This window comes from Pteronotus mesoamericanus, unplaced genomic scaffold (genome assembly GCF_021234165.1).
Source record: "Pteronotus mesoamericanus isolate MK-2021 breed Mesoamerican mustached bat unplaced genomic scaffold, CSHL_Meso_final contig_53, whole genome shotgun sequence".
NCBI lineage: Eukaryota > Metazoa > Chordata > Mammalia > Chiroptera > Mormoopidae > Pteronotus > Pteronotus mesoamericanus.
This window is the reverse complement of record NW_026555195.1, coordinates 1,180,087-1,756,802: the sequence shown is the minus strand read 5'-3', so window position 1 is coordinate 1,756,802 and position 576,716 is coordinate 1,180,087.

Genomic DNA, 576,716 nt, shown 5'->3' with positions numbered 1-576,716 from the left:
TGTGCATGAAGGGTTTGGAGATGCTGCTGCAACGAGCAGCCTAAGAGCAAGCTGACTGCATGCACAGAGCTCGCCAAGGTCCCTGCTCTGGCCCTACCCCCGTCTCTTGAAAGAGGGGCTTGAGGTTTTCACATCCTGCCCTGAAGCCTGGAGGGATTATAGGAGGCTGAACTGCATAGCTCTAGGGCTCTGGGGAAGGGTCTGGGACCGGAGAAATGAAATCACCCAACTTAAAAAGAGAGTTCTTAAAAATTTTAACTTAGAAATTATTGTCATTCGATTCCTAATTTTGTAAACAAAAGACACAGATTCTGAGAAGGTTTACTTGCTCGAGTTTACGCTGATAATCCGTGGCAGAGCCAGGGCCACTCATAAATGGACTGATTCTAGGTGGTCTCTTTAAAGTCACACTCTGCATTTGTGCATCTCATGCCAACTTCAGATCTCCAAACACTCTCACACTGTTAGGCCACAACTATTTACTGAGTATAAATATTTAGTGCCCCTCAGTGCTTCCAAGCATCCTGTGAATAACTCTATCATTTTCTAATGACATTGAACTCATCTGTTTTGAACTCTGCTCCTTCCACTGGTTGTAAAGATTGAAACCAGGTCATATCCATCTTCATATTCCTGGCGCCCTATGTTTGCTGAAGTTTACTGTTATTTTTTAGATTAAACTCTTGTTCTAAATGCCTAAGAAGATATAAACGATATGAAGTATATTCCCTCTATTCCATCAGCTTACAGCCTGCTGAGAGGTGTCAGATATACATGGTCGATCTTTTTACTCCCTTACACAGGAACACCTTAAAAAATCACACATTAAATAAAATTCAACAACTTTAACATGATATTCAAAGTGATCCTGCCCTTGTTCCTATCATTATGTTACTTCCCCTATTCGCCTACATGTGTTTCCACTCTATGGACAGTTTTAAGTGCCCTGAAAAGTCCCTGTATTCCCCAGCGTCTGTCACTTTCTGCATGGAGTGACCTCCTTCCTCAGACACTATGTTGAAATCCAGCCTATTCTTTAGAGAAGATCCATGTCAAATGCTACTTTTTTCTAGATAAATTTTATCCAGTGTGCATGCAAGTCCTTCAGGAGACTTATTTTCCCTTTCTCGTGACTCTTATTACAGCGCCTTTCATATCACGGAAACTGACTGTGGAGTGTGAGTTATACAACTGAGTCCTTCCTCATCCTGCATGTTCATCATATCTCACTAGTTTCTAATTCAGTAACTGTCAGTGCTTAGCACAGGACGGTGTGAATATCATACTCAAATCACCTTTGTGGAGTGGATAAATAAGTCTACCTTAGTAGACTGGAATTACTGTAGATGTGGGATTGTGGCTTGTCCTTGCATCCCCACCACTTCTCGGTCTTTCTTTCAATAGTATTGGCTTAATCCATGTTTGTTGATTGAAAGAATAACTAGTTATTACAAACAAACCTGTCAAAGAAGTAGAGGGTGTTTCTTGAAGATACTTGCTTAGGAAGTAGAGCTAAGCAGTGAAAACACTGAGTTCCTTTGAGAAGGTAGGAGGAGAGTGCAAGGATGGAGAAAATCAGAAAATGACCAATAAGGAATATTCTAGAAAGGGGTCCAGAAAAGTCAATGGCATATGCCATGCTTGCATGTCAACTCTTTAGAGGATGGAAAAGCGGGTGGAAGTGATTGGTCTGGGGGTCAGACAACCTTTGGAAAGTTGTTTATTTACTTCTGGCTTCCATTTTCTCCCCTATTGAACAATAATTTGTTTCAGGCCCACTGGGTGAATCAAATGAAAGAATAAACAAATATACACATAAGCTGTTACTCTTTTGACATTTGATGCAGTTTCTGGCATATCTCCTCTGTAACTTCTCTCCATTGAATTGATATTTCTTGTTTGTTCCTGCTCTCTGGACACAGGAATTTTATTTACTAGTGAGAGAAATATCTGTAGATCGATGTACCAACTGTTGGTGTCTCTTCTAGAAATTCTTAAGTAAATAATCATGGGTTTAGTTATAAATTTTTCTGGACAACATTGTTTATGGTAACTGAGAACCAGATGCAATCTAAATATCTAACTATAGAGGACTAAGTAAAATATAAAACACTCATATACTAAAACATCCTTTAATATAAACTTCAGTCAATCTGTGAAATAAAAATGATAATCATATTTTTGCTATCCAGTTGTTTTTATTTAATTGTTTAAAGAATTGCTGAGTACTTTTTTGGCTTATTGGCTCCATGTGGGGGGTGTGTGTGTATATATATCACATATATTTTATATTCAATATTTATATTTATATACACATTTTGTTTGCTTTTATTGTGCAAATATCTTCTAAAACATGGAAGTCAAGGATAGGTGGACATAGCTTTCATCACCAAATCAAGACCCTTTTGAGAGTGAAAATTGGTGCTGGTAATAATATAACAGGAAAACAAGCATATGCTCTGATTGCCAGGCCAACATTAAGAACATATGGCTGCTCTCACACACTAAGACTTCCAGCTTTCTCATTGAGTTCCTTATTCTTGTCAAAGGTTCACTTAAAAAGTACACTTTTTTTTGGTAATAATTTTAGATTGACAGAAAAGTCGCAAAGGTAACAGAGAGTTCCCCTATGCCTCTCACCCAGCTTCTGCTAATGCTAACCATCGTGGTACAGTTGTCAAAAACTAAAACCAAATTTGTGTATGACTATTAACTAAGCTCCCAACTTCATCAGTTTTTAAATTTATTTCATTTTATTTTTTAAAGTATATTTTATGAATTATGCTTTGACAGTTGTTCCAATTTTTTCTCCCCTTCATCCCCTCCTCCTTGCAGCCCCCCACCATCCAGCATTCCCCACCCCCCCTTAGTTCATGTCCATGGTTTGTACTCATATGTTCTTTGTCTTCTTTATTTCCTATATTATTCTTCACCTTCCCCTGCATACTTTGTGCCTACCAATTATGCTTCTTTTTCCCTGTGTCTTTTCCCCCCATTCTCCCTCTCCCTCACCTCACTGATAACCCTCCATGGGATCTCCATTTCTGTGATTCTGTTCCTGTTCTAGTTGTTTGCTTAGTTTTTGTTTATGTTTTTTAGATTCAGTTGTTAATAGTTGTGAGTTTGTTGTCATTTTACTGTTCATAGTTTTTGATCTCCTATTTCTTAGGTAAGTCCATTTACCTTTCCTATAATAAGGGTTTCGTGATAATGAAGTCCTTTAACTTTACCTTATCTGGGAAGTGTTTTATCTGCCCTTCCATTCTAAATGATATGGGGCTGGAGAGAGTAATCTTGGATGTAGGTCCTTGCTTTTCATGACTTTGACTACTTCTTTCCAGCCCCTTCTTGCCTATAAGGTTTCTCTGGAGAAATCAGCTGACAGTCTTATGGGAACTCTTTTGTAGATAACTCACTCCTTACCTCTTGCTGCTTTTAAGATTCTCTCCTTGTTTTTAATCTTGGGTAAATTAATTATGATGTGTCTTGATGTGTTCCTCATTGGGTCCAACTTCTTTGGGACTCTCTGAGCTTCCTGGACTTCCTGGAGTCTATTTCCTTTGCCAGATTGGGGAATTTTTCCTTCATTATTTTTTCAAATAAGTTTTCAATTTCTTGCTCTTCCTCTTCTCTTTCTGGCACCCCTATGATTCAGATGTTGGAACATTTAAAGTTGTCCTGAGGACATTTAATGTCCTCAGGAACCTGGAGGTTCCTGAGCCTCTCCTCTTGCTTTCGAATTCTTTTCTTCATTCTGTTCCTGTTGGATGTTTATTTCTTCCTTTTGTTCCAAATTGTTGATTTAAGTCTCAGTTTCCTTCCCTTCATTGTTGGTTCCCTGTATATTTTCCTTTATTTCACTTTGCATAGCCTTCATTTCTTCCTTCATTTTGTGATGAAGCTCAGTTAATTCTGTGCGCATCCTGATTGCCAGTGTTTTGAATTCTGCATCTGATAGGTTGTCTATCTCCTCATTGTTTAGTTCTTTTTCAGGAGTCTTGATCTGTTCTTTCATTTGGGCCACATTTCTTTGTCTCGGCGCACCTGTTATGCTACAAAGGGCAGAGGCTTAGGTATTTTTGCTCTGTGGTGGTGCTGTCTGTGAGGGAGGGGTCAGAGAGGGAACTATGCTGATTGCTCGGCTCTGGCCCTACTTTCTTTCACTTCCCACAAGTGGACTGTGTCCTTTGAGGTGCTGATTTGCAGGCAGGCGGGCTTGTGTACATTCTAGGACCCCATGGGCTCCTCCCACGGACTCTCCTGTGAGATGGAGTTTTTCCAGCTGCTGCAACCCCCTCAAATTTTTACAGCCAGGGGTTTTGAGTCTTTAAATTCCTGCTCTGGAACCCTGGGCTGCATGGTCTCTCTCGCGCCCCCGCTGTTCCTCCTGGTTTATCTGCGCGCCAATGCGGGATTGTGGCTGCCAGCCACTCCCTGGCTCTGCGTCCCCTCTGCCCCTGTTTCCGCCTCTCGTACCTTCTGGATGAATGTTTCTTTAACTCCTGGGATGTCTAACTTCCATGCAGTTTGATTTTCTGGCAGTAATGGTTGTCTTTTGTTTTTAAATTGGTTGTTATCCTTTTGGTTGTGCGAGGAAATGAAGTGTCTCTGTGTACGCCTTCACCTTGGCAGGATCTCTCCAACTTTGTCAGTTTTTACAGTAATGACCATTTCTTCCTCCAGGATCCAATCCACGATACCATATTGCATTTAGTCATTATGTCTCCTTAGCTGTCTATAGTTTGAGACAGTTTTTTCCCCTTGTTTTTATGATCTTTATAGGTTTTTGGGTTTTTTTTTTGTTTTTTTGTTTTTTTAAGAAGCAGGAACTCTCATGTATTGCTTGTGAGAATCCAAAATGGTACAGCCATTTTGGAAGACAGTTGGGCAGTTTATTACAAAAGTAATGCACAGATACTATATAATCATTACAGATTTGAGTTGTACTGACTGGGTAATTTTTTTCCTGCTGCTTTTCTCATGATTAGACGGGGGTTATGAGCTTTTGGGAAGAAGACCATAAAGGTGATGTTCCTTCCTTACCACATTATATTAGGTGGTACATGTTATCAAACATGTCTTATCACCAGAGAGATTAACCTGGATCAGTTGATTAAGGCAGTGTTTGCTTGGTTTTTCCATTGTAAAATCATCTTACTTTTTAAAATCAAATTTCAATCTCAGTGATTAAAAATTCAACCTTTTGTGGGCTGATGTTTCTCATAGATTTTCTTTGGTTTTCATAATGGCAACTTTATAGCCCCAGAGTGAAGACTGAGGTTGAATATTACTTTAGAGACCAAACGTCTTCCCTGAAATTTATAAACAATGGCTCCTTAAGTGTAATTTCCTCCAGAAGTTGGTGCCATCAAAATTGTAGAAGGAACAGGCTGCAGAGAGGCTGGTCCCAGAAATGTGGGCAGGGCCAGGCCGAGAATCACATGATGCTACAACCCAAATATAATCCAGACTTAATTTTCTTTAAAAAATGCCCTCTCACAATTCTCAGAGTCACTCCAAGGTAGAGATTAGGGGAAGATGAGAACATTTGTCCTGGGTGCAGGCAATAAAAGGATGCATTTTCTAGAAAGAATTTAAAATAATAATGAAACTCACTATAGTCCATCTTCCTTTTTATAACCACCATGCACTGGCAATTCCAAATAATATGTGGTCAAATATTCTTTTACACCAGAGTCTCCTACCACCGTCATCTTTGGCAAGTCACTGACCATTCTTGGTTAAGATGTTGGGTGGGGTGCTCCAGCCGTCTTAAGATATCTTAAAGGCTGCATTGGCATGATGGTTGAATGCGCCAGCTGTAGTCTAGCCTCTGGCATTTCCCAGTTTTGCAGTTTTAGCAAGTTACTTATCCTAGATGTTTCCTCATTAGTAAAGTGAGACTAATTTAATATGATTACTGTAAAGAAGAAATGCATTAATTAATGTAAAGGGTTTAATACATGTAGTAGAGCTCAATATTTAAAGAAATAGTCCTACTCCAACCACTTATTCCTGGCCACTGCAGTAGAATATGTTATATTTGAGAATAGAAAATCTCTGCCAGTCTAATACTTTCTGGCCTTCAAAATGCCTTTGGCTTTCAAAAATGCATGCCATACTCCCAGGAAGTAACTGAATTCTGGGCAGGATTGGTCAGATGGATTGGTGTTCTGGGTCTTCTGGCTCAGTTTCAATATGTTTATCTTCCTAAGAAGATTAAGTTCATTGAAGATCTTTCAGAAATACTAAGGCATATGACCAGTGACAGCCCAAGGAGGCCCTGGAGTCATGGGGTTAGGAGATAACCACCTGAGAGAGACCCCTCCTTATGGTGCATGGCGAAGTCAAGCCGGAGGCAGGCAGAGCTCTTTGAGGACCTGGAGAAGAGGGGAGGATGGAGTCCATATACAAGCCACACTCAGGTTATTTTAGTTTCATCATCATTGTTATTTGTGATTCGAAGCACGTTCCCTGGGCTGAGACACCCAATTCTATTTATCTATTTAATTATTTAATTAAAATATTTTTTGGGGGGGCTGAAACTTTTTATTATTTGTCATTTTTTTTACGTTAATTTTTATCCTCTACGCTGTTGCAGTTCTTCCCACTTTTTCTCCCTTTCCCCACTTCTACCCAACCCCACCCTCTCCCTACCTCTAGCCCATCCCCATATTGTTGTCTATGCCCATGGGTTGGACATAAATGTTCTTTGGTTGATCCCTTCCCCATCTTTCATCCTGTTCTCCACCTCCTGTCCAGCAGCTGTTAGTCTATTTTATGTTTTTAAGCTTCTGTTACTATTTATTTTGTTGGCTTATTGTGTTCATTAGATCCCACATGTAAGTGAAATCACGTGGTATTTTCCTTTCACTCACTGGCTTAATTCACTTAATATAATTTTCTCTGGGTCCATTCATGCTATTGCAAAATGTAGGAGTTTCTGCTGCATAGTATTCCATTGTGTAAACGTACAACAGCTTTTTTATCCACTCATCTACTGATGGGCTCTTAGGCTATTTCCAAATCTTGGCTATTGTAAATAGCACTGCTATAAACATATAGGTGCGTATATATTTTGTATTGGCATTTTGGGATCCTTGGGGTATATTCCCAGAAGTGGAATCACTGGGTCAAAAGGGAGTTCCATTTTTAATTTTTTAAGGCTACTCCACACTGTTTCCTACAGTGGTTGCACCAAACTGCATTCCCTCCAACAGTACATGAGGGTTCCCTTTTGTCCACATCACCACCAACATTTGCTGTTTGTTGATTTATTGACGGTTGCCATTCTGAGAGGTGTGAGATGATAACTCACTGAGGTTTTAATTTGCATTTCTCTGATGATTAATGATGTTGAGCCTTTTTTCATATGTCGAGGGACACTGTGTATATCATCTTTGGAGAAGTGTCTATTCAGGTCTTTTGCCCATTTCTTGATTGGGTTGTTTGTCTTCCTGGCATTGAGTTGTATTATTTCTTTGTATATTTTGGAGATTAAACCCTAGCCAGAGATGTCATTGGTGAACATGGTCTCCCATCCAGTGGGTCCCCTATTTGTCTGGCTGATGACTTTTTTAGATGTACAGAAGCTTTTTAATTTGATATAGTCTGATTTGTTTATTTCCTGCTTTGTTTCCAGTGTTTAGGAGATATATCATCAAAAATATTTCTACACTGAATACCTGAGGTCATAAGTCCACCTTTAGCATAGACTAAAAGATCTATATATCTGGTTGACCATCAACAGCATTTCTGAAGCTAGCTGAGTTCAGAAGCTAGTAGTAAACAGACTGAAAACGGTCAAGATTGTCTTTTGGAGAAAATGGCACAAAAACCTATATTTTTACCATCTTCATCCTGTAGTGAACTGGAGCTGCGTGGATCGAGGGTCAAATGTCACACAAGTTCAGACTGAAAAATCTCACATGGGTCACTTGTTTTTCTACCCATCAGTGTTCTTAGTATGAACCATATCTCTTAGAAACATCTTGCACTCTGTCAGAGCTGTTAAAGCCACTCACCTGACTCCCATAAGGTAGGAAAACTCTTAGATCACCTGTAATACCCTTGGGATGAACCAGTCTTTCCAGGAAGTAGCAGACTTTGGAGTCTGCAGTGAATTTCCTGTGGCTTTCCCATCCCCTGGGAGGACCTTCCCTTCACAGCGACATACCACTCTGGAATTAATACTCCCAAGCATGACTTGGAGACCTGCCATGCTAGATATCCACAGAATTTTTACCACATAAGCTGGAGGAATTTTCAAGTGGAAAGATGCATTGGTTTACCCTGAGTAAATTTTTGGGTCAGCGATCACAGGTCTCTGCAGAGATTGTATTTAATCCGTTATATATATTTTTTCTCATTTTGATCACATTGAGTCTGTTAGATTAGGACACCTTAGTTCGTACCCTCCATAAAAATAAAAAAAATTGTTGAAAAAATAAGCCAGTATATGTGGTGTCAACCCTTTTTGAGCTCAACTGAATTCACAGTCATGTGCTTTTTGGTCACCTAACTTTGTGACTTGAGCAAATTTGGCAGGCACACTGAGGGGAAAGGCCTTTCAATCCCAGCTTAAATTAAATGAATAGGAGAAAAGGAGGTAAAAAAATTACATCTAAACTCTCTATATAAATGATTAAGAAGTGTACTGTTGTTTACCTACTTTTGCTATAACACAGATTGCTACCCTAATATTTTGGCCAACAGGCATCTTGGTAAATCAAATGGAAAAGTTCCAGTAAACAAATAATTCCAATTTTATTGACACATGGTTTCTTTTTTGTTTGTTTGTTTGTTTCTGTTGGAGGTACATAGTGAGTATAGGATCAGAGGATAGGGAGAGAATCAACACAGAAAAAAATATTAAAAAAGTAACTTCTCATAATAGGTGAAGAAATAAAGAAAATGAATTTCCCTACATAAGCAGTATTTTGTTTATGACTTCTGTCCTAGAATCTGAAGTTCCCCTCGTCATCAACGATTAATGGAGTGTCCTGTCCAGCCGGTGACAGGTCCCTCCCCGATGCCTGTTTACCTGAAGTTAGTGAATGAGTTACAGCCTTGCTATTTCCTGGGCAAGGCATGACTGTGGGCCCAGCAGAATGAGATCTGAAACTTTTCTGTGAGCTCACCCCCGGGTGTGTGCACCCAGCTGAGAGACCACTCCGCTGAGCCAGACCGTTAGATAGTGTGCAGTGACCCCCTACTATAAACTACAGAAGGAGGACCCGGAGTGAGGAAAGCGCCACTTATCCACAAGCTCAGTTCCTCCTCGGCCTTCTGAAGTGGAGGGAGTCATAATCCACCAGGTCAGAATCAGAAGGACTTTTTCATGAAAGGGTCCCAGGTAGTATGCCTACTTGTCAGACCCTGTGGGAGAGAACACCTGGCCCCTCCCAAACGAAGAGATCTGTTGGACTTTTTTTCCTTGATGATTTACTTTTCCAAGAGAATTGAAGAATAATGCTCTAGGGGAGGCACGTCCCTCTTCCTCTCCAGAAACTTTTGTGGGAAGCTAACATTAGAGATGAGAAGAAAGCAGGTGATTGTGGTGGTCAAGTGGATGGGCTTTGGACTCCAACAATCTGTGTGTAAGTCCTATTTCATGCTTAAGAGGTGTCTGATCTTGGACAAATTATTAATGTCAATGTCTTTGTTTTTCTCATCCGTAAGTCAGATGTGCAGAATTAGCACCCACATCAAAGGGTAGCTGTGCAGATTAAATGAAATAATGTATGCCATGATCACAACATATTAGCTTTCATTATCATAAATACTATGCCAAATCAGAGCTACTCTTGCCTCATCTTTTCCAAATACTTCATCTGAGGTTTAGGATTAACATTCCTAACTAGGATTTGCAGCTTCTCAGTCTGTGGAGATTTCTGGCATCAGGGTACACTTGTGGTCCTCAGGCTGTGGCTACAAACTTAGTGTGAGGCCTCTTTAAGGGACCTCACACTGACTTTTCAGGCACATCTCATTGTGTGGCTTGGTTGCTGCTGGTTAGTGATAAAGATAGGACCTATTTCCCATTTAGATAAGTAACTTAGCATAATAACAGGGTTTAAAAAATTAGCCGAGAGTTTCATGTGAGTCAGCAGTGAGATGTGATATCAAAAATGGCAATGTAAACACAGATTGTGATAATGGACATCTGAGAACTAGAACAGGAAAAGATGCCTCTGTTGTATTCCGTGCTGGTCAGGACTCCTCTGGATTACCTTGTTAATTTCTGTGCATTGAACTTTAAAAGAAACATTGACAAATCAGGACAAATTCAGAAATTTGGAAGCAGTTGAGCAAAGGGTCTGGGGACGATGTAACTAGGGATAGTTGAAGAAAATGGACAGACAAAACTAAACGGGAACACTATCTTGTGTTCAAATATTTACAAGGGAGAGTAATTAAGCAATATTTTTTCCTAAGCAGAGGACTCAAATGGTTATAGTAGTAGTTCAGTTGGGGAGGAAGTTTAACTAACATTTGGCTTAATACAAAGAAAGTAAAGCCCTTGAGGGTAGAGACTTCTTTGGTTTGTTTTCTGCTTTTCTCCAGTGTTTGAAATGGGCTTGGGCACCTAGTTGTCACGTAAATATTTGTTGAATAAATAAATAATGGTTTTTCAAACAGTCAGAACTGCCTCAGAATGGACTGGTCTTCTTATCCTTGGAATTATCTAGATATGATCTTTGGTGAGATGTGATAGAAGACATCAAACATGAAATGTGGGTTGGACTAGGTGACCTTCAAGGTCTATACCGGCCTTGAGATAGAATTATTCTATAAACCATTGGAAGGACCAGTGCCCATTGAACAAACATGAAGTTTGGGGCTCTTTCAAAGCAGTCTCTCAACAATTCATTTATCTCCCAACACCCCATCCCCACTCTGAGTTTTGATTACAATAAACTCCTGGCTGGCAGGGGGGTTCATTCATTAACTGAATGATGGGGATGGCCTCTCTGATCTGACAAAGACACAGCTTTCAGCTCTGATTTCCATCATCTTCTCCTAAGGGTGTCCCTGAATGGAGTCTGGCAGTCATCAAGAACGGGGAAGGATACACTGTGCACTCAGAATCCAGGGCTGGTGAGTCCCTCCTTCCTCCTTCCATCCCCTCTCACCCCTATAGCCAGTAAAATGCCTGCAGTTCTCTGCAAAGCTGCCTGGCCCACTGCTGTCCACATACCCCACCCCCGCACTTTTTTTTTTTTTTATCAGAGCCGGAACCAAATTCCCTGAGCCCCTAACTGGTGTATAGACTTCGAGTATAAACACAATCCCTGGCATTAATCATGGGTAATAGAAACCAGAGATGAAATGTCACGTAGCTGGCTATCCTGTTGCTGAGTCAATGCAACCTTTAAAAAAAAAAAAAACCAACACTGAGAAATACAAGCATTGGCTGGGAACAGAGCATGAAAGAAATTCCAAAGAATATTTTGCTTCCCCCCCTTGCTTTTCTTTTTTAATTGCAAAGGAATTCAGTAACCAGAAAAACATAAAGAATTAAAAATAGAATCAGGACTTCTAAGGATCTGTAATAGAGCAGTATGGGGGAAAAGCTTTTATTTTTTATATGCCATTCTTGTAGCAAGATATTGAACTATTTCAACATGAAAAATACTCACTGTTCACCTGGTGAATACCTTCTCACTTCACGCACTGCTCTCCGCAGCCCTGTTGTTGGACGTGTGTGGTGGTGGACGGAGAACTAGTCTTGACGTTAGAAGATCTGAGTTTAACTGTTATTTCTTTCCTTTAGTATTTTTGTAACTGGGGTCAATTATTTTTTTACCTTGCTTTTAAGTGTTAGCTAACTCATGTGAAAAATAAGAATAACAATATCCACCACACAGGATTTTAAAGAGGATTTTATGACATAATTGTCTATTCTGTCCAAACTCTGAAAGAAAGCAGGCCCTTGACAAAGGTTAATTGAGTCTGGATCTGGCCCTGGTTGGGGCACATCTTGGAAGCATAAAGCCTGGCACTCCCCAAGAACACGATAGCCATTCTTCACCCAAACCTCTTCTCCTCCTCCTCCACCTCCTCCTGTTCCTCTTCCTCCTTCTCCTCCTCCACACACGCATGCACGCACGCACACAGAGTATCATCATCACAGTGGGCTACATAAATGGTTCTCGTCACCCTGGTCTATATAACTGGAGTCAAGGTTTCTTGAAAGTAACATAGAGACTAATACAAAATATTTAGTATATGTCCAGGTCAGGCATTCCTTTCTTTGGGTAAAAAGAGGCTATGTCTTTTACTTTCAACCATATTTTGAAGAAACCGGTTTCAAGCTTCTGAATCAAACACAGGTTTTCATAAACTCTTTACATCTTTAATTTCCTCCTTTAGGTCTCTTGCGAAAGGGTATTTGGTGTTCTTGTAATACTTCAGTAAGTTTAGCTCCTTATGTGTGGTTTGAAGTGAACTGCGTAACACGGGATTTTGTTATAGTGGTAACAACTTGAGACCAGAACGACAACATCTCATGTTTTGATCCAAGTCTGCCATTAAGTTGCTCTTGACTTTGAGTGAGTCACTCAGGCTTTCTAGGTCTCTGTGTTTTTCATTCTGTCTCTCTGTCTCTATGTCTATCTATGTGTATATATATACACATATCTTTTCATTTATATTTATATATTAAAAAATCACACACATACTACCACCCAACCAGTAATCTGAAATACCCCTTCCTGCTTTAAGTGTCTGTGGTGTAATGCTGAATTTTATTTTATTTAAAAAAGAATTTATTTATTTAATTTTTAGAAAGGGGGAAGGGAGGGAGAAAGAGAGAGAGAGAAACATTGATTGGCTGCCTCTTGCAGGCTCCCAGCCGGGGACCAAATCTGAAACTTACACACGTGCCCTGACTGGGAATAGAACCAGCAGGCTTTTTGTTTGTGGGATGATGCCCAACCCAATGAGCCACACCAGTTAGGGTGTAATGCTGACTTCTATGCTTATTCTGTGAGTCTTCTGCGTTAGGTTGTAGAGTCCTGGGATATATTTAATTAACCTGATAGCCTTCTATTTAGCATAATGAGTAAACATTCACTCTTGAAAATGATAACTGCAATTTCCCTTGTAAGATTCTTCCTTAATCAAATAAACCTAAATTTGATAATAAAACAAAAACAAAATATTTTACCCAAAGATGTCTGTTATATTACTATAAAATAGTAAAAATTATCATACCTAAAATAACCAACCAAGTCAGTGTTTCAGTGATTCATGGAGTATCTCAATATTGTTATTTTTATAGCTATAAAATTATGTGTTTGAAGCGCATGCACTTAGATGAGAAATACATTCAATGTTATAAGAAAAAAACACAGGTGGGAAAGAATGAAAGAATACATAAAATTGGCAATGTTGTTAAAAAATACATTATGTAATGGGGAAAAAACTGGAGGAAAATGCAATAAAATTTATAGTGAGTGTTTTTGTTTGGCTAGAACTATAGGTGATTAACAGTAAAACAAAACAAAACAAAATATATCTGTATTCTCCAAGTATTCTTAATAATTTAAAGCAACATATATGATGAATAATTTTCCAAGAGACAAATAGCATCTATTCTAAAAAATGTTCACTGTATAAGAAATTCTGGGACTGGTATTCAGCTGTGCAGGCACTTAATGTAGCTATTCGGTTGCTTGGGCTTCCAGTCTAATTCATGGAATCTGATTGGTTGGTGACTGGATGTTTCTGCTGCTCTTTATTCAAAGTGATAGTTTTTATCCACTTGCATCTGTTGTTAACAGCTGACCAGAGGAGCTATGATTGAGACCCGCATCATCAAGGCTGACGAAAGAGAAAGGCGAAGTGATGAAGAACTGGGTCCTCGGGTTCCTTGGGTGGGCGGGGAGGGGGTCGGCATCATGCTCGCTTACAGTGACTCCACGATTATTCCGTTACTGACTGAGCTGTACTTCAATGTTCTATTCTATTCTCATTAGCTGTTCTTATTTTTCTACTTCCTAACTCACTTTTAGGTTATTTTTAAAGTGTACAATTTGTGGCTTTTATTGTATTTACAGAATTGTGCAACCATCATCTTAATCCATTTTAAAGAATTTTAAAAATCACTCTCCCAAAGTGACTCTGTACCCATTAGCCGTCACTTCTCTTTTCCCTTCATACCCCTCCCCCCTCAGGCTTGGCGCTCAGCTTCTTTCTGTCTCTATAAATTTGCTTATCCTGGGCCTTTTGTGTAGATGGAATGATACTCAGTCTTCTGTGACTGGCTTCTTTCACTTAGTGTAAAGTTTTCAAGGTTCATCCATGTTGCAGCATGTATCAGTGCTAGGCTTTTTATGCCTGTGTAATATTCCATTCTGTGGCTATACCACAGCATATGTATACATTCATCAGTTTATAGATATTTGGGTTGTCTCTACATTTTGTTCATAATGACTGATGCTGCTATGGATATTCTGTACAAATTTTTTTTTCTTCTTCTTTTGTGGACACCTAGGTTTTCATTTTTCTTGGGTATGTATCTAGAGATTGCTGGGCCATTTAGTAACAATGTTTAAATTTCTGAGGGCCTATCAGACTTTTTCAAATTAGTTGTGCCATTCACACCCTCATCAGCAATGTATAAAACTCTCAGCACATCTACAGCCTCACCAATACTTGTATTATCTGTAGCTTTGATTCTAAGCACCCTAGAGAAATAGTATCTAATTGTGGTTTTGATTTGAATTCCCCTTGAATTCCCCTGATGGTTCCGGAAACTACTATTATACTGTTAAAAAGATGAACAGAGGTTCTTTTTTTTTTAAGACTTGTTTGAGCTACCATAGATTTAAATTAGGCAGTACCAAACCACAACTCGTCAGGACTGCCTCACTGACAGGAGCTAGGGGCCAGGCTTCATGGAGCAGACACAGAGGTGAGGCAAGAAAGTGATCTGATTGGCTATAGCTTAAGTGACTACCTTATCTGGGAAAGCCTAGGTGGCTCTTTGTGATGGGTTGTTCTTAAATTTTGTTTTCTTGGACATGAGTGTGTTTACAGGAACTGGCTCTGGTTAGGCTTTGGTTTAGGCCACCAAGTCTAATGGTGTCATTGTTTAACTACTTTAATAATACCCATGCAATTGTTTGTCCCGATTGAAGCTAAGAATATTGCCAATATATCAGACATTCCTAAATGTGGGTTTGGGTGAGCAAGGGGCAGTCAGGGATAATTCAGAGTTTCGCTTTAACCTGTGTAGGAAAATTTGATTAGCTGGGTCCTTGACTACGCTCAATGCCAGCAGTTTCCACTGAGGAAGATTTGAGTGGAAGGCCTTCCCTTTCGATGGGAGCCTTTCCCTGCCAGCTGGCTGATGTCCATCAGTGATCAGCACATTAGCAGACTGTGCCTGGTCCGACACCTCTGCACTTGCCCCAATAGTTTGTTTGTCTAGTGGCTCTTCACCAACCCGAGGGGGAGAATCACATCTCCCTTGAACATGCATCCATCTTTCAGTTCCCAAGATGACAGCTTCTGCTCCAACCTTGGCAGGCTGCCTCCCACAGCCTCTTCATGTAGCAAATGAGTTGCGCTAAAACCTAGTTTGAGAACAAAAAGAGAGCAAGGCTTAGAACCCGTCATTTTAAAGTAACTAACACATCAGTGAAGACAAATGATTGGACAATAGTTTCAGAGACCATGTGTCCTCATGGGCTGAGTTTGCTTAAATAGTTCTCAATTATTGTGCGTATTGTAATTACTTGCGCAGTTTTTTTTTTGTTTTGTTTGTTTTTAAGCATGCAGTCCTGTAGTCCAATGTCTGTTGACCTGATTCAGGGCAAAGCATAAACAATTGGGTATTTTTGTTCACTTTTTTTGCTTTTTAATAAACTCCATTGTGTCCCAGGTTCCTGGAACTAGAAATACGGAGTATCAAAACCCGCGAATAACCCAAAATTTATCTATTTCAGAATAACATACTGACTATTTTTCCTATGCTCGGATGACTTCTCATGTTGTGCTGTGGGTGCTAGGACACCATTGGAATGATCTTCTATGTATATGCTGGCACAGAGACAGCGAGGAATAAATTCTCTATTGCATACCTACAGGATAAATGCACACTATTTCTATGCAAAGCCTTCCGTCATCTATTTCACGCCAACCTCATCTCTTTCTGTTTTACCACTTGATGATCTACACCCCAGCCATATTATGAAACTTAATCTTTCTTTGGATGTGTGCTTTTTTTCTTTATGGCTTTGCATATATTTTTCTTGCCTGGAAAGTTTCTTTCGCAAACTTGTCTTCCTGGTGATTTTATGTTAATTCTTTAGGATTCAGCTCAGTAGCCTTCTCTGTGACCTCTCTCCGCCCTTACTCCACAGTTGACCACACTCTCCATTGTGCTATAGTTATGCCTATTATTGATTTATTAATACACTATTAATTATTAAAATAAATTATTAATTTATTCTTTCCACATGTATTGAGCACTTATTCTATGCTGGACATTTTCCTAGGCACCAAAACAATTGTAGTATGGCCCATTTTCCTCTTAGCTTTGCTAATGTACTAGAAGGGAAAGAAAAATACACAGAAAATTGCAAAGCATAGTGCGTAAAGGGTTTGTTAGGGACATTTTTGGGGATGCTTTTGGAGCAGGTGGGAGGGACACCAAACCTCGGGGGGGGGGAAGATATCATGGATGGCTTTTGAGTAAATTGGCGTCTGAGCTGAACTTTGAAGGATGAGTAAGAATTAACTGGGAAAAGAGGGCAGGAGAGCAGGCCAACAGCAAAAGGAGAAACAGCACGCACATCTGGATGGCATGAGAAGGGAGGGCGCGTTTGCGAGGCTGAGCGAGTCATCAGGGCGGTTGGAGAACACGGTGTGAAAGCACTGCTGGGGGGAGGGGCGGGAGGGGCTGAGGGTAAAAGTGCGGAAAGTCAAAGATGCAGAGGGAGACAAAGAGCCATTCCAAAATAATTATTTGTTTGCATCTCTTATCCTGTCCTTTCCTTAAGAAAGGGGGTCTCATTTTATTCAGTTTATATTTCAGTGATTAGTGTAATAGAAATTTATGGAGGACATTTCCTAAACGTTTCTCGAATGAATGGCTAAGTGAAGCAGTGAATGAATGAATGGCAGAGAAGCTACATGGGGCTGGGATGAGAACTCTGGGAACAGTTCACATGGAAGAAACGTGCACTTTTTCACAAACCATTTGGTTGACTTTGAGAAAGGATGTTGATATCATTCTTTTTACTCCCCATTTCATCTGTTTTATTACCATATATTTCCTAAAGAGAAGGTCTGGCCAATATCAAAACAAAGCAGACTACTCTGTTTTTAATTACCTTTTCCAAGGCTGCACTAGCCATGCCAGTGCTGCCTGGGTCTAACTAGGGCAGCAAAGAGAAACATTGTGTCTGTTTTCCTTGAAAGTGCTGAATGGAGTGCATGAAGCTGCTATTGATAAGGGTTGAATTTTAGGTTTTATCTTTTAATAGGGGTGATAAGATTCTAATGCCTCAGCCCTCTCTGCTATCTGGATGCTGATGGTGGGAACAGTCCCCCGGAGTAATGTTCTGGGCGGTGGGGGGGCCCTAGGTTAACCTCAGAGAAACACAAATGTGAGTGGGCGGAGTGGTTGCTGTCCATGAGAATCTCTCTCTCTCTCTTTCACAGCCTGGCCCACACGATCGGGCCTGTTGCCAGCAAGCAAAGCATTGGATTATTTTTTCCATTGGTCATAGGAAGTTTTCTTTCTTTCTTTCTTTTTATTATTTTTGTGAATGGAGAAAAAAAAATCTTTCATTTTAAAGGAAAACAATAGGAATTTCATCTTAGTAAAATGAGAGATGACTCGGCTGCCCAGAGCACCTTGGGGGAAGGGCGCAAAGCCGGGGACACAAGGGGCCTCGGAGTCTCACAGATGGGCGTGTAAACCCTGTTCCCGCCGCAGAGCAGCTGTGCAGCCTCGAAAGGCGCTTTACCCTTCTGAGGCTCCGCTTTCCTGACTGTAATATGGGGAAAATTCTAGGTAGATAAAATGAAATGAATGCAAGTACAATGCTTAGGAGACACAAATATTTGTTAGTTTCCTTCTTTTGCTCTTGAACTAAGACAAAGGATCATACTCGCTCCCCACCAGCCTTCTGTATATTTGGGAACAAAGTCATAAATACAAAGTTAGGAAGCCCAAGGGAACGCTTTGCACGTACTATGTCCTATCCCACCAGCTGATCTCATTCACTTCAACTCACCAAATATTTATTAAATGTATGCTTATGCTTAAAACTGTTAGAGACTGTGGAGTTTACAGTCGGATGAAAGATGGTTACTGACTTCTGTCCTTAAAAATCTTGTTTTTTACTATAGTGACCAAACTTCGTATGTAGGGCAGGTTAATAGTACAAGGCAAAATACGTACACGTGTGTGTGTGTGTGAGTGATTATGCACATAAATAGTTTGGTGGGGTGAGAAATCAGCAAGGAGACATGAAAGGAACTATTTAATTTTTTTTGCCTGAGGTGGGAAAGGCTATATAAGGAGTAAAAATGTCATCTATCAACTGTTCTTTCTTATAAGCCATGGTTTGGCCAAAGACAGAGCCTTTGGATTTCACAAATACCCAGTTAATTTCCTTCTTAATTCTACTCACTATGTCTTTAAACGTCGGAGCCTTTATGTCTCCAGGCACCTATTTCTCTGGCTGTAATTTCCTCTTCCAGTGATAGAAATCTGACTCATTCTTTCGGTCCCAGATGAAAGCTTCTCTATTAAGCCTTCTCTCTTTTTATGTATCTATCACCTAACGTAAAAGTGAGACATATGTTAGGGGGGAAAAAAATCAGTTTTATAAATAGTTTTGAAAGTTATTTCTGCAAAAAATATTCTCCGGACCCCCAATCTGGTCTGGAACCTCTAATACCTTGTCAATACCTGCCTCTCCATTCTTCTTACCTTCATCTTCTGCCACGTCCTTGCCAAGGCCAGAGAATAAAAGCTTCCCCAAAAGCACCAAGTCCCCTCTGCTACTAGCTTCCCCCGAACAGCAACTCAACAGTCAGAAGGAAAAGCAGAGCACTGGCGCTTGGCGACGCATGGACCCCTCTGAACCAGCCCATCGGTACCACAGGGATCAGTGCACAGGTATGGCACGGACACGCAGGTTAAAGGAGGACACCAAGAACACTCAGTGTTAAAATACTGTGGGTCATGTCATTTGTCTGTTTCAATTAGATGTGCCAAGTGAAGATTCACCCAGTTTGTATAGGAAATAAAAACAACTAAAACCAGAAAAAAACCCCATGAACTTATTCTGGGGTAATTAATCTTGCCAATTTTCTCTTTGACATTGGTGAATTGTTTGAAAGGTGTTGATGGCTGGTCTGTGCACACGGTGAAATAATCCCTGTGGAGGCGATGTTCCATGCATGTTCTGCCTCTTAGTTTGCTCCTCTCTGAATGGAAATGATCTCAAAAATGTGAATAACGATCATCTAACAAAGAGTGACTCATGGTCTGGCAAGGCCCTAGGACCTTAGTGAATGAGTCTTTCAGAATATCCTACAAAATCATTGAGTCCAACTAAAACTCCAAAGGGAGCCATAGGGTCTTCCAATATTTCAGTGATTTGTTGAGAACGTCCACGAGACAAACTTTCTTGGGTTCCGAAGAGTATGGCTCAGATTCGTGTTCAGTTCTTAGGGAGCTGAGTTCTACTTGTGCCAAGCTCACCTCCCCACCTGTGCCCAGTGCACCCTGCTTATCCCTGTGAGGTATAGGCAGGAAGCTGAGCAGGATGGCCTTGTTGCAGAAGACACATGGTGGTGGGCCTGTTCTCAGCTCAACATTCACATGTGCTTTAATTGCTTTCTCTGGGATTGTAGTTCCTATCAAGACTTGTTTTTAGACCTTTATCAAAAAAGAGCTCCCTTGCTTCTCATGCAGTTTTTCATAAAGGGGGTAATTTCCCCCTTTTTCTTTCTTTTTCTTTCTCCTTTCTCTCTTCTCTCTTCCCTCTTCCCTCTTCTCTCTCTCCCTCTCTCTCCCTCCCTCTCTCTCTCTCACTATTTGGAGGCAACTCTAAAGAGCTTCCAGGGCATCAAACAGCTGGTTTTTACCAATTTGCTGAGTACATAGCATTTCTTTGTCTTTCCCCACCAAAACCAAATGGAAACTCATTGGCAATGATATGAAACATTTATGTTTTTCCACCTTTTTTTTTTTTTAATCTGGAAAAACATTGGAAAAACAGACAGCACGCCCAGGCTGTTGGCTCTTGAAATTCCCTCCCTCTTCAGACCCATTATCTCAGTAGCAAGACCAGTTCAGATAACAGAAATCTAACTCGCTTTCACTTCAATTTGTCCCGGGGACAAGTAGGCTGAGCTTGCTCCCCCTTTTTGGGGACGGAAACAGAGCTTCTTTAGGAATTAAACTCCCTCAGAAATGGAGTAGGAACTTGAGCCATGCCCTGTCAATCATTTCAAAGTGAAACAGACTTTTTTGGGATATGAATTCAAGAGACAGGGGAGCCAGCACCACCCCACTGTAGGTAACAGAACCTGTTTTAGAGGGCCCTGCTCTGGCGCCTTACCTGGGCCTCATACCACCCCTTCCAGGTTGCACGTGGCCCTGGCATTCTTTGTCCAAATGGCCTTCAGCCTGTTTCCAGGGTTTCTTGGGCCTCTTGCTCGGGAGCGTTCTTTGGAAGGGAGATCATGTGTCCATCTTAAGCCTGAAGGGTGATCAAGGGGCAGTTCTTTGAGGGTGTGTAGTTGGAGACCTGAGCACTAGCCACATCTTAATGATTGGTAAAAGTGACGCTTCAGATTGCGTCCCTCTAAGTCTCAGCTGGGGAATAGTTTGTGGATTCTGGCATGAGAATTGGGATGTCTTCCGGCGTAGGGCGGGGGGGTGTCCTCTTGGGATGCATCCTGGGGAAAATCATGGCAATGCTTGATCTTTCTTAAAGAAGTAACGGTGGGTGGGGGGGCAACCTCGGGTTGGTGCATGAGGGAAAACCAGGACCAGAAGGGCTGCATTCTTCATTTCTTAGAGGTAAGCCAATGCTTTACTACAGCTCAGAAGTGAGACAGAGTCTCTGATCTGGGATCATCCAAGATAGATGAAAATGTCTTATGAATTTGTGATCAGGCCTCTCCACTTCCCTCTTGCAGGGCATTCACTCTCTAGATCCAGTTTTCTTTATTATTTACAGGCAAGAGACAGCAGTTTTGGATACTTCTTTTGATACTAAAATGGCTGATAAATATATAACCTTTCTGATAATTCAGAATCCTGGAGATCTTGAGCCAACAATGAGCACAGCATATACTTGTCAAACAAATAAATTATTGGAAAGGAGGCCGATCTTGCAGGCTCTAGTGGGGCATGTTCTATGCTGATTGAGAAAGACAAAGTATCTTGTGTGCTCTAGTCAGTTCTTTAAACCCATGGCTGTTCAGCCCTAATTGCCAAGTAGGGGCCCGGTGAAGACACGTCAATGACAGTGCCTATTATTTGGGGTCATCTCCTCCAGGGCAGACCCTCATGGCCCCCAGGACACTGCCAGCTTATGTTTCACATCTGCTTTTACTTCTGGCTGGGCCTTCTGGGTCACTGCCTTGTCCCAGTGATTTCCCCTTTCACCCTGGTTTTCACTCCAGGTCAAGACAGGGGACCTCCTCTTCTCTTCTCTTCCCACCGCCAGGGCCTCTCTCTCCTCCCTCTGTGGGGCCCTGGCAGCCATCCTGTGGCCACAGAGTCTGAGGCTGTCTCCCTGCACCGGACTCTCAGGTGTCACCAGCCTGGCCCCACTCTCTTTGCTCAGGGAGTGCCTGTTTGCCCCGCCCATGCACTTATTCTGAACTTGGGGTCTTGGCATGTCAACATGAACATGGAGGAAAAGAATCCTCCAGCAAGAAGCACTAGCTTTTCCAATAGTCAGAACTCAGAGAAGCTTCTTGATATTGGCATGTTTTCTGAACTTATCTCCCTCTTTTTCCCTTCATAACCTGGCTCATGGTAGAGGAGACATGCCTAGATGCAGGGCCAAATGGTTTGTGGTAAAGGGGAGAAAGAATACCAAGTCTCCTGCCTTCTCGGCAGTGCGTGCTGCATCCCAAAGGGCTTGCAAAAAAGACATATTCAGTGCAAAAATGGTCTGACTAGAGGGGTAAGGAAGCCCAACATAGTTACAGGAGTGGTTATTAAAGAAAGCCAGTAGGAATAAAAATGTGGTCTATGATCTCAAGGAATTTGTCATCTAGTTGTGAAGATACAAGTAACCAGCATGAAACCACGGTAAGCCCTGTGGAAGAGATTATTATATGCCTAATTGGCACTTAGTAATATGATCATGGAGGCTTTGAGGATCTGAGAAGGCCACTTGGAGGAGATTGAGGTTGAGGTCGATTTGTAATGATGGCTTGTGCGTGTGTGTATGCATTTCTTATATTCCCAAAATCCAATATGGTAACTGGCAGCTCAAAGATGCTCCATATACATGTTGTATAAATTAATGCATTGGAAAGAGAAGAAAAAAAAAGATGAGGTGTGAACTTGGAGATGAATATGGCATATTTGTAACTAATCACTAGGTGCCAAGTGAAGGGAAGTATGGCAGGATAGGCGGGGCGAGAGGTGAGAAAAGGAAGGCCTGTCTGTTGTCCGAGTTTCTCTTCACTGCAGGCCCTGCTGCCTGGCGTTGCTGGCCATGTTCATCAGGGCAGAGCGTGCTAAGCTCGGATCACTTTTCACTTTCAAAGCCAGTTTTCTCATTGCAGGGTGTTTTGGGAGAATGGCTTTGCTATCATAGAGATCAAAAACATGGGGGTGCAGATAAGGAGGGTAGGGTGACTGCAGGTGAGCCATAAGGGTCCCTGAGATAGGCCTCTGTTCAGCAGCAAAGCCAAACAATTCAGACTTTCCCACCCACAAGCGCAAACCCAAACAAGGCTATAAAATGGGAGGGAGGGGCTGTAGGGAGGGAAATATGTGCCTAATGTGCAGAACTGCAGCTGGGCCGGAGTGACTGGCCAGCATAACTTTGCTTTCATATTATTGCTTCTCTAGGAAGTGTGAAAATCTGTGGAAAATTTTGCCCTGTGTATGAGGTTTGGAATACAAGCTGCAGAGTCTATTTGCTGGCCTTTGAAACCTTTATTGAATGTCCATTATGCGCTAGACCTGCATATACAAGGTGTCTTGCTCATCTATCTATCTACATACATTTTGATTATTGTATTTGGGCCATGGATCTTTTTCTTATGGAGTTTACACTCTACTGGGGAGAGAGACACAATGAAGAGGTAAAGAAGAAGTAAGGAAAAACGTGGAAATAGCTATTTCTCCTATCAAGAATATTCAGATGGATAAATGACAAGGAATTTAAGAGTTCCGCAATATAGCATAATTGATTCTCCCTCCAGAAATGGGCCTTTACTTTTACTAGAAGTAAGGTTGAAATAAAAAAGCAAATCAAATCAAACTGAACAACAACAACAACGGAACCAAACAGGCTAAAATGGGCCTGTTCCTGGAACTGGGGCTGCTTTCAAGTAAACTTTATTTTTTATTTTTTCAAACTAAATTTGAGAACAAAGGGACCAGCATAAGCGTGCTTGTGGAGAGAATAGTCCAGGATATTTGAAAGTAGATATGCGCTAGAAAATACACCTTTGTTGAACGGAGGGGATCCAGAAATAAATAGGCGAGGGCTGCAGGGAAGCTGGTCTTCAGAGTCAGAAATATCTGGGGTTCAATTCAGGCTTCACCTTTCAAAGCCTCAGTCTCCTCATCTGTAAAATGAAGATATTAATTCCTCCTGCGAGGTTAAATTAGATTATTATGTAATATATCTAGCCCGGATTCCGGCATATGATGTGTGCACAATAGCTTGGAACTCTTTCAACCTGCATCCCTTGAGACGCAGAGGGTGGGTGGTGGGTAGGGCTGGAAAGGGTGGGGCAGCCACGGGAACACAGAGGGAGTGGGACAGAGAGTGACATTTTATTATTATTATTATTTTTTAATACTCTACGTAGTCCCCACCCTGGAGAGAGACATTTGAATGAGAGTTGAGAGGGAACAAAAGGCACTGAGACCTGTTTGCTGGCTGAGAAGCAAGTTCTAATCTTCCAATTGTCTGGATCCTCCTCTAAGGAACATTTTACACATAGGAGTATGGTCGCTCTTATGTGAAAGTGGAGCATGTTGGCCTCTTAGGATCTCTACAGGAATTCAACCCTGAATGCTTGGTGCTATTCGTTAGAATAGCTGAGGGATATGTTACTGAATAGAGGTGGTTGTAAGGTTGCACATAAACACTCACCTGTGTAGCTGAATCCCAAATTTATGCAGTGTGTTTTGATGTATAGGAAAACTCTGTTTCTAATTTATTCTTTTTTTGCATGAATCACTGTCCATTTAGTAGTGGGGGGTGTGTGTGTGAGAGAGAGAGAGAGAAAAGAATGCATCAATAATTCTGCTTTAAAGAGTCTTTTTTGGATAGTCCATGGTGTGAATATGGTCTTTCAGGGTCCCTTTCAACCTTTTCTGTGTCTCCCTCAGACGGTGTGTAAGGATGCGTATGTGACCTCAAGGCAGCGGGGGAAAGAGGGCTTCAGAGCTACCTGCAGGGCTTACCGTTTGCTGTTCCATTTAGTGAAGAAGCTGGTTTGACAGCTCAGGGTGGTTGTCAAGCTGCACTGCTGCCACCAAGACAGGACTGGTTCTCTTCTGCCTCTTGGACCTTTGTTCTGGTTCCCATTGCTAACATCCTTGGTCCTGGCCCTCTGGTCTACGTGTAGTTGCCACTAGTTAGGGGATGGAGAGTCCACGTTCTCCTACTTCCTCACAGCCCCCTTTCTGGAACCTGTGGGGCTGCAGGCCATCTGTCTTCCATACAGACACACTGGGGTGAGCCAGAAGCACAGCACCAAAGCCCATCTTTCTAGCCGACGGACTCATAGTACTGTGTGCTCTTTCTGTCGCAAGCCAGTTGGGAAGTGACACTGAGCTGATGGCTAGTCTTCTTAAAGAGCAGTAGTCTTGACCTTGGCTACACATTGGAATCATCTGTAAAGTTTTTTCTAATACTGATTCCTGGGTCCTATGTCCAGATACTATGTTGTAAGTGGTCTGGGCATGCAGAGAGGAGTCTGAAGTGCAGCCAAGATTGAGAACCGTTGCCACCTTGCGGCCTCCCAGACGGCAAAGTGGGCCACTAGCCCTTGTATTTTTGGATCCATCTTGCCCATCCAGATATTCCCATCATGCCCAATCCACTGCTCAAGGTTCCTCACGCTTGGTGGAGGGCGGGGATGAGGATACAGAGGGTGACTTTTCTGTCCCACTTCTTCCTTCCTCCTTTCTGAAACCAAAGCAAACTTCTACTTTGCTTTCTTATCTCTTCTCAACTCCCTTTACATCACACATACTGAGTTCTTTTCACCCTTGCCTATTTAAGTGGCTCAGGCACTGATATATCAAAAAGAACTTAAAGAATTCAGAAAAAAGTTCCTCTTACAACACTTTGTGTTCCAGGGTATTATCTTGGGGAAGGGTTCAAAAAATACCATTCTAGATTTCAAAAACAGCATATTCTTTCTTTCTTTCTTTTTTTTTGTATTTCTGCAACAGAAATCCTAAACTCTACCAATGGAAATGAAACATATGGGGGGAAATAGGACCCAATTTTATATATGTATTAGTTGCATAGGGTTGCCAGACTGGGTGGCTTAAACCACGGATATTTACTTTCTCACAGTTCTGGAGGCTGGATGTCTAAGTTCAATGTGCGGCTAAGGCGGGTCTCCTCTAATGGCCACAATGAATGGACCTGTCCCAGGCCTTTCTTCCTGATTTATGGACGTGGCCGCCTTCTCTCTGAGTCCTCCCACGGTCACCCCTCTGCGCGTCAAAGCCTCTAGTGTCTCTCTGCCCAAATTTCCTCTTGTTATAAGGACACTTGTAAAATTGGGTGAGGACCCATCCTAGAGGCCTCATTTTAACCTAATCACCTCTTTAAAGAGCGTACTTCCATATATAATTACATTCTGAAATATTGGAGTTTAAGACTTCAATGCAGGCACTTCGGCCGGACACAGCTCACCCTGGTACATATGTGACTTATGTGCGCGTTCACTTACGAATGGCACAGCAAAGTGAGAGTCAGAACTTTTGTGTATTTTTAGCACATACCATACAGCTTACAAGCATGTTTATTGTTATTATTTTATTTAACTCTGGAAAATTCTTTAAAAGTATTAGCCTTATTTTATTTGAAGATGAGGCGATCGAGACACAGAAAATCTAGGTGACTTTGTTCAAAGTCATTGAGATAGTAACTGGAAGAGAACTTCAATATGTGTTTGTGTGTTTCAGTATATTTTGGTCTTATAGTGTAGATCAAGCGATAATAGGAAAAAATGATTAAATAACATCACTCCAGTCTACACTGCAGTGGCGGGGTAGGGGGGTGTTGTTGAGAGCAATAACCAATACATTTGTAGGAAATTAGTAAAAGCCCTAATACAAAATGATGATTAGATCCCACAGCTCATGTTAGAGACTCAAGTTAAATATTAAAGTGGTCAGTGAGTAAGTAATACAGAGCTCAGTCCATGAAAAGAACCTAGACTGACCTGTTGCATGGTGTTTTTCATTAAAGGAAACTCTTTCGTGTACAGATAAAAACCTAAACAAATAAAACTAAACATTGGTTACAGTCAAGATCCAATACCCAGCCTGGGCAACCTAAATGGAGACCACAAAATGAATTGGTATAATCTTATCCACTAACATTTATAAAGTGTTTCTGAGTGAACTTTCTCATTGAATCTTCACAGTGACCCTTTAAGAAAGTTAATATTATCTTCATTTTATTTTTGAGAACATTGAAGCTCATATAGTCTGAAATGCATTGCCAAAGATCACTCAGCCAGTGTGTAGAGATGGGACTAAAACAGAAAGGCTTTGGTTTGAAACTCCACATTCTTTATAGTGTATTATACTATTACGCCTTTTCTTGTGTCATCCACCAGCAAAGATCTTAAAAGCACACTATAATTTCTGCATTGTTTTATACCCAGTGCGCAGCCTGAAAGCTAGTACCTTGTCAATGCTAAATAAGTATTAAAAACAAGTGAATTACATAGGAGAAACCTTCTGTTCAAATATGGAGGGGTTATCACAGATTTTTACAAATTTCTAGAAGATAGAAAACACATGGCAGAGATAACTGATGAAGTAAGGGGAGGGAGCCATAACTGAATGCTTTTGTGGAGGATAATGCAAGAGGATGGATGCAGTTATCAGCCCATTTGGATCACAGAGAGTTTCACGTGTTGGAAATGTGGTGGCTGAGGATGAAATAGGGCTGAACAAGATGAAATTAATTTATAGTTTGTATATAGAACAGCTTCTCCTTTTCCCAAATGAATGCAGCCTGAAGAAACTAGATGATTACGTCTCAAGGAGAACAAACAAGCAAATGGTGGGGGGCGGGGGGAGAAATGGCCGTACTGCAGGAGTTCCCACCTGGCACTTTTGTCCGTTGGGGTGGACAATTCTTTGTTGTGCAACGCTCTTCTGTGCATCACAGTCTGTTTGGCAGCATCCCTGACCTCATCCACTCAAATACCAGTGGCATCTTTTCCCCTTCAATTTTTTAAGAAATTATATTTTATCTTTCAATTACACTTGACATACAATATTATATCAGCTTCTAAGGATTTAGACATATGACTTACGAAGTGATCAGCCCAATAAACCTCATATCCACCTGACACTATACATAGTTTTTGCAATATTATTGACTATATTCCCTATGCTGTACTTTACATCACCATGACTATCCTGTACCAATTCGTACTTCGTAATCCCTTCACTTTTTTCACCCATTCTCCCTCTTCCCCTCTGGCAGCTGTCCAAATGTTCTCTGTATATGAGCCTGCTTTTGTTCTGCTTATTCATTCATTCATTTATTTTTTTGTTTTAGATTCAATTGTTGAAAAGTATGTATTTACTGCCATGTTATTGTTTATACTTTAATCTTTTTTTTTCTTCTTCTTAAAGGAAACATTTTAACATTTCATTTAATATTGGTTTGGTGGTGATGAACTCCCTTAGCTTTTTCTTGTCTGGGAATGTCTTTACATGTCCTTTGATTTTAAGTGACAGCTTTGCTAGCTAGAGTGATCTAGGTTGTAGGTCCTTGCTTTTCATCACTTTGACTACTTCTTGCTCATCTTTTCTGGCCTGCAAATTTTCTGTTCAGACATAAGCTGACAGTCTTATGGGAGCTCCCCTGTAGTTAACTAACTGCTTTTCTCTGACTGTTTTTAAGATTTTCTCTTTGTCTTTAACCTTTGGCATTTTAATTATGTGTCCTGGTGTGGGCCTCTTTGGGTTTATCTTGTTTGGGACTCTTGGCATTTCCTGGACTTGTATGTCTATTTCCTTTACCAAATTAGGGAAGTTTTCTGTCATTTTTTTCAAATAGGTTTTCAATTTCTTACTCTTTCTGTTTTCCTTCCAGCACCCCCATGATGCAAATGTTGGCATACTTGAAGTTGTCCCAAGGTTCCTTACACTATCCTCATTTTTTAAATTCTTTTTTCTTTTTGCTTTTCTGATTGGGTTTTTGCATCTTTATATTTAAAATTGTTGATTTGATTCTCAATTTCATCTATTCTAGTGTTGATTTTCTGTAAATTATTCTTCATTTCAGTTAATATATTCTTCATACCTGACTCATTCTTTTTTATGGTTTCCATGTCCTTTTTCATGACATTGAAATTCCCACTAAGTTCATTTACTCTCCCCTAAGTTTACTGAGCATCCTTATAAGCAGTGTTTTCAAATCTGCATCTAGTGGATTGTTTGTTTGCATTTTGTTTGGTTACTTTACTGGAGTTTTGCTCTGTTCTTTCATTTGGGACATGTTTTTTTGTCTCTTCATCTTGGCACCTTCCCTGAGTTTTTGTCTATGTATTAGGTAGAGCTGCTATGTCTCCTGGGCTTGGTAGAGTGGACTTATGTAGTAGTTGTTCTGTAGGGTCCAGTGGCACAGCCTCCCCATTTACCTGAGCTGAACACTCCAAGTATGACCCTCCCACCCGTGTAGGCTGTTTATACCCTTCTGTTGTAGTTTAGCCTTGTTTGCTGTAGGCACATCAAAGGGAGGGATTTACCTCCAGGTTGATAGTCTGCAAGGACTAGCTGTGACCACCATGGAGAATCAGCCATGCAGGGACCCACCTCATGGAGAAGGACTTATTTCAGCAGGGATCCCAGGCCCACTGAGTCTGCTCCCTCAGTGTGTCCCTTGTGTAGGAGGTTGGGTGGTGCTTTGATGTGGTATGAAGCTGTCCACCAGGTATGCTGGTGCTGGGGCTTCCCAGGAGGTACAGGGAAAGGTCAGCTGTCACTTGTGTCTTGCCAGGGGACACCTTGTATTAGCTACAAAGTGATCTGCAGATGGCTCCTACTTGTGCTGGCCTTAGAGGTGCCCAGGAGAGGCTATTAGTGCTGGACCTGGGCCACTTAATGACAGTTATAGTATGTGCCAAAGCCAGATGCTGCTTGTGTGAAAGATTTTAAGAAAGTTTGAAGCATGAGCAAAGGCATGCTATTCACATAGAAAAGCCACTGGAAATGGCTTGGGTGGGCCTGAAAGTTGGGTGAGGTGGGGTCTCAGGGAATCATCAGGGCAGAACAAACAGTGATAGGCAGGTTGATAGATACATATGGTGCCTGCCTGCCAGCTCTGTGGAGAAGGTGCCCAGGAAATGACCAATGACCTTTGCCAGTACCTCTGTCTGGGAGAAAGCTGCCCCTCCAGTTCTCACCCTGATGCCAGACAATTCAGTTCCTCCCCACATATCCCTGATGCTTTTTGAGTTTCTGTCCCATCACTGAAACTTAGAGAGAGTAAGTCTAAGTCTATGCATGGACCCTTTAAGAGGAACTTTCTGGGACTCCAGCAGCCTTGGTCTTACTCAATCTCAATCCCCACTGGTTTTTACAGCCAGAAGTTATGGGGACTTCTCTTCCCAGCACTGGAACCCTGGGCCGGGGTGGGGGGTGGTCTGGTGTGGAGCTGGTACTGCTTACACATCAGGGGGACTTCTGAAGTCGAGATATCCCTTCCAATTTTTTATCTTCCACATGTGGGTGTGGGACAAGCATATTCTGAGTCCCTGCCCCTCCTACCAGTCTCCATGTGGCTTCTTCTGTATAGCCTTAGTTGTAGAACTCCTGTTCAGCTAGATTTCAGGTGGTTCTCAATGATGGTTGTTTTGTAGTTTAGCTGTAATTTTGATGTGATCGTGGGAGGATGTGAGTACTGCATTTATCTATGCCTCCCATCTTGACTGGAAAGCTCTTCCTTTAGTTTTGACAAACAAAAACTTGTCTCTAGACATTGTCACATGTCCCCTGGAAGGCAAAATCATTCCTGCTTGAAAAATGCAGCCCTAAAGAAATGACTTCCATATTCTTTCATTTGGGAGACTCCCAGTATAATGTCCAGTTTGTCCTTGATTACCTAACAGCAAAGATAACATTCAGAATATCCAGTTTTTTATTGCTTTTTCATTAAATATGAATGAACAAACGCTTGAGAGAATAAAGTACAAAGACAGGTGTCATGAGAAAGGAAAATAATAAAAAAAATAGGGGACTCTGGTTATTGAAAAATTTTATTTTATATAAGAAGTTTTTAAAAGATTGGAAAATAAAGTCTGAGATCTCTGAGTGTATAATAAAATGCAAAAAACATAGAACATATGGAACAAAAACTCATAGAAATGGTTGATATATCTAGGGAGTCAAATATCTGATTAACAGGTTTCCAGAAAGAGAGAACTATATAAATAAAGGGAAATATATAAAGAATTACTTGAATTACCTAGAGCTAAAGGGAACACCTCCATTATGACATTTGAACACCTAGCACAATGAATGGAAAAAGGTTATACTTAGACATATCATTGTGAAATCACAGAATACCAAAGGGAAAAAATATTTTAAAAGCTGAGAGACAGCCCTGGCTGGTGTGGCTCAGTGGACTGAATGCTGGCCTGCAGACTGAAAGGCCACTGGTTCAATCCTCAGTCAGGACACAGGCCTGCATTGCGGACCAGACCCTGATTGGGGGCATGTGAGAGGCAACCAACCAACGCTTCTCTCCCACATTGATATTTCTCTCCCTCTCCTTCTTCCTCCCTGTCCCTCTCTCTAAAAATAAATTAAAATTTTTTTAAAAGATATTTTTAAAAGGACAGAAAGAAGAGAATTTGTTACCTTACAAAGAAACAAACTAGAAAACATTAGAGCAATAGCATTAATAGTGTTATATTTCTTAAGGAAAATGGGTTTTCAACCTAAGATTATGTACCCAACCAAACTATCACTATATTGTCCTGGTAAAATATAGGCAATTTTTCACTTTTAATGAATCGGAAAATTTACTTCACATACTCATTTTAGGAATCTTCCTGAAGACATGTTTTGTTGAAATTGAATATGTTTTCATGCAAGAAAAGAAAGTGTCTATTTAACCAGCTTGCACAGAAGAAAGACAACATCTCAAATAAAATAAAATTTAAAAATGAATGGTTGACTCAGATATATCACAAAAGTTCTAAATTCTTCTCATTTTTCTATTCTGTCATTCTTGGTGAGCTTCATGGTCTTGGATAGCTCCCCACTTTATTATAGGCTGATTTCTGCAATTGGATGTTACCTACAGATGTGATAAGGGACAGAGAAAGAAAGGGCATGCTATTTTTTGTGGATCTTTTTCTTTTAAATTAAAGGTATCACCAAAGATCTCTCAGCATGTTTTCTTGTGTTTTATTGTCTAGAAATGATTATATGGCCACTCTTAAACCCGTCATTAGCAAGGTGAAAAGTATTAACATGATTGACTTAGCAAAGAACAGAATCATTAAGAGGAGGGTGGGATACTGGAATAAAATAAGATTTTGTTAGAAACAAGGAGAGATATATGGATTCTATAATGCAGCAGCAAACCAGGGTTTAAAGCAACAAGAAGACAGGTTCTAGATATGGTGGAACTGACCCAGGAAAGGAGAAGACAGAAATCCCAGGCAACACAATGCACAAGGCCTAGACAGCACAGGTCTAGCTTGGATCAGAAGGATAGAGGGACCTAGAGAGGGAAAAATCTATATCAAAAGAGAATGTGATTTTTGATTTAAAATTTTAAATTATAATAAAGGCAAAAAGTTAAAAAAATAAGCATTTGCCATTCTGGAAAAAGCATCTTAAGAAAGAATTAGAATCATGAAAATACTGCTTAATTCTGGTATGTTCAACATTGGCATGGTCATAAAAACAGAGACAATGCTGGTTGGCTTTCAGCTTCTAAAATCAACCCATCAGTGAAAGTTGGTTATAGAATAAAGGTAACTTTCATTAATTCTGACATTATAAAAGAGGTGTTCATATGAGAAATTGGGAGGTGGAAGGTGGGGGGAGCAGAGCTGAAAGCTAAAGGACTTAACACAGCGATGCTAATATTCTTATCTGACAAAATGGTGAGATAAGAAATCAGAAGCTACTCTTTTTAGTTGGTGGAACAAGGAATAAAAGAAGAAGAAGTAACTGTAAAAAGATAAAGACTTAAGGACATAACTATTTTGATTTACATTGGGTGCAGGGGAAGACAGGGAGGCTGTATGAGCTAGATGCTGATTATCATAGCTGGAATTCAAAAGTTAACATATAAAATAAATAAGAAGTCAAGGCAGAAACATATACCTAGAGATATGGCACTAATTCCTAGGGAAAAAATCAGTCAAAAGAGTTAAAAGATTTGCTCTGGGGAGGAAATGAGTGACAGGAGGGATGGGGATAAAAGTTTTTCATGCATAAACCCTTTTCTTATTATTTCTTATTTCAACCATGTGCACACATTCATTGGATAGCTGATGATATGTTATAAAAATGATTAATTTTTACTGTCATAATGTAGAAACATTTCACATTATGTGTTTTCCACTTAGAGTTGCATCATAAACATTTCCTTGATAGTACATAGTCCTTATAATGATTTAATTGATGGCTACATAATATTTTGAATTGCTTCTTTGGAAGTCCTGATCCATTCACATTTGTTCTTCTAGTCTCCTGGTGTCTGTGAAAAACCGAAAGAAGTGGTTGAAATTGGGGTGGGGGCGGGATGCAGTGTGTGACCAAAGAAAAACGTTCTTCCTTGTTTCTGTGAAAAAAATCTAAATTTCGAAGCGGCCCTTATTAGCAGCGTGCGTAAACCAAGTTCAAAGCCCACGCAGGGCTGCGCAGGGGTCTTCGGTCAGCGCAGCAACCCCCGGCGGTGTGCGTGCACGCACACACCGCGAGAGAGGCAAGGCCACGGAGCGTGCTGTGACGGTCTGGGCAGCGTCGACCTGAGGCTGCCCTTTGCACTGAAGCTGCCCTCAAGTTCATCTGAAACGGGGCCTGCCAGAATGACGAGGCTCCATTTGCAAAACAAGGGCATGGTTTTAATTATCTTTTAGATCCATAAAAAAGTGAGGGGGGTGGGGATAGATTTATGGCTTTAAATTCTCTTCTTTGCCGTTTATAAAACAGTATTTATCAGGTGTGGGGCACATGGCAGCTCTGGGGAGTGCCAGACAGGATCAAAAGCAAAGCATTAAAACCTTCCCCTTTCAACATACCTAATCTCCTCCTTCTATCTATAAATGGCCACATTAACCTTACAGCAAGAAGGGAGATTCATTCTGGCACTTCGCTGTCTGAGGGATCAGGAGCAAGTGAGAGGCTGGCTTCTGTGTGCCAGGCCCGTCTTGCCTTCCCTTTGATGTTTCCCTCAGAAGAACCAAACCATGGCCAACCGCACTGGGGCGGGGGCTCTGCACTGCCAATGTGGTGGAGAGTGTCCCTTCCACAGGGAGGCATTTTAATCCCTTCTAGAAGAGCGTCAGATGGAAAAATGTCTGGAAAAAAGGAGCAATCAATCATTCATTCATTCAGTGCTGTTTAGTTATCTCCCATATGCACTGCACACTTCCAGGTGGTGGTGGATTCTAATGAAGCCCAAGATGCAAGCACAGGTTTTCATTCAGAAAATTCCAGTGTTATTTGGCAAGAAAATCCTGCACATAATAGACTCAGGTTATTAAAGCAATTTTTGCTGCTGCTGCTGCTGCTGCTGACTTTTGGGAATGAGCTGGTCATTAGTGAGGCTTCAAATGGAGTTGGGTTTTGTCAAGAAGGTGTGATGTGGATAAAAACCTGAAGACTGGGTGGGATTTAAACGCAAAGGAGAAGAGAAGAGGAGGGGAAACCTGAACAAAGCCCTGAGGCCAGAGTGAATAGGATGTGCGCACAGGAGGAGAGGAGGGCGTCCCTGTTGGGCCCAGTAGCGTGTGCCCCATTCTCCTGAACCGCGGATTGTGTACCAATGCAAACCTGCAGAGGGCAGATTCAGGAGGCGGAAGTATCTTTGCTTGCAGAAAAAAAGTAATATTTCTTTGATTCTTCTGTTTCCATAGCTCTGGAAGGGATTTCGTTTTTCTTTCTGCAAATTGGGGGTGTGCCATCCCTGAAGAGTGTCACAGTGAAAAATCTTAGAAACCTTGAAGTCTTCTGAAAAGTAACCCCCATGAAAGTAGGAACTTTTGTTTGTCTCATTCCCTTAGTGTCTAGGACAGTGTGGGGAACATAGCAAAATTGCAGTAAGTACACTCGGAAATAAATAAATGAATGATAGCCTAGCCTCGGACACAATTTAGGGACACCTGGTTCCTGCACTGGAGGAAGGAAAATCAATTTGCAGTCCTAACTTTGACTATTATTAGCTTGGGCTAACATATAGATACTTTTAGTAGCCCAAAGCTCTTTAAAAAACAACTTTCTATATGTTCATTTTATAAATGTTTTGGTTCGTTGATTTAATAACTCATCTGTCTTAGGATCTCAATTATAGATGCTATTTTTTGTTTTCTTCAGCTCTCTGCATTCTTTTTATTTGTTTGTATGTGTTTTTAATAGTAAAGAATTTCCTCTTATATATGATGTTCCTTGGTGTTCTGTCTATATTTGAAAATAATGCACTAAACACTAAAATCTCTTTGCACTTGAATGGGGCAAGTGGACTGCTGGGCTCCACTATAGGGTTATTTGATTGGTCATTTTTTTTAGACTTCCCATATATAAGAATCTTTTCTAGTGGGTTAGGTAGTTTCCTAAAAAGGAACCAATGGTCTTTTGTACAGGAAGAATAAATTCGATTACCTCTTTAAAAGCAAGTTGGGGGAGGAACACACAGAGAGAGATCTTATCATATAATGTGATTTAACTTAATACTCCTGTTTTCAGTATAGTACTCTCACACTCTGCTGAATCTCACGTCTCTAACTCTAGCACGTCTTTGGTTTGGCATACCCAGAAAACAACTCTTTTTTCTTTTGGGAAGAAAAGATGGACAAATGCCCAGCTGCATGGTAGGGATGGACATTCAGGAATATGGGAGTCTCTCTATTTCCATAAAAACTTCAGTCAATCATTTCAGTATTGTGTCCACCACCATTGTCAGCGGTATCTTGTCATCTTGGATTCCTGACCCGTCCTCAGATGGAGTAGGTCAGTCTTCCATTACTGCCAGAGGAAGTTTTCTCTTTCTCTGCCCTGCTAAGGCAGCCTGAAGTCTGTTTGCTGCCTACTTTGCATCTTCTATTGATATGTCATTTATCCATCAAACTTAAAACTCTAATAGTAAATTAATTTCTTCCCCACCCAAACGTGCCGTATCCTTTCTTTACATCACAAAATGGCACCACCAATCTCTCAATTGCTCAAATCATCTTTTTTTTTTGACTTTTGCCATTTTATACAATTCTTCAGCAAATCCATTGACTCTACCTCAAAGTGAATCTTAGTTATGACTTTTCATTAACTCTGCAGCTATTGACCAAGGCCAATCCACCATTAGGTCTCACCACAGTTACTCCTCACTGTTAATTCCATTTTCCCCTGTTAGGAATATTCTCTACCCGGTAAACAGAGTGATCTTTTTAAAATATAAATGTGATCCTGGATTTCCCCTGCTCAAAGCACTCCACTGGTTTTCCTTCATCTTTAGAATTGAATACAAGATTCCTTCCTTAGCATTATATGCTCTGCCTAATCAGATTATACCCCTTGGCATGATTGTTCTCATCTTTTTCTTTTCTTTCTTTTATTAAAGTTTACATTCAATATTATTTTATATTAGTTTCAGAGGTACAGTACAGTGGTCATAAAATCATACGCTTCACAAAGTGTTCCCCTCAGTATTTCCAGTATCTACCTGGCACCGTATCTAATTATTACAGCATTATTGACTATATTCCCTATGCTGTACTTTCCATCTCTGTGACTGTTCTGTAACTACCAGTTTGTACTTCTCAATCCCTTCACCTTTTTCACACATTCCTTCAACCCTCTTCCTCTCTGGCAACCATCAGTCTGTTCTCTGTATCTACGAGTCTATTTCAATTTTGTTTGTTCATTTATTTTCTTCTTTAGACTCCACGTAAGAATGAAATCATATAGTATTTGTCTTTCTCTGACTCACTTCCTTGACTTAGCATAATATCCTCTAGGTCCATCCCTGTTGTCACAAATGGTAAAATTTTATCCTTTTTTTGTTTATTTTTTCTTTTGTTTTCCTTACCTGAAGATTTATATCAGGAAAAATATTGCTAAGAGAAATATGATCTCTTGTACTCACTACTCTCAGCCATACTTCCCTTCATTGTCAAGACTCTGCTTGGTCATCCCACTTACCTGAAGTTCCTTTTCTACAGACACTGTGATTCAAAAATAAAATTCTTTCCCTTTTCTATCTTCTCACATATCACAGTGTAAATTGCTCAGTTCCAAAGACTGCTTCATCCACTGCTATATCCCCAGGGCCCAGAATAAGCCTGACATATAACAGGCACTCAATAAATATTTATAGAATGAATTATTAAAATTCCAATTTAATGAAGTTTCAGTGGAAGTGTCAACAGATACATGCACTTAAATAAGCGTCTTTAACAGGAACACAAATATTTTTAAATACAGGAAATCAATTAAATTAATGAAGAGCTATAATTTTAGTTACTGTTTGCAGACCTCAAGTCTTAAGAGTTTACCATTTCAGAGGCAGTGAATTCTACCTTTAGGGAGAACTAATGACTTTTAAGAAGTGTGTCCAGCCTATAGTTTCACAACAATAACAGCAAAATCCCAAATGAAGTGATTAAAAAAGAGCCAAGGACTGAAATAGATATTTCTCCAAAAAAGATATATAAATGGCCAATAAGTACACGAAAGAGATGTTCAACATCATTAATCATTAGGAAATGCAAATCAAAATCATAATGAGATACCACTTCACACTCATTAGGATGGCTGCTATTAAAAAAACACAGAAAGTAAGCATTAGTGAAAAGTTAGAAAAATTAGAACCCTACTGTACTGTTAATAGGAATGTAAATCAACACAGCTACTTTGAAAAACAGTATGATGGTTTCTTAAAACAATAAACATAGAATTACAATAGGGTTCTGCGATTCTACTTCTGGTATAAAGAACAGAAAGTAGGAAGTCAAGGCAATATTTGTACTCCCATGTTCATAGTAGCATTATTCACAATAGGCGAAAGGAGGAAGCAACCGTAGTGTCAACTGATGGATGAAGGATAAACAAAATGTGGTCTATAAATACAATGGACTATCACTCAGTCTTGAAGAGAAATGGAATTATCACACATGCTACAACATAAATGAACCTTAGGGACCTTGTGCTAAGTGAAATAAGCCAGCCACAAAAGGACAAATATTGTGTGATTTCAATTACATGAGGTACCCTAGAGTAGTCAAATTCAAAGAGACAAAAAGTCGAATGAAGACTACTAGGGGCTGGGAGGGGAGAAGGAAATGGGGGCTATTGTTTAATGGGTTCAAAGTTTCAGAACATAATGAAAATGTTCTGAAGGTTGCATAACAAAGTGAATGTATTTAATGCCACTGATCTGTACATTTAAAAATGGTTAAGATGATACATTTTATGTTGTGTATTTAACCATAATTTAAAATATACGTATTCAGCTAAAACACGACAACCAGGACATTTTCCCTAAAGGATCTTTTTCTGCCGCTCTAGCTACAGGAGGAACCTCTTATAATATTAATGGAGACATCTGAAGATAGCAGAGAGTGATGGAGCAAAAGATTCCACATCTTATGTTTTCCAAACTAATGTCCTCACACAAGCAACTACAATATTTTCTGGTTTCCTAGCTGCCTTTCTTTCACCCAGTTTGGAAATACCAGAGATCCCAGAGCTGCCAGCAGTGTTCAACAAGCAGCAAGTCACTTCCTCAGAGTTATTTCAGGGACTTGCTAAGGTACCCTGAAATGTCATGAGGTATTATTAAAAAGGATGAGTTTTAGGGTCAAATGAGCCAACAGAATTGTTTGTGTTATTGTTTTGGCAGGATTTCCCAGAGCATTTAGGCTAATGTGCATTGTCAATTTCCAAGAGCAGGATAGAGTGTTCCGGCTTCTCAGACATCATTGGTCACAGCTTTCTTTCCCATTTCAACAGTTTTCCAATGGAGCATCAATTTGGAAATGTTCACTAGTGTAATTGTTAACTCTGTTGCACTTTCTGAGTCCCATCAATTCATGTGTTTTTAATAAGCACATGTTCCAAGCACAAGAATCATTTCTGCACCTAAGCGATGGGGCTTTTCAAGTTCTTGAAAATAATCTCCCTGCGTTGTCCTCTAAGAAAGCCAACATGACTTCTCCTGCTATGACACAGAAACACATGGTTTACATACATAAGGGACCCTGTCCCCGTGACAGACTCTTGCCTGTTGCCTGAGGAGCCACCTAAGAACAAAACTATTAGAAGTCATCAGGGTTTTTTTGCATTATCCTGATTTCAGGCCTAAAATCATCTCACTTGCATGCCACTAATCATGTTTTGAATTTCTACAATTTTCTTATACAGGTTCACAATTTCTTATTCAAAGTCCAAAATTGACAGCTATGTCTTGTAACTGGGGCTTTGTGAATTTTAGAAATATCATGTCCATACCATTACATTACAACCCAGAGGGGTCTGGAGCCACACCCTGTAAACAAGTGTCTCAGTATTTGCTGAATATTTAAACTAACTCGGATAAATACAGACTATAAATAAACATAGCGGACTATGTCAGCTTTTGTTGCCAGTTGAGTTTTAGTGACTCACTTATTAAAAATAACTTTTTGTTACAGAGGTTTTTTTAAAAATTTTGGAATAGTGAATAAGGGGTTATCAGCATGATAGTGAAAATGAGGTTAGGTTAACGCTAACCGATCTTTTTACAACAGGCAGTCATATGTCTCAACATTCTAATCTTTGGAGGAACAATGCAAAAGTTTCCATAGAGAGAACCCTTAAGAAAAATGGGTGGGTGCAACTGATCTTAAATCTACAACCCTCCCCCCACAACCGGCCTCTCTTGTTTGACTCTAATGTAGTTTCAGAAAGGGGAACACATTTGTTCTAACTTGCCACTTTTATCCGAGAAAGGTGAATACCCCCAAGTTATTGGAAAGCAGAACAAAAGAGTGAGTATCAAATGGTCAAGGGACCCCAGGTCAAACAGCAAATCTAGGGATGGTAGACTGATAATGAATCTTTCAAAAGTGAGTATCATTTAATTTGTGTGGTGGGATATTCCAGGGGCTAGAAGTTAGAGGTGTGAGTATGTTACTTACTGCTTATGGGGCATTTGGCAAAAACCATATCCTTGATGTTTCAGTTTCCCCACTTAAACAATGAAGATCAAACAATCATTTTGTGGTCTATTTAATATCTCTAATCAAAACATAGGAATATAGTCAATAATATTGTAATAACTATGGATGGCGTCATATGGGTACTAGATTTACCAGCGTGATCACTTTGTTAGTTATACAAATGTTTAATATTAGATTATACACCTGAAACTTATGTAATATTGTATGGCAACTGTAATTGAAAAATAACAAAATAATTCACTGTCAGTTTAACTGCAAGTGAAACAAACAAAAAACTAACAATGACATTGTTTTGCTCCTGAAGGATAGCCTTAAAAAAAAAATGCTACCCTGAGAGACATGAATGAACATTAATCTCCTCTGTCCTTTAGGACATTTCACTCTACTTGTAGCACAATGCACTATACATTCAACGTCGCCAATAAGGATTTCATTTAGATTTAATAAGTCTGAATTGTAAACATTAATGAAATGCCAATAGAGTGATTGACAACACATGCTTTAAAGTTCCTCAAATAGTCAGAGAGGAAAAGGGAGGAGAGAAAGAACAAGGGAAGAGAGAGAATTTATAAGAAAAAATTCTAGACATGAAATTGTATCCTGTAGTTCATATATGGTATTCTTTTGAGCTGAAATATCTCTCAAACAGTCGGTTCTTAATGAGCAGAAAAACAGCAGGAGGATTAAAAAGAAAAGAAAAACAAAGCTGAATTTTAGTCACCCAGCAAAAAGAAGAAATAAAGTCTTTAAATGATGTTCCATTTCCACAGCTCCCAGGGGCAGGCTTGCTAAAAAGTAATTTGAAGACAGATTCATCCTTCTTCTCCTCCTCCCCTTCTCCCCTGATCTGACTCTGCTGATTCTGAAACTTCTTTATATTAATTAAAGGTTCCTGGTATTGCTCTTTATTTTTTCTTGCTCTTCGCTGAGAAGCCACCTAAGAACAAAACTATTAGAAGTTATCAGGGCTTTTTTTTTTTTTTTGGCATTATCCTAATTTCAGGAAAATAGTATAGAACCATCACGGTGGAGTTTACCTGGTTCACGCCCTCTCCTTTACTGATGAACAAGTCTAGAGAAAGGAGGTGATCTTGATGGGCATCACATCTAATTTGTGAAAGAGCTTTAACTTATCCTAAGTCCAAGGATCAGTTAAAACCTTTTCCCTCAAAATGGCATGCTGCCTGCTGTCCCCAATTAAAACAAGATAGTTTGCTTTATAACTCACCATTGCAATACATACCCCTGGGGTACGGCAGCGAGTTAGACAGCTTCAACTATGACACCAGCTCCATGTACTTGGGTCCTTATACGTTCAGCACCTGAGAAAAATTAAGAGGAGGATTGAAAATCATATCCAGCTGGGCGTTAGCATGTGTTAAACAGGGTTTTGATGTTAAAGGGTTTTAAGTGCGTGACTGGTACACCTCAGGGCAAGGCCCAGTCTTCCCTGAGAATCTGTTCTTGCTTTTCTTTCTTTTCTCATCTAATCAGTCCCATTCAGTTTTCAATTCTCTTTCTCACTCCGCAAAGTGCCTGACAAATTACTGGTATCCTCTGTGAACCTCTCATTTCTGAACTCATACTCCCTTGAGAATATTTCAAGGTAAATCTTGCTCAAAACATATTTAATAAAGTTTTAGGAACATAATTAAAGCAAATACCTTTATACAATGTTTATAGTCCTTGATCTTCCATTTTCTTATTCTCTCCTGGAATGTGCATATTTTCTTAATATTTTACTTCTGTTTTTACTCCAAAATTCTTTTTACTCTTCAGCTTCAACAACATGTCTCCTGAACTATGGACTGTCCAAAAATGTTAAAATTATTAACATAAGTTGCTGATATTTTTGAACAATTTATGACCTATAAAGATTGCAAATTCTTTTGGTTCAACCAAATACATTGTGAAACAATTTGGTAGATACGTGCATTTTAGTAGGAATTTTTTTTCTTAAAGTAGAGAAACCACACAATAAAATAATGATCTCTACTGGGTATTGTAATGTAGAAATTTAAATATTTTAAGAAAAAATTCTGCTTAAATGTTTTTGTTTGCTTGCTTATGGTACAAGAGACCTTATGTCTCTGTCTGCAGGTTTTGCCTGTTGCCCAGCATTCTGTCCCAGTTAGGCTCTGCACTGGATTTTTCACTTTTTAACGAAGTGTCGTTATTAGTTGTTGCGTTAAAATAATGGACCACTTTATTAGATGGGTTTTGGTAGACCTCTGCTTTGATTCTAAGACTTGTTCTCTGATTCTTTCCAGTGGTGTGTGAGCTGCATGTGTCACGGAGGACTCAGTCTAACCTGTAGTTCAATTGCTCTTTTTAGACACAATAGGTGTCGTCTTTTCAGGGGGGAATGTTGGATGTTCACTGATAAAATGAAATGTGTTAAGCAGTGTGGGATGGCTAATTCTTTCTGGCCTCAGCAGTGCTTAGACAAGCATTTGAAGTTGCCGCGCCGGTGGCCTTTTCTTTTGCCAGTCAGTGGTAACATGGCTTTGTCATGACTCTCGCCAAAGCTTCCAAGCCACCAGTTGACCACATCAGTCACAAATGGGACATGTGTGCCTGAACGAGCAGCCGGGTGGCCCTGTGTAGATCATATAGCCACTAGTGTGAATTCTTTTGCTATGGTAGTTTTGTCACCATATATATGATACAGATGTATAGCTACTACCTTATTGTTTGGTGATAACTTTTTTTTGCAATAAAATTTTTTGAACGAAATAAGTTCAAAACAGAGAAAAGGGCCTGTTTGATGAAAACTTAAGACTTAACATTTTATGCTCAAGAAAGTTGATGAGGAATATGTAACTTGCACAAAATGTCTGTCCACATTTCCCATTCACTGTGCAGGCTGTGGAGCTGTCAGCGACTCAGAGGAACAAGAAAACACGAATCTGCTGAAGAAGCACCTGCATCTGCTAGAGAATTTGTAGTGTAAGAAGACCATGCCCGAATGCAATGACTGCACACTGCAGGTCTAGGTGTGCTTCTGCGTGTGCAGCTTGGCTCTTCATGTACATTTTTAAAATGACTGTTCTTCTGATAAATTCCCTTTTTTTATTTTGTTCTAAATTCTCTTATTTTTTATTCCAATTTTTCCTGTGTACATAATATAAAAACAGAAGTAGAATTGGTACTGTGTTGGTTCCCTTTACAGAAGATATTCACTAATGGTTAAATGATGACAGTCTTATATATTAGTGTGATCAACCCAAGTTTTCATCTGAGCCACAGAACACAGAGAAGTGATTTGAGACTGTTTCCTCAATTCTGCCCAAGATGGCACATGACTACTACCATTCCAGATGTGCATATGGTTACATACAATAAATGCCTTGGAGCATTAGAGCTTAATTCTCTTAAAGAACACTGGCTGAAGAAGGCTGAGTCTCATGTTTCGAACTGAAACTCCAGAAATAGCTTTTCAACTAGTCATAGAGCCAAGTAAAGCTTTCTGTAAGTCTATTCTTTCAAACGTGAAATTTCTGACATTATTTTGAATGCTATTGTAAATTCAGCTAATAATTTCAACATTGAGACAAAATTATATGTTTTGTGTTGCTAATATAATTACAAAGTGTATTGGAACACATCTTCAATGCCAGTAATTTCAAAGTTATTTTAAAAAATTCAACTTTGATGCAAGAAACATTAGGACAAAATTAAAAATAATAATACTGCCTGAATAAAAATAGGTTATTCAGAAAAAATATTTATGACAGTTTTAGATGCAGGTTCAGCTAAGAAACTGATTAAAGTATATGAAGATATAGCAAGAGTAATTACTGTTTTTATGTTTTTAATGTTCAGAAAATTAATATAAAGGAATTTCTAAATTTTTGCTTTCATGCACACAAATAGATGATATTTTTTGTCTTTTAGATCAGTGCTGTTACTAAGTGAAGAGACCTCTGAAACAGAAATGTATAGTGGATTAGTGGGAGCACATTATTCAAACTGTATTCATTGAAACAAAATGTAATATTCTACAGTCAAAAGAGAAGTTATTGCTGATAATATTTACAATAATTTTTATAAATATGGTTAAAATAATTAAACTTAATTTTATGAAGCTGATGTTGAGCAAAAGAAAAACATAAAAGGAGGTATGTATTTTACTACCATCATCACTCAAATTTTATAAATGTTTAAACCTATGTTATCGACTTACACATTGTATAAAGTTACTCAAATTTTTAAAAATGAGCTCTCCATTTTAATTATATTCTGTTCCAAGTCATTTGGAAAACTTTCATTGAAGTTTTTAATAATTGGCATATCACCAAACTTTAGCATTTGAAGATTTGAGAAAATTGCAAATACTAAAATCAAAATTTGCAAGCAAGAAGATCTTGAAAATTAATACAAATGCAAGAAAAGACTTCATTTAAATACCAATGTTGGGGCAAATCTTGTATAATGAGACTGTGAGAACTCGAACAGTGTAGAAGCTTGACTTCAGAAATTCAGTGCAACCTTGAAATATTTTAAGTTTTGGGAAGCTTTTTAATGGAACTTTTAGTTCTAATTAGATGCACTTACGTTTTCTACTAGAATGGTATAAAATTGAGAAGACTTGCAATATTGCAGCATTTACATTTTGTGAAACATTGAAAAATTTAAGTAGAGGCATCTTATCTGATGAGATTGGTCCTATAAAAATATTTACCAGCAAAAGTATTTGGATGGAAACAAAAATACAGAAACTTTACAGATATCTGAACTGAAATATTTATACACTTCCTTGTAAGGAATTAGTAAGAATATTTAGCAGATTTTGTGCTGACCTCACATGAGCTCCCAGAGTTCTCTCAATAAAAAAAAAAATGCTCTAAAAAAAGAATTAGCTGACAATGCCTGTAATTTCAAATTTATTTAAAAAAATTTAACTTTGAAGCAGGAAACATTAGTACAAAATTAAAAATAATAATTCTGCCTGAATAAAAGTAAATTATTCAGAAAAATATTTGTGATAGTTTTAGATGAAGCTACAGTTAGGCAACTGATTAAAGTATATAAAGGCATGTCAAGAATAATTACTCTGCTATATGTTAGTGTCCAGAAAATGAACATAAAGGAGTTTCTTAATTTTGCTTTAATGCACACAAATATGCTTTTGTCTTTTAGAGAAGTTTTTGAAAATCTTTTTGACTAGAACTACTATTACATATCTATCAATATTATAAAACCAATTTTTTAGAATCAAGAGATAACCTGTGGAAGAGTGTCCTCCTCCCTTTTCATTTGGCCATGTTCTGTCCTTTTAAGGCCAGTCCAAGCCAGGAAAGATTTCTCTGAGCTTTTTACCCATCATGGATTGCTCATCATTTGAATGATCTTTGAATCTCTATTACTTTGCACTGAATTATTTTTTCATGCATTTCCTGGTGCTAAATAACTGGGTGGAAGTAATGACGATATGGCCACCCCACATTAATAAAAGAAATGCTAGATAAGAAAGGTTTTAGACGGGGAGTGGGAGGGATGCAAATGAAATGTAAAGGCTGTGGCAAATCAACTGTTAGGAGCATCTTTCCCCTAGCAATGGCAGCTCTTGCAACAGTTCTGATTCTGCAGATGACAAGAAAGGCCAGGTGGTAGTGGTGGTGATGGTGATTTAGTGGGGGTGTGGGTGGGGGCTGGCAGAAGCTTTTACTTTAGTAGATGAGAAAGGATGGAAGGTGTGGCTAGGGGTGGGACATATAAAATTATAAGGATTGAGAATAAATGTATTTTAGAATAGTCACATTGGTAAACAGGGGATTTTAAAAGTATGGTAGGTAAAGAGAAAGCGTCAGAATGAAAGATATTAAAGAAAAGGAAGAGTAATTTCATTCAGTAGGAAAGTAGGAAAATAGTAAAGAGAGGAAGTGAAAGTGGATGTTGAGAAGGTACATTTATTTTATTTTACCTTAGAAGAACCTAAAATGTGATGCATTGAAATTCATGACAGAAGCTAATTAAAAAGAAAGCTATCAATAGAGCAGTAATGCAGACAGGAAAAAAATGGATTGGTGTAAGTAATGCTATATTAAAATGGTTTTTGAGAGGTTTTATGAGTATACCACCTCCAGTATCAGCTTTCAACAAGAACAATAACACAAGACGCTGTAGTGATTTTAAAACCAGGGTATTGATACAAACATGCACTAGAAATTAAGGCACATTAGCATTCAAAGATTACTGTAAGGTTAAGAGTATTTTTAATCAACCATATTTTATGTACATATAGGGTAGTGTCTGAGAGGGAAGGTAATCTTTTCCCATTTCCTCTGTGTGGAGCGTGTTCATTGGAGACACCAGTTTTCTGATGTCTTCCTATCCCAACCATCGACAGAGGCATAAAAAATAAAAATAAATAAATGAGAAAGAAGGAGTTTTAAACTTCATCTAGGCATGGAAGACAGGAAGAATGACGGGTTTCTCGATGACAGTTTCAGATTATAAAGATGAGTGAGAAAGGAAAGTTAACTTTGGCAAATAAATATGTTTAGAGTATGCCAAATTTTTGTCTCCTCTCATTTTTAAAATAATTATTAAGAGGAAATTAGGGGACCTCAATATGTTGTAGAGAAGACTTTCAGAACTGGACTAAGGGGAACTGAGTCTTTCCCTTCTGGATAAGATAGTACTGATTGTGGACAAAGCAATTCACCCTTGAATTTCAGTTTCTTCACTTCCCAAAAAAGGATTGAGCTAGATGGCAGTTGAGATACTTTCTCACACATGATTTTAAAACCTGTGTTGTGATAATATGACCCATTTATCCAAATAGGAAGATTCAAGGGGTAGAACAGATGAGAGCAAAGGAACTGTCCAGGGTGCTTAGAAATACTTAGATCCATGTATTTACTGGAGTTATGAAGCCACAATATGATTCCATGTATTATTCATGTGGCATTTCTACCATTTTAAAAAACATAGTGAGCTATTCTGTCAGTATCAAGTGGATATAATTCAATGTGACATCAATTTCCTTTTGCTTAGAGAATATTTATAATCATCTCTGTTCTGTGTCCAACTAGTTGCTGGTCTTTAGACAAGTCATTTCATTTATTTGTTATTCAGAACAGGATATCACAATAGTTTTTATGGCATAGTTACAACATTGATTTCCCAAGAGTCATCTCAAGGGATAGGAGGCTATGCACATTGTTAACAAGGTAGTAGAGAGAGAGACTTGGAAAAATACACATATGACTATACTACAAAAATAAAGATAAGGGAAAGAGGAAGAGGAAAACATGTCAAAGAGATAAAGGGACTCAACTGTCATGAAGCAATTCTCAGTGGCTCAGCCAGGCCACATTGAATAGGACTATTTGTGTGTGTGTGGGTTATAGTAGTTTGTCACACCATGACATTATACTCCAGTAGTAGTTGCCACAGCTATGTGTTGATGACCTACTTTGGCGGTGGTGGTGGAGGAAAAGGTGACGTGAGAATATGATTCCGGTGAATTTTAGTGAGAGATAGGCCTACTGGGTGAAAAAGGGGTAGGTGAAAACTTTTTAAAGCTGAGCTACCAGTACCAAGTATATATCTTGAAGCTTTACTCTTGTGCCTATTGTTTCTGCTTGGGTCCTTTTTCATCTCGTGTCACCCTGACTTTTCCTTCCTTCCTGGTTGTGTGCTGAACTTGAAGCCGGAGTTTCTAACCAGTGAATGTTTGTGATAGCTAATAGCTTCTTTTCCTATCAGTGGTCCTGAAGAGTCCAAGCCTGAGGTGTCTTTCACTTTTGAGTGTACAAGACAGCAGCCAGAGGACCAGTGTGGTAATTATTTCAGCACCAGGAACCTTTAGCTAGTTTCATCATTTCATCCCTATAACTGACACACATTTTCCATGGAGCTCACACACAAGATTTCATGAGTTGCTCAGCTTCGGGGATATATAATTTTTTTAGTGAACCAAGGCTTTATGTATTGACTCATGCTCTCTCTCTAGCCCTTCCTCCCCCGAGATGTGTTTTCTCCCAAGATCCTCATCATACTCTCATGCAAGGGAACTTTGTGTGGGTAGAATCATACACTAGTTTTCCAGATACATGCCCATACATGCATGAAATCACAGGAGTTAGTATAAATTAAGTTTGGGTTCAAGGTGTTTTCCTATATATATGACATTTTTCTTTCTAGGAGAGAGAAAGTTGCAAGTAAGCATCATGCTTTCAAGTTGCTAAACTTGCTGGCAGCAATAGCTAGGCTAAGGGCTGGGCACCTGAAGTTGTAGATTCATCGTGATAGTCAAGATCTTTACGTAAGTATGATGTTCTACATGACATGGAAGAATCATTGAGGTCACACTACTGTGGCACAGGAGACCCCCAAGGAAGGGGTTGTGAAGAATTCAACAGTGTCAGGGCCCCAGCTCAGCACAGCTGGACTTCAGTCTGGGCAGAGGGCTTGTAGAATGCATAAGATGCCTAAGACAGAAGCCAAGATACATGGACCCATCAAATAGAACTAGTGGGAGTCAACCCCACAGACGTATGGGTGCCAGGACTCCTAAAGTCCACTATACACCAGGCTATGGTGGGAACTAGGGAGAGGTGAGGAAAAGAGTGGCTCAGAAGTTCTGGGAGTGACTGGTTAAAATATCTGTGAATGTGTTTACTTAGGCTGAGCACAAATGAGAGGAAACATTTTGTCAGAAAGGTATTTAGCTATTTTTAAAAGAATTATATTGAGCATGAGGTTTTTATAACATAGTCAGAGAAGGCTGGGTAGTAGGTGGTCAAAAATGTGAATTTGGACTTTGATTAAGAAGACAGCTTCTGGATTACTTAACATCCTGCATACTGACTTTGATTTTTCCCTACTATGAGGTCTCCTGGGTATTTTTCCTGAATTAAACAATTTCTTATATACTTATCCAGTGTTTCTAGTGGCTTTGTAGTGTGAAGTTTACAGATTCTCAGTTTGCCGTATTGTTGGAAGCACATTACCGATCACTTTAATCAATACTATGAGATAAAATAAATGAACTGACACTGTGGATAATGAGTACTTTTGTTGGGAAAATTAAGGTAAAGTTCTCAACAGCATTATTTGAATAAAAAGTCAAAATAAGTGGCGGGGAATCCAGTAGTGGACTGGGCTAAGGGACAGAAAGCAAGGAGGACGTCGGAGGATGAGAGGCTTCATAGACTTTGAGTCATAAGAGGGGGGAAGGGGCGGTATTTGGAGACTATTAGGTCATGTTTAAGAAACCAGTTTCTGTGGGGGATGAGAGAAGAAGCTAAGTTTTAAGAGTTTGGGGAATGCGTGGGAGGGCAACAAAAAATGTGCCTGTGAGGGGAAGGTGAGAGGAAAAATGGTAGTTTGAGTGGGAAGAAAATTTAAGATAAAGAAGACCATAGATTTGAAGTTTTATTCACACCTCCACTAAGTGTGATCTAGAGTGTCAAAATAAACCAAACTTTATTAACTGATTCCTCTGATGAATGCTAAAACTTACACAATTATTCAAAGTTTGATGTGTGCTCTATAAAAATAATTACACATTAGGTCCTAAGTAGGGATAGGGGTCTAAAACCTGTAAAACTTTATACAATTAAGAATACTATGGTTATTTTCTATCCTCCTTGGCACAATTTATAGATGATCTTAATAAAGTCAGAGGCTCTGCTAAATTGAACTATATGCATTTGAACAATCATAATTTTAATGTTTAGGTGCATAAAACATTTAAACAGAAAAGCCCTAACTAAATACCTGTACATGAGAGGGTTTGGAGAACCTACGTGCACTTCCCCAGACTCACAGAAGGACCTCACTGCACACGCAGTGGAAGACTCGTTGCATATGTACTCAAGGACCTGTCGTGGCAATTTTCTCCAGGAGTATTTAGTCCTGTTCACTGAGCTCATTAAACTCAGTTGTTGTTATCAAAGAACCAGCTGAAGGAAGTGGCAGAAGTGGTGACAAAGAAGCAGAAATAAAAGAGGAGAGAAGGTGAGAAAGCAAGGGCAGGCGGGGGATCACAATTTCACACTGTCTCTGTATCTGTTTACCCCTGCGTTATCTGCGTAAGCTATTTCTTCAGTAAGGCCCTTGGTAATCATACCACCAAGTTTTTGCTGAAAACAGGACCAGGCTGGCTTGAACTTCCTGTAAATCTCCTAAAAACTAGCACTGGACGCCCCTGTGGTCCTTGGGCAGTGGGAGGTTCGGGACTTCTCGCTCCGTCCATTCCCTTTAAGCTTGTTGGCTGCAGGGCCAGTGTGCTCACTGATGCCCCCTTCCCATCATCAGCCCATCAGGGATGCACGGTCTCTGTGGGCTGGTGACAAACATGGAATGTGCCACAAGTACATACCATCATTCTATGTGGTTGCCAAGTGGGAGGCATAAGACTGATTGTGGCAGTGCACAGCTGGCCAGGGCGAGGTTCGTTAGTGAGCAGGATAAACGTGCATGTTGCTTTTGGATAAGTGGAGCGCAGCCTGCCTCACAGAATCACTTTCCCTGAAGCCCCGGGTAAACACAGGTACTCACACATGCTTATGAAAATGTCCCTTCAGCCCCAAGTAGAGCCAGAGGAGAATACAGGAGGCGCAGAAAGAGCAAAATGCCTTTCCTCAAATACTCAAACTCTATTAACACCCACCTAAATAAATAGACCTTATTATGTATAACCTGGGCTTCGAAGTTGGATGACAGTAGCTGAACTGGCAAATGCATTTCTTCTGAGGAAGCTGACTGGAGAAAATATTTAAATAATTTTTCTCATTAAAAAATAGATGCCTGTTTCAACATTATATAACAGTGATGCTCATGTGTTGGCAAGGGAGAGATATGGATATTTTTGTGAGTCTGTGGAAAACTATAGACAGTCTCCCTAGAAAAATGCATGAATGAGAGAGAGAGAGAGAGAGAGAGAGAACTTAGAGAGAGAACGTATTTTGGATGCTGTCTCAGGAGAAACACTCTCCCTCCGAAGCTCATCTGGGGATCCACATATGGGTTCAGGATGAGAGGTCTCAGCACAGCATGTCACAGAAAGTATGTGAGTTAGTAAATCCTGAAATTTTAGTGAGGGTTGTCTATGGACCAATAGCTTTATTAGACAGTTAAGGATATTATTTCTAACTTTCAAAACAATCTTGCAAAGTAGCTGCCATCCCCTCTCTTTTAAAAAGAAAAAAATTGAAGCTGAGAAATAAGTTAACTTGACAGGAAAAGAGTTATCTCCTAGAGGTCCACAGCCTAGACTCTAGGGTCAGATTACTTGGGTTCAAATTCTTGTTTTTTTCCCCCCACTTATTAGTTAAAAAATTCTGGGCAAGTTTCTTATCCCTTTACATCTCAGTTTCCTCAGTTGTCAGCGGGGATAATGATGGAATTAAGTTCCTTCGTAAGCTCTTATGAAGATTAAATAATGCAAGTCATGCCAAGTGCCCCGAACATTGACTGGCACCTGGTAAGCACTATATAAATACTTGATATAATGGCCGTTATAGGTAAAGGTCACAGATTAGTAAGTAGAGGAATTAAACCAAGTTCTGTCTGGTTGGAGCTTCTGTCTGCCATACCATGCAAGTTTCCAAACTTGTTCTACATTTGTTCTTTGGCAAATCATGTAATATTTCCAAAATTTAGTCTCGGCATCCATAAAATATAGACAGTGACAGTAATAATGAAACACCTCCCTATTTTGTTGAAAGGATAATTGCAGTTTGGTAAACTGTCAAGTGTCGTGCCAATGTTCATTGCTGTTGCTGTCAGAGATAAAATAGGCAATCCAACCCACATGACAGGTGATGCCACTTGTACATGTGTTGTCATTGAATCGAATTTCTATCATGGGCACTCACCTCTGAATCTGGCTTGGGTGACACAAGGTGTTGGGGGTGGTCACCGTTCTAAAACAGCAAGTCCACAATCTTGGCGACTCAGACTTGGATATAAGGTAGAGTTTAACCACCCCATTGGACCTTCAATAATATTTGCCTAAATTAAGAAGAAAAAAAAGTGCGGTTTTTCTTGTATCAAAACAAATGTTTGGGAATCACATTTCTGTTTATCCAAAAACTGAGAGAACATAGTAGTAGCCAAAAGTTCATTATGTTGACACAGAAACTTCTATTTTTTTTTTTAAAACATCAAGTTCAGTGTCCTCAGCTGGAATGCATGATTTCAGTCACTTTCCAAAAGGTCAGTTTATTTCTGGGAGTAATATTTCTGCAATGCAAAGAATCAGAGGTGAAAATAGGAACAAGGACGCGGCCTGTGGAATAGATTATATCCCTTCCTGGGATCTTGTAGGGAAACTCAGAAAGCTGGAAAGTAGCTGTTCGAATGTGGAGCCTTCCACTCCAGAATGAAATTATGATGTTGCAAGGGGCCCATTTAATCAAATTTAGTTCCATCTTGTTCACAGAGTCCAATTCCCTAGACATCTATTCAGGTCTTGTTTCTGCTAATTCATGCCCATCAACTTCTTCAAAAAGTAATTCACAGCATATCACAAATTGGCCAAGCATATACTGAGTGTCTAATAGTTACTAGATGTGTACAGTAATCCAAGACAAAAGATCTGGTTTCTTTTCCTAAGTTCCTCAGCCTAGTGGCAGAGACAGTTTTGTCATAACTCATTCCAGAAACTGCCACAGGTTAGGTGTCCAGTAAATATCAGTTAGAAGAATGACTTCATGCGAATAAAATTGTAAGTTACTATTGGAGAAATGTTGCGAGGAAATAAGCTGTTTGGGGGGTGGGTGGTGGTCAGGGAAGAATTCCCAAGGGAAGTGATGATGTTTGTGCATTTTTGATAGACTTGCAGGCATTCACTGTATGGGAAACAAGTGAGCGTTATGTGGAAGAACACGAAAGTATGAAACTGCAGAGTGGGCGATAGTTTCCTTCGGCAGCATTGCTTTGCTGAGATTTCATGTATGAGTGAGAAAGGAAAAGGCAGCAAGCAAGATACACAGGGGACACACTGTCGCTGCTTTCATATTCTAAATAAAAGGAAGTCCATGTTTATTCTGCACTTCTGAGGAATCCCAGGAAGTTTCACATAACTAATCTCTTTCATTCATTTGTCCTCTCAGCACTTTGCACTCACAGAAAATTGCTGACATTGTGCCCATGTCAGAGAGTTTGATATTGAGTCTAAGAGTTGGGCACCAGAACCAGCAGAGAGTTTGGTATTGAATCTAAGAGTTGGGCACTAGAGCCAGCCCCCGCCCTACTCCAAGGATCGAGCTCAATCCCCATACTGCACTGCTTATGGGCCCTTAACTGCTGTGCCGCCTCCTCCCCTGGACGGGAGGCCAGGTGGCTGAGGCCGGAACTGGTCAAAGGCAGGGTAGAAGGTTCTGCCAGTACTTACCTGAACTGTGGGAAAGTGGCTGTTGAACCAACATCCGAAAGAAATGCCAGGTGAGACGCACACTGAATAGTCTGCAGCCAGGATACATGAACGTGGAGTGGATCTGAGACACGAGGTTAAACGATCAGGACGGCCAGGAGGTTGGAATGAAATATAGGGTGAGGATGGTAAGTCTGGAGAACTTCCCTATGCTGGTTTCGGATACTTGTGGTTCTTTTGAAGAATTGCCTGTGGCATTCTAAGGGAATGGGCTGAGATCCGTATAGGGGTTCATTGGGCCTGATGGTTAGAACCACTTCTGTGAGCTTCTGAGCATCCTGTGCATGCCTGTCATGTTTGCAATGATTTCTTAATGCCTGTATTCCTCACCAGATTGTAACTCCACGGCAGCAGGAACTGTGGCGGCTGCCCTTTTTATGCTGCAGCCTCAGCGCTTAGCTTAGTGGGTGTGCAATACATGTTATTGAAGGAATCATTGCATGGCTGTTTGGTTGGCCTTGCTCTCCTTTCTGGTCCTGCAGGGTGTGCAGTCACTAGTTTTGTTGAGATGAAAGGGTGGGTGAAATCTTGACTAAAACTTGGATCCATTGCAGCCCTTTCCCTAAAGGAAGGAGTGTGACTGACTCTTCTCTCTTGAAGGGAGCTGCTGCCTTTTGAAGTGGTACCTGAGGGACCCGAAGAGAATCTTATCCACTCTTCCACTGGAGAACACAATCCTCCCCTGAGCTTCCTTTCTTCCACAGGCCAGGACTGGATTTTTTTGGTGTTGCAGACATTCAGGAAATGCCTGTTGAATTGACTTTTTAATGTGCCATACACGAAAACAAAAGGCAAGACATTTGAGATTTCTCTGAAATGAAGAAAAAACTTGCATAAAGTTTATAAGAAGAAAGAGACTTTTTTTTTACAAGTACAAATTTAGATTTGGAAGTTAGCCCTACCCTCATTTTATATACAGGGACCCTGAGAACCAGTGGGTGAAATGCTTCGCTCGTCCATGCAAATACCTAATGTTTACATGTCTGCGCGACACATAAACTTTGGTTTATGGATTGGAGAACTCGCAAATCCAACACTTGAACTGAACTCTTTGACCTGTTCTCCCTACTCAGCCTTTCCCCTTTTTCAGAAGGAAGAAGGTAAGCGTGCCTGATCTATGATAGGAAAACAGAGGCTGAAGGTGGTGAAGGCAGATGAATAAAAAGCCCAGAGCGTGCACCTTATTAGCCTTGATTTCTCTTAACTTTGAAGTTCCCTCCAAGGCTTTGAGAGTTTTCTTTTATTCACACACACATGCAGCTCTGTACCTCCAGACAGCTCTCCAGCTACACACACACACACACACACACACACACACACACACACACACGTATAATTTCTATGGACAGCTTTGATGGAGATTCGTGAGACCACATGTTCCTCCATTCATGCTTTTTCTTTCTCTTAAATATTTATAAAGGTTCACAAGCAGAAATAAAAGTCCCTCAGATTCAGAGCCAACTAAAAATAACACTTCCATTCCTTGCCAGGCAATCTGGCATCAATCAAGGCCATTGGGAAGAGGCGAGGGAGGAAAGAAGAGGAGCTGATTGATAACCTCTTTATCCAGTTTTTAAGTCATCCCTCTCTGTTATTAATAACTTAGCAGGATTGACAGCATGGGATGTAACACAGATGCTTCAGGGCTCCTGCTGCTGGAGATAGCTTCTTCTTCATGGGTTCTTTGATAAAACGAGGAGAGAGGGTTTTGAACTAGCTAATTGCCAGGGAACTCAAGTTTTTGGGCAAAGGGAAGAATGGGTGGAACCTTTGGAATTGGGTCGGGACTTTATGAGCCCTGTAGATAACTACCATTTCTGTTCATGGGGAGTAAGCTTAACTTTGGGCTGTATATATGGGGCTCTATTGACCAATACACTCAGTAGTGGTTCCCTTTTAGCTCCAGTGTCTGCATGGGCCTCTTTTTAAGTCATGTAGCACCCCCAGGGCTATAACCTTGGGAAGCTTGACAGTCATTCCTTCCTGCCTGGGATCTCCCATCCACTGCCTCGTGTAGAATGATTTAAGTTTCTCCTGCGGATTTTGGTTGCTTCATCTCTCCCTGGGTGTTTTTGCAAAAGGTAGGCATTCTTCTCAGAGAACTACAAGTATTGACATTCTAGTCACATTGCTCTGATTCTCTTCTTCCTACCTGTGGTCAGATTTTATCTTCTTTTGGTTTGGAAAAATATTTTTAGGTCATAATGCATTCTTTTCTGTTTTTGTCCTTGCCTCCCAAAACTTTGGTTTTGAAAACCAAAGGGTTTGAAAGCTTTGACTTTCAATACTTTTATCATGGATATAGGTTTTAAGAGCAAATTTTCAAATTTAATGCTTTAAATTTGACTCAGTTTTTTAGCTGAATCAGCTGATTTTCCACGGGATAGTGTATATAAAGTTATTATTACTGGCAAAATGGTAATGAAGACAACGGAAAATGGAAAGTGTAATGCGTATGAGAGAACAACAGGAAACAACCCTCAATAGTCATCCAAAGTGTTATCCTGTTATATAAGCTGCAGCTTTTTATTGTCATCTACTTATTCCTTTGAACCAGGAAATTGTCATTAGGAAGGAGAAAGGGAAAAGATGCTTATTCATAAATGGATTTGCAGTGAGAGAAAGAAGGAAGTTTAAAATGAAATTAATCTGAACCAGCACAGTGACATTAATAATCTATATCCCCCATATTGTGTGCATTGGTTTTTTCCTCAAAGTGACTGGGTGGCAGCCTCAACTTTCAGTTTGATGGAATCAATGTTGTGCCCCCTGATGGAGTCAACAGGCAATGAAGGGACTTACAATGTTGGCTGGGTGATTGATTTTATCAAGGGAAAAATTGGACTACTACTCTATAATGGTGGTAGGAAAGAATATGACTAAGATGCAAGAGGTTCCCTAGCATTTCACATTTTGTGACTAAGGTCAATGAAAAACTACAAGAAGGACAACTAATTGCCAAAACTATTCAAGATTAAAGGTTTGGGTCACTCCTCCAGGTACAGAATCACAACAAGCTGAGGTGCTTGCAAAAGGCAAGGGGAATGCAGGAGTAGTAAAAGGAGGTGGTTATAAATACCAGCTGTGAGCATAAGACTAGGAATAAGTACTGTAATTTCTGTGAGTACTTCCTCCTTATTTTGTTATGAGTACATTTGTGTGTGTATATACAGATATACTAAGCAAATAGCTTTGTTTTTTTCCTGTCCTATCTCCTTATTTTGCAACATAAGATTTATTGACTTTATACAAGTACTTAAGTGTTAATTTTACATCATAGTTATGGGATATCAGGAAAAAAGTAAACAGCGCTCAAGAACTTTACCTTCTCTTCCAGGAAAGGGATTAATGTGCTTTGAGTTGTATAGAGAATAGTTGACTTCTCAGGCTCCATAATTTGTGAGCCAATTTCTAGAATAAATCTCTTCTTATATATATCTATACATATCCCATTTGTTATTTTTCTCTGTAGAACTCCGACTACTAATACACATATTAAATGCTAAGCAGAATCACAAAGAAGCTGCTGGGATAATCTACTTGGAAAAATTGGGAACATTTCATGGAAGAGGTGAAGCTTGAGACTACATCAGAGCCTACTTTGTGTAGGTGGTATTGGTGCCGGAGTTGGTTCCAGGCTAAAGAACAGAGTGATATCTGAATATATATATGGTAATATTGGGAAATGAAGAGAGTGTCAGTAATCCTTTCTTGCAGAAGGCCAGCTAATAAATAGAGGGTGTGACAAAAGTAGGTTAACAGTTGTTCATATGGAAAATAATACAGTAATTAATACATAGTAATACAAGAATAATCTCTGTGTTTTGTATACTCACAACTGTAAACGTACATTTACCCTACCCTGTGTTTTAGGTTTGCAGGCCATACGGTCTGTGTTTCAGTTACTCAACTCTGCTGTCGTTCTGTGAAAGCAGCCACAGATAATAGGTAAATGAAAGAAGATTGGTGCTGTTTCAATAAAACTTTATTTACAGAAGTGCCTGATTTGGCCCATGGTCTATAGTTTGCCAGTCTAAAGAATTGAGAGCAAGGTACCTGGAGTGAACTGAAAATTGACTAATTAATGGAGAGCATTGAAATCTGGGCTAAATATTTTGATATATTTCTATGGTAATGGGAAACCACTAGAGAATTATAAAGATAAAAACAATCAGAGGAAAATAAAAAAGAACCAAACTTTTCTGATGATGTTGAGGATGGATGGAAATGGAGAGAGAACACCAGCTTACAAGGTTATAATAACTATATTCTGTTAAAGGTTAAAAAATTTCTTATTTAAGTGGTAGGTGTGAAAAAGACTCTTATCAATAGTTAATATGTATAATCCTTTCTCAGATTTCCCTTTTATCGTGCAGGATCTCGGCAGAAAACAGAGAAGTGCTTAAACTGGGCTATTAGAGTTTAAAAGAGAGACTACTTATAGACATGTGGTTGGAGTGTGGGAAAAGCATAAGGAATCATATAACACTTTCAGCTTCATAAAAGTAGGCTGTTGGCCTCCCCAAAGTGGATTCTGGAACCCAGAAAGTAAGAGTGGAAGTGGGGAATGATCCAACCCAAGCCCCATCCCCGGAGACGGGTCAGGAGTGCAAAGGAATCATTATCGTGACCTCCCTGTCCTCTCCTGTGGGTGCTCCACATTGATCAAAACAAGAGGAAGCACAGGGCAGGTGAACATGTGATACAGTGTGTACCGTTCAGCCTTCCAAAGCATAGGGTATGAGGGAGAAGGGTAAAGAATGCCCTTGATGGAGAAAAATCATTATGGCTGGGGACTGGGTTCACTCTCCTTGAAAAATAGTTTGGTAGATATTTACAGCTCTCTGAATATTCATTTACTCCTCAAATTTCTCACCCCTCTTGGACCAAGTGAGGTCATGTGATTAGTTCTAAAAAAAATAGACTGTATGTGGAAGTTGCATATGTTACTTCTGGGTTCTATCATTTAAGGGACGGCACTTAACCCTGAGGCTTTCTATTTTTTCACTCTGGCAAACTGGGCGCCTTGTGTGTTGATGCAGAAGAACAGCAGAAAAGTAGATTGGGGCCTGATCTACCTCATGGAGATCTGCTGGACCTGTAGCAGACTTTGCATCATGATAAATAAACCTCTGTTGTTGTTGTACTGAGTTTTTTGAGGGTTAATTTCTTCTTGCAGTATTGTCTAATCATCCTGATTAATACAGCTAGGATACATCCAGCTTCAAGCATTTAACTCTCAGAAAATAATTGGCTACTATCATTTTGCTAAAGAACAGTTTTTCAGGATAGGAGACTGTATGATACATTCTTAGAAAGAATACCAACCACTGCTAGTAGGATTTCTCTTTCTGCAGGGTTGTACTGTGGTTTACTAATACTGGCATCCTTGTCATCCAACTTATTTATTATTCTCATTCTGAATGTGCTTCTTCCCCAAATTTCACCTCTCCACATTCCCCATCCAGTTGTAACTAAGTGAGGCACTTATTCAGAATCACTGTCTCTTGAAGGATGGAGGTCAACGGAATTGCTTGATGTGATTGGAACTGAGGTTTTCAGTTTGGAATCATAGAATCTCCTATGAACTGTGGGAAAAGCCTGGATTTTGCAGCCACACAGCTCTGTATTTGCATCTCACTCCAGTAACTTATGACCTCTGTGACCTTGTGTATATTACTTAACTGAAATTCCTTTATTTCCTCATTTGTCAAATGGTAACTACCTACTTTGCAGGGTTATTATAAGCATTAAAAAAAGATGTATGTGAAGAAAATAGCACAGTGGCTGCTTGATATATGTAGAAACTAAATGATTGATAATCTTCTTTATTTATGGCCTGTGAGAATTCAGTTAAGTTTGTGGCTTACAACATCTGAGTCTCAAGTCTTTACTGAGTTCTTGTTTGGTTATGTCGGCTGGGCCTCATTCTCATATAGATTTGAGAGGGTTTTGTAAAAGTCAAAACAGATATTTTGTTTAGAGAGTATTCTATAAAATAGAGTTCAATAGAAATGTAGAGTATTGCTTTACTAAGGTTGTTTGAAATAGTGTGTCAGAAATTAGTCAAAAGATGAGCCTATTGACCCCATCTATTGTCATTTTTTGATCTGTAATTATTGTTAACTAACTTATTCTCACCAGTTCTTGTATCCTTGTTATTAAAGTGGGAATAGGCATGACTGACTTACCTATACTCACAGGATTATTATAAGGTTAAACATACAAATGAAAGGCTGTGGAGATTCATTAGTTGGGTAAAGCTATTATAGTTATTTCCATATTTAGCAGTGTCTTGAAGTTGACCAAATGTTGCTGAATGAAGATGGAAGAATAAATAGAAACCAAATAAAAGGAAATAGAAAAGAGACTCGGGTTACAGTTAGTTTCCCCTGAGGACAGAAGCAAACATTGATGTCTACCAGCTTAGACTACTGGAGACTTATATACAAGGCTGGTCACAGTAAGTTAAAGCTACTAAAGTTTTACACTGGGAAGAATCTTGAAAGTCCACTGACACAGTCGTCTCCACCCATTATGAAAGGGAGCACGGATGGTAATAATGGCTTGTGGATAGCAGCAACGTTGGGGTCCCAGCCTTTGTCTTCAAAAGTGAAGAAGAGTGCAGCTTGCATTCTACCAAGCAGCACCCTTTCTGGCTTGATGACGGCTCCTTCAGCCCTGAGATTGTACAGATTCCAGCGGAATGAATCTGGCCTTGTTAGCACCCACATGGAGGAGATCTGATCCATGTGTTTTGTTTTAAATCCACAAACTATACACTCATTAACTTGTACATATTCTTCCCCCAAATAATCCTTGAGGATTTATAGTTGTGTTCTGAGAATTCAAGAGTAACAGGTGGATTCTTCGTTCTCTCAGACTCTGCCCATACTTCCAGAGTCCGGAGGATCCTCTTCAATTGAATAAAGGCTTTTGCATATGATCTGCTCCATATGGTCTGGTGTTTCCAGGCATTTGTAAAGGTTTATTAGACACATGGGTGATGTCACATTTTTCCAGAGCTCCATAATAAATGCACGTTCCCTGGGGAACGGCTCTTGCATTAAGGATCTTAAGACAACAACAGAGTTGGCTTCTGTGTTAGACCAGCCCTTGGCCTATAAGACTAAAACTTTCATGCTAAGGAAAACTGCTGAATTTCTAAAAGTATCATTCTTGTTGGCAGGTCGACTGCCAAGTCCTAGCTTCTGACTCACCATTCTCAATCAATAGTGTGTGAGAGTACATGTGGGTGTGGACATGTGATTATTTGTGCAATGACTGGAAGTGTAATATGAATCGAGTATTGCTCTTCCTTGCCATTGGTGGTTTCTTACCACAAATTGGAAGCAATCCAAAATTGGATTTTGGCATAGCTCTAAGGTATTTACTATGTAGGAAGCATAAGTTAGGCTGTGCGTGTTCTTTATATCCTTTGACCCTGAAGAACAATGGGGAAATTCACATCCCTCTTTATCTTGGGTAGGATTCTTGGTTGTTAGCTCAAACAAGATTCCGGACACTTGTTTACAGGTCCCTTCACATCAAAATGTGACCGAACCTTGGTTTTCAATGCAAAATGCAAACTGAAAGACTTTCAAACATCCTCACGGAAAAACAAATTCAGTTTCATTTACTCATAAGCATGGGTATTTTTCATGAAAAGATGTCTTAAGTTGTAAAGAGAAACAGTTATTCTTGACTGTATAATTGTAGTAGCACCCTAAATATATAAAATACCCTTTCTCTGTGTCAGAATTCTCCTTTGGTGTTAGTAGTTTTGGCCTAATTTGTGTGTGTGTGTGTGTGTGTGTGTGTGTTGGGCAAACTTAAAACTGATTATGGGTTCATTAATTGACAAAACTGATTAGTGAAGAACTGGGAATGTGGGCAAGGTATTCAGGATGACTCCATGTTTCTGGTTTGTGATGTTCCACACACCTGGTAGAGGGAGTGGCAGTAGGTTTGTAGAAGTATGAACATATTGGTTAGTGTTTTGGCTAATAACATCATGGACTGGAGGTAGATTTATGGAACTACACCCTTTCCCATTCCCATCTGAATTTTATAAAAACACAAATATTCCAATTCTACTTTTACTTTTTAACCTAGGTTTAAAAATCCTCTACATTATTATTTCTAACCCATTAATCTAGTGACTTACTGGAGCTGGAGGTAGTGAGGGAATGGTCTTTGGTTTTCTCATATTCTGTGCTTTTAGGATATGGTAGCTGTGAAGTTCACTTCCTTCCATAGCTCCTCAATTCCATCTGAAGCTCCTCAACTAGTTAAGGCTTTTGACCTCATTTGGGACCTAAAAAATAAGACTAAGGAAACTAATCTATATCTGAGTGTCTTGTCCAAGCAAAAGCAAATTTCAACATTTCCCTTGGCAGATAAGACTGAGATGAGACCATTTAATCATATACTTTTCAGGAAAATGTAAAGGTGATAAGAGAAAGAGGTAAATGATAAAGTGAAATAGTACAGTAAATCCTTTTTAATTATATATTCTCAGAAGTTTGATTTGAGAATTAGGTGAGGGTGTGAGTCAATGCCTTTGATAGGGACAGGCACGAGATAAAAAGAACCAGTGTGTGGTGAGTATCTTTTGATGAGAAAAAACAAATTCAGGTATCTGTGGTAACAGTGTTTGTCTCCTTGTTTATCTACTCAACCATCCCTTCATCTACACAGAACCGCTAAAGAAAAACCACTGCATAGTTATCAGGTTGCCCCAAATACCTCTCAGAGGGATGACCTGAAAATAAGGTGGAAATTCCGTGACTAGAGCATTGCTCAGACGGTGCCTTTGGCCAGTGTTGAATATTGACCACTCTCATGGACCCACAGTCTTCCTACTTAATTATTTTTGACATGGGGAAACCTGGCTAGAGCCTCTAAAGTTCACCCTCTTTAATCTGTAATTGAGGCCAAACAATTCTTAGAAACAATTCCTGATAGAAGGGATTTTTAAAAACATTCAATATATCACCTAATAATTAATCTGCAGTTGAGGATATCAAAAATTCTCTTGCAAGGAGCCCTGGATAGTGTGGCTCAGTTGGTTGAAGTAGTGTCCCATGCATGAAAAGGTTGTATGTTCAATTCCAGGTCAAGGCACACATCTAGGTTGTGGGTTTGATCCCCAGTACGGGAGCATATGAGAGTCAACCAATGGATGCTTCTCTCTCACATAAAGGTGCCTCTCTCTCTCTCTCTCTCTCCACTTCTTCTCTCTCTTCCTCTCTCTCTAAAAGAGCAATGAGAAAATGGTCTTGGTTGAAGATTAAAAAAATTAAAATTCTCCTGCAAGGAATATGAAGGGATATTTCTTTGCAAGGTTGAAGCCGAGCACTCTGTCCCCATTTTATAGATGGATGTGGAATTGAGGAGCGCATGTTCACTATGTTGAAAGGCTGACATTTTAGAGCTGAAAATTGTCAAGAACTTAGAGGAGAAAGACATATACATTCAATTTGATATTCAGTTCTGTGAGCCTGGAAACTCTCATAACTCTGAATTTTGAAACCATCAGCATAAGCAGAGATTCTAGATCTAAATAGATGCTCCCAATACCCTTTCTGAACACAGAAATGCCAACTTCATTTATCTACTAGTATGTTGTACAGGCCAGAATTTAAAGTTTTTGCAACTATCCAAACAGATTATTTTTCTAATTTACTCTTAGCTTACAAAGTTTTATTTCTTCCACAAATATCTATTTGACTCCTGTTCTGTACCAAACTGTGGTCTAGGGCATTGAATACTCATCAGGGAAATTTGACACCTTCCGGGAGCTCACCGCCTGCATCATTTTTCTTTCTATAATAAAAACAAATCTACTGCAATTTCTGTACCTTTTTTCATGCCAATTCATCTTTGTCTCCCACTATAACTGACATCTTTATGTGGACAATGCTTAAATCCCCATCAGGACATTTAAAATCTCTCCTAAGCCGGGGTCTAATATTCTCAACTTTCTGCTTTACATGTATCTCAAGCACAAACTCTCTTAGGCTATCCATACAAACTTCCCCTCTTTTCTACCAATTGGACCCTCCTCATCACTTTCTCTTTCTCTTTGTGGCACAATATCCCTCCAGCCCCCCACTGGGTGCCATTCTCCTCAGTGGGCTCTTCTATGTAGCCTGTCAGAGGATTCTTTAATTCCACATTCCATCAGTTCTGTTCTCCACAACAGAACAATTCTGGTTTAGCGTATCATTATCCCTTGCCTGCTCCATGGTGGTCTCCCAGTGGGTCCCTTATTTCTTCTATCTCTTCCCTCTTAATCACCATGCACACAGCAGTTTCCTCTTTCCAAACCATGATTTCACTCCATTGTCCTTTTGCCCCAATGTCTTCTTTGGTCCCCTTTGTCTACTGTCTATTTTTATTTTCTGGCTTTAACTTACTAATTTTGTCCTCGTCACCTGTGGTTTCACTCATGTATATATATCACTTTTACCATCTACAAAGTCACTCTCCACAAACATGGATTCTGCTGTGTTATGCTTGATTCTGTTCTGTCATAAATGTGTTCTACTTTGGCTTTATTTCTCTCAAGTTCTAGTTTAAGGCTTAGAGTTCTTCACAAAGTTTATGACGGACCTCCTGTGGAAACCACTACTTAGGAGGTAAATCTCACCTGTGCTCACAGTGTCCTTATTTGGGGATGTATTGTATGCACCTGCACATTGCAAGGGCCTTGAGTGCATAGTTTAGATGGTTTTGTGTCCATCTTCGTTTCTCACACAGTGTGTAGCCAAATATGCTGTCATATTAGATATTTCAGGATATTTAATAAAGTAAAAAGATAAATTAACTAATGGGAGATAGTAAGTGAAGTGGATACATGAGGGTTCTGAAGTCAGAGGTCTGGGTTCAAATGCAGGCTTCACCTCAGACTACCTGTGTGACCTTAAGCACATTACTTAATCTCTCCATACCTCAGTATCATTGACAATGAAAGGGGGGATGGTATTAGTACCTTGCTCCTGAGATCGTTGTAAGGTGTAATTACATGAAATACTTAGAATATGCCTGGCACAGAGTGGAGAGTCGGTAAGTGGGAGCAATCACTACTACTATTGTTAGGGCAGATGTTGACATTCAGAGAAAATAAAGTTTCGTGTAAACTGGAGTAACTGAAAGAAGCTTCCTGAAGAAGGCAGGGCAGGAACCTGGGTCACAAATGATGGACAAGAGGTGGGGACATACTGCATTGTGTTTTTCTTGAGATTTCCTTGGAGCCAGTCATCGAGATGGTGTTATTTATCATCCGCCATAGAGATGGTACTTCTTTTCATTCTCTAAGTTCTTTTATTAATTAGAACAATAACAACTGTTTACGTTCCTTTGCTACAGGGCATTTTTATCTTCCCTGCACCTGGCCCACATTTTTAGTGAGGACCGTAGAGACTCCGAGTTCAGGGCTGCCTCCCATAGCTTCCTGCTGCCAAAGAGTCTGTGCTCAGCCCAGGAAACATCTGCAAGGGCAGCTTCACAGTGACACAGTCTCAGCATCAGAAGGCCTGGCCCAGAGCAGCCTGCTGGGCTCACCTCTGACAGAATGCAATGGGGAGGCCCAGGAAGGGGAGCTGGGGGCTGGGTTTGTCACCTGGGCGGGAGGGCTCAGATGACGTGATCCTATTGTCTGAGGACAGCCGGCTGTTGTTTCGTGTTTGTTAGTAATGTAAATAAAGCCTTCGTTTCTATGGCAATGTGTGAGCCACCTGCCGAAAGGTGACCTGATGGTCCCACTTGGACTCCTTGCCTGGACTCTCGGTCTGGGAAGGTTATGGAGCAAGTGGGAGACTAATGACTTGCCTAGCTCCAGCTTAATGAAAGGAAACGTTTGGTTAGGAAACGTCCTGGAATTGGCTGCGATGACTCCATCCATGCACCTTGAGTGCAGAGGCTGTTCGAAGTTCATTTCTGTGATTCTCAGAGGGGAAGGCCAGTTGATGGAAGCCAATTGTCCTTGGAGGCCAAGCATGGTTCCCTTACGTTACATTGCAGTACGCCGTAGCAGCGCCCTCACTGTGTTTCCCCAAAGGAGCCACGTCCACAAGAGGGTATCAGAGCAGTGCTCTCAGTGGCTTGGTTTCTTGCACCCACATGTTTCCTGCTTCTCTTCCAACTTCTGTCCTTCTTACTGCGAATGGGCTAAGCTCAAGCTGGAAGTAAGAAAAGACTTCACAAGATTTCTGCTTTCAGAAATTACATCTTCTCGCTATCTTTGCCTTCAGGGGCCTCTGAATGGCACAGAAAAGATTTTTTTCCTCCCGGTGGCCTTGGAAACCACTCAGTGTTCTTCTGAGACCTGAAAAGTAGAACAAATCTATGTTTCTTATATGTTTGACCTCAGCTATGCCCAAGGAGTCCTGAAGGGTATTTCTTTAAGGGGGTGAATGAAAGTCCAAGGAGGGGATGGCATGGTGGGTCGGCCAATAAAGGATTTATAATTGGGGATGGGAAAAGGAGGTTGGAGCTGCTGGGACTTAAACATTTTCTAAACATGTGCTGAGGAGGCCAGCTTTTACTTTCTCCTCAGTTTAGACTTCTGCAGTCAGCGTGTTTCCCTTTGATATGAAAATGCGCACGTAGGGCCAGACGCTGGAGGACCTGCCAGCCCCGGGCCCCCAGCGCTCTGGGATGCAGTCTCAGGGTGAAACTGGGAGAGCAGAATTCATCTGGTCTCTGTTTCTACTTCCTCCTCACTTCCGTCTGAAGTTTTGTGTCTCTTCTGGTGTTCTCTTTCCTACCTCCCATGCTTACCAGTGCTTAGGAAAATTTCTTTCCATTTTCAAAAGCAAAATAAATGAAGTTGCTGTGCAGGCTTGCCCTGCTGCTAAACTACATGAGGAGGTAAAATGTGTGAACCTTAAAATTCAAGTCAGCTTTGGGAGCTGTATGCTCTGCGCCCTGCCCATGAAGAATTCAGGTAGGGAGATTCTGTTTTCTAAGTGGCTTTTAGAAGGACTGAAAGGAGACATGCATGGGGTTTCAGGCAACAGAGCCAAGGCTGGGGAAGCAACCAAGGCAATCACCAGCGACTTGCCTTGGTGTGTTTCCTCAGAACATGAGGAATCCTCAGGCTTTCAAATCATGAAGCTAAGCATTGTTTTTCAAAGAACAATATTCATTTTTGAGGACTATGTACTTATTCCAACTGTGGATACTAAACCTTTCCAGGACCCCTCTTTGGGAAAATCTAGAGACAGAGCATTATAGCCATAGTGCCCTACAGTCAGCAGATTTTTCAAACATTTGATATTATTGATACTCTAGTATTGATACCATAAATGACATTGCTACCTTAGATAATATTTGTGACTAGAAAAAAAGACTTGTTTCCAAATTCAAAAACATTATACATAAAAAATTAATAAATGTATTAATTATGATACCAGAGTCTATAACAATACAACAAAGATAAGATCTATCTATCTATCTATATATATATATTAGTCATACTTATGTAAGGTATAGGTATGCTATCATATGTTTGATGTATTATGACATAGGACTCCAGCAGGCAGAATGATTAAATTGTGGGAAGGCTATACAATGGCCCTGTTGTGGGTCTAGCTTATGAGGCATCATCTGAGAGTGTTGCATTGCACAGCAATTGAACGGTGTAACAGTTAAGAACTCAGGTTATAGATTCAGACCTCTGGGGAAAGTTTCTTATCTCTCAGAGATTCTTCTTCTCATTAATAAAACAGGGACAAAAGCAATGGTATTCATAGAGATTTTTTAAAGGAGAAGAGTCATTTGTATAATACCTGGAACACAGAAAGGACTCAGCAAAGTTTGATTGCAATTATTGTTCATCTATTGACCTAAAATTGTATGTCATGTCGCATTGCTATTAATTCTTCATGCTGAGCTCTAACTGGAATTTAAGGCTGTCTCCAGATGTTACATTCATACCTAAAAGAATAAAGATGAACCACTAATAAGGATATTTGGAATAATATGTTTAGGCTTTGAAGGTGATTCTAAATGATAAGGTGTCCAACTACCCTGTACAATGTGAACACCACTCTGAGGCAAGCAAAATGCCTCTTTTAGCAGAACATGCTCACTTGGCTGGTTTATTCTGGCACTTTTTGTTTAAAGAACAAAACTCTATATAAGAAATTACAGTATTTTGCCATGTATAATGTGCACTCATGTTTTTGGCCCAAACTTTCAGCAAAAAATGTTTTGTTTTAATTTTTAAATTCAATTATTTATTCTTTTTATATTTAGAAACAAAACTGATTATTGTATTCCATGGTATTATTTTGCATATGAATATCATTATTGTTTTCTAGAGTCCCACTTTTAATGCATAAGCACAAATAAAAGAACTAAGAACATTTATATAGATACAAAATTACTACTACCCATGTACAATGTGCATCCTTATTTTTCCCTCAAAAATTTGGGCAAAAACATGTGCATTATACACAGCAAAATATGGTAGCTACACTTCTTTCTATGTGGAAGTATCATTTGGAATGACAGCTATCTCTGTAAAATCTAAATGTCTTTCTAAAGTTTTTCCCAGATCCATCCTACTTTCTTTTACCTGTCTCTTTACATGCATATCACAGCCTTCCTGCCTTCTTCTTGGGCTGATTGCTCTTTTTCTTTGTCTGAATACTCCTCTTCATTCTCTAAACCCTTTTCAGACATATCTCCAAAGAAGCCTTCCATAAAGCTGCCAACTTGCAATAGGCTCACTGCTTTTAAACTTCCTGGCATAACATCTACTTTCTATTATATCAGATCACATCTGAGGTTGGTGCCAAATCAAAATTAACAAATGTTTAATTAAATATCTACAAAGTGTTGTATTATTTAAACCTGGTCTACTACAACTTAATTCATATAGCTATACACAAGGTCTGTCCAGAAAGTACCCCGTCATGTACTATGAAAAGTAAGGACATTTATTGCAGAAGATACAACAGACAAGAAACATTGTACATGGGACAATGCCTCAGTCCCCTTCAAAGTAGGCACCTTGGGACCTCCCAGTTGTCATCAGCTGCCCTATCATATTCTCCTGAATCTCATCAATGGTCTGAAATCTCTTCCCCTTCAAAGGTAATTTTAGTTTTGAGAAAAGCCAGAAGTTGCAGGGAACCAAATCTGGGCTGTAGCGGAACTGAATCACCTGGGTGATTTGATGTGTCACCAAAAAATCTGCATGAGACATGATGCATGAGCGGGCACGTTGTTGTGAGGAAGCTGCCAATCACCAGTTGCCCGTAGCTGTGACCTTCTGAATCATCTGAATAATTTCTGCGGAGGAATGTTCAAGCTTAACACAAAATTTGATGCAGATTTGTTACTCCACTCACCCAGTCATTTTGAATGTGACAACCACACAGTATAGAAGCTAACTCAACAATGTCTACCACCCCTACTGACTAGTACAGTGAAGTTGTCATTGTTCACACATGAGCATTCCAGTCCATTCTCCTTCGCTGCCAGGTTATCAATGTCACACAAACTGTTCTCGTTATATTAACAATGGCTGGGCTTTTTTTCAGACAGACCTCAGTATATATCATATTCAATGTATGATTTAGGGGCATTTTATTATGAAATGAAAGGGAAAATCTGTAAAATAAAAGTGCCTAAGGCCTGTGAGGGTCTTAAAAGACAAAGATGTTTAATGATAAAGCGCTTAAAAGTTCTTATTGAAGAATAGTATAGAATAGTGAATATCTCTGTGAATGTAAGGATTAAGCTGTCTGGGGTTTAATCAGTTTTTTACTGGATAACTAATTGTATGAATTAAGCAAGTCACTTAATTCCTCTAAGCCTTCCTTTCCCCATCAGGAAAATTGAAAAAATAATAATAACAAAGAGAGGCTCACTTTGAGGTTGAATGCCATGTCACATGTACTGTGACGTGCTCATCTGACATATGGCAAGTCCTCAGGAAACAACTCCATCAGGAAGACTCGGTCAAGTCTTGTTGACCACTGTGTCCACAGTGCCTGGAACAGGGCCTGGAAACTCGTCACTTCTCGTTAATTGTTGACAAAAATGCTTATTGGACTGTGTCAAGTGATATGTTCTCTTTCTGATACCAATCAGGGCGTCCCCGAATGGAAGCACACATCCAGACGGTCCCACAGCCACCTTGGTGCCTGTCTCACCTCCGTTCAATTCATCATTTGCCTGAGAACCAGAGTATCCCTTTGGCACACACGCAATCTTAGCATTCCTTTTCTTCAATTATTTCATGCCTCTTTGGTAGCTTGAGGATAAAGTCCAAGCTCTAGCATGACATTCAAGGCCTCATGGGGCCTGGGCTGTGCCCAGAGAGCCCAGCTCATTTCCTGCTCCGCCTCTGCTGCGCTCAGGGCTCGCTGCACAGCCCGAGCCCCCATCTTCTGCCCCTGGTCAGGCTGTTTCCTCGCATCCTACGTCCTCTCAGTTCTCAGCTTACACCCCCAGAGTGTGTCATCATTATAAACTCTGCTCTGATATTATCTCCCCTGTGAAGATATTTTAGAGGCTCTCATCAGTCCTGAGCCATGTTAAGCTCTTTGTTCACATCTCGATTTTATGCACATATACATATGTGTGTGACTTCACACACACACACACACACACAGACACACACAGAATTTCACATCAGAGTCTATTGTTTTTAATGTGTCTATAACCTACTCCAACATGTTATTCCTCAAAAGATTTACTCTGCTATCAAGAATAGCGTCTGTCATAAAGAATGTTGTACACATTTATGGGTTTCAGACAGGTTATTTGGTGATGATCCTGATGTATTTTCTTTTTCTAGTATTTACTGCTATGGCTCTATGACTTAAGGTTTACACGGAGCATATCAAAGTAAGGGGTAAAGGGGAAACTGGTCCCAGGGCCAGCGATCGGTGCCTACCCTCCTCTTTCTATCTGCAAGTACGAATGGGTCTGCTGGGGTGGAGAGCTCATTGCTGGCATTTCATTCTTTTTATTCGTTGAAGCTGATCTGAGAAATCAAGGTGTGTCCACTTGTGTAGCTCATACTTCCACTCTGCCTCTCCTATACCAAGGAGGCTCTTCCCAGACATGGCGGCGCAATACAGTAAAGAGGCCACTGGGATGATGGGAAGGAGGGTTGGGTGCAGACTCCAGCAGGCCACTTGAGCCCTCCGGGCCTCCTTTTTCTCATCAGGTAAAGGGGTTTGTGGGTGCTTCCAATAGTTTTGACATTCTTGTGCTATCTGGCGACTATGGTGGTGATACGGATGCTCACGGAGTGGCTGTGGCCTTAGGAGAGGTCAGCGGTGAGTTCAAGTCCTCCAGGCAAGCTCTTGCCTCCTGTGGCATAAAATCAAAGAGGGCATGTTTTGCTAATGTGCTTTATCTTGCCCATCAGCTCTGGGAACTAATTCCATCGGGTGATCATGGTTAGCGGCCTCCTCATCTAAGGAGATCAATCCCAGGGGCAGCTGCCCTCTGACCCGCTGGCTGGCCTGTGCATCACTCACCCTGTCACCAGTCCCGGGACTGGCCCCCTGCCCGCCAGGAGCTCCGCAGTCTGGAGCAGCCGAGCCAGGAATGAAACAGGACGCCTGCTGGGAGAGGGGGCAGGGTGGAGACCATCAGGCTGGGCGGATGATGCAGCCCAGACCAAACACACATACAGGCTCAGCTTGAGTGCCTGAAGACATAGGGATGCATCATAATCAGGGACAAAGAGAGGGGCTAGATGGGCCCTTGGGAGGAAAGAGTCTGGCTGTTTGTTACCCAGACGCTAGGGGAAGATCGTGGCTCTGCCAAAGCAAACAATCAAGGCAAGAAGTGTCGCCATGGCTAATGTGTTGGTGGCTCCAGTCACCTCTGCCTGTGTTTCCCACTCATTGCAGGGCTCTGACTGCAATAATAAACAACATAGAGCAGCCAAGGTCTCAGTTCCTGGCAGGTTCCACAGTGGGAGAGATCAAACATCCCAGTAAGCCAGTCTGGGCTAGCGTATGACTTAACAAGGAGCCCATCCCAGTGGATGGAGCCTTGAGAGTCCTTCTCGAACAGTGGTGGGTCTGGAGGGCTCAACAAGAAATTCTTCTAAAAGGCATTCATGCATTTTTGTAGACGTTACCTCAGGGGTCCCGTAACGCTCTCCGAGAATACATGGTGAAGGTAGGATATGGGGAGATGGTGGAAACGAAAGCAGTGAGGGAAGCAAGGGCTTGGGTGACACCAAGAATGAATCAATGACCAAAGCTATAAATGATAGTGATTTTAGGTGGGCACTGGGCTTTGCATCTGACTCCTGACCTTGAGCAAGTTCCTCATCACACTAATTGAGCTTTAGTCCTCTCATCTTCTGTGTGGGAAATGAAAGGCACTCCTTATCAAATTAAGTTTGAATAGAGATAACAAACTGAAGAATTTGTAATATTACAATGACAGATGCACATCAGTTTTAGTCTTTCTCTTTACCAATATATTATCCAGGGGAGGGCCTCAAGTAACTGGAATTTATTTATTAAAAATGGTGTACTTATTCTTACATGTTTAAATTTCAGCCCCCTTCAAAGTCCCCGCCATTTGATGCAGTATTACCTATGGAGATATTTTTCCACTGCTCAGAACAGTTTTTGAATTCATTGATTTTGATGCCTTTTAGTGCTTCTGCTGTTTTTTTGTTTCACCTCTTCCACATTGGCCAAACTTTGAGGACATTTTTCATGTGGAGAAACAAACCAAAAAAGTCACTCAGTGTGAGATCGGGTGAGTAGGGAGAGTGGGACGTGGGGATTGTGTCATTTTTGGTCAAAAACTGAACACTCAGCACGGTGTGGGCAGGTGTGCTCGTAAATCACCCATTGTGAAATGAGCAAATGCTTTGAAGTTAGTCTTTAAAAAAATTCACTGAAGCCAAACTCAGCCTCTCACAATGACGCCAGCTGGTACACTGGTGCAGATGGGTTCCTAGAACACTCACCTAGTGGGGGAAGCCTGTACTTCTAGAGGCAGGACCTCCAGAAGGTAATTCCATTTTTTTGGTCCTCCCTCATATAATGTAATGTGTTCATCCTGCAATAGGAATGATTCTTCTATGGGGATCAAGGCAAAGGTGAGGGAAAAAGAAAGAAAAAAGAAATCTTATCAATTCCAACAATGTTATATTTCTATAACAGACATGTCTGCCTCCCCTGATGTTTGCCCACAAGGACAGGGCTCCTTGTGTGAGTTTGTGAGCATCCTGGCAGCAGCTACCCTCAGACTCCAAACTCCAGGGAACCTAAATGTACAATGGGATTGTCATGGTCTTCAGCCCCGTGTCCTGGGAAGCACAGGGGAATAGACTCTGTGTGTATCTCTCCAAGTTCAGCATCTTCAATTTTGACTCAGACTCCAGTAGCGCATTCCAGAGACTGAAACCCCTTTTTAGGTTCCAGCCCATCATTCCCCAATGCCCTTCGCTCTTTGGGCTGCTTTCTTGTAGGCACGCTGGACTGTGATTGCAGCCTATGCTGGGGGAAATCGGCGCTGGTGGACTCTGTTTGAGGAGTGGCCTCAGAGATGCTTGTGGAACACAGTAAACAGGACATGGAGGAAGTCGGGAGCTGGACTCGGGCTGTTAACAAGGCCCCCCACACCCCATTGTCAGGAAACGTGGGGAGCCGAGGGCCACTGAGCACACAATGATGCAGCAGGAAGTGGCCTTTATAAATACCCAGGGGTCAGGGCCAGGCCCGGCAAACAATAGGGAAAATGATGATGGAGGGGAGTGGGTGTGGGGGGGGGGTAGGGAAGGCCAGGATGATTCCATCAATGACAATAGCTGAGCAGGCAGTTGGTGTGGGGGAGGGGGTGCAGAGGGAGACCTGGGGATTGTGAACCAAACAATACAAATCGTCAGGGGATTCAGTAGCCACAACACAGGGCAGGAGATTCTGTAAATAACACCCCATATGAGAGTGTGTCCCATTGTTCTTTCAAGAACTTTTCCCCGGCCCCTACGTGTCAAAGATCTCGGTTTTGCTCCGTTTACCGGAGGCTACTCTGGCTTTCAGAGGATGCCATTTCTTACCAGTGGTGAGAGTGGGCTATTTGGGCACATATTCTTCCTTGTACTCATCCTTTTAAGCCAATCAGCACCAAAGAAAGCTTGAGAAAAACCCGAGGTCGAGGGACAGAGGACAACAGGTGATACTCTTAAATGCACTTTGAATGTCCCTGGATCCATTTGGTGTGGTGGATGGGGGTAGATATATTAGAACATCACCCCTCATTTACCATGAAAGGTGATGCATCTAGAGAGAATAGAATCTTGCAAATGAAACTGAAGTGCTATGGGAAAGGCCATCAACTAATATACGATTCTTTGTCACTTGTTCAGCATGAATTGTTATGTGCTGGTCAAACAGGTGATTGAGTGACTAGATTATTTCTTTCTGCCTAAAGGACCTAGATTATTTCTTTCATGAGGCAGTTCCTCGCTCTTTCCGTGATAAACTATGAATGGCGTAAACCATTTAAATTCTTTGGGCTTTAACTTCCCTTCACTATGTGAGGTTTGTCATTGAATGTCTAGTCTATGAGATGCTCTACTAAGGAAAAAATATTTTAGATAAACCAATTTTTCATTTTTCTCAGCCATTGTCCTGTTGAGCATTGGAAGTTTATCTTTTACCCTGACATGTAGACTGTGGGGAATGAGCACATATTTCATTTCTTCTTGGAGCATGTGTGATTGCACAAAACTCAAAGAAAGATAAAGCAGAGAAGTTGTCATCAAATGGCATTTTTGATCTTGCCAGGTGTTTATAAGTAGTAGAGTGATCTACATATACAGAGATGGTTGTAACATATGACCCTACCTCCAATAGAAACTGTAAACTCACCAGGTTGAATGTTCTCTCTATCAGTTACTATTCTATTTTCCAGCACTTCTTTGTAACTGTGATTATACATTTAATTGGGTAATTAATTATGGTATAGTTATTCATTTCTTCAAAATGTAAGCTTTGCAAAGGCGGGTGCTGTGTCTCTTCTGCTAAAATGGTTTTCCCAGGGCCCAGGAAAGTTCCGCCCCCGTAGCTGGCCCTCAATGAATATTTATGGAGTGACTAGGGGAAAGAATGCTCTCTTGCTGATGGATGCCTCCCCTTGTACAGTCTCCGTAAGCAGCCATCTGGAAGCTGTGGTCTGGGCCTTGCTTCTTGCAGGGACCTCTACACAGTCCTCCAGGTCTAGAAATGGCTCTATCATGGGTGTGTCTTCAGGGTGCTGTCCCCGACTGCAGGGCTCGCTGTGCCAGGCGTGTCTTTGAGGGAAGAGGCGCTCTTCTTAAATATCTCAAGGCATATATAATAAGGTGGTGTCTAACTTAGAGTGAAGTGAGAGATGTATGAGATTCAAGTGGAGCCCTGGCTGGTGTGGCTCAGTGGGCTGGAGCATCATCCTGTAAACCAAAAACATCGTGGGGTTCGATTCCCCATCAGGGCACGTGCCTAGGTTATGGGTTTGGTCCCTGGTTGAGGCAGGTACAAGAGACAACCAATTGCTGTTTCTCTCTTACATCAATGTTTCTCTCTTTCTCTCTGCTTCCCTTCCCCTCTCTCTAAATTAAAACCAATAAGCATGTCCTCCAGTGATGATAAAAAAATGGAGATGGAGGTTAAGACACTTTATATTTATTTTAAATCACTTATTGTTTAAAACATATACTCAAAACAATAGTGTTAATGAGAAAAGATTGAACAAAAACTAAATTTAGACCTGGTTAACAGTATTCTATATATAATCTTACTCTTCATATATTTCCTGGTAAGCAGCTTTGTATTGAGATATATCAGAAGCTTTAAAATATTCATATTCTTGAACCTATCAATTTTATTCTGCGAGTCTTTCATAAAAATATGGACAAAAATTTATCATTAAAGACATTTATCATAGCTTTATGGTAATAATTTTAAAAAGTAGGAAATAACTTTTTCCTGGAGATATTGAATTAAATTACTGTATAAAATAATAGAACATTGTGATGTTATTAAGTTAATTACATTAATGGTATCATTAAAACTACTTTTACATAGAGTTTCGGTCAGTGACTATTTGAAAATGATGTGTAATGTATAATAAAATGGAAGCATGCAGCATATAAAATATATATAGAATATATTCTCAACTATGAAAGAATACTTATTAATCTAAACAAGGTTATAAAATGTTACAGTGATGTTTTAGAATGTTGAAATGGTAGTTTTCTGTTTTCTCAGAATTTTTCTGCCTTTTCTAAAATTGCAATTGTAATTATAAACATACATTTTATAATCATTTCAAGAAATCTTTGCTTTGGTAAGTTTATGCTTAAAATTCCAAATTTATGTCTTTCTGTCAATCCCGGGGAAAAAAATGTAGATACAGAGTGAGTTTCTTTAAAAAGAAAAAAAGAGGAGAAAGGGAGGGAGAGAGCAGCGTGGTAGTGTTGAAAGAAACGTTCTTTTGGTTTTGGAAAAGATGATGAAATACATCCAGCCTATCTAAGTACCTGGAGTCTTCGCCTTCTCTCATTCCTGACAAGCCATTGAATGGAAGAGAAGATCATAGGCAGCGGATGCCTTCCGCCATGGCCGCGGGAAGAGGCCGCCGCTTGCTCCGCGGCCTGAGTGAATCACTCACGTCGCAACTGCTGCGCGTCGTAATGGTTTTTGGCTTTCTAGGGTTTTTAGGGAGAGCACTGCTTTTATGAAAGGGTGAGCGAAGCAAACTACAAATAGGCAGATGCCGTAAGACAAGGATGGGCGATAGGCGCTAAGGGACAGCTCAGCAATAGGAGCGAGCACCGTGTGCTCACCATGGGCCAGGCGCCGTCCATACTGCTCGGCAGGGGTTAATTCCTTCAGTCCTTGTGGCAAACCCACGACGTAGAAGTTATTACCATCTTCAATATATAGGTTGGTATCCTGGGCCATACGATCTTTAGTAACTTGCCCAAGGTCACGGGACCAGTGGAGAAATCCAAAAACTAGCTCGGAGCCTTTGTCTGTCACAAGGCTATGCGCCCTCATTGATCAGAGTTTCGCACGACAGAGAGGCTTTCCGTTATGCCGAGGTGTTTGTATTCCCAGGGCCCCCAGACTCAGTCAGTGGGACAAGAAATTGCACTTTAATAGAAAATAATATTGTAAAAGGAAATAGCTATATTTCCTTTAAGAACTAAAGTCCCATTCAATACTCATTCATTTAATAAATATTTATTGAGAGCAGGATGCCCTGGAAGTAGAGATAAAGGACTTACTCTAGGAAGACAGACGAACGACAATAAGTAAATGTGTGTTAAAGGGCACTGAGAGCCTTTGATGGACTCAGGCCGGACTGAGGTCATTACGTGGGCATTTTAAAAAAGGCAGGTCGACGATCTGAACAATGGCTAGGGAACAACAGGGTGGCGGATCTGATGGCAACATGACAGTAGGGTCAGATCTATTGGGGGTTTAAAATAGTCATCTGAATTGTGTGGAAAGATAAAAACTGGTGACTCTATTAGTTGGGGGGGGGGTCACATCAGGAAAGAAGAGATGGTACAGTCGAGCCAGGTGTCCTAATAACCTTAAAATTGGGCCTATTTGCCGAGTGTGGGTGTGAATGGGTATAGGTGAGGCTTAATTAAGTAGGGCCTGAGAGTGCCCTGGGGTCAGCAGCATCGGGAGCAGGAGCCTTTACCACCTCCAAGCCTAGTGGGTGCAGAAAGGGGTGACTGTGAGGGTCCAGACACAGCTGTGGGGGAAGGGATTCATGACGGGACCCGGCCTGTTGTCCATGGGGACCTCCCAGGGGCGAGGAGTGGGGAATAAACACAGCCCCCTTCCTCTCTTGCCTCCTTCCAATCTCCTGCCGGGGTCCACCGAAGGCCAAACCCAACAGGCAGCCCAAGGGCACGGGAGCTCTGTGGCGTACGCCAGTCAGTCAGTCTTCCTGGGCTTGTGTTTGGGAGGAGGAGTGTGTCGGGGGGAGCAGCTGACCATGCACATGTGACAGAGAGAGGGCGGAATCTGCTGTGAGTCCCATGTTTTGGGGTGAGTCATTATTTCTAGGTCTGAGGTAGGAAATAGAGGAAGATGTACAAAGTGAGAAAGAACATGAAGTATTCTGTTTGGAACACGATTTTTGAAGTGTGTTGACATGGCCGTGTAAAGTGTCTAGTAGGTGGTTTTCCTATTTTCAGCTATGAAGAGAGGGTGAGAGAGACGGAAAACTGGTGTTTACCATCAGTTTATATAGGCGACAGTTAGAACCATGGTAGCAGGTGAGGTAACGGGAAGGAGAGGCAGAGTGATTTGAAGAGATGAGGAAGGCCCGGGGGATCTACAATTTCTAAAGATGTTATGAAACAAAGGCACCCAGAAGAAGCAGCCCAGGAGGTCCCGATCCGTCGGAACCTGGCCCCTTCCTACGTGCCAGGAGTCTGGGGCTTGCACTGGTGTTTTAGGGACTCCCACAGTTCCAAGGGGGAAATGCAGAGGAACTGGAACTTTCAGCTAAGAAGTTAAAGACCTGTACTTGCCTGCTGGGCCTCAGAATAGAACCTCAAAAGCTGACCTTTCCTCTTCAGACCTTCCTTACCTTTCTGGAATAGCTTTACAGGACCACATCTGACCCCGCAGGGTGTTTTTAAGGATAAATGAGATAACGTCTGTCAAGCCCCTGGAGAGGAAGCACTGATGAAGATAAGACCATGCCTTGGTATTTTTAGCCAAGAGCGTTGGGTGTTCAGGATGTGCCATTTAGCAATTCCTGGAGTCTTGAAAAGGAAAGAGAAAGGGGCGGGGAGGCAGGGAACCGGTGCACACAACAAACGCTGTGTTTCGAGAAATCCCTCCCTCCTGGAGGGTAAGAATCCACGTCAAAGGAAGCAAACGCCATGTGTAGATAAAAGAGGAAGGTGTCAGGATTGCTTGCTTGCAACCAAGGCAGGGCGATGCCAAAGGGCCGGTCCCGGCTGCTTGTGCGCTTTCGGGGCAGAGGTCCAGGTGTTGGCTATGCCACTGATAATGAAACTCGGGTTCAGTGACTCTCTGTCCAGCACAGAATAGCCGGAAACATCTTCGTCCCCCGTGGCTCCTGGAGAGCGCAGCAGGGTTGGGGGTGCGCTTCCTGTCAAGATTAGAGAAAGGGTGCCCCTCTCCTTATGCAGGCCTGAGCGCTAGCATGTTGGCTGAACACAAGCAGGGCTGCGGAGTGACCGCTGGACCTGGCCCGCCCTTGTCGGTCCATGTCTGCTTCATAAGCACAAAGCCTTCCAGAAAGTAAAAACAGGAACCTTGGAAATAAAACTTTCTTGGAGAAAGGTCTTAGGAGATTTCATGCAACTGCTTCATGATTGCTTTTTTTCTTCTGTCCTATCCTGTAGTAAGAACACTTGTTTCTAAATCCTATGATGGGACTTGCGTCTCCTTGTGTTTGTGAAGGCAATGAAGTTGGAGCTGCTCATGCCGTAGGCTCTGTGTTAGACATTTTCTACATATCATATCATGTAAGCTCCTCTACAAAACTGGGTTTAGTTATTGTTGATGCATTTTTACAGGCAAGTGAGCTTAGACAGATACCTAAGTTTGAATAGCAACAGTTACATTGGAGTTCAGTTCTGTCTCTGCTATGTATAAGCAGCAGGGTATTTGGGACTTAATTTAACCTTTCCAAGCTCTGTTTCTTTATCTATACATTGGAGGACATACCACACATCAGAGGGTGGCTATGGAAGTTAAATGAGATAGAGCAAAACAGTTTGAATCTAGTTTTGTACTATGTCTAAGTCCTTTCTATGATTACCCTGGTAAACCAAAAAATGACATAGAGTAAAATCAGGATGTTTTACTTGGCTGCTTTGTCCCAGTATTCAAATTTATTCCAGGGTAAAATTAATGGGAGTATGTACTTTAATGTTGAGCTTGGTCATCCTGTTAGCTTTTTGTTTCTTAAAGCAGAAGTATGCCCTCTGTAGATATAATTCTTACAGAGATATCTGGACATGCATTTGTGATGGTGGAAGGTTATCTCTTGGTCTGTGGAGCAGTGACAGACAGAACCCATTGTGAGAGAGCCGGTGATGAAACTCCCATCTCAACCCCCAGCTCTCTCATGTTGAGAGGTTTGGTGTCAAGCCAGGGATCATCTGCAAGATAAAAGTTTGGGAGACGTACAGTTTTCTTGGAAGATGGGAAGGTTTTAATCACACGAAACCATAAACAATTAGTTGCCCACTATTTACCATGGCCAAGATCTGGAAACAGCCCCTGCCCATCAATAGATGAATGGATAAAAAGCTACAGTACATGTATACGATGGAATACTACACAGCAGTAAAAAAAAAAAAAAAAAAAAACCAAACTTACCTTTTGCAACAGTATGGATGGACCTGGAGAATATTATGCTAAGTGAACTAAACCAGTCAGGGAAAGGCAAATACCACCTGATCTCACTTATATGTGGAATTTAATGAGCACACTCAACTAATGAACAAAAGAGAAAGAGAAGCACAGATACATGGAACAGACTGACAGCTGCCAGAGAGGATGGAGGAAAACAGGATGAAAGACATGAAGGGATCAACCAAAGAATATTTATGCACGACACATGGACATGGACAGCAATGTGGGAACTGACTGAGGGAGGGGGAAGGGTGGGGCTGGGAGGAAGTGGGAACGGGGAGAGAAGGAGGGAAAAACTGTAGAAGCCGAAACAATAAAAAAAGATATTTCCTAGTATCTTCTTAAAATTCAAAAAACAATTAGTTACCAAAGACCTAGTTTTCTTACTTACAAATGAGGAAACTGGGAGCCAGTTCAGTCTGGCTCAAATTCTCACAACCAGTTAAAGGTTAGACCTAGGATGAGAGCTCAAGGCCCACAACCCAAGGCTTTTCTCACTTAATCACACTTTTTTCTTTTTTTTTAATCCTCACTTGAGAACATGCTTATGGATGTTTTGGAGAGAGGGAAAGAAAGAGAGGGAGAGGGAGGAAAAGATCAATTGGTTGTCCCCTGCACACGCCCCAACAGGTGACTGAACCTGCAACCCAAGCGTGTGCCCTGACCAGGAACCGAACCCATGACCCTTCGGCTTGCAGGACAATGCTCCAACCACCTTAGCCACATGGGCCAGGGCGATCACACTCTTTTTGTTTGTTTGTTTTTGCATCTTCTATCTTCTACATCTTCTCTTAGCTGCTCCCCCTCTTTTCCTGAGTAACTTTTCCCTAAAACAATGGATGGGGTTTATAATAGTCCCTTCCCATGGAAAATATTCATAAAATATTTTTGACAGAAATGACAAACAGCATGCCTGGAAGCGTTTCACTCACATGGTTTCTCGAATGTCTGACTAGCCCTTCCTTTTATGAAAAATTGGATTTGAGTCAGTTCAGAGAGTGTGGACAGCAATTCATTTGCGGTTAGAGAATGAAGAGGAATTGTTCTTTTGCCATCCTTTCTTCAATTTTCAGGATCGTCCCTCATTTGAGGACTATTAAATATTACAATTGCCATCAAGTGCAAGCAATCATACCCCTCGTGACAAGCTTCTGGCAGTGAGTGCTCCTTACAGACGGGGAATTAGACCAAGTGACAGGGTTAATGCCCAGCAGGACAGAGGGTGTTGGTGGTGTGAAGCTATTGCTGCTGTGGGAGAGGCATCAATTACTTCCCTGACAGCCTGAAAGGCAGTGGAGAAAGGGCTTCATCTGTGCTCAGAATATTACCTCCTTTCATCATTTATCGAGGCCTTTGATGCTCTCCATGATGTGAGTGGGAGGAAATCAAGGTGCTTTCTTCAAACCCGAGTTTGGAAATTCCATTTGTGTGAAGTTCGAAGTGATTGGGTAGAAATGAACTTCTCATGTGAAAAGAAAAGACCCGCAGGAGCCTGCCCCATGGAACCTGACTCTCAGCTTCCCCAGGCTCGGCAGTGGCAGCGCAGGGAGGAGTATCGGCCTGCCGAGTGGAAAGGTGAAATGAGTTTTATCATCTTCTCACTAAAGTGACAATTCTCGTGTCAGGTTTCATTTGGGTGATAAATGCCATCGTGGGAAGGGACAGCGGGCAGGCCACAGGCTCTCTCAGCCTGCCTGCCTGCACGTTGGCTGCATGGAAGGACATCGAGGGAAAAACTGGCTGTTGAGTCTCAGAGAAAGGCAAACTGCGCGTGCTGCTAAGAATGGTCTCTGCTCGCTGAGAGTAACTGACAGAAATATGAGTTCAGACCACAGCTACGCTGAGTTTCAGAACAACCTCTGCCACGTACATGTATGTCCATGTCAATTTATGTCACCTACCCCAATGAAACCATTGATGAAGTGAATATGGGATTCAGGAGCCTCGATGCTGCCGTTGGCATCTTGGTTGAGTCTTCTGACAGAATCTTTGAGTATTTATACTAGATGCAAAGTGGTTACACAGCATCCAACAACTGCATGCTATTACATCTCTAGTTTGTGAATACCTTTTATTTATTTTTTAAATAAGAAAGGGCTGGTTAAGGCTTAGTATAAGCCAGCTTTCATAGTTGGTACTCAGTAAATTTATGATGAACAAGAGAATACTAATTGAACACATGTATAATTCGATTCCTTATTTTAAGACCTTGCTACCCGAAATGTGGTCCACAAATTACCAGCATCCTTATTATTCCTGAAATTGTTACAAAAGTGCTACATCTCAGGGCTCACTCCAGACAAACTGAATCGGAATCAGTATTTTAGCAAAATACAGATGCACTAAAGTTGGGAGCCCTGCTCCAGGACACCGTGGCCGCGAGGTGGCTGGTTTTCACCAGGGGAATGGTAATGTCTTTTATGCGTTCGAAGCTTAATTATAAAGAAACTCACAGACCTGCATGGCTGAAAGAGGCAAGTATCTATCTCTATATATAGCACAAAGCCTACTTGCATCCTTTTCTAGAAAAAAAATTGTAGCATTTAAAATAACTTACTGATAAATCTCTCATTTCTACTTTTAAGTATTTTTATTTATGTATCAATATACCTAAGTACCTTTAAAGGTTTTGGGCTCCTGGAAAGTAACAGCTAGATTTCAGTCACCTTTATATATCTTTACAGTTTTACACATCATAATTGCTTTTAAAATGTTTATTTTGACTTACACTGATAGGTTAAAATAGGTATTCTTTCTCAGAACACTACATACTCTTTCTCCAAGACTCTCATCACAGTTTTTAATTATGTATTTCAGTGTCTGTTTATTTAATGTCTGTTTCCCCTTCTAGATAAAAAAATCGTATGAGAACAAGACAAGGTTTGTCTCGTTCGGTCTTTTATTGTCTTTGCCAAAGAGATTAATGCATCGTGGTAACCGCGGCATGGTGTTTCACAGTCTTACTTAATCAAGACATGATTTGTCTTTCTGTTTTGCAAAAACATCTTCTTTATGCAACATCTTTACACAAAAATCTTAGTGATACAAGAGTAATTATAAGAACTGTCAACAATTGCCCGTTCCTGCCTGCTTGGTGCTTAGCAGATTGAAACTGTCCCTTGCCTCTTTAAAGACCTGAACTTGGACTTTCCTTACTCCATCTGCCTTCCCCTTCAGAAAGAAATTGTTTTTAATTCTCTGAAGAAGAAACTGTCAGTTTCAAGTCCTGAGAACTGTTGTGTTCTTCTCTCTCTCTCTCTCAGAACTGCCTTCCTCAAAGAAGGTTCTGTAGCGTCCGCGTGTCCGTACCATCACTCCGGCCCCTCGGCTCTGCTGCATCCAAACCGTGCTTCGGCTCCTCTTTGAGCTCCTTTGTTGGCATCCGAGCACTTCCTCTAGCTCTTGCAGCTTAACCTTTGTTTTGGTGTGTGTGTATGTGTGTGTTGCTGTGTGTTTTGTGGTGTTTCTTTAGCTGCCTTTACCAGTCTGTGGGTGTTTTCTCGATCTGAAATGGAACCACTGACTCTCAACAGCCGCTGCTGTTTGTGCACTTCTCTGCAAAAATGGCTTCAAGTGTGACCTTGCCTGTTCCACTTTGGGGCAACCACAATGATGAACAGGCACGAACCCCTTGACACATGTACTTCACCTCCCTGACAGGGCCCGATAAGATCAGCCGTCAGGGCTGCAAGCGGTCTGGGGAGCTCGGTGTTCTCTGCACAGAGGTGGGGGAGGCCTCTGCGCTCCTCCCCGGGGGGCTTGCCAGCGCTGCCAGCCTGCACCCCACGCCTGCTCCCAGGAGGTGGTGGGAGGCACAGCTGAGCTCCCACGGGGCTCCAAGGCTGCCTTTCAGGCCCAGAAGTGGGCCTAGAAAATTGTCTGATAGATTTCTCTTTTTTTAAATCTTTATTGTATTTGTTTTCCCATTATCATTTAGTCCCTTTATACACCCCGCCCCCCCGCAAATCTTGTCACTTTGGCTCTTTATTTCTATTGTGGCTCTTTCTCCCTAGTGCCTGACAATAATCAAGAGAGATTTCACATACAATGAACATTGATACTGAACCAGTCTCGGTGTGAAAGCCTTTCTACAGATAAATACATTGATGCTCCCTCTAAGCCACTTCTCTGCTTTTAAAAACATCTGTGCCTCTGAGCTCACGGATGAAGTCCCACAGACATCAGTATCTGAACCCAAGTGAGAATTCACTGCCCTGCAGCCCCGTGGGCTGGGGCAGTGGGCACATATGGTGGCATTTTGGATAGGCTTTTCAAGTTTTTGTTTTTCATGTAATTAGGACTCCTTATGACTCAAAAGAGAAAAGTAACCCTTGATGGGGACAGGACCAGATAGTAATCGCGCTGTGGGCAGGGATTATCTGGGTCTAATCTTTATTACGAAAGTCATACTCGGAAAACGCTAACAGACACTCAGTGCTTGGGATCTGACGTCCTAGCTCTGACATCGCAGTACAAGGAGTGTGTTGGGAATCATTTATGTTTAGGAGAAGATACGAGAGCCAGGGCCGGCCTGGTGTGGTGGGCAGTGCAGGAGACTTTTTACTCAGTTGAACTGAGGGTGGAAGGAGCGGGAGATTTTTTTACAGAGAAGGAGATTGAGGCAAGGAGCAGAAAACAGACTGGATCATGGGTACAGAGGGAGGCGTGACATAGACAGCAGCAAAAACGATGCCCTGGAAAAAGAATTTTTCCCCTTAACTCTGTAAAAGACAGCTATTCATGAGAAGTTATTCGTTTTAATTCTTTTTTTCCAGAAAGACAATGAAAGACAAAATGTATCCAGGGTCACACAGGAAAAAGAGAGAAATGCCTTTATGGCACAGCTGCAGTTTTCCAGGTTCCTTACCTTTGGGGCATTTCGCACTTTGTTTCATTCATAGGTGGAGAATTTAAGGCTTTAAGGAGTTCAGTGACTCACCAAAGGTCCCTGGGCAAACAGGGGGTGGCGCTGCCCACGCTGCCTCCCCACGTCTGAAGATCTGAAGTGCAAGCGGACAGGCTGGGCTCCGGCTTGGCCCAGAGAGAGCTTGCGCGCCCTCTTAGGGCCTCCGGCTGCCCGTGTCCCCAGCCTGCGGGCTGAGGCCTCTTTCCTTGGTGTCTGCTTGGGTGCAAGAGCTGTGACTATTCCTGAAAAGGGTCTGCTGAGGCCTCTGTGCACTGAACACAGCCACCTGCTTCGCGCCAGACTTGGCCACTCTCTTTAGCCACAGACGTTTGGCCCAATATGCGTGATTGCCTTTGACCCCCAGGGTTGGAGAAACGGGGTGCTCCTGAGGTTCCCCTGTTGGTACCTGAGAAAGCATTGCTGTCTACCTTCCCAGGCCCCAGGAAATCCGCCAGCCATCGCAGCAGCCTCAGTAGCAACAAGAATGGAATCGAGGCTTCACAAACCAGGCAGAATGATCTCCCAGTTCTAAAAGATAGCCAAGGCAATGGGCGGAGAGGCAGGCAAATTCTGGTAACCTCATGGCAGTGCATATAGCATTTCTACACCCCAAAGCCCAGGAAGGGGACTTTGGGAGCTCTTATCCAAGTCGCTATGCCTAGGCATCCCTGGGCTCCTTCTGTGTGCGGAGCCCCTCATCCTGAGAGTTTTCACTGCCCTCTGCCCCTCTCCCCTTTGGCCTCCCTGGGGCAGCTCACCGTTGGCCTGTGACCTTCTTTGGGGCTGAGCTAAAGGTGCTAACTCCATGCTGCTCATAGGCCGTGGGGGCACTGTTGGCTCCTGCGGGCTCAGCCGTTTCCGAACTTCACTCAGCCCTCACACTTCCGGCCCCAAGGAGCAAATACGCTGCCTCCAAATCCCAGACTCCGGATTCCAGTGTTTCCCGTACTGGGCCGGCTGACTCAAGGTCAGATCCTTCGGAGGAGGTTTTGCTTGAAAAAAAAAAAGTCCTAAGTGACTGGTCAGGAAAAAAGGGAAGAAGGAGCAATGGGGACCTAATTGAGCTCCTTCCATCTTCTCTGAACACCTCACGTGTTCTTGCGAGAGGTTTCTTTTCTTTTCGATATGTAATAGGCTGGAGCAATTCAGATGCATGTGAAAGAAAAGAGTCTCTTCCGAGTGCCTCCCGGGTGCCACTTTCCTCTTTGTCCTCCTCATTCCTCCCTCTCAGAGGAGTTGGAAAAGGTGACTGCGTTTTATGATCCGCTTGCTTTCAGAAGTTTATTTTAAGTCATCCTAGTGCCAGATCTTTATTCCAAAAATTGAGCTACGAAACGTACAAGCCTCACCGCCTGGGCTAGTGGCCATTCAAATATTTCAGGTCAGGCTGGTTTTGTTTGATTCAGTCATGGATTTCAGAGCGGACGAAGCCCTTGGAGTCTCTCTTTCCTGACTCTGTCATTTTACAGAGGGGAAACTGAGGCTCTGAGAAATGCGGCAGCCTGGCTTTCAGGGAGAACACGGGACTCGCCGCTCTCTGGCCCTTTCTTTTTATTGAGCGTAGCATCAGAACAAGACGGCATTAAAGCAGCCCAGCAGGACTTGATGCTCTCCTCACCTTTTTCTGCTTGTTGTTCTTGTATTCAGTTACAAATCTAGCTCTGACCCCTGCTGAAAAGGGTCATTGAAAGTGGGCAAGGAGAGAGAGGGAGAAATAAGCTTGGTCATGACCCAATCAGTCCATGGTTACTAAGTTTCTCGGGAATGGAGCCTTTTAGGCAGGGCTGAGGTGGAAGTGGAGGCAAAGCTGGAGCCACGGAAAACAGACCTGGGAAGGGAGCAGGCACCTGGCAGCTCCAGGGTTACAGGCAACCCCCGGGGGCCCACGTTGAGCTCATTGCCCAATCAGAGCACAGCAGCTAAGCCAAAGTGCCACAAGGAATGGGCTGTGTAGATCTTATCCTGTCACGGACTAAAAAAGGCAGGAAAAAGGAGGTGATTTGTAGAACACTTATTAGGAATGTCTTAAAAAATAGTTGTTCTTTAATTTTAGAACTTACTAAAAACGAGGCTTCTTACACTCCCCCCTTCCCAACTTCGGAGACTCTGATACAATTCAGTGTGGAGGCCAGAAACATCTTTTCTGTTATTTTTGGTGATGGTGTTCATGAAAGTGTCCAAGAGTGCTTTTATTTCTTTTTTAATAAACTTATATTTGGGGGAGGGGGATTATTTTCGATTTACCGAAGAATTTCAAAGATAATATTGAAAATCTGGCATATGCTTCATTCCAGTTTCGCTAATGTTAATTTATTGTTTTTTAAGATTGTAGGAAAATGTACATAACATAAACTTTGCTGTTTAACCACTTTTCAGTGTACAGTTCAGGATATTCACATGCTTGTGCGACCATCGCCTCCATCCATCCGCAGAGCATTTCCATCTTCCCAAACGGACACTCCCCCTGAAAAACAGCTCCCCCTCCCCGCTCCCCACTGGTCCCTGCACACCACCGCTCTCCTTTCAGCCTCTGCAAATTCTCCTGCTCCCCTCACCTTAGCTAAGTGGAATCATACGATAGTTGTTTTTTGTGACTGGCTTATTTTATTTAGCATAACGTGCTCGAGGTTCATACACATTGCACCACGTGTCAGAATCTTTTTCCTTCTTAGGGCTGAATAATAATTGCACGCACATGTATACACATACATAGACCATGTTTTGTTTATTTCCTCTTTCATCAGTGGGCACTTGGGTGGTGTACACCTTGTGGTTATTGTGAGCTGTGCTGCTGTGAACATGGTGTACAAATACCTGTCTGAGTCTCTGCTTTCAATTATTTTGGGTTTGTACCCAGAAGCCTAACATTAATTTGTTATATAACCATGGCACATTACTATTCACTGAACTGAAGACTTCATTCAGCTTTCAGCAACTTTTCCACTAAAATATAATCTTTTAACAAGCATTCCAGCACATTCTGATTCATTGGACCAAGGTCTTGGACACATAGATTTTTTTAAGTGTCAGTTTTAGTTCTGGAAGCTCTGCTGGTATTAGAGGGAATGTCAGCTTTAGACAGAGGGTTTGTAGGCTGAATCTGCAACAGTTTCAATGAAAGCATATCCTGGTTCCCTGGCATCACTGGGCCTAATCTTTCTTCCATTTTTTAGGAATAATGACAGCACAGATGGTTTGATAGTTACCTGCAGTGTTCTAGAGACAAGTTCTAGGATGCAAGCTTGTTCTCTCGGTAAGAACTTTCTAGAGAGCTGCAGACACAAGGAGGAATGGACCAACGTCTCTCAAATCTTTGAAGCCAACCTAGTAACAGGAAGAGCTTTGAGAAGAATATGCTTAGAGGTTTTCTGTATTTTTTGTTTGCCTGCATTGTGAACATAGGGTCCATTCAGACCAGTGACATCTGCCATCCATAGTCACCGAGCACAGAATCAGAAGAACTGTACTTGGGCTGCGTTGTGTGTTGGAGGTGGGAGGGTGATATATGTTAGTCTCGAGGAAGCATTTCCTAATATGACAGTGGGTGACCCAAATCTTCAGTGCCCTGGTTTTGCTTTCTCCAGTGAATAAATCTGTTGTAGTTCCCCAAGTAACTAGTGCTAGTTTTATTTCTTCCTTTACTCAACATACAGTTATTAAAAACTTAGTATGTACCTGAACTCTACTAGGCAGCGAGGACGCAGAGACCGGCCGATAGAACCTCCACTCTTAAGACACGCGCAGGATGGTGAACGAAACAGATAACACTTAAGAGCGATGGTTATTTCAAATTGCACATTATTTTCGCATGACCCCCGCGTGGTTTAACTCACTGCCAAGGGTTCTAGGATCCTTTTAGAGCAGCATGGGGTCCTTAGAAAGCAGCACGGGGGCACTTTTCTGTAGGAAGCAGCCCAGCAGAGCCCTACAGGACTGAGCCTCCGCATTAACAGCGGGACTGGGTGAGGTGGAGCAGAGCTTAAAGGCTGTGAGCGGGTGAAGCAGCGTTTTCACTGCTGCCCAGTACATGGTATTCGCTAGCAGCCTCTCAGCTCAGTCTCCTGTGCAGAAGATTTGGGGGAGGATGTAAGAGGACCCTGGGGGACAGCTTTATGAGGCCGCGTTGGGGGGCACACGGGGATGTGCGTTTTGTGACTGAAACGTGTGGAACCAGAACCGGGCAAGCACAGATGTTCCAAGGAAGCGTTAAAGCAGGGAAGGAAGGGGGACTCGGAGAGGGAGGACCTGGGCTGGAATCTGGTTTGGATTCTGTTAATCTCCGACTTGAGAAAAGCCCGAGAGGGCCCCCAACCAAGGGAGGGCCGGTCATGACCCCAGCACCAACATCTTCACATCAATTCCTGGGGACCCCCTTGTGGCAGCCCTGACTCAGAAGGAAACTCACCAGCTACTACATCACATCATCACAGACCACTTCCTGAGGGCTTTTTCTCTAGAAGGCTGTTATTCATGTACAGATCCTGCCAGGAACAGACTGAGAGTCGGCCACTAGGCAGGCCAATTTGAAATCAAGACCTTTTATATAATAAATACATGCACCACGATATATAAATAAAGGATAGCTATAGAAAGAAAATAATAGAGCAAATGTTGTGTCTTTCTGTAAATGTGTGTATATACATATATACACACAGTCAGATACACATAGACACACCCTCACTCACAACTTATCCATCCTCTGTGACTTATAATACAAATGCAAGCGGTAGACACAGACATAGGAAAAAAATACCTCTGGAAAGGAGAAAGAAAAGACATCAGCCAGTGACCTAGGCCAGCCTTTCCCAAGTTCATGTGCTGTTGGAAAACAGATATTTTGCAAAAGCAGAATTCCATAATGAAATAAATTTAGGAAAGGTTGGAAAAAACAAGTTCAAGCATTATTGCTTCATCTCTTAGCATTTTTTCTATGCTAATGGAATTGTAAATCTGTTTTCTCATACCTGTGGCCATTAAACATGTGTTCTGAAAAGAATCTGCCGAGCGAAGGGGAACACTGACCCAGGCTGACGCCGTTGCTTTCTGTGAGCGTAAGCTGTGCTTCCTGGCAGCCAAGACGATGTGACCAATGTGTGTGTTATAGTTCTTTCATCAGATAAGATGAGTCTGTCATTTTTGTTTTCAGATTCTGAGTTAAAATGAAATTTTAGAAACGAGATGTGTATTGAACTACATAATGAATTGTCCCTTTAATGCTTGCTTAATGGAAAATGTAGAATAACAATAATTATTATTAATATTATTATTTTAACTATATTAATTGTTAGGTACAAGCCAAGGATACAGGCTGAAAATTTAGTTTAGGTGAAGACATTTTACCTTGGGAGAAGGGGACGAGGCCTGTTGCTTTCTGATAATTCTAACGAAGAAAAATCGTTAACTTTAGAATACTTTGAATTTTTTTAAAAAAATTAAAATATATGCGACATATAACATTGTGTAAATTTACTGTGTACATGTTAATTTGATACATTTACATATTGTAATAAGATTGCCCTTGTAGCTAGAGTTAACACTTCTCTCACTTCACATAATTATTTCGTTGTATGTAGGTAGGAACCACTAGGCTCTAGTATCTTCGCAAGTTTGAAGAGGATAACACAATATTGTTCTCCATTTACATTGGATGTGCAGGACTTACTTGTCTATGAATTGCAAGTTAGTACTCTTAAACAGCATCTCTCCTATTTCCCCACGCTGCAGCCCCTGGTGACTCCTTTTTGAAAAAGGTTAATTCGTTTACGTATGGTCTGGATAGGAGTTGAAGTTCATCGATCTGCATTTCAGTTGGTTGCATTTGGCCAGCTCCAGAGCTGCGTCCTGAGGGGAAGCAGTGGCACGAGCTTCTGGCCCTGGGTACGCAGGTGAGGAGGCCCGGACGTCCCACGGGGTGTCTAGGGGGCGGGCCTCTTCTTTCTCCTGAACGAAAAGCCTTTCAACCCCGCCAAGAAGGACTCTAGAGGAACTCTACAGGCAGGCCCACGGCTTTCACAGGATTAAGCAAAGGAAAAAAAAAAAGACAATAGTGTGGTGGTTAGAGGAAGGAAAGAGGAGTGAGTGGAGGTAGAAGAGGGTAAAAGGGGGAGATAGAAGAGGGTAAAATTGGTGACGGGAGGAGACTTTGGGTGTTGAACACACAAAACAATATACAGATGATATGTTATAGAACTGTGTGCTTGAAACCCAAAAATTTTATGAACCGTCACCCCAATAAATACATAAATAAAACCCTAATTTTAAAAGGACAGGAGTAGCTAGTTACCCTTTAACTAGGAAAAATGCCTGAACCACTCACATGGGAGCAAGGTTTCTAGCTCTGGAGTACGTTGTTGTTTGTTACTATGTAAAACCTGACGCTTCTTCAAAACTTATCTTCAGTCCAGCTTATTGAGTACATGGGTCAGTCAATGAACAATCGACCAGCCCTCTAAAAATTTTGTTGCGCTCCCCTCCCCCCAAAAAGAAGTCACCTAGGATTTGCTCAAATGCTCTGAGAGGGTGCTTGAGTGGGTCATGCAGCCTGGCGTCTGAGTAACCAGAGCAAACCATGCCCTCAGATTTAAGGGAGGAAGAGGTCTTTTGTTTTTTGAAGGAAGACGCATTCTTAAAAAGTAAAGAAATGCAAAAAGTCTTCATCACAGTTGTCTTATCCTCCTGACCTTATTACTCCTTATTATCACAAACCATTGGGGACAGTTAAAGTGAAAGTCCTGATAAGGAGGAAGAGATCATTTTCAAACTAATCTAATCTATCTGTCAGGAGATGACGATAAACCAGAAAGGACTAACTATTAAGTAATCAATAATGTTGATCCATAATTGGAGATACAGCATTAGTTCCTCCATGACTACCTCTCCCACCACCCCCATCTCTCTCTCTCTCTCTCTCTCTCTCACACACACACACACACACACACAGAGGGGGCATTAACCAAACTGGGTCTGGATTTGTGTTTTTGAGGGGGGGGCACCTATCACATCCAACTTGTCTCTTTACCAGGGAATTTATCACATGATGTTGAAATAGTTAACTATTTCTGTGTTATCTTTTTCACTAAACTAAGAACCTCTCAAAGATAGTCTTAACATAGCGTCTTCTGAAAACCCTACTGGCCAGTGCAAACAGCACTTACCAGATGTGCTGAGTATATTACATCTAGCCTACTCCCACGGACACATTTATGCCATGCTTGCTGATGAATCTGACCAGGTGTTTCCTTCTTCGATTTGGTCTGCTCTTTTTAGATGACTGGCCCTGGAGAAAATAAGCTTTCTAGTCCTGATTATAAAATGGAGGTAGCACCTCTAAAGAACCTACATGGATCTTTTCAGAAGGAATACAACTTTGAAACGTAAGAGTAACACGAACAAGACAAATCAGGTCAGCTTCATCTGCGAATTCAGTCAAACCTGAAGAAGTCAGACTAAAGAAGATATGCCAGAAAATGGACAAATAATGATCCTTTCACCAGCCTCTGAGTTTGGGGTCCCCAGCCCACTCTATGTTCTAACAAAATTCCTTTGCTTCATGTCTGGAAAACAAAGACATTAAAACTGCATGTAAAAGGAATTTATTTTCTAAAACTTTCATTCCTTGCATGCAAATAATATGAGCTCCCTAAAAAGGATTAAGAGATTGCGCTTTTCACATTTTGAATTGCATCCTAACATTCTCCCGTACCTTGTGTGTGTGTATATATATCTTTTTCGCTGTGGGATATTATAGTCTGGAACAGAACTCTCCAATAGGAACATAATGTGAGCCACGTATTTAATTTAAACTTTTCTATTAACAGGTGTTCTTTATTTTAATAATATACTTTATTTAAGTTAGTATATTCAAAATACTGGGTTGGCAAAGAAGTCCGTTTAGTTCCGTAAAATAAAAGACATTTTTCATTTTTACTGATAGCTTTATTGATTTGAATATTTTGATTGTGTTGGCTATCTCTCTTGTGGTATGAGGTTGATTGTTCTCAATTATTTTCTCGATTTGATCGCTATCAACTTCAACTGGTCTACCTGACCATGGAGCATTACCCAGTAAGAAATTTCCAGCATGAAAATTTGTTAACCAGTTTTGACATGTTTGATCATTCAGAGTACCTTCTCCATATACCACACAAATCTTTTTTTGTGTTTCAGTTGCATTTTTACCTTTCCTGATATAATAAAGCATAATATGCCAAAAATACTGCTTTTTATTTTCCATCTTCGATATTAAAGTGATTACACAAAAATTCACCAATTTTGATGAGGTTTTTTTTTTTTTACATGCTGATATGATAGCTGTCACAATACAATCTAACAAAATTGTTTTGAATGAAGTTAAAGACAAGTACGTGCTACAAAAGCTATGTTACGGAAAAAAATAACCCAAACTTTTTGTCCAACCCAATATCATCATGATAAAATTATTCACGAGGTATTTCGCATTCCTTTTTTGTACTAATTCTTTGAGGTCCAGTGAAATTATATACTTTGAGCACATCTCAGTTTGGACTTGCCACATGTCAGCACCCAATGGCCACATGTGGCAAGTAATGACTGCAGGGAAAACACCAGTCTATAAAGCACATGACACCAGAAGAGCTATGTTTTCCTTATGGCATTTGTGGCTTTGTTGAGAAGGTATCAGCATAAGCATTGATAGATCTAATAGTGCTAAACTGAGATTTTATATTGGATGGCACATATTTACTGAATTTCTAAAGTGTTGTAAACTTTGTTCTCGGCTCTGGGAATATAGCTGTGAAAAAAGAAAATCAAAATCTCTCTAATGGAGCAAAAATTCTAGTAGTGGGAGACAGACAGTAAACTAGACAAACATTTACACTTATTTAAATGTCTATAAGGAAAATGTTGAAGTGGCTGAAGAAGAATAGAATTTTGAGGCAGGAATTTAAGTTTTAGAAATAGTGGCCAAAGCCTCACTGAGAAGGTGATGTTTTGTTAAAAGATAGTCACATTGGCAATATTCCAGGAAAGCCATTGTGTTGGGTAACTTTCATGTTTATTTTAGTATAAAAGATTGATGATGAAATGTATGTTAATCTCACTTAACTTTTTTAAATGAAACATATATATATATAATCTCAAGACTTTCATTCAATTAATAGCTTGTACAGGCAAACCATGTGTTACATTGGAGATGTAAGAAGGAACAAAACAAATCATCCCTATCCTCCTGGGACACGTATCCTAGATAGAGAGGGTTCATGTACTAATTAAATACTTGTAATGATTCATATGCAATTAGTAATTGAGGTTGGCACTGTGAATTCATGTAACAAAAGAACCCAAACCAGACCTGTGCTAGGCCAAATGGATGTCTGAGTTCCCTGGGCCCAAGCTGAAGGCCCTTCCAGGAGGAAGGGACACCCTGTGCAACTGCTCTCGGGGGTGAACTGGCCAACCAGAAGTACAGCTTGTCTGGCTGCAGTGGGCGAGAGGGCTACCCAAATGAAGCGGACATTCAGGCCGGGCTCTGGAGGGACTTAGAGGCCATGTTAAAATACGGTTTTATGCTAAAAGCAGTGAGATGCCACTTAGAGTGGTTCATTTCTGTTACATATTTAAGCTTTCATGAAAGGTAACTTGGTAAGGCTTTTGTTTTGATATAGTCACCCTAGCTACAGGGCGGCAAATGGAGCGGAGGGCTGGCCAGAAACCAGTGGGTAGACACATGGAATTGTCCTCAGCTCAGGATCGGAATATACATCTCATGCGTTTGGATGACCAATTGCTTGTGGTGAGAGAACAGATAAGCTGTTAGATACTGTGACTCTTCAGGCGAAGTTGATGAGAGGCAGTCTAGAGAGCTGATATCTCAGGAAAGAGACTATTAGATGGCTCTGTAAGACAGGGCCTTCTGTAAATAAGAATGTTAATGAGACACAGATGGGACAAAATTCTACTCAGAGAGAGTTTCAGGATGATGTAAGAGGGAGTCTTGGCTGCTCAGGATCATGTGATACTGAAAATTTTAGAAACCACAAAGCCTATATATTGATTAGCTTGCTTTGCAGGTTTCAATTCTGCTTATGATGGCTTCTTATTTGTTTTTCCTGTTATTGAAAATGAGTAGTGTGCAGAAGGCAATTATTAACTGGTTTCCCCATTTTAAATGATTTGTTTGGGCCAATATGATCAAAATGTAAGGTTGTTAAGTTTCTTGGAAGGTCATGTTTGCAGTTTCTATATTATGTTTGTATAGATTATCTTAAAGTAGCTCAACCTAATCCATCTTAAAATCTTGATAAGGGGTAATCTAATTTTTAGAGCCTACTAGGGCAAAGGACAGGGATTCAGAAGACTTCTGCTAGAAGCTCCCTGTTAATTGAAAATAGGCAGAAAATGATGCCACAGAACACCACGTAATGGCATAATAGAATACCTCTTATGCAAGAAATACTACTGGGAAGCTATTTAATAATGCTAACTATGACTAAACTCTATTCTAACTATATCTTCATAGGTAACTTTACAATAAACTTATAGAATAGGCACTGTTGTCTTTATCATTTTATAAAAAAGCAAACTGAGACATGGAACAATCAACTCGCTTGCCTCAAGTCATGGGCACTGTACAGGCGGGCATCATGGAGGCCGAGGTGTGGACCAACAGTGCGTCATGGGAGCTTGTGTACTATTGGTCCCCTTACTCTGCTCCCCCCTTCACCCTGGCAAGCGCAAGGTGAGTTTCCCCTATTGAGACTCACAAGTGAGTATGTTCTCTGTCACTGTGGCCACAGAAATAGCTGTGGAGTGTCCTTGAAGTTCTTTCCAGGTTGTTTTCTAACTGAACAACTTCACTGCATTCTCTTGTTCATCGTTCCCTGTTGGTGACGGAAGGCCAGTCCTGAGTCTCACACATGCCGAATATGCAGAGTACATTCTGGGGGCAGATGTGCACAGGGCACCTCTGTGAGACCTCCCAGTCTCCCCCTAGCGTGCCAGACAAGCACACTTATAGAAGAGCACTTCGCACGGAGAGCCTGAAACTCTTTTGTTTCATCTGCTTGTTGGCTTTCATAAGATGAGCATATATAGTGCACCTCCAGGCTATCGAGTATATAATTGAAATAATTCCTAGGCTCTCTATTTTATTTTAAAGCCTAGGCTTACATGATGCTCACTTTAGTATACAAAAAATAAAAATTGTCCTAAAAGTCCAGTGGGGGTACGTAGTAATAGGGAGGAGAACACTGGCTTTAGCCAACCAGGATCAGCGCAGTGATTGGGTGGAGAACTCTGGTTTTAGCCAACCAGCACCATTCCCTGACCAAGAGCCTTGGGCGAAAAGAAACCTGCTAAACTTTTATATGCACCAGACTGTCAAGGACCTCTTTGGCCTCCTTTCCTTGGAAGAAGCTTTAATGAAATGATTCTGTATAACTAATTTTTGATTAAAAATGCTTAAAGTCATAAAAAAAAACCCCAAGGAGGAATTTTCTAGGCAAACCAAGAAAGTCAACATTATAGCTGCTTCAATAGCATGATCCTAAGGGAGCCTGGAAGTCAAAATCAAAGCAAGGGAGGTATTGCTGGCCCACCAGACAGCATGGATTGAACTTCCCACCTCAGTCCCCCCAAGACATGGAAATCAGGGCAGCGTTCTGAGGCCTGCGCCTGGTGCTAACGGGGAGTCCAGAGGGTGATGGAGCCATTTTCTGCTGGGGCAGCCTCCTGCTTTCTGTAAACACGCATTAAGCAGAGTCATTCGGTTAACCATTCACCCACCACTCTGGGGATGAGGAGATTAAGCAAATGTTTGGCAGAGAGTCGGTCTGTCTTGCGTGCGTGCCCATGCGGGCTTGCTCCCCTCTTCCGCTTCTCGCCATCCTTCCTTCTCCCACTTTCCCCATGAACTCCCGTAAGTCTTTGATCCTTGATTCTCTGCCACCAGCCGCAATGAGCGCGTCTCCTTGGCCCTCATTTCTTTCAGAAGAAGGGCTCTGTAGCCTAAGACTCTGCTCAGTGATACACATTCCAAGGCTCCCTCTCAAGGAGACATTTGATGCCCTTGCCTGGTCTGCCAGGGATATGAGACCTGAGAAGTCACAGTTCTTGGTTTTATGTTCCCACCATGACTGTTCCTGGTCTGTCCTGTCTTGTCTTAGTCTTTATTTCATTCTTATTTTCTTTCTTTGTTCCTCCCTGGGGAATTCTTTGAGTAGTCAAGGGCCATTTTGGTTTCTCTCAACAAAAGAGTGGAGCTAGAAAAAGGTGTTCAGGTGTAAACTCCCAGGGGACAGCTATGCAGTGGAACAGAACTCTTCTAGTTCTGTCACTGCCGCTTTCTCCCACTTTAAGTTCCCTGCCTGGTAGATGCAAAATTATTCTATGGACGAACAATGGAAATTTACTATATTCACAAAAATCCATCTTAAGAGCCCCAGTTGGCTGTGACAATGGCTAATCGAAATCCCCAGGTCTAAGTGTCCAAACTGAGAAAAGTTGAGGGCAATTCTCAAACAGACTCTGGGTAGAATAAGATATTAAAAGACCTGCTAAGGCAAAGTGAAAGTAAGAAAAGAAAAAAAAAAAGAATGGTTTGCCCAAGGAGTGTGGCAATTAATTGCTTTGGGACTTCATTTGAAGCCAGTGTTTAGTCTAGCACACTTTGCTCTGTCAGTTGCTCTGTCTGCAGGGTTGTCTGCCATTAGCTGAAAGCTCGGTCTAGCTGGGGGCTCTCAGCCCTGGGGTGGCAGGTTTGTCCCTTAAAGGACAATGTGGAGGAGCAGGCCACTTGAAAGAGATAAGGATGGGCTGTTTCAAACATAAGAGAGTTCCTAGAAATAATCTCGTTTCTTTACCTGTTCTTATTTTTGTGGGACTCCCAAGATAGGCCCGTAAGGACTTTGGATGCAGGTACTAGAAAGGCTTATGCTTCCATCCCTGGAGCACAAGCTGTGGCTGGGACTAAAGGTCCCCACCTCCAGCCTTGGTGTCTTTGGTCCCCAGGCAGACAAAAACAAGTGATGAGTCTGCTTTCAGGTGCCTAGGCAGGCAAGCCAGACCTGTCATATTCATCCTTGGCCGAGAGTCCGATTTCTCATTGACCTCTTCCTCTCCATATTTATTCACTAATTCATTTCTTCACCCCACAAGTATTTTCTGATTGCCCAGTATGTGCCAAGCACTAGCTTGGGTTTCTATTCCTAGAGTGTTAAATAAGACAAAGTTCCATCTCTCAAGGATCATACATTTTGTAACCACACCTGACATTTACACCACATAGCAACTTGCATCTAGGCTTGTCAACACCATACAGAGGCACTTAGCAGACTGAGTTTTTTTCCTACTGCCAAGAGTCTTCACTTTGTTGCATGTCCAAATTTTCCTCTGCTCATACCACACAGCTCTTCACCCTCTTTCCATTGCTGCTCTGACCCGCCCTTTCATTATCGCTGCCTCAGTCTGTTAGACTGGTCTTCCCTCTGTGCCTTTGTCCCTGCTCTTGACTGACCTTATAATTGATACCTTTTTCTCATATCATTTTATGTAGAACATTATGTCTACTTAGTTACACTACAAAGTTTCTGAATGCAGTATCTAGGAATTTTAATTCTTATCTATTATTCTTGAGCAACTAGTGCAGTAGAGTTTTATTATACAAACTTCAACCTCTATCCCTTCGCATTATGTTATTTTGCAGCCTGCTCATAAAGGTATACCAAATAAATAGCCGTGCTTCACTTCTTGCTATTTTCTTTGCCTATTTGATGCTTTGTATAGACAATGCTTCAGCATCTGTATTATTCACCAATGTATCCCCTGCATACAGCAGAACCCCTGGTGCAAAAATAGGAACTTAATACATATTTCCTGATTACCAAGGGACTGATTAACCGGTTGGAACAGAAATAATAATCCCCACAGTCTATAGTGTGACCAACTTTCAGGAACACATGCAAGACATCTGGGGTTGGCCTGCAGGGTTCTTCAAGTGCCTATTGACTTGTGTGGAGAAGCCAACATCGGCGAGAAGATTGTTATTGAATCACCGAATAATGGTAAATATAAGAGAGTCAGAAATTATCTGTTGTGCTCCAGAATGGTTATATTTTGGCTGGAGGGTACAAAATATATGATTTTACCACTTGGCTAATAAAACACACAGAGAGAGAGGTTTAAGATGAGATTTAAAGATGCTGTGCTGACTTTGAAGTGGAAAGAAAAGGCCACAAAGCAAGCAACGCAGGTAACTCCTGAAATCTGGGAGAGGAAAGGAAATGGGTCCTCCCCTGGAGTTGGTGGTCTCAGTGCACCCACGTCGGCATACTGCTTTTAGGGTCTAAGACTTCTGGAATTATAAGATGTTAAATGTCTTGTTTAATCACTAATTTCTGGTAATTTGTTACAGCATCAATAGGAAACAAATATAAGGCAGCAGGGGCCCGTGAAGCTAGAGAGCCCTGTACCAACCTGACAGGCTGGCAATACTTGGATACAGTAACCCTTCCTTACACATGGGGGATACATCCCCTCTAGTGGGTGCCTGAAACCCCAAATAGTACCAAATCCTATGTACACTATGATTTTTCATATACATACATGTCTATGATAGAGTTTAATTTGTAAATGAGACACAGTGAGAGAGTAACAATGACTAATAGTAAAATGGAACAATTATAACAATACACTACAATAGAAGTGACAGGGATGTGGGGAATAGTTTCAGGGGCTCTCTTGCTGAAGCCCTCCATAGGTTCGTTGCTTTCTGGCACACCGTGTTGACATCAACCAGAAGATGTTTTATATTCATATTTTCCACCCATAATTTAATGCTTTTTTCATCTTAACTAAGCACTTACCGACACTGTGTGGCTATAGCTCTTGCAGTGTGGCAACAACACCAGCATGAATTTCTTTGTTTTTCTTCACAGTTTCACAGGTAGAAGATTCATTCCTACTGTAAACCTTAGCAACCTCTGCAACCATTTTTTTTCTTTATTAGCTTGAGAATTTTCATGTGAAGAAAAGCACATCTGAATGGCCAGCATCACTATTCTTGTGCTTTGGGGTCATCATTAAGTAAAACAAGCGTGACTTGAACACACGCACCACAATAACAACATGATCTGACCACCAACATGGCTACAGCGACTACAGTATGGGAGCACCTACAGTGCAGAGACTCTGGACAAAGGGACATTTTATGTCCTGGTCAAGAGGCAGCAAGACCGTGTGAGAGTGCACATTGTTCCTTTGAATGACGTGCAATGTATGGCTTATGAATTACCTACATCTGGAATTTTTCATTTAATATTTTTGGGCTGTGGTTGACCACAGGCGACTAAAATCGCAGAAAATGAAACTGGGGGTGAAAAGGGGCGACTGCAGTTAGAATCAGAAGCTGTGTGTCCTTTTCAGATTAACTTCTTTCATTTCCTAATATGCATTTAAGTGTCCTCCGTGTCTTTGTATGTATTGATTGCTGAATCCTTTTGTGCACCGAGTAATAGTATATTGTCTGATGTGTCACAGTTTATTATTCATGCACTTACTTAAACACATCCTTCCTACTCTCACATTTTGACATTCATGCACAAAGTTTCTACAAACATCTGTGTTCATGTTTGTGCACGGCACTAAATTTCCAACTCCTTTGGGTAGATGCCAAGATGCATGATTGCTGAATCACAGGGTAAGGGTATGTAAGAAATTGCCAAAGTCTTCCAAAGTGGCTGTTACTGTCTTATGTTCTTACCACCAAGAAATGAGTGAGTTTCTCTTGCTCCACATCCCTGTTGGCACTTGGTATTGTCATTGTTCTGGATTTTGGCCATTCTATTGGTGCTCAGTGGTTCCTTAGATGTTTTTGCCTTTGCACCAGAATCTCCTTTATGGCAGAGACTGTATCTTGTTCTCTGCGATGTCCTAAGTCACAGGGAAAAAAAAAAAAACAACCCAGGAGCCTGAACTCATGGTGATAAACTACAGCCTAGTCTGCGATGTTGTTATTATCTGTGTAGTTATTTCCAGATTATTTTATCTAGCAATTAATGGATCATGCACACAATGATTAAAATGTAAACCCCTTCCCCTTTTACATTTTAATCGGGGATCATCAAATTACCTTTTTTTTTTAAAAAAAAAAAAGAAAGGTAGAAGGACATCACAGGCTGTTGGTCCCAGCGGGAGGATGCTGGTCGGCCAAGCAGTGGGTTCCTCCTCCTTGGAGGTGCTCCCTAGGGAGAGGCTTGGGGTCCTGTCTAGATGTTATGCCGACTGCTTGCGCACTGGGGGTGATTTTTATCTTAAGTTACCTCTAAAATCCTTCTAACATTACAATTCCATGACCTTTGTCGCTCGAGTCGTTTTAGTGTACCCTCAGGGAAGTTCTGTGTAGCCTGCCCTTTGACTGTAAACGATACCGAATGCATGAAAGACCCACTATGATCTTCCTCATGATTTTCTCTCCAAACTCACCTTTCGATTCTCCTTCTCCTACCCTGCCTGGTCATACCGGAAAACACACTGTTCTTCTTCCATACTCTTACCTCCTTTACCTTTAGGTTGAACTCCCTGCCAAAGAATTCAGACTTTTGTTCTCTCCTCACAGGCTGCCTCTGTCTGCTTCATTCAAGATTCAGCTTAGATACCATGTCTTCTATGAAGCTTTTTCTGACCCTGTGAGACTGTTTTAGGCACCTCTGCTCGAAGTCCCTGTGGGACCCTGAGTTCATTACAACTGCGTCTTAATTCACTGTTCTTTTGTGTCTGTGTAGTACACTGTAAGCTGCTGGAAGACAGGGACCTGCCTGGTTCTTTCTCTGTCGCCAGTGACCAGCATACCACCTCGCCTAAAGGAAATGCTCAATAAGCATTTATGGAATACATACCTAAATAACTGAAGTTGAATGAATGAACGACTGAATGCCCAAACACATCAATTTAGTGCTCAGTTTATGCCCAGTTTTCTGTTGCCATGGTCATGAATCAGTAACATTGCAAGTGTTTAATAGTTAGGGAGAGAGAGGGAGAGGGGAAGAGAGAGATGAAGTTGGGAGCATTTGTGTGCCAAGATATTATTTTCTGCTTTTGCTTATAGAGGCCTGATAACCTGGCCTCCTGAATCCCGCGCTGGGCCAGGGGAGCAACGTTCCCTGGACTGTGATCGCCAGGGCCTTGGAGATTTGTCAGCTACTAACCTTCTCTGCCAGCCTGCCATTATGTATGAAACTTCTGCAACTGAAATCGTGCCTTTCACATGAGATTGTGTCTCCAGCAGTTCACTTTGTACACACAAAGCAGGCCCCTAAAATGGGTATTCTAACCAAGGTCAGCGAGTCCCTGTCGCTGGAGAACGGTGCCTGGAGAGAACAGGCCACGGAGAGGTGCTTGGTGACGAATCTGAGGTCAGGAAATATCTGGACCTGAAGTACTGGGAGCAGGTCCACGGGGGAGGCCCTAGGGCGAATCTGTGCTGTGGGAAGTAGCTCAAAGTCTCAGGTGTCCATTTGGAAAAAAGGGGAGGGGAGTGAACAAGGAGGAATCAACCTCTTGGTTTCATCGTGGCCTGGTCCCGCTCACCTCTGATGGGTTTTCAAGGTTAGGACACGTTTTTCTTGGTAGGTGCCAGTTGTCGCAAGATATCTTGGTTTCTCTGTTTCCTTGTGAAGGTGTATTGCTCTCTCTTTTCAGGGTGTGTCTCATTGCCACAATTCAGAAGTGTAACATTTTTGACTGCAATTTTGAAAGTAGAGCGAAGCTTTGTGGCTACTTATCTTCTATGATTGTGCTTAAGGAAAACAAAAGAAAAAATACAGACCAATGTTATGCGGCTGAAAGCCTGAATGTAGCAACAAAATATTTATTGGCAGAGATTATTACAAGAAAATGGTTACACAATCCCCCTACCCCACCCCAACCCCTGCCGACCCCACCCCAAGCTGTGAGAAACTGTGAAAGCCAGAGATGGTTCATCTCCTATCCTGGGGACATGTCTTCTTTGCCTCTTGACATTGTAGAGATTGTGAATATTTTCAACTTAGAGCAGAAATGTTGATGGGATAAGTCCTCATAATTAATAACCACAAATAATTTGGTCATGGGACTTGATATGAGAGAGAATCTCCAACACTTGTGAATTCCCAGGTTTTCCTTTGTTGTTAGCTTTGCTTAATAGAACCCAGCAGTTCCTGCTCCTTGCGTATTTGGCCTTCTCTGCCAACCTAGAGCTAAGCTGGGGGAATACATGACTTCCCAGGTGCTCACCTCAGTTCACTTACAAGTGCAGACTCGAAATGATGCGTCTCATTGTGTGTTTGTCCTTCTACAGAACTTATTGGAAAACCAAGAGAGGCTGCTGATGAGGCAATAAATAAGTAAATAGATAAAATTTAAAATATCTAATGCCCAGAGTGAAAAACAAGTTTTTTATATTTTTACATTGCATGAACTTGAGAAAATTTGAATAACTCTAGTTAGATCTCGAAAGGTATTTCAAAGCATATAATGCACTTCCACATGTATTTTCTCATTGGAGTCCTCTGAACTTGTATAGCAGTGCTCACTCCATTTCAGATGTGAGAAAACATAGCCTCATAAAAATGAAGCCGTGTGCACAAGTCCAGGAGGCTCACGAGGGCCTGAGCGGAGCACAAACTTGGTTGCAGATTGTACACTTTTAACTCTCTCTCACTGGGGACACAAAAGGGGGTTTGTCAGCCAAGTGTTTGTTATGATGCATTTTGGTACTGCCGGCCAAATGACAAGGGAAAAAAACACCTCAAAAACCCACTAAAGGTCAAAACATCCCCAAAGTCAAACACCCAGAAAAAAATGAAAATTATTATTATTATTATTATTTTTGAGGAGGCAGATCGAGATGGGCCCCCGGACGACTTCACGTGGTATTAACACTCAACTCTGGCTGTGGTCTGCCAGATTTTCCTAAACCAAGGCTCTGGGGACCTAATTCGTCGGACGGAAGGTCTGGGAATTTATCGCTCCTCCATCCCTCTTCCCGTGGACTGCCGACTTACAGATGGGAAACCTTTGCGTATCTAACAGTTAAGGGGAAACGAATCCAAATGTCAGTGGTGTGAGGGTGAGAGCCCAGGACAACACCTGAGACTACGGCTGGCAGCTGGTCGGGCAGGTAGCATTAGACATTTGGAAAGGGCCCTCCAGGTCTAATCCAGTCGCCCTCCTCGGACAGGGGCACTTCCGCAGCCGCTGACGGAGTCACCAGGCATTTGCTCCTGGGATGGGGGTTTTTGCTTGTCTTGCGGCAGCTATTCCACTACTGTTAAATGAGCTCTAATTGTCAGGAGGTCTTGCACCCAAGGAATTGACTTCTATCTCCTTTTAAACGGTAGGTCCACCACCCTGACCCAGTTCTTTCCGGCACCTTAACAAATATGGATACTTGTGTGTTCACTGGTTGTTTCCCCAATATTTGAAGTCAGCCCTCTTGACTTCCTTAAAACATCTCTTCTCAAGCAAAATATACTCAGCTACTCCCACTCTTTGTATATTCAGTCGTTTTTCAGGCCCCTCTGTAGATGGTTTCTTGTTTGGATACTTTTTTCTTTCTGAAATTGTCCATAGCTGAGGAGGGTCTATTTCATCTGCTTAACCTGACTGAATATTAATACATTTTCAATGCCTTTGCTGGTCACAAGCTCCATGCAGTGGGGCTACGTATGTGGTGCTTGGTGATAGTATCAGCTGCCTCAGCTCCGGAACCACTGGCGTTTACCAAATGAGAATTGGCCTCTTTCATGCAATTTACCTTACAAGCGACACCACCAAAGAGAGGACCGGAGCCTAGTGTCAATGTATCGGTCACAACTAATGCAGTTGTCACTTGGAATTGTTTCTGCTTCAATAACCTTTTGTCAATCTAGTATGACATCTCTTAAAATATACAGTAAAAACAGGTAAGAGACCCTTTTATCAGCAACTTTGACATGGCCCCCAGGGGAGGCTGGGTGACATTTGGAAAGTTGGTAAAAGCCGCCACAGTCAAGGCAACGTCTTAAAAAAAAAAAAAAAATTGTGGCTACGCTCTGCTCAACCAGGCCACACCTGTTTTCAGAAACCACCAAGTGCTCTGCAGATAAACAGAGATGCCAAGTCTGACAGTGTCTGAGGCAACGAGATACCGATCATCACTGCAAATGAAAGAGGTAGAAAGAGACACCGGTGACAAACATTAAGCTGAGTTCTCTCGTCTCCTCAACGGTGGGGCCACAGTTGGAGTCAACGCTGCCCCCCAAGCCCACCCCACATCCAAGCTCAAAGCCCAAACTCTCCTGCAGTGGAGGCGATCCTGCAGGTGGAAGAACATCGAAAGGATCGGGACCCCGCCCTTTAAGCAGTGAGCCTGTGAACTAACGTGGACTTCACTGTGGGCTCCTGGGGAAAGAAGACAAGGTGCACGTCCTCTCTGTTCCCATTTCCTCACCTGCAAAGCAAAGCAAAGCAAAGCAAAGCAAAGCAAAGCAAAAGGTTTCTGTGGCTAGAAGGCAAGAAGGTAGACATTTGGTGATAAGCCAATGACTGTGAATGACACAAACAGATAAGTTATCTGGTTTGGCTCCCTAATGAGTAGGTTGCATTTTAGTTAAGAAATCAACATCAACATACGACCACATCCCTGCTTCCTGAACACTGGTATCTATTAAAGATGTGTAATATCACACTTTCCCATTCGGTGGTGTTTACAACTCGTGACACTGCAACAAGAGCACAGCATTTTGCAAGAAGCTGGTGGGGGTGCAGGATGGACCAGGAGTCAGGGTGGGTGGCGGTCTCCTGCTTTTGAAATCGTTGCGTCGGGGTTACTTAACGCCTGTGTTTTCTCAGTCCGCATACCCTGAATTGCTCTGTCCCGTTCGCTGGGACCATTATTGTACTCAAGTGGTAATTGCTGAATTGAATCACTGTACTGCTTTAAGAAGATACAGTTTGAAGACACTGCAGCTAAACGAAAATATTGTGGCTCAGGAAATGGGAAAGCATACGGCAGAGATGAACTAATTAATGATTTAATGAATCTTGGAAAAATAAAAAAGACCCATAAATGCCAATGGCGAGTATTAATTTATGAATCCTAATTATAAGAAGCATCAGAAGGAATAACTTAAATGATCTGGCTGATCAGATAGCAACCATCTTCATTAAAAGGCCTGGTCAGGGTCAGAACTGTTAAATAGAGAAGCGTGGGGGAAATGTGTAGAATTAATTATGGTGGGAAATATAACCAGCTTCATATGAACACCAAAAAGTTCAGTAGAGACATCAAAATATAATTCTAAAAATCTCTGTCACTATTTAGTTTATATTTTATACTTTAAAAGTTATAAAAGATAAATAGGCAAAGAGACTAAACCAAAAATCACACAGTCCTACCACCAAGAAATAAAGTAGTGCCATATATGGAGAGAGAGAGAGGGAGAGAGAGAGAGAGAGAGAGAGAGTTTGTCTTTACCAATAATGTAACACACAGAACACATACATAACCACATGCAAGTTCTTTTTTGGAAAATGAACTAACATTATATATATTCTTTTGTAACTTGCTATTTTACTTTACAGTAGAACAGGCCATGTTTTCATGTTATTTAAATATTCTCTACTCTTAGCCCTGGCCAGGTAGCTCAGTGGATTCGAACATGGTTCCGATACAAGAAGGTTGTGGGTTTGATCCCCAGTCAGGGCACACACAAGGATCAACCGGTGAGCAGAAAGGCACATAAGGGAAAGATAAAGGCCTTCTTTAGCGCAGTGGTTCTGTCTTGTGGAGATGGAGAGGAGAAGTCAATTGGGAAGACACCCTCTTATTTTCTACCTCTATTGTTACAAAGTGCCACTAAGATGGTCATCTTAAAACAATACAAATGCATACTCTTGGGGAAAAAAAAAGAATCCATCTATGAATGCATAAATAAGAGCTCTCTTTTTCTCATATCTATACATTTTTTAAAAATTTAAAAATATTCTTTGTTCTTCATGGGTATGTATTATTTTATTATATTTATCTCATATATCATGTGTTAATGGACCCTTAGACTGACGTAAAAGGTTTCGTCCCTTGATTCTCGGCTATGCTTGCTGTTAAGGCTTCTGTTCATATTGCCTTCTGTGAAGTTCATGCGATTTATTTTCTTGCTAGCAGGATATAAGTGGGTCTTTTATTTTTTAATTCAAGTGGAAGTATGGCTATAGCTTTAAAATGGCATGACACACATCTTCTTAATAATTTAAGAACAGGTGCTATTAAAAAATAAGAAGGATTTAGGGGAAGTCACTAATTCATCGGCCCGATCAACATCGATTAGGTCATAAAGTTGATCATAATAACACTGCAACCTTTTTTTAAACGTAAGATTTAGAATCAGGTTAGAATAATACTATCCCAAGATAATTTTACATCATCATGATCATTTAACATCGTAAGAGTTAAATTAATATTGTCATCTATGAGAAAAAAAGGTTCTCAAAATTTTGTATTCTTCTTTTTAAAAAGGGACGGGAGAAAAATCCAGGCGAAAACGCTGAAGCGTAAGCAGTCCCCGCAGCGCCTGCTGCCGGGCAGCGGTTCTGCCCTCCTGGTTTCCCTCTGCTCTCTTTTTCCCAGATGTTTCCCCTAAGCTACGTGCTCCTGGCCCACACCTGAGAGGCTCTGCCGGGTCCCATTCCCAGACTTCCCTTTCCCCCTTCTCCTACCAAACTGGAATCACGGTTCCGCCGGTTAGAACACAGCACTAGTGAGGCAAAGCGGCCTCGTCTGGGTGAAATGGTTTGGAGTAGGAGAAAATGAAATGCTCCGCATAGGCCCGGTCAGATGTCTTTCACCCCCAGTAGCCAGCACAGCAGGAGAGGTGGGGGTGGGCTGGCTCAGGAAAACTTGCGACCACGACCAGCAGACTAACTTATGTGGGGTCAGGAGGGTCACTTTGATAGGCAGAACACAGCAGCCTTCTCCCCTCAAACAGCTTTCCCACACATCCTTCCAGAAAAATCCTTTGAAATACAATAATCGTGTTACCAGCTTATGGCTGGCAACCATATTGAGAAACAAACGTAGCATAATTCTTAACTTTAAAATATCTCCACTTGTACTTGTTCTTATTTAATGAGTGTTTTGTTTCTTTTTGTTAGTAATGCTGGGAGTAGTGTGATGTAATGACTCCTAACTCTGTCCTTTTGCCATTGGCTTCTGGAAAAGAGGTAGAGCTTTGAGGTGCTGAGACCTGATGGTCCCGGTCTGAGCCCTGGTCCCTCCAGGTACTGGCTGTGTGTCCTTGGCAAGTGTCTCAGCCTCTCTGTGTCTCCGTTTCCCCATTTATCTCTTGCTTCCCACTGTTGTTGCGGACGTTAAATCAGCGAATACACATAGAGCCATGAGAACAGTGCCTGCCATGGGCCGAACGCTCAGTCGATGGTAGGGGCTACTGTTTCTGTTTCCCTCAGTTCGGATCAATGTTTGGACACAAGGATTTGTGAAGTTCTATGGGGACTGACTTAGTGCTGTTTCACTACAGCTCCCGTGAGCGTGTCTAAGACTGTTTACTGAAAGTTGTAATTCTAAACCCTGAAGGGCCCCAAGGCCTTAACAAAGGCTGTGGGAAATTTGTAGCGGGCACCCAAGAGTCATTGCTTTCACTTAGTTAAGAGTTGCTTTGCCGGCGTTTTCCCGCCCCTCAGTGCAAGGCACATCCACAGAATAATAGGAAATAGGCATGGAGGACGGGCGAGGCGAGAAAGCAGAGCAGGGCGGAGATCGGCACCAGGCCGGCCTGCACTGCTGGGCCTGGTGGTCGGCGCCCCTCCCCTTGCCCTCCGCGACTAAAGAGCACGCAGCAGCGTGTGAGCCCGTGGGCACCCCCGCGTCCCACGGCTGCCTGCAGGGGCCCGTGTTCCTGGCCAGGGTGGGCAGCTTCCTCGGGTCAAAAGCAGAGACGTTCCTGATTCCAGGCTCTGGAGGGAGGCGAGAGGGTAGGTGGCTTCAATGCAGAGAGTGGGCCATGGTGTTGCCTGGAACACGTAAACCCACCTTTCTCTCCATCGACTTTCACCAGCACATGTAAGCCAGGGCCTGAGTCATGCATCCCTGCATATGTGTAATTCCCTTCTGAGCCCACATGTCATATATTCTTTTAACAACAATTTCCCCAGTGGCCATTCCAAATGTTTAAGAACATGTGTATTGTTCCCAGATTTATGGCGACTGCAGTAAATCAATGGGAAAGGCTCCTATTACATTAGATAACACAGTTGGGAATTCAAATCTCTTTCCTAAAACATTTGTCAAGCAGCTTCTCTTCTCGCCTACGTCTAACTTCCTTTCTGATAGTAAATGAGACAAATTAATGCTCCATTTTCAGCCAAACTGATTGCCAGGGTAATCAGGGAGATGGCAGAGTGCTTGTGAAAGGCCAGGGTTGACCTGGGGCTGGCTTTTCCAGAAGGAAAAGAAACAATAGCCCTGGAGCCTAATCTTCGAGCCCATCAGAGCAGGTCTAACCCTTTGGGCAGGGCAGCTCCTCTTCCCTGGCCCGAGTTCTGATTCCTAAATTACAGATAAGGAGGGTCTTCACAAGGTTTGGGTTTGAGTTTCAGGTTTATATTCCTTTTACACTTAGACAAATCCTAACCCCTTGAGACTGGCTGCTCATCTTTAAAATGAGGATCCTGCCCTGGCTGGATGGCTCCATTGGTTGGAGTATCATCCCATGCACCAAAAGGTTGTGGGTTCGATTCCTGGTCAGGGCACATACCTAGGTTGCAGGGTCCATCCTTGGAAGGGGCGTGAATGGGAGGCAACCGAGCGATGCTTTTCTCTCACATTGATGTTTCTCTTTCTCTCCCCCTTCCTCTCTCTAAAATCAATCAGCACATTAAAAAAAAAAATGTAAAATGAGCATGCAGACATTGCCCACCTTCTGTGTATGTGGTCATTAGATGGCATGACAGAGATGAACACACTTTGTAGTTGCTAATTATAAAGCGAATATTGATAGTTTTTATTCCTGATCTTTTTCATTTGGACATAGAAGTACAAAACGAAGGCCTAGAACAGAGCCTCGTCATCTCTTTCTTCATGACAGGTTCTGAAGGTGAAAGCAGATCATGTATAAGCAGACGATGAACATTCTGTTGCACGGAGCCCTGCAGTATTATCATTAGTTTAAAATGCAGAAGGCACATTGGGTGTTTTTTTTTGTTGGTTGGTTGGTTTTGTGAAAAGGTAAACTGCTCTTTTCCACAACACTGAAAGCTCAGTGCTCTGGCTTGCCCTTTGTCAGCAGAGAGGAGTCCCGGGTTGGTGTGTGGCGGGGGGGGTGTGTGTGTCCTTTATCATCACAGTGGGTCCTCCCTGGGTGAAAAGCAAGCTGCAAACGTCTGTGGCTTGGTCCTTTCCTGGGAGACTTGGTTCCCTCCACGGTCCCTGTGCCAGTCTCAGGAATCTCCAGGTTTGCTCGAATTTCAGGCTGCAGATGAAAGGTGAACTAGATTGTCTCCCTTTTGTATTGTGGACTGATTAAAAGAACAAGGCATTATTTTAGCACCACTGTTCTTCATTTCTTTGTTCTAAATAAAGAACTCAAGATTCCACCAGGTGTTAACCTTCATTACTCTCTGGAGAGGCATGCAAAGGCCTAGGAATTGAGAAATTGAGGCATGAGTGTTTAAACAATTAGCATAGAGATTTACCCAAGGTCACCAAGTGAGTAAGAGGAAAAAACAGAACGCTGGCGATCTGATTTGGTCCCAAAGATCCCCCGAGAGAACCATCATTGCATAAATACTTATATGGCCAACATTTGCAAGAGCAGATGTTTTATCAAGCCTACTGTACAACAGGGCCCGCCCTTGCCTATCTATTCCTATCTGCTTTCATTATGCTTGGGGCTCCAGAATGATAAGCCCTCCCATATGGTACTTGTATTAACATTAAATAATGGCCATTGTATTGTGTATACTATCACCATAGAAATATTTACTTAGTTGAACACAGACACCGGTCAAGCATGGTGATTGAAAACAAGCTAATCATAAAAACCATTCATGCTCACATCTATTTATAAAATCTGTTTCACTTGTGCCAGTTAAGTATAGGCTTTGTTCTAAACAAACAAACGCAAACCTTCTGCACGCCCAGAGACATGAAAGGCGCCCCCCTGCCCCGTTTCAGAGAGCCGGGCTTGGGGAGTGGCCCCTGTGTGGTGTCAGGCATGTTCGCCGGGCTGCAGCCAGGCTCCTCAGAGGCTGGAGCCGGCCCAGCTGCTGACCCCGGCTTCCTGGAGTCCTTTGTCTTTGCCCCTCTCTGGGGTCTCCCGGCCTCCGGTTCTCAAACGTGGGTGTGCCTGACGGCAGCTGGCATGTTTGTAGCAACTGCAGACTCTCCAGCTCCATACCAGAGACCCTCTTTGCATGGCTGAGGTGTAGGGCCTAGGAAATGGAGTTTTAGGAAACTCTCGGTGGTTCTGGTGTTGAGAGTCTCTGTTGTCCCCTTGAGAAACGGCCCTCTAACAGGACTCTCCTGGGGCTCCGTGCTTCCTGCCCCTCCTTGCCGGCCGTGGTTGCTAGGAAGCCAGAGCTGGCCCTACTGAGCGCTGCCTCTCTAGGTCCTGGCGTTTTGTTTCTAGTGATACCAGCGATTTCCATAAATGTGAGCGCCTTAAGTTGTGTGGAGCAAAGTGCTTGAGAATCTAGGCTTTGAGTCAACGGTTTGAATCTGTTTCTAACTTACTAATCGTGTGGCCTTGTGCAAACTATGCACCTCCTCCAGGCCCTGTTTTCTGCTGTTGTTGCCAGCCGACACGGCGGGGACAGTGGCCCCTACTTCACTGGGTTCATGTGAGGACAAGAACCACGGTTCATGTGAGGAGTGCAGTGTCGGGCACGCAGTCCATGCAGTTAGCACTTCTGTTTCAAAACTAAATTAAGCTGAACTGGGCTGTCCTTTCACGTCAAGGGGTTTGGGGAAAAGCCACCTGGTGAACAGGACAAAGATGACCTAGAGCAATCCCTGGCTCTGCTACCAGAGGGCTGAGTGACCTTGGACCAGTCCCTCTCTTTCTCTGGAAGAATCTTTAAAGAGTTGTCTGGGAAATGAGGGGACACGTCCAGAGCAACAATTTCCAAACATGATGAGCAGGGATTCCTTTGGAATAGCAATAAAATAATAAAATACCTGCTTGTATTTATACTTGGAGTGTTCATTGGCATTCAGTGATAAAAGGTCACTATGTATTCTGTATTTTTAAAAACAGATTTACATTTATTAACCCCAGCCCTATTTACAAGCATGGCTAGAGATATTATTATTATTATTATTATTATTATTTATTGTTCAAATACATTTGTCTCCATTGTCCCGCCACCACTTTCCCCTGCTCCACCCTCCCCTCCCTCCCTCTAGAGATATTATTTACCAAACAACAGACAATGTTTGGCGAGCCCTGTAGTAACAACTCTGCGGCCCCGGGAGTTAGTCTCTCAGGGTTGGAGACCCTGCTCCAGAACGCTGTGTTTTATGGGTTCCTCTTGGTAACAAAGGTGGCTCTAGAAGGCCAAACTGTGAAGCAAATGCACTCAGGGCTGCTCTGGATACAGGGCAGGTGGATACAGGGTCCCTATTTAAGACCTCCTCTTTTCCCACCTCACTCCCGATCTTTGGCCAGGGATGTCCTGCAAGGGAGTTCTGTTTATTCACTGAAAAGTCACTGAGCGCCTGCTGTAGGCTGGGGCTGTTTCGGGAGCTCAGGGTACGTCAGGGGAGAGGACTCCCTGCCTTCCCGGTGAACGGGCGCCTTTGCCGCCTCCCCAGGATGGCCCTTCCTCTGCGAGGGCCGGCTTCCTGGGCAGAGCCAGGACAAACGAAGGGAAGCTTGCTTTGGGCCACATGCCCCTCTCCTTTGCCTCCCTAAACTTCTTTTCTGTTGCTTTTTTGTCTGCCCCACAGATGTGTACAAAACCAGACTTGCGTTTCCTCGTTTATAGGCAAGGGGGTTGAATTTTAGATCCCCAAATCCCCTTCTAGCTCTGTAACGCACCCAGCAGAAATAAGAGCACCCTGTTTAACTCAACTATCTAATCATCCTCCCCCAATACCCAAATCCGTGCCTTGTGGCATCTTAGAAACAAGCCAAGCAATGTTGGTAGAGCTTTGAGGCTATGCTTGTTTGCAGAATTTCATACTCCTCTCTCTAAACATCAGTCTTTCAGTCCCTACAACAGACACTCAAGAATTTTTTTTTTTTTTTTCAGGCCGAGTCAGGGGACCAATGGAGAGTGATAGCTACGGAGGCTAAAGGAATGGCATCGAGAGTATCAGAGATTCTTGGGTCTTAGATACAAAACAGGAAAAAGAAAAATACACCCCAACCCCCAGCCCCAGTCACCCGGTCCTATTTATGTCTTTCCCTTGTGTGGCATCCATATGCAGGTGGGAACTGTGTCCCCAGAACATGGTAGGTGCTTGAGGACTCTTTGTTCAATGCATGAGCAGACCTGGTCTTTTTAAAATTTTTCTCTTGCTTGTACCCACCGTTCGTCAGCTGGCCCTGCTTTGGGAAGAAAACACACTATGTGAGGTAGATTAATCTGCAAAAAAGATTGAGCACAGGCTGAGGTCAGCCTTGTCTCTGTGCCAGGGAATTCCACGCTCTGCTTCCTTCTTGCTCAATGTTCTTCCACCCACTCACCCCCCAGCTCAGCATCAGACATGTCAACTGAGCGTCTCTCATATAGGGGGTCTTTGAAGGGAAATAGAACTTCAGCAGAGACTGATGCCCTGGCCTCCTCCTGTGGGAAGTCAGCAGGAAGAGGAACTTCAGACCGGCGGTGACACACCTGGCACAGCTGCTACGCCAAGATGGGGCTGCGGGGCGCGGCGGCCGAGCCCGCGTGTGACTTCCGCCGGCCGCCAGGGTCAGCATCGGAGCTGCCTCCCCTCGGCCCGTCTCTTGCATTGCCAGGGCATCCTCTCTGCAACGAGCCTGCCCGGGAGAGGCCTCTGCTCTAGGAGCCCACGGAGCGCGGGACTAGTGAATGCAAAGTGGTTACATCAAGGATTGGGGTTCTGTTTATTGACAGGGTCACGGCCTCTCCTGGTTATGACCCCCGAGGGACCCCGGCGTGGAAACGGGATTTGTAACGTAACACTAACAATAACACACTAGAGACAGCCGTGACAGGCCCTGTTCCTCCTACATGCTGCAGCTGGCTCCCCGGGACCAAGACGGAGCCGGGAGCAGGAGAGGCGGGCACAGGAGCAGCAGACAAAGGGGCAGGGATGGAGCTGGTGGCCGCGGAGACTCGGGGGCCTGGCGTCCCGCGGGGGGCGCCTGTGACCCCTGCAGCAGGAGAGTCCAATTCCTGCTTGTGAGCCTCCGCGGTACCTGCATGACCCCAGCCCCACCGGGTGCTGCGGCTGGTCCTGAGGCCCCCTCCTGCCCACCCAGCTCCCAGCCTCCACGCGTGAACTTTCTGCCTCGTACCAAACATGCCTGTTCTCAGGGCACCACACCCCACTCCCATCCTGTGTTTGCGAACTCTTTACTCTCGCTCTCAGGGGCTGAGGAGGTAATAGGGCAGAGCAGGCAAAGTAAGAATGGAAACCCAGAAGCCCTGGGCTACTCTCACGGAGTTTTCCATCCACAGGCAGCCTGGATATAACTGAAACAGGGCATTTTTTTTTGTTTGTTTTTTGTTTGCAGTTTCTGTCCTTTCCTCTTACAGGGAGGACTGTGAAATACTGGGGGGGGGAGTGAAAGAGGTTCCTGAAATCACATTTAACACGTCCCCCACTCGTGCTTCGTCAGTGGCTGCCTTCCTGGCCCACATGAAACGAGAAATCCTTGTGATCTGGCAGGACCTGGCCCAGGAGCGCTCTCCGCCTGGCAGATGAGCGGAGGAGGCTTAAGGAGAACAGCCGTGGGCTCCGCTCCTTTCCCCATCTGGCCTGCACCGCACCTCTCATCCACCCAAACGGCGAGAAGCGCTGGTGAGCGGCGAGTCTAGAATAGCCTGGCATCCACTCGGTGGTGATTTCCAGAGGAAATACTTAAGAACCTTTTTCTCCATCAAGCGCTCTGGGAGTGTTGATTTCCTTGAACGGAGGCGTCATGAACAAGAACCCTGTCCCCTGATGGTCTCACACGAGGCCCTCCCTTCCTGAAGCCCTCCAGTATCTCAGATGTACTACATTTTCCTTACGGACGCCAACGTTTAACCCAGCCTGGCGTCCTGGAGGTCCTCTTGGGGCCGGTGCTTCTTTTACTGGGCCGTGTTGTCCTCTTGATGGAGAAGATGACTAACTCAGTGCCGTAGTTGAAGTGTTTGAAGAACCCCAAAGAGGAGGCCCTAAACTTGCCCATACTTGCTGTGCCATGTTCGCATGGAGAGACATACTGGTTGCCTGACTGTTGGCCACTGGGAGCTGGGCATACCCAGGCCTCACGGGCAAAAGGAGGAATCTTCATGCATAATTTATCTGCTATCCCACCAGTTTTCCATACTCAGTTTTCAGAATTGAAATGGAATAAGTTTCCTCTGGGCCTTCTACTGGTTACCAGGGGGAGGATTGGAGAAATTGACCTTGAGAGAGTGGTAAATTTGATGTCCTTGCTTCGCTCAACTTGTAGATGAGGAGGTCAGAGTGTGTGTGTGTGTGTGTGTGTGTGTGTGTGTGTGTGATATTTATTCTTCAAAATATATCTCGCTCTACACACGGACTCAGATTCACCTCACTCAGGAACACTTCCGAGACCACCATAGCTCACAGATGCATTTTCTATCGCTGTGCGTCTGACCTGTAGGAAACGTAGCCCTTGATCGTACTTTGTACTATTGCTTTTTAGCCTTGTGCGTTAGTTCCTGTGTATCTCTTACTCCCTCCGATAACGGTATTACCCTTCAGGGTGGAGACTTCAGGGTTGCTGTCATCCTACCCTGGGGCAGATCTCAGCAGCGTGGGCCATTCATGCTGCTTCTCAGCATGTGCATTGTAGCCACGTGCGAGTGTTCATTTGGAGCTATTGCCAGCGATTGTCTTAAAAGGTAGCCAAAGAAGAGAGTCTCAGATCACTTGCAAGTCATTTAGGTACTATATGCCTAATCTTTACATAAGACCTACATGAGTATGTCTTGTGTTTGGACCTATTTTTACCTTCCCTCTCTTGTTCTCTCTCACTCCCCTTTTCCCTTTCTCCTCCCTCCCTCCCTCTCTTCCTCTTTTTTTATTTTTTTTCTCCAAAAGTAGAGACCAAAGTTACCGGAAGTCTCAATTGTCAGACTTCAAAGTCTTTGCTAAACCTTTGACATTTGACAGTGTGTCCCCTCCCCTCCTTTCCCCTCACCCTCATCTCGCTTGCTTGGGCACAAGCCTCGGAGAGATAACCATATCAGGCAGAATAAATGAAGCTTGTTTCCTTCTAAATTTGCTTCCTCCCACACAGCAGAGCTATGTACCCCGGGGCTGGCTGTGCTTTTCAACCTGGCCCTCTCTCCTGAGGCAATGGACCAGATATTGTAGAAGAATCTATATTCACCAGACAGAAATCCTGGACTTTTTAAATTAGAAAGATGTAATGAAAGTCTCGTTTGTCATTTTACAGAACAGGCCCAGGGGAGCTCGGTGAATGATCTGAAATCAGAGTTAGAGGTGAGCAGAGCCGGCACTAGAAGCCAGAAGAATTCTCGTAATGCCCAGCCTCGAATTCTTTCTACTTTAACACAAAGAATCAGAAACTATAGATTTTAGCAATGATACTGAAAGTTCAGAGAGTGGACGTCTCCAGGATCCAAGTAGACTAAATTGTCCCATGAGTTCATCAGGGTGGCACAGAGAAGCCTTGTCTTCCAGCTGCCTGACTTCGGGGAGACCTAGTGGAGCTGCTTCCTCCGCGGCGACTCGGGTCTGTGCCAGAGGGAAGTGCTGGGTTCTCTGGAGCATGTGGTCTGTGTCCCAGACTCCCATGTGCCACATGGCGTTTTCCAGGGCTTGACGACCCCTGCCTGTCCCCAGACGAGGAAGGCCAGTCACATTGACCTCGCCGGCCTCAGGCGACAACGCAACGGCAGGCAGGATAGGGCAGCAGGGGCCAGCAGTCACAGGGCTGGGTCTCCAAGGAGGAGAAACACATAGCTCCCTACTGGGGTAGCCAAGCATGTTGCCCCAACACGCTTCAGAGGCACTGAAATCCCGCTATTGACGTTCTCTACTCTAGGTCTTTAGGCAGCCTGAAAATAGAATCTATAGAAAAATTAAAATGACTCTAAAACATCACTAGACATGGAATAACACTTAGGGAAGGAATACGGAACTCTTCAACCAACTTGGCCGTCTCGAATTTTCACCTTCTAGCAGAGTGCATGTGAAACACCCCCCCCCCCGCCCCCGCGCACACACGCACCACGTGGCTTGTGCTGTCTGGAGGTCCCACATCTGTCATCATCTGGGAGCTGCCCCCACCCGCCGCCACCTGTGTGGGACCCCGCAGTCTCTCAGGCCGCTTCCGCACTGTGGGGCCCAGCCGGGACGGTCACAGCTTGTCTCGGGGTCGGTGACTCTGGCCTGCCACAGGCTTCAGGGGCACCTGCAGTCCTCCCATGTAAGCCGGTTTTGTGCTTTTTTAGTGCATTCTTGCCCCACGCTCCCAGCCTCCAGGGTCCCTCTGAGGCAGGAGAACCTCTCACTCACCACTCCGCCTGTGTGCTTCCCAGCCCAGGAGGACGATTTTTCAGAAACTATTTTTAGAAATAATAACCTCAGAATAAACACAGCCTACCAGATGCTGGTATTTTTCTGGGGCAAGGGAGCTGAGGATCATTTGTTAAAAGAGAAAGGTAAAGAAAGTAGCCAACCTTGTTCTGGCAGCCTGATGGTGGTTTGCAGACTGCTGGGTTTTACTCCCTCTAGTGGCCGTTTGAGAAAACACAACTCTGTTTAAAACTTGAGGACAGAGTTTGTGTGCAAACTCCATTTTCCTTGACATTTAGGCTTTTACTTTGATGAAAAGTAAGGATAGGTTGCATCCACGTTAATGGATACAAATGTGTTAAGAATACTAAGGCAATTTCTCTGCACCTTTTCCTTATTTCTGGAAGGACTGTTCACCTTCATAGAGGATGTGATAAAAAAGGAACAGGTTAGAGGGGTGATTTGTCAGTTTAATATTGGAAAGAAAAAAAACATCAAAACAACAAACACAAAACTTTCTGATTATACGACTTGAGAGACCAGAAACAAATTACTTAAAGGCAACAAGAGTGTCCATTTTAAAAAGTCTCAATCATATTTCTTATAAGCATATTTTCCAGTAAATCTGGTATAGCCTGCAAGAAAGGCAATAGAAGAAAAATAAATGGCCGTCTCCGTTCTGGGAGCTTCAATGCTGTGTCAGAAGAGTCTTCGGACTGCAGGAAAGCTGCGAGAGCGAAGGCCCGCCTTGCCGGGGAGACCTTTGTCCTCAGAGCAGAAAGGCTTATCAGTGTGGAAAATAGTTGATGGGCAATTATCTAGTCTCACAGTCAATGACTGGGTTTCTTCCACAACCTGGCTGTGGCTCGCTGATGTCTGGGTGACCAAGTGAAATGACTGGTTGACAGGAGGGAAGACATGTGCAGTAACCGATCAGTCAAACCGTGCTCCTGCCTCTCAGCTCGCTTTGAGTCAGACCTGGTAAATTATGGAACTGCATTCATTCACTCAACAGAAAGCATTCCATTCACAAAGAGTTCAGCTGAACTGACAATTGATTCATTATGAGTTCTTTTGCTGGAGGCTGGACTGGTTTTCTAGCGTAACAGCCTCTTTGACCGCTTTTTTTTCTCTTTGCACATGTACCATTTCTGTATATCTTTACTCATGGCTTATCTAACTTCTAGCAACTGCTGGCGGGGAGGCCAGCAAACCCGTCCCGCCAGGGCCCGTGAGTGCTGATGACATCGTTTTTCCTCTGAAACAAATAGTCATAAGTGGACGGAGCAGGTTGGCGCTGACTTTCTTACACACACTGCTGGGTTTCCTTTCGTTGCCATAGAAAGGAAGAACAACATGCCATCTGGCCCTGGCAGTAAAATTGTCCCCGGTGGAGAGCCACCAACTCATGGAAAGGTGCTGGAAGTGGGAGAGATTCCATTTCATCTTTTCTTGTTATTTGTTTTTTCTTTTCCATGTATATTTTCCAACAGCTACCTAATTATCAAAGACCTGTGCTATGGAGAAGGCCTTTGGGATCAGTAGTGAGCACAAATCAAGTTCCTGTCCTCAAGTGACTTATATTCTAGCTTATGTGAGGGAAGGGGGGAGACAGTAAACATAAAACAAATACATGAGAGAATTCTTTATAGTGATAAGCAGTATGAATGAAAGAAAAGAAGGTAGCAAGAGAGAGAGTGACTGGGTCAAACTGGACAAGGAAGTATGGGACCACAGAGAGCTCCAGATACCAGACCCTGCCTTTAGCTCCATGTTGAACCTCAGCAGATGAGGGAACCTGCCATGCGGGGTGGGGGGGGCGGTTTGTGACAGGGGGGTGTTCAAGAAGAAGGTGGCACTACTGAGGCCATAGTTCTAGAAGTTTCCTCAGAGCATGATCTGTACAAAAGATATATGGGAAAGAGCAAAGCCATAGGAGTCAGTGAATTGGGTAAGAAGTGGTTGCTATGATCAAGAAACAAAGAAAAGGAAACCTAAGCTTGGCGTGGCAGTGGGAATGGAAGGGAGAAACTGCAGACAGGGCGTTTAGAGCAGAAGTTCCTTGATTTTTGGATTTAGCAGATAGTTAAAAAATAAACCTTGTGTGGTTTTGCCGTAGGAAGATGTTAAAATAAATTAAGCACTATCAGCTCTCCTTTAAGAATATAAGATCATTTTAACATATGAAAAGATAGAAAAAATGTAATCTCAGGCAGTCCCCTTGGTTAAGTTTTAATTTTGGGTATAACTAACTGGACTGTCTCATTTTTCTCATTGCATCACAGACCAGTAGTCGATATTGTTCTAAGACTAGTGTCTTATAACCTGTGGGTTCCAGGCTTACCCGAAAATGAGGCAGTCTATGAGGCTGGAAGGAGGAAAAAAGGTGTAAAAGATCACTTCAAAATTTTGTAAGTTTATAAACAGTATTTGAGGAAATAATTGACAAAAGTTAGGAAGAAGAGAAGGTAGGTTTGACAGCAAGTCTGGATTGCAACTTGATAAATTTAAGATGTTTAAGATACTTCCCTGATAAATTGTTGGTGAATAGTTGAGTCACAGCATTGAGGTTAGGGTTATGAATCAGGACCACAAGAATAGATTTGTTATTGTTTAAATGAAATAACTGAAGCTGTTGGGGGTGAGGGGTGCACAATCTCCATGGAAGAAAGGAGGAAGGAGAGCGGAATAATGCCAGAGCAATGGAGAAAATGATCAGGCAGAACGTAGCCAGAGCTCAAAGCATCGAGGAACCCCAAATAGCCAAGAACATCAATAAGGCAGAGGAACCAGGCACTTAAGAGTAAATTGGTTCTTAGAAAATTGAGGTCAAAACTACAGATATTATCTTTTTAAATGTGAAAGGAAGGCCTGAAGAGTTTTCACATGTTAGTAAGATAAAGGGAAGGTAGTTTTGTTAAGATGATGAATATCTGAACACTTTTATAGGGAGGAGAAAATTGATGCTACATGAGGAAAAAAGTCATCAATACAATAAAATTCCAACCTTGGTGGGGATGTGATGGGATATATTTTGAAGGGAAAGGGGATTCCCTTGTCTTTAGAGAAGGAAGGAGGGTTTTGCGTATGAAGATAATGAGATAGCAAAGCCACAAGAAGAGAATGGTCACAAGTGAAGAGAAAAGATGGGGAAGAAGCCCTTATAGATGGCTCCAACCATCTACTGCAAGAAATAAGAGAGACTAGGATTGTGAAGAGTGAAAACATTGTGTTATAGCTCTGTGGAAGTTTGGTAATTAGTTAACAAGTGACAAGCTGAAAAAACATAACTAGGAAGAACTGAGGGGCCCAATGGTTTTCAATAGCTTCATTGGTAGCGGATCAAATCAGCACCATGTATAAATTTCTTGGGCTACTCTTGGCTTCTGAGGAGTAGGAGAAAAGTGGAGTCAGAAATTAGCACTAGAATTAAGAAGAAAAGGCAAAGATTTGAGGTGTCCAGAGTTTTAGAGGGAGAAGAATTGACAGGGCCACATCAGGCTCAGCAATGGGCAGGACAACTGGGAAACCAGAGACATGCTGAAGGACAGCAGGTGACAATGTGGGGATAGCATGCTCAAGGGATTTCAGCAAGGAGCCTTGTTGTGGCTTTATTGTAGTCAGAAAGGAGGCCGAAGATTAATAGCCATTCCACAAAAATGTTTTGCTCATCAACTATGCGATTGACCTTTACAGTTAATAAGACATGAAAGGTCCCTGATGTCATGGCATGGAATTACATTTGCAATAGTGAGGGAGGAAGGCAGAAAGGGATAGATAACAAAGCAACAAAAACACAGGGGAAACATCGGGCGGTGATCGCGACTTAAACAGAGCGATACAACCGCAGGTGGCAGGAGTTACCACACACTGAGAGGGCGAGGAAGGATTCTGAGGAAAGCTTTTTAAGACCGCCTCCGAACGACTGCAGAGAGGCAGCCACGTGCGAGGAGTGGACGAGGCATCCTTATGTTCACAAAGTGGGGCATCAACGGTAGCGAAGCATCAAGGCTAACTCCTAAATGTTTGAATGAAACAACGGGTACCTCCTTTTACTGAGATGGGGAAAGACGCCTGAGGAGCAGGTTCGGGCCGGGATTAGGAGTGGTGGAAAACGAACAGTTCTCTTTTGCCACATTGAGTTTAAGAAGGCACATGGTGGCCCTGAAAGTGGAGAAGCTCTAGGCATGAAAAGAGGGTGAATGGAGGTCAAGAGATGTTTGGAAGGTAAAAGAATATTAAGAATAAAGAGCCTTCGGCTGCAATACGGGTCATAAATATACTCCTTGTTAAGTATCCTCGAGAGTATTACCGATAAAAGCAGGATGGGCTGAGGAAAAACAAACCTGAAGCAACTGAAATTGTAAGCAATAAGGGCTCACCATCTTGATGACATTCTAAAGGCTGGGGATGGTGGCACAAGGGTACATCGACACATAAAACAGTTGAAAGTGGTAGCATGCCGTTTACTCTTGTGTTAGTATTTGTCAACTATTGCATTATTTTCTGTATGAACAACTGTAAACCTCCTTTTGCCCCACCTTGTATATTCACTTGATAATAGTTACGATATTTTAGCAAACTGCTGATTAGCATGGAACACATAAGAGAATAATAAAAATGTAGGCAGCGAGCACTCCTGCAGTATATGACAGTATTATCATCTCATTAAATGTAGCATTCTGCTGAGGTCAAGTAAGTGTGAAGAGATACAGTCAGGATATAGTAGCAGTAGTAGTAGCAGAAAGGAATCTCAGGAGATCCAACTCTGAGCTTAAAATCCTTAAAAGTTGAGCCTAAGATTTCCTCTTTGTCTACTTGTGTGCATGGGCATACTTGTGTGTGTGTTTGTGTGTGTTCTCTGCACAGTTTTTGGCAATTATTTTTCTAAGCAAACATGTGATTCTAATGAAATTTGCTGAATTGTCAAGCCACCACACGTGTATAAAATCTGGCCAAGTTGGATATTTGTAGAAGGCTGATTATCCATGCATATCAACATTTGGTAATTATCATCAGAACTATTCATGCAAGTTTAAAAGTGGAAATAAAATTAAGAGAGATTCAATAGGGACCTCAGATAACCTGCTGGGTGACCCTTAGGGGCAATCAGTTCTTTCAGTAAATGGGACTCTTCACCCCTCCTAACACAGTGTCCCCTGGAAAGCTTTCTAACAAAGACATCTGTCATTTCTTCCTCTTTTTTAACTTTGCTTTTATTGTTTACAGTATTAGAGCTGCCCCCATTCCGTCCTTTGCCCCCCTCCCCCCAGCCCTCCCTCTCCTTCCCCGCAGGCCCTCACCACACTGTTGTCCGAGTCTATGGGTCAGGCATCCATGTGTTTTGGTTCATCCCTTCACCTTCTAACAGTGGTCAGTCTGTTCCATGTGTCCATGCCTCTGTCTCTACTTTGTTCATTAGATTGTGCGTATGAGTGGGATCAGGTGGTATTTATCTTTTCCTGATTGGCTTATTTCATTTAGCATAATCTCCACATCCATTCGTTCTGTCACTAAAGGTAAGAGTTCTTTCTTTTTTTCTGCCATGCAGTATTCCATTGCGTAAATGTACTGCAGGTTTTCTATCCATTCATCTATTGATGGGCACTTGGGCTGTTTCCAGATTTTAACCATTGTAAATAGTGCTACTATGATATTAGGGGTGCATATATTCTTTCAAGTTCATGTTTCAGGATCCTTAGGATATTATCCCAGAAGTGGAACCACTGAGTCAAAAGGCAGTTCCATTTTTAAGTTTTTGAAGCAGCTCCATACTGTTTTCCACGGTGGCTGCCCCAGCCTATATTCCCACCCACAGTGCCCCAGGGTTCCTGTTCCTCCACTTCCTCACCTGAACTTGTTGTTTGTTGATTTATTATTGGTAGCCATTCTGACAGGTGTCAGGTGATATCTCATTGTGGTTTTAATTTGCATCTCTCTGATAATTAGCAACATTGAGAATTTTTTCATATGCATATTTTTCATATGTCCACCTGCATGTCCTCTGTGGAGAAAGATCTATTCAGGTCTTCTCCCCATTTTTCAATTGGATTGCTTGTCTTCCAACAAAATTGTCTTCCAATTCCAACCCTGGATTGTTTGGAGTTGTGTAAGTTCATTATATATTTTGGAATAAAACCCCACACATAGGGTGGGCGGCATCTCACTAACTGGTGAACTATAAGCAATTTATCATAAGTATTCTTCACAATTTACATAAGTCTGTAGTTGTATCCTTTCCTAATATTGTTTCTTAAGGCCTTCTTTTTTTAAAAAAATCTCTCTCAGAAGCATAGCATGTAGGTTTTAAATAATAATACCACTGGTAAAGTATATTAGTTATTGTTTGTTCTGTGACAAATCGCCACAAAACCTAGTTGCTGAAAACAGCAAAAATTGTTTTCTGTGAGTTTCTGTGTGTCAGGAATCTGGAAGTGTCTTAGCTACATGGTTTTGACACAGATTTGTCATGAGGCTGCAGCTCAGGAAGGACCTACTTCTAAGACTCCCCGCTTGGCTGTGGACAGCCCTCAGTTCCTTGCCACGTGGGCCTCTCCACAGGGCTGTCTCCCAGCGCGGTGGCTGGCTTCTCCCAAGGTGAAGTGATCCAAGAGAGATGAAAGAGAACCTAAGCTCGAAGTCACAGTCTACTTATCATCTAATCTTCAAAGTGACATTTCACCATTGCTGCAGTATTTCATCACAGGTTGACTCTTACAGAAGATGGTGTCAACTGAAGATAGATACCTATGTGAAAATCATAAACATATAGAGGAATCTAACACAGTTGATTCTTGTTATTCACCATAGTTATTTTTTAGAAAGTTGCTGAAAATACTAAAATAGTAAATACTGAATCATTGCTCCTAGGGGAAATTCAGGGGTTCCTATAAGCCTCTGGTAACAACATTATGCCAACTGATCAGTTAATAAACTTATTTTATTTCTGTTTAAACGCAATTTCTTTAAAATATAGGAATATCTCAGATATATTGTAGGTTTGATTCCAGACCATTGCAATAAAGTGAATAACAATTTTTTTTGTTTTCTCATGCATGTAAAAGTTATGTTTACACTGTGCTATAGTCTATTAAGTATACCATAACATTATGTCTAAACAAATACAATGTATCTACCTTAATTAAAAATTACTTCATTGGTAAGAGTTGCTAACCACCACGAGCCTTCAAGTAGTCATAATATTTTTGCTGGTGGAGGGTCTTGCCTCGTTCTGATCCTGCTGACTGACCACGGTGGTGGGTGATTCAGGATGGGGTGGTTGTGACAAGTTATTAAAATAAGACAGAAGTGAAGTTTGCCATGTGGATGGACTCTTCTTTTCATGAACAATTTTTCTGTAGCATGCAGTACTGTTTCCTAACATTTTACCCAGAAAAGAACTTTCAAAATTGAAGTCAGTCTTCTCAAATGCTGTTGCTGCTTTATAAACTAAGTTTATGTAATATTCTAAATCTTTTGTTGTCATTTTAAGTTTTCATAGTATCTTCACCAGGAATAGATTCCATCTCATGAAACCACTTTCTTTGTTCATTCATGAGAAGCACCCTCTCATTCATTAAAATTTTATCATGAGAATGAAGTGATTCAGTCACATCTTCGGGATTCACTTCTAATTCTAGTTCTATTGCTATATCCACCATATCTGCAGTGACTTCCTCTATTGAAGTCTTGAATACCTCTAAGTCTTCCATGAGGGTTGGAATCAACTTCTTCTAAACTATTGCTAATGTTAATACTTTGATTTCTTCTCATGAAATGCAATGTTTTTCATGTAATCTAGAGTGACCAATTCTTTCCAAAGTTCTTCAGTTTACTTTGTCTAGATCCATCAGAAGAATGGCTATGGCAACTAGCCTTACAAGGTATATTTCTTAAATAATAAGACTTGAAAGTCAAAATTACTCCTTGATCCATGGGCTGTAGGATACATGTTATGTTAATGGGCATGAAAACAACATTAATGTCATTGTACATCTTCATCAGAGCTCTTGGGTGACCAGGTGCATTGTCAATGAGCAGTGATGTTTTGAAAGAAAAAAAAAATTCTTTTTCTGAGTTGTAAGTCTCAACACTAGGCTCAAAATAGTCAGTAAACCAGGTGGTAAGTGCCATCCACATTTTGTTGTTCTATTTATACAGCACAGGTCAAATAGTTTTGAAAGCATCATTCTTACAGGTCCTAGTATTTTCAGAATGATAAATGAGTATTGGCTTCAACTTAGCATCACCAGCTGCATTAACCCCTAACAAGAGAGTCAGCTGTCCTTTGAAGCCAGACACTGACTTCTCTCTACCTATGAAAGCCAAGATGGCAACTTCTTTCAATATAAACCTGATTAGTTTATACTGAAAATATGTCATTCAATGTAGCCACTTTTATTAATCACCTTAGCTTGATTTTCTAGAGAACTTTCTACATCAGCACATCTGCTAGCTTCAGTCTCATCTTCCGTAGCTTCTACACCTCTCTCAGCCTTTGTAGAACTGAAGAAACTTAGGGCCTTCCTCTGGATTAGACTTTGACTTAAAAGAATGTTTGTGGCTGGTTTGATCTTCCATCCAGACCACTAAAACTTTCTCCATATCAGAAATAAGGCTGTTTCGCTTTCTCATTCATGTGTTTACTGGAGTGGCACTTCTAATTTCCTTGAAGAATTTTTCCTTTGCACTCACACCTTCGCTAAATGTTTGGTGCTAGAGGCCTAGCTCTGGGGCTGTCTTGGTCTTTGACATGTTTTCCTCACTAAGCTTAATCATTTCAAGCTTGATTTAAACTAATAACTCCATTGTAGGGTTATTAATTGGCCTAATTGCAATATCATTGTGTCTCCTGAAACAGGCATGCCTGAGGAAAGGAAGCCTGGGGAACAACGGATTGGCAGAGCAGTCAGAACACACAAAACATTTATTAATTATGTTGTCTTGTATAGGTGTGGTTTGTGGTGGCCCAACACAACTACAATAGTAACAACAAAGGTCACTGAACACAGATCACTCTAACAAATATAATAATAATGAAAAAGTTTGAAATGTCATGAGAATTACCAAAATATGACACAGAGACAAGAACTGAGCAAAGGCTATTGGAAAAATGGTGTCAACTGATTTGCCTGATGCAGGGTCACCACAGCCTTCAATTTATAAAAAGGCACAGTATCTGCAAAGCACAATAAAGCAAAGTGCAATAAAACGAGGTATGCTTGTTTATTGTTAATTCTTTACCATTGAGCTCATAGCCAACAGCTCATATAACTCTTGCCTGACGGACCTTATTTAACACATATTTCTCCTTAAGGCACATCACAGCCTTCTTGCACTTGGGAACACTAGACAGCATTTCAGTACTTGCTAGGGATTGTTTTAAACAGAGAAGTCACTGAAAAAAATTACAAAAATTTGAAAAAGTGGGATTTGATATACCAGAAAAAGACATTTGTTTGTAACATGAAAGCCTACACAAGAAGGCAGAGTGTCACGTTGTTCTGCCCCTCCGGGAACATGCGTGTTGGGAGATTGAAACTTTTTGCTGCACTTCGTATGTGCAAGACTGCAAAACTGCCTCACTATTGACTGGGTGTTACAAATACATTTTAGCAACTAGGTGAGTTCACAAACACAGAATCATCATTTAACAGGGACTGGATGTACTTAAAAATACAGCCCACTGATCCAATAAGTGTACTAACTTATATTCAAAGACCCAGGGATATAAGATTTTATGACAAGTTTAACAATACAGGAAGAATTAGAATTTGTAAGAGAAGTACACAATTATAATACGAGGAATTAACTTTAAAGAGCAAAAAAAAAGATATTAAAGTTGAAAAATGTTATCATTGAAAATAAGGTTAACAGATGGATTAGAAAAATAAGAAAAAATATAAATAGCAAAAAGAGTTAAATATATAGAGTTTAGTAAGTCATCCAAACTACACATAAAAAAACCTTTAAATGCAGCAGAAGAAATATGTAGTATAGAAGATTCAACATTATTTCATAGAAGTTCCAGAAAGTGAGACTACAGAGATTAGGGAAGAGGCAATATTTGAAAAGAAAATTAATGAGATTTTCTCGAATTGAAGAACGTCATGTGTACTTAAACTTAAAAAGTATACAAACTATAGAGGCAAATTAAAAAAAAATAACACCATACATATTGTAATTAAATGAAAGAATATTAAATATAAAAAAGGATTAAAAGTTACCATGAAAAAAATGTAAATATTACCTGTAAAAAACATAAAACTTCTCATAAAAACTCTGGGTAATAAAAGAAAATCAAGTAGTATATTTAAGATATAAATAGCTGTAAAACTAAAATCTGGTACCTAGCTAATCTACCTTTCATGAATGACAATAATAAGACATTTTTAGATATCTTAAGAATCTTAATGCTTCAATGAAACAGCTAATAAAAGTCATAGTTAAGCAAGAAGGAAATAAATTAAAAGAAAAAATAGATTACACAGAACAATGGTAAACAAAAATACTGGTAAGACATATTAATGAATCTAAAGTTATGTAGACTCTAAAAATAATGGTTTGTGTTTAAAATCAGGATAAGATTAAAATATTAGACAGCTATAACTTACAAGAGTCAGAGAGGGTTTAGCAAAAATGTTAATAGACTCTAAGGTTATTTTCTTCATCATGGGAAAGGTAGAAAATAATTTATATTTGTTAGATAAGTTATAAAATCTGATTGTTAAATATTTAACTGTAAACTCCAACAGAGTAGAAATGGAGTGTATATCATTCAAATAAGTATAGGGAAAACTGAAATAGAGAAGACGATACTGGACTTCTAGTGAAAATGTAGTATAATGTTATAATCTGAGGAGACTCCTGCGTTACACTTAACAATAATTGATAAAATTAAAAGAACAACAAAAGAAAGGAAGTCGAATGAAGATCTTTATATAGGACCTAGACATTAATAAAAACAGACTTGATGAGCAGTGAGTAGGGCCGAAATCTTAGGCCTGCTCGGTCTGACAGCGTGAGGTGGGGTAGGAAACTTTTTTCCCATCATTTTTAAAGCTCATTTGGCATATTGGATCTTATAACTGTTCTATACATTGTAGGTGCCCAAGCTTTGCTTATAATTTGACTTGAGATTTTTGGGCCCAAAGTAGCTCACTCTCTTTGAATTAAGAAAAGAGTCAAGTTGCTCACTAAACTCACTAAGTTGGGAATGTTATCAATATCATATTGGGACAGAGTGTATAAAGTGATAATATAAGAGCTAGCTCTTGAGAGGGATTCCAAGGAGCTGCCTGAACTTAAACCCCAAATAGCCAGACAACAAGAATGTGACAGATGAGGGGAAATATGAAGCATGTTACTTTCTTTTGTTGCTGTTTTGTTCAGAGTAGGATAGACATATCAAACGTAATAGCTTGCCAAGAAAAAATGTGTAGCTGAACACATAAGTTAAAAATTTAAGGGTAAACTTTTCACTTCCAAATACGATGGAGTAAATTATGGCAAAACAATGTTTCTAATAAATTACAGCTTAAAAAAAAAGCCAGATTAAAAAACGTTTAAATGCATCAGGACGTAGGAAAGCTGAGGGAAAGGAGATCAGAGAGAGGAGAGAGCTGACGGAGGCAGCTGCTTTGCTCTGGGAAGTAGTTTCTGTTTCCGACACAGATAAACTCATTGTTCATTCGAAATTCAAATTCAGGTGGGTTTCCTGTATTTTACCTGACAACCTTAAGGCTGACTCTGGGAAACAGGTGTTGCTGGGGACAGTAATCATCAGAGGCTTGGCTGGAGTGACTGACAAGATGGAACACGCTGGAGGAGAATGAAATACAAAGTCTACTCCTTAGAATATTTGCTAAATTCTGAAGCTGTTTGGGTTGGGAGGCTAAAGAGCTAAGCCAATGAGCCCTGAAAGAAGAGAGTTTTCTACCTTTCCTGCTTAAAGAGACAAAGAATAAAAGAAGAGCCCTGGAGAAAACATCAGATCTCAGCTAAAAGCCTCAGAGGGTGATGCAATAAGAGAAAGGTGGACTAAAAGTACATTGAGCTTTATCGAATTGAACAAGTCTTCAAGCAGCTCAGCTCCAGCTGAGCAGAGCAGCCCGCAACATACTTTGCTTGCATAACATTGACAAAAAGGTTAAGGTGATGTGAATGTATCCTATTTGCCTGTCCAAAAAAAAAAAAAGGAAAAAAAATACCCTCTTGGAAGTTGATAGCACTATCCAGAGTTAACAGAAACAGAATCAAAGTGATTCAGATATTGAAATGATCAGGCCAGGGTTATAAAACAACTATGATTGATATGTTACGGCAATGAAGGATTATGGAGAATTTCAGCAAAATATTTACTTGAATCTATGAGTAAGAATCATATAGAAATTCTAAAACTTAAATATATAACAATTTACAATTGTTGACTCAGTAAGTGGGTTTGATAAAAAAATTTGACGTAGTAAAAGACCGGAAGACAGAACAGTAGAAAGTATACACTTTGAAAGTAAGCAAGAAGATAGGATGGGAAATTAAGAAAAGAGCACAAGAGAAATGTGGGGCTTGGTTCAAAAAGACTGAGGGACCAGTACCAGGAATCCCAGAAGGGAGGAGGGTATGAGACAGAGCAATATTTCCAGAAATATTGGCAAAGAAGTTTCAAAAGCTGATTGGAATCTAAAAAGAATATTCAGGCAGGAAAAATGGAATCTTAGAAACAAGTTTAAAGATAAATAAGTAAGGAGGTCTTAATAATACGCTGACCCTCAATAAGACCTCAAAACTTCAGTATGATCCAAGAATGGGAGGGCACACCCAGAATGACTGAGGTTAATTTTTCACCTACAAGCAAGAGAGAACTTAGAGTGAAAATAGTATTATTTTTATATAATTCTTTTTATCTTCTAAATGGTTTCACATTTTTTGTCCTGTTGGACCTACTAACATGTTAGTTTATTTTTCTTTGATTAATATCTGATTTTTAAAAATTTCAAATTTGTTTCTCACCAGAGAAGCACTACTGGCTGTGAAAAGAACTTCCATAGCCCAGGTCTCTTCTGAACACTAAGACTTTTAGGATCGTGTTCTTTCAAATTAATTTACTTTTTAAAAGAGATGATTTGTCTTTCATAAGCTTATATTGCCCAGGTTATCACAGTCTTTTTAAATCTATGTGTGTTTTGTTTGGTATAATAGTTGTTCTTTAGAACTCTGTGTGACCTGCACTTTTAAACCTATCTTTGTGTTTTCTGAGTATCTGGAGAAATTGTTGAAGAGGACAAGGTTATGGACCGGTTATGACAAACCATTTAACATACCCACTCTATGTGATCTAGCATGGCTAATTCTACAAAAAACCTTTGCATGTGAACCCATACTCATATATTATAAACCATTCTTTTATCTCTTTGTTTACTTAACACTTTGAAGGTGACTGAAGTTTAAACATGTTAAGAATAAATGCACAATTTTTATAAAGAAATTCAGGGGTTTTTTTTTGGTCTTCCCTCTTATTGAACCATACTGTTTTTTTTTTTTTTACCACATCTTCTTTATCCATTCATCTTTTGACTAGATTATTTATTCCATTTAAATTTAAAGTAATTATTGATTACATATATAGTTAGTGACATTTTATTAATTGTTGACATTTTATTAATTGTTCTGTTTTTTGTAGTTCTCTGTTGCTTATTCCCTTTGTATGTTGATGGCTTTCTATAATGTTGTGTCTGGATTCTTTTGTCTTTATTTCTTGTATATCTCTTGTATATTTTTGGTTTGTGGTTACAATGTGCTTCATATATGTCAAGCTATGTTTATAGCACTCTATTTTAAGTTTATAGTCACAAATTGAAACACATTCTAAAATCACTAACATTTTTACTCACCCCCTTCACATTTAGGATTTTTTTGTCATTGTTTTTTACTTCTTTTGTTTTTGTTTGTGTGTATCCCTTAATTTACTGTTGTAATTACATGATAGTCCTACTTTTGCCTTTTAATTTTTCTACTAGCTCTAGTGTGGGTTGATCTACTGCTTTTACTATGTGTTTCCTTTTGTCAGCGAGAATTTTTGTGCTGATATTTTCTTTTTTGTATTTTTAATTGTTTTCTTTTTCTTTCTTAATGAAATCCCTTTAACATTTCTTGTAATACTGTTTAGTGGTGATGGACTCTTTCAACTTTGTCTTGTCTGGGAAGCTTTTTATCTCTTTTTTGACTCTAAATGATAGCCTTGCTGGGCGGAATAATCTTTGTTGTAGGTCTCTGCTTTTTATCACATTGAGTAATTCATGCCAATGCGTTTCGCCTGTAAAGCTTCTCTTAAGAAATCAGGGGACATCCTTATGGGAGCTCCCTCATACCTGCTTTTCTCTTGCTACTTTTAAGATTTTCTCTTTGTCTTTAAACTTGGCCATTTTAATTATAGTCTGTCTTGGTGTGGGCCCCTTTAGATTTATCTTGTTTGGGACTCAATGTGCTTTATAGACTTGTCTGGGTATAACAAATTTATTCTAACTGTGATGTTTAGAGAGCTTACTCCTAAGGAATATTTTGCAACATTGTCTGCTCCTAATATAAACTCACTGAGTTTAAAATTTATGTGATAATGCACATTTTTTAATATAAAAATTTTATTGGAGGAATTTTTTGATAAGTTTGATCATTTTATAAGACATTCAATCTATCATAATATCCAAAATTTAAGTGTAACATGAGTTCAACATAAAACCTTAAGTAAAACCATAGATTTAGTGCTATGTTTTCTGATAAAAATGTATTGAGTCATGGGATAATTCCCACTCTTTTTCTAAAAAATCCAACCTAAATTTAGTTTTCACGGTGGTCAGATAGATTATTTTGCCTGCTTTTAAGCTTGTGGACAAGGAGGCGGGTGTCTGGATTACCCTGTTACTAACGAGGAGAACATTAAGAGGTGTCACGTAAGTTAAAAGTCAATGATATCCCATAGCCAAAGAGATGATGAATGATGAAATGGCATTCCGAGGGTTAAATGCAGACACAGACATGCACACAGATGCACACAGACAGACACTTGAGAGAAGGGTATATCTATTTCTATAGATAGTTATATAGCTATTACTGTTACAATATCCAAGTGCTTAGATGATTCTCTTCATTCTTCCCAAAGCAACTTGGGGAGAAATCATCTCTGTTTGAAACTGTTTAAGTCACCTGAGAGAAAGCACTACTTTTTATGGTGATCCAAGAAGGAAGGCAGAGTAAAAATGGTTTGTTCTTTATCAAATTGTCACCCAGAATTTAGATGCCACTTCAAAACATTCCATAACCACCTCCTTTCACCTATTACCCTAAGGGTAGGGGGAGAACTAAGTGGAGAGCTTCATGCTTGTCCGAAAAAGAAAGGAGGAGAAAACTGAACTCGCCCCTTTTCAGGAGCTCTCTGAGTTTTTTCTCTAGAAGAAAGGCTTATGAAGGCTGCTGGAGCAAAACGAGAGAACAGGCAAAACCTGTGAACAAGCGTGACCCCCTGCACTCAGCCAGTTCTGAACACACAAAGACCTTTCCTATTGCAGTGGTGAATTTTCTGGTTGTGACCTTAGTGGCAACAAGCTGGACCCAGAATTAATCATCAGGGTGACTCAAGAGTGTGGTCCCCAATGTGTGGCAAGTGTTACTTCTAGGTGATTAATTTTCCTATAACATTTCTAAGTTCTTTTAAATTATGCTAATCTCCAAAGTTGGGTTAATGTTCTATGATGCAGATTTGGTGATGCTTCAATTTTATATAGCTTCATCAAAAGTCTATTAATTTTTACTCATTCTTTTGGTTTGAGACATAGAGAGTTCATACTATCTTATAAAAAATGAGCCTTCAAGAACTAACCTACTTCAATTCAGTATTTTTAGACAAGAGAGAACCCTGTTGCAATCTGGCAAGCAACTTTTTGTGAACTGGTCTCGCTATAACCTGCAAGATAATTGACTGAACATAGCTGATGATGAGCTCTTGATGGAACAATGGGAAGAAAGTAACAGCGTGGGTGGTAACTTGAAAACTTGATACCCGGCCCAGGGAGACTAGAGCTAAGATGCTACCCACGCGAGATCCGAGGCAGCCAACAAAAAGCATGTGAAATCATCGTGAACCAAGTTTTCACAGAATTGGAAGAAATGTGAAACTCCATCTGATGTAGCTTCACATATTTTAAATGAAAAATAATAAAGACCCAGAAAAACAGGGTCTATTGTATGATCCCTTGGATGGGTAAGGGCAGGACTAGAACTCAAGTCTCCTGACTTTCAGTCCAGATTCCTTTGTGCGATACCACGGAGCCCCCTTCTCTCCAGGGGATGCCCGAAGATCTTATTCTGTAAATCTTAGAAAACAACTGTTAATTGTGAATAATAACCACAATTTTCATTTCCCCCCTTTGTCAAAGTTCAAAGACCAACAGAGAGTTATACGATACTCATTATGTTTTCAAACTGCTAATGGACTTATGTCAGCTTAGAACCCAGGAGCGACCCACTTAGGGGAAAGTAGCAGTGAGAAGTCAGTCTGCATGATCTTTATGGTAAATAAAGATTTAGGTTTAATTTGAGCTGAGTTTATTTTCATAGACTGGAAAACTTCCTACTTGGATATGATGTTTTGATTTTTGGAGGGGCATTGTTGGGAGTGGTTGAGAAATTGATTTGTACATGTTTTTATTGGAACAAGAAAGGGGAAAATGGCCTTTAAAATGCAGAAATCTTGTTCTTGCATTTCCCTTGCAGGAACCAAAGCCAGTGTTCACTGCCCTTTGGGAATATATTCATAATGTAAGAAGTTACCGTTTAACCCTGGGTTCTCATACCCCAGGAGATCTTACAGCTTAGGTACAGATATGTCTGTGATAGTTGTTGAGATAAATGGAATCTTCTTGAGGCCTGTCCCTTTGTAGGATGCTAAGAATGCCTTCCCAAAATTTTGTAGTTGGGTATTGCCACTGCTGGTATAGCAACTATAAGAACTCTGCAAAATTAGAAATGAAGAACCTGCCTTTGTATGAAATAGTTTTGGTTTTAATTATAAATGTAATATAGGTTTAGCATAGTATAAAAAACTTAACAAGACAGAGGATATACAATGAAAGACAGCAGGTCTATCTAGACTCTCCCACAAGCCAATTTTTACTTATAAACTTGTATGTATTGTATTTCTCCTAGCTCCCCACCTCAACACACACTTTTCTATACATTCTGGCCATTTTTTCCATGTCGGTCTATATCAGTGTCAACAGCTCTACAAAGGTTTCACTGTATATTTGTATCATAAATTCAACAATATATTTAGCCAGTTACTTATTGATGAAATCTGTGTTCTTCCAATTTCTCTCAATTACCAAAAATAGTTTGGTGAATGTCTTTTCAGAGACCTGCACTGACTAAAGTAGGTATAGGCTGTCCAAACTTGTGGTGTCTCTGGGCCACACTGGAAGAAGAAGAGTTGTCTTGGGCCACACATTAAATCCACAAACTAACTAACAAAAACTGGTGAGCAAAGAAAGATTTTAAGTAAATTTACAATTTTGTGTTGGGCCGCATTCATAGCCATCATGGGCCGCATGCAGCCCACAGGCCGTGGGTTGGACAGAGTCATCACAAATAAAGTGAGGCAGAAAAACAACACTGAGTAAATGCAAAGACCTCAGCCCCTTTCCAGTGAGATTTGGAATACAAATATAAATGAGAAGAACGTTTGAGTGGATTGTTTCAAAAACAAACTTGTATTCAGATTTGAAAATGGGGTACATCTTGTAGGTGGGATAGAATTTAGACTGCTCTTTTCCTGACTAGAGAACTAACCCAATTTCAGCAAAGAAGAAACAACAGAAATAATGAATTGCTAAGCAACAGAGATCCTGTTTATATGCAAATATTGGTAGTAATAACAAAAACGAAACTGCAAGAATAACACAGGAAATATGATCTGAAAGTAAAATTGCCTATAATAAAATATTTGGGTTTTGTTTTGGAGGCATTTGGTTTTCCACAAGTCAACAGCTATTTATGTTGATACCACATGCATTAATCTGCCCCAAAACTAACCTGTCATTTAACAGTCTGCCATCTGTCTAGCAAGGAATTTTATTCTAACAAAGACCAAAAAGGTGTTTGTGTGTTAGCTTTCTTTTTAAAGGACCTTAATAAGAAGACAAGCTTTGTGCTGCTTTCGACCTTTCTTATTAACTCTCAATATCTGAGGAATATTTCTACTAAAATATTGGCCCTTTAAACTATATCACTTTATTCTTTTATGAGGGTAGACTTTGACTTCCAGTGGAATGCACAGAGGCTAAATAAATTTACTTGTTAATTTTAGAGTACACATCCTCTCCTGATATAAACAACTACCTAGGACTCTACCATTTAGGATGCTGCTGCTACTCCTGAAGAGCATTAAAGGAACATTTATAAATCATAACATTCACCTGCCCGTGTAGAACCTTGAAGGTTAGCTGCTCCTGACTCAATTCACTTCTGAGTTTTTATATCTTTCAGAGTATTTCTGTTCTCCAACTCCCCACCCCACCATAATGAAAACCTCTTAAAGGAAAAGAAGAAAAACTTTTAAAAACAATTTTTTTGTTCATTATATTACCATGCCTTGCAGATTGCGGGTATACACTAAATGTTTATTGAATAAATCCCCAGTTTATTGACGAAAGCTCTTACCGCACTAACTATGCTATGTGTCATTCAAAGATTTATTAATACACTCGATAACTAGTTATTGACCACCTTCTATGTGCCAGACAATGTTGCTCACTCACGAATCTAAGATTTTATTGAAGAGGACAGATAGCCAAATAATGATGATCTGTGAATGGGTGTTAAAGACAAGGCGCTCTGAAGGCATGGGACAGAAATCTTGGGAAGAGAGGACTATCTAGGTTGAGATCTCAAGGATAAGTAAGTGTTCCTCAAGTGAAAAGGATGGGCGTATACGGAAAGGAGTGGCAAAAACATTGCTGGCAAATTTAAATGTTGTGTGCAAAGACCAAAGGATGAAAGAGTGTGATACACTTGAGAAACAAAGAGAAGTTAAACATGGCTAAAACATGGAGAAAGGGGTGAGAAGGGGGGAGGCCAGATTATTGACGGCTCTGTAAGTCATTTTTCTTTTGAAAGTAATAATAGATACCTTCTAAGTTTCAATTATACTTTTTAAAAATGGGATAAAATGCATTTATTGATTCATAAATCTAGAGAGAAAAGTTATGGCATTTAAATACATACATATTTATATATGTATATATATGTAATATGTATATCTATATATATTTAGATCCACAGAAAAATTGAGAAGGTACAGATGTTTCTTATATACCCCATGATGCCACTCATGTCTAACCTGCTCCATGATCAATATTTCACACCAGAGTGGAGCATTTGTTGCAATTGATAAACCTACATTGACACATCATAGTCAGGCACAGTCCATGGTTCACATTTCAGTCCACTCCTGGTGTTATACATTCTGTGGGTTCGAATAAATGTATAATTGCATGTCCTTTTTGTAGTCATACAGAACATGTTCGCCGCCTTAAAAATCCTCTGTGCTCTCTTTCCCCATCCATTCCCCACCCTAACCCCTGGCAGCTTCGGAGCTTTTCACTGTCTCCACAGTTTTGTGTTTTCCAGCATGTTGTAGAGTGGAAATCATACAGTATGTAGACTTTTCAGATTGGTTTCTTTCACTTAGGAATATGCACTTAAGATTTCTCCATGTCTTTTTATGGATTTATAGCTCATTTCTTTGTGGCTCTGGACATAATATTCTGTTGTCTGGAAGTACCAGTCTGTCCTTTGCCCACTGAAACACATCTCGGTTGCTTCTATGGTTTGATAATTATGAGTAAAGCTGCTAAAAAACATTCATGTGTAGGCTTTTTTGTGGATGTATGTTTTCAACAACTTTGGGTAAATACCTAGGAGTGCAACTGCTAGATTATATAGCAAAAATTGTTTAAGTTGGTAAGAAACCTCCAAACTGTCCATCAAAATGGCCACATGATCTGCATTCCCACCAGCAATGACTGGCAAATCGTTGCTCCACGTCCTCGAAAGCCTTTGACTGTGCCAGCGTTCCAGAGGTTGGCCACTTCTAGGTGTGCGGGGGTATTTCATTGGTGTTTTAATTTGCATTTCTCTAATGACATCATTGCCACCTTCATATATTTTTTGGCAAGGTGTCTTTTAAGGTCTTTGGTTCGTTTTTATAAATTGGGTTTTTTCCTTATTGTTATCTTTTAATAGTTCCTTGTGACTTTAGATAGTTCTTTATCAGATGTGCATACTTAGTGTTTTAAATTCTTTTTCTTTTTTTTAAAATATTACAACTTTATAAAACATTCCACGTGGTCATGAAAGTGTTAAGCTCCAACTGCCCTCCTGGAAATCTCCGTTGTAAAGATCACAGTCCTCTCTAAACTCAGAGTGGCTTTTCTCGGTACTATTGCACAGCTCTCACCCAGTACTTTTCTTAGATATTTTTTAAAATCATTTTTAGACTCTGTCTTACTGCTCTGTCTTAATGCTGAATGAACACATTCATTCACTTTTTTGATATAGTCACTTGTTTTGATGGATCATATTTTCAGCAAATTTCTGGAAAAGTAAAAATGGAAGTTAGGCTTTTATCTTTAAATTTATTTTTAAAAATTTTGAAAAAATAGGTGAAAATATTGCATTTCTGTCCTCAGATATGTGAAGTTAGTGATTATACAAGATCAACAGATAATTGCTCAACTTTAACTTTCTCAACAAAAGAAGTGGAATAAAATATTCAGAGTGTTCAAAGAAAAATCTGTCAGCCTAGAATCCTTTATGTAATGAGGTTACTGTTAAAAAATAGAGGATAAATGAACACATTCCAGGTAAAAACTGACAGGAGTTTTTGCTAGCAGATGTACCCTCCAAGAAATAATGAAGATTAAGATCTTCAGGCTGAAAGCAAGTGACTCCCAATGGTAATTTAAACAACAGGAATAAACAAAGAATTAAGTAAAAAAGAGACCAAAGTAATTATGTAATTATAAAAGACTCTAGAGTGCATATATTTATCTTTTTTCCCCTAACTGATTTGGAAAGCAATTGTATAAATAATATGTTTATAATGTATTCTTAGTCCTACAACATAGAGAAATGTTATGTGTTTGTCAATAACAATATAAGGGAAGTAAGTACGAGTAAAGTTACAATAGACTAAGGTAATGATGACAAATGTTAAAGTAATAATTACAACAAGGTATTGTTGGGTTTGTAAAAGATGTCATACACAATATACAAATACATATAACAATAATATAACAAAATGGCAGGAAAGGAAACTGATATATAAAAGTAATGTACCAACATGTTAGTGGAATTAAGCTAGTGTAGACTTAAAGCTTATTCTCATAATTTAAAGTGTATATGGTAACCTCTAAATTCTAGAGCAACCAGTGGAAACACCCTAAAGCAACCAGTGGAAAAACCCCAAAATATAAGTAAAAAAATCATTAATGGAATCACCATTTACATTAGAAAATATTCATTATTCTGGTGTACAATAAAGCACCAGAATTAGAGAAACAAAGAGGCATGCAACATACAGATAACAGAGGAAATGGCAGACATAAATCCAACTATATAAATAATGATATAAATGTAAATAAACAATCCATTCATAATGCAGACATTGATAGACTAAATCACAAAACAAAATTCAACTATATGTTGTCTCCAGGAGACACATTTTAGATTCAAAGACACATATAGGTTTAATGTAAAAGCATGTACAAATATATGTCATGCAAATAGCAGTCACAGGACAGCTGCAGAGGCCATACTAATATCAGATGAATAGACTTTAAAAGGAAAAATGTTACTAGAGATAAGGAGGGATAGTTTGTGATGAAAAGTGTCAGTTCATCAGCAGGCTATAACAATGATAAACATATTCGCCTACTAACAAAACATCAAAATAAAGGAAGCAAAAGCTGACAGAAATGAAGGTAGCATTAATAATTCAACAACAATCAGCGGGATTTATCTTAGTGCTGCAAGCAAGGTTGGTTTACCATGGAAAACTCTAATGTTATACATCTTACCAATATGTCTTCTCAAAAAACAGAATTCACACGATCATTTCAACAGATACAGGAAAAAAAATGGACAAAATCCCAAACTCTTTCAGGATTAGAATAGTAAGAATTTAAGCGAATTTCCTCAACCTGATAAAGGTTGAAAACATCTCTGAAAAACTCACAGCTAACATCATACTTGATGGTGAAAAACTGCATGATTTATTCCTAAGAAGAACAAGGCAAGGGTGGCTGCTTCAACATTTCTGTTTAACATTATACCAGAAGTTCTAGCCAGAGAAATTAGGCAAGAAAAATAAATAAAGGCATTCAAATATGAAAGGAGAGGTAAAACTTTCTCTTTTCTCTGATGGCCTGATATTATATATAGAAAATTCTAAGGAATACATTAGGAACTATTAAAATGAATAAGTATGTTTAGCAAAGTTGCAGGCTACAAGGCTAAAACACACAAAAATTGCATTTCTATAGACTTGCTTTGAAAAAATAATGAAATAAAATAAAGAAATCCATTCCATTTTCGATAGTATCAGAAAGAATAAAATACTTAAGAATATATTTAACAATGTAGTGCAAATTTTATTTTAAAACTATAGTACATTGTTTAAAAAAATTAAAGACAATCTGAATAAATGGACACATACCATATTCATAGACCAGAAGACAACACTGCTCCAAAGGCAGTGCTCCTCAAACTGATCTGCAGACTTAACCCAACTGCTACCATAATCCCAGCTGATTTCTTTGTAGAAACTGACAAAGTGATTCTAAAATCCATATGGAACTGCAAAAGATACATAAAAGCCAAAATAATTTCTAAAAATAAAGAATAAAGTAAGAGGATTTACACTTGCTGATGTCAAAATTCATACAGAGCAACAGTAATTGAGAAGGTATGGTAGTGGCACGAGGCTATATCTCAGTAGAATGAAATTGAAAGCTCAGAAACAAAACCATACATCTAGGGTCAACTGATTTTCAACAAAGATGCCAAGACTATTCAATACTGAATGAACGGTCTTTTTAATAAATGGTGCTGGGACAACCAGATAGTCAAAAGAATAAAGTTGAACTTTTATTCACACCATATGCAAAACATAACTCAAAATGGATCAAAGACCTAAATGTAAGAGCAAATACTATAAAACTCTTAGGAGAAAACATAGGAATAAATCTTTATTACATTGGATTTTCAAAGGATTCTTAAGTATGACACCAAAGCATTGGCAACAAAAGAAAATAATAGATAAATTAAACTTCATCAAAACAAAATTTGGGCTTCAAAGGATACCACAAAGAGTTTTAAAAACCCCACAGAACAGAAGAAAATATTCACAGATCATACATTTGATTAGGGACTTATATCTAGAATATATACAAATCTTTTATGATTCAGTAATAAAAAGACAATACGCTAATTAAAAATGGATTAAAAGATCTGAACAGACATACTATAGATGTGCAAATGGCCAATGCATACATGCAATAAACACATGCAAAGATGGTCAACATCAGGAAAATGCAAATCAACTCCACAGTGAGTTACCATTTGACACCCACTAGGATGACCTTAGTATAATTAGTATAAAAATGAAACTTGAAAACGTTATATTAAGAGAAAAAAAGCCAGTCACATATGACTGTATACTGCATGATCTCATTCTTATGAAAATCCAGAACAGAAAAATCTTTAGAGGCTGGGCGGGGGGAGGCAGATAAGGGAGTAATATTTCCAGGCTACCAAGTGTTTTCTTGAGGTAATTAAGTGCTCAAAACAGACTGTGGTAGCATTTGCTACTCAGCATTGTGTTGGCCATACTGTTGTTGACTTCTTTTAAAAACAGGAAGAGGCTGGAAATAGCAAAGACAGCTAACTCTAGATTAAGAACTTGTCAAGAAATTTTATATTTAAAAGAAGAACATATTCTGTAGCATAAACATGAAGAGATCAGACATTGGAACCAAAGATATGAATGCTGTGTGACCTTCCCAAAGTTATTAACTGCTCTGAGCCTCTGCTAACATGATGAAGCAGAGACAAAGTGAAATATTTAATTTGAATGTATTGTTTACTTCTCCAGGGCAGCAGAGCTCTGTGTGTTCATAGGCAGCTAGATGCGGCCAAGTGTGGGAGTGTTGGGCAGTTATTTAGAGACCTAATGAAACATTTTATCTGAGATACAAGTGGTGAATGATTTGTTCTCTACTTCCAGTAGCTTACTTTACCTCAGGAGTGAAAAGTTGGGACTTGGACCTTTTTTCTTACCAACAGTCCTCTGAACCCTTGTCCTAGGCAGTTCCCACAGGCTGAGACCAACACGCTCTGGCCCATTGTAACTCCCGATGCTTAAGGAGCCCAAGATACAATAAAGCATGAATTTGATGAAGTCATTTATTCTTCAATTTCCCTAAACATACTCAGAATAAAGAAATTCTAAAACTTGTTTTTATGGGCTATATGTTGTTTCTTCTCTCCCACTTCGCCACCCCCCATTTTTTAAAAACTTAAATTATGATTCAAGTCAGCTCCAAAGCACACAAGCGCTAATAATTTTGCTTTCCATATGCTATGTTTCTGCTGACTTTAAAACTAATCGGATCATTCAAAAAGTGGCAAAACCCAGCCCCAAGGAATAAAGAAATGAGAGGCCACCCTAAGTGGGGGAGGGTGAACATCCAGGGCTGCTGAGTAAGAGAGCACTTCCCCAGGTGTGACTATATTAAAGCCATATTTCACTTTAATAGGGAAGGGCTGGAAGGGACTTGGGGGAAGGTGGCCCCTCCTGATGCAGGGGACTCCATTTGGGCTAATAAAAGACCACTTAGCTATGAGGGCTCGTTACAATTAAATTGTCTCTAAACAGTTGGTTGCTTGGTAAACATCAAGAGCAGAACAGCTGGAGCCCAGGGAGGCGGAGGAGCGGAGCTCTGCCCCCGCCCCCACCCCGGAGCCAGAGCGCGTTTCAGCGACCCTTGTAAATCTAACTGCACAGGAGGTGCTGCTAAGGTCCTTATAGAATTTTTTTTTCAACTGAGGACCCACAGCCAAGATACCGATTTGCCCTAAAGCTCAGTGTAACCTGTCTTTTTCCTTTCTCATACTAGCCTGTTCTGGGACTGTTTCAAGGTATTATATTAGCCTTGTTTAATGATTTGAGGATTGTTCCTTTCATTTTCTCAAACAATTTATAGAATAGAGACTATTCATTTCATTGCTTACTTGAATTTTCTATGAAGCCTGATAATAGTGGCTTTGTGTGTAGATTTTCATTGCTAAATAATGTAATTTGATAAGTTTTGTGGTGTACATTCGTGAAACCACCACCTTGTCAAGAGAGCGAAAATATCCATAATCTCCAAAAGTTCGCTCCTGCTCCTGTACATCCTCTCTGCCTGGTCCCTCCATGCCTGTAGCCCATCCTGGGCCCTGGCCAACCATTGATTTGTTTTCTGTCACCATAGTTAGCATTTCCTAGAATTTTATATCAGTGGAAGAAAGATAACATTAGCTCTTCACTCTCTGAGTTATTAAATGAGCGTAACTCTTCAAGATTCATCCATGGTGTTAAGTGCATCAATAGTGAATACCTCTTTTTTTTTTTTTAAGTTGCTGAGCAGTATCCTATTGTATGAACCACAGTTTATTCACTTATTTATCTGTTTTCCAATCAAGATTTGTGTTGGCTCCAGTTTTTGGCTATTAAAAATTAAGCTGCTATAAACGTTCTTGGGCAAATCTTTGTATGAACATATACTTTCAGTCTTTTTGAGTAAATACCTTGGAGAGGAATGGTTGCATATATGTTTAATTTTTAAGAAATTGCTAAACTGTTTTTCAAAGTAGTTGTACCATTCCACCTTCTCACCAACAGTGTGTAAGAATTCCAGTTTCTCCACACCTTGCCAACGCTTAGTATGGTAAAGGTTTTAATTTTAGCCATTCTAACAGGCATGTGGTAATAGCTCATATGGTTTTAATTTGCAATTCTCTAGTGAGTAATGGTGTTGAATGTTGTTCCATGTGCTTATTTCCATTTATATTATTTTTTTAGTAAAGTGTCTGTTCAATTCTTCCATCTTTTTACAGGATTTTTTTTCCTTAATACTAAATTTAGAAGCTCTTTATATATTTGGAATGTACATACTTTATCAGATATATGATTCACAATTTTTTTTCTAACCATCTGGTGCTTGCTTTCAATTTCTTTTCACAGTGTTTTTCAAACGGTAGTAGTTTTTAATTTTTTTAAATGTTAATGAAGTTCACTTTATTAGTCAGTTTCTGAATTACATTTTGGTGTTGTAAGAACTCTACATCTAACTCATGGTCAAAACATTTTTCTCCTATATTTTGCTGTAGAAGTTGTATAGTTTTAGGTTTTACATTTAGTATATTATTCATGTCAGTTGATTTTTGTATCTGGTATGAGATACAAATTGAAGTCTCTTTTAATTCCTCCCTTCTCCCTTCCTCCCTTCCTTCCTTTTTTTCTTTTCTTCTCTTCTTCCCTCCCTCCCTTCCTTCCTTGGCAGTGTAAGCAGGTTAGGATGGGATACTTTCAATAATTTCCACAGGCTCTGGGGTACAGGCGCCTGGGTCAGCCAGGACAGGGAAATAGTGGGCAGAATGTGGGTCCAGTGGGAGCCCTGGGGCCCGGTGCCTGGGGCCAGGGGTCTGGACTGGTTGGTTTGTTTGTGAAAGGCGCGCTAATGGGCACCGGTTTACTGTCTCTAGGAGTTGGATAGACCTGGAAGGGCAGTCTCTCCAGAGTCAGTCAAGTCTCATATGTCAAAACAAGAAAGTACAGAAAAGAAAAAGGCACGATTAATACAATCAGCTAGAGGTGTATCAATTGTATTGATTTTCTCAAAGCAGCAGATTTAGCTTTCATTAATTTTCCTTATTGTTTTTCTGTACTCTCTTTCATTAATTTCTGTTCTGAACTTTATTATTTCTGTTCTTCTGCTTACTTTAAGTTTAATTTCATCTTCTCTAGTTTCTTAAGGTAGAAGGTGAGGTAATTGATTTGAGACCTCTTTTTAAACAAAGGTACTTAGTGTTAGAAATTTCCTCCTAAGTACTGCTTTAGCCCATTCCACAAATTTTAAAATGGTGTTTTAATTTTCACTCAGTTCAAAATAATTTCTTATTCATCTTTCTACTTTTTCTCTGTTCCATGTATCAATTAGAAATATGTTATTTAGTTTCCAAATATTTGAGGATTTTGTAACATCTTTCTGTTATTGATTTCTACATTAATTCCAATGTCATTAGAGCACAGAATTTCTATGACTTGATTCTTTTAAAATTTATTGAGACATGTTTTGGGCCCCTAAATTTAGACTGTCTTGATAAGTGTTCCATATATATTTAAAAAGAATGTACATTTTACTGTTTTGTGGAATGTTCTATAATCGTTAGTTGCATGAAGTTGGATGACAGCATTGTTCAAATCTTCTCTATTCTTACTTTCAGTCTCTTCTGTGAATTATTGAGAGAGAGACTGTTGAAATCTACTATAATTGTGGATTTGTTGATTTCTCTTTTCAGTTCTACCAGTTTTGCTTTATATGTTTTGAAGTTCTGTTTTTACTGGATAAACATTTAAGATTGTTATGTCCCCTTGTTGGAATGACATATTTTTATTATAAAATGATAATATGTTTACTCCTAGTAATATAATTTCCTCTCTCATATATTTTTCTGTTATTAATACAGCTACCCCAGCTTTCTTTTGATTAAGGTTAGCTTGGTACATAATATTGCATCATTTTACTTTTAACTTAGTTGTTAATTTATATTTAAAGTGTGTTTCCTGTGGCTAACATCAAGTCTAGTCATGCTTTTTATCCAATTTGACAATCCTGGTTTTTAAATAAGGTGATCACACCATTCTCATTTAATGTGATTACTGATAAGGTTGTGTTTCAGTTTATCATCTTACTATTTGCTTTCCATTTATTCCATCTGTTTTTTCCATTGTTTTCCCTGCCTTGATTTTGATTATTTGTTTGTATTCCATTTTAGCTCTCTTGTTGGGTTAGTAACTATATTTGTCAGATTTTGGTGCATATACTCCTTTACTTTATCACAGTCTACCTTCAAGTGACGTTATTCACTTCCTGTACAGTATAAGAATCTTATTATGGTAGTCTACTTATACTTCTCCCTTCCTGTCTTTTATGCTATTATATAGTTTACATATACATATGTTATAACTTTGTTACATTTTTATTTTTCTATTTTAACAACCAATTGTTGAAGAGATTTAAATAATAAAAAGACTTACATGTATTTGTAAGTAACTAAGATGAGTAATTTTCATTTTTGGGGGTGTATTTATATATCCCCATGGTATTATTTTCATCTGCCTTAAGTACTTCCTATAACATTTCTTATAGTTTGGTCTTCTGTATATCATTTAGAAAGCATTTTCACTGTGTGTAGTATTCTATGTTTAGAATTTTTTCTTTTAGTACTTAAAGAATACTGTTACACTGTCTTCTTGCTTTAATTATTTCAGACATGAAGTCTGCCATCATCCTTATTCATTTTTGTCATATTTCTTTTTCTTCAGGGTGCTTTTAAGATTTCCTTGTTATCATCACCAATTTTAATCAATTTACTTAGTCTTACTGTATATAGTATTCTACATGTGTCTTCTTCTTAGTGCTTCTTAGACTTGTGGGTTTATGCTTTTCACCAAAATGGGAAAAATTTTGTCCATTATTTCTCTATTTTTTTCTGTCCTCTTCTCCTCTTTTCTTTTTCTCTGTTTTTCCACTGTGCAACCCGCCTCAGTGCCTGCGGCCTATGGGCGGGGGCCAGGCCATGGTTCAAGGCCACAGTTTGCTCTGTTGTGAGGTACTATGAGAAGCCCAGGGTGCCCTTCTCCTTTTTTAGGGATTCAAATGCATGTATTATGAAGCCACTTGGAAGTTGTTCCAGAGCTCGCTGATACTTTTTAAATTTCCATTAATGTTTTTTTCTGTGAATCATTTGACCATTTACTCTATCTTCAAGATTAATGTTTAATCAGTGTTATTCTCAGTCTATTTTTAATCGGCAACTCTTCAGTTTTCACCTCTAGAAGTTTTTGTCCTGAGACAGTCTAAGAAACTTGCAAATAGTTTGATCATTTGGTTTCTTGCTTTAAAGATTTGTTAGGGGGATCAGAGAAGAATTTCGTCTCAGAGTAATTATCTTGCGCTACTGAGGCAAGACTTTTCTGAGTCTTCTACCCAGTGACTCATAAAATACAAGATTTTTCCATCTGTTTTTATAAAAGGCACTATCCCTGTACTATGTACATGTCTAGTTACTACTTCCTCCAGTCATTTGGGGTTTTTCTTTCCCCTGCTTCAGATATTTGTCTCACATGCATACTGCTAAGTGCTGTGCTGAATACTCAAGGAGAATTCTCTGCTTGTCTCTGGAGCTTTCTGTGTGGCTTGGTCCTCACCGTCTAGCCTAGAAATTCTAGCCCAGAAACTCTAGCCCTCTTGATCACCCCAGACTTTCAATTCTGTCTCTCCAATTCTGGGAGACCTCCAGGGTTCTTCTAGGCTACCTGCCTTTAAGTTACAGCCTGGCACTCTCAAAAAAGGCAGGTGGGCTAATCGCAGGCTTCACCTCGTGTCTTTCCTGGATCCCTCTGAGGGATTATTCTTTGTTGCCCCCACCATTCTACTCTGTCATGATGAGTGACTTTTTTTTTTTAAGGTTGATTTTATTCTCATTCAAAAGAGAGGGGCGGGGAAGAGAGAGACAGAAAAACATTAACAGGATCACACTGATCAGCTGCCTCTCGCACAGACCCCAACTGGGGATCAAGCCCGCAACCTGGGCGTGTGCCCTGACCAGGAACTGAACCTGCAACCTTTTGAACTGGTGACCTTTCAGCTATGGGACAACTCTCCAACCAACTGAGCCAACTGGCCAGAGCAGAGTTTGACTATTTTTTTTAGACTCCACAAGCAAGTGAGATCCTAAGATTTTTCTCTTTCTGCGTTTGTCTTATTTCACCTAACATAATGCCTCCCAAGTTCATCTGTGGTTTCCCAAATGACAGAAGTTCCTTTTTTTTAAGCTGAATCATATTCCATTATATATACGTATATTCACTTTTTAAGTCTATTTTTCCACAAACACTTAGGTTGTTTAGGTTGTTTACCACTGTAAATAATGCTGCACTGAACACGGGCGTGCAGATATCTTTTTGAGATGCTGATTTTATTTCATATGTATATATATTCAGTGGTAGAATTGCTGAAGCATATGGTAGTTATATTTTTAATTTTTTAAGGAAACTCCATACTGTTTTTCATAATGACTGTATCAATAATGTACCGATATTAGAACTTATAATATTGTCCCACATATCTCTGAATCTTCTTGCCCTGTCAGTTTTCTCTCTATTCTTCAGATTAAATAATTGCTGTTGAATTAGCCTAATGATTATCTATCTTCATTTGGTTAAAACCACTGAGTAAAGTTGCTCAATTTGGAATAATTTTATTTATTTTTTTACTTTTCTTCTTCAGACATATTTGTAGAGCAATTTTTAATGTATAGTAAAATCAAGCAGAAGGTACTATATACTACCTGCAGCCACACAAACATAGTCCCCCCATTATCCCCCTCCCCCACCAGAGTGGTAGATTTGTTACAACTGATGAACTCACACTGACACATCATAATCACCCCAAATCATTATTTTGCATTTTGGTTCACTTTTGGTGTTGTATGTTCCATGGGTTTGGATAAATGTGTCCACCATTATGATATAATACAGAGTATGATAGAAGATTTTCACTGTCCAAAAAATTCCCTATGCTCCATTTATTCATTCCTCACTTCCTCATCCTCTAATCCCTGACAACCACTAGTCTTTTGATGTTCTCCATAGTTTTGCGTTTCCAGAACATCATAGAGTTGTAATCATACAGAGTGTAGCCTTTTCAATGGACTTATTTTACTTTGTAATATGCAATTAATGTTCTTCCTTGTCTTTTCATGGCTTGATAGCTCATTTATTTTTAGTACTGAATAATATTCTATTGTCGGGATGTATTGGGTTGGCCAAAAAATCCATTTAGCTTTCTCATAAAGTAAAAGACACATTTTTCATTTTCACCAATAACTTTATTGATTTGGATATTTTGAATATGTTGGCTATCTCCTGCGTGGTAGAATGTTGATTTTTCTCAATGTCTCAATTTGATCATTATCAACTTTAACTGGTCTACCTGACCACGGAGCATTGTTCAGCAAGAAATCTCTAGCATGAAACTTTGCAAACCACTCTTGACATGTTCAATCAGTCACAGAACATTCTCCATACACTGTACAAATCTTTTTTTGCATTTCAGTTGCATTTTTGCCTTTCTTGAAATAATAAAGCATAATATGCTGAAAATATGTATTTTCTTCCATCTTCAATACTAAAATGGCTACACAAAAATTCACCAATTTTAATGTGTTTTTTTAAATGCACGTTGATTTGACAATACAATGTAACAAAACTATTTCAAATGTTACATTGTATTGAGTTAAAGACAACAATGTGCTACTAAAGCCATCTTAAGGAAAAAATCCTAAGGATCCTTTTGGCCAACACCAATACCACAGTGTATTTATCCATTCACCTACTGAAGGGCATCTTGGTTGCTTCCAGGTTTTGGCAATTATGAATAAAGCTGCTTATAAACATCCAAGTTCAAGTTTTTGTATGGACACAGGTTTTCAACACTTTTGGGCCAATATCGAAGAGTGCAATTGCTGGATCATATGTTTAGTTTTATAAGAAACTGCCAAACAGCCTTCCAAAGTGGCTGTATCATTTTGCATCCTCAACAGCAATGAATGAAAGTTCTGTTGTTCTGCATTTTCATTAGCAGTTGGTGTTGTCAGTGTTCTGGATTTTGGCCATTCTCATTGGTGTGTAGTGCTATCTGATTGTTTTAATTTGCATTTTCCTGATGCTATATGTCATAGGGTATGTTTTCATATGTTCATTTGCCATCTGTGTATTTTCTTTGGTCAAGTGTCTGTTAAGGTCTTTGGATTATTGTTTAATTGGCTAGTTTTTTCCCTTATTATTGAGTTTAAAGATTTCTTTATTTTGGATAACAAGCTTTAATCTTATGTGTGTTTTGCAATTTTTGAAAACTTTTTGGCTTGCCTTCTTACTCTCTTGACATTGTCTTTTTCAGGGCAGGCATTTTTAGGTTTAATGAAATTCAGTTTATTCATTGTTTCTTTCAAGGGTCATGCTTTGGTGTTGTATCCAAAAGTCATTGTCATACCCAATGTCATGTAGGTTGGCTGCTGTATTATGTCTGATATAGTTTTGTATTTTACATTTAGGCTTATGATCCCATTTTGAGTTAATTTTTCTAAAAAATTATTTTTAAATTAAAGGTGTAAGAGCTGTTCTAGGTTCTTTTTTGTATGTATGTGGGTGTCCAGTTGTTCCAGCAACATTTGTTGAAAGACTGTCTTTTTTCCATTGTTCCTTTGTCAAATATCAGTTGATTCTATTTATGTGGATCTGTTTCTGGGTTTTGGGTTCTGTTCCATTGATCTATTTTTCTATTCTCTTGCCAATACCAGCCAGTCTTGATTAATGTAGTTTTCTAGTAAGTCTTAAAGTTGGGTAGTTTCAGTCCTTCAATTCTGTTCTTTAATAATGTGTTGAATATTTTGGTTATTTTATACCTCCATAAACTTTACAATCAGTTTTTGATATTGACCAAATAACTTGCTGGTGGTTTGATTTGCATTGTATTGAATCTGTAGATCAAGTCAGGAAGAACTGTCATCTTGACAATATTGCATCTTCCTATTCATAAATGTGGAATATCTAGTTCTTCTTTGATTTCATTCATCAGAGTCTGTAGTTTTCTTCAAATAAACCTTGTATGTATTTTATTAGATTTATACCTAAATATTTTATTTTAGGGGATGTTAATATAATGGCATTTTGTTTCTAATTTAAAATTCCACTTGTTTATTGCTGTTACATAGAAAAGTGACTTTTGTATATTAATCTTGTATCCTGCAAACTTGCTATAATTACTTATCAGTTCCAGGAATTTTCATGTCAATTCTCTTGGATTTTCTTCATAGATGATTATGTCATCTGTGAACAAAAACAGTTATTTACTTCTCAATCTGTAAATCTTTCCTCCGTCCCTCCCTTCCTCCCTCCCTCCCTTTCTTGTTTCCTTCCCTCCCTCCCTCTTTCTTTCTTCCTTCCTTTTCTTCCTTTCCTTTTCCTTTTCCTTCTCCTTCCCCTTCTCCTTCCTCCCTTCTTTCTTTCTTTCTTTCCTTTGTTAGCTATGACTCCCAGTACAACATTGCAAAGGAGTGGTGAGAGAGGACATCCTTGCTTGTACCTCATCTTTATATGTTGAGCAATTTGTATTCTATCCTGAATATTGTGAATGTTATATTATGGAGTTTCTGGATTATGATACACACCTTAAAACTTTTTACAATTGTTATTTACCAAGCAGTTTACTTTGTGGACCTAAACTGTAAAATTTGCCTTTTGATATTTAGCTCAAATAGCATTTTATCATAAGCTGAACTGCTTGCTTTCTACCATGCATGATGACTACTTAAAGGATAAGCCAGAGTCTTGGCAAAATTAATATCCAGAATTTGGGTTTTTTTCTATCTGGCTCTTTCCTGTAAATCCCCCACTTTACAGGGGCAGTAGTTGCTCATAACTCTGTCTTCCTGTTCTTCAGGACAGAAACACAGTAAGTTTTTTTATAGGGCTCTACGTTTTAGCTGCCCTCACACATAAGAAATACAAATAGTAAATCTACCTCATGTTGATCTATTCTTCTTTATTTTGGCTCCCTTTCAAATTTTGTCTTCAGATGGTTGTTTACTATGCTTTTTTTCCAGGTTTAAACTGTTGTAAGCTCAATGATACATGGTATTTCTGTTTGGCATAACAGAAGCAGAATCTTTAACTTAATTTTTTAAAACCTTGTCTAAGTATCCTTATTTTAAAATAGAAAGTATAATCAATTTATCTTAATAAATGATATATTTGGATTTATTATCACATTATTTACCACTCCCTTTACACTTTCATCTGTCTTTTATTCTATTTGTTTTCCTAATTCGTCCTATGACTTTGGGAGTAAAATGTTCTATTTCTATTTGTTTAGCCATTATCTTTCAACTTTTAGTGCGCATGGTACATTAAAAAAATCTAAATTAATATCTATACCCTCCTCTGAAATATAAGAAGATTTTAGCACACTTTCACTCTGATCTATCGTCATTCTTCCGCTTACAATGCTTTACAGACTCCGAATTGCTAATTGGTATTATTTCTTTATCAGTTACTGGATTTCAGTCAATCTTTTTTTATGCTCATTGATATTTTATCTTTTAACCTCATAATATTGCTTCTTTTCTTCACACTATTTTGTTTTGGATTCAATTGCCTTCTTCAAATTTACTCACAGACACACACGTTCAGTGAAGTTATTTCTTTCTAATATTTACTTCATTTTATTCTTCCTCGTGAATGATGGTATAACCAGATACAGAATTATACATTGAATATTGCATTATATTTTCATTGTGAAGACTCCTATCCATTTATTTATTTTTTAAGTAAGTTGTCTTTTCATGTAGGCTACTTTTATAACTTGTTTTTCCTTAGGTGATGATAGTTTACCTTGACATATTTTTGTGTGTATTTATAGTTTTGCTCAGGATTCAAGTTTATTCTACTTCTTGAATCAAAATTTTAGATATTGCGTTATTTGTAAATATTTCACTGCCATTACCTTCATGAATATTTTCTCTTTCCCTTTTTTTTAGTTGTTTTCTTATTTTCCGAGAGGCCATCTTAAGACCTCTCATCTCAGCTTTTCTGCTCCTTATACTCTATCTTCTTTAAGGTTTTTTTCTCTTTGTCTCTCAGGGCTATTTGTCTTATAATTTATTAGTTCTATATTTCTTTTAGTCTAATCTGCTTTTTCAGCCATTTATTGAATTTTTTATGATAATTTTTAATTTCTAAAATTTCTACTTAGTTCTCTGTCACGCTTGCCAGGTTTAAAAACAACTGTTTCTTATTATTTTCTCACACATTTTAGATTTTATTTCTTTAATGCTAAACCTTCTAGCTGCATTAATACATTTTTGATTATCATTTCATATTAAATAAGATTTGTCTTGTTTAAAAAAAAATAAAAAGAATCCTTTGTGGCCTGAGTTTTTCAGGTACTCCTCCATTATGATTTTACATTTGCTCCTGCTAGGCAACATTGAGAGTGTGGAGATGTGATGAGGTATCATCTGTTTGGGGTCTACATGGTGGAGAAAATAGGAATAAAGGGTAACTCAGAAGAATTCCCTGGAGCTGCTCTCCCCCCTAAAGATTTAGGAGGTCTCAATTTTATTTGAAAATTAAGTCCTTTGTTCTTTTCTCACTAAAGATATAGAATCCCTCCAATCCCTGCTGCTCAAAAGTATAAACAGCAACAACACAGTACAAACAAGTTGCCAGCAACTACACTTCTTACTTGCCAAGCTTACTGGACAATCCATTAAATAAAGTGTTCAAAACAGGTGTGATTTTTTAAAAAGAGTTTACTGTGTAAACTCAACACTGTTATAAATTGCCTGGCAAGACAGAAAGTATTGAAAAGATTAATGACGCAGTCCCTGTGCAGTGACCTAACACGGTGCCTCACACGGTGCCTAACACAGTTCAGGGGATGTGTCACTTGGAATTGGTCTCCAGACTGGGCTTCAGACCTTTCTACTTGCGCTGTCTTCCTCTGCAGCGGCACCTCGTCTCTTAGCTTTTCACCGACAAGCCAGTAGGAAGGACTTATGCTTCCAGGGAAGTTTACTGCGGGAATCACATGTGCTTGGGAAAATTCCATACTTGATAGACCAGTATGTGATTAATGGAATTCATTGAAGGGGACATTGAACTCACAGGGAATGAATCTACTGAGAAGAAAAGTGTAAAGTGAGCTGATGTTTCTGTTAGGTCCAGGCAGTGTCTCTGGATAGAGAAAGTAAACAATTTTGGTGAGAAACTCTGTGGAGAGTTCATCAGTCACTGTTTGGCTTTCTGTGAATCCCATAACAACTGGTGTCTGCTTTGATGAAAAGATAATGCTATTTTGTCTTCATCCATTGTTGAATTTCCCATTTACTTGCCAACTGAGCATATCATCTGGTCTTTCATATTAGAGTCTCTATGAACCAAAAGCGATCTCTCCCTGGGCTTCTTGGAGACATTCTTATCTGGGGAGTCAGAAAAATGACCATGTGTAGAGGTTGAGATGTTTAGTGGTTGAGTGTTCTATAATCTCCTATAGGAAGCTTTCTCATATTTCTAGGTCATGATCATTCATCTACAATCGAAAATATTTTTGTAGCTATAGTGAACATACTAATTCTTACTATAGTGCAAATTACCTTTACACAGTGTCTCAATATTGAAATTTACTTTTCCATATTTTTCTGTGAAATATTTTAGTTTGTATATATACTAATCTGAATCATTTTTGCTGGCAATTATTTGAGAGAAGGAGGTGTTATTTTTGATGGATGAATGCCTATAAGGTAAAAATGAATTAGTTGAATAGTCAAAACACAGCTATTTTTCAAACTGCTAATAGAGAAGAATTTCCCCTGAACCTATAGGTTCTGATAAAGTATATGCTTTATTAGCTATTAAAAATATCCTTAACAATATTTCAGCAAGCACAGCAAAGAATTTCATGATGTACTTTAATAGCATCTCAAATTATTGATATCACACAGGTATTAGCCAGTAAACATCACTGAGAACTTCAAGCTAAATTTTAAAATGTAATGGCATTTTATAATATATCAGTTATTAATAAAATCCTTTGAAACTTTTGAAGTCCTCTTTCTATGAAAATTGTATCCTTGGAATAGCCAAGAGAGGCTATAGGAAAAAAAACTGGGCATGAGAAGTATATTTCAGTGTGATTTTAACATGTTGGTGGAGAAGGTCTGAGGTAGGTGAAAGAGAAAGCTCCTTTATATCCAATATGTACACTATAAGGTTATTAAGGGATGGAGTTAAGGCTTAATACTTCATGCCCCGGAGAATGAGAAACATTTCCGAATGTGTGTGACTATGTGGTCTAGGACTACGGAAAAACTTCAAAGATGCGAGAGATAACACTGTAGGTAATCAAATCAGAAAACCGTAATACATTTTGATGAAGAAAGAGATAGTGAGTGTAGTGTTTTATTGTGCATGTTACTGAAACGAAGCGAAATAAATTTATAAATGTCTTGCTGAATTTTCATAGAAAGAGGACTTCAAAAGTTTCAAAGGATTTTATTAATAACTGATATATTATAAAATGCCATTACATTTTAAAATTTAGCTTGAAGTTCTCAGTGATGTTTACTGGCTAATACCTGTGTGATGTCAATAATTTGAGATGCTATTAAAGTACATCATGAAATTCTTTGCTGTGCTTGCTGAAATATTGTTAAGGATATTTTTAATAGCTAATAAAGCATATACTTTATCAGAACCTATAGGTTCAGGGGAAATTCTTCTCTATTAGCAGTTTGAAAAATAGCTGTGTTTTGACTATTCAACTAATTCATTTTTACCTTATAGGCATTCATCCATCAAAAATAACTACTTATAGTTTACTGTGTGTGTCAGATGTTCTGCTAGGCTCTGAGGAGATAGTGATGAACAGGAGAGTTAAAAACCCCTCGGGAAGCTTGCATTCTAGTCAGGGAAGTAAGTAGATAATAAATAACAAAAATGAGTAACATGTACGGTATTCCAGAAAATGAAGAGTGCTATGGAGAAAAAAAAAATACTTAAGCTGAAAGAAGAAAGGGAAGGGATGGTACAATTTAGGGGACCCATGGCGTCATCCTGGAGATAGGGACATTTAAGCAAGCGCTTAGGGGCAAGATGCATGCATTCCATGACTCAGAATGTAGGAGAGAAAGCTCGGGCATATCTTTGGGAAGAGCTTGCCAGGGTGAGGGAAGAGCAAGAACAAAAGCTCTAGTGGGGACATAGGTATAATATTTGAGTGACAGCAAGGAGTCATCAGCAGTGGTTGAAGGACAATAAGCAAAGGTGCAAGCCGTAAGACGTGAGGCCAGGGCATGCGTCGGTTGGTCCCAGTCTTGCCACCAGACAGAAAACACCAGCAGTTTGAACAGGGAAAGTTTAATGTAAAGAAGTATTAGTTATAATTATGGGAGGTTAGAGGAACAGCAAGAAGAGACTCGTTAGGGGCAGAAAATGCTAACGGGTGCACAGAAACAGGGGGCGAGGAGCCGTGCCCCCTACCCATGCAGGAGCAGAGCGCTCCGGGAGGGCGCGAGCCTGGAGCGCCACCCTCCCTGGACCGAGGCCTGGGCCTCGCTGGCTGGCGGTATTTCTAGTGTATCTAGCACGCTCCTCTCTCTGTTACATTTCTGTAGTCAAAACAAGAAGATAGCATCCCACGGCAGATCTAAAGGCAGGCTGCGAGGAAGGTTCGCCTGCGTTCTAAAGTACAGTTTCAACTCTATTAGTCTGGCCACTCCAGTGTCTTGTCCTAAGTACCTAACCCCTCTGTGCTTCTGTTACCTTGTCTGTAAAGGAAGAATAATATGTCATCGCATATGATAACCACTGTGAGAATTCATAAACCAATCCCTGTATAGCACCCAGAACAATGCTTGGTAGCTAATAAGCATTTATTAAGTATTAACTATTGTCATTAACATGATTTGACAGATTTCACGTTATTTTTATGCTTCATAAACATGAACAGATGTTTATGGTCACGACCATTAATTAGTTATGATGAATTTGTTCAGGAAAAAAAAAAAAAAACAAACCTGCCCTATTAACTCTCAGCGCGGGGATCAGTTCAATTTAATGCCAAGTTGATTGAAAAAGAGTTGGCCCCTCCCCCACAGTGAGTACTCCCTAATTTCCGCCCAGGCAGGGGCTTCAAAAAGGAGGGTTACAACTTGTACCCCCTGGGTCTGAAAGCGGGGAAGTGGGGTGAGATGGCGCGGCCGTATGCCATCCGGGGGAATAGCATCCGGTCCTGAAAGGGGAGCGCGGCACAGCCGTGAACCCTGGGTTCTGCCTCCCAACCCGGGAATAAACACTGGACCCAAGGGCATTAGCCCTTCTCCGTGCCTTTCCAATCAGCACTGCAAAAATAAACAGTTTACGCATTCAAAGTAACCCTAGGATACCCTCCCCAATTATTTCTTAATAATTGGGGAGGGAAGAGAAACGCGTTTCCCTGCGGCTCCGTCCGTAGGTCTGGCCGGAGCGGCTGGGGCGGGGGCGCAGCCCGCAGCGGCCAGGCCTGCTTTGAGGAGCAGGGTGTCTGCGCATGTCCCTGTCCGGCACAGTTTCCGGCCTCGAGTCCCCGCTCTGTAGAGGCCTCCTCCCGCTCCACCTGATGGAGGTTTCGGTTCCTGGCGTCCTTGCACGTGGGCGGCTGCCCAGGGAAGCAGACGCGGTTGCGCTTGGATGAAGCTGCAGCAGAGCTAATGGGATGTCTCCTCTGGTCAGGTCCCTGGGAGTAAAGGAAATATCCACCTCCTCTGAGCACATACTACAGGCTAGAGACTGCATATATATTTTTAATTTATATGAATGTAAAGCATGGTGGGTATTAGTAATTGTTCTTTAAAATGAGACGACGGAGTCCATGATTACACAGGCAAGTCAGTGGATGAAACGTCCCTGAAAGGCCACTCGCCTTATTCCAAAGCCACACTGTTGCCACTGTGACATGTTTTCGAAGGGCAGGAAGCATGCATTTCACAACTTGCATGCTGGGTTTGGTACACAGACAGTAATGAGTACAATTGCCAGTCATTATAAGGAATCATGCAGGTAGGTAGGCACAGATGATGTAGGAAAGTTATTAGCAAATTACTCTTGGTTACGGAACTACAAAGTGATATATCTGATATTTGAGCACAGGCCTCATTTCCAAAGCACATTCTTTCCCATTCATATCGCCGCTTATTACCCAAGTCAACAATCTTTTTATCCTATGTGATTCCATCTTCTCCAGTCTACCTGCCGTCTATAGCTGGCATCCAAGCGCACTACCTTTTTCCCCTTAGAAACTAATTTTCTGAACTCATTGGGCAGAGTTAATGTAGTTTTTCTCTCCCCAGTATTTTTCTCTTTGACTAATCTGGGAATTGTCTTTTTTAAAAAAAATCTTGCTTCCGCTTTTTAAAGAAAATTTTATTATATGGAAGATCTTTTTCTTTTGAAAAGCTCATTAAAACTATTAGTCCTGTAAGGTTATTTTGTCTTTAGTTAAGATTCTTCCAAAGTCTTTTGGGATTTCAAAGTTGACTGGATTTTTCTTAAGTCTGGGATAGGTATGAGTTCTGGGACAAGATACTTGAAAGCTCTAATGGGCTGAATAAATATGTACTTTAGTTTGCATCTGAAAACCTTTGTACTCTTTATATTTCTGATCAATTATAGGTTAGAAGAAGCTGAATCTGGAGGAAGATTGAGATGATTAAAAATATAATGTCAGAAAGTGTGTGAGGGTTAGCTGAGAACGTGAAGGCAGGAGAAGAAGCAACATTATTTATATAAACCCTCCTTACAAGCTTCTTATTAGAAAGACAATTCTCTCAATCTAACCTAAGTTCCAACCAAAGGCCAGATGGTGGTTTCAAATTGGGTATCACCCTAAAATAAGTTAACAGCTTCAGAGTTAATGCTGTATATTTGTAGGGTTTGTTGCGGAAGTAGTGAATCTATTGAGTAATATTTGTAAATGCCCAAATCTATCTTCTCTCAAGTCCTCCTAGCTTTGGGTAAGATGTTAACTAGTCATATTCTAAAATTGATGTAAAAATGAAAAATAGAGGAAATAGATAATAGCACTAGTTATGGTTGTCAAATCAGTATGAGTGCTACTTCTTAGTTAATAGGAGTCCTTTTTAAATTTATTTTTCAATTACAGCTGACATACAATATTAGTTTCAGGTATAAAACATAGTGATTACACAATTATATACCTTATGAAATGATCACCCCAATAAATCTAAAATCCATCTGAAACCATACATAGTAATTATAATACTACTGACTATATTCCTATGCTGTAATTTACATACCCATAACTATTTTTATAACTGGAAATTTGTACTTTTCAATCCTTTTTACATTTTTCACCTACTCCCCAACCTCCTCCCATTTGACAACCATTAATTTGTTCTTTCTATGAGTCTGTTTCTGTTTTATTTTGTTTTTTAGATTTCACATGCAAGTGAAAGTATATGATGCTTGTATTTCTCTGACTTAGTTCACTTAAAATAATATACTCTAGGTCCATCCATGTTGTTGTAAGTGGCAAGCTTTTATTCTTTTTTATGACCAAGTGATATTCTATTGTATGTATGTACCACTTCTTCTTTATCTGTTCATTTATCGAGGCATGCTTAGGTTGCTTCCATATTTTGGCTATTGTAAATAATGCTTCAGTGAACATAGGGGTACATGTATCTTTCTGAATTAGTGTTTTGGATTTTTTTTCTGATAAATGTCCTGAAGTGGAATTGCTGGGTCACAGAGTAGTTTAATTTTTTAACTTCTGAGGGTCCTCCTCCACACTGTTTTCCATAGTGGCTGCACCAATTTGCATTCCCACCAACAGTAGATTAGGTTTCTCTTTTCTTCACATTTTTACCAACACTTGTTTGTTGATTTACTGATAATAGTCATTCTGAAGAGGTGGGAAGTAAGATCTCATTGTGGTTTCAGTTCGAATTTACCCGATGATTAGTGATGTTGAGCATCTTTTCATGAGTCTGTTGGCCATCTGTGCGTTCTCTTTGGATCAATGTGTATTCATGTCCTCTGCCCATTTTTTAACTGGATTTTTTTTTCATGTTTAGCTGTATGAGTTCTATATATATTTTAGACATCAGCTCCATATCAGATGAGTCATTGACAAATATTTTCTCCCATTTGGTAGGTTGCCTTTTTGTTCTGTGATGATTTCCTTCGCTATGGAAAAACTGAATATACAATGGCATAGGGACAGTCTCTTCCATAAATGGTGTTGGGAAAAAAAACTGGATTGGTACATAGAAAAAAATGAAACTAGACCACTTTCTTACACCACATATAAAAAATAAACTCAAATAAAATCTTTAAAAAATAAAAAATAAACTCCAGATGGATTAAAGAATTAAATGTAAGACCTGAAACCATAAAACTCCTCAGGGTGTTTTTATTATTTTGTTATCTTCATATTTATGAGGCATGAATATTAAATAATAGTAATATTTATTTCATGAATGAGTGAGTGAACACATAATCCCTGTAGTCAGTTGAGCCTGCTGCCTCCTTTACGTTCTTGTCTTTCTCCTAAAACCGGTCACTCCGGTGTCTTTCCAATGATTCAGAGGCATATGCGTTCAGGTTGTTTATAGGGAAGCGATAAAACAGAAGCATCTATGCTCTCAAACATGAGAACAAATGCTCTTTACTATGGTAACTTCCTATCACTAGTTTAGCAAAACTGGTTTTCCTTCTGGCCTCCAAAGCTTTTTGATTTATTCTCCCTGCAGTTTACTGATGACTTGTAAGCTATAGGTAAAGACCTCCTAATTATGGCCAAATTCACTTTTCTCGAGAAGAAGCAGAATTTTGGCTGAGGACATAGCATCACCTTCTGAAAACCACTTGTTAGCTTTGCCTGAAGAATGAACATTTTACTAGCCTTCCCTGATGAAAGACACATATGATTCGCCTTGTATTGTGACAATAAAATGAGAGATAAAAAATGACAACAAAATCCCCTACATTATTTGTTTTTAATAAGAAAAAACCTACAAAATAAACCGAAGACTAAGGTCAGAGCCTGGGAACATCCACTCTGTTGATTCAGAGTGTGGAACTCGGGCAACATTCCCAGGTTGGAAATTAGGTAAGAGATGACCATTGGAACCAAGAATGAAGGAATTAAGAGTCATGATTATAAATTACCTCATCCAGGAACCATAGTAGACAGACAGCTCCAGCTTGGATAAGGCAAGGTCTCTCTCTCTACATATATTTCTTTGTTGGTCAAATAAAGTTGTTTATATTCACACTGTTGCTTTAAGACCCTAGCCTTCAGCAAGAGCTTCCATTTTCCCAGAGCAGTTCAAATGAACATGGAATTGAAAACAGATGTGGGCTCCAGCATGTTATTGCACAAGGGCGAATGGGGCATAGGGAGGGAGAGGAGGGGGAGGTGGCAGGGACCGCATGAAGGGACCTTCGGCAGCCCCAGGACTCTCATCACTCGAGGGGGTCTGAACTCCAAATTCCACCAGCCTGCACTCTGAAAATGAACTCCTAACAGAAAACAGATGGGAGTGGACCTCGGGGTGGGGGAGGGGAAATGCAAGGAGGCCTGATGGGGAAAGTGTGGTGAGGAAGGTTGGCGAGTAGACAGGGTTAGAAAAGTGTAGAGTGCAGGTTTGTTAACATTCCTTGTATAAGGAAATAAGAGCGCTTGAGGAGGTGATGCGAGCTGGGGGTGAGACATGCCTAGAACCCCTCGAGCCTCCTGCAGACGGAATTCCCATTGTTTTCACCCTGCCTAGAAGAAACAATGACATTAAGAAGTTCCAAGACCAGGGAGAATAAAGCCAGATTTTTTTTTTTTTCCTTTCTGCCTGGGAAACATCTCATCCAAACAGACCACTTGCTTTTGCAAATGCCAGTAGTCCTGATAAATCAAACTCACTGGGGTCAGCCCAGTCCTCGTGTTACTTTCCATAAGGGCTTTGTCTGAGCAGACGCATGCCAAGGAGGGGGGGCGCCTGCCGTGGGGGCAGGGGGGCAGGTCCAGTGCAGAGTCTGGACAATCATACCTCCTAGGTCTTTCCGTCCTGGGAACCAGAGTTAATTCGCTTCTGTTTTCTTGGACCAGTTTATCAGAGATTTGACAGTTCCCAGATTTGAAGGAACCTTTTTTCCACTTTTTTTTTTTTTTTTTAAAAACAGCTCGATCCTCCCTCCTCAGAAGTGAGAGGAAGAAATAAATAGCTTTAGGGCTGTGGCAGATCTATGTAGGATGCCATTTTGGGATTTTGCTGTGTTGGATTTTAAGGGTGCTGAGCCAGCACTACATGCTTGGGGGCGTTATTTGGCCCTTGATCCTTGTTTGGCAAGATAGCTTTAAATGTCCTTATGCACACCATATAATCATAGGGCCGTGGTTCTCAGTGGGAGGATGGGAGGGCGAGGGGATCTTGCCCCCTTAGAGACTTGGGCAATGTCCAAAGTAATTTTTGATTGCTGTAAATGGGGAGGGGTTACTACCTTTCCATGGATGGAGACCAAGGATGGTGCTAAGTATCCTGTACTCTGTAGGATAGCACCGCACAACAATGAATGTCTGGCCTGATATGCCAATCATATCAATGTAGACAAAGCATGACTAAGGTTTTTATGATCCTTGTACAATTTGAGGACAAGGATGGCATGGATATATACATTCAGGGATCACCCTTTAATCTTATTTTAAGACCATTATCTTTAGAGCCCTATGTCTCCCCCCAAAACTTGATAAAATAGCAATAATAGATAATAATTATATTGCACTATATGCCAGGTACTATTTCAAGCACTTTACCTGTTAATGGACTTGTTTTTGATGGTAAGTTTTTGAGATAGGTACAGCTATTTTCCCAATTGGCAGAAGAAGATACCGCTACTGAGCGAGGTTTAGTAATATCTCAGAGGTCACACAGCTAGTCGGTGTAAGGCTGGTTTCATGAGCATTTAGCCTGTACAATTACGCAGGGCCTCAAGCTCAGAGGGCCCCGATTCTTGGTTTCATACTATGGCGTAGTTGTCTTAAATCTCTTGACTATTTTATCTCTAAACTTGTGTTTTAATTGAATCTCAGTGGGATAACAGAGTGTGGGTGTGAGCAGAGGTTTGTGTGGCATAGGAACTTCTGACTCTCGCCGCCCAGTTCACGTGTCATATACCGCGTTCATCATGTGCCGCGAGCGCCGGGCTCCAGCGGGCCGACCTGGAATGCATGGGACTTCAAAAGACTCCAAGCCAGTTCAAAGGGCACGCGCCAAAGCGGAGACTGAGAGAGCGGGGCGCTGCCGTCCCCCCAGGGCCCCCCTTCCCATTCAAACCTGAACTTGCACTGAACACAGGAAGAAAGCAAGGGTCTTCTAAGACCAGGAATGTCCAGGCGCCGCATCATATCCGTCTTACTCAGGATGCTTCTTTGCATTAGCCAATCGCTTAGGCTCGAAATGATGACAGAGGACAAAAAGGAAAGGTAGCATGACCCGTAATTCCTTCTTCTCTCAGCTTTTCCTTACTCATTAGCAAGCCAAAGGTAGAGAGTGTTGGCAGAATGTTCACATATCAAGAAGTGAAATAAAAACAGTTGTGTTTGTTTTGTGCTGCATTTCTACTGTTTTGGTAAGAACAAAATAATATGCATTTATGAGCTATAAATATGAGTTGGGTAATTTCAGTAATTTTACATACAATTAAAAAAATGTTCGTATATTCACATTTAAATTGGTATTGCAAAATACAAAAATGACTAGTAAAAATTTTGCTAATAATTTAAAATGTTAATTTTACTTATATTGACATTAAATAGCAACTAAAACAGCATGATGAGAGAGAGAGAGAGAGAGAGAGAGACTGTAGAAGAAAGGAAAAAAAGTTTACATTTTAGAATCTTTAATGGCACATGTGCCCTGACTTTCGGTCCCTGCATTTTCACCTTGAGCGGGGCTCCGTAAATCATGTGACTGGCACTGAACGACAGAGTCGCGATTTGGACCCTGGCAATGTGGACCTAAAATGTATGCTCTTATCTACTAGAACATCCATTTCCATGGTAGGATTCAGTGTGACACAAATGAGATAGACTTTATGACGAATGTCTCCCTCTGTAACCAGACACCTCCCCGAGTACAAATGCCACCCGCCTGTTGGAGTGGTGAGGGTGGGGTCCACTTCCTCCAAGCAGCAATTGCTGGTTTCAGTGGGTGGTGAGCCTCACCCAGAGGGCCTGCTTCCTGCGAAGCATGCTCAGATCTGTCTAACAGAGCAGCGACACTCTTCTGCGCTGCACTCCAATTTGTGTGTTTTAGCATCACACTTTCCAATGATCTATGACTCTAGTTGATAATAATGGTAGATTTTGTTTATTGATCCCTGTGGTTTTACATGTCTTATCTCATTTTACATCTATTATCTCAAATGAATCTTTCCCATATCTTTGGAAGCTGTGTGTCCTCTTTGGAACCCAGGTCTAAACTGTTTCCTTGGCCTCTCTCCTGCTTTAAAGGTACGTGGCCGTTATCACCTATTAGGTTTTTAGTTGAATGTACTTTGCAAAGTGAAATATTATTTAGGACACTTCCTGTGGCTTTTAACATATCCAGCAAAGTTGACATCTTTGGGAAGCTGTATTTTTATAACACTTGTTAATTTGTAGCATCTTGGCTTAAAATCACTCACTGAAGTAACTTATAGAGCCCAAGAGAATTGCTCAGTAGCATGCTGTTGCAATAAGTATAAATGACCCAGAAACACTTTCTTCTGGAATACATGAATGTAGAGAGCTTGAAGGGAAAGAATTATCGAATGTTACACATGTTGGGGCATTTTGATATGTTGGTGATACCACTGGTTTTATCCTGAATACAAATTTCAGTGAAACTTTTTAGGCTTTGCATTAAATTGTTTTAAAACTCCAAGGGAAATTGTCAAAGAAAGACAATCCTAAGAAAATTTGATCTGGTAACCTACATTTATACACTTTAAGACTGCTAAAAAAATCACATTCATCTTCAGGAATTGTATCTATAGCCTTCGATACACTCATAGAATGATGAGTACAGTGGCACACAGCTTCCTTAGAATCCATGATGTAAGTATGTGTCTACCTTGCAGACCCAGCCACTCAAAGGTGTGGTTCAGTACACGCTCCTCTAATGTAAGCTGCTGCATTTGAAGCAACAGAAGGGATGCAACACTTTATCCTCTTAAAAGAATATGTTTCCTTCAACTTCTCAGAAGTGCAGAGAAATATACTGCCCTTTGGAATATGATTATTCCTCAAATGTAGGATCTGCATGCATACCTTATTTTCATATTAGCTTTTTAACTTGTTTTAGCTTTGCTCCTTTAATTTTCTTTTTGCCACCTTGTGAAAGTCAAGATACTGAAAAGACTATCATAACTCATAGCCTCCTCCTTCTTTTTTTTCTTTTACCTTGGGTTCATGTGTTTATTTATTTAACCTCCCCAAACCTCACTTTCTTCATCTATCAAAGAAAATAAAAAGTAATCTAATACTCTATAGGGATGTTAAAAGATTACATGACAGAAATGTAAGTTGACTGACACATGGTAAATGTTCAATAAATCCATTCATGGTATTTATTACATCATGACCCCTTTCAATACTGGTACAAGACAAATGTATAGCTAATTATTTTGTACTTAAGTATTAGGGAGTGCTGTGCTAAAATCTGTCTAATCTCTGTTGATACCAACATACAACAATTATCAAAACACAGATGCCAAATAGTACAATTTCTTTTTTTACGTGAGTTACTGGATTTATTTATTTAGTGTAGCATTCCATTTAATTGGAAAACTAGAAATTGGCATTTTAGAAGTGAAATTTACATAAACACATATGCAGCAACTATAGCTCTGTAATTTCTCAATTCGTGGACGTAAACCATTTCAAATATCTGCTTAGGAGCCCTTGTAATTAACGTCAGAACCTAAACACTGACATTCACACTGAGAGGAGTTTTGTGTATGACGGTAATATCTCCTTTTCCCTTAGACTGGATATTACTGAGATAGAAAAGAATATGTTTGTGCTAAAATACCATAAATTAGCTCTTTGGGTTTCACTTTCCATTGTTGTTTCATCAATTACAGATTTTGCTAGGAAACCATAAAAACTGTAGAAAGATTTTAATGAGTTCTTTTTCCTGTTAAGTAACATTTACATCAGAAAAAAATCATCAGAACTTCATCAACCAGCTTACATTATAAAATTATAATTAAACATATGCCAGTTTTCATTCATTTTCTTGAAAAAGTCTTGCATGACTTGAAGGATTGACAGGAGAGATGCTGAGTTTCGGCATTTCCAAGAACTCTGCAGGGAAAAACCACGGGTAGTATCCCTTGATGATGTCGAAATTGCAGACATAGCGGGGATTTAAACACGATACATTTGATTTCCTTTTATAATATAAACAGAAAACCCTGACATTAATCATTTTTAAAATTTTTTTTAAATTGAGTTTTAGAGAAAGAGAGGCATCTGTTTGTTGTTCCACTTATTCATGCATTCATTGGTTGATTCTTACACTGATAAGTTCCCTGACTGGGATCAAACCCCACAACCTTAGTGTATCAGGATGCTACTCTAACCAACTGAGCTATCCAATCAGGGCTCATTTATTCTTTTATTCCATATGTCACTTACCATGAAAAGTCCTGATTCCTGATTTGTCTATGATCCCATGTTCTTCAGCACTTCTTTTTACAAATAACAGCTAACTACTATCTTGGACCCCTAGAAAATGTGTGAATTTTTCCAAAGGTCACCATAAGTTAGTATCTGCTAAACTCAGCTTGAGAAGCTCCAAGTGGAATACAATTTAGACACTGTTCTGAACTTCGTTTATCATTAATCTAGAGATGGCCTTTTTCTGCTAATGTGAAAAACCAGGCATTGCAGCCTGTATGCACACAGGCACATTCCCACTCAAGTGTTTTGCTGAATCAGCTGAACTAAATGATGCGTTGGAGGCAAACTAACTGCCCTGTCAGTTACACATCAGATAATTGATGCTATTTATGATAGAAAGGAAATTGGAGACTGAGAAACTAACAACAGAAAAAGCTTCCTTGGAATGGCATTTCTGTTTTCTTTGGAGGAAGGGAGGGAGCCAGTGACTCAGCTCCACATTACACAGACCACAGAGAGCAATGCCGGGACCTGGGTTAGAGCCGAGTGCCCTTCAAGGAAATGTAATATTGAGACACATTTCACAACTGTTCCTGGCCATCAGATTTACTTTAAGGAGAAGAAAATGGATAAATCTGAACAGAAGAGAAAACAAAGAGACTGAATATAGTATGGATCTGACTGAAACCCTTTTTAATCATGCCAATATTAAAAAAAATTACTAAGTGCCTCCCAACTATTAGAAATGTACTGTAAATGTGAGATTCCCTTTGATAATGCAATATAGACTATACAATTCTGACCATAGAAGGTAGTCATAAGACTATTTTCAAGGAGAAGCTAATAATAACTATCATATAGAAGCATCTCCTATTGTTTTAGACACCCTTATGGAGTATAAATAAATTAATCCTCACAATGGAATTGGATGTTAACAGCATTACGCCTCTTGCAATCATAGGAGACTTGGAGATGACAAGCATACAATGGAATACTATGTAACAGAAAGAACAAGGAGCTCCTACCTTTTGTGACAGCATAGATGGAACTGGGGAAGATTATGCTAAGTGAAATAAGCCAGCTGGTGAAAGAGAAATACCATAGGATCTCATCCATAAGAGGAATCGAATGAACAAAATAAACTAAAGAGCAAAATAGAACCAGAGGCATGGAAACTGGGAACAGACGAACAGCGACCAGACGGGAGGGAAGAAGGGGGTAAGGGTGGAAAGAAGGGAAAGGGACTAGAAAAAGAACATGTATGAATGACCCAGGGGCACGGACAGCGGTGTGGGGCTTGACTGGGACTGGCTGTGGGAGTGGGGGATGGGCTGGGTGGAAGAGGGCAAGGGGAAAAATTGGGACAAGTGTAACAGAATAACAATAAAAATTTTTAAAAAAGAAATAAGTACAGAAATCTGTATGTCATTCTGCGTTTGGTAAAACTCCACACCACCTTGAAATGTTAGGGAGGAGGTACTACCCAAGTGATCATGATAAAGACCCATGAATCTTGAATAACATTAGCAAAATGTTGTTTCATTGTAGGTGAAAAAGATTTCACTGAGACTTAAATTCTCAACCCAGGCTTGTTCATATCCAAATTTGCCATTCCGTAAGGTCTGCGAAGTGAGACCTGTGTCACTGTCGGCTGTGCCCTTTGACCCACAGCTCTCGATCAAGCGCTGATGGGTGGGGTGCTGTGACTCAGAAGCACCTCAAGGGGCTTTTTCAAACCATTCCGTCCTCCAGCTGATGAGACAGATTCCAGGACTCTGAGAGGCAGGTGGAGCTGAGCGTGTTATTACTTCAAAGGGGCTTCCGACAAACTTAAGACCCCACACAGTAAGGACAGTTCCACTCACCTCTGTCCTTCGCAAGTGCATGACCTCATAGGAAAAGTGCTGATGCATTTCCAAGTGTTTCCTCTCACGGAAGACGGTGGGTATTCACTAGGCCCAGGGTGAGTCACTTAATACTGAAGTGTTTCCTCAGAACTTCATTGCTCAAGGCCACCAGAAGGCCTTTGCTATCAAACCCGGGACTCCATCAGAAAAGCTGGTGGCATATCCCCCTGCGGAAGCCATGCAGAGATGCAGGTATAAACTGAAGCATTCCAAGAGAGATGGCAGACAACCTGCGAGAGCACAGAAGGGCTAGAATCCTAGTTTCATAGCCACGCATCATCTGGAATTGAACGTCTTGCATAAAGATGCTCATACAGAACGTTTGCAGGTTGTAGTTGATATTTATATTTGTACATGTGTGTGTATGATAGAGAGAGGGACAGAAAGAAAGAGAGAGGGAGATTATATGCATATGGCAATTGAGTCTCCAAGACCTTACTTGTTTTCTGATTGTTCCTTATGCAAAGTTTCCTATTCCTGTTGGTAAGTGCAATATCTCCACTTGAATTTTGAGGACAGTGATTCGAATGACATTATTCTTGAATTAACTCTTTTTTTCCTCTATGTGTATACGTGTACCGACATGTGTCCATGTATTGATGTGCTTGGACAGAGAGATTATTTCAGCATTACGTTGCCTCTACCTGAATGCAGGGACAGGGACGTTGGTGGCAGCCGCACTGCTCCTGCCTTTCACATGATGTGTGCTTTCTTGGTGATGTTTCTCTCTGGTTTCAGCAGCTCCACGAGGCCTCGTTAGCCCGTCGTTCCTTGGCAAGCTCTCCTGTGTGATTGGCATGGTGCGTGTGGGTGACTGGGCTGGCACTGAAATACCAGGGCCCTCCCCACTGGCTGCTGTTAGCAAGAGAGGAGCCTGTTTGTTATGGGCATTTCTCATTATTAGTGATATCATTACTATCCTTTCCTGTTAAATGTGGAGGTCCTGTAAATAGATTAATAGTTAATGAGATGTTTAATGACTACAGGGTCCCTGATAATTTCTATCACTTCCTGAGCTTCTATTTCAAGCCAGAAACTTAAGAACCCAATCACATTTAATTTAATATTCTCTAAAATCATATAAGATAGCTGTTGGAATCCCATTTCATAGATAAAGTGCCTAAGGTTTGGATATATTGAGAAATGTTCCTAGGATAGCACAGCTGGAAAATGAACATTGAGTCAACCTATGATCTACTCAACGTAAAAATCCACTCCATCCAGTCTTGGAAAATGTGTGTCATGAACTCCCTGAGTCATGTATTCAAGTGTTTACTGAGCACGTGTCGCGTGATGGGCGCTGCTCAAGGCACAAGAGTGCAGGAATGAATAGGAAGAGAACACGGGGACTCTCCCCTGCCCAAGCTGCGGGATCCAGCTCTGCACTGTGCTGCTCTGTGTTCCCCGGGATGCTGCTGAGCAGCATGCAGACCCTGCTCTAAACTCATGGCTGCGGATTAACAGTCATCTGTGATTTAAATTCAGTAGCTTTGATTTCCTATCAGTCCCTTTAGAGGAGGATAATAGCATTCCCACAGGGTCCCTAGAATTTCCCGTTCTTGCTCGCGTTCATGTGATTGCAACTCATAGCTCTGCGCGAGTGGAAAAGTTATGAATGGTTCTTTTTCCCATTCTTTCCGATCCTCCCACCCCTGCCTCCCAACAGGAGCAGCTGTTTTCTATTACAAAATAGGCTGACAAGGTGCTGGTCTGGAGCAGTGTCTCTTTGGCAGGTAATTTTGATGAGGCCCAGAGGTAAGGGGGTGGGTGTCTCTGATGGGTTTCCGGTCCTGTTATCAGCCCCGTCCTGCTCCCCCAGACGTGGCTGCTGTCTGTACCGAGGGTTGATTTCTGGCTTGGGGGCCCTTGCTTGCTGAGAGCATCAGTCATCTGCCAGGGCTAATCCATTAACTTTTTTCTACTAAAGTTGAGAGCTTGGACATGAGGCAAACATCCCTCAGCCTTCCTCTGGCAGAGAACTTGGTTCTTGAACACAGACTAACCCTATCAGTTCTGACTGAACACTCATTTGTTTAGTAAATTTTTTTAGTGATTTAGGGAAGTAAAGTAGTGATTCCAAACATTAAGAAGTAGATTTAGGCCCTGGCCAGGTGGCTCAGTTGGTTGGAGCATCATCTTGTGCACCAAAGAATTGTGGGTTTGGTTTCAGTCGGGGCACATACACAGGCTGAGTGTTCGATCCCCAGTCAGGATGCTTCCGGGAGGTAGCCAATTGATGTTTCTCTCTCACATTGATGTTTCTCCCCACCTCCAACAATAAACATATTAATCAATAAACATATCTTTGGATGTGGATTTAAAAAAAATGATTTAGACCAGAAAGAAAGCACATGCTATGTGAGAAGTTTCCCCTCACAGCCAAGCTATCTGCACAAAAGTGAATCCAGTGGTGTTTTAGAGAGCTTTTACCTGTGCCATCGAACCAGGCTGTATATTATCCTTGGATTTCAGGAAAAACAGGTTCCCTAGCAACAAAGCTCATCTACAACCAACTGAGCTTCATAACCTGGGTCCTAGTCTACTCATTGGCCTTCTGATGACTATTTCCAGGAAAGTGGTTTTCCCTCACACTAAACTTTACTCTTTCGATGCAACAAACAGCTGAAAAATCTAACAAGATTTGTCGTCGAAAAACAAATTGTTCTTGCCCTTAAGTGGTTTGATAGATTCAAAAACTTTCCTTTTGTGAAGAACACTGTATGTCAGGAGACTTGGGTGCTATTCCAGCTCTGCGATTAATAATAATACTAAGAATAACAAAACATAACAGAAGTATTTAACATTCAGTAGCATTTAACACTAACAATATTTATCAAACTCTTACATTGTGTTAACAAGGAGCAATGTGTGCACGTAACATACATCATTGGACTTTAACTTCACCACAACTCTGATGAAATAGATGTTGTTATTATTCCTCTTTTAGAAATGAGGAAATTGGAGCCTTAAAGAGATTAAATAACTTGTCCAAGGACACTACTTGTTAAAATAGTGAACATGGAATTTATTGCCAGGTTTGTCTGTTTCCAGAGCTCTTATCCGCTGAACCAGCCTGCCTTAACAATTACTGTGTAACCTTGGAAATGACAGGAGCTCGCTTTCATCGGATGTAAAGCAAGGATGAGGACATATTTATAAGTTTCTTTTTAACTCCATGGCTCTTAGGGGAAAAATGACAAGATATTGTGGCAAGCTCTAACATGTCCCATGAAGCTCACATTAGTAGTGATGATAATAATGCCATAATGAATTTACCCAGTTTTGTGTAATGTACAAAACTTTCATTTCATCCCTGCCATAAACTGAATATTTGTGCTCCCCCCAGTTCATATGTTGAAACCTTGATCTCTGGTGTGATGACATTTAAAGGGGGGAGGCCCTTGGGAGGGAATCAGGTTTCGAGGAGGTCATGAGAGTGAAGCACTGGTGGTGGGATTAGTGCCCTTACAAGCAAAAGAAGATACCAGAGCTCGCTCGCGCTCTTCTCTTGTCCTTTTTCCATGCAACAACACAGCAAGAAGACAGCTGTCTGCAGGCCAGGAAGAGAGCTCTTACAAGGCACCTTGATCTCGGACTTTCCAAGCCCCAGAACTGTAAGAAATAAGTGTCTGTTGTATAAACCACTCAGCCTATGGCATTTTGTTATAGCAACATCAACAGACTAACACAGTTACCATGTTTGATTCCCTCAATTAAATCTCCTTACTAAGATGATTGCATAGGTAGTGCTATTAGTGCTCTCCCAGTTTTGTAAATGAGAACATTAAGGCTCATAGTTTACCTTCTCTGAGACACTCACAAGGGCCTGTATCTTCCATTGCTTCTCCTGGCCTCGGTACCATTCTCCTTCCTTCACACTTTGTGTTCACACCTTGTGCAGGTGATGAATGGTATGTAGGAGACGGTCTATGGAACTTTAGACTGTTATAGTTGAAATCTTTTTCCAGGTAGCCACAACTATGTACCGGCTTGAGAACTTTCTTTCTGTATGCAAATACTCTGCTGCTGGTTTCAAATGGAATTTACTGGGGCACTAACTTCAGAGATGAGTTGTAATAAAGATCTGGTAACAAAAGCTAAATAGAAATTTTTACTCACATTCACTAGTTTTCATAAATTGGAGAAGGGCCTTTTTGTAGGCTCAGGAATTTAAGCTTCAAGAATTCTTTCTTCTCATAGTTTCTCCTGCTCAGACGCACAAAGTCTTCTTAGTCCCTTCAGCCCTGGTTACTGTCTGCTTGGGAGAAATCCTTGCTGACTGGCCCTTTCAGAACATTAGGGCAGTAAAGCTTGATCCAGGGCTGAAACAGCACAAATGTGAAATTCTCCTGAACATTCTTCTCCGCTCCCTCTCTTGGTTCTGGTCAGGTGGTCTCTTTGCATAGGTGTCTGGAGATGTACTTCTTTGAGACCAAATTTGAGATCCAATACCTATCCCGATTATATTTCCATGCACATATGTACTCCTACTTAGCACTAACAAAATAAGTAGATTTTTTTTTTGTTCATGCTCTATTAGAAAAGACATTTGAAAGGTTTCTGACATTCTGAGCATCTTGATCCTGATGGATATAAGAGAGAGAAGGAGGAGAGAAGGCAAGAAGCAATGCGGGATCAGATATCCTCTCTGGAGGAAGGTCAAGCCTGTCAGGAGAGCTTCAGACAGCCATTCTTGCTCCTCACCTTGTCCTCCTTCAGGCTCTCCTGGAAAACTAATGCTTGCTACCTCCCCACCCCCGAATGCGGTTGAGACATGACAGCCACCACATCAGTGTCCTGTCATTCCTCCCTTCCCACCGTTTTATCTCTTACCCCGCAAAACACTTCACAGTCAGTTGTGGGTATGACCCTTGACCCCAAACTCTGAGCCAGAACCCATTTAATCCTCCATGTTCTCTTTGAGGAATCAGCGTAGCCAAGTAGGCCCAATGACAGATACTTTCTCATCTGGGCTTAATTCCCTTGCAATCCATCTCCTCCACTTTGACGCAGGGCCTTGGGGGAAGTGCCTTTTTAAACCAGGGTAGACATGGAGGCTTAGTGGACAAATTGTATGTCATCCCCAAAAGGTTCCCCAGGCTGGGGGCGTGAGCAAAACTCAACTTTGCAAACGCCCACACTTCTTTCACACCACACATTAAAATACTGGCATGTTTGAGTCATCTACTTCTTTCTTCTTCAGATGTAGATAAAATGAATGCCTGGCAGTTAGCTGCGTGGGAAGGGCTTTGTTGAGGCTAGAAGAATATTTAACAGATGTTGCAAGTGATAAAGAATGAGCATCTGACAAGACTAGAATGGGGACACTGAAAGTTTGGACTGCGGATGGTCATTGGGTCATCGATTGGTGGAACGCAAACGCACACACAGGCGGAGAGAAAGACACACATGCACACACACGTACTGGAAGTCCCCACAGCTGGACTTTTCTTTCTCTTTTATTTATTTTTAGTACTTTTCTTTTGCACATACCCCTCCATCATTTTGTCAGCTTTTCTCACAAATTCATATTATGTTGTGGAATTAGTTGCAGCAATAGCATTAAAACTAAATTTTAAGAGGTCAAGTACTACCATGCGAAATGCACTCATAAGACATTGGCCTTCAGGGACTCTGGATGGGCCGAAACATCTTCCAAATGTCTCCCCTGTGTATGCCTCAAATCTCCCAGTTAGAAAGCCATTTCTTTTATTCCAGACATTGTGACATTATAATGAGAGTAAGGAAATTGAATGAAGTCTTCAGACCTTAGAGATGAAAGTCTGGATTCAAATCCTTAGATGCTATATTTACTTTCATTTGTAAAATGGAGACAATAAAGTAGTACCAACCTCTAGAGTTACTTTAAGGATTGCGTGAGAGAGTGTCTCAAGGGCTTCGCACAATGCCTCACCATTAAAGTCATCGGTCTAATCACTACTGTCATCCTCACCTTACACAAACCTCAACCTATGGTATGTATTGTATTAGTATGTCTCAAAGTTGTATTTGTAAGGAGTTTTATCCACACTAGACTTGTCCAGCTATAATGGTAGGATCTTTCTGCCTCCTGAGATTGCCAAATAAATTTTCAAGAGTTGTACTTGCTAGAAAGGTGTTTCTTAATTTAAGCCTCATCTGCCTCCCTTTAACGTCCATGTGGATTTCAGTTAGAAGCCTTGAAGCAAAAGAAGACAAGCCCGTGACAGCTCTTCCAGGGTCGACTACTCCCGTCCTCGTTCGCAGTACGCTGCTGGTTCCTTTGGTGCTCTGCTTGTTCTCCTTGTACATGCGCTGTCTCTTAAAGTCCCTCTTAAACTGCCTAGTTTGGAAAGCCCTGTTGCACTCACTAAAATGGGGGCAAATATATGGAGATGGCAGATTAGACTTTGGATGGTGAACCCACAATGGAGTATACAGATGTCGTATTATACAGTTGTACACCTGAAATTTACAGTTATTGACCAGTGTTACTCCAATAAATTTTTTAAAAAAAGAAAATAAAGGTTAATTAATAAATACCCACTTATCCATTACCAAATTGGAATAATTGTTCATTTCCTTTAATATTTTCCTGAGACTTGACTAACAGTAAAAGAACCATACAGATAAAGCTGAGATCTCTAGTATCTCCTCCCTTATTGCATTTTCCTCCCTTCCTGAGCTAGCTATTAAGAATTGTTTACCCAATTTCATATAATATTATACACATATATGTCTATACATATGTATGTATGCAAGTATAGTTTACATATATTAGCAAAGCTATTCGTGGCATTATTTAAGTTAAATACAGTACATGCAAAGTTTTCTTAGATGCTTTTTCATTCAATATTATATTTATGCATTTATGATAATACATATTTAGTTTATTACTTTTTAACTGTAGCATATTTTACTTATGAATGCAGCACTATCAACCTGTTCATTATCATTATTGATTAATATCTATCATCATCACCTTTGCTACTACATGACATTTGGGTTTCTTCCTTTTTTTTTTTTTTTTTTTTTTTTGCTGCAACAACGTAACATCGGACACCCTTGTATATAATTATACATCACTGTTTGCGAGTAAATGTGCTCAGTTTGTAGGGCAAATACACATACACTCTCATCTGGGATGACTAGGTCATAGGGTATGTAAGTTTTGAGTTTTGGCATTGCTCTTCCTGATGGTTCTACGAATTTAAACTGTCATTATTATTAAAGAATTTTTACCTTCCACATTCTTGGCCAAACATTGGTGTGTTTGCTGGTCTGATAGGTTTGAAAGAATATCTCACTTTTTAAATTTCCCTGATTATGTGCAGAGTCTAGCGTGTGTTCATATGTATTGTGCATATTCAGCTTTCATCTTCTATGAGTGTCACATGAAAGTACTTTGCTCATTTTTCTATTAAGTTCTTTGTTATTTTTATATGGATTTATAGCTCACCTTATATTTTCAAAATAGAATTGTATATGCTGAACACATTTCATTTCAGTGACTTCTCAATTTTGTTTGCTTGCTTTTATTTATTCAGAAGTTTTAAATGTAAAGTGGACAGGTTCTCAGTCTTTTTCTTTACTATTTTGACTTCACGTATTTGGTTTCAAAAATCTTCCACTACTCTAAAATCTTAACGATATAAACCTATGTGTTCTCCCAATAGCTTTATAGTTTTTTTACATTTTAAATTTTAATTTACTTTATTTATGAGTAAAAATCTGTATCTTTCAATCCATAATATATATCAAATATAATGTGTATTACACTTATTTTGCAGCCAGCTCATAGCATTTATTAAATAATCCATGCTTTTAGTTTACCGATTCTATCTTCACACATGTCCAACTTAGACTTGATTCCCTCTACTGAGTTTTTATTTTAATGACTATAGTTTTCATTTTTAAGGTTGGTTCTCACATCACCTATTGTTAGTACCCAATCTGCTCTGTCTATACTACTATTTTTATTGAATGTTTTTTAAATTTTATTTTTTTCAATATTCTTAAAGATGTTCATATCCTTTTACACTATTTTCCATTTATTTCATTATTTTCTGAACTTTCCATCTGAAATGATGTATTTTGTTGGCTCTCTTTTTGAAGTAATTGTCTTCAAGTGTTTTAGAATTATTTACACGCATATCTTGCATGGGAACTGTTTTCTTTCTGTTTCTCTCACTGGGCTTTCGCCCCACTCCTTGCCCCCAGGAGCCCCATTCCCACTCTCAGCTGTGCTGAAATAGGTCTTTTATTTGTCTCCATTTCTGCTTTGTGACTGGGATAGCAGGGGCCAGTCACTGAGCCCATGGACCAGCACATCAGTGACACAGCTTTGTGTAAGCCGTGTCCCAGGCATGGGCACCGGGTGTGTTGTGCTTTAGCCTCTTCTTTCTTCCCAGTGAACCTTGTGCCAATGACTTTGAGTTTTGTCCCATTCAGTACATGGGCATTTAAACACCAAGACTCCAGTTCCTTTCTTACCACAGTGATGTTCATCTCATTTTTTAAAAAAATAACTTTGTGTTTTCTCATTTAGAATATAATTTTAGAATATTAAATATTCTAAGGGGAGGAAATACTCAGGCCAGAAATTTGGTATGGCATACTTTTAAAATTTGTTTAACCACTGCCAAACAAACTGCATCGCATGAAGTAGAAACTACATCTAGTAATTGATCACAGCGAATAAGGGAATGAGTGAAGCAATACCATGACTTTTCTCTCTTCTGGGACAGCAGTCTGGATTAGACAAGAAGAGTGGTCCCGAAACTGTTATATCAGAATGAGCTGGAGCTTTTCAATATTTTTCTGAACTTTCCAAAGGTAATTCTTATGCTTAGCAAGGTTGGGGAACCAGAAAACTAAAAGAACATGCTCTGAGTGAGGGAGTCAGAGAGCATACTATACAGTTCTGAATCTTTTTAAAAAAACTTTGTCTAAATACGATTATGCTATAACCTCTGTGGGCTTTGATTTTCCCAAATGCAAAATTAAAAGGTTATATTGCACAGTCCCTGAGAACATTTGCATTTTCAGTGCTTTTAATTCCAGTGTTAAAGAACAAAGTTTGGTTGGTTTTTTTTTGTTGTTGTAATTTTGACATTCACATCCCACTCTGGTCTTGAATTGAGATTGTAGTCCATAAAACCCATAGGCCTTTTTCCATGTGTTGCCATCAAGCCAATATTTCTTCACTTTGCAAGAAGTTTTTGTACCTAAGTAAAGGTCTTTATATTTTTCTTGCTTAAATTTATTTTAACATTTGTAAACATTTTATTGAATTATAATATCAAAAAGATAAATAAACAAGGGTGTCCCAAGTGTTTTCGGGATCCCAGGCGTCCTTATTCATTTCTCTTTAGTCAATGTCTTTTCCCTTTGCGTAATCTCTGTCATGGCTCCCAACAATAATTTTGCTCTTTGCTGGACCTTATGAATGAAATAATAAGTAGGTATTAATTTGGTAATGCTTCTTTTATTCAATGTTATGTTTATGAAAGTCATTATGAAAGTATTTCATGGATTTACAGATCATTAATTCTCATTGCTGCCTAATAGTCAAGGCACAAAAAATACCACAGTTTGCTTATCTGTTGTGTTGGTGGTGGGCATCTGGATAATTCCCAGCTTTGGCTCTTATGATCAATGCTCCTATGACAATTTTAGTACATGTCTTTTGGTGAATGTCAGTTTGCATTTCTTTTGGGTATATAGCTAATACTGATATTGCTAAGTAACAAGTGTTAGATATGTTTAATTTCAGTAGCTACAACTACTCAGTTTTCTAATGTGGTTGAATCAACTTAATCTTACACCGCATGTGCATGAATGTTTTGGTTGTTCCATTTCTTTGCTGCACTTGGTACTTTTCACACTTTTTATTTTAGTCATTGTAGCATGTGTGTTGTGGTATTACATTGTGGTTTTAATTAGTATTCCCCAATGATTAATGAGGTCAAATAATTTTTGATATGATTATTGGTGATTTTGGTGTATTTTTTTGTGAAATATCTATTCAAGTCTTTCGTGGATTTTTCTGTTGGGTAATTTGTCTTTCTCTTATCAATTTGTTGGAGTTCTTTATGTATTCTAGAGATAAATCTTTTTGTTTATTTTTCTTTTATCTTATTTTTTCATCACCATTTATCCTGCCATACTCTCTTCCACCTCCACCCACCCCTTTCTCCCTCAATTATCACACTGTTGTCTGTGTCCATGAGTTCTCTCTCTCTTTTTCCTTTTTTTTTTAACTTGATCCCTCCTCTGCCACAACTCTCCCCAGAGCTGTCAACCTACTCTCTAAGAGTCTTTCTCTATGTTGCTTGTTAGTTCAGTTTGTTTTTTAGATTCCACAAATGAGTGAAATCACATGGCACTTGTCTGTCTCTGACTGGTGAATTTCATTTAGCATACTATATTTATTATAAATATTATATCTCATTCTGTAAATTGCATTTTCACTTAGTTGCATCTTAATTTCTTAATTTTCAGGATTTCTTAATTTTTAATAAATTTCAGAATTAATTGATGAATGTCAAATAGAGTTTTATGATATAAAAGTTTCTTAGGGACTTTACAATACAATCTTTCATTTTATAACTGGGAGAATCAAAGTTCAATTAATCTTAACTTCATTAATCTTAACTTCAGTATTTCTTAAGTTTTCTGTGGTGCAACTTATCATTTTTACCTTTATCTTTAGCACTTTTGTATCCTGATTAAAAAATGTTTGCCTATTCTAAAGTGATAAAGATGTTTTTCTAAAATGTTTATTGTTTTACCTTTAACACATAGTTTATAATTTGTAATTCACCTGGAACTGAATTTTTCATTTGTTGGTTGGTTGGCAAGGGGTAAAATAGTATTGCTTCTCTCTCTGTACACACACACAAACACATACAGGTACACGCATATATTTGCCAGAATCATCTTTCATGACATATTCAATCATCTAAATTTAGCAATTAGTCCATGCCTCATCTCTCCTACAGATTTGGTCAGCATGCCATTAATGTTAATTCCAAAAGTTACGTAGTTAATTTAAAATTAAATCAGTAAAGTCCCCTACTAGAATGCAAATTCAGTTGGAGAGGCAATGCACTGACATTGTGTTGAGACGCCTACACTCCAGCGGGATTCACACATCTGAAGCAGAGTGATGTTAACAGCCCTGAGAGGATTGCGTGAGAAATGGTCCTGAGAAATGGGGGAGTCGTGGGGGTCACCCAGCAGTTAGAGCACTGATGAAAAGGAGGGTCTGGGTAGGGTGCCAAGGTGAAGGCTGCGTGGGACGTGAGACCCCAGTCACTTAGACCCAGAAGTGACTGCGAGCCTGACATGGGGACAGAGAGGCAGCAGAAAAATACCACTGGTTTTTAGAACTTGCCAAGAGGAAGTCACTGTGATAATTTTTGTTTTTTTCACAAAAGCTCTAGCAGAGGACCCGGTGTTTCTATCTCACTCCTCAACTTGTCCATCCGGGCTTCACATCACTTGGCCTTCCCCGTCTCCATCTCTCGTTTTGCCTAAAGCGAGTTGGGTGAAGAGCTGTCTCACTGCATTTACACCGGAGCCACCTGCTGCTGCTGAGCTGTGAGACCCAGCAAGTGAGATTCCTGATCCAGGAATCAGGGATCTCCACGGCATCCCAGCAGACTATGTTGTTGAGCTGCATCAACTGCCACACACGCTTGTGTGTGCTTATGTGTCAGTGTGTGCATGTTATAACCGAAAACTAATCTCCTGGAATGCAAGCTTGGCATCAGGATGTTCTCAGGGATGGGACCCATACCAGGATGACCCCAGCAGCTCGGAGGTGGCGACCCGTAGTGAGCTCGATGCTCACTCCGCATGGGCAGGCCCGTGTCTAGACTGAGCATATTTTCTCACTCGACTTACGTATGTTAACATTGCTCTGTTTTTATTTTTACTGGAAATGTTTTCCAGAGTAAATACATAAAGGGAATTGAATCCCTTCATCAATTTGCCATTTAGAATTAAATCACTTCAGGATTAAAAAAAAATTTATCTTGCTCTACTGCAATTGTTCTTATCTGCATAAATTCTTTTTAGTGTAAGTTTTACAAAGCAGATCTCATTTTTGTTTAAATCAAGTTTAATTACATACACTTGTGAGCTGTCTTTTGTGGCCTTAATTTCTACAAAGTACAAATTTCCCATGTAAAAAATCCAAATTTGTTTTGTGAAGATATTTTGATTTTTCAACACTGTGAAAGTTTACTTATTTTTGTTTGTATAAAATTATTTCTGTGAAGTTTATTTCCTATTTAGTGAAATGTTGAAGGTAATCCTTTTAGCAGTGTGTGACCTATAACTGCTAAACACACAATTTTACTGTGTGTTTTTCCCACTGTTCACTTCATTTTGTGTTGATTACTTGTACTCTGCTTGATTTTCTTTTTATTGTGTCAATTGTGAGATTTTTACTTTTATAGTCAACTATGACTTGTGGTTTTTTTTATAACAACGGAATCAAAATGATTAAGTTTGACTTCTACTTTTCTAAATCTACCTTAAAATGGCCCTATGTCTGAAAATTATTTTTTTCTTTGAAAATACATGTTCTGCGGTTAAATAATCCCTGACATCTGGACTCCAGATTGGAAGCAGGCAGGAATGATAAGAAATTTGAATTGAGGACTGTCTCTAAGAATAGAGCCATTTCTAGGAGCAGCTGGGTTATCTTCTAAGAGGCCACGAGTGATCTCTGGGTTTGAAGTCAAATCTTGACAATGGTCACAGTCAGTTCTCAGTTTTGCTGAGGAGGATTCAGAAGGACCAACTAGGCAGAAACGAGCACTCCGTCTCTGAAGCCACAGCGAGGTGTCAGCAGGCAGCACAGAGGGCGGGGCTGTTGGCAGCAGGCACGGTGACCAGAGGAGGATGTCCGTGAGTGACATGTGAACCCCCGGAGCTCAGCACATGGGAGGAACGCTCTGGAACCGCGCTCACGCAGAGCCGAGGAAAGACTCCTAACGAGGTGCTAGGTTGGTAGGGCGGTAGAGGTCCTAACTAAACTGGGTGTAAGGACCACATGCAATCTAATTTTGAGGCCCCCCTCGAGGGAAAGGGAGAGGGTGGATCTGGCTGAGGCAGGGAGCACAGCTAGAGAGGGCACAGGATAGGGAGCCAGGGCTGGTTGGCTCCGAGCTGGGCGATCCACACACCAGCGGCACAGTCGGCTCCTTCTCCATCCTTTGAGTACATGAGAAGGAAGAAGACAGTAGAAGTGGTGAAAATAAAATTGCAAAGTAAATATGGTTCATCTGTTTTAGTATTAGTTTCATTCTTTTTTTTTTAAGAGGAGAAGTAAGTACTTCAACTGATAAGTAATCTAAGACATTATCTGCGTACTAAAACACACAAAATTATATGATAATGTCCAATGCTAAGGTAGCATGCATTAAAATTTAGATCTAAAATTTTAATTTAAAAGAAGAGAGTTCAGAGATGTATTGGGTGGAACTAGGGATAAAGGTTTACTGTACTGGCAATTTGAAACACGTGGGAGGAAGTGTGTAAGAACCCTTAATAAGGTTAATGGGACTAAAGGATTTTAAATATGAATATGATGAAAGAGGTGTTTTACAAATGAATATTCTCCATGGTATGGATTGGAAGGCCAGTGTTATGAGGGAAAAAGCACGCTGGCAATGACCTGCAATGTTCTCTGCCCAGTTCATACGCAGCTGGGTAGCCAGGGGACAGGGAGGAGAGGAAGGAGAGATTCAATAGACAATTTTGAAGGAAAGATCATCATAACTTGATGGACTAATAGTGACATAAATATAAGTGTTAAAAACTAGATTCCAAGTCTTCAAACTTGCACTACCAAGAAAATGACGGTCCCCTTGACAACTGCAAGGGGAACAGGGAACTGCATAACTCTACTTTTTGTTGCTGTTTCCCTTGTTACCGTGGTGTGTTGGAAAAGGCTGAAACTCCCTTCTTCATTCAGATTCCCTTGTTGGCATTTTCTTTTAGGCTAAGTCAACCCAGAGTCCTCTTAGATATGTGTTACATTCTGAAGTAGAAATATTCTGAATTCCACTTGCAGCTAAGGGCTTACTTGAGCACAGCAGAGGTTAAATCTCCTGACCTAGGGTTTCTTCGTGGTTATTTGAAAGAAGTCAGAGATGGGCATCTCCCTGAGCTCAGGAGATGGGTTTCCCAGCGGAACTCGCAGGGGCCGATTTCTGTACTGAGCAGCTTGTGCGTGGCTTCTCATGACCTCCTGATAGCTGAAGAATTTTCAAATACTGAGAGAATAGCTTCTTGTTTATACTAAAAAAGGAATGCAAGGTTTGAAGGGTTTATTACTAAGGGCTGAAGGATAAGCCTCTGAATTCTTCCTTTTGGTTAAAGTTTGCTCTTCCCAGAACCTCTCAGCCCTGTTGGTTCTGGGCCACACGCTTCCTCAATAAACTTTTGGGGTCGAGAAGACTTCTCTCCAAATCTACCCTCCTGAAAGATGAGGGCCAGAAAGCAGATCCTACATTTATACGAATTTATAGAAGAAACAAACATATCATCATTCATTCATTCACTTGTTTAAAAACCACTTATCAAGCATCTAGCATATTCATGGTGCTGGGATTTTCTATTTGAGAAAAAGTACAACAATTAAACCAAACACAACCAACCGTAATACATGGTATCTTTCCTCAAGGAGACAATAGAAGAGAGGGGAAAACAAGATGAGCGACATTACATCCCAAGACAGTGGCGTAGACATTATTGGTCTGGGAATGCCCATGGGAGATGCTCAGGCGCAGAGAGAACATGTGTACCTGCAAGTGCAAAGTGCACACTTTGTTTACCACGGGATAAGTCACGGAGGGGGCCACAGGTCCTGAGTGTCGGACTGGAGTCCCCTGCACTCAGTCGGGGGGAGCTGAGAAATGAGAATTGAGGTGGAAGAGGCAGGGGGAGGCTGTACTGGAGAGCTCCGAGGGCAGGGTGAACGCTGCCTCCTCTCTGAGGAGCAGCCTGAGCTTCAGAGCCATGGACTCTTCTCTTAAATGACCGAGCTCTGAGCACCAGATGTTTTCTCCTGCCCGGCCCACAGCGAATCTTCTTTGATTATATAATGAACGGAGAATTTATGAATATTCTGGGGAAACGGGCAGGAAACCAGAAATAGGACACCAGGGCCACACAGCAAGATATGAGAAGTTTTATACCTATATTAGCTGATTAACCTTTGTAACAGTCCTTTATAGTGAACAGGGAAGATGCTACTGACTGACTTTACAGAGGAATGTGTTAAGGGGCAGAGGGGTTCAGTGACTTGTTACAAGGTGCCCATAAAATAAAAGGATAAGTCCCTACTGAGACCAACCTGCTTCACTCTCTGTGTGTCTTGGGCATAATAAATGCACCCTGTTCCAAAATGTCCCCAGTCAGACCTACTCTAAAATATTCTGTAAAATGTAAACTTAAAAAAATAATGGAGTGACTCTTTTCTTGAAATATAGAGGCAGAAGTGAGTAGTCAGGATTATATAAGACCCCTTTGTGCAGACTTTTAAAAAACAGAGGAAATATCTTGACATCCTGGGTACCGTGTCTTAAAATCCTGTACATTTCAGTGTGTTATGATTAAGAGGTATTATTTGAATCCTAGTGAAAACGTAGCCAAACTCACTTAGTGCTAACTTCACTCCTTCTAGTCAGTAATTTATGAAGACAATTTATTTTCTCCAGGCCAACAGGATCTGAGTGAACAATCAGTAAAACCCTTCTATGTTCTCAGGACCTGGGTCATGTCTTGTCTTATAACTGTAAGTGGAATGTCTCATCATGGGGGTAACTTGGCAGCTGATCCCCTTATGAAGTTCTATGCAATATAACCTCTTTCCTGGCCTTATGTAAGATGCAAAGGACCCCTGCGATTCTGTTAGTGAAAAAGACTTTTGATCTAGAGAGACTCAGACCCTGAGTTCTTTCTAGGGTCTTAAGAAGATCATTTAGAATGGCTCTAAATTGCTTCTCCCCAGGCTTCTTGGTTGTAAGATTTAAAGAACATTTTCCTCTATTCTCTCACTTTCTCCTCTACCTTGTGCCAACCATTAGGGGTATACAGATGTAAACCCAAGGTCCCCATGCCTTGGTGACAGGGCTGCATGCTTGAGGAAGGGAGAGGGACCTATCACTTGGCAGCTGAAAATGGAAAAGTAGAGGCAGGACTGCTCAGCTCCTGGGAGGTGGGTTCCTGCCACACCCAGGAGAGGCTGGATTTCTGGCTCTCCATTTCTCATCCTATTTTTTTCTTGGCCTTTCTTTCCCTTAACAATTTTTTCCCACCTCTCCTGATAGCCTGCCCTCTCTGTACTCTGTTCCACCGCTGGATGAAGTCCACAACCAGGAAAGAATCGTATAAGTCATCTTTCCCTTGTTGTGGATTCGGGACCAACATAAAAAGATTTTAGACATTTGGAAGAAAAGTGTTTCTACTTTTGATTCATCTTTGATTAACTTGCTTATTGAAGAACCGAGTTTGGATAGGAAAAGTATTTTTCGGACAACTTTTTTTCAGATGTGTCCTGCTGTATCTCCCTTGTCAGACTCTTTTTATGGCTCAAGCATATATCATGGGCTTGTGGTCACTTTCAGGCATTTCAAACTCTATTTAAAACTTTCAACTTTACTTTTTCCCTTTGACCAAATTCGGGTTTATCTTATTGTTCAGAGAACTAGAGTGTGCATCTGCGTGTATGCGTGCTCGTAGGGGCAGGTATTTAATTATCCATTATATCTTTACTCCCCTCCCTGCTACTTCTGCCTTCTCAGGGACAGAAAGGAGAATTTAAGTAAAAGGGGCAAAAGCTCATGGACAGGAACTAAGCCATCTAGCCAGTGCTGCACCCTCTCTTTCGCTGCCGTAGCAGCCTATTCCAGCCAGTTTCCTGCCTTGGGAATGATCCAAAAAAGAAGCAGATATTGGTTTCCATGCCAGTGTACACCCCCAAACCTGAATGCATGTACATCATTCCTGGATGACCATTCACAGCTCGGCAGAGTTCTGACTTAAGCTTATGAAATCCTCTAGCCTGGCCAGCTTCATCAAGCTGGTGGGTAAGTTATTGGTCTTCTTGGAGAACTTCAAGTCCATCTCTTTAGAAGCTCTCTCAGGCAGGGGTGAGGGGGAGGAACAACCCTTTCCATGGGAAGGAGGACAAAGCCAGAGCATTTCCCCCATGCTCTTCCTAGTCTAACAGCTCTTTCTAATTAATGAACTCCTCTTTGTTCTCTGCATTGGTTTTATAAAAGTTAGTTACTCCCCTAGAGGTTAACTGGCTTGAGGAGCTCAGGACTGGTGGTACCATTTCTAGTCAGGTCTGGAAAGCAGCAACTGTAATTTTCAGTAAGTCTCTGTAGAATGTATGTGCACTCTTCTTACTTGCTGTTCCTAAAATTGAGGCTGAGAGGAGAAAATCCCACTAACATCCTGTTAATATTCTGTTAACATTGTTTATATTGCCAGACCCAGCATAATGCATCCATGGTGTATATTAGAAGTTTATTAAATGGAAAAATGAATGAATGAGTGAATGGATGAATAATGAGTAAGTAAATTAATAAATATGGAGGAAAAGGATGCCATTTTAGTACAGTGGTATGAATATCATAATATATTAATGGCAATTCCATTAGTTAGTTATCTCTTGTTGCAGAACAGCTTACCCCAAAACTTCATATCCAGACAACATGGTTAATACTCACACAGTTTCTGAGAGTGGGGGGTCCAGCAGCAGATCAGCTGGGTAGTTCTGGCTCAGCATCCCCAGGAGGTTACAGGGAAGATGCTGGCCAGGGCTGCAGGCATCTGAAAGCGTGACTGGGCTGTGGGATCTCTGTCGAAGATGGCACATGCACATGCATGTTGTTGGCAAGGGTCTTCTTCATTTCTCCACCATGTGAGCCTCCCCATCCAGCTGCTCACAACATGGCAGCCTCAAAGCCATAATCAGAGAGAAAGAGACAGAGAGAGAGGTAGGTACAGAGGTGGAGGTCAAGTCAGAAGCTGCAATGTGTTTTACAACTGAATGTGGGAAGAGACATAATATCACTTCTGGCATATTCTGTCTGTCACCCAGACCAACTCTAGTCCAATGTGCAAAGTAACCACACAACGTGTGAGTAACAGGAGGCAGGAATTTCTGAGGTTCATCTTGGGGGGCGCCTAGCATGGCAGACTATTCATACGTCTGAACTCTTTGAGTGCTCATGAATTCAAAAATGTAGAAGAACTGGATCTGTTTCTTACAATCCAAAAATGACCAAAATTCAAGCAGGATTAAATAGTCAACCTTCATAGTTCCACAACCATTAAATCATTGAATTTATAATTAAAGTTTCCTGAAAAAGAAATATTCAGGCCCATTCAATTTCACTGCAGAAGCCCTACTGAACATTTAAAGAAGGGTTAACAGCAATTTCACAAAATCTTTATGAGACTAGAATCACACTGGTATCAAGGCCAGAAAAGAGAATAAAAAAAATCCAAACTACAGACCAGTATCTCTCATTAACTAAGATGTACAATTTTTCAACAAAATATTAGTTAATCAAATGTATAAAAAGAATTATACTCCATGACTAAGTGCACTTTATTCCATATCTGAGTCAATATTCAAATTCAATGTGTGTAACTCACCATATTAACAGGTTAAAGAAGAAGAAAAAACAAATAATCATGTTAATAAATATAGAAAATAAACTTGACAAAATTCAAAATTCATTCATGAAAAAAAATCCAGAAAAGTAATTTGCTAAAAAACATCTCAAAAATAAAACCAACTTCCAGCTAAACCCATACTTAATTAGTAAATGACTTCCCCAGTAACATTTTCCTCTAAGATTAGGAGCAAGACAAGTATGTCTGCTGTAATTAGTCTTGATCAGTGTAGTACTGGAAGTTCTAGCCATTATAATATGGGAAAAAAGCAAAAAATATTGGCAGTTTGTAAAGGAAGAAACTGTCTCTATTTCAGATGACATTATTATTTACACAGAAAATTCCAAGGAATCTACAAACAACATTCTCCTAGATCTAATTAGCTTAACAAGTTCTCAGCATACAAGATTAACATGAAAAAAATCAATTACTTTTCTATATACTGACAACAAATACCTGGAAACAAAAATGTAAAACATGATTAAAAATACAAACTTTTATAATTCCTCCAAAGAAAATTAAATACTTAGGTAAAAACTTAAAATATGCTTATGCCAAAAATTATAAAATGCTGATAAAGGAAATAATTAAATAAATGAAGAAAGATAGCATGTTTGGGAACTGGAAGACTCAAAATAATAAAGATGTCAATTCTTCTCCAATTGATCTATTGGTTTAATATAATTCCTGTCCAAATGCCAGCAAGTCTTTTGTGGACATATACAGGCTTATTTGAAAACGAATATGGAAAGGTCAAATAGTTAAATAGAATAGCTAAATCTTGAAAATAAAAAACTAAAGTGAGAGGAGGCACTCCATCTGATACTAAGACTTACTTTTATAACTATAGGAATCAAGATCGTGCAGGATTGGTAGAGAGTAGACATAGTTCAATGGACAGAACAGAATAGGTGAGAAGTATACTATCACAAATGTACCCAATGGATTTTTTTAAACTAAATTTTTTAAAATTTTGAGGTCCATACAGATCACATGCAGTTGTGAGGAATAATTCGGTGATATCCCATGTACCCTTTACATAGTTTCCCTCCACGGTAACATATTGCAAAATTGTGGTTTAATATACTCAGAAGAGTTATGTTACTGCAAAGATCCTGTTGCCCCAGGCCTAGCGAATGTTACATGAAGGACTAAAGAATGTGTCACCTAAAGAATATTATATAAAGAGAACCACAGTAAGTGACCCTTTGGAAATTTTTTTATCACTTTGCATAATCTTGTGATTACCAGTTGTTGAATTATCAGTATTCCTTTTTCACGGCTGAGTAGTATTCCATGTATTGCTGCACGAGTTTGTTTAACCATTCATCCTCTGAGGGCATCTGGGTTGCTCCAGTATTGAGACATTATGAATAAAGATGCCCTGAAGAGCCATATACAGGTTTTTAATCTTCATACTGAGTTACATTGAACAAACTTATGTTAAGGAAATGTTTCCATTTGTGAAAATATTTTCAGTAATATTTCAAAATTATGAGGAGGTGGAGGTGTTCCAGAAGATTGTTCCCTCCTCTTTCCTCTTTTTACCTCTCAGAGTCCTCTCATTAAACTCTTCCCTTTCAGATGTTGCTGAGAATCCATTCCTATTGAACCTTCTTTGTGGTTTGCAATGTTTGTTTTTCCCAGAGAACATTGGAGTCTGTTTTCAGCTCCCTTCCTGTGCCTTTCAAACTCTGGTTAAGGAAAAAAAATGAGTTGTGACTCTGTGCTGGACTGAAGGAGAAGAGGGAGAGGAATTGGTGGCCTCCACATGGTGTCTGCTTTTCTCCTAAATGCAGAGACACCCACAGTTTGTCGTCACTGCTATGAATTTTCTTCTGCGTATCTAGCTTGCAGGAGAAATTCACTCCTCATTTATTAACAATATTTTGACCCTTTTTGTTGTGAAAGAGTAACCAACTTAATTATTATAAAGGTAAATATAGTTATATCCTGCCCTTCAATTTATCACAAGGCTTTATTAGAGCAACAAACCTATCTGGACAGACCTTGTAGAACTACCATATACTCCAGTCCTTCCACCTCTGGGTATTTATATAAATAAATAAATAAATAAATAAATAAATAAAAACACTATGAAAGAACTGATCATATATACAATGAAATACTACTCAGCCATAAGGAAGAATGAAATCTTGCTATTTGTAACAACATGGATGGGCCTAGAGGACATTAAGCTAAGTGAAATAAGTCAGACAGAGAAAGACAAACACCATATGCTTTCACATATATGTGTAATCTAAAAATCAAAATAACTGAACAAAACAGAAACAAACTTGTAGATACAGACAACAAATCGATGGTTACCATATACCAGGGAGGGTCAGGGATGGGTGAAAAAGGTAAAACGGATTAATAAGTACAAATTTCCATTTATAAAAATAGTCATAGTGATGAAAAGTACAGCATAGGGCATATAGTCAATAATGTAATAATTATGCGTTTTGTTAGGTGGCTACTGGACTTATCAAGATGATCACTTCATAAAGCATATAACTTTAGTCACTGTCTTGTACACCTGAAATTAATATAATATTGTATGTCAACTGCAATTGGAAATTTAATTATAAAAAATTAAAATAATTTTAAAAAGAATTTGATAATATCATTGAATTCAAGACATAGGAAAAAATCTTAGAAATCAGCTAGTCCAAATTCCTACTTAATAGACAAGGGAGGTTGTGATGGAGAAGGTGAGAACTGGGCTAAGCAGCCATGTTTTCTCGGGCACAATGACACCGTTTTACTCTACCCTCCCCTTCTTTGTGTCCATAGTCTCCTCACCTCCGCAAGCCCTTAGAAGTTGCCTGATTCGGTCACCACAGAGTGAGCCAAATTAGCTCCTGGGATGAGAACCAACGACTGCGATAGAGTGGGTGAATCCATGGGGAAAAGAAGTGTCTATTTTGTTCAGGAACCCTACCTACCATGAGCAAAGGCATCGAGGGGTCCCCAAGCTATGGTGACCAGCCACAGCCTCTGATTTTAGCAGCCCTGTTGGAACTCTGGCAGAGTCAAAAATGACATGTTCCAGTTGAATTTGTATGTGGCTCAAATGTGCCACTTTCTCTGTGTAAACAAAACGAACCCCAAACATTCAAGATACAGAAAGACCTTTGCTTTCGACAATTGGTAGAATTTGTTTCCCCTTGAAGTGTAGTTTTATTTTCAAAATCAGGCCTGCAGAGATTAATGGAGAGATTATAAGACTTTGTACAGAGAGAGTGAAGCATAGCTTCTCAGATTTGATGCTGAATTGGGTACAATTGTATTCTTGTAGTTGCCACTGGATACACCAGTGTTGGGGGCATTTTGTATTGAGAGGAGTGAACTTGGGTTATGGAGTTAATACAAAGTTGTTTTGAATATCTAGAAACAGATTAAAATGAAGTACTGCAGATCTTGCAAAATGTTCCTGCAGAGATAAAAAATATTTGGATATTCCTAAATTTTAATCACACTAAATTTTGTACCTAAGTCTTTACTCCAAATTTTACACATGCATTTTTAAGAATAAATGGGTAGTGTGTTTTATGGCTCTAAAAGATTCCAGACAAAGCACCTCAATGGATGACTGGTAACTATGATGTATATTGTGCAACAACTGGGAAAATCAATACTATAGAGAGTGTATGCCAATATCAGATAGCTAGTACACATCAGGTTTGGATCTTAATCTAGGTTTTATGAGTCCAAATTTCATGTCTTTTCATTACAGATATTTGGCCACACAGATATTTAAACAATACATTAGGCCAGACAGTTGTACCACCCTCTTTTTAATTGATGGTTCAGGAAAGATCAGCTCAAATTTTCACTCTCAGTATCTAAATTTAATATAAAGAATTCTAATACTCTTCATGTTTATAACTGTGGAATAAAGAAGGACTATGAGATTCAAGGGTTTCCATGATTTATGGGAGTTGGTTGGCAGTCACCCACGACTCCAAACTCCAAGCCAGCAGCCCTGAGTCTCCCAGGCCAGCCTCTCGGCTGGGAAGTTCCCAGGGTGAGTGGGCTTCAGACCCATGGCTCCCTGAGGTAGCTTGGAGGCTGATTCATTGTTCTGGTATGAGGCTTGAGGGCCAGCCCGTTTCCATGGAGTCTATTTGGCAACCAGGTCAACAGAGAACATAAAACTGATTCATTCCTTACCTAAGTGAATGTTACAAAATCAGTAAGTGTTCAGTTTACAACTGCTTGAATAATACTTCTAATGTGGTCATTGGCCATCTACCTAGGATTTTTGAAGGATAATATTGAGAAGGTAAATCAGTTTGCTTATCACTGTTGTCTTGAGCTGGCTGGGGGTTAACCTTTACCCAGAAAGTGTGTAACTGGAAGTCAAATTCAGTCCGTCTGGCTAGGACACCCCTGAGTACTTAAGCTATAACTGGTTGCAAAGAAGATTATTTTACATTCCCTACCGTGATGAGGACCCATATTTTTGCTCAGTTTTGAGCCCCTTATGTTTTCCAACCTGTAAAAATGTTTCCTTATCCTAAAAATAATATCACAGTAAATGGTGTCTTAAAGGCTTCTCAGAAATCAAGTAAAACTTTTGAAAACACTGTTTGTTCATATTACTGTGTCAATGAATCAAAATCACATGGACTAAATTTTCTTTTGCAAATAAATAGGGGCTTATTAATGAGGAGCTGAATTTGCATTTGCTAAAGCTAAAACAACTCAGTAAAGATGTGCAGTCTGTCTTGAACCAGAGGGATCCTATGTTCCCCAGTAGAAAGTTAAAAAACAGGTCATAAAAAAGTTCCAGTACATCTTGATAAGTTATTCTAAAGTAATTTTTAAAAACCTGGCCAGCTATTAATTTTGGTTATGGTTTTTAAAAATCAGTTTAATATAGTTTTTAAAAAGTAATGCTATAGTTTAAAAAATATCAACAAATAATATTTGATTAATAAAATTCTGCCAACAGATACATGAAAATGTGCTCAACATCACTAATCATTAGGGAAATGCAAACCAAAACTAAAATGAAATATCACTTTGTTAGAATGACTATTATTAAAAAGACAAGAGATAACAAATTCTGGTAAGAATGTGTAGAAAAAGAAACCCTTATGCACTGTTAATGGGATTCTAAATTGGCACAGCCACTATGGTAAAGAGTATTGAGGTGCCTCAGAAAACTGAAACTACCCCTGGCTCATGTGGCTCAGTGGATTGAGTGCTGGCCTGTGAACCAAATAGTCACTGGTTCGATTCCCAGTCAAGACACAAACCTGGGTTGCAGGCTGGGTCCCCAGTAGGGGGCACTTGAGAAGCACGAACACATTGAGGTTTCCCTCTTTTTGTCCCTCCCTTCCCCTCTCTAAAAATAAATAAATAAAATCTTTTTAAAAAATGCATTAAAAATAAAACTAGAACTACCTTATGATCCAGCAATTCCACTTCTGAAAATATAGCCGAAAGAAATATAAACGCTTTATCAAAGCTCCCAATGCTCTTAGCAGCTTTATTTACAGTAGCCAAGACATGGACACAACCTAAATGTCCACTGAAGGATGAATGGATAAAGAAGTTGGGGGGGGGGGTGGTTAGGGTGTGTGTGTGTGTGTGTGTGTGTGTGGGGGGGGGGGAAAAAAAAAAAAATAAAATAAAAAAAAAAAAAAAAATAAATATATAAATAAAAAAAAAAAAAAAAAAAAAAAGAGGGGGGGGGGGGGGTGGGGGGGAGGGGGGGGGGGGGGGGGGGGGGGGGGGGGTGGGGGGTGGGTAAAGGTGGGATTAGAGAAGGGGATATGTGGGGAAGAGGGGGGGGTGGGGTTAATAACCAAAAGTTACAAAAGATAAAAAGTGTATGAATGGAAAAATGTATGTTGGGGGGTGAAGGGAGGGATGTAGGAAGGGGGGGGGGGGTGGGGGGGGGGGGGGGGGGGGGGGGGGGGGGGGGGGGGGGGGGGGGGGGGGGGGGGGGGTGGGGGGGGGGGGTTTGTTTGGGGTATGTATGTGTGTGTATATATATGATGTATGTTAACTAAACTTATTGTGGTAATTATTTTACAATATCTGTAACTTAGGTTGTCATTATACTATACACCTTAAACTTAAACAGTTCTCTATGCTAATTAAATCTTAATGAAATTAGGAAAATAATAAAAAAGAACATGATATTTATCATTTTGTAAAAGATTTTATTTATTTATTTTTAGAGAGAGGAGGAGGGAGGGAGAAAGAAAAGGAGAGAAACATTACTGTGTGGTTGCCTCTCACATGCCCCCTACCGGGCACCTGGACTGCATCCGAGGCATGTGCCCTGATTGGGAACCAAACCAGCGACTCTCTGCTTCACAGTCCAGCACTCAATCCACTGAGCTATATTAGCTTGGGCTCATGTTTTATTTTTAATGAAAAACTTCTATAAAGTTACAAAGAGAAAAACCTAGTGATGCTGTTAAATTTTTTCTTATCATTTTGTCAGCATAAACACCACAGTTGAAACACTACTTATTTGAGGGCATGTGTAATTCCTGTGAAAACCCTCAACGTAATTATTATGGTTGATTAACCATTTAAAAAGTTTTTGTCTCAATGAATAGAGTTGGCAATAACATAGCTAAGGGCAAACATTTAAGGTGCAAAGAGACAAAGAACAAGACACTGAGAAAACAAAGCAAGGATTGAAAATTTCTTCTTCTGAGCCCCTTAGTCTGTCAACAATTTTCGCCTTCCATCTTCACAATAATGATGATTTTAATCGTGACGTGTAATGTTAACAATGAGACACATAATGAAAAAAGTATTAAATGTTGCTAATACAACCTTAATAAAATAGAAAAAAGGAACTCTACATCCATGCCCAGAAATAGATTATTTAATAATTCAACAATGAGATTCATCCAGCTAAAATTATGCAAAACTAAGAATTGAAGTGGAGGGATTATAATCAAAAGTTTATTAAATATCTTGTTTTTCTTCAGTCATGTTACCAGTAACATACAAGTAACTACAGACTATAGTGAATAATTTGTCTTGTGATGGATAATGTTGAATAAAACTCTTGAGAGGAATTAGACAAAACAAATGTTTTAATGTTTATAATGCATTTTGACCCAAAGCCAAGACTTATAGGATTTTGCTTGGAATTACATTTTGTCACTTTCAAGCAGAGAGTTCCCTTGGATTTTAGACTGGCAGAGCTAGGAAAATATTGCTCATATGAGGCTATTTAATCTTAGCACTCTGAAAAGGTCCAATCAATGGCTGCTGCTAAATTTAACCTCCTGTGAGCCACATCACTTGCGTGTGAGGTTCACCATTCTGGCCTGTATAGAAAGTGAAAGTGTCTTCGGCCCAGTGCTTTGGTTATGACACTTACTCAGACAGGATCAACAGGAAGAAGCCTGTCTTGGTGAAGCCTGGCACTTTAGCTTTTTGTTGAGTTACCAGTGATTTCTGTAGTGCCTATTATATATTCAGGCTTGCTGTGCAGTCCTGAGGGTCTTTCTGCTTGTAGGGAACTGAGTCTAGTAATGGGAAGAGATGCATAAGCAAATGATAGTGGTAAAATGTGAATTTTAGGAGAGAAGTAGATGCAGAACGCTCGGGTGTTTCAGAATTTAGAATTCCTAGATACCTGAGGCTAGAGTTGGGGTGGGGCTGTACCAATTGCAGACTCCGACATAGCACGTGAGTCCAGAATCAAGTGGCTTAAAACAGTTGGTATTTATTTGCTCATGATTGTTCTCTAGGGGCTAGGCTCAGGCCCACAGTTCTGCCACTGGTGTCTCCTGGAATTACTCATGGTGGTTCAGCTGGGGTTAGACAGTCAGATAAAAACTGATTTACACACCTGGCCATTTGGTGGGATTCCCGGCTGGACATCTCAGTTCCCCTCCTAGGTGTTTAATAGGGTGGCTGCAACTTTCAAAGACAGTGAGAACAAAACCTGCAAGCCTCTGAGCTAAGGCTTGGCGGTCACACAATGTCACATCTAATGCATTTTATTGGAGAATGCAAGGAGCTGGGCTATTCCAGAATGAAGAATGGGGGAAATGCTTCCCACCTCATCATGGGAGGTGCTGAACAGAAGTTGTAGCTATTTTAAAATGACACAGGCATTCGTTAAAGAACATGTCAAAGGAAGTTCTGTTGAGTTGGACCTTAAAGCGATCCACATGAATTTTCTATGCAGAAATGTGTGTGTGCATGTGTGTGTGTGTGTGTGTTGGAGCAGAAGGTATTCCTGGAGAGGCAGAAGGGGCATTCCAAACACAGAGATGAATGTGAACAAAGGATGGTACAATATCTGCAAAACTGTACATAATGAAGGAGGAATATAGAATGCATCATAGCGATCAGGGGGAGGCAGTGACCAGAGGGGAATGAGGCGAAGAAAGTGATAGAAATGAGTATGAAAAGACAAGTTAACAAAGCTTGTTAAGGAGCTTATGTGAAAGGTTGAGTGATTTGAAATTTATCCTCTAGGCACTGGGTAACCAGGAATCATTTGTATATCAAATTTCAGAGGGGACCAAGATGGCATAGGAGTGAGTGGAACTGACACTGACTTCATCCCAGGACCAACCTTGAATTACAACTTAATTGTGGAGAAATCACCTAGAACAAACAACTGAATAATAGCGAGAGAGGAGCCTTATAACCTTGGGCAGGCAGAAGGATCAGCTTTAGCACAACCTAACTGGTAAGAAGTGTGGTAAAGACACGAGAAGGTGGGCAGGGTGCTCACGGGCGGCAGCACCAAAAGGATATTGAAATGGCCAGTTGGATCCTCCTGAGAAGAGTGGGGTCTAAACCATAAGTGGGGATCTCCAGCCTACAGCACCAGAGCCCAAAAAGCACTCAGATAACAGCTGAGCTGCAAAAAGTGTCAGGGTTTCTCTCTGTCTGAGACAGGTGGCTGGAAATGCAAAGAGCCATTTAAACGGCCAACGCATACATTTTTATTTGCAGCCACTTACCCTGGTCTCTGGCAAAGGTGGGGGCAGAGTGTGCTGGAGATGCCTGGGGAGAGACTGGGGAAGGAGGCTTTGGGGAGAGAACTGAGAGAGTAGCCAGCGGGATCCTGGTGCTGACTCATTCCCAGTGTGGCAGCAGCCATCTTGCTCAGGCAGACCACTCCCCTGAGTGGCAACAGTGTGAGAAGACACAATAGCTCCACCTCCAGGAGGGACTCTGCCCTGGCCAGGTGGTGCTAAAGCTTGACTGCTGAGGGCAGACTGGCAGCCACAGATAGTAGATCCCTGGCTAAAGGGGACGCAGATTGGTCTAGAGACACTTGAGGAGAGACTGAAGATGGAGACTTTGGGGAGAGAATGAAGAGAGTAGCCTATGGGATCCGGTGCTGACCCCTTCCCCATACGGCAGCAGCCATCTTGTTCAGGGGAGACCACTCCCTTGAGTGGCAGCAACGTGAAAGGACCCAATAACCCCACCAACAGGAGTGTCTCTGCTCTGCCCTGTGGTGTCCCTATACCAGCCTGCTGAGTGCAGAGGGACTAGAGTAATAGCCGAAGGAGATAGCCATTACAGTAGATTCCTGGAAATCTTGAACAGATTGCCTAAGGTCAGACAGGATCAGTATCTGACATCATCAGAGGCAGATCCAGAGAGAAAAAAATAAACAAAACAAAACAGCGTTCTCCTGCCATAAGAGTTCACACCACAAAGTCAGGAAATCAAGACAGATCAATTTAAGAAGCAGAAGCAAAAAAGAAGAGTCTTGCAAATAATGGGAAGACAAAGAAACACCACCCAGTTGGAGGGAAAGGAGGAATCCCCACAAATAGAACTAAATGAAACAGAGGCAAGTAAACTATCAGATACTGAGTACAAAACAACAGTTTTAAGGGAGCTCAATGAGCTCAGTGAGCTCAGAGAGAATTATCAAAAACTATAGGGAAACTACAAGGAACTCGCTGCAAACTATATCAGCATGAAAAAGGACATAGAAACTATCCATAAGACACAAGAGGAAATGAAGAATACAATTTCTGAATTGAAGAACACAGTAGAAGGAATCAAAAGAATGCTTGATGAAGCAGAGGATAGGATCAGTGAGCTGGAGCACAACGTAGAAAAAAGCTCCCAGCTTTTTTCTCCCAGAAAGAGCAAGAAAATGAAAAAAGACTCAAAAAGAATGAAGAGGCACTGAGGGAAATGCAAGACAACCTGAAACGTAATAATATCCATATAATAGGGATACCGGAAGGAGAAGAAGAGGAGCAAGGGATAGAAAACCTGTTTGAAAAAGTAATGATGGAAAACTTCCCTAATTGGAGGAGAGAAAAATCTCACACAAGTCCATGAAACACAGAAGGTCCCATTCAAGAGGAACCCAACGAGGCCCACTCCAAGACACATCATCATTAAAATGGCAAATATCAAAAACAAACAATAATCCTAAAGGCAGCAAGGGAGAAAGAGCCTGTAAATTATAAGGGAGCCCTGAAAGGACTAGCAGGTGACTTCTCAAAAGAAACACTACAAGCCAGAAGGGAATGGCAAGAAATAGTCCAAGTAATGAAAAGCAAAGGCCTGCAACCAAGACTGCTCTACTCAGCAAGGCTCTCAATTAAAATGGAAGGTAAAATAAGGAGGTTCCCTGACAACAGAAGGCTAAAAGAATACACCTCCACCAAACCAGCACTGCAAAATATGCTAAAGGGACTGCTTTAGGAAGATAAAGAAAAAGAGTCTATGAATACCCAGTTCCTTTCACAGTCACCAATACTTGATATTACCAATATTTTTAATACTTAGTAATCTGGTTGTGATGATGGTGTTATTTTAATTGTTACTTTATTATTTGTTGAAACTAAACCTGTTTTGTATATTTCTTGACTATTTCTATTATTTTTCAAAAGCTTTAAATGTCTTTTTGGTATTCTTTATCCATTTTTTTATTAAAGGTTTGTAGAATTTTTGCCCTAAAAAAAAACCCTATTAACCCTGTTTTAGATGTGTTGCAGATACTTTCCTATTCTATTACTTTTCCTTTAACTTTTTTTACATGGATATTACTGTATAGCTTTAAATGTTTAATATAGCCATATTGTCTATGTTTTACTTTATAGCTTCTGGGTTTGAATATATTACTTCAGGGTAAGAAAAATATTATTTTGAATATTCTTCAAAAACTTTTTAGATTTTACATATTGATTTTTAACTCATCTGAATATTTCTCATATAATGTGTGAAATGGGGCTCTATATTTGTTTTATTTCAAGTAATAGTGGTCTATGCACCTTATTTGTTGAATAAGCTTTATTTTCCCCATTGATTTGAAATATCAGTTTAATCATATATTACATTGTTAGACAGATATATATATACATTTGTTCTAGAATGCTCATTTTATTTCATTGATCTGCTTGATTATTTATGTGCTGGTGTCATGTTGTTTTAATTGCTGAGACTTTATAATGGATTTAAATTTTTTAATATTTTTCAATGGATCTTGACATTTAAAAAGGTAAATAAATAGAATCAATCTGCATTAAGAAAGAAAGAAAGAAAGAAAGAAAGAAAGAAAGAAAGAAAGAAAGAAAGAAAGAAAGAATCACCTATCTTTTGTGACATCATGGATGGAACTGGAGAATATTATGCTAAGTGAAATAAACCAGTAATTGAAAGACAAACACCGTATGAGCTCACCTATAAGTGGAATCTATTTAACAAAATAAACTAACAAACAAAATAAACCACAGGCATGGAAACATGGAGCAGACTGAAAGTGACCAGAAGGGGTGGGGAAGGAGGACAGTGGTGGAAAGAAGGAGAAGGGACTAGGTGGGATGGGTGGAGGGGGGCAAAGGAGGAAAAACTGAGAGAACTGTAATAGAATAAACATGAGTTAAAAATAAAAAAATAAAAAAGTTTCAGGCCTGTATGGCCTGGGGGAGCCACTGAATAAGAATTTGTTAAGTAAATAAAAGCAAGTTAGTAACACGATCAGATTTGTCATCCTTAAAAAAAATGAGATGACATTAAGGATGTTTACACCAAATGCCCTCGGCTCCAACGGTGGCTAGGAAGGGGTTTAGCGTAGCAATGAAACTAAGGGGGGACAGTAGCTAGAAAAAGATCTTGAGAAACATCCTTGATTTTACCTAGCTGGTATATTTCACTGGTGTGCCCTCGGAGGTCCGTGGAGATTATGGGCGGGGGCACTAGGACCCCCCAACGATGCCTTTGCACTACCACGGAGGAGCCCTCAGTCTCCAGATGAGGAGATTGCATTGGTACATTGCTGTTGGCTAGACCACAGAGCTTATTTAATTTTTTTACTATTATTTTTAAATGTATTGTGTGTTTGTGTGTGTGTGTAGGTCTATGTAATCACATCCTGTACGCAGGTTCATGTAGTCACCACCACAAAGTACAGAATTCTTCATCACCACAAAGGTTTTCCTTCACGTTCTGCCTTTGTGTGTGCACATCCTTCCTTCCAGTTTGATCACAGGAATGAGATAGCTTTGGGGTAATTATAGAGAAAACGATTGCCTCAAGACACCGTGCTCTGTTTTCTGAGAGCCTTACGCAAATGTTCTAAATTACACACAGTTTTCTTGCTTTTCAATCCTGGCATTAGCTAGCTTACAGTTGTGTAGTTGGGAAATGAAAATATAAGTTGGTTCCAAGTTTAAAGATTTATTTTGCTTGCGTGTCTCTCTCTTGCTGCATCGGAACTACTCTTTTGGCACTTCCTGACCTCCTCCACAACCCCTCTTCCCCCAAAGGAAGCCTGTCTCATAGCTGGTTTCATATATTTTCTGTTTCTTCATTGGCGAAGATCATTACTTCAAGTGCTAACACTCTCTCATGAAAGCCCAATTTTAAATATGTGTATATTTTATATATATTATATATTTGGCACATAAAGAACCACTACTGTTTTAAAAGCTCTTTTTCCTTAATTAATAATTACTGAAAATAAAGTGATTAAGGATGGGAGAGTTGGTGATAATAGAAGACGGTGATTAAGAATTTTAGTGGTTAAGGATAATATAGGCAAGGGTGTAATTTAGTATCATCCAAAAACAAAATAGTCTTGGACAGTCATATTTCTCTGACACAAACTTAGAGTACTATGAACAATATTTGGTTGTAAATTAACCTCTAAAAACCCACCTTTCATAATTCATGCCAGCATCTCTCTTGGCCTGCCATTGATCTATGGGTTCCTTGACTGTTAATGTAAGGATATTATCTGAAATGGAGACAAAGAAGGATATACTTTTTCCTAAAAGAAGGGACTTTCCTACTTAGTTTGTCCCTTTCTTGGGTACTTACTCTAGCTCAACCTTAGGGTATTACTTAAGATTCTTCTTCACCTTTTCTTAATAGCTTATCTCCTCTATATAATAATTTTTCTATTAAACATTTGCTGTTTCAGTTGCTGTGTGATTTTTGCCTTTTTACTTCACTCTTATATGAACTAACTAAATAAAAGGTCTTTTCACACTGTCTTCTAGGACAGTGAGAAATAATTTCTCACATTTGCATAATTCAGTGGGACCCTTATGCTTTATTCCAGATATTTCTAATTGTGTTGTGTAAAGAATGGTGATCAGCTACTTGCACTAAGGAAGAAAGAGATTACATTCTAAAAACTTTCTCTCCATGAAATCATTAAATTGCTTGGATACATGCACGGAGACTTGGGGATGGCTGTGTGGTGTGGCGAAGGTGACGACTTATTGCTGACCCTTACCCAAAGCGGCAAGCTATTTTTTTCACTGGTGACCATCCCTCTCAATTCATTTATTATGACTATTAGGTAAATGTTGTCATCTCTGCAATGTGTAATTTTTGAAAACCTCATAATTGTGGTGACGGGCTCCTGAGATGTTTAAGGTGATTGATCTTGCAAAATAAAACGCAGCCAGGAGTGGATTAGTGCCATCACAGGGGTGCTAGGGAGTAAGGTAGAATGAGCAGAGGCTGTGGATTTGGAAAGAGCTGGAAACAAATCCTCTGCACACTGTGCTTCGTGGTTTCTAACGTATTTGGAAGAAATATCAAAGCTTTTGGTTTGTTTCCTCTTTGGGTATTTAAGATGAGCTCTGAACAGAGAATTTAACGAGACATTGTGAGAGAAACGTGGAGGGAAGCTGAGAGACCAAATGCCACAGTGAAGGCTGGATGTTCAGCCCACGAATCTTCCAAACCCAAAGTAACCTTTGCACAAACTGTTTAAATTATCTCGTACTTGGCAGGGCTGTGCTCTCACAGAAGGCTTTGCCATTTATGGCTTAGTTTGGAATCGTGCCCTGACTTGATAACTATTTTTACTTTTCTTTAACACAACTTTTTGTCAATGGAGCAAGCAACCTTGGGCTAGGGTGGAGGCTCTGAGATGTATTTTACTTGCATCCAGGGGATACTGGGAGATCACTCATCTTCTGCTGAGTGAGCTATGGATCTTCTGGCCAAATATATGCTGGCCACATGTGAAACAGTATCTCCCTGCCAGACACAAACCATAAAAGGTCATCATTAAGAATTTCACGAGTAGACCACGTGGAGAGATTAGTCCCAGCTCTTCACGTGCTGGGTTTCAGGAACAGCTCTGGCCAATAGGAGATGTTTTAAAAAGTCCCTCCCTATCCACAGATGTTGTCATTACTTGCGTGCAATAAGTGACGAGCCTCTGTGAGGAAGACAGAGGCCCTCATTGGCTGTGGGCAGAGAAATCTCTGGCTGCTTTTCAAGAAGGGGCTCATAGCATTGCCTGGAGGCTAAAGGGCACGTGTAAAAGAAAGGTGAGCTCAGTCTGCCCAGTGGCTGCCTAATTAGCAGGTGTTGCAGGAGCCAGAATGGTTCAGGTAAGGCTCCTGTGTTTTCCCAAGTACCTTGAACGCCCCTGCCCGCCCCCGCTCCCTCCTATTCCTAATGAGGGGCTATTGTATTGCTATCTTTGATTCCATTTTGGTGGCATCTAAGCACACTGTATGCATTCAAGGAGGCAGCACAGTGGCCTGGATTTTAGCTGCTTCGTTTAGAGGAGAGAGATCGAGGAGAGGGTAGTGACAAAACAAGACGGCTGAAAAGCCACGCCTCAAAATGCCTCCGTTCCCGCCCTCGTCCACTCACTTTTAAGGGGCAGAGAGTTTAGAAGCCCTCACTTAAAAATTTCCCCATTTTTTAATCATGAGCTTTTTCTCCAGGAAGATCCTTTGAAAACAATGAAAGTGTTTAGATTCTCTGCATAGATTGGCTCATGTCACATATAGACCAGTTGTTGACCTTTTCGTGTCTTTCAGAATCAGCACCACTTTCTGGCTTCCTTAGCTGCTTGCCTGTCTACTTTAATTACATGAGTTACTATGTAACAGTGCATTGTTTGTTTAAAGATTTGTCTCTCACACATTTTTATGAACATCCTACTTGCTTATAATAGTATCCTCCGCTGCTAAAAGAATGATCAATGCTTACAAAATGCTTAACAATGTTTGTTGGACCCATCGTTCTGCTATTCCAACTTGTTTCCAACATCTCTTAACTACATCCCAATAAAAGTTAAGGACCAAATGACTTAATATTTCAAAGTGATTAAGAACACAGCGGTTCTAGAATCAGATCTTGGTGCTAATCCCAAGTACAGCATCAACTATGCAAACTTAGGCATTTTTAAAAAAATTCTATGTCTCCAGTTGCCTTACCTGTAAAATTAGTTTAATAATATTACCACAAATCATAGTTTTGTGAGAATTAGATACTTTGTATAAAGTGCCTGATATATAATTAACACTGAGTAAATGTTAGTTATTTCTGTTACTATCAATATAGTACTCATTGACCAGGACACCATCTCTCTGTCTTTTTAAGACCGGTGTTATGGAGGGCTCCCATATTGTTTTACCACCTATTTCTTGGAACCATTGCTGAGCAAGAGGAAAGATGTGGTACAGCCTTCTCCAATAGCCCTTCTCTTTGTAAAGACTTTTGAACTCTTCGGAGAGAGTATGTTAGAAAGCTGAGATATTCAAATTATTTGTGACACCAGCAGCGCCAACGGTCAAAATAACTAACAGGGATTCCAATAAGGATTTTAACAACCTTCTAAAGTGGCATTTTTAGACATTTATCACGTCACCAAAAATGTTAGTTTTCTGCAGTAGAGTTTGGCAATGTACTTAGCTGTAAGGCTCTTATTTCCAAACAGTTTGCATCAGTTTCATCTGTCTTAAAAAAATGGAAATTAAACAATTGAGTCAGCTAAAACTGATTGTATCCTTTCATTGGCTTATGGGATTCCATGCCACACAAACAACTACAACGCCAGCTGGTATTTCAGCTGGGAACATCTGCAGGATCCTAAAGTCGTTTCTTGTATCTTCTTTTTTCTTGTTACAATTTTTCCCTCTTCTCTTGGTGATTGTGCTCATTGAAGGAAAGTGGGCTTGGGAGAGAGACAGATACTTATGGCCACAGATAGAGTCTAATAATAAGATAAAGAGCAAAAGACTATAGATATGGTGGTTATTGAATAATTAGAACAAAATCTAAATTTACTTAAAATTTGCTGGTAATCAGAGCTAAAATGACATAATGGAATCAAATCAGCTTTGAATATGTAGATGTCACCCAATGGTTTTGCTACAGCGTCCAATAAAAAAATCTCTCGATTCTACAAAGAATTGATAATGAAATTGTTGATTAGTGATAGAGGATATAGAACTCAAAATATTTACTGATAGTTAACTGATGCAACCATGCAGAAATATATTATTATAAGAATATAGCATTATTTGATATGTCAATATTATACAATATAACACTATAGTCATACAATAGTATCACTCTAGTATTGAGTGATAGTATTTCAATATTGATCTTTGATATCTATTGATCTTTAGTAACTACTTTATTGTCATAAGATGTCTATTTCACAGATGACTGTCTTTTTCCATCTGATTTATATATTAGAACAAAATGAATGCTAATCATTCAAACTATCCTTGGAACAGTGTTATCGATTAGGTATAAGCTGAGTTTCATTGGAGGATCACTCATTCTTTAGGACCCCTAAACATGAAAATGCCATCAAAAGTACTGTCGCAATGACTCACTGCTTTGTAATCAAGAATAAGCTTACCTCATTAAGTCCCTCCCACCAAACATGTTTATGAGTTGAGAAAAAAAGAATAGAGAGATACTTCTACATTGGCGTTTGTAAAAGTGAGCTTCGTAGATACCTGCGTCTGAATTATCTGTGTGGTATTTGTTAAAAATGCAGAACCCAGAGTCCTACCTAAGATCTAGAGTCAATCTTTGGGTGTGGCTTGGGTTTGTGTATTTAACCAGGCATTTAGGTGACTCTTTCTTGTCATGTTAATGTTTGAGAACACTTGACCTGGAATGTCAGGGACTCAGAGGGACGGGGAGAATGTGGGGATATGAGGTTTGCTCAGCTATAGGTTCTCTCAAATTAAACCTTGAGAAATGCTTCCTGGAAACAATGAGCAGTGACTGGTAAACACAAACACTGCGTGGTTGCCAACAGCTAACCAAACATCTATTAGGAAGGCAAGAATTGCGCTATTTCTATTAGTGCGGGTCAGGAAACTCATTTTTCTGGGAGAAGTGAGCATTGTTACATTTTATTTCACTTTCCAACATTATTGGGCAATGTAGTGTGTTAGTAGTTGCTTCTCTGAAATGAAAGCTTTCTGTATTTAGTTCTCATGTAATTTGAGTCCAATATTTAGATAGATTCTTTTTTTTTCACTCTTCTTAGAATTCAAATTCTTAAAAAAAATGTGGAACAAATTCCTTCCCAGACTAATAAAAAACAGTCTTCTACAAAGTGTGAGTCCACATGCAGGAACTAAGGAGTTTATATACATTTGTATGTGAATGTGTGATTGTGCAAGAGACAAAAAGCCATTGCCAACACCATCTAATCAGCTCTGGTCACCAAGATCCCAGAGGCCCTAACGTTCTTCTTCTTAAAACTACATTACCACTAAAAAGGTTGTTTACTGTGTTATCCAATCCATGAAGGTTCCTGCATACACCAGTTTTCTGTAGCTTGACACTAGTTGTGGAAATCTATGGAGACATCCTTCATGAAATTTTCACTGCCTTTTGTTTTGGTTAACTGCAGAATCTTTCTGGAGTCTATAATACGTTAGGAGTTCAAAAGGGGAAGAAGGCTTCAAGTGCGCTTTTGCAGTGTGACCAGATGTGCAGTTAATGTCAAGAAATACATTCAATTATACTATAAATAGAGGCCAGAGGAATACTGTTTACCACTAGGTAATTAATAAAATGTGCAGGATGCTGAAGGATATCTTACTCCCCTATTATTCAGTTGTTACATCCACTCTTTTTTCCAGCAAAAGACAAATCTTGCAGACTTTAGAGAATGGATGTCTTAAGTAGAGTTCTTTATAATAGCCTGAGAGAATCTAGCTTAGACTGCAAACCAGGAAAAGCTAAATTTCTTTTTTTCTCAAAAGTAATAAAAATAAAGACAATAAACAGACATAGATGAACAAAAAGTCTGACCTAATTAATTATTTTTCAAATCTGAAGGTAAAATGATACATACAGGGTGGGGCAAAAATAGGTTTACAGCTGTGAGTATGTGAAATAGTTTATTCTTGTATTACTATTTATTAATTATTATATTATTTTCCATAAAACAGCTGTAAACCTATTTTTACCCCACCTTGCATATATTGTAAATACTTTGTTCTTTCAGTTGAGCTACTATAATTCCAATTCAATTTACAACAGGAAACAAATGTCTTAATCTGTCATTGTTAATCAAGTTACCTGTCTTTTGTGGAAACCTTTCTACCTTTCCCCCCCACTCACTTTTAAGGGCTAGAGAGTTTAGAAGCCCTCACTTAAAAATTCCCTCCTGTGACTTAAGGTAAAGACAATTTTTCTGTGTCAATTTTTTGCAGGGTTAAATACAATACAATGTTAGTTATGTCATGTGTGTGTGTGTGTGTGTGTGTACATATTTGTCAAAAGGGTACCACACATTGAAAGTCCAGGGAAACATGAGAGTTGCATTTTTGGGTGGCTGAATTTATGACACTTCAAACACTTCATTGATGAAGTGCTTTTCAATATAAACTTTAAGGCAACCACTAAGCATTTGCCTGCTTCCACACTGTGAGAGCCGGGATAGGCATGTAAACAAAAATGCAGACTTCCCAGAACACATTCCTGCTGAGGAGTCAAGGACTGTCCATCTACATTCAAAAGGAATCTGGTGCATATGTATTTCTCACAGCATGAGCAGGCACTTGTCCATCTTTCCTCCCCTCCCCTCTCTTGCCCGCTACCCACACTCACTGTCAGGGCAAATTTGAATACTGTCATTTGCTGAACATGATGACTGATGGCTGGGTATATCTTTCCTGTGGCTGGCCTTGGCTATACCAACCTCTCATTTCCCCCAGCTGTTTCCGGTGTAACTGTTACATAAGATCACACTTGCCTTGCTCACTGCTTTACCGGAGGAACCGTTGTGGTTCAGCTGTCTCCGAGTGCATTTCAGGGCAAAGTACTGTAAGACATGGCTTGTGAATTGATGTACAGCAAAACCAAGTGGAGAGTTAAGAAATTACAAATAAATCTGAAATATGTTGAGAGATATTTTGGGTAATTCTGGACTAAAGATGACTATTTGTTTACATGATACACACCCTGATTTTATTCCCATTGAACTGATGATAAAAGGGGGAAAGATGTTTGCTAAAGCTGCCTTGCACTTCCAAAAAGCATATGAAGAAGAATGGGAGGAACAGAGGGAAAGAAAGAGAAATAGGGAACAGGAAAAGGAGTGAAGGAAGAAAAGAAGGAAAATGAAGGAACGAAGGAAAAAATGGGAGAGGATGGATGGATGAAAGAAAAGATGGAAAAAGTGTCATTATCATCATTTGTTCACTACAAATGGAGAAGGCTTCCAGAAATAAAGATCACATGTGGCTGCCTGGACCGCTCCTGAGAGTATTGTCACTGGGTTCCAAAATGCCTGTTACTTGAGTAAGAGACATGGTCTCAAATTCTGATTCAGTGAATTGGTGCTAGAGTGGAAAAGGCCTGTTAACTCATGTTGTTGCCTTCTCATCAAAAAATTCACCCTATATTATTGCCCTGTGCTGCTCAGTTGGGTCAGATTTCAAAATATTTCAAACTTGAAGGCTCCCACCATTTCCCTTACAGACTATTTTTATTACCCAGCTGATTTTGGACATAATGAAGTCTTTCCAGTTATTATTCTCCAAGTTCCTTTTTCCCTAGATGTCATTCCGTTATTTATATTATTTCACCATTCCTCATTTTTATACCTTAGATTTTATAGCCTTCAAGCACTAGATGACGTTTGTCATTTTACTCTCTTTATCTCTCCTGTGGTCAAGAGAACATAAACGAGTTATTAAGTTGTGTATTACTGAAGGTTTTAAACCCTATTCATAAATCAATAATTCTAAAGTCTTGGGAAATGAGGATATGGAAAAAGGAAATTTATCTTTAATATTTACATTTCTTTTTTTGTTTCAAATGCTTCAATCAACTGAGAAGTCCACGAAAGTTCTGACTGATGAAAACCCTAGAGTATGTAGAAAAGAGCCTCTTGAGAGCCTTACTCTCAAGGTAAGATGGGACCTTCTTTAAACATGATCTGGACCAAATCTTCTTATATTGCCAGAAGTTTCTCAAATATTCATGTCAAGTCATCCTTCCGGCTTCACTATCAAGAGGTATATGTTGACAGAGCGAGATGACCTCCACAGAAGAAACTGAACACATTTTTAGACACAAAACCATGGTCCGCATCCTCCATGAAACTGAACTGTAATTCTGTGATTTTTCCCTCTCCTGGTGGAACAAGAGTGATGGCAAAACTCAGATTCCTTGAGTGCCCATTCTCAGGCCAGGGGTTCTCGGAATTAAATAGACTTTATTTAATTCTCAACTCTCCATAAGATAGATTAATAACCATTTCAAAATGAGGAAATAGGACTAGAGAATTAATGAACTACTGGAATCATGACTTGTACTTATAGAACCAATGCCGAGATCCATATGTTTCACCATATCATACCTTGAATTAAGATTATACCTCAAAGCACTGAAAAAATACTGGATATTATTGAACCAGCTTACTTTTTAATGATGAAAATTGTATTTACTTCTGTGATGAACAGCTAATTCATTGACTCAGTATTTAATGAGGACCTAGTATGTGTCCAGCAACCTTTTAGTACTGGGGACCCAGTTGTATACAGAACAGGCAACTATCCTGTTCTTGTGAAACTCACATTCTAACTAAAATAAACATACAAGATGGGTGGTTGACCAGACAGTAACATGTACTGCTGAGAAAAAAATAAAGCAAGAAAAGGGGGTGGAATTATAAATAAAGAAATTAACCAATATATAGTTTACCTGACCATTTTATAAGCTAAGGAAAAAAGATAAAACAAGGAAAGAGGTTCTATTGGGCTGGAATGGCGAGGGACACCCTCTCAGGAGGTGATCTTTAGACCAAGGCCTAGGGAAGAGAGTGGGCCAGGTAACTACCTGCGGGATGAGCCTTCTAGACAATCAAGTACCAAAGCTCCTGGTAGGGGGGCCGGGGATGTCGACTGTGCTCCAGGAAGCACGAGAGAGAGGCCGGCTAACAGGGGCCACGCGGGTGAGGGAAAGAGCCGCGGCGGCTGCCGCCGGTCGGGGAGTGCTCGGGCAGGGCCCGTTCCCCATAGAAACTTTCGCGAGAACCCTGATTTCTATTTTGAGTGAGATGAAAAGCTATTAGACAGTATTGAGAAGAATGACATTATCTGATTTACATTTTAAAAGGATCACTCGGGCTGCTGGGTTGTTTTTTTTTTTAATTTATTTTTTAGCTGATGTTACTTTTTAAGTGGATAAACTAAGAGCAGAACATGTGTACCAGGGACAGGTGAATCTAGAAAGCAAAGCAAAGAAAGAAACAAGTTAGAGCCACTCCGCTGTTCAAACAATGCTCCAGAAGCCTTCTCTGTTTGTCTCTTGGGGCCAGCACACTGAGGGGACCCCCGTGGAGGGGTCACCCACCTGAGGCTTAGGGGCTCTAATGAGAAGACGGGGCAGCTTTTCTCCACCTGCCCCGGCTTGCGTCCCTTCGAGCTGACCGTGGCTGGGTCGCTGCGAGCCCCGCTGTTTCCCCGGCCACCCGGCCTGGGCCCTGGCCGTGAGCTCTGTGACTGGTGCAAGCCCCAGCAAGCCTCACTCGCTAGGCGGCTGCAGGAGGCGGGCTTTAAGGACGAGGACATGCAGCGGGCACTTCACTTCGCCCTGAGCGAGTAGAACAAGGCCAGCAACGACCCCGTCCACAGCCACGCCATGTGGGTGCTGCGCGCCCGCAAGCAGGTCGTGGCTGAGCTGAACTACTTCTTGGGCGTGGAAATGGGTCAAACCGCATGTACCAAGTCCCAGCCCAGCTTGGCTATCCCTTCATGACCAGCCACACCTGGGGAAGAAATTACTCTGTTCTTCCCAGGCACACACTGTCCCCTGGTTGGGCAGGATCTCCGTGGGGAAGTGGAAAGGCTGGGACACATAGAGGACACGTGGCAGGCTGGGCCACACTGCCTCTGGTTGCTGTTTAAAAAAAATGTGCTACCTGTTGGAAAACACGGTTCAAAAAAGGTCAGTTAATACTTAATAGCTAACAATGATCCCTAGTTATAACAATAGACATTGTGGAAATGCTTTGATATTTATCGTATATCCACTCTCTCACTAATTTTCACAATATATGTGATGCCTATCATCATATCCTTGAAATTTCTAGTTGAGACTTCATGGGATTTTCATGACAGTTGATCCCATGTGGGGATCATATTTGGGGAGAGGAGGCACATATTTGACCTGAGTATATTTAGTTGTTTTGAAATAAGTTGTAATTAGTGTTAGAGGAATACATGGCAACTGATACAGTAATTGAAGATGCCTAGGAAACAGTGATTTTCAACTTAGATACACATAAAAATCAACAAGAGCTTTTACACTGTACCATTTGTCTCTAGAGATGCTGATTTAAGTATTTGTTTGGGGCCCAAGTATCTTGTTTTAAAAAAACATTTAAATATCTATTCAAGATAGAGAAACACATTTAAGGTGGCGGGGGGCAGGGGGGAGGCAACGCTTTAATACCTGCAGGGACATAAGATCAAAAATATCCAGAAATAATTTGCTTTTGCATCACATTATTTTTAAGGAATAAATATATTACAGTCAAATTTCTTGTCTACCTCTCACACGCTCTTCAGGTCTTTGTATGAGTATGTATTTTGTGCACGCACATTCTCCTGGCTCCTTGTGCCCAGATTTCCTTGCCATCTTCAAAATAATTTCTTTTTTGTGTCTGTCTACTCTTGTTAAATATATAGTTTTAAAAAAGTAGATTAAAAACATAGCACCTCAATAATCAACCGATTATTCATAATGAATAGTTAACTGACTTCATGAACCAACTTAAAGTTTTATGAAAGAAAAAGAACATTGGAAAATAGTTAAACACATGATCAGGTTATGCAGAGAGAGAGAGAGACTTCAGACTTGAAACATGGGTGTTTCAAACAAGGGGCATAATGGCCGGGATGGGACAGTTACAGGGTAAGGAATTCCCGGTCTCCCTCCAGCTCATCCAGCTCATCTATAAAGACATTGCACATTTTGAGACTTCATGTCAAAACTGGGGCTCAGACAGTGGCTGAGAGGCTGGGGGAGGGGGTCAGGACCGTAAAGCCAGAAGCGGGCAAAATAGTGAGGTCTGTCCAGGGGGTGAGTGTCAGGGAGGAAATAACCCACAAATGGGCAGGGTTATTCAACAGAGGCCAGCCACTGTTAACAAACAGTGCCAGCCTCCCAAGAGCTTAAAGGGGCACAGGTTGACTTCAGGCTCATGTCGCCGTATGATGCGGGTGTATGGCCTGGAGGAGCTGCTCTGTCACTGCCCTGGTCTTCATCACTGGGGGCCCCAGGTCCTATGCCTTGTAGCTCTTCAGACTCCCAGGAATAGGAATTCTCCACCAGATCCACCCCAACCTCTTGACCGAAGAGCAAAGAGGGACACCCTAGAACCAAGTGGAAGATTTTAAAGGCCCAGGCCAGAAAATAGGTATATGCAGCTTTTGTCTTTACTCTCTTGGCCAGAATCCAGTCACGTGGCCCCCACCTAAGGGAGGAAAATGAGTAGAATTACTTGTGACCGAAGCTCAGGGATGTGTGAATAAAAAGGGTAGTCTTTCAGAAAAGCTATTTAAGAACTATTTTCTAAAATTTCAAACGGAAGTATGCTGCTTACACCCAGGCAATCCCAATAACTTCCCTTGCAATACGATTTAATCAATGATCACATTTGAGCTGAAAAAATAGGCTCCACAATTTTTTTACACTTTGTAAAAAATAAAAATAAATACAGAAATTTACTCTGTGCAAAATCAGGTGGGAAGCATTGACTACCAGAGAGGGAAGGTGTCCGTACCTGGGAGAATGAGCATCAGTTCCCGGGAAGGAATCCTGGGGACAGAAGGGCCAGGGACCCACCTGTGGGCAAAGAGCTAAGGACACCCGTGATGCTGGCTCACAGCCACGTGGTGAGCACAGGCTTGGAGTTCTTTCTATTGTCACTGTTTTGGGGATAAGATCAGAGACATAATCTGAAGAGACACTGAAATAGGATATGGATGCGTTAAGTTGGTCCAGCTGCAGGGCTGGAGTAGATCGAGGTGAACAAAGACTCCAGCTGGTTAGACAGCCTAGACTCTCCCTGTCACCTGTAGTCCAGACACGGGCTCTCTGGGGGTCCTGGAGCCCCCTCAGCAGGGACCGACCAGCACTGCCCAGGCCCTCTGATGGTGGTGGGTGGTGGGTGGTGGGTGGTGGGAAGAAGTGTGATTCTAAGCCTGTGTTCTCACCTGCTCTGTGCTAGTGAGAAAACCACAGGTTGCCTTTTCTCAGAAGCTTCTGTGGACAGACCTCATCATAATGCGCTTTAATATGGTCGTGATCTCTTCTCATTGCCAGCTGAGAAAATTCTTTCATAGTGTGTGATTTCCTGGACATGTCCCATAACTAACTGTGTGATAGTCATGTGGATGTGCATGTGGATGTTCATGTGTATGCATGTGTGTATGCAAGCGAATTGTAGGAAGCTAGCTTTAAAACAACAACATATCTTGAGACATCGGGTGTACATCCAAATATGGGTTATGAGATTATGCTTTAGTTACCCCAACACAGTATTAAAATCTTGTAGTCTTGAACCTTGGACCCGCCTTGATTCACTTATCATCATAGTCCATTTTTCAAGTTTGAGTTAAAAACTCCAGTTAGCAGCCATTATGTCAGAAAGCCAAGGGATCAAATACTAGTGTTCTTATGTACACCTTCCCAATATGTCATTCTATATTTTATTATTATTCCTGGTTAGACATATAAACAAGTTCTGATCTATACACTTGGAACCAAAGAAATAAAGAAGGAAAATATGAATCTAAAAAGAAAAATGATTTAGAGCATAAAAGATACTGCTGTATTCTTTCTTTTGTGTTAATCTCATGTTCCAGATTTTTGTTTGTCTGTTTGTTTAGAAGGGAAGTTTGGGTGAATTTGCCTCGATATTTTTTAACATACTTTTGATCTTATGACAGAAAAATGTGTTGCTTCCTTTAGCCCACCAGCCAGAGAGCTGGCCATCCAAGAAATATTCACACAGATTCTACTATGGTATAAAGGCATTTTGCTAAGTACAGTAAAGTTTGAAGAAGAGACATATATAAAATATATATACACACCTAAATATATGTATATATATATTTAGTCCTATAGAATACAGAATTATAATATATATACACACCATATACTTTATGTATACCATGTATTATAGATAGATGCAGAGAGAGAGAGAGAGAGAGAGAGAGAGAGAGAGAGATAGGTAGATAGATAGTACCTACCTATTATATACCAAGTCTTCTGCAGGGCATCATTTGAGATGGGTTTATCATTTAGAAGCATGGGCAAGGACAATGAAAATTGTGAAAGTCAAGTGAAGTGTATCAGCCAAATGCTTTCTCAATGATTGTTTGCAAGTTGGTTCCCAGGCCTTCGTTTTCTGCACACCCCAGAGCGACCCTGCTGGGAAAACAGGCCAGGCAGACAACCGGAATGACTTTCCCAGCAGGACCCGGGCCTCATGCCTGCCCCTGGTAACATATAAAGAAGACTAGGCTGAGTTCAAAGATAGGGAACATCAATCCTTGACAGTGCGCATTTTTGAGGACGGTGCCAGGAGTCAGGAATGTGTGACATGACATTTAGGGCAGGATAATGACAGATGTGGCTGCTGAAAGACAGGGCTCATGTTACACAATAAGCACTCGCGTTCTCCAGGGCTCAAAGTTTCGCTCACAGCCGTAGCTGTTCCGAGGGAAGGGTGAAGTTTCCCAACAATGTGGGACATCCTGGCCAGGGGAGTTCTGGGATTTATGAAAGGCTCCAATCCCAGAGCCCAGGCAGCAGTGCAGCTGAGTCTTGGAGTCAGAAATTCTGAGTCAGATGGACTTCATCCACAGTCCCGGAGACCTGGCACACGCTCTCTGTGTGCGGAGCGGCCGTCCTCTGGCCCCCCCCCCACCCCCCACCATTCTGCCTGGCTTGCCTCCTATTCTTGCCTCGAAGATCACCAGCTTAAGAAAGAGCTTTTTCATGGCTCCACAAGCTTAGTTAGATGCCCCTCCTATGGCTCAGACAGCACTGCATATTTACTGTGTAATAGCACTTTTCACACTGTGTATTTTTTGCTTGTCTGCTCCAACCTCTGAATTGTTTCCTCTGTGGGTGTGTTTGCGGTGTGTTTCTAATGCCTAACAAAGTACCTGGCAATAGTAGACCCTCAATAATGCTCGTTCGCCATCAGATAAATCAATGGCCAGCAGGTCATCCAGAGCTCTCTCTGTTAAAATATGAGGCCCCCTGAGAGCCGTTGCCTCCAGTTCCTATGGAAACAGGGTGCTGCATTTCACTTAATGCAGAACATCTGAACACAGGCCTGTGTGGGAGGAGCCCTGGAATGCAGGACAATGAATGGCTCATTAGTGTCAGGGAAACTTCCCTCCATGTGCAAACGCACACACCATTAGCATCTGGCCCTGTGCAAGCGGGAGACGCCAGCAGATGTTGTAAAGGCTCTGTGGCCAGCTTCCCCTCATTCACAAAAACATGTTCCTTGTTACTCTCTTATTGGTCTTGAGAGAATGGAAGTGATATTCTCAATAACCCTGACTCTGCCTCTCTTAAACTGAACAAAATCCCTCTCCTCAGTGTGGCATCTGGAAGAGAAGAGTAAAGAGATGGGCAAGTGGACGTGACTGATAACACTCTATGGGTTGGGCACAGGAACTCTGTGTGTGTGTGTGTGTGTGCACACATGTGTGTGTATCTCCCATTGTATTAGTTTCTTAAGGCTGCTGTAACAAAATATCACAAACTAAGAGACTTATCCAACAGGAATTCATTGTTTCACAGTTCGAGAGGCTTGAGGTCTAAAATCAAGGCTTGGCAGGATTGGTTCCGTCTGAGGGATGCAGGGGAGAATCTGGTCCATGCTTCCCTCCTGGCTTCTGGGAGCTTAAGGCATTTTTTAGCTTCTAGATGGCTTTCTCCTTCCTGTCTCCACATTACTTTCCCTCTGTATTCATTTGTCTCTGTGTCCAAATTCCCCCTTTTAATAAGGATACAGTCATCATGGATGCAGGCTCATCATAATGACCTCATTTCACCTTGATCATCTGCAAAGACGGCTTTCAAATAAGGTCACATTCACAGACGCTGAGGGTAGGATTTCAACATCATTTTGAGGGACACAACTCAATCCATAACACATGTTAAATAATTTAAGATCATTTTAAGGTTAAAAAAAAAACTGAGGTGCAGAGAAGATAAATTTGATAATATCACACCGATTGGAAACGACGTTTGCTTGATTCTGCTCATTCCCATGATTCCATGCTCGGAGAAAGAGGGAGGGAAGGGCGTAGGGGCTGTGCAAACAAGCGTGTCCATTCACAAAAATGGCAAAGCCAAATTAAAATGACATAAAAGTGGGAGAAGTTACTCCCCATTGTTAAATTTTCCTTTTACCCATTTATTCCTAACTAAAGTTCTATTTCAAGCTAAGATGAACATTACTAACTCTAGCCAATGCTTGTTTCACCCTTTTATTCTATAAATATTTATTGTGTACCTGCGATGGACCTAGCCATTTTCTGAGAGGTAAGAGTACTCTAGTGAAAAAGATATATTTCTGCCCTTATGGAGCTTACATTCTACTGTGCTGAGACAGTCAGTGAACAGATGAGCAAAACTAATTTTCTTAAATGTTATTGATTACATTTATCTCCTGATAATAAAATGTCAGGCCATGAAAAATAAATGAAGCCAGAAAAGGGGCTAAAAAGTTGCTGGGTCTGATAAGGTAGGCTGGTTAGGGAAAGGATCTCTAATGAGAGAGTCCCAAGAAGGAAAGGGTAAGGGTTCCACTGGTACTTGAGGTAGGAGTATGCTTGGTGGGTTTGAGGATTCAAACCAAACAAAACAAAAAACAAAGAAAAGGCCGAAATGAGTCTTTGAATGTGATTTAATTCAGTAGTAAGGGTCATCGAGAAGGAAGAAATTGATTTAGCTAAGGTGTAGAGTCAGAAAAACATAATAAAGCAAGTTTAGGGCAAGGAGAAGAATCATATTTCAATATATCATAGAGCAAAAGTTATATAATAAGAAAAAAATACCAGTAATAATAACTGTCTTTGGTCATAACAATCAGAATATCACAACATATTTTTTGTTGTTTTCTATGTCTTTGACCTCATACTTTAAATTTTCTCTTTTAGTTAATTTTTCTTTCTGGTCACCCACTGCTGCTCTGATGGATGGATGCTTGTTAGTGCTTGTCCAAATCATTGGCCATTCGTCCACTAGAGTCCTCCCAGTCATCAGGTAAACACGGTTCCATTTTTGAAATGCTGTTTTCTTTTCCCAAAATACAAACTCACACCCTTTTCCTCACAGTTCTGACCCTGTACCCATTACACTAGGCAGCGCATCCAAAGACCCAAGAGCAGAACAAGTAATTCAGAAAGGGGGAGTATAAGGTGACAATGGAAATACTTACCTATTTTTTCTTTTTTTTCATTTAATTTATTTTCTTTATTTTTTCAAATACATTTGTCTCTGCCTTCCCCCCACCACCGCCCCCTGCCCCCCTCCCCTCCCTCCCTCAATCCTTCCCCTTTGGTTTTGTCCATGAGACCTTGCTACACGTTCCCCGACCCTCCCATTCCCTTCCTTTTCCCCCATCCCCCCCTCCCTCCATCCCTCTTGTCTCTGTTCGTTCTTTTCCTTTAAGTGTTGCTGGTCTTATTTTCCTTGCATCTTTGTATTGTTGGTTAGGTTCTGCTTATAGGTGAGATCATATGGTATTTATCTCTCGCCCCCTGGCTTATTTCGCTTAGCATAATGCTCTCTAGTTCCATCCATGCTGTCGTGAAGTTTAGTAGTTCTTTTTTTCTTTCTGCTGCGTAGTATTCCATTGTGTAAATGTACCATAGTTTTTTGATCCAATCATCTCCTGATGGGCATTTAGGTTGCTTCCAACACTTGGCCATTGTAAATTGTGCTGCTATGAACATCGGGGTGCATAGGTTCTTTTGTATTGGCGTTTTGGAATTCTTAGGGTATAGTCCCAGCAGGGGAATCACTGGATCAAAAGGAAGTTCCATTTTCAGTTTTTGAGGAAATTCCACACTGCTTTCCACAGTGGCTGCAGCAGTCTGCATTCCCACCAACAGTGTACTAGGGTTCCCTTTTCTCCACAGCCTCACCAGCACCTGTTGTTTGTTGATCTGTTTATGATGGCCATTCTGACCGGTGTGAGATGGTGCCGGTCAGAATGGTTGTTTTGATCTGCATTTCTCTGATGGCTAGTGATGCCGAGCATCCTTTCAAATGTCTCTGGGCTCTCTGTATCTCTTCCTTGGAAAAGCGTCTTCCCAGGTCCTTTGCCCATTTTTTGATTGGATCATTTGTCTTCTTGGAGTGGAGTCGAGTGAGTTCTTTATATATTTTGGAGATCAAACCTCTATCTGATGTATCATTAGCAAATATATTTTCCCATACGGTTGGCTCCCTTTTCATTTTGATGATGTTTTCTTTAGCCATGCAGAAACTTCTTATTTTGATAAGATCCCACTTGCTTATTCTTTCCTTTATGTCCCTTGCTTTAGGAGACATATCGGTGAAAAAATTGCTGTGTGGGATATCTGAGTTTCCTGCCAATGTTCTCCTCTAGGACTTTTATGGTGTTGCGACTTATATTTAAGTCTTTTATTCATTTTGAGTTTATTTTTGTGTATGGTGTCAGCTAATGATCCAATTTCATTTTTTTGCATGTAGCCGTCCAGCTCTCCCAACACCATTTGTTGAAGAGGCTCTTTTTGCTCCATTTTATGCTTCTGTCCCCTTTGTCAAATATTAGATGCCCATATAGACCTGGGCTTATTTCTGGGCTTTCTATTCTGTTCCACTGGTCTATGGGTCTGTTCTTGTGCCAGTACCAGATTGTTTTGAGTATAGGGGCTTTGTAGTAGAGTTTGATGTCCAGTATTGTGATCCCTCCTACTTTGTGTTTCTTTCTCAAAATTGCTGCAGCTATTTGGGGTCATTTATGTTTCCATATAAGTTTTTGAAATGTCTGTTCTATTTCTGTGAAATACATCATTGGTATCTTAATAGGGATTGCGTTGAATCTATAAATTGCTTTGAGTAGTATGGACATTTTGATGATGTTAATTCTTCCAATCCATGAGCATGGTATATGCTTCCATTTATTTGTGCCTTCCTTAATTTCTTCAATGTTGTATAGTTTTCTGCATACAGGTCTTTTACCTCCTTGGTTAAATTTATTCCTAGGTACTTTATTTTTCTTCTTGCTATATCGAATGGTATTTTTTTTTCTGATTTCTTCTTCTCTTTCATTGCTGGTGTACAAAAATGCCTTTGATTTCTAAATATTGACTTTGTATCCTGCTGTTTTGCCAAATTCACATATTGAGTTGAGTAGTTTTTTGGTAGAGTCTACAGGGTTTTCTATGTACACTATCATGTTGTCTGCAAACAATGATAGTTTTACTAATACTTATTTATTAATACGCTATATGTTTCTCCTACCACACTGGGAAACATGCCAGCCCACTCCCACAGCCCATCCACATTTGATGTCGTCCTGGGCTCCTGGAAGCCATGCGTGCCGTGTAACTGTGCTCCTCTGGACACTGGTATTTTGTCCAGGAGGGGGTGCATGGCCAGCTGAGCCTGTCAAGTATTATCTTTAACTTCAGCAATTTAAATAAAGAAGGGGAGAAATCCTGTTGTTACTGCCGCTGTCATTGTTGTTCCAGAAGTGTGCTTTATAAAATGTAAATTTGGGAGCGCTCATGTTTTTAACACTTAATATTGAAGAATTGGAGGAAACCAACAGAAGGTTCTGGGGTCGGGAAGAGAAGGAGAGAGAGATTCAGATACAGATGGAGATAGAGAGTTGGAATGGAGGTGGAGAGGGAGACGGAAAAGGCAAGGGTGAAGGGAGGGAGGGAGGGAGAGGGAGAAGGCTCTGACAGCATTTTAGCCAATAGTTGTTACAGTGTCTCTGGATTTTGTGGGACACCCTTTCTACCTGCTGTTTGGGTTTCATTTGAATGTATTTCTGTTGATGTGTAACTAAGGGTCTGAGTAATTAAATTCTTTCATTTTCACCTCCATCCTAATGCCAGTCTCTGGGCATTCCCATGTGAGCCAGTTAGCATCATATCTATAGTTGACAGGTATGTCTACAGCACTCTTTATTTTGTCTGCTGAAATAAAATTTATATTCTTCCAGTATTTACCATTTGCTCTCTTGAAAGGAAGCAACAAAAGTAGTCTATTTTTAAGTTATACAATTGTGTTATGATTTGGAAAAATTTAAATTATCAAATTACAGAAGGCTTCTTCCAGAACTGTGTATGAGGACATTAGATACTTGACAAAATATACAGAAATTCTCAAAGTTGAAGTCTTATCATCATTTCTAATTGAAGAACAAATACAATGAAAGTAAGACACATCTGAAGAGATAATTGTCAGTAGAAGAGCAGGATTCCATCTGTAACTGTGCATACAAATTCCTCCAAATATACACACCAAATTATGCAGTGTGGATTGGCAGATTTGGGGAAGTCTAGAGATGAGAAGTAAGAAAACTTGCATGAATATAATACATACTGTGCAATAAGCGCTCAGTACATGAGTGTTCAACACATGTTATATACTTTAATTTTATAACAATTATGACCCAGATACAGATGAGGAAATTAAAATTCAGACCATTTAAAGCACTTATCCAAGACCATATGGCTATTAGATCTGGGACTAAAACACAGTATGTCTAATTCCAGAGCCCAGTGTTCTTCCCTTTCATTCTTCTCCCTTCACTTTCAAGCTGTGCTACTTGGTCCTCATTTGGAGCAGAGGTTTACAAAGCACAGTCTGTGGGTTCCCAGAATTCCATGGAAGTGATGTCAGAATTGACTCTATAGGCACCTTTACTTCTATCTTAACCAGAGATCTACTTAGATATGCTTGGGATTTTTGTAAAGATTTTTTTTGTCTTTTTGACCCATTTTGAATAAATTTTTGTATATGAAGACAAATTGTAGTTTAGTTGCATTCTTTTGCATGTTGCTTTTCAACTTTCCCAGCACTGTTTGTTGAAGAGGCTTTCTTTACTCCATTATTTGTTAGGGCTCCTTTGTCAAAAATTATTCGCCCATACACCTATGGTTTTATTTCGGGCTCTCAATTCAGTTTCATTGCTGCATGTCTGTTTTCCTGCCAATGCCATGCTGTTTTGATTATGATTGCTCTGTAGTATAATTTGAAGTCAGGTAGTATGATACTTTCGGCTTCATTCTTTTTTCTCAAGATAGCTTTATTTATCTGTGGCCTTTTGTGGTTCTATAAAACTATGATGAAGTTTTGTTCTATTTCTTTAAAAAATGTCCATTGGGATTTTAATGGGGATTGTTTTAAATCTCTGTATTCCTTGGGTAATGTGGACATTTTAACTATGTTGATTCTTCTAATCCATGAACACAGAATATCTTTGCATTTCATCTTGTTGTTCAATCTCTTTTAATAACGCTTTGTAGTATTCAGGATATAGAAGGTCCTTCTCATCTTTTGTTAAGCTTATTCCTACCTATTTTCTTCTTTTTGTTACAATTGCAAAAGGAAGGAATTATTTTTCCACTTATTTTATTTTCTGAAAATTCCTAGTGTATAGAAACGCAATGAATTTTGGGGCATTGATTTTGTATCCTGTAACTTTATTGTATTTGTTTATTGTTTCTAACAGTTTTATGCTAAACCCTTTAGGATTTTCTATATAAAGAACCATGTCATCTGCAAAAAAAGTGGTGATTTTGCTTCTTCATTTCCAATTTGGATGCCTTTTATTTCTTTCTGTTGCCTGATTGCTCTGGCTAGGACTCCTTGTACTATGTAGAATAAGAATGGTGAGAGTGGACATCCTTATCTTGTTCCTGATCTTACAGGAAGTTTTCAGTTTGTTACCATTGAGATGATATTAGCTGAAGATTAGTTATACACAACCTTTATTATGTTGAGGTATTTTCCTTCTATATCCGTGTTATTGAGTGTTTTAATCTTAAATGGATGTTGTATCTTATAAAATTATTTTTACATATCTATCGATAAGGTCATATGATTTTTATCCTTTGTTTTGTTAATGTGGTATATTACATTGATTTATTTTTGTATGTTGAAACTTCCTTTTATATTGAACCATCCTTAATATAAGATCTGAAACAATAAATGACATGGAAGAAAAACATAGGTACTAAACTTATGGATCTTGATCTTAGAAAAGATTTTATGAATTTTACCCCACAGACAAGGGAAGTAAAGGCAAAAACAAATGAATGGGACTATATCAAACTAAAAAGCTTCTGCGCAGCAAAAGAAACTGTCAGCAAAACAGAAAGACTACCAACTGAATGGGAGAAGATATTTGCAAACAACAGCTCTGACAAAGGGCTAGTATCCAAAATATATACAGAACTCATACATGCCCTGGCTGGTGTGGCTCAGTTGGTTGGAGTATCTCCCATACACCAAAAGATTGAAGGGTTGATTCCTGATCAGGGTAAATACCTAGGTTGCAGTTTTGAATCCCAGTCAGGGTGTAAATGGAAGGCAACAAATTAATGTTTCTCTGTGTCTCTCTGTCTCTGTCTCTTTCTCCCTTTCTCTCTCAAATCAATGGACATATGTTTAATAAAAGAACTCATACAATTCAACAACAAACAAACAATCCAATTTTAAAAATGGGCAGAGGGCCTGAACAGACGCTTCTCCCAAGAAGATATACAAATGGCCAACAGATATATGAAAAGATGCTTAACTTCACTAGCTATTAGGGAAATGCAAATCAACACTACAGTGAGATACCACCTCATAGCTGTTAGAATGGCTATTGTCAACAAGACAAATAATAACAAGTGTTGGAGAGGTTGTGGAGAAAAAGGAACCCTCATTTACTGCTGCTGGGAATGAAAAATTTGATAAGATTTATGGTACTTGCAAAGATATATGCACCCCCATGTTCATTGCAGCATTATTCACAGTGGCCAAGACAAGGACACAACCAAAGTGCCCTTTTGTAAGTGATTGGATAAAGAAGGTGTGGTGCATATATACAATGAAATGCTACTGAGCCATAAGGAAAGGTGAAATACTGCCGTCTGTGATATTCCGTGGATGGACCCTGGGAATATTATGCTAAGTGGAATAAGTCAGTCAGAAGAAGCTAAGAACCATGTGATTTCACTCATATGTGGGATATAAAACTGAAACTCATGGACACAGACAACAGTGTGGTGGCTACCAGAGGGAAGGGGTGGCGGGAATAAAGGGTAAAGAGAGCCAAGTGTACGGTGACAGAAGATGACTTGACCGTGGGTGCTGGGCACACAGTGCGATATAGAGACCGTATATAAAAGAAAGGTACACTTGAAACTTACATAATCTTATTAACCAATGTCATCCCAAGGAATTTAATTAAAAAATAAAAATAATAAAAATAATAAAACCCTATCAATGTAAAAAAACCATTTATTTTGGGAAAAATAGTGCATCACTTTAAGAAGTTTGAAAGCCATAATCACAAGCTAATGCTACATAATTTTTGTCTAGGAATGCCTGCTTAATACAATTGAGCTTAAGACTTTGAAAAGCTATAAATCATAACTTTTGTAAGGAAAAAAAGAAAAGAGAGCTCAGTTATTTTCAACATGAAGTGTAAATGGGAAAGATGGCGTACAGGCTTAAGTATGCACATCAAAAAACCCACTTGAAACAGGCACATTGACTAAATATTTAATTAAAGTGGTGAGGGGAGGGAGTAAGATAATCTTTATAGGACAATTACCAAATATTAACTTTTAAGAAACATACAGTTCCCTTTGTCAAGACAGCATGAAAAATCATAATGACTCTGGCTTCAAACTTGCCAAGAGTAAATACTTTCTTGTTTAGAAGACATGTGTTAACATGGAGAAAAATCTTCATGACATTGTATTTGGCACTGGTTTCTTGGACATGACACCAAAAGCACAGGCAACAAAAGCAAAAATGGATGAATGGAACAACACCGAACTTAAAAACTTGAGCACTGCAAGGGAAACAATCAACAGAGTATAAAGGCAACCTATAAGACGAGAAAAAATGTTTGCAAACCATGCACCTGAAAAGGGATTGCTATCCAGAATATGTGAAAAGCACCTATCTCTCAGCAAGCAGACAGACAAACAAAGAACCCAAATAATCTAATTAAAAATTGAGCAAGGCACTTGTATAGACATTTCCCCAAAGGAGATATGTGAACGGCCAACTAACATATTGAAAATGTGCTCAACATCAGTAATCATCTGGAAGTGTAAATCAAAACCACAGTGGGATATCATCCATTAGAATAGCAACTGTTAAAAAAAACAAAATAAAGATCAAGTGTTGGCAAAGATATGGAGAAATTGGAGCACTTCTACACAGTTGGAGGTAATGTAAAATAGTTCAGCCACTATGGATAACAGTATGGTGGTGGCTCAAATATACATATAGAATCATCGATTGATTCATCTGTCTCACTTCTGTGTCTACATCCAAAATAAACTGAAAGTGTGATCTCAAAGAAATATTTGCACACCCATGTTCACGGCCACATTATTCACAAGAACTAAGATGCGGGAGCAACCTAGATATCCATCAATGGATAAATGGAGAAAGAAAATGCAGTACGTACACAAAATAGAATATTCTTCAGCCTTAAAAACGAAGAAAATCTGTCATATGGTGAAACATAGATGATCTTGGGGACATTATGCTAAACAAAATAAGCCAATCACAAAAAGACAACTATTGCATGATTTTACTTACATGAGATATCCAAAATAGACTCTTAGAAACAGAAAGGAGAATGGTGGCTTCCAAGGGCTGAGGGAGAAGGAAGAGGGAATTGTTTTCCAATGGGTATAGAGTTTCAGCTTTAAAAGATGAGAAGTGCAAGGGATCTCTTGTACGACAATGTAAATACAGTTAACACTATTGTACTCTACACTTAAAACTTGTTAAGATGATAAATTTTATTTTATGTGTATTTTACTACAGTAAAAAGAAAAAAGAAAAAAAAGAATGTGTATCCCAGAGGAAGTTAGATGTCAGTACGCAAGCAGTTTGGGGGTTTCAGTGAACCACATGGTGCAAAGATGGCTTGGACCTGACCCACTTTCGTGGTTCTGGTTTTCTCTGTGGGTGGCTGTTTTCATTGTACAAATTGCAGTCGTTGATTGGGCCTGGGTTACTTTAGGTGTTGGACTGAGAAGCCAGGGGTCACTTTGTTGCAGAGGCTATTGCTTGTGCCAGACGAGAAGGCAGAAGTGCCACAGCACAGTGTTCAGTCTGACAGAAGCAGACCTGGGCCTCAGGAGAGACGCTCAGGAAGCAGCGAAGCTGATGGCGTTTGGAGGTAGATTACAGGGTGGAAAGGGCACAAGAACTCACGGGGACGCAGGCCGCGGTCCTGCCTCCATCGCTGAACTCTTGTATCAACACCTAACCGCTCTGACCTTCACGTGAAATGGAGTGAATAATGAAGTTTATAATGAGCTTAATAATAAAAAAGACATGTTCAAAAGTAATTGACATCATACAATTTCTGTTCTTTTCTTCCCACAATATTCCTCACACGGTACTTGTTGTCTAATATCTTACTTATTTCCTCACTAGAAAGTCCGCTCAGGGAGCCGGAAATAACGCTGATCTTGTAGGCTGCTCTGTCCCCAACAACGCGCCCAGTGCCTGGCACAGAGACGCCACTGGACAAACACCCGTTGACCGAATGAATGTATGAATGAATGAATGTTTCATGGTGCTTTGTCAAGAATCATTAAAATACAAGAAGCTGTTACTTAAGCTTTTCAGTTTCTCGATTGTTAGCTGGTTACTAGTTGGAGAGGACCTCACTACTCAGAATTTGTTTACAGGGAACGGTGCTGGTGAGGCAATCGTTCATGATGAAATATTGACTTGAACCCCGACACAACCCCCAAACTGGCCTCCTGCAATCTCCAGCGCCTGATAGGATTGTGACGTCTAGGAAACAGTACTTTTCTTTCAAGAATAAGAAGTTCCCTCCGTGTCTCATTGTTTCTCGGCTCGGCCTTCCTCTCCCTGGCTCCAGCCCTCACTCCCACCCGTTTCTATTCTTTGCTCCCTGATCCCACCGTGTCTTTAGGCCGCTGCCCGAAGTATGGGCTGCCTTGTGTGATTTATGGACCCTGTGACGCCAAGGTCAGAACACAGATTGTTTTGCAGGCGTCCCTGAAGCCCTGTGAGGTGCTAGAGATTCAAGCCCAGAGGGACAGGTCACAGGATATGGGACTGAATTTGCAACAAGCGGCACAAAGGGGCACAGGATATCTATCACCAGGCAAGCAAAACAGTCATTGTTTCCTCCCCGCCCTCTGACCCAGACCTGGGTCTACAAGGAGACAGCAGCTGTGGTCCTGACGCCCCAGATAAACACTGAATAAAGGACAACATATTAGAAGGAAGCAAGGTGCTACATTGTGACTGTGGATGGTGACTAAGATTTCTGGGGTTTCATTTCTGTTTGGGGTTATGTTTACCTAAGCGATGTGAGTGAGATAAGATTCCTTGCAGAACCTGAGCATGGAAATGATCAAATTGTGTGTCATTTCATCAACTATTTAGTCAGCAACCTGGAAAGTACCACTTCTCTATGCTGAGCTCTGGGTTAAGGGCTGAGCAGACAAGGGGGAATGTTTAGCACATAAGCCTTCAGGCCAGAATGAACTCATTCCCTTTCCAGTTATACTTCTCACTCTCTGAGTCATCCCCGGCAGCTTGTTCAACCTGGTGCAGGAGACACTGGTATGTATTTCTACGAACACCTAGCGGTTCAATAGTATAACTTCTGTACATATTTAAGTATGACACAGAGTTCCTGGCTTTAAACGCTTCGTTATAGTTCTCTACTCTTAACTCTGATGCATAAAAAAATTACCTGGGGAACATTTAAAAAGTCCCATGGCTAGCACCTGCCTCAGTAGATCCTGAGGACATGGCTAAGTTTTAAAAGCGTCACATGTCATTCTAAGGCGCGAACAGGACTGAGGACAACTGTTCGGCAAAACAGATTTAACAGAGGCCGAAAGAGAGAAAAGTTTATCACTAAATGTCTGAAGCAACCTTCAAACAACATTAGGCCTAATGGCAATAGTCTCATCTAAATTATCTAGATGAGCTAAGCAAATTTCCTGGAAACTCATTGAACTTTCAACAATTGTATTGGGAGGCTCCTACTAAGATGCGTATGTACCCGCTTTTAAAAAAATTCCCGTTCTTTCAGCAAAAGTCCTAGCTACTTTCTCTAGCTCAACCCCTGCTCTGTTGATTAAAAAAACACCTGAGACTTTTTATCTCCAGAAGCACATACAGATTTTTTTCACTGCAATTCTCATGAAAACCAAAACGAGAGAGCAGGAAAGAGAAATAGAAAACATTAAGTCCTTTTACAACCTCCCTGACCTCTCCTTCCCTCTTGCTGCCCAAATGAAGACTCACCTGATTCCTGTGGAGCCCACATCGATGTCTCCCACCCCTTGGGCACCTGTGGATACTGTCAGCTCCTCCCCTACCTCATCATGGATACCCCTTGTTCCTGTCACCCTGGCCCAAAGCCCCACCCGGTTCTGACCTGGATGTTGACGAGACCACGGACACCAAACACTTCCATGAGGGTTTCATGTCAATAAGACTTTCTAACCATCGATCCCAGCAATGCCCCACTTTCCAACCCCAGACATCAACACCCTTAACAAATATCAGTAAACTGATCATCCTGGAAACCCAGAAGGGGGTGAGACAAATGGAATATAAAGGTGTAGGTAATTATCCAAAGGCCATTGGAAGGAGAATCAAATGTTCCTGTTTCCCACTTTGCAGCGCAAGGCCTAGTTCTCTGTGTGCAGAGCGCAGTGCTGCTGTAATAGTCGAATTGATTTATAATGTTTTTCTCCATATTATACCACGTGTGCAATTAGTTACTGAAAAGGAAATACGGCTCTGCTCACTTGCTGCATCTGCTGCTAGTCAGGGACATACGATTTCATGCCCTATTTTCCAGATGGCTTGATTAACATTCAGAGAAACCCAGTGAATTAGCCAGGCTTGCAAAAGACGCTGGGCGCGCTCAGGTATAATTGGACCTGGGAGAACTACTCCAGATGAAAGGCAAACACAGCAGTCTCCAAATGTAAGCCAAATACCCGACACTATGAGAGAGTCAAACGTGGGAAATAGCTCCCCCCCCAACCCCGCCACACCATGCAATTCACATGTAGAGGATTCATATAACAGATATTCAGTTAACACCGACTAAGGTGCCAATTTTCTTTGATTACGCAGTGGGAAGCAAACAGATCTGCTCCATGCTTTCATGGCGCCCACAGTCAAGGGGAGGAAGCCCATGTTAAATAAATAATAGCACAAATAAAAATGTAAATGTGGAAGTAATATGTGTTATGAGGGAAATACAGTATCTCAAATCAGAGGAAGCTTCTCTGAGGAAGGAGTATTGAATCTGAGACTGAAGAGTGAGTCGACTTTAACTTCAGAGAGGAAGACAGGCAGTCCAGGCAGTGGGAAGAGCAGAGCAGAGAAACATCTTGGTGAATTTCAAGAATTGTGGGAAGGCTGCTGCGGCTGCCGCCCAGGGAGGTGTGGGAAGGGGTGTAGGTAAGCATGGGAATGTTACAAAGAGTTAGCTAAATGCAGGCTTTGAGGCTTCCATTAACAATTTATATATGGAATCTTCAAAAAAAAAATCTCAGAAACAGAGAGCAGAAAAGGAGTTGGGGGAAATAGAGAGAGGTTGGTAAAAGGCAACAAACTTTCGGCTATGAGATGAATAAGTTCTGAGGGTCTAATGTATAACATGGTGACTATAATCGATAACACTGTATAATTAAAAACTGTTGAGAGACTAGAACTTAAATGCTTATATATATTGCATATATAATACACAGGGTCAGGCAGAAGTAACATCTGCTTGAATGTGGTTGGTAGGGTAATACTAAAGGTATAATACTTTATAGTTTTTATTTGAATATTTCATCTAAAACATCATATGGTGTGCTTGAGTGTGATATTGTTATGGTACAGAATTACATGCTTATGATTTTGTAATAAAAAAGGGGTGTTATTTGTGTCAGACCCTGCATACCTGTACATATGTATACATACGCGCGCACACACACACACACATATATATATAGACACACACACATATAGTGAGGTGATGGGTGTGTTAATTAATCAGATAGGAGGAATCTTTCCACCATGTGTACATATATTAAATCATCATGATTAAAACCTGGTCCATTATACCACAATAAAGCTGACAAAAGAATTTTATATTTTAAATGCCAAAACCCCATTAAACTAAGCCTTTTAAATAGAGGAGAGAATGTGATTTAAAACTTGAAACAATTCTTTTATCTCCTTCATGGAGCATGAAGACCAGTTGGGAAGTTTAAGGAGGCGAAGGCAAGGTAGTTGGAATCCAGGCCACTAACGACTGTGGCTTGGGTTTGGATGAACGTGGTAGAAACAGTGAGATAACTGGTTTAGAAAGAGACCTAGGAGGCAAATGAGTAACGCGTGGTGGCAGACTGAGAGTGGAGAGGGGGAGCCAAGGCGTAAGAAGAATGTCCTGTTTTTCTTTCTTAAGCAGCGTGTAGGTAGCTCGCATTTACTGAGCTGGGCAAAGGCAGAGTGGGGGACAGTAACTTGGAATCTGTGTCATGGAGATGGAATTTAAAACAAAATGTGGAGTAAATCATTTTGAGGAATGTGTAGACTAAGAGGAGACGAGGGCTAAAGACTGAGGTTTGAAGGATTTCTACTTCAGAGGCCAAACTGGAAAAGGACTTGGTGAGGAAGGAAAAGTGTGTCTGGAGAGATAAGAGATAAACCAGGAGAATGTGGTATCCCAGCAGCTTAAGAAGAAATCTATCGATGAAGAAGAAAGCTCATTATTTAGCTTTGCTGGATGTATATGTATCACCAGGTACCATGAGAACTGAAAAATGTCTATTTGGTTTAGGAACATGGAAGCCACACCTATAAATAGCAGTTTTGGTGGATACCTGGCATATTTTCAAAAATCCAAACTCAATACCAGATTGATGATACCTACACTTGAGGGGTTGGTCAACTTTTAAAAGTTTTCTAAATATATATTTTTTATTCTAAGAAATCATTTACTTTAGAACCAATTTTATATTGTATTTTTTATTGTAATTTTTTTCATAAAGAGCATGCTCCCCAAACTGTATACGCTCCCGAACCCACAAAAAACGTAACTGCTCTTGAGTTTCAGGAAAGAATAGGCACGTTAGGCAAGCCTTCATGACTTCTAGAAGTGGGGGGCGGGGAAGCATTCCTGGTAGACACAGTGCCTTACGTGGGAGCCCACATGAAACAAGGCCAACATAGATGGAGCACGTGCAAACTAATCCTGGTGTCAAAGGAAGCCTATCCTGGCTTGGACATTACCTCCATGGAATTCTGAGAACCTACAGACTGTGCTTTGTAAACCTCTACTACGAATGAGGACCAAGGAGCACAGCTTGCAACTGAAGGCCAAAGAGTGAAAGAGAAGAACACTGGGCTCTGGAATGAGAGAGAGAGAGAGAGAGAGAGAGAGAGAGAGAGATTGTTTCACTTATCTGTGCCTTCATTGCTTTACTTTGTATGTGCCCTCAGCGGGAATCAAACCCGCATCTTTGGTGTATTGGGACAACACTCTAACCAACTAAGTTACCCAACTGGGGCTGTTTTTCTTTAAATTTTATCTTTCAGTTACAGTTGACATTCCATATTATTTTATATGAGTTTCCAGTGTACAGCATAGTGTTAGATAACCATATAATTTACAAAGTGTTCCCCCTGATATTACAAATACCCACCTGGCCAGTACTGTTTTGATGGGGTTGTTTCTTTGTTGTTATTGCTTTTGCTTGTTTCTATGTGTTTTGTTTTGTTTTTTGTCATTTTTTTGTCATTTGTTTTTAGTCATTTTGATTTTTGCATCTCACTGTTGAAGAGAGCAAGCATCTCCCAGCATTCCCAGACAGAGTTGCCACATAAAACACAGAGTGCCTGTTAAGTGAATTTTAGATGAATAATATATAATGTTTAAGTTTAAATGTATCCCATGCAATACGTAAGATCTACTTATACTAAAACAGTATTTGTTGTTTATCTGCAATTAAAATTTCGTGGGCACCCCATATTTTTATTAGCTATAACTGGCAACTGCATCCGTATGTAATATGAAGTTGGAAATTCTGAAGGAAGGAAAACCACTTTTACTTTTGGAAGCTTCTCACTCGGGGCCAGAGGTCTTCATTTAGACATCATCCAGCCACCACGCCGGCCACAAAGCTCTGCCCCAAGTACCGTTTTAGGATCTGTGGAGGCTTCTTGGTCCACACAGAACAGGGCAAGTTAGTTCAGAGACAACACTGGTGGAGGCTGAACTTCGCCCAGTCACGTGGTGATGAAGCTTCCTGCTGGGAAACCAGCGTTGGAGACCGGAGAACAGGCATCCCCCAGTGAGGGCCACCGTGATCGCCAACTAGACGAGGTCCAAGAGGGCCCGCTCCCAGAGGTCTGAGGCATGCAAGCCTGATTTTGTGTAAATCCAGAGGGAATTTAGATTGGTTAATTTATCGTGTATCCTTTGCTTTATGAAGAGCTTTCAAAAGATGCTTTGAAAAGAGTTAGGCTCCCTTGGTTCAAAAATAGTTCAACACAGTTTTTTATTTTCAACTGACTTATATACAGTTTTGTGCTCATTTATGAGCTCATCTAATATGGGTTTGCTCTGTGCTCTGTGTATGGATTAGGGTCTCTAGATTTAGAAAATAAAAATTCAGAATGCCCAGTTAAATTTGAATTGTTGATGGATAAACATTTTTTCAGTATAAAAATGAGGTAGCCTTTGTTATCCATCGGTGATTTGTATTTAGATGCATGTCCTGTGGTTTATAGGGCACCCCTATATGGAACACAAAATGATATTCCTAATTTTGAAGTCACACGTAGATGAAAGAGAAAAAGGGGGAAAAGAATTTGATAAGTATATAACGTCCTGCATTTTCTGGGAATGGAAAGATTGTAAATGGGTAGAATTATGAATGGTAGAAATGGGTAGAATTATATTCCTACACAGTCTTGAGCCATTCTTGGTTCTGGGACACAGTCACCACCTGTAAAAAAGTAGGTATTTGCAAAAGATTGGAGGGGCACCCTCTCTGCATGCAGTCTGCTGCACCCTGCTCTTCCAGCTGCGTGCCAGGAGCCACCCCTCTGCCAGGGCCCACTCGGGGTGTCAGGCAGGGGGGCCAGGCAGTTCAGAGATGACTGTCCTCCCACGTGCCATCTGTTGCCACATCAGCAGATTCATGGATCACCTACAGAAGCTACCAGATTCAAATTAAGCCCGGGGAGAAAGACTTTGTAAGCTGCAACTCTGGACTTGTTTCTGGACTTCTTTTATTTCTACGTCAAGATTTTACCTCTCTTCAAAACTGTGACTCAGGTTTATAATAGGGTGATTTGTTTAAGGGTAGAAAACCTGCTTGGGGAGGGGTGAGCCCCTGGTGTCTGGGAGGCGGGGTGAGCATCTGGTGAGCATGCTAGGGAGGTGATGCATTTTTAGGTAAACACATTTCCTGAGTATTTGGAGTTAATGACATCTTTGGAGTAGCATGGCATAGGCTCTAAAATTACGTAGCTTTACTTTCAAATTCATGACTTTGATTATTAACTTTGAGTAAATTACTGAATTTTTCTAAGCCTCTATTTTTTTTATTTGTCAAATGGGGACAAGCCTAAAGAGTTGCTATAAAGATGACAAATAGAATGCATATAGACACAACAAATCGTAGTGAAATGAACGTTAGCTATTATTCAAGTCTCTTCAAGTTCTGAGATTATATATTCCCATGCACTTCAGCCAGAAAGGCCAATGACTGGGATTTTAACAGACCAGGGACTTGGGTTTGTAGAAGAGGATGGCTTGGTCCTACAGCATGGGATCCAACCACGGTAATGATCAAAAAGATGTTACAGGGTCTCTTCGTCCATGTGTTTTTTGGAGTTGGCTCAAGGAGAATGAATTTGGGTTCTGCTTTCCTGGTCTCTCTCTCTGGCACCTGGCACAACATTAAGTACAGTTTTTGGTGCTCAGGAAATCATGTTTCTTGGAGAATGTGTTCTTCTTTGCCATGAATGAGAGTAAGGACTTTGATGTTTATTCCATGAAACCCCTGGCCAAAAAGAAACAAGAAGGAAATTCAGTCACAAAGACACAATGAGGCTTTTCTGCTCTTTAATTTCTCGGCAGACCTTCTAAAAAAGTGCTTGTGGGCTTAGTTGTGGACAAAGAATGTCTACTTGCCGTATAGGCAACTCTTCGCACTAGCTTCTCACATTCTGCAAGGGGCAGACTCAGACATTTGGGGAGGAAGTGGTATGGCTGTTTCAGCTTTATGTCCATGTTAGCACAGATTAATATTTCTAACTGCCTGCTAACTGTTTCTCAGTAATTTGCAGAAATCTTAGTTGTTTTGTTTCTTTTTTAAGGATGTCATCTTGATTTGATCCATTCTTCTAAAGCAGCACTATCTCACAGGTCAGCAGATTTAAATAATAAATACATTTGACACAGAGGCTTTATAAAAATTAGTTTGTTTCCTGCTCACCTCAGGAATGTGTTGTGTGTGCACAATAAACCGGGAAGATTAGTTTATGAGAATTTTTGGTCCACCCTGAGTGCACAGAGATAAGTTCTAAAAATAAATCTGACTTCTACTCTTCTTTCCTCCACCCCCAGGGGTAAACGTTGAGCATAATTCTCCCAGAAGCTTGAGACTAAAGCCCGGCGATCCGTCATTATTCTGCAGTCTCACAGCGCCACCTTTTGGTACCTGGTCTCTCTTGCTACCTAAAGGCGGATTCCAGACAACCTGTTCCCTGGGGTGATTTTTACAATCCAGGTTCCCTGGTTATGGCTTGACATAATTTCCCTGGAGAGTTCAGGCTTAGGGTATGATAATATACCTTGGATCTGCAAAGCATTAAAAGGGAGGATATTGTCAGATATATGATCTAGCCATGGACACAGGCCAGATGCATTTATAACTAAAAGAGACGGCCCTCTTGTCCTGGTCCCCTCCTAGCTGGCTGGCTTGGCTGTTATCTGTCACCACCTTCCTTACTTTTGCAGGAAGGCTCAGTTGATTTCTTTCTTCGAACTTCCAGTTCTGTTGTTGGGAGCTTGCTTATGGCCATAAATAATAGGTGACAACAATATCTTTTCAGAGAAATAAAACCAAGAGGGCAATTGCAAGCCCTTGAAAACTTCTTTTGTTTTCAAGATTGTATTGCTGGAATATCTACCCTGAGTATAGAGCGGACTGCAGTGAATTATTTATAGAGGGGGCAGACTTTGTTTTATTTATTTAATTTGATATTTATCGCTTTATTTATTTATCTCTGCGCTTGTTATTTAGGATTTGGATTGTATTTCCGGTATTCGCTGAAATTAGATCTGAGTTAAAAATATAATAAAATAAATCTATCTGGGCCAGCCTTTGGAGGAAGCTTTAAAACAGCCAGAGACAATGAGATTGTGTTTTATGCTTGTGGCTTCTAGTTGGAAACCTCGAGGGGAAAACTGGCTGAGTTCTCTGCAATTAGGTTTAACGCATGCCAGGGTCTTAGAATTTCAAGTAAACCATACTGGCTGAGTTTCTCCCCTGTCCCAATAGTTAGTCCATCCAATAAAAACCTGCCTCCTGTTGTTTGCTTTTATGTACCCAACAGAAATAGTTGTATTTTTTTCACTTTTAGTTTTCAGCCAGACATTTTGGCCTAGAGAGATTTAGCCTAGATTGGCAACATTGTAGAGCACTTGTTTTACTCTGAGTTCCCAGAAGGAAATGGTGAAGAAATGTTAGAACTAGAAGCTCTGGTTTCTACTTTTAGTTTGCATTGTAGCAGACAAGGCAGGGAAGACACTCTGGTCAGAATGTTTCAGCTTCTCCACTTGTGGAAGTCCTACCTATGCATTACCTTACAGTTCAAATTTTATTTACTCCAAAAGCCATTTGCATTTTTTCCAATAGTGTCTTTCTTTACTCTGAATCTCTTTAGGTCTTTTGCCTTACAACAGTATGCTGAGTACTGAAGATGGACACTTCTAGAAATCCTAGACCATGTCTTACTGACACTAGTGCTTTGCTCCTTGTAAGCTCTCAGTAAGTGATTTTGAATAAAATTATGAAGATACATGTGGCAGAAGCACAAGAACATTTCCCCAAGGCACCTGCATGGCTCAATATGGTATACATGTCTGTGAGTGCAGAGCATTCACCCCTCACTTTTCTGTCTGGGCAACTTTTCTTCCTTATTTAAGACATAAAAGTTTTCAACCTCTGTTTAGGATTTTCCAAAGCTCCATGGAAGAACAAGTCTAAACTTCCTCTGAGATTTCACATACTTTTCTCATTATTTTATTATAACACCTACCACAGCTTTTATCAAAATTTTTCTGCTTACATTAAGTCACTTACTAGACTTAAGTGATTTAAAGATGGTAGAGACCATATCAGCTTACTTAGATCTTCAAGTAGCTACTCCAGTGTCTAATACCTAGTGAGCTTCCATGAGTGTGTGGCGATGAGTAAATCAATAGTCCCGAAGGGCAATAATGATGACACTGAATTGGAATTGGGGGACAGAGGTTCTAGACTCAGTGGTTACTTTCTGCTGTGATTGCGGACAATTTTCTCTCACTGGTCTCCGGTTGCAGGCATGAGCGATGAGTGCCCCAGCTTAGGCGATGGCTCAGGTCCCTCCTGATACACGGCCTGTGAAGTGTTGGCTCCTGCGTCAAGTTCATCCAGGTAGGGCTCGGGGACCTTCCAAATTCAATAAATTTCAACTGATGAGTAAACAGACTAGTCCATATTTGGTGGCTCGGGTTGTATTGAAGGTAAATATCAAGTTAGTAATGAAAAGGTTGGAATTTCTGGAAAGGAATGGATTTTAATCTTGAGCTTCTGGCCAGTGTAGAGAAACTAAAATATTAGCCACGTTATCTGTTCTTATTAACTTGTGGTTAATTAATGGGTATCAGAGAATAAAGGAACACATCATATTAACATATGAGTAAGTGAATTGATTCTTCTATGAACTATGATAGTCATTGTCAGACTGAATTCCATAGAAAGTAAAATTCACACATACATTCCAGAGGGTTGAATCCAGAGCATTTTCTTAGATATTCTAACCAGGGGTCAACAAGGCAGTTTGGTAACATGCAAGTTTCCAGTTGGGTCATGCTTTCTACACGTGTTCATCTTCCATGCTGCACTTTTTAAAAGAGAACAGAAACCTGGGAAATAGAAGACTGCGGTGTCCTGAATATTCAATTTTCTACTCAACATCTAATGATGTTCAATTGGCGTATCAAACTCAACATGGTATAAACATTTGATTACTCCAAAGTCGAAGATTTACCTAACATTACTTAATAAATGTCATCATTAGTTGTTCAATTGCTCAGGACAAAAACTTAGGAGTCATTCCAGTCCCTTCTCTTTCCTTCAGTTTCTTGTCCAAGTTATAACTTTAAAAATTGTTCTGAGTACAACCACGTCTCACCAGCTGCCCTGCCAGGGCCCTTTCCCGCATCACCGCGCCCTCTCACCTAGATTATTGCCGTAAGCCCCGAGCTGGTTTTCCACCTCCGCGTTTGCTTCCTTACATACAGTGCCGTCTACAATTAGCAGCCAGGGTGACCTTTCTAAACCATACTCCCCTACTTAACAGTTGTTACTGGCTTCCAAATATACTTTGAACATTTTTTTTTTTTTTTACTTTTTATTTGTTTTAGAGATGGAAATGGAGACAGAGAGAGATAAACATCGACGTGAGAGAGGAACATTGATTGGTTGTCTCTTCCATGTGCCCCAAATGGGGACTGTACTGGCAACCGAGGCAGGAGCCCAGACGAGGAATTGAACTGGCGACCTTTCACTTGGCAGGACAGCGCCCAGCCAACTGAGCCACACTGGCTAGGGCCAATTTGAACAAAATTCAAACTTCTCTTTGTGGCCTACTCAGCCCAGAGTTACCTGGCTTTACAATAGTGACAACCTAGACTTATTTTCTCATTCCTCTGGTTAACTTGCCTCATCGGTGGTTTTTTACAGAGTCTTAAACATATGAAAAAAATAGTCTCACATCATGGCATTTGTTCTTACGGTTCCTTCTAAATTAAATGATCTTCCCAGTTGGCTGGCTTGTTCTCATGATTAAGGTCTGAATTCATGTGTCATCCTCAGAGAGAACTTCTCTGATCTCCCTATAGAATGACCTCTCTTGTTACTGTCATTCTCCATCAAATTTACCCTATTTTATCTTCTTCATAGCACTTACCAGCACTTTAATTATCTTAGCCATTGCCTTATTTACCACATTTTGCCCTGTATAATGTTCACTTTTTTGCTGAAATTTTGGGGGAAAGATAAGGTTACACATACATGGGCAGTAGTAATTCCATATGTATTTGTTTTTAATTCTTTTATTTACGCGTATGTGTTAAAAGTGTAATTCTAGAAAGCAAAAATATCCACATGTTTAAAAATAAATGCTAAAATTCCTCTATAATACAAAAAAGTATCTAAATATAAATAAATAAAAATTGAATTAAAAAACTGAAAATGAAAGATTTCTTTCCCCTGAAAGTTTGGGCCGAGAACATGGGTGTGCATTATACTTGGCAAAATCTGGTCCTTAAATGTTTTCCAGTTGTCTCCACTACTGCAATCTCCTTGCAGGTAGGAGTCCTGCCTGTCTGATCGAGTGTTGTGCTCCAGGTTCTTAGAGTATGTTGAGCATGTCACAGAGCCTCAGTAAATGTTTGTTAGTTGACTAACCAACCAAAGTTTACTGTTGTTACATGGGAACATTTGATAAACAGAAAACAAACAGCTGATTGATAAGGAGGGGGGGTGTCCTCCAAACAATATAAAACGCTTTGATTTATAAAGAACACTTGTAATATGAATATAAATATACCTTTTAAAATATCACCTCCTTTTTCTTTTTGGCAAGGGTTTATAGAGATGTTTATCGAAATGAGGACATCATGTATATTTATATTTAATAAACAGATAGAACCTCATAATTAGTCAGGGTCATCAGTTAGGGCCCCAAAAGGAAATAGCACACTAAAATTTAGTTGTTTGAGGGACGTTTGATAAAGAGGTAATTTACAAGGTGAGGAACAGGCCTTAGGAAAAGCGATAGGAAGGAGCCCTGGCGTAGGGGCTATTGTTGCCCCTCTTTCTGAGGGCAAAGAAGCAATTATCTCAACCCAGAGACAGGTGTAGAGAGAAACTCTCCCGACAGCAGCTGCAGCCTTCGCCGCAAGGATGGAGCAGCCCCATCGGGACCTGCTAGAAATGGAATTCGAGAAAGCAGCATCTCACTGCACCCTGCACTGCCTGCTGGGTTTCCGGGGCGGGGCCCCGCCTGGAAGCCCCATATGCTGCCCACCTGGGTTAGCCTTGCCGCACACAGGGGAGGATGGAATGCGCGCGAATGGCTCTGAAGAAGCAAATGGGAGATTTCCAGCATGTAAGGAAATTCAAATAAACCATAAAATATGGTTTCATCAAAAAGTCAGTAGGCCCGGTGGGTAGGGCGGAGGCACAGCCAAGTCCTAAAGCAGGGGTTTATGGCCTTCTGAATGTTTTCTGCCAAGGGGCGGATCCATTCACTTGTCTTCTGCAAGGAAAAAAAAGATTTTTAATGCTCGCTCTCTTGCTCTCTCTCTCTCTCTCACTCCCTTCCTCACTGCCCTCCCCCACACACATACACACACAATCGCACAATATGTAGGGATAACATCTGAACACAGGAAGCAAAGGAAAAAGAAACGGAGTGAAGAAAGTGGAAACTTCATGGGACACCAGCCTACTCAGAAGGAAGAGGGTCACACTGGTTTTACTTCTAGTCGTGCAGAAGCCCGTGGCCAGCCATTTTCAGCAGTGGAAATTGTAAGAGGGGCGGTGTCTTTGAAAGGGAACCCAAAATTTATTTTGACAAATGTAAGATTAAAAGAAAGAAAAAAAAGTATTCAAAAATATACGGGGCACTTGAATTCATCAACACGTTTGATGAAAAAGTCTTCAGTTCTCAGTCTTAAATTATAAAACGATCAACTTAGGAATTTGCAACTTCAAATGATGCCATTTTTAGGAAAATAAAGAAATACAAAGGTAGCTGCATAAATGGAAGCCAGGCCACAATAAATCAAGATGAAAGGGCATTTTCCTTTGCTTTACTTCCTTCTTCAAATCCTTCACCTTTCTACCTACTATATCATTACTACTGCTAAGAAGAGCATGTGTGTGCACACTCACACACGTGTGTGCACACATCGCTGCTTCTAGATGATGGGACTTTTTAAAGGAGCTAATATGAGTCATTGAATCTGCTGGTATAGGGGCATGTTCGTCACACTTGCTTGACTGTGATTGATGAGACTTTGTGATGTGTGTAAGGGGTGTGTGTGTGTGTATACATAGAATCTTACAGTAGCAGACTTGACATGCTCCTTAGAGCCAAAAGGGGAGCACGTTTCTTAGGCTAGTTTTTTTCAGGAGCTTTTGGTGTGTGTGTATGAGGAGAGAGAGAGAAATACAGTAACCAGCACCTAAATCTCAGCCTGCAATAGGAACTATTTTTCTTCCAATCTAGTTGCAATTGTCCTAAGCAGTAAGATTTCCTTGGCTCTGCTTGGGGAGCCAATTTCATAAATAACTCTTTCTGCATGGAGGGGGCTCTTTTCTGACATTCAGGTTGAATGCTTTCCCCCTTACGTTATTTACCTGCCCCCAGTTATACTTCCCAAACTCTCGGAAGAATTATTTTATCTATCTGGTGAGGTGTGATAACAGTAAATGAACAACGAGAGGCATTTCAATTCTAATGTGTTTCCCGAAGTAACACAAAGGGGTTCTACATTTTAATCAGCTTGGTTTGTGGAAGTGCAGTGAAAATATGGAACAAGTTCATGTTCAGGCTTCACACGGAAGAGACTTAATTACGCAGGCACTGAGTGGCCCCCAATGGGAAGGCCTCTGGGTTGGCCCCAAAGGTGACATCCTAGACAGCAGCCTTCAAATGCACCCTGTGTTTGAGTGTGTGTATTCATAGGTAGTGAATTCCTGACTATAATTAGAAGTCAGAACGGCTGGCCCAGTGTATGTCATTAGCTTTGCTTCTGCTTTCTTCTCCTTCGGATGATAATGTGAATTTCCAATAGGCTACTGCCATTTCAAAATCATGAGAGGTAAGGTTCATTGCTAATTTGGTATGTTTTATTGTTAAAATCTAATTCAGAGGGTGTGCAGATACCTTTTTAATGATCTAATCTGAATCGCCTTTCAAACTAACAAATATATGAGTCGAATGGGAACTTTTATACCTTTCTGGAATTGAATTTATAATAGTTTCAAGATTTAAAAAAAGTCCTTAATTTTGGGTCAAAAATTGTTCTTACAGGAAGTAAAATGGACAATTGTGAATGTAACCAAAGATTGGTATAGTTGGGAGGTATATTTATAATTAAAGAGCAAATGACAAAGTTGAAACAATCAGTGTAAGAGGACCAGCTAAATAAACAATGGGGCATCACTAAATGGTATATTATACAATCGTTAAAAGATTCCTACTTAAAAAAATATTGAGTGATGTCATTATGCTCACAAGTAACCTTAAGTTTTAGAAAGCTGGATGTGAAGTCATTTTGAATATAATTCTAATTTGAAAATATATGACACATATCTTCATTATGCCAATCGCAGCTAAAATCCCAGTTGCTGGTCCAGCCCATGACAGAAGAACAATTTCCATTTACCCAAGTACACAGGGCACAGGAATGATACAAACCATGGCTTTTCTTTCAAATGAACTTCACCTTTTAAACTATACTGAGTTTACTTTGAAGTGCATCGAATGCTTCCTTCACATCTGAGAATCCATTGGTCTTCTAACCTCTTTCTCCTCTCACTGGAAGTCTTGCTCCATCTTAGAAGGATGGCATGTGGTTCTTGATTTTTTTCTGGGTATACCTGGCTCATCTTGAACAGATTGCAGTGCATTGCTGGTGAGTTACATGACTTTGTTTTTTTTTTTTTTTTTAGAATAAATTGTCCACAAGACAAACACTCCTCTTTTTGCTAATATTGACCACCGTTAGCCGTCTTCCTCAAAACCCCTTCTCACCTGGGTCTGAGGTGCAAGACAAAGAGAGAGAAGGGGCAAGAAAAAATTCTAGGCACACACCCACATGCACACACGATTGAAGAAGTGACACTTAAAATACTGTGAGTGGTTAATCTTGGGTCTGGAGACTCTGGGTGACTCTAATTTGCTTAGTTTTGCTTTCCTTTACCTTCAGGATTTACTAAAATAAACATATTTCATAACCATAAAAGATTCTTTTTTCTTTAATAGTGTCTATTTGGAAGAGAATTATAAATCTTCAAATTGCAAAATATTGATAATATTAGTCTTCAGTCTATGTCAGTGTTCTTATACCTAACTGAATTAGCTTTGTCATAAATACAAAATGATTTGTTGTTTTTTTAAACAAAAAGACTAGAAATTAAAATGAAAAAAAGAGCATGAACAAAAATATTCTTCCCAGAGAGAAGCTGGCTAGTAGAGTGTTCAACATTAGCTTCTAAATATGTATTTTCTTTTGATTAATTTCATTTATTATTATTGAGTAATAACAAATATTTACCAAGAAATTTGGTCAGGAGGTATGTTATTTTAGGATCAAAGTAAAACTTGTGGCAACAATTCAAATTCCAACTGTGTGAAGCAACTGCATTTTGGAGAGGCAATCATGTTATTTGCTACTGGTTAATACTGAGTCTCTCTAGGGGGCTGTAGAAGGGAGGCTCCCGGGAACCAACAACTCCCTGGTTCCAGCTGTCCCCAGTGACACCTTTGACAACCCTGGCCCGCAGTTCTACAGGAATCATTGCATCCGTACAATACATCTGTCACACAGAATTCAAGAGACTGCATTCAACCAATCAATTCACTTGAGAAGATATTTTAAAGTTTAAGGTAATGCTGTAAACTTTGGGGTTCAGACCTTTTAAGGTGTCATTCGTTGTGACTGAAACTGAGACATGAGCTTTGCTAATTAAGGTGTTGCTGCTTCATCTACTTTTCAAGTGACCTGACAAACCTGAACTCTGGAAGATGATAAATGATGACCCATTCTTGGGATTTGCTCATTCTTTTGCTTTTGGCAAATTCCGGCAGTGTGAATGCCACATAGTGATGAATGTGACTTTTCCGTCCAGAGCATCATCATCTGTACCAAATTGGACATTTCAGCGTCTGCCTGGACAACTCCCGCAAGCAATCATCCTGACAGGAGACCATCTGTGTTAAACAGAGTACACAATGTCTACATAAAACAGCAAGAAAGGGAGAGAACGGTGCACAGGAACAAACAAGTGTCTGAAATGACCTGGCACTTGGTATTTAGGATCTCAGGGGAGAATATATGCCAAGAATTGACTATTTAAGACAGATTTCTTTCAAGAATGATTTCAGGGACTAAGACTCTCTCTTGAGGGCCGACATGATGAGAGAGAAATGTTTAATAAATAGCTACCAGCACTGGATTAAGAAGCTGGCTCTAATCCTTTTCCTTTCATTTGTTTACTCTATTTCCTGGGGTAATCTACTTGACCTTTTGGTATTCTGTTCTCTTTTCTGCATTAACTAGCTGTGCGTTTCCTTACGTAAGTCACTTGGCATTGGTCTGTCTAATAAGCCTTACCACTTCCGGAAATTCTCTCTCCCTCTCACTCCTGAATTTCCCCAGCTCCACTCCAAACAATGAGCATGCCTTCTCCCACCTTGGCCAAAATTTACTACTCCAATCAGATTCTTTTCCTTGTGTTTGGAGTAGAGACTAAGAGATAAGAACTGAGAATAATCTGTGCATTGTCTTGGACTGAGACATGAATTGGCTATCTCTTGGCAGCAGCCATTTACTCGCATGTATACAAGGAAATTGAGTAAACAACTCTGGGAGAAAAAAAAACACAACAGAAGAATAAAGCAGATAAAGAGGCAAAGAAAAAAAACCTCAGATGATTTCTTATTCCTGAAGCCCAGGTTTACTCATCTATCTCTCTGGATTTCAAGAGAAATTTTAGTATCCTTATTATTCTTTTTTTCCTTTTTACACTAGTTTGTCACAACAAAAGGGTAGTTAACTAACTTAACGTTTTATAGGAGTATGATCTCTGATTTGCTCCTATCTTTATGCAGATGTATCAGTTATAAATCTTTGGTTCTCGGTAAGGAAAAAAAATGATACTAAAACAAAATCAGTACACTGGATTATATGATCTCTGTCATTCCATTCTGTTCTAACTATCTATCTATAATTCTGTTTCAGTTAAGGTCAGAGTTTTGTTTGTGTTTAGTGGGAACTGCAAAGGCAGCGCTCTGTATCTTTGCTGTTCTCATGGAAGAGGGGAGAGAGAGCCACAAGAACATTTCATCAGCCCTTGAAACCTGCCCTAAGAGAAGCTAGAACAGGAGGTGCCTGCTCTCTCTGGCTTTCCTAAGTAATTCTGAGTTCTCATACTCAGGGTTAATTGTGCCTTCAGTAATATCAGAAGTTGCAAATCAAAAGTAAAATGTAAACAAGTGCTATATATTCCTATGCACCTGGCAAGAGCCAACACTGCAAGATCCAAAGCTGGCTCAGCTGGGAGAGTAAAATGTCTGATTGTTGTAATAAGAGACTTGCTTATGACCCATAATAACTTAAGGACAATGGCTAACCTAAAGACTTGAAAAGGTGATCAAAAGGTTAGCGACAGTCTTTGGATTAAGAACTGTCTTGTTATTCTGGTACAATTTATCTGCTCCCTGTCTCCTCTGTGTGTGTTCAAACTCCTGGCCTGGTGTCTTCACGTCTGCAGACCGCCCCCCACATGGGCGTGTTCTCTGCTCTGCAAGTCTCAGTTCCAACTCCATCTCTTGAAGGAAGCTTTTAGCCTCCTTGATCCCATGCTGACTGTCCAAAGTATTTACTCTGAAAATCACGTGGAATGGTGTTAGAATAATGCCAGCTACTCTAGCAGATAAATTGCAAAATTTCAGTGGTTTAATGCAATAGAAGCTTATTTCTTGTTCATGACATGGAGGTTTCCAGTGATTTAAATTTTTTTTCTCTCCACATGGTGATTCAGGAGCCCAGACTTTTCCCATCATACCCTCCCATGACATGCTCTCAGGTTGCCGGGTGTTCTGGAGCCACCCAGCAGACCAGAGGCACCATGCCATCTCAGCCCGAAAGGGGCAAACTTCCATTCTTCTCACATTCTGTTGGGGGAAAAAACTAGTCACATCGCCTCACTTGAAAGTATGATAAAATATGTAGTTCCTGACTCAAAAATCCCTTCTGAAGGCAACCCTAAGCTATAGAAGTGGGAGCTTGAATTTTGGTTGATGGTTAGCTATCTTCCACACACATTTCTTATACTTAACTCCTCTCTCTGCAATTTTTTTTATATTCTTGATTATGACATAAAAGTGTTTATATCCCATGGCATTATAATATATTACCTTGATCATATGTTGTTCTCATTAAATGTGTGTTGATTGGTTTGCTTTAAATTAGAAAAATATCTAAGAATGATGGTAATTTCAAATTCCCCCAAGTACCTGAAATTACCCTGTTATCTACCTTAATGACTCATAGGGGCAAATGAATAGATAGAAAAGAAAAAGTCTCTAAAAATGTGATTTTGTGCTTTACTCAGCAATAGTTATTTATTTCACAAACATTTGTAGAGTGACTACAGTTTTCCAAACATTATGCCAAATGCTTTAGCAAAGGAGGTGAATATCTCAGAGCCCCTGACCATGAAAGCTTATAGTTAAGAATGACAAGAAAAATCAGTTATTTACATACAGGCTGAGAGAGAGGAGGCCCCTCACTTATAGTGTGATTCACTGAGGTGAGCCCTAGATAGAAGCCATGAGACCACGCTTCATCATGATCAAATCAATATTACTATTAGAAAAGATGAGATTGGTATAGCACAATATCTTTTAAGTAAATCATACTGTTTGCCCTCATTACAATCCTCTGAGGCATGAGGATTGGCATCTCACTTAGGGAGGATTAAAAAAAACGGAAGCTCAGGAAAGCAAAGTGAATTTCCTAAGATTATAGAATTGATCAGTAGCGGAGCTTGGAGTTACACTCTACTGAAACAAATTTATCCTGGGTATTAGGTAAACGCTTAGATTTCTTCAAGCTTTCTACTTCATAGTACATGGGAGTGAAGAGTCACAATGGCAGAACCAGCCGTATAAATACATCTTGGCATCCTCGGAGCCCATCACTTTGTAGGTGCTGAAGAAATGAGTCCCCGTGAGTGGGTGGGATGGCGTTTTACAAAGGTGCACGTACCAGTTTAGACCACTAGGCGGCCGTTACCACATTGTTCTTTTTAGTACGTGTGCTAACTAGGAACTTAATTGCATATGTCCCTGGAAGTTCCAAAGTATTAGGAATTAAACCAGGGTCCCAACTTACTAGCTTTTCCTTAGCAAGAGCAACGGTGCAGAATGAGACCGTCCGTCTCTGAGAACGCAGGGAGCTGGGTTCACAAAGCAGAGCCGAGCCCACGCCGGCTCCAGGCCATCCTGCCAGTCAGAGCGCTGTGCTGCGGGGGAGCAGGGTTACAGCTACACCTACTGGACGGCTCCTAAACCGCAGCTGGGATGTTAGAAGTACACTGAGGCCGACAATGCAAGACAATTTAAAATTTTAATTTCAATCCATCTTTCTCTTTAAAAGACCCGCACTTACACGTGCGAGAAGTAAGATGACATCCTATGGAAAAAAATAGTAACAAAAGGTTATCTTACTTTCCATATGTGTCAGTCTAGCTTTTTATGGAGTAGAGAGATGACTTGACATTGAATGCTTAGTTTGAGACTAAAAAACAGCGAGGAGCGCTTCTGTTTTAGACCCAAAGCAAAAGTGGAATCAGAGATGATACACAAATGCCATCACATCCAAGTCGATAAATCTGAATGTATCTATAAAACACATTGGTCTGCTGAGCAATCTGTATCTCTTCCTCTGGCTTAATGATAAAGGTCAAATTTAGTGTTCCCTGCAACTGCCAGGACAGCTCTCCTTCTAAAGCGCCACCGGCTACCCCAGCCAGAACTTGGTTGGTACTTCTTTTGTCTGTTTTCCCCTTTCTTTCCTCTTCCATGTCCCCCACCCCCACTGCTCCCCATCTTCCCATAAACCTGGGCAAACTGTACTCCGTGAGCAGCAACACCAGCTACTCAGCATCTTGGATTCGTTAAGAGCTTTGCAGATGAGCTCAAACTCATTTTTCATCTCATTTTTGAAGTCATCAGATTCAAGCTTGTCACATTTTCTGGACACAAAACACCAGGCATGTTTTATTCATTATCTGTTTTCATCTTGGAGACAAACACCTGCAACCCATTTCAGGGTCGGGAAACATCTATGGAGCTTCAACCTACCCGGCCTAGGTTTCTGCATCTCTCCTTGGGCCAGGGGTCCCAGCAGTGGCACTGGCCACCGCAGCTACTTGGTGGCCCACCTAAGTCCTAGGGTCAGGTGTTGCTGAAGGTGTTCTTGCTGTTGGCATTGGAAGACAAAATGAAACTAACATGAAAATAATTCTTTATTCACCTTTATGTCATACCTCTTCAGCTATGAAAACCTTTTCTCAAAATGTTTGAGGATGTTGGCAGAGAAATATTGTAAGAAGTATTGGTAAGTAAGTAATGTTGAATTAAGAGCTGCTGGCCTGCACACTAACCCAAGGGCCTACATGCAACCTCATAACTCGTCAGAGTCACCATTCATGGCCCAGACTCTGGGGTGTACAATATGAAAGCCCAGAGTCAGGCTTCGTCAATACTCCCAGGTAGCCTCGGGCTGTTGTGCCATTTTTCTGCCTTGGGGTACCTATTGTTAAAAGAGGATAATTGTAAGCTGATGGATCGATCATTTGCAAAAAAAAAAAAAAAGTCTCATTTGTCAAATGCTCAAAAAAGAATGCACAATACAGACTGTGATTTTTTTTTTAAGATCATTTAGCGTGGGAGCATGAGCGAAAGCATTCTAAAATCAGATGATATGACGAACCTATGGTACAAAGAAATACACCTCAAGTATCCTGATTCCTAGTTTATGGATCTTAGGACAAACCTCTGTCCTGTGGTAGAGGCTTCCTTGACAATAAAGAGCTCAACATCTCTGAATTCATAACATGAGAACAAAATCAGAGTTGACTTAAAGTTTAGAGATAGTAATGATCATGTAATAGCAAATTCCATCCCAGCTTTCTATATATGCTTATGTTTGTGTAATGTGACAAAGATGTGTTTCGCTAACTAGCTAGCTAACTGACAAACTAAACACATCAATAAAAAGGAGAAGGCCCCAAAAGGTCAAATGCAAATTACTTGCACAGAAAATTCTACAGGGAGGCAATATTAGGCAATACCTCCTTATTTCTTAAGTTCACACAAACATACAAAATGGAAGTAATAGGTCAGAAATCAATGGGTCAGAAAATAAGCTCGACACCAGAGCCAGGACCTCTTATAGGGTCGTATCACTTCAGAAAGGAATAGAATATTTGATAAGTGATACCCAAGGATGGGGGCTGAGCCAGGGGATCAAAAAAGGACTGTTTTACTCTACCCCAATCTCACCTTCCAGTGACCACACGCGGGACAACATCAATTTCCACCTCTTCACTTGCTGGAAGAGGTAGGCATTGTGTCCTAACAGAGACTATCCCTGCCCAGCCACGGCTAATACAAAGGAAATATTCACAAAAGCTCATCTACTTAATAGATATTTACTGAGAGCATATATTGGGGTTTTAGGGTGTGTAAATATGTATGAGATCTAATCGCTACTGACCAAGAGTTGACGATCAAGTTGGGAGAAACAGCAGTTCCTGAGAATTTAAGCAGCAGTAGCGAAGGAGGCCACCGTACAAGAGGTACCATAAAGTAGGTCATGACAACAAAGGAGCACAATGGGTAGGAAAAGTAGGGCCTGAGAGGAGGTTACCTCTGGGCCAAATGGGTAGAGAAAACTTCGCCAAGAATTCTGACTTGGGTATTGAAGGATGGGGACCAGTTGGGTGGCACAGAGAAGTCCAGCTGTGACAGCTCATGGGAACACCGAAAGCTTGGTTGCAAGAAAGCCATGGATGGGAACAAAAGGCAACCGGACTGGATCCGGTGGCTCAGACACACATGCCTACGGCCACGTATATCTGGTAAACCTCGCTCTCGCGCTGAGCCAGTCTGGTTGCTGGTTCACTGCAGGAAGGCGCGCTGATTCCTCGCTGCCTCTTTTTTATTTATTGTTCTAATCACTGGGCATAATAGCCGCGAAGTCATCGGAAGATGGTGCTGTGACAGGATAATGGTCTCCGGCTTTGAACATAACGTCCCGGTCTCTCTGAGGCCTCTTCTTTGGCAGCAGGAGACCATTAGCTTGTCACACTGTCCGGCCCTATTGACATTATCTTTTAATTGCCCCCCAAGACCCATCTCCTAGGCGGAGTGCCTGAGATCTTTGGAGCACCGGACTTTTGGACTGACATCCCAATCCATTTTATCATTTAACTTCAGAAAGTCTCAGGGGAGAATAAGATGAAAGGCTTTTATAAATGGAGAAGGGCATTATGGGAAGATGTAGGGAAGGCCGTATTCATGACAACAATTAAAGACGAAGTAAAGTGGTGAGGAGAGCAGGTTATTCTGCAAGAATTCTAGGAACAGATGTGTGTGTGGCTATATGTAAGGACAACGGCACCATGTTAAATAGGACATTCAAGAGCAACATCAAATTTATGCGTTGAAGGTTTTGTAGTTTTGTATAGGGCATAATTAGAGGGGCAGAACGCTGCCAAGTCCTGCAGTATTTGCTCTGCCCTCTGCTTTCCTTGCGAGACAGATCTGTATGTCTGGGTGGTCCTCTCTGTGGGCTACATTGTTTCTGTCAAGTGTCTAACGTGTTATTATGTCCAGGAGGTTGGGCAGCTGTTCCCTATCTCCACCGAAGACAAAATAAAGTAAATAAGCTTAAACTGTATGAAGAGGCTAGGTGAGACACGGAAAAGCAGCTTGGGACTGTGGCAGGTCCGAGCTCTGATAGTCAAAGAAAATGGGAATTTTCTATAGTTCGGCTCTTTGTTACGGCTGGTTCTGGTGCGGAAAGGCCTAGGCACAGGCTGTGCAGGAATCCCCCGATTCCTGCGTGGCGGTTTGGATGAGAGAGACACAGGGTAGAGCCTCTTCCGTTCGAGTCAGCCAGTGGCGGGATGGGCCGTCTGGGGGTTTGTGACAGAAAGGGACAGATGCTGTAGGGAATTCAAGCACAGGGTGGGAGGTGGACTCCATGCCCTCGAAGGTCATTTCTCTCTTGCTTCACGCCGAGAGTTCTGCCTTCACTATCGTCTGGCTGTAAGCTTCCCCTGGAGGTCTTTCGTGAGGGAAAGGAATTCTGCACAGATGTGTCTTTGTCCCGGTTCCATCCTAGGACCCAGTTAAGGCAGTGGTTTGGGGTGGGGGGGTGCGCTGGGCCTTGCCTCCGCTCCGGGAGCGGTGGCTCCCTGCCCGTGTTTCCAGTTCACAATAGTATCATGGCTGCCAGCCTCTGATTAAAGGCCTCCCCTGCAGCCTGCCTTCTTCCCTACGGTCCCACCCTCTGCTGCATTCCACAGTCCCCTCCCTCTTCCTGTTATTGTCCTGCTCCTTTCTGATAAGATTAAGGTTGTCCCTATGAGGAGGAATTTTTCTTTCCAGTACATTAATGTTTTTCAAAGGCACACTAATGAACAGATCTCTATCCCAATGCCAGATAATTTATACTAAGTGTTAGGGGATCTGAGGGAGGAGGGGGAGTGCCCAGGAGATCGGCGAGCTCTGCTTCTCCTTTAATCACTTTTGAAACATGTGACAGACTATCAGCAAACTTCTGATTCTGGTTTCCAAATGTAGCTTTGTTTTGGCTACAGGGAAAGGAATTGCATTTTACAAGCTAGAGTGAAGAGTTCAGCGGCAAAGGAAAAAGAATCACACGATGTGAGTTCCAGTGTTAACTTGGCTACTGAGCTTCGCTGTAACATATGGTCTGTGGGCAAGGTCCATACCTACTTCAGCTTCCTCAGCGGTGAAACAGGGGTTCCTGTGAGGGTTAATGAAATACTTTGTCAGCCAGGCCTATGCGTTGGAAATAAGTAGGAAACAAGGTAGTTTGAGCACCTAAACATGAAAATGATGACCCAAGGTAAGATGCATAAATTCTGGGACAGCGGCTCCATGAAGAGTTTGTGGAAAGTTCAGCCTTCATCTTCACCCTCATATCCAGCTCCCAGGCATGTCTCAGCATTTGACCTTTGTTTAAGTAGACTGTAGATGTCTTTTCAAGTGCTGCCAAATGGAAAATGATCCTTAGTAATCGTTTCACAGATGGTGAAATCGAGGCCCGGAAAGGATAAGATAATTATTCAAGTTGGTGTATCTTGTAACAGCAAAGCCAGCACTAGAATTCAGTCCAGACCTGAGATACCTGGGCAGGGTTCTGTCCAGTCAAACGCACCATTTCTCCCACCAGGAACGTGATTATGATGATTGCCCTTTAAAGCCACGTTGAACTTAAACCCAGGAGGCCACAGACCCACTGGGGCTCCCAGACATAAATGCAAAGGGCTGAGGTGTAAATGTATAGGCCTTGTCTTTCAAGGCTGTTGCTGATCTACTGAGCTGACTGTCTTCTGATCCGTCATCCTGTTTCTGTTGGCTCTGCTCTTTTATCTTTCTCTCGGCCCTGACTGAGCATCTTGGCTTGCCAGCTTACCACAAGTTGTGGCTGGAGGGCGGTTGGCTTTGGTCCATTAATCAATGGTTCAGAGAACTTGACATCCCCTAGTGCAATGGCAAACCTTGCCACCCCACCTGGAAATAATAGAAAACCGTTTCCACAGGAGCCATGAGAACAAAGGAAAACGTCACTGGATTCATATAAAAATGAGACTCAAAAGACCCAGAAATCTTCAGAAAAAAATAAAAGGGTCTAGAGCAGTGGTTCTCAAACCTGGATGCAAAATTAGAATCATATGAAGCTTGTAGAACTTTCAGGACGCCCAAGTCCCCGCCTAGACTGGTGGTTCGCCAACGTCAGCATTCCTCCGAAACTCTCGGGGGGCTTGGCAGGAGACAGTAGGGGCCCACCTGCAGAGTTTTGGACTCCGTTGCTCTGTGGTGGGGTCTGAGTATTTTCAGTTTTAACCGATTCCTGGATGAGGCTATGTTGCTGGTCTCAGGCTCTCATTTTTAGAAACACTTCCCCAAGAGCAATTATATCAAAATTTCTGGGGACAAGATCCAGACCTCAGTGCTTTTTAAAACTCCATAGGTTATTCCAATGTGCAGTCAAATTTGAGAACAACTGATGATAACAGGGCAGCGCAAATACTGGAGCAAATGGCTCTGGTGGCCCTTTCGTATTTCTAATCTTAAGAGGACGTGTCCTGAATCTTCTCAAGAGAATGCATCCTTTTGATAATTAGTTAGGCATCATCTTCTACGGTATGTGCAATTTAATTGGAAGGGCACCCAGAAGTCATTGTGCCTCAGATTCCTTCTTATGTTCCTTGTATCCCTTCCTCTTTCCTTATTTAGAGACCTGATGCCCACTCCTGGTCCCTTGAAGACAGTGGGAAGGCCAGCATAAGTGTCCCGATGATGCCGGGAGGAGGGACATGAGGGACTGGCCACCCTTCCTGGTAGTCTGAAGATACTGCTAGCTGAAAATTACTTCCCATTATATGGGGTCAGTGTAAGGATACCTGCTAAAATGAAATCAGTAGATATTAACAGGATCTTGAGTCATTAATGGAGAGCAACTGATAATTAATATTGATTATATTACCAAGGTCATTGCACAGGTTTTTCTTATTTAATTTTATCACAGCAGCTTTATGAAACAGGCACTAAGGTTTCTATTTTATGAGGGGAGGGCACTAAGGTTCAGCGAGATAGCAGTTTGCCGAAGGTCATAAAGCTGGGATTCCTCCTTCAGTGGGACCCGGTACACCATGGAGCGCTGGGGGTGGCCGGGAGCTCAGGCGTGGTGTGTGCGGAGGCCGGAACCGTTTGGCCCAGAGAAACTGCTAACAGGTCTGAGAGTGAGTGAGGCCAAGATGGAAAGGAAGCGGGCTGTTCGGAAGACACTGAAACTCATGTCATAACTTGTCTTAAGGCCTCCTTCCTGGACCAAGACAGTACTTGGTCCATGAAAAAACAAATACAATAACAAAAGCTTAAAAATATAATTTTCGTTAGCCAAACTTATTGTTCACATGATGTAATTCATGCATATTCATATATAATGGAATTGCAAAATCTGGAGACATTGCTGTAAACTGATTTGCAGCTTGTGTTTTATCTATCAATAATTAAACTTAAACATTAGGTGTTATTGATAGATTTTTTAAAATATAATTTTAATGAGTGTATTTTCTTAGACTCTATGTGTGTACCATTTTTAATCAATTCCCTGTTTTAAGACTTTAGCTGTTATCCAGTTGTCCCCTTTATAAAACCAAGTGATGATGAAGATTGTATCAAATTCCACATCTTTCCTTATTTTTGATATAAAATTCCTATAAGCTGATCTGCTGGGTCGTATGTGTACATCTCTTTTAAAAACCGTTGTCCACCTACGGCTGTCTCCATTTTCCCTCCACCACTTTCCCCCGCCCCAGCCCCCACCCCGCCCACCCTCAATCCTATGCCCTTTGTCTTTGTCCATGGGTCCTTTACACATGTTCCTCGACAACCCTCCCCTTTCTTTTCCCCTGTTATTCCCCTTCCCCCTCCCTTCTGGTTACTGTCAGTTTGTTGTTTATTTCTATGTTTCTGATGTTTCTGGGTTTTTTTGTTTGCTTTTGTTGTTGTTGTTGTTGTTGTTGTTGATTAGGTTCCCTTTATAGGTGAGGTCATATGGTACTTGTCTTTTTATGTTTTATGTATACATATTTTTAAGGCCTTTGATACCTACTACTAAATTACTCCACAGAAAGTTTTTTATTTCGCTGACCTGGTTTTCCACCTGCCTTATCAGAGGGGGCCCAGTTCTGCCAACTCAAAAATACTTGCTATTATTTTATTCAAATACTCATTGGAGAGATATAAATCAGTGCTCATTGAACATTTTTTAGCGGCATCCTCATCTCCTAGAAAGTAAAAAAATACATAAATAAATACAATAAGCCAGACCACATTTACGTAACCAAATAGGATTACTACATTAGTCATGAGATTATCAACACCATTGTAATGAAAAGTCTCCACTTAAATCCTAATTTAGACATACGGATACACCGAGCCACACTTCCTCTCATGCTCCCACCCCACCTTCTCCTTAACTAACTCTGGGCTTTCCTACTTAGAGCTCCTAGAGACAGCGCGCGGGTATCTGCGTGTGTATGTACCTATGTGTTGGGGGGGGGGGGATTTTCCCCCAAACCTTCGCATTTTGGAACTAAAGAGAATAACATTTTCTCCTCGGGAAAACCAGCATTTCCCTGTGTGTCTTCATCTCTCTCCCATTTCCCACTCTCTGGGTAGCCACCTCGTCTCCCAATTAACCTAGGCATCCTGGATGCTGGGGGATGCGAAAGAAGGCCAGACGGACAGCTGGGCAGACAACATATAATACCCCCACGAGGGCGTCAGAATTTGACAGCCTTCAATAGGTTAATTTTTCAAAGTGGTAAGCTGATATTTCTGTATAAAATGCACATCTGCAGGGTAAATGGTATTAAGTGTTGGTGAATTATGGCCCCAGCCTAGGGGTCACTTGAGCTTCAGGGCTACAAGCACCTTAATGCTTTTTTGAATGAAGGCTCCGCTAATTGCTTCCATATGACTCTGCCCTTGCCCCTCCTCCCAGCCGCCATCATTGTCCCCACCCCCGCCCCAAACCGTGCTTTGGCACACACAGGAATAATGAGCTATGAAATTGTACCGTATTGATTGGGGGCTGAACTTAGCATAGAATCTGCCATTTTTCCCTGGATTTTCTTTGACTCCTGACTTTCAGACAGCTTTGGGGTCAAGTCCCAGAAGCCCTAAGTCCTCCCCCCGCATTCCCTCTCCCCCATTCCTTTAAACCGCTGGGAGAGCACACGTAGACTGTGAAGGGGCAGGCGGGCCATTAATTAGCTCGACTGTTATGCTGTCTGGTGGAAGTCGGATCTGAGGGCATTTTAAAGTGTGTGTTGGCATGTTGATGGGAACAGGGGAGAGGGAAGGAGTTGTGAGCCTTCACAAAATATCCCACTGGAAGGATCCCCCTGGGTGAGGCAAGCCAGTCCAGAAATCAGTTTTGTGAGCTTTGCCTCCTCCGCACCCAGAACGCCGTGCAAAGCCTGCACCCCGGCGGCCGCGGCCGGGATGGGGTGGGGTGGGGTGGGGTGGGGGGAGGCACTTGCTGCCCGGGCAGAGGCTGAAGCTAAAAATACCATCCGCTTGGCTGAAAGAGGGTCAGCAGGGTACCTGGCAATAGGCAAATGCAGAGAAGGAACCCTACGCGTGTCCTGCGCCTCTTGCGAGTCAAGCCCTGTGACAAGCCCCAGTGGCGCTGGTCTGCCTGGCTGCCGCGGGAGGCAGGACGGAGCAGCCCGCTCGTACAGTGAGGAGGAGCAGGCGCCGCACAGCAAGCCCCAAGGATGCTACCCAGTCCGATCTGACAGACACTGCATCTAGAGTGTTGTTACTATGACTCTTTCTCTTTCCTCCCAGGAACCGCCATCCCCACCACCACGGACCCTGGACGCTCAGTCCGGCCGAGGGCTCCTCCGGCCTCCTTCCTGGGACTTGAAGCCCCCCTTCTCATCTCGACCCCCCACCCTGAAGTGGCCTTGCATTCCCTTGAATTCCTCTAATGCTCCCAGCCCGAGCCTCTTGGCCGTAGTACACACTGCTCTCTCCCTTTATTGAACTTGTACTTTTATTTTATAGCATTAGTATAGTATAGTAATTTTGTTTTATGACTTATTCTCCCCCAACTAAACGGTGGGAATCTCTATAGGGCACGGGTCTCACATTTCTTTGCGTTTCTTAGTGCACCTGGTTGGAAGCCACCCCAGTATAGCTGCTCGAAAGAAGTGTGAGAATTCTAGCTTATGACACTTGAATAAAGATGATAAGACCTTGGTTTAGAGAGCTCTAAAGACACGTGGTGGAATATGCTTCATTCGCTGCCTCCCTGGTCTGGTCTGTAGTCTTTACCTGGCGGGGCGGCTCAGCGTCCTCTGCTTGTCTCAGGCCACTGCGGCTCATGGTGGCGTCTAACGTGAGCCAGTATTTGGTAGGGAAAGTCTCTTTTGAAACAACAAATGTAGTTTTGAAAAAACACCCAGGTAAACAGACAAGTTCAAAAAAAAAAAATGTCTTCGGCCAGGCTGGATTTTGTTCATTTTGAAAGGTTCGACTCTCACCTCCCCCCACCCACACCATGGATTGGATTCTGTAGCCCAACAAATGGTTGACATTTATTTATCTTTACCCAGCAGAAAGGTGTTCACAGGTCTGGCTCTTTCAGAAACATTTGAGTTGAGAAACATTTGAGTGCAAAAACTCAACCACAGCTAGCTTGAGAAGAAAGGATGCGAGAGATGAACTGGAAAAACCAAAATGGCTTCTGTGGCTCTTAAAAACTGGAATCCGAATCAGCCTTCTCTCCCTGCCACTCCTACACTCTCTCTTGTTTTTCCCCTTCTTTCTAGGCAATAGACTTATTCCCTGTCTTTATTCAGCTCTGGGATTCTAGTCCTAAACCTCCACAATCCAATTTTAAAAAGGAGTTTTCTCCAGAAGTTCATTTTAGAAGACTACCAGGAAAAATTCTGATAGAAACAGAAATGTGGGGTATTTAATTGTCATAGCCTGGGTCCCACGCCCACCCCCACGCCCACCTCCACTGCCACTGCGGTCAGAAAGGCCAGTCTTGATCTCTTCAAATCTTAAGACGGTTGGGATAAAAGGTTAAACAATTGAGTATTACTAGATTTTTTTTGTCTTGCCCTTATTTACTTTGTATTTATTTAGCAAGTGTTTACTGGGCACTGAAGAGAAAGAGTACCAGACATATTATGCAGTATCTATTATTCCCCTAACATTCAAATGTGGAAAAGTGGCATTGAATACCTCCTGACAACAAGACGAGGTAAGCACTATGGAAGGAAAAGGTCTGGGTGCTCCTGAGTATTGTTCAAGGGGAAGAAGCTGCTAGCGCAGGGAAGAGATGGATCCCAGGAGGAAGCACTGGCTGAGAGTTGGCTGGCAGAAGAGGAAAGGAGAGATCTGATGCCTGCAAGAATGCTTAGAGGGGAGAAAAAGCAAAGCTAGTTTGAGAAACTTATTTTAAAAAGGGGGTGCTCAGCATGACCGATGTTCAGAAAGATTGCCCATCTCCTCCAGGACCTGCCACAAAGAACCTTTATTTGAATTCCTGAGTGCTGTTCTCAGCATAGCACTTCAGTCAGCTCTTCTGGTGTGTGTGTGCCAGTCCTCTGAATGTACCAGGTGGGAAATCTTGCTCTCACCTGTTCTCCATCACAAAAGACAACTGGCTGTTCACAGTGCACTAGATAATGAGCCATCGAGGCCACGTGTACGACTGGGCTGTGAAACTGGGCCAGCCAAGCTGTTCTCTTCCACGTGAGTGACTCATTTGATCAGGAGGCCATCTGATTCCCTAGCTGAAATTAATCCCATCCTTCCTTTAACTAATATATCACTGTATTGATATCTCTCTTGTGGTATGTACTTTCTGCCTAATGTTATATTTATTTGTATTTATGTCCTCTTTCTCCTGCTGCTCCCTGAAAACATGATCGATGAGTTGTTTACGTTGTCTTCCACCCTTCCTTCAACAGGGCATTTCCCAGAGTAGGTGCTCACAATGATACTAATTTTTATATGGTAATTAATATATACCAGGTACTATTCTAAATGGTTTACATTGTTAATAAACTTATATTTGTAATAATGCCGAGGAAGGGAATATTATCAACATTTTTCAAATGGGTAAACTGAGGCACAGAGATGAAATAATTAGTATAAGCTCATAGAGCTTAAAAATGTTGGAGCCAAAATTTGAACCCAAGAAATCTGGTGCCAGAATCTAATCCATTACGCTATTCTGTCTGCTGAATGCTAGGTATAATTAATGAACGCTAGAGGGGTGGCTGGCTGGATGGATGGGCAAGAACAAAACTGAAGGCATGGAACCCTGGAAATGGAACATCCAGGGAGGATGCCTGATAGGAAATCACAGGGCTGACAATATCATCCCCAAACCGCAGTAAAAGCAGTCGGTTGCTTGTGGTTGTTGCCTGCCTGGCTGGACAGCTTGGAAGTACTTTCCCACGATTGCAGATCAGTTCCCCAGACCGACACTGACTTCTTGCGGTGCAGGTCTTGCCACACGGCAAACACAGGGTTTGCAAGGATGGCGAATAATCTTGACATTCCACTCCTCTAAACCCCATATAATTCTGTAATTCCCTTTTCTCCTGATTTCCCCAGATCCCTCAAATCATTCTTCAGCACCTCATGTAAGAGCCATAAAATAATAAGTATTTGAAAGACACCCTAGAAGTGAACTTGTTTACCTAACACATTAGAGGTCTAGACTAAGGGGCTTTTCCATTTTGTTTATACCTTGACATTCCAATATCTGTTTAATAACTATTCAACTGGTGAAGGATAAGCCTGGGGAGGGGGAGTGATGTTTCCATGGAGTCAAAGGATATTTTATTTGACATACAATATTTTAGGATAATCTCAATAGTAGATCTTTGCTCCAGAATCCCTCCAAGATCTCAGATATCTGTGGAGTTTGCCTCAGACATTTCCCTAGCCCTCAGTCACGTCAGGTATTCTGGTTTCCAGGCTCTGCCTGGGGACACAGGTCCATTTCCAGGGTTGTCATAGAAGCTGACGGGATGTTGCTAGAAATGATGTCACGTCCCTTTGTCATCAAGATCCTAGAACCAGATTATTTATCAAATCCATTCCCATATTTGTACTTGAGGCCCAGGTCTACAATACCAAGTCTGTACATCTACACCTGGCAGGCTGGCAAAGAATTTTTGATGTTCCTGACCAGAGAGAATGGGAGAAAACAAAAAATTTTAACTAAAACTACCTAAGCATTTCTTTTGGAAGCTATTGACTCTTAGAAAACTGGTGGAAAAATTGGAGAAGTCAACCCTCAGAAAAATGGCATTTTGGAAGAAAGCAGAGGTAGGAGCACGGGGAGCTGCCTGGCCTGCTGTGGGGGCCACGGCCCCGGAGCCTCTGCATTTTATTGCTGGGCCCCAGAGGGGTCAGATAAGTGACCTAGAGCTAAAGAACTACAAATATTCCTGTTTCACTTGAAAACAGACTTATATTGTTGAGATAATTTACATGCTTTTTTTTTTTTATAGTTAAACATGCATCATAAGCTTATAGACTATTGGCTTCTTAAATTTACTTCTTTATTCACTTATTTGTTTAATTGCCTTTCTGTGTATATATTATCCATTTTGCTAGTAGAGTATTAACCTTTCTTATTTATTTGTAAGCATTTCTTATGGTTATTATTTATTAACTACATAGCTATTATGCATATAGCTTTCTGTGTATCCCAAATACTAGTCATGTAGTTTATGCCTGACAAATGTTTGCTGAGGGAAAAAAAATGAAGTTTCCCCTTTTGGAAAGTATGGCAGAGCTTGCCAGTTGTATAACAATCTAAGTATAATGTAGCTGGTCTAAGTTTGCTGCAGAAAAAAAATGACCTCCGAATCTTTGTGGCTTATAATAAAAATGATTAATTTCTTAGTGGCATACAGGCCAGCTGTGGTGTACATTGACGGTACCACGTCTTCATTTCGGGACCTACGCTGAAGAAGTTGTCTGTAGGAGACCAGTGACCTCCGTGTTAGGAAGACATCTCACTGGTCCGTTTAAGGGTCTTGCAGCATCTGCTCAAACAAACCATCCGTGTCCAGAACTTCTGCCAGAAACATCTTTGCTGTAGACATTATCGCCGCGAGCTTTTTTGCTGCAAACAGTTTTGCTTCTTAACTAACTGGCCATAAGGCAATTTTGCTGTAAAAATGCTAAAAAAAATACATACTCATTAGAAAATATGCAACCATTCCTTGGAGGGGGGCGGGGATGGGAGGGGTCGGATTCTTCCTTTGCTCTTTCTAACACTGCACAATGAACTCAGTGAAGATGGTATTAGAGAACAAGCCGATGTATCTAAATTAACTAAAGAATCGATAATTAATACTCTTGGAGACTGTTGTGAATCACTAGCTGCCTCTTCCACAAGCTTTTCCAAGCTTGGTAACTGTAGTCATCTAAGAGTTTGCAAACAGGTATATTATTTTCTAGTATAGTATGCAACCTGGCTCTACACTCTTTTATTTTGCACTTCTAGTAAGTTTTGTCACCATAATTTCTATCATGGTTGTTATCATCACTCTTTTAAGACCCCTGTATCATCTGCTGTCTAGGCAATTATGAGGGCTAATATGGATATGTTAAACAAAAACATTCACAGACGCAAGTTTTTCTGAATGAAAGGGTTCATGGAGCCTCAGGCTGGCAGGAAAGGGGCCAGTCCTCGGCATGCAGGCTGCACCAGCCGCAGCGGGGCTTGATGGGGAGGAGGACACACCTGCCCTCCCCGTGGGGCTATTTTAAGGACTGAGGGTGGAAGTGGGGGTGGGTGGGGCAGGGGAAAGTCATGGCGGGGAAAATGGAGACAACTGTACTCGAACAACAATAAAAATAAAACTCTTCAGGACAAAAAAAAAAGATGTAAGAAGTTTTGAAAGATTTTTTCCTCGGCTACTGATAAGGGAAGTGGGAAAGCTGAAGTGGTGGCAGTTGTAGACAGGGGCACAGTCTGTAAGGAAGGAATGTTTACCATTTTTGAGGTTATGGGTAACAGTCCCGGAAGTTCACACCTGCGCAGAAAGCGGTGGGTGCCTTGCAGTCGGCTGTGTCTTTTAAGATCGACCCCTGAAGTTGATTCAAAGCTCCAGCATCCATTTAGGAATGTGAACAGTGTTTTGTTAGTTGACTCATAGCAATAGCCGGTTAAGTAATCTCTGGCCTACTATACTTTAATTTAGGACATCTCAGAATTTTTCTCTTGTCATATATGATCTAAAAATGGTGGAACTATGTCAGTGGAGCAATGAAACAAAACAGTCAGACTGTTGAAACCAAACAATCAAACAAAGAATTCAACAGTTATTTATTTTTTATGGCAAAATTTTCTTATGGCCAAATAGGTTTGTGGGGACAATGTTGGCTGCAAAAATGCTCTTGGCAAAGGTATCTAAGGCACATGTGGTTAGGGCAAAAGTACCTAGAGTTATTGTAGGCTGAAGTGATACAGGGAAAACTTATATAGGGATGAGTCCAGTAGGAAGAGAGAAGTTGAGTATTTCAAACAAATAAATGCAAAAGATTACAACTAAGACCTGTTCTCCCATTCTTTCTGTAGTTAATGAGGCCCTGAGTTTTAGTTGGGCACAAGACTGCACTGTCAAAAACTACATTTCCCAACCACACTTGCAGCTCGGTGTGGCCATTTATTTCAGGCCTACCAAGAGCACCCTAGGAGAAATGTAACCTTCAAGATAAGGTATTCACCCTCTATTCTCCTTCTTCGGCCTTCCTTATAACTGGACTACAATTAATTTTGATGATCGTTTTTAAAATTTTTTGTGTTTATGGATCTTGCTTTTGGTGATTTGCCTAACCTAAGGTCACACAGAAGTTTTCCCTATGTGTTCTTATAAAAGTTTTATATTTTTAAATATTACACTTAGGTATATGATACATATATTTAGTTAATTTTTATGTGTGGTATGAGGATCTAAATTCATCCTCTTTCTTATAAACATCCAATTGTCCCAACATCATTTGGCAAAAAAGCAGTCTTTCCTATAAATGTAAGGGTTTATTCACGAACACTTAGTTCTGTTCCATGGTGGGGCGGGGGGTGTTATCTGTACCATTGATGTAACTGTACATCTCTATGCCAGTACCACTCTGTCTTAATCACAGTAACTCTATGTTAAAGTGTTGCAGTTGGGAATTAACAGGTTTTTTCACTTTGTTCTTACTTGAAAATTGTTTTGGCTATCCTGAGTCCTTTCCTTGTCAATTTCTATAAAAAACCTGTTGGAATTTTGATAGGTATTGCATTGAATCAACAGATCAAGTTGATCCAGTAATATTAAATTTTTCAACCCAAAACAGAAATTCGATTTTTAAGTTTTAGTAATTTTTAACTTTAAATTACAACTTTTTTAAAATTTGTGGGTAAAAAAGATTGTGACCTAATATTTTTTTAATTTTTGTCAACTCCTGCTGTCCCCATTTTCCCCACCACTGTCCCCCGCCCCACCCACCCCCAGTTCCCACACTCGATCCTGCCCCTCCATTGGCTTTGTCCATGGGTCTTTTATACATGTTCCTTAATGATCCTTCCACATTATTTTTTATCAATTTCAGGTGTACAGCATCTCTTTCTCCCAGCTCCCAACCCCCTGCTCTCTGGCAACCACCAATCTTCTCTCTGTGGTCTGTGGGTATGTTTCAATTTTGTTTGTTCATTTATTTTGTTTACATTCTACGTGTAAGTGAAATCATATAGTACTTGTCCTTCTCTGACTGACATTACATTGAGCATAGTACCCTTTAGGTCCATTCATGCTGCTAGAAATGGTAGGATTTTATTCTTTTCTAGGCTAAGTAATATTTCATTGTGTATACGTATGTACCACAGTTTTCGGGTTTTTTTTTTTATCTACTTGTCTATTAATGGGCACGTGGGTTGCTTCCATATCTTGGCTATTGTAAATAATGCCGCAATGGACAGATTGGATATATTCTGTCAAATTAGTGTTTCGGGTTTCTTTGAACATATCCCCAGAAGTGGAATCACTGGGTCATAGAGCAGTTCCATTTTTAACTCTTTGAGAAAAGCAATTGCTTTCAGCAATGTTTTTACACTTTGCTCTTATTCATTAAATCTTGCTCTTATTCATTAAATCCTAATATTTTATTCTTCTTTATTCTGTTATGAATATAGTCCATCTTTTAATTTTATTCTTGTATTGTCCATTGCTAGTATATGGAAATACAACAGATTTGTATATATTGATCCCATATGCTGAGGCCTTACTGGACTTATTTATAAGTTCTCGTAGTATGTGTGTAGACGTCTGTTCTTCAAGAGCTTTTGCTTTCTTTTTTATATCAAAAATCTGAAAGCCCACACTAAGAACTGTTCTGTTTTAGGTAGTGTAATTAACCATGAAATTAAAATAACAACAACAACAACAAATAAGACAATGATGATCACTTTGAGCCTGATTCATATGCATCTCAACGAGGCAGTTGTCTTACATTCCACATTTCCATCTATGTAAGGCACCTAATAAGAGCACTGTTGCCCTGGCTGCTGTGGCTCAGTGGATTGAGCACTGACCTGCAAACCAAAGGGTCACCGGCTCGATTCCCAGTCAGGGCACAGGCCTGGGGTGCAGGCCAGGTCCTTAGTGGGGGTTGCACATGAAAGGCAAAAAAAAAAAAAAAAAAAAAAAAAAGAAGAAGGAGAAGAGGAACAGCTTTGATTTGAAATAACAGAATTTCAAATTATTGAATGAACTTAACAGAAAAATTCACCCCGTGGCCCCCCAGTCCCTGCCATTCTCCAGAAGCATGTTTGCTCTGCTGTGTGTATTAGAATAGGGACATGATAAAGAAGAGAAAGAAACAAAATGACTAAATTTCAAGATTATTTTTAGTTTATCAGCAAATAAAAGGTCAGCTTCAAAAAAAAAAATACTCTCTACACACAAGATCATTGAAAATAAAGACAGGTTTACTTCTTTCTAATACGGATGCCCGTTTCTTTCTTCCCTGACTGACTTATCTAGCACCTGGAGTGAGATGTTGAATTACGTGGCGCGAGTTGGGTGGATATCCTGATCTAAGGGGGAGAATTCTGCCTCCTGTCGTTAGTTATGGTTATAGCTACAGGTTGAGAAGGTTTCCTTCTACGCCTAGTTTTATAAGAGTTTTTCTTGTACGTGCTTATTAGATTTTTCTCAAAAGTTTTTCCAGCATATATCATCATAATAATATGTTTTTCCATTATTATATTGGCATTCTATATTATAATAACTGAATTTTTAAAGGTATCCCAAGCTTACATTCTAGTGTCATGTTGTATAATTCTTTTTCTATGTTATTGGAGTTGATTTGCTAGTATTTTGTCGAAATTATTGTGTCTGCATTCATGAAGGATAGTATTTTGTGGTTTTCTTTTCTTTTGATGTGTTTCCCCGGCTTTGGTATCAAGGTAATACTATTTCCCTTAGATTTAATTTTCTCTCTTTTTGTGTATTTTCCTAGGGGGAAAATTAGATGATTGATTTTTAACTTTTTTCTAACACTTGCATTCAGTGTTATAAATTTCCTCTAAGCATTGCTTTTGCTTCATCCCACAGATATTAAGTTGTATTTTAATTTCATTCAGTTAAAATATTTTTAAATTTCTTTTGAAACTTCTTTGGCCCATGTGCTATTTAGAAATGTATTTTTGTTCTCCAAATATTTTTTAATTTTCCACTACCTTTTTATTATTGATTTCTACTTTAATTCTATTGTGGTTTGAGAGCATACTTTGTATGATTTTTTAATTTTATTATATAGCATGTTTTATGGTCCAGAATATGGTCTGTCTTCCTGAAGGGTACATATGACCTCAAGAAGAAGATATATTTTGCTGTTATTGGATGAAATAGTCTGTAAATATCAATCACCAGTAGATATTTCCCATTGACCTGTGGTAATTTTCAGTTCATCTATATATTTACTGATTTTCTGCCAGTAGATACGTCAGTTTCTGACAGAGGAGATAATGAAATCTCCAACTCTAATACATTTGTCATTTTCATCAGTTTTATTAATTATGTCTCATGTAGCTTGATGTGTTGTTAAGTTAAAACAAGCTATGGATTATTATGACTTCTTAGAGAATTGATCTCTTAATTATTATGTAATATCGCTCTTTATTCTTGATAATTTTCCTTCTTCTAAGGCTTCTTTGTCTGAAACTAGTATAGTTACTCCAGGATTCTTTTGATTAGTGTTACATGGTACATCTTTCTCCATTTGTTTACTTTTAACCTATTTGTGTCTTTATAATTAAGGTGGGTTTCTTATGAACAGTGTACAGTTTGTTCTTGATTTTTATATTCACTTTGTATCTTTTTCATGGTACATTTCAACTATTTACATACAATGTGATTATGCAGATAGTTGGATTAATGTCTACCATATGTCTTACTATTTTCTGCTATACTTGTTCTTTGTTTATTTTTAAATTTTTTCTCTTTTTCTGACTTTTCTGGTTTTATTTGAGCATTTTTTATTATTCTGTTTTCTCTCTTCTCTTAGGATATCAATTACATATACATTTAAAAAATTAAAGGTAAGTTGCCTTAGAGTTTTCAAGATACATTTACAGCTAATCAAAATTCATTTTCTAACAACATTGCTCGACTTCATTTGTCGTGCAGGTACTTGTAGTCGAGTGTTCTTTCTCTTTTCATCCCCTATGAAATTGCTGTCATTCATTCAACTCATTCATATCCTATAATCACCCCATACATCGTTGCTATTGTTAATTTGAACAAACATTTATTACATGAATAAAGAGAAAATTTTACTTCCAACTTTATTTTTATATACTTCTTTCTTTATGTAGATCCAAGTTTCTGACATGTATGTCATTCGCCTTCCCTCTGAAGAACTTCTTTTAATCATTCCTACAAGGCAGGTTGATGGGCAACATATTCCCTCAGTTTTTGTTTTTCTCAGAGTTTTTATTCCTCATTCATTTTTGAAGGAAAGTTTTAATCTATACAAAATCATAGCTTGATATTTCTTTTTAAAACTACTTTAAATATTTCACTCCAAACTTTTCTTGCTAGCATGGTTTTTGACAAGAAGTCTAATACAATGTTTATCTTTCTTCTTCTGTAGGTAAACTATCCCCACACCATCTCTGTCTTCTTTGAAGACTGCTCTTTGTTTTTAGTTCCTGACATTGAATATGCTTAGGTGTACATTTTTTTTAGTTATTTAACCACCTTGGTGTTTTATGAGCTTCCTGCATCTGTGGTTTGGTTTCTATAATTAGTTTGGAAACTTTCCATTTATTATAACATCAAATATTTATTTTTTTCAATCCTGTTTTTTTCTCATTCTGTTATTTTCACCATATGTATGTTGCATCTTTTTAAATTATTGCATAGTTCTTGGATATTGTCTTCTTTTTTTTCACTTTGGGAAGTTTCTATTGACACATCTGCAAGATCACTGATTCTTTCCTAAGCCGTATGTAGGTGACTTGTGAGCTTATCAAAGGCAGCCTCATTTTGGTTACAGTGTATTTGATTTCTCACATTTTCTTTTTTTTTAATTAATTTATTTTTTCAAACACATTTGTCTCCGCTTACCCCTCACCACTTTCCCCTGCCCCCCTTCCCCCTCCCTCCCTCAATCACATTTTCTTATGATGCTGTCTTAGAGCGTCCATTTATCTTCTTATTATACATTACTCATCTGTTGCACGTTACTCGTGTATTTCCTTTAGTCCTTACCATAGCTATTTTAATTTCCTGATGATTTTAAGATATCTGCCATATCTGTGTCTTATTCTGACATATGCTCTATCCCTCCAAACTATGTGGGGTTTTTGGGGTTTTTTTGTTTTTTTGTTTTTTTGTTTTTTTTTTTTTGCCTTTTAGCATGCCTTATAATATTTTGTTGAAAGTTGAACATGATGCATTCGGTAAAAGGAACTGAGGTGAACAGACCTGTATTGTGAGGTTTTATGTTTTTGTGGCAAGAGATTATGCTGTGTTTACTGTTTGCTTGAATGATAGATGTCAGAGACTTAAATTTCCTGTGGTGTCGTTGTTTTTGTCTTCCCTGTTCTCTTCATGTTTCCCTAGAAACTTGTCTTAAATGTGTGTGGACACTTGTACTTCTTCCGGTTATAATACCTGTTATTCTATAGGAATCCTACTGATGGTAGTAAGTGTGGGGAGGGCAAATTTTCTGCAGTCCTATGATTTGGTCTCAGTCTTTTACTACGCTTGTGATCCTATTGTGACCTTCGCAGTGTTTTTCAGTCCCTCTTCTCGTTCAGTGAGTGGCACAGGAAAGAGAGAGAGGAATGGAGCTGGGCTTTTCCATTCCGCAATGTGAAACTAGACAAGGCTGGGGTTGTTTCCTTCACCTTATTTTGGTTAGGCTCTTGTAAAACCTAAGGTGGTTACCCTCTCATAGAATAACTTCCCCTGAAGTCAGGATTTTGCTAAAGAGAACACAGTACTGTGGGCCTATTTCAAAATGGCTCCTTTTCCTTCCCCGAGAAGGAAACCAACCTAATATCCTGGCGGGACTCCGGGAGATAAAACGCATGAAATTGTAGCGATTCCCCTATATGACTGGTGCCCCTGGTGATTTTAATGCTTGCGCTTGTCAGTGTTGAGCCTCCAGAAGTTCATCCATTACAGTTCAAGTTCCCTGCCACGGTACTGGCTCTGGGGTGCCACTCAGGTGAGCTGTCATTGTCTATGGATACCTGTCTGTCTAATTTGGGGGACAGTGTTTGCCCAGCGCTCACCGAGAAGGACCCTCCCTGGACACTTCTGAGAGTTCCCTTTACGGAGGGCATGGAAGTTGGGGGTGTTCTAGGTTTAGAGACTAACCATGTAGCTAAAGCACCTTCATTAAGTGGGGAGAGCACAGCTCATCCTGAAGTCTCAGTGCTGCCGTAAGGGCAGCGAGCAAGCACGTGGCTTGTGTATGTTGCGGACGTTGCCAATATCACCACAGTTGCTTTCTGCCCAGCAGTCAGAGCTCTGCTGCTGCAAAACAGTCACTCAGATAGAAATGAATTTGATTGAATTTCCCACCTTTAGAGATCAGTAAGCATTATAGAAACCCTGGATACATAATCGGGGTGGGGTTAGGGGGTCTTAATATTTAGATATGTTGGATTTTTGAACTTCTTACTATTAGGGTCATGTGGGTGCTTGATTACTCAGTGAATGATCTGAACCATTCTATTTTTATACAGAGCCTGGTAGAAGGATAATCCACTTGAGTAAATAGGGTAAAATCAATCAAATTTTGAAATTTACCTGAAGTCAATTATGCAGCTATACCTTTAACAGATGAGGATCAGGCATATACTACAACAAATGAGAACTAGGCAGAAACCAGACCTTGCCTTTAGCTGAGGCAAGATTTATGTCGAGAACAACGCTGGCTTAATCATGGGACAGTAATCCCACAGTCGTGAGACGCCACTTGGGTGAAGTTTTAGAACACCAGATGGCATGAGTGTGTAAAGTTAAAACGTCTGCAGATTTTTCTCTGTGGAATGAAACAGCAAATAGAATGAAAACAATTGAAACTCATAAACCTACTTTATGGATTGGCTTTGAAAGAGCACAAGCAAGATATGTGGAGAAACTGGAGAAGTTAAAAGTGACTACAGTACACTTCAAAGAGATCTGAAAGTGTGCGCTGAAAACTTCCCTTTCTTTTCTGTTCAATACCTTTTTTCTATTTTAAAACTAAACAGAGAAAATTATGAGAACACAGAAAAGAATAAAGATGACAATATAAATACCCCTTAATCCTAAAATCCATTTCAATGTATATTACTATATTCTTCCAACAATTTTATTTATAATAATGGGACTTGAGCCAGGGATATCAAACAAGACCTCTCTGTGGATTTCAACATTTGAACCAAGACCTGAATGGCATTGTACTAACAGTATTGGAGACCACACCAGCAAAGAGGATATGGGAACTCGGGTTGAGGGTTCAGGGTGAAGGCGGGATCTGGGGCTTGATTGCCTCTGATGTCATCTTCAATTTAGCAAGTGAACTTGAAATTTGGGAACAGAAAGAGTTCTTTGGTAAAACAAAGAATTCCCTCACCTTGCATTTTTGGAAAGTATGTTCCGTGAACAACTAGTGCTAGAAGATGTTAATTAGTGTTCCCTGGAAAACATGGCTCCATGCAATTAAGTTAAGTATTGACCGAGTTGAATAAAACTAAACCGGTTTCTCTGCTTGCAGAAGCTCTCATGCCATTGCATGTGCATTATTAACCTCTGAGACAGGAAGCAGAGAATGCAGTGTTTCTCAAATACTGACCAAGAAGGTAACCACAGAAGGAGCTAGTATTCCAACGTATACACTTCGGGAAAATCTCCCCTATATTCATATGGAATGATGCTTTGCTCTTGTCTTCAGAGATGTCGGATGCAGTGTTCAAACACCCTGCGAAGCTAAGTCATGAGGCAGCTGGGGTGGAGCTTCCCAAGGACTTTGTCAGGCATGGAGCAGGGCGTCCGCTGTGGCTCTCCATCAGACCCTTGAACCTTGTGGAGAGGATCGGCTATGTGGGAAAGAAAGCTGTGGGCTACCTCTCTGGAGAGAGTTAGAGGAAGAAGATGGTGAAGCAGACCTGAATCAAAGAGAGCCGGAGAATGTAGGCAAAGCAGGCACTGACCACCGCGAGCTCTGCTTGTGCGCATTGTGGGGAATACAGAAGGGAAACCAGGTATTCAGTTTGTGAGAAGCTAATTCTTCCTGGGTTATTTTACTGGGAGTCGAAGCTGCTTTTTTTTTGTAGCAGACAGCATTCACAGTGGATGCTCCTTCCATAGGTTTTAAAGAAAACATGTCTTGGGAAAATTACTTTGTAACTTGGGCTGTAACTACCCAATTCACTATACTGCGGAGGATTGTGTTGCTTTTAACTTCTACTTACTCTAACACTGTAACACTCATGTGGAAAATAGGCAAATTATACAAAGTTTATAGAGAGGTTAAATGGATGAAGTCACGATTGTAGCAGAATAAGGCAATGCGTTTTCAAGAGAGTTGTAACCTTTATGTAATGCTCATGCATTATCTGTAGAGATCTTCAAAGGGTTGGAAAATGGGCACTATTATTCTTATTCAGAGAAGAAAAAGCTTTAGCTCAGGAATCATTTTTACTTGTGGAGGCACTGGGCCATAGAAGAAAGCATATTGGCTTTAGGGCAGATTGGGTTTTCTGTTGGTTCTCTTTTGCCTTGTACCTAGGCAGGACCTGTGTGAAGCCACAAGTAGCTACAAGGTCCCAATCACATACATCATGCTTTCCATTGACTCAGAGTAATAGGACTTGGGCCGTGTATTGTTTTCTCGGAGCTTGAATTTCTCATCTGAAAAATTGAATCAGTAATGATCAACTCATAGTTCAAAGGAGGTAAATTTTAAATATACATGAAGTATATAGCAAGGTTCTCAAGTACATAAAAACAGGCAAAAAAGCATTCACTGAAGAAGTCTTGGGCAGGCCAGGACTATTTATTTTGCCTTCTTTGGTGTTCCAGTTACAGGTTATCAATGCTGACATTTTCTTTAAATGGCAGTACAGAGCCTTGGTTAATAGTCGCCGATGTTCCAAGAAAAAGTTATTTAATATGAGGTGGCTCTATAATCTCAGATAAAATACTTAACATCTCTGTTTCCTATCATGCATCTCCTGAAATAATTTCATCCCATCCAAGTACAAAATAGAATTGCAACTAGGGGTCCTGGGTAGGAGGCTTAGCTCCCTGGGACTTCAGACCAAGGGCCTTAATACCTCCGAGTTTCATTTACTTTCCTCGTGCATAAAATGCCAGTGATCACATCCGGTTTATTTCACAGTAGTACCGTCAGGAGTAATTGAGATAAAGTGCTTGGAAGTACCATGTGGATTTTGTAGGGCAGGCTATCTCTCTGTGTTGATGAAAAGAACAAACACAGGAGGAAAATTCGTGGGTCTCTGGTGCCAGAGGCTCCAATGAGACCCCGGGCCCTAGAGCTGGGAGGTAAGAGGTCATGGCTTTCCTTTTAACTATATCTGCCTGTGTTATCTCAGACATGTAATTTTACCTCTTTCTTCTCCATTTTATTATCTGATAAAAAAGTTTTGAGTCTGAGTCTTGCCACTCCCCATCCCTGCTGCCACCATAAGGGATGGAGTCCCCATTCCTGAGCCTACGTGGGTTCAGTTGCTTACACAGAAATACCTGCCGAGGCATATATTGGAGTTTCATCAACCTGCTGTGTTTCCGTAAAATTACATCCTTTACGTTTTCTCTCAGAGGAGACAAAGGCACAGCTTGGCTTCTTTTTTGAAAGAACTTTTTGTCCCACATTCTTGCTGGTCAGATACCAGGTGCCAAGAAGCAAGTGATCCCATAAGAATTCTACTTTCGCACTGCTGAGACAAAGGGGTCATTTAAAAGTTTCACAATCGTGGGCAGGCTCAACACTTAATTTGAAGCACAGAACCTCATTAATTGGGTTGTCACTTCCAACAGTTCTGAGCTTTGGCCTTTCCATTTGCCAGAAGAAACAAGAAAGCAACATTTTTATACTTAATTTTCACAACCTTGATCCAAAAGCATGTGACAAAAGCTAGCTATTTCTCAACCATGACTTTCAATTCCCTCTAACACTGAACCTCACTTGTTCTTTTTGGTTGTTGAATTGAGGTCATATGTAAAACTGAAATTTGAATGCAAGAAACCACTGTTATCCATGCGCCCTCAAGACAAAGCACATGCACGTGCTTGTCATTAAATGCACATCCACACAAGTGTGCACTCATATATAACATATAGAGTAAAAGAAAAGAAGGTATTTGAGACTCTTCACTAGTTATTTGTTTAGTCTATTTGGAGTTTTTTAGAAGATAGACTTTTATTTCCATTATGTGTTTGTGTTTGACTTCTTATTTCATATTTAGCCATTAGTAGTCCTATTTATGACGATGGTAACAATAGCCAGAATCTAACATGGATTTATTATGTGTAGAGCTTTGAGTTAAGCTCTTTATTGTCAACACCGCTCCCAGAAACTATATGAGATCACCATCATTTCTATTATTGTTTGGACTTTATAGATGAAGAAACCAAAGTATAGAGAGACCTCGTCACTTGCCCAAGAACATGCAGGGCTTGAACTGGCTCTCAAATCAAAGTATTTCTGATCCCAGATCTCAAGCTTTTGGTCACTCTCCTCCATTGTCTTCCACACATAGGCCCAAATTTAAAAGCTCAGACAATTAAAATATTTTCAAAGCCAAAAGACTTTGAAGCCTTAATCAATACTATCAAGCACCTATTGTGAATCTTGAATTGAACCCCTTCCTTAGGTGGGAAGCAGGGAGTAGGTAGAATCCATTCCTGATCTCGAAGCAGGGATGAGCAGTATGTTGAACACTGTGAAATTGCTGATTGTTGACCATTTTTCACAACAGAAATGGCAATGTAATATGGATTTACATTTTCAAAGTGTTTTATGTTGGGGACAAATTGGGATATTTTCAAACAGGAACGAGGCAGGAAGTGTAAGCACACAATGCATTAGACACGAGGTTAGGAGATACCGGGACACGTGAAAATCTTAGCAGTACTGGCCTTGGCAATAGGCATGGGCATACAAGAAACATAAACCCGTCAGCTGGCCACAAAAATACACATGGCCTGTTTTCAACCACTATTTTAGAAAACACATTTACCAGTAATTAGATGAGGGACAATTAATTGAGGAATGGAGTTTTCAGAAAGCTGCACAGAAATATAGAACCTCGAGGTAAAGCCTTTTAGGAAAAGTAGAATTGAAACAAACAGAATTCCAGTTAAACGTATCTGGCCCTATGATATTTTACGGCAGTGCAACAAGAATTTGTATAAATGTATTTTGGGAAAATGTAACCCTGCTCACACTTCGGTCTCAAAGTAGATTCTACCCAATATAACGATGAATTAACAAATATCCATCAAACGCCTCTATGTGTTCAGTGCTAAGCAGAATGTTTAAGAGACAGAGAAAATAGAGCGCGAAGTTCTTAGGCCCACAACATCTCCAATCCGCTGTCTAACTGTCCCTGAGTTTTACGGTATATCCTATCTGGTGCCAGTATCAGGAAAAACCCGAGCCAACCCTGCTGGGGAATTTGCTGCTTCAGCCTTTTGTTAAACTAGTGCCTTTTCTGTCAAACAGTGTCAGCCCTTCCACATCCAAGGCCCCGCTTGCCTAGCTGGTCAGGGAGGGCTGCCCTTCCCCCGAGAGTTTGATCTCAATCTCCCAGTCGTTCCTGGGAGGGGGAGGTGCGGCGCAGCCCAAATTAAGGCCATGCTGGGAGTGACAAGTAAATGAGTGCAGGGCTACTCGGGCTCTGTCTGCCCTTTCAGAAAGTAATCAAGTCAAATTATCGACGAGAAGCAGCCAGGCTCACAGCTGAGGGGCGTGCAAATGAAAACCAGATTCAGGTGGAGCCTGACTTGAGAAAGCCCAGGAGCTTTATTTAAAAAAAAAAAAAAAAAGAAAAGAAAAGAAAAAGAAAAGAGGGAGAGAGAGAAAGGAAAAGAAAGCTCCACCCCCCAGAATCCATTTACTTTAACTACTTTGATTTCTCTCTTGTCCATTCTCCTTTTCTCTGTTTGTTGTTTCCTTCTTGAGCCTTCTCACACTAGGCCGAGGATTCCAAGGGCAGGCAGAGGAGAGCCTCTAGGTGTGGGCAATGGGGATGAAGGGGAGAGGGGAGCGGGTGCCCCGGCAGGAATGTGTCTGGGCTCCAGGCTGACCTTCCAGCAGGAATGATGGAAAGGGCCTGGACTGGTTTTGGTCCAAGCTGCTCACTGCAGCTTTTTGTCCAGACTGCAAGTCGGTCGTCTGTGGGCCCTGTAAGATGCATTTCAACTCTTCAGGATGCTGGTTCTCCCCTGGGCATATTTACTCCTGGAGGACACTTGGCAATACCTGGAGATGTTGCTGGTTGTCCCGGAGTTGAGGGGTTTTGCTACTGATATTTATTGAATGGAGGCCGGGATGGGCTAAATATCGTCCAATGCACAGAACAACCCTCCGCCACCTAAAACGGTCAGCCCGCAATTCCAATGGTGTTCAGACTGAGAAAACTGCTTGCCCCTGGGGCGCCCTCTTCGCTGTGTGCTTAGCGTGCCCTGCACCCTCAGCTGGAACGGGGCGGGGGCGCTGAAGTCACGTGGGAAGTGACCTTTCCACGGGTGATTCCTTGCCCTTGGAAACAGAGCAGCAGCGATGCCACTCACCGCCTTTGAGCTCTCTCACTGGGCTGTCATCTTCATTCTTCTCTCCGGCCCTGAGAACCATGGCTCTTTTCTCACCAGATGCAGTGCCAAGAAGCACCTGTTCAGCACGATTCTGGGTTCAGCCCCTCATTGAAACGCGTGTGTAGGTGAAGTCAAGAGGACTTGAAAGAGGAAAAGATGCCCCAAGTGGTAGTCTCTGTGGAGCATGCGGAGAGGAAGGAAGAAATCTGCTCACTTTGCCTTCAGGCTGCGTAGCACTTGGCAGACAGGTCTCTGACCCCAGGCATTGCTAGAGAGCTTAGTGAGGTGAGCACATTTTTACTTGGGGTGACATCAGGTCGTTCCACAGTGGGAAGAAGGGGGCTAGTGTGGTGAAGGCGTCACCCCAATGCCCCTTGGTGCCTGGTTCACGTTATCTCCTGACACAGATCCCTTCATCTGCCTCATCTGTCATGGTGATCGGCCCCCCTGAATTGCTTTCACTGTAACTAATGGAATTCATAGTCCGTCTCTGCTTCAGACTCTGGGTATTCTTGTCAGGGGTTGCCCACCATTTCTCTTTCTAACAGCAAATACAGTTCAGCTGGGTGGATTGCTTCGAAGTTCCAGAATGACAGAGGAAACTGCGTGTCCCCGGAGCCCACGCAGGCGTCGTTGTGAGTGAGAAGTGAGCTCAGAGGGAAGAAGTGGTGGTATGAGCCTACATCCTAAGGTGGAGGTGGACACTGAGGATGTTGCCACTCCAGAGGCGGTGTGGCAACATCAACAAATTCCGGGGCTAACTATCACCACCTGGTCAGATGTGGCTGGGGGTGGGTGTTCCTATTCTTAGGGATCCCCTTTCTCATACTAAACTGGAAGGCACAGGCCCTGCTGCTAAGGGTGTCCAGCCTTTTGGTGTCTCTGGGCCACACTGGAAGAAGAAGAGCTGTCTTGGGCCACACATTAAATACATTGTGACACATAATCATACACAACAACCTCATAGTGTTTTGAGAAAATTGACAGTTTTGTGTTGGGCCACGTTCATAGCCATCCTGAGCTGCATGCAGCCTGTGGGCCAGGGGTTGGACACCGCTGGACGGTCTCAGGACACAACAGGAGCGAGAAAACATGGCTTCAGCTTATAAGAAGGAAGGATTTAGGTGTCAATGATCTTCTCCCTTCTGCTCTTTTTTCCTTAGCTGATATGCTCTTTTTTTCTCTCTTTTCCATCTCCCTCCCTTCTCTCCCTCTGCACAAAAGCCCTAGTTCAAAGAGATTTCACTTTGCCTTGGCAAAAATACCACTTCACACTTCCAAAACTCTTACATGCCTGCGAAGAGGCTCAGAGGGTGGTTTGAACACTGACAGGCTCCAATGAAATGATCTGGGGATGCAGTGAAAGTAATTCAGTCAGAATCATGTGGATTATATTTATTTTAAAATCCACACCATTTTAAATGAAAGGAAGAAGCATTAGATCAAAGGGATGCTAAATTTTGTGCAGCCTCCAAAGACGGTGGACAAATTGTTCACCTCACTTGTTTCCAGTTTGTACTCCATAGGGAAAGGCAGCTACACATGATCCTTTATGCGACTCCTCACTTTGACAGTCTGGCTTTCAGAGACAGAATTTATCCAGTTCACTCTTTCCACTTCTCCTTTATGGTGAGAGGGGGCTTCCTGACAGGTCAAAGAGGAAGAGACCTGAGGGCAGATTTGTCCAGTGGGTAACTTCCATTGGTCTAAGCTCCCCATACAATCAGGAAGAAAAATGAAAACAAATGAAATTCTCCAACACACAAAACACCTGGAATTGAAACACTTGTTTTGTTTTCAAGAACTGACTAGAAGGTCAAAACAGCCTCTGCAGGTTCTGATGGGAAAATTGCATTGTTTTAAGGGGCGAGTTATGCTTAGTCCAATGAAGAGCACAGGGGCTTGAGGAATTTACACCGCGTACCACCCTGCAACCTTTTGTGCCGATAGCCTGTGCTTGCTTGCAAGAAACAGCGGCATGAATGATTGCAAACAGATGCAGGAAGAATAACAGTGTGGTCTGAATACAGGGGCAGCTAATATATGAAACTACACCTTTATGGGGCCACTTCTATGGCCTTAGGAGATGCGACCGTGATGGAGTTGCGCTTTGCTACAACCATGCGGGGCTGGTGTAAGAGGCGCTGCCGCGTGTTCTCAGGGCCTCGGTAACTCAGTGCCTCAGGGAGGGAGCTGAGATGAGAGGGACATCAGTTGCAACTCTGGTTAATCAGCGACAATAGCACGATTTCCTTTCATTCATTCAATAAATGTTGTTTGGATGCCTACAGGCCTCAGTTGGTGTGCTAAAATGCTGGGGATGCAACAGGAAATAAAAGAGATGTGGTCCCTTCCCTCAAGGAATTTGTAAAGGAGGAATTAGAAACCAAACCTGTAAGGGCATAATATGGCCGCTTTGTGCTAAGTGCTGGATAAAACTGTCTTACTTAATCCTTCTGCCCAACAGCTGTTTTTTTTTTTTAATAGCTTTTTTTTAAACAGGCGCTCAGAGAGGTGAAATCATTTGTCCTATTTTACTCACCTAGTCAATAAATTTCAAAATCGTACAAATCCTTGCAAATCGTGCAAAGCCTGTCATGCTCTCTCACAGAAGAACTTAACTCCTTTCTATGGTAAAGAGCCTGGAAATAATTATTTAGAAGGTGTCTTCCAAACATAACATTTTATTTGGCAAATTTCAGTGGCTCTTCTTCCATCTTTGAATTTCTTAAAATGCTTCTCTCTCTCTTTTTTGGATTCTTCAGCTCGTTCTTTCCTGTTTGTTTTTTTTTGTTTTTTGTTTTTCTCTGAATGCTCTCCTTCAATCTCCTTTGCTTGCTCATTTTCTTTAGCTCTTTTGAAATGTTGGCATGCCTAAGACCTCATTCTGGACCACTCTCCGCCCGCCTCCTGCCTTTCTTTGGTGAGAGAACCAAATGCGGATGACCCCAGACGTCACCTCTATGCGGAGCTCAAGACTAGTGTTGTTAACTTCCCCAGGAACATGTCTACGTGTTGTCACACAAGAGCCTCACTCTGTGCGGTGGACGTGATGGATTGGCACTCGGCATTCATTCCTGCCCTCCTCTTGTATGCCTTTCAGTACTTCAGAGCCTGGGACCCATGTGCAGTGTTTTCCAGGGTATAAATCATTTCCCACTTATTGGAAGAAATGGTGCGATATTTGGAAAGTGTCGGGAAGACAGCCGCAGCTTGCTGTGGTTTCTGATGCTACTGATGGGAAGCCATATTGTGAAGGTATTGTTTTTGTTTTTATTTTTTGGCAATAGCCTTGCAGATACTAACTTTGTACATATTGAAAGGCATTTTGGAGGTGGTGACATCTTGAAACTTGTACCGTAGCTCCAATTAGGTATTCTTTTAAAATTTTAAAACATTTTAATATAATATACTTATAGAAAAGTGCAAGCACCAGGCATTTACAACTCAGTAAATTTGACCCTTACCCCATGGACACACATGGAGTGGTATTCACATCAAGGAACAGAGCCTGCCCTGGCTGGTGGGGCTCAGTTGGTTGGAGTGTTGACCTTTTGGTTAGGGGTTCGGTTCCGGTCAGAACACACACCTGGGTTGTGGGATTCCCCTGTTCAGGCACGGGCGCGGGCAATGCCCTGGGTCCAGATGGAGAAAATCCCTGCTGGTCAAGGTGCTGACCCCTGGCCTGGCACGTAGGGGAGGAAACCAATCGATGGCTTCTCTCCCACATCGATCTTTCTCTGTCTCCCTTCCTCTCTTTCTCTCTAAAAAAACAATGGAAATGAAAATGTCCTCAGGTGAGGATAAAAAGAATAAAAACTGAAACAGCATGAAGCATAGTATCCCCCAAGCCCCCAGTCACTCTGCCTCTCACAAAAGGATAACCAGCGTTCTGACTTCAAACAGCACAAAGAAGTTCTGCCTGTTTTTTAACTATATGTCAATATATGGTATTGTGTAATATACATTCTTTTGTGTCAGGCTTCTTCGTGACATTCAACATTGTCTTTGTAATACTCATTTATATAGCTGTGCATATTTGATCATGTATGCTAATTGTCTTACATATCCTATTTTAGGGAGGTGCCACAGTTTATTTTTAAATTCTATTGCCGATGAGCAAGTGAGGTTTCCTGTTTGAAACCATTACAGAAAGCATTGCTATGAACGTGCTAGTACATATTTTTGGTAACAACCATATACATTTTTGTTGGGCATATACAAAGGAGTAAAATTTCTGGGATGCATATGTTTAGCCTAAGTAGATACTGTCAAACAGATTTCCAAATGTAATTGTTCCTACAGTTTACATTCCACTGGCAATGCATATGAGTTTCAGTTGTCCTTTGTCCTTCCCAACACTTGCTACTTTCCATATTTTTCTATTTTAGCTCTTCTGGTGGGTGTGTAGTGAGGTCTCATCGTGTTTTTTAAAAATGTAATCTTTATTGTATTTTTTTCCATTACCGTTTAGTCCCCTTATACCCGCTCTTCCCAGCAGTCACCACACTGTTGCCTGCGTCCAAGAGGCCTTTTCCCCTTCTGCTCAGTCCCTCCACCCCCTCACTTCTTCCCCTTCACCAGCTCTTATCTTTTCTCCATCTATGAATCTGTCTCTGTTTTGCTTGCTCGTTCAGTTTGTTCATTAGATTCCATGTATGAGAGAAATCAGATGGTATTTGTCTTCCTCTGACTGGCTTATTTCACTTAGCGTAATGGAGTCCTATCATGGTTTTAATCTCCCTCTCCCCTGTGACTAAGCTGAGCACCTTGTAATTTATGTATCGCACATTTAAATATTCTCAATAAATGCCTATTCAAATCTTTTTCTCACTGATTTGTAAGAATTCCTTATATATTTTCAATATTAGTCATTTATTAAATAGAAATATACTATTGTACTCCATGCTCGGACATTTCCATCTGAGAGTGGTGGTTTTGGATAAACAGAATTCAAATTAATTAAGGATAATCTATCAGTTTATTTTCATTTATCGTAATATTTCTGTGACCTATTTAATTGTATAATGTTCTTTTATGTTTGCTTCTAAACTTTTATAATTATGCCTCATATTTAGATCTACTACCTATCTGGATTGATACTTGTGTATGACAGGGGAGATCAAGATACAAAACGGTTTAGTAAGTTGTCTAATTGACCCATCACCATTCATTAGAAAAATCATTAAAGTGTCATATTTGTGATACATCAGATGCTAATTATGTGTGAGTCTATTTCTATACTTTCTACTCTGTTTCATCTTAATTATGATAGTTTCATAATAAGCTGATGAGTAATATCTTGGAGTATTTCTCCCAGCTTTATATTTTATCTTTCTTGGCCCTTTGCATTTCCAAATTTTTGTAGATGTCAGCTTGTGTATTTGTGCGCGCGCACACACACACACACACACTCCTGCTTGGGTTTCAATTGAACCTAAAGATTATCTGTGAAGAATTGACATTTTTCCTTTATTGAGTCTTCTGATCAATGAATGTAATGTACACCTCCATTTATGTAGATCTTAGTGAAATGGTCATTCTGTATTCCTGAAATAAGCCTCAATTTGTTGAAGTGTATTGTCACTTTTTGTGTATTATTAGATTTAATTTGCTAACTTTTTAAAGGAGTTTTCCATCTCTGTGTATGAGAGAGCTTAGTCTACAATTGTCCACACTTGTTACGTCCTTGTCAGCTTTCCAGCCAAGGCCTTCTACCAGAACCTGGGACACGCTCAGTCTCTCTGCTCTCCAGGGCACTGTGCCAGGTTGAAGTATTTGGGAGAATTCAGTAGTTCAAACGATTTATTTCTTTTCTTCTTTTCAGTCTTGGTAAGTTCTATTAATTTTTTAAAGGAATTTGTTCATTTCAACCAAATTGTTAAATTTATTGGCACAAAGTTGCTCATTAGATCCTCTAATTACATCCCACATTTCATTCCTTATCATTTGGGTACTCCCAGCTCCTTTCTTAATCAGTACTGTGTGTTAGTGGCTTTTAGGCCTTTTTTTCTTATTCTCCTTTTGGGGGTTGCTGTCTCATAAAATGAGTTGGAGGGTAATAATTCTTTATAATCCTGTAAAGTTGAGTATAATGAAATGTGTGCCTCAAATATTTGGTAGCACTTACTTGCAAAATTAGCTAGGCATATAGATATTCTTGTGGTAAGGTATAAAGTTGCATACAGATTTATTACTTAAATGCAAATAAGATAACTCAGAATTTTAATCATCTCTGTGTTAGTTTTAGGTTATATTTTTCTAGGAATTCCTTCATTTAAGTTTCCAAATTTATTGGCACAAAGTTTTTAATAATGTTTTTATTATATTTTAAATTTCTATTTAAAATTGTGACCCTTTTTCATTTCTAAGGATAATCATTTGTGCCTTTTTTCCTGCTCAATCTCATCACAGATTTGGCTAAACAATTTATAATTATTTTATGTAATGAAATTGGTATGACGTTAATCCTTTCAAATTTGTTGAAGCTTGTTTTAGGGCTAGAAAGAAACAAGTAAACATAGAATTACAGTATAACGTAATGGGCGCTATGAAAACATGCAAAGATTCTGTAACAGTACATCAGTGAGATGTCTAAATTATCCAGGGGGAACAGAGCAGTTTTCCAAGACAAGGTGGAGGTTCAGCTAACACTTCAAGGACAGAGAGGAGTTTCCTGGTGAAGAATGGGCGAGAGAGAAGGATATTTCTAGCAGAGGCACAAAGGTGGAGTGAGACAAATCACAGCAGAAGGAAGTGAGCTTCCATCTACAAGGGAGAAATATTGCCTGGCAATACAGGAATGGCAAACTCAGCGTCTCAGTGCTCAGATGGAAAATTAAAAATGTAAAGGGTGGGGCATGAAAGAATGGATAAAGAATTATGAAAATTGAAAACTGGAGATTATATGGTGAGGGGGTAAAAGCAGGTTACCGTTATTCGTATGGAAAAGAATACAATAATTAATGAACAATAATATGAGAATAAACTCTGTGTTTTGCATACTTTTGCCCCATGCTGTATATCAGGCTAGAGACATCTATAGTCCAACTGTTAGGCAACACACTGGGCAGGCAACACACTCTGCAAGCTGGAGGTTAAGTCCATGGGCCAGTAGTGTGCGAGTCCACGTTAATGGTTTCATTTTAAAAGGCCTTGCATGCCATTTTACCAAGATTTTCAGACAATAATAAAACACTGAAAAATTTTAAGTAGGGCAGTGACATAATGATATTTGTGGTACAAAACAAAACAAAATGACACTGTAAGGCTCCAGGGAAGGTGGCAAGTTGAGCGCATGCATGTAAAGGTTCACGCCCCTAATTTTCATCAAAGTAACCAAAAATATCCAATAGAAATACTCTGTCACCAATCCTGAAAATTAATGAGATACTGTCTTGGCCTTCCAAATTTTAAACATTTGTTTGTAACATTAAGTATTGAACTGCAGTGGAAGAGAGAGCTCCGCCATTGGCTGTCCCCGTAGGAAGGGGCGCCCGGAGGGGCCGTGGAAGTGAGTGTAGGAGATGCTAGCTACGTATCACTGTTGACCTTCATTCAGAGCAGCAGGCACTGGAGCCGAGAGTGAGTCAGCGCCACTGCTGGGTCTTACAGCCAGCCCTGGAAGACGTGCAAAGTTTCACAAGCCAGTCCGGCCAGGTTTCACACAACGGTACTTCCATCCCAGTCAACGTGACGGCCATGAAGGAATTTTAGAAAGTGGAGTTCTGGGGCTGACTACTAAAGAAGACAGCCAAGAAGTTAGCGTCAAAGTGCTACTCTAACTGGGAAAATGACGTTTTAAATCTAGTCCCATTGCTTCATTTTGAGGTTTCTATTCCCCCCTGCAAATCTGCTTAGGACCTTCATCTTTAAATTGCTGAAAAGCTTATAAGCATGTACCACCTGAAAATAATATAGTTTAATGGTGACGTTCAGTTACATTTCAACACTAAATACTATCTCAATGTAATTCACCCTCTCCGAGGATAAGGAGAGGAAAAAAAAATCATTGTTCTTTTGAAAAACATAATGTAATTCAGAAAATTAAGATCTGTAGAGACAGCAAGTATTTCCCATGAAATGATTCCCCAATTACTAGGAAACACTAATGTCCCTGTTTGCATCGATATTTGGGTGGGAGTGATGCACTGTACCACCCCAATTAAACTTTAAACTATGGCAGGGAGTCATAAAGAAGAAACAGTCTGCAGTCAGGAGAGACTTATGAAGATTAAAGATGTAATTGAGAAAATGAACAGGAATTTGGATTTTGACTAAAACCAAACACATGACAAAAGCCTCTCCCCAGGGTCACAGACCCCAGTTTCTCCTCACGAGACTCTAGTCTGCTTTTCCCTTCCTCTGCCGGAGCCCAGGGTAAGTGCCTGTGGGTGAGGTTTTGCGCGTTGGCCCTCTGAGGCTGTGTCGGTGTCCAGCAGACTCTTGTGTCTCCCTGGAGGACAGAATCCCTGCTGATTTTCACAGCCAGGTGTTGCGTGGGCACTGCTTCCTGGCTCTGGTGCTCTGGGCTGGGGAGCCGGCAGGGATTGAAGCCGCATACTCCTCAGGGGGAACCTCTGCAGCTGAGACATCCTTCTGGGCTCTCAGCTGCCTCCTGTGGGAGCCGGGCAAGCCCTTTTCGCATCTGCACCCTTCCTGCCAGTCTTGATGTAGCTGCTTCTTTAAGTCCTTGGTTATAAGACTTTTGTTCAGCTGCTCTTTAGTTGGTTTTTCAGGTTGGTTGGTCTGTATCACCTGTAATTCCAGTTTTGTCCTGGGAGGAGATGAGTGTACCTTCTACCTGCTCTACTGCCATCTTGGATCCTCTCTAAAATTATTTCTCAATGTTACATTTTTAATCTAAAATATATGTCATATATTTTCCAGGTAAACAAATGAACCTTTCTGTGCCTTTATAATGTTAGAATAATTTCTTTTTTCTTTTTTTAATCTTTATTGTATTTTTTCCATTACCAGTTAGTCCCCTTATATTTCCTCCCTCTCAGCAATCCCCGCCCTGTTGTTCATGTCCATAAGTGGAATTTCTTATAAGCAGCATATAGCCAGATTTGTCTTATACAATCTCTGCTTTTTATTTGGAAAGTTTAACCTATTTATATTTGTAATTACATATGCCCTGTATATATGATTCCTAACATATTTTTGTGTTCTCTTATGTCCCTCATTTCATGTTTGTTTTTTCTGACTTTGTGTGAATTTATTGAATTTTGCTATTTCATTTTCTCACTCTGTTTTATAAGCTCCACACTCGTTGCATACTTTAAGTAGTTGTTAGTAACTACTTAAGATAAATGAATGTCTCTGTTTTCATCCTCACTGAAGGTGATATTTATTGATTTAAAAGAGAGGGGGGGAGTGCGGGAGGGAAAGGGAGAGAAACTTTGATGTAAGAAACACTGATTGGTTGCCTCTTGCACGCACCGCGACCGGGGGCCGAACCCACAACCCAGGCACGGGACCTAACTGGGAACCAAATCTGCGATCTTTCAATTTAAAGGACGACACTCCGACCAACCGAGCGACACCAGCCAGGGTTATAGTTAATTAATGCATCTTAACAATAACTTATATTAACTTCAATTCCATTTTATATTTTATATATTTTCAATATTTTTCAACATTTAAGTGCTATTTTTAAAGTGTTACTATTTTTAAGTCAGTTTAGTACATTTTTATGTTACAAAACTTGTAAAAACATGATTTTCTCCTGCCTGAAGCATATCTTTTAGAGAGTCATTTAAGTCAACGCTATCAGTTTTTGTTTCATTTTATGTTTTGCTGCTCAGTTACCGTTGCCCCCAGTTCCCCACCCCCAGCTGCTCTCCTCTGCCCCAAAAGTGACGTTACTGTGCTCTTTCTTAGATAGTAATTTAGCTGGTTTCCCTGAGAACTTTACAATCATTATCTTTTTCCTTCCAGAATTACTACTGACAACTCGGCTACAAACCTGCCATTTCTTCATAGAGGATGTTTACTTATTTATTTATTTTTACTCGGCCTGTCTTTAATATCGTCTCTGTTTTTCATGCTTTGCACGATTTACTAGATTTACTAGATTTATTATTCTTATGTTATTCTTTTTAGGATTCACTGGGTTTTCCAAAAGCATTCTGATAATTTTTCCGGATTTATTTTTATTAACATTCTCTGAAGTATTGTCTAATCTAGTTAAAGAATTTATTGATTTTTTGCATTTTCAATGATAATTTTTTGTTTTTATAAATTCCTTTAGGATTATTTTCAAATATGTTTATTATTTTTTATTCATGTTTAAATCCCCAATTTAAGTACTTAAACTATTTAACACTCACATTTCTGATGTGAACATTCTAATATGTAAGGTTCTTAGAGGTAAAATTAGGCTGTTTATTATTTTTGTTGTCACTCTTGGTGGCTTCCTTCTTTTGAATTTTGGCATTGGGAGGTCCACCTTTGACCTGTGTTTTATGTGAGATAGAATTCAAGTCCAACATCAGCACCAGTGAGAGCTCAGCCTGCCTGGTTCCCTTTATTATTCATTTGTGAAAAAAAATACCTAAAAAAAAATCGAGTTTGACTTTTCCCCCCAGTGACAACATAATATAATCCTGTAGCACTAGAAGGATATTTCTCCCTTGAGCAGGTTTAGTAAAATTGTACATTTATTTTGCCACTGGGACAAATACTGTGCTTCATTACTGATGGGTGGTGCACTTGCCTCGTCCTATCCTTCCGGAAGGCAGCTGTGTGGAAAATGTCAGTACCGTTGCTTTTTGCTCTAGAGTAGGAATAACGCTAGTTCTAATTAGATTGCTTTTGCTTTAGAAATGGTTGACCCTAAATTACCAGTTGTGGGTGTTTTCCTAAGCAAGGGTTTCCCCACGCAGAGTCCCTGCCTCACTGTCATATCAAAATGCATCTTGGTTTTTCACCTTCACCAAACGCCATCACCTCTTGCTTGACTTATAGCAGTAGCTTCCTAATTGAGCTCTTCCTTCGCTCCAGATACTTCTCAAATCTGTTCTCACAACCTCAGAAACGGAGGCCGCAAACCAGTTCTTAAGGAATGCTATTTTAATTTAAGAAATAATTAAAACCAAGGAGTCTAAAGAATTTACAAGATGTTTGTTCAGCCGCACAATATCCTTAGTCTAAAGACAAGGTACCGGGGTGGAAAGAAAGGAAAAACAAGATGGAGGTGGAAGAACAAACGGAAGTTGAAGGAGACACAGAGATGTACGGGTTACAAGACAGAGGTGAGTGAAAAGGTACATGGCGAACTGAGGGCTCTTTAGAGAAAACTACCCGTTTTTACGAACTCTTCTCTTGGTGAGGCCCCATGAACTGACCTTGGTAATGGGAAAATCACAGAGTGGAAAGGAGGGAAAAGAGGAATGCTTCTCTTGCTGCTAAAAGGCTCGGGTGTAATAAATCAAATGCACTGGGACAGTGTACCCATTAGACCTTGCTTGGGCACAGGTTGACAGGACTTGGACGGGGTCCAGGGGCAATCCACTAGCACCACAAACCTCCCAGGCTGTGCTGTTTGCTCGGGTGGAAAGCTGTTTGCAAGAACTGGCTTCTACTCAGGAAGCAAAAAAGGCGAGAAGAAGTAAGAGGTGGAAATATTCATGTCCCGCCTGAAAGAAGAAACAGGACCGAGGACCTGCCTGGAGCTGCTCCCTCTATGGAAAACCACTTGCAAGGCACACATGGTCCTCTGGCTGGGCGCCCAGCTGATCTGAGCATTGTCCTGATGTGCCAAGGACACACCTACAAGAATCAACCAATAAATGCATAAAGGGATGGAAACACAAATTGATGTTTCTCTCTTTCCCCTTTCTCTCTTTCTCTCAAACCAATCAATAAATAAAAATTTTAAAAAAGAAGGCTTACATGGTTATCAGAATGTGCTAGGCTAAACCAGTGTATAAAGTCACTCCACCCCAACATTCTCTGCTGTCTAGACTAGGAAAAGCTGCAGGCGAAGGACTTGGAATAAGGACATAGATGTGGGAGAACAGGAGGAGAAATAAGACTTCATTTTTCTGTATCTCTAAGTCACTCCCTCCCAGCTATGGGAAGTGCAGCAATGACTTCACATGCACCTCGGTCCACGGCAGTATGTATTTATCAAACTGAACATTATTCCTAACATTACCTGAGGGGAGATCAAGAGAGTCATAAGCCTATTTCTTTAAAAAATAAAATTGTGTGAGGAAGGAGGCAGGAGAGCAGGTGAGTGTCATCCAGTAAGAAAGTATCTCATCATTTCTTGTTCTTAGGCTTCTAATGGATGTAAAGCTTGCCGCATTCAAATGGAAGGCACAGACTCCGGAGCTGCACTGTTGGGGTTCAAATCCTGGCTCTACACTTGCAAGCTGTGCTGCCTTGAATAGGTTACTTAATCCTCTGCACCTCAGTTTCCTTGTATATAAAATGTAAGGGTTCATTTCCTTAGTAAATGTAAGTGCTTGAACCAATTCCTGGCAAATAGTAAGCAATACAAAATGTTTGCTGTGATGATCGCACCCTAGCTAAGCTCAATCAAATCTGCTTCCAAGGCCTCACTCACCAGCCCAACAGAAATCATTTGGGTGGCTCCTTCTTCCTCCTGTGGTGCTACAAAACCTCTGAGATTTCGCAGGCCAGGTGGAGAGGAACAAGGAGGCCCAGGACTGTGAATCCATATTCGCCTCGGCCATCGCCCTTGGTCCTCCTGCCTCACGATGCCATCGTCAAGCAGGGGAGGCTTCTGCAGGTCATTGGGCACGTCAAGGTGTTGATAATGCAAGTTCATTATGTGGATTTTTGGCCCAGCTCCCCAGAACATTATGCCTACTGAATGCCCAGCGTCCTTGATTTCCAGAGAACCATCCACCAACCGAGGGAAGCATCCAGGTAGTATGCGAGGGAAAGACAGGCGTTTGCCACCTTACATCCCCCAGTCTCCTCCTCCCTGATGAGCAGCACACCACCTCTGGGAAGCCCTCCCTGCCTCTTGCAGCACAAGTTTATATTCCTTTCTTTTTTGGGGAACGTCCATCCTAATCCTTGTCATAGACCTAAGATTAAGGCAATAAGGTTCTCTTACACTTCCCCATGGGTTTGTAGGGAGCAGAGACCTCGGGGACACGAAGCCATCCTCTTGGTATGAATGTTATCAGTCCACAGTGAGAGAGAGAGAAAGAGAGAGAGACTCCTGATCAACTTCTCCTTATCAATTTTAATATCACTAAAAGTAGGAATGGTAAATATGATGTCATTCCTGATAATGTAGCAAAACGTAAACAGAAATGCCTTTAAAGTATTAATGCCAAAAATAAAATACAAAATACAGTTTGGGTGTTTGAGGATGGCTGGGCTACAAAGAGGAAGGGAATACAGGCCTCGCAGCCCATGCAGAATGTAGATTCTAGTTGGGACGTGGCAAGCTTTGAACGCAGCAGGCGTGCCTTTGTGTAATGGTTGCAAATACTGCATGACTCAGGCCTGCCCACCGCGATCCATACCACTTTTATAAATCATTCACCTATTCGTCCCTGTCTTGCTTTATTCCCAAGCTGACATTTTTGATCAGATTTGCAGGCAACAAGATAGCCTCCTACTTGAGCAGTTTCTTCTCCTCTTTGTATTCACCTCCAAAGTCTCTATTAATAGAAACTGGGGCTCAGAGAACAAAGCGCCAGAAAAGAATAGACAGGTGCCTACATTTAAACAGGAGAATCAGCCACAGCCAAGGGGGCTATTTGAAGACCCAGGTGAGGGTGCAGCTGTCGGAGCGGGGAACACCAGTGGACCCCAGACGACTTGTATTTGCCTCTGAACACAGTCTCCATCTGTAGAGAAGCTGCCTGACTTACTGCCAGGCCATGGTGAACATGCGTCTAGGGAAGCCTGCTTTGAATTAGGGGTAGAAACACACACAGATTTTTGTGTCTCCTCTCCTGACACCTGGGAGAGGATTCTCTGGGAGTTACCAGATTCTGGAAAAGGCGGGCTGGCCAAGCCCCTTGCAGGCCTTGCTGCCATGTGGTCTTGCTTCTCTGTTCCAGAAGGGGGGCGAAAATGCACGGTAGTTTAAAAAGATTTAGTTTAAATAGAACTGGATTGATTCCAAATGCCTTAAGTTTTGCATAGGAAGCCCCAAATCATAGTGGAACATAATCATTCTTCAGTTGTGAGCCTGCCTTCCAGCTATCAGGGTCAGCTGATTATACTCCAAAATGGGAGGGATACTTGCTTTGTTTTCTGAATCAAATCATCAGTCTTTCCTAAACAGCATCACCACTGATAACAGTTTTCAAACTATTCTAGAGAGTCAGTGAAGTATCTCTCCAGGGACAGCGTAGGAGCTTGGTTACAAACCTAGTCTTGGGGCCAGAAAAAGCTGGGTTTGAATAAAAATTCTCCACTGACCCTGCGTAAATGACTTAGCTTCCCAGTGCTGCGGAAGTGTGGATCATGTTGTAATTAGCAAGAAGTGCTTGGTAAGAAGCCTGGCGCATAGCAAAGGGTTAACAAGATGACAGGCGTTACCTCTGTGTTGTTGCTTAATTTTAGTAAGTGTGTGATGTATTCTGAATTGATAGACTCATCCCCCCTCAGGAAGTAATTTCATGAAAGCTTTCTGTATTTGTATGTCCCATAGTCAGCCACATGGCTGAAATTTGGATCACAAACTCCCTTGAAAATATAATTAAAGCCATAGATTCCCTTCTCCCTAAAGGAAAAAAACAAAAAAACAAAACACGATTTTAAAACAATGCCAAGGCACACCGATATTTATAGCAGCATTATTCACAATAGTCAAAATGTGGAAACAAGCAAACTGTCCATTTATGGATGAATGGGTAAGTAAAACGTTGTATATACACACAGTGGAAAAAACAATTCATCCCTTAAAAAGGAATGAAATTCTGATGCATACTGCAATATAGATTAACCTTGAAAACATGCAGTGTGCGGTAAGCCAGACACTGAAGGGCAAAGACATGACTCCACTTACCTGAAGTACCTAGAGCGGCCCAGTTCCCAGAGACTGAGGTGTGGTGGGGGCCGCCGTGGGGTGGGGGAGGGGAGGACTTGGAGTTGGTGTGTGGTGCGCGCAGCGTTTCGGTTTGGGAAGACGGGGATGTTCTGGAGAAGGACGGTGGGGGCGGCTGCACAACAACGCGAATGTACTTAATGCCCCTGAACCGTGCACTTAAAAATGGTTAAAATGGTAAATTTTATGTTCTGTATATTTTCCCACAATTAAAAAAAAATAGTGTTGGGGAACTCTGGTTTAGGAAGTCTAGAGAATGGCTAAAATATTGTTCAACAGCTTTATTGAGTTATTGCGGAAACACCATATAATTCAATAATTTTAAAAGAGCAATAGGTTTAGTAAATGTATACAGTTGTACAACTATCACCATCATCCAATTATAGGAGACACTCATCACCTAAAGATGTCCCCTTGTGTAAATCTGCAGGTAATTAGTTGCTCCCCCTGGCTCACACACTTGTCTTGCATTTTCTGTAAATTTGACAAGAATGAATCACACAATATGTAGTATTTGTATCTGGGTTCTTTCATGTAGAATTATGTTTGTGAGATTCATCCTCATTGCTGCATATATCAAGATATTATTTCTGTTTGTTGCTGAGTCGTATTCCACTGTATAGGTATACCACCAGTTCTTCATTCACACACCAGCTGATGGGCAGTGGGGTTGTTTGCAGGTTTTGGCTATTGTGAATAATGCTGCTGTACAGATTTGTGAACAAGTTGTTGTGCAGACATAAGATTTTATTTCTCTTGCATAAATACCTAGAATGCAATGGCTGGGTTTTAAGGTAAGTGCAAGCTTAACTGTTGAAGTAACTGCCAAGTTGTTTTCCCAATTATCTGTATCATTTTACATTTCCAGCAACAGTGTATGCTCATTTTTGGTCTTGGCATTGTTCTGTTTTGTTGTTTTCATTCTGAAGCTCCACAAGTACCCACTAACCAACCATGTATGTGGGCAGACAGAAAAGATTGAAGCTGGCTGATGAGGGCATTTAGTTGTTAACTAAAACTTTGTAGTATACATGTAACCACTAATACAGAGATCTTTATTGCCCTCTCTGTCCTTTTTTTCAAAATGTAACAGAGAAATTCTGTGTTCAATGTTTCGAGCTTTCTCTTAGCTTGCCTTTTCAACCTCTCTCTTATCCTGGATCCCGGGGTCTATAAGTGTGGGTTACACCTGTTCGTTAGGATGTGTTTAATATCTAATGTGATATTTTTCAGGATCATCTCAACTTCTAGGCAGAAGTGTAAATAGATTGTGGAAGAACATGAGGTCCTGAGCCAGTGTGTCTGGTTTTGAATTCTGACTCTACCACTAAACAATTTAGGGAATGCTATTTAACCTCTTTGTTTGACACAGTTTTTATCTTAAAGTAGAGATGCTAATAATACTTACCTCATAGCATTGCCACAAGAAGTAAAGGAGAAAACATATGTGAAGTACTTAAACAGTATCTAACATATATATATTTATATATATATACTGTATTAAAAGAAGAATGAATGATCAAGAACAAAGCTTAATACAAACAATGATTGATAAAATTCCAGAAGTTGGAGAGGTTTAACTCAGTTTACCTCCTGTGTTTGATCACCAGCAGAAAACACAAAAATGACTAAAATATTATTCCAGAACCAAAAAGCAAACACACGTGTGTGTGGATACCGTGGAGGGGAGAGGGAACGTGAAACACACAGACATGAAGAAGCTGAGAATGCAAGTGTCCCTTGGTTCTCTAAGCTCCTTGCTTCCCCACTATTTAGGGGACTTGCTCACCACACTGGTCCTTCACCCTCCTCTGTTCCTGCTGCACAGCTCCCAACGCGCCCCCAACACAAATCACCCCAACACACACACAACACCAACACACACACCACACACACCCCAAATGTCAACACACGCACCCTCCAACCTGCCCACACCCCGACACACACACCCCAACCCCACACACCTCAACACATACACCCCAACACACACACCACACGCCCCAACACACAGAAACACATACCACCTATTACCTATCCTGGGAGGATTCAGGTGGAATAAATTCAATGGAAGAAGAGAAATGTGTTAATAATAAACATGTAACAAATGAAAATGTTAGATAAGAGTCATTTTGAGCTTAATTAATTTCACAGAATAAGAGGAGTTTCACAGTGTGCGGAGGTTTACGTGAAGTGATGGGCAAAGCCGGGGATGACCACCCCTGTCCCCACCCCGTCCTCAGGCAGACCCTGTGCTCAACCGAGGAAGAACCGCCAGGACAGCCCCCCCCCCCCCCCCCCCCCCCCCCCCCGTCCCGGAACATTTCTTTGGTGCCTTCCTCGCAGTGGAAGCCACAGAAACTCAGGGGTTTTAGAAATGAAAACGTCCAGCCAGCTCCCTTTATTAATGAAAAACGGAGGTCTAGGAAAGCTAATGACACTTTTGAGAAGACTGATATTAGCAGAACTAGGACCAGAATCCTGCAAAGTGCCCTCCCCCCATCCCATGCGGGGCCAGCCAGTGTTAGCCTCCCAGCCAAGAGGGAAGAGGCAGCTGCTTTTTGCTTACACGCCACAGGGACTTTCGCATACCACCCTGACAACTGCACTGCCTCAGCTCGCGAGCTTCCTCCCTGAGGGTAAAGCCACGCTCTCACTCAGGGGACAGACTCTCCTCCCACTGAAACCCGCCGCGGATACCGCGCCCCGGCAGGACTGCGGAGCCGCTGCAACGCGTGCACCGCAGCGCCGGGCGTCTCCACTTCTGACGGAGCTTCATTCCACCCCACTTTGAGGAGCACCTGGCAGAAAGTCACTTTCCCTCCCCGTCCTAGCCTCTAGCGCCTCAGGCTCCTGGCGTGAAGAAGTTTATGACTAGGTCAACAGCAGTAAATTCTCAGGCCAAATCCGATTCCTGTTCTTCTGGGCTTTATATTGAGCGTTTCTTGGTCAATGGCTTCTGTGAGAAGCCCAGTGTGACCGAGTGACAGGGAAAGACAAAGGACTCCAGGGTTGACTTGAAACTTTCCTCTGAATTGGACATTACATGGAGAAAACAAAATTGCAAGGGTACTTGGTCTGAAAATGCAAATGCGCTATCCCAACACTCAAGTGAAATGATTGTGCGGATGGCATGGAAGGATGCTCGTGGCTCTACAACGAGAGCTCAGATCTACCATTCTCCTACAGCATTGTCAGCTTTGAAGTTCAGATCTTTCCGGTCCAAATATGGGCCCATACATGACTCATAAGACATAAAGAGTAAGGGACTATATATAGTTGCAATTTATGAAGCACCTAACATGTACCAGATACCCTTCTATATCCTTTATGTGGAGTGTCTCATGTGCCCTTTGAAACAGCCCAAGATGGCGTCAGTGCTGTTATCTCCATTCACACGTGAGGAATCTGAAGTTAGGCAGTAAGTGGTGGAGTTAGGTATGAGGCCAGCAAAGTGCTTCCAACACCTGTCTTCCTAACCACACGCTCCATCATTAGTGCACGTGGCAAACCTTAGATGCTACTGGTGGGACAAGATTGTCCACAATCAGTGCAGCTTTCGCTTTCTGCTTCCTCTCTCCTTCCCTCTTCTTACTGTTCTATACCTGATGAATTTTTCCTTTCATTGTTATTCCTACTTCAGCTTTGTTACTACTGTGACAGCAATAAACGGTTTAATCTGGGGCCTATCGGTTACTATCTTCCACTGAGTGCAATTATGGTTCTTGTCTATAATAACCAATGGCCAATTGTTTCTTTACCCCCTGCTTCATGTCTTTCCTCAGGTTTCCTTCCTGCCTTCCTCATTCACTTTTTTCCTTCTTTCCTTCTTTTCTTCCTTCCTCTTTTCCTTCCTTTCTTTCTTCCTCCTTTCCTTTTTATCTCCCCACCCTTCTTCATTCTTTTCTTCATTAAACTATCTAGTTAAACTACATGCAAAACTGTGAACTACATCACTACTTCTCTCTTGGGGTTAATTTTGGCATCTCTCTACTCCCGGAAAGAACATTTTTGACAATATCGGAAGACATTGCAGGCCTAAACAAGGTTGGTTTGGGTTAGGGTTCTTGTTTTAGAGGAAACTGAATAGATGGACAATAAACCAAGAAAGAAGGGCAGGCTGGGCCAAAACCTTAGGGGTTGGCTGTATACAAAGGCAGCAGGCCTCCAGAAATAAAACTACCCCTAGAACTGCCTGCTGATTGGTTGGAGAGCCTTCCTCGGTCTGTCAATAACTGGCTCAGAGGCTGATAGAGCTAAACCTCTAAGCAGGGAGCTTTGGGGCAGATGAGTAAGTGGGTCTAAGAAGGCACAGCTGACATGTGCCACCCAGCCAAGCCATGTGGAATCTGAGGTTAAATCTGTATTACAATCACTTTTTTCAAAAAGTGCCCCATCTTTTTATGGCTTATATTTATTACTTAGATTTTGTAATTTAGTGGGTGGGTACCTCTGTGTCTTTTATCTGTCTCATAAACCTGCCAGACTCCTCAAGAGCGCCTGCTCAAGATTCATCCTGAACGAATCCCTTTCTGACAGCCCTGGAATGATTGAGTCCCTCTTTTGGGGTCTACCCCACAAATATAAATATATATATATTTTTTATTTTTTAAAAATATATATTTTACTTTATATATATATTTCATTATTATAAAGTATGTTTTCTTTTTAAAAAGATTTTATTTATTTATTTTTAGAGAGAGGGGAAGGAAGGGAGGACGAGAAGGAGAGAAACATCAATCAGTTGCCTCCCATGTGCATTTCAACTGGAGACCAAAGACGCAACCCAGGCACATGCCCTGACCAGAAACTGAACCACAGACCTTTCCCTTTGCAGGGCGATGCCCAACCAACTGAGCAACACCAGTCAAGGACTAAAGTATGTTTTCTTAAATTGCAATTATTTCTTTACATGGTGTGCTCTATTTTTCTTGATTTCCTCTGGTGCCTTGGATATAGTAAGAAATCAATAAATCTCAGTTATTTAAAAAATAAAAATAATGATGACCTCTTAATCTATGTTTTGATTTTAAATCTTTGTCACTGAGCTCATTTCTTAATCATGAGTCTGTTGCTCTTTCTTAAATTTAACCTCTTAAATTTTAAATTCTGTTAGTCAAAGCCACACACATGCAGAGACACACAACTTTTTGTTTGTTTAACAATGGAATGCATTCCACCTTTATGAGGTTGACATGTTCTTGTTTTAATAAGCTGCCTTATAACTTTTATCCTAATCCTTTTCGATTGGGTGCATTTTGGGGATGGAAAAACATTTAAACTGCAATTCTCAAATTATATTTGGCAGAATATAAGGTTTCCGTGCCTCAGTACCAAACTATACAAAAAATGTGATCAAATTTCTAAAATAATGTAAGAGTTTAAAAAATAATAGAGAAGTGGTCCCAGCTCGAGCCTGAGCAATGCCCCCCGGGGGACTCAGACCTGTGTGGGTGTGGCCGGTTAACCGCCGGGACCAGCAGCACTTGGGCATCGAGCTGAGTGAGTCCAACTGCACGTGGAAACGCAGTCAGTGAGAGGCGTTCATGTCCTCTCATTCATGCTTGTTTTTGGTTCCACCGTGAAAATGCTGGTAGAAGCCCAGGAAAGGCAACAGGTCAGTGCTTTCTCCCGTTCAAATCAGCAGCCCTTTGCTTTTCCCTCCTATCATATTCTCCAGAGTTCCCACCTGGGACGTGTTCAGGACTGGACATCATTTGGTTTTAGAAAAGAGATAAGCATAAATTAATTTTTAATTATAATCATGAAGGGCATAGTCAAAGAATCAAAGGAGAACAGTGAAGAAATAGAAGGCGACACATTCAGTGGGATGGCTACAATCACAACAACGGGTAATAAAGTGGGGTCACGAGGATACAGAGCAACCGGAACCCTCATGCACTGCTGGCGGGAATGTGAAATGGTGCGGCCCCTTTGCGAAAGTCAGGAAGCTCTTCAGAAGATTAAACCCAGAGTGACCATATGACTCAGCCATCCCATGCCCAGATACATACACAAGGGAAATGTCTGCACAAAAACTTCAGTGTTTATAAAGGCATTATTCATAATATGCAAGAGTGTAAACTCTTTCAATATCCATCCACTGGTTAATAAATAAAATGTGAAATATCCATGCAATGGAATACTACTTAGCACTGAAAATAAATTAGGTACTAATACACGTTGCAACCCGGATGAACATTGAAAACACCTACACAAAGGAAGCTGGTCAAAAATCACCACATCTTGTAAGATTCCACTTAAATGAAATGTTTAAATAGACAATTCACTAGAAATAGAAAATAGATTTGGAGGTTGCCTGTGGCTGGAGGGGTGCGGTAATTTGAGAGAAAAATAGGGAGTGACAGCTAATGGATATGGAACTTCTTTTTGGTGTTCTAAAATACTCTAAAATTCATCATGGTGGATGGCTGCAGATGTCCGTGACTATATTAAAAACCATTGAAGTATGCATAAATTATAAACTTTATGGGAGAATTGTATGGTATCTAAATTCTATCTCAGTAAAGCTACAATTAAAAGTAATAGATTGACACAATGTAGGTAGGTGCACACCAATCCATATAATGGACTTTTAAAAATAACCATGAGATATCAAACATTGATGCTTAGAAGAAAGGAGTCATCTGTAGTGCAAATGCAAACACAGATCTCTTTTAAAAATAAAAAGAAATAGAATTTAAAGACCCTGCAATTTCTAAGTACATTTTTAAAAGTGCACTTTGGTTTGTTCAAGGAAGTTGCTCATCAAATATGCCATAGGCTCGGCTGACGCACACTTTCATTCCTAGCACAATAGTGTATTCGGAGAGGCGAGTGCTGGGTGCAATTCAGGAGACAGAGAGAAGCGAGAGAAGCGAGAGAAGCGGTGCTCAGGTGGCCTGGAGGGAAAACACTCAGTCTCTTTATCATACTCTTAAAAGGCCTTTTAGATCCTGCAGAGGTGCAGAGTGGCCTAAGGATGGGAATGCAAGGAATTACATAAAACTGACCTAGGGTTTTCCTTTAGAAGAACCCCCAACTTCCAGCATCAGTAATTTCATCTTCCTAGCTTCCCTGCAACATGGGACTGGGGCAAGAGGTGGAGGGTGAGTTCACCAGAGGCACCCAGTGAGACTTCTGCAGTCAAAAGTAGAGGCCAGGCCAGCTGAGCAGCGAGGCCTGGACACCGCCCCTCGGGCTACCTCTGGCTGTAGCTCTGGTCTGGGAGCCCCCAGCAGGTTGCAGAAACATGTCCAAAGGGTCATCGTGGCGGACTTATGAACCTGGCTTTTGAACCTGATGAATCTGTTCCCTTCCACACAAATAGTGCAGGAACTGAAGGAATCCAACCAGAGGTGCTGCGGCTCTGTGCAGAGGGACGAGAAGAAGTGAGCGCTGACTTTGCATTCTTCTCATATTTACCTCTTGAAAAACTCCCTAGTGCAAAGTTAAATCCAGGCACTTTAGTGTGTGTTGCCTTGTTCTGTGCTCACAAAATCCATGAGCTGTGTCTTCTATTGATTTTGCAGATGTGGAAACTCAGTTGAAGAAAGCTGAAACAATTTTCCAGGATCGCACATGAGAAGGTGACAAAGCTACTGGATTGGAGTCTGTAGCTTCTGAGTCATGTTCTCTTTTTCTCTGTAATTGCCATTTCTAATTATTTCATGAAATACCACAAAATATCTTGTCATTTTCTCTAAATATTTCTAATACTTCATGAGATTCTTTACTCCAATGTATGATAACCACTCCCTTTCCTGAATTCTAAGTTTTTCTTACATTTACTTAGATAGCTTCATATTTAAATTGTATTTTGACTTTCCGATGAGAACATGAGTAACCTGGGCAGGAGCCATGCCCAGGAACATCCTTGTCTCTTGCAGAACAGCACTGGCACATATTAATTCACAGCAGGCGTTCCATAAACACATGCTACATCAAGGAGTTCTTTCACACACCTCTGTTTTATTTCCTATTTTCCTTCCTTTTCTAATTTTGAGCGATCTTCATGTGTTGATCACTATGCTCAGCATAATTCATACGTTATCTTATTTAGATACAATTATTACCTGCATTTTATGGTTAAGTAAAGAGAGACAAAGCTACGAGGTTTATTTTCACAAGACCACAGAGCCCGAGACTTCATCAGCATGATCCCAGAGCCCAACCTCTTAATCACTGCTGTATTTTGCCTCAAGACCACCCACCACCGTGGTAATGGTCCTTAAATGTGAACTCAGGGGCTCCGGCTTCTTGGTTGCGAGAGTCATCATTAGACTCTCCGTCAGGGGAAATCAACTAGTCAAAATGTTCTTCATTCCCTCCCAACTAGCCCCCCCCACCTGGGCTAACACGGTATTCCTCAGGGTTGCGTTGCACCCTGGCACTCAAAGTACAAGTGAAAAAGCTCGCGCATCAAACTCCAACATTAGCACCATAAACACGCCACCTAATCACCCTACTAAATCATCAGGCCAAGTCCCCAGAACGCTCCTTCCTCTCCGCTCCCCTCTGCCTCCCCTGAGGCTTCCATCTGAGCCTTTCCATCAGCTCTGTGAGGACGGCATTATATTTCTTCACAGCTAATTAGCTGGACTATGAAATCATTCAGCAAGCGACTCCCAAGCCATGTGAATCAGTCGTAACGAATTTCCTTCATTTTTATAACCCCGAAGATGGACGAAGGGCCAGGAGGTGGATGCAGGAGAGGGATAGTGCCGGGTATTGTTAACTTCTCCCTGGGCAGTTGAGTGAGAGCAGCCCGGGTCAGATTAGAAGCAAGATCTCTTTGGAGAGCCTGGGACAGAGCAGGGGCCTGGTAGATCCACATTGGATTGATTACAACGCAGGAAGTGAAATCTGACATGGCCGACACTTAACACCCTCGCCACATCCTGCCTCCTAGACGATGAGAATAAAGATATTGTATTTTCAGTGGCACTGACATTTTTATACCTTTTAATGAAAAGGGAAACAACTTTCTGGGACTGGTTGAAAGGATAAGGAAGCAGAGAACACCTTCACAGCCTTTGGGAAGATAAGGGATTTGAGCAGGAAGTTGTAGGAGGAAGGAAACATCAAATCCTATATTTTGGGTGAATAAAGCAAATGAATTTGCCTCAGCCTGGGCACAGCATGGTTTGAGTGAAAAGAAAAAAAGGGAAATAGCCATTTGAAACAGAGAAATCCAATATTTATCTCTTTATTATCCGAAGTAAAGAGACTGTTCAATGCTTTTACTCCCTATGTATTGAACCATTTCCAGAACTGAAAATATTTTCAAAATTGCATTAACTGTTTAAGGCTACTTGAGGGTGGATGGAATTGGAGCGCAAGTGTGAGTATCTAGATTAATAGCACATCTTGATAAATAGATGACAACTTACAATAATCCAGCCTGGGGGTCTGAACAGGTCCTTGGAAATCACTCCCTTCAGCCTCTCTAGCCCCCAGCCCCCCGCCTCCGGAGAGCTTTGTTTCCCTCAGTAATGCATTCCCATGACTAAACAGCAGGAATTTATTTTTTTGTTATTCTCAACTTAAATCTCATTTGCCTCAATTTATGACCATTCGTTCATATTCCACGTTGCATGAAAAGTGACGAAAGCCAGCTCACTGCCTCTTTCATGATAAGATGGGTGGTTAGTGTCAGTGGGTTTTGTCTATTCTACTGTCTTCAGATGGGTAGAAAGAGCTTTACAAATAAGATGAGTGAGCAAGGTGTTTTCAACAAAGGGGAACCAGAGTCCCAAACATGATGTCTCCGAGTAAATCAGTGGGTGCTCAGCCCGGGGCACCACAGGACATACCATCAACGGTCATGCAAACAAGTCATAGGTGTCATAACACCTGACACCCCAAGAGCATGTCATCATTCTTAGAGTATTCTCACAAAAGGCAGTCATTTTAATTTTTACTTAAAAAAATAAACTTAACTCATTACAACTCTAACCTCACCATCACAAAAGCCCCTTAAAATTTCCATGAAGTAGAAATTTCTTTAAAACTTAAGGCTCTCCAATATCAATTTTTTAACACTGAATTTTATTCCTTTCCTCTTCAAAGTATGTTATTCTGATTTCAGTACTTTATTGTGCTCTTTTCCACATTCATACGATTCCCACAAAAGTGATTCTCATTTTCTTCTTTCCACTTGCTCTCATTTTGTAAGATCCCATAATTCTCTTTGTGACTAGTGGTTTCCTTCTTTACATCCCATCCCATCCTACCCATAAACCTGCCCACAACACTCTCTCTCTCTCTCTCTCTCTCTCACACACACACACACACACACACACACCAGAAATAAAAGGAAGAACAATCTCTTGGTTAACTGAATCCAAATAAACTGATGAACAAAACAGAAACAAGCAGGGGTACATGGAACAGACTGACAGCTGTCAGAAGGGAAGAGGGAGGTGCTGGAAGAAAGGAGGGGAAGGGATCAGCCAAGGAACATGTATGCCTGACCCACAGACACAAACAACAGTGTGGCGATGGCCTGAGGGAAGGGGGTGGGGGCTGGGTGTAGGCGGGCAATGCGGGGCGGTGGGGGTGGGGATGGGAACATCTGGAATAGTGTCAACAAGAAAAATAAAGTTAAAAAAGAGCATGCATAAAGCACCAAACATATCACAAAGCAAAAAAGCCTCTTCTGGTTTATTCTTCACACGATCAGAAAGTGAATGCAATGGGTTCTGCTTTTCCTCACCTGCTGGTTTTAGGAAAGTGCTCATTTTTTTCGTTTTCGTTTTTCTTGTTTTCCTGCCGTGGTTACTCCCACCACTCCTGAACACCCACACACCCAAGCGTGTGTATGCACACGTGGGAGCTCCATTCTAAGCTCGCCTTACTGAGCTACAGAGACATAGCATTGGTCCCCGCTGGGCAGTGGAAAATATTTGTGTGCATTCTTTAAAAAAACTGACATTAAGAATTTGATCAATCTTATCTTGCTTTATGGTTGAGTCAACTGCTACATTGTGGAAAGGTCATAGGACGTGGAGTCAAAAAGACCTACCCCTAACTGTGGGACCTGGGGTATGATGCACGGGCCACCCTGGGCAGCTGTCTGCTCACTGTGGGAAATGTGTGCTACTTTCTCATGGTTATATAAAAAAAAATATTGGGATCCTGGACACTAATGTTTCATAAACTTCCATGCAGGTAGAAGATTATTGATAATGATTAAAAAAAAAAAACCCAAACCCTACATTTTAGTTGATGGCAGCACTATATTACAGTGGTCAGATACCCAGGCTTTGCAGGCAAAGCACCTGGGTCTGTATCCAGGTTTTGCTACTTCATAGTTGTGTGACCTTGGGCAAGTTATCACCTAACTTTTGGATGCCTTCGTTTCCTCATGGTAATGCACCAACCTCACTTAGAGAGACCTTGGGATTCTATCGCTAGTTTACATCTGTGAAGCCCTCAGTGACTGACAAATAGCTGGTACTTTATCCAGCCTCCTGCTCTTTATTATTATTGATTTTACCATTACTTTCTTTTCACGATTTTATTTTAACTTCTTTTTCTACAAAGCGTGCATGAAGGATCTTTGTGGGTCTGTTTTCAATATCCACCTCTTCAGCACAGCTGGAATTTCTTTCCACTCGCACCTTGATGGCCTGTATTTTATTTTGTTGATTCATACCTTGCTGCTGGGATATTTTTCCTTACTTGCATTACTACTGCGAATAGTGATTGTTCCATCAGTGTGAATGTGATGTTATCTTTGGAAGACCTGACTATGGTCAGCCTGCACGTCATTTATTTCCTTTCCTTCTCCCCTTCCCTATTTTCCAGAATCTGACACGACACGAACATTCCCACAGGCAAAGCCTCGGCAACAACACAACAAGGCCCCTCTGCAGTCTTACCCATTGGCTCATCTGATTTAACTTTTGCGGATGGAATTCTACTGGTCTTAGGACGCCTTCTATGACACATTGTATTTTTACATTGTCTTAGAGGGAAAGTAATTGTTTGATCAATCAGAGCTTTACAAATAAGTAGCCTTTGATCTCTCGTTTTGGGGGTATTCTACATTTTCTTTGAGGTTCGGAAGAAAAGAAGACCTCCTTTTCATTCCCGAGTGCCCTGGCTCACTGTCCGCCATTCCTGTGACTCCTCTCAGGTATTTGGGCCAGTTTATGGGCCCAGCTTTCTAACTGGAATTTACGAGGCTTGACAATGCTATCTTTCTGCTTCTCTCAAAAAATGTTACTAATATCTCCTCCACTCCTTCACACTAATTGCTTTCAACTTTATTGTACTTGCCATTAGCAGCAGGAGGTAAACCCTGTCTCCTGTCTCTTTTGCAACAGAATAAGGCTCCGCAGTGAAGCTCCGCCCTCCCTGCACAGCTTCCCTTACCCAGTGATTCCTCCTTACTGCCCCCTGGTTCAGTTGCCATGGCTGCCTCTCCATTATTTTATTCTTCCTTTTCTGAATAATAACCACATTCTGTTTAGTCATTCTTCACCGTGATGCATTTCAAGGGGTTCTACACAGAGGCTCTTCCGTGTCTCCTTCGATGCTGGTACCCTGGCCGCCCGTCTGGGGAGCCCATCCCTGCCACCCTTTCCCTGCTCGCCCCAAGAGGCTGTAGCCCAAGCTTTGATTCTCACCGAAATGCGCCAACGCTCACGCTTGGATCCTGCCTTCGCAATCCCTGCCTTTTGGTCTTTGATTTTTGCTAGTTCTGCTCAAATTCCTTCACCTTTTCATTTTATTCAAGAATGCTATTAAATGATTCCACAGCTGGATATGTCTACTTACCTTTTTAAAGCTGATGGCTTTATACGTGCCCTTGAAAAAGTTTTCTTTCTCTCTCTTTCTTTTGTTTCTTTCTTCCTCTCTCCCTCCCTCCCTTCCTGTTCTTCCTCTCTGAATGTTAATTATTCTCTGAGATTTTTGGAAGTGACACAGGGTATTCTTCATTGTTTATAGTTTAAATTTGTTCCTGTTTTAATAGGAATTCATTCAACTTCCATGTACTTCTGTCTACCTGTCTGCATCTGAGAAATTTAATTTAGCCTTCATCAAAATGTTGGTAAAATAGATATGATTATTCACTTAGTACTTCTCAAACTCTAGCACTCTGGCCATATAGCCGGTCGAGCCCACTTCTGTATGCCCCTTGGTCAGCATGTGTCACTGTTAGGCCATTTTCGTAAGTAGCTCATGTTTACCAGGCGCATTAAAAAGCCCCGGTCAATACATTCTTGCTGTGTGGAGAATTTCCTATAGGCAATACAATAATTATTATTTTTCAGGTAAAAGTAATATCTAATGATAATTTACTGTGCGAGGTATAGGTTTCCTCATGTTAACTTTTTTAAATAAGCTGTAAAATGTTGTTTGAGGCAGGTAAAAATGTAGCCAAATGGTTTGATAGACTTTAAAAAATAAATCCAGAGTTTTCTCGATAGAAACTAGGGGTTGACCAGAGTAATGACCTACCCAGCAGCAGAACCAGAACTGAAGTGACCTACCTCCCAATTGCCACAGCGCATTTCACTTTCTACCAAAACCATTTTTTTTTTGTCATTGAAAAATTTAGGAAATAATTTAAGCACACTGAGGAATGGAGAATATAATCAGCATAATTGGCCAAAGTTTAACATTCTACCACATTTTTTTCAGAATTCTTATTTTTAGTACTTGTATTTGTAGTAGTATTTTACAAAAATTAAATATTACAAATGCAGTGGAAGGCCCCTATAAACTCCAAATCGATTCTGCTGTACTGAATTTGGTGAATTATGATTCTCAGCGATCCTTGCCAAGAGATTGTGCTGTGCTGGAGAAAGTATTGACTGTGTGTTGAATGGTTTTGTTTGTATGCCTGTCTGTTGTATTTTCTGTCACTAAAAATTGTGTGCATTTGATAGTGTGTTATTTAATTTTCCCCTCCAGCATTAATAGATGGTAGAAGTAAAGCACCCCTTTGCTCAACACAGAATTAGACATAAGAGGTGCTGGAGTTCGCAGGAACTGAGGAGTTGTTTGCATTTCCCAGGGATGCTCATGTCCTTCTTTAACTGTAGTGATTTCCTCATTTTTCAGTCTGAGGAGCTCTTGATTACTTTCAATAAACAAAATGTAATTGTAAATTTGGCTTTTGTTTTCTGTCTTAGGAGTAAAATGCTAAGTGGAATTAATGGAGAAGTCAATACCATATTCACAACAATGGAATTGTGTTTTGGGAGAAATAAAGTATACAGCATGTATTATTAGCATACCCATGGCAAGGACTGACTGGGCTGTTCCTGAATGGACTAGTCACTGAGGACTCGGTGATTATGATACTAGCAGCCGCGGACCCTGAGTCATTGTGTTCAAGAAGACTGATGGAGACCTTTACCCAGTTGGGGAGTCCATAATTTATGAAAGAGATTGGGAATTTTAATAAACTGAAGACATTTTCATAACACTAATATTATTACAAAGAGTTAGTTATTAGTATCTTTGTTATAATAAAGATAGTAACTATAAGCTTACTTGGATCAGCCACAGTGAAAACTACTTTAAATACATGTCTTCATAAAATTCTCATAATTACCCTATTTAAAATTTTTAGTTTTTCATTTTGTAAGTAAGGAAACTGAGGTTTAGGCCATTTAAGCAAATATATAAAGCAATTTATAGTCACCCAGTTATTAAGTAACTAGAAAAATTCTAAACCCGTGATGGTCTCTTCACCAGCTTTCTGGAGGCCAACCTTTCTCCGCACAGAGCCCGTCAAATTCTAGTATTTAGTGTATTTCATGTATTAAAGTTATCAAGGAAGCAAAGTAAAAAAAAAAAAATTAAATGAGAAAATGAAAGACTTGTCTGTCCCTGTGTGTTTTTCCACAGCAAACACTGCATGTTAGCCCTGCTTATATTGAATTTTTAATAGTTTGATCTTTTATTTGCTTCATTATTATATCACCCTTATTTTAATCTTGAACAGCCCCATGTGTGTACAGCACCACGTTCTAATAAAGGGAAGTTCAGAATAAAACATTTTTTCTTCCACCTTACCAGTTCCCAAGACTCATGGAATTACAGCAGCTTGTTGTTTATTTACTGTACAACACAACCCTACCCAAAGGAGTTTTTGTTATTTTTGGGGGGTTTTTTTTAGTAAAAGATAATAGTGATTACAAAATAAATACTGGTTCAAGAATGTCAATTATGCTCTTAAGATACTAAAGGCAAGAAATGGAATTAGATTCTCTGCTAGCACAGTACCTGGTACATAATAAATAATCAGTAAATGTTACTTAGTAACATTATTATCTTTAGAAAATAAATCACGGCAAACATACAGCTACAACAGTGCAAGAGTGAGGTATATGAACCAAAAATGCACAAGAATCTTAATAGACTTCTGATTTAGGTGTCATGGTTCAATACACACACACACACGCGTGCGCGCGCACACACACACAACATACACTAATTGTGAATACGAGGTAAATTTTTTTCTTAGGCTAAATCACTCGTTTAATGTTTGTAACATGGAATTTCTAACAGGGATCCCACGAACAAGGTTGCTATTTATTTCCGTTCTGGAGGATAACCATGCATTAAATGAAAGCCTCTGCTTTCCAAAGAACTTGTATTGCCTGGAAATACTTCCTGAGGCTCAGTCTCTGCTAACAGCAATTTTTATAGTTCTTACCTAGAATTTACACACATGATTTCAGCTTTTGGAAGAGCCCATTAGGATAGCTGCAGCAATTTACAGATACGGAAACTGAGAAGAAGTTAAGCGAGTCACTCAAGCACATGAAACAAAACGCCCACGTGTTCCATCTCCAGCCCAGAGTGTTTCCGAATTTCAGCCCCACATCTGCAAGTGAGAGGCACATCACCAGCCCTAATTACCATGATGCTCTGAGGAAAAGCCGCTTCAGCACAACATATTATTAGGCTTGGATACCAAAAAACAATGAATCATTACAAAATTAGTAAAGTTGGAATATTTGTGTCTTAACTGTTTGACCAGAGTTTGGCTCCTGCCTTTGACCATGACGCCACCAAGGTCAGACCTCCCGTGGGGGCGGGGGGCGTGACTGGACTGGCCACTCTGCCTGCTGATCCTGCGGACCCTTCCCCACATCTGTCCTCAGCCAATGACAGAGCAGGAGTGGGCACCTAGGCCCGCCCACTCTTTGGGAGACTGGACTCTTCACGGCTGTTAGACCTGCATCAAGGACTGAACAGGTTCCCCCTGCCTTCTGCTCCTCCCCCAATAAATGTCTAACATATCTAATCTCACTTTAACATCCCTTTTTGGTGGCCCTCAACTACCGCAATTTGTGTTCCCACCCGTCCTCCTCACTTTCCCCCAACTTGTTATTAGCCGATTGGTTCACCCTGCATGACTGAATGAATGTTCTTTTTGTGTGGGGTCTTCAAATTGTCCTTGCAGGTCTCATAGCTGGGACTGGTAGTGAACTGGCAGTGAGTAAAATATAAATGCAGATTTTCTCAAGCACATTTACTTACTTGGGAGAATATTAATATAAAATTAAAAGTCAGAGCAATCTGTGGTTAAATCAATCTGCAAAGCTGCATAGTGAATCTCTGTAGGTTTGCAGACCACATTAGCATTTTAAAGGCTTTCAGAACTTTCACTGAGCAAAAGGATAAAAAAAAGAAAGCAAAAACTTTAATTCTATTTATCTATTTAATTGTATTTGCAGCATATTTCTTTATTAATTTCTCAGGAGAGGGATCTTCCCCCCCGTCGTAGCTCACAACATTCTGTATTCCCAAGGCTTTCAGTCCCAAGACATTTTCCCATCCTCAGCCACAGTGAGTTCCACATTAATCTGTTTCTAACTATACGTGACCCTGTGACTGAGGAGCCTAAGGCTGAAAAGAGTCTCCACCAGAAAGAAAATTCTTAGCTCTTGGTGGACAATTTTTTTTCATAAAGTAAAAATTAAATTATAATTAAAAGCCTAAAACTTAAATATTATACTCATACGTGTTATTTTTTCAGAAATTGATTCACCATAACTTTGCGGGTGTGAGTAGGACATACCTAGTATTACACGTTGCTTTTAATGGCACGTTTCCATTACAGACCATCAGCTGAAAATGGTCTTCATCCATAGCAGCATCAAGACCCACCAAGCTGAATTTTACCCAAAACTCTTTTTCCTTTACCTAAATTAAAATCTTCTAAAGATAATAATGCCCAAGACATAGGCTTGTGCTGAAAAGAATTTTATCACATCATGTTTTGCAGAAAGAGAAAAAGAAACACAGGGAGTTTAAGTGCCTTGGCGAGTGTTGCTGGCCAAGTGGATGGAATGAGGAGCGATCGAAACCCGGGCGGCCCCACCCTTACCCACTGCAGACTAGTGCCTTCCAAAGTCTCAGAAATCAATTGAGCCATGAGACTCTAAATGATAAGATTGGAAGTGAGAAGACAAGGTAGGCTTAGTTTCAAATTCTAAAAGAAGAGGTTTTCAAACTAACAATCTTTACCTAAACAAACTAGAGTATTTTAGATATATTGGGACTTAAAAACTGACTTATTATTATCTTTTCTTAGAATGGTATTAGAATATTTTTGAGTAAAAATTAAAGTATACAAGGGATCAGGAGGAGAATACTACATCCAACAAAGAGGGTGTTCATACAGGTGATCATCAAAGTAACATTCAGAATGAGGGCTGGATAGGAGACCAGGAACAAGACATACAGAATAACACAGGAGCCCAGGGGTGGATGTCTCTGGGGGTGCACCAGAAAAAAAAAGATATGTTTGAATATATGAAAAAGAATATTGATAAGCCTATAGCAGAGAGATTGCTGTTTTTGAAAAAAAAGTCAATGTGTTTGCTCAGAGAAAACTGCACCAGTGAAAAATTGTGGGAACAATTAACTGCAAAAATAACAACAACAACAGAGGGTTTATAAGAAAGAAGGGGCACAACAGTGAACAATATTTTGTTATTCACCAAAAATGTAAACCTATTGCTTTAACTAAAACCTATGATACAACTATGTTTGACAGCTGGGAGTAGGTGAATCTTGGTTGATAGTGATACAGAAACGCTAAATCCTTATCTCCAGTGGCAAGTTATCAACATAATATCCTTCAAGTAAAAAAAAAAAATACTCCAGGCTTATAGAATCAACATGCTATTCAGAAATAAGGAAGGAACAATCACGAATAACTTGAAGAGTTAAGAGGAGCTGATTTGGGGGTGACGAGGTCTCAGGAGTGGTTCGGAGTGGAGCAGAACACACCTCGTGGTAAGACTTAGAATTATTTGAGAATAGAAACTACTTACTGAGCTAATGTTAAAATTATCTAAACTTTTAAAATAAAAACATTTTATCATATGTTTCCCAATTTATCACGGAAGACTCTGGAACACGAAGAGAGCCTGGGAGAACAGAGAGAGCGATTGTTTCTTCCAAGCACAGAACTAGGTCTTTGATATCTTTGCCTACGAGTTGTTATTTGGGTTGGGGTGGACAGATTCTAGAGGAAGGGGTATGACATGAACTGAAAACATTAGTTGTCAGTCCTCAGATCATGAGCCATGAAGAGAAGGTCACAAAGGTTGTAACTTTTTCTTGTCTGCTCCCATCAGAGGGAGCACACGCCTGAGTTCATCGCGCTCCACCCCTGCTCTCACCGCGGGGAGGGCTGCCCGCCCCTCAGTCCACGGTACCTCCCTCCCCTCAGCCAAACAGAAGTTGCTAATTGAGTTGGACTATGGGCATTGCCTGGACCCATTAATCATGCCTGTGACAGGCATCACATCTCTTCCATCTCTTCCGGGTGACTGGCTGTGTGAGCCAACGGAGGGCCGGGCAGTGGAGGGCTGGCTTAGTGCTCTGGTGCACCCTCCACACACACACACACGCCATCAATTTGGGTGCCACATTTTTTGAATTCCTTCTTTCATGAAGCTGATCAGGAGGACAGAGTTCTAATATTTGGATTTTGGCTTTGGGCTCGGTCGATGCCAGGCTTCGACACTTAACTGAATCTGGATATTAGCTCAAGCCGGTTATGCCAAACCCACTTTTTGAGAGAGCACTGAGTACAGGTTTTTTGAGCCTTCACCCAGTTTGCAGTAACATGATATGCTGCTCGATTTCTTACTTCGTTACAGATCCTTTCGTGTTCATCACTTGGCAACCCTCCTGTGGGGGAAGGGAGTACTTGGTTGCAGTGCAAGATTCAGGCATTCCTGGGTCCCAGATTCTAATGACCACGAAAAAAAAATACCTAAACCTGCTTACCTTCACTTCCAACAGTGGCCATGAAGAATAAACAGTCACACTCATTTTATGAAAGACATTGGTTTTATGTACAGCAGAGCAGCGTTTGCTATTGATTAGACGCCTAGGGATGTTTATAGAGGACCCTTCAAGCTGCTGTGAAAGTTTAGATTACCTATTGCAATCTCTATGTTTTTATGTGCATAATAATAATAATTCATTTTATATTGATGAATCAGAAACCAAAAATATACAAATTAAAATCAAAGAATAAAATGATAGGCTTATGTTAGGTAAGACATGAATAAATACTGAGAAAAGACCCAGAGTCTTAGTTATTGGCATTAGCCTAATAGGTGTAGCTGTTGTAACTCAGGTCATTTCATCTTAAAGGTGAGACTTATATTCTCCTCACTTGGATGGGAGGGCTCTGATCTTATGCAACTGAATTATCACTTAAATTCAGCAGACGAGACACAAGCAGAGGATTATTTTCATATAGGTATTCACTAAATTACTATAAAATAAACATTATATCTCTGTGTAGGATTTGGTTGGAAGTATTTATCTTAATTTTCCTAATTCTCAGAAAATTAATTTCAAGCATCCTTGGCTCTGAGACTCCTGGGTCCCATAAAATAAATGTGATTGTTTTCCCTTCATAGCCCCTGTTGGAGTGATGGTAAGCAGGTTTAGATGGGTTTTGTAATGGTTGCCAGAAAAATCAAATTTCGTCACTTAAACATCAGTTTTTTGAGTAATTCCCTCCTGAGAAATTGGGAATCTCAAGTTTATCTCTCATTAATTTAAAATTTTAACTTGAAAAGCGGGTCCCACTCCAGAGGTGCTCAGTGGAAATAGACAACGCGGGGTGAACTTACTGGGAACACTTTTAACGACAAAGTCCCCCATTTCTCTGTCATAAAATCATCTAAGTTGAGTGATTTTTCTCTTAGAAGCTCCTATTACTTACCAGCTTCATTTTTTAAGCCTAAACATTTTGCAGCAAGGAAGTCATTCAAATGTGTTGAAATATTAGTCTCCCAGTGAAGACTCTTAAAACAACATATTATTTCAACACACCCTGTTCCAAAGACCAGTTGTTTCAACATTCCCCGCATCTCAGCCCGTATGACAGCTAACCCTTTCTTCTTCACGTTGTCTGAAGGCTCACATGTTGTCCAAGGAATCAGGCTCTGAGCTGGGTGAGATCCAGTCCATCCTCCCTACTTACGGTTTTATTTCCTTTGTTCCTTTCTTTCTTTATACCGTTATTATTCTAGAAAAAGGTTAATATTTATTAAAATAAAATCCACATGGAAGTTCTAATTATATCGATTTACATAAAAATCTGATCTGTCCTCCAAAGCATGGTCATCAAATGACCCCAAGAGTTGCCAATGCTTTTTCTCAGGCGGTAAGAAGGTTACTGTTTTATCACAAATAACATCTTATTCAGAATACAGGATACCTTCAAGGGTCAGAATGTAATCTTTCAACTCTTGGATGTTATGCATTTTACTCAATGATTTCTCAAAATAAGTACCACCAGTTTTGTTTTGTTTTTTCTTTTCTTCTGCAGAAAATAATAAAACTTTTCTTACAGTAATAAAGTTAAGTAAGCTGATCCAATATTACTGAAGAAAGAAAATGTGCCAGTCGCTTGTGGAGAAGACGCAGATCAATGAATGGTGCAGGTCTCATCAGGTCTAACAGGGAAAATGGACGTAGCTGTTAGTAATTGAGACGTGGCCACTGTCATGAACACCGTACACATATATGAGTAACGTGCCGTGGGAGTATGGAGAGAGAAAGGGTGGCTTCGACAATTTCTAGTATACATGTGAAAGGGACATATCGATATGGCATTATAGAAAGTCCTCCCTCACAGAACCTTCTCGCACGTTTCCCCCACTTGTTCTTACCAAAGCAGCCCGTTTTGGCCCACTGTAGGCCCTTCATCACCCATCTGTCACACCCGCACTCAACTTTCTACAAATTACTGTCTGCGCTTTGAAATTGGTTTCAGACGGCCTCTTTCCCCAGCTACCCACTCCTGCGCTCGATGGCCTCCTCGCAACCCAGTAATGAGGGCGTTGCCTTTGTGGTTAGCAGCACGTAGGTGAGGCCAGGAAGCCTCGTGTGAAAGAGTGGTTGTTGGTGGCTTGGCTCGGAGAGCACGAGCCCGCCAACGATGGCTTTGCTGCTGGCATGAGGAGCGATGGGCGGTGGCCACAAGGCTGGTTTCCCCACAGGACTTTAAAAAAGCTCATGAAAAATGACATTATTGCCCAAGGAGATTATTTGGCATGCCCTTCACGCTCACACACAGAGTGTACGTTCTGTTTTGGTCAGTGGATATGGAACATCATTTCTACTGACCACAGAGTTTGACTCTCTCTGTGCACTTATAATTGTGCTTTAAAGGGCTTCCCTGAGCAGAATAGTCTGAGCTTGAAAGTTTTCCACAAGTTGTAGGTACCACACCTTCCACTGTAAACCAAAGATTTGGCCTTAGCCTTCATCAACCCTTTGTTTTGTGTTTACAGATACCTTGGTCACCCTCAGCTCCAACATGGAGAAAGACAGGAGTTCATTCCTTGTTGAATTCCCAGAATATCTTTGAAACTTTTCTTGCTTTTTTTTCAACCCTTGTCCCTCTATAAAAAGGGGAACACTACCTTACCACATTCTCATAGAAATTTTATGTAATAAGTACAAAATAAAGAAACAAAAAGATAAAACGTAGAACAACATTTCCACTACATTCTACTTCGTGCAAACAACCAAGAAGGAGACATAAACCGAACTTGCATTTAGAACTAGAAAAAGCAAGATATTTAGGATTAAAAAGTAAATCAGTGATCTTTTGGACCAACTCTGGTCCAATCGAGCAAACATTTGTGGAACACCAGGCCCTCGAGTCAATACTTGGGATTCAAAGAAGTGTGAGATGTGGTCCCTGACCTCAAATTGCTCACTGATTAGGGAGACAGGCGAGAGTGGAGAGTCACTCGCAGCGTGTTGTGGGACGTGTTGAAACAGCTGGGTGCCCCGTTGCGCTGGGAGTCAGAGGCAGCCCGTGGAGCCGAGCTCTGCTGCCGAGGGAAGACTGACTAGATGGAGAAGAAGAGAAAATAGTTGAGGTGGGTGTTTAAAGATAAGTACAACCGTCTCATCTATCTACACATGGGGAAAAAATGAGCTTCAGAAAGATGTTGTTACTTTCATGGGGACCCACAGATCCCAAAACAGGTCCCTAGATTCAGATACAAGCAAAGAGGAGGGATGGATAACAAAAGCTGAGAGGCTTTGACAAACTGGAAACGACTAATGTATCTGGGACACGTGAGGGAGGAGTTCAAAGCATTTTAACAACAGCGTCAACGGACACTCAGGACTGTTCGAAAGCTGGCCCCAAGAAGACACCCAACAAGGTGACAGAGGGGCGTGCCAGGACTCTGCCAATATATAAGCTCTGTAGGAGAATATATATTTAATTTAAATTTAATTTTTTATTGGTAAGAGAACATATTGAATTATTACCTATACTACATTTTGCCTCCAGTTTAAAAAAATCGCAGCCTACGAAATAACCCCTTGCGGGCCCACAGGGTGACCGGCGGGGCTGTGGAGCCCCGTTTCCCGGTCGGCGTGCTTCTGTCGGGCAGGCACTGCGGGAGCTGTGCTCTGCTACGCCTGGCAAGAGAGCACAGCGTGAGCTCCTAGGTCACAGCTTGGGACAGGAATTAAGTCATCTGCCCAGCAAGTCGAAGAAAAGAGACACAGTGAAAACAGGTCATTTGATGAAGTGTGAGGAAGAACTTTGAATTTCTTCTCCTGGAAAAGCATTCACCTTCCTTCCTTCCTGCGGGCTCCTCTCCTTTCGCCTACAGCTCAGGTGTTTTTGCAGAGTTTTGCACCTGACACTTCCTGTCCCTGCAGGTTCCCGCAGCCGCATGGACAATGCTTCCCAATGCCTTCCCGGACTCCTGTTCCCACGTGGCTGCCCCTCAGCGTCAGGTGCTCCATCTACATCCTGGAGGGAGGTCAAGCTCACCGGACCTGAAAACATGCTGTCATTTCTTTCCGACTTATGGTCTCTTTCCTGGATATTTCTCTCGTTCAATGACGTCGTTATCCTACCTAGGCCGGAAGCCTGGCCACCATCTCTGACTTCTCGGTCTCCTTTGCCAAGCACATCCAGGTTGTCCACATCCAAGCTCTTGATTCCACGTTCCTCCTGTCTCTGCGTCTCAGACTAGAGTCATCGGTTGCAAGGGAAAAGAAACTAACTCAAGATGGGTTAGGTAAGCGGAGTTGGTTGGAAAACCGTGGCAGATAATTCCATGGGCGCACAAAGGGGTGGCTGACAGAACTCAGAAGGCCACAAGGCCTTCTCAGAGGACGGTGATGGTCACTGCAAATTCGGTACCTGAAGATGCTCGCTCTCAGCCAAGGTCCCCACAGTCGTGTTCATCTCCCTCTTTCAAAACCACTTACTCTCTGACGCCCGAGTCCACATGTATGGACAGCTGGGCCTACATCTGTGTGCCTGCAACACTTGGGGGGGCCACTCTTGGCCCCTGTCACAGCGCGTAGCACAGTGATTCCTCATATCTCTGCACATGTCTGTCCCACCCACCCTAGTCTCCAAAGACTGTGAGCTCCTCGAGGGCCGCGTACGGTTCATCTTTGGATTCCACGTAACTTATCATGGCGTGTGGCCCCGGGTAACCTCAACAAATGCTGGCGACATGGACGCTGGTCGCCACCTTCAAAGTGCACACGCCTGTGGTAACCTTGGTGCAGACCTCACGGCTTCTGGATTACCGTAACCGTCTCCAGGGCACCCCTGGCTCCTGCCTCCGCCCTCTCGTTGCTCCTCCCTGGCCGCCTGGCGTCCGCACGCAGTGAGTTCCTCACGGAGTGGCTGCACTGACTATTGGGACGCAGAAGTGAGGCCGTGTTATTGCTCTGCTCCGAGACGTCCAGCGTCTTCCTGTCTCACCCAGAGCGCAATCCTGTGCCCTCACAGCACACGAGGCCCCGCAGGCCCTGCCCCTGCCCTGCCTCTTCCAACGCAGCTCCGACCACGCCCCCCTCACCCCTGCGCTCTGGGCAGGGCAGCGCCCCACCCCCACGGCCCCTCCAGCACACCCACCGGGGGCCCTTCGCCGCCCCTTGCCCGGACTCTCCTGCCTCAGACAACGTCAGGGCTGCCCCTTCCCTTCATTTAGGCCTTGTCTCAAATACAAGTTTATTAGTAAGACCTGCGCCCCAAAGACTGTAAAATATCAACCCCGGTTCCCCACCGGAACACCCTGCACCCTTACCCTGCTTTGGCCTGTTGCGTAACATTTCATCAGGACCATTTGTTACGTACTTTGTATTAATTTTATGTTGTGTCTCATATGGCTTGATTATCTGTTTCTTAAAGTTAGAGGCTTTTAAGTCTTTGTTCACTGCTGTATCCCTAGCACATAAAATAGTGCTTGGTACTTACCAGGCACTGAACAATGTTTTTTGAATGAGTGCATACATAAATGGGAACATTTTAGTGACTTTCCCATTTACTCCTAGCCGTTCTAACTAATTTTTGTGACTTTCTACCTCTGCTTTGGTAATTTTATTATTTGTTATCAAATTGGTCATAGAGCCTTTATTTTCTTGTAATTAACATTTGCTTTACTATTTAAATGAAAATGGAGTGCCATTCCAGTCCAGGAAGGCAAGAAAAAAAAATTCTGTGGGATGGATGGGACTTAGAAGACTCAATGAGAACTCATGATCCCTAAACTATGTATGTGTACATACTCACGTATGCACATGCACGTGTTCATGTATGAATGGATAGGCTTGTGTGTGAGGGTGTACATCTGTGTGCATGTGTCAGTGGAAGGGTCCAGAGGTAAAGACACCCGGGAGCACTCACTGTGCCAACTGCCCAGATCTTGGTCCCTGTTGCTACAAGGAAAAAAGACCCCCCCCCGGCCCCGCCCCTGAGCAATGGCTGATCGGGCAGGTACCAGCTGAGAAAATCTTGGGTCAGAAACTACTTAGAAACATAATGCGGACAAATCACAAGGACACAGGAGCCAGGAAGGGGCTCCCGTTGGCCAAATCTGAAACACACCAGACATCACAATGATTCAGTGCAGTAATGAATTATCACAAGCCGTTGAGAGCATAGGAGTTCATAAGTTCAAACAGATAAGAAGTCAATAGATAAATAAGTAAGTAAGTAAATAAATGGGGAGCAGGAGGGCTTGGGGCTGTAGATGAATGTTGGGTGCTGACTAGTGAATGTAGAGGAAAGCAGAGGACATACTATCGCCACCTGCCACCATCGCAGTAAAGATGGGATCAGAAATAAATCATGACTGGATGGATCAGGGGGTACATTTTGAGAAAGAGGGGGACAGGCACAGGATCTTAAGTGTGTCCCTACATATTGCTGTATTGTTGCAAGGGGAGCACGTGGTACTTACTCCACAGTGGAGAAATCATACACCTCGAGCAGGCGACCAAAATTAACACCCCCAGCGAGGGACAACGGGATATCACGTGCCTCACAGGCAACACCTGAGAAGGCTTCAGCCTCACCTATGTTGTATTCTGGGTGGAAATGAGTCATCTGAATGCAGGCATGAGGAAGTATCAGATGACCCAGAATGAGGAGAATTCTAATTTTTTAAAATAGGGGATAAATGGTATTCTTAAAAAATACCAATGCCATTAAAACAAACAAACAAACAAAGAAGACTGTGAAGGTGTCCTAGATTAAATAAGGCTAAATACCTATTAACAGTAAATCTAAATAGTCACTACGCTGGATCCTGTACTGGGGGAAGAAATGTGCTATTCAGGACCTCACTGAACCAGTTGACAGAATAAAAATATTTCTAGTCAATTAAAGCACCAAACTTAGGTTAAACTTACAGAAGTTGGCAACTACATTGTGATGATGTGAAAGTGTATTTCTGTTCTTAGGACATGTACACTTCACTATTTATTTAAAGGTAAAGAGCCATGATGACTATGCTTTACATTCAAAAGTTACAGAAAAAAAAACCAAGAGCTATGTGAGAGTGTGTAGGTGGATGTATTGAACAAACGATAAAGCAAAGAGGCTCAAATGCTAGCAGAGGCGAATGTGGGCACAGGGGGTATGGGTGTTTTTGTATTGTTCTTGTTTTCTACTTTTGCGTAAGCTTGACAGTATTTCCAAATCAAAAGTTTAATCTACTTTAAATGCACTGCCGTGTAGTAGGGAGACGTCTCTCCCCAGCATTTCTGCAGACCCCGAGGAGAGCGCAGCATCTGCTCCGCTGCCCGGATCTCGGCCACTACCTTCTCTCTGGGACCCGTGGGATGGCACCTGCAGCCCCAGTAACACAGTAGGTGTGCAGGAGACCTTTGTTGAAGGTGTGGAGATAGGAAAGGGCAGTCACATCATAGTATCCCAAATAATTTGAAACTACTCATAAGACACCCCTGTCCTTTAATGTGCCTGGCCAACGGAGTCCATAGGAATAGTGCTCTCTGCTCTGTTCTTAGCCCTCTCATCTCACAGACTCTTTCCAATTCGTGGTCCTCTTCACACACTGCTGCTGACCTTGACCTTTCTCACCTGGAGACACTCAGTGTCTGTCTTACCCTCATTCATGCCTCAGCACCCAGCATGGACCACCTTCCTGGAGCTCATAACAATATTTTCTTAACAGAAGGATGACATTCTCCAGAGATGCAGTAGTCCACTCCTTGAGAAGGCAGAAATGACTACAAGCAGATATTTGGTCTAAAATACCGTGTTTTCCTCCACCTATATTACGCTTATGCTGTTATTGCAACTGCTAACTTTTTAAGAAGAGAAAATGAGGAGAAATTACAAATCTATTGAGGTTATTTTATCCCTAAAACTGTGCAAAGTTCTTCACAGATATAATTTTATTTAAAATTCACAACACCCCAAGGCATAGGTACTATTGTGATTCCTGTTTTCCAGGTGATAAAACTCCTGTATAGATATGTCGGGTAAGGTTGTGTGCCCGTCTTCCAAATCCCTCTCTGCCTCCACTGCTTGTTGCTACAGAGATGGCTGACTTCCAGTTCGAGAGAAAACAAGCAAAATGAGCCTGTGAGAAGTCTGCAAGGAGAAATGAGTGCAGTCAAGGTGTGGCATGCATATTTTCAACAGCACTTACTGTCCTATAGAAGGTCTTTGATTAACATCCCTGGGAAAGCTGCTGTAACATGGGAAGAACTCTGCTGCCATCTAGTGGACATTCTGCGCTATGACCCTCATTAAGATGTCAGCAATTTGGTTCTACCCGTGTAAAATTTCAGTACCTGAGAATGTCTTCCAAGATACAGTATCCATTTCATTTTATGTCAGATCTGGGAGCAGAGGCTTTTCGAACCCAAGCCAAGCTACAATTGCTTCTGGAAATTGACATGCGGTGCCAATTGGCTGTCACCAATCACGCTCTCATGATGGAGCAATTATTTTTTAAAATGATAAGCACTACAGAAGAGTTGGTAAAATGACTTTTTACATGCTCTAAATATTTAATCTTTATAATATACTTGTGGAGTAGATATAGTATCCACACTTAATAAATTTAAGAAAAAACCCAGAAGCTCAAAGAATTTGACTTTCTCGGGTCTCCTTAACTAGTTAACAGTGGGGCTGGAGTGGACATTTTTTTCTCCGAATTCAAGCCCAGACTTCCCTCCCTTCCTCACTGCCTCTCTCCCTCCTGTCTTTTCCTCCATCTTTCCTTCCACTCTTCTCTTCCTTTCCTTCCCCTCTCTCCCTTCCCTCTTCTTCCTTTCCCCTTCTTTGCACAACTGTTCAGCTTTCTGGGGCGGGAACTCCGACTGGCCGGTGCCACATTCAGCTCCGTTGTCCCCAGGAGCACAGTTTGGCGGGGAGACTTGAGTGGGACCTGAGGGGGGTTTCTGGGGAAACCTGTCTTCCTAATGCCGCCCCCCGCCGGCACAAGTAAGGACACGTGACTAAGGCCATAAACAATACCGGCGAGACCTGAGTGCTGGCACCACTGAGCTGGGGACACACAGCAGCCACCGCCCCTTCCCGTTCTCTTTGCCAAGGGGGGCATGTTTCTGAAATGTGCACTAAAACAGCCATCAAGTCCCAGCGCAGGGCCAGGACCCAGTGCCAGTGCCAGTCTCACGGAGCTCATGGTCTGCCCTGCATTTTTAAAAAAATACTTCATTTATTTATTTTTAGAGAGGGGGAATGGAGGGAGAAAGAAAAGGAGAGAAACACTGATACGAGCAAGAAACATCGGTCGCTTGCCCCTTGTGCACACCTGACCAGGGACTGAACCTGCAACCCTGGCCCATGCCCTGAGCAGACATTGAATAGCGACCTTTTGCTTTGAGGAATGGTCCCCAACCAACCGAGCCGCACAGGTCAGGGCAGGACCCACATTTCTTAGATACCGTCCCAGTTCGGGCCAGCCGTTCCCCAGGCTTTCTCTTCTATATCGCCACTTCATTCTATACAGTTTTCTTTCAAAAACATCTCTTAGTGATGTTTTTAAAAGAGAAAAAAAAAATCAAGAAATAGAAATCACGTGGGGAACAAAAGGCGTACTTTGCCTTAAGTTAGAGTTGATAGTCACCTGCAGAGTCCAAGTGGGTTCGTGTTTTATAAATCATTTTCTGAAACCCCAGGCAGGAGCCAGGGAGCCAGGGCAGAAAGCCACGGCCTTGACCCTGGCCCATTTCTCCCTGGCTGCTCCCTGGCGGGGGCTTGCTCTTCTTCACAAGCGGCCAACGTTGAGGGCGGACGCCCGCAGCCCTGGCAGCACGCCCAGCGCACGCTTTCGTCCTCGCTCCCTTGAGTGGGGCACATCGAGGTGGCAGAAAGAAGGCTCCGGGCAAGGCAGCTCTTGGACCAGGCCCCCTCTCTTTAGGTCAGACCCTAGTGTCTCCCCCAGCTCAGTGTGACCTTCAAGATCTCCTGCCATCCCAGCCCCTCTGTAAAAAGCCTCCGAAGTCCCCCCAGAACCTCAGGGACTCCCTCCTGGGCTCCCTCCTGCCCCTGTCCCAAGTCCTGTTGGAGTCTCAGCCTCCATGCCAGGCCTTGTCCTTCCTCACTTCCCTGTCCAGGCTCCGTGGACAGGCGCTTCGATGGGGCGGCTCAGTCGCTGCTGCATCTCTTCCCCTAGAGCCCGCTCAGCGGTCTGTCGGCTTCATGCCAAGCGGTGCCGGGTACCCTCTTTGCGCAAGTGGACTTTTTAACTCTGGATCCAGAACTAGGTTGGAGTTCAGCTCCTTAACATGTAGTTTTTTAATTTTTTTTTTTTAACAAGCGAATTTGCTTGCCTTCAATGGTATGTTAATCCTACTACATTTACTTTCTACCTAGTGTTTATCTTTCAAACACTAGGCCGTTGCCACCGGGAAAACCCAAGCGCAGACATCTGCGGCCACCCTGCATGAACTCTCCCTTCCCCTGGCAACACGGTAGAGTCACGTGTCCACCAGTCAGCGGGCTGCTTTAGCCCCAGTGGTAAAAGCTACAGCCTAATGGGTCAGTGGTTCCACCTGGCAAAGGTTTTGGTTGAGCAGCTGCCAGATGCGCAAAGCTTAGCAGTTATTCCTACTGCGGCTCTTGCGTGCAAGGTCAAGGCCTTCTTAGAGAGCCAGCGTCCGGGAACTTGTGACTGAAAGTAGAAGGAAAGTTTAAATAGATGATATAAGGGAACAGATGGCAAAACTTCTCTGTTTACTGGGAGATTCTGAGCTCTTGCAGGGGCCAAGCCTGACAAGCATGGGTAAACTTAATTATTTTCTTCTTTGCTTCCAATATCTGTGCAGCTGGGTCCCTGTTAACCACATCTCTTCTTTCCAAAGTTTGCCAGGAACGGCCCCATGGTGATAAGCGGCATGAAACGCTGGCCGTGGCCCTCCGGCTTCTGGGGTCCAGACGGACCGTGAGGGCGACCTGCAGCTGTCATCTTTATTTGTTCTAAGGGTGGGAATTAAACCAGTCTGGCTTATGGGAACAAATTCTGCTGTGAGATGCCAGGCTGCAAACCCCGATCCGAGAAGCCGCCGTGCACGGGGGCCTCTGGCGGGGAAACGTGACCGGGTTGGCACAAATCCCATCCGCGCTCGGAGCGTTTTGGAGCATCATCACCCTCAGTGGGTTACCCTGTTGCGCTCCACTGAGTACTGCGGGCTGGAGTTCGCTCCGGAGGGGCGGGGGCGGGGCCGTTGGGGGCAGGCAGGTGAGCAGAGTCTCCTTCCAACCAAAAGCTCGTCTTTCGCTTCCTTCGCACTTTTAACCCAGCAAAGTGGACAAGAGCCTAGAGTTCCCAGTCAGGTGCCTGGGACTGCCTGATCCCAGTGTCTCCAGGCATCGATTTGTAAAACAATACCAATCACTAAGTTCTATATAGCATTTACCAAGTGCGTGGCATCACTCTAAGCGCTTTACATGTATTTAATATTAATAATTCACTTATTTACAGTTATTGTGACAAGCGCTATTTTATAGCCGACATTTTGCTTGCACGAGCGGTAAACTGTAGAGTGAGCCAGGAGTGAAGGAAGGATGTGTATTCAAAGCGAGCCTTGGAAATTCATTCAAGTTCTCATTAACTGGGAAACTTTGCACAGGGCTGTGTGACTCCAGGCCTAGGGGAGCTTTCGTCACTCTTTTTAAGTCAGCAGCTCTTAATGAGCTTCCATGAATGTTTCATTTTCTTCCTCCGGCGTGGGGGTGAATAGCTCTAACTCACCCACGCAGCCCCCTGAAAACTGGTGCACCTCAATATCTGTGGTCGGCAACCCTTAAAATCCATTCATTCTTTTAACAATATATTTATTTAATTATGTATTTATTTTTAGGTTTTTTTTTTTTTTTTAATGTGCTTTCCCTATTTGTCAAACGTGCAATGGCTTTTTGGTAGCTTAAACTTTTTGGGGCTTTGGTATATGTTAGTGTCTCTTCTGAACACTTCACATATATTAAATCATTCAGTCTTCAAAGCCTGCTATGGTGGTTACTATTATTATCTTTATGTTACAAGTGGGGAAACTGAGGCATAGCCTGGCGACAGATGGGCACCCTAGCGGGCGGGCCCTGGAGCCCCTTCCCTGGTGTGCCCTGCTGGTTATTTCAGGCCAGGCTGTTTCCCCTGCCCTGCTTTTACAAGTGGCACAAGGACAGTTTTGTGAGAGACGTACTTGAATTCATGGGCAGCTAAATGCCATTAGGATGCTCCTCCTTGAAAATATGCTCTTTTTTAGTACTTCCAGTAAATATTGATATTGGTTCTACTAAGAAGGCCTATTTCACTGATGAGAAAACAAGATTAGGAAGGGCAAGGTGGCGTCCAGCGTTTTACGCCACAGCACCATGGAACCTCCCGGGCTGAGGATGTGCGGCTGTCCCCCGCAACACTGTCCCCTGCACGGCACTGCCTCCCGTCCAAAGCTCCATGGGTCATGCACGCGGAAAACCCACCACTGTCCTGCAGCATGGCAAGGGTGTGACGTTAGTGAGTGTCACAGCTGCGTCCCCCGGCCTGCCCTTGCAGTCAGGGAGCAGGGCGCCGGCTCTGAGTGCTCTTGGAACAGCATGAGGTAGGGCGTGGAGGGAAGCAGAACCAGACCGGATGACAGGTGGCCCTGCCAGGTAGCCCTGACTGGGTCTTCAGCCAATGCCCTGGGGAACTGGCGCTGGGAGGGCCCTTTGGAGCTGCTGTGAATTGAGACAGGGGAGCAAGCCTTCCAGGGGTGCCCAACCTGCAGCCCGCAAGCTGCAAGCAGCCCAGGATGCCTAGGAATATGGCCCAATGCAAAATCATAAATTTACTTGAAACATTATGAGATTTTTCTGTGATTATGTGCCGGAATGTATTTAATGTGTGGCCCAAGACAACTCTTCTTCTTCCAGTGTAGCCCAGAGATGCCAAAAGGTTGGACACCCCTGCTAAAGCCTGCAATGATCGGGCCCTGGGCACAGGCTGCCCTGGCGAGGTGTGGGCTGGCAGGAGACTGTCTGCTCCAGCGGAGCCACCAAGATGGTCACTGGCAACTGTGGGGAAGCGTCCGTCATTCCTGAGGGGAGAAAGTGCGTGTCACATCGCTACATCTACCTGTTTCAGTAATCCTTACAATATTTATTATCATTATAGACTTAATCACAATATTTTGTTTGAGAAATGTCCGTTTTTTAATGTCTTGGAAGTGTATGATTTAATTCAGCTAATTCGTCCTACAGGAAATGGGAGATTGAGTCCTGCACAGCTAAGTGACTCCTGCGCCCTAAGAATCATGTCAAGGCTACGGTCATGGCCCAGGTCTGTCACGTTCAAGCTCTGTTCATTCTATGGCCCCCAGTCCTCCTCTCCCTTAACCACTGGGTGGAGAATTCCTGTTTCATACTCTCAACGATGCATCAATAGGAGAAAGAACCCCCAGGCCTGTGTTTGTTAAATTGGAGTGCCAGTCTGTTTTAAAACCCAACCTTCACCTTGCGAGACATCCAGGAGCTGGAGAATGCCATTGGAACAAATAGGGTCTGCTCTGTGCCTCCGGGATTTGTAGCAATAGGATTCATGAGCTTCACAACTATGAAGGCCTTTGGAGAGAACCTTCATGGTTATGAATTAGGTATGGTATAAATTATGGCATAATAGGTATTTTTCTGAAAAGCAGCATGAAAGTGGAGATACTATGGATGTTAGTAATAGTATTACTATTATGTAAGTTTGGAGGTGAGTGTTTCTGTACATACACTTGCCTCAAATGTAAAGTGTTTTAATATATGAAGTATAGATATGAAATATTGGGCCATCATTGGTACAAAAATAATATAGAAGAGCTGAAAAATCAAAAGCAGTTTGGGGGAACAAATCTTGTTTAAATCCTAATCTTAAAAATAGCTGCTTCCATTGAATAGAAGATTTAGCGCTGAACTTAACAAAATAGGTTTCAGAGCTTAGCAGCTCTCTTCATCCTTCTTCTTTTAGATGGAGTCTGGGGGCTCCTAGAGAGAAAGGTCCTGAGTTTAGGAGAGTCCCACCTGAGGTAGGTTCATCTGGGGACTCCACTCACAGAGTACAGATAAGGAAGCCCTGAATTTTAGTTGACACTTGGGATGTATGTGTGTGTGTTTGCATTGGTGGACATGGGCCTAAGTGTGTGTGTACACGTTTGAATTGCTATTTTCATAGCTGTGCAAATTCATGGTGGCTTAAAATGTCTCAGTTGATTATATGTTTGGTCCAGTACCCATCTCTAGGTGTCCCAGGAATATTCAACAAGCATTAACCTTGTAGGAGAGAATACTCTTCTGATACCGACTTCTAGGCAGATGACAAGTGAGATTGTCCAGTTGTCAGTCTTGCCCCAGGGGCCTGAGCACAATTTATTAATGAGGGCCAGGCTGCCTCGGGCTCTCTGAGAGGCTTCTTCTCAATTATTTGGATACCTGATCACTCCATTTCCACCACAGCCCCTACAGCAGAAATTTAGAGCTTACAGGAAAAGTGCAGAAAACTTGACATAGCAAAGATCATGTGGAGTTCATTTTTATTTTTTTAAAGATTTTATTTATTTATTTTTAGAGAGAGGGAAAGGAGGGAAAAAGGGAGAGAGAGAGACATCAATGTGTGGTTGCCTCTTGCATGTCCCCTACTAGGGACCTGGTCCACAACCCAGGCATGTGTCTTGACTGGGAATTGAACTGGCAACCCTTTGATTTGTAGGCTGGCACTCAATCCACAGAGCCACACTGGCCAGGGCTAGAGCTCATTTTAAACACGACCTTAGAACAACATACCCTTACCACCCTTATAGAAGTTCCACAATAGCCTGAGTATACATCAGAGTACATAGGTAATATGCCCTCTGAACTTCTCTGTATTCATGGTTTTTGACTGACACAATCAGAATTGGTGTCTTTCTTTTTTCCTTTTGGTAACATGGGAACATGATTATAGCCTTAATGGATCATCTTCAAAGACAGAAGACAGAAGTATATGCTCCCAACCAATACACCAGCATGGGTATTTGAAAAACAGGGTGGAATTGTATTAGAAACTAACCTTTCTAAAATTACCAACCTTATACCTAATAGTGCTAAGGTCTTGCATAAATAGCCTTAACCTGATAATAAATAATGTCTAGTGAGCTTATGCAATGTGCCTGGCAGTAGGCTAAGCACTGCACGTGCATGATCTAGTATAACCCTCACAACAGCCCTATGAGGCAGATACTAGTATATTGGCCTGTTTAAATGAGGACATTAAGATTTAGAGAATAATTTGCTCAAGATTACCTCAGCAGTTGAGTAGAAATCCTGACCCAGTGCAGCCTGATGGCAGAGCCAGACCTCTTAACCACCATACTCTACTGTCTTACATTAAGATAATAATTAAGAGAGAGCGAGAGAGAAAGAAAACTCCGATGTCATTTCTGCCTCTCCAGGATTTTATTTGACTCATTCCCAAGTCTTCACATCTACAGATTATTCTCATTCGAATTTGAGATAAAATCCCTAGCACCCTTGGAAACATCTCAATCTCACTTCTTATCTTCACTTCATATTATGTATTCACATCCATAACGTTAAATATCTTAATGTCTCTGATAAGGCCAAGCCCTTAGCAATAAAGCCCTTCACAACCTGGTTCTAGGGCACCTGCTCTATCTTCTCTCATTTCTGGGGTCTTTCCGCCCTGAGCATTGTAGACCAGAGTTATTGGGGACCACTTAATTTGCACAGCACAGGTCTTTGAGCAGGTCATTCCTGGTTATTCCTTTTGCCTGGAAAATTTATTTTCCTTTCCTTACATGGATAACTTCAATTTATCTGTCCTTGAAAAAGTTACCTAAGTGTTATCACAGATATAAATTCACCCCAGTCCCCCAGGCAGAATAAACTTTTCTGTGATGATAGAATGCTTTGAATAGCTATTACAGCCCTGTATTAGTCAAGGTTCCCCAGAGAAACATAATCAATACAAGATATCAATTATCTATCTACCTATCTATCTATCTAGACATTTATTTTAAGGAACTGGCTCATGCGATTGTAGGACTGGCAAGCCTGAAATCTGCAGTGCAGGCTAGCAGGCTGGAGACCCAAGGAAGAGCTGATTTTGCTGCTTGAGTCCTAAGTTTGGGGGCAAAATTCCTTCCTTTTCTGGGGACCTCAAGTGTTTTTTCTTAAGGTCTTAAACTTGTAGGATGAGGCCCACCTACACAATGGAGGATAATCTGCTTTCCTCAAAGCCTATTGATTTAAATGTTGACCTCATCCAAAACTATCAATGCCTTCACAGTAATATCTATTTTACTGTTTGACTGAAACATGGTACCATGGTCTAGTTAGTTGACACATAAAATTAACCCTAAAGGACATAATCTTTGTAAACATTTATGCACCCAACATAGGAGCACTTGAATATATAAAGCAAATCTTGATGGACATAAAGGGAGAGATCAAGAGTAATACAGTCATAGGAGGGATTTTAACACCCCATTGACATCAATGGATAGATCTTCCAGACAGAAAATCAAGGCAACAGTGGCTTTAAATAACACTAGACCAGATGGATTTGGTTGATATCTTCAGGGCATTTCAGCCCAAGTACATTCTTTTCAAGTGCACATGGAATGTTTTCTAGGATAGATCACATTTTAGGACACAAAACCAAAACAAGTCTCAATTTAAGAATCTTGAATTTATATCAATCATCTTCTCTGACCATAATACTATGAAAGTATAAGTCAATCACAAAACAAACCTTGAAAAATACACAAACACATGGAGGCTAAATAACATGTTAGTAAAGAATGACTGGGTTAAAAATGGGATCAAGGGAGAAATCAAAAGATACCTTGAAACAAATGAAAATGAGAACACAACAACCCCAAACCCATGGGACACAGTGAAAGCAATCTGAAGAAGAAAATTCGTAGCATTACAGGACTACCTCAAGAAACAAGGAAAAATCTCAAATAAACAACCTAACTTTATACTTAAAGGAACTAGAAAAAGAACAACAAACAAATCCCAAAGTGAGCAGAAGAAAGGAAATAATGAATATTAGAGCAGCAGTAAGTGAAATAGAGTCTAAAAAATAATACAAAAGATCAATGAAACCAAGAGCTGTTTTGTTGAAAAGATAAACAAGATTGACAAACCTTTAACCAGACTCATCAAGAAAAACAGAGAGGACCCAGAAAAATAAAATTAGAATTGAAAGAGGAGAAATAACAACTGATCCCAAAGAAATGCGAAGGATTGTAAGAAAATATTACAAAAAACTATATGCCAACAATTTGGATAATCTGGATGAAATAAATACATTTCTAGACACATACAATCTTCCAAAACTGAATCAGGAAGAATCAGGAAATCTGAATAGAAAGATTACAACTAGTGAAATTGAAGCAGTAATCAATAAATTCCCAACAAACAAAAGTCCTGGACTAGATGGCTTCACAGGTGAATTTTACCAAAACTTCACAGAAGAAGTAACACTTATCCTTCTCAGACTATTCAAAAATTAAAGAGGAGGAAAGACACCCAAACTCATTTTACAAGGCCTGCATTATCCTAATTCTAAAACCAAAGACACTACAAAGAAAGAAAACTATTGGCCACTATCCCTGATGAACATAGGTGCTAAAATTCTCAACATTGTTAGCAATATTAGCAAACTAAACCCAACAATATGTTAAGAAGATCACAACCATGATCATGTATGATTTATTCTGGATATGCAAGGTTGGTACAACAGTAAAAACTTAATAAGTATGATATACCTCATATACAAGATGAAAGATAAAAATTACATGATCACATTGATAGATGCAGAAAAAGCATTTGATAAAATCCAGTACCCACTTATAATAAAAACTCTCAGCATGGAATTAGATGGAACATACCTCAACATAATAAAGGCCATATGTATATGACAAATTCACAACCAACATCATACTCAAAGGGTAAAAACTAAAAGCATTTCCATTAAAATGGAATAAGACAGGGATGTCTGCTTTTGCTACTCTTATTCAAGATAGTACTAGAAGCCCTCATCACAAAAGCAGACAAGAAGAAATAAAAGTCCTCCAAACTAGAAAGGAAGAAATAAAACCGTAACTATATTCAGATAACATGATACTGTATATAGAGAACCCTAAAGATTCCATGAAAAACACTACTAGAACTGATAAATGAATTCAGTAAAGTAGCAAGATACAAAATAAATATCCATAAATCAGTTAAATTTTTTTTATACACCAATAATGAACTACAAGAAAGAGAGACTAAGAAAACAATCCTATACACATCTGTATAAAAAATACCTAGGAATAAATTTAGCCAAGGATGTAAAAGGCCTGTACTTGGAACACTGTGAAGAAAGAAATTGAAGAAGATATATCTAAGCAGACGTATATACTATGTTCATGAAAAGAAAGAATTAACATTATTAAATGTCCATACTACCCAAAACAATCTGTAGATCTAACACAATTCCTATGAAGAAACTAATGGAGTATTTTACAGAACTAGAACAAACATTCCAAAAATTATATGGAACCACAAAGACCCAGATGAGCAAGAGTGATTTGGGGAAAGAAAAACAAAATTGGAAGAATCACACTACTTGATATCAATCCATACTACAAAGCTATAGTAATCAGAACAGCGTGGTACTAGCATAAGAACAGACATAGATCAATGGAACAGAATAGACTGCCCAGAAATAATTCCACACCTTTATGATCAATTAATATATGACAAAGGACCTAAGAACATACAATGGTGTAAAGACAATCTATTCAATAAATGACATTGGGAAAATTGGACAGATACGTGAAAAAAATGAAACTAGACCACCTTCCTGCACCATGCACAAAAATAAACTTGAAATGGATTAAAAACTTAAACACAAGACTGAAAACCATAAAAATCCTAGAAGAAAACAGGCGGTAAAATCTTGGACATTTTTTGTAGCAATATTTTTTTTCTGCTATCTCCTTGGGTAAGGGAAATAAAAGAAAAAAGTTAAAAAATGGGACTACATCAAACCAAAAAGGTTTTGCAGAGCAAAGGAAGCCATCAACAAAATGAAAAGACAACCCACTGAACGGGAGAACGTCTTTTCCAATGGTACATCTGACAAGGGGTTAATACCCAAAATTTATGAAGAGCTTATGCAACTCAACACCAACAAACAAACAAACAAACAAACAATCCATCTAAAAAATGGGCAAAGTCCTTGAACAGATACTTCTTCAAAGAGGAAATACAGATGGTCAATAGACATGTGAAAAGATGCTCAATGTCACTAATTATCAGAGAAATACAAATAAAAACCACAATGATGTATCGCCTCACACCTGTTAGAACAACAAACAACAAGTTTGGGGAGGACGTGGAGGGAAGGAAAACTTCGTACACTGTTGGTGGGAATGCAGATTGGTGCAGCCACTGTGGAAAACAGTATGGAGTTTCCTCAAAAAATTTAAAATGGCACTTCCTTACGACCCAGTGATCCCACTTCTGGGAATATATCCAAGTCACCAGAAACACTAATTCAAAAAATAAATGCACCTCTATGTTCCTTGAAGCATTATTTACAAAAGCCAAGATTTGGAAGCAGCCCAAGCGCCCATGAGTAGATGAGTGGATAAAAAAGCTGTAGCACATTTACATAATAGAATATTCTTGGTTATAAAATAGAAGGAACTCTTACCTTTTATGACAGCCTAGATAGACCTAGAGAGTGTTATGCTAAGTAAAATAAGCCAGTCAAAAAAGAGACAAATACCGTATGATCTTACCTGTATGTGGAATCTAATAAACATAATAAACAAACAAAATAGAAACAGACCCATAGATCCAATAGATCCATAAAATAGACCGACAGCTGTAAGAGGGGTGGGGGCTCGGGGGCTGGGGGAAAAGGTGAAGAGATTAAGCAAAACAAAACAAAACAAAAACAAAAACAAACAAACAAGAAAAGCCCTGTAGACACAGACAACGCTGCGGTGATTACCAGAGGGAACGAGGTGCAGAGGAGGCAGAAGAGCGCAAAGCGGGGACAAATGTTGACGGGAAGGACTGGACTTTGAATGGTGAGCACAATTCCATGTACAGATGATGTAGTATAGAACTGCACACTTGAAACATATGTAATTTTATTAACCAGGGTCACCCCTACACATTACCTAGAATTTTTTAAAAAGCCCACAGGATCTTATCACATTTCCCTGCAAGGTCTTGTTTACGTGCCTACCAACTGCTCTAGACTGTAAGCTGTGTATGGGCAGACACCAAGTTTTAGTCCCTTTGTGACCATATGTGAATGGACGTCACTTCTTTTAACATATACATCTGTGAGTACAGCATCTGCCATCCAAACTCTGTCCCCATAGTGACCTGCTTGCTCAGTGCAGGAGACAGAGGGCAGGGGAGACAGAAGCGACCTAACTGCGGTCTTCGACTGCAGTGAACTGATGTGCAGGAGGTTCCTGAGCTCCTGGCTTCAAGCATGAAGACAGGTTTACCCTGGCGAGGCTCGCTGCCTTTCTCTGGTCAGCGGACTACCCTGCCTCAGGCTGGCCACGTGCCATGATCCCCGGTCACAGGGACCAAACTCTCGGGGAGGGGAGCAGCCCCGCTCCTCCAATGGACGCACTAACCCCGAGTAGGGCTGCGACCTCTGTGTAGGTCTCCTTCCCCCTCACCTTGACTTTCTCTGGGGCGAGCAGGGGCCGGGGCAGCCCCGTCACTGCCCACTAGGTGGTAGTGGAACCCCACTTCTGACAGCTCTGACGGCCGCCGCCGGCCTCCGAAGCCCAGGCAGGGAGAAACGTCCAATCACCAGCGCAGCCCCGCTGGGGATCTCAGGTTAACTGACTAAGTCTCTTTAATTTTCTGGGGAAAATAGTTGCAGTCACACATCATATAAGAGGTTTCTGGGGCACGGAGACCGGCAGTGTGAGGCACCCAGCTCTTCATGGTCCCCAGGCATAGAAAAAACCGTCTATTTCTGCCGCGATTATTATACACATTCCCCGCGCCCCAGCAGCCGGGTCAGAGACGTCTGCTCCTGCAGGACGGTCCAGGCGCCCGGCCTGCCTCCCCTCGCTTCCACGCTCCTGAACCAGCGCAGGTGTTGGGCTTGCTGCCTGCTGTCGCCTGTGGCTGCGCTGGGCACAGGCTGCCCCTCCACAGCTGACTCCAAAGTTGGCGGGTCAGGCTTCTGAACAGGCCCTGTTTGATCCTACGGTGTCAGCACCAGAAATGTAAGTGGTAAAAATGACTAAAATGACCAAGTCAGCCAAACAGGGAGACATGAACATTAAAAAAAAAAAAAAAAGAAAGAAAGAAAGAAAGTCTTTGTTTTCCTCCTTTGAAACATTTCTCCCTTCTGCAAGTGTATTTCTGTCACCTCTGAAGGGCACACTTTCCATAGGCAGGGACGATTTTCAGTGTTCGTTGATTCAGTGCGCAGGATTGGCTAAGGCGCGCTGCCCAGGACAGGCAGGCCTGAAGGCCAGTTGGCGCCGGCACTGCTCTCTGGAGATTTTATGTAAGAGCTCCTTTGTCTTTGTGAGTTCAAAGCCCTTCACCTGCAGGATCTCGTTTTTCTCTTACTGGGATAACAAAAGGTCATGGATTATTATCCTCAGTTTACAGGGCGGGGTAATACGTCAAGGAAGGATTATTTGCCTGGGAATCTAGAGCCAGTCGGTGCTGGGGCTGACCCTTACTCTGTTCTTGCCAGCAGCCTTCGTTGCCTTCTGCGCTGAGGTACTAACCTCACCCCCAAACTCTGAACCCAAAGAAAGTAGAATCAGAGTCTCTTAAAGTGGCCTTGTGGCCTGGTTCATTCATCACCTCCTCCCTCCCTTCCACCTCTTCCTCCTCTTGTCTCTTTTCACTGCTCCCTGGTTACCAACAGGACAGATCATCCATACAGTCTTTTGATAGATCAATAGTCGACAATATCTCATTACTGCAGGAACTAAATGGTTGCAGAAGCCTAGTTCTGATTTCCCTCAAGCAAGAATGTTCAGAGAACGGAGCATGGTCCGTATCAAACTGCCCATACCAAGGGCCTGAGGCCCAAGCACCCGGCAGCCCTTGGGGCTGCGACTTGTAAAGTCAGCATATGAAGGCTGCAGAGCAATAGTCGCCAAAGCCCCTGTTTTGTGCAATTGTAGTTATTTCCACCAACTGGTGAAACTGCTATTCTCTCTTTCAAGACCCCATTCATGACAAATCTGTGAGATCTCCTAACTCTTCCCTTCAGTTGGTATCACTGATTAATCCTTGAAAATTACCTAAGATTAAACAAATAGGTCTGGTTTGAAGCATCTTCGCTCATGCCTTGTATTAGAGCTGTTTATCCAAAATTCTTCCCTACGGCTCCCTTTACTGGAACGGTAATGCCCTGGCGAGCCTCTGCCTTATTATATACACTTTGTGTTGCACCTGGAGCCAGCGTGTTGCCTGTCCCGAGGACAATGTCGGAGGACAAAAGATGGCACGACGCCATAGGAGAGCTCAATAAATGCTTGTCGGATGGAATTTAATCCTCCTAACTAGATCCAGAGACTTTAGTCATATTTAATTTATTTTGAAGTTCAACAGATTAATCTTCCTAAAACAGCACTGTCTTTATGTTATTTCTCTACTAAAAAAAATCCTTAATATTCCCCCACTGCTATAGAATTAAGTGTGAATGGGGAACCTGGTGTGCGAACATCAGCTGAGGTCATCCCTGTCCTACTTGGCCGTTTTATCTCTTGTGGCCTCCAACACATACCCTCGTTGTCTCTAGGCCCTGCCCTGCACGGTGCCTTAGATAACCCTCTCCTAGTTCTGCCTACAGACCTTTCTTTTAAAGCCCTGTTTCCCCTTGACCTTCCCTCTCTACTTCTTTGCTCTTCGAAGTCCTTATTTTTTCTTCAAACAAGATGATTAATATAAAAAAAAAATCATTGGATTTGGTAGAGGAACATTAGTAACATTGAAGAGCGGAGAATGGACATAAAATTCCTGAGGCAGAGACAGGGAAGAGAAGTGAAAGCAGCCTAGATGATTCATCTCTTCAGTGGTTTGACAGTAAGAAAAAAAAGCGACCCGTAATGTGACATCGAGGTGAACTCAGTGGTTACTAATAAAGGCATTTTACTCGGTTTGGTCACTGGTATGGAGGTGGGGCAGGAACCACGGCAGAGAAGATGGAAGTTACTGGGAAGGAAGAGGCTGGGTCAGGTGGTTTCTCTTTGAAAGCTTGAAAACAGGCAGGTCCTCTCACAACAGCCTGCTCTTCCTCTGGACATCTGTGTCCATTGCCGGGCTGCGCTCTCTGTCCTTACGCGCTCCCTCCTTCAGTTCCGCCCCCAGCCCGCTTGCACTCCATCGTCCATCATTTCACTAGGACCGTACGTCCCTTTCGCCTTCTGTTAAATATTACCTGTTCGTTAAAACACCAACCCTGTTGAATCCAAATGTCTGTGATATCTGTGACTATAGCATCAAACCACGATGTGATTAAAAAGCTGTAAAATAAAACATACCGTTTCTACTTTATACTTATTCTCACCAACTTCAAATGGTCCCTGAGGACTCCCAAGTTTCATGCTATCTTTCATCAAGTCAGCTCCCTCTCTCATCTACTGCCAGGCTCTTCCAACTTTCCCATTCTAAGTGCTTGGTTACTCACTCCCTAGGCCTCCCTGCTCCCTGCTCTGCACACCTGTAATCATGGTTCTCGGGAGAGAATCTTCCTTATATTTTCCAAGAGAACATAAAAGCCCAGAGGGCCTGAACTCTCCATGAGCAAATGGTTGTCTGACTCCTTCCTCTCCTCCATCTCTGCTCGAGCAACAGAAAAGCTCCTGCTTCCTTTTAAGGCCAATATGTGGCCTGAGCTTTGAAGCCTGGTCGTTCATTCCTAGTTAGAAGACGTCATTCCTAATCCCTCTTCTTTTTTTACCTGTTTCTCAATTGGATCTTTTCCACTGACGTGCTGACAATGCCTATGTGGACCGTGTTTCCCATGTCTCCTCTGCAGATTTATCTTCCTTTGTTTAACATTGATAATTATGATGATAACAAAAATGACGACTAAGAAGCAGAAGAAACACTAACATTTGGTAACTGCTTATTATGTGCCAGCCACTGTTCTTAAAACTTCACGCGTACATGTGTTATTTCTTTTAATTCTCACAAAGCCGTAGGGGATAAGTATTATTAGCTCCATTTTTTTTTCCAATGAGGGAACAGTGGTTCTAAGAGGTTGAGTAACTGCTTGAGGCCACACAGCTACTAAATGAAAGAATCAGAATTTAGACACAAGCAATCTGGCTTCAGAACCTCCACTCCTTATGACAGAACCATACTGTTTCCTATTCCTGGTTTTCCTCAGCGTAAGAATTCACAGCATACATGTATGCTTGGGAGACTTAAAAGGTTTCCAGGATAGGTCTAATAAAACAGGAAATTCGTGCTCTTCCTCCTGATGCTGTGCTGCTTCCAGTGTTTCCTGTGCCAGCCAGCGGTATCACCATTCACTCAGGTGCCACGCACGCGCGCGCACACATACGACCTACAGGTAATCATCTTCAATATCTCTGTAACTCCCAGCTCTCTTATAGCCACGTGCCATATTAGATCCCAGTCTGATCCGGCTACCTCTTACTTAAAATCGTCCAATGGTTTCTTATGGATTACCTAATGAGGAACAAGAAGTAAAAATGAAACTACTAACATTTGGTTGAGACCTCTCACAATACTTCCATTTGCAGTGCGTTAGAAGTGGCCTTATTTTGGTAGCGAAGTGCGCCTGCTCTCTGTGCCCCAGGCTGTTTTTCCCTCTTTCTGAAACACTCCTGATTTCTTGTAAGTATCTCCTCTTCAACCTTCAGTTCTCAACTCGAATTCTCCCTTGGAGAATCCTTTCTCATTTCCCCAAACGAAATCTAGCCTCTTTATTAAATACTCACATCATGTACTACTTTAGGGCAGAGCAGAGCACACTTTATTGAAATATTCCCATTATTTTAGTTAATTATCTGATTGAAATCTACTTCCTAACTAGATTTGAAGCTCCACAAAGGCATTGACCTTGTCTGATTTTGCTCATCACAAAAGCATAATATTCCAGCCTGGGGTTTAAAATAACTCAGAAGCAAGTACCAGGAAAATTAGGCAAGGTACCTAAGAAAAATATTTTTCTTGTCTTTTATACATGCTCCATTCATAAATATACCTGCTAGTAGAGGGATATTGAATACATTGCCCATTCAAAGATAGCTTGGATTTTCTAGTCTCATGACAGGGAACCGTAGAAGGCAACACTGTATGTACTGGGAGGCGGGGCGGGGAGAAAGGAAGGTTTACAGTAAACAATTTAGAGATTCATTTATAAACCTGGATTCTCAGAGTCCATCCATGTGAAGTGCTAATAAAATGGAAGGCAAGTGTGAACTTGGCTTCGCCTGCTATACCTTACGCCACAGAGAATTTGCTGCCTCAGATGGGGAACCTGGGAATGGCCTGGGTCTGAACCCAGCCGCGTTTACTAGGCTAAGGCAGGTGGTGATGAGAGGGAAACACACAGACAGATACCAGTGGGGAAGCAGGCTGGACTCTAGCTATGCAATCCACAGATAACATGCAAAAAGGATCAGCTGCAGCAAAGCCTGACGAGGAGCCTGGAAGGTCCCCAGAGAGCAGCAGGAGAACAAGGCCGATCTGTCTTTACAAGTTGGGCGACTATGTGGAGAAGGCTAAGAATTTTTCAAAGGTTTGCTGAGCTGATAAGCTCCACAGGAAAGCATTTGGACTTCTGGGTTAGAAAGAAGCCCTTGAAATTAATCAGAAGTGATTAGCTCGGAGGTACTTCGGCAGAATCAACCCCCTAAGATGTTTTAGCTGGGGAGGGTGCTAGGAACTGAACGGTGTGCTACAAAATTCATATGGTGAAGTCCTAACCCTCAATATAAGGTCCTATGAGGGGGTCCTTATCCAATAGGGCTGAAGACCTTATAAGAAGAGGATGAGAGAGATCTCTTTCTCTCTGTGCACATGCCCTGTGAGACGGGGAGGTGGTGGCTGGCCGCGGGCCAGGACGAGGGTTCTCACCAGAACGTGCCCTTGCTGCCACTCTGATCTCAGACACCAGCCTCCAGACTGTGGGAAAATAAATGTGTCTAAGCTGCCCCGTGTGTGCCATTTTGTATGGTAACCCAAGCAAACTAAGGCAGGGAGGACGTGAGAGGAAAGTCCCGCGTGAGATGGACAAACAGGGAAATTTATCCAGGCAGAGACTGACCGTTTCAAATGCTGATTGCTCTGTGGAGCTTACATGAAGGAGAGTTCCCAGCACCTCTTCCTGCTCTTCCTCTCTAGTCTGTAGCCACAGTCACCTCTGCTGTCCACTTAGATTTCTCCTGGGCTTTGTCTTACTCTCTTCGTGTTGCTCAGGGATCATCGTTTCAGTGTCAGGATGCTTAGTGTCATGCATGGGGGCACCATCAGAAGGATGGACGATTAGCAAAAGCAGGACGTCTCATAGAGGAGAATATCCAGGGAGCTGCCTCTGTATTCTTCATGGAGCCTTGCCTTGCCAGAAGAGACCGCTCCTGGGCAGTGCATTTCATTTTACAGGACTCCCAACAGCGGATTTTACACGTATCTTTTACCTGCTCCACACAGGATGCAACTCAGATAGTCAAACGGCAAGCCACCAGAAACTGTGTTCACTTCCTACTGTGAGGGCCTGATTTGTGACAGACCCTGAACTGAATAGGAGTCCTGTTTTTGAACCAAGACCAAGAACTTGGACCCTGGAAACTAAATAGATTTCCCTGGTGTCAGGCATCACATTGCCGCTGTAGCTTCTTCATCTCTTTCCTGCACTCCCAATACCCAATTTTGTTTATTTCACTGGATGTTTTATCGTTGGGAACAGAAACCATCTCCTTTCCTGTGCCTACAGCACTTGTAAAACACACAGCAAGCTCTTGTCTCATATCCTCCCTATTTGCCTTATCTTGGGCAAATATTATTGGGTTTTACTGACCCATCTGCAGCTATATGACTGAAATGTCACAGAAGGTCAATTTCAAGGCCAGGCCAGATCAGTCAGAGAAGTTCTCTCGCCTATAGAAATGCTAGCTTCAGAGCTTGGAACAAGTGTGGGCGTGCTGGTGGGAACTTGTAACTCTGATGCTTACAGTGGACAGGCACAAGGAGAATTATAATTGGTAAGTAAATAATAGGTATTCAGTAAACATTTGCTGAAAGGCGTATGAATAAATTTTGGGATACAACTGATGAATTTTCATTGAAAGCTCTTTCCAATGTTGAGTTTTATTTTCATACCAAACCAAAACTACTTTGTATTTTTTCAGCATCAGGACCTTGCTTCCTGGGACATGGAGTGAAACTTTCAAAGTCCTTTGGACCTTAACTACATCAGTGAGCTATATACCTCTTCTGTTTGGATAGCTTCCATCAAGCTAGAGAAAATACACAATAAGCCAGCATGCGGGGAGGCATCTCAAGGGCTGGGAGAACATTGCTGCTGATACATCCCTCCCCACTGATGTGCAAAAGTACAGGTTATGAAATGTCCTTCTCAGGACATTTGGGATGGTTGTTTGAGTGACTTGTAGAAAACAAACTTAGATTTACCATTTCTCTCTCCCTGTTCTCTCTTTCTCCAGGTATCACTGTTTCTTAAATTGTCTTGGTGTTGTTTGCTCAAAGTAGATTTATCCAAAGAATTCACAGCTGGCTAGAAACCATGCTACTGGCCTTTACTGTAGAATGGAGATTTTATTAGCAGCTGGTGATGGACACTAATGTGCAGGCTTGAAGGTGTAAGCCCCCTTCTGAGTAGCTCCTGCCTACGCCCGCGTGTTAGCCTAGCGTTTGTAATTCAGTCCTTAACTCTGTGTGCTTGTGTGCTTCTGTCCAGTTCTAAGTGTTTTTAAAGGCAAGTACATAATTTCTAAATGAAAGACACAAAATAACTGACACTTAGCCAAGAGCAAAGCTGCATTTTGAAATCTTTGTATCACACTTTCATGGAGGAGAATGTATCCTAGAAACTCATTACCCTTTCTAAAGACCAAACCCTTGCCTGAGGTTCATTTTAATGCAAAAATTATATACATTCTAGAAGCATTCGAATTGCTCAAGTAGGATAGTTCAGGCCCGAGCCAAGCCGTGCTGTGTGGGGTTTGAGAGGGCAGGTTTCAGCAAAATACTAAGAAGGCGCAGAACCCAGTTTAACCACCTACTACCTTTGCTGCACTGAATGAAGCCACTTGTAACTTCTTAGTGTTTCACTTTCCTCATCCGTAGGAAGGAAATCATAACGCTGCCTTACAGGGACCCTATGAAAATGGATCGACGTAGTTTACATAAAATGTTTTATTCTACTGAACACCCCAAAGTGGTTAGTTGTGGTCACTCCTCTTTTAACTTCTACTCTTATTAACTATCTTAGCTGGTAGTTAGTCCAAAAGGGTAATTGTGAATTCTAAATTATGGAGAGGCTCTTTGAAGGTCCTTAGTTAATAGGACACTACCGTCCGCAAATGAATGTGAATTATCATATCAAATAATAAAAGTTCTTTTTGGGATGTGTGTTTCAGTAAGGACACTAATATTTAATAAAAAAACCTCTAGTCTAATCATCAGATAAGCAGGATTCTATTTTCCATAGTAGACCTGATTCTTATTTTGGTTTCAATTTCTCTTTATCTAAAATGGAGAGAAAACCTTCCATTTCTTTTGATCTCACAGAGTTAGTGTGAATGGGTTTTAGAGTTGTTAATATATCTTTTAACAGCCCAAACTACTACTTTGTTTAGACTCAATCATTTTTAAGGATATTATTTTAGATTCATCATATTTGAGGTATTATTTTTATTTCTAAAGGATATTATACCTCTTTTTCTCTGAAATGTCCTGCTTAGGGAAAAAAACCTTTTATATTATATCATGTTATTATTATCAATGTCATTTAACTAATTATTTTATTGATTAATTTATTTGGTCACAAATGGCCTATTATTTCTGACATAACCAAGTGTCATTAGCTCTTTCCCCAAATTAATACTTTTTATATTACAAAATAAAGAGAATTTAACTCAACAACAAGGGAACCTCAGTCCCAACAATGACAAAAACAAGGTTAGAAAAATAATTTTTTAATCTGCTTTTCTAGAGTTCAAAGATAATGTGGAAAAATAAAACTCAGGGGAAGGACCTTTGCTTCATGCTTTGTAGAAATAAAATTGTCTCTATTATCAATTTCTTGTTTTTTTGGGGGGGGATTTCATTATTTTACATGACAAATTATATGCAACATTTTTTTTGTCCAATGACTTCATTTTAGAGTGTTCTTATTTTTTTACTCTCTAGGATAATAATTAAATGTCAAACTACTTTTTCTGCTTCCAAGAAAGGTGTGCTTTTCTCATAATGTTTTTCCTTCTGTTGTCTACCTTTTTACCTCCTGAGTCTAGTGCTCTTAATTTTTAATGAAATTTAAAGACATGTCATTGTGGGATTCTAGTGCAAAGGGAAAGATGTAATGAAAAGACAGCAGGATATGTTAATAGCCTCCAGGAGGTCAGACAAATGCTTTTTCTTAGAGTTTAGATACCCTGTACTGTGCCCCATCCAACTTCCGCTGCGGAAACTCGCTGTGCATAATGACTGAGGTTCTGAAGGAAAGAGAGAGTTGGTATATTATGATAAACCAATGCACCTTGCAGCTATTCATTTGCTGTGGTTAGAACTTAATTTATTTCTCAGTCATTCGATGAGTATAATGCAGAGAGTGTCTCCGGTTTTTATCTACTGTGGACAGCACAGCATATTGCTCCAGTAAGCATAATAAGTGGAAATTAGGCTCAGAATTCTGGCTGGAGAGTTCTTTCCATGTGAGGAAAGTAGATACAGATAAATCCCCATTCTGTATAATGCCTTTTCAGTAAACCTAGGAAAAATGTAGCAAGGGAGAGACCGGGGCTGCACTTCAGCGGCCCCCATAGAAAGCCCTGAGCCTGGGCAAGCGTTGTCTAAGACCTGTTGTTACTGTTATTAACTGCAGACCTCATGGCTCTGTACTTCTTACAGGAAGGTGACTGTGTAGACAGACTGAAGCTTCTTGTCGTGTTCCCTAACCCCTGCCCTTGACTCACTCAGCCACTTCCTTTGGCTCAACTCCTTTCATCTGCACCACAAGCCGATGGTAAACTTTGCCTCCCTAAAATGTTAGACACCAGTAAGACATCTCTGCTTTTGTAAAATCAAAGCAAAAATTGAGGAGGATAAATAATAAAAGAGAGCCAGAAAACTGAGCTTTGTTTCCATGAGGAAAGGAGAGAATGTAAGGAAGCTTGGAAGGTGGCACTATGGAAATAAGAATTTAAATAAGTAAAACTAAAGAAAAATTATAATCCCTGCCAAGCTTCTAAAATGTAGTTTCAAATAGCTTCTTTTATATGTAAAACATAAAACTAACACATTGTCATGTGTGTAAAATATTTAAGTAAACTAAAAATAAATAAAACTATCTGTTTTCAAATGACACTCACAATCCCTACCTCACATGAACTTGACAATAAGAACTGTGGGCAAATATATTTCTTCTTGTTTTGCTGATACAGAAACTGAAACTCAAAAAGATAAGATAATTTGCATAATTTCACAGGATGCCTTAGCAACACCACCTCACAATGTCTAGTAAATAGAAATCACTAGGTAAATATTTGTTGAGTGAATGAACATGTGCATGTTTCTCTTCATACAATGCCTCATAAACTTCTGCCGCTTTCTGTTATATTTTTAGAGAGAATTAATTTGGAACACCTTATCTTAAAAAATGTTATAAACTTTCAGAATATTTTCTTTGCATTCTTCATTTTCAGGTGGATTTTAAAGCAATTCTGTTATTATATATCTTTCTCTATATCCTTTTTTCCTCACCCTGAACAGGTTTTGTTGTCATTGTTTGTTTTTAAGAGTAGCAGTTCATATAAAGCTTAGAAAAGAGGATATAACCAGTCAGAGTTAAATATTCTTCTAGTTTAATACTTAGAAAAGAAGAGAAGGATTTTAATTTTTAAGACCAGGCAATCCATTTAGTTAAGTTGCTTCTAATTCATTTACTTTGGTCACTAGATCACTTCTTAAAATTCAGGTCCTTAAAATGTCATGGGAATAGACTGAAATTAAAGCATTGTTTTACATTAACGTGAATCCTTTAGTGAATCCTTTCTACAAACTCTCTGAGGAAGTCTTGGGGAAGTCAGATTTCCAGAGGGGAGAGAAAAACTAGGGCACCAGACGAATTTGAAGCATCTGCTATGTACAGACATTAAAAACAGCATAGACAGATGGGTCATGTAAGCAGAGAGATGGAAGCACTAAGAAATAGTCCAAAGAAATGCTAAAAATAAAAGAAAACACTGAAACAGAAAAGAACAATGTCTTTGATGCACTGATAGGTAGACTGGACAGAGCTAAGGAAACAATCAGTGAATCTGAACATAGGTCAATAGAACTTTCTTAACTGAAATACAAGGAGAAAAAAATATTAAAAACTATAAGACCATTTAAAAAAGTGTAACCAGAAGGAGAAGAAAGAATAGAGCAGGAATAAATATTTAAAGTAACAATGTCTGAGAACTTAATTACTGGAACTGAACCACAGATGCAAGGTGATCAAAGAACACTAAGTGGAATAAATAACAAAAAACACATCTAGGGGTATCTTCTTAGAAATGGAAAGTCAAAGTCAAAAGTCAAAAGCAGAGAGAAATCTTGAGGGAAGCCAGAGGAGGGACTAAAGCCACTTTACATATCGAGGAACAAGAATAAGAAATACGGTAGTCTTCTTGGCAGAAACCATGTTAACATAAAGGTGACATGAGATTTTTAAAGAGTAAAAAAAAAAAAAACAGCAAAACCCTGCCAACCTTTAATTCTATATCCAATGAAACAATCTTTTAAAAGCGAAGGAAAAAATAAAGATTTTCAAAGATAAAAACTGGGAAAATTTATTGCTGTGAAACCTGTTCTGCAAGAAATGATTTTTCAAACAGAAGTTCTTTGGGAAGAATGAAAATGAACTCAAAATGAAAACTCAGATCTATATAACAACAACAACAAAAAGTCATGAGAGAAAGAATAAGTGAAAGTAAAAATAAATTCCTTAATTTTTTCATTATTTATTTATTTATTTTTTTTAAGAGAGGAGAAGGGAGGGAGAAAGAGAGAGAAACATCACTGTGTGGTTGCCACTTGCATGTCCCCTACCAGGGACCTGGCCTGCAACCCAGGCATGTGCCCTGACTGGGAATCAAACCAGCAACCCTCTGGTTTACAGGCCAGTGTTCAATTCATTGAGCCACACCAGCCAGGGCTAATGACAGTCTATAATAAATATATTAATAATATATTGGGTGACTAAAGCATATGGACACGTGAAGAGAATGATAGCATTATCACAAAGGGTAGGAGGGAAAAACTGGACATAGTTCACTATAAGCTACTTGAAATTTATGCGAAGTGGTATAGCATTATATGAAAATGGCTTTAGAGTAGTTAAAACTCTATAATGAAAACACTAGGTCAACCACTAAAAAAAAATCCTCTAAAACAGGGATATATTTGATATGCTAAGAGAAGAGAGAAATGGAATATTACAAAATGTTCGCTTACAGATAACTAAGAAAAAAGAAATGAAGAGCAAAACAACAAATAGAAAGCAGTTACAAACATGGCAGGTATTAAGCCAACAATATTAATACTCACCTTACATGTGAATAATCTAAATTTAACAATGAAATGATACAAACTGTCAGAGTGAATTTACAAAGCCACCCAACTCTGTATTACCTAAAAGAATCACACCTTAAGTATAAAGACTCAGAGAAGTTAAATGTAAAGGGATGGAGAAAGACATATTATGATAGCATTAATCCAAAAAATCTGGAGTAGTCATATTAATTTCAGAAAGAGCAGACTTTAGAATTACAGAAATTAAGGGAAGTAATTTCTACATAATGCTTCATTCTTCAAGAAGACATAACAGTCCTTAAGATATATGCACATAACAACAGACCATCAAAATGTGGGAGGGAATTCTGACGGAGCTGACAAATTTACTGCTTTAATTGGAGACTTTAGCAACCCTCTTTCAGAAATTAACATATCAAGCAACCAGAAAATAAGTAAAAATATAACCTAAGCAGCACTGTGAATCAACTTGATCTACTTGACATTCATATAATTATCTACCAAACAACAGCTAACTACACATTCTTTTCAATCTTACCTTTACTGATGACATAAACCATATTTTGAGCTAGACTGTAAAGTGGGCCTTAAAATTTACAAGAATAAAAATCATAAAAGTTTGCCTTTAGATAACAATAAAATTAAACTAGAAATTAGTAAATAAAAATAGTTAGAAAATCTGAAAAAATTTAGGAATTAAATAACACACTTCTAAATTTCCTAAGGGTCAAAGAAGATATCCCAAGAGAAATTTAAATATAGTTTAAACTAATAAAAATGAAAAAACAAGTTATCAAAGATTATAGGATTCAGCAAAAGCATCATTTAGAGGGACATATGCCATTGGGAGTTTTCATAAGGGGAGTGATATAATTTAAAAATTAATTATGGGGAAAAATGGGAGATATTTAGTATTAAGTATATAGATTAGAAAAGAAGAAATTCCAAATAAATAATCCAATGTCCTTCTGATAAAACTAGAGAAGGAAGATCAATTTAAGCCAAAGTAAGCAGAAGAAAAGATATGATAACAATCAGAGTAAAAACAGGAAATCAATAAAACCAAAAGCTTTTTTCTTTCAAAATATCAATAAAATTGATGGACTTCTGTCTAGGCACAAATTGCTAATACCTGAAATAAAAAATGGAGCATTACTATTAATCTCATAAGCATTATAAAAATAATAAAGTTATATTATATTATATTATAAACAACTTTATACACACAAATTTGACAACAAATGAAATAAGACGATCCTTTGAAAAACACAATTAAAACTTACTCAATGGGAAATAGATAATCTGAATACATCTATAACACCTAACAAAGCTGAATCATCACTAGTAACTTTCAAAAATAGAAAGCAACATAGTTCTAAAAAAAAAAAGCGCTGGTGAATTTTACTAAACATTTAAGCAAGAAAGGATACCAATTTTCAACAATCTCTCCCGGAAAATAGAAGCAGAGGAAACACTTGCTGACTTATTCTATGCGGCCTGTATTACCCAAATAACAAAGTGGATAAAGATATTACAAGAAAGAAGAACCACACACTAGTATCGTTCATAAATAAAGATGTACAAATACTCACCAAAAACACCAAATTAAATTCAATGAATTATAGAAAGAATTATAGACCATGACAAGTTCAGTTTATTCCAGGCACAGAAAAATGGTTCAACATTTGAAAATTAATCAATGTAATCCAGTGTATCAACTGGCTTAAGAAGAAAAATCATATTGTCACATCAATTGGACACTTTTTCCCCTAAGGCAAGGATCAAGACAAGGATGTGCACTCCCACAATTCATATGTATAATCATACTGGAGTTCCCAGCTAGTGAAGTAAGATAAGAAAAGGAAATATAAAGATTGGAGAGGAAGAAATAAAACTGACATGATTATCTATGTAGAAAAACCAAAGTAGCAAGAAAATCAACTCTTGGAACTAACAGACACATGTGCAAAATAGGGTTCTAGAATACAAGTTTAATACATGGAAGTCAATTTGTTTCCTACCTACCTGCAATTAACAACTGGTTAAACAAATACAACACAAAATAATAATTGTACAATACATCACAAGCCATGAAATACTGAGGCATAAATCTAACAAAGTGCAAGGAAGAACAAAATTCTAATACAGAAAACAAAGATTTAAATAAATGGAGAGATATTCCATGCTCATGGATTGGAAGACACAGTGTTATTATGTCAGTTCTTTCTGACTTGATCTCTATATTCAACAAAACTTCAATTATAATGCCAGCTATCTATTTTGTAGATATTTACATACTCATTCTAAAATTAATATAGAAAGGCACAAGATTTGGAAGAGCCAACATGGTACTTGAAAAGAAGAAAGAGGAAAGGTTTATATTATCCATTTCAAGACTTCTAATCAAGCTATAGTAATCAAGGTAGTATGATATCAGAGAAAAACAGGCATATAGATTAATGGGACAGAAGAGAGAGGGTGCACGTGGGTGCACACACACACACACAAAACCCTAAAAATATAGTCAACAAATCTTTGACAATGGTACAGAAGCAATTCAGAAGAGAAAGGACAGTCTTTCAGCAAATGGTACTGGGAAAAATTAACATCCATGTGCACAAAACAAACAAACGAAAATGAACCTTGAGCTAGACATTACACCTTCCACAAAAATGAACCCCAAATACATCTTAAACCTAAATATAAAGTGAAAACTATTAAACTTGTACAAAAAAATAACAGAAAATTTAGATGACCTGAGTTTTGGTAATGGGTTTTTAGGTATGACACCAAAACTGCAATCCATGAAAGAATAAAATGGATGAGCTGTACTTTATCAATGGAAAATTTCCACTCACTCTGAGAAACACACTGTTAAAGATTGAACCAAAAAGAAAAAAAGAAAAAAAAAGAAAGAACTCATGGATATGAACAACAGCGAGACAGCATGGTGATTGCTGGGAGAGGTAGAGAAGAGTGTACCAGAGACAAATAGAGGAGGAAGGAGGCTTGCCTCGGGGTGGTGAACACACAATACAGTGTAAGGATGATGTTTGTGGAATTGTACTCCCGAAACCTGTGTATTTTTGTTAACCGGTATCACCCCAATAAATTCAATAAGAAAGAAAAGATAAATAAAAGAGAATGAAAAGAAAACCACAGATTGTGAGAAAATATTTGTAAAACATACATTTGGTAGAAGACTCATACGCAAAATACACAAAGAACTTCTAAAATTCAACAATAAAAAGAAGCAACCTAATTAAAAAATGGGGCAATATCTGATATTGCTCAACAAAGAAAATAATACAGATGGAAGATAAACATATGAAAAAACTTCCCAACATCCATTGCCATTATAGAATTACAAATTAAAAGTGAGATACTACGGAAGGAAAAAACAAACAATGGGGTACTAGTACACACCTATTAAATCTCTAAAATCCAAAAATGATCTGGCAATGCCAGTTGCTGGCAAGTATGTAAAGGATGTAGAGCAATGAGAACTCTCATTCACTGCTGATGAGAATGCAAATCGTGCAGCCAGTTGGGCAGTTTCTTACAGAGATAAACATAGTTCTGCCGTAGAACCCAGCACACTCACTCCTGGCTATTTACTCAATCAATTTGAAAACCCATGTGGATAGACTGTGAGAGCATTTTGCTAAGTAAAATAAATCAGACAGAGAATATCACTGATTACGGAATCTAAAAAAGCTAAACAGACACTAGAATAGTAGTTACCGGGAGCTGGTGGTAAGGTGGGTGAATGGCAGAAATTGAGAGATGCTGGTCAAAGAGCTCAAACTCTCAGTTATCTGATGACTAAGTTCGGGGAACCTAAAGTACTGCAGACTGATTATAGATAATAATACTGTATTATGTACATTAAAGTTACTAAGAGAAGACCTTAAATGTTCTCACCACAAAAAAACACCCCAAATGGTATTAATAATTACGTGACATAATATAGGTGTTCGTTAATGTTCTGTTGGTAATGATTTTGCAATATATAACTGTATCAAAGCAACACTTTCACACCTTAAACTTACACAACGTTATATGTCAATTATATTTCAATAAAGCTGGGGTTTACAAAAAGTATATATATAAAAACTCACACATAAATGTTTATAACAGTTTTATTCATAATCTGCAAAAATTTAACAGCAATTATATCTTTCAATAGGTGAATTAATAAATTATGATAGTGCCACACCCTATTATTCAGAGATAAAAAGAAATGAATTATCAAGCTGTAAAAAGATATTAGTTAGCCTTAAATGTATATTTCTAAGTGAAAGGAGCCAGTCTCAAAAGGCTACATATGTTATATTTCAATTATTTGATATTCTAGAGAAAGCAAACTAAAGAGATAGCAAAACTAGATGGATTGGCGGTGCAGTATTGAATAGATGAAGCATACATAGTTTTTTTTAGGGAGATGAGATTATCCTTTATGGTACTGTAATGGTAGATATATGGCACTATGTCTTGGTCCAAATCCATAAAAGTTTACATCATTAAGGAGTAGCCTTAATGCATAGGATATTTTTTAAAAAGTATTATGCTAAGTGAAACAAACCAGGCGGTGAAAGACAAATACCATATGATCTCACCTATGAGTGGAACCTAATCAACAAAACAAAGAAACAAACAAAATAGAACCAGAGACATGGAAATAAAGAACAAACTAACAGTGACCAGAGGGAGATAATGACGGAGAGAAGGGGAAGGGCCAACTCAAGGAACGTGTACAAAGGAACCGTGGACAAGAACAACTGAGGGGAGCATTGAATGTGGGGGGTGGGGGGTGGTAGGGCAGGGGAGAGCGATGGGGGAAAATGGAGACAACGGCAACTAACAACAATAGAAAGAGAGGAAGGAAGGAAGAGAGGAAGGAAGGAAGGAAGGAAGGAAGGAAGGAAGGAAGGAAGGAAGGAAGGAAGGAAGGGAAAGTTCGAAAAAGAAATTCATTTAAAAGATCGCAGGATCTTAATGGAATGCAGGTTTTGACCAAAAAATCTAACAGTATGTCAAATATGTGGACCACCTGACTGGAGGAGGTGAGGGCAGACGGTGCCGATCTGTGCACTGGACATGGCGTCTGTAACGCTGAAGGCAACAGAGGCCGTAGGTAAGCACTCTGCCCCAGTTGACGATGGTGTTCCACGGGCATACGGATGGACTGTTCTGACTCTGCCATGCATTTGTATTTGAATTGATCAATTAAAATGATGGCAGATGGAGGGAACCATGTCACCTACCGTTGGAGTGGGAGGTTACATATAAATAAGCAAGGATAAGAGGCTAGAATAGTCCATGAGGTAACAGATTAGAGACATCGTTTTAAGTACGTGTTTAGCAGGTCACAGATATAATGATATACACACTCATGGGCGAGTATGCACGCCTATTATTTCCTTGCTCTGTCGGCTGAGAGGGACTAGAAGCTGGGACTAATGACACCCAATAACAATCTAAAATCAAAGAAGGAAAAACATACAACCAGGTTCAGACCCCCACAGCCTATCTGTAGCTATCATTTAATCATTTAATTAATACATTAAACCTCTGTACGTCATGAAATGGACCTCCAGTTTTTTGTTGGTATAGTTTGTAATGGGGGTTGTTCTAGAGTTTTCTTAAAAATGACAGTGGAACTATTCCTCTTTGGATGTAAACTATCAGGCTCTAGCAGCCTTTTGTGACATGAATAGGACATGAATAAATAGACAAAGATAATAACATTGTAACTGATAACCTGTGTCAGGCATGACTAAAAGCTTAATATGCATCATCTTATCACACTGGATACTCACAACAATGTGCTGAGGCAACTGCTGTTACAACCTCCATTGCTTCGCTAGAGAAGCTCAGGTAGGAGAGCTCTAATAACTTACCCAAGGTTAAACAATAGGTAAATGAAGAAGATGGAATATCACTCACATAATTTGACTTCTGAGCACACACCCTTAACTAGCAGGAAAATTGCTTTGCAAAGGTGAGGTCCTATTAAACCATCCTTGCTCATTGCAGGAAGGACATTATGTCACAGACAGTACCATCTGCTGTAGAGCACCCACATTTAGGAAGAATGGGGACTTTTTAATGATCAACCTGGTCTTTGAAGCGTGAGATTTGATTGCCCATCATTTAGAATATAAGTGCTTTAATGGCACGAAATAATTTGGATCATGTGGATCTTTTCCCCCACAATTTAAAATATATCTTTATATTCTGAGAAGGCAGCATTGCTAAAAGGCTAGAGGAAATGTTAGCGCTGGGTAATGGAAATGAAACAATTGACTCCTATATGTCCCTTCAGGGTACACGATGTGAATAATAATAAAAGGTTCAGTGTAATGAATACCTACTATGTGATAGACACTGTTCTAAGTTCTTGTTCTTCATGCGTTATCTCATTTAATCCTCACAACATTCTAAGGCTGATATTATAATATTTACAAAGGAGGAGACTAGTACCCACAGAGAATAATTTACACTTCCAAGGGTCAGGGTGCCTGATTGTACAGCGTGTGTTATTAACGGCAATGCTATACAACTTCCCTACATTCAGCTCATTTCATGTGAGAACTAGACAGTCACAGCCTTCAAGAACCTAGATTTGGGTTTAACAGAAGTATCAGAATTCTATGTTTACTTGTAGATAACAAGTGCTTTTTTTCCTTCACCCTAAAAAAATCTTTGCAGGAGGATATGTGTTAATTTAGTAAAAAATAATGCTAATTAGATATGGAGTAAGATCCTTGCCTAACTAATAGAAATAGAGCCTATGTTCCAGAAAATCTAATTCAGTATGTTTGGTAGTGATTCCGGGGTTCAGGATTCGATCCTTTTGTGGGCTAGTAGGTTGTGTTTTTGACTCCCCGCTCCTCGCCCTGGAAAGCATAACTGCCCAGGCCAACCAGCCAGTAAATGGCTTATTTTTCTAAGATCAATGGATAAACATTATGCTAAAACTGGGCAGAGCTCCTGGAGTATGGAGGATGGGCTGCTGGTGATCTTTTTGTTGATAAAAGACTGCCTATAATTCTCGTGAGTCTGCATCTGCTTGTGTGGTGACGCAACAGATTTCTCGAGGCAAAATAATGACTCAAAAAAGTGCGCCCCTCTCTTGGTCCCTGGGTAACGTGAAAAAAGCCTTAGTCGTTAATTCATGTACAGCCCTTCACTGTGACAATGGCCTCTTGGGTCTTTATTGTCCTCATGCCAACAGGGAAGGCTGAAAACATATCCCACTGGGATAAAATTCAGACATGTAAGTGCTAAGTGGACACCTTGTCAAGTTCATCTACCTAGTCCATGGCCAAATTAACTCAAATTAATTTTGAATTTGCCTTATGCTTTGTCTACTGAAAATCTACTACTTACTCAAAGATAACTTTTAGCTCTAGATTGTTAAAGGTGTAAAATAGATTCATGTTTTTCATGTGGGGTCAGGATGGAGATAATTTATGCAAATTGCGCCATTCTCGATGGCTGTGATTTCCTTGGTTTCAGCCAGAGGGGATTTGTGGATCCTTCTTTATCATCAGAAGCGCTAAACTTTTTCAAACCACACCATTGTATTTCGACTCCATCTCTAATTGAGAAATGTTTTTAAAAATGTTATTTACCTATGTGGATTGTTGTGAATGAAGTAAAATTTATTTATATTAGTCATAGATATAGCTACTAGAACTAGCCACATGCCTTATATACAACACTAAGAGAATAAATTCACCTTTGCAAGCTGCCTGAGACATTAACAGTGGATATTATCTAAAAATATTAAACAGTCTTAAGTCTGTGGCTGAAATAATATCCAGAATGAAAATTATCTGTAATATCAGGGAAATACCATGTATTAAACAGAGGACTCCAGAGACTAGAGAAGACGGGTAGAGTGGTCCTAAAGGAAGATGGGAGGAACAAAGCCCCCACCCCAATTAGGACTCAACAGCTGAGACTGACCTTGTATGTTAAGAGCTATCATTTCAAAAGCTTGGCTAATCCCAGCTGGGAGGAGGAAAATGAATAAGTAACCCTCAAAAGGAAGGACTCTGCAGGCTGGTTCCATGCTGGAATTCCATGAGGAATGGCCCTGTTTGTTAGCCTGGTGGTGCAGGTGGCCCAGAGAGCTAATCTAAATGCTATCATCCACTGGGTTGCCGGTCCCACAGCCAAGCTTTGGGAGACTATGCCTTTTCCCTGTGCCTTCACTTATGCCCTTTTTGTGGTTTGTCTCCAGGTGAATAAAGGTGGGTAGGCACAATCGTTTTTTAACCAGCTTGACTGACTCTCAGCATCCTGTGGAGGAAAAGGGGGGAAAACTGGAAAAGAGAATGCAGGAGCTTCTGGGTGTGGGCAATGTTTTACTTCCGGATCCGACTTCCTGATCCTGAACACACACATACTCAGTTTGTAAAGACTCACTGCACTGTACGTTTCGGGTAGAGACACTTTTGACTGTATTTTGTCCAGCATGGTGCATGTGTAGGAGTCCTCAGGTAAAAATGTCTGGTACAGACACTTGAATTAGGAGTTATGGATTTCAAACCCAACCCACTCAGGTGTTTCAGATGCCTGCAGCGCTGTGCTGAGATTCACATCCTCGGCAGTCTGAATTTTATGAGAAATGTCATGGAGCCCTCCTTTCTTCTCCTTAAGGTTGTTTTATTTCAGAGAAGGTCGAGAGAGTTGGCTAAGCAAGATTTAAGTCACGCTGGCCAGGTTATAACCAAATCTAACCCTTCTCTTCCTTCTCTGGAGACTCAAGTGACTTACGATTACAAAACATAGTTACCTTAGTTAACCTTAAACCTAACTTCAAAAATTATAGATGGGTCACAGGAAAACTTAATACCACATTTCCCTATAAAATGAGAAGGATTGTGCGGCTGTGTGTGGGAGGCAAGTGTGTGGACTTGTTTATTTCTTCTACAGGAATACGAGTCCTGGCTTTAAAGTTAAGTTGCTGAGTGGTCCGATGTAGAAAAGAATAAACTAACTTTTCATCTCTATTAATTAAACTATACATTTTGAATGTGCAGACACACACACGCCCATGCCTCTACTTGTGCACGTTTCCCTGAAGCTTTTTGAAAGCTGTAGAAAGTTTAATTACCAAACTACCAAGGAAAGGCAGAATTTAACTAACAAATCTTATTGCCTAAACTGCATTTATATAATCAATGATCCCACTACAGTAAAGTACAATCAAATAAAATCTGGCTGCCTTGCACTTTATAGAAAAATAAAGAAAAATAAGAGATTTAGAAGTTAAAGGAAGAGAGGAAATTGTGTCAAACAAAGGCCACTTTCTCAGGTTACCATGGGGATACAATGGAGCAGGGTAGAATCCAAGTGTTAGGGTGCACTGGGACTGACATTGTGGCTTTGTCTGTTTGGGCCACTATAACAGAACACCATAGCCTAGGCAGCCTAAACAACAAACATGCACTTATCACAGTCCTGGAGAACAGGAAGTTCAAGATCAAGGTACCCGTGGATTTAATATCTGGTACGGGCCTGCTTCCTGGTCTTCTCATGGTTGTCTTCACATGGTGGAAGGAACTAGGGAGCTCTCCAGCTCTCTCTCATGAGGGCCTGAATCCCATTTGTGAGGGCTCCATCCTCGTGATCAAACCACCAAATCACCTCCCAAAGGTTCTACCTCCTGATACTTTCACATTAGGACTAGGTTTCAACACGTACAGTTGAGAGGGGGGACACATTTAGCCTACTGCAGGTGATGAGATAGGAAGAGGCGCAGGTGAGTCCTTCCTGCAAGGTATGAGTTCACAAGTGCTCCGCTGGGGGGTATGTGTGTGCCAGCCAACTCTGGGTCCCCTAAAAGGAGCAATGGAATAAGCTTGGCCATAGAGCTCAGTTCTCAGTCCCCTGAGATGCTCCCTGTGCACCGTGTTCGCCCGCTGGGCAGTGCACATTGACTTCAGTCTAGAGGTGCATTCCGACCACACAGCTGGACCAGTGCAAAATGGGAAGAGGAACGATGGCAACTCCACTGGCTATACGTGGTCAAAGGCTGAAACTTTGAGCTCAGGTAACCAGGGTTTAGACTCTGGTTCATCACTAACTGGTGCTGGAAAAGATCACTGATCACCCTGAGCCTCATTTCCTCATCAGTACAAGCTTCCCCTCAGGTCTGTGAAGGAGCACAGGGTGCAATAATGTAAGGTGCTGCCCAGCACACTGCCTGGAATACAGCAGGAGCCCAGGACACAGCAGCTATTATTGACAGGGAACAAAGGCTCAGACACTCCCTGGGGTTACAGCCAACGGCCCCTCCAGATGGTGACCCAGTTACGTAGGTTTGACTGCCGGAGTCCATTTAGCTTTTCAGAAATGTGTACTAAAAACTGCCCATTTCTTTCACCCTCTTTCTTCTCCTTTCACCTAAAAAGGCCGTGCCCACCAGATGTCTGTTCTGCAGTTATGTGGAACTTTTTTTGTCAGCCAAATTTTTCTTTCCTTCCTGAGCCTCTCTCTTCAAGCAGCAGCATTCTGTTTAGCTGAGTTAACCTTATAATGAGAAAGTTACCTTTATGGTGGAAAGTAATAAAACCATATATTCTTATTATTAATATTAATGTCACCAAGGGAAATTTTTTTCAGGAGAAACTAATCAATGACGTGTATGGTAAATTATCACCCCAGGCAGACAATAGCATGCATGATGCATGATATGCTGTGACTGTTATGGATTGAATCAGGCCACTTCCCCCAAAAGAGGTATGTTGGGGTCTTAACCACCGATACTTCAAAGTGACCATATTCCAAAATAGGGCCTCTATACAATAGAATGAAGTCAAATTCAAATAAGGTCATTAGGATGGGCCCTAATCCAACATGACAGGTATAAAAGGGAATTAAGACACAAAGAAACACACAGGGAGAACGTCAAGTGAAGGTGAAGACAGAAATTAGGGTGCTGTATGTCCCCGCAAAGGAGCATCAAAGCTCCTAGCAAATCAACAGAAGCTATGAGAGAAGTGTGAAAGAGATTCTCCATCACAACTCTCAGAAGGAAGCAACCCTACCCACACCTCGACCTTGGCCTTCTAGCCTACTTAATTGGGAGACGATAAATTTCTGCTGCTTAAATGACTCAGCTTGTAGTCTCTTATTTCAGAAGCCCTAAGAAACCATACAGACGCCCATCTATGATTGCAACAGTTTTCTTTCCATGGCTCTATACCCAGGAAAGAATTAATGTATTTCTGGCTGAGCTTCTAAATCTGTCTCTTACTGAATCACCATGCAAAATAAATAGTTACCTTTCTAGGTGAAATGGAGACGCTGATTAAAAACAGCAGGTAAGGCTTCTCTTGAAATTCGTCTCTAGATTCCACATTTGTGGATGTAGCAAGGTAATACATGTATATTCCTAATCTGAGAGTAAGAGCTTCACACCCTGCACTCAGATGTAAGTGCTCTTCCTCCACTTGGCTGGGCGGGCACCTGAGGCACAGTGGCTGATGGCTGGGAAGATGACACCCAGGCAGAGCTGCAGCTCTGTGTATGCGTCTTGTCTACGCTCTCCAGTAAGTATCATTATCATTCGCATCTCCAACCTCAAATAACAATGTTCTCAGCAAGACCTACTGTGTTCATGGTAATGTGCTGAGTACAGGTGCTGAGGACCAGAGCTCCTTAAAATCTGGTTTCTATCCTGTCAAGACTTAAAATTAGGTGGTGAGTTTGACAAAACCAAAACACAGTAGGAGTGACTGGAGAAGGGAGTACAAGATTTCGCCCTGTGGAGAATTTTTTTTTTTGTGAGGAAGATTTATTTGCCTTTGGGGAGCGGTGACGAGAGGTAAAGTGAAAATGCTCCTTTACTTTCTTCAATGCGCCATAATTGAATTTTAATGTTTTTCCTCCCACAATGTGTTGGAACTTCTCTGCTGGACTCCTTGGCTTCCCCAATGGCACGCTTGTGCACGGGTATTTGTCGAGATTGGTGTCCTGATGGGAGAAGAGGGTAGAGGACTTCGATTCAGCCATTCTTCTGACCTCACAAAGCAGTGAGTGTTTTAATCAACCAAAAGTGTTGGATACTGTTAAATACTTTTGCTATGTTTATTAAAATTGTCAAAAAAATTTTATTTGCATGGTGCATTTTCAAATGTTAAAACAAACGTGCCTTTCTGGGATAAATTAGGCTTGGCTGTGGTATGCAATACATATTTTTCATGTTGCTGAATTTAGTTTCCGAGTGTTTTTCTTGTGGCTCTGATTGTACATCTATAATCAAAAGAGATTTTGCCCCATAGTTTCCTTTTCTCGCAATGGCTCTAATTTTGGTATTAGAGCAACGCTGGCCTCAACGAATGAGTTGAGAACTGTTTCCTCCTCTCTTATTTTTAGAAGAGTTTGTGAAAAATTGATATTAGCTCTTCTTTAAAATTTTGGTAAGATTTAGTATGTAATTATCTTGACCTTAGATTTCTTTTGTTGGAAGTTTTATATTATTAATTCTATAGTTTTGCTTGTTTTAGGCCTATTTATGATTATTCTTGTGTCAGTTTCATTTGTTTGTGTCTTTCTAGTAAACTGTTTATTTTATCTAAGTTATCTAGTTTGTTACTCGGTTCTTTATACTATTTCATTATTATTATAAATACTATTTCATTATTATAAATCTCAAATATTTTCTAGTATCTTTTGCAATGTCTTTTGGTTTTCAGGGTTTTTATTTATTTTTATTTTTTATATTTGTGAAGTTTCCAAATTTTCTTTTGTTGTTCATTTTTAATTTAAAACTGGTATAGTCAGATGCAATATTTTATATGATTTTAATAATTTTAAATTTATTACATTTGTTTTGTTGCCTAACATATTACTAATCCTAGGAAATGTTTCTTACGAACTAAAGAAGAATGGATATTCTACTGTTGTATGGAGTGCTCTAAATGTTAGGCCTACTTGGTTTATAGTGCTGGGTAAGTCATCTGTTTCCTGGTTGATCTTCTGCCTAGATGGTCTGTACGTTTTTCAATGTGTTATTAAGCCTCCAACTATTAGTGTTGAATGACGTATTTCTCCCTTTGTTTCTATCAGTTGTTGATTTACGTCCTTTGTATCAATCTTGTTAGAAGCATATACATTTATATTTGTTATATCTTCATGATGAATTGACCCTCTTATCTGAAAAAAAATTTCTTTCTTTGTCACATTTTAAAAATTTATCTTAGTGTCTATTTTGTCTGATATTAGAATAGTCACTCTCTCCTGGTTACTGAGTGCATATATATCCTTTTTGTATTCTTTGACTTTCAAATAATTTGTAACTTTGAATCTAAAATATGCATTTGGTTAAGAGCATATAGATGAATTAAGTGCTATTCTTAATCCATTTTGCTTGCCAACCTCTGTCTTGAATTGTGGTGTTTAATTCATGTGCTTTTAGCATAATTTATGAAAAGTCAGGATGTTGTACATTGGCCATTTAAAAATATATTTTTTATATGTCTTGTTGTTTGTTTCTCTATTTTCTGATTTCTGTTTTATTTTTTGTTAAATAGGTATTTTTAGTGCAATTTTAAATTCCCTTGGTTACTATATTTTTCTTAGATGTTTTCTTAGTGTTTCACCTGAGGACTACAATTAGCATCTTAACTGGAAACTATTTAATTAAAGTTAATACTGACTTGATGTTAATATCACAGAAAAATATTTTTAAACATCTTCATCCTCACGCTCTCTTAAATATTATTTTTATACAAATCACATCTGTACATACATTGTAAGCCCAGCAACACTTTTCATAATGATTATTTTATTTCATTACCTTTTAGAACAAATAAGAGTTTTTAAAAAATTACAAAAATAAAAATATTTTATGCTCTTTTTTATAATGTCTCATTAAGATATTTTTTATTTGTGTTCTCTATTTCTTAAAATGGGTTGGAATTGCTGTCTAATGTTCTTTCATTTCTGCATACCAGACTGCTATTGGCCCTTTTTTTTTGACAATGAATCTACTGGTGAAAAGGTTTGTTAATTTTTATCTGTAAATATTTCTTGACCAAAAATTTTCCACTTTTGATGGGGTGTTTTAGAGAAAGCAGACTCTTGGTTTGCAGTCTTTTCTAACGTCATTCCTCTTTCTCCTGACGTTCCTGGTTTCTGATTAAAAAATCATATGTTAATAGGACTGAGGGTCTTCAGTACATAAAAAATTATTTTCTTTTGCTGCTTCAAGATTTTCTATTGTGTTTCACTTTCATCAGCTTTCCTGTGATGGGTCAGGATGTGGATTTCTTTGTGTTTATTATACTTGAAGTAAAAAATAATGTTTTCATCACATTTGTGAATTTTTAGGCCATTATTTAAGGACTTTTTCCTGCTCTCTCTTTCTTCTTTCTGGAAGCTATATTAGGTCTGTGATGTCACAGTTGATCGTGTTCCCTGGGTCACAAAGTCTGGGTTTCTTTCTTCATTTTCTTTTTGTTTCTGCTACCCAAACTGGATGATCTCTATTAATTTATCTTCACATTATTCAGCAAGCTAAGCTTTTCTCTTTTGTCCCTCTATTTTCCTTTTTTTACTTGAAATTTTGAACTCAAGGATTTTCATTTCATTGTTTATTATAATCTCTACCTCTGATTCAAAGGTTTTGTCTCCTAGGTAAAACCTGGCCCTCACTGAGAACATTTTTCTGTTGGCTAATTTGTGTTCATATTTTTATAGCATATTTTCCTTATTAGTTTGTATGTTTTGTAATTTTGATAGTAAATTTGAGATGTTAGAAAATATGAAATAACTCTGAATTCAGAACTCTCTACCTTCAAAGTTTGCTAGCTTCATTTTGTTGTCGTATTTCCTATGGCTGCTTATTATTTAGCACTCTCAGACTAATTCTATAGATTTTCACTTCCTGTTAGTGTTTGCTTACTCACTTCTGTGCTAGTATTTTCCCCTTTGATTTCTTGTTTTTGTTTTTCATCCTGGCTTCCTAGGAGTCATACCCGTACAACATAGTGGCCAAATTATGGGTATTCATTAGATTTGTCTAAAAGCTTTGTATGTATGACTTCTGCCTTTCTTTCCAAGTGAATCTGTGTGAAAAAGCACCACTTTAAAGTCCAGATAGAAGTTTGTCTTTGCCTAGATGTCACTTAATCTTAGCTTCCACTGTTTTTCTCTCCCAGGGCCTCAAGGTAAGCTAGAAGTGGTGACTTGTTTTCTCATTCCCTGGAGTTTCCTGAGCATATGTACAGCTTGGACAGACTTACAGATTTCCAAGAATTTGAATTTTTAAAAGTTCCCTATGTTTCTCTAGTTCCTCAGGATTTCTTTTAAATTCTCAGGCAGTTGAGATATTGGCAGTTGTTTGCCATTGTTTCAATGATACCCTGAGGTCAAGCCCCGCCCCCAACTCCACCCAGACTGAGCTAATACAAACTAATGAACTCATTCTAATTTCCAAGGGAGTTCCAAGTTAGGACAGCACGTTCTGCTTCGGTAATTGCGCTTTTCACAGAGCTCCAAAAGCCCTCAGATCTCCCCACTGTTAACAATGCATGGACTTTGTGTGCCTCATCATTGACCTGGGGGTGGGGGAGGGGTGGGAATAGCTCCAATTTAAAACTGCACAGATCTCTGTCTTACCATGTTTTAGTAGTTTATTTTGGATAGATGATTTTCAGTTCTTGCAGTGGCTTTTGTTATTTGTCAGATTTGTGAAATAGTTGATTTGTGTTGTTTTGCATGTATTTTCATTGTTTCAGAGGTAGAGCAACTTCACTCAGTTCCCCACTATTCCTGAGGTTGATTTCTGTGTATTTCTTTTACCTGAATGGAGTAAAGGATTCACTACCTCAATGAGTAGAAATTCAGCCTGCCTAGAAAAAAATAAAGAAAAAAATAAAAAAATATTAAAAATAAAAGTCTTCATGAATTGTCAATATGCAAGCAAAATAGTCTGAGTGGCTTATTTATTCTGAAGATTGTGTTTCTGTTTTCTTAGAATTGAAGATATCCCTGTGGAGCTTTTAGAATTTAATCAGCCTAGTTATGTTTTCAAAATGTGCAACATTCTGTGAGGCCTGGAAGAACTATTTCAATCGAATATATTCCCATCAATTTGCATGCCCAAGTGCAAAACATTCAGAGAGAGGATTTGTCATAAAACAACACTTTAAGCTGCTATGTGAAGTTTTCGGTTAATATTTTTACATGTAAAAGGATACAATCTTTTTAAGAAAATAGCATCTGAGAGGCTTTATTTACAAGATAATTTATAAATACAGAAACTTGCAAATTTTTCAGTACGGTCAGAATATTGCATTTAAGTGATAATTTCTAAGAGAATCAATTTTCTCATGTCTAAGATGAGTTTGACAATACTGATAAACTTTATAAGACAGATTATTTGCCCATATGTTACAGTGTACATAAAACACCTCCCAGGTATTTACTTAGATTCTTTTTGTCATACATCCTCCCATTACTCATTAGGTAATTACACATGTAGCTCTATCTAAGAGTCACTGTGCCAAAGGACCAGACTTTTGCAGCCAATCAAAATTGAGTTTGAGCAAAGAAAAAGTCCCTCATGTCTCAGGTAGAGTAAGGGAAAGTAACCATTTTGAAATATGTCCAGAGCATTCTCCATAGGAAGGGACTATCCTTTAAGATAAACAACTTTACTAGTGACACATTTGATGTGAGAGAAGTGCAATTAGACAAATAGAATATCCTTTATCCTTCCAGCACCAGAAAGAGGAAGAAAAAAGTCCATGAAAAGTTTCCGAAGGTCGAAGCTCAGAGAACCCATAAAAACTGAGATTTAATCATAACAGTACAGAACAGTAAAGAACACTTCCCCTCCCCTTCACCTTAGCAACCACAAACAAGGTTCCAGTATAATAAAAAATTATAACTCAGAGAGTAGCAAGACATACACTCTATTTAATGAAAAGCTATTAGAAAATCCCAAAGTCAACAGTGTAAAATAAAAAGAAAACTGAAGAAAATGGAAGTCTCTAGAATCTAAAGCTACAAAAAAACATTAAACACAGCCCAATTCTTGGATTAACATACAACCTCACACTAAAATTCTAAATATCTTAGTTTGTATTACTTAATAAGTCATGTCCAGCATGCAACAAAAAATTGCAAGCCATGGTGAAAAGCAAGAAAACATAGTTTCTTATATGTGGATAAAAAATCCAAATGCATAAAAAAAAAAAGAATAAATCAGCAGTTGCCCAGGGCTGAGATGGGGGAAATGAGAAAGTGTAGGCAAAGAGAACACATTTTCAGTAATAAGATGTGAAAATTCTGAGGATCTAATGTACAGTAGGGTGGCTCTAGTTAATACTGTATAATACTGTATTATATACTTGCAAATTCCTAAGAAAGTATATGTTAAATGTTCTCATCACAAAAAGGTAATTATACAAGGTGCTGCTTGTGTTGACTAACCTTATTGTGGTAATAATTTTACAATATATACAAATATCAAATCATAATGTTGTACACTTTAAATTATACAATGTTATATGTTACTTATATGTCAATAAAGGTGCAATTTTTTTTTTAAGTTTCAAGAGAGAAAGCAAAGATCAGAATTAGACTCAGATATGACAAAGTACTTGGAATAATCAGATAGGGAAGTTAAAATAACTGCGATCAGTACGTGGAGGGCTCAGTGGGGCAGTGAGCCATATGCAGAACCAGAGGAGCGATTGAAAATCTATCCAAGTATCCAAGTGAAGTGCTGGAAATAAAACACTGTCACAGAAATAAAAATACCTTTGACAGGCTCATCAATAGAATGGCCATAGCCAAGGAATTTATTAGGGAGCTTGTAAATATATTGATAAAAATTTTTCTGACCTGAAAAACAGAAGAAAACCAAAAAGCAAACAACCCAACAAAAGACAACATCCAAGAATTATGGGACAATTAAAAAAGATACCACATATGTATAATGAGAACACCAGAAGGAGAAAAGAGAGAAAATTTATTAAAATAAATATGTAACATTATAATGACTAGAAAATTTCTAAAATTAAAGACAGGCATCAAACTATAAATGCAGAAAGTCCAGAGAACACCAAGAAGGATAAGTATCAAAAGGTATACACATAGGCTATCATATTTTAATTGTAAGAACCAAAGACAGAGAAAAATATTTAAAGAATCCAGGGAGGGGAGATCTCATCTTTGGAGGAAGAAGGGTAAAAAATTGTATTGGACTTCTTGTCAGAAGCCATACTAACAAGAAGCATGTAAAGTGAAATATTTAAAGTGTTAAGAATAAAACAACACCAGCCTAGACCTCTATATAGAGTAGAATTTTTCTTTTATATGAAAAGTACCTATTACAGAATGAGAACTTCATTAGAGGTAAATAGGATTCTCACATGTGACCTTGGGCAAGATATGTTATATTTGTGTCTCAATTTCTTTATTTGTGGAATAAAACACTATTCAGACTTAACTTACTAGGCCTTTCTAATGAGTAAATGCAGTAGAGTACAAAAGCTGCTATATATTGTTACCAGTATTAAGAACAAAATAAATATTTAAAATTAAACAAAACAAAAACAAAGCCAAGAACATAGCCATATCAAAATAAACAAAAGCGTAGAAAATTAAAAGGAGACATATGTTGGTTTTCTTTCACAGAAGACTAGAAAATTGTTCCCTTTTGACCGAAAAAAGGAGACAATTAACATTTGACCTCAAGCTACAGCGTATGTCATTTTGTTGTTTTTAATTTCCTCCATTTGTGAACAAAAATTAAATTTTTGATAGCTGACTGCTGAAAAAGGTAAAAATTAGACCTGATTAAAAGTGAGCAGACCTATCTCTAATAACTTACTGGCTCTCATCCTAACCCAATGAGAAATTATCAATGTGTGATACCAGACGACATTTTAGGCCAATGAACAAATGAAATATTTCAAGTTGTCCTACTCCTATTGAGTTGAAAATAATCTTTCAATAATATCTATGTATGAATCCTAGTTCAGATTTTGGAAGCAACAAAAAGAAGGAGAACAACAACAAAACAGTCCTTCATTTTTATAAGACATTTTTTCACTTATTTGAAAATAGCAAATCCAGGTAGCCACAGTATTTGTTTCTTCTCATGTAACATTCAGTATTACTCAAACATAAAGCAAATGTGATTGAATCCTAACCGGTGTTGTTTGGGATATGGGATAAGAGTCACAGTCCCCATATTGAAAGACATCGTAATCCAGGGGAGATTCAGGTGCCAAAACAGATGAATATCATATTGTGTGATGTCCTGGACATGTTCTGAGAGCACTTCTGGGAGCAAGTGGAAGGGGCACCCTGGCTTAGGCTATCAGGAGGTCTTTATACACACATCAAATCTGAACATGCACCTGCAGTTTGACTAAGAGCATAATGCTCTATTGGGCCGGGTCTTCTTTGATAGCACCCCGGTGGGGGTGTCTGGCAACTCACCACAGCCGGGTGAGTGAGCCTTTTCTAACACAGGTGAGTCAAAATGAGATTTCCACTCTGCCTCTGCTAACGTGTGTGGTGGTGAGAACAATTATTTCTGTGCAGCTTGGTTGAAGTGGAATGGTATTGTCTCTAAGTTTCCTGTCTTCCTGGGCTGCGCCTCTCTTGCCCTTTGTCTAGAGAGAGTAGGCTTTTGTTGGAGCTTTGTTGTTGTTGTTTGTATGTGCTGGCATTTCGGGGTTGCCAGATTCTTTAGCTCAAGGTCTGAGATACATGAGGCAAGAAGAAAACTCTCTCAACTGACCACAAGGTGTTCTTCCGGCCCCAGGTCTGTAGCCACTCTGCCTTCTTTCCATCTTCTAGAGTCTTCTTGTGTTCTATATGTAAAACCCAGCATTTTTAGTTGTAGCTTTTGAGAGAAACTGGAAAAAGGATGTCTACTCTATTTTCCTGGAAACAAGGCACCCATAAGATGTTTTTTGTATGAGTAAGTCTCTGAATGTAAATAATCATTACCATGGAATAAATACCTACATTTACCTTCAGTATTTACCTCACCTCTGTCTACTTGCCTTTAGTATTATCTTTCCCTAGTTAATGCTATATTTCTTTCTATGTTCTCAATAGCTTTAAATTCTCCAAATTTCTAAAAAATCAATGGGAGGTTAAGGAAGACCGATTTGGTCATTCATGTTTTTTCTGCATTTTCTCTTAGAAAATACATTATCATGATCACTCTTCATCATTTGTGTTCTAGGACATCATTTTTTTGAAAATTCAAATGCAATCTAATGTGAAATATTTTAATGATCACCAAGGACTTTATAATCTATTCACTAGATCACCAGACTTTCAAACATTTTAGTAGTATTGCTTCAGGTTTTAAAATTTTACATTATTATAAAGTCATCCAGAGAAAGCAAGGATTCTATTTTATAGCATATAAATTTTTTAATCCTATCATCTTTTAGTAAGGTAAAAATACAATTTAATTCCACATTTTGTTTTGTGTGCCCACCACTGAGAATCACATAATATATACTGATAAGAAGTAGCAAATGATATTATTTTTTTCTAGATAGTTCTGCTATATCAGAACATCTCTCAATAAAACTTATTCAAAAGTTGGGCACAGAAATACAGGAAACTTTGTTTCAAACTTGAATTATTAACCGTACCTCATGAATACTGCAATTTCTTAATTTGGAGAGTGTCAATGAATAAATTATGTAACCATTTTAAAGTATCATTGTTAGGTAAAATGTACTTGATAACATTTAACCTTATGAGCTTTTTAATATCATAGGGAAAATGAAAACTTAGATACCTTGGTCACTGAGTCAAATATTCATTTGAAATATCAACTTTTACAGGTTATTTCAATTACTTATGAAATCCAAACTTGAACTTTTGAGGCTTTTTTTGATAATGTTTCTACAGATGTAAGCACAAAGAATTAAGACCCTAACTTTATAGAAGATTCAAAATATCAGAAAAGAAAATAATGAAATTATAATAAATACTAAATTTTAAATACTGAAGTATCATAAGGCGACACATTATAACTGAAGTGTAGGAACCCAGCAGATGCAGAACTTGTCTGGCAGTTAAATAAGTATAATACTGCACTCCTTATACAATTGTCCTTTGTAAATATTTGAGGACATAATTAATCAAACCATTGCCAAGCTACATCTTTCCTAATAATTACACATTAATAAAGAGTTCAATTATTTGTACCAAGATAGAAAACAAAGTTTTATTCTAATCCAAGTTAATCTGGCAAGACAAGTTGATGAATTAATACTTACCAGTGTGTGAAAAATTAGAATACAACACATTCAAAAGTGTGGTCTTTATTATAATTTTAAAAATAGTTTAAATATAAAAATGTAATAAAAGCTTAAACAAATGCTTTAATAACACAAATATACAACTCATTTGAAAATGACTAAACTAAACTGTTAACCTCCTAGAAACAGGGAACTGGGAACTGTCATATATTTTGGACACTTGTATTAATCAGCAGTGTTTTTTACTACAACTTAGGTACATAATAAATGATAATGATCTGTGATTAATCATTTAAGCAATGGAGGAGCCTGGAAGTCATATGCAATTTCAGGGAAAGTTTCTACAGATATCTTCCCCAACACTTCTCTTTGCTTCTCTCTCCATTCATAAAAATATTGCTGGTAAATTAAAAACAAGTCTGAAAAACCCAACTGAGATGTGAGGACAGGAAGGGATGATGATCAAATAATAGAAATGCATCGTAAGAGAAGAGTCTAGACTGGGATCTGATTCATTAACTAGCTAGACAGACGGAGGGAGGTGCTGTTCTACACAGAGGACAGAATAAACCTGACACTGGAAGCTGTCCCCTCTGCTGTCCTGGAATGGTGGTCGTACCTTGAGTCAAATGACTGCCTACATTATCAAAGAGCCATAAAACTCGGGCAGAGGTAGTTTTCTCAGAGGACTTCCATCGACTGGTTCTTTTGGTTCCGCGAAATCAATGGAAGGCAAAATAGGGCCTGTGGAGTGGTAACTTAGCGGCATTAGAGGAGATGGAGAGGAAAGCATTAGCTTAGCAGCTCCTCCAGCATCACGCATCTCTAGGGCTGCAGACTTTTCACTATGGCTCTTGTGCCTGACAGGCACTGGAAACCCTTCACCTGACCTGTTCATGAGGATGGCTGACTTCTTGATCCCTGATTGTTAGTGATGGCTGAGTGATGACAAGCACATGTTTGAGGATATATAGAATATGTTTGGGGATTCTAACATATATTTGGAGGGGAAACCTGTGTAACCTATATGAAAGACTGAGGTCACTGCTAGTTAAGGGAGTAGAGATTCAAATACATTTTAACTTGGTTTTAAAGGATATGCAATATTATTTTACATTCAAAGATCTTTAGGCTTAAATTTATTCATATAGTGGTTACAGCTATATGTAAGAGACTAAGAACATTTAAATTCAGCTCTTTTAATAAAAGTTATTTTTTCCTTAGAGTTTAGAAACTTTATTTCTAGAATTGCCATCTAAAGCAAGACGTAAAACCGTATACATGCCTTCCAAACACATATAGAAGTCTATCCACTGAAACCTCTCAATGTTTGCCTCCTGACATTAGCAATTAAAAGAAAACTATTGGCTTATTTTTCTCAACTTATATATTGTTGATTTTGCATTAAAAATTTTATCAACCATGAGTAAAACAAAACTTCTTTAAAAAAACTACAAAAAATAAAAGCCCATATTTAATCTGCTGCCTTTGAAAGTTTCTCAGAAAGCTTAATTAAGTAGCAATTCATCTGTGCATGCTGTTCAGTCTTCTAAAGCCTGGTAATGCTGTAGTCTTAATTAAAGAAAAAAGAACTAATGCAGCTCTTAGTTTTTATTCTGTTAGATCAAGAGAAAAAAAAGCACTCAGCACCTCAGTCAACATCACTCAGCGTTGTTCAATTACAGGTTGATTTTCTTCCGTTAAATACCAGTCAGGCCAGAAAATCATATTAGAATACATTTACTCATTTTTTTCCCCTCAAGGTTAAATATGTCTGTTGAACATTTACTTGATGGTAGAGCTAAGACCTCTTGCAGTTGAGCTATCTACTTAGCCATCAGACTCAAGAGTAGACTTGAGCTATTCTGCTTCACCTTTCTCTACATCTGTGCATTCTGATGGCAGTTCATTTTCCCATTGTTGTCTTTTAAAAATACCCAAGTCTAGGCCAATATTTGCATCTCCTCTCTAAAACTGAGTTGTCACAAGAGTCTATAAGTGTGCTTCAGTTGCGGTCCTAGCAGGTTTGTATTGCGGATTCATCAATAAGGAATAGAACCTTTTGACTCTTTTCTCATTAAGAGAACTTGTGTGCTATTCTTGAAGCTAGGGAATACCAGTGACTCATAGATCCAGGGAGTTTCAGAGCTGTAAGGTATCTCAAGAGTATTGTCCCATATAGTCTTCAAGAACATACAATTCTAAAAAGAGCCTCTAGGCTATAACTTAAAAAGTCTCATCTTCTAAGAGCTCAAATTGCAAAACAGCCATATATATCAAGGACAAGCATTGTTTTGAAAAAGAGCAGGTCAAGTTTTTCAATGAAAACTAAATGCACAATGCATATTGCAATATAAGCATGCACTAAGTTCAATATTCTTTTTTGCTTCATTGATCTCTGCAAGAAAAAGAAGATAAAGAGATAACTACATCACTTTTTGCTTTAATCAGGGAGAGTTTTTAGGTAGTAGCAGGGGTTCAGGTAATATTTGAAGGAGAAGAGAGGAGGTGATAGATTTGGGTTTAGAAGTATAGAGTGAATTGAGAAGAGAGCAGAATTTATAGAAGCCAAGAAAAGGATATCAAAAAGAAATTTATCTGAAAAAATTAAATGGAGTGAGTAAATATATGAAAAATTGGTGACGTTATGTTGTAGTTGTGAAGTAGTGCTTTTGTTTTTGCTTGCAGAAAGTAAGATTTTTTTTCCTTGGGAATCTATCATTCCATCTTTATCTTAGGCAAAACTTGAATCTTAGTTTAAAGGACAGGGACTTAAAGGGACAGGGAATAGAATTTATTGAAAGCCTAAGTTCTTGGCACCTTACTTATGCTACCTACCTAGTTAATTCACAATAACCCTATGAGATAGAATTCATTACCTTATTTTACCTAGACCTGTGATAATTTCAAAGGCATTTCACTGGCAGTTCCTTCTTGCCGCGTTGTCTTTAGATGTAATTTCCCATAAAATGTGCTCCCTGCACCCGACCCTTTCTCAGGGAAGCTGGAAGTCCCACTCTCTAGGAGGCTGCCTCTCTCTTCTCTGTCTCTCTTAGGGGCAGGAAAATGACAGAGAACTTTCTTTGATGTTTCATGTAAAACCATCTCTCTCCTTCTACAAACAAGCAGTGATTTAAAGGCCTGCTTAATTCTAATTAATTTAAGGACAAAATAAATTCATGTCTGTGAGAGGACAGTTGTTAATTATACCCTAATGATAGGATGTCTCTCCCATCCCCGGATACTATTAGCAGCCAGCACTGTTCTTTTCTCCTCCACGATCCTATTAGGAGGAGACATCTTTATTTGTATTGGGATAGGAGAGACACTAGGAATAAGACTCTGGGAATCCAATTTCTATTTTCTCAATCTCAGGCCCTTCTTGGTGAAAAGGATTCATACCATCTTTTCCAGAGTATAATTCATTCATTTATTTTTTTTTTTTAGTAAGAAACAATTTTATTTCCAATATTTTCATTTCAGTAATATAAATACTAGAATATACAATCATTTTTCTAGAGATGACATAGCCACTTGAAATAATTTTGTTACTACATTATTGGTACGACACATGACTTTCATACTAAATATTCAAGCAAGTAAAAGGTATTCAAAGAGAACAGTATCAGGAAAAAAGGAGAGTACAAACGAGAATATATTGCAGAGTTGATAAATAATATGTAATGTCAAAGCACTTTATTAAGACCCTATAATCACTTTTTTTATCCTCTCCATTCCTTGTTTTACAATTTAATCTTTATTGTATTTTTTTCCATTACCATTTAGGCCCCTTACACTCCCCACCCCCAGCAATCCCTACACTGTTGTCTAGTCCATGACCCACGAGTCCTTTTTCCTTTTTGCTCTATCCCTCTGCTCCCAACCTCCACCCTTCAGCTGTCCTCCTGCTCTCCATCTATGAGTCTGTCTCCATTTTCCTTGTTAGTTCAATTTGTTCATTAGATTCCACATATGAGTGAAATCATACAGTATTTTTCTTTCTCTGACTTAATTTGAATTTCATGAGCTTACACTTTGTTAGGCACCAAGGATACAAAGGACACAAAGGTGAATAAAACACCCTTTCTGTCCCCATTCATTTAGTTCCAATATTAGAATGATAAATCAACACTCAGGTCATACTTCTACAGTGGAAGATGTAGAGGTAGAAGTTCAAATCCTATCGGAGCATGGAGAAGGGGCCAAAGCACATTGTGTGTGGAAGGTGGAGGAGGAGGGGGGATAGACTACTGTGCCTTAGTGGTAGGGAATCATTAGGCAGGTAAGGGCCAGAGAGCAATGGGTAGGTGGCAGTAATTTTTCTCAAAGGGATAAGTAAGAACAGAGGCAAGTAACTACAGACAGTTCTGGGTGTAAATGTGAATCAAAGCGTAGCAAGAGATGAGATGGGCAGTTATTAACAGCTCCAATGGACACTGTTATTTGTCTTTTCAGCAACCATTCCAGTCTTTGTGCAGACAGTCACCCTCCAAGTGTCTGAGAAGGAAAACCTAGCCCTGCTCCCAAGCGGAGGACAAATCGTGATGGAAGCAAGCCAGCCACAGCACCATAGTCACGCTCAGACCACTCTCTGTTTGGGAGATAAATTATTTAGTGACCCTAGCTATGGTTTTTCTGGAAAATGTGTTTCTTTTTCTTAAAAAATGTTTAAGAAGAAAGAGGAAAGAGTGTCTCTTTTTCTCTGGACGGCAATGTGCATTGTGTTGCTTGGAGTTGCTGTGACTGTCTTATGAACAACTTGCCGAAGATAAGAGAGTGGAAAAACAGAAGGAATTTGGACCCATGAAGCTATCATAGAGCATGTAAGTAAATCAACTCTAAAATCACCCTCTGTTCAATCTTCTTGTTATGTGAGGTAATAAATTCCCTATTGACCACACCAGTTAAGTTGGAATTTACTGTCCCTGATGATAAAAGTCTAATAATTGGTTATAGAAATTTAAAATTTTTGATTTTAAGAGTTTTTACATACAAGGCAGGTTACACAGATAGAAGGTGTTAACATACATAGAAGCTCTAGAAATAATTTTGTCCAACCACTTATTTTTTCCAGATAAGTAAACTTAAAACACAAATGAAAAAAGAGAACTACCTAAAGTCTTACACACTGTTGGCTGGAGAGTTAATTCTGGTACCGGGTCTCCTGACAGCACACGGGGTATTTCCTGTCGCACTCTGCTATATTGAGAGGGCTCGTTCAGATATACTTCAAATAGCTCTTTGTCTCATCGTAAGTAGCATTTATGAGTCCACTTTCTAAAAGAAAAAAAAAAAAACTCACTACATGTCAAAATCTAATCTAGGAGATTTATAAATATTATTTCATTTAATAATTTAACTTTCCAACTTTTTGAAATTGACACTCTTATTATCTTCATGCTGATGAGAACTTGATATTCACAGATGTGTAGGTGACTTGCTGACATCCACAAAGGCCCTGATAAGGTGGACGGTGTTTGTGAGCAAGAAACAGAAAGAGCTGGAGGGCTTTCAAGAATCCGGAATAACTTCCAAAGTGCAAACTGAGTTCTTAGTACACTTAATAATGACTCGCCTAAGTGTTGCTGGGGGAAATTTTTCCAAAGAAATGGATAGAGTTTTGCGCCTTTGAAATGCATGCAGCACTCTCATGGGTTGGGATTGTTATCAATGGGAGAACTTTTCTTTGGGAAAGTAACTATTACCAAGAGAGGCCTTCACATAGTTTGATAAATCCGGTTAAAGTTAGTGGTAAACATGTTTCAGGAGGCCTTGCTGGTAGGCATTTTTGCCATCATTTGCAGAAAATTGCCTGAAAATGAAGTTAATAAATGGAAAACAAAACCAAGAGAGTCCCAATGACTTTTTCTTTTTCATTTTCTGAACATCGGAATTCAACTATTCCTGAATTCCATTTACGTGTATATTATTAGTTACATGAATGTTTATTTTACTTATGTTAATTTGCACTGGGTTTCTTTCTCTTGTAATTGAGTGACCTAACATAGATACTATTGTGATAACTCTATTATTTTGGTTTTTTTTCCCTTCTAGTGGCTTACTCTTTCTACCTCACTGTAGACCTCACATTCAGATTACTCAAGAATTATGATTTGATAGGTTGTCAATTATCTTCTGTTAGGTATCTCAAAGATAAACTATTCTAGGAGGCAAATGTTCATCCCTAGAAATAGCTGGAGCCATGGCAGCATGGCTACAGGATACTAACATTGATCATTTATGCATCAAAAAGCATCTGTTTATTTTTTTGTATGTAAAATACATATTTTCCTTCATTTTGTAATATTATTTTTCCATTCTGTGACTTTTTAATTGAACTCAATGATATTTTTTAAATTCATTTTTCAATTACAGTTCACATGCCATGTCATATGAGTTTCAGGTGTACAACATAGTGATTAGACATTGGTACACCTTACAAAGTCATCAGCCTGAGAAGCCCAGTACCCATCTGACGCCGTACATGATTGTCACAATGTTATCGATGGTATTCCCTGTGGTATACATTCCATTCCATGACTATTTTGTAACTGTCAATCTGCATTTCTTGATCCTTTCACCTTTTTAACCCATCTCTCGCCCCCTTTCATCTGGCAACCACCCATTTGTTTTGTGTACCCATGACTTTGCTTCTGTTCCGTTTGTTCATTTATTTTGCTTTTTAGATTCCACACTTGCTTTGCTTTAAAGGTGATCTGTGGACTGTACTGAAGTCATAGATACAACTTTGTATTTCTGGACTGTGATGGGCTCCATGTCTTCTTGGCATGGCGATTGAAGAGCGGACTAAGCCGGTGTACAAGCTGACCTTGTTTGGTACAATAAGAGAGCTTCCAGAAAGTTGCATGTAAGGTGGATTCTATTTTAAATATGCTAGAATGTTTTCCATAGACTTAGGTCCTGCTGTGAATCCTTTAAAAAGTGAATAATTAGCTTCTAAATTTAGTTTTCACATAAACCCAGATTCTTAAACATTGGGACTGCCCAATGTAAGTTTCTCTGAAGAAGGAAACATAGACCTTTTCATTTTTGTTCTTCATAACTTTGAATTTACTAATGTCTTTTCTCAGGCCTATCCCAGGTTATTCCATTTTTGTATTTAATGAGTAATCAGACCTTTCTTGCTTACACCATAAAAGTGATGGCCTTTTTTAGAGCAAGAAATGATGTGGCCCATACTCTCAAGGCAAATATATGTTGATTGGGTAAATGTAGGACCAACCCTTCTCCCAGTTCCTTGCTAAACACACATACCAGCATGATGTTGGTGCCCTTCCAAATGAACTTGTACCACAATTGAATCTTCATACATTTAAAAAAATAACAGTGCATTTATGAGGAAAACAAGATTTTTTTGTTTTTGTTGTTTTTAGCATTGATATTGATTCTTACATTTGAGGAACATTCTTCAGCTCCCAGGCATTTGCTAACCTCTGTTTAGAAGCTTCTAAATTTAGATCCCTGGAGGAAAGTCTAATCATGTAAGCACTTTTTTAAAAAGTCTAAATATGAGTCATTACTCTGCAAATAATACCCAACAGTTCAGCCTAGAAGTACCTTTGAAATTTGGCCCTGGTCTCATCTTTTGTTCTTAATTCTGCCTTTCAATGTTTCGCCTTTATACACTCTGGCTTCTTTGACATCCTTCAGGAATTAACTATTACTCCCTCTGGTAACGTTACTTTCCCACTAGGCTGTCACTTGCTCATTTGTGCTGTGTAGCACATAGTGGGTATTTGATGGCTCTGTGCATATGCACTGTAATTAGTTATATCTGGGTTAGGCTCACTCTCTAGTGCAGTGGGTCTCAAAATAGAGTCCCCTTAGAGCTGGGATAAGCAAAGACTTTCTAAAAGGTAGACGGGAATGCATAATTTAGGACATCAATTTTCATATTCTCAATGTTCATATGTATTTCTTTTAAAATTGATTTTCCTCTGAACTCAATCATACTTATGCTGTTTTTTTAATCACAATCTTTTTTGTCATTGCCCTACTCACTCACAATTAAATAAAAATAAAAATTTCACCCCATCTTACTATTGAATATTACCCTGGGCTAAGCGGAGTATAATTTGAAATGCTGTTTTGGCTGAACCTTTCTTTACTCAGTGCTTTATATGTTCCCATCTCTTTTCATTAGGAGATAAACCACCAGAAAAAGAACTTTGTGTATTTAATAATTACCTATCAAATTTAGTAAGTGATTAATTCTACTTGATCAATTGCAATGTAACATGGCCTAGAAGAAAGTTTTGACAATTAGATGTGTGTATAAATGTTTTTAAAGCAGAAAAAAAAATTTGATATAGTGACAGATATTCAAGTATAAAACATTATCATAGGGAAAAATTCTTTCAAGAAGATGATTAAAATTATGATTTGGGGAATGAAAAGAAAGGATGTACATTTTGACTATTAAAAAAGCATTGGCTTATGTATTTTCATAAATGGATAATCATGGGTTTTAAATGATTATTGTGTCAAATTCCATCAGATGTGAAAAAGTTTTCATTTAAAGTAACAATACTTAAAATGCAAATTATATACACTTTAAAACTACAACTTATTATACAAATATTATGCGTCATTTTTAAAATGTGTGAAGGTTTAAGTCTATCCTCAAAATCCTTCTAGGAGATAGAAGGTCCCCTGCACTTAGATGAGTTGAGTATTGTTTCACAAATTTAAATGCACAAGAATCATTTAAGGAGTCTTGTTACAAGGCAGACTCTAATCCCACACATCTGGACACAGGGGCAGGCCAAAACGCTTCAGTTCTAATGAGCTCCTGAAAGGTGGTCATGCGTGTTTTTGTCCTTAGAGTGTTCTTGAAATAGCATGGTTCTAGAGCAATACTTTCAAACTGCAGGTTACTTCCCATAATTGGGTAGTAAAATGTCTTTTTGCAGCTGCTAATGAGCACTTTTTTTTAAGGGAGAAGAATAGAGACGCAAAGGAGAACAAAAAAGAGAGCAAGATAGAGAAGAAAAAGTGCTATTAAGGTATTGTTTCATGGATTTCTGTTTCCGTTTCATGGGTATTTATATTTCAGTCTCCACGTAAAATGTATTTCTTACTGTGGATCATGAGCAAAAAGTTGAAAAGTCCTTGTTATAGAGGAAAGAGTTTGCCTTAGTTATTTTTGTCTGATGCCTACCACAGTACTTAGTGGATAGGAGACATTAAGCAAGTTTGTTGAGTGAACAAATATATAAACCAACAAATACATGTTGTCACACATACAACTAAAACCACATGTGACTATTATTGGTAACACTAGAATTTTGAGCATCTACTTCATAAAATCTATGTAACAGAAAATGAGCAGGCTTTATTATTGCTCCTTGCTGATGAGGGTGTCTTATAGAAACTACTCCTCTACACCCTGGATTATTTGTGAGTGGTATCATCATGTAAGTATTTATATATTTATTTTTAAAGATTTTATTATTTTTAGACAGAGGGGAAGGGAGGGAAGAAGAGGGGAAGAGAAGCATCAATGCATAGTTGCCTCTCACATGCCCCTACTGGGTACCTGGCCTGCAACCCAGGCATGTGCCCTGACTGGGAATCAAACCGGCGACCCTTTAGTTCTCAGGCCAGTGCTCAATCTACTGAGCCACACCAGCCAGGTCAGTATTTATGTATTTATTTTTAAAGTGAGATTCCTTCTCTGTATGTTTTGTTTCTCCTAAGCAATCTGCTTGTCATATTTACCAGATTCCTCCTTGCTGGTCACTGTGCCTGAGTCAGATAAGAAGCAACTTCTAAATAGGGGCTCAGGGATACTTCTGTCTGCAGGCAGGAGACAAAAGCGCATGACCTCTAGAACTCCTTTTCTGAAATATGTTTCCATTTAATTCACTTTTTCAGAATTTTAAAATTATATTCTGCAAAAGCACCTCAAGTTGTGAACAATAGGTGAGACACAATGAATTCAAATATTTTTAATGAGTTTGTGGAAGCATTAAATGCAGAGAAATAAAAGCAACTAAAAAACAGAGGATCTCAGCATTATCTTTGCCCACCTGGGGCACATTGCTCTTACAAAAGCAAGATGGTTCTATTTTTGTATTGGGATTTCTGGGAGGTAAGCTCTCTGGGAAACATAAATGACCGGGCCTCTTGGGGACTGGATCCCAAAATGAAATTTGTGAGAGAAAATTCAAGCAGATATTGAGGCTGCAAAGATGCAGGGTGGCATTTTTAGAGACCACTGACAACGGAAAATGTAGAATCCTCCCCTTTGAATCATTGAATGACTGTGTATGTCATAGAACTTCTGTGAGCTTCAGTATTTCTAACTCCAACGAGAATGATGATATTTATTTAACACTTGTCTCATGGAAATGTGCAAAATAATATCTGGAAATATTTAGATGAGTCATATATGGGTTCTGTAAAAATAAACACTTGGGTGGTGTGTGAAGCAGAACAACAGTTTACTGGTTACTGTGGCATAGTATGTTCTATCGTTACTAATAGAAAAATTGATGGGGGGTGGGGTGGGCTGTCCTAACAACAAAAGTCCCAAACCATGTAATGTTGGGTTATGAGTCAAGGTCACCGGGTAAGAAATCTGACGTCTTAGCTTGGGAAGTTGAAGATCCATGTTTTGCAGAAGCTAACAATTTCGAAAAAGAGACTTCTGCTATAACTAGAAAGACAATCAAACCTACTGAGTTTATAACTCTAGGGAAAGATATGGAAAAACAATGTTACGAGTGTATGCTAACTACTATCGGCTACGTTTGTAAAGGTACTACAGAACAAGATGAGATCAGAAATATCGGCATGATTTGCAAGCAGAAGTAAAATGAATAAACAGAGCCCAGAAATTCAGATCCTTGGATGGTTGAAAATCTTTCTGCTCCTTGTCCCTAGAAGATTTGAGTATTTAAAAATGCATTGGGAAACCAAAGGCCAGTGGAACTTTTCAGTTAAAAGTAACTCAAGTTGCAACTTCTCAGTGAAAAATACTCAAAGCAAAGATCAGATTAAGAGTGTGGTCTTCCCATTTACTGTTGCAGATAGTCTCCAGGGAGCAGCTTGTGAATTGAAAAGGGATGTAGAGTTAAGGAAATAAAGTCTATCACATTCTAGAATTACAGCTGAAAAATAACTTGGCTTGTGATTAATGAATAGAAGTTAATAAATCTGACCCCGAATAATTTTTTTTTGAGAAAATTATATTATGAAAACCAACAAAACAAACAAACAAAAATCAGAGCATGGACAAAAGAGGCTTTGATGTCCAAGTTTTAAAGGAACCCTGGGCTCCTCAAACTCTTCATGACTAAAAGCCAGGATTTAATGATTATGGCATCCTGAAAGAGGGCATGTTTTAAAAGTCCAATATAGACAGCTTATGAAGGCCAGACGATGGCAGAATGAAGGCTCTGGTGAATGGTAGATAGGGGAGTTTCCCCCAGAGGAGAATGAAGAATTCAGTGAAAGAACTTTATGTGCCTCCTGGGCATGAAACGTCACATTTCTAGAATCTCAGGATTTCAGTGTCTACGTAATGATCAGTTTCTACCACATTTCTCATTCTCCCCTATTCTAAATGAGAATATGGGTGTGATTATTGTGTCCACGTTTATTATGCACTGAATGTGTATGTGGAAATGGATAATTCGGCCTCTTAGTCCACAGGTTGATAGTCTAGAAGGGGACACACCCAGGTGTAAGGGAGAAGCACATACCGCACTTGGATTTTGGGATGGATGCAGAAAAAGGATGACATTTCAGGCATGTCTCTTGAGGACAGGGTGAATATGTTCTATATATGGGTAGAAGAACAGAAAGGAATTTTCAAAGACCAGCTCAAAACTCTCAGTGCTCACGAATATGTACTCACCATTTTTCAGACTCGCTTATCTTTAGATTTGACATTTGACTTGTTCTAGCAATGAGAAGTGTATGGGAATGATGGTAGTCTAAGTGTCTGATTCGTACCCGAACATTGTTCTCATATATTAGATGATTCATCGAGAGCCTTGAATGCCACAACATAGAGACCCAAAACTGAGAGAGTTTGGTTTCTGAGTTACAGCTTAGAGGAGAGTTGCTTGAACAACATGAGAATATGACTTAAATCAGAAATTAGCTTCCCTTATGTTAAGCCCTTAAAATGTCACCATATCTTACTACTGTAGCAGAGCTCCATCTCTCTTGACTATTACATATTCTAAATGCAATTCCAAGCCAAGGGGTGGGTCCCTGTTGACTTAAGCCAATAAAAACAGTCTATTTCCATGGGCTTAACCCTTCCATCCAGGTTGTCAGAGACTCTGTCTTCTTCTGGATGATAGTGTAGGTACATAGACTCTGAAACTGCTATAGTCATTTTGTCACCATAAAGGAAGCCAAACTCGAAGAGCCACAGTGGGGGACAGTAGAGAGAAGAAATGGAATTGGATTATTGATGATGTCCTTGAGCTGCAGAATTAACAAATCCTGACACCTATTTTATCCCTGTTCTTCAAGATACACAAGCCAATCTGACACTTTTATTGTTGAAGGCAGCTAAGTAGCATTTTCTATTTCTTGCATCTGAATGAATAATAAATTGGTACTGCCATCACCCCGATTTTAATGATGAGGAAATCAAGGAACAGAAAACTGAACCGAATTGTCTAACATCATATAACTGATAAGTAGCTATACCACGAGTCAACCCCCAAACTGCCCAACTCCAAAGCCCATTATTTTAATCACTATGTGTCATGTTATTATATTATTTTTCATTCTGCTGTTCTCACGGTCTGCCACTGTGAAATTTTGGAGGGGAAACAAAACCAGAAAAGAAGATTCCTGTCTCCCAAGATACAATTCTTTCTAGAAATCTTAGATCTATTTTCAGGGAGAAAAATTAGAAAATTGTTTCTTTTTTTTAAGCCCTGATTTTCATAGAGGGGCCTCTGTTATCCTTGTCAGAATGTAGCCGTAATAACAAGGCCCAGTGATTATCGGATTTGAGTTCACCGCCCTTGCTTAAGAAGAGCTATACAAAAGGAAACAAGCTGTGGAATTGGTAAACGCCATGTCTGAGAACAGCCATCAGCTGAGTCTGATGAACATCTGGGCACTGTTTGTGTAGGGTTGTGGGGAGGTACACAGCTACATTAGTTCCTGCATTTCATAAAAAATTAACAGCCTGAATCTTCAGGTCAGCATTTTAACAAAAATAAATCACTTATTTCTAGAGTATGGAACAGATGTGAATGCATTTGAAAAATATGTGTGTCTGTGAATGTCTGTGGGTGTTTGGTATGAAAATGTGAAAGAGATGTGTTTTCCAATAGGCATGTGGTCATTAGATTAGAGGTTGTTGCTGATGGTTGGATCACAGAAATTGGGGACGGGGGAGTAGAGAGAGAGGTAGCTTAGATGGGAAGAAAAGGTAAAAGGAACTAAGCAGACACCTTGTCCAAACACTGGGCTTTAGAAGCCCAGGATTCATAAGATTCATATGCCAAAGAAATATAAAATATAACAAATAATTTTTGCTGTTAAAAGCCAAACCTTTTTTTCTATAATTTAAGTGAAACTTAATCCTTCAGAATTGAAAACATAGTCCCTGACCATTGTCCCTGCAATTTTAGTAAACACCCTCTTTAATTGGTTATTGCATCTTTTAAAAATGCTTAATGATGCCATAGAAAGGAAAGAATAAGTAGAAGCATTTTTCCGATGATGTGTGTTTCTAAAATAATTCATGAGCAGAATATTGGAATCATAAAATGTCAGCGCTGAAGTGCCTTTCAAGTTCACTTAGTGCAATGAAGTTGTTTGGAGTTGGTCACTGTATGTCAGGTGGGACACAGCCGAGTCACTCTGAGAAAGCGGGGCGCCCATGGCAAAAGCCACCGCAGACCTTGTTCCACATTTAAATCTCACACATACACACCACTAACCAAATTCAGTCAGGAATAATTTTTTAGCATTAATTAGATTAGCTTTCAACGGCCTTGAGTTGCTCTATTGCACCGTGTCGCTGAGGACTGCCCAAGGAGTCTGGGTTGCCGTTCTCAGCTCTGAAGCTGGAAGGGGCTGGGGCCATGTCCTCTTAACCTATGAGAACAGAGAGTTGCATTAAATGTGTCTTCTCCCTGTCCCTGAAAATTCTCTGGAGAATTAGGGAGAGTCTATCAACTGCCTGAAGGTCTTTGTGAACCCAAGGTTGACAGGGGAGGACAGAGGAAGGCAGAACTTTAGGGCACAAGAACATTAACACCTTTTTACTTCGCTGAGTTACCACCGTCACAAAGAGAAGAGGTTAATTTCTCTGGACAAGGTGGGCCAGATTCCTTCCACAGAGGGTAGCTTCATTTAGACATTCTCCTAAGGACGTCCTCAGATGGACTTTTTTGGTGACTCTGAAGAGTGTCAGAGAGCCTGTGGACTAATCCCAAGCAGAAAAAAACTCTTCCTGTTGCCTGGATAGGTGATGGGTCCTAAAACTCCACCCGGGGCCAAGTCCAGCTGGTCACCTGGTTTTGTACTAATAATGAGTATTACAACTTTAAATGTTTGAAAAGAATCAGAAGAGTAATAGTTCATGATGTATTAGGTGATATTCACATTTCAGCGTCTATTTACGGGAAGCCAGCCATGCCCATTTGTAAGTATAGCTGCTTTCATGTTGGTGACAGAGGCCATGTCACTCACAAAGCCAGAAATATTTACCCTTGGTCCCTTTACAGAAAACACTTGCTGACCTGTGGGCATGACCAATGGAAGGGATTCTTTTAGAAAGAAGTTAAATATTAAGTGAGGTGAGCATACATATTTGAGAGGCTGAGAAAAGTTTCTTCTGAGTTTATTTAGATCATATAGAAGGAGGGTTTAACATTTCTCTTTTAGTATCAAAAGATACTAAGTTAGGAGACATTTCTCAATGATTTCTTCCATCATCCATGCAGCACGCTTTATTAAGCACCAGCTGCATAGGAAAGACCCCAGTTTATGTGACAAGAGGTACGATGGGGCTTGAGCAGAAATGGCTCTGCTCCTGTTGAAGGTATGATCCCTTGGATCTCAAATGCACTTCTTCAAAAATAGTTACATTTTCCTCAGGTTACGTGTAAATATCTCTCTGATTCAAGCATACACACTCTTCTTCTTTTAGTTTTAAGATAAAGAATAACATTTGCGCCCTGGCTGGGTGTCTCAGTTACTTGGAGTGTTGTCCAATGCACCCAACAGTTGCAGGTTCAATTCCTGGTCAGGGCACATAGGGGAGGTAATCGATGGATGTTTCTCTCTCACACCAATGTCTGTCTCTCTCCCTCTTTCTTTCCCTTCCCCTCTCTCTAAAATCAATAAACATATCATTGGGTGAGGATTAAACAAAAAGATTAACATTTGTCACACAGTACTTCTCTGTTATTTATACAAAAAAAAAAAAATTTCCCTTACCAGTTTTCCATGAAATGAGTCATCTGTTTTCTCAGCCTTGTCCGATGTAAAGATGTTAACTTACTTCTGTTAACTTACTTGTGTAGAAAGAGCTTCTGTATATACCAATATATTTGTTCTTTGTGTTAAGTAATATAATTTATAGATGGGTCATTCAAAGATTGGAGGGCTATTAGTAAGGGACCAAAATAGGGCCCAACCCAGGTCTTCTAGCTCCAAGCTTAATACCTTGTTTTCTTGGCAACTAAAAAAGTACTAATTTTCTATTTGAGCTTCAGTTACTATCCTGGTTAAAAACAGGAGAAACAAGAGGGACAAAACCCTACAGAAATGTGTTCTTGAGGACTGTTCACTGTCACTGCTTAACTAGAAAATTATAACTTCTCTGAGCCATTGGCTCCAGTCTAGACAAGCTGATAATCTGCTTTTAGGCTTTGAGCACTATACACTTTTATTTTTAAACTCTTCTTTGCAGAACCAAAGCAAGAGAAATGATGTGCTATAACAAACAGCAAACTCAATTTGGCCACAGAACACCTGGGTTCTGGGTCTGCTGTGCTCCAATGAGCGATGTGTCCTTCAGTCTTTGGGTAAGTCCCTTTGAATTTCTGAGCTCCAGTGTTTGCCTATAAAGGGAAAGTGTTAGTTATACTCTTGAGTTCTTTCTCGGTTTAATGCTTTGAGAGTCCACAAATTCTTTTTTCATATTTGTGAATCAGTGCTAATATTTTTTAAAGATATTCATGTCATCCAAGCATTGAATTTAGGTAATGAGAGTTCTTTTCTGACTAATGTTAAATATAAAGTGTATTTTTTTTAAATAAATACTACTTTGTGATTAACAGAAAACATTTCCCTGAGCCTGACGCAGCTCTTTCTCTGGCTTCAGTGAAGGGAGTGACAACGTTGCAGGGCACTCTTGCTTCAGTTCCCACTGCCTCCTGAGAGGGGCCCCTCAGGGACCCCCGCCTGCAGAGGTCTGTTGTCTGAGCCGTAGTTGAAACCAGGAGCTGATTTGGGTCTGAGTACATTCTGCCTCAGGGAATCTTTTTGTCTCACATCCTTTTGTTCCGCTGTATGTCTGCCTCTTGCCTCCCCAATTAAACTTAACTTCCCCTGCACAGGAAGGTGACCCATGTCTTGTACCTGCGGTCCCCAGAGAACTTAGTATGTATAAAGCCGGTGCGCTGTAGCCACAGCCTTGACTAAGTCTTCTGCTGTTTATAAATATGCATCTAACTAGCTGAGTGGACAGCCATTCATTAATGTCAGTGTGAAATCTTCAGGGTACAGATATCTAATATGCTTACCCTCAACACTAAAATGTTGTTGATATTACCATAGTCTACATGTTATTGCATCTCTCGAAATGTGTATACTTTTGTTGGAACACTCGATAGGAGGTGATTAAGTGTCAGCAAAATTGTTTTTTTCCTAACACTTTTATTTTTGAGTGGAATACATCTTTCCAAAAATTATAGTTCCTTAGTTTTGCTTGCATAATATAACCAAAACACCAATGTTAGAGGGAGGATCCACTGCATTGCTCTTTAAATTCATTAATTTTGACTCTCATTAAAATGTGTCTATCAATTCATTCATGTCATGTTCTAGCTTCTGGTTTTGGGGCACCATCGTGACACCAGAGATAGCTGATGGCGATTCTTGTAAGCAACAAAGAATTTGGTTTGGAAATTGCTGACTTTTAAATTATTAACACTAGGGCACACTGGGAAAAAGAAGGGTTTCCCTAGCAGAATGATAGAATCACAGCCTTTTCTCTTGAAGTTGTCACCATTCAATGTGAAAAATTGTTTGATGCTGCTGAGGTTGAAAAATACTCGTTCATTTTTTTTCCTAAAGAAAAGCCTTTGTTTCTCAGTTTGATACTTTTCATGAATAATTGGAGACTGGGGAAATTGAAAAGGATTTTTGTCTCTGGCTGAACTGAAGTGGTAAACATTTTTGGAAATCAAAACCTGCAAAACAGCAAATGCTTTTTGTTTCAACTGTTTAAATATAACCTGGATATTGAGAGGCAGAAAACAGAGCAGAAACAAAAACCCACAACAGCAATGGGGTATCTGTCTGTCTGTCTATCTATCTATCTATCTATCTATCTATCTATCTGCTCCATACTTTCTAAAGCCACCAGGAAAGTCTTTATCCAGATCTCTATAGTCTATTTATAGTCTGTGCAGGTCACCTAAACAGATATTCCATCTTATGAAAGCTAATAAATACAGACATTGTACCTTCTCATTAACAGTTTACGGTTTGCTATATGGACTTGTTTACACTATTGCCTAGTCTCTGTAAATCAACTTGATAAGTAAAAATAATGATATTACTAATATTAGTAAAAGCAGCAGCAACAACAACAGTAGTAGGAGTAGTAGCAGCTACCAGACAACAAATATCAAGGTGCTGGGCATACAAAGCACCGCACCGCTGCGTTTATGCTCGCAATGCTCTCCCGAAGTGGCTATCGGTAGTCCCATCACACAAACGAAAAATTTGAAATAAAGTAATTTCTCCCAGGTCAGACATTAATTGTGAGTAGAGCTCGAATTAAAGCTCAGGTCAGTTTGGCTCCAAAGAAGACGCTCAGTCCTGTTTCCCAGGATGCTTTGAAATCTAGATGCGATGGCCGGGCACACTAAGAATGAAAATGAGAAAGCGAATGTTTCTAAATACAAAATGAGTGACCTAGACAGTATTCAGGGGAGAAATGGTTCCTTTAGAGGCGGGGCGGAGGAGGGTGGCGCAGTGGACGGCGCTGTGGGAACGGAAAGCGGGATGAATAAATTCCCTAATGGGTCAGCAGAAAATGCAACATTTTGAAGTGGAAGATGAGCGCAGATAAAGAGGTTCTATTGATTTCATCTGCGCCTCTGATTGACAGAGACAAATGCTTTCTCCGTTAAACCTGCCCTTTCAACTAACTGTCAACCAGAAAAGAACACCAGGGTAAAACTACCTTTTTAACAAAATGCTCATTCTCCAGCCCCTCCCATGCACTTTAATCTGAAGAGAATAGGTAAAGGAAACAGAGAATGAAATGTAATGACTCGGTGTAATTGCATTTATTCTTTCCTTGCAGGGGAACGAGATTGGGAAACTGAGAAAGGGAGACAAAGGGACTCAGGTAGCGCTGGAATACAGCGCTCTCACGCGGACCTTGGGCTCGGCTAGGGAGCCTGAGCGCGACAGGACCTGGACGGAATCCGGACAAGCGGAAGTTAAAGGGGGGCGGAGGCTGCAGCCCTAAGGCAAGGGGCACACCAGCGGCCGGGCGGAGGCCGGTCTGGGGACAACACAGTGTGTTGGGTCTATAACTGTGGATGTTTACAGCAAATCTGACAAGTATGTCTGACACTGAACAGGCTCGTTCCAAGAATTTTGCACCAGGAAGCCAGATGAGAAGATGTACAAAAATCTTCAGTCTCTGAGAAAACAGCTACCAGACAGGAATCAGGCCGCAGGCCTCTCCCACGCAGTGCAGTTGTTTGTCTCAGCCACAGAAGACAGAGACAAGGAAGAGGGGAAAATAAAAATGTGCGTGGTCCCAGAGACGCGAGCTGACAAAAGGGCGAAGTCAGTAACTTGATATGAGGTTGGGGGCTAGTTTGAGGTTGGCTCTGGTGTGGGGTAGTTTAATGGTCAAAAAAAAAAAAAAAAAAAAAAAAAGGGAAAGGAGGAAAGGATGGGAAAAGAAAAGATTATGAGCGCCTGAAAGGCAAGGTTCAGACCTCATTGTGTTATTTGTTTTTTAGTATCCCTGAGAGCCTAGCATGGAAACTTGTTCAGAATATTGCTTAATCAATGATATTTAATTGGTGAGTTTAATGAAAATGTGGATAAAAGAGAATATATAGACAGACACAAAAGTGGTAAGTAGAAATGACGTGTCTTTTAAGGGAAAGAAAGAACAAGGCTCCTTCGAACAGCTTTCGCTCCCTGCAGTTTGACTCTTGCTGGTTGAAATGCAAATGGCACGAGCGTGATGGAGAGACGTGCATGTTCAGGAGAAGCTTTCCATCGATCTGCACGATGCCAAAGGGGAGAGGCCCGCCGCCCCGACAGCGCCGATCCATCAGGCGAATGGGTACAGCCGCCGGGCGCCGCAATCACTCAGCCGTCACCGGTGGCGATGCTGCAAATCTGTGCACTGCAGACACGCGCGAAGGGCCGCGTCCTGAGAGACCTCAAAGCGGCACTGGCACTTGCTCCTTGTTGAAGAAAGAAGAAACGTAGAGGAAAGGAATGAGGCCAGCATACAAAGCAAAGAAATATACCCAGCACCTAACTAAAATTGACAAAGTTCACGGGAGGAAAAACTGAGTTTCAAAGGCTCACCTACCACTCTTTAAGCATCTTTCTTACTCGTGTGCTAGGGCAGAACTCTGAAATGAAGGCCTGAGGCCCGCCCCCCACCCCGAGTCTGCCTCCTTGCCTCCGCCACAGCCGTCTAACACAGGAGCAGAACCAGCCACACCTGGGAACTTGTACGAAATGCAGGTTCTCAGGCTGTGCCTTAGACCTGCTGCCTCGGAATCTCGGGGGTGGGGCGTGAACTTCTGTATTTTAACAAGCCCTGGCGGCCACCATGGCGCACTCAGCTCTGCAGCCGAGCGCCCCTAGAGCCGTTTGTGACGGGAGTGATGGGTTCTCTTACCTCCTTCAGGCTGGGCAAACATCTGAGCTCCTTCCCTGCAAGAGCGGCGCAGAGAGTATACGCCTCGTGCCAGGACCACCCCCTCATTTCTTGGAATGAAGGCTTTCGTGGCTCTGGTGGACACTGGGGATGCTCCTGACTGGGGCTTTAGAAAACAGTAGTCACTTCAAGCAACTACCAAAATACAGTTTCCAAAAGTTAGAAACATGGCTCAAATATACAATTAGTGCATGTCAGTGTTTTGTTTTGTTTTTTAAATCCTCACCCTGGGATTTTTTTTTTATTTTTTATTTTATTTTATTTTATTTTTTTATTTGAGAGAAAAACATCAATGTGAGAGAGAAACATTGATTGGTTGCCTCCCGTACATGCCCCGCCCAGGGATTGAACCTGAAACCTATGTATGATCCCTGATGGGGAACTGAACCCACAGCCTTTTAGTGTAAGGGACAACGCTCCAACCAGCTGAGTCACCTGGCCAGGGCAAATGGCAACAATTTTATTTAACCCATTCCTTGACGAGGAAATTAGTAAAATGGGTAAGATGAGCAACTGGATATTTATAGGTAATTGAAAATAAGAACAGAATATTAGGGTAAGATTAGAAACAAAACTGCTTAATGTTCTTTGAGCAATAAAACCATAGTTTGGGGCTTTATCTTTTTTTTATGGAACACAGAGCATTTGCATCTCTATGAGATACAAATCTGCAAGTTAACATTTAACTTTGTAGAGTCTCCGCACTTAATTAACCGCAAATAGTAAAGTCAAACAGTGCTACACTCTCCTAGAAAATTAAGTACTTTGGGGGCGGGCCTGTTAAATCATGCTCCAGAACGACATTGAAAAAACAGGCCAACACAGATCCTAATGATCTTTCTTAAAAGTCTTGGAAACTTTAACACTAGAGACCTAATCTTTCCATCCTCATTCTCGGCGGGGTTGGCTGGCTCCTCGCTCCTTATGAATCTGTGAAATCTGCACTTAGTTGGCCTCTGGATGGGGATGGTTTTCTCCTGGCTGCACCCTCGTTCAGTGGGGAGGGGGCTGCTCGCACCTGCTCGTGTCCGTACTCCGATCCCGGACCTGGTGCCACGTTCTTGCGTCTCCGTAACCTCCTTACACTACTTTCGTGTTGTAGGCGTTTTGTTCCCTCAGAGGCCATCTGCAGAGAATATCAACGAGGGCTGGTTCCAGGTTACAAAGGAGCAGCTAGTGGAAACGTCCACTCTCTTAAAGGGGCCTGTCTGGGACGTTGATCGTTGCCGCGGAGGTTTTGAAGATGCCAATCGCATCTCCGGTTAAGCCAGAGGGCACCCCTTTTTATAAGGAGAGAGTTTTAAACATCAGGACTAAAGAGACACAGAGAATGATGATGCGACTGGAATCCTGATGGGGAAGCAGCAGACAAAGCAAATCGGGACCCCCAAGAGCGAAGCAGGACCCCCACGGAATGTTTGATTGACAAGCTTTCTCGGAGCAGAAAAGCTGAGAAGGTGGCTCTGGCCGCCACCTTCGTCTGCAACCTGCCCATTGCCGCCGTATTTTAAGTTTTCCGCTGAGGGCGCAGGAACTCCCCAAAACACACGGGGACGGCAGCAGGGCTCCCAGAGCTTGGCTGGCGAAAAAGTGGAATCTTTATTTTCCCTAAATTCTAACTAGATCCAAACATTTCTTTTCGTGATTATTGAAGGCAACAAAGAAGAGCTGTATGACCAGAGCTTGCAACTTTGTTATGAGTATTTTCCTATCACTGTTTTGTCACTCTGATTTTGTGATTGAAAGCATTAATGAAAAGCCAATATAAAATGACTCATTTAGAAATAGTTTGATAACCATATTTAGATATAGTTTACTTTGCAATTTTATGTAGTTTGCTGTGTTTATTGAAAAATATTCTGAGACTCGTACTGTCAGATTTCTGAAGGGGTTGATGGCAAAAAAGAAGCTTAATAATCCTTGTGCATTGTACCTTTGACCAAAGCAAACAAACAAAAATTGATTTTGTTTATTTTTGGGCTTACTTGTGCTTTGTAGATTTTGTGGTGATATTTTATTTTCCTGCAACTACACTTGAAAAACAAAATGCCTCTGGTTACTATGTACTATATTCTTTTCCTCCCGAGCTGCTGATTACACACACACACACACACACACACACACACACACACACGCATGCGCACACGAACCTCTTTATTTTTGAAAGTATTCTTGGTGTTTAAATATGTAAAGGCAACACAGGTGAAATTCAGGAGCTCAGAAACACACACGGCTGTTTGGATCATTCTACTTCTGAAAGATATTATGGTAGAAAAGCCAAGGTCTGCCAGCGGGTACACACAACCTTCATTTAGTCCAGAGCATCGTCGAATGAAAGATATATTCACAAAGACGATGTACCCACACCGAGTTACCGTGGCAGAACTTAATTCAGCTACTCTTCTTGATGAGTTAGTAATAAAGACTTGCTTCAAGAACCAACACATCCAAAGGAGGAAGGAGTAGCTACAAACTTACCCACATCTGTCCCTAGAAGGACCAAAATAGGTCATTTGAATGAAGGAGAAGGAGACCCCTTTACCTGTAACTTCCACAAACACTCATCCCATGAGTCCCAGCATTGTGGAGGCCTGTAACTGTGAACCACGTAAGCCTTCTGGCTCTGAGTGACCTGGAGGGGCTGGTGCCTCTGTGTGAAGTGCACCCTGGGATTCTACGCTTTAGCAGTGCCTGAAATTTCTGCCTTCTGAGTCTCCTCAGCCAAACTTCAGTGTTAAGGATGGTCATCGGTGTCTTCGGAGAAAGCAAAAACCAGCTAGATTCTTTTGGGAGCGGGGGTCCTTGCTTGTTCCAATTGAGCTTAGTAGCTCCATGAAAGCACGGTAACTAAAGGCAATACCACGTAAAAATTCCTCTTACCCAGGGACCATTTTTATTTCTTAAAAAAAAAAAAAAAAAAAAAAAGACAAATACACATAGGAGCATGACATCAGCAAGATTGGTGGACTGAGAGGTTCCAGCACTTGTACTTCAGGAAAAACAGTGATTACTGATAAAAATAGTTCTGAGAGTGTTCTGGAGTCTAGTGGAGAAGCTGCAGTATCCAGTGGAGCACACAGATCGAAAACAGACGCCTTGAAAAGCACAGGCCACACCTGACCTGCATCACCCCAACCCTCCAGTCCTACATAGCTTGCCACCAAAAGGGACCCCTCAGCTGTGACCAATGCCTGTGGAGGAGGGGAGAGAAGGAGACCCCAGCAGCTCTTTCCACCAAGAGTGCAAGCAGCCAAGGACTCCTTCCCATGTCTATCGACGCTAATCCCAACTGACGGAGCCGCCCAGATTGGTGCCCCTGAGCCCCCAGAGCAGGAGCCCACACACTGGCCCTGGCCCAGCGCATCAACAGCCACACCCTCGATGGTTTTGATGGGGTTCAAAGAAAGGTTTTAATACAGTACTACCCCAGGTGGAGTGACCAAAAGGACGCCCTACTGACCTCCCCCGCTCCCAGGACTATTAAACCTCAAACAAGGCTGCTTTATTTACTCTGGTTTGGAGATGTTTTGAAAGCCAAAATTCAAAGATTACAATGAGATATCTAATCTGCAGCATGAATCAAGATGAAGACAGACGACCAAAGGGCCAGCGACCCTTGACTTGACCTGCCACTGGGGATCCAAAGCCTTTGTACAAGAGTAGGTAAAATGGTCAGAGGGTGAAGAAAAGAAGTTTCTGGACTCCTTGATGTGGGAGTCTCATGAACTGTGGTACCAAAATCCATTGGTGAAGCCCCCGTGGGGACTATAATTAGACTGAAGAGACTAAGAGAATGTAAAGGTCGTTCTCTCAAAGTGAGGGTTGATGGGATTATGAAAATTGGAATGTTTAAGCAGGCTTTGTATAAATAAGTTGTATCTCCTTTACCTTTCTGTTTTATGGGAATGGATTTTATGTCTGGCTTGGGAACACCTCTCTACTGAGTGTTGTAAACCAAAACTGTTGATAAAGTCCAAATGGAGGCTACAGGTTTTTAAAATGTATGTATGAGGCAGTATTTATGGTTAGGAATCAAAGGAAGACCTGTTCTGAATATGTGAATATTTCAGGAAGTCCCAACACAACATCAGACAAGTAATATCCATCCATTAATACAGAATCCAGTCAATTGGTCTTTTTGACCTCACTAAATTCTTTCTAAAGCAGGACATTTTTATTTTTCTTTAAGCCTCAGGTGGCATATCAGGGGCTAAATACCCTTTCTTCCCAATTATGTGCTTCCACAGTCATTGTCTATAAGGATTACAGGATAAAAATATGTGATTTTAGCTCATGATCAAATTGGATTTTTTTTTCTCCATTTTTGATTTATATGCAGTGTGAGGAAGCCCTAAGAATCTCTTTTCTGGAAAAAAAAAAGAACAAGGGGATAAGGACACACGTTTATCCTTTCTTTTTCAAATTTGACTGAGATAAAAAGCCAGACCACCAAAGGCTTTTATTTGCAACCACTTTAAGATTTAGGGTCAGAGCAGAGAAAGAAAAGGTTCAGAGGTAAAAGAGTTGGACTCAAATTCCTGCCTTGCTACTTACAAATTGAAGGATCAAAGACATTTTAGTCACCCAGGTCTCTGTGCTGTGTGAATGTGCTTATTTTGTCTACCTGTAAAGGTGATTGTGGATGAAATTTATGTTCCACCAGAACTTAGGGGTCCATTTGTCCACTTCAGTCTGCCAGGGAGAAAAGGATAGTTCATGTCTAAGCACCTAAGAGTGGGTAAAACTGGAAAGAGTAGGGCGTGGAGAAGATAGGCTGGAATCTCATCTCGTGTCTAGTTTCCCACCATGAAGACTGACAGCTATCCTGGTGGAAGAAGGTACTGCAGGCATAGCTGAGAGAAGGTTCTGGAAGATGCAGGACACAGCCTAGTGTCCCAGTGAAGAAGAAGGAAAGAGAGTGGGACACGTGAGCCATTCCTCTTTTTCTGCAAGGAAAACACCATATGGCTCCAGTATAATCAGGATGGAAGGATGGACAGAGATTCTAAAGTACCACTTAGGTTGCTGTAGGAAGAAGAGTCAGAACAGTGTGTTCAGACAACGTGGATCTCAAAGCAAGGTGCCAGGAGCAGTGAGAAAGCAACTCACCACTCTCCCATGTCTTTATGGACATTGGACACTAGTGAAAATGGGGGGGGGGGATTAAATAGCTCCAGTTTCTTTTTCACCATTACTTTGGGAACCCCCAGACTTGATTAGTAGAGAGAGGGCGAATCTTGATGTACCTGACCACATAGGTGGAGCAATGCACCACAGAGCTGAGTTATTCCTACCAATGTTCTCACTCACAGACTGGAGGGAGTCTGGGGAAATTTGGGCTATATGAAGACATATTTTTATTAGGGGTAGTGCACTACGACGTATCTTTGTAAGCTATAAAGCCCTGTAAAAATGTAAAATTTTGGGGTGTTTTTCATTTTGAGCAAATTTCCCAGAACTTTGTGGACAGTAAATAAATGTCTTTTGGTTGAATAAAGGAATAATCACAATAGAGCTAATTTTAGGGTCCAAATAATTTAATCAAACAAATTTGTACACAATATCCATGTTTCGGCTGATCACACTAAAATAATAGAGAATGTATTCTACATTGAAAGAACAATAAAACAACTATTTATGCAAGTCTTGTAAACGCAGTGAAGGCATCAGCAATGGAGAGCGAGAAAGGAAGGAACTGAAACACTGGGCTGGTCAGCCAACTAAGTTCCTCCTCTGTAAGGAATAATGCCCACAGGGTCTGTCTCTCACTGCTTTTCATGTTCTGCTTTCAATCATTTAAAATTCCTATTAAAATCCTTTCACTAAATTTGTATTTTCCAGTCTTCGCTATATTTAGAACCCAGAAAAATAAAAAATATATAGTTTTCTGACATTTCAGATTTTTTTTAATGAGAAAGCTCTATTAAAGAATCTTTTTAAAAAAGATTGTACAAATATTCAATAATTATTTTATGGTTTACTAGTTAAGTGTGAAACATATCTGTCAACAAAATATCAAGTGGATTTATGACCTTTCTGGTTTCCCAGTAGATTCGATTATGTACAACTCTTTGATTTTTCTTGAAATGATGATATACAGGCATACCCCTTTTTATTGCTCTTTGCATATATTACATTTTTCTTGACAAATTGAAGATCTGTGACAATCCCAACTTAATCAAGTCTGTTGGTGCCATTTTCCCAACAGCATGCATTTGCTTTTGTGTTTTTGTATTGCATTTCGATATTTGCTCTGTATTTCAAACCTTTTCATTATTATTCTATTTGTTATGATGATCTGTGATCAGTGACCTCTGATGTCACTATTGCAATTGTTTTGGGTGCCACGAACCATGCCCATACAATACAGACAGCAAACAATCAATCAATGTTATGTTTCAACTGCTCCACCGAATGACCAACCATTCCCCATCTCTTTACCTCTCCTTGGTCCTCTGTATTCCTGGAGACACAACAATATTGCAATTAAGCCAATTAATAACCCTACATTAGTCTCCTAGCGCTCAAGTGAAAAAAGAGTTGCATGTCTCTCACTTTTAAGCCAAAGCTAGAAATAATTAAACTGAGTGATGAAGGCATGTTGAAAACTGAGATTGGTAAAAAACTATCTCATAGATGGGTTGTTACAAAGAGCTCATCAACTTGTAAGTGCAAAGAAAAAAGTTTTGAAGAAAATTAACAGTGCTACTTCAGTGAAAACATAAATGATAAAAAAGTGCAACAGCCTTATTGCTGGTATAGAGGAAGTTTTAGTGGTCTGACTAAAAGATCAAATCAGCCACAACAGTACTTTATGCCAAAGCTTAATTTAGAGTAAGGCCCTAACTCTGCTCAATTCCACGAAAGCTGAGAGAGCTGAGGAAGGTGAAAACTAAAATTTGAAATTAGGACAGTTTGGTTCATGAGGTTTAAATAAAGGAGCCATGTCCATAACATAGAAGTGCAAGGGAAACAAGTGCTGATGTAGAAGCTGCAGCATGAGAGACAACTAATTGATGTTTCTCGTATTGATGTTTCTCTTCCTCTCTTTCTCTCTGCCTTCCCCCTGTCTAAAATAAATAAATAAATGAATGAATGAATTAAATAAATACATAAATACATAAACTGAAAAATAAAAGAAAAAAATGACCACAACCACCCCAACCTTCAGTAAGCACCACCCTGATCAGTCACCAGCCTTCAGTGTGAGGCAAGAACTTCCACTAGAAAAAAGATGATGACTCACTGAAGGCTCAGATGATGGGTAGCCTTTTTTATAAGCAATAAAGTATTTTTAAATTAAGCTGTATATAAATTATTTTATACATAATGCTATTGCACATTTAATAGGCTGCAGTAAAATGTAATCATCACATTTATTTGTACTAGAAAACCAAAATGTTTGTGTGACTTGCTTTATTACAATATTCATTTTATTGTGGTGGTCTGGGGATCATCGTCACAATCTCTGAGTTCTGTCTGCCTGTAGCTTTAAGAGAGCGAGGGTTAGCTACTCATCTATAACTCACTGACAATTTGTAATAAAGTAAAACTTTAGACCAAATTGTACACACAGACATGTATTAAGCAAACACCCATTAGCCAGGAGGCACACAATAGTTCATGCAATGAGGTATAAAAGCTTAGTGAGTTTCTGACTCTGATTTTTGGGGTGATCCAGCTACACCAGTAGATAAGTTTAATTCAAGGCAGTTACAATAACTTCCCAAAGGCAAGATTCTGCTATGCTTATAGTCATTATTAGCCAAAAAGCAATCACCAACTCAATGGCTGGACACAGGAGCACTTCAAGAAACAAGCCTCAGGTGTCTTTTAATGGTGCAGATGATAAGGAATCTCATAATCTAACATCTTATTAAATAAGAATGGAACATGTCTAAAATACTAAGGCCACTTTAAATATCTTATATACCACTATATGTAGAAATACACATATGAACATGCATATACATACATCCATATATATGTTGTATATTTTGTACACACACACTATAATAATAGCGCTGGCTAGGTCAGAGATCAGCAAAAATTGTCTTTCTTTTTTTAACAGAAGTCCAGATAGTAAATATTTGGGGCTTTTTAGTATTTGCTGCAACATCCAAGCAGCAATGTCTGTGTCATAACAACTCGACCTGCCATGGCAGCGGGAAAACACTTACGTACGGTACATGAGGACAAGAATGTGAGTGTGTTCAAATACTTTGTTTATGAACAATAAAATTTGAATTTCATATAACTTTTGCATACCACATTATTTTTATTTTGACTTTTAAAAACATGTAAATGTATGAGCCTATTAAAATATGTCATCTTAAAACAGGCATTGGGCAGTGTTTGCTCTCCAGGGTGTGGATTGCAGATTTCACAACTAAGCTATGAAACTGTCGAGTCAGTTTCTGACTTTAAAGCATATGTCATTAGTGGAAAAGCTGAAAAATGAAAAAACAATAATTATAGAACATGTATTTATAGGTGTTACCTGATATACTCATTACAAAATTTCTTGGTGTTATTATAAGCTACATTATTCTTACCATTTTTTACAAATGGAAAAAAAAGTTAAGTGACATTTGAATACAGAGTAGAGAGTCAAGTACAAGTCTGTCAGATTTCAAAGTTCACATGCTTCTCTTTTCTTTGCATCCCCACCAACCCTTGCTGTTTGTTGATTTATTGATGATAGGTGTGAGGTGATATTTCATTGTGGTTTTAATTTGCATTTCTCTGATGATTAGAAATGTTGCATATATTTTCATATGTCTATTGGCCATCTGTAAGTCCTCTTTGGAGAAGTTTCTATTTAGGTCCTTTGCCCATTTCTTAATTGGATTTTGTTTGGTGTTGAGTTGTATAAGTTGTTTATAAATTTTGGTTATTAACTTCTTATCAGACGCATCATTGGCAAATATGTTCTCCTATTCAGTGGGTTGTCTTTTCATTTTGTTGATGGTTTTCTTTGCGGTGCACACACTTTTTAATTTGATGTAGTCTCATTTGTTTATTTTTTCTTTTGTTTCCCTTGCCTGAGGAGATATATTAGAAAAAATTGTTGCTACAAGAAATGTTCAAGATTTTACTGTTTATATTTTCTTCTAGGATTTTTATAGTTTTGAGTCTAAGAGTTAAGTCTTTAAGACATTTTGAGTTTATTTTTGTGCATGGTGTAAGAAGGTGTTCATTTCATTTTTCTGTATGTATCTGTCCAATTTTCCCAACACCATTATTGAATAGACTATCTTTACCACATTGTATGTTTTTGCCTTGTTTGTCAAATATTAATTGACCATAAAGGTGTGGGTTTATTTCTGGGCTCTCTAGTCTGTTCCATCGATATACATGTCTGTTTTCATGGCAATGCCATGCTGTTTTGATTACTATGGCCTTGTAGTATAGTTTGATACCAGGCAGTGTGTTTCCTCCAACTTCATTATTTTTCTCAAGATTGCTTTGGCTATTCAGGGTCTTTCGTGGTTTCACACAAATTTTTGGAATATTTATTCTACTTCTGTGAAATACACCATTGATATCTTAATAGGAATCATATTAAATCTGTAGATTGCTTTGGGTAATATAGATCTTTTAATGACGTCAATTTCTCCTATCCATAAAAACCACTGTGGAAAACGGCATGAAGTTACCTCAAAAAGTTAAAAATGAAACTGTCTTGTAATCTAGGGATTCCATTTCTGTGAATCCTGAAACACTAATTCAAAAGAATCTATGCACCCTTGTGTTCATTACAGTGCTATTTACAATAGCCAAGATTTGGAAACAGCCCAAGTGTTCATCAGTAGATGAGTGGATAAAAAAGCTTTGGTACATTTGTGCAATGGAATACTACTCAGCCCTGTGTAATAACATAGATGGACCTGGCGAGCATTATGACAAGTGAAATAATCTAGTCAGAGAAAGATAAGTACCATATGATTTCACTCGTATGTGGAATCTGATAAACAAAATAACAAACAAAATAGAAACAGACTCACAGAGAACAGACTGGCAGCTGTCAGAGGTGAGGTGGAGTGTGAGGGCTGGGTGAGAAAGATGAAAGGATTAAGCCAAAAAAAAGCAAATAAAACCTCATAGACACAGATGACAGCTTGGTGATTACCAGACGAAAAGGTGGGGGGGGGGGTGTGGGAGGTAGAAGAGGGCAAAGGGGAGGATAAATGGTGATGGAAGGAGGCTTGACTTGGGGGGTGAACACACAGTACAACATACAGATGATGTGTTATAGAATTGTACCCTGAAACCTAAATAATTTTATTATCCAATGTCACCCCAGTAACTTCAATGAATGAAAAACAAAGTTCATGTCCTTTCTTTTGCCAAGTAATACTTGTGGAAATCCTCCCTCAAAAAGGAGCGCTGGGCCTTTTAGAGGGGAGGCTGCCTGGGCTTTGCTGGCGGAGGTTCGCTGCTGCCCAGTTCCGGAGGGGCCATCCCCACTGTGCTGGATGTGGCTGTCCGCTCTGACCACACAAAACGCAGTGTTAATGGAGTTGCTTGACACTGTAGAGAGCCTGGCCAGTGTTTTCAACCCAGTAGGTTTTTGGAGGCTGTGAAAAACCACTAAAGGGCTTTAAAGACTAAATTGACATGATCAAATTTGAGTTTTGGAAATGTAGTGTTGGGATTTGAGGCTGCATTTTGGAATAAGAATTCAGCATCATATAAATCATTAATGACCAACTTATATAACAAAAGGAAAGATACAACTATAAAGCCCATATTCATTTGAAATAGTAAAAGTGTATTGTAAGTTTTAAAAATGGGCATATATATTTTATGCACAAAAGAGCTGATAAAAATATATAAAGCACACACAAAATAGAGCTGTGTTATATCTTACATTTAAGCTAAATCTAACATAAAATAGATATTAATCACATACTTGACATTCATTTTGTTTTACTTCTTGGCATTTTTGAAATAGAATAAGACCAAATGTTCTTCACAATTTTACAATGCTTATTAAAAATTCAAATACTCTTGACTCAGAAATACCACCTGTGGGTACTATTTATCTTATGTGAAATAATGTATAATTATGTTTATACAGGACTGTGTGTAAAATAAATTATTTAAAAATCCAATTCCCGTTAATAAAAAATAGTTAATAAATTATTATATATCTTTATATGAAACAATATGTAATTTTAAAATATGAAATGGTTCCATGTACATTGCTATTGAAAGAGCCCCTAGATATATGGTTTTATTTTTAAAAATAATTATGTCATATATCATTTATACAAAACATATCTCTATCATTATCAATCTGTATTTGTGTTCATGTGTTTTGTTTGTATATGTGAAATGATACATCATTTCTAGGAGGAGGAATACCACAAGGTAAAAACAAAAATAAACCAAACAAAAATAAAATAAAAACTAGTTCCGTCAAAGGAGAAAGGATACCTCCAAGAGGCCAGAGAAAAGAGGAAGTCTTTTTTAAATTTTATAGCCATTCACATTATTTTGAATTTTGCATCAGAAACCTATACGACATCTTTTTAAAAACTGCAGATATCCCAGGAAATCCAAAATAGCTAATTTCTTTATTTTGTTTCAGTAAATATCCTCATAGCAAAGTGACACAGTCCAAACTCCTTCATGGAAGTTAGTCCCTTGCTTAGAGTAACAAGGGTTCAGTGGAGGTTTCTTTGTTGTTAGTGATACTTCTGCTACTGATGTTTCTTTCCCATGCTGAAAGGACAGAATTGACCTTTGCCCCACAGCTTTTGCTAAAGCTCAGTTTGCCCGAATGGAATTCCACAGTCTTCCATCAGAGCCGCTTGGTACTAGTAGTAATCACTCACATTTGCTGAGCGCTTCATTTGTGCCATGCCTAGGTCTTAATGCTGTACAGGCTCATTCAATCCTCTAAGCGGCCCTCTGCCTCAGTGCTATCTACAGATGAGGAAACCGCATCCCGAAAAACTTAGATGATTTGCCCAAGGTCAGCAAGTTGCTAAGCAGAGGGCCTGGCTTTTACCCAGGCAGTCTGGCTCTGCCCTGCTCTGCTACATATTCTACATCCCTTGGGGGAGAACATTGGTCCCAATCAAGCACCTAAAGCCTCAGCTTTGACCACGACCATTTCCAATGCTTTTTACTTCCTTGAGCGAGGCTGCACTGGGTAAGGTGCACATCACTTAGGTCCACACACAAGGTTTCTCATGACCTCACGTTGTACCCCACCTGCCTCTGCAGTCTTACCTCTCATCGCCTCCTATGTACCCAGCGTCCAGTCATACTGAGCGGCATGGAGTTTCCCCAAGGGTTCATGCCCACGCTTGCCGTCCTGAGTTCACAAGGCTTCTCCTGTGTGGAATGTCCTGTCACCCTCTGTGCCTGGCTAAGCCCCCCTCCCCCGAAAGAATCACATCAGGCTTCATAGCCCACAGCCCAATCTCAGCCTTTTCTTTTCTTTGACACGCCCCTCCCCCACCCCCACACACATCTACCCATACGAGCCCGCCTTGCTGCCACCCGTTCCTTCTGCCCGGGCATTCGCAGAGCCGTGTGCCGTTTCTGAGGAGAAGAGGCCCCTGTCCGCCTCGGGGACGCGCACTCACCCTCAGCAGTGCCCCCAGGCCCCCAGCTCCTGTTAACTTTGTCAGTGAGCAGCAGAAGTTCACTACCAATGTTCTAAATTAATAAAGAAATGAAAGCTTCAGGGAGAATGGAATCTACTTGACAACACCCTGCTGCATGACTAATGTTCCCAGGGCACTTTGTGAGGAGAAGCAATGATTGCCACCCCTTCTAAGTTTATTTAAATCACGAAAACAATGGATATGAAGGCTCGCAGTTAATTAAAACAATATTTTTAAAAAATTTTGCCTAGGAACCCAACAATTCAACAATTTTGAATTTCCACCTCCTCCATAAATTAGATTTCGAAATATTTAAGACAATGATAGGAACTCTCAGTGATTTCCTATGAGTCTACTTCATTCTTTTTGGCACATTATTAAATAAAATCAACAGTGTGTTATATACAGCTCTGATTTATTTTGAACTATTTCTTAGGTGATATATTGATACTTGACTCTTAACTGGCACCTTTAATTTTTATTTATTTTTTATCCTCACCCAAGGATATTTTTTCACTGCTTTTAGAGAGAGAGGAAGGGAGAGAGAGATTTGATGTGAGAGAGAAACATGGATTGGTTGCCTCCCATGCACGCCTGGACCAGGGATGGAAACTGAAACCCAGATATGTGCCCTGACGGAGAACTGAACCCACAATCCCTCGGTTACAGGCCAGTGCTCAACCAACGGAGCCACACAGGCCAGGGCTTAACTGGCACCTTTGAATGTGTGTGCATATTAAATGTGTGTTGCTATTTCCTTCCAGATCACTCAAACTCTATTTCTCTGTTTTTTCATTCATTGAGTTAGAAATGTATGGCTCTCTAATTGCTTCTTGGATGATTTTGAGTCAAAAGCTATTCCATCATCTCATTTAAGAGATTTATTCATATAAACTTTTGTCTAAATAAATTACTCATAAGAAGTTATTATATTCTCATTAAAACCTTTGATGTTGTTCTTTTATACCTAGGAAAACTGAGGCATAAAGAAGATAAAAGACTTGTACAAAGCTAGTAAATTAGTATTGCTCAGCAATTATCAACCGGTGTGCTGCAAGGAGATATAAATCATGTACTACCTGACTACTTAGTCAAGGGCACTGACCTCTTTTCCCTTAGATTAGCAAATAAAAATGACAACAGCCAGCAACAATAACCATCTGGTATGAATGAATCAAAAGTATACTTATTATTTTTTTTTTGTCAGCTAGGCAAAATGTAATACACTTTGTGGTGTGTCCCAGAATTTTAGTAATTAGTTTATGTGTGCCATGACATGAAAAACATTGAAAATCGCTGGTATAGCTAGTGGGAGGCAGAGCAAGGATTCAAACCCAGGCAGTCAGCTACCAGAAGCCATGCTTGTACACCCTGCGTGACCTCACCACTCAAAGGTGGTTAGAGGCTAAAGGGTTAACCAAACCCTGCACCAATGCAATAAGAAGCTTCACTCACTAAGAGGCACAGAGTTACCTCGCGCAGGCCCTGTGACCTGCAACAGCTCGCTGCCTTTCCCTTGAACTCACTCAGGTGATTTCGAGCCATAGCATCTCACTGTTCCATGCCTACTGTCATTTCTTCAGGACATAGCTCCTTGGGAACAGAAGAGGAGGGAGTCTCCTGTGTTTTTATGACTTGAGCCCCACCTTCTACTGAAGCAAACCCTATAGACACCTCTGGGAGTCCCCGTCTACTTCACAAGTTTCTGCATGTCACTCTCCAATCTCGTGGTGGGGACTTGGTCACTGCTATGGCTTCTCGAGGGTAACGCGTCACTCTCGCTGCTGTGCCTGTGAAGGCTCACTTCAAAGAGGCTCCTTCCATGTGGCCCCTGAGCTGGCCAGTTGGCCCCGCTCCCCAGGAGCACACCTGCTGCCCTGCCCCCCTGCCCTCAGAGCCCTGAGCACCAATGCGCTGTAGGGGGAGGGAAGGTCAGGAGCTGCGGTTGGACGCGTCTCAAAGCTGAGGCCTCTTCCCAAAAGGAAACCAGTGTCTTTCTTCTGTGCCTTATTCTATTAAATAGATATCAAAGCTCCACTAGCCTGTCTACTTAATTCTCACATAGAGTTAATTAGTTTTTACAGTTTCTTACTTGTAGCTGTTCTTTTGTTTTCAATTCTAAGTTTGTGAAAGTTAAATCAGTAGGCAAATCTTGGTGAGAGAATATATTCTGCTAAGGCGATCTCTTCTTGGACATCTAAGGCATTGTTATGGGGCCAAGGTTATATGCCTGGCATTTCTTATTTCTGGTGTGTTCTTCCTCAGTCCGCCCGCTAACCTACATCAGAATCCCGGTCACAAACACAACTCAAATTTAGAATGAGTGCTCTCTCATTCCAAACTATACCACTGGGAGCCCCCAACTGTGGGTAATACAGTACTCTCCTCCTTGGTGGCAAATAGTAACGTGTGTGTGTGTAGAAAGACAAAAAGAAGAAAGAGTATGTCGTTAATGGGGAATACGATCATGAAGGTAAGCACAGACCAGAAAGTGTAAGACATAACTAACATTAAAAAACCTTTTATATTTTGGTATTCCTATAATTTACTGAAATTACACCTGAGAAAGTGTCCTTCTTTAAAGACAGCTGCAAATAAAGATGGCCTCAAAGTTGACCCCATTGGCTAGAGTGTGGTCCCCACTCACCCCCACCTCCCGCAATCTATCAGAAATACTTTTCAGATATCACAAAGACGAGTACAAGTAACTGACCATTGAAGAAGAATTCCAAGCACCTAGGCCTCTTGGGAAGCGAGCATTTGGCCGACTTACAGGCAGGTGCCTAGTGGCATGGACGGTGGCAGCCGTGAGGCTTGCTCCACACCGGGATGGAGCAGATGAGCTCCACTGCGTGCGGGGACATGGGGCCAGGTGCATTTGCCACAGTCCCAGGTGAAGTCTGGCTCCCCAGGGGCACACGGCGCCTCCCTTCACTTCAGAGCAAAAGCTACAATATAATTTACTCAGGATGGCCCCAGATTCTTAATTGGATAGGTGTGTGAGAAAACTCTGGCTGTGAACGCAGCATGTTCTACTGTCAAACTTTTCGCTCCTCATTCTTCAGCACTTCCTCTCAGGCTAACCTTACCTCTGCCCGTCAGGCACCAACCAGCAGGTGGTGGGGCCAGCCACGCATGAGAGGAGCACGACATCGTGAAAAATCAAGCACTTTCCCACAAGAGCAAATTTTCCCCCTTTTCTTAAGTTTCCGTAGGCCACGGGGAAGAAGGAAGCGCTCATCTGTTCTTTCTCCAGGATCTGTTGTACTAAGCCACCATCCATTGACTGTGATTGACTAACTCTTGCGCAGATACCATCTCTGTGACCTGAAATGTGTGTGGAAGATGGAGTTAGAAGAGAGAAGGGAGCAGAAAAGAGGGAGGAGAAAGATTTTGTTTAAATCCTATAAGGACAGAATTACTGGAGGACTCAGCTGAGCTTGAATTAATTTTTGGCAGAGATGAAATTGAAACTATACCAACTTTTCTCCAAACAATTAAATAGTTGCCATTTATCACTCTCTAGAAATAATGTCGCCAGCACTGTGTGTTAGGTGTGCAGATTAGTCAGAAGGTTCCCAGGTAATTACTACAAAGAAGAAAGGAAATGAAGAGAAAAAGAAAGGGGAAGGGAATGAGCATTTATTCACTTAACATTTTGTATGACGGATTGTGCTTGTTTTTTGTAAATATCCAACATCCTTCTTCTCTCCCATTTCAGGGGGGGGAAAAAAACCCCTCTTCAAATACAATATCCTACACCATTCATTTTCACACAATCTAGTTTACTAAGGGACTGGTCACCTCTGTTTCATTTTTGCCTCTGGTATTGATATCCATCGTAAGACTTCCAGCACTTGCCATTCTCTTTATATATCTCATTTTCCCTAATGGGAAAAGTAGATTAGATTAGGAATACTATACTAGCCCTCCCCGGAGAATATACATAAGAAATACTGCCTCTAAGAAATAGGAAAGGCATGAGGTCTGGCTATCTACAGAATGTTATTATTAAGGCTGTTTTGGAAGGCATTCGTGGTTATCCAGACTGGGAACCAGGCCAAACTGAAACTATACCACCTTTTCTCCAAACAATTAAGTAGTTGCCATTTATCACTCCCTAGAAATAATGTCTCCAACGCTGTGTATTAGGTGTGCAGATTAGTCAGGTGGTTCCCAGGTAATTACTACAATCAAGTGCTCTTGAGCTTAACATACCCCTGAGAACCTCATGAACTCCCACCAACCCAACCAGGGTAACAGGGAGTGAGCAGCCCAGACACAGCTTTACAAGGCTGCCACGCTACTTGCCCTGTTTACCTCATGTGCAACAGCTGTCCCAGGAATAATGACATATTCCTATCCCTCCCCCCCTACACACACGATTTCATCCCTGCAGCTTCCTGCTGGATCTTCCAGAAGTAGAAAGGTACAGCTGTCCCCTCAGGACCACTGGTGACAATGGAAGTTAGACTCAACGAAGTGGTTTTCTATGGCTTCTATGAAAAGCTCAGGCCTCGCAGGTTCCTTGTGACTTTGGAAGCAGACTACGTGACAAGGCTCTCTAAGACTCTGGTCTCTATGCTCACAACAGGCTGTAAGTACTCATAATGTATCTAATGAAAAAGATTTCTCTTGAGAAAGTGGATCTGTTGTACACATTTTAATTTCTGCTTGTGGGCAGATTTAGAGGTATTTATTTTTTCCTTATTCCCGCATTTTCTAAAATTAGGCAACCCAAGTAAAAAATTTTAAAGCTGTATAAATAATTGACAAAAAAAAAGACATTTGCAATTGTGTTAAGATTTAAATGTACTTGGAAGTGAGAAAGTAGCAGGGAGAACCTACAGGAGGAGAAGCAGGAAAGAAAGATAACTTTCTAAGATCATAATGGAAAATAATGGTTGCATAACAATAATAATAATAGTGGTTATAATAATAGCTAACATTTGAGTCCTTATGCTGCTCACCACTCTGCATGTCCTATTCCATGTAATCCTCCAACGGCCCTGTGCAATAGCTCATTATCCCCCTTTTAGAACTACTGCTAACAGCTGGAGAGAGTTAAAGTTACAGCAAATAATTTTTCTCCCTACTCGGATTTTTTTCTATTTTCTGTTTTATAATTTCTTAATAATATATTCTCTAGGGTTGTAGCTTTTAAGCCAGGACTCTGGGCAGGAATAGGAGCTAAAAAGAATGGAAAAAAATTGTATCTGAAGGAGAGAAGGCATTATTTGAAAGACAGAGGATGGAGGGAAGGAGAGGCCTGTGTTTTCTGGCGCTGAAAGGGACTCTTTAGGAATCTCAACTTCAATGCTCCTGCCCCTAGGAAGATGTGTGCCTCACCCGTCTCAAAAACAATGAGAAGTGCTTTTCTAAAACCAAAACAAAAACGAACAAAATCAGCTATGCTGTTATGGCCAACATGACTCCCCATCCAATTGTTTACCCTTCCTAATGCTGCTTCTGATCGTCCATGATTTTTTTCTCTGTGTGTGTGTGTGTGTGTGTGTGTGATAGGCATGATCAACATGGACTAAGGCTGATATTAGGAAACTGTGATATGAAATTACGTTTAGTGGTCCTCACTGACCAGAAAATGCTGAAGATGAAAACATCTTTTGCTTATCCAGAGGAAATTTATGCCAAAGGGTCTACAAACATAAGTTGTCCTAAATGAGAATCATCAGGTTTCTTCCCTAACATTCTTTTCTTTTCTTACTGTATACGCACTTAGCAAAGCTTTCCTAATCTTCACAGTTGATGTCATCACCTTATTAGTTCTCTAAAAGCACTTTTCATAGCATATTTTATATTGAATCATGTTTATATAACGATTTGTTTAGCATATGTTTTCCCCATATAGGTTTTGAATGCTGTAAGAGCAAGAACCACATCTGTCTTGTTCAGTGTTTTATCTCAAGGGCCTAACACTATGCATGGTAAATAATAGGTGCTTAATGAGTGTCTCTGCAAGGAATAAATGGGTGTTCATACCTTGTTTTAGTAAATAGTTTTAGTCTTAACATAATCATACTTAATACACACTTAATACTGCTTCTTCCTTAGAATACCTGAACACACAATGAGTCACCAACATACGTTGATTCCACCTCTCAATATGTCTAAAATCCATATCCTCCTTTTCTTCTTATTATTACCTCAGCACTTGTTATATGTAATATTTTTGCACTTGAAGTATTAGAAAAACCTTTATCCAATTCCCCAGCTTTCGGCTTTCCCTCATTCAGCTAAATCTGAACAAGTTACGGCATATGACACTCATCTGCTTAAACTCCTTAACATTGCCCCACTGAATTCGTTCAAGGTTATGTCTTCCCTTTTGAGTACAGCAAGTAAATCAAGGGAGACCTGAGGGTGACTAAGAATTTTCTTTAGTTCAGTCAAACTAACTGAGACCATTGCCTTCATAAATGATAGATCCTGGCTCTTTTTCACATCTACCTGAACTTGTCTTAGAACTTTTCGTTATTTTGCTTGGATACTATTTCCTCATATATCTTCTCTGAGGATTTTAAGAGTTTTATTTCAAAGTCCAATTCAGTTTTGCTTAATTATCTCTGTTTTGTGGCAGCATGAATTATATTGTTGACTGGGTCTGTAGACTATCTTTCATGTTTTTTTTTTTAGGGTAAACTTTTCATTTTAAAATAGCTTAGATTTTTAAACAATTGAGAAGACAATAGAGTTTCCATTATACTCTTGTCAACTGATGATCGTTGGCATCAGTTCAAGAGGAACAAGAATCCTCAGTTCAGGGTGCACAGAAGGAGGAAACTTTATTCGGTGCAAACAGCTCAACTGAAATACAGCACAGCTGAGGAACAGCACAGCTGGAAGGAGGCTGCACTGTGAGGCGAGGCCCCTCTCTGGTAGAATGCCCTGCCCTGCCCTGCCCTGCCCCGGTGACTGTTCTGCTCTGGTTCGCTCCACTCTGGTTCAGTGAGAGGTCTTTGGTGTTTCAGCTCCAGCTGGGAAAATGCAATCTTTAGTTTGTGGTGGAAAGCAAAAGTGCACGTCTGGAGCCAGAGGGCTTGCTGACTCATAGAGGGAGACAACTGCACCGCTGGTCTGTGATTGGTCCATCCTCATGCACAGGAAGACTCTGGATTCTTGCAGTTGAATTGGTCCAAAACGCACTGCCTTGATTAGTCAAAATGGAGCTGCTCTGATTGGTCAATGAAGGTGTTAATGGGGACATAGCAAGCCCGTCAGTGGATGTAAAGATTCTAAGAACGCTTTTGTAAGGGGTGGCTCCTATGGCAGGGGCACAGTGCAGACGGGGAGTCGGCAGTTCAGTGAGGGAGGAGGGAGTCCAGAGAAGGAGGCAGGCAGCTTAGTGCAGACTCTCCTGAAGTGCTGTTTGCATGACAGGCTCCTCTTTAGAAATGGCCGCTAAGATTTGTTTGAACCTTTGAGCCCAGTTAGCCACAAGGAGCTCTCTTTGGTAGGTGTCTTCTTTCTTGGGGTTGACTCCCTACACCCAGTTTCCCCTCTGTCAGCATCTTACATGTGTCACAATTAATGTATGGTTATGGATAGAGTATCATAAACTAACATCTATAGTGTGTCTCGGTTTCCTTAGTTTTTACATGCTGTGCTTCTTTTGCCTGAAGATCTGATCCGGGGATATCACTTTACATTGAGCCACCATCCCTTCTTGGGCTCCTCTCGACTGTGCCAGTTTTATGGACTGTATTTTGATCACTCTCACAGCTTTGCGGGGTACTGGGTGGGCATTTTGTTGAATGCTCCTCAGTTGGAATTTGTTTCTCCCATGATTGGACTGGGGCTGTGAGTCTGGGTGAGGAAGACTTCTGAGGCAATGTCAGAGTTTTATCACATTGTCTCAAGACTTGACACTATCACCAAGATACACTGTTGCTGTTAACCGTGATTCCTTAGCTGAGATAGTGTTCGTCATCATTGTGTGTCTGTGTGTGTGTTGTGGGTTTTCAACGTTTCTTGACTTCCTGGCACTATAAGATGTTCCAGGCTCAACTCATGTATTCCCTGCCCCAGTCTTAGAATCATTTATTTTTCCAAAGAGCTCTATTTTATTCCTTGTAGTGTAGTACTAAAAGTTGAGATTTTGATTATAGGTGTACTTTTGGCTTCTGGGATGTTCTTACCTGTAGACCCTTTCGGATGACAAGAGCGAGGAAAAGTATGTGAATACGCTAACTCGTGGGTGCGGGTATTTCTGTGTTTAACTATATAACGCTGCACATTATCACATGATCCTTCTAGCTCGTTTCTCTGCTTACCTGTAACATCTCACTTCACCATCTGTTCTCTTAATTGTTCAATGTTAATATACATGTGCCGTGTTTTCAGAATTGTTAATCCATACTGCAGAGGAAAATAACTATCAATCAGACTACAGTGCTTATAAAGAGTTCCTTTGTCCATTAGTCTTAAAGACTCCACTCATTATGTTATTAGTTTAGCATCTTTTCCCTCCCACCCACTTCAGTGAGGTTGTAATACCCTTAGATCATTTGTCATATCCAGAAGCTCATTGTGGGATTCTGTAAAAACGTAAATGATATTTCATAATTTATATACATTAAGATTCACTCTTTGTTTTATTAAGTTCTGTGATTGTGGACAAATGTATATTGTTATGAATCCTCCATTATAATACCATACAGAATAACTTAACTGCCCTAAAAATGCCCTTGTGATTTAGTAATTTACCCCCTCCTCTAAGTTTTTGACAACCACCAGTCTGTTTCCCATTTCTGTAGTTTTGCCTTTTATGGAATGTGATAGAAATAAAATTATATAGTAGGTAGCCTTTTCAGACTGGCTTCTTTTACTCAGTAAAATGCATTTAAGATTCATCCACATTTTTGCATGATTTGATGGTTCATTTCTTTTAATTTCTGGATAATATTCTATTGCATGGATTACTAACTAGTTTCTCCATTGATCTATTGAAGAACATCTGAGTTGTTTTCAGTTTTAGAGATTGTAAATAAAACTATAATAAACATATGTATGATTTTTTGTTCATGTAAGTTTTCAAATCCATTTGGTAAATAGCTAGGAATGTTATTGCTAGGTCATATAGTAGAACTGCTTAGTTTTAAAAGAAACATTATTCTTCAAACTATTTTTTTTACTAGCAAAGGCAAAAGTTTATGCTGCTCTTCATTCTTGCCAGTAATTTGATGTATCTTAGCTACTCCATTATGTGTATAATATCTCATTGTGGTTGTAATTTGCATTTCCCAAATGGCAAACAATGTATGTGTCCTTTTATAAGCGTAGTTGGTTTTTGTGTATCTTGTCTGGTAAGGTGTCTGTGCAGATCGTTTATCTATATTTTAACTGGGTATTTTACAATTTAAATATACATTAAGTTTCACTTTAAATTATTTTTTGTATATTTTGAATACAAGTTGTTCATCATATGTATTAGTTTTCTGTTGCTTCCATAACAAATTGCCCAAGAACTTAGTGACTTAGAACAACAACTACCTTATAGTTCTATGGGTCAGACATCACGCTGGACTTAACTTGAGGTGCCAGAATGACTGTGTTTCTTCTTGGAGGCTCCATAGAAGAGTCCATTTCCTTGCTTTTTTAGTTTCTAGAAGCTGCCCACATGTCTAGGTTTATGCCCCCCTTCCTTCTTCCTCAAAGGCAGCATCTAGGACCATTCTTACATGATGACCTCTGCCTATGACTCTAGTGGACAAAGTTTTCTGCCTTTGAGGACCCCTGTGATTAGACTATACCTACCAGAAAATCCAGGATATTCTTCTCTCCTCAGGGTCCTTGCTTAGTCACATCTTCAAAGGTCCATTTATCTTAGAAATAACATGTTCACAGGTTTGAGTGATTAGAGCATGAACATTGGCTATTGGGTTCTCACTTTCTTTTTCTGCAGCTTGAATCCAAGGAAACCAGAGAATTAATTAACTTGTCCTAGGTGAGTGATCAATAGTAGATTTTCTTTCTAGAGCCAACTTTAAGAAGCTCTGTTATAAAAAAACAAACAAAACCCAAACCCGTTTTGCTCCATTCTACTTCTCCTAACGTGGATTGTATTATTGTTCAAAATATTTGCTGTGTCCCCCTGAGAAGGGATGTATACATTTGTGCTTCACTGATATTAGGCTTGGTCATATGATTTTCGTTAGCCAATGAAATGTGAGCAGAAATGATGAGTACCTCTTTCCAAGCACAAGTTTCAGAGCCATCTCATAAGTTTTCTGCATCCTCTTTTGAATTTCAACTGACAACATCCCAGAGAGATTCTTTCCTTAGCCTTGATTCCAGATATAGGAAGACATAGAAGAGAGCCCTAAGAAACCACCAAATGGACATTGAACATTAGTCAGAAACAATCCTTATTGTTACAAGCCTTTGACATTTTTTGGGTGTGTTTATGACTGTAACATAACTTAACCTACTAAAAGCTGACTGATAAAGCCCCCAGCATAGAAGTTCTGCTTTTCTGTCCTAAAGAACAGGCTAAGGGGGTCAACTGAAGCAAGCAGCTTGGGGCCGATGTGCAAGAGTCTCCACAGAGTTTACTAATTATGAGTGAGAACACTGCTTTTTAGGCCTTTTGGGTTAAATGTTTTCTTTTCTTTTAATAATCACTGTAAGATGTTTAGCATCTTCAATCTCTAAGGTGATTCCTGTATTGCCACAACCTCCACACTGGATTATAACACACGAGTCATTAACAAAAATAAAGAAAAACAAACAAAGACAGAAAGTTTCTGGTGGGTGGTGGTGCTTTTCTTGCTTGAGAACCACTAGACCAACTGATGCCTACAAATTGCTAATTGAAAATGTGTGCATGATAAGATTCTCATCTAAACATGTAGCCCTGCAGAGCAGAAAAATATTCTGTTTCTTTGTGTCTCCTCCAATCCTTAACCAATACTGTTACATAAGCACTAACTCTTAGAAAGTTGAAACAAGGTCATTCTGAATTCTGATCTACTCCAAAAAGAGGACCACAGTCTCCTCTTTAAACCCACAGGCGACCTATATACAGGAAGCAGACTTTCTTAAGTTTCAGGATTAAAAAAACAAACAAAAAAACCTTACACATACTGGTGCCTCTTAGTTCACCATGGAAATGTACTCTTTCCTGGGAGTTTCATCCTTCAATAACTTTTTTCCCTATTGCCCTGTCTAAAATAAAACAAAAAAAGCCGTAAACGGCTGTCAGAAAGGTCCAGATTGCAGAAGATATTTAGTGAACCTGCACCATCTTACACGATTCCTTTTTCACGAACCCCAGACTTAAACGGTAACCTTGGGCAGCTAACAAAGTTGCTCAGGCCTTTGCTCTGAGCTCACAGGGAGAATAGACAACCAGCTGTGCATAAAGAGTGTCTTACATGTTTCTTTCTCTCTGTGGGTATCATACCTGAGCCTGTGAGTTGTTGCAAGCTGAGCTGCTAGCTTCTCTGCTAATTGGATCATGGATGATAAAAAGTTCCAGGCTTATCCTTAGGCAATGTAAAACACTGCGGCTCAAAGAAAGAAAAATCTGTAGCGAGAGAAAGCAGGCAGGGAGACAGGAAGATAGGTACAGACATCTCTTTTTTTCAAATGTTGAACAGTGGAAGGTGTCATACCTAAGGGAGTAGGCCTAGAATATCATCACTTCTTATTATAATTTTTTTGGATCATCTATCAAAGGATGAGCAAGGACAAGGGAACCCACAGACCATTAGATGAAGCAAGACCAGAAGGGCAGGGAGAAGTAACAATATTTTATTCCACTCCCCACTTATTTCTTTCAAGCATTCACCTACCCCCGATCTGACCCCCAGCCTGCGGACTTGGTATCTCAGTGGTTAGGACCACGGGGCCCTTGGTGGAAAAGCTTGTTTTAGGAATCATCTTAATCTGTGCTACGATTGCTGCTGTATCTGCCTCCGCGGCAGCCAGCTAGCTGTCAGACACGTCACCTCCACGCTAGCGAAACCCCCTCGCTGACTGCTCAGGACACAGGGCAGAACAGAGCGGGGATTTAAGGTCTTGAGAGCCCGTCATGAAAGGCAGGAGGAGGCAACTGAGAGGACGTGAATGCCTGTTGACCCTCGAGCTGACCACAACCAGAGGCTCCTCACCCCGTCCTCAGTCCTAGAAATGTAAGCTCTGCCTCTCAGTCCCACAGTGGACACTGTTCCAAGGACACAGCCCTGAGAGAGTAAAGTATTGCTGAGGCCATCGGGATGGGACATGTGACCGAGCCCAGCTAGAGCGTCTATACAAATCTCAGATTCTGGTGGCCAGTGAAGGGACCTGCTCGCTTGGTGGATGCCCAAAGGGCAAACCTGTACACGCGTGTAAGTTAGTTCCCTTGTTCACTAACCCTGCAGCCTCCATCCTGGAGGCATCTGCTTCTTTCTTCAGTCTCCCTGGCCCTCCCTGGACAGGGCCAGTTTGCGAGCCAACAACCAAATGACCTCGGATTGCTGCACTTTTGTAATCTTTTCTGCCTGTTTTGCATTGACTTCTGTCATATTCTCAATATTCTAAACAACAGGTCATACAAAAAGACAGCATTTTTATTTTTAATTCTATTCATGATTGCTAACCATCTATCATATAAGATGATAAAGTTTTTTTAATTAATAAAGAAGTGGACATAACATATCCCTAGATTTCAAAAATTCTTTTTTCTTGTGTGTCTCTTGTTCTTAATACTAATAACAGCTGATGCTTATTGAATACACACACTCTCTCTCATACACACACACACACACACACACACACATATAGCTCTCCATTTTCTCTTGAGAAATAGAGATATATATAGTTATAGATATAGATATACATACAGAGAGAGAATAGAGAGCTATTTAATATACTTTGCCTTGACCATATTTTAATTTTGCTAGTTGAATGAAGTCAAGTTTTATATTGCCACTATTACATGAATATGTGTAAATAATCCCTTAAGAATAATTTAGTTCTAATAATTATGATTTGAAGAGTGATCACTTCAGTGAAAGTCTTAATTACAGGCTTGTTTTTCTATAATAATGAGATAAGCAAAAACATGTATATTTTCATGCAACAGTCCTTTGTAATGAGGAAAAACAAAATTATTTCCTGAAAGGGTGTAACCTCTAAACTTCAAGTCCAAACATCAGAAAGTTACTGGGAACAGCTGGGTGATCATGCTTTAAATGTAAATGGCATTATAATGAAAAGGTGAGTCACTAATGGAGACAAGGACAATTCATCAGCTGCGTAAAATTATGCCTGTATCCCAAACCTCCATATTTATCCTCAGTATTTTATTTTGCCAACTGGAATAAATAGGAAACTAATCTAATCTTTTCCACCAGACCTGCTATGGACCAAGTTTCCACTTAAAGAGATATTGACATTTCTAAGACAAGCAAGTATTTTATTTTCTTTTGACTTCATAAGGCCTCTCCTGTCTACTTGGTGATAAACCCATCTTGCCACTTCCCATTATAAATGGCAAGTCAGTGACCTTCTTTCTGTTTATTACCTCACCCAACTGCAAGCACAGCAATATAGAGAACCCACAGATTCCAGAAATCCATACATCCTTTTGCTCTGACATGGACGACCTCTTATTACTTCTTAAGCACTGCGCCCACACTCTGCGCTTAGGAATGTGTCAGGCTGTCTCTAAATGGCTCTTTCCAGAGATAAGCACACTTAGTGGACTTGGGAACACCTAGAATCATAATGAACTAGATCTGAGCCTTGAAAAGTCACTGTCAGAACGCAGGAGTGAAAGCATGGAGTCAAATAAGGGGTGCATTCCTTTGGAAAATTCACATTCTTCTCTACATCCTAAACTATGGGTAGGTAAAATTCAGAGAGAGACAAGTCAAGAATCATAATGACACAGCCTTCAAGGCGTTCCATGCAAAATCTTCACCTGGAAAGTTCTTTTGACCAGATTTACTAGTCAATTAGGCGTATGGGAAGTACACACAACACTGACACCATGATAGGAACCTGAATACAAATGTAGTTCAGTGCAGTGTTGTTCCCAGGAAAATCTTTTGAAAAGCTCAGAAAGCCAGGTCATCGTCCGACCATCGCAGAGACAAATCCACCATGGATCCCTCCAGGCATTCACCGTGTTAAACAGCCAAATAGATAAAGAGAGATGTCTAAAAGAATGGAGGCATGATGACATTTACCTTTCAAGTTTAAATAGTTTCTTGGTTTTATTCCCATTTATTCCTCAAAGCTTAGTTCTCTGTTTTAACCGCAATGCCAAGAAGCCTCTAAGGAAAGAAGGAACAGTGGAAACAACCAAAATAGCAACCTATTGAGTGAAAAAAAGAAGTTACTGAGAACTACAACCTTCACTTCGAACGAATGAGCCTCTTGGTGATGCAAGGCAGGCTTTCCCCAGCGGTTTCTGCTCCCCCTCTTTATATCCAAATGCTTTGGAGAAAGTACTCTCATAGTTCTATTCACTAGTGGCTAGAATGTGCATCACAGCCTCATCCTTATCACCCGGAAGAAACTTAATGACAACTGTTTAATTTTCCTCAGTGGTGCTTATTGAAATGAGCTGAGAGATATATAGCTATCAATTTGTTATTCTAAAGTACTGGAGTTTATACACATTTACTTTAAAAATGAATGACAATTTAATCAACATTAAATCTGTGTTGATATTACACCCATTCATTTGCACTTCTTTGCTAAAAAGAAAAAAATTGTGTTGAAGTTGCACTATGCATAATGCCCTAGAAATTGTATATGCTCCAAGCTCTTTCACATATGCAACATGACATCCCTCATGCACCCTTTGAGCTGCTTCTTATTTAGTTGTGATTACAAAGGGTTGTAGCGGTCCTTTACTTCCTCTTGAAGTTTTGGAGAAGAGTCACCAACATCTTGGTAAATCAATTACGTTCATGTGGCTACAGCATCGATGTGATTTTTAAAATGGATTTTGCTAAAACACATGGTTGTTTCGTGGGATTAGTTGATGCCTTTGGCTTTAAGGAATTGCATGTGTATCACACGTGCTCCTATAGAGGTCAGTCTACAGTAGCAAGGAATCAAGGATCTCGGGTAAGTAGGGAAATCCTTGCATTTACCAGGCCGGTTCCATGAAATACTAGTTCTTCTAAATGATTATATAAGTTGCAGGTTATAAGAGCTTCTCAGCACATCAGTTGGGGGAATTGATACATTAAACTAAGTAAAACAAGTTTCTTTAATACCACAATTATCAGGGTCTTTCGTGTACTAGGGTGATTACGATTCTCCATGCAGACTATAATATTCAGTATTTCTCAAACCCGCTTAGATTTAAGATCATTTTTCAAAACTAGTCTTCTGCATCATATGATTTATGAAGTGCTATAGAAAGAATGTGAGACAGTGGGGGACCTAAAGGAATAACAATAACAACTACTTGTGCAGTGCTTCCCAGTTTATAAAGTACCTTCGTCTTATTATATTTGATCCTCAGGCCAAACAATTTTGTAGGGAAAAACAGCTCAAGGACCTTACATGCCTTTCCAAAATACATACAGTGATGAAAAGGACGTTTTGATTTGGTGCTAGGTCTTCTGACTTTAGTTCAAATATCCCTTTAACTGTACTATGCTTTAGTGAAAACATTCCAACTTTTGTTTCTGTTTTTGCAGAGGGATAGTCCTAAGCCATATTTCTCAGTGGTGGGATAACTAGGACGTTTGGTACCAGAGCAAGTTCCATGAGTGTATGTCCCCAGGCTCCACCTTCTTCCCCCTATGAATCTTCCGTTTTTATTTTTCCACTTTGCCAGATGTCCAAATATCTTAGAAGAAATAAATGACACACTCAAAGCAGGAAATAAAATAATTTTAATAAAGAGGCTTTTTTTTCCATGATGGGGAGAGGAATGTGGGAAGTCAGAGGAGTAAACTTAGTCTCCCAGGGATTGCAATAGCTAAGAGCGCTTACCACAGGGGCCGAAAAGGCCCGAAGAGGAACGGGTCCTGACCCCCAAGGGGAAGTAGCTGTATAGAGTGGTCTTCCAGCCAAAGGAAGCAGCCAAGTTGGGGTGAAATACAATGAAGGGGAAAGAGTAAAGAAATACCCTGATTTCATTCTCCTCTCACATTTTTATTTCCTGATAGTGCCTGAAAGTAGCCAGAATCAGCAAGAAGCCAAAGGGAAAGGAATTCTATTGATGAGGTCCATAAACGTAAGCCTAAAAGGTTACAGTGCAGGACAGCGAAAAAGGATATCCCCCAAAACTGAAGGAAAAATGGAAGATGGTAACCAAGGTCATCAAACTTTATCGACAACATTGAAAGGGTGGGTCTTAGAGAGTGAATTGCCACCCCTAAACTAGGTGGGGGAGGAAATCCTTAAGGAAAATCTAGAAACCCTATTGCTCAGTGTTTCTCTGGATGCTAATTCTCTGTGGTGAGTGTCCTAAGCAACCTCATTCTTCAACAAAGGGCATCTCAGAATCGGCTTTCCATTTTAAAGTAGAAGTAGTGGCCAGTAATGAGGGTCATGTTATACTCTCTTGGTTCCCATCACCTATAGGATGCACTCATTTCTGCTAGAAAAGTGTCATTGGATGGTCACCTCCGTCTCCTACTGCTCCTTTTCTCAAGGTCTAGTGCCACCTTAGTCGAAGAGATTTGCATCATCTGCATCAACACAGACTGAGTCATCTTGCTGTCATTTCTCTCCAAAGTTTTGTACTTAAGGTCAAGAAATGCCTAATTAATGAGGTTTCTGTCTTTTTCTGCTCTAGTATATAGGTCTTGATAACTGGGTTCCTGTTATTATTCTGTGCCCAAGTAAGGAAGAGTCAAAGAGGCAAAGGCAGAAAGAGATCAAAAATATAAGAAAGAAAAATAATAACTCAATGATCAAATACTATTTGTTACATAGTATTTGGGTTCTTTTTGCCAGTCTTTTAGAGTTAATATTTTGTGAGTCTCCAATTTACTTCAAGAAAAATTCTCATACTAATGTGGAAAGGTTATAGGCAGCATATAGATATCTATAAAAATTAATCAAAGAATGGTATCTTTGAGATTATTTGCCATCCCCAAGATGTGTTGAACTGCTCTCCATAATTTTTCAAGAAATTCAATTTCTATCTCTACCTTAATGCTTCTAAGTATCTACAACAAGGACAAATAACTGTGAAAATAAGCAGTTATTTTCTTCCAGGCGGGTGACCCACAGACAACTAGGAGAGAATGGCTTTTTCTGGAGGAACATTTCTGACCAGGGCCTGATGTTGACTAGATCCATTTTTAGAGCCCTGATAGAGTGTGGTCCTGTTTTACTCATTATACTTAATACGGGCCCTGACCATCGGACAAGCTCTGCATAAAAGACATGCTGATCCCTCACCAACTCTTTACACAAGAAAGAATCCCTATTTGTTTCCCTGAACAGGTGAGTCAAAGATAGGCAAGATTTTCTAACAGAATTTTCTTACTTTTGCTGTAGTTTTAAAAGTACAATCCTTAAGTCTCCTAACCAAGCCTCTGAACCTCAGGGAAGGAGCTGTCCAATGCTTAGACTCTTCCTTATTCTGGGGGCAAAAGTAAAACCCTCTTTAGGCCAGAGCCAGGGATATTCATGTTACCGATTTTATAATCTCAGTTGCATAGTTTCCCATGGTAACCACCGGTTCTCCCAAGGCTGCAGTGGGTAACAAATGAGAAGCTGCAGAGCAGGGGGCTGTTAGATGCAGGTGCATTGGAAAACGACAGGTGTCAGGAGGAGAGGAGACAGAACGCACGCTAACTGGAAATGCCTAGCCGCCTATGGGCAGTGAGCGCTGGTCACGCAGCCCTCAGCACTGCGGTCCTCCCTGAGGGCACCGTTGTTTTGGGGCCGTGTGAAGGGCCTTGAGTCATCAGGAAAAGATTCTCTGTTGTCAAGAATATTCTGTTTAGTAAGGAAAATAAGTTTTTGATGCATTTTAGAAATATTTCCATCAAAAATGATGACATGGATAGTATATTTAAATTACGAAGACTTAAGCTTTAGTTACCTGAAAATTCATACATAGAGAACATTTAGTCATTGAAAAGGCTGAGGATAAGTCTTTGATTTATGTGGGATTGTTTCTTCTCAGAACCGAAGGTGGGTTCTGGGGGGCCCCTTGGTTGCTCTTGGCATCGCAGATGGCGATTCCTCTTGTTCTAAGGTGGCATGTGACTGGGTCTTCCCATATCACGTGAGTGGGGATGAATGGGAATAGGTATATAGAAGGAGGAGTGGAAAAACAAGAAAGTGTATATATTTTCCTACATAGCAGCAATTTAAAAATATAAGTGATAGAAAGTAAACAGTTGTACAAACAACTGATTTAGTAAATGCTTCCCGAGTTTTCTTTCTTTTTCCCTGCCTCCCTCTGCCTCCTTTCTTCCTTTGAATGCCTGCTTTCCTCCTTTCTTAAAAGACTGTACTTATTTATTTTTAGAGAGGGAAAGGGAGGGAGAAAGAGAGGGAGAGAAACATCAATGTGTAGGTTGCCTCTCGCACACCCCCTACCAGGAACCTGGCCCGCAACCCAGGCATGTGCCCTGACTGGGAATGGAACCAGCGACCCTTAGGTGCACAGGCCAGCACTCAATCCACTGAGCCACATCAGCCAGGGCTGAATGCCCGCTTTTCTCTTGAAAAGCATTACTTATTCTAGAGACAGTTGTACTGCTTGAAAGACTTTAACCCTCCTTCTTTTCAGTTAGTAGGTGGGTAAGGGAACTGCCCTTCCCCAGCCACCCCTCCACGTCTCTACTTTCATAATTTGTTTGGCTGCAAATGAGAGGGGACATGGCTGAAGCCCAGCTCACTGTTTCTGTAACATAGGCCCTCCCTACAGGCTGCAAACTCAGCGGCAGCTTCAGGACAGAAGAGTGCGGTGGTGGAAGTGAGGCGGGGCTGAGAACAAACCGCAGATCCGTGCCTCTATCACGGGGCGAAGCCTGTGCTCCTTCGCTCTGCTTTTAATTCTTAACTAAGGACGTTAATCATTTTGGGGAATTGAGGATGTAAATCTAAATATTGAAAATTGGTAAGAGAGCACTAATCTCTTCAAAAATAAAAAGTAACAATCAGTACTTCTAAAGAACACTGTAAAGGATCTGGCCAGTACAAAGTAAACAGAAGCATAAATCATCAGAATAGAAGAAACAGAACTATCATTTTTTTTTCTCAAATGATATGACAATCTAAACAGGAGACTGGAAATAATCTATAGCTAGATTTATTAACATTAATACAAAGTTTATCAGTGTTGGTTAAAACAAGATTAATGATTGCAAGTCAAAAGTTAGAACGTATGATGTTTTGGGGGTGGAAAAGGAGCCCATTTCTGATGGAAACATAAAACAGGAGTTTCTTAGAGAAAATTATTATCAATAGTGTACAAGATTTTTGTGGAAATTATTATACAAGTATAAAATTGAAAGACATTTAAAAAGACTTACATAAATGGAGATATATATATTTCATTTAGCATTGAAGACAGTAATATGTTTTCCTCAAAATACAATTCCAATTTTAAAAATCCCAACAAAATTATTTTCCTGGAATTGGATAAACTGAATGTAAAATTATTATAGACAAAGAGCCAAGAATTGCTAAGGCATTTCTGAAACACAAGAACTAAACAAGAAACTTTTCCCAAGAGATATCAAGAATTATTTTAAAACTATTGAAATTAAGATAGTGTAGGATTAATAAAGGCTTAGACAAAGGAACCAACAAAATAGAATGAAGAACCTAGAAGACCCACGCATAAATGGAATTCTGCTATGTGAGAGTTGGTATTGCAGATAAATGAGAAAGTAACGTCTACTTATGTCTGAGGAGACTGCTTATTGAGTAACTATTGCATATTTAAAAAAAAACTATGGTATACTCTCAAAGAGCAAAATATGCCTCTCTTTCTCACATCATATAGAAAAATTACTTCCAGACGGATTAAAGATTTAAATATGAAAAGACACACAATGAGGGAGAGAAAACTTGTTCACAAGCGATGGTTTATTTTTTAAACTGCATTGCGAATACAGAAATGTATATTTCACTTAAACAATATGTTTATGTGTGTGTATATATGTGTATGTATGTATATATGCAAACATCTATATTTTATGTATGATATACTTAATAAATCGTATAAATTTACCTACACAGACATATTAAAATTTACTTATTTAGAGTCCTGGTTATTTTCTCTACTGGGCCTTGCTTCCTGAACTGATGTCGAGGAGCTCCGTGGCATAAGCTGGAAATGCAGATTAACCCTGCTGAGAGATGGCAGGGCAGGAGGCAGAGAGACCCTCCTTCTTTTTCCCCATCTGATGCACGGTTTTGATGGCTGAACAGTCCAAAGGTGCCTGTGTGGCTGAGCAGGCTGACTCAGTAGCTGTGTCTCCACTGTTGGGAAGCAGGGAAGCAGTGACTGGTACAAAACACACATTCCCATGTCTGCTTCCCATCCTCCCATCCTTCACATACCTATCTTTACTCTCAGGGCCTTGGTCTGGCACTTCCCCAATAAGGCATTATTAACACGTTATTCAGACTCAGTTTTCAAAGATTAAGGTAATATGTTTAATAATAACAAGAAGTGTTCCTTAGGTACTACGGTCCACGTAGATCTCTAGATCTCTTTGAGGAAGTTGCATTGAAACTGAGTTCTGAAAAACCAGAAGCCATATGAATAACATCTTGGTCAAAGAGAAGAGCAATAATCATGGGTGCGGGGCAGGCAAGAGCATGTCTGAGGAGCCCCTAGCAGAGCAGCCTGAGGGAAGCAGGGTAAGAAGGAGGGAGAGGCCTGGGAGCCATGTTGAGAAGCTAGCAGAGGAATCCAGGCCACAGTAATGATTTTAGATTTCGTCCAAGTGCAATAGATGAAATAGGAAGTCAATAGACAAACTTAAGGAGGAAAGAATCATACATTGATTTCAATCTTAAAACCTCACTTTGGCTGCTCCTGAGCTGAATTGAGGAAATCAATTGGGAGTATACTTTTAAAGATTGTCATAAACTTGATTAGAGTGGTAGTAGAAACCAAATAGAGAAGTGGAGAAATCCAAAATACATTCCAGGGGAAAACACAGAATGTCCATGTTATAGATTAGATAGGAATGTTGATAGAAATAGAAGTGCAAAATCTGACACACGGGCTTTGGAATCAGTAATCTGTTGGTGATGATGGGCTATTTACTGAAGGAGGGGCATTTGGGGGGAGTCAGGGAGATCGAAATAAAAGGTTCCATGTTACGTATGTTGAGTTGGATACATAAAAATAGGAATATCCCCTTCATTCTCCTCTGGTCACCGCCATACTGTGGTCTGTATCAATGAGTTTGCTCATTTTTTCTTTGTTCATTTGTTGCTTTTTGTTTTATATCCCAAATATGAGTAAAATCAAATGCTTCTCGCCCTTTTCCATCTGACTACTTGACTTAGCACGATACTCTCAAGATCCATCCATATTGTTGTAAATGGTAATATTTCATCATTTTATGGCTGAGTACTATTCCATTGTATATATGTATCACATCTTTATCCAATTATCAGTCGAAGGACACTTAGGCTGTTTCCATGCCTCTGTTATTTGGAAAAATGCTACAATGAACAAAGGGGTACAGGTATCTTTATAAATAAGTGTTTGTAAACTTTGGGGGTAGATACCCAGAAGAGGATCATGTGGTAGCTCTAGTCTTAATTTTTGAGAAAGTTCCACACTGTTTTCCATAATGAGTGTACTAATTTACATTCTCACGAGCAGTGCACGAGGGTTCTCTTTTTCCCACATTTTATCCAATACTTTTTATTCCTTTGTTTATTGATAATAGCCATTCTAACAAGTGTTGAGGTAAAGGGAGTCAAATATATGAGGAAGAATGAGGATTGGACTTTGGGTGGCAAGCACACAAGGCCATATATAGATGATATATAATAAAAGTGTATACCTGAAACTTATGTAATGTTATTAATCAATATTACCCCAATAGATTTAATTGAAATAAATACATATATAAATAAAAAATAGAAATATGAAGCAGAAGCTAGAAGCACAGATGTGCAGAGCAATATAATCAGTAGGCATCATCATAAAGTTGGTATTTAAAGTCATGGAAAATAATATATTACCTAGAAAGAAGTTACAAAAAATTATTAAAGGCCAAAGTCAAGTCTTTAGGAATAGTTCTCTAGAAGACAGTAAGAAAAGAGGATAAAATGTGGCTGTCAGGAAAGTAGGGCAAACGTGAGCTATCAAGATGCTTGAGAGGACAATGTTTCAAACAGGGAATGATGGACTGAGTTGCGCTGTTGCGTCGTAGAGTCAGATGAAGACAAAGGATCAGCTATTGTGGAGATCCTTGATGAATGAAAGCAGCAGATTTAATGGAGTAACAAGATTGCAAACTAGAGTACAAGGAGAAAAGAGAAAAAGACAATGCCAAAATATCATTTGACACATAACAGATTGGGAACGATTAAACAAACTAAAGACACCAGGCACTACTGAAGATGTAAGGAGACAGGAATGCTCATACATTTTAGGTGACTCTGTAAATTAGAAAAACCTTTGTAGAAATCAATTTGGCAATACTTAAAAATAAAACAGATGGTGCCTGTCTTTATGACCCAGCTACTCTATCTCTTAGAATAACCCTGGAGAAACATGTCTACATACATGGTTGGTATCTGCAAGGGAGCTCATTGAAGCCCAGGGAAAAGAGATTCAGGAGAGATGGTCTAACTTTTCATTCTTGGGGAATGGATAAAATGAATTTATTTAAACAATGCTGTATTATGTACAGTAAATAAAATATAATTGACATGAATAAATTTCAAAACAAATTTTGTGTGAAAAGAAAATTGTCAAGTAATTGCAAAATATTATACAGGCTATCTAAATTTTTAAATTGGTACAGTATTTTCAAATTTCTGGATCTATATGTATATAGAAATCAATTTTAAAATTTTGCATGGGAAGGGTAACAACTTCAGGAAAATGGTTGCCTCTAGAGATGGAGGAGGAGAAGAAACAGCAGCACAGACCTTTAGCTGTTTCTGTAATACTTTAATTCCTAAAACAAAAATAAGGACATCTGAATAAATATGGCAAAAACATTATTTAATATCTTTTTTTAAAATCTGGGCAGTAGTTATTTGAAAGCTATTTTATTATTTCCTATAGCTTTCTAAATGTTTGAAAGGTTTCATAATTCATTTAAAAATGAATAATAGTTGAGGAAATTAAGAAAATTAGCTTAGATCATTTGATTAGAGAATTTTCACCCTGGGTGATCTCCTCCAGGCCTCTCACTTTGACAATCATTTATGTACTGAGAACTCCAACATTTTTGTTTCCAACTCTAAACTTTCTCGTGAGTGGAGACATACACAGGTACACAACTCTCTATTCTACATCTACCTATTCTACCTATTCTACATCTCCACATAGGTATCCCATTGACACCCCAAGCTTAACTGAGACAAAAAACATTTTTGATTCCTCATTCTTGCTCTCAAAAAAACCTGTTTGTTCCCTATCATCTCATCTCTGTAACTAATGCCGCTATCCACCCAGTTTCTCTGGCCCCAGATCTAGGTTTCCTTCATAACTCTCTCTCCCTCATGGCTCTGCATTCACACTGTCCGCAAGTCATTTTAGTTTTAGCTTAAAATGTATATCTCAAATTTGATCAATTTCTACCACATCACTTATTGCCATTCTAGTCCAAGCTTCCATCTTCTCCTCCCTAGTCTGTTGGAACAGATGCAATGGGCATTGTTCCCTCACTCTCCCGAGAGCTCAACAGTAGCCTTGTTATCTTTTAAAATGTTAATCACATCATGCCACTATCCTGTTCAAATTGACACTTGAAACAAAACTACAGGTTCCTTTTGATGACTTCCATGAAACCAAAGACATTTTTCTATTTTATGTAAAGTAATATATAGACTTGTTGGGTGAGTAAATGAACAGGAGAAAGGATCACTGAGGAAACAAAACTTCAAGTGGTGAAAGGTGATGGGCATTTGGGAGAATCTTGCCTTTAATAAGAGGTAAGAAATTCCTCTTTTGTAACAAGAGAGAAGATGGAGCAGTTGATTGACGGTTTGGTAGAAGGAAGATAAAGGATTTTCTTATTTGCTGGTCTTCTTTAGTTCAATGAAATATTAGGTAAGGTGAGCAACTGATAGACTGTGCGGAATGTGAGATAAGTGGGAGGCAAAAAGAGCATATTTTACAGAATAAGAAATTAAAATATCTATGTCAGTAAGGTGTCTAGGGCGTGTTTAGTGCCCATGATAGCTTTGTGATTATTACTTTAAATTTAACCTAGTCAGCCTGATCAGATCATTCTCTCTTGTTACACTTGGCTGCACACAAGAGGGAGAATTGTTGGTTTCAAGTAGTTTTGTCACCTGCGTATGCTAGACCAGGACAGAAAGAACAGAGCAGAGGAGTTTGTATGTCAGGATTGTACGTAACGATAGACCATGAAGTCCAAGGTGGGCAAAGGGGAAAGTGAAGATAGGAGGGAGATTGGAGTTAGTGAAAAACTGGCAGTGTTGGTGAATTTAAGATTTAGATGTGAGGTAAACTAGAGTAAAGCAAGCTTTAGAGTAACCGAGTTAGAAAGAGGTGAAGATCAGAGAAAGGAATACTTGATATAGAGATTTATCAGGTGGAATACCAGCTACCAGGGGTTGGATGGCTGAAAAAGAATGTACCAAAGGTAATGGAAAAAGAAAGGATCAGAGTATTGAATTATATGATAGAACAATTACAGGTGCTATGTTCTGAGGAGAAAGGGGAAAAAATAGCCTTCTGGAATACAATAAGGGAAAATAGGACAGTAAGAGAAAATAATCAGAAGGGGTGGATGCCATTAACATATAGGGTTTGTTTTGTTTTGTTTTGTTTCAGGAAGAAATGGGGACAAGGGACATCTGGAAATTATATTTACCTCACTTCCTGTCATGAAGGAATGGAATCTAGAAGATAAGTAATCTCTTTTTGAGACGTGGCAAAAGAAATACCCTCAGGTTTCCATTAGGAAATTAAGAATGCCCAAGTCTGGTATTCTCTGCTGCGTGACTTTGGAAAAGTCACTCAACATGTTTTGCAATGAATTTTTAACCTATACTGTAAGCTGGACTAACTGCATAATCTCTAAGCATTTAACTACAATTAGGATCCTATTTTTTTATATTCATCATAGTTATTACATTGCCTTCAGTATTTTACCAGTTTTCAATTATTTTGGAATTATATATACTATTTGTTAAAAATGAAGTTTAAATACCCGAAAAACATGTGGTTTTCATCTGCTTTCCAAAAGACAAAATAAGTAGAAATACAGTGATCTCTACAGATAAATCCTGGTCAGCCACACGAATGGAATTGAGCATCCTGATGATAATTTGAACATCAGATAATAAAAAAAGCCATTTATTTTTGAATTTGGACCACACTGTGACTTTACTTATTTTGCACATGTGTGTTTGTGTATTTTTTGTTTGTTTGTTTGTTTGTTTGTTTGTTTGGCTGAGAATCCATCCCTTTGTTTGGAAAAATCAACAGCCAAGGGTAGGGGTACTGGAGAGCCATTCCATCAGCACAGCAAAATCAATCAAGTCAGACATCTAAAATCAGAAACCTTGCCAACCAGCTTTTACACCTGTAGCACAGAAATGGGCATCCTAAACCCTAGAGATAAAAGCTTACAGCACGTTGTGCTTTCCCCTGGCACAAAGTCTACATAGGCCCTGAGACATCCATGGAGTCATCACTCTTAAGGCTCTCATGCGGGACTACTTGGTTTCCCGTGTAGGCAGTATTGATGTGTAGGGCTTGAAAAGGAGAGGCATATGCTGCAATTCATTTGGGTGACAATATAGCACTCTGAAATACTTATCAGTTCCCCAGATCTTCCAAGAGGAAACCAAGCCCCCTCTCGTCTAGGTTATTATTAGCTAGAAAGCACAGGGATGAAGAGTTCTGGACTTGCATTGATGGAAGGAGATAGACCAGGCTGAGATACTCAAAAACAACTTAGAAAATGAATCCATTGAATAGTGGAAACTTACATAAATGAGCTTAGCTCTGTTTTACCATCCCCAAATTTAAATGACCTAGTAGAAATGTCCTAGTACCGTACCTAGAGTAAGACAACTGAGTAAATAATGATTTTCTTCTTCCTTTTCTTGATCATTCATAAAGGTTTCTTTTTTTCCCTCTCTTTAACTAATTTATATGAAGGTTATTTCTTACCTTTTCTATTGATTTCACTGTTTGGTGAATAAAGAGATAACAAATACAAGGGAAAATGTTGAAGTCTTATTCTATCGCAGAGCTTAATGTGACTATAAGAGTGGTTTTCTCTTTCTGCAAGGGCATTATTAGAACATGTGTGCACTCATAACTAGCATTAAACCTATTTATTTTGCAGATATGGGATAAATTGCCCTTTTGGTTACTAAGATAGAACTGCACGGCACCATCACAATGATTATTATAAGCGACCAGTCTTAAAATGAACAGTTTGAACATAATACAATATGCCTTAGCAAATGGATTTTAACACTCTCCAGGTATTTTCCCTGCTGTGTGAGGTCTGCTGTGTTAAATCTCTTTGTTCAGCCAAGACAGCTCATTTGTCAAATTCCTTCTCGTTATTAAAAATGTATTCAATGGCGTTTAATGAGTACATATGGATTCAGAAATGATCACAGATCAAAATTTCAAAAGTCATACTTTTATCTGCACACTCTGAAACTATGAATATGTAACAGGCCCTTAATGTGAACTATTCTTAATGCTGAAACAAAATCTGATCCTCTCAATAGTCACTGAGTTTTTACAGCCCTCTGTTTTCAGGTAAGGAAATTAAAAACCCAAAGAGACAGGGTCAGTGTTAGGGAAATACACCCCAACAAGATTGGGTCTGCTAACCTCAAGTTGAAGTCCTAATTCAACTACTCTTCGCTCATTGATCTTGTAATTAATGTTTGCTAATTCATTCTTTTATTTAGGCTCTAGTGTTTACAGAGTGCTTTGCAAAGAAAATATGTTAGATAAGTAGCATAGTAATAATAATTTTGCTAGGTGTAATTAAGAGCTTAGACTATTTGGAATCTTATTTGGAAGCATGGCCTCTTGTCTTTGAACAATCAGAGAAGTATTGAATGCATCATAAAATTAGGGGTGGGGAAACTTTCTTTTTAATTTAATGCAGAGAGAGAGAGGCCTCCCAGCTGTTACTTAAACTGAAAACTTTTGTGTTACAACACTTGCTATTTACCATGGCAGAACATTCCACAGGGCTAAGAGTTATGGCAGTCTGTCAAGACTCCTCTTACCTGGGTCAGGGTCTAATCCTGAAATATCTTTTAAATCTGGTCAGCAAAGGAATGAAAATTGTGTCGGGGACCAGGTACAGCAGCCCCCTGAAGCTAGACAGAAGCACTGAAGGACAGAGGGCCCCGATTTTAGGCTAAGAAGGCTCACTTGGGCCCGGCCCATAGAAACCTTCCTTCCAACAGCTCTCAGTGTTCTCCCACCTTCTGCTGAACTGATGCAGATGAACACGGAGCCTTGGGGAGCCATGGGGAAGGTGGACGAGCCTTGCAACGCATAGATTAGGGATCCTGAAAACCACTGTGTGAATGTGTTACTTGTGTTGAAATTTATTTGAGCAAGACTTAAACTTCCAGTTGAGTGTGTGTGTGTGTTTGTAACCTGTCCAGTATTCTGATTAGCCGTGCTTATAATTTTATACGAATATAATGTTATAAATGGACTATATATGTGTAATACCTTATATAGTATCATAATGGGCTATTCTGAGAACTAGACTAGGATCAAACTTCCAGACCCACAGTACAAGGCCAGAGTCAATTGGCAGTCAGACCACATGGAAGTTGAGTCCCAAGCATCTAAGCAGTGCTCCTACATCCCTCACTAAGAACAGGATGAGTCCAGGATGTCAGGAGAACACCGTACCCTGCATATGGAGATCAAGTGGCTTTAACAGAATAGAAATGAGCGTCATGGGGACAAGGAGTATAGCAGGTTCTGACAGCCGTCTCTAGTGACTTCTTTATAGTCATTTGCAGGTGGCAACTAAAGGCAGATTCAGCCCAAGGCTCCCTGCTAAGCTCTGGCAGCCCCACAGGCCACTTCCAGCCTTACAGGCTTTGTCACAGAAGCCCCCATTAATACCAGGTACACGCTGGGCTTGTCAAGGCCACACTCACCTCTGTGGCTCTTCTCTGTTTACCAGCAGGTCAGCTAACTTCATAATCCTTCACTGGCTTTTCCTTTCCCGCTTTCATCTCCAGGAAGATTATAGCCCTGTAATGTCTGTCTTCTCTCTATTTACTATAGGGGTGTGTCTAAAGGTGATTAGATTTACTCTGTGCCAGTGCTGCAGGTGTCTGGAGTCACAAGCTGCTAAAAGGGAGATCCAAGAAATGCTCAACAATTTTGCCTTTCCATTTTGCCTTTTTATTTCTCTCTGAAGCCCAGGCAACATAAGTTAAAACCAATTTATTTCCTTCTCAGACAGATGTCGCAGCCATTACATTGGGGGTTAAATGGTTTTTACTCTCCTAAAATGGTTAAGATGCCTCTTTTATTGGGTTACTTCAGCTCCCTGCGATCTACATCCTGTTGCCAAGTAAGGTCACAGAGATTTTGGAAGTGGAGTAATGGAGTCTTGGGGGCGCTGATTTTATTGAAGTAGCATCAGCACGTCACTGGTGATGAAAAACGTGCAAGTCCTGCTACCTCTCTGGATTCTGAGAGCCCTAGCTGGGATTAGCGGTGCACCAGGCAGGCTTTGCTCTCCCACTAGAAGTGTGGCTTCTATTTTTAGATGCACATTGGAAAGCACAGGAGAGAGACCACGGCTGCCAAGGGCCCTTCAAAATGCTCCAGCGAGATCAAGCCTAGTTACCTAACGCTGCTCCAAGTTACCTACGCAACACCGTCTCTCCTATTTTTCCCAGATTAGGGAAGAAGATTCTGAGAACCGTTCTGTGTAACGTACCCCATTCTATGTTCATCCTGAAATTCAGGGCATTCTCCAGAAACCTCACTGCACCCCTTCTTCTTTGAAATGTCTGCTTGTTTGGCCTCCCTTTTCTCCTTTTCATAACGGCAATCCCTGTTCAATTCCATTCTCTTCCCTATGAAAAGAATTTGACCAAAAAAGGACAGCACCCTGCAGTTTATATCCAGAGAACCTCATTCTCATAATTTTGTGTGTGTGTGTGAGTACTACAAATATTGAAGTAAAATTAAGGAGAAATAGAAATCTAAGGAATGGGTTACTTTGTCACTAGATTTGCTGCTTTTTTGAGCCTAAGGATGTAGTAATCTTCAGCTTAATGGATATATTAAGCTCTGTGCTCAGATATAGGAAGTAGAATAAAAAGTACATGGATAACAAGGGGCAGTCAGTGGGCAAGGGGACTCACAGAGAAGGGTCAAGGATCCCAGAATGGCTTTTGTCTATTGCTGGGCATTTTCACTCAGCCTCTGTTCAGCTCACCGGGGTGACATCTGGTCTTGATATAACCAAGTGCATGATTTTGATTGTCTTCTTTCTCTTCTACATCACCTTTCAGCTCTTCATTTCCCTCCTCATTTTCTAGTTCAGAGTCTAAAATACCTTTTTAATGTCACTTCCCTTCTTATTAAGCTTTAATGGTTCCTCATTGCCTATAAGATAAAATTGCATGCACAATTAACTACAATACAGTAAGCTAATAATAGGTAGCGTTTATTGAGCCCTTCCCAGTGCATGGTGCTGCACACATTCTATACATGGCACCTACGTCTCACAACTCTCGTGCAGGATCAGTACTGCTCTTCCCATTGAACAGATGAGGGATCTGAGGCTCCAAGGATCAAAGATCTACCACGTGGTAAAGGCAGGGCTTAGATTTTTTTTTTTTTAATTCCAAAGTCATCCCTCTCACTGCAGAGCATGAGAGTTATGCTCACTCATCCATTTACTTACTTAATTGACATTAATGTTACTTTTATCAACAAATTATTGTAGGAAGACAGAAATGGAAGCAATTCAATCTGTTGGGGGCACTGAGAAAGGCTAGTATTTGAAGGGTGAATTGAGTTGTTTCAACAATTAGGAGTGTGGGTGTGCACAGAAGGTGGAATGGCTTTTGGAAAATGGCTTTCCTAAAACACAGTGAACGTGAGAAAATGAATAAATGCTCAGTCCAAAAGGAAGCATTCCGCCACAGCAAACACAAAAAAAGAAACCAAACCCTATGAGAAATGTTCTTTTCTTTGATTCAGTCCAAACCTATTGACTTAAAAAATGTATGATTCACTATAATTTTCTTTACAGGAGGGAATGTTAGTTTGGGGAGGATATTAATATATATTTTGTCTTAGAAATCTGCAGCTTCCTAAAAGAGGTATTCATAAGACAGTGAGTCTAGACTCTAGAGAGGGCATAGAGAGAGCTTTCACCTCTATCTTTCTTTCATTGAATTCATCAAGTAGGGGAAGTATACTAAGCATTTGGGGGGAATGCACTCTTTGAAGGGAGAAAGGATCCCGATGAGAATTACATGGGCAAGAGTCTCGTATGTTATCTGCAAGCCGCCTGCATCACAAGAGAGGGGCCATCTTGCTCTCTCCCATGGACCACTTGACTCGAGGGGAAGGGACTCCTTCTGTCATCTTCTGGTGCTTACTGCTCCTGAGACGTGCCCTGCTTTTGAAGGTGTCCATTTCCTATGATGATTGAGAAGGGGAGAAATGGTTTCCACTTAGTGTGCTCATTTGCAGAGGCAGTGGTTGATGCCTCACTTGAAAACAAACATGTGCATGAGAAACCACCAGCCAATTCAGACAAAATCTTCCTCCCAGCATCCCTTCTTCCCTAATCTAACACAAAGCAATGAACTCAATCACAGGTCACGTGCACGTAACCTGCCAATTCGGCTGCTCCTCTCTCCATTTCTCACGGAGACTGCAGTCTTTAATCTCTCCTTTTCTGTCTCTGTTGCCATTCTTCTTGGCATTTATAATAAACAAGGCTGCCTTGTCCTAATATAAAATTTTATTTTATAATGTAAAATTATGAGATATGTCCTAATATAAAATTATCATGAGTTTCTCCTCATCCTCTTCTTATGTCTCCCTTTCCAACATACACATCAAATTATCTCTGCTGAGCTAGGAGCATTTTCTATTAGTGTATGGAGCCACTGGATATATCCCAAGTCTCATTTCAGGTCCTGTTTCCAATTCCTTCTTTAGTATATTAGTGGTGTTCTCTGATAATTTTATTTTGCCTTTTAAATATATTATTTTTAGAAATTCAGAAGGAACAATATGATTACTTGATTCACCTAACATGGTTTATTCTGTTTTAGAGAAATGGCTGGAGAAATACACCGACAGTTCTACTTTCTATCTCAACTTGCAATGGAACACTTGTTGACCTTATTGGATTTGATAATGTTGACAGCTTAAACACGAAGCCAAGAAATGCACTCTCCTTTCTCCTTTTTCACCGTGGTTTAACCAAGCCAGAAAGCAAGCCTTAACTTTGTCAGCTGAAGCTCTTTCAAGCCTAACCACTGAACTACAGGGAGAGGGTGAGTTTTGGTCACCTCTCTGGCTCTCCTCCCTTTAGGGTCTATCATCATCAACTTTACGTGTTTGACATGGTTAATAGCTCCTTCAAAGATTTCCATTGTGCAGATTTTTAATGCAACTATTATGAGTACAACCATAAGAATTTCCTCTAATAAGAGTGATCACAGAAGACAAAGAACTTGGTTTCCAGATTTTCTGCATTTACTTACTGCTTAGGTACCCTCGAATGCATCCGATCTTCTTCCTGGCCTTCTGTATTCTCAGCTGGAAAGAAGGATTTTAGATTAGATGTTCTTTAGGATTCTCCAAGCTTTCATCTTATGACTGTAGAATCTTGTAGGTAATGCTCATTATCAACTAGCCAGTTGAATGAGTCTTTAACTTAGTCCTTCTAAGAAAAAGAAAACTAACAGTGGTGAGAGTGAGCATCCTTGTCTTGTTCCTGATCTTAGAAGTTTTTCACCACTGAGTATGATGTTAGATGAGAGTTTTTATATATGGCCTTTATTATGTTGAGGTACTTTCCTTCTATACCTATTTCATTGACGTTTCTAATCATAAATGGATGTTTTATCTTGTTAAAGACTTTTTCTGCATTCATTGATATAATCATATGATTTTTATCTTTTATTTTATTGATGTGGTACATCACATGGCTTGATTTGGATATGCTGAACCATCCTTGTGTCCCTGGAATGAACCCCACTTGATTATGATGTATTATCTCCTCAGTGTATTCTCTTATCTGGTTTGCTATTATTTTGTTTAGGATTTTTGTGTCTATGTTCTCAGAGATACTGGCTCGTAATTTTCTTTTTTGGGTGTTGTCATTGCTTGGTTTGGTATTACGGTAATGTTGGCCTTGGAAAATGAATGAGGGGGTAGTTCCTCTCTTTCAATGGTCTCGAATGAGTTTGAGAAAGACAAGTCTTACATCTTCTAATGGTTAGTAGAATTCATCAGTGAAGCCATCTGGTAACAAAATGGTCTTTTGTTTTGGAGGAGGTTTTTGATTACTATTTCAATTTCTCACAATTGATTGGTCTATTTAGGTTTTCTAATCCTTCATGTTTCCATCTAAAAATTTATGTACTTCTAAGAATTTATCTAATTCTCTTAGGTTATTAAGTATGGTGGCATATGGCATTTCATAGTATTTTTGTATAATCTTTTGTATGTTTGTGATGTGTGTTGTAACTTCTCTTTCTTTTCTGATTGTATTTGAGGTTTTTTTTCTCTTTTTTCCTTAGTGAGTCTATCCAGAGGTCTGTAAATTTTATTTCTTTTCAAAAAAACCAGCTCTTCGTTTCATCAATTTTTTTCTCTTGTCCTTTTGTTTGCTATTTCATTTAATTCTGCTCTAATTTTTGTTATTTTCTTTCTTCTACTGACTTTTGGCATGGTTTGTTCTTTATTTACAATTTTTTAAGGGTATAATTTCAGATTGTTTGAGGTTTTTCTTGTTTCTTAGGGTAGGCCTGTAATGCTATAAACTTTTCTCTCAGCACCACTTTTGTTGCATTCCAAAATTTTGCTATATTTTATTGTCATTTTCATTTGTCTCTACGCACCTTTTGTTCTCGTATTTCTTCCTTGGTCCAATGGTTTGCTCAATAGCATGTTGCTTAATCTTCACATATTTGTGAGGGTTTTTTTTTTTTTAGCTTTCTTCCTGTAGTTAATTTTCAGTTTTATAGCATTGATAGCATTTATAGTGGTCAGAAAATATGCTGACTGTGATATGATTTTCATCTTGTTAAATTTATTGATACTAGTTTTGTGCTTCCACATATGGTCTAGTCTTGAAAATTTTCCATGTGCACTTGAGAAGAATGCACACTCTGTTGTTTGGGGATGGGGAGCTCTAAATATCATGACCATTTGATCAAATGTGTCATTTAAGCCCAACATTTCCTTATTGATTTTCAAACTAAACAGATTTTGCATAGCAAAAGAAACCATAAGAAAACAAACAAACAAACAAAAACCACAAAAAGGCATCCAATCAAATGGGGGAAGATATTTGCTAATAATACCACCAATGAGGGGCTAATCTCTAAAATACATAAAGAACTCAACAACTACAACAGCAAACAATCCAATTAAAAAATGGGCAGAAGACCTAAACAGATACTTTTCCCAAGAGGACATACAGATGCCCAACAAATATATGAAAAGACGCACAACTTCACTAGTGATAAGGGAAATGCAAATGAAAACCACAGTGAGGTTCCACCTCATACCTGTTACAATGGTCATTATCAATAAGGTAAGAAATAACAAGTGCTGGAGAGGATGTAGAGAAAAGGGAACCCTCATACATTTCCAATAGAAATGTAAATTTGTGCAGCTTCTTTGGAAAAACAATATAAAGCCTTCTTAAAAATTAGGAATAAAGTTATCATCAGACCCAGCAATCTTTCTTCTAGGTATCTACCTGAAAAATTTGAAAACACTTACTCATAAAGATACATGTATCCCTATGTTTATTGCAGCTTTATTCATAATAGTCAGGACATGGAAACAACCTAAGTGTCCTTTGACCAATGACTGAATAAAGAAGATGGGGTGCATATATACAATGAAATACTGCTCAGCCATAAAAAACAATGAAATACTGCCACTTGCAACAACATGGATGACTCTTGAGAGTATCATGTTAAACAAAACAAGTTAGATGGGAAAGAACAAGAACCATTTGATTTCATTCGTAAGTGAGATTAAGAAACAAAAAGCAACAAACAAAGGAAAAATAATGAAATAGACAAAAAAATAATATGGTGCTTAACAGAGAGAATAAAGAGGGCACGGGGGGTCCAATATATAGTGACAGAAGGGGACTAGAGTTTGGGTGGTGAATACACAGTGGAATATACAGATGATGTATTATAAAGTTGTATACCTGAAACATATAATTTTATTAACCAATGTTATGCCAATAAATTCAATTTAAAAAGAAAGAGTGAACAAAAAAATAGTTTGAAAAACGGCATATGATGAATATAATAAACTCCATAGGCTGAAATCCCAGAGGCAGATATTGTTAGGTAAACAGTAGAAGAATTTTGTGATTTAGAAGAAAAAATAAAGATCAGCCCACATTGGTCCCCAGTCCCTCATCCACCCATTCAGAGACATCATAACAACCATGTTTTCATATAGCCCAGCACCTCAATTTCTTCCTGAGTCTCTGTTTATATAGCACTTAAGACTTTGAAGTTATAATAGCATTTTATTTTATTTGTTTTCTTTTAGTCTAGGATCCCACTGAATCAGAGGTTACTAACTTTGTGTGCTCAGTGAAAAACTGGAAGGTCTCATTTTCTCCCTTTCTTTTCTTTTTCTGTGAAATCCTTGGTCCCAGATCAATTTCCCTCAGATCTCATGCTTCATCCTTTTCTTACACCTTAGGTCTTAGGTAAGACATTTTGGTCAAGCTGCACTCTGTTCCTGGCCCCTCAGTAGCTCTTAACATCAGCCCCCATGTGTTCTGTCCCACATACAATACTAAAGGGACTTTGGTGTAAGACGGCATGTGGCTTAAGGTATTGCTTAGTGCTAAATTTAACTTTACACTTGCTATCTTGAGTAGACCATTTCCCTCCTCTGTTTGTGCCTGCATTTGCCTCATATGAAGTAGAGATAATAACACTTACCTTCTTCAGCCCACCAGGGTGTTATAAGGATTAATTAAAGTTCTTTGAAGATGACAAGTCCAGAGCATAGTTATTATTAACTAAGCAAACTGCCTGTTTTAATACCAAGGGTCTCTGGGAAGGTCAAACAAGCTCCCTCAAGCACAGCCCTGGCTCTCATTTTCCCCATATTACTTTCTCCCGCCTCAGCTTGCAGCGGACCTGGGGGTGTTCTTTGGAGAATGTGCTTTTTCAATGGGATTAAACTGCATAAATAATTGAAAAGCACCACTGTGCCTCAAGAGCGTAGGGCACCTCCTATTACTTCCTGCCTTCCCAGCCTCCTCCGTGGAGCAATCAATGACTCGGGGCCTTCCACTGTTTTCTGAGGTGACTGCTATGGTGCAGAGGCCACTGATAATTAACTCCTGGCACATACCTGCCATTTTGCTCCTTTCAAAATATTTCACAAAGCAGGATATCCAAAAAGAAAAAAAAAAATGGCTATTGAGTCTCTCTTCAATGATGGGAAAAACTGAGTTTTAAAGATGGGAGCCCATCTCCCTCAGGACACAGAAGAAAAAATGGGCAAGATCTTAATTCTTATACTTACAGATTGTTGAGGATTGCAATAGTTTAAAAGATAGAATTTTAAAATTAAGAATTTGTTACAGGTTTGATCTCTGGTCAGGGCACATTCGGAAGGCAGCTGATCGATGTTTCTCTCTCTTTCTCTCAAAATCAATGAATATGTATGTTCTCAGGTGAGAATTAAAAATAAAATAAAATAAAATGAAAATAAAAGAAAATAATTAAGAATTGCCCACCCCTGACTTTAGTTCTATATTTAGATTAGTGACATTTTGGTGATTTTACAGCCCAAGAAGTAATAGAATCCTAAAGGATGACTATCAAGTTTCTGGCTGTTTCTCACCTTCCCCAACTTATGGGTTCTCATTATCAGGTAAAAATACTTATTTGAAGGTATCCATTCTAGTCTCTCTTCTGCAAAACCTTCCCTTCTCTCTGTCGGCCTCCTTAAGGTATGAGGTCTGCAATGCGTAGCAAGTCCTCTAGATACAGTTGATTGGCATGGAGCAAAATGAGATTTCTATCCCCCTTATTCTAGGTCCAATTCAACCTTATGTAAGACACATCATACTGATGAATCATAATCAGTATTATGATTATGAAACATAATCAGTTTTACCCCTTGCTAATGAACAATTTTTTCTCTTCCTTTTTTTACTGGCGTAATTGATTTGTGACCTGTATGCAAGACTCTGCATTTATGGGTATTTATTTAGCATTCTGGTCTTAACCTTTTTTTCTCAGCTTGATTAAATCTTTATCAACCTGACTTTTCCATGCAATCTATAAAAGTGACGTTTTCTACCAGCAGTGGGAGGCGGATCCCTTCATTCCCTAGTCTGCAGAGGAAGACACCTCAGGATAAAGAACAGCAAGGCAGAAGGAAGAAGAATGAGAGTTCATAAGTAAACAGAGTATGGAGAGGAGAGTAATAGTGAAGAGAATAATTTCAAATTTCCTAATGTCTTACCATACCTTCCTAAAAGTGCCAATGCTAAATAGGAAGAGTCTAATTTTTCCCAGATCACACAATAGGAACATGACTCATAAGAGATAAAAAATGCAAATTTCTAATTTGCAGGCATTCTCTCTAACTTATTATAATTTAATTTTGCTGGTGTCATTTCACCCTCTTGTTTCCCATCAGGAATGTTGAAAGGGCTTCACTAATTTAGGGCAAAAAAAAGTTTTAATGGATCATTAGGGGAATCATACCTTCTTTTTCCATTGCTGGGAGTCCTTATCAATGCAGAAGCTACTCTATTAGTTTCTGGGGATCTGGATCATGCTATCAGCTCCTATCAAGCCATTAGTTTCCTGACTATTGAGCTTTTATTGGCTATTAAAAGTTCACCCCTCTACCCTCTTTTAGAAATGAAGCTATAGGGATTGTCTTTCATTTCTATTTTTATTAAAAAATTTTAATGCATTGCCATTTTGCCCTCTTGCCTGCAGTGTTCGCACGAAGAACCAAACAGCAGCCAAGACAGAGTCCTAAGTAATCCTTAGAGAAATAAAGAGAAGTCATAATTGAATACTATGCAACCAACGGTTATTATCTGGGTTATAGTCTTTCCTAGCGTACCTTCAGGCCAGCGTGTGGGGGTTTAAGGAGACATGTGCTCTGGGAAAAGGAGGTATGAGCTGAGAAACAGAAGACAAAGTGGAAAGTAAACAATGTCTTGCAGAAGCCAAAGCTTTCACAAAATAAAGTTGTAATAGCACAAAGATCCCCTTCTGACTTGTACAAGTAAGATTCTCTTTTCTGTAATGGCCTGAGGAAGGCTTGGAACCTCAACCTCCCTGCAAATGGATAAATTAGGTTTGAGCAGCATTTGCTGGAGGCTCGCCCTGCATCTCAGAAAGAGGCAAAATGCCATTTTCCCCTTAAATTGACAGTAACAATCTAGCAAGATAATTTAAAATCTATTAGCAATAATAATTGTTAACAGTAAAATTAGTGTGGATTATATTAAAAATAATTCAAACAAGGAAAATGGGAATACCAATCATTCGCTTGTTTCCTTTTTACTTGATTTTGGGTTCAGGGAATATGGTGGCAGTGATACAGTTTTCCATCAAAATAATGTGACAATCAGGACAGAGATAAATTAACTGAGTGGATCTCATTACCACCCTCACTCTCTCCTCCTCCCTCCTCCCTCTCCCACATCTCCAGGATACACAGATACTGGCTCAGCCACTACGTATCTCACAGCCCTTAATTCCTGCTCTTTTAACCTCTGCACAACACTTTCATTTTCTTCTTGGAGACCCAGGCGGCATTCTCTCTGCAGCTGGGGCCTGATTTGAAATCAGCAGCAAGGCCTGCGGGGGTGGGGGTGGGGCAGACCCAGCTGGACTCAGGTGCATTTCCTGCTTTTACAGCTCATTTGTCAGCCTGGACTCCTGGGATGTGAGTCCTCATAAAAGTTTATGGACACAAGGTTCTCACCTTTGCCCCTGAAGATTTTTTTCCACCTTAGGGATTTTCAGAAGACTATTTAACCCCTCGAGGGAGAGAAATAGGCTAGAGATCTAGAGACTGGAGGAAATAAAAATGAGAGGAGTGGTATAGGTCACAGAGGACTGCATCTAACAAGGACAACCAATGAAGTAATGAGACAGGGTTTGTTCCTTGGATGGAGAACTGCCTTGTGATTCACCTGGCACAGCGGGCTCCTGCCAGTCCCTTCATGGGCTTCTGCATGTGCCCAAGAGTCCATGTGAGAACTAGAGGCAGCACAACTAGGTAAAGCAAGCCTTCCCATTAGGCCCTCACCTTCAAGTAAAGAATATATGCATGCCTGACACAGCACTACTCATGATCACCCTCTGTTGAATGAGCAAAAGTTTTCTCACCTCCCTAAGACATGCTATGTTACCTTTTCAGGGTGAGATAGCTAATATCAAAGTACATAATAGCAAATCCTATAGATTAAAAAAAAAAAAAAAAAGTAGATTCTCCCAGAGACGTAGAAACACTATTATAAGCTCTTCACCATCTTTTTCTAATTTATCTAATCTTACCACCTTAAAGAAAAAAGAGGAAAAAAAAGATATGGGCAGGTCTTAATCTTCTTAAATAACATTCTGGTCACATAGGAGTTACCTAAATCAACATGACACTGAAGAAGGCTGGGGTGGAAAATGCCATAGGGCTTTCTGCGATGAGACAAGAGATATCTCAAAAGCTTCCAAGTAATAGTAAGGAAAGCCTTTCTTGCACGGGAGAACATGGATTTAAGAGACTGAGGTCTTCTGTAGGTGGTGATAGGAGATTTGAATTATCATTGGTGGGTCTCCTCATGTAGCCATGAGCCAGTGCCACTGGAGAAAATTCTAGTCATTCTTATCACAATGTGTGGTGTAGCTGAGTAATGATTCCACAGGAGGAAACCATTGTCCATATCTGGAAGATTGGAAAAGGAGGACTGCAGACCATACATCCGCAACACATAGTCCCAATCTTGTATTTTAGAAAGTACCTGAATTAGGTTATGTTTTGAGATACATGGTGCTGTTGGATACACAGTTTTACTCTAAATTTTAAAGCAGTAAATTCAGAATCTCTGTCTTCCCTTACTTCTACATTTACCAAGAATAACTTCCATCAGTGTCAAAATGAACCTTAGAAATAATTAGTTATTATTGTCACAATCCACTCTTTGGCAACATGTCTCGGCTTCGGTGTTATTTTCTCATGATTGGTTGTAATGAAGGTTTGTCTATTCCCAATTTCAAAGCTGGAAATTGAGAGGCAGTAATGATGAATCTAAGATCTATACATAAGGCCTATAAATAAGGCAGGGAAAATGATAGACTAGAGAAGTCATCATTTTCTCTGGTCTTAATATGTAGTTGGACTATAGCGAGAACCTAAGGATCTCTGGCAAATATCTTGCCAGAATTCCAAAATTCCAAAATTTTACCTTAGGATCTCTCTGTAGTCCAACTACCTATTAAATCAAATCAAATCAAATCAAATCCCCCAGAATTATATAAATCTGGAGATTAAATTAGTATTGAACTTTTCCTTTTGTGGATGTTAACCTTTATACTCTGACATGGGCTCTGGTCTGTATTAACCTGTGCTTTTCAGAACAAATAAGCCTGCATTCCATTGAAAAAGATGAAAAAGAATGTTCCACATCAATCATGGTATCTTCTTAGAGACATTGATGAATGTCCTGAAATACTTTAAAAGGAAACAAGCCTTTTTGGAAGGACAGTTTGGCATAATTTCACCTAGAATTTGGAAAAGAATACATGTAGTGTGATGTACAAAAGTAACTGAAGGCTGAAGACTCGAGAACAGAAGGCTAGACAGCTTGGTATTCCTTCCAAACCAACGACTAGTTTTCAGTGGGCCAGTAAAAAGCATTTTCCTTCTCTGCACATGGATTCTTCCAGGAAATAGGAAGAATTTAAATAAGTGCTCTGGACCAACAACTCAATCCCATCAATAGATTTAGTGGGCTTTTCTTGACCAGTGAATTATCACCCAGCACATAGTTATCCATGAACTTCTATTGGTTGTCATTACCTCATGGGTTATAAAAGCAATTACTACTAGTTCTTCAACCAATAAAATTTTAGATTATTGCTCCAGTAGCTATTTAAATATATACCTCAGTAAATATTATTCCTTCTCCATAAAATGTTTCATTTTTCCATCTCCTGCCTATTTTTAAGTTGATTTACTTTTTATCTCTCTGGTAAAGCTTCTCTCACCTCTTCCATTTTCTCAATAAATATTATTCTTTTTATTTCCTCTGCCTATTTTCTAAACCATATTAATTTGTGATTTTGTCCATATCTTGGTCATTCATTTTGGAAGTATATATTGAGCACTTACTTGGTACTGGGTTTTGTTCCAGGCACTGGGAAAAAGCAGCATATAAGACAGATAAAGTCACAGAACTCAGGGAGCTTTCATTCTACAAGAAGCAAGATAGACTGTAAACATTTCACATGACTTTCTAAAGGGATTTCCTTTACTTGAATTCATTTACACAGTGACTGTACATAAGAGGTTCACAATATATGTTGGTCAGGCTGGTTTCAGTTGCAGGTGTGATATTACATCACTTGAGCCCATGAATCCTTGTTTTAGAGGCTCTGCCCTGTTGATATCTCTGGTAGGCTTCTAAGATGTCTCACTGTACTCTTAAGCCATTTCTGTCTAGGGTGAGAGCTGGTGTCCTGCCTTGCTCTAGTTTTTGATCATAAATCTTGCCTTGAGTGGCTGTGGCTTTTGCCCTTCTGCTCAGAGCTGTTCTGTGGACACTCTGCTGGCCACTGATCACACTGCTCCTGTGGCCCACAACAGTCTACTACAACAGTTTCCTGTTTGGCATAAGCTGCCCACTGGTCATGCTGCCGCTGACCTCTGGACTGTTCATCTCTCCATGGTCTGTTGTTCATACTGGAACCAACATCAACTGAGCTGTATCGCTGTGGTGTCAGCTCCTATGAGGCTCCAGGAACACTACGGGAATGGGCTGACCCAGTGTGCCTCTGCTCTCACTATGGATGCTTGGGGCTACTACCCATAGTGCTTTGGGCCTCTCCTTGGCACTCACTGTTGCTGCTATTTCAGTCTAGCATTGCTCACATTTTTTTGCCTCCATAGAGGGGTTCCTCAGTAGGTTTGCTTGAGCTCTGATAGCTACACTTTTTACATAAACAGCTTTTCATTCCCCAAAGCACGCAGAGAATGTAAGGGTGGCTGAGTGTAGGTGACACTTACCCAAATCCACCGTACTGTTATTTTAATCATTTCACCTTTTTATTCTCCTATCTGGCTTCCAAATCCACTGGTTTTGCCTGACTCATTTCCCCATGATGAATTTTTCTCACAGTGGCTTCAAAATCCTAATAAGAATTCATAATGTAACCAAATGTGCATTTGGATCTCAAGTGTATGCATGAGTCAGGAATGTCCGGTTAGGAATATCCTAGTTTTATGTGAATCAACAGATGCATAAAGATAATTAAGAGAAATGGCATAAAAATGTCATTTAATTGCACACAAAAACGTCTGCCTGCCTGAAAAATCTCACTGTACATTTTAACAAGAGGAGATCAAATTAAGTTTTATAAAATGTTCTACTGCTTCTCTGGAAATTATTCATAAAATAGATTCTGTAATTATTCTTACTTTATCGACCCTTTTATTTATCTTATCTGATTTTTCTCACCACAAAAGGTTTTTGGAATATGTATTAGTTGCCTCATTTTTAGCTTTGAGATACTGTGGTTTACTATAAATGACAGCTGCAGAGCACCCAGAAATTCTTACTCAAAGTGCATTACTTTTCCCACTAATTCATAGTACCATCACACATATGTAGCTATAGCATAAATATTAGGAGCTATATAAGACCTAGATATAGATATTAAGGATTATTACTCCTGCTTTTATTTAAATTAGAGGAACCCAGAAAACTAGGGATAAAAGGATGTTGCAATATCTGCAATTCAGGTAACATGATACACCAAATTAACAAAACAAAAGATAAAAATCATATGATAATCTCATTAGATGTAGGAAAAGCAGCTGACATAATTCAATATCCATTTATGATACAAACTCTCAATAAAGTGGGTATAGAAGAAACATACCTCAAAATAATGAGAGCCATAGAGGACAAACCCATAACTCACATCATACTCAATGATGAAATGCTAAAAGCTTTTTTTTCAAAGATCAAGACAAGGATGTCCACTCTATTCAGTTTTACTCAATATAGTATTGAAAAACAGCCACAGCAATCAGACAAGAAAAATAAATAAAAGGCATTCATATTGGAAAGAAATAGGTAAAATTTTCACTATTCGTATTTGACATAATATTATATATAGAAAACCCTAAGGCTCCACCAATAAACCATTAGAACTAATAAATAAATTCGGTAAAGTTTCAGGATATTAAATATTCAGAAACCTGTTGCATTTCTATACACTAATATTAACCTATTAGAAAAACTAAGAAAACAATCCCATTCACAATTGCATCAGATAAATGAAATACCTAGGAAAAATTTTAACCAAGGTGAAAGTTCTGTACTCTGAAATATTACTGATGAAAGAAATTGAAGATTATACAAATGAATGGAAAGATACACCATTAAATGGACTGGAAGAATTGATATTGTTAAAATGTTCATAATACCAAAAGCAATCTACAAATAATGAAGTCATTTTCAAAATGCCACTGGCACTTTTTACAAAACTAGAACAAAGATCCCTAAAATCTTTATGAAACCACAAAGACCTCAAATAGCCAAAGCAATCTTGAGAAAGTAGAACAGAATTAGAGGTGTCACACTCCCTGATTTCAAACTATACTACAAAGATATAGTAATCAAAACTGTATGGGGAGGGAACAAAAAAGCAGACACATAAATTAATGGAACTAAATACAGAAATCCAAAAATTAACCTATGCTTATACGGTCAATTAATGTACAACAAAAAAGGCAGAAATCTGCAATGGTGAAAAGACAGTCTCTTTAATAAATGGTGTTTGGAAAATGGGACAAATACATGCAAAAAAAGAAACTAGACCACTTTCTTACATTATACACAAAAATAAACTCAAATGGATTAATGACTTTAGTACTAAAACCATAAAACATCTAGAAGAAAACATAGGCAGTGAAGTCTTTGGCATTGGTTTTAGCAATATATTTTTGTGTATGCCTCCCCAGTCAAGGGCAACAGAAATAAAGTAAACAAGTAGGACTATATTAAACTAACTAAAAAGCTTTTTCACAGTGGAGAAAGCCATTAACAAAACAAAAAGGCAACTTACTGAACAGAAAAAGATATTTGCAAATGATATACCCAATATGGGGTTAATATGCTAAGTATATAAAGAACAAATACATCTCAACATCAAAATACCAAATAATCTGATTGAAAACTGGGCAGAGGATATCAATAGACAGTTTTGCGGAGAAGACAAACAAATGGCTAGCAGGCCAATGAAAAGATGCTCAACATTACTAATCATCAGGGTAAAGGAACTCAAAACCACAATGAGAATCAAATTCACATCCATCAGAATGTCTATTATCGAAAAGACAACAAATAACAAGAGTTGGCCAGGATGTGGTAAAAAGTGAACTTTTGTGCACTATTTGCAGGATTGTAAAACAGTGCAGCCACTATGGAAAACAGAAGAGAAGGTACTCAAAAAATTAAAAATAGAACTGCAATACGACTTAGACTTTCCACTTCTGGGTATTTATATGATGAAATAAAAAACACTGATTCAATAAATATATGCACCTTCATGTTTACTGCAGCATCATTTGCAATAGCTAAGATATGGAAGCAACTTAGGTGTCAACAGATGAATAAATAAAGAAGAATAAGCTAATATGTGTGTGTGGGTATAATATTACTCAGTCATAAAAAAGATAAAATTTTGCCATTTGTGACAACATGGATGGACCTAGAGGGTATTATGCTACATGAAATGAGTCTAACAGAGAAAGACAAATTCCATGATTTCACTTATATGTGGAAGCTGAAGGACAAAACAAGCAAAAGCAAAACAGAAACAGATTCATAGATAAACAGAACGAACTGACAGTTATCAGCGGGAGGTCAGGCGAGGAGAGAGACAAAAACAGGGAAAGGAATGAAGAAGTGCACATTTTAAATTAGAAATAAATCATGGTGAAATAATGTACAACACAGGATATATAGTCAATAATTTTGTCATAACTGCTCAGTGATGAAAGGTTATGGGACTCATTGTGGTGATCACTTTGTAAGGTCTTTAGGTGTCAAATTACTATGTTGGACACTGATATGGATATAATACTGTATGTCAAACACTCTTTAATGAAAAAATAGTAATTATTATACTTGACCTAGGAGTCAGGAACCAAACCAAATTGAGAAAAACAATGCAACAACAAAATCAGCACGTAGATCCCGAACATGATTGCCAAGCTTTTAAGGCTTTCCATTTCCCGCTCAGCTACATTAATATTCTTAAAATAGTTTATCTGCCCTCGTTCTTCCTCCATGGTATCTTTTTAAATGTGGGATCTTCTCTTTAGCAAAGTTGTGTTCCTTAAAGTCCAACAGGCACATGTTGCGTGCTTCCATACATAATTTCATGCTTTTCCTCATATTGGAGAATCTCTTCTCTTTCTTTTAACATCCCCCAATGAAATTCTGCAGTGCTTCTCAGGGGGTGGTGCACAGACTCCAGGAGTCTCTGAAACCATTTCAAGGGGACCTCTAGGTCAAAACTATTTTAATATTAATACTGAAATATTCTTTGCATTTTTCACTCTTCTGACATTTGTACTAATCATTCAAGAGCCATGATGGTATAACTGTTGCCAGAAAGGGTCAAGGCCAGGCCCAAAGCGGGTCTGCCTCAGGGACTGTAGCATAGGGGTTCTTGACTTTGTGCAGGAAAGATTTCACAATACGAGTCCAGGTGATTTTGAGAGGACGTTTGTTAAGGTTGAGACAGTGAAACAAAGGCGGGACTTAGGGTAGAAGAAGCAACAGGAGAGAGCCCAGGTGGGGCTTTGCTTTGGCTCCCTAGAAACATTATAGGAAAGGGGTGAGCCAAGGTGGGGCTGCTGTCGGCACACCTGGAAGTCAGAGAAATAGGGGGCATTGGAGGCAGGGTCGGGTGAGCCCAGAGCAAGCTGCCATTGCCTGCTGCTCGCCTGGCTGCAAGTCTCATGGGGACTCTTAGAGTTTAGGAGGAAGGAAAAAGACATGCCCAAGGAAAGGCATGGGCATGCTCCAGAGAGAGCCTCTGCTGGTATCCTTTGTCTTAAGAGATTTTTATCTCTCTTCTGCAGGTGAGAATCTTAGAGGAGAGTTTTAGCAAGAATTCATCAGCTTTCCAGGTATGTTTTTAATACGTTGATGCATCAGAATGAGTATATAGGAGTTTGGGATTACTCTCTAATCAGTTTCACTGCTTTACTTTTACCTTGGGTCTGTCTGATTCTAATCCTTTTCTTTTTGTTTTTTGTTATTTGTTTTCCCTGACTTCATCTGTCTGTGGGTTTGGCTGGCAGAAATGGTATTAATTGGGTCTCTGTTCTCTATCTCCCTGACCAGGGTGATTTAAGCTATTTATTCTCTGGTTAGGAAGGAGCGGTAGAAACCATTTGTTTTCCAGTGTTTTGGGTTAGGGAGATAAGGTCTCGCAGTTCACTTACTATCCCATGTTGTTTAAGTTGTTGGGCCTTGTTAAATTATTTGGTCTCAGTTTCCCCATTCCATTTGCCCAAGAGTTTTCTTAGCTTCCTACTCTCATGCCTCAAAACTACAAATAAGGGCAGTGAATATAAATTGAACTAGTAGTTATTGTAATTACTGGCATGTAAGAAAAGGAAAGAAAAGAAAAAAGTAAATTCCGCATAAGACTGGTCTTGATAAAAGTAGTAAAATTATAGCTGTTACTAAATATTGATGCTTGAGTGCTTGTAGTTTTATATTCTGTGTAAGAAAATGAGGTACATAAATAAAACACTTTAGGTTTGTCTAGGTATATGCTTTGGCAAATGGAATGTGAGCAGTCACAACACGAGCCACACCCAAGTAAAAGCTTTAAGAATCATAGTGATAAATAGAAAATACTAAGGAATAAGTTAAACACACTATTAGAACTAATAAAGGATGTCAGGGGTATTGTAGATTATAAGATCAATATGCAAAGATCAATTGTAGTCTCTACATTATCAATAATATGACATTCTGAAAATGAAATGTAAAAAACAATTACATGTGAAATGTCAAAAAGAGTAAAATACTTGAGTATAATTTTACTTGAGTAAAATTATAAGATAATATATTGAATGTTGTAAGACATTATTGAAATAAATTAAATAAGATCTGAACAAATGGAAAGGTATTTCATGGTCACTGATCAGAAGATCTAATATGGTTAAGTAAGATGTCAATACTACCTAAATTGATTTACAGATTCAACATAATCCCCACCAATGTCAAATGGCCTTATTGCAGAAATTGATGAACTCATCCTAAAATGCACATGGAAATGCAAGGGACCCAGAATAACTAAAGCAATTTGAAAAAGAAGAAAAAGAGCACTCATACTTCATAATTTTAAAATTTACTATAGAGCTACTAAAACCAACTGTAGTATTGGCATGTGAGTGAATATATAGAACATTAGGATAAAACTGAGAGTCAAGAAATAAGTCTTTCATATATGGTCGATCAAATTTCAACAAAGGTGCCAAGACAATTTAACAAGGGAAAGACTTGTCTTTTTAAAAATTAGTGCTGGAAAACTCGACATCCTCTTGCCCTCCCCCAACTTTACACCATGTGAAAAAAGAAACTCAAAATGTAAGCACTAAAACCATAAATGATTAGAAGAAAACATAAAGGTAAAGTTTTATAACTTTAGGGTTAGGCATGAAACTAAGAAACCGGCTTCTACATACAACACTAAAAACAGAGTAACAAAAGCAAAAAATATATATAGATATAGATATAAAAATTGTCCTACATCAAAATTAAAGACTGTTATATTAAAAATAATACCATCAAAAATGAGCAGACAATCCACAGATTGAGAGAAAATATTTAAAAATTATCTACCTGATAAGGAACTGCATCCTGAATACATAAAAATCTCCTAACTCAATAATAAAAGAGCAAATGACCCAAGTAAAAAGTAAAAAAAAAAGAAAAAAATTTTGAATGTACATTTCTTCAGAAAACAATAATAATGATAATGGCCAATAAGCAAATGAATAGTTTTCTAAATATGATTTAGAAATATTTTTCTAAATATTTAGGCAGTGAGGATATGTAAATCCAGCCATGGTAAGATGCCGTTGTTTTATATCCTCTAGGATGGCCATAATAAAAAAAGACTGACTGTGTCAAGTGCTAGCAAGAATGGAGAGAAATCGGAATGCCCATACATTGTTGATGAAAATATAAAATGATGCAGTCACTTTAGAAGAGTTTTGTAATTTCTCAAACTGTTAAACAAAGAGCTACCACATTACCAAGTAATTCCATTCTTAGGCATGTACCCAAGAGAAATAAAAACATACACACACACACACACACACACACACACACACACACACATATACACACACACAAACTTGGTTTACAGATTTTCATAGCTGCACTAGTCATAGTCAAAAGTGGAAATAATAGAAATGTCCATCAACTAATGATGGGTAAATAAAATGTGATATATCATAGAATTTCTTTTGGTTATAAAAATGGAATTAAGTACTATATATGCTACAGCATGGATGGATCTCAAAAACATCATAAATAAGAGAAGCTAGTGACAAAAGACCACATATTGTATAGTTTAATTTATATGAAATGTCCAGAATAGGCAAGTCTATAATGACAGAAAGTAGATTAGTGGTTGTCTAGAGCCAGGGTTAGAAGATGAGGCGAATAAAAAGTGACAGCTAATGGTTATAGGATTTCCTTAGGAGAGAATGAAAATCTTTTAAAAATCATTATATATTAAAAATTAATATATAATGTTATTATTATACAACTCTATGAACAAATTAAGCAATATTGTAGTGTACAGTTTAAATGGGTGAACTGTATGGTATGTGGATTATATTTTCAATAAAGCTGTTAGGAAGAAAAGGAAGGAAAGAAGGGAAAGAAGGAAGGAAAGAAAGAACCATGCTGACAGATCTCTACCTGCTGCTCCTAGATGTATAATTCTACTTTAGCTACTAATTATTTCCCTTATCATTTATTTCCTTGAGTATATACAATCTGCCCCACACTATTTACCATTCTCTTATATGTTCATGCATCAGTTCTTGACTATCTATTACCTGTTAAATCCTGTGCTACATGCTGAGTTGAGAATAAATAAAAAATTAAAATAGTAGCCATCCCTGTTCTCATTGAACTTATGATTTATTGGGGAAAAGGGAGCTGTGAATTTTCAGTCACTTTGTGCCTTTATTCATTGTTTTCCCTTCTGTTTTTCCCAAGCGGTGAAAGTCATTTGACTAGCTAATTTATACATATCCCCACAGTGCTTAGATTAGCACTTTGTAAGAGCTAAAGTTTGTTGGCTAGTTGGAAAGTATCCTAAAACATGCCCTGAATACTCTCAATTCCTAAAAACAATCCTTACATTCCCCAGATACGTGTGCACTTACTTCTGCTTCGGAGCTTGGAATCAGAGGTCCTCCTTCACCTGGGTCTAGACAAAGTTCCACGTGGAGTGAACAGTCTCCTTGCAGTGACACCTGGTCAACTCACAGCAAGTGTTCTTGGGGGCTGTACTTTCTCAAAACTAATAGCATCCTGTACTAAACAGTAATCAAGGCTTGACCCTATCAATCTCAGGCTTCCTGCCTCACTGTGCATATCCTGATTCCTTGGGAGGGTCTCCTGGGATTTGGCTCTTTCCATTCAGGCTGTAAGGCTGTACAGCTCTGAGCTAATTGAGTTGCATTCTTTGCTGGCACTAGGCTCTCCAGTAGGTTTTCTGATTGTTGAGCCTGGTGCCTCAGGGACAGAACTAAGGACAGCAGCATCTGATCTATTACGCCAAAGAGACTGGCATTCAAGTGCCTGTAACATTTACATTCGCAAAACATAAGACACAATTAACTTGCCATTTTGCAAGTCTTTTAAAAATTATTAGTCTATTTAAATGAAGCAAGCAGTAAGGATCTCTGAACGATCAGAACAGGGGCTGAGCAGTGAAGAGGGGGTGGTTATGGAGATGCAATCGTACCCCTGGTGGGCAATCTGAGTACAAAGCTGCTGCCTGAAGCCCCGGGGAAGTGGCTGTCTCATTATAACCACACCCCCTGGAGTTGTTTTATAGCCTGCATAAAACTTTGTTAGGAAAAGAAGGGAGGCTGTCATTTTTGGTTTGGAAGGAAGACGAGGCAGACAGCTGAAATTCTGACATATGCCTGATCACCTCATTAAATAATGACTTGGGATTTTCCTCATTAAGTAAAAACTCCATACTGGGAATATTCCCTTTTAGCAAAAGCAATAGGAAAATTGGGGTTAAGGTCAGGGAATTTATTGGGCAATACTCTGCAATAATCATTGAATGCTAATTAAGTTACAGCCCTGGGTTGGGCCCCTCTTGTGTGGGGTACAAACAAATAAAATCAAGTATCTCCCCCGCCTCCGGAAGGTTTAGCATCTAGTAGGAGAGATATGGCATAGTCAAGTGAAAAATCACAATTCTTGGTGTTTTAGAGTACTTTAAATTACCTGAACATTTTAAAATATATGGTCTCACTTGAGCAACAATGACAACAGGGCATTTTATCTTCGTTTGGCAACTGTAAAATGAAAAAAAAGCAACTGATTTGCTCAAAGTCACTTGTTCAATAAATGATAGAGTCTAAACTAGATGCGAGATCTCTGGCTCTTAGAAACTTTTGTTTGTTCGTTTGCTTGTTTTGTTTTGTTTTTCTCTGTAACCATGTTTTCACGTGTTTCAGACTAGCAAGGACAAAGGAAATTCAGGCCAGGATAACGGATCCCCACAATTCCATGAGGTATCTGCCCTTGTCTCCGGTCTCTCTAGTGAAATGACCACACAGAAGGGTACTCCAAGAAAACGAATGTTCTTTAATTTCCACTTTTTCATTTTTATGTTGGGCTTTGGCTCCTGTCCTATGTCATCTTTAGATGTGATCTAGGTTGGGCCTCATGCCAGGAAACTTTTGTTTGCATTGCTTAAAACCTGGATTTAAAAATTGTATAAGCAGCCTGAGCACAGCTACTGTTTTTAAGCTGCGCCTTTATTTTTCAAACAAGAAGAGAGGACACTGTGCTCTCCCAGTTAGTGGCAGTCTCCCAGACCACGTCACAGAGGACGGGGAGGACAATGTGAGCTCCAGAAGACAGCCTGGACATGAAGTGTGAGTGTCAGAATGGGGTTCGCCTCTCCCCTCGTGTTTCTTTAGGAAAAACAAAAATCACCTCTTGTTTTTCTGCAAACACACTTCCTCCTTCTAATACCTCAGATTTTAACCCACATAAATCTTTTTTTTTTTTTTTTTAAACAATCTGCTTGCCTTAGGCAGCAGGGTAAACAGGGCCTGATCTAGAATTCCTTTTATCCCACTTCATGGATTCTACAAATAAGACAAAAGAAGTTGTTGCCAGTTAGATCTGCTGTATTAGCAGTAATCATTCATTTCCAGATTTGAGCCATCAACCCAGGCTTGGGGGAAAATGAAGCCAAAACTTAGCGGGTGGAGCAGAAGGCTAGAACGCTGCAAAAACACAGGTGGGACTACCAAGGTCTAGTTTGTTTGAGGCAAGAGAAGAATTACGGCCAAGGTTTGGACACTGGATGAACTACTGGGAAATGTGAAGGCCCAAAAAGGTAAATTGAGAGAGGGAGAGGGAGAGCGAGAGTGTACCGTGCAAACTGCGTAAAAAGCTAAATTGGGTTTAAAAACAAAATAAAAAACCACATTCCGTCTTTAACTCAGTCATTGGTTTCACAAGTCAGTTCTCTTCATCCAGCACCTGATGCATTTGGTGTGGTAGGTACTGCCTCTGTTTCTGCCGTCAAAGACAAGCAGAGAGGACACGCCCTGGGGACTTGGTCTTAATCATAAGAATTTAGTTGGATTGGAAGCTAAGATGTTCAAAGGAGAAAGAGGCTTTTCCTGTCTTCCCAGTTCAGCCCACCTGATTTTTCCATTAAATGCAAGTTTGCAGCTTCTTTAGATAAAAGGGTCGTGAGCTTTTTATCTTTTACTCCCTTTCCTGCTTTGGGGACAAGCCACAAGGACAAATCCTATCAAGTGGGCAACTGAAATGCAGGTGTTCCTTTTGGTAAAACTACACAGATCCTTTACAATTTTCGAAAGAATGCCTTCTAATTTCTTTCTGTCCCATACATAAGTGTCGCCACTCGGCCAGACTCCTGTACAAAGCCAAACAAAGCCATGTATTCATTCAGGGACCAGGAGTTACTGTGGAGGGGTATGGGATCCATTCTTCTGGGCCTTGACTTAGAAATAACAGGATGGTTTTTCAAAACTTGCCAGGCATGGTTTTGCTGAATTCCTTTTTCACCTTGCATAGAAGTTATCATGATCCTTTGCTTGACCGTACTATTTAGTGTAAGGACTTAGCATAGGACGAATTGGGCTGATGACATTTCCCTTTATTCGTTTTAGTAATCTCAGAAGGCTCTGAAACACAATAAAAAGGCCCATATTGGTTGAAGCTTTATGATTTGACTTTAAAAACCCCAGCCCAGATGGAGAGTTAAGGTAATCAACTCTCAGGTGCAGGCCCTGATGATAGCCAAGCAGAAGAGTACGGAACTGAGCCTTCTAATTACCTGTGCGTGGACACACCTCTGGATCTTTTTACCAATTTGGCAATGTCAATTGGCCACTTCCTTTTATGTTCCAGACTTTACATATCCAGACTATTTTTGTTTCACTTTATTTTTAGAGGTTTGCTTGTGAATGAATTAGTTTGCAAATGTTGGAAAACAATTCTCTGGGTTGAGCACAAAAAATCTCAGGAGTAAAGAAACCACTGGCTCATTGAGAGCTTCAGGTGAACCAGGTCAACATAATCAAGAGCACAGCAGGGTATGGGCTGGTGGGAAGGCCGGGAGCAACTAATGAGGCTCACTAGACGGGGGAGCGATGGGTCTCCTGGGTTAGCGGGGAGAAAATGTGCTCTTGGGTCATAGAAAAGGAGGAAATGATGTTAATAGAAGAAAGCCCACTTAGGTATTTTCCTTGGGAAGAAAATTGTAGACACAAGGACAAAGTCGTTTTGCTGCAGTGTGTGGTCCAGAAAATTGGGGAAAGGAAAAAAGACTTGTCAGGTCCAGTTATAGAAATGTTAACTTCAGATTAGAACTTGAACAGAGACTTAAAAGATACAGGGTGATTTCCCTAGTGCCCTATGTCTTGCCAGGAAGGAGATGGAAAGAATCCATCTCATCATCTAAAATTATTTTATGGAGAATCTGTCTTCCTTTAAACAAGCCAAACTCTTCTTTCCTAATTGCTTAAGTCTCTCCCTTGTGGTAAATGTTCTTAATAGTAATGCCTTACAGCTGTATAGAGCTTTACTACTTGCAGGGCAATTTCCCATACATTATATTGCTTACTGCATAGAAAATACTCTCCAGATCTCTGAGGAGCTACTTAGGACATCACTGCTTCAGCTCATAAGCCAGTGATCCAAGTTCAAGTCCAGAAATCAAGACAAGTTTATTTGAGAACATAAAGAGGCATAGGACTGAAATGGAGGGGCTCGAGTTTCAGAAATTGCATTTTTGATCCTGCCAAAGGTGAGCGTGACCTGGATGATAGATCATTACGTCAGACACTTGACTAGTTTCTCCTCTTCACAATATACCTCAAATTCCCTGTTTTGCTGACTGAAACACTCAAAATAGCAAGGAGGCCCCAGCTGGAAAGCCCTCTGAAGTTTGCTGACAAAGGCTATTACTTACAGAGGGTAATATACGTATTTAAACCACAGTTAAATACATAGTTTGGAGGTCAGGTAACTGGTGCTAAAATGTAGGGCAGAATAGAGGCATGCATCCTGAGTCCTAATGATGTTATCACTATGCTCAGAGCCTGAGATTTTAGAATTAGACTGCTGAACCAATACATCCTAAATCCATCACTTAGTAGTGGTGTGTACTTGGGCAAACAACTTTACCTTGGGGTCTGATTTCTTTTTTAAAGATTTTATTTATTTGTTTTTAGAGAAAGGGATGGAGATAAACATCAATGTGTGGTTGCCTCTCGAGCGCCCCCTGCTGGGGACCTGGCCCGCAACCCAGGCATGTGTCCTGACTGGGAATCGAACCAGCGATCCTTTGGTTCTCCCACCAGCACGCAATCCACTGAGCCACACCAGCCAGGGCTGATTTTTCATGGAAATAACAGGAATGAAAACAGCACTTCCTCAGTGGCTTGTTGAAATGATCCATGTAAAACAACGTAAACCGGTTAGTGCAGTGCCTGGTGCAAAGTAAGTGCTCTTAACCTAGTGGTTTTTAATAATTTTGTAAAGTTAAACGAATTTCTTTTGCCCTTACCTAAATGGCTCAATGGCCTAGTGTACCAGTTCTTAAGCTTTAGCAGCGCCTCAGTCACCTAGATGGCTTTCAAAGTTCATGGCAGAAACCTGCCCCCAGAATTTCTGATTCCCTGGGCTCAGAATGGGGCTTAAGATTTTATATTTTGAGCAAGTCCCCAGGATGTGCTTATGCTTCTAGCGCAGGGGCTGCCTGCTCTGAAGGTTGGGTCGCTGGCTTCTGCGTTTGTTAAAAGCTGCCCTGTGTTTCCACTAGGTAGACAACATTGAAAACCACTAACAAAGGCTTTCTTGGTAAGTGAAAGAGAAATGTTTTTTTTTTTGGCTAACTCAAATACTGCCTTGATTCTTGGTTATAAAGATAGTGTTTGGCATTTAGGTGATGTATTTATTGGATAGAGGACTAGGGTTAAAAAGACAACTTTAAGATAGAAAAAGGTATCTATCCAATATTTACACATTAACAGAGCATCAAAAGTTAGACCTGAGTAGAAAGATACACTTCTTCACCTGGAAGTTGCAGGGAGAGAAAATGCAATTGTTTGCATTTTTATGAAAGCTCAGGGTAACTTTATCTTTGGAAGTTGCATTTCCCGCCCCCCCATCTCTTCATTTGGTGTTGTAAAACTTGATTAAACAATAAAAGATAATTTCCATCTACAGCTTCACCTTGTCTTGTTTCTACACATATAACTATTTTTGGTGTAGCTAATGTTTGTAAAACATTTCCTATTTCACTTTATCTTTTGGATAGAATTTTTTTTCCCTCTAAAGGATATTTTGCTACTATGAGAAAAATACTTATATAATAATACCACTTGGTGAAAACTCTCCTCAAATATATAAAATATATATGTGAATATACAGCTCTTTGGGTAACTTCTCATTTTATTTTTAAATGCCCCTGTGTTACTTTTATAATTAGAAAATAAAATTATTTAGTTGAAAAATGAGTCAAGGTTAGGGCTCATTACTCTTTTGTAAATTAAACACTCGGAGAAATTGGTAAGAAGACACATCTTCTAAAACTTCTGTTAGAGTTTAAAATCAAGTATGATTTTGTTCAGTTGAGGCATTAGAAAAGAGGTCTGCACCTATTGGTTTTGCTCAAAATGGTGATAAGATTGTTCCCAGAGTATAGGGTTCTCTGCTGGAAAAAGGGAAAGCAAATCCAAGCTACTTAGGCTTTGTGTTGGAGGGGGGCCCTAAGGATACCTTGGACCACCAGGAAGATGGGCAAGTGGGTCCTAGAACAAATGAAGGCTGAAATAGCCCTGGAAGCAAAAATGACAGAATAGAAGCTGTCCTATTTTGGGCACAACGTAGGAGGCAGGTTCTTTGGAAAAGACAATTATAATTAGGCTGGGAAAAACAGAAGGCAGCAGGAAAAGAGAAAGACAAAATATGGGATAAATTGACTCCAGGAAAGAAACCATAGGCATGAGTCTGCAGGTTTTGAGCAGGGCTGCTGGGGACAGTACGTTCCGGATATCACTCATTCACAGGGTCCCCGGGGGTTGGAGCCAACTCAATGTCATGTCACACGCACACAATTTTTCTATTGTTTCTACTTGCTATAGAAATTAGTGGCCTATTTGTAAATAGGAAATGATTTTTATTTCTTTTGCAAATGACATTTCCAGACTGTACTGTCACTTGCATTTGGGTGGGTGTCTTTCATGGAAGAAGACGGAATGGAAGTGCCTTGAAGCACTTCACTGAAGTGCTCAGTTTCCTGGCCGCGCTAGCTCAGAGATTCTCAGTGTAAGATTCCTGGGCTGGCACAAGGATCCTCTGGGGACTTGTTAGGAATACAGGTACACAGACCTCACCCCAGACTCCCCGAATCAAAAACTGGGGTTGGGGTACGGGCTAGCAATCTGATTTTAGCAAGCTCTTCAGGTGATTCTGATCCCTGCTAAAATTTGAGGACTTCTGCTCCATTCAATGCATGCCTGGTGTTTGTTCTGTGGTAAGCCACAGGGAACGTTGTGAAAGTCCCCTCAAATGGTGCATTGTATTGCAGATGGATCTGGCCGGGCAGCTTTAATGTAGCAGCGGATGCACACGGGCAGCCCCTTTACCGGCGTTTGCCTGCCGCCCCTATACCATAGTTGCAGCCACAGCGTATTTAGCTCACATAACACAACTGCTAGCAGGGTCCGGGAGCACCCAGGAACATCTACCCAAGTGCCCCAGAGCAGCATCTTGGCTGATGGGCCAAGCGGCAGAAATAAGGCATCCGTTGGAGGCGCACGTGCCAATGGTATCGGGTACATCTAGGAACGCCTCTGAGATCTAATGCTAGGAAGCCTGTGACCTTCTTCAACGCTGGTATTTGGAACAATTCTACCCCGACTGATTTCCCAAGTGCGGTTGTTTTCCTCAGACTGTCCTAGAACACTAGTTAAAACTCATTCTTGTGGTCAAACCCGTATCTGCTGATTAGAGCCTATAGGACTAGAGCCCAGGAATCTTCTTTAACAGGTGTGCCAGATAACTCTTCTGCTCACTGCGCGAGGTTAACCTATAAGCTTTATAGGAAGCCAAAGATTATGCATGCATTATTTACTCCTTACCGTCCCTGTACTGAGCGCGGATCCTGGGGTGCCATGGTACAACACTCACCATGTATTTACTGAGTGAATGAACGGATGAGTAAATGTAGAATGAGTAAAGGAATAAAGGAACAAATTAATGAATGAAAGAATGGATGGACAGATACATTCAAAAAACAACTAATTTGGAGGCATTTGGCTAATAGAGAATTCTTAAATGTTGGAACTATCATTTCGGCTGAAGTCTGTTCTTAATTAGAATTCTGTCCACCACTGCAGGGTCAAGGAGACTACATGAATTCATGTGTGGATGTACACGTTCCCTGTAACAAATTATTAAGCCAAGTTTAGTTTTTCTTCTTCCCCACTCATAACAGATTTATGAACTGCACACACTTCCAGCTATTAGCTATGTGAGCAATAGCAGGAGCATACAATCAGGGTATTCAAACAAATACTAACCAAACAAAATATCCTCTAGAAAAATAAGTGAATTCCAATGGTAGGTTGAAATAATTGCTTGGAGGTTATGAGGTGCTTGGGATTATCCCCCTCACTACATTTCTTCATTATACAGTGAGTATATGTGGCCAATTGAGAATGGCCACGCAGCGCTTGTCATGGAGTGATTATGGCTGGGAAATAGGGAAGCGTTGAAAGAGGGGCAGTTGTTTAGTAAAAAGCATTCTCTCTGGCTTCAAACTTATTATACAGCTTGGAAATGATTCATGGAGAAAAATACTTTTGTCTATTTTTGTTGTTTTGCAAAACAAGAGCATTTTGTTGTTGTTGTTGTTTGCTTGTTTGTGTTTTTCTCATTGATGAAATCTTCTTTCCCAGATCCAGCCACTGGCCTCTTAAAAAGCGCCAAGCACCTTCCCCTTGTGGCTTTTTGGAAGGAGGGAAGTACCCAGGGGTGTTCAAGTGGCCATTTCCGATTTGACCCCCTTGCCCAGCCCGGGGGACCTGCAGGGTGGGGGTGAGAGGGACTTGGAGAGCAGAACTGTCAGACTTGGCGATGAATGGGCACGGAGTCCCCAGCGTCTAGTTCCCAAGCCTTCAGACCCCTTCAAAGGGTGACAAATAATAAAGTCGGCCATAATGTCCCCATCCAGCAGGATGAACACACACAAAAATAAAGCTTTACCATTTTTCTTCAGTCACAATATAACTACACACTGTACACCCTCATTCTCAATTTTTATCAAAGTAATACATATAGGAAATTTAAGTCCAGCAGTGCTTAAAAACCTAGGCAAAACCCAGCAGTTCCTTCCCTTATTTCTTCACAACCCCTCGTCTATTTCCCCAGAAGCAGCCTCTTTCAAAGTACTTAGCCTTTTCTTTTGTGTTATCCTCTAAATTTCAACAAATATGTTTACTGGGTAATTTCAGTTTTATTAATGTTAGATAGACTCTCTTTACTTCCCTTTTTGTTAGTGACCACTGACACATATTTTGCAATCTCTACTAACGTTTCAAATGACAACAAATCGTGGTTGAAATAATGACGTTATTAATATAGTTCAATACAAAGCCAAGCACTATACTATGTTTCTTGTACATGTTTTCTCCATAGAAGTAATGACTGCCTCATCTTTTTAAATTTGCATATATTTTCTACATACCTAAGGCTATTTTATTTTTCCAAATCTTCCAGTTACCTCCAATACCTGAAAGTGTATTTTCTTCCTAAATCTCTGAAAATATGTTTTTTCATGTTTTCACATGAAAAACTCTACTTCCTGTACTCTGTCCACGTACTATTGTCTGAACTGGTTGTTCTATAGGCTTTTTGCATATTTGTAGCCTTAGATTTTCCGTTTACCAGATTCTTGTATTTATTTACCTGTTGCAAGTATCTTGGGACTTATTCTTCTCTGGTTACTGCCTTAGATTTCTTTAGCCATCTTCTAAAGTTTTGCTAGTTAAAGTGGGGGTCAGTGATCAGCAGGGTCCCATGTTCTGGGATTTGGGGGGGAGGGGTCTGATAGAAATGTGGAATCTCTGGCTTTACCTGCAAACTACTGAATAAGATCTACAGTTTTACAAGATCTCCAGGTGATTTGTATGCACATTAAAATTTGAGAATCAGGGTCCTAAACATTAGTAGATATTTTGGCTAGATAGCCTTTTCTGGATTAGAAATTGTTTCCCCTTAGAATAACTAACTTCTGGAATCACAGATTGATGATGACAAATTCATCACTATTCTGAATCCAGTGTCTTCTGTGTCATCAATCTTTCTTGCGCCCCATTGTTCTGAAATTTCAGAATAATATTCCTACATCTGTGTGTGGATGCGCATACATGAGTGCATGATTTATTACACTGGAAACTCAAATACTCCGGACACTCAGAAGCATCTGTGAGTTGTGTAAATTTTCTCATATTATGTCTTTGGCCATTTTCCCCGCTCTATTCTACTTATTTTTTGAACTCCTAGTTGCATGTTGGACTACCTGCTCATATCCTTAATTTACCCTTAATTTTATCTTCATTCTGTTCTTTTAATTTGTTTTGCTCTTTGGGGGGGGGGATTTTCTTAATTTTATCTTCCAATCTTTTCATTATTCTGTTACTTATGTTTAATTTACTACTTCTCTTTCTTGTTTGATGATTTCATTTTCAGCATTCTTCTCTCTGATGGATTTCCTGTCTTCTGTCTCTTCACGGAAATTATGAATAATAATGTTTTGAAGTTTTTGTGCTCTATGTATTGTTTTATTTTTCTCTGAGCTCCTTTTCCAGGCTGTTTCTTCTTTCATATCAGAGGCATTCTTCAAAAGTCTAAAGTCTGGTTGTCCATATCCATTCATATTAGAGTCTGTTCTTATTAAAGAGCAAGGCCATAAGAGGCTGACTAGAATATCTGTGTGGATACAAGGAGGCCTCTTGAGTTCTGGGTGGTACTCAAGGACAATGAAGTCATTAGTTGTCCTTTTCATTAAGGGATCCTTCAATATCAGCATTTGGAAGGAGATCTTTGCTCTGGGCTATTGTATCTCCAGACAATCTCCTAACTTCTTAGGTGAGGGGGGAAGATATATGCCTGGGAGAATTCTGGAAGCAGAAATGAGGGAAAGACATTGAGGTCCCCTCCATGAATCTTGTTCAATCAGTCTCCCTGCTTTGGGCCTCAGAGATCACCCCTGCCCCCTCCACTGCATTGATGCGCATGGTAGGCCCCTTCCATTTGTACTTCTTTGGAGAGTAACCTCTCCTGCATCAAGGTGGGGATGTGGGGGAGGGAGAGTTAGGTGGATGCCCAGCACACAGGGAGCTGTCTGAGGGGTTTCCCATGTCCTGGCTTTAAGTCAGTAAACGTGTTGTCATCCTAGCCTCTCCACGCCAGCTGCTGTGGCAACAGGGGTTTCCAAATCATGAGCAGTTTGGGGTGAAGTGGGGAAAACCTGATTCTGCTTAACAGTCTTCCCATGTCCAGGTGACGAGTCATACGTAATTCCCTCCATAGCGGGCAGTCAGTCAATATGTTCTGTCTTCCAAAAAACCAGTTAAATCTTACTCTCCCATAATTACCACCTTTTTAAATTCTTTGGCGTCATTTAGTTGGGTATGGAGATAAAGGGAAAATAAAGGCTTGCAGTGAATCTTCTCTTTTTAATCAGACACCTATGATAAGATCCTCATCATGGCTTATTATTAACATATTCAGAAATGGTATTGTTATGCTGATTAAGCAGAGTGAATTGAGGAATGTATGAAAATCCTTTGAAATGGAAGTGAAAACTTTGTATGTGTGTTTGTGTTTTAATATGAACCCTCAAGGATGGAGAAAATGAGAGGGAACAACAGCACCGCGTTAGGGTCTGGAAGGAAGCAACTGAAACCTGCTGGCTGAGGGCGAGGCAGAGCCACAGGCGGACTTGCTTTTACCACGGAATCGCAGGGAGCATCACAGGTCAGTGACTCCAGCCTGGGAAGGAAGACGTGCCGATAGGCCTCAAATCAACAATGGAAGTTTAACGTCTTTGGTTAATTCCAAATTAGGGTCACAATGTTTAGAAAGTGAAAAAATGCATATGCCCTGTTAAGTTTGAATTGCATGTCAACAACCAATAATACTTTAATTTGGGTCATAAGTTATATGGGGAAAAAAATGGTTTTTAAGAAGATGAATGTAATCGTATTTTATCTGGCAGATCTACTCCACAGGACTCTGATCTGTGGATGCCGCTGCCCTCAGCACCGAGAGGAATCCTCCTCCAGACGGAAAACTAGAAACTCAGTCCTAGAAGAGGCGACCCATTTGGAAATCTGACCAGCAGGCCTCACTGATGACTTACCGGAAACAGGGAGTGACCGACAGCCTTCCTGCACAAGGACCAGCCTGCCCCACCGCACCCAGCCTCCCTCCCGCTGGGCTGCCAGGGGACAGGCGGAGCCCGTTCCATCGAGAAACTCAAGTTTCTTGATTAGAGCTTTCTAGATCTAGATGAGTGATTTCTTTCTGCGAAACTAAACTGAAATCTGCACCTAGGAAGGGGCCCCTCCATCCTCCCAGCCCGATAAATCACACCAAGCAAGAAGCCCCTTCAGAGGCACGCAGAACCCGTGAGCTTGTTGGTTACTCCGTCTTTAAGTATTAATCATCAGCTAAGAAATATCAGATTAAAGATCTAAACAAAAATATTTCAAAAAGAAATTGGAGGAGAGAAAAGCAATTCAAGAATAATAATAAAAAAAAAACAACACCTTTAAAAGAACATTGCATTTATCAGAGAATTAAGATTCAACTTATTTTTTGAGATAAGAAGGAAATGAGGTAGAAAAGAAAAATTCAGAAAAAAATACTCTAACAAATTAAAAATGTGAAAGCATATATTAAATTTTCAATTCAGAGTTATAGATTAAATCCAAAGAATAATCCCAGAAAGCAATAAAATAAAACTATGAAAACAGAAAAAGGGTAAGACAATTCATATCTATTATATTTAACGAGAGAAGCAAACAGAACAAAGATATTTGCAAAATAAAGAAATAAGAAAAATATAAAATAAAATTCCCAAAACTAAAGAACATGGGCTTCTTGATTAATGAGCTCAACAAGTAAATAGGGTAATGACTGAAAAAATTAAAGGAAACACATCAAAGCATGTTATTGTCAAGGTTCAAAAATGTTGGCTAGCAGAACCTAAAAATTTCTAAATAGAAAAAGGTGTCACATACAAAGGATCAGGAATCATTCGCCAGCCTCACTATCAGGAGATAGAAGGGGATTCAGCAATGCTTCCACAATTCTGAGGAAATATAATTTCCAACCTAGGATTCTCTGCAGCTGATCTATGAAATAAGTATGAGTTAAACAATGAAGACAATTTTAGCTGTGTGAGTACTCAAATAGTTCCTTCCCAAGTATTCTTTCCTAGGAGGCTACCAAAGGAAATGGTTCAGCAAAGTGAGGAAACAAATCGAGAACAAGGAAGACACAGTATTTGTCAGAAATAAAGAATTCAATTAAGAAAGAGGGGGCGGGGGTCCCTGAGTAGCATCGAAGGCAGCCTGAGGACAGCAGGTGTGTCGCCAGCCCCGGGGAGCACCGGCCACGCTTGGAAAGGGAGGTGCCCAGAGGGGTGTCTCCCAGAAATAACAACGGACAGGTTAGAGTTTAGTCACCAAAATTTAGAAGGATATTTACGCTGCTAAAAAAAAATGGTTGTATATAAATGGATCTTAGGTCTCTGAAAAGGAAGAAGGAGAGAAAGAGAGAGGGAAGAAGAGAGAAAGGGAAGAGAATGAAGGGGTCAACCCCAAAGAAAATAATATTTTACAGAAAGAATGAAGGGGTCAACCCCAAGGAAAATAATATTTTACAGAAAGAGAAATCTAAATCTAAATTTTGAAAGAAAGTCAAATTCATACCTACTTAGCTCAGCAGTAAATAATATTTAAATAATAATTTTTAAAGTAAAAATTATGGCATAACTATATTTGAAAATGTGAGAACAAATTTGTATGAGTAAGAGCATATGTGTTTATGTGAGAAAATGTATTTAGAGAATTGAAGAAAGTGAAACTCCCTTTTAAAAATTAGAAACCAATAGAACCTATGTAAAATTAAAAAAATAAGGATCAGGATTATTTAATGCTGTTGTGAAATATTGACACTAATATTAGGACAAAATCTCTAAGAGTTGAACATGATTTGTATCTAGGAATTGGTATTAAGGGGAGAGGACAGGAAACTGCTTTTTAAATTATAAAGCTTTGATAGGTATTTTTAAAACTATGTACATTAAATATTTATAAAATAATAAGTATGTACATATTCAATAAAATAATACATACTACACATTTTTTCTTATTTGATTCCTCCCCTCGTTGAGGATTTTGCATATACTAGTGAGGCATACCAGTTTCTTTTTAATGCAAATTTTTTCTGACTTTTACAGCACATGTAGGCTGCTGTTTTGCTTTCTGGTTTTTATGTCTTTTTCTAGTTCACTCGACTTCGGGGCTCAGAGATGTAAATCACATCTCATGTTCATGTCTCACAAGAGACAGCACCGTGCTAATCGCTAAAATATGCACTAAAAACAATACACGTTATTGATTCTACTGCTCTACTCTTTGGAACAACGATCTGTCTGAATCCCAGACAAAGCTAACATGAAAAGGAACCCACAAAAAAGAAAGGTTCTCCCTTCAGTTTGAGGGAGAGGATGTATACCCATCTGATAGTGTGACGATAGTAACGTATAGGTCATCATTTACGTAAAGGCAGCTCTCTGTTGAGCTGGGGACCGAAAGCAGCCATACCCTCAGAACCCCATTGTAAAGGCTTGGGTAACAGATGGTAAGTGAGAAGACCTTGAATGACCTTCCTCCTTTATCTGACTCATGAAGCCAGGGCTGGGTTTCAGATTTCTGGGTTTGAATTGAGTTTAAAAGCAATAAAAATAAAATCAATGGGTCTAGAATGATGGTAAGTGTGAAAGGCTGTCAATCACAGTTAGATCAAAACAGATTTATATACAAAATACTAGGTTTTTAGAACTATGAGGAATCTTGCTGTTTGGAAGAGCTGAGTCAAAACAATTCAAAGGCAATGCCATGGTACACAGCGGGTAATAAAGTTTATGGAACTCATTACTTTAAGAAGTGAAACAGGAATTATAGTTCCTTTAGAGGTTTAAATAAATTCATAGATGACTTGATGTGTAATGGGTTATTGATGAAAAATTAGATTGTGTTTTCAAGCTAGCTTTGGAGGTCAATGCTAAAGAAAAATGGTAGTAACAATAAAAGTAAAAATAATAGTACCACTTATTGAAGGCAATGAACTACTCCAGGTACTTTATATAAGGCTATCTTGTTTAATTATATACCAAACCAATAAGCTAATTATTATTCCCCTCATTTTACAAATGAGAGAAATGAGTCTCTTATTAGTTAACGATGGGCATTAGATTTTAACCAATCCAATGATACATGTTTCAGGATAACTTAAGCCTCCTATGATTGCTGGTCCTGAAAAAAAAGGGCTATTTTCAGGGGCATATGAAGGACCCAGTTTAGGTTTGCTCTTCTTTACTCTAATGTACTTACAAGATGAAAGCTGTGAAGGGGAAATAAAGATCAAAAGTGACCACACGCAGCCCGAGGAGTATGATTGGAAAGACCATACATCCCCGTTTGCCGGTGGCTATTAGAGTTACTGCTAGTGTGACCTTCACGCTTAAAAGAGTCCCAATTTGGAAGGTAAAATATATGCTCATCCTAGGAAATGTCTGAGGAATACGGAAGAATCGGAATATTTGGGGACTGAGAGCAAATACCCTCCCAGTTTATTACAGGATGTACTAAAGCATACTCTCAACATGGCCAGGTTCTCAAACTACGAGGCCCCGGGCTCTTGCCATACCACAACCTCTGATGTGAATTCTGAGCCCCCCCCCCCCCATTTTCCTGCCTTCTCCTATTCCCTATCTGTATCTTTCTTCCCCAGTAAAAACTCTGGATTCCAGTAATATTAACACAGTTACACATTTGCTCTATTCTAAAGCTGTTCAACACATCAAATAATTTTAGAATTACTGCATCTATACCACTTTAAAAAAAAAATTCTAACCTATTAAAAAGAATTCTAGATCTGTTTTCACTCCTTTACCAACCCCTTCCCCGCCATTAAGGATATACAGTCAACTTTTCATGTTCAAAAATTACCTGGCTTAGTTCTTTTTCCCTATCCTTCAGTGAGATTGTTATTTATTTGAAATTTAGTGGGTTTTATTTGTATGTTGACATTTCGCTTTAGATTCCTTTCTTTACCTCCATCTTGATTTAATTTGTTTGAATATGTAGATAACATTAATATGCCTCCAAATGTCAAAACTGTACAGAAAATTATTTTCAGGAAAATGTCAATGCTCTCTCTTCTCCCTTCCAGCTTGTACCTGCAGCCCCTCCCGCTCGCGTCCCTGCCTCTGGTCCTGCTGGTGGGTATCGGTTTCACTGTAGCCTGTTTCCCATGTTTCTTTTCACAAAAATAAGCACTTTGCTTTTTTTTATTCCACTTAACATATCCTTTGGATTGGAGCGTTTAATTCATTTACATTTACTGTCATTCCTGATAAGATTTTTTTCCCCCCTTTGCTATTTATTTTCTTTATGTCTTATGTCATCTTTTCTTTTTTTGTTTCTTTTTTACTGCCTATTTTGTGTGGCCAGATTTTATTTGTACGTTATTCTAATTCCCTTGTTATTTCTTATATTTATTTTCTTAGGGATTGCCCTGCATCTCTCACATACTCTGTTATGTATTATTTTCATTATCGTTATTTTTCTTACATTCTCTTATTTTGTTCTGAAGTTCTTTCATGCAAGAGGTTTTATTTATGTTTTATTATTTTTTCACTCCTCACCCTAGGATATATTTTATTGATTTTTAAATTTTTTCTTAGAGAGAAACATCGATGGGTTGCCTTCCATGTGTGACCCAACCGGGGACCAAATTTGCACCTTATGTACGTGTGCTGACCAGGAATTGCACCCACAACCTTTAGGTGTATGGGGCAATGCTCCAACCCACAGAGCTGCACTGGCCAGGGCTTATTATTAATGTTTTTATCTACTTCTTGAAGTTCCTATAGTTTGTGCTTTATATAGGTTTATCTCTATTATTTAATGCAGAGATAATCATAACTGTCAAATACTCTATATGTTTATACACACACTCACATACTGAAGTACAAAAGAGATAAAAAGACTGAAACAATGTAGAGATATGAGTGGAATTGTAGTTTGTAAATGTTATATTACATTGAAAGAAATAAAATAATATAACTGAAACACATTAGAAGGAAAAGAGAAAAGACAATAGAATGGAGTAGAATACACACACACAGACACACACAGACACACACACACACACACATTACCATGAATTCTTTTGTTGACGTTTCCTTGGTTATCTTTTGTTCTAATGAATTTCATGCTTTAGTAGAATTCTTAGGAAGTATTGATGAGTTCTTACAGTTTTTATATTCTCAAATCTGTTTTTCATAGCCTCTGTATACAAAAATCTTGACATATTTTTTCCTTGAGTTTCTTAAAAATGCTCCTTCACTGCCGCTCTTTAGAGCTCTGATGCCTGCTTCAGTTTTTATCCTTATTAAAAAATAATAATCCTTTTGTCTGGGAAGTGTGGCCTTTTGGGTGCCTCTAAACCCCAATGATTTTGCAAGATTTCCTCAGTTAATTTTCCTGGGTTAATTTTATCAGGTATACAGTGAGGGCTTTAAAACTTTCAATTTGTTTCTGATATTTTGAATTATAATTTTAAATATTTTTTCTTTTGGTCTGTTTTATCTTTTACAGGGACATCAGTTATGTTATATGTTTGTTGGACATTGCTTATCTTCATTTGCCTCTTTTCTCTGACACTTTTCTTTTGTTCTTCATTTTATTTTTAGTCTTTTAGTTGTTTTTATGCCTTTCTTCAATTCCCTTTACTAAATTTCATTTATATAATCATGCTTGGTCATATTGTAATTTGTTCTCTATTTATGAGATGGTTCTGTTTTTATCTCAGTTTAGTGACTTTAATTCTTATTTCATCTATTTTTGGGGGGGTGAGGTGGGGGGGGGGTCTATTCTTGCTCCAAGATTTGCATTTCTAAATCTAGTTGTGTGTGTGTCTTCTGAAATCTCCTGATGATTTTTTCAGCATACTTATTTTAATTTAGATATTTGTGTAATAGTTTTCTTCTGCCTTGTTTTTGGTTTTGGAGGGAGCATTTTCATAAGTCGAAAAGTTTTTACTCATATTTTCTTTCTTCATTTTTATAGTGATTGCCTTGGAATTTGACAGTTTTCCTTATTCCAAGGCATTTTTGTAGGTAAGTTTCTAGTTTAAGACTTCTGTGCTTCTCCAGCACACTCGAGTGCAAGTGCAGCTAATTTAAAAGATGATGCGTAGGAGGTGGTGGGGAGAGATGAAAAATTTAGTATACCTTTAGGGTCCTTAATTTCCCCCCTTTACTTCCTTCTTTCCCATTGTTATTGCATCTCCAGTGGGAACCACTCCTTCTTAGGCGTTTTTACTCAGAGAATTAATGTTTCTGTGAGGCACCACCTCTGGTTCCAATAACAAATAGCAACTTCCCTGGAGCCAATTTTGTGAACAACTATGCTCCGGATCAATGGTTGGTCTGTGTGTGTGTGCTTGTCCTCAGTGTTGTACTTTCTCCTTCTGAAGTTGTTCATCTTTGCCTTCTGCTCTTCACTCTTCTTTTCCACATCCTCTCTTAATCCTCCACCCCCACCACCTTTCATTTCCATAGGCTTGTGGCTGTGGTGGGCAATCTTTTATAACTTAGTGTTAATTTCTGTATTGACAGTAACTTGAAACATCTATCTCCTAAAAAGATACCAAATGTGTGAATCATATGTTTTGTTTCTACTCCTTTGTTGGTCCTATGGCTTTAGATAGAATGTCAGAGGTACTTAGATTCAGGTGGCCACCATTATGCTCAAGAGTAATAATTAAAGGACGTAGACTTTGAAGAACAGCTGGATCATTCATATAATTTAAACAGAATGCACCCTCCATAGAGAAAATTTTGTAAGCAAAATTGTGGAATACAGTCAATTTAAAAGAATAGATAAAAAATAATTGGATAGTGTTATAGAAAAAGCAACCTAAAAATGACTACAAAATACAGCTAGAAAGATTAGTTCAATTTAGATCTTAGAGGACCCTGAAAAGGAGGTTTGCCTAGAAAGTATCCAGTCATATACTATGAAAAAATAGAGACATTTAGTAAAGAATATACAAGATATAAGAAACATTGTACACAGGACAATGATGCCTCAGTCCCTTCAAAGTAGGCACCTTGGGACCTCACACAGTTCTCCTAATTGCTTGCCATCAGCTGCCCTGTCGTATTTTCTTGAATCTCATCAATAGCCTGAAATCTCTTCCCTTTCAAAGGTGATTTTAGTTTTGAGAAAAGCTAAAAGTCACAGGGCACCAAATCTGGACTACAGAGGGACTGAGTTACCTGGGCGATTTGATGTTTCACCAAAACACTCTGCATGAGACATGATGCGTGAGTGGGCACATTGTCGTGATGAAGCTGCCAATCAATCACCAGTTGCCCTCAGCTGCTGCCTCCTGAATCATCCAAAGCGCTGCCGTGGAGGGATATTCAAAGTTAACACAAAATTTGATGCAGATTCGTTGCTCTACTCACTCAGTCATTTTGAATGCAATGGCCAGGCAGTACGCATGCTCACCCAATGGCGTCTACCACTCCCACTGACTCGTACAGTGAAGTCATCATGTTCATGCATGTACATTCCAGTCCACTCTCCTTGGCTGCCAGGTCACATTGATGTCACATAAACCATTCTGTTGTTGTAGCACTGGCTGAACTTCTTCGGACAGACTCTCATCCTGTGCTGAAGAGAGTGTGATTTGTTTATTTTTTATACCAAGAAGAATGTAAACAGGGCTGGGGAACAGGTTGCTTATTTATTTCTTACCACATGTAGTTTGTTCTAGCAAGGAAACCACAATTTATAGAAAACCTACCATATGCCAGCTGTAATTCACTCCATTTTTAAAATTTAATTCTTATAAAGACTCATGAGGCAAAACATTGGGATTACTTAGAAAGGTAAATAATTGGCAAAAGGTCAAAATAATAGATTCATAGCCTAAACCTTGATTTGTATTATTCTCTAGCTCATATGCTTTCTACCAATATTATATTGCCTTAATGATCACACAGGAATCATGGAATGAACCAGAACAGAGAGAACCCAGGGCCAGGAGACCCATCCAGAGATTGGTTAGCAGGGCTGTAACAAATCTGTGTATGTGAAGATACAAACTTGTGAAGAGAAATGGGATACGCTTTAGCAGTAAAATAACTAGGAATTGGTGGCAATGCAATGCAGCATGCAAAGTATGAGTTCTAGAAACAGACTGCCTGGGTACAAATCTCAACTCCATTATTTAGTAAGCTTATCCTTGGGAGAGTTATTTTTTGTCTCATTGTTTCTTGTTTTGAAAATGGGACTAACAATCTCAAATGGACTGTTGTATAACTTAAAAGAGTTAAAATGTAAATAGTGCCTGGAACATAGTAAATCTCAATGGACCCTCCCCCTCCCCCTCCCCCTCCTCCTCCCCCTTCTCCTCCTTCCTCTGATTTTTAGTATTATTACCATTATCATTTTTAGCACTATTCATGCTTGGAAATAAAAGAGTACAAACATCTCAAAGTCTTCAAGTTTTATATTTTAGGTGACTGGAATGATAGGGGTTTTGTTGGTGGGTATTTTCTCAATACATAGTGCAGCTTCTCTTATTATTCACTAGCAAGCTGATGTTGACATTGATCTGGTTTCCTGGACTTGGGTATCAGTCTCCACCTTTCAACTCATAAGCTGAAACCTTTTGAATTTTACATGCTACCCTCCTAAAGTCTATACACAGCTATCGCCACCCCCCTTGCTTTTATTACTCACCTTCATTGTTGCCACAGCTCAGCACTTGGGAATTCAGTTTATACCTGAACTGAACCACAGACGCTGACTTACACATTTCCAAAGTCACAAAATATGCTTGGAGTCAATGTGCTTGATTTTGCGTGGTATATCGGTTACTTAGAGTTCAGAGGCTGCGACTAAAAAATTACAAGATTGTGACACGTACGTGAAGTCATATACTTCCTAGTCCCAATATCTCCTTTTATTTTATTATTTATTTTTATTAAATGGATTGGGTTGACATTTGTTAATAAAATTATATAGGTCTCAAGTGTATATTCTATGATCCATCACCTGTATATTGCATTGTGTCTACAAATCTCTTCTTAAGGCACAAATACTGAGTGTCCATTTACTATTTACTACACACCAAGGCTAATACTTGGAGTATGTGTTTGAAGAGGAAAGGGTCTCTCTCCTCAAAGAGTTCTTGGGATAATGGCGTATGCGTAACACCTTAGAATACAGTGTGATGAGTGTCATATAGAAAGTGCTATGATAGCATGAGAGGGGCCCCTAACACAGTCTCAAGCAGGCAGGAAGGTGGCTTCCTGCAGTTGTTGACCTTGGAAGTGGAGGTGTTACAAGGATTAAGTTCTGGGTGGAAGGTCTAGCATTTGCAAAGAAACAGGGCAAGTGCTGGTCTGTGTGGTAGGCAGGGTAGCAGATGGGTCAGAAGAGGGTTCAGACTGTGGCCAGCCCGAACATCCGAAAGCGGGGTTCTGATGGTAAAAGCAAGCCACCAAAGGGGCTAAGGTGGGGGTGAGGGTAATGCTCAGGTTTGCATTTTAGGATTCCCCTTTAGCAACCCTGTAGCCCGGGCACTGAACTGTGTCTGCAATACCACAGCACTTTAGTTCCCACGAGCACTTGAGCACCCAGTCAATGAGACTAAACCAATCATGAGTTCTGACCTCTTTGTTCCAGATGAAAAGGCAGGTTGTGGGTGGCATGACCAACAAGGCAGCATCCAGTCTGAGGCTCAGTCTGCATCTCAGCTAGCGAAAGGTCAGAGAGCCTTTTAATTCAATTTCCTATAATCTTCAAGTAAATGGAAAATTTCAAAGGCTTCCCAAAATTAGTTAGTCTTAAAAATTGACCTACATTCACTGTAGAAGCTAAAGTTAAGGTGTTCTAAAGACCGAGCTTGCCAGATGTACATTTATTGCTCTTACTCTTATTAATGTTGGCAAAGAAAAGACCAACTTTTGTTTCACTGATGTGGTGCCTTTATGAAGAAAGAAGTACAACAACATGGTGAGGTTAAGGGAATAAAAGAAACGTAGCAGGCAACTCATAGACTAGAATAATATCTGGATAAAACTTGAGAATAGCTTTAAACAGTTGCTATTCTTTTTACTAAAAATAACAGAAGTTTTGTAACATGAATCTTGCTTGGAGTAGAGTTAAATCCACTTTCGCCACCTATGAGCTCTGTGATTTTAAGTAAGTTATTGCACTTCTCTGAGCCTGAGTCTAGAAAACATTGGACCCGAATATAAAAGGGGAATGTGTTTGAGCCCTTTAAAAGTGCCTTTATTACCTTTACCTGTCAGCCTTCCCCTGTCCTTGGCTCAGAGTCAGTGGCCCATAACCCTAGGAGGTATGGACCTAGTTCCTCTGTCTTCTGGTCTTCAGCTTCCACAGCAGAACCATGAGCTCCACCTTTCGGATGACTCTGCCTGCTCCGTCAGGGTCCCATGGGCTGCGGAAATCACTGGCCAAGGCCCGGGGCGGGGAGAGGATGCTGACACCCACCAAGGTTCCGGTGGACGTATCCATGGTGTCTTACATTATAGGGGAAAAAAAGTATCCCCACAGATGTGAAACTTTAGTGATAAACTAATGCCAAAGAAAGGGGGGGATCTCTGTAGCTTGACAGAGGCCAGGACTTCTCTAGAGGCCAATGGATTCAAGGAATGTGTCGCAGGCTCATTCCAGAAAAATTTCAGAACTTTCCTACTATAATCCTCACTGAACAAACTGGACAAGAGAAGAGCAACACATTCGTTAAGTCAGTGTGCCTTACCAAAGAGTGGCAAATGTGCCAACAGCTCTGCTTTGCAGTCTGAGAGACCAGGTGAGTTCTACCAAAGTATCCAGACAACTTCCCTCCGTTTTTGACTTCTATCCTCCTGATATGCCAGGCAACAGGTTTACTGGAATGTTGAAAGGATATTCTAGCGAACCCTGGAACATATGAAAACACAAATTATCCTACTGGGTAAAATACCTAACTGCCTGGGTAAAGAATACTCCTTTTATCTCTTTATTTAAAGATTGGATTTTCTTTTGTAAGTCTTAGAATTCAGGGCGCTTTCAGTAAAATTCAGAAATGCTTATCCTTTCATGTCACCCCTTATGGATTTTATACCTAAATCCTGCTAGAGAATTCTGATTATACTTCAAGAGAGCCCTTGGACTTTTTTAGGGTGGACTTAACTCATATTTGCAAAGGCCGGTGTTGCCATGGTGATGAGGATGCTGTCATCAGGATGGGCTCCAACAGTGCGCACTGTCCCACCGCGCACTGCAGGGATAGATGGGAAAAGAGATAACAGCATTTTCCGTTCAAACACAGATAACTCAAAGATTAGCCAGGCTAACAAGCCAGGAACTTTCACTGAACTAGCCTGACAGATTGTTTAAGATTATTATCCTCTTCACTGTCAAAGGCACTCTAAAATAGCAGGAATTCTCCTGTCCTATTAGGCTCCTCCAAGGATCTATAGCACATATGGGTAGGTGGTAACTTGAATACATTACTTAGATGCTAATAGTAGGCTTTGGTGATCACGAAAGCTTTCACTCTCTATTAAGCTAAATTACATAAAACAGGAGCTGGAAAGTCAGCTCCAGCAAGCCTTTTGCGGAGGGCTGGGAAGCTGATCTCAGTTTTGCAGCACACTGTGGCTTTCCAATCACCTAACTTCACAGTCCTAAATGCGAAAGTTATGCCCTTCTCAAAATTCTATTACAGCAATCATCCTTCTATACCCATTAGTATAAGGAAAGCACCAATTCATGGGTGATAGGTATTACCTTCCCATACTCATCATCAATTTCACTAACGAAAGTCTTTATATAACCCAGTCCCACATTAGTGAGTTCTTATCTACTGAGACATCGTCTTCAATGCCTTAGCTTTCTAGAGCATAACAAATATATTTGCTTCTCAGTCCACCCATCTATCCAACCGCTTGACTATTTATTAAGCTTTTGTTGAGTACTGACTATATTCTAGGCACCATGCTGTACATATAAAATGAAAAGATGAATATGATGTAGTTCTTGACCAAGAAACATGCAGAGTTAATGAAGGGGATGAGCACATATCAATGTCTTGAATGGGGATTTATACTGAGATGTACACACATGAGAGTGTAGCCAGCTCTTCTGTGAGAGGAAGGGGACACGTAACAGAAGAGCTGGTGTTTGAGAAGGGCCTGGGTCTAGGCTGGGTGCAGCCACTGGTAGTTTCTCCATTATCTCTGGTTCACTAACAAACAAAAGCCCTGAAAAACAGGGAGGATAGGAGTCAATTGAGGAAAGCTGCAAGAAGGTGTGGTCCTGCATCTGACACCCATTCCCTCGCCTGGAACTATCCCACTCCTGCCTCTCTCAAACATATGCCTGACTGTCATGATATACAAGCTAAGCAGGTAAGGCTTAGGCTCATGGTAAGCATATTTATGGAAACGGTCCAATACACAGAGTTGGCCCAAGTTGGGCACAGTTGTTCTTACCTCTATTTGGATTATGAGCTCTTTCAAGAATCTGATCAAGTTTCTAGACTTACTCCCCAGAAAAATGCATAAAAACATACATTCAACGTGCCAAGAGTGTGATGGCATTCCGTGAAGACTTTAGAGAGGGTCTATGGGGCCTATGTTAAGAACTTCCAGTTTCAACAGAAACTAGAGCCACATTTCTTGTATGCTGCCAGCCTGTCCAACTCTCTTAAATGATAATGAACAAGGAACTAGGCCTTACTGGCTTATAGAATCAAATATATCACTTCCTAGCTGTGTAATACCGATGACTTTCCTCAACCTCCATTTACTCATCTCTGTAGTGGAAATACTTACCTTATCTCTCAGGATTTGTTATCAGGATTACAGTTAATATTGATGAAGTGCCTACCAGAGTGTCTACCATATTTTTTTTTGTTGGCTTTTATTATTACCATTAGTATCAGTATAATGACAACACTGCAATTACGTCCTAGAAATTCAGTAAGTGCATTATGTTGGCCAAATGGAATATCCACCTGAATTCTTCAGGGATGTTTCAAACTTATTGTTTAGCTAGAATTCCCCCTCCCCTCAAGATGATTAATAAAAACATTGTGAGTATATTCCAAACCCTCTGGGTAGAAAGTATAGTTAACTATATATTTTTATCATGTTCAAATAATATTAATGCAATTATTATACTACTTGGAGTTTCTGTGGTTATTTTATTTGATACTCTCTAAGCACTTTGTAGATATTAGTTCATTAATTCCCCCAGTGCCACTGAGGCTGGGAAGGTAGGAAATGTTAAAGGCATCTGCTTTGCCTGTTGTTTTAAATACATCTTTTCCCTTCATCCCTTCAAGGCTGCTTGTACCACTTCCCACCAGAACACCAGGATTTTAGCTCTTTTTCCATGATGGTCTCTCACCAACTCTGTTAGACTAGCTTACCCCACTCAACTCTCCCAAGCCTTTTTTTCTTTGTTTCCATTATACTTTTCAGTTTCTGTTTCTCTTTAATAAATTTAATCTCTAAGATCAGCGGGTTATTTAATAGATCCAGACTAAAGGCAATTTTACCAACAAATTATCAGTATAATAGTGTCTATGTATCGAGTATCAGGCACTGGAGTCCAATAATACTATTATCTCCTTAATGCATCTCAAAACCCCCATCTGTTATTTATCATCATCTCTATCTTATGGTGAGAAAAATGTGTAATAAGAGATCAAGTAAACTTGTGTAAGGCCACACAGCTGGCAAGGGGCAGAGTTGGAATTCAAACCCAAGTATATCTACTTCTCAGGGGTACTTATCTTAGGGGTACTTATACTAGGAGCTATGCAAAATTTCCAAATTCTCTATTTCTCTAGGCACTGTGGGAACTTCCTGATCCCTCAGAGCTGTGCGGAGACAACCTGTGAGTCTGTGTCTGGGAACATGACCTAAAAGGAATTTACTTACTTAATTAGTAGCAGGTGTCTTGATTCCCAGCCCAGGACATTTTACACATATCCAGGATGCTTTTTGCCCCCCTTAACCTTTGCCCTAAAGTGTAACCATGATTATAAGGAGTTATTTGGTAACAGATTTATTTCTGGTTGATTTTCCCACTCCTGTAACACTCACAATAAATATGATGCATATTAGCTATGGACAGATAACAACCTCCCACTTCCCTCTGCACACTCAGGAAAGAGTTCTCAGAGACCGTGGAAGGCTAGTGATACTCTCAGCGCTATCAGCCTAGAGTGCACCCCCGGTGAGCCCGAGCAGCAAGTTGTCTGTGCTTTCATGTGGCTAATACACTAGCGCAACACAACTGCAGTGTCTTAGGGGACTGACAGCCGTTGGTCCCTGGTTTCCTAACAAAAGAGAGACAGTATTAAATTGAGCAATTGTCTTTTTTTCTTTAAATAGGTATAAGGGAAGCCACTCAGGTGAATAAAACCTCAAAGACCTAAGTCGAAGAGCCTCATTAGGAGATGTTTGAATATCATATTGCTTTATCGCAAAGGTTAAACGCATTTAACCCAGGAAGGAGAAATCCCGCAGAAAGCAAGCCGAGTATGGTTTGCCTCTCAGCTAGCTCTGATACAGAAGGCTGGATGGTGCGCTCAGATACAATCTGAGGACTTAGAGAAACACTTAAAGGGTCAGTTCTTCTTGCTATTGTTGTTAATCTCAAATGCCAACACAAATTCCTTAGTTTTCTCAATGAAGCAACTGGGAACTTTGGCCAACTGACTGTGAGTTTATAGTGCCACACTTGTGTTTAGGTAGCCTGTGTCTTACCATACTCAAATGGAACAGTGAATAGGCTTTACAGAAAGTGGAGCAGAGGGTCATCCTTTCATTGCTGTGAATGCTGGCTGCTGCCTCCCCAGTGCCCGAGGGAGTTCTGTGCACTGCAGCTTAGAGGAGATTTGGGCGAGCTGAGAGGGCTTAGGGAGGCTACTCAAAGATGAATAATGAGCAGAAACTGGAATGCAGTGTTTTTAAAAAGATTAGGCAAAAGAGAATTGTAATGAACTACATAAAAAATTAAAAGTAAGTTTCTTCTGGGATAGAAGGGTTTAACCAGTAGTAATCTTCCACTGAATGAGAGGAAATTAGTCTTAAACCACACTAGAGTGGGAGACGTTGCAAGGAAGTGTAAAATCAAATAACAACTACTTATGTGGAAAGATTCAATGCTTTGCATGGCAATAGGAGTATAATAAACTAAATAATTGTCCAATACTCTTTACATACTTTGATAATCGAGGGCCCAGGACCCAGCACTGTGGGTTGGCGTTATCCTTGACTACCAGCAATTCAGCATGACTAACAGAGAGTGGTGTTGCCCCCTGCTTCCTCAAGAAGCAGAAGTCTGAACATCTCTTTCTTTTAAGATCTAGTAAAATCTAATGAAAAGAAATTAGTTTTATCTTCTTTGTTACCCTCACTGGACATTAATCTTATTTTTTCTAAGGTGTTATTCACAGTCTTCTTTTAATATAGCTAGCTAGTTCTCTAAAAAAAAAAACCACTACATTTTCTGGTGACAGTTCCTTCGTCCTGTTCACTATTGTGCACTTCACAGTGACCAGTGTGATGCCAAACACTGACAGAAACCTAGTAAATAAATATAAACCGAATTAAACCAAACACAACTATCTGGGCCTCTGCGGGAATTTTAAAGGTACAGACAAAATAAGAGCATTCCCTAAGGCCTTGGTTTCCTCATTTAGTAGACAAAACTTTTACACATTAAGGAGAAAATATAAATACCCTCAAGCAGGACACAGCTAACCAACTTTAGTTCAGGAGAACTCAGAGTAAATGAACGAGGGTGTTGTTGTATAAGGTAGAATGGAATCAGATTCCCCAGGCTGTTGAAGGCCTACCCTCTACGTGGTGTTAAAAATTGCTTTGCACGCACTGTTTTATTTAGTAGCTCCCCCCCAAAACAGTTGAAATCATTTTAGGCTGAGAGATGGATACTGTTGTTTCCACTTTCAAAATGGGGAAATGGAGGCCCAGAGATACTACGTGATTTGTCCAAGATCATGCGGTGTGATTAAATGATGACCTTGAGCTCGTAATTAGAGCACAGGTTATCTGGCAGCACCTGCAGTAACTCTACAGGTCTCCCTGGCAAATGTAAGACTGAAGTAAAGAAGGATGTAGATTGTAAGGAAGGGGGTGACTGCATTGGTATGCCAGTTGCTTATGAAAAAGTTCCCTTTTCTTTACTACTCCCAAGTCGTTGTTATCAGCAGCTTCCTGCTCTCTCGTCACTTACAAGGCCAATCAATCAAATGTTGGCATTCTCATGGTTTCTTCTTTAAACTGCCTGTCATTGCTATCAGTGTTATTGCGGCTGAGTTGACAACATAAATCAGGACCACTTTTATCAGTCACTTTAACCCACCTGAATCTCCATATCCTGGGGCTAATCAGTCTTGGCGTATCTCACCCAAACCTGCGCCCCTCTGACAACATCCAGTTTCCTCTTTCCCCAGGTTTGCTGGACCTGCTGAGGTTTTCAAACTATAGCTCAAGATAAATGTTGTTCCATTCGGATCTCAACGGAAGTGGAAAATTTCTCTGGCGAAGAGTCATTAGGTACAAACAGAAGATTCCATGGCTCCTCTGAGCCCAGCTGCTAAGATAAACCTGAGCTCAAAGCTTGAGTGCTCTGTGAACTTTAACGTGACAATTAAAACAGGGACCTTTTCCCAGAGGCAATTAACTTCTGCTCTTCTGTCTAACCGTGATTTTAGCACTGGCAGGAGGCAGAAAACGAATGTCGCCGTAGTCACAGTCAGTCAACTCAGACTTGCACCCACAGGGACCTTTCAATTCACCATTTCCTTGCATCTTTCATGCTTGGGGACCCAAGATTCCCTTTAGGTGCTATGTCTACATTAGGAAAGAAAATAGTTACCAGCAGCTTCAAAACCAAGCCAGACTTCTCAACATCTGGAGAATGCTACCATAGTGCATTCCCATTTGGCATTTTCCCAGTGCCCCTAATAAATAAATGAAACTCCATACCCTTCTATGTTTATGTCCCTAAATGGTAGCTGCTTGGGGATGCATATTTGTGATATTGTCCATCAGGGATCTCTACAGTAGTGGAATGTCCTGTATCCAAGGCAGGCAAGAAATAAACAGTGAGAAACAACCAGTTTGGGAAATTGGGAGATTTGAAAAAAAAAAAAAAATTTCAAGAAATATCTCCAAATCAATTTGGAAATGTACTAAGCTTGAAAGAAAAGAAGGAGGGAAGAGAGGGGGCAGGAAATGTGTTTGTGGTAGGGGGAGGAGAAAGGGGGAGAGAGAGAGAGTGAGAGAGAGAGAGAGAGAGAAGAAAGTAAGCTTGAGGCATGTAAACTGGGCAGAAGCAGAGGGCAGATCAGGGCAGTATCAGGGCAATCCTCAACTAACTTTAAGATAAACAGAACCAGCCACTGGCCATTCTTCACTAAGAAAGACATGGGAAGAAACATGAGTTGTTATAGTTTGAAAATCTCAGGTTAGATACAAGACATTTCTTTCTGTAAAGTTTATGAGGTCCTGAAAATATGAGAAAATGTAATAAAATAAAATCTGTCAATAGACATACGAAAAGATGCTCAACATCACTAGTCATCAGAGAGATGCAAATTAAAACTGCAATGAACTTCCTGACAAGATGGAGGCATAGGTAAACAGGGCTCACCTCCTCACACAACCACAACAAAATTACCACTAAGATGTAGAACAACCATTGCTCAGAACTGACAGAAATCGAGTTGAATGGAAGTCTGACAATTATGGTATTAAAGAAACCACATCCATCCAGAATGGTAGGAGGGGTGCAGACACAGAATGGGCTAGTCCCTCCCACGTGTGGGAGATAAAAGTTGGGGGGGGCGGTATTCTCAGGAGCGAGCAATCCCAGCCCCACACCAGGACCCCCAGCCCAGGATTCCAGTGCAAGGAAGATAAGTTCACACAACTACTGGCTACAAAAAACAGGGATTGAGTCCTTGGAAGAAACTTCTGGAGCCCCAAGCAGTTCCTTTTAATAAACCCACACATGGACTCACTTACTCAGATTCATTCCCCCTGGGCTCCGGCGATGGGGCGGCAGCTTGAGGGGCACCAGTGGCACGCAGAGGGTGGCTGAGGTGTTTGGCATCATGGCAAGCAGAGGCCATTGTCCCTTTTCTGGGCTTTCGCCTGCAGAGCTGGCAGACTGGTGCCATACCCGAGACTCCATCAACCTGGCTAACACTGACTGGCCTTGGAGATCCTCAGAGACTCTGCCCCACCCAACTTGGAGGCCACCCAAGACCGTATGGAGGAATGGTCTTGGCTCATGCTTCACAACTTCCTAACACCCCTCAAACCAGCAGCAGCTGGCCTCAGTGAGCCCCAAGCCTGCGACTAGCAGCCTAGATTCACAGCTTGGCTTCACTTGGAAATCTGCAAGCCCAGTGAAACTCAGATTACTTTATAACTCAGGTAGGGTGGTCCTGGGCAAAACACAGGTAGGGGCTGGCCTTGGCCTCCACCACCCTGGAAACTCCAGGGCGAGCACATCCAGGGGACAGCTACATACAGACCATGTCAGGGCACTACCACCCTGCCCCTGCACAGCTGATCCTCTATGGAGGGTGGCAGTTGGGGTAAGTGGTCACAGCCAGTCCTTGTGGCTGACTGGCCTGGGTAAATCCCTCCCATTGATCTGCCAACAGCAACCAAGTTTCAGCTACAAGAGGAGAGTGTACTCTGCCCACACGAAGGATGCACCTTGAGTACCCAGCTTGTGGGGTAGGGGAGGCTGTGCCATTGGACCCCACAGGACACCTACTATATTAGGCTACACTACCAAGACACGGAGTCAAAGAACCTCTACCTAATACATAGAAACAAACGCAGAGAAGCTACCAAAGTGATGAGACAAAGAAACATGGCCCAAATGAAAGAACAGATCAAAACTCCAGAAAAAGAGCTAAAGGAAATGGAGATAAGCCATCTAGCAGATGCAGAGTTCAAAACCCTGTTTACAAGGACGCTAAAAGAACTTAATGAGAACCTTAGCAGCATAAAAAACCCAGGCAGAAACGAACTATATACTCATTGAAATAAAGAACAATTTACAGGGAAACAACAATAATGGGGATGAAGCTGAGAATCAAATCAATAATTTGGAACATAAGGAAGCAAAGAATGACTAACCAGGACAAGAAGAAAAAAAGAGAATAATAAAAAACAAACCAAGGATAGTGCAAGCCGCCTGCGGGACAGCTTTAAGGAACCCAATATTCACTTCACAGGGTTGCCAGAAAGAGAAGAGGAAGAGAAAGAAACTGGAAATCTATCTGAAAATATAATGAAAGAAAATTTCCTTAATTTGGTGAAGGAAATAGACATGCAAGGGCACAAGGACCCCAAAGAATCATGTTTAGGGCACAAGGGATTCCAAACAAGATGGATGCAAAGAGGCCTCCTCTGAGACATATCATAATTAACACGCCAAAGGTTAGAGACAAAGAGATAGGAAAGTTTGTGAGGGAGAACGGGTGAGAGGTGACGGGATTAAGGCATACAAATGGGTAGTTACAGAATGGCCATGGGGATGTCAAGTCCCGTATAGGAAAGGGAGTCGCCAAAGGGCTGACAGGCAGGATGCATGGACATGAACAAGGGTGGGGGACTGCCTGAGGGAGTGGGGTGTGCTGGGTGGAGTGGGGCAAAGGGGGAAAAGTCAGGACAACTGTAATAGCATAATCAATAAATTATAATTTAAAAAACACAAAGAGATATTACCTCACACCTGTCAGAGTGACTATCATCAATAAGTCAATAAACAAGTGTTTGAGAGGATGTGGAGAAAAGGGAACCCTCACGCACCGTTGATGGGAATGTGGACTGGTGCAGCTACTGTGGAAAACAGTATGGAGTTTCCTCAAAAAATTAAAAATGGAACTGCCTTACAGCCCAGTGATTCCACTTCTGGGAACATATCTGAAGAAACCTGAAACACTAATTCAAAAAGAATTCATGCACTTATGTTCATGGCAGCGTCATTTACAACAGCTGAGATTTGGAAGCAGCCCAAGTGCCCATCAGTAAATGAGTGGGTACAAAAGCTGTGGTACATTTCCATGATGGGATACTGCTTGGCCATAAAAGAGAAGACAATTTTACCTTTTGCAACAGTATGGATGGACCTGGAGAGTATTATGCTAAGTGAAATAAGCCCATCAGGGAAAGACAGATGCCAATGATTTCACTTATATTTGGAACCTAATGAACAAAATAAACTAAGAAAGAAAATGGAAACCAACTTATATATAGAGAACAGACTGACAGCTGTCAGAGAGGAGGGATGTTGGGGGGCTGGGTGAAAAAGGTGAAAAGATCAAGCAAAAAATACATTTAGAGACAACAGTATGGTGATTACCAGAGGGAAAGGGGGTGGGGAGGTCAAGGAGGGTATGGGAGGGTAAATGGTGGTGGAAGGAGACCTGACTTGGGCGGTGAACACACAATGCAATACACAGATGGTGTATTATAGAATTGTACATCTGAAACCTATATGCTTTTATTAACCAATGTCACCCCAGTGAATTCAATAAAAAAGAAAAAAATAGTAAATATACACAGGATGGATGTTAACTAGACTTATTGTGCTGATTATTTTTGCAATATACACAAATAACAAACTCTTGTGTTGTACATCTGAAATGAATATAACAATATATGCCAATTACATATCCAGAAAATGGGACGTAGTAAATGAAAACAAATCTCCTAGAGAGCACTGAGCAAGTGTCTTAAAGCAATTCTTCCTACAACAGGTCCCGCAGGATTCTTGTTACTTCAGTGTGTCCTATGGGTCAGTAGCTGGATGAAAATGGCAAAATATTGTGTCCTATCTCATACCTCCTAAATTATAATTTTAAAAATCCATTTAAACATTAAGCATCAGTCTAGGTAAACAACACAGTGTATCTATGGCTTAGAAACTATTAGCAATACGTTGTATTTCATTTTATAAAGAAAATCAATCGCATAACCTGCAAAGCTAGAAATTGTATGCTGTTTCTATTTCCTTTCTGGTGCCCTCACCTTGCAGTACTGGCAGCTGCCTATCTGCATCATCAGGGGCACCGATGACCTTGAACTGCCCAGCAAGCCCGGGATTAGGGCCTTGATGGCACTCAGTTCTAAATGCCTAGGCATCCATATGTTACCATTTTAATCTTCGGAGAGCTTTTCTTTTTTCAAAAAAAGATACATATATGAATGCACAAACACACATATGTGTAGAAACAGAAACTAAAGGAATTTTGAAAACATAAAGTGACAGTATTGTCTTATGAAATGAAATGATGTTAACTTCAATATTGTTTATTTACTTCTCTGGTCTCCCTTTCTCCCTTTAACTTTTACTTAAAATGATTGAGCGATTAATTAGATATTGAAAAACTTTGATGGGTATAACATCGCTTAAAAATCTCGTTTTCTAAATCACATTCATTATGAAATGAATAGTTTTCATTGGCAAACTCCAATATCCTTAAATGCTCTCTTTAATTCTTCTCCTAAATGAAGGTTTTTATCTGAGAACACTATTCCTTCTCAAATGACACAAGTTTCTGGATCAGGTGGCTTGAGTAGGTATTTGCCTTGCTCCTCACTCTCACCTCCAAATAAATCTTACACTTTTCCTTCAAACATTCTAACTGCTTTGAAACCCAAGCCTTTCCTTCAAAGAACTTGCAATATGTAGGAGATCTACAACTTACCTGTAGAAAATGTCATTATGTAATAAAACGTTAAGCCATAACGTACGGACGGTAAATGTAGCATGTGTTCATTAATTTGCTATTTCATGTATTGATCCACTAATTTAGCCATTTAGCCCTTTAGCCCACAAATCCTTACTAGATGCTTTTTACGTACTAAGGTCTCTTGGTCTCTGGAGTGACAAAGATTGAATAAGGCATTATTTCTGCCTTCAATGACATCACACTCAGTAGGGAGGAAAAAATGTAGAAAGTTAAAAAAAGAGAGAAGGAAATAAGGTAGATCATCGCTGTATCCATTGTCTCCTCACAGTCAGTCACCTATTCCCCATTCCCACAGAACTCAGCAAGAGAGAACTTGTGTGTATCAGCTCACCAGTTACTCTGTTTTCTCCTCTAAGAGTCTCTTTATGGGTGGTAGAGGTTTGGTGTCAGAAAGAGCAAACGTTTGGGTTTACATTTATGTTGGCTTATATAAACAAGAAAGAGGAGGTATAAGAAAATTGACTGATTTGACTGACATGTTTACTTGAGGAGTATGCATTTCATCTTCCAGGTGTGTTTTCTGCTGCTTTTACGGTTAGACTGCCAACTATTCCAGTTAGAGAAACAAAAACATGCATTGCAGGCCTCATAGAACTTTCTGTAAGCCTAATTGGGAACTCACATTACAGCAGGAGCATGATATTGACTGACTGAAAACAGAAATCAAGGGAAAGAGGAAGAAAGGGTGAATTAAGCTGTGAAGGGTGAAGTTAAGTGCAAGAAACCGCAATTGACTATGTCTTAAACAACCGTAGTCCAAAGGTAGGGCACAGCAAGTGTAGCAATTCCACATCACACTCAAAGGCTGGGTTCTCTGCATCTCTCAGCTCGGTCCTCTCCGGGTTTAGTTTTATCTTCCAGCTATTGTTGCTGTGGCTGCACCAGGCCCAGGCATATATTTGAACCCAATGACATCCAAGGGAAGAGGAGAGACTAATCTCTCCTTCATGTAGCTGTGTCTAAAATAAATCCTCTAAAATCTCTCCAGACATTCTCTCAAGCTCCTGTGGTCAGAATTGTGTTACGAATCTATTCTTGGACCCATAATCACGGGAAGAGGAATGGGGTTTCATTTGGGCAAATGAGACTTGCTCCTGCAGCTGTGAACAAGGACAGCCGCTCCTGAGGCCCCCGGATGCACGGCCTCTGGAGAGCGCAGTTCCTTTAAGGAAGAAAGGGGACTCCCAAGGGGTGGTCGCTTTGGCTTGGGTTCAGGATCACTGTGACACCGCCCCTCCCTTCACCCCACACCCACAGCGCCTTCAATGAGTCCCCGAAAAACTCACGGCATTGCAAGCCCAGAGCAGGGACGGCTACCACCTTGCTCCACCCCAAGAGATTGTAGGCTATCTGCCCGATCGATCGCGACACTCCCCACAGCCACATCCAAGCTTCCCCTGAGGGCAGAGGGCAGGGCTGACAGCGGGCCTCCTTTCACCGGACTTGGGGAGCAGAGTGGCAGGAGTCACTAGGCTGGCAGAACCAAGTCAAAGGTAGCAGATGCTGAGGACCTAACCCCAGGGAGACATGGAGGCAGCGGGAGGCAGGAATTTAGGGGCCAACGCTCCGTGTCCTGGTGCATTCCCTGCTGTTGCCGTTCCTTCACTTCAAAGCACAGATTCAAAGAGGGAAGCATGAAGAATTTCAAGGTGGCGACTGTAGAGCATGAGGCTGTTCTGAGCAGGGCCCGGGGTGAGTGCTTGGGCTCCATGCTTACAAAGCTGGCCTTCGGGGCAGGCCACCAAGGCGTCCGAGGACGGAGGCTGGGGAAGAATGTGGGGAAACACCCCAAAGCAGTCAAAGAGGGCAGGCTTTGAGAAGGGACTGAACACCAGGAACCCAGAAGCTGGTAGGTAACATTAGAGCTCCCCTCACCTGCCTTTACAGGCTGAGAGTGCAAAGTATCTCACCACGAGTTAGAGGGAGTAACAGAGCCAACCCCGTGTGCGCAGGGAGGCAGAGCAGCCTGGGTGCCTGCAAGTGCGCTGAACGCTGCTCGGGCTCTGCATTTCCCCCCTGTTGGTACCCGATACAATCCCGGAAAAAAAGCAAAAGCCTCATGTCACTGAGTCAAAATGGACAAAAAGAGAAGAAATGATCGCCAACTCATAGGAGAGAGAGAACTCCTTATTCAAAGGGAATCATTAATGTACCTTCCATATTCTGCCAAATCTTAAAAATGATCAATGAGCTTTTGCATCAGGCACACCAATGTACGATGATTCCCCCTGCACAGGCTTCGCCCAGGGCCTCCGTGGGGGAGCGGTTAGTCCCTGCCACGGAGAGCGCAGATCTTCAAAGCTTCAGTCTTAATCAGATGGCCGTGGAGCGCTCTGCAATGTCTCCCCTGAGTTCTTAATGATGCGCCCTCCCACACTCTCTACGTTGAGAAGTGCTTGCGAAATAAAACGCAAGCCCTTTCCGGTTAATATTTACAGGGCTCATCATTAAAAAGGATGGGGGCGGGAGGAGGTCAGCTCCTCTGAAGAGTTGTCACCTACAGCAACATTCACGTCCGGGATGTCTGTGCCCAGCCTGCAGGGGCGGAGGGATGCCGATCCCATTCTCCTACCTCAGTCTCAGACTTGGCACTTGACTGAAAAGGACCAAAATACAGTATTTTCCTTAATTTACAATATTAAATAAAGAGATGATCAACAATTGAATGCTAGAAGAATTTTACCAGTATTTTAACTGTGTATGGTGGAGTCCTGAGGATTAGTATTTTTTCTGCAGCTTATTCTTGCTTCTCTATCAAGACTAAATTATTTTTAATAAGAAAACTTCATATACATATATATTAGGCACATACCTATATGTACATGCATACATGTACACTCTATTTATATGCACATATATTTATACATGTACGTACAAAGTACACACTACACACATACAGAGACTTTCACAAAATAAACCATGGCATTTTATTTCTTTGCAGAAAACTTAGCTCAAAACTGTCAAGACATAGGAAGCATCCTGGAATCTAAGACTGACATGGATTTTCTATCAAAGCGCCTTAAAACTGCAACTGCAACAGGGTATATGGAAAGAATGAAGGAAGGAAGGAAGATACCTTCTCTTAATCTGATTAGAAAGCACTTTGATCCACAATACGAAGCTTAGAAAACCTCTTAACTCTCTTGGGTGTTTTAGTTTATTTGTTAATTGTATTTTAACGTCTAATGTCTGATCTTCCTCAGGTTTCCTCACTATGAGGACACCATTCTGGCATGAACACGAAAAATACACTTGAAGATGTTAACACCTAAGCAGTCAGCAAGATACACTGGCCCTAATAGGCATTTGAACATAAACAAAGCAAAAAGAAGCAAAATAGACAGACAAAAGATTCCATTATTTTATCATCAGAATGCATATTTACCCAGAGTCAAATCTTATTCAATATATACAGACATTTCTAGCAGGTTGTTTACCAAGTAACTGCTCTGGGGAGAAAGCCAACACAAGAACACAACGGTTTTACTCAAAATAGCAGTCAAGATTCTGACTTCAGTGGCCCCAGAAAGAACCTTTAGCCTTGCAGTTTTCATCTAGACAAATCTACCTCCGTTTCACCTCCGATTTCACCGTAGGTAAGGCTGCTGCTAGGGGGAATGACAATGTCACATATGCATACGACTGAAGTCAAAGCCCTTGTTTCTCTAGTTCTTCAGAAGGGGCTAAAAATGAGCACAGGAAGGTGGGGTGGGGTGTTGAAGACTATCTATTATCTGGCCTTATTAAAAGGAGGGGAGTGCTGGGGCTCATCCTCAGCTTCAGAAAAGCAGCTCATAGCAGGTTCAAGGAACCTACCCTTTATGAAGATTTTCAGAAAGACTCTTAAAGCACTTTGTTCTGTGGTATGTCCAGGTGAGAGGCAGAGGGTGCGGGTGGGGAACAAAAGCAAGACGCTCTTCAAACAAATGGATATGGATACCCACCCTTTACATTTTTCAAGTCCCAAGCAGTGACATTAGGGAGAAGGGGGATGTGTCGGCAAAGCCCCTGAGAGGAATAAACTCAGCCCCATCCGGCTGCATGCTGGGAAGGCCACCTGCCAGTTCCCCCCTCTGCCTCTTTAAGCTTACAGACGAGATGGGGAGGAGACTCCAAAGGGATGGCTAGATTTCCCTTAAGGTTTCAGAGAACTGAGTTTTCACACTTCCTCAAATGTGGGAAAAAGAAAGAAGAAAAGGAAGAGGCAGAGGTAGAAGGTATCATTAGTTCAAGGTTCCGATGTTCACCTTACACCACCTGTTAGATCTAAGATTGTGCATGGTTGGAAGTTACAAGCAAGCAATTCACATTCCAGCATGGCTGACTTGATGGTGGTGATACCTTTATAACATTCATGGTATTCTCAGTTGGAAAGCTTGCCTGAGATCCTCTGGGAATCTACCCCTGCCACTAGCTCACTTGCCCACCCTAGCCCAGTATTTCTGGGATGGGGGGAATGCAAAGTGAAGGGTTTATATTACCTATTATTAGTGTCCTGCCTGTTAATGTCATCTAGTGGTTCTTTGTTCTCTGTCCTCCAAATAGGGCAGAGCAAAGCTTTCACAAATTACTGGAGACCATTGTTCTATGCCTCACTGCACCCGCCAGCCCCGATTTTTCCCCTCCATGTTGCACGTGACTCGGTGCTGCAGCTCTTTGATTGTGGATCTTAACTGACTAAATGAGTTTGAGCAAATGCCTAGAACAAACAGTTAGAAATTGGAATAGCTGGTTTTTGAAGCAAACACACATAAAGGGTACCCTTTGTTATTTACTAATGAAGCTGCCGGCCCCTCAACTTGCTGTAGAATCAATTCAATGTGAACAAAAAGATTAGATTTAGCCCAGAGCCCAGCCAAAGACAAGCAAAATATTATAAAAGCAATAGCACATCGGTAACACATATACAGTTCTCAATTTTGGCTGAGCATTCTTATAACCTGATGTTATTTTAAAACATGCCCATACCCTATTTTTACTCCTAAATAATTTTATTTAATTGGTAGGAGGTGGAACTAGAGAATGAAGAACATCCAGGTTGACAATTTCTGCTAATGACTCAAGGTAAGTAAAGATGCACTATCAACGACAAGTCCATGCATTTTATGATGTATAAACTCCTGTAGTGGAGTTGAGCAGTTAAAATGTTTTTCTTATAAGTCACTGCCCAATTATCCATGCATATCAAAGGACCAGTGAACCAGACAATATGACAGTTGAGGAAAAAGCAATGATATCTAAATTTGAGTTTAGTACTCAAATGCAGAATTCAGAAGGAAACTAAAAACACAAGCAACGTGAGAGGTGCAGATGAATGAATAAGGCATAACTGCCATTTGAAAGGAGGTCCAATTTATTCATTCATGTTTTTACTGAGAATGTACCTCTGTACTGGGCATCAGGTTAAAAACAGTGAAGACAACAGACATATTTTGTGCTCTCATGAAGTTTGCATTCTCTCAGAATAAGAATAAAGTAAAGGTAATGTTGCATCACATTTACGTTCCATCCATTCGTGAAATGATGGTACTAAGCAACACCAGGGAGCATAGCTCCTTCGTTCCTCAGGTTTAGAACTGGTAGAACAAAGAGGTGAAATGGCTCACAGTGGGGCCGTGCCTGGAGTTTAGATTAATTCAGGTGAAATCTATGTCCCATCCTCTACCATGACTCTCTTTACATGTTTTCCTTTATCTATGTTCCAACTAACCATTTTGTATTCTCTGTAGTAGGTGTCATTAGTTGCTCTTCCTAATTCCAACTTCAAGAAAGTTAATAGAATTATTCTATAAACATCCTAGTCTTTCTATCATAAAGAATAACGCATCTTTTTTAAGTGGAATATAATTGACATATATCATCATGTAAGTTTAGGTGTGCAGCGTGTTGACTTGATGCATTTACATGTTTCAGTATGATTGCCACCGTAGCACTAGTTAACACCGCCATCACATCACATTACTTATCGACTCCATTTTTTGTGATGAAGACGTTGGAAAGATCTAGTCTCTTGGAAACTTTGAAATATATTTTATCATTGACTATAGTCACAATGGCGTGCATTAGATCTTCAGAAATTATGAATCTCCTAACTGCAGGTTTTTTGATCCACATTTCCCCAGCTCCCCAAGCCCCACACCCTGGTAACCATCATTCTAATCTTTTTTTGAGATTTCACATATAAGTAGTATCATACAGTTTTTGTCTTTCATTGTCTGACTTATCTTACTTAGCACAATCCCCTGAAGTTTCATCTGTGCTATTGCAAATGGCAGGATTTCCTTCTTTCTCTGGTTGAATGTTAAAACAACAACAAAAAAGTAATCAAAGAACAAACAGGAGAGGAAGAGGCAAAATAAAAACTAATCATTAAATGGTGAAACTAAATTCAATCATTAGCTATAACTTAAAAGATTTAAAAGAGATTTCAAGATTTCATTTAAAGAAAAACAGACCCAACTGTATGATATCTACAAAAATCTTATTTTAGATATGATGATAAAAACTAGTTAAGAGGTCAAGGATATTTATTTATTTATTTTTTAAATTTTATTTTAATTTATTTTTTCAAATACATTTGTCTCTGCCTACCCCCCACCACTTTCCCTTGCCCCCTCCCTCCTTCCCTCCCTCAGCTCTTCCCCTTTGGTTTTGTCCATGAGTCCTTGCTATATGTTCCTTGACTTTCCCCTTCCCTTCCTTTTCCCTGCCCCCCCTTCCTTCTCTCTTGTCTCTGTTGATTTCTTTTCCTTTCAGTGTTGCTGGTCTTATTTTCCTTGCATCTTTGTATTGTTGGTTAGGTTCCACATATAGGTGAGATCATATGGTATTTGTCTTTCGCCCCCTAAAAGGTCAAGGATATGTAAAAACACTGAAAAGATTCAGTGGGTCAAAGGTGAAGCCTCAAGAGCCTAAAGACCATTTTCAAAGATGAAGCCTCAGAATCTCAAGAGAAATTAGAATATATTTTGAATTGATTAGGAATTAAAAATAAAATATAAAAAAACTGTGGGATGCTGATAAAGCAGTGGTCAGAGAGAAACTTATAGCACTCAAATATAGGAAAAAAGAAAGTTTTCAAATAAATAACCTAAGCTTCCACCTTGCAAAACTAGAAGAGACAATGCAAATCAAGAAGTCAGAAAGTAGTAAAAAAATTAAAACAATCAAATTAAAGCAGGAAAAACAATTGAGAATATCAATGAAAACAAAGCCCTGTCTTTGTAAAGATAAATACAATTGGTGAGCCTTTAGAGAGACCAAAAACAAAATGGAAAAGATACCTATTACTCATATTTCCACAGTGGAACAAGAAGGGAGCACCAAACACAGCCCCACATCCAGGAAAAGGATAATAACATAATACTATAAACAATTTTACACTCCAAACCTGACAACTTAGATATAATAGACCAATTTCTTGAAAGACAGGTGTTATCAGAATTTACATGAGAATAATTGCTCACCTGAATCCAGTTAACAAATTGAATAAATCTGTTAAAAATTGAAGTTACACTTACAATTCTTCCTGAGGAGAAAATTATAGAACTCTATGGTACCAGGGACAAATCCTTTTTAAAATGTAAGAATAAATAACACCAATTTATACAGCCTCTTCTAGAAAATAGGAGATTAAAAAAATACTTTTCTCTCGTCTTATGAGATCAGGATAATCCTGAGATAAGACCAAACAAGAATAATGCAAGAAAAGAAAAGTGAAAGACAAATATCCCTTATGAACTTACATGTAAAAATTTTCCACAAATATTAGCGAATCATAGTATCAAAGTAGTGTGGTATTGATAGAAGAATACTCTCATAGGTCAATGGGAACTGAGTAGACATTACCATTATACATCCACACAAATACGACTGAACGACTTTTGGCCTAGGTAGAAAAGCAACTCCATAGAGAAAGTGTAGTCTCTTTAACAAATGGTGTTGGAACAATTGGACTCTATACACCAAAAAAGGAAAACAAGACTAAACAAAACAAGAACCTCCCCTCAACCTAAATTTTGCATATATTGCAAAAATTAATGCAAAATGTATCATCGATCTAAACCTTTTTGAATTATAAAACTTTAAGAAGGAAATTGGGGGGAAATATCCCTATGATCTTGGGATATGCAAAGAGAACCTCAAAAACACCCTCCATGAAAGAACAAGCTGATAAATCAGTAATTTCATCATACAAGTTAAAATGTTTAATATGCAAAAGGCACTGTCAATAAAATAAAAAAGACATGCCACAGTTTCAAAAATATTTTCAGATTACATATTGGACAAGAGACTTCTATCTAAAATCCAAACAGAATACTCTTTACTCAACAGTAAGAAAACAACCATCCAACTAAAATATGGGCAAACATCTTTAACAGACATTTTTAACCAAGGAATATATATGGATGGCAAATAAGGACATGAAAATATGCTCAACATCATTACCAATGAGGAAAATATAAGTTAAATCTTTGATGAGACACCAACCACTACACATCTGTTAGAATGACTAAAATAAAAAATGCTGGCAACGCCCAGGGCAGGTAAGGACGCGGTGTGGTTGGACACTGGCACATTGCTGGTGGGAATGAAATATGGCACAGCACTCTAGAAAATAGTTTGACAATTTCATGAAGCAACAATTACACTCTTAGGTACTTAACTTATTGTTCACATAATAACTTGTCTGTGAATGTTCATAGCAGCTTTAGCTTTAATAGTCCCAAACTGGAAACCACTCAAGATGTCGCTTAGCAAGACAAAGGAAGAAACTTTAGATGAACTGCAGCAACTTGGATGGATCTAAAGGACATATGCTGAGGGGGCAGGGATGGGAGAGGGGGAGCCAATGTCCAAGGTTACATAATTTGATTTGATTCAATTGATACAACAGTCTCTAATTGAAAAAAAAAAATGATAGCAATGGAGAACAGGAGAGTGGTTGCCAGGGCTTTTGGGGTGGCAACAAGTCATAATTTCAAAACTAATGGAATAGCTTTGTATCCCGATTGTGATGTCAGTTACATGAATCTTACATGTGATAAGATTTCATAGAAATACACATGCACACAACTGTATGACAAATCTGATTATACCCAAATAAAGTCTGTAGTGTAATAGCATTGTACTAATATCACCTTCCTGGTTTTGATCATTGTAATGTGGTTATTTATCACTGAATGAAGCTTAGTAAAGGGTACACAGGCCTCAGGCACTCTCAGTAACATTTTTTGGCAACTTCTATATGATTCTCAAAGTCTTTCAATATAAAGAGCAAATTTTTATTGTCACAATAAAATGTCTTGGGGACACTTACAGCATATGTGCAGGATTTATATTGGAAACTATAAAATACTGATAAAAGTAAAATACCTCAATAAATGAAAATATGTGCTTTTGGATAAGTAATTCAATATATATTAAGATTCCAGTTTTACCAAAATTAATCCATAATTTTAATGTAATCCCAATCAAAATACCATCAAGATTTATTTTTTACTAGAGATATACAAACCTGTTCTAAAATATATAAAGAAGTAGCTAAACCAACTTTAAGAAGAGTAATGAAGAGGATTAACACTATCCCAATTGAAGACTTACTGCAGAGCCCCAGGAACCAAAGCGTTATGGGATTTATGAATGGTTGGATGGCAAAAAGTATGAAGTGGAATAGAGAAGGCAGTTATAGATCCACAAGAATATGGCAATTGATACTTTCGGCATTTGAAAATTTTTGTTTTACATTTGCAAATTACCCCTTTAACTTGGTTTTTAATGTGATTTTTGAGGTGAAATTTACATAAGATTATTTTAAAGCAACAATTTAATGGCACTTAGCACATTCACAATATTGTACTCCTACCACCTCTATCTAGTTTCAAAACTTTTTTTTTTCTTCAAAATAAAACTCTTTTCCCACTAAGTTTTTTCTCTCCATTCCCATTCCCCGTCCAAGCCCCTGGCAAACACCAGTCTGTGTTGTGTTTCCATCTATTATCTGTTTTAAATATGTCATATAAATGGAATCATACAGTTATCTTTTGTGTCCTGCTTACCTTCACATAATATTTTTGAGAGTCACGTGTGGTGTAGCATGTATCAGTAATTTATTTCTTTTTTTAACTTGGATAAGATTATGCACATATAAAAGAGATCAATTAAAAACTATTTCAGACAAAAAGGAAAATCAATGAGGGGGTTCGGTACAATACAAAATATAGAAATAGATGGAGTTTGCTTATATAAACCACCAACAACCAGTTAGAAGATATAATGAGATTTACTTAAAACAGAAACAATAGCAAAACCTGTAACTACAATAAAAGCACATGCTAAAACAACTAAAAATAAACTCACCTCTGGCTACACAAGTCCTAATCTAATAATGGAAGATGAAACCTAGGTGCATTTTTGTGAGAAAATATATAATATAAAATATGCCATTTCAAATATTTTAGTGTAGAATTAATCAGCCTTAATTACATTCACACTGTTGTGTGAGCATATCACTCTATATTCCCAAAACTTTTTATCACCACAAACAGAACTCTGTTGTCATTAAACAATAATTCCTCATTCCCCCTCTTTTAGAGGACAGTAAACTCTAACTCACTTTCTTTCCCTATGAATTTGCCTCTTCTTGATTTTTCATATAAGTGGAATCCTACAATAGTTTTCCTTTTGTGCCTGGATAATTTCATTTAGCAGAGTGTTCTCAAAGTTTATCCATGTTGTAGCATGTATAAAAAACTATTTTTTTGTGGCCGAGTAATATTTCATTATATATGTCATATTTTGTCTGTTAGTCACCTGTTGATGGACACTTGGGTTCTTTCTACCTTTTGGCTACTGTAAATGATACAGAAATAAACAGTTGCATACAAGCATCTGTTTCAGTCCTGTTTTGAGTTTTGCTGGGTATATACCTGTGAGTGGAATTACTAGATCGTACGCTATTCTATGTTTAGCTTTTTGAGGAAATGTTAAACTTTATTCCACAGTGGCTGTACCATTTTAAATTCCCTCAAGCAAATCACAAGGGTTCCAATTTCTTTACATCCTTACCAATACTCCTGTTCCACCCATTTTGCTTGTTATAACCATCTACATTAGTTCGCTATAGCCGCCATAACAAAATACCACAGACTGGCTTAAATGACAGAAATTTATTCCCACACCCGGGAGGCTAGAAATCTAATATCCAGGTGTTGGCAGGTTCAGTTTGTCCTGAGGACTCACGTGGTATTTCCTCTGTGCACACACATCTCTGTTGTCTCTCCGAGTCCAAATTTCCTCTTCTCAGAAAGACACGAGTCAGATTGGATCAGGGCCTACTCTAATGGCTTCATTGTAATTAAATTACCTCTTTAAAGGCCCTATCTTCAAATACAGCCAAATGCTGAGATGCAAGAGGTTAGGACTTCAACTTGTAAAACCTGAAGGACACAATTCAACTGATAACACCATCAAAATGGGTGTGAAATCAGTATCCCACTACAATTTTGAATTGTATTTTCTTAAAGAGTAATGATTCTGAGAATCTTTCCATTTGTTTATTGGCCATTTGTATGTCGTCTCTAGAGAAATGTCTATTCATGTCCTTTGCCCACTTTTTAAATTAATTGTGTTTTTTCATTTATATGAGGTACTTATATATTCTGAATATTAAACGCTTATCAGATACAAGTTTGCACATAATTTCTCCTATTTTGTAGGTTGTCTTTTCCCTTTGTTGGCAATGTCTTTTGGTACACAAAAATTTTTTAAATTTTAATTAAATTCAATTAACGTTTTTCTTTTGTTGATCATGCTTTTGAGATCATATCTAAAAAAATCCATTGTCAAATCCAAAGTCATGAAGATTTACCACTACCTTTTCTTCTAAGTTTTATGGTTTTCATTTGTATATTTAAGTTATTTATCTGTTTTAAGTTATGTTTTGTATAATATATAACATGATGTAAATAATGTGATATTTATGTATGTGTAATATATGTGTATATATATATGAATATATGTACAAGCACGTGTGTGTGTGTGTGTATTCATTCTTTAGCATGTGGAACCATCCAACACTTGTGGCACCATTTGCTACAAAGACTATTCTTTCTCTGTAGAACGGCATTGGCACCCTTGTTAAAAATCAATTGGCTACAGATGTATGAGTTTAATTCTACACTCAGAATTCTCTGCCATTGGTCTAGATGTCTGTCCTTATGCCTGTGCCACCCTGTTTTGAGTAATAAAACTTTGTAGTGAGTTTTTAAATTGGGAAATGTAAATCCTAAACTTTATTTTTTGGTGATTGTTTTGTGAAATTGGAGTCTCTTGAAATTGTATATGAATTCAAGGATCAGCTTTTGCATTTCCATAAAAAATAAGGTTTCTGAAACTTGTATTGATTCCACAGATAATTTTGGACCATATGAACATCATAAGACTATTAATTTTTTCAATCAATAATTATGAAGTGTCTTTTCAATTAGTTATGCCTTTATTTTTATAATACTTATAACTTTAATTATATAAGTATTGTATTTCACCTCTTTGGATAAACTTCAGGCTAGGTATTTTATACTTTTCAATGTTATTGTAAATGAAACTATTTTCTTAATTTCCTTGTTGAGTTGTTCATTGTTAGTGTATAGAAACGAAACTAATATTTGCGTGTTTATCTTGTGCCCTGGAATTTCACCTAATCTGTTTATTAGCTCTAATAACTTTCTTGTGGATTCTAAGGGATTTTCCACACAAAAGATTATGCTGTCTGAAAATAAAAGTAGTTTTACTTCTTCTTTTCCAATTTAAATGTCTCCCATTTCTTTTTCTTGCCTTGTTGTTCTGGCTTAAACTTTTAGCACATCATTAATAGCAATGGTGAAACTTGGCATCTTTGTTCCTAATCTTAGGAGGAAAGCCTTCAGCCTTTCCCCACGGAGTACGATGTTAGAAGAGAATTTTTTTTTTAAAATAAATGCTTTTCATTATGTTGGGGAATGTTCCCTTGTCCTCCAAATTTTCTAAGGTTTTTTTTCTTGTTGTTTTGTTTTTTGTCCAGATGAACCTTTTTGAATTATTTACTCCCTGCTCAAAAATCTTCTGCGCCTTTCCATTAACTACAGGATAAAAGTCTAAAACTCCTCCTCATGCAGGGCTCCGCATCTTTCCAAATCTCTCTCATAGTAACAGCTTCAGGATAATTTACCTGTCTTCTCCATAAAGCACCTTCCGACTGTACCCCGCCTTGGTTCTCTGCCATTACATGGCTTAGGCTGACTTTGATGTCTGGCCTGTCCTTCCTGCACAGCTCTTCAAGGCGCAACGAGAAACATGAGCTGAGCAGAAAACTGAAGGGGAAGAGGACGTGAGGCTCGGGGACAGTGCAGTCCGGCGGAGTGGAGGGCGGGCGCAAAGCCCAGGGAGGGGACTGTGCTTGGTGTGTTTGAGGGGCAACCAGGGCGCGGTGGCTGGAGCTGGGCAGCGCAAGGAGAGTGAGGGTCAAATGCGGGCGGTCACAGGGGAGGCAGGGGAAAGATGGTGAGAGACTAGACTGGGACTCTGGGTGGGAGGGGAGCCTCTGAGAATGTCGAGGACCTTTGAGTAGACTTGCGATGCTAAGGCTCACGGGCTGCGGTGGTACGATGCCCCTACACAGGGACAGGGGTGAAGACTGGGGCAAGTTGGGGGAGTGTTGAATTAGGGCACGGGAATGCTCTTAGCCCCTTGGGCCAGGGTGATAGAAAAGTGGTTGGACTCCTGGTACTTTTGAAAGTAGGGTCCACAGGGTTTTCTGGCGGGTTGGATGTAGGGCAAACGGAAGGAGAGACATCAAGGGGTCTGAAGTTTTGGCCTAAGCAATCGAACTTAAGTAATCGAAACGGAGGGGGCATTTATGGAGACAAGGAAAAGTGAAGGTGGAGGGCGCGCTCCGCGTGTTTGAGGTTGAGATGCCTTTCGGGCCCCAGGTGAACACACCTGATTGGCATCTGGGAAAATGAGCCCCGCGATGAGGGAGAAAGGCCCGGCCAGACGCAGACACGCCGCCCTGCCGGGTGTTCGCGTTTCCCCCGGGGAGGTTTATAATTATGGCGTGTAGGAGGGAAAATGACATAATTATCTGAAATTAGACTCTAATTCAATTTCACATAAAAACAAAAAAATATTTCCTGCACGGTTTGAATATATATATTGAATTTCCCTGGAACGCAACTATTATGTAAATCAGAGAAATATTGCCCTTCCTTTCGTTCAGAAGTTTCAGAAAGAATTATGCGGCGTTTTGGAAAGTGACATCGTGACAGCGGCGCTGCTGGAAGTAATTGAATCACCTGCAACAGAACTGCACTCTTTTGTACTTGGAGCCGTTTCCTGCAGATCACTCCGCCGTCTGGAGGACCGCTCTTCATTTTCAGCCCTTCACGTCGTTACACTTGAACATTTACATATTGCAATACTATTGTCTTGTTTAAGATATTTTTATTCCTTGACTTTATATTATAGTCAGCACATGAGTATCTAGTGGTTTCATTTTATTCCCGTTTTATCTTTTTCCAAGGCTTTAAGGCCGTGATGGTTTTCCCCCCTCCCCATTCCCTCTTCCTGCAAAGACCTTCCTCCACATCAAGGCAGGAAACTACAACGGAGCGCGCGTCTGTGCTCAGGGAGCGATGCGTTTCCCCTCAGTAGAGGGGTTTTACATATATCTCTATAAAAAGGAGCGGTTGGGCCCTGGCTGGTGCGGCCCAGTGGACTGAGCACCGGCCTGGGAACAAAAGGGTCGCAGGTTTGCTTCCCAGTCAGGGCATGTGCCTGGGTTGCGAGCCAGATCCCCAGTAGGGGGCGTGCGAGAGGCAACCACACATGGATGCTTCCCTCTCTCCTTCCCCTCGCTCATAATAAATAAATACAATTTATTTTATTTTATTTTTTAATTTATTTATTTTATTTTTTTTAAAAAGGAGGGGTTGGGTTTATGAAGGGTAAAAGCCTCTGCCCTGCGCTATGCTCCCAGGGAAGCACGTTCTGGTTCCTCAGCGCACAGCCCAGGAAGCCTCCAGCCCTGCTCTGGGAACTCTCTGGGGGGACAGGGACAGATGATGAATGGGACTCGCGGTTAATGAACCACACAATGGGCATTATCCAAACCATAAGGCTGGGCTGGCCTTGTGGGTTTTGCTTTTGCTCCATTGATTTCAGCTTTAAGTAAATCTAAAAATGGCAATATTAGCATTTTTTCCTAACATTCTTCCAAGACACAAATAAAACAAGCAGTTCGCCTCTCCCCTGCTCTCTGAGTTGAGCACAATTTATTTGTTAACTCTTTTCCTCAGCACCCGCCACCCCTCTCATGTCACCCTTGCTAGAAACAGCGGTGGGGATATTTTTATTTTCCTTTGTCATCAGTTATAATTCACCGGCAGGTGTCACAAGCCCCCTTGTTGGTTTAAAAAGGCACCAGTAATTTCATAATGGATCCTCCAGGTTTCACCTTTATTTCAGTGTCACGTTGGGGTGTTTTATTTCTCTTGTTTATGCACTAAAAGCCCAATGCACTTTTCCTGACAAATAAATTCATGGCTGCTGCTCTGAAGTGTATTCATAATGTACTTTCTTAAGCAAGGCTTAGAAAGCTCTGAAATCCTTTGTAGTCATTTGAAGGAACATTACAGGTATAGAAAACCTGGAGCTCAAGAAAGAAGGTTAATCCAAGGCCAGGAAGATCTGAAATGAGGTGAAACCAGCACACAGATGGCTCACACCAAGGCAGCAGAAACACGGAGGCTTAACCACCACGTGGCCATGGAGGAAAATAGCACATTCAAAATGAATTTTCTGGGCAAATCCAGTTTACTCAGATCCACAGCTCAGGATAGGCTCTCTCTTTCTAATTCGTTAAAGTTTTAAAAATATTTATTTTTTGGCTTGAAATATAGATTTTGAAATCTGTCCCTCCAAATGCACCAGCACAAAGGAGCTTTTAGAAGTCTTAACGAGGCCAGCACAAGGTGGGGGTGTGTGTGTGTCACAGCAATTACAGGAGTTTGATTTCCAATAGCGTCAAAATATTATGTTTTAAAATTTTGTCTCAAATTATTGCTTTCATGTAGAGACTGAAATATTGTTACTTCTTGTGTTAGGACCTCTCCACAGGTGGTTTTTTCTGTGCCAGGGATGTCCAGCCCACAGCCCGCGGGCCACATGGCGGCCTGGGATGGCTATGAATGTGGCACAACACAAATTGTAAATTTACTTAAAACATTATGAGATTTTTTTGTTGTTGTTCTCATTTAGCGTTTGCATATTTAATGTGTGGCCCAAGACAACTCTTCTTCCAGTGTGGCCCAGAGAGTCCAAAGGATTGGACACCCCTGGAATGAAGGGGCACTTATTCTTTAACTGGTTAACCCTACTCATTTTTCAGATTTTAGGAAACTTGTACATTTCTCAGAAAGGCCTTTCCTAATTCCCGAATCCAACGTACAAAGGCATTACACACTCTCTGGTACTAATTTTTATTCCCTTCAGCACTCTTTAGCAATTTATAATGCTTTACGTATTAATAATTTGTTAAATGCCAGTTTCTCTCATAAACTGTAAATTTCACAGAGGCAGAAAATCTTTCATTTTTGTTTACCACTACCTCCTCATCATGTAGAAACATCTAAGAAATAATGTTTGTGAAAACATAAATGCAGGAGATCCAGAGAAATCAGGAATGGGGAAATGGGAATAAATATAAAAAATAATATTTTAGAGATAATTCTTTCTTTCTCTTTTCAAAATATCTTCCTGAATACATTCAAGTTCAAGTACAATAAGGGAGTGACAATGTAATGTGATAGTTTGTTTCTTGTTTGTTTGTTTGATCTCCACTGTAGACATGAGTTCTTGGGTTTCCCAGCCCAGTAGTCCAATTATGTTTTCTATTAGCAACTCCCTAAACAATGATACACACTTTCACTGATGCTGTATAGGTAGAAAGATCAGATAAGTTTTGATAAGTTCTTGCAGTTCTTTCAATATAGATAACAAAGAATTAAACATTTAAGCAACAAATAAATTCAAACTACATTAAGTATCTTAATTTTATGCATCTATGGGACAGCATTTGCCAATAGGGTTTAAATTGACCATTGAGACAAAGGGTTCTTTTCTATGGAGTAGCTTTTGGTTTTCATGTGAAGGGGAGGATTTGTAAGAGAGAATTTCATCTCCACAGATGTATTGCTATGGGTGGACCTTCACTGATACGGTTCCATTCCCATTTCCATTAATTCTTTGCCTGGAACTATGGATCAACTATGACATTCTTAATTCTTTCAACTGTAAAATCGGGACAACTCTGGGTTAATCCAAACATTTATTTTCTCCACCTCATAACCCAAGCTGCTATGAACTGCTAGAGAATTATAACACAGACTGAGGTCATTGTCAAAAGAACCACTGAATACATTAGCTCCTATCCTGGCTATCTCTCTAGATCTTCCTAATCACCTCCTTCTTTCATCTCGGCAGCAACTTCCCTAAGGCTTGCCTAGTCTCTACAATCACACCACATTGGCCTTTGTTCTCAGCTAAAGGCAACAAAAAACACTGCCAAACTGAAGTAGATTGAGTATGCTAAGTCTAAGAATATTGCTGAACTGTTGGTAGGGTTGAAGAACAGGTTCTAGACTAACGTTCAGGAAAAACTTCCAGGGCCACATTGTGGGCCTACCAAACCGAAGGAGCTGCTGCCTCTTCTGTGATCAGGTAGATTTCTAAACAGTAGGATATAAACTCAGCTCAGCTCAGAACTGGGCTGCTTCTGCTATCACCTGTGCGAGGAAACTGAATGCTCTATGTCCTGCCTCTTTTCTTACAGAACTCTATCCCAACCCAGTCTTTCACATTACATCTGACTTGAAAGCATATACCTCATCCCTAACAGCAAGGGAAGCTGGGAGATGTAGTTTTTAAGGGGAGTTCTGCATGGCTAAAGCAGGAGTTACAGTAGGAGAGACAATAAAAATGTGGAAAGGTCCTTTAAAATATGGGAGGCTTCTAAAATATGGCCACTGAATTGTAACAGGAAACTACATTTCCCAGAATCCCTTTTCCAGTGTCATTCTAGCCACTCAGTATTTCCCAGTGAGAGACACACTTGGGGTGAATGGAGGGGAAGGGAACTCTTTATTCTGTGGAGACAGCTGCTGGGAGAGGTGTAGCAACATACTAGATTTGCATTAACTTCTTAACCACCTACTTTACTCATGTAGACTAAGATATTGGTTTAGACTTTTCTAAATGCTAGAGACTTCTAGCAATTTTCATGCTAGCTCTTGGAAATCTGTTTTGTGGCAGAAAGCTGAGATTTTTCATGTCAGCTACTTGACCTTCCTTCATTCTCTCAGATTGCCAATATTTGTGTGAAACAGCAATTTTCAGCCAGTGTGCTATAAGAGGTTTTTAAATAAGCACTACCCGACTATTTAGTCAGGGCCACCGACCTCTTTTTCCTTAGATTGTCAAATAAAAAATGACAAACAGCCAACACAACACTAGTCATCTGATGTGAATGAATCAAAATTACTTATTCTTTAGTTAGATTGGCAAAAAATCAAAATACTTTTCGGTGTGTCACAGAATTTTAGTAATTAGTTTATATGTGCCATGAGATGAAAAAGGTTGAAAATCACTCAAGTACTTCCCTAAAAATAGTCTTCATTCTCTTTCAATGAATACAATGATTACAATGATTTTTGTTTTTCCAACGGAACCTGATGCAGTATCATTCCACCACCTCCACCCCTCAATAATTTCAACAATGCACAACAAACAGACTCATTTCCCACTTGTCAGAAAACAGGATATATGAAAAAAACACCCTGGTCTCATATTGATTATCATGTATTCATTCACATTCCATCTTAGCTCATTGTCTTCTATTGCAAAAGATGAGGTAGTTTTCTTCTTGTCGAATGTTAATTCTTCCATTAGTCTGTGGTCCTTTAGCCACTCTTTCTGTCTTTTTTATCTGTATTGTTTGTTTTTCTGCCTCTGCCTCTTCAGCTGCTCTTTTATATCACCCAACCATATAAAAGCATCTGCCATATTAAACACAGGGAGACACAGACAACACACCACATTCATCAAGATGGCTAAGTTATGCTTTGAAAATAGCTCAAAAATTTAATGTCTAAAAACACAAGATTCACTTCCTGCCCCCACATGTCTACTGGAAGGAGTCCCAAAGCTCTACTCATCCCAGCCCTTCAAAGACTGCGGATGACAAAGGCACCACCACTTTATGACAAGGCACCTGGGTTTAATGTTGCAGATAAAGAGAATGTAGAGATTTGGCCAACAAACAATTCTGCCTAGAACTAACATAGGCCACTTCCTTTTTCATTTTATGGCCAGAGAAGTCACACGGCCATGTCTAAATTCAGAGGGATCTGAAAAGGCAATCCGAGTGTAGACCTAGGATGAGAGAGGTTCTCAAAATGTTCTTAACTACTACTAATTTCCCATAAACACGAACCCATCTGTCAACCCTGCATTGGTATCTCTCACACTTAAACTACTCCAAAGTGGTCTAAATTTTACCACCTGCACTTCCTTCCCAACAAACTACAGTTTCCTATTTTTTCTGGAGAGAAGATTCTAGTTGGCAGTGATTTTCTTTGAGAATTATCAAAGAATTGCTCTGTTATGTTCTAGAATTAAGTGATACCGTTGAGAAAACTGATGCTATTCTGATGTATAATTTTCTTCTCTCCAATTTTTAAAGTTCTTATCTTTATTCATAGTTTTCTAATATTTTGTGATATAAGTTTCTCTTTTATAAGTTTTTTTCCATGGTGTGGGTCTTTTAGTATTTATTGTTTTGGGTGCTTAGTGCCCCTTTCAAGTGGATTTTTTAAAATTGGATAACTTTCTTAATTCTCTGGTTTTCTGGCATTACTATTACTCTTAGCCCAATGCTTTAAGTCTTTTTTCTCTTGTATAACTTCAACTTTGTCTCTTTTTATCATTCTTCTGGAAAAGTTACCTTTGTTTTTTAATACTTCTGTGCAGATTTAATATATTTCATACTCTCCATTTTCAAGATTATTTGTTCTATTAATACTCCTTTTTATAGCATTTGTTCCAGTTTTATGACTGCACTGTCTTTTATATTTTTAAGTACCCTCATGGGTACATTAGCGATTCTGGTGCAGTATCCTTTTGCTCTCTACACTCTCTTTCATCTAATTTTTTTGGTACATTTTCTTTGCTTTTTGACCTTTATATTAGATTTTTTAAAAATTATCTTAATCTTGGTTGTCAATGCCATTAAAAGTAAAACGTTGAAATGTTTTTAGAAGCTCTGTGTACACAGGCAGGTCTTAACAAGAGGAAGGCTTCGTCTTGGGATGCTTGGGTCCCAGGGAGCTGGGAATTTTGTCAGGAAACCCACTGACTCTGGGCAACAGTAGATTTTCTCTTGTGGTCACCGTTTTACCTGAGAGAAGTAGTCAGCTATCTGGCCTTGCTGGGATAACCTTGGCAGCCAGTGTTTTGGAGTATGTTTTACTTATTCTTTGCTGCATTACAAAAATTTGAGGCTTAAAATGGCGACAATTATTATCTCACAGTTTCTGTGGTTAATCTACCACTACGCTGTGCAACTGAAACTAATACATGATAATATCAAATGTGCCTTGTAATTAAAAAATAAAATTAAGAAAATAAAATCAGAGGACTTCGATGTGAAGTGACGACAGCTGGATTATTTCAATCAGGGTAGTCAGCCCACCGAGCCTACTTTTCCTTAGCTCTGAAACATCAACTATGATATTTGCCTAAGGATACTGCTCGGTGCACATTCTGGAATAATGTGTGTCAATGCACTTGGACAAATTCCGATGCCTAGATAAAATAAATTAAAAATATATTTATATTAAGGGTATAAAATATAACATATGTATATATGTTAAGGGTATAAATATATATAAAATAATAAATATATATATGTGTATATATATGCTTTCCTAGTGAAAAAGGTCACATTAAAAATTTTGATGCTATTTCCGACTTTGTTACTAAATACAAATTTCAAATAACCACAGATTATGTCCTTTTTTCTTTAAAGTCAGGAAAGGACAACAAACTTTTTCTTTCTCTAAGAATTGAATATGTGTGGGTGGGGCGAGGGAGTGGTCATTTGTAAGGGTTTTAACTGTGACTCTGACATGCCATGTGGCAGTCAAAGATTCCCTCATGCTGGCTAGTGAGTTGCAGAGAAATGTGTATCTTTTCCCTGGAATCAACTCTGATTTTTTCTGTCATTAGGGCCAGTTGTCTCTTGTCACTCAGTTAGGAGACGCAGTGCTCCCTGATTCCAAGCCCGTGATGTGATTTGTCTGCCCCCTACATGCCTTCACTGACCACTGGCTGACCTCTGCCTTTTAAGTCAAAGTTGGAGCTAATAAAATCTGGCGGATACCTAAACTCTTAATTGAATCTCTAGGTCTTTATTGACTTTCCCCCCGTAATTCCTCCTCCCGCCTTCTCTCTATCCCTCTTGTTTTAGAAAGAAGTTTTTCATTACTGAATACAAAATATTTAGGTGACTGGCTTCTCCAGAGTGGTAGCGATTGCATTGTGCATTAGCTTGAAAGTTCATTCCCAGCTTAATAGTCCTGAAGAGGAATGGATGCACTTTGGCTAAACCAGGAAGGCTGATTGTTACCTAAATAACTAATTCATCTTCACAGCAGATGGATGTCAAGGATATTGAAGAGCAGACACACCCAAAGTTGTGCCAATTAGCTGTGGAGAAGAGCCTGAGGAGAAGGTAATTTGAGATATAAACAGCCTTTGTTTTCCAAACCTAAACCCCTAAAGAACACCTTTCATAGAGGACAGATTTTAGAAAGACATCCAACCTCTTCCAGTGCATGGGAGAACCTGGAGATGAATTCTTCAAAAAACGATGCATCCCTTTGAAGGAAAGGGAATGATAGACTTGACACTTTCTTTTTAACTCTTCAGCTGCTGGGTTTTTTTTTCCTTAAGTGCCTTGTCAGACTCACCTTGATGCCAGCAGATAGGTGTTGACTCTTCATAATGCTCACAAAGAAAAAAATGAATGATAAGATGGAGGCATTAGTCATCATATATTTATCTCCAAGACAGGGAGGGTGCTAAACTCTAGAGAAAGTTCTGCATACTCTCTCTTGATCTATCTCCTTTTAAAATTGAATACCAATATCAGAATTCCCAGACAACACCTCAGATACATGAGTTTTCACCTCACAAGATAAGGCAGCCAGCTACACAGATACTAAGCTCATATTATCTAACTTCTGGAAACTACTGAAACAACTTTGTCAGATAGTTTGTTGCCAGCCATCAATGGTGACTAGTAATACATATAAGACATTAGTAGGATATGTGATTGGTTCTATTTAAAACTTCTGTTTACTCCTCTGATAAAAACAGGCTGACATTGTCATTGGGCGATGCTACCCAATAGCTTTCCTTTGGGTCAACATTGGGTGTCTCTCCAGTTTCTCAGTAGCCAAGTCTCTGCCAGAGGGAGAAGCAGGTCCTGAGGATCCTTGATTTCTCTATAACCATATCAGAATTTACCACATGGGTAAATTCAATGAATGGCAAAGAACACAAGAAGCAGAACAACCAGAGCAACTCTTGAACCTCGAGAGTGTAACGTTTTGTGGAAGGCAGTATCAGCAAGAAGGTCTGTCATTTGCACCTTTCAGAGATGGTCACGGCCCCCTCCTGTGTCTACAGCCCAACTTCCGCTTAGGTTTTACCATTTTTCCTGAGAGCTCTGCTAGGCTAATTTGATATCGTGAAACTCCGTCACCATTGTTCTTATTTAATAAGTACCTAATCGGTTCTGTAGTCTGTTGTGCCCTGCTGTTGCTAGTAAAGCAAAAATTGGACATTTGATTAATTTTTCTGTTTTTGAGCAATGTGTTCTGGTAGATTCTAATGTATTGACTCCAGGATATTTGAATGTCTAATGTTGTGCCTTGTGGCAGGTGTTCGGTTATGGTGACAATACATTTCCAGGATGAAAATGTCATTGGTATATAACATGCATATAAAAGCTTTGCAAAACCCAGAATGTAAATATCCAGAGCAGAGGACATTTGAAATATTTTTCTGAATAAATGCCTCAACAATAAAACATGTTTTAGAATTTCAGGAGAGTTCCCTGCAGGGAAACAATTTCAAAATATATTGATATTTCTCTTAGAGTCATAATTGCTCCCCATCTTCTCCACAAAACTCTGTCACTTAAGGGTCAGTTATCCACTGAATCCTTTTCCATTTTGAATGTCATACACCACCATGTCGCAGTTCCGTTATGCTCCCATTTTTAGAATATCCAATGTAATAGAAAAAAGAATATGTGTTATTGGCAAAGGGTTATAATAATATTGCATGTAAGAATCCATTGTAATTTTACTAAAGTTTTAGTCATAGTTCCTTTAAGCATCCAGATGCACTAATGTCTTTAAACATCGTTCATTTATGGAAATACATTATGCACTTGAATGTTCAAAACACCTGCATTGCATAAAATGAGGTTAACATTTTTACATATGAATAATAATAATAATGATTTATAGCTAATAAGAAGAACAACAACAATGACTAACATCTATTTAATACCTACCATGCAGAAGCCTGTCTTGCAACATTTTGCAATGCTGGATGGCTCATTGGTTTACTGGAAATACCTAGTTGTTACATTGCTTATTGATGTTACATTGCCCTTTAGTGAGGTGACTACACATGATAATATGTTACGTTAAATATAGAACACAAATCTTTGTTTAGGGTTGCCCTTTCCAGAAGAATGATGCTTATTGTTATCTCAGTTCTCAGCTTCAGTGAACTGAAATTAGGAAGAGACACATATCAGATAAAGGAAGAGCTTGGCCATATGAGGCTGCAGAAGGATTCTCTGAAATATGGTGTAGCACCAACTTTCTAGTACTATGTTCTGGAGTTATTATAAATTAGTCATGAGCCCCCATGGAAGTGACATATGCTCTAGACCGAAACATACACACATACAATGGGGTAAATACTCAGGTGTAAGCACATGTGTACTGCAGAATTCCTCATAGCTTTTAAGGGGTTATTGTGAATTTTCACAAAGTTGATAATTAGCTCTCATTTTAAATCTCTCTTCCCCCCATCTCTTGCATCTGAACGACTAATTTTCTTTGGAATCTTACTCTGGGAAATACTATTTTAGGCCATTTGAATATTATTCAGAATTAAACATACAATAGGACTTGCTAAGCACCTTCTGATTTACTTATTTAGGATAATATTGCATCTTGTTAAAAAAAATAATCGATTATCTGACAATGAATGAAAAAAGGCATAGGGTCTAGAAAGTTTAAAAAAATAGATTAAAAAATACATAAAATTTCTATGCATCTTGCTCATGGAAATAACGCCCAGTCTAGTCCACATGGGGTGAATTATATAAAAGAGATTTTTCAATTTTAAACACTATGAAAATATTTTTCTTAGAAAGGCTGTATATTAGTGATACTTGAAGTTATAAGATCAGAGCTAAAATGCCAGCACTACCAATGATCATGCCGGTGACTTCAGGAAGATAACATTACATGTCACATAGGACTGATGCAGTAATTAAAAGAAACAAATGAAACAATAGACATGAGAAAGTCCTTGTTAAACCTTGAAGCACCATTGCGAGATTTCTCAAGTTCATGTTCATGGACATACACACAAAGGCTTACTCTAAGTTTTGTTTTGAGAGTTATTTCAATGATAATGTCAGAAGACTTACTTTTTATAGAACTTAAATAATTTATTCTACAAAACAACTTTACCTAATGCTCTATCAAAAGATATTTTAAAAGTATAAACCCTTGTTTTCTTAAGTCCATGTTGCTTAAACTGAGATCCATGGCTGGATTTTTGAGGTTTGTGAGAAATAAATTTCTCTAAAATGTCTCTTGAAGTACACAATTCTGAGAATCACTGCCCTATAATTAATACATATACATGTATATGTGTATGTATTACAATGTCAATTGAACTTTTAAGAGCAGCTAATGAGGATGCTTGTAAACAGAAAAAATTAACCTACTTCCTCTATATCTGTTAAACAACTTCACAAAGGTGTTGCTTAGGAATTTTACTCTCAGAAGTCTTGCCTGTATATATACTTGAAAGTTACTATCTTTGAGCTTTACATGTTCACCACAAAGATAGCCACAAAAAAGGAACAATAATTATGTGAGGTAAAGGATATGTTAACTAACCCTACTGCAGTAAACATTCCACAATATGTATGTACCAAATTATCACATCATACACCTGAAACCTATAAGCAATGTTATATGTCAATTATATCTCAATAAAGCTTGCAAAAAGTCATGCCTGGGAGTTCACATGATTGTTAAATATGTAACATCAGGAAAATATTCACTCATCAGAAGGAAGATGCATGATAGGTCTGTAACCCAATAAGCTATGATGCTGAGGATCCTATAATTTAATTTAAAAACAGTGCTGACGAAGTTAAGTATACAAGCAATGACTTCAAATTGTCATTGATGAGACAGTTACCATTTTCTCTCACAAATATTAAATCAATTTCTACACTGTGGCAATGTCAACTTAGGTTAAGTGTCTGGCATTCTTCTGGTCTCAGAGCCCTGGGAGAGACCTGCAGTCTGCTTGTCGCCAGGTGGAATGCCCTCCTGTGAAGTACAATTGCAGCGTTACAATCACGGTGGCCACCACGGGGCTCGAAGATGCTGGCGGCACGACATGAGTGCAGCAACGCTCTGCCCAGGTGCGCTCCTGGGTTTCCTCGGCTCTGCTCCGCCGGGGCCCTGGACGGCCGGTGTGCTCTCTACAGCACACAGACTAGTCTCAGGAGAACAGGGGGGTCCCCATATGGTCCAGGTCAACATCGGGCACAGACTGAGTGTCTTTGAGATCAGTCAATGACTTGCAGAATCGTCTAGAAGCTTCAACAATTCTGGCAGCAACAGAGGGGATTATTACACTATTAATATTTAAAAGTGAAATTTTAGGCATCACTCCTGATTTGCAGCGGCGGGGATCTTATGAACGGGCTCTATGATTCTGATATGTGTTTATATTTGTGTGTGGGTGTATTGTTTTCTCTTTCTTGCTAACAGTACAGGGGACAGTTCTCCTGAACTGCATAAGGACATGTTATAGAGATTAATAGAGATAAAGAGTTCCAGTATATGAAAACTCTTTTCTTTGGACATAAAATTTATGGGGATCCAAGGGACAGCACATACTCAGAGCAGATAAAACATTTGACTAAATACAAACATTAGCTAGGTTCAGACACTTCACTTGTCATGCAAGCATTGTTGTAAAAACATTTCTGTTACAATTTTGGTGAGCTTAGTAAGTTTACTTTGTGTGTATGTGTGAAGGCTTACTGATTAAAGGACCTCAACAGGGGAAAAAACAGATGATATTACAACTGCTTTTAGACTCGATATATTTTGAAAAGTATCACCTTGAATAAGTATATTATTGCAGCCATAAAACTCGTATTTATGGCTCGGCATTAATTCAACATTTAATACAAGGCAGGTCCAAATCCAAGTTCTTTGAATTTTACTCATACAGTAAATTCGATTTACAGATAAAGAAATTATGACACTCTTAGATAAGAAAGTGTCAAAACTGGTGTCTAAATCCAAGCAATCAAATTTCCACTGTTTTTTAACAGCCAATCGTCGGCTCAAAGCAGCATAGATGGAGCTTTGAAACCAGTTGACTCCTGCCGTTACTCTGGTCTTTCAAAAGGTGAAGGATGGTAGGAGAATGAGCATTATTACTGAGAAACTGAGAGAGAGGACATGGGTTTGAGTTTTAATATTATCATTAATAACTATGTGACTTGGAGAAGTCATTTGATCCTTTGGGCTCCATTTTCTTTATTTGAAAAATGAAAGCATTGGATTAAATCCAGGATGGTGAATACATAGCAAACATGATGCTAATCCCTTAGTCTATATTGTTATAATTCATTACCTACTCTTTACTACTGACTTTGAACACAAAATTAAAACCCCCTCAACACAGCTTTTCACATAATCTCTTTTGATTGATTGGAGCTGCTGCATGAGATAAAACCTAGCTTTTATCCCTGGACGATATGATATATAAGTCCTCTTTGAGTACAAATATTAAATGGTTCTTCTCACTTAGCAATATACTTGTACAAGGGGGGATCTGAGTGAGCATTTGAAAGTGGGGAAGGGCAGAGAGAGATGCAGATAGATTGGGAGAAGAGGAAACTGAACATTGAGAAATATAAAGATGACTTTCGAGTCTTGAAAAATATTTTCAAGGCTGACTCATGCCCAAGTCTTCCGCAGTAGGAAGCCTCCCCCAATGAGACAATTTACTTTGCCATCCAGGCCCTATTCAGTTTCTCAGCATGAAGCCAGAACACTGAATTTATTACCAGTACAATGAATTATTTCATTTAATCACAGGCTTGGATCTTGCTGTTGCATCTTCTCTCTAATTGTTCCATTTCCTGTGTGTGAAGATGGGTCCTTTGCCACAATCTCACATTTGGTTTCAACCACATGCTACTGAAGAGCAGGAATCTTTGCCTGTATAATATCTAAACAACCCCATGTACTCAGATTCCTAATAAAGATTATTCAATCAGTAAAAAAGAGAGAGACAACGTAGGAAAAAATGAGAAGAGGAATTTTGATAGGTGCATCATTCATGATACTTTGGAAATGAATTCGTTAAAGGCCTTAGATATGACGAAAAGCTTCATTGGTTCAACAGTCTTAAATGAATTGTGTGCTTTTATTGTTTTCTCTTTATTAAAACTCTGACTCCTTTCAATAGTCTCTTTCTAAATTCCTGTCAGCTGACTTTTAAAAGCAAATGTGCTTCCATCTTGGGTGGATCTCTCTGTGCTGAGAAAATCAAGGGATAATGACCAGGAGGAAGAAAAGGAGGCAGACATAAGATGGTTCAGACTTGCCTTGAATCTTGTAGAGGCCAGAGTTTTCAGGGGTCTCTGAAAGTACTGCTTTTTAGGTTCTCAAACAGTAGGCAACTGGATGGAGATCCAGGGATACAAGGACCTGACCTAGCTCATCCTACAACCCCAAAAACCCCCCGATAATACATGGTTTCTTTCAGAAAAGCTGAGATCAAATGGCATTAAATAGAAAGAATGACAGGTTCTAACTTTTGGGAGTGGTGGAGTAGTTTGAACCAGGTAAACCCTTCACCTGAGAATAACTTTGTAAAGCTGGGTTGAAGGGCAGGAAAGAAAAGAACATGCGGAGCTGAGAAAGCATTTCTCCATTGCTTCTTCAGTTTGGGGCTTTCCCATGCATCACATGCGACACAGAAGGAAAACAGCATGCAGACAAAGCCTTCTGGAAATGGGATGGGACAGAGAAAACAAACTACTAGAGATCATGGCTAACAAGTTACTCAGGACTTGTGGGGCCAAGAACATAGGAAAAAGAGCACAAAAAAAGTCATGAGATAAATATTCCAGGTGACTTTTGTTCTCAAAGCTTGCTGTGTCCCATGCTAACTACAAGCAAGAGAAAGCAAAAAGAACGTGGTTTCTAAGACAATAAAAAGCTAGGCAGAGTTTTTGGCAGTGTGATCGAACAGAGGAATCAAACATTGTAGTTCAGGATTCATCATGGAGGATGGTCCCTGGGAATGTGTTCAGCCTTTATGTTAGAAGGGTGAGGTCTTAAATTAAAGGCAAATGGGAAATAGGTCCACCATCAACAGTCTAAAATTCAGCAGTTTATCATCTCAGTTCCTTAGTAAGTAAACTTGGTACACTCCCTCTCAAACTGCTGGTCAGAAGAAAATTAAATATTTTCTGGAGGAAAAAAAATCATCCAAATGCTACAAAATTTCTCATACATAATATTCATTATTTAAATAAAAATTACCAGAAATATCAGGATTTAGAAAGAAGTGACTGAAAACTACTAAAAAATCAATTTGAAGAAAATCATAAGCATTTTAAAATACAGGAGCTATTTGAAACAGACTTTAAAATAACCACCCTTAAAATATGTAACAAATCAAGGGAAATTTAGGTATTTCCCCAGAGGACTATAATCTGTGAATAACATAGTAAAATGAAAAATTAGAAATAAAAATATAATTATTAAAATAAGATTTCAGTAATTGGACTTATCAGTAAATTAGACAAAATTAACAATAAAGTTGTTAAAATAGAAGACAGGTAAGTAGAAATATTTAGACCAAAACACACAGAGGGGCAGAACTTTTTGAGACACATTAAAACTTTAACATACATGTACTTGAAACACCAACAGGATGAAAAGATACAATATTTGAAGAAACAGTGGCTGAGATATTGGCATATCGATAGCACAGAACCTAAAGGTCTGAAATAGATGCACAATATATGATCGATTAATCTTTAACAAGATACAAACTTAGCTAAGAAATGGCAGACTTTTCATCAAATGGTGCTGGAATCATGGTCTATCCATGCTCAAAAATATGAGGTTTGATCCATATCTCACACCATCTATAAAAATTAACTCAAAACAGATTATAGGCCTAAACATAAAACCTAAAACTCTAATATTTCTAGAAAAAAAAAGAAAAAAGAATTATGACTTTGGAGTGGCCGGATAATTCTTATATACATGAAAAGCACAATTGATGAAGAAAAGATTTATAAATTGGATTTTGTCATAATTAACAACTCTCTTGTTTGAAGCACATTATTAAGAGTTTGAAAGAAAAACTAAAGACTTGGAGAAAATATTTGCATATCATATAAACGATAAAGGCCTTTTATCCAGATTATGTAAAGATTTCTGAAAATTCAATAATAGGAAAATAAACAACCCAATAAAACTAGCAGAGTGTTTGAACAGACACTTTACTAAAGAAGATACATGGATCATAAGTAAGCATGTGTAAATATGCTCAATCTCAGTAATCAACAGAGAATTGTTAATTAAGGCCACAATGACCTGTTAAGGTGTCTAGAATTTAAAACACTGACCAAACTGGGTGTTATAGAGGACGTGGTACTACTGTAACACACATACTGTTAATACTTAAAAAACAAAACAAAACCCTACAACCACTTTGGAGGACAGTTTTGGCAGTTTCTTTAAAAAGTTAATTACCTAACATGGTCCAACCATTCAAATCCTAGGGTAGGTACCCAAGAGAAATGAAGTTGTATATCCATACAAAGACTTGTTTAAAAATGTTCATCTCAGACAAAAAGCCCATAAGAAACAGAATCTGTACATAAATCAAAACTCCAACAGGAAGTAAATGAATAAACGGACTGGAACATAACCATGCAGGATAGGACCAAATGAGATTTACAATTGTAAGAGCATCAAACACAGAGTTTATCCTTGTATTATTATTCACTAATGATTATATTATTTACCGTACGAGCAACTAGAAACCTACTTTTGCCTCACGCCGTATAATACAGCATTACTCTGCAGTAAGACAACTGGGTGGGAAGAGCACACATCATGTGATTTCATTCACATAAAATAACTTAAAAATATAAACAAATCCATGTGCACCAAAAGCAAATGAATAGTGGCCCAGGGATGAGGGCTCATGAAGAAGGGTAGTGGGGTGAAGTCGCACAGGAGCTCAAGAAAGCTTGGGGCTGATAGGTAATTCTTTGTCTTGATGGCGGTGATGTTTTGACATCAAATTTTATAGTTTAAGCTTGTGTAATTTTTACACAGCCATTGTACTTCAATAAAACTGTTTTAAAAGGAAAAGGAAAAGAAAAAGAACAGTGGCAAATATCTAGGTTTATTAGCAGGATTACAGGCTGGGAATATTTTGTACCAGGCAATTTAACTGACTAAATAAATATCTCTGAATGAGCATGAATTGAAGTATCAGTTTTATGATTTTCATACAAAGGAACAGAGGACATAGCACCTATTTTTCTCACTTTACTGGTACTGTTAATAATCTTTACTAATCATTTTAAAGCTTTCCATAAAATTTGGACACAGAGTAAAGTTGAAAAACAATGGAACTTTATTTTTATTGATAATTTCAAGTTGTTGTCATTTTTATTATGAAGCCACCACATTGATTCACAGGTCTCATTTGCCCCTTAAAATTATGTAAAACGTGTGAGGAAGTACTCACATGATATAGCTTTTCCTTCAACTTCAATATCATCCATACATTAAATTAGCCCAAGGGAAATAAGGGAAATCTAGCTGTTTGATTTGAGAGTAACACTGGATAAATCCAGGCCGTGTTTTGAACTAACCGAAATCAAATCAGTGTTTGATTACACAGACTCGCCTTGCTCTATGAGGAAATGTACACTGAAAATAATACTCAGAATTTTTAACTAATTGGATTAATAAAACACCACGCTTGAAGCATTTTGAGGCCTGAGGACACCATCAGGTGACCGCTGCTACCTGACAAGGATCAACCCCCAGCCTAACTGTATCAGGAACCGTTCCCAGCACTCAACGGGGCTGCTGCCATAAACCCTTTCATTGCTGGAACTGGATCGACTCAGCCTATTGGGAGACTCCCTGCCTCCTGCTGAACACCGTGGCTCCGCCGTGCTTCTAGCCCCTAAAAACCTCACCAGAAATCTCTACTTGTATAACAGAAATTAGTAAGGAAACATTTTTTTTGGGGGGGTCTAGGTTTATGCTAACATGGCTACTTTGAAATGCTCACAAAACCTCAGGACACAGGAGATAACCGAGTGTCCTCGTTTTTCTACTACCTGTTTCATATCAGTAAAGAAGCAGACGCGCAAGCCACAGAGAAGAAAGGCCCCCTCTGAACCAGGTGTCAGATCTGAAGAGAAACCTGAAACAGGAACCGGTTTCTGGCCCCTTTCCAGTCATTGGCCTCATCCTAAGCTGGGGAGTCTATCCAGCTCTCTCCTAGACAAGAAACTAGTCATCCTCTTCTGTTTATTTATTTTTTTAAAATGCCTGAAGGGAACTGAAAACACAGGCAAATGACTAAACTCCTACTGAGACTAAACTACCAATTCTATAGTTTACTAAGCATGATAACATCACTCCAATTTCATTTTTAATTCATTTGAAGAGACAGTGTATCCCCCCCACTGCCGTGCACGCACACACACGCACACGCACATGCATATCACACATATTTTCTCTTTATAGCACAGAGAGATCCCTATTATTTCTTTCTTTGGGGAAATATATATACATATATAGATATTATATATAAATATCATAGCCAAGCTAGAGACTTAAACATTGCAGAGATAATGAAATAATTGTAAGAACAGTTCCTGTTAACTGGGATTGCCCCATTTCCTTTTCAATTTTGTACAGAATAGAAGGCTTGTGCAAGTGAATTCAAGCATGCTAAACATAAAAAGCTTAAATAAAGCGGTAAACCAACTCTAGTAATCCCACACGAAGCTTGTTTAAAGCTGCTATTTCCCTGTGAATGGGTTCAGACAGGTACAAACTGCCAGTCAAACAGAAGGGGGCCAGCAGGTCCTGCTCCCCGTGTAGGGAATCATCTGGGAGGAAGGGGGTCCTGGCCCAGGAACGACCTTCCTGCCTAGAAAACACCACCACCTTCTACTGTGCTTTGTCAGTAAGTTTAGCAGGTGCCAATTTCAGTTTAGCTTTCTGAAATATCAAACCATTTTATTTCCTTGTTTTTATTTTTCAGGTTTGGTTTTTTGTTTTTTGGGTTTTTTTTTGGGGGGGGGTTTCCATTGTTGAAATAGAAGGCAAATGTCTGTCAAATGTATACTATGCTGTTTTAGACTGAAGCTATGTTAAGGTGACCTTCAATTTTTCCAGCTGAAATCATCAAAGCAGCACTTCCTGAAGCTCAACAATTCCAATATGATAAGCTCCGTATTTAATTTTTGTCCCATGGATGGAAAGTATCTATAGACGGTCATTATAAAGGCGGTCTCTACATGGTAGTGTCTATGGGAAGGTTACATTTTCACACTTGGGGATAGTTGGTTTTACTTTTTCTTGGGTCCTCCTGGTAATGAAGATCATTTATTGCCATCTACTCAAGAAACTCATGTTATATACAGTGTTGGAAATCTAGATTCTTGTGGAAGGAGCTTGTAGAGGAGGAAGATGTGGAGCCATTCAGCTGCCTGGGCCTTGGCAGTTCAGCCTGGTATCAGATGACATCTTTCTTAGTGATCCACAGAGAAAGAAATCCTCCCTTGTCCCCAGACCATTGGTTCTGTGCTCCCTAACTCAGCTGTGCAGCCACAACAGATCATATGGGACACCCAGTGTTTTCCACTTGGGGAATTTGGAAGGAGAAGGCAGAGCTCACAGGAAAAATGTGTTTACGATTATTGCAACCCAGAGATGCTATTCTTTCATGGAAACCCTGGGAGAGGGTGTCAGCAACTGAGACAGAGAAGGCTCCACATAATATGCTATAAATGTTCTCTAAACAGAAATGAGGTTCCAGCCTTCCACGTTCCACGCTGAAGGTCACGTGTTCCTCCCCTCAGCAGTCTGAGTTCTAAAACTAAGAAACAAGGTACTGTTCTTAGGTCCGCAGCTAGTACCGTAAAACGTTCTGGGCTCTAGAGTCAGAGATAAGTAAATTCAAATTACTGCTATGTGTATACTACATTCCATCCCCGATGCTGGATGGCTAAATAAACCTCTGAGACTTTTTTTTTTCTTCTCCTTGGCCACATTGATAGAGCGATAACCTGAAGGGTAGTTATGAAGAGCAAAAGAACTGTAGATAAAAAGCCCCTTCCGTAGCCTCTGTCATTTGTAATAGGTGCTCAATAAATGCTCACTCTCCACCTTCTTGAAAGAGTCATTCTTCTTTTCAAAAATTGAGGCTTCGGCCTTAATTATAACTTGTAGGCTTTCTGGATCTAAAATCAAGCAACAGTGTAATTCCTTTGTCATCGGTGGTGTTCCCAGAATGCCATGCTCTTCACACAGTGCCTGTAGCAGAGGTCTGAAGTCAGGACATTCTCCCAAGGAGAGATTAAACAGGGCATTCATTACAGCAGCTGGAAGCCTGCATTATTGTTCTTCCACGAGGGAGAGATTTATGGCTCTGCTTAATGAATGCTAATAGTTTTCTTATCAGTAGGTAGCAATACAAACATTTTTGTGTATGGTAGGGTTAAAGTAAACCTTCAGAGTAGATTTACAAAACTTGAAAGCTAGTGATTAGTTCTTGACAAGTCTGGCTAATAACAAGAGCTCCTGGAAGGCTATGCAGGTCTAGTTTCACCAGAATGCATTATTCTTCAGTGTTTTACGATTTTGCATCTGTCCTCTTAGAGCTGGGCTGTCACATAAATGTGTGAAGCTTTTGTGCTTTTCTTAAACTTCAAGGCAGTTGTACGCTAAGCAAGGTAATCTGGTTGCCAAGTAAAGAAAGGCCAAGAAGCTTTTCTAATCAGTCAGTGAAAAAGTGTTCACATATCCTAATTTTGCTTTGCAAATAGATTCAGATACAACTACTATTTCTTGGGCATTTATTATTTATAAAAATGTTATTAGGGTCTATCCCCTATATATGCCATTTAATCCTGACAGTATCCCTTTAAGGGTTGGGTTCTGCAGGAAGTGGAACTTTGAGAGGGTGTATGAGTTATCCAAGGTCATGTTTTCAAACTTACGCCTGAGTCCAAGTGCAGTGTCCTTAGCCCAGGCTGCTCACAAGACATCCGAAGGGCAGTCAGCCTGCTCCTGTAAGCTCTCCATGAGCAGGGCATGATGAATGGGGGTGGGAAGCTCATACTTATACGTTTCCAAGTGCTGGTGGTTTCTAAGAGGCCATATTCTTCAGGTTTGTAGTGATGAAAGAGTACATGCCTCAAAACTCAAAATGAGTGTTTTTATATTGAAAAACAAGACAGTTACATCAGTCGATTTTCACAAATTATATTCTGAAATAGATTTTAAATAATGTTCTCTAACATGTAGTTAGAATAATAACAGCTCAACAAAATAATTACATCTAATAATTAGTCTAAGTCTTGCTCAGTCTCTCCAACACTTCCTGCAGGGGTTATGACTCAACCCAATCAAAGTTAGATGTTTCATGTCAAAAAACATATCACTCCAAAAATTACCCTGAGCCTAATTCGCTCCAAATTCTGTAGCTTTTTCTTGTCTTGTTTCAAGAAAGAAATTAATAGGGGAAAAATATGTACTAGCATGGAGAATCTCAACTTCTATTTCAAAGGTGTTTGTACCCCCCAAAATGGTCACACTTGGGGGAAGTTAATCAGTTTCTCTGAACATGGTTCCTTTATGAGTCAAATTCGAAAGATAGCATCCATTTCCAGGCTGTATTCTGAAAGAACATTGGTCAAATTTCAGTTTATGGGCTGAAAAGCCTCTGCCAACACCACCCAGTTAATGGTTTTTCCCTTCTTGTGAAGGGACAAATGAAATTAACAAGTCATGACTGATTTCTATTATACTAAAGTGAGTCACATCAAGATCTCCAAGCCGCTTTCCCAGAAGATAAATTCCACACCTGGCGACAAATGGAACATGCAGTCCCCGCTTAGCGTTTAACGTTGTGTTTTGGTGATGAAGAGGTCTGCTTACCGCCGGCCCTGAGATAAAGTGAAGAGCATCGTGGAGGACCCTCCGGGCTGCCAATCACTTCTGTCTCAGGTAATAATAATCAAGGTCACAATATTGAGAATATCGAGACATTCTGGTGTGTGGACAAATCCCTGGTCTACACCTCTCTCTCCTCCACTCCCTCCAAAAGAAGTGGGTAGTCTGAAGCATGGATGTTTGAAAAAGAACAAACCTCACAAGAAGAATGCCTGCAATTCACATGGATGAAACCTAAATACTGTTTAATCCCACTTTGTGTAGGTAACGAAGTTTCCCCAAAACAATGCTTTGACTTGTCTCGATTCTTAGGGTCCTGAAATGTTTGCCTTATTGCTTATTTTTAAATAGCAGGAGTACAAGCGTCGTCCGAATCATAGCATTAACTGAAAACATGAGGAAAGCTCCTCTCCCAGTGAAGACTCCTCATTAGGCAGGAAGGGAAAGGTGGCTGCTTTCCATTTCTTGGTTGTTATCAGTACGGGGGTGAGTGAACACGTCTTCGCACAGCCAGGTACCATCCAAGCCACCAGCCCTTCTATGTACAAGGAGCTCTCCCTGTCCAAGCCCTGAGCAGGAAGGGGGTTGAGTTTGCTCTAACCTAGCCTAGAGGACTCACTGCCAGCTATGGCACGATCTGGATGATGAAATAGCTGGAGTCGGTGGGGCCGAAACTGCATTTATCCATGTGACCACCAGGGGTCTCTGCCACGAACTCAGTAACCTCAAGGTCAAAAGAGCATCCAAAAGCAGAGGGCAACGCTGGCTCGAAAGGATGCAGTAGGACCATCTGTCTTACCTAATTCATTCTTTTCTCTCCATTCTTTCTAACACATCCAAACATAGCCTTGCATGGCTTTTCATGATCACATGCAGAGGTCCTCAGTGTCTATTATGCAGTGAACATATATCCACAGGCAAAGCCTTGCCAGTAGTTGTTAACAGCTGCCTGCAACTGACTTTGTGCTTTAAATAGCTCCCTCGCCTTCTCTCTGCTGTTGTTAGGGGCGGTTTGGTTATAGTCATAACAGGTGAGGCTTCCAAGAATATAAGCTGCCATGCAAACCCATAGATTTAGAAGAAAAGAAACGTCTACTGACGAATGTCACAGTGAAGTTGTCAAATCCATCCATTAGAAAAAGTTTGTGTTTTGAAATACTCCCATTCTATGGAGATACTTAAAAGATATGAACTTGTCATATCTTGAACTGATTCCATTCACAGTCTTTTCTCTCTTAATTAATCAACCACAGTGTTACCCTTGGAGGTGGAGTCATTTTGGAAGTGGAGGAAAATTATCCAACTATGTGTCAAAGTTTGTCAAACATCTCAGCGTCTCTGGGAACAAGGATGGCAAACACATTAAATTCAAGACAAATATAGAAACCTGACAATAATGTCTCTTGAGTTGCAAAGCTTTCACCTTCGTAATTTGCCAAAACTCAAATTCGGGAGGCCTGAAATACCGAGGACAGGACAATAAAAATATGCTTTGCTTGCTGCCAAAGCTTCCCCACCACTCCCGCTTCAAGTTCTTATCGCCCTCTCTTGCCCAACTTAAACCTCGAGAGAAAGAACCAGGGTCAGCAGAATGTGCTTGGGGTTAGGTCGCCCAATTTGCTGAAGCTTCTGCGGTAGAAACTGTGTTCAGATTAGGATCCCCACCCCTGGCGCTCCAGCGCCCTGCCAAGGTGTTTCCTGTCTCCGACCCGCGGAGCTCACAGAGCCGGGTGGAAGGGGGCAGCGACCGCAGGCTGCCGAGAGCAGATTAACGCCTGTTGTTGCACACAGGCTGGGTGGGGGAGCGGGGGGAAACCTCTTTGCTCTGCACAAAGGCAGCCTGATCATAACAAATTGCCTTGTCAACCACAAGAGATACTTAGTTATTAATGGAAATAATAACAGATTATATCAGCTTTGCACATTATAATCAAAGGGAAGATCAAAGGGAACTAATATTACAAACAGTTACCAGTGAAGACATGCTAATGAGATAAAAACTACTTTCATCTCCCCCTTCCCAAATGCACCAGTGGAATAATTATAGATAATAAATAACGTCATTTAAACTTGGACAATATTTCTAATACCCGAAGTCCAACTACTACCAGTGTGGCTTTTTCTTATTAGATAAAATTGTTTACAATCTTAAAAAAGTACTTAATTGCATCCCACTGTTATTGTAAGATTGTGAACTGTCTAACTGATCTGAGCATGTTCAGCCTGAACTCCCATTGGACTTGGTTGTGACTGCAAACATCTGGGCACAAAGCCATTTCAGTGATTTAATAACTGAGCCAGATACAGAGCCTGATGACCCCTCTCTGACTTACCATTTAGGAGAATATTGCTATCAAATTATTGAATTTGCATCATTCTACGATAAGTACACACTATTTGGATAATGACTTATATGCCTTACCATATAAAGATACTTGATAATCCTGACTTTAAAAAAAAAAAAAAAAAAATGTGTAACATAGGTGGAAAATAGCTGGCAAAGAACTCACTCAGTCATAAAATCTCAAACTGGAGGGCATACACTGATCTTATTTTCCAACAAATAAGGAAAATGAAACCTAGAAAGTCAAAGTCAGAAGCCATGGAGTTTAGCGCCTGGCTGCATCATTTGCTTATCTAATGAACGTGGAAATACAATAAATATACTTAATCTCAAAAATTTTATTTTTTTAAATTTAGGAATAATGACTTTCTTTCTTTCTTCATCAGAATACCTGTACAAAGGCAGAAGAAAAGATCCCCCCCTTGAATAATGTACAACATGCTATATAAACAGGAAGTTATGATGCAACATTGTATCTCACTCCTAATAATAACCCTGATCGAAAATAGCTTATTTTTACTTTCAATAAAAAGTGGGGTAGAGAACTTTAGCAGGAGAAAAACTGAAATATTTCTGGAAGATAGAAAGCGAAAAGATTCAATGAGGGACATAATCAGAGTGGAGGGGAAGAGTCTCTGCAGGAAATAAAAATCGATGGTTGCAGAGATGAAAGGTATTCTTCCAGGCAGAGCTCCAAGATCCACACAGGCCAATGTGGGCTCTGGGCTGAAAAAGATTAATTATAAAAATTCCACTATATGAAATATTTGAGCCACATTCCCTACCTTCTGTCCCTTTTTTCTCCTCAATTTCTTTTCATACAATAAAGCAAATAGACACATCAAAGGGATGTGGAAACCTGTTTGAAAACCAAATACAGAGTAACTTGAGCATCAAAATAAATAATTATTAGAAAGATTATAATGTATTGAATGAAGTAGAAATGCAAGAGCCCACAATGATATGAATAAATAAATAAATGGGGGAGAAAGGAAAAGTCAACCAAGCAGTAAAATATCAAAAAATATTAACTGATAAATAAAAATGCTTACCAGTTAATATTAGTATTAAAAAAAACACCTTGCAAACACCATTTTAAATATGTGACAAAATTTAATCTCACCAGAAGTGAGACAGAATGTCATTGAGCATTTTCCAATGTGGTACCCTGACCGGAACCAACATCACTGGGGTAACATGCCTACCAAAGTCACCGCCTCCGTACCTGATCATTAGGAACTTCACAGGAACCGGACGTGAGAGGTAGTCCGCAAATAACCGCTCTGTTCTAGTCAAGAATGTCAAGGTGATTAAAAAAAAAAAATAAGCAAGTGACTGAAAGTATTTTCCAAATTAAAAGTTATTAGGGAAATTTGACAACTAAATAGCACGTAGGACTTTGGATAGAACAATCAATCTATAAGAGCCCTTTGAGGACAAACAGAAAAGAAAGTTGAATGGTCTTTGAATTAAAAGGTAGTATTATCTCAATGTTGACTTTCTAATTTTGATGATTATGCTGTGGCTTTCTAGGAGTGAATCCTTGTTTTTTGAAAATGCACACTGAACTACTAAGGCGCAAAGGAATATATTGTGTTACATTGCAATTTACTCCCAAGCAGTCAGGAATAAAAAAGTAGCAATATGTATAAAGTACAGTAATAGTATAAATGTGACAGTAGGTTAACATTGGTGTACCTGGGTATTATGGGCTAAATTGTCCCTCCAAAATTCATATGTTGAAGGCTTAAGCCCCAGTACCTAAAAAGATAGCTGTATTTGGAGACAGTGCCTTTAAAGAGGTAATTAAGTTGCACCGAGTTCATATGGGCAGGACCTAATCCAATTTTACTGGTGCCCTTATAAATAAGAAGAGAACATTTGAATACATAATGACATGCCAGAGAGGTGTGCGCACAGAGGAAAGACCATGTGAGGAAGCCGTGGGACGGTGGCCATCTGCAAGCCGCCAAGAGAGGCCTCGGGAGAAATCAAACCTGCTCACCTCTTGATCTTGGACTTCCAGCCTCGAGACTGTTAGAAAAGAAATTTGTGTTGTTTGTCACCCAGTCTGTGTTCTGTTGTGGCAGCCCCAGCCAACTAAAAACATTATGTGTAGAGAACACAGGCATCCTTGCAACTTTTAAAGAAGTTTGAAATTATTTTTCTAAAATTTCAAAATAAAAAGCTGTATATCCATATATTCTAACACAGGAACAAAAGCAATTACAGGGTTTGGCACAAATAACGCCCCTTTTTATTACAAATTCTTTTATTATAAAATCATAAGCATACAATTCTGTCACATAACAATATCACACTCAAGCACACTGTATGACATTTGAGGTGAAATGTTCAAATTAAAACTATAAATTATTACACCTATATTATTACCCTATCAACTACATTCACACAGGCCTTACTTCTGCTGGACCCTGTATTCAATGAGTATTATTAAATTTTTAAAAAGTGAGTCACAGAAACAATATGATCCAATTTTGTGTTGGGATATAAAAATGTAATACAATTATATTTTTATATGTATATAGGAATGCTATGAGAATCTGCATAGAAAATTCACGTTCAACACAAAACACGGTGTAAAACTGATTATTTCTATAAAATGGAGCTGATAAATGTGAGAGAAAAAGCAGACATTTACTTTATATGATTTTGCAATTTTCAAACTTTATTAATATCTAGCTAACTATGCTAGTGGTAGTACAATTGCTAGACTATAGAACATATAAAATAATCTGTTAAGAGCAATTATTCAAACTGCTTTTCAAATAGTCGCAACTGTTGACAAACCCGCCAGCACTGTCACGGGTTCTGTGCTGTTCTCAAGGTCATCAGTCCTGAAACTGGAAGACCTGAACTTTTGGTGAACATTTGGTTTCAAAATGGCATCTCATTATAGTTTTATTTTGCATTTCTTTATTTTACTAAAGCATTTTAGCGTTATTGATTACAGTATTTGCATCTCATCTTTTAGGATGGCTCTTAGCTAACATTTCTGTTGGGGCGCTTGTCTTTTGAAAAATTTACTTTGAGAAATTACTTGCAAGTACTAGCTATGAACCATTTGTCATTAACATGTGACAAATATTTTCTCTTTGCTTTTGACTTGCTTTTTCACTCTCTTTGGGGTAATTTTGATAACAATAAGTTCTCACCTTTAATGTAGTTAATGTTCTTTTATGGTAGTGTTGTGAAGAATTGTTTCTAATAGCCCATCTATGTAACATCATTAACATACGCCCCTGCATTTGTCTTCTAAATTTTTACTGCTTTGGCTTTCACAATGTAGTCCTTGTTTCATTTGGATTAAAAGTAGCATTAATTAAATATCCCATCTCTCTGCATGGGATCTCATCATGTATTATAAGACTTGTATTGTCATCTCCGTCATATTTTAAGTTTTATGTAAGCACAGGTCTCTTTCTCGTTTGCTTCTATTGGCCGACTTGTACATTGTTCTTCTTACATTGTGATAAGTTGTAGGGCAGCAAACTATTTTTTCTTTTTCAGAATTAAGTCCTGGCATTTTATTTTTCAAAAAATATTAGAATTACCTTGCAGGTTTTATAAAAATATTTAAGTGTTTTTTGGTTGGAATTGAATTTAATCAATGGGTCATTTTGAGGTGAAGTGTTGTTTTTATATTGATTCTTTCTCTTTATCAATTTATCTCTCCCCCCTTTTAGTACTTCTTTAATACCTTTACTAAGATTTATAATTCCCTATATCACATTAATCTCAACTATATTAGCTAGATTTATTTTCAGTTTCCTTACCTTATTACCTTTTGTAAGGTTTTTCCTAATATAAAAATGATATATGGATTATTATTTTGTTACTGAATTTAATATGTCAAAATTGCTGAATTGTTTTATTAATTCAGATTATTTGTCTGTATTCTGCTTTGTTTTGTGTTAGTTTTAGTTTTCTTTGAGAATGATTATTCCACCTACAAATTTTCTTCCTCATTCTCAATCCTAACTTTAATTTTTACTTTTGTATATAAGAACTGTTTTGCCATGTTAAATAGAAATGATAACACTGGTCATTCTTATCTTTTTCTTGCATTTCCAGAAATTGTTTTCAATGTTTTAAAACGGAATGCGATCTAGTTAAAAAAAAATTTATAATCAATTAATTCTCAGTTATTATTTTTTAAGTCATGAATTGATGCTAACTTAACCTCAGGTTCTTCTTTATCTTCTGAGATTATCATGTGGCTTGTCTTATATTATTTATTAACATGGTAAATTGTATTGATAGACTGCAAAGTAAAGTTGGCATTGCGATTTTCACATAAAGCCCACTTACCTTTTCTTACACAATGCTAGATTTGATTTGCTCACATTTTGTTGAGAACTTTTGAATATTTGTTACTGAATGAAATTTGTCTATAAGGTTTTCTTTTTTCTTACATGGTACCCCTTTTGAAATTTATCTCAAAAAATAAATAATCTCTTTGTTTTCACCAAGGCGGCAGATTAGTAAACGTGGTAACCACATCTTCTCACAACCATACCAAAATGACAACTAAACTACAGAACAGCCATCATTCAGAACAACATAAAATCTAACTAAAAATAAGTCCTATAACTAAAGACGTAAAGAAAAACCGCTTTGAGACTAGCAGGAGGGGCAGAGATTTCGAACCGGCTGGTCCCCCAACCACATGTGGCAGATTAAAATAGGGAAGGCTGTCTTGGCTGCTGAAATCCCGTCTCAGCCCCACACCTGGTCCCCCCAGGCCAGGGTTCCAGTGGCGAGAAGAAAAGTCCCCATAACTTCGGGCTGCAAAACCCAGCGTGGATTGTAGCTGAGGGAGATGGAGGCTGGGGCCCCGGATTCCCTCGCACTCCTCTTAAAGGGCCCATGCAGACTCACTCAGACTCACTCACTCTGAGCTTCAGCTCTGGGGCCGCAGCTGGAAAGGCACCAGGGAAATGTGGGGAGGAACTAAATTCTCTGGCTTCAGGATGAGGGCTGGAGGGGCAGCTTTCTCCCATCAAAAGGGCTGACAGAGGCCATTGTTCCTTTTCTGAGCCTTCCTCCCACAGACCCCAAAGCCTGGTGCGATATCTGAGTCTCCATCATCCTGGCTAACACTCTAGGCCCTGCACTGGTGGTTCCATAAGATCCCACCGCACTCAAACTGTGGGCCCACCCAAGCTGTTTCCAGTGGTTTTTCCATACAGGTGGCTTCTCTTGGCTCATGCTTTGGACTTTCCAAAAGTCTCTCAAACAAGCAGCATCTGGCCCCTGGGTAGCCCACACCTCTTCCTAAGTGGCCCCAGGCCCAGCACCTGACAGCCTGCCTCAGTGTGCAGCTTGGCCTCCCCTGAGCACCTCCATGCCCAGCACAAGCAGCCATCTGAGGGTCACTCTGCAGCTCGTGCCAGGTAGCCCAGGACAGGACTTGGCTGGCGGCTGATCTTATACCTCCAGGGAGGCCGTAGAGTCAGATCACCCAGTAGACAGCTTCAGATTAGGCCAGATCTCAACCCAACTACCTCTACAAGTGGCACAGTCAAGGGGCAGGCATGGTGGCATCAAAGCCCCAGTGAAGTAAGGCTTGCTCCATGGGGTTGGCCCCAGCACAGCAGCCCCTCTGTTGTAGCTGCAGCTGAGCTGCACAGCCAGTAGGCCTGGGACACAGTCCCTTCCAGCGACTGTCAACAGCAGTCAAGGCTCAACCACAACAGAACAGGGCACAGAGCTTACACAGGGAAGGTGCGTGAAGCAGCCAGCTTTGGTGAGCACTGGGCCCTACAGGACACCAACTACATAGGGACACTTTACCAATTCCAGGAGACACAGCAGCTCTACCTAATACATAGAAACAAACATATGGAAGCAGCCAAAATGAAGTGACAAAGAAACAGGTGCCAAATGAAAGAACATTAGTAATCTCCAGAAAAAGACCCAAATGAAATGGAGGCACACAAATCACCAGATACAGAGTTCAACACAATGGTTATAAGGATGCTCAAGTAATTTAGTGACAACTTCAACAGCATGAAAAAGGACATGGGAACCATACAAAACAACCAGTCTGAAATGAAGGCTATACTAACTGAAGTAAAGAGCAAACCACAGGGGATCAACAGTAGAGTAGATGAAGCAGGGAATCAAATCAGTAATTTTGAAAATAAGAAAGCAGAAAACACTCAGTCAGAAGAGCAAAGAAGAAAAAAAATTTAAAAAAAATGAGGATATTGTAAGGAGCCTCTGACACTACTATAGGTGTACCAACGTTCTCATGATGAGGGTGTTGAAATGAGAAGAGAGAGATCAAGAGATTGAAAACTTATTTGAAAAAATAATGTTGGAAAACTTCCCTAACCTAGTAAAGGAAATAGGCATCCAAGTCCAGGAAGCACAGAAGCTCCCATACAAGATGAACCCAAACAGGCCCTCACCAAGACTTACTGTAATTAAAGTGCCAAAGGTTAAAGATAAAGAGAGAGTCTTAAAAACAGCAAGAGAAAAGCAGTTAGTTAACTACAAGGAAGCTCCCTTGAGACTATCAGCTAATTTCACAACAGGAACTTTGCAGGCCAGCAGGGATTGGCATGAAATATTTAACGTGATGAAAAGCACAGACAACCTCTATACGCAAAGCTATCATTTAGAATCAAATTGACAGATAAAGAACTTACCAGACAAGAAGAACCTATAGGAGTTAATCACCAGCAAACCAGTGTTACAAAAAGTGTTAAAATGTCTTTAAGAAAAAGAAGACAAAAAATAAAAATATGAATAATAAAATAGCAATAAATACACATCTATAAACAATTACTTTAAATGCTAATACATTAACTGCTCCAATCAAAAGATACATGGTGGCTGAATGAATAACAAGACAAGATCCTTACATGTGCTGTCTACAAGAGACTCAGTTCAGATTGAAATGCGCACAGACTGAAAGTAAAAGGATGGAATAAGATATTTCATAATATGGAAAGGAACAAAATGCTGTGATAGCAATACTTACACCAGACAAAATGCAGTTTAAAATCAAAAGCTGTAACAAAAGACAAAGAAGGACCCTGCATCTCCACTCTTGAGAATTTATCCAAAACACTAAGTCAAAAAGACATACACACCCATATATTCATTGCAGCATTACTCAGAATAGCCAATATATGGAAGCAACCTAAGTGTCCATCAGTAAATAAATGGATAAAGAAGAACTGGTGCGTATATACAGTGGAATATAATTCACCCATAAGAAAGAATGAAATTTTGTCATCTGAAAAAACATGGATGAACCTAGAGGGTATTATGCTAAGTGAAACAAGCCACATAGGGAAAGACAAAGGCCATATGATTTCACTTATATGTGGAATCTAAGAAAAAAAAATAAATGAATAAGCAGAACCAAAACTGACTCACAGATACAAAGAACATTTTGACAGTTGCCAGATGGGAGGATGGTTAGGACGATGAGTGAAAAAGCTGAAGGAATTTAGAAGTACAAATTGGTGGTCACAGAATAGTCACAGGGATATAAAGTACAACATAGGGAATATAATCAATAGTATTAGATTGGTATGAAATTTATCAGCGTGATCACTTCCTAAGTTATATAAGCATCTAATCATGAGGTTGTTCACCTGAAACTAATACAATATTGTATGTCAACTGTAATATAAAAACAAAAAAATAGTTTAAAAATATTTTTATTTTGCTCTTAATTTTTTTCTCAACACTTAGAAGATAATATCTTGCTGTTTTCTGGCCTTTTCTGTTGCAATTGACAGTTAGCTATCAGTGTATTTTTATCCTTCTGTAGAGAATTTATTTATTCTTACAAATGCATTTCAGATTTATAAGATTTATTTTTCTAGTCTATGTTTTTATGTGAAGGACTCTGGTAGTAAATTTCTGTACTTTTTGGTGTGTGATCCATTAATCATCTGAAATCTGAAGATCTATCTATATCTCTCATTAATTATGGAAAATGTCCTGTCATTTTCTCTTCAGATATTGCTGTTTTCATTTTTCTATTATTTTCTAAGACTTTAGCATCCTATTTGCCACGTCTGAACTTCTTTCATACATTCCATTGCTTTTTTTTCTCTGTTCTGTATTTTGTGTTATTCCTAGAGCTCCATAAACCAGTTCACTAATTCACTTTATCATTAAGCCAGGTCAGTAAATTTTTATTTCAATAATTACATTTTTCCTCATTAGTTATATTTGGTTCTTTATCAAGTATGTTATTTTAATAACTCATTGTTCTTCAGGATATTTTAATAGCCCTTTCATTTCTGTTAACATATGCACCATATTTTAAAACTCCTTTATAAGTATCTATTGTTTTGCACATCTGATTTTGTGATCCGTTGTTTTGCTGACTCTTCTTCATAATGGCTCATTTTCTTATGTATCTTATGACTTTTGATGATAGCTCCTTTTCTGGAACTTAATCTCTGTAAAACTTTAAAGCCTGTCTTTAAAATACAGTTTTTCTAGCAGAGATTTGTCTTTATTTTTTCCAGAAGCAGAGGCCATTCCCAATCCATACCAATTTCAGATGAAAATTTTGGCTAAAGGATTTTAGAATTCCGAAAGAGTCTAAATAAACACTTCGATGAGAAATCCTTAGGTTTCCCTGCCCTTCTCTACAGTTTCTGCTTCCTGTCCTCTAACCCAAGACCGAAGCAGAAAGCCATCACCACCATCTTCCTCTGCTGGTCAGTTTTATGTTTTCACCTCTTGTGAGTGAAACTTTCACAGTTCTCAGCTGGTGTTGGTTTGTCTCCTGTTCGCTGCACCTGTGCTCCGTTAAATCCAATGCTCCAAGCCACCGCCAACTGCAAGATGAGCTCAGAGCACATGCCGTCAAAGAGGCGGCTTACTTCTTACTTACTTACTTCCTATTTGATAATTCAATGGCTCTTAAGGGTTTCCTTTAAACACACACAGCACCCCAAGTGATTTTTAGTATTTTATCTAAAGAAGTTTTCTCTAGATACCTCGTCCATCATATTGCAGGTAATAGACATCAACTATTTGACTGTTGAGAATTTTTAAACCAGAAAGTGCAGTTTTAATGTCACGTCAAGATCAGGCTTGTAAGATGATTAATGATCGTTCTTCAATAAAAATAATTTACCTTTTAGAATGCATTTGTATGCTTTTCTGAGACATGGTAAAATAAGAATAATAGTGGGCCTACTAGTCAGTCATTCTCTTTCTCAGTTTTGCTCTAATCTTATTTTTCATTTGGTTTGAATTTTCCAGTCTATGAAATGAAGGAATAACATGCTTCCCCAGGCTCACCTCATGTACTAGGGCTAGTGACTGGGCCAGCAGGTGCGGTCAGTCCAGCCTGGACGGTGGAGAGGTTTCCTCTCTAGCGTGGCAGAGACTCAGTTTGGAGGAACACAGGCTGCTGAGGTATGAGACTGAACCAAACCAAGGCAGGAACAAATTCAACAGGGCAAACATGAGATGGTAAATATCAGGATTTAAAAAATAGCTGTCAGTTTAGAAAAACAGAAAATGCTTCAGTTTGAAAGTGTGTTGGCCCAGTAAGTCACATTCTGTTCTCTTGGCCTGGCTTTTGGGTGTCAGACATACCTGGATGTGTGGGAGGGTCAAGGAGATTCAGAGGTTCAGAAGTAAGGGCAGACACAACTTATCTCCAAGGTTTTGAACAAGCCATGGCTTTACTTTTATTTTTAAGTTTTTATGAGATAAAGAATGCTTTGACAGGTACATGCAAAAGGATAAAAGTGGACCACTATTTTATACCATACACAAAATTTAACTCAAAATGGATTAAAGATTTGAAAGAAAGGCCTGAAACTATGAAAATTCTAGAAGAAAACATTAGTGGTGAATTCCTTGATAGTGGTCCTGGTGATTAGTTTTTGGCTTTGACTGCAAAAGCAAAGACAAGAGAAAATATAAATTGTGGGACTATATCAACCTAAAAAGCTTCTGAAGAGCAAACAAAATCAACAAAAAAATTCTTTTAAAAAAACCCTACTAAATATTTGCAAATTGTATATCTGATAAGGGATTCATATATCCAAAATATGTGAACCCCTTACAATTCAATGGCAAAACTCAATGGCAAAAACACAAGAAAATTGATTTAAAAATGGACACAAGATCTGAATCGACATTTTCCAAAGAAGACATATAGATGGATAACAGGTACATGTAAAGGTACCCAACATCATTAATTATTAGGGAAATGCAAATTAAGGCTACAATGTGATACCACCTCACATCCATTAGAATGGCTATTATTTTTTTTTAAGTTTTCCTGGTGTTAAGTTGTATAAGTTCTTTACATGTTTTGAAAATTAACCCTTTATCAGATGTATCATTTACAAATATCTTCTTGCATACAGTGGTTCCCTTTTTATTTTGTTGATGGTTTCTTTTGCTGTGCAGAAGCTCTTTAGTTTGTTGTAGGCCCATTTGTTTACTTTTTCCTTTATTTCTCTTGCCCTAGGAGACAACACCAAGAAGACAAACAATCCAAATAAAAATTAGACAAAGAACCTGAATAGACAGTTCTCCAAAAAGAACATACAGATGGCCAATAGACATATGAAAAAATTCTCAATGTCACTAATCATCAGAGAAATGAAAATTAAAACCACAATGAGATACCACCTCACACCTGCCAGACTGGCTGTCGTAAGTAAATCAACAAATAACAAGAGCTGGCAAGGATGTGGAGAAAAGGGGACCCTAGTGCACTGTTGGTGGTGTACTTACTATGGAAAACAGTATAGAGTTTTCTCAAAAAAATTAAAAATGGAACTGCCTTTCAACCCAGTGATCCCACTTCTAGAAATATGTCCTGAGAATCCTGAAACACTAATCAGTTAAAGAATATATAACCTCCTATGTCCATTAAAGCATTATTTACAATAGCCAAGATCTGGAAACAGCCCAAGTGCCCATCAGTAGATGTGCGGATAAAAAAGCTGTGGTAGATTTACATAATGGAATACTATGCAACCATAAAAAGGGAGGAACTTTACCTTTTGCAACAACATGGATGGAACTGGAGATTATAACGTTAAGTGAAATAAACCTGTCAGGGAAAGACAAACATCATATCATCTCACTTATATGTGGAACCTAATAAACAAAATAAACTGACAAAACAGAAACAGAAGCATGGACACATGAACAAACTGATGGCTGTCAAGAGTAGACGTTGAGGGGGGTACTGAATGCAAGAAGGGAAAGGGATTAGCCAAAAACATATATATGTGTAACTCGTGGACGCGGACAACAGTGTGGTGATGTCCATAGGGAAGGGGGGAGGGGACTAGATGGAAGCAGGCAAAGGGGAGGAAAGGGTGGACATCTATAATAGGGTCAATAATAAAAACAAATTAATTAGTCAATAAAATTTAAAACATTTTCAAGCCTGTGGAGAAAAGGGAAAATTTGTGCATTTTTGGTGGAAATGAAAAACAATATGGAAGTTTCTCAAAGAAACAGAAATAGAACACTATGTGATCTAGCAGATTCTGGGTATTTATCCAAAGAAAATGACAACACTAACTTGAGAAGATACCTGCACTCCCATCTTCATTGCAGCTTTATTTACCACACAGAACTGGAAACAACGTAAGTGTCCACTGATGTATAAATGGACAAAGAGAATGTGATATATAGTGTATACAATGGAGTATTATTCATTCATAGAAAAAGAATAAAATCTTTCTATTTGTGATAACGTGGATGGACCTTCAGGGCATTATGTTAAGTGAAATAAGTCAGACAGAGGAAGACAAGCACCCCATGATCTCACATATAAGTAGCATCTAAAAAACATGAACTCATAGATACAGAAAACAGATAGGTGGTTGCCAGGGGTGGGGTTGGGGCGGGGAAAATAGGTGAGGTTTGTCAAAAGGTACAGGTGTCCAGCAATGATATAAATGTTATAGGAGACAACGTACAGCATAACTATAGTTAATACTGTATTGCATACTTCAAATTTGCTAAGAAAGTAGTTATTAAAAATCATCATTGCAAAAAAATTGTAACTATATATAGTGATGCTAACTAGACTTATTTTGGGGGTCATTTTGCAATATATACAAATGTAGAATCATTATGTTGTACACCTGAAACTAATATAATGGTATAAGTCAATTATACTCAATTAAAATTTTTTATAAAAAGAAACCTTCATTGGAAGGAGGCTAAATAGAATAGACATGTACTATGAATGGAGCACTATTAGAATCGTTACTCAGGCATGCAAAAGGCGGGCAAAGGCTGGCAGTTCTTCTTTTCCCAGGTTGACGTCTCTGTTCGATAGAGAACCCAGAGGTGAGCAAAACACTGCATTAAGGCACAGAATCAGATATTAAAACTTCTCTTTTTATTTATTTTGATGGCATCCTTTTTAAAGAAATTCTATTTGTGTAAGTTTTTAGTTACATATAATTTGTAACTCAGTAGTAAATATATTTATTCATTCTTTTGCTTAACAATATTCAGTAGCTTCTATGCACCAAACAGCATTTTACTCTCTTAGTACTTCACTACTGTAGTCCTGAGGAGGAACAAAAGTGACTGATTTCACTTTTGGCTACATGGATGAGACCAAAAATAAACACATGAACGTGTAAATCTACCTCAGGTGATGATAAATGATACGAAGCACAACAAGTAGAGGAACAATGAATCGGACCAACAATCCCACAGAGCGCGGTGAGTGCCCGGCTGGAGGGGGTGGTGCGCCATCATGCAGGGAGCTCAGGGAGGGCCCCTGTGCACAGGTGGCGCGGGGCCCCTGGAGGGATGACGTGAGGGACGCAGTCAGCCGAAGGGCTGGGCAGAGAGCACAGTGGGCACGCGGGCTGGAGGCAGGACCGGCCCGCACGCGTGAACACAAGCCAGGGAGCGTTTGTCCGCAGGAGAGGAACAGGAGCGGGAGCGGTGGAAGGGCTGGGCAGGGCGGCAGGTGGAAAGCAGGCCTGGAGAGCCTCAGAGAGGAGTTTGGTTTCAATATGATTGAAGAGAGGCCATAAGAGGGGTTTTACCCCATGATCTGATATACAATCGAAAAAGATTGCACTGTCTTCTATATAGACAATAATCTTTAAGATCAGGAATCAGGAAGGCTATGGCCAGAGATAGCTGAGGCTTGGAACAAGAGCACTAAATATTGCCCACAACTCAGTGTGTGTTTCAGAAGCATCTTAGAAAGCAAGTAGGATCCAAGAATCCAAGCCTAATGTTGGAAGCAGCGTTCTTTTCTCATGGATATCTTGTGTCATGGGGAAGTCACTTCATTTCTTTGAGATGTACTTTCACGAATGAAAATGATATTTACCTGAAAGACCTGAATATATTAACACAGATGATGTATATATAAATATACATATGCAGCTATAACTATTTGCTGAACCAGATAATATTGCTCGTTTCATGGTCAGGATAGCTGAAGATCAGCAGTTTCATATAGTTCAACCTAAAACTATTTAAAATAAACTAGCATTCAAATTCCAAATAAAGCAAAACAATGGAGGTATACAGATTCAGTTATTGGCATCAAGTTATGCCTTGAATTTCCTCTTGTTAGTGAGCATGATTGGGCCCTGGCTGGCATGGCTCAGTGGATTCAGCACCAGCCTGAGAACTAAAGGGTCACTGGTTCAATTCCCAGTCAGGGCACGTGCCTGGGTTATGGGGCCAGATCCCCAGAAGGGGGCGCACGAAATGCAACCACACATTGATGTTTCTCTCCTCTTTCTCCCTCTCTTCTGTCTAAAAATAAATAAGTAAATAATATATATTTTTTTAAAAAAGTGTGATTGGTATTGTTTGTTGAGCACTAATAAGGGCCATACTCTGAAATTCACTATTTAGCCTCCCAAACTTGCAAGTCAGAGGTGATGACCCGTTTCACATTACAGAAGAGGAAACTGAGGGACAAAGATGTAATGCAACATACCAAGGGCCACACCTTAGAGATGATCAAGTCAGAATCTTAAACCTAGGTAATGTCACACCCAGCCCAAATTATTGGTAATTATACCTCACTGCCTCTTCAACAAGTTTAACCATCAAGGCAAAGAGGACCTACATTTTGATGTTTACAGTCTGCGTCGGTAACGATTTCTCTATCCAGTTGCTGCTGCTCTTTCTGAACTGTGTACCTGGCATAGAATCTAACCCAACGCATCTCACTTCTGCCTCTGTTGCTACACAGACAGTATCACCCGCCATCCATCCCAGCCCCTGCCGTCTGTACTGAAGGAGAACTTCAGCATTCTCTACACAAATGTAAAAAGTAATTTTGGTTGCTTAACAACAATTGAATGGCCTGTCCATTTTAAAATTTCATTCGGAAATACACCCTGAGGCTAGGCTGTGATGAACTCAAGTGATGCATAAATCCAGGAAGGCAGCAGGTGTTGGGACAAGAATGGACTTCACTCGCTATAGAAATGTGAAGAACAAGGTTTAGTGAGAATGTATGTCCGTGAGAAGAGCATAAAGAGACTCTCAGTGAAGACCTAAAGCTCCCATTGCTTCAGGAGACTATAATTCACAAGTTCAATAACAAAGACCACAAAGCTATAGCTTAAAATAAGAGGAGGACAAGTAAAGTTCTCTAAGGAAAATTAACTCAAGTTCAATGATGTTTGTCCGGGGTGAGGGGGGCGGAGAGTAAGGAAGGAAGAATTTGTCTTCTCATGTTTCTTGGTAACCTGAAATTTTTATTGTAACAGGAGAATGTGAACAGCAAACGCACTTGTATATTTCACAACGTCCTTCCTGATTGGTACTGAACACAGTTACACAGGCTACATTAAGACCAATTTTGCCATCTCTAGTCTAAACCAGCTCAAAATCAAGGTCTCCTGTAGAATCCCCCCGGGGGAAAAACAAAGGCAGGAGAGACCAGGATTGCAAAGTAGGTCATGGGCTCCCAGGATCCTGAGCCTGCTCCTCTATCCATCAAGCTGATAGGCACAAATAAATAAATAACCGAAGGAATAGCTCTGTGAATGGTTCCTGATTACAGCAGATGGCATTGTTGAGAAAGGAAATGAGGTCTGAATAGGGAAGAGATTACAGTTTGCTTACCAGATGCACCACAGGGATTTACATGGTCTGTGTTCACTTTCTCAGGATTTCTTTATTTCAGCAAATACAACAATTCCATGGATGAGCTCAACCGTCTTCCGCTGTCTTATCCCACAGGTAGTTGTCAAATGTTATTGTGGATAATAACCACATGGGGTTGTTGTCTAAGTGCAGATTCCTGGCCTCAGGCTCAGAGATTTGGGCTGGGTCAGTTGGGGATGAAGCCTAGGAATCTGTGTTTATTTTATTTATTTTCCAGCTAAGTTGATGCAGGTCATTTGTGTACCACACTCTTAGAAATGCCACTGAGGGTAATATATGTGTATGTGTGCAATTATGTAAAAGGTATGTTACTTGTATTTGTATTCATGAAGTAGTGACTATTCAGCATTCAACATAAATAATATCACTTAAAAAAAGCCATCTCAGGCTCCCTACCCTCACCACTGCACCCCACTAACTCTGTACCCCAGAGGGAGACAGGGTTGACTGTGTCAAACACAAACCATTAAGCTACATTATCAAAAGTAAGTTGCTTCTTGTTTAAGTATTTGGAATTTTTCTCAGTCTATTGAGAAATAATTGATATACATCATTGTATAAGGCATACAGCATGGTGTCTTGATTTACATATATTGTAAATTGATTATCCCAATGGATTTAGTTAACATCCATTACCTCATGTAAATACAATACGAAGAAAAGAAAATAATTTTCTCCTGGTGATGAAAACTTTTAGGATCTACTGTTTCAATAACTTCCCTATAATTTATACAGCCGGGTTAACTATAGTCATCATATTGTACATTACATTCCTAGTACTTATTTATGTTATTACTGGAGATTTGTATCTTTTGATGATCTTCCTCCAATTTCCCCTCCCCTGGATTTTTTAAATGTCATTTACAACGAAACATTTTTCATGCCCTATAAGTAATTTCTCTTTAGCCAGTTTCTGGATATTAATCGGTAATATAATTATTAACAGTCAAATTTAATTAAAGACTTTTTTATCGTGGGACAATCATGTTATACAGCTCGTCGGCATAATGAGGTGAAAGCTTTTGTCTACTATCCATTCTCTGTTTGTTTTTAAAAGTAATGAATCATCCATGGCAGAGATACTTTTAATTAAAATGTTTTCTCTCTCCCAACTTTAGAAATGTATGAGCACAAAGCAAATTAAAAATGAAAACTAAAAGTTTCGACAACTCGAGTCGCTATCTCGTTCTGAGTGAGTGTGAGTCACTGCATAAAAATAAAGCTTGGGGAGCAGCAGCGATGAGAGAGGACGGCCAACAAAACAGTCGCACCATCCTCTTGGGGCGGTCTTTGGAGAATTCTTTTTGTTTTGTTTGAAAATTCAGGAAAAAATAGTTTTTTCAAATCCCACTTAATATAATTTTTCTTTGAAAATTCACCATAGCCTCCAATATGATGGCAATAGGCATGTTTATTTTATTTTTCTTCTTTTTATGTCGTTTCTATCACACAGAGAGTGTGCGGTAAATATGTATGGTCATGGTAGAAATTTACTAATTTTGCCTAAGTGGAGGAGATGCCGTTGGAATCTATAAAATAATTTTAAATACGACTATCTTATCTTCTATTCTATTTAGCATCATAAATTCATAAATAGCAAGTACTAGCCCTACTGGGCATAATTAATAATAGAGTTAAAATGTTTGACATTTGTAGATTTATGTTTATGGAGTCTCTATCTTTTGAGTATTCTCAAACTGCCTGATATGAAAAGGCAAACTCAGGTTCACGTCCATCTCTTATCTGGAGTCTGCTCAAGAACTAAAAATACATACTCAGAACTAGACAAAGGATAGCACCAGAGGCTGGGGGACAGTCAGGAATAAACTGAAGAGACAAACCCTATGGGCACCTGTGGGGCTGGGGTGGGTGTGGCGTTATCGGTTTGCTCCAATTAGATTTAGGAAAGTAAAATCTCCAAAGACCTTTGCTCTAAATATTAGGAATTTCTTATACTTCCTTTCACTGTATTGTGTACAAGTGGAAGAATGATAAATGGCTTAGCAGAGTGGATGGAGATCAAAGGACCTACAAAGATATACTAACAATAATAGCAAGTTGATCTGCCCTATAGAATCCTGTATGATCAAGAGTTAGGGGCATCATTTACCAAGGAAAATTGGAGGGGAGACCAAGCAGAGGGAGAAGCAGGACTTAAAAAATCTAAAGAAGGTGCTTCAAAACTACTGGGTCCCTATTGTTTCACAGCAAAGAGAGACAACTACCTCTTTCCTAACCATGTAGGAGTTGGGAAGTAGTTACTCCAGAGCAATTTAGCCAGAATGGCTTTGGGTCTAAGGACAACAAATACAGAAGAAGCCATGTGTGCAGTTATGATTTTTTTTAAAAAGGAGCTATGAAATTAAAATTATATTATAATTAGAGATAATTTCAGTCCCCTTCCTCAACTAGCTCTAGAACACTGACCAAGAGGTAGGTACATCCTCCCTCCCTTCACAAGAGGGTCAAGAGGCTATTTTCTGGAAAACTAAAAATCTCTAAGAAACGAGCTACAGATACTGATATGTGGCACTCTAGGATTACAATAAAATTGGGTAACCAATTACCTCTCTACAAAAATGATGACAAGCCCACAAGACATGCTCTTATGTCTTCTGTTTCCAGTTTATATCTCAGAGTCTCACTCTTAAATATCTATCTATGTATCTGTCTGTCTATCTACCTATCTATCTGTCCATCCATCCACCAAGAGTCACTAGTTAGCTAACAAAAGCTTCTAATGAGAAAAAAAGAAAATAAGCAAATAAGAAACAAATAGGAAAAATACATTTCAAGATAAGAGAGATGAAATGTGGAGCAGAAGAAACATACGAAAAGAACTTCTTTAATAGTTCTTAGAGAGATTAAGAGAATAAGTTATTTCATTTTTTTAAAAGAAGAAAAAAGAAAGAAAGAAAGAAAGAAAGAAAGGTAATACAGAAAAGAGTGTAAGAGCCAAATGAGTTAATGTGAAAAAGTGAGTTATCAGAATGAAAGCAGAGAGTAAAGGGGAGGGGAGGCATTATTTTAAAATATTTTAAGAGATTCTGAACGAAACATTTTTGAATGGGAGTTTTTAATATATAAAGGAACAAATTCAAGAAGCTCTATAAAGCCCCAGAGTTATAAGTACAAAGAATACCACAGGTAGGCATATCATAGCAAAACTTCTAAAAACCAAGGAATAGAAAAAAATCTTAAAAACAGAGGAAAAGAATATATTACTTTCAAAAGAGAAAGTATGATATTGACAGTTTCTTTTTCAATAGAAAAAGTAAAAATCAGAAGAAAATGTAATATTATAAAAGTTAAAAACTATAATTCTCCACCTGAAATTCTATATCCAGTGAGAATAAACTATAGAAATAAGAAAAAATAATAAAGACTTTCTAGAAAATTAAACTTAGAAATTTTATCACTGGCTTATACATGGAGAAATGAATTTTAAAAGGGGGGCTTATGCAGAAGAAAACTATTTTAGATGGAGAGGATCAATGAAGAAGAAAAAGATGATGAATAGTTGGGTAAAATTAAATGGGTATCAACCGCTTAAAATCAAAATAAAAACATGTCCTGTGAGGCTTAACGTATGTAAGAATTAAAATACTTATAAAAATATATTAAAACAGCATAAAAGTCAAAAAGGAAATAGAAAAAGTATTTGCAATATGAACAGTAAATAATGAATATTAGATAAATTAATATGTAAAGGATAGGTTGAAAACTTTGGAGTCATACCTATAAGAAAAATAAAAGAAAATGAGGTCAATAGAATAACAAAAATTAGTTGATAATTCTAAAAAAAGGCAATTATGAAGGAAAACAGAAAAAATAGACAAATATAAAACAAATAATGCCAATTTGGGTATAAAACCAAGTATATTAAGAACATCACTAAATGTCATGAGCTAAATAATTTACTATATTAATATGTAAAAACATTAATGTTTAATAAAAACATTAATTAATATGTATAATGATATTGGGTAAAATAAAATTCAACTATATTATTTTACACTTGACACACTTTGTAGATAATAAAAAATACTTAAGTAAAAAGATGGAAAATATGTTCCATGCAAATGATAACCAAAAAACCCAGAAAAACAAAAAACACAGGTATAACAAATCTAACACAGGCAGAAAATGAGACTATAAGGAAAGAAGTATTACTAAACAGAAAGACATTTTCTTATAAATGGCCCACTGTACAAGAAAAGATAACAATTCTGAACTTGAATGTATCTAAGAATTTAGCCTGAAAAATGGATAATGCAAATGTGAATGCACAGAGAGTAATCAAAATTCATTCCTGGGATTTTAACATATTTCCTTATATATTAATTTAAATAATAACTTAAAAACATATTTAAAAATCAATAAGTATGAATCAGATTTGCACACATAATTAACAAACTTACTCTAATTGACATGCACAGACACTGAACCCAACAACTGAAGAATCCAATTTTTTCAGATGTATACAGGATGTGTCCAAAAAGCCACCATATATTTAGTCATGAAGCACATGAGAAAAATTTTAAAGGATTTATAGCATACAAAACCTATTCTCTTATCACAGTGGAGTTAAGCTAAAATCATTTGTCTCAAAGTTCATCAGAAATATCCCAAATGCTTGGAAATTAAGTAATACATTTCTATATCGTAGTGGAAATTAAAATGTATTTTGAACTGAATGATAATGAAAATTGAATATGGAAAAACTTTCAGAATGCAGCTAAAGTGGTTCTTAGATAGAAATTTATAGCCTTAAATATACATACTCAAAAATAGAAAAAATCAATAATATAGGCATCATGTATAAAAAGTAGACATAAAAGAACAAATTAAAACCGAATAAAATACAAGAAAGGAAATAATAAAAAGATAAGATCAAAATTCTATTAAATAAAAAAAAACATTAAGAAAGTGAAATACTAATTCTTTGAAAAGATCAATAAAGATAAAACTGTTAGTGAGATTGAACAAAAAGGAGATAAAATACTCATTACCAATATCAGGATCACTGCTGATCTATAGACATTACAGGTAAATACGAAAATAATCTGAATCTATTTGTGTCAATAAATTTTAAAATCAATACAAAATTGTAAACTTATATAGAGCAACTTACCAGAACAAACATAAGAAATAGAAAATTTGAATATTCCTATATGCATTATGGAAATTGACCCAAATTAAATAGTTTCCTACAAGGATAATTTTAGGCCCCTTTGACTTCATTAGTGAACTTTTCCAATTTTTAGTGGAGAAACTAGCACACATCTTTCATAAAGTCTTCTTGAGAACAGATAGAGAATACTTTCCAACACAATTTCTCCAAGTCACTTTTTGAAAGAACATCAAAGGACTTTAAAGGACACAAAAATTGAAAGAAGTTATTTAAAGGGAGAAGATAGAAGCAATTACCTTATGAATAATAGTTGAAAACTTTAAAGAGTATTAACAAATCAAATTCAAAATTAAAACATCATATCCAAGACTAAAGTTTATTCCAGGGATGCAAAATTGTTTCAACATTAAAAAGTTGATCAGTGTAAGTCATGACATTAATAGAATACAGAAGTAAACCACATGATCACCTTAATAAATGCAAAGAGCATATATAATAGGTTTCAACATCAATTTATGGTTACAAAAACATCATTCTTAACAGGCTTAGAAATATAGGGAGAGATATTTCTTAATATAATTAATTTTTAAAAACCTATAGTCTAGCAGGGTGGCTCAGTTGGTTGGAGCACTGGCCCCTACACCAAAAGGTTGCTGGTGTGATTCCCTGTCTGGGCACCTTTGGGAAACAACCAATCAATGTTTTCCTCTCACATCAATGTTTCTCTCTCTCTGTCACCTTCTTCTTTCTCTAAAATCAATAAAAAAACATATCCTTCGGTAAGGATTTAAAAAATGAACAAAAATTAATAAATAAAATCCTATAAAAATACTAGACAAGAAGTATTTTAAAAAATATTTCCCCTTAATAGTGGAAGAAGATTAAGGACTACTGCTGTACCCAACTCTATTCACCATTGTAATGGTGGTTCTAGTCAGTGTAAGGAACAAAAATAAATAAATAAATAAAAAGCGTTAATATAAAAAAAGAAAAACATTGTCATTATGGGTAGATAACATTACTATATATTCGACATTCAAAAATAATATGCAGATGCCCTTTGAAAATAAAATGTGAATTGAACAGGTAACAAGATACAAGGTCAAAATGCAAAATATTGATTGTATTTTTTTCCATATTCACAAAAATCAGTTAGAACACAAAATAGATGCCATACTATTTACAAGAGCAGAAAGAAACATCAAATACTTAATTATAAATGTAACAAAAGGTATTGAAGACCTCTATAAATAAAACTTAAAACATTACAGATAAATTAAAGATGACCTAAGTGAACACAGGAATAAAGTGCTTATGAATTGGAACAAACAGTATTGTAAAAATGTAAATTCTTTCCAAACTAATCTATATGCTCAAAGACATTTCAATTAAAATCTCATCATCTTTTATTTTATGGAAAGTGGTAAGCTCTCTCTGAAATTCATATGTGTACTATACGGAATTTACATATAAAAATTTTTTAAAGAGAGAAAATCTAAGTGTACTAATATCAATATATTATTATTTTTAATAAAGCTACAGTATTGGCACAAGCCTACACAACTAATCCAATGAAAAATAATAGGAGATTGAGAATAGACATGTATATGTTAAACAGATTTATGGCAAAGTGCCACACATGTTGTGAGAAAATCTAATCAAGTTAATAAATAATGCTAGATTAATTGAATTTCCACACTGAAAGCAGATAAACTTGTTCCTCTCTTATATCATACAAAAGTAAATTTCAGATAGTATAATGACCTAAATAGATATGATAACACTACAAAGTTTCTAGAAGAAAACAGTGATTATCTTCCTGATTATCAGTAAGCAGATTTCTTAAATAGACCTCAAAAAGCATTAACTATTTATGCAACTTAGACATAATAGACTCTACTAAAGTGAAAAGCATTTATTCACCAAAAATCACTAAGAGCCTGAAAATAAGCTATAAATGGAAGATGACTGTAATGAATATATTCATCTATTAATTACGTGCAGAATATATTCAGAATTATGAAGAATCAATAAGAAAACAACAGAAAATCCAATAAATTGGGAAAGCTCTTGAACATCAATTCTCAAGAGATAACCTCATAGCCAAGAAGCAATACAAAATGTGCTTAATCTTATTGGTTGTCAGGTAAAAGAGAATTAAAGCCATACACAAACACACCAGAATGGCTACTATTGAAAACAAATACTCTGACCAAACCAATTTGTGAGGTTTACCAATTGATATACTGACTACTTATAGAACTGTAAATTGGTTAAATCACTTTGGAACTGTTGACAGTACTTAGAAAATCTAAACATAAACTTTATTACACAGCAATTCCACTTTTAAGTTTACTTTAAACTGAAATGCATTGACCGAAAGACATGTATAATAATGTGCATAGTGAAATTCTTCACGATACTACCAAACTGTAAATAACTCTCGGGATAATTGTTATGGGAAGTCCTGTTACTGAAAAATGTTACTTTTAATTTTCAGATCAACCGATGCAGAAGCCGTAGATGGAGGGCTCCAGGGGAATATTTCAAGAGAGTAAGTGACAATAAATGAACTAACGGGTTTGGCTATGTGAAAAACTGTATCGACTGACTTTTTACAAAACTATTAGTGGAGGTGAAAATGTTTGACCAAGGATTCAAAGGAAACTAAGGGGCAAAGAAACCCAAAACAACAACAATAAAACGCACACATACACAACTGTTGACTGTTTTGGGGTGTGGGAAGGGAAGTCTTTGCATATGAAAAGGATTGTAACAATAGTGTTGATAAGACTTCACACAGGGGACTTCTGGTCAAGCTGCCTGAATAGGTAAGTGCTGCCTTCACCTCCACCCACAATCACATCAAAATTGTAACTAAATTATAGAACAACCACCTTTCAGAACCGTCTGAAGATGAGCTGAATGTTAAGTCCTAAAACTAAGGATATAAAGAAGTCACATCAAGACTAGCGGGAGAGGCTGAGACACAGATTATGCTGGTCCCACACCCGCATATGGCGTTAAAAATAGAGAGGCAGAGCTGGCTGGGGAGGTTCCCCAGATAAGCAGTGGGTCCCAGTGCTGGGAAGAGAAGTCCCCACAACATCTGACTGTGAAAATCATCAGGGGATTTTGTCCGGGGTGAGAAGGAGGGCTTCTTCCCAGGAATTGCTCTTAAAGGGCCCATGCCAGATTTACTCACTGACAGATGCGCTCCACCTGCGCTCCAGCACGGGGCCGCACCTGGAAAACCATCAGGGACCTACCGGATAGAACTGAGCTGGCTTCAGTCGGCTTCAGGGCAGGGTTGGAGGGACAGCATACTCCACCCTTTTGTTCTTTGCTGAGTCCTCCCTCAACCCAGCTGGCAGGCACGGTTGGTCTCCAAATCTGAGTCTCAAATTTGGGTCTGCCTTGCCCTGCCCCGGTGATTCCCTGAGAACCCATTCCACCCAGCTAGGACAAGGCCAGAACTTTTTCAGCGGCTGTACAAACAAGCGGCTGGTGGCTTTGGCCAACGTCATGGACTTTCCTAAAGTCTCCAGAAGTTCCCCAACCCCTAGACAGGCAGTACCTGGCCTCAGAATTCCCTGTACCTCTTCTAAGCGGCCCCAGGCACACCTCTAATGGCAGCTGGCCTTGGTTTGGGGCACAACCTCCCCGGCTGGTGATGGAGTTTATCACCATCAAAACAGTATTATAGGAAATGTTAAAGGAACTTGAAGAAGGAGAAGGAGAAGGGGAAGGGGACTTAAAAATATGATAATGTGTACTTTTTTGCCCAAATTTCGGAGGAAAAAATAGGGATGCAAATTACACAGGGGTAGTACTCATTCAGTATCTATGTAAATATTTTTAATTCTTTTATTCATGCTTATGGGTTAAAGTAACTCTATGAAGCAATAACAATGTCCATATGCAAAATAATACCCTGGAACACAATAATCAGTTTGTTTCTAAATATAAGTAAATAAATAATTGAATTAAAAAATTAAGATGAAAGATTTTTTTCCTGAAAGTTTGGGCCAAAAATGTGGTGTGCATTATACATGGCAAAATATGGTACCTATCAATCATTACTCGAAATATAAATGGATTAAATGCTCCAATCAAAAGACATAGGGTGACTGAATGGATAAGAAAACTAGACCCAGGGACCATCAACAGACAATTGGACAAAGACGTAGTACTGAAGACTCTTGCCGATTTTGAGAACTAATAGAGTACGCGTTTCCATCAGTAGCTGGAGAGGGCAGGGGAAACTTTTCTACAGAATCATCAGGCATGAGCAAGGTTGCTAAGGGCTAAAATCTTCTCCGCTCACTACGCTTGAAAGGCTACGGGGGCTCCCAGGCTGTGGAGGACTTAGCAAGAGCTCTTCAGTGTTCACAAAACAGATACGTGCAGAGGTCATCTCACAATATTTAAGGACATAAATGGGAAAAATGATTAAATACTGCCCTCTGATGTTTCAAGGTATCCACAAGGAACAGCATGCTCCAAAGAAATCAAAGACAAAAACTGTGCCCTCCTTCACAAAAAGAAAATCAGAACTTCTGACCCACAGTCTGACTGCCGGCTGGCGTGCAAGACAAGTCCCACTGCTCAGGGTCCTGTGACCTCCTTCTACCACATCTGTGCTTTGGCTGTCAACACCCAACACACAGATGGTAATAAATTATTTTATTTATTTTATTATTTTATTTTATTTTTTTGTAGTAGTATTGTATTCTTTCATGCCATGTACTCACAGGAAAAAGCATACCAGTTTCAATTAAGAATGTTCTTGTTAAAGTAGCAAATATTGCTAGTTTGATTAAATCTTTACCACATGCGTGTCTTTTTACCGCCTTGTAATAAAATGGGAAGTACATATAAAGCACTCATGCTGCCTGAGTACCGTGGTTATGTTAAGAAAAGCATTTGCAATATTTGTTCTAGTTTTTTTAAACTATGTCATTGGAATCTTGGAAGGAATTGCATTGAATCTATAGATTGGGTAGCATGAACATTTTTTAAATATTTAATCCTTATTGTATTTTTTCCATCACCATTTAATCCCTTTATACCACCTCCTCCCAGCTATCTCCACACTGTTGCCCATGTCCATGAGTCCTTTTTCCTTTTTACTCAATCCCTCCACCGCCTGACCTCCACCCCTCTTAGCTGTTAGCCGGCTCTCCATCTCTGAGTCTGTCCCCATTTCCCTTGTTAGTTCAGTTTGTTCATTAGATTCCACATATGAGTGAAATCATGTGGTATTTTTCTTTCACTGACTGGTTTATTTCACTTAGTGTAATATTCTCCAAGTCCTTTCATAGTGTTGCAAAGGGTAACATTTTCTCCTTTTTTATGGCCAAGTAGTATTCCATGGTGTAAATGTCCCATAGCTGTTTTATCCACTCGTCTACTGATGGACACTTGTGTTGCTTCCATATCTTGGTGATTGTTAATAATGCTGCAGTGAACATAGGGGTGCTTATGTTCTTTGGAATTAGTGTTTTGGGTTTCTTCAGCTATATTTCCAGAAGTGGGATTGCTGGGTCAAAAAATCCATTTTTAACTTTTTGAAGTATTTCCATTATGCTTTCCACAGTGGCTGCACCAATCTGCATTCTCATCAACAGTGCAAAAGTGTTCCCCTTTCTCCACATCCTCACCAGCTCTTGCTGTTTGTTGACTTATTGAAGATGGCCATTCTGACAGGTGTGAGATGGTATCTCCTTGTGGCTTTAATTTTCATTTCTCTGATGATTAGAGCTTGAATTATTAGTTGAGAAGAATCAAATTACAGTGGAATTTGTAGTATTAAATGGTAAATTTTCTCAACCAGCAATAGTCTCCGAAGAATACATCGGTCAGAAAAGTATATAGTTTTTGCCCCTGAAATAATATCAAGCCTTCACTATTCATAGCCACTTAAGTTGGAATTTTTAAAACAACAGCTTCATAAAAATACAATATAATTACAAATCAAACTTTTTTTTAATGTATGTTATAGGATAAGTAACAATTTTTTAGAAATCCGTACTCAGTAGTTCTATTTAGCACTGAAAAAAGAAAGCTGAAATACAAGCATCAAATTCTTGACGTGTATTAACTCCGGTGGCAGGGATGATGTAAGGGCTTTACACACCCAGAAGAACCTCAGATTCACGTTTGCATTTCTTGCTGACAGGCTGCCCTGAAGCCAAAGCTGAGGATAACTTGCAGGTTTCCAGGTGTTGGCAGAAATGCTAATGTCAGCTTCATTTTATTTTCTGACTTTGAGGCTGAGGTGAAATTGCCTGAATAAATAATAAAAACTTGATATTAAAAAACAAAAAAAATGACAAGACTCTACGGTAAAGAACATTTGCATATTCATAACACCCAAAATAATGAATATGGAATTAACCAAATGGTGAAATAGTGTTATGTTTTCAGAATGGGAAGTGGAAGTTTTAATAGAACCACTGCAAATATGTGGTTTACTGACAATATCCAAATTTTATGAATAAAGAGATTGTGGTATAAACATAATGGATACAAATATTAAGGTTAAAACAAGAAAATGACTTAAAAAGGTGAGTTTAGTTTCCTGTAGGACATAAACAGTGGGTGAGGAGTGATGAGAACTAGAGATGGCTGGTTTGTTGCTATTATTGTTATAAGCACCTTTTAATTTTTAAAAAAACTATATTTACTTAAATGCAAAAATAATTAACATTAAAGATAATTTAAAAAGGGGGAAAAATGTACAAATTGGGAATATAGCCAATATGGTAATATCTATGTATAATGTCATGTGGGTACTAGACTTATTGGGATGATCACTTTTTACGTTATATGAATGTCTAATCACTTTGCTGTACACCTGAAACTAACATAATATTGCATGTCAATTGTAATTGAAATGTTTTAATTAAAATAAAATAAAAAGATAGTAGGAAACAAAAATACTAATAATACATTAAGTGATTTACCTATGAAGGACTATGGCACCACAAATTTGCCAGGGCTTATTGACTGAAAAACTAGCAGAATTGTTTCATAATTATGCACACTAATCCCAAATATCTGCTCAGGGTTTTGATGGACATAGTTTCATCTGATCGCTCCAACTAATGACCTGGTATACCTTCCATGGTCATCTGAAAAACGTATTTGTTACCTTATAAATGGTGAGACCGGCAGGTGATATGTAAGTATTAATAATTCTTCATCTTTTGCACATTCATTTATCTAATCTGTTTATAAATTAACTTGAGCATTTCTAGAGAGTAATGGTAAAACCTGTTTTTGAGTATAATACTGTGCATGGAATTGTTTATAATGATTATAGGCATATGCCTGATTGGGACAAGCTTTTGATAGAATCTACTCATTCTCTCTGAAACCTGTATTTAATTATGGAAACTCTATTTTGTTCTCAATATTTAGATAATTGGACTCAATAAGTGGTGTATCAGAGAAGAACAAAATTTCTAATTGTCTTTACAATGAACTATAGGAGCTAATAAATAAAATGTGAAAATAGTCTATTAAAATGATTAAAAGCTTCTAGAATAGAGTATGCTAAACCAAATACATAAGATGCATTTGTACACATAACCTTCTCTGTACGTATTGTGTTAAAGCCAATGATCAATGATCAATGGCCTCATAAAATGTAAATATTAAAATACAGTAAGGGCAGAAAAGCCCAAATAGTGACTGTTGCAAACTTGAAGATGTAGCATTTTCTGAACTCTGGACTTTCGATGTTCATGCAGCCCAGACTTCATGCCCTGTGTTTTGATATGGCACAAGACACCTCACACGCTCAGACCCCCTCCAGGGGATGATCTCGTATGCTGTCGGTGGCCATGCCTGTCAGGAAACGGGGTCAGGCCATCGGCAAGATGGAGAGTGTCTGTTTCCATGTATGGTCACCAAGGAAGAGGCACTGCCCTTTCCTCTCTCAGTTTTTGGATCTTATTTCAATGTCATGCCACCTCCCATTCCACGTTGGAGGCCTGGGGTTCGATGCATTTGAAGGCAGCTAAAGTGATTGTCATCTGGGTATGAAGCTTCCTTCCTTATAAACTGTATGTAACTTACCTGGAAAACAACAACACAAAATTCTTAATGTCATTGAACTTTATTTTGTAGCTAGCAGCATCTTTCGGTACCATTGCAGGCCTAGTCCAGGTGAAATACTCCATATTTCCTCATCTTTAAATATATTCATACTACATATAGTCACACACAGATGTTAGAAAAGAATTTGAGGATTATTGTCAAAGGACTTGAGCTTGAATCCCATTTCTGCTGTGTGGTGACTATATGACTTTGAACAAATCACTTACATCTTTAAGCAGCTATAAGAACATTGGTTTACTATAGCGCAAGAATCAAAAGTTCCCAAAGACAGACTATATTGTAGAGCATTTATAAACAACAGAGCACTGTTGAGTATTAGCTGTTTTTAATCTTTCACTGGCTAGCTTATTCTGAGCTGTAGTTTACCTTCTTTTCTTCACGGGAACAGTTGATATTCTGCAGGGCCAGCCCCCCAGGCTCATTGCCGTAGAAGGCGTTGCCAATGTGCTTCGGGCTCTGGGACTCCAACAGTGTTTTCTATTTCCCGTTTGTCTTTTCACATTTTTTTTTTTTTGAGTTGTATGTGTTCATTTTCTTCTGATGGACTTATTTTAATCTATCTTTTTGGTCTTTCATTCCCTGCTAAAAATACTCACTATTCCACCTAGGCCTTTGACACATTTGTCTTATTTCCCCCCTACCTTTCCCCAGCAGTGCAATGAACAGGTATTTTGGAAACCTCACTTGGAGAGAAATGGCTTGTGTTCAGTCAAAGATCTGCAGTGTGGTACTTAAAATAGTTCTGTGTCTTTCCCGGGGACTCTAAAACATCTAACCTGCTCCACTGATGTGTCGTTGGCCCCATGCTCACTCCTGGAAGTCACCCAAGAACTTGCCTTTGCTCTAATAGTCCTTGCACTGGATACTTCTCTTAACCATCCATCTCAAACATTAGTGCTAAAGGTTCTGGAAGTCGCCGCTCTGGCTCTTTCTGCTCTCGGTCACCTTTCGCAGATTATCCCATTCCAGTTTATAATGCAATATGCACCCTGACATTAGGGCTCTTTAATAGCACCTATTTACACACACACACACACATACACAGAATAAAATTTAGGCAAAATGTCTAAGCTATTATCAAATTTAACAAACAAATAGCCGGAGGGACCCGGAAAGTTCTCTATTCTAGCCCCTAAATCTCATTGTGAATTTGTATGGTCAGTAAGGGTTCATCTGTGCCTAATGGACTCACAAAGAGATGCTGCAATCACCTCCATAATCTCTTGCAATGTTTAGCAACTTTCATTCCTTAGAAATTTCTTTTTTTTTAAAGAAATAAAAAAGGCAACCTACAGAGTGTGTGAATAATTTATTTGCTTTTGCATATACATACTTCACCATTTGATGGGATTTTTGTGGTTTTGAATTTTCAGTATTTCAGCTTTAGCTTTTTTTGAATTAATGCTGAAATGAATATGGTTAGTGATGTACCAAGAAGATAAAACCTGAGTACCCTTATTCCTGAATAGAGTTTCAAATACTAGAAGTTTAGTCATTGGTGTTTCTCCCACTATGAAGATAGAACACGCAGCTATGAGACTTAACTTAGTATTGAGCTGGCCAAAAGCCACTCATGACCACTTATATTTTACTTCTTTTTTCACTCTTTTCAGTGTCTTTAACCTATTTAGAGTATGCAATACTGTGTGTAACACTCTGTACCTGCACCAGAAAAATTTCAAGAATGGAAGTAGAAATGTCAATGGGAAACAGGAAAAACTGTTCTCCCAGTCCTACTTTGTCTTTGCCTTCTAATTGAGACTAGGCACTAGGTCCTTAAAAGAGTTTTGCATCTTTGAACTGAAAGTTGGTTAGCATGTGGGAAGGGACTCAGGTATTCTGCCATAAAAATAGCAGAAAGCCGTAGTATAGGATACACCTCTTAGGGAAAGAAAGAGCCATTAATAATCCTAGGCATTCAAGACATTTAACCTCCAAATGCCTCCCAAGTAAATTTCTTCAGCTGTCCTGTTTATTTTTCCATTAAGGGTGGACTCCATGTTGGAAAGAGACCCAGCCTCTACTCCAGAATGTCAGATACTCTGACAACCACTAAAGATTCTCCCTCTCAGAAAAACAGATTGTGCCCTGGCCAGAGTGGCTCAGTTGGTTGGAGCTTTGTCCCTGTAGACCAAAGGTTTGCAGGTTCTATCTCCAGCTAGGTGCATACAAAGAGGCAGCCAATCAATGTTTCTTTCTCTTTCATATCAATGACTCTATCTCCTCTCTCTCCTCTCACACCCTTCATCTTTCTTTAAAAGTAATGAAAGAATGGTCTCCAGCAAGGGTAAAAAAAAAGAACAACTGATTGTGTGGAATTTGGTAGTAAACTTGCAGAGATAAAACTTGCTCTACTATGAGCCAGTCCACCAGGTATTTCTGCTCTTACTCCTCCTCCTATACTTTTGACTTGATTCAAGCAGAGACTATTCAAAATAGGATGTTCTGAGCGCTCACCTTTATATACTGTGGAGGGATAGCTGCTGTTATGGTTTTCTTATTCAAGAAAAATTTACACTTCTCAATTCCTTTGAGCAAATCAACAGTAGATGGGGAAATTTAGGACACTTTTTTCCTGACACGTTCATGCTGAGGTAGCTCTAATTTTCCCTGTGATGGTGACTCAACTGAGTCAGATCGGGACCCAATTTTCACAGGAGCACAAGAATTTATCCTCCAAATAAAAATCAGTTTAGTCCTATCAACTCTCGATTATCTTGTGGTAGCTTTTCTACATTGTAGATTATGTATCACAAAATTTTAATACTGAACTACATTTCTTCTTGACACCCAATCAGCATGTCTTCCAGAGAACACAAATTCATTTTAATGTTAGGCCAAATAAAAGCACATGAAAAGGGGAAGAAAAACTGAAAAGTTATCGTTGTACTTCAAAGCCATATATAAATGACTTTGGGACCTCCCTGCATCCCTATTCCTTTTTGGTAGGGCAGATAATCAAATATAGGCACTAATTTCAGGGGAAAGTCGGAAATGATATAACAATGATTTACATATCATTATTACTATGTAAAAATCACTGTACAATAATGAGATATAAACGTGTTTCTATTTCTAGAGCTTTCTGGCCAACTCAGCACCAAAAACCTAGAAACAGCCGTGGTATAAACACCTCTGGATACAAATGTTTGTTGCTAAACCAGCAAGAGGCTTCTCATTCATCCCTGGGGAAGAAGTGTCCTGATAAAGAAGAAAGATGAGCATAAAGATACATTTCTGGTTCGGGCGTCATTATAAATTACCTATTTCTTTTATCATACTTTATATTGTTACCACCTAAGTGACTTATTTAGAAATTGAGCCAATAATCAATGACACAGTTAGAGTTACTACATCATTGTTTTCAGTGCTATCAAGATGTCCCTGTATATGTGTGTATGCAAGCAAGTGCGTGTGTGTGGTGTTTCAGTTTAATTTGAGAAGTGCTTTGGCCTAATGGAATAGTTATTATTGTAGTCTGGGGACCTACTGGTTTCTTTGTAGTCATATTTCAAATTTCAAAATACCCAGATATTTATCTCTCTGGTATTGAATGATAAGTAGTATAATATTAAATTTAAAAATAGGTGCTATTCAACTTCTAAAATGCCATTCCTAAAAGACTTTATCATTGTTATAGATCAGAGATTGCTCTGTGTCCCTATTACTCCCTTTAAAAAAGGAAATTTTTATTTCATTTTATTGGTGCTGCTCTATCTTTTTATGTGAGGAGTTATTTAGGGGATAGATATACTTTGGATGGTAAGTTTCCAGAAATGAAAGGCAATACATGGACCGGATAGAAAGATCCTGGCCTTTGATTAGGAAATTGGGTTTGATTTTGGGTTGTCCCCTTTGTGGATCAAATATTCTACATGTGGGGAGAAAATGTACACATGCATGTTTGGTGGCTGAAGGAATGATTGTAGAAGACACAAAGAGATGTCGATCAAAGGTTCATGTTTGTTTGTTTTCCAATTGCTGGCAAGTGGTTTTTTATACCCAGGGAATATATTTCCCAGGCTCTGTTGCTTAATTTGGGTCATGTAACTAGTCTTGTTGATAAGATGTAAACAGAAGTGCCATTACAGGTTGCGGAGACCCAGTCGGTATGACTTCTCCTCTTTCTATTCTCCCATCAGCCACCTGGATGGAGGAGACTCAGCACAGGATCTCAGGCCTTAAGAGATGTCAACACCAAAAAATCAAAGAAGTTTGGGTCCAACAATAGCAACCACACAAAATCTGCTCACCAATTAAATCACCTGCTTTAGATTCAAAGTTCCATGGGCTAACGATTTTAAATGTTGGGAGTTTGTTTGCTATAGCACTTAATTTTACCATAACTGCCATGGCATACCTCTTGACTTCCAAAATACTTCTGACTACCCTTGGTAATGTTTGTAAGCTCAGTAAAATTCTAAAAATATTCTATAAATCTCATTTAATCAGCAAATATTGAGTGCTAAATATGTGTCAGGTTATCAATATATCAGCTTTTATTTAGAAAAATATTCAAAATATCAGGCCAGATTACAATCTGAATAACACACATACTATATTTTGAGGAAGCAAAAGCAAGTCAATCGCATATTATAATATACGTATTTTATTTCTCAAGTTTAACCCTTATCTCTAATTCCCTCTTCCCACCCATTTACCACTGGGGTGACATTCTCACGCCGCCCTGTATCAGAAACTGATTGTGCCCATTGATGAAATGGGAGGGAATGACATCTATCTGTTCCTTGATACTTACCATTTCTAATCTGCACAAATCCTGCCAAATCCTTTCAGTGTCCATGGGGTGGGATGGATCCTCCGTGTGGCTTAACATTATTAGCAAATGAAGATGCCCTTTGGGATCTAATTTCATCACATAAGTCATTTAAATACTGTATGGAGAACAGGTTTAACCTCAATACTAATCCTTTTGTGTCTGTTGAAAATCGTCAGTGCCTACTCTCAGTCTCCGGAAATTCCCAGCAGCCCTGACTTCCAAGTGGAGAAATGTATGTTCCTTGATTAGAATCATATTTAAATCCAATTAGATAAACTCTCACAACCTCATGAGGATGATTTTTCAATCTCCAATAAAAACGCAAGTCAATTTAGGAAACAGAAAATAAAAACATTTAAAAAAAATTCCATTCCCAATTTGGATAATTACTGACAGACTCACAGTGCCTCTAAGCAAGTCTCTTAAACTGGCTGTAGAAATAATTTCTAAAGTTTCTAAGATAGCAACTTGAAATTAAGGGAACTGTTACTAATTCTCTTGATCTTAAGAAGGCTGAAATTAAGGCAAGACGCCCCTCATAATGTATTTCCATAATGCTATTACGGAGAGTTTGCAATTTCCATAGCTCTGCTCAAAGCATGTTTCCCACAGAACTACAACATCACTAACAATTCTATTTTGTCACATTCCTGCCAGATGGACAAGAATAGCTATTTTCAGAATAAGTCTCTCATTCAAAGAATTGAATAAAAGACACCTAGCAAAGTAAATCTCTCCCACTCTCCTCGGCCAGCACCTTGCTTTCTCCTATAACATTGCTCCAGGTGATTTGTGCCTCAGAGTGTATTTCAGAGGTTCTGGTCCAGTAGGACTGCAAAATGGGTTTTGCCAGAAGCACTTTTTCCCATTCATTTGAAATGAAATTGCAACCACACATTTCTGACTCATTTGAGCTTAAATCATCAACATTTGGCTTCTGGGAGCTTTCTGATGTCCAGCTCGCCTAGGTTACCTTTTAATGAGTTTAAAAATAAATTTTCCTTAAAAAAAAAAACAGTAAATTGTGAAGTGCTTACCATCTCCTTTATTATGCAAAGTGAGCATAGTTCAAATGTGTAGTAATAATTTTAAATCGTATTCAGTGTCAATTTTTTCCCCCATAAAAATCTATTCCCTCACAATTATAAAGCATTGGCTATTAGGTTTTCCCTCATAATTGTCATCTATCCTCCCCCCTTTTGGGGGCTTTTCTCACAAGTATAAAACTCACCCTCATGGTTCATGGTTCATGTCAGATATTTCAGTAGTTTCAATATCAGGGACACAATATCATGGTTCCTTCAAACCTCGAGTTCATATGTGAGTAAGGTTGTCTAGGATCTTCCCACCTTTTTAGGTGTAGTCACTGGGTTTCATTCAAAAATCCTTTCTTCCTTTCCTTACCTCAGCCATGGTCTGACTTCTGGTCGCCCTTTTAGCATCACTGTGTCTGTGCCCATGTGTCCTTGAGGAGGCAGGTAAAGGAAGAAAGAGTCCCAACGAGAGGAATTGAAAGAAAAATGACCCAGCATCACCACCACCATTTATAGGTGGTAGAATATCTGTTCAATGAACAGTAACATCCCCTCGTTATCAAATAGGAACCATCTCAACAGATAACTACTTAACCCAATCTAAAACATTTTTTCTCCTTAGGGAGCTATACTTTTCTTGGATCTATTTGAAATGTGTCTGAACGGAAACTAAGAAGACCTGGATTCTAGGTCAGTTCTGCTGCTGATTGTTGTTGTGACGTAGTTAGCATTCAGTGCACTCACAAATTGCAAAGTAGATGCTGTTGCTTTACTCATTTCCTAGATTAAAAAGCCGAGGCTCAAAGAGATGAGGTAGATGGTAAAGTCACAACTTGGACCTAGTCATTCTCACTGTGGAGTGCTCGCTCTGAAGTCCCATAATCTCACCCAGGCTAGGAGATTAGCACACTCACAGGTAACATCAGGGCGTGGGCTTGGTTGCTTCCATTCTTTCACTTAGCAAGTACTTTTTATGCACTTACCATGTGAAGGTACGGTTCTGGAGAATGAGAGTGAAATGGCAAACAATATGCACAGAGTTTCTGGGGTGGTGGAGCTCACATGGCAGAGAATCATTAAAGGTCTTTCCAACTGTAACATTATCTATTTAATGATTCTTTGTAAATCCCACTTGTCCCTCCATTTATAACTCAAGTCCTACCTCCTTTATGATAACTTATTCTGACAATGATCACTCTTGCTGATCTATTTGGAACAATTATCATCTGTGTTCCATTGTACTGCCATTTAATAGTTGTATTTAAATTGGGTCACCATAGTAAAATTTAAAAGTTATCAGAGAATGAATACCTCAAGGCAAAATGCCTTCCACACAGCTGGTTTCAGTAACAACTGTTTTGGATTCATTTGATGGTAAGAGTTTCTATGATATTTAAGTATGTATTTGTTCTCTTTTTCCAGATCATCTCTCTGTTTTATTTTTATTTCAGCTTCTGTGTGGTTAGGCATGCCCCTTGATGTCTTTCCAAAACTTTATGTATTTTACAAATTCTTTAATTAATTCATTCACTTATTCATTCATAAAATCTTTATCAAGTCTTAAGGGCTAGATATCACACAGTGTGGTGCAAAGACAAAAAATAAATCCTGTAGACATTGAGGAAATTACAGCTTATGACAGTATGAAAATAAAATAAATAAATGAATTGCAGTAACTGTGGTATAATAAAATATGAGTTCTAAATTAGAATTTAATATTAACTGGGAAGGGAAGGATGGCTTCACTCAATAAGTGCCATTTACGTCGCCTTCTGAATGATGAATAGACATTTTCTTAGCAGAGAAGCAAGGCCAAGAGACCTTTAGGTGGTGAGAATTGAATGTGAAAGAGACTGATGTGGCAAGAAAACTGTTTGGCAGGGATATAACATTTGTGGGTGGCTGGAGATGAGACTGAAATTATCTGTTGAGGCAGAGTTAATAGACTTTGTAAGATAAATTAAATGCAGTAAACAGTGAGAAGCTAACTGAGGTTATTAAACAGAAAAAAAAAGTGCAATTGAAAAGGGCACCAGAATGTTCTAGTTTGGAGCATTATGTAAATGGTAATGTTGCTAATCCACTAAATGAGTCACTGCGTAGCATCCCACTTTTGTACCTCAATACTAAATGTTCTGGCAACAAGGTCTGCCGGGAGGCTGAAGTATCAGAGATCAGGAGCTGGAAACAGTGGGACTCATTCAGGACTAGAGTTCAGGGATAAAACAGTTGGGAAAATTCCCATGTCTTAATACCAAATCATTTAATCACATATACATGGAATTTGAAAAGAGTAATATAAAATTTTGAAAAGACAGGGTTAGCAAGGCTCTCTTTTTTTCATCAGGTGAGGAATCAAGGACCTCAAAAGATCCCTCTTTGATGAATCCAGATTCCAATTTATAAATCCATGTAACAGAGAGAGCAAGACTTTGGTGTAACAAAGGCTTTATCTTTATAACCATTTTCTGCAATTTCCGAGCAGGTATTTGACTGGATCTTTGCTTTGCAATGTTAGCGTTCGTGTAGGGGGAAGAACTGTCATCTGCATTTTATATCTATGTTAGAATCGAGAGAAGGTAGCTTTTTCAGACCCATCTCATCTATTTCTCCTTTAAGGAGCCATATTTAAAGATATTTATTTGCTCAAATTTACTAGTGGATGAATTAGGGCTTTGTAAATAGCTTACATGGGGAAAATGCTTCTCTTCAGTTTAACTTTGTGTGATGGGTGTGCATTGATTTGGTCTTTCTGAGAATCAGAGGGCCAAGATCGGATGTTTATATTTGACAGTGGAAGGTGAGACAGAAGAAGCTAGTGTTGAGCTAATCATCACAGGAACCCTAACTCTCCCCTCAGTACAGTCCAGGTTACTGAAGTTGTTGACTTGAGGTGAGTTTGGGGGATGAAATCAAAGCCAAAAAATAACAACAACCATTATTTGATCTTCCATTAACCATTATGTCATCATTATTTAGACATTTTTCCCTGTGTATTTTGCTGAAGTTTAATAATAGTCAAGATTCAGTATTTGTTTAAGTTAAAACAATCCAATCTGAAGTAATTTAGTTCAAACAATGATGTACTGTCTCATATAATCACAGAATTAGAGACCATCAAGCATGGAGGAGTAGAGAAACTCAAACAACGTCATGATGTTTATTTCTCTTCTCTCTTTTGACTCTGCTTGTTAGGTTTCTTCTTAGGTGGGTTCTCTCCAACTGGTTGAAAAGCTGGCTGCTAAAAACTATAAGCCAATGCCCCTATTGCCTGCTGATCTAAATGAATAGACATTTTGTCTCCAAATATCTATGTATCAAATATTCTCAAATAAGGACTGTGATTGGACCTGCTTTGGATGTCTCTCTACCCCTACACATCGCACTATTCATAGAACAATGCATCACACACTTCTTTCTATTACAACGGTGGGTCTAGCTTAGGCTTCATGCCTGTGTTGAGAGTAGGGAGTAGAGTTGAGACAGACAGGCCTGCAGTGGTCGCGTCCCCTAGGTATGGCATTTGGCAGACTGTAGTATCATCTGCATAAAACCTAATTCCAGATGGTTCCTTCTAACTATCTTTCACAGCATAAATCACCATCACACAAAAACATTTGCTCCCTCTCCCAAATAGAAGTTGAAGATATATTCTTTTATTCCATTCAGTTTCATATACAGAATCTCTGAGTGTGGTGCACTACATTCGTGAAGTCTAGATGTAATTCCTTAGCGTTTATCTATGGATGGATTAAAAAACAAACAAATGAGAAAACCCCAAAACATTACTTACTACTTACTTTCACAATTCACAATCTATCCTGATGGAGAGAAGTAAAATAAATTCAGTTATGCTATCATATAAAACAGTTTATAGAATTCATTAGCTCTTGCTAGATAGAGAAATCAAGGATTGCCTTCCTTGAAAATGGAATGGACTCCTTGATAGCTTATCAGTCAGGAAGATTTCAACAGTAAGAAAAAAGAAACCCTAACTGAAATTTGTTTAAATAGTTGAGAATTCATGGGTTAATAAAACAAGAAATCCATAGGTAGTCACAGTATCCCAGAGACCCAGATGCCATTGTCCCAACTTTGCCATCCCCCATGTGATGGCTTCATCCTCAGACTTACAGAAAGATGGGTCCCATAATTTCAGGTGTCAGACTCAGGTATATGTTGCGATTTTATTTGTCTGGAAGTCCACAGGAGCTATCTTTTTTCGTGTCATTTTCTTAATAAAAAATAAATTTTCTCTACAATTTCCTCAGTACAACTCTCTTCCCACCCACCAAAAATTTTTTTTTTAATTCTGTTTCCAGGAACTGGACATGTGCCCATACTTTAGTAAATCTCAGTCCGTGCTATTAATTGCTAAGATTGGGTCACGTTGCTAGATCTGGAAGGGTGTTCAGCATCCTCCGAATCATGTACTGGGTGGAGAAAGAAGCAGGAATACCTGAACAAAATCAAGATTTCGTTAGGAAGATGACAAGGGAATGGAACGGGTGTCATTTATCTAGAATGTCATCTAGTCAGTCTGGCTGAGCCCAGTTCTGCAATGAGAGGCTCTCTGGGGTTTACTGTTCTTAATATCAATACCTGGGGATAAGGTGGTGATTCATGGGTTTTCCAAATGCAGTCACGCATCCTCGTTTACCCGACTTGGGAAGAAATCTAACAATATGTCTGCTGGAAAACTGTAAAAGTAAATACTTGACCAGATGTCTGGTAGAGGGGTGTTTATCCTTATAATTTCTATCTTTTTGCAATATGTCTTTAGGCTTTGGCTACCACCTAAACTTTCCATTAAATGTTTCCATCTTGGAATCACATAGGTGTTTCAGGCAGAGATCATTTGTCCTCTGCCATGAGGTTGGATTACAGTAAAGGATGTTTTGCAGGGACATATTTTCTATCAGACTATGAGTTTAAGCACACAGGACATTTCTTCTGGTTCTAAATCTCATCTCTTGGTATGTTTTTCTGTTTCCCTGTCTTTGCTCATATTGACTGCACTGCACTACAGAGAATTCGGTGCTGGCCAATTATCATCTGGCCTTAAGCAGTAATGTATTGATATTAACTATAAAAAGAAAGAGAAGGGAATACGCATTATTCCTTTTCAAATAGGCCGGTGGAGACCATGTTATCTTTCCCCCCCTCACCTTGCCAAAAGTCATAACAGACTTTGGTATCTCAATTTTTATTTTGTACCAAAAATTTCAGAGATCTCTCCTCAGTAGCACTTAGTACAAGTTAGAAAAAAATACTGAGTTTAACCAAGTGCTTCACTCTCATGTGACAAAGATGACTTCTGACAAAGACTGTCTATTTTCCAGCTGAAAATGGGAGACTATCCCTCATGAACCTTCCCCTCATTCCTATTTTAGGCGTCATCACTTGTAATATCTTACATGAAAAGACCGATTTCTATATTAATGAGAATCCTTTTGATTGTCATTTGTTAAAGCTTTATTCAAACTGGTTTTCCAAAATTTGGGACTTACTATCCTACTCCCTGGGCATGTCTAAGGATTATTTGGCTTTGGGCAGAGCCAGATCCAGGGACGCACAGGCTCTCACTAGGGTGCTGACTTCACCTCTGTCTCCCTTGTGTGTTGCAGTCACTCTCAAGCTCTTTCCCAATGACAGGGAAGATGGTTTCTGGCAGCCCCAAGTCTACTTTTTTATGATTCGCAATCCAAAAGGAAGAGAGACCATCTGTCTACCATATCCATATCTCAGATCTATCCAAATAACCATTTTAGTGAAATTGCTGGGGTCACATGCTTTCACCTGCACAACTGACATTGATCAAGGGGAGGGATGCACAGAATTAGATGACTTGGTTCATGTGGTACCTACTCTTGGGGCAAGGGAGGTGAGACGCCTTGACAGACACATCAATATCACACAGAGGTTGGATGTAGGTTCACAAGCTACAAGCACTGGAACAACAAAAACAATGTTCTCGCCACAGGTAGAAAAGAAGGATTGCCTGGCTGGAACCAGATTTGGCTACTGCCTTGACCCTCATCCACAGTATCATTTGAGCGGCCAATGCCATTCTACTCTTTAACACTCAACAGCCAACTTATGTTATGTGGGAAGATGCATTTACCCAGTAAGTGAAAACAATCATATGGATGTATCTTAAAGAGATTTTCAGATGAATTCTGCTTTCCAAGTGTGAAATGTTGTTATGAGAAAACCTCTGCAACTTGACTTTAATTTATGCAAAAGTTAGGTGGAAGTTAAAAGCAGCAACACACAGCCATTTCTCAAGCTGTCTAGTTCACAGCTTACATTAAAAGGCCCTCCCTAACTCTCCCCAAAGGAAAAATAATCCACTACAAAATAAACCTCATTACTATTTTCTATCCCAAGAATATTGCTTTCCATCTTCCTGATTTTACCTGTGAGCAGATCATGTGAAAGCATTAATGATTACTCAATACACAGGGTTAGTAAGGTAAGTGGAGCTCATAATTACCTCATTTACATTCTTTTATTCACTAAAACAGAATTCTTAATGACTTTTATGTGAAATGCAGGGTAATCAGCACAAATGAAGGTCTCTGGGGCAGGGTAGAGAAGCGGGCCAAGTCATTGGCTCTCAGCAGAAAACGCCTGATCAGTGGTCAAACAAAAGAGCCAAGCATGGAGGCCTGGGAAGTTACATTTTAAAAGGCCAAACAAGATGTTGTGTTTTAAGAGACTAGTACAACTAGGTTGAGATCATGGGAGTAAGAGACAGAAAGGCAGAAAGAACCCGCATATTCTCACCGCCTTCCCAATGTTCTGCAGGAGAAATAACCAGGTGTCTTTGCTCAAAGTATTATAGGATAAGGAGAACCTGTGTTCCAGTCCTGGCACGTGCACAAGCTAGTGGGGAAATGTGAAATAAATTACTTCCCCTCTCTAGACTGCAGATTATCCACTTGTAAAACAAAAGATGTGCACTTCAGAATCACCTAGGGAAACTTCCTTAACTCAGCTTCATTTGGTGTTTTCTAGGCCTAAGAAAGAGTTACAATTGCCTTGTGAACAAATTCCCCAGGTGATCCTTAAACTACCAGTATGCAAAATGAAAACCTGAAAAAAATTATTTGAACAAAAAGCTCCTTAGGTAAACCTTTCTTGACATTAAGAATAAAAAAATCTCAAAATATGAGAATGATAAATGACCAATTAACAAGTATACCTACATGAGTCTTTAAAAGACAAAAGGAAACATCTCAAATATGTGGTAATTATACTGAATTATAATGACAGGATGAGTTGGCTACTATGGAAGACGAAGACCATTATTCTAGCTCTAAGGAATCCGACGACTGGAGGTGCCATATGAACCTGTTATCTGGATGAGTGGTCATCTGTATGATACTTAAGCCCAATTTCTGTACCTCTCTTAAGGTGCTCAGAGTAATAAGCCTTGAATTTCAGGTCCTAGCATCATTAAGTCCTTGGATCTCAACCTACCCATCTTCTTCCATTATTATACATTGTAGAAATAAATGTGTACTTTCTAGATCCTTCCCATCTCTAATATATCATCGCCACATTGGAACATGAGTACAGTGTTCAAAGATATCCCAGTTATTTTGAAGATAGTCTATATTTTTCCTAAACATGATGCTGATTTTTAAATGTAACAAGATTATTTTAGGACACCCAAATCTGTGGGTCCCCAAACTTTCTGAGCCAAAATATGTTGTTCTATGCATCACCTCATATTTTTAGAGTAATAATATGCATTAAGAAAACCTATCCCTGACATTTTAATAAATAATCTCTGGCAGCTAATTTTGCCTGCATATCTTAAAAGCTCTGAGACGTAGGATGTGGCTAGTGCCTCTTCCTAACCCCCTAGCCGCCATGATATGACTGAATTGTTTATGGGCTAAATTATGAGTGTCTCTTGTCATTGTGGCAAGTGAGATCATCCGTGTGCAGAGAAAAAAAATGCCTGACTACAGCATAGTAATCAAAGCAGTTAATAGCTGGCTCTTTCTCTCACTAGATAAGTGTCAGTATTTCCTTTTCAGTAACAAGGTTAGGATCACATTCACCATGCATTGAATTAGCCTGTGTTCTTCTCCATGACACTGTTGCACAAGGTCTTTGTTATCAAAGCATGTGTGTGTGTGTGACTTCTGTATCTCTATTCTTCCCCCTCCTATCCTTATTTCCCTCCTATTTAAAACATCCCACCATATCTGCAGGGGTGCATAATTTAACTATACATTGTAGCTTGATACTCAACTTCCTATATCTAGCCAGACAACAATCCAATAGCTTTGGTGCCCTGCAGCAGACAGAGATGAGATTTCGAAGCTGGGCCTGATAGGTTAGGCAGTGGTCAGGGGACCCGCGCAAAGATGGCCTGCGGCATTGGCATACCAATCAAGCAGAGTCGATTCAGGCTTGCTATATCCTGAGCCTGACCTACAGCATGGCCGGTTCCCGCAAATTGGTAACAGGAAAAAAATGCTTTCCTTCTTTAATGGCTGCAAAACTTTTTTGAAGGCCAACACATGCACTTCCTCTGCACAGGAAGCGTGTTCACCAAGCAGGGCAAACACGGGGAGGGCCTTTTTTGTAGCAGGCAGCTCGGCAACAGCTTACGGTGCCACAGTCTGTTGCAAAAGCACCACATCCTTACAGTTTTGAGACTTGTTACTGCGTGGATTATGGATGAAGCTATAGGCACGTGGACTGTCTACACTGTGGTCCCAATACCTCAGTTGTTATATTGCACAGTCTGTGGTTTTGCCTAACTGGCAAAGTCTCTTGCAAATACTTGTAGAAGTTGATAGGTTACTGTTCCACACTTGTTTAGGTAAAAACGATTTCCATGGCCTCTGGACCACTTTGCTAGGCGTTGCGTCTGATGTGGACTACACTTTTAGGCACCTCAGTTTCCCTGGGACCTTCTGCCCGAATCGGCTGTGTCCACTGGTGTTCACCACTCTTCTACCAGCCACAGCAGTTTGCACCAGGCATGGCTGCTGCTACCTACTACCAGGTCCCTTCCCATTGTCCCTGCCATCCCTCAGGCTCTGTACTGCACCCGTCCCATCCCTAAGATGTAACAGCTTTCTGGAGACCCTAGGCAACCAAAACTTCAAGTCGGACTCTATGCCTAAGGCGGGGAGAATGTTCTTTTCCATTTGAGGTGTGTTCCTTCAAAAAGGTCCTGAACAACTATTGTTTCAGCATCACTGGATTGTACAACTCCGTAAAACAGACCTTGAGAACTTCGAACCTGCTTTCCTCCCAGCACTTGGACATGTGCTTGAAGTAGTCAACTGCTGGTGGGTTTAAACAACAACTGCCCTCTGCTTGTAAGGATCCCTGCTTCCCAGCTGATGGGTTTGGGATTCCTGCGTCAAGTTCCTTATGCTTAACTCTTTAGTTCCTTGGGCTTATTTTTCTCCAAAGATTCTCTCAGGCTCTATACAAGCAGATATTCTACTTGTGTGCATACCTTTTTCTAGTTAAGAATACCAACGTGCATTCTGAACCTACCCTGCAGAACATCAGAAGTCTCAGAAACTGGAGGCATTAGGCACCTCTAAATGTATTAGAGCATAAAGTATAGGGCTGAATAAAAGAGGATTTGTTTGAAGTCTTTAGGGGAAAGAGGTAAGATTCCTAGATATTCTTTATTTCCTGAGCTGCCAGTAATTACTTCTCCATTGGCAGGAAACAAGAGATTTATCTTCAAGAGAAACTGAACAAAATAATGGAGGGTTTAGGGTCCACAGTAGAAATGAAATGATTAAGTGAACATCTACATAACAAGTCATAAGATTCCCCTTGTTTCCTGCCACTGCTTGTCCCTGTCTCTTTAGCTCCACTCCCCCTACCAAAAAGGAAAAAAAAATTAGCCAGGTACAATCCTCGCTCCAACCCACAGCAGGACTTGTTGGTTTTTTTCCAATGAACTTTTTATCAGCTTACTCATAAATAAATATAATGTGTAGTTATCATATATTTAAAGAAACTTCTAATAGGATAAGCAGAATCCAAAATAACAAAGGAAAAATTTTCAAGACATAGAGACCCTGCCTGGAGACAAAGGGAAAAAAATTAAAGAAAATATTATCATGGAAGCAAATAGGTCATTTATGGCAACTATAAAAGAAGAAGAGGTTGCTCTGAAAAAAGCAACACAGAAACTATTTTTTTAATGATAGCAATAATAAAATATTTAATAGAAGGGTTGGAGGGTAATTGTGAGGCAATGTCAAAAGACAGCGAACAAAGAGACGGAAGAAAATAAATAAGAAAGAACATGGAAATCAAGGATCAGCAAAGCAGGTCATGCATACAATTTAAAGGAGGTTCAGAAAAGAGCAAATGAAACAGTAAAGAGGAAATTTGCAAAGAAATATTTTTTAAAATTGCAAAAGTTCAAGAATGCGAATTCTAGTTTGAAATGACCCACTAAGCTATTTCCCTCAGCATTTTGAGTTCAAAAAAAAAGCTTTGCTCCAAACCACATCATCCAGAAATTTCAAGGAAAAGAGGAAAAATGAAGAGATCAGAACTTTTTAGGGAGATTAAAAAGGTCATCATATACCACTTCTTTTTTTTTAAAATGGCATTGGACTTCTTAATAGCAGCAATGAAAGTTAAAGGACAATAGATAAATGCCTACAAAATTTCAAGGAAAATTCAGTGGCACCCAGACTATAAGCACATGGAAAATAAAGACGTTTTCACACATGTAAAATCTTGAAAATTTATATCCTCAACACTTTTCACCAGAAAATTCCTAGAGTTTGTATGCAGGATTAACACCATGGAGTAAACCAGGCAGGAGAAGGGATTAGACCAGGAATGACCTGCTGAGGGCGGCGGTGGGGGGTGGGGAGGAGGCCCTGCACCTAGGGCACGCAGCACTCAGTCTTGACGGCGGAGGAAAGCTGAAATAAAGGAGGGAAATTTCTTGTAATTTCCAAGTATAAGATTATCATAAACAGGAAAATCTCAAGAAAGCCAGCCAAAAATTATCTGAAATCTTGAGAAAATACAGGGGGTGTTTGGCTCCAGTTTTGTTGTACAAAACATAAATGGCTGTCTTAAGCTCAAACAAAAATTACTTAAAAAAATAAATGCAAGATGAGGTACTACGAACAATAGCAGTCCAAAGAGATAACAAATACTTAGCAAAATATCTTCTACATTTGCAGAACCTATCTGGTTAAATTTTAATAAAGCCCTACTGAAGTTTTTAAACCAAGACTGGTATGAACAGGACCACATATCCTCTTACTGCATAGGAGGAACCAATATTGACAAGAGTTCAAGCTTTTCTATGTTAAAACATAATTTTAATAATCCATTAAAATACTGATTAATTATATATTTGTGAAACTAGTCAGGTTGATTAAAATTTAAATTAAAATGGAAAAAGAAACAAATGAGAATAGTGAAGAAATTTCTTAAAAACAAAAATAATTAGGAGGCACTCTCTTTACCAGATATTAAAATAATTGTAAAATGGTAGCAAATAAAGAGCTTGTCACTGAGTCATAAATAGATCAATGGAATGGAGTAGATCCACACAGACACAAATGCATATGGGATTTAGAGAATTATAAAGGCCATATTTCAAAGCAATGGAAAATAGATGGCATATTGTTTTAGTAGGAGAAAATGAGTTTTTATGTACCCCATCACTAGTTTCCAGTGTTAACATCTTATATTTGTATGGTACATTTCTCATAATTAATGAACCAACATCAACACATTGTTATTAAAGCCCATGCTTCATTCTGAATTCCTTAGTTTTTGCCTAATGAATTTTCTGTCCTGGGATTCCGCATTATAATTAGTCACCAGGTCTCCATAGACTCCTCTTGGCTGCAACGGTTTCTCTTACTTTCATTGTTTGTAATGATCTTGACAGTTCTGAGGAGAGCTAGTCAGGCATTTTGTAGAATAGCACTCAATTTAGATTTGTCTGATGATCTTCTCATGACTGGATTTTGAGAAAGAACACCATGGAAATAAAGCACCATTCTCATCACATCAAATCAAGGTATATACCATCAACGCGATTTACAGTTGATGTTAATTTTGACCACCTGTTTGACATAGTCCTTGCCAGGGTCTCCACTGTGGAGTTACCCACCCTCCGGCTCTCCAGCCCTCCTGCCCTTTTCACTCTGTACTCTTTGGGGTATTTTTTTTTCAAGATTTCATTCATTTTTTTAGAGAGGGGAAGGGAGGGAGAAAGAGAGGGAGAGAAACGTCAATGTGTGGCTGCCTCTCACGCACCCCCTACTGGAGACCTGGCCTGCAACCCAGGCATGTGCACTAGACTGGAAATCGAACCAGCGACCTTTTGGTTCACAGTCCAGCACTCAATTCACTGAGACACACCAGCCAGGGCTCCCATCCTCTACTCTTTGTAAGGACATTATTCTGTGCAGCCCACACAGACTGTAGAGTTATGCTCCACCTCTTCGACAGTAGAGTATATGCACAAATTACTTACAATTCTCCTGTATAGATTTGTCTTTTCTCCCCATGTATTTTTTATTTTGATTATTTTTACATTTATTTTTATTGTTGTACAAAACATAGACCAGGAATGACCTGCTGATATAGACCAGATATAGCTGACATAAAATTGTATAAGTTTAAGGTGTACAAATTGTTGAGTTGATGCATTTCTATATTGTGATATGATTACCACGATAGCCTTAGCTAACACTTCTATCACCTCACATTATTATCATTTCCCTTTCTGTGATGAGAACAACTAAGATCTAGCCTCTCAGTGTTTTTGAAGTTTGTAATACAGTATTGTTGGTTGTCTAAACAACTGTGTAGTGCATTAGGTGCCTGGGATTTGTTTAGCTACCCGTTGCAAGTCTGTACCCCTAAATAACATTCCCCCAATTCCCCCAACCCCCTTCCCTGATCTAGCCTTTGGTAACCACCATTCTACTCTGCTTTTATGAGTTAAGTTTTTTTTTTATTCCACAGATAAGTGATATCATACAGTATTTGTTGTTCTCTTTCTCACTTACCTTACTGAGTATAGTGCCTTTCAGGCCCATTCATGTTGTCACAAAAGACAAACTTTTCTTCTTTCCCATGGATGAATAATATTCCATTGTCTAAGTTATATACCACTTCTTTATCCATTCATTTGTTGATTGACACTCAAGTTGCTTCCATATCTTGGTTATTGTAAATAATGCTGCAATAAACATGGGTGTGCACGTGTCTCTTTGATCTCCTTAGGGTATATCCCCAGCAGTGGAATTACTAGATCATATGGTAGTTTTATTTTTAACTTTTGAGGAAATTTCATACTATTTTTCATGGTGACTGAACCAACCTGCATACCCAACCGTGTAAACTGTTTCTTTTAGTCACGTGCTTACCAGCACTTGGTATCTCTAGTCTTCTTGATGCTAGCCATTTTAACCGATAGTGAGGTGTTATCTCCTTGTTTAGATTTGCATTTCCTTGATGATTAAAGATGCAGAGCATCTTTTCATGTACCTTGTGGTCCTTTGGAGGTCTTTTTGGAAAAATGTCTATTTTGTTCCTCTGCCCATTTTTAAATTAGACTTTTGGTTTTTGGTTATTGACTTGTATGAATTCTCTAGGTATTTTGAATACAAACTAACTCCTTGTCAGACATGTGATTTGCAAATATTTTCTCCCATTCTGTAGCTTGCCTTTTTACTTTGGTGATTGTTTCTTTTGCTGCAAAACTTTGTAATATGATGTAGTGCAATTAGGTTTTGTTTTTGTTTTTTTGCTTTTGTTACTTGTGCTTTTGGTATCATATCTAAAAAATAATTGCTGGGACCAATATCAAGGATCTTTTTTCTCTATGTTTTCTTCTAGGAGTTTTATGGTATCAGCTTATATTTACAGTATTTAATCCATTTCAAGTTAATGTTTGTGAGTGGAGTAACATAGGGGTCCAATTTTATTTTTCTGCATGGGGTTATTTTTTTCCTAACACCATTTGTTGAAAACACTATGATTTTCTCCATTTAGTGTTCTTGGCTCTCTTGTCAGATTAGTTAACTGTCTATTCATGGATTTATTTCTGGGCTCTCTCTTCTATTTCATTGGTCTGTGTGTCTATTTTTATTTTAATACCAAATTGTTTTAATTACTATACCTTTGAAATATAGTTTGAAATCAGGAAGGGAAGAAAAACTATTCATTTTTTCTGTAAAAAGTACATATGAAATTTTGATAGGAAGTGTGTTAATTCTAGAGATGGCTTTAGGTTGCATGAACATTTTAATAATATTAATTATTTTAACATATGAACATGAAATACCTTCCCTTTGTTTCGTGTCTTATTCAATTTATTTCATTAAGGTTTTGTAGTTTTTATTGTCCAGATGTTTTTACTTCATTGGTTAAATTTACTCCTAAGTATTTTATTCCTAAGTATTGTTTTTGATGTTATTGTGAATGGGATAGTTTTCTTTATTTCTTTTTCAGATGTTTTATTATTTGTGTATAGAAATGTAACTAATGTCTATCTGTTGACTTTGTGTTCTGCAACTTTACTGAATTTGTTTAGTTACAACAGTTTTTTTTTATTGTTTTCAGGATTTTTGTATATAAAATCATATCATCTCAGTTGATGATAGCTTTCTTCTTCCTGTACAATTTGTATGACTTGTATTTCTTTGTCTTGCCTAATGGTTCTATATAGGGCTTCTAGTACTATGTTGAATAGATATGGGAACAGTAAGAACCCTTGTCTTGTTCTTACTCTTAGAGGAAAAGCTTTCTATTTTTCATCATTGAGTATATTAGCTGTGTGTTTGCCATATATGGCCTTCATTATGTTTGGGTATATCCCATCCATATAAATTTGTTGAAGTTTTTGTTATCATTAAAGGGTGCTGTATTTTGCCAAATAGTAGTCTTCATCTATTGTGATGATCATATGATTTCTATTTTTCATCTATTAACGCAGTGTATCACATTTATAGATTTGCATATGTTAAACCATCCGTGCATCCCAGGAATAAATCTCACTTTCTCATGATATAAAATGGTTTTAGTGTGCTGTTGGATTTGGCTTGCTTTTATTTTGCTGAGAATTTTTGCATCTATATTCATCAGGGATATTGGCCTATAGTTTTCTTTTCTTGTAGTGTCCTTATCTGTCTTTGGTGTCAGGGTAATGCTGGCCTCATAAAATGAGTTGGGAGTATTCCCTCCTCTTCAATTTATTAGGAGAGTTTGAAAAAAATTGACATTAATTCTTATTTAAATATTTGGTAGAATTTACCAGTGAAGCCATCTGGACAATAGCTTTCTGTGTTGAGAGTTTTTTTGATTATTGATTCAATTTCTTTACTTGCTATGGTCTGTCTAGATTTTCTATTTCTTCCCAATTTATTTATATTTCTAATAATTTATCTGTCTCTTCTAGGTTATACAATTTCTTGACATATAATTGTTTATAATAGTCTCTAATAATGCTTCAACTGATACTACATATTTCCATAGTATCAGTTGCAATGTCTCCACATTTATTTCTGCTTTCATTTGTTTTTTTGTCTTCTTTAGTGTAGCTACGGTTTTTTAAAAAAAAATGTATCTTTTCGGAAAAAAACAGTTCTTAGTTTGATTTGTTCTGTTGTTTTCTGTTATCTTTCATTTACTATTACTCTGATCTTTGTTCCTACTTTTTGCTAAATTTGGACTTAGTTTCATTTTCCCCCCGTTCCTTAAGGTGTACATTCATTTTTGTTTATTCCAATTATATCTATTTTCTTAATATATGCTATTATTTCTATAAACTTTCTACTCAGAACTAATTTTGCAACATCCAATAGGTTTTGGTCTATTTTGTTTTCACTTTCATTTGTTTTGAGATTTAAAAATATGTTCGTTTTCATTTCTTCTCTGACCCATTGGTTGTTCAGGAGTGCATAGTTTAATAACCACTTGTCTGTACATTTTCCATCTTTCCTTTTGTGGTTGATTTCATATCAGTGTAGTCAGAAGAGATACTCAGTTTGATTTTCATTTTATTAAATTTGCTAAGACTTGTGTCTTATTATACGATCTATCCAAGAAAATGTTTCATGCACTCTTAAGGAGAATGTGCATTTGCTTCTGACAAATGAAGTGTTCCATAACTGTCTCAGTTTCATTTGAAATAACATATGGTTCAAGTTCTATTTTTTTCTTGTTGATTTTGTCTGGATAATCTATTCATTGCTGAAAGTGGGGTATTAAAGTCCCCTACTATTATTGTATTGTTATCTCTCCGTTCAGATCTGTTTAGTATTTGTTTAATGTAGTTAGGTGCTCTGATATTGGGTGTGTATATATTTATGATTGTTCTATCTTCATAACGAATTGACCCTTTTATCATTATATAATAAGCTTCTTTGTTTCTTGTTACCATTTTTTCCACTTAAAGTCTGTTTTGTCTGTTATAAATATAGCCATCTCACTTTCATTTGATTTTCATTTGCATGAAATATCTTTTTGCATCCATTCACTTTGAACCTATGTGTGTCCTTAAAGCTGAAGTGACTCTGTTAAGGGCAGTTATACAGTTGGGTCTTCTTTATTTATTTTTTTTTAAATTAATCTAGCCACTCTGTGCCTCTTGATTGGTAATTCAATCCATCTATATTTAGAGTTATTATTGATATTTAGGGACTTGCTAATTCTATCTTATTAATTTCTTTCTTGTTGTTTTATATTTCCATTTTTCTTTCTCCCTCTGCCTTGTACACCTTTGTAAATCGGTGTTTTTTTTTGCGGTGGTGTGTCCTGTTTTCCTTTTCTTTATATTTTATGTAACTACTTTAAGTTTTCTTGCTTTTCAGTTGTTAGGAAGCTTACCTAAGACATCTCATAGGTAAAATGGTCTTGTTTTAGGCAAACTGCCCTTCTCTGTGAAGCCTTCTTGCTTCAACAGATTCAGTGAACTCTCTTCCCTAAATACTTATTCTGCTCATCATGTTACCAACAAATTTTCTAAATCTTCCCAAAGGAGATTTTAGCATCTTCGACTTTAACTAAAATTTCTTCAGTAACATCATGTTTTCAACAGTGAATACATTGTGAACACCACGCGAGAGGCGCTCGGCTAGGTGCCAGGGATACGCCCGGGAACAGAGCGGAGCAGCTCCCCCGCAGGCAGCGCGGACGCAGGGCTGCCCACACCCCGCTCGCTCACACTCGCAGGTTCTCTGCCAGGGGAGCTGGAAATGACCTCGGGGCCCCTCGTGATCTGAACCCGATTGATTTTATTTACCCCGCCCATTATTTCGTATCCTTTTGAATTAAAGAAACTGAGTTAATTGCCACTTCCCAAACACATCTGTTCCCTTTCTGTCGCTCTTGCATTTCCTCATTTGGATCTTTTTTCCTGAAATGACCTTCTCACTTCTCTGCTCATGTCGATTCTGATATACATTAAGGACCCAGATTTCAAATGCCATGTTTTTCATGAAACATTACGATTTACCATGAAGTCCCAATGAGTGAGGTTTCTTATAAAAAACCCCACATAACATCAAATGCGGTGACTGGTTCCTGATTAAATTCTGGTTTGAACAGACCAACTCTAAGAGGTTTATTGGATAAAATTAAGGAAATTTGAGTCGGAAAATAGGTACAAAATGATATTAAGGAATTATTGTTAAATTTATAAGAATTATAATGATATTGTAGCTAAATAAAGTCATTATTTTAGGTATAGAAAATTGAATTAATAAAGGGGAAATATTATGATGGCTGTAGCATAAAAGTGGATAAAGTATGGCAATACGTTAAAATTTGAGAATGGGAGTATGGGTGTTTTTGGATTATTTTTTCCACTTTCTGTGTTTTTAAAAACACTTCTAATCAAAATTAAAAACAAGAATCTGAAATATTTTTAACTGTGAAAGGAAAATGTGTTTACTAAAAATTCTGAGAAAAGAAAAACAACATAATAAAAAGCAACCATTTTCTTACCATGCAAAGATAACCATAATCATCATTTGCTTTATGGTTCATTTCCTTCTATGCATTTACAAATATAATTCTGTTATTTTACAAAGTTATGAGTACTCTGGACATATAGTTTTGTATTGATTTCATATTTTATTTATTTTTTAACTGAGATATAATTGACATATAACATTATATTTGTTTGATGTATACAAAATGATTTGTACGCTTATATATCTCTATATATCATATTATATTTCTAGATATAATATATCTAGATATAATAATCTCTGTATGGAGATATAATATAATATATGTGATTACCAACATAAGTTAAAACAGTCCATTTTACGGTGTTAGCAACCTAACTTTGATTGCCTACAAAAGCTTCACCCTTTTCATCTTCCCCTTTTATATTCTAATTTAATTCATTTCTGGTCTGAGAACACACTTTGTGTCATTTTACTTATTTATTTTTTATTTCTATATATTTCTATTTCTATTATATTTTCTAGGTATTTACAGTTGTTAAGATGTGGAGTATGGCCCACAGTGTGCTCTATTTTGGTGAATGTTCCACGTGAACTTCAAAGACTATTAATTCTGCTGTTGTTAGATGAAGTATTCTATACATATTGATTAGGTCAAGTTGATTAACAGTGCTGTTTAGATCATCTATATCCTTTTTGATATTCAGCCTGCTTGATTAGTCAATCCCTGACAGCGGGATATTCACAACTCTAATTAGAATAATGGATCTATGTTTTTTCTTTCATTTCAATCAGACTTTACCTTGTATATTTTGATGCTCTTTTATTAAGTGCATACACATTGAAGATTATCATGTCTTTTGGGAGAACTGATCTTTTCATCACTATGTAATATCCCTATTTCTCCCTGATGGACTTTTTTGTTCTGAAGTTTGAATTTTCTTAAATTAATAGAGATACTTCAGCTTTTTAAAAAAATTAGTGTTAGCATGGTATATATTTCTCTACATTTTCACTTTAACCTATTTGCATTTTTATAGTTAAAGTAAGTTTCTTAAAGACAACACAGAGTTGTGACTTGTATTTTTATCCACTCTTGAAATTTATGTCTTTAATTGGTATATTTATACCATTCACATTTAAAGTGACTATTGATACAGTTTGATTGCTATCATTTTTATGACTGTTCACTATTTGTTGCATTTGATTTCTGACTCTTTCCCTCCCCCTTTTACTGCATTTTTTGGTTTCAACTGAGCATTTTTATGTAATTCTATTTTGTATCTTCTCTCAATATATCAATTAACTGCTTTTTAAGCAAAATTTGGTGTTATCTTAGAATTTACTATATATTTTACTAATCTAAATTAACTTTTAAATAACACTGAAGGTGTACTCTGGTTTATTATTACAGAGTATACTCAATTTCTTTTTCTCATCTTTTGTGACATTAGCTTTATTTATTGTAATTATCCATATGTTATAATTAACCAATACATTGTTCCTGTTATTATTTTAAGCTACTAGTTTTTCCAATAGAAAATACACATACCAAAATTTATTATCTTAACCGTTTTTTAATTTTATAGTTCAATGGCATTTAATACATTCACACAGCTGTGCAAACACCCCTATAAATCTATTCATCTTGTAAAACTGAGCATCTATATCCATTAAACAGTAACTCCCCATTCTCTTCTCCCGCCAGCCCCTGGCAACCACGACCGCACCTTCTGACTTTGTGATTTTGACTACTCTGAGCACCTCATAAAAGTGGAACCATATGGTATTTGTCTTTTTGTGACTGGTTTTCCTTAGCATAATGCCCTCAAAGTTCAGCCATGTTGCAGCAAGTTGCAGAATTTTCTTCCTTTTTAAAGCTGAAGAATATTCATTTCCCTGTATATACATGCCACATTTCGCTCATTCATTTTTCTATTGATGAACGTTTGGGTTGCTTTCACCTATTAGCTATTGTGAATAACGTTACTATGACTAAGAGTGTAAAATTTTCGCTTTGAGACCATGTCTCAGGTCTTTGGGGGTGTTTACCCGTAAGTGGAGCTGCTGGATCTTACGGTAACTCTATTTTTAATTTTCTGAGGACCTGACATCCTGTTCTCCAGAGCGCTCGGACCATCCCAAATTCCCGCCCGCAGACACAAGGGGTCCAGTTACTCCACATCCTCATAAACACTTGTTCTCTGGTTTTTTTTAAATTGCAGCCATCTTAATGGATGTGAGGTAGTATTATTGTAAGTTAATTTGAATTTCTCTAATGATTAGTGATGCTGAGCGTCTTTTCACATGCTTATTAGCCATTTGTATATCTTCTTTGGAAAAATATCTATTCAAGTTCTCTTTATTTTTTAATCAGCTTATTTCTTTTGTTGCTATTGTCACTGAGTTTTAGGAGTTCTCTATATATTTTGGATACTAATTGTCAAATATATATAATTTGCAAACATTTTCTCTCATTTTTGGGTTGCCTTTTTACTATATTGGTGGTGTCTTCTGAGGTTCTTTTAAAAACATTTTTATGAAGTTAAATTTGTTCTTTTTTGTTGTTGTTATCTGTTTCTTTGGTGTCATGCCTAAAAAATTATTGCCAAGGCCAATGTTGTGAGTTATTTTATGTTTTTCTTTAAGAGTTTTGTTGTTTTAGTTTGTTGACATAAATTTAGGTCCTTGATCCATTTTGAGTTAATAGGATCTGTAGTGTTAGGCAAAGGTCCAACTTTATTATTTTGCGTGTGGATATCTAGTTTCCCCAACATCATTTGTAGAAAAAAACTTCCCTTTATCCACAGAATGGTGTTGGCACACTTGTCAGAAGCCATTTGACCTTATATTCTGTAGTCTATTTCTGGGCTCTCCACTCTATCCCATTGGTTTATATTTCTATCCTTATGCTAATATCATGCATTTTGATTAATGTAGCTTTGTAGTAAATTTTGAAATTCAGAAGTGTGTATTTTCTAGATTTGTTCTACTTTTTAAAGATTGTTTTGGAAATTCAGGATCCCTTGAGATTTCATATAAATTTTAGGATGGATTTTTCTATTTCTTCAAAATCTGTCATTGAGATTTTGATAGAGATTGCATTGACTCTGCTTTGGATAGTTAGGACATTTTAGCAATATTATTTTTTTTCAATCCATGAACATAGGATATCTCTTTATTTATTTGTATATTTTTTATCTGTGTCTTATAGTTTGCATTGTATAAGTTTTTATTTTCTTGGTTAATACTTAAGTATTTTATTGTTTTTGATGCTATTGTAAATGGAATTGTTTTTGAAATTTCCTTTCCAGGTCATGCATTGTTTGTGTATAGAAACACAATTTATTTTTGCATGTTGATTTTATATCCTGTGACTTTGCTGAATTCATTTATTAGTTTTACCAGGTTATTGCTAGTAATTCTCTTTATAAATAGTGCTGAAATAACATACTTGTACACATCTCCTTGTGTGCATTTATAAGTCTCTTTGATGTATACATCAATGAGTAGACTTATAAAGTTGTAGACTTTGTATAGCTTCACTTTTACTGAATATTGCCCAGTACGCCTCCAAAGAAGTTGATTACTTTATGCTTTGCTGGCATTATTTAAGAGTTGTTTTTTTTAACTCCTAAACTTTTACTGATTGAGAGTAAAACAAAATGAGAACGCAGGACAACTTGTAGGATATAAGTAATTTGACTAAAAAGGAAGAATAACATATCTGTCCTTAAAAATAGAATTAATAATGAAAGAGAGGGAACAAAAGATCAATTAAATTATCTCAGCCTTATATCAATCCCCTAAACTGCCACCTCCATACCTTCAACACAAGCACGAAACATGCCTTGTAATATAACCTATGTCTCTGGTCTAAAGCAAAAGGATTAAACATGGTCAGAGTTGTTACCATTAACTCTCTACACTCTTTTTCATGTAGGAGTACAGGAAGGGGATTACATAATGTTATTTATTTGTTTGTTCATTTTAATCTTTATTTTCTGTCAATTAAATATATGTACAATGTCTTTTGGTGGGATATAATCATGTTTTGTTACAGCCCTACCCATAGAACCTAGACTAGTGTTTGGCATATAGTAAGTGCTCAATAAACATGTGTTGAGAGGAGAAAGAATAAAACAGTTTCTTCCACAGTATCCAGCATGGTACTTATTAGTCAAATACTTGCTGGGAGAAATCATGCAAATGATGATGAATTCATGAAATTCTACCCTGCCCTATGTGCTTGAGAGTCATCTGAGAAATGGAATAATCCAAGCTAGAGGGGTTAGCAGCTGTTCTGCTTTAAATTTGTAAGACTGAAGTGGGGTGAAAACATCGCTGACCAGTGTGAAGGAAAAGGCACTGAAGTCTTATTTAGCTTCCTTCTTCCTTTTACTAAAGCTGTGCCCTGAGGTCTTAGTTCCAGAAGTACTTCTAAATCTAGATTTATGGGGACAGGTGAGTTCTGTCAGATGGACCCGAGGCTCTCGGAAAAGGTTAGAAACTTGTTAGACCTTATCCTTTAGCAAAGAGAAACCTTGTGGGGTTATATCTATTTTAGACTTAATTTCTTAGTGAGGTATTTGGGCCATCACGATATTAAGATTTAGGGCTGTTAAATGATAACTGCAAACATTTAGGTGATTAAGTGAAAGTTTCCTGTAGACATTAATCCATCAACCTGCCAATTGATCAGATTCAATGTTTCCTGAAGAAATAGAAATTGGAATTATTTTGTCCCCTTCCTGACATTTTTCCGAAAGGCATAATAAACATACTGGTGAGGACAATATGTAAAAATGTATTTTTTCCCAAAATCTCAGGAAATAATTTTGTTTCCACGTTGTGAGCAAATGTGTATAATTGTGTCTGTACATGTAGTATGTTTGTGTGCATAAAAATTCACTCATTTATCCATTCAACAAACAACTGCCTGTGATCTGCCTAACATCATTTCAGGAGGTGGACCCAGAGCACTGAGTATATGTGGACACAGTGTTTCTTATTCACATAAATTGGTACTGTTGTTATCATCATAAATTGTAATTATTTTTATTTCCCTTTACACACCTTAAAGATAGCCAACATAACCCTTTCTTGACTCACACCAAAATACTGCTGCAGAAAATAAAATGATAGGAAAGCATTTATAAAGTCATCCAAAGTTCTGAGCTTCAAGTCAGGTTTCTTATACCAAGAGCCTCCATGTGACTGATGGCTATTGGTAGAAGAGAATGCTATGTCACTGAAGGAAACAGGACCTATACAGTGTGCACCCAGGGGAACTGGGGAAAGAGTCACTTCCCAAGGCATTGCAACTCATAAGCTTATACTTCATGCTAAGATTTCTTCTGCCAGAGTTTCATTTTTAAGTTGACCAACTACCCCTTATTAAAACATAGGTAGTCCAGAGAGAGGAAGATTTGAAGCAGGTGTAAATTAATATCTGACTGTGCTGTCCTTACTAAAATCTTTCCAAGAGACGGCACACTGGGGCAGGGCTCGGTGGAGAGGATGCTACTGCTCTGTCTGCGACCCACTTGACCACAGGGCTGACCCAGGACGGGGAGCCGGGGTGGGTAATGGAAGAAAGGAGGGAATGGGGTGAGGGAAGGCTGGGGTATGCTTGGATGCAAAATCAGGCTTATTAGCTATATGGGGGTTTTATTGCTTGCTTTTTACAATCATGAGCCCATGCAGAGCATGGTAAACATTGTAATTAAATTTATGCATTAGTAATTATCATATTTTAGTAACAGAATCAGAAGGTACCATATGTTAAGCAGCAAATGAAGAAAATTCATTATCCCTTAAGTCCTCATGTTAAAGTGACTACAAATTGCTGGGTGAAAATGTACATGTTTTGGAGGGTTTTAAGATTATTGGATATGGATGAAAGGCCAGTATAAAAAGCCCTTATTGCATGTTAAATGAAAGAAAAGCTGGAGGAGAGGACTGGGCTAATTAGAAATTAAATTTTATTTTAAAATCAGAATGCCCACCTGTTGACTTACGAGGGTAAATGCAACTTCCAAGACAAGTGGAAACGAGTGTCTGCTCACTGTAAGGCAGGACCGTGGGGGCAGAGTGATCTGGGCTTGGAAATGGACCTCCCAGTCCCGAGGCGTGGGCGTGACCCTGACTCAGCCTTGGTCCAGACTGTGTCCTGGGCACGTGTTCCCGCCTCTCTACTCCTCAGCTAGCGTATTTGTTTTATAACCCGGTAAAACGGAGGGACTAACCCTTACCCTAAGGCTTACTATAATATCGTGTAAAGAGAAGAGCACAATATTGACACGGTTTAGATAGTCTTTATCATCGCTTTTGTGATTCAGGCAGGTGACAATGTGTCTGCCCAACAGCCTGACAAGCCCATCAGATGAGCAAGGCCCTTCCCCGTTAACAGTGCTCGCGTAGGAACTTAATACGTGTGATGAGTTCATCAGTAGTGACTGTCCGCCTTTAAATTTTGGCACTGTCCTGATTCACGCACTTGGTTTAATGTTTGGTGTTGAAGTTTAAAGAATCGTGGAAAGTGTATAGCAACAGCCATAGAAAACTTAGGTTTTGCTTTGCTAGGAAGCCTCGTGCGATGCCAGCCTGTTGGTAGGGTGCCCAGATTCCAGGGCCTTTTCTCAGCTTCCTCCGCTCAGAATCATCATCGCCCCAACTGATTGGAATCATAGAGACATTTTAATGCTAACTAAACTTATAATAGAGTTATAATTTAATCTGAATGATGGTGTATTTATGTCTATGAGAGATAGGTATGAAAATCTTTCAGGGGCTAGAGTGTTCAAGTACTTTATTAAAAACATTTTTTCCCATGAAAGCTATGTACTTTTGTCATCTGAGTAGGCTAGACAGAACGGTGTTTGAGCAACGGGAATTTGATTGTCGAGAGAAATGTTTAATATTGTCCTCTAAAGAGATAAATATCATTGCACCAAAAAAAGGGATTTTGTTGTGCCCTTTCCAATCAACAGTCATTATACTCCTTTGAATCAAATCTATTGTCACAATAATGCTGTATAGCAAACTATCGCACAGCTCAGTGGAGGACAACAATAAGCATTTATTTAGCTCACACATCTGTGGCTCCGCAATTTAGCCTGGACTAGCTGGGCAGTTCTAATCTTAGCCCTCATGGCTGGCGGTCAACCGGTGGTGAGCTGGGATAACAAAGGTGACTGAGCCACTAGGCTCTCACCTCCAGCAGGACAGACGGAGTATGTTTTCATGGTGGCATCACTGGGGGAAAACTGGCCCCAAAGCGCCTGCCCATTTCAATGTCGGCAAAGCCCACCGACGGAGGCAAATCATCTGGCCAAGCACAGAGTAAGCGGGCGAGGGCCCTGAAGGTTGCTGAGCACGGGCGATGGGTAGAGGCAGCGCAAAGAACCCGGATGTTACAGCAAGCCATCCATCACTCTGGCCAGTCTCCCTGCTGCGCGCTGTGCGCTAATCTTCATTCTGTGACATTCATTCTTTCTAAGTTTTAGTGCTCGTTTTTTCATGCTGTTGACTGATGATTTCTGGGTTTTTTTTTTTTAATGTAACATTTTTTTCTGATTAAAAGGAATATGGGCTTATTGTAAAAAAAGTTACAAAAATTTAAAACATATCTTCACCTAGTGATACTGACAACTTTTCACGTGAATCTTTTTGGATTAGTTTGTCTGTGTGTGTTTTAGTTAAATATGGTACATGATTTATGTGAACACTGAAAAATACAGAACTGTACCCTTGAGAAAATGACAATTATCCATAATTCTAACTCTAGTAAATAACCAGTGGTAGCTTCTTACACATTCCTGTCTGGTGTTTGCCTCTTTAAATATGTATATGTATATATTTGCATATATTATCATAGTGCCTGCATAATATGTATCCCATTTTATTAAAACTGTTACATCAATAGTATTTTCCATTTAAAATTCCTCAGATTGTTGATTTTAAAGATTGTATTTAATTATTTGGATATACTGTAATATATTTAACTATTTCTCAACTATTATGTAGTAGGTTGCAGCCCGTCATTAATTTCAGCATTCAGCACATTGTTTGAAGCTTCTACCTAATGCAGGGTCCTATTCTTGGCAAGGAGAATAAAATAATGACTATGACAATCAGAATTCTGTTCTAGCCTTAAATTAGGCTGTGAATGATACTTTACATATACATCTTCATTCACGTCTCCAGTTTTTTTTGCGGGGAGGATACATTCCCAAAAGCAGCACTCCCAGGATAAAGAATATAATTATTTTTGCTGTTCTTTATATGTGCTGCTTAATTGTGTTCTTTAAGGGCCATGTTAATTTGTGTCTGTGCATGGGAGTGAGTGATTATTTATCTCACTGGACCTTTACAAACTTTGTATACTTAATTTTGAAAAGTAACTTCTTGCTTTGATTTTATATTTTTGATTAATAGTTTAACACATTTTCACATATTTATATTCCTTCATTTTCTCTTATTACCTGTTTTAATGACTTTCTCATCGATTGATATGAGCTTTTCAGATATTAAGAGTTTTAAGCTTTTTATGCCATACATGTTGCAACTGTTTCTCCCTTTATTACTTGTTGTTTATGGTATTGACATGAGGAAGTTTAAAATTTTATCCAGTCAAGTGTATTGATTGCTTTCTTTGAGATATTTCTCATTAGTTTTGGGCATGTAAATTTTGCCTTATCAAGGATTGGGCAATTATTCATTTATATATTTTTCCAATTTATTTTATTCCTAATGAAAGTCTTTAATTCATCTAGATTTTATGTTAATGTTTAGTTTTATAGGAAGATCTAAATTGATTTCTTCTCTCTCATAAACCTACCTCGTTTTCCCAGTACCATTTACTGCACAATTGACCCCTCCATCATTGATCTGTGCGGCTTTCTCTGTCTCATCCCAACAAGGCCCATCCATCCCAGGGTCTGCTTGGGGGCTCGGTTTATTGGTAGATTTTACTACTTGTTGGGTATTTAGTGGCGTTACAGAGCTGCTACATATAGTCTACTTTCAGAAGAATACAGAGTCATTTAGAAATTTTAAAAAGTGGCTTTCATGATTTAAAAAATCTGGGCTCAGATCCTGACTCTACAACACCTTGACTCTATAAACCTGAGCAGACCATTCAACTTTTCTGAACCACAGCTTTCTCGTCTATTGTGTGTTGATAATAATACCTTCTTGATGTGTTGTTGCATGTGGAGCATGTGGGGCAATCCCCGTGTGAGAAACTGTAAAATGTAGAGGGCGTGGCCAATGGTAATTTTTACAATTGGTATAGATAGAATCCGGAGTCTGACTTCATTATTAAGTCCTATTAGGCATGGCTGGTTTTGTGCTCATAGAAATTTAGATTAAAAAGGTGAAAAAAAGAAAGTAAAAGGCAGCCAGAACCCTGCTCTGTTATACTGTAAAGAGGAGTTCTAAACCAACTGCCAAAGTGTGTTTCCCATTTTTGTTCAATGCAACTGGAAATCAATGTTGTAATACCAAGCAGGATGGGTATTAATTAACGAGGTTAAGTGTAAATGTCATTAGATACAGAAGTGAATCAGTAAAGCGATTAATGGGAAGTCTATAGAAAGTGACTTAAATAGTCTTAAAGAAAGACTGTGAACACACAAACCAAGCTTTGAGAAAATATTTCACTATGAAGAAAGAAGGGAGTTGGCAAAATGACTTCCCCTTCAAACCTGTGAACTCAGCATTAGCTAGGTATACGTGAATACACAGCAAAACACTACTTCTCAACCAGAACAATTACCCAAGTACTTGAACTGGAGTTAATGAGTTTGGAGAATCATGAAGAAACAAGGTTCATTTACGTGTCCCTGCAGATAGAGCTTGAGAAATAAAGAAGTGCCATTTAGTCTCCAGAATGCTCTCTAAGGTGCAATCTTCAAACAGACAAACAAACAAACAAACAAAAAACACCTCAATCTGCTTGGTGAACATACCACTGCTACCATAATTTCTAAGAGTGTCCTCAGTTTCCTGAAGATTTAGCCCATGATCAAAGTCAAAAAGAGCAATCTCATCCACATTCTCAAAACTGAATCTGTTTAATAATTAATAAAAAATAATATTCACTCACCACAGCAGGCTTATGCTAAACATTCAGTCCGCGAGTGCTGAATTAAATTAAATACATTACGCCATCCCTAGATTCATTGACATTACTACTTACCAGGGCTTGGCTGTGGGATGGCTCTTCTAGGCATGTCAGGAATATGGAAATAAAGCAGACTTACATTTTTTGCTCCAAGTATCTAAAGCTTAGTAAAGGGAATGATATATGCATTCATAAGTATAATGTAAACTGAAAAGTTACAGATGGCATAAACATGATGTACACAGGGCATTTGAAGTCAGTGAAAGAAAAATATACGGGTGGGGAAAAGCATGGGAGACTTTATGGAGGAACATACTTACCATAAAATGAGAGAGAGAGAGAGAGAAACAGAGAAAAAGAGACCGAGAGACGTTCGTGGTAGAAAATACAACATAGGCAATGTTGTGGCGGTACAAATGGGAGGAGGATGTAAAGAGGAAACCGGAAAGATGAAATAAAATGTTAGTTTCTGACAGGCCAGTGAGTATCATGAATATCAAGTAATGGAGTCCAGCTAGGAACTTCAACCCCTGCAGGAGAAATTGCAACAGTCTGGAAGCAGCGGGCATCGAGTACATTCTGATGCATCTCTCCCTTAGACTGTATACTCTTTGAGTGTGGATACTGTATCTTATGTCCTATGCCTTGTCCACACTGTGCTTGATGAATAGAGGCTCCATAAATGAGTGTTGTGTTGAATTTCATTACCAGCCCAGAGAAAGCAATGGCTGATGCACAATGTGTATCCTGCATGCAATTATGAGCAAGGAAGAGAGTGTAGA